This window comes from Anolis sagrei, chromosome 1, assembly GCF_037176765.1.
Source record: "Anolis sagrei isolate rAnoSag1 chromosome 1, rAnoSag1.mat, whole genome shotgun sequence".
In the NCBI taxonomy this organism is placed as follows: Eukaryota; Metazoa; Chordata; class Lepidosauria; order Squamata; family Dactyloidae; genus Anolis; species Anolis sagrei.
In genome coordinates, this window is record NC_090021.1 from 112334413 (window position 1) to 112885442 (window position 551030).

At 39.5% G+C, this 551030-nt stretch overlaps 2 protein-coding genes and 1 long non-coding RNA gene across 55 annotated transcripts; 2 read left to right on the forward strand and 1 right to left on the reverse strand.

Annotated features, from left to right (window-relative positions):
• Nucleotides 1-9901: 9901 nt before the first annotated feature.
• On the reverse strand, nucleotides 9902-301451 carry RIMS1 (regulating synaptic membrane exocytosis 1). Of its 50 annotated transcripts, none has more exons than XM_060752854.2 (38): nucleotides 300495-301451; nucleotides 187803-188016; nucleotides 181282-181293; nucleotides 156081-156134; nucleotides 151796-152136; nucleotides 147962-148839; nucleotides 123330-123397; nucleotides 121548-121658; nucleotides 120996-121095; nucleotides 117461-117584; nucleotides 115776-115832; nucleotides 115112-115158; nucleotides 113784-113819; nucleotides 112827-112939; nucleotides 110607-110737; nucleotides 109208-109379; nucleotides 108802-108958; nucleotides 106859-106930; nucleotides 104284-104437; nucleotides 103751-103876; nucleotides 98647-98709; nucleotides 97054-97131; nucleotides 96450-96563; nucleotides 94891-94980; nucleotides 86039-86122; nucleotides 82161-82241; nucleotides 79854-79925; nucleotides 74247-74359; nucleotides 69347-69376; nucleotides 56445-56557; nucleotides 51083-51249; nucleotides 46757-46900; nucleotides 33306-33541; nucleotides 21148-21289; nucleotides 18492-18604; nucleotides 14930-15031; nucleotides 12845-12984; nucleotides 9902-12156 (listed from the first exon to the last, which is right to left on the reverse strand). In XM_060752854.2, exons 1-38 carry the CDS (start codon nucleotides 300674-300676, stop codon nucleotides 11938-11940), a joined length of 5250 nt encoding a protein of 1749 aa, XP_060608837.1. In that variant the 5' UTR covers nucleotides 300677-301451; the 3' UTR covers nucleotides 9902-11937. The 50 variants fall into 50 exon arrangements, with proteins under 50 accessions (XP_060608837.1, XP_060608834.1, XP_060608835.1 ...); XM_060752851.2 differs by having other exon boundaries at nucleotides 104284-104440; XM_060752852.2 differs by having other exon boundaries at nucleotides 110604-110737.
• Nucleotides 301452-399534: 98083 nt separating this feature from the next.
• ASRGL1 (asparaginase and isoaspartyl peptidase 1) lies at nucleotides 399535-436057 on the forward strand. Of its 2 annotated transcripts, none has more exons than XM_060752847.2 (7): nucleotides 399535-399814; nucleotides 407716-407923; nucleotides 414083-414225; nucleotides 423339-423493; nucleotides 426108-426226; nucleotides 428976-429086; nucleotides 434454-436057. In XM_060752847.2, exons 2-7 carry the CDS (start codon nucleotides 407737-407739, stop codon nucleotides 434681-434683), a joined length of 945 nt encoding a protein of 314 aa, XP_060608830.2. In that variant the 5' UTR covers nucleotides 399535-399814; nucleotides 407716-407736; the 3' UTR covers nucleotides 434684-436057. The 2 variants fall into 2 exon arrangements, with proteins under 2 accessions (XP_060608830.2, XP_060608831.2); XM_060752848.2 differs by lacking the exon at nucleotides 399535-399814 and adding an exon at nucleotides 407471-407529.
• Nucleotides 436058-452234: 16177 nt separating this feature from the next.
• LOC132760725 (uncharacterized) lies at nucleotides 452235-505278 on the forward strand. 3 transcript variants are annotated; one of them, XR_009629882.2, is made up of 4 exons: nucleotides 452235-452327; nucleotides 452965-453047; nucleotides 503634-503701; nucleotides 504602-505278. It is a non-coding gene; the product is annotated as an uncharacterized lncRNA (long non-coding RNA). The 3 variants fall into 3 exon arrangements; XR_009629881.2 differs by lacking the exon at nucleotides 504602-505278 and adding an exon at nucleotides 503886-504489; XR_010909872.1 differs by lacking the exons at nucleotides 452235-452327; nucleotides 504602-505278 and adding exons at nucleotides 452514-452676; nucleotides 503886-504489.
• Nucleotides 505279-551030: the final 45752 nt, after the last annotated feature.

A 551030-nucleotide genomic window follows, 5' to 3' on the forward strand; every position in this document is an offset into this window, starting at 1 on the left:
ACCTGGAACCTAAAGTGAAATAATGGCACCATATCTGTGTCATGGGACTAAGATATTTGTATATATAAGGAACATATTTTTTGTATAACCAATCATGCTTCCAATGACCTCAGGATTGTGTACATTGGGTCTCTTCCCTGCTCCACTTAGAAACCTGTAAATTAGATCAGACTGGCAGAGAGTGACCGGTCTAGGATTATTCAGTGATTTTCATGTGTGAGCAATGATGTGACCCTGGTAATACTTCATACAGAGAGCTTAGTTGGGCTGGAATCATCATTTCATCCAGGTGCCTCTGATCAACCCATAGCAGATCATGGAAAGAACATCTTCTGCTGTTAGTCCCATCTATAACAGAGGTTAGCTGGCTCCTTTTTGTTCCTCTCTCAGTAGGGTTTGTTTGGATGATCACATCTGATCTTCCTCCATCTTCTCTACTAAAGGCTGGTTTATAAGAATCTATGATTACAGTTACAGGAGCTCCCGGTGGTGCAATGGGTTAAACCCTTGTGCCAGCAGGACTGAAGACCGACAGGTTGGAGGTTCGAATCTGGGGAGAGCGTGGATGAGCTCCCTCTGTCAGCTCCAGCTTTTCATGTGAGGACATGAGAGAAGCCTCCCACAAGGATGGTAAAATCAATACAAATATCGCAAATAAATAAATAAATAAATAAAAATATCTGGGGTGTCCCTTGGGCAATGTCCTTGTGGATAGCCAATTCTCTCACACCAAAAGCAACTTGCAGTTTCTCAAGCTGCTTCTGACACGAAAAAACCCCCCAAAAACTTTAGTTACATAGCACAAAGTGCATCCTTGTTTGATTCCCATCCCTCCCACCAGATGCCATGTTGGCTTATTGTAATGAGTCCATTTCCCTGTTGATTGGGAAACAGCTGACTGATCCATATCTGCCTATGAGGGATCTCTGGTGTAACAGTCTCTGTCACAGGCAAACTTGAGTTTGGGTTGTTGTAGGTTTTTTCGGGCTATATGGCCATGTTCTATAGGCATTTTCTCCTGGTGTTTCGCCTGCATCTATGGCAAGCATCCTCAGAGGTAGTGAGGCCTATTGGAACTAGGAAAGTGGGTTTATATATCTGTGGAATGACCAGGGTGGGGCAAAGAACTCTTGTCTGTTGGAGCTAGATGTAAATGTTTCAACTGACCACCTTGATTAGCATTTGATGGCCTGGCAGTGCCTGGGACAATCTTTTGTTGAGAGTTGATTAGATGTGCCTGATTGTTTCCCCTCTGTTGTTTTGCTGTTGTAATTTTAGAGTTTTTTTTAATACTGATAGCCAGATTTTGTTCATTTTCATGGTTTCCTCCTTTCTGTTGAAATTGTCCACTTGAGTTTGTTTGTGAGAAACAAGTAGAAATCTTAATCTGAGAAGGAAACAGACTTCTTTTGCATGCAATTCTACTGTGTGGCAAAGGAGGACTGGGAGACCACTTTCCCTAAACCAGTGAGTTTGTAGAGATTATGAAAACAAATCAGTATGAATGCAAAACTCTAGGTTATTAATATTATTTTCATTATTTGAAACACAACAAGATGAGTCGACAGCAAACATGGTCACTCTGCTGGCTGTTGTATGGGATCACATATTGGACACTTCCTAAGTGTCTAGGACTGTGTGATGTATCGGCGAATAATGCGTGCAGATCCCAGTAAGGTGGCCTTTTGTGGCTGGCAGGTGGTAATTTTGTCAGTGCCGATTGCGTTTAAGTGCAGGCCAAGGTCTTTAGGCACTGCACCCAGTGTGCCGATCATCACTAGGACCACCTTTACTGGTTTGTGCCACAGTCTTTGCAATTATCATAATCATCACCATTATTATAATTATGTTTATTTGTACACCACTTTTTCTCTCCACATGAGATATGCATTCATTGCGACCTTATTGAATTTTGTATGGTGTTATCTTCAGTGTGTAGTTTTCCAGTCCTTTCTCATCTTTCTTCCTAGCAGAAAACAAAATCTACCAAAGGAAAGGAAATGGAACATCTGCGTAAGAAACAGGAAACCTCCTTATGGAAGCAAAGTTACTAACAGAAGTTGCCATCTAGGGTTATGTGCAGACTTTCTCTGTCCTGACAAAAGCTACGAGCCTTTTAATAGCTTCATGACTTGCACTCAACTAGCACACTGTGATGTTCTGCAGTCTATATAAATGTTATTGTGTATATATTGTGTGAATTACAATGGGGAATGTTTTATGGTCCTGCATAAATGTGGATGTAAGTGTATTAGTGTCTAGTAAGTGGGCTGCTAGGAGGGGAGAGAATGGAAAGTGTTTGGCTGAGAGTTTGAAAGGGAGCGTTTGAAAAACTGAAATGTGACAAGCAGGGAGAGTCTGTTGGACTCAGCAGTTGGAGTTAGAAAACAGAGTGAAGCTTGTATGTATCGAGTGTGGAAGTTGGGTAGAATAAAGGGTCATATTCACTGCAAAATCATAGTAGTTCGATGCCTCGTTGGCCGCAATGGTTTCATTCTGTGGGATTTGTCGTTTTGCAAGGTACTTAGAACACTGATGCTGTAGTTGTAGGGAATGCCGTAGAGAATTCTAAGTACTACACCAAGTTATAAATCCCAGAATTCCATAGGATGTTTTTCCTGAGTATGGAGCTGTAGTGAGTAAGAAGAGATTCTGCACGTATGCAAATGGTTTTTCCAGACATGCCGTAGAAGTGCTGCTAGTACTTTTAATTAACACTCCTTGTTACATTGACTCATAACTGCCTTCCCAGCAGCATCTGCCTGCTAGCATTTCACACCTGTCCAGGGTGCGTACTGCAGATACTACTGCCTAGAAAGGGTTGTGCCTAAAATAGACAATGAAGCTGTCAGTTATACTAGTGTTCCAACATTTAGCACATTTCCAAAACCCAGTCAAAGTCTTCTTTGACTCTGTTCAGGCATCTAGGTCAAAATTAGAGAGAGGCTTGAGGACAGGCATTTCATCATTCCCTCTTAGTCTCTCTTTCTCCATTACCTCTCTCTGCTCTTTGAAAGCCCGATACTTCAAAATAAAGTAACATGCTTGCAAAGGGGCTTATAAGGTTATAATATATTGCATTGCATAGTGCAATTGACTGTATCTTGCATATATGTAGTAGAGTTATGAAACACATGTACAGCTATCCTTCCATTGTTGTTGTTGTTGTTGTTGTTGTTGTTGTTATTATTATTATTATTCCTACCCCTACTATGTTTACTACCCAGCTTTTTGCCAGGACTGATAACATCTAAAAGGGCCTTCACACAGTTTTAAAACCTGTGAAAGGTTGCTTTTTAATATCTACATGAAATTGCTGGGTGAGGTCATCCGGAGTTTTGGAGTTGGGTGCCATCACAACTCTACTTCTCTTTTCCATCTAATTCCAGGGAAGCTTCTCAGGTCCTAAAGCAGTGTCTGGCAGCTGTGACAGATTGGATGAGAGCCAACAAGCTGAGGCTTAATCCAGGCAAGACAGAAGTCTTAATGGTCAGTCATGAGTCCAATCAGTGTATAGAGTAGCTGCCTGTGCTCGATGGGGTCACACTCCCCCAGGGACACAGGTCTGCAGTCTGGGGGTTCTCCTGGATTCTTCACTGGCATTTGAGGCTTGGGTGTCAGTGGTGGCCAGGAGGGCCTTCACACAGTTAAAACTTGTGAGCTAGCTGTATCTTGAGAAGCCTGACTTGGCCACAGTGGTCCACACTTTAGAAGATGACTTGGAAACTGCAGCTAGTGCAAAGAGTGGCAGCCAGATTATTCACTAGGGCAAGCTTTAGGGAACATACTATCCCCTTTTAAAGAAGCTCCACTGGCTCCTGATAAGTTTCTGGGCCCAATTCAAAGTGCAGGTGATATTAAGGGAACATGGAATGGTACTTGATAGAAAAGTATATCTGAGCTTAATTTGTTGACATGTCTCACAAAAGATATTATGAATGACATGGTATAAAATATTAGAAGTTTTTTTGGGAACAAAATCCCACCAGCTGTACACCACTTGTGATTGAATGTGGCTTCAGTGTTTAAAAACCCAAAATCAAAAAGCTGCCCTAAGCTGGAACAAACCTCTGGCCGGAAAAAACCCTTTGAAAGAACTCAGGCACCCACCAAATTTAAAAGGAAAGTGAAGCCCTTGGCTTACTTGAAGTATCTTAGGCAAAATTGTGATTGATTTGCACTGAGGCTGGTGTTCTGAGGTAACACTGAAAAGATAACTCTTTTCAAATATACACTGCCACCATTAGTCTTTTGATTGTTGCAGGAACTTGTTTTTAAACTGCATCCACAGAGGCACACATGAGGCAGATGTGAAAAATAAAACAATGATGTTTATTTAAGAGAACTTGAACAAAACAGGCAATAAGCTTAGCTGTTCAGAAGTATTGACTTAAAAGTGTGTAGTTTCTTTAATCAGTTTAAACTTGGTTGCACATAAACACTCCTCTCTCCCTCCAGAAATTACTGACAGGATTTCCTCTCTGAAAGTAATTCTAAACTCCAGCACAGATAGTCCCTTTCTGGATCTATCTCTACCCTCCTCCACCAGCTATCTTCCCTAATAGCTGTAAAATCTTCACACTATCTATCTCTGCTAGCTAACTGACCAACTTCAGGCCTCTCTCACTATTCTCTTCTCCACTCCAAACTCCTAACTCTTTCTCCTTTGACACCCAGACTCAATCTGACCTGACAGTTAATTTTTTTCCAATTTAAGCTCTGCCCACTCTCTCTCAGTCAATCACTAACTCCCCCCATTTCATCGCATATGGCAATGATAAAGCAATGGGTTGGCTGTCATGTAGGTTGCAGCAAAGGCAACCATTACAATTTGAAAATTAAAACCCGGGAAGTCTCCAGGGCACAATTTTTCATGCAAAAGGTACCAAATTCAGTGCTTGCCATGTCCAAATAGAAGAATCATTTAGTGAAGCAAAGTTGTTTCTGCTGATACTGAGAGTTGCTACCCGATGAAACCAAATGAACAGTCTCAGCAGATGAGTATTTAGAGCTGGACATGGATAGCACCTGTTATTCTTAGAGTCCCTCAAGTTGATTCTGACTGATGGCCTAGGATTTTCTGGAAATACATATTCAGATATGCCTTGTCATTACTTCATTGAGGGCGGGGAGATGGTGATATGCTCAGAGTCACCCAGTGGATTTCCATGCTGAGTGGATGTTCCAAACATTGGTGTCCCAGAGTCCTAATCCAACACTGAAACCACTGTACCACAACAGCTCTGGCTATATGTTGTCTAAACAAAGATATTAATTGACACGAGGTCATGATATTAATATGACATGAGGACTGGCAATGTTCAGAAATCTCCTTGAGAATATTTCAACCTTCCAAGAAAGTTTGCTATAACATTACAGGGATTCACATTAAATAAAGGAGCTTCTCAGGAAGTTTTCAGTGTGTAAATCCTGCATGACAACACGAGTGCAATACTAAACAGAACAGAAAAGTGAAGAGACGGTAATCAATATGTGCCAAGAGAGTAACTGTTGTTGTTGCTGTGTAGCAGGTGTGGATGTAAGTTGTTCTTTCCCTTCTTGACACTGACTTCTTGAGTCCATGTGAATAAACCCAAGGAAAAATGGAGTCTGCAGCTTTTGCTTCTCCTATAGGAATTTCTTTGAAGGATCTCATCATCACAAGTAGATCTAAGACTCATGTAATCTACCATCTTTCTATTTCTGAATGATACTGGTGTGTGTTAATGGTTCAGTTCTATTTCATTTAGCAACTGTAGGTAGGTCAAAGTTTTCCCCTGACATTAAGTCCAGTCGTGTTTGACTCTGGGGGGTTGATGCTCATCTCCATTTCTAAACCGAAGAGCCAGCATTGTCTGTAGACGTCTCCAAGGTCATGTAGCCAGCATGACTTCATGGAACACTGTTACCTTCCCGTTACCTGTTGATCTACTGACATTTGCATGTTTTCGAACTGCTAGGTTGGTAGAAGCTGGGGTTAACAGCAGGAGCTCACACCGCTCCCCATATTCGAACCTGGGACCTTTTGGTCAACAAGTTCAGCAGCTCAGTGCTTTAACCCACTGCGCCACCAGGGGCTTTTTATATAATAATACAGTTAGCAACTGTATTATTTGTGAAAGCACAGTGAAAGAGAGCAAGCGAGTGCATTTAAAGGTGGTACTCTTGTCAACTTATGGCAACCCCATGAATTCCTTGGGTTTTCTTAAGCAAGGAATACTCAGAGATGGTTTTGCCAGTTCCAGCCTCTGAAATATATCCTAACAACATGTGGTATTTGGTGGAGGTCTCCCAACCAAGTACCAAACAGGACTGATCCTGCTTAGCTTCCAAGGCATTAAATGAAATGGGTGCCTAATGCATTGTGGTCCAAATAATTTTCCTAACGCATTGTGGTTCAAATAATCATAAGGTTTGTTGGATATTCTAGGAAGAGACAAAATTAATTCTTGTATTCCTAAGGACATTTATAACAGAATATGCTGGGAAAATTGGGAAGAGACAAAACAATGCCTCCCTCCATCTCTCCCCCACACCCTCAAACTCTTGAATTCCTGAACAAAGTTTTTAATTAACCAAGCTGGGAAGATCACTGTTTTACTGCCCAACATTCTCCTGTACCATTTGAGACTTGCTCCGATTTTAGCTTTTCAGGAAGAGCTAAGCTATCTGAATGCATTGAGAAGAGGCTGTCTTTTAATTGATCCCTTTGGAGCTTGCTTCCATTTATTGTGCTCAAAGCAGCTGAACTGAATTCCTGGGATGGTGTCTTGAAATCTAAGGTATGACAGATATATCTCCACTGTATAATTAATGCAGTTTGACACCACTTTAACTACCATGGCCCGGTGCTATGGAATCTTGGAATTTGTAGTTTGGGAAGGCACCAACTGTTTCTGGAGTTGAGTTAAATATCTTATAAGACTACAACTCCCATTATTCTATAGCACTGAGCCATGCCAGTTAAAGTGGTGTCAAATTGCATTAATTCTACAGTAGAAATGCACACAATGCCGAAAGTATTACACTTTTGTTCTTTTTTTATATTAAAACATGATTATGTAAGTAGAGCATAGCATTATTCAGAGGAGGGAGACTAAAATGATCAAGGGTCTGGAGAACAAGCCCTATGAAGAGCAGCTTAAAGAGCTGGGCATGTTTAGCCTGAAGAAAAGAAGGCTGAGAGGAGCTATGATAGCCATATATAAATATGTGAGAGGAAGTCACAGGGAGGAGGGAGCAAGCTTGTTTTCTGCTTCCTTGGAGACTAGGACACAGAACAATGGCTTCAAACTACAAGAAAGGAGATTCCATCTGAACATTAGGAAGAACTTCCTGACTGTGAGAGCCGTTCAGCAGTGGAACTCTCTGTCCTGGAGTGTGGTGGAGGCTCCTTCTTTGGAAGCTTTTAAACAGAGGCTGGATGACCATCTGTCAGGGGTGCTTTGAATGCAATATTTCTGCTTCTAGGCAGGGGGTTGGACTGGATGGCCCATGAGGTCTCTTCCAACTCTATGATTACATATTTGCATTATAAAAAAGGAAAAAAAGACAACGTTTTTTCACATATTTACTAATAACTTTCTGGTCTGACCTGTATTCTTAGCCTTTCCATTACTATAATTGCCTACTACTTGTGTCTATCTGTCTTTTCCTCCTCCCTCTCCCTCTCTTTCTCACCCTTCCCTTTGAGAACAGTTGTACCTTTCTTTTTTTAAAATATTACTTTATTTGTTCAATCATGAAGATGTTCTGATTCAGTTCCTTAAATATTCCTTTTGCTTTTATTCAAGCTATCATCGCTTTCCATTGAGTGTCCCAATTTCCCTTAGGATATCCGTTTATATATTTAATTCACCTTTCGATAATATAATCCAGCAGCATATAGTCTGCTAAGTAGTCATACCACTTTTTTTCTTTCTCATTTTCTGTGCTCTTTCCAACCATTGCTTTTGCAGCTCCTATCATATATTTTGTAATTTCAGCCCATTACTTATTCCTGCCTTTTCCTTGTATTTTCTGGGGAAAATTTGTTTTAAATTTATCTCTAATTTTATACCTAATATATGTTCTATCTTGCTTTTTATTTTTTTAATAAAAGTTTTGTACCTTATCACAATCCCACCACATATGTGTAAAGGTTCCTATTTCCCCACATTTATGCCAACATAGTTTTAATGTCCTTTTTGTAATATGGGATAGTTGTGGGGTTCAATACCATTTTGTCAAAATTTCCTGTTTTTCCAGCATTTGAGTGTTGAAATCAGTGGGCCTCCTTGTTTTCTTTATTACTTTACCGTCCATCCAATCCTTTAAATACAAGCAGTTGGGGTGGTCTTCCCCCTTGTCAGGTTTTAGTATTGTTATTATTTCTGAAGTTTTCCATGTTTCTGGGATTCTTTTGCCATTATTTCATTAAATCACTGCAGTAGTCACTATTCACACACACCAGTATAATGCAGAAATAATCCACACATTCCTTTCTTTTTCTTCCTTCAGTTCAGGCACCAATTCTCAAGCTCACACAAGATCTTACTCAGGAACTAGTAAATAAAGGTTAGAATACTGTGACATATTTTAAAATAAAAAACCATGGTTTTAAAAATTTGTTTCTTGTGATAATCATCAGATCTTGTGGAGTTTTCCAATATGGAATGGGATTTTGACTTTTTAAATTTTATTGAAATTATTGTAACCTGACAAAATTCGGCATTTGTCAATGTATGCCTCCAGGTTGTTTCCATTTTATGCATGGGGCACAATGGGGCACTGTGCAATATGTCCCAAGGGAGTCTCCTGTTCAATGTGTCCCAATGTGTATTGGGGTGCCTTGTGCATTGGGATGCCTTCCACAATGGCCATTAGTGTGAACAGTCCCAAAGATGTAGAGAACTAGGGTGTTGTGGTTTGAATATTGGACTGTGACTCTGGAGGTCAATGTTCAAATCCTAGGGTTTTCTTGACATACCAAACAGCTCTTACCATCAGGAGGTTTTTCCTAATGTTAGATGAAGCCGCTTTTCCTGTAGTTTGAATTCATTGCTCTGCATCTTAGTATTTGGAGCAGCACAAAACAAACTGGCCTTTTCCTTAATGTGACGATTCTCGTTGCATTCATATGTATCTCCTTACTTACTTAGCAATATTGTTCCTTGAAGTGGAGGAATGGGTGGGTAGATGGGAACGAGAGTGGAGACAAGACTTGGTCCCAGGAGATGGACAAAGAGGAGCAGCAATTGATGCACCCCACTAATTGGAATCAAAACGCACAGTCAAAAAAACACTAAATCTCAGAAGAACCTCCCCACAATCCCTGACACTGAAAATATAATCCTAATAAATCAAATAACCAAATGTTTGTTTTCCTTCCATGACATTCAACATCTCTTGCCTGAGATAGCCACATCAAGCTGCCTCATGGTAGGGCCATCCCTTTTGGATATGGCTTGTATAGGTTGAAGAAACACAGCTGTGGCCAAGATCATGTATTGGTAGACATGGCTGTTTCAAATAAGTATCTCTTTGTAGCAGTCTGTATTTTCTTGTAGCATATCCATTTTGATGTTGCTGGTAAGCAGAGGGATCAGCAGCACTGCATCAAACTGTTTCCCTATAGCTAGATGTGTTGTGAGACTCTTATCTATATCCAGCAGTCCATCTTGCAGCACACCCAAATACAGTAAAATAAATGGGCACTTTGCTAATTATTGCCTTACTTTCTGGTGTACTGTAGGTTGCTTCATAGGGAGTGGGGTGTATGGCTGTGGGAGGATTTTGGCCACTTCATGTTTGGAACAAAATTCATATCTCAACAAAGGAAGTGAGCTATCCTAATGGGTTATCAGGATTCAACTCTACATAGGCGACCTTGACATTATTGAACACAAAACAATGACTACACTGAACATGAAAAGGAAATTTTATTAAACATGTCTACATAACATGAGTTGGAAGTTTCATTTAAAAGCACAGGGAAATGTTAAGACAAGTGGTCAAAATAGAAAGGTACTACCGAATTATCATTAGTTTATTTATTTGGCCACTAAAAGACAGAAGAGAATCTAGTAGTGCACCAATGCTTCAGTTCTTCCTGCTCAGCAGGTCGAGCAGTAATCAATCTGTTCCCCATGGAAACATGGGCAGAATAGTTCTGGCAATATTAAATAATAATAACAATAATAAATAGTTCACTTGGTGCAGGCAGTTATGTCTATGAAGGAAAACTTAATTGTGTCCACAGTTTCTACATGTGTTACAGCCCCACAGTAGGAATCTACACCAAAATATTTAGTAGAAGGAATTTGGTCCATACTACATCACGTTTTCCATACGGTAAAAAATAAAGTCCATCAATAGACATTTAGCACCAGACTAACTGACAGCCTGGCTAAAACCTGCAAAATGTCTATAAGAAAAAATGGATGGCTTAGATTTCTTGGTTACTTCATTAGAGTAATTATGAGCAAACTGTACAAGTACATGCAACATACAACCTGGCCTATGTGGAACTAACATACATTATTAAATAATCTCTTTTGTTTGTGACTTTTTCCTCTTTTTCCTTTTCCTTTTTTCTATTTCTTTTGCATTTTTTTTTACAAAAACGTGCATGCAGCTTTGAACAGTTCCAAGTCATGCTGCTCTATTTTGTGAGATCACCATAAAAGGAAGGAGAACTTTTCAATGCACCTGCACATTCTGCAGGTTTTTTTTAGCACATTTACAGAAAAAACACAAGGGATTTCAAGGCCAAGAAAGAACCAAGATGAACAAAATGCAAGGGTTTTTTGTTACCATACCCCCCTCCCTTAAACATAAAATCATTTTTGTTAAAAATCAAGCTTTGTGCTTGCATCAATCTCAAATAAACGTAAACTGAAATTTGATAAAAACATTAGTAAGTGCAGAATATTCAACTGGAATTTCCAGTGACAAACTGAACAACTCATACCATGCTCGAACCAGGGCACACAAGTGTGTCAAAAGTGACACTTGGATCACCCGAGATGCCTGGGTACAGTTGAAAGTGTTGGATGCCTAACTCTATTTCTGGTCCACATTGGGAAAGTCAATTGTACATTTACACGCATGAACATTAAGACTTTTGTCACGGGCCTGATATGCTTTATAAACGTAATTGCCAATGTCAAAACAAAAAAAAGCTTCTTTTTATCAAGTCTTCAGCAATAGTTGCAGTTGCAGATTTCCTTCATGCAAAATCATGGTCAAAACATAAAAATAATGATGTATAATGCAAAAATATTCACTTTTTACAATGGGAAATTAGGATATGCTCTAAGACATAGTTCAACAAAACAATAAATTAGTCATTTATTCTGGTTTTCCATCTGTGTTAGGACTATGAACAACCAGAAAGAAGGGGTGATGTGGCTATTATTGGCATCATATGATAATTTTGGCAGGTGAACACTTCTGGAGATGCTTACAGAGATGTGCTTCAGCCCTTTTTGGTTTGTTTTAGAAAAAGAAAGGAAGGGTCTCTGTTAGCATTCCGACATTTTTTACAAAACAGGCAGGATAACACAGCGAAAGCAAGTTAAACACGAACAAACACCAGGAAGTTAACACTGCTTCTGGTCTCCGTGAAGAAAAGAAAAAGAAAAAGAGCGGGAGAACTGTCAAAAGAACATGTGGTTCCAGTTTAATTTTGAAAGGTCCCTCCTCATTATGATTATCAGAAGAATTGGGGACACTTTGCTAGATGGACTGACTCTATTTTCATATACTGCTTTGTTCGGTCAATTTTAGCCACCCTTTTCACACAGAGGCATATTTTTGGATAAACTACTACAGGCAAAACTGAAGTGATGATTGTCTCTGTTCAAAAGTGCTCCTCGTTGTTCTAAGTAGTTTTTCTCCCTGTTAGTTATCCTGGGTGATAATCACTTCATTGAGGAGCTCCTGTTATTGTGTTCACTAAGACCGAATGCAGGGAGGCCCAGTTGAACTTTCCAGAGATGACTGGGAGGCCCTGCGAGTCAGAGGAGTCAACGTTGAATCCACCAGGGAGGATGGTGGAAACAATTTGTACCAGCCAATCACTACGCTGGATAAATCAAGTTCTTCCAGCAAGATTTGTGCAACTCCCATGAAACATTTGTGATCCATTCGACCATAATCTCCCCAGACTATCACCTGGAAAGACAATAGAAAAAATCAATAGCCATCTAGGTAAGGAGTTGGCAACAAGAATAAAAAGGCAATGTCATTTTTCATGGTGCACAATGACTTCTAATAAGAATCTAGACCTTTCAGCCCTGAACCTGACGTCACTCTGCAGTAAGAAATGTCAATCCATAGTGAAAGCCAACAAAATGCCTATAAGCAGATGGCATTGTTGTTAGTCCGACTGCTGAACAAAATCACTTTACCTTTATAGCAAATGCGAAAAGCACTTTGATCTTCTTTGTGTCAGCTTTGTCTACTAAATCTAGAAACAAGTCCCCACACTTTAATGATATGCATTAGAGCAGTGGTTCTCAACCTGGGGTCCCCAGGTGTTTTTGGCCTTCAACTCCCAGAAATCCTAACAGCTGGTGAACTGGATTCTGACCAACAACATCTGGGGACCCCAGGTTGAGAACCACTGCATTAGAGATTCTTACGTATTAGGAAAACATAACCTATTGTTAATTAAATGTTAACTAATTATGATGGATTGGTCACAAGCCATTGGATTAACAAAGGATAGCCAAACAGCACTATAACAACATACTGTTGGTATATTTTGTGTCTGAAGACAGAAGGGCAATGAGAACACTGGGCACATCATTGCTGGAGGTTTGTAAATTAGAGCCTGTGATAAGAACCAATAATTACTGACCTGAAGGACTTTTCCATGAGGACTTTCCTCAAAAACTAGTGTTTGTTGATATAAAGGATCAAGAGTTTTCCTGGCAATTCTTGTCTTCTTCTTGGCTACACAAGCCCCATTTTCCAACAGGTATACTTTAACATATGGAGCTGGAATGTGTTTTAAGAAATGTCAGTTTCTAAGTCTTAAGTGACGGATCACATTATTATCAAGATATTTATAACAAAATAATAAAAACATAATGAAATTGCCCATTTAAAAAATATCACAAGTACTCTGGAAAACAAAGCATGTTGAGAACAATATGAACAAAAAGAAGATAACAAGTAACTTTAACATTTTTCCCCATGGCGAGACAGATATTGAAAACCATACAATTTCCAAAGTTTCTTCACAATTTGGGACGTAATCTGTGCCAACAAATGCATGTGGTTTTTTGGTGCAGTAAACTCTGCCGCCTGTAGAGGAAACAGAATTTTCTGCACATAAAACAATATTTCTACATTGTTTCATGCACAAAACACTATTTTTCTGCACATAAAACAATATTTCTACACTGTTTCATGCACAAAATGTTATCTTCAACACAGATGAATTACCTGCAAAATTTGTGCAGAATAAATCTATTATACCATATTCTGCATAGAAATGTAATGTCCTCTTTAGAAAATGCTGTTTCCTGCATAAAACAACCACACGCAAAATTTTGCACAGAATAAAGCCTGATCTTATAAGATTTTCAGCCCAAAAAGATTCTCATTGATAAATGATTCTTACTAATATTTACAAACACATATGTATCCATTTTCAGAATATTTCCAAACATTGATTCGATACCCAGCCGTAATACAAGTATTTATTCCAAAAACTATATATTTAAAAGTATAGCATATGTTGGCAGCTGCTCATTGTTTGAAATACACAGGAGATTTTTCTTTTAAGAAAAGATTGGCGAGAGTTAGACTATTTATGAAATAGGAAGAAATGCTTAAAAAAAGTTGGTGTTCTCACGAGGCGGTATTGTTTTAGCACAAAAGTACTGAGCTGGAAAATGATTTCCCTCAAGTAGATGTTCTGAAAACAGTATTTTCATTATACCAGTGAGTGACTCTGTTTATGAGTTTTGTTCTCCTAGCAAGAAAATGGCAACTTATTCGCTTGCTCAAAGGACCTTTGTGTCACTAAAAAAAAACTAAGCTTGGTACCCCTAATGTATTTGCTTTGCTTTTGCCCTGTAAACTTTTTGATGATGCAGTTATAGGAGACTTTACTCACATCATAATAAAGTTTCCTCCTAGTTCTAATATCATACTAAGGAGACTTGTTCCATGACTATTTTAAAGACTGAACAATATAAAATTCCTGCCTTTCAGCATGACTTCTAAAGAACTGACTGGCAATGTTTATTGAATGTCTGGTCTCTACGTTGCTCCTGATAGAGATGAAATTATAAAATGGACTTATATATGCTGGTAAGCCAGTGAAGGATGTGAATTGATGATAAAGTTGTACATTTCTGCTAAACTCCAAATCATCCATTCAACAGTTCTGTATCATTATACTTTGTTACATAATTTTACTTAATGTGTCGAGTTATCCGCCACATACACACACTGTTTCTAGGATTACAGAGCTCTCTGTAGCAAGAAAATGGGGAAGGGCAAACACTTTCCTTCAGTCACTTTTTGCTACCACTTCCATTATTCTTGGGAATTGTCTTAGAAGATTGGATGAATAGGGCACATCCAAATTGGTTCCTCCAAACCAAATACACTCCAAGCTGCTCCTTGTCTTCTGCAACAAACAATAGGAATTGCAGCAGAATGGTAAATGCTGCAATTTCCAGACAACACATGAGATTTCCAGTTTCTTGTTCAAACATTAGACTGACAGCAAAAGAAATTGTGGGGAAAATAATATCGATGAAAAAAAACTGGTAGCAATTAGTGGCATAGGCCACTAATATTATAGGCCACTTATAAGATATTATAAGACCAAGAAGTCTTGACACCAAGCACAGCACTATCACAATGGATTGATAAAATGTCTTGCAGATCAGAAAATCCAACATCCATTATGAAAGGATGTACTTACCAGGGGTAGATTTAGAACCAGGCTTTTGTGTTAGGCCCCGGGCTCTGATGACTTCTACTTCTAACTGGCCTTTCTTGTCCACCATTCCAATCTGTATATCACCTAAAAGAGGATATGAAAATATCTGTATTATTAGTATCATATTATTAATATCCCTCCGTGAATAACAGTAGAATTATTCACAGCATAAGTACTGTTTTAAAGTATTGCATTGTACACTATTATTGTACAATAAAACTTTTTTTAATTTTCAAATGTATTTTACTAACACCTTTAACCTATTATTTCAGCAGCTGATGAAGACATTATATTTTACCAAGTCCATACAATAAGTCAGAGGATGATTATGGCTCAAACTACTGCAGAATTACTGTGCTATGCTGAGATATACAGGATTGCAACTAGTGCCTCTCCAGATCTTTGTGCTATACCTCAACTGCAAAGCTTATGGGTTTTACTGGGTGGCAACACTGAAAACAGCACTAGTCTAGTCAACGAAGATTCCAGCAATCTGGTACTGTGAAAAAAAGAGAGCTAAGCTCAAAGGCATCCAAATTATTGTTGATGATCAACTTCTTTATTCCTTGGCCCCCGTCTCCAGAGTCTGGAGATCCCTAAAATCCAGGTTTATTTACAAGGAAGGAAAAAGTCTTTATTTGAGAAAATATTAGTGCATACAAATGTTTCCCACAATAGCAACGGATCACCTATTGAACAACCAGCCTGTCTGAACATCACCAATGAGATATGGGGCACATCTACACTGACCACGTAGGTCAGTTGAAACCAGTTTGGGAGGAACCATTTTCACTGTGTGGATGATTAGACTGAGAGGTCTGGAATTGGTTTGAGGTCAGAAAGACCATGAAACCTGGCCTAAAACCACTCTTCACCCCCCCCCCTCATTTCCAGGATAGATGCGCACGTTCTGGAGACCTAGGAAGTGAAAAAGGGGAAAGTGGCAGGAATGAAAGGGATCAATTACTCTTCTTAGGAGGTCAATTAACCCCCTGCTAGCTAGTTATTCTTTTGGGGGATTTTTTTTTTTGGCATTCTCCCAACCCCGTGTTCTGAATTTTACAAAGTGTTTCATAAAGGGCGGGGATCTACAATGTGCTTAGCATTCTGCTGAGCTGATTTCTTCCTTTGATCTGGGATGTATTGGGCTCTGTTGTGGTCCTGTGAGGTTCACAAGCCCCTCAGAAACTGCCCTATCATGATCAGTGCTAATGTTGGCAATCACTGGAATGCCCTTCCAATAAATAATGTAAACTCTAGCTTGTCCCAATAGATACTTGTGACTCACACAAATGATTTTTAAGAAAAGAACTATCTTAGGTATTGAAGAGGTGAATTTATTATTTCCCTAATGTGAAACTTTGCTGCATTTATGAAAGGAGAAAAACTAGTATGTCTTACAGATATGCATAAACAACATGCCCAAGAGAGCTGTATTGTTCAAGACTTGACAGAGAAACCAGCAGGATCTCTCTCTCTCTCTCTCTCTTGGAAAAGATCATCACTTACTGATACTCAGTTATATACATTAAAACACACATTCGAATTTGTAAGAAAATATTCTCAGTGAAGTCCCAAGTGTCTGCACAGTGTTTCTTGAAATCTTTCTTGCTAATATTCCTATCTTACCAGGCATCAGCAGGGGGTGCAATAGACCTTTTCCATCTGGAACAGATTCAGATCTCATATATATGAGGAAGCTTCTAAAAATATTCCTTCTAAGGGAAAAGGGTCTGTGTTGGTTTTCTAGGTTAGAATTTCCCCAAAGTCCATGAAAAATTAAAGGTAGCAAAAGATGGAAAGAAAATATCACTAAGAGATCTTATTGTTATTTTTTTTCATAAGCTATATATGAAATGAATTTAGAAATGCATTGACAAATAAACAGGTTATTGGTGATTTTATATGCAATCTTGCATGTGGTATGAATTTCTAAGGTGCATTAGGTAGCACAATGTATCCAGGGATTTTTTTCAAACTCAAACAAGCTAATCAGTTGGTTTTTATCTAAATGAATAAGAGGATGGAAAATCCTCCAGAGGTGGTCCATCCATCCATCCATTCAGTCCTTCATCATCCCAAGTAGCTGGTATGACTGGTGCTGACCAAACATGGAACCTTTTCAGTGATAGTTACATATTCCTCACAAAAAAGAGAGAATGCATAATAAAAAGAGGTCAAAAGAGCAGTACACATTATCTCCATAAACTGATTGATATGCACAGGTTCAATTTATAGAATCATAGAATCATTGAGTTGGAAGAGACCTCATGGGCTTCCAGTCCAACCCTGCCAAGAAGCAGGATATTTAAAAATATTAAGATCATTTAAACAGAAATCTACCCCCATTTCACTGTAGTTGGAAAGGCAAGGTTCCTGCTTAGATCGGCTGTCCAGGCCTTAACCTTTGCTAAGCAATGCCAAGGCCCTTGTCCTTCCTCCTGGTCCTTTGTGTTTAATTGGAACTTTGATGGCATAGCTCTTCAACAAAGGGTTGACTTCAGAGAGAACTATCTGCTAACAATCCTACAAATCAAGGGCTGCTCTAAATACATCTTGTCTACTTTTAACTCAGAGATCATTTGAGGCGGGTGGAAAACCAAAAGCATTGGTAAGACCTTCTTTGTCTTCCTTCCCATGTTTCCCAGGTCAACACTGTCTCAGCAGGGAACAGTCGGCATTACAGAACAGCCATTTCCCCCCCTGAAATTCTCCCCATGTATGCATTTCTTTTAAATGAATGGAGTCTCATATAATTCTGTGATGTGAATAAGTACCTCCAGACTCCAAGTGATGGCTCATACACTTGATTATTTCCCTGTACACAACTAGAAAATCAGATGGAAGAATGGGCTTCTCATGTTGCTGGCATGCTACATTTCTGCATGGGTATGCTAAAGATTTTCACTAGTGCACATCAAGAGCACGTGGGAAAACCTGCTGGATTATTCTTAAGGATACAGCATTTAACACACAAATGAAAAGGTTTGCTATCTAATTCTACTATGAATTCTAATTGTTAATTAGATTTCGCAGCATATTTCCAACCTGATCCTCACAGTGATTTCTTAGAAGTTATTCCTATCGAGTTGTTTGCCTTTCCTCTTGCTCTTCTCGCCATATGCTCATTCAGAGAAGATAGGTAGCAGCAACAAGGTCCAGTAACTTCAGTAGCCTTAGTTGGTGTCTAATCACAGCAACTCTTGATGTTTGTTCTACAATGATCAACCAGTTCCTGATAATCTAGTGGTGACACATTGTGTCAGAGCACAGGTAAATTATTTATCTTCACCACAGTTCTTAGAATCCTTCCAATCAACATGGCTACTTAGAAAATCTGTATTTGTCACCCAAGAAAATAATTTTTACACATTCCAAACAAATGGAAGTTTCCAGATATTGTCCTGCATACATAAGGTCACTACAGAATCAGAAGAACTATTTTGACAAGAATAGGATAGAGACATATGGAGGAAGCATAACCTATGAATGGCACTCTCTCATAAAACACGTCACTTGCAAAGGAGAAAAAAATCTATCTTACCCATGGCAGGGGTCGCTAAAGTTTGTCGACCTACTAGCTGGGCAGGTCCCAATCCATCAAGAAAATCACTGAATTGACTGTCAGCACCCAGTCGGACTCCAGGAAATATTAGGCTGCAATAAAACAAAGAGCACAAAAACCAAAAATGACCACAATTGTTTTAGGATTTGTATTGTAGACAAGGCTCTACTTTTTCTAGATGGGTATCCCTGAAGAAAATAAATGAAATAAAGAAAGAGAACAATATGTTTTTTTCACTCATACTTCTTGAGGAGAATGTTATGATAACAACAGACTACTTAATGGTGTGGTCTTTCATCATGAAGGCAAGACTGCATTTATGGGAATGTAATATATCCTGAGTGTAGCTAGATAAAAGGAATGAAAAATATGTCATGTTTCATACATATTTCATGTACATATGAACTAGTCCATTCCTGAGAAGAAGAGATAGAGCCGAAGATCCATCACACTGTAACAATAACCACTTCTACTCAAGTACCCCTGGCCAATCACATGATTTTGCCACTTGAGGTAGAAAGTCCTGTAAGTGCCTCTCCTCCTCCTTTAATCATGTGTAGATAATTAATCAAATAAGTAGCAATTTTCTGCCAGTTAATGATAGACCAAATCCATTCCTTGAGTCAACTGATCTTCAATGACTAACTGATGGGTCCAGTCCTACATAGCAGAAACCAGAAGTCTGCTCAGGCTCAAAGCCCTTGTCAAATGTGTCATTAGATGGAGTTTAATCAAAAGGTTGCAGCTTATTTTTGCATTTCATTGCATGTGATCATAATGGGATGAATCGTATTTCTTAGACGGTTTAGAGAAGAATGGTCAAATAGTGCTTGCTGCAATTTTAATATGAAACTGCAAGAACAACACACATTTTGCAATATATCATCCATTTAATCAGCACTACTTTATAATGAAGTCTTTATCTATTGAAGCTGCCTCTAGCTATCCATCAGATTCTGATCATTCTCCTTGAACGTACTTTTAAATGGCCATTTCAAAATGTAGCTTAGCTTTTGCCAAACACACACCTGTGTGCAACTGTATTAGAAACTTGAGAAAAATTGTTAGGTGTTCCAATATTTAATGTAAAATGATGGCACCTTGGATTAGCTCATCCACCTCATTAAAGAGAGATATGAAGATGGTAAATCTGTCACTCATAAAACAAGCATTTAGCACTGTAACCAAGACTCAATTTGAACCTTGGGCAGTCAAGGTTTACCAGAATTTTCTGTGGTTCTTAAAAAAATAGCAAACTCTGAAGATATGTAAAATTCATTTTCTTTTTCCCCCCCCTTTTTAATATAATTTTTATTGTGCATTTTAATATTTATAAACAAGACTGAGCGAGTGCCGGTAGCACTCACCCTAAACATAACATCATAGACACTGAAAACATCCAAAACATTCGAAACATCGTAAACATCACAACATCAAAACATCAAAAATCCAATCGTCAGAGCTTCAAAACCGTGGTCATTTTCTTCACTGAGTCCAGATACCCTAGTTCCCATCCATCCAGAGTGGAATATTGTGGGTTTTAGGTTGAGGCTGTCACAATTCTGTCTACTGTCCACACGTTTCTAAGTTAAGCTTTTGTGCACCACCACCAAGACTAGAACAGGTACACAGGTATATGGGTGAAGACAGGTCACAACTTGTTTACTGGTTATAGCTGAAAAGGGTTGGCAGCCAAACATGGGTCCTGGACTGGAGGGTCTGACAGCCCATTTACTTGAACGACACCATGGGAAGAATCACTGTGAGTACAGGAATCGCATACTAGAGCCTGTACTGGCAACGTACGATGGGGGGCATAGTGCAGGTTCCCGTTTAGGACTATACCGGTATACCTACACCAACACTCCCCTTGTGATACTCTGAGAACTTCTGAAAGGAGGGAGAATATGGCATACCAGATCCAGGACCCATGCCAACCACCCCCCAAGTTGTGTCAATGACAATTAACAAATGGCACATAAGACACATGACACAAGACACAATGGGAGGGGAAAGCTCAAAGGCAACTGACCAAGAGAAGCAACGTGCTATCTAATATAGCCAGCCAGACGGGAGGAGGCTCCCTTTTAGCCCACCTCTACTGGAATCAATCAGAGAGAGACAAGAGGCTCGTCCTGATTGGATGCCAGCTTTGCTGTACATTGGGCATGCACAGAGCACTGCATGCTGGGAGGAAGGAGCCTCCCTCACAAGATGGCACCGGAGAGGAATGCTCAATGCCAAAAGCTAACTGCCTGGTAAGTCAGGCAGGGCTTATAGCAATGGCTGGAGGCTTCCATGTCAGTGGGATAGTGGATCTGGAATCTAACCTGAACTTTAAAGGAGCTATTTTAAATTCCTAAATATATTTTGGGTGTAAGAGTCAACACCTTGGATAGTTTCTTTAAAATTAATACCCCTTCAACATGAACACCACCAGCAACCATTGGAAAAGCACTGTTGCTACTGCCTGCCTCTAAAATTTTGCCTATCCCTGTATTTTTAGCATTGAATTCCCTCCCAATACAGCACAGTGAACAGAAGCACTTGAAGGAAAGATGATTGGCTTCTGGCCTCTTGACCTCCTCTGCCTGAAAGGCCAAAATGCCCTTGAATGCATGTGTAGCCAACTTACTTTCCCTCTGAGCTGTAACTGTTGATACTTCCATCATTGGATTCCCGACTTGGCTGCCGGACCATACGGCTTCTCATTTCTGCAGCCATCCCAGTTTCTGTGCTTCTTTGTATCGTGCTTTTTAGCTTCTTGCTGCCCGTCTCTACAAGACATCAGAAAGAGAAGCAAAAGTAACAACAACCAACAGAAACAACAGCAGCAAAGTGTTAATGCAGAATTGAATTCTTAAGGCCTAAACATACATATAATTTGCACCAATTCTATACCCACTTACTTGGCAGATAGTTCCATCAACTGCATTGGGACTGGGTTTTAAGTAGATATGCATAAGACTGAAATTATGGTCGATGATTCAGTTTTTCCATTAATTCATCTACTGCTCTGAAAAAAAGCATTGTTTTGACGTGCCATTTTTTTCATTATGGGAAAAAAAATAATGCATTTTCCTATTTTTATCTAGTTGTGTTGCTTATTTCCACTGTGACATATTTCCACTTGCTGTGTTGATTTCTTTTTTTACCAGAGGAAAACAAATTCAACTGCATAACTCAGTCTTTTCCATACTTGAACTGTTGCTTGTATTAGTTGAACATATGTTATAGATGTCAGGATAGATATGCATCAAGGCTTTTTATACTTTGCATACATATGTCATTGATAACAGAGGGTAATCCTTCATGCACTAAAATTAAGTGGCAAACTACTCTCGCTCTCTCGCTCTTAGTGCTAGACTGCATATTTTTCAACTGTTCCTATTGCCATTGTTCCTTTTCAATAATTTTTTAAAGTCCCAGTTTCTCTCTTGCCTCCCACTTTCCAGCTTTGTCCTCAGCTTTTCTTCAATGCTGCAAATTCTGAGTTCACAGTGCAAATGTAGTTTCTACTCAGTTGATTCAACAATGGAGTCTTGCTGTCTTCTAGCTTTCTTCCTCATTGATAATTCTGGTCATCTTGACCATGCTTTGATGTTGCTTGACTAAATGCTTCAGTCTTCATCTCTGAAATGCTGTAGGGGCTGTCAATTCAATTCATAAATTAGAACAGGACTTTTTAGGTTCTGTCCCAGTGAATCTTGAAACCTCTCTCAGGTATATCAGAGAATTGTATGTAAGGAGTTCAGGAGAATACTTTCTGAAAAAGCTGTGTGTGACATATGCTTCTCTATTTTTCTGAGGCAATGGTGAGGCTCAACAGGCCTAGCTGGAAGCCTCCATCCAATGATATTTTTGCCATGTACCCCAAAATCCTTTGTAATAACATAGTTACCATGGTTGACAACCAGAAGTTCTCCTTAGCAGAGATTGAGCTGAATAGTTATCTGGTGGCAGAAATCCTGAAGTCCACTGGCCTGGGTGAGTTGAATGTACATCTTTTAAAAAATATTCACACTATCCCTTAAGCGGTAAGGTGTGAGTTCCTAGTTCCTGATCATAAGGTAGTTTAGAGATGAAATTTCAACTTCTGTTACTGGCCATTATTGCATTGGAGAGGACTAACCAGAGACTGGTTACAAATTGGCAGAATGGGAAAGAGTAGTTCAGCATTATGCAGCCATATGATAGAGTAGCTAGTAGGACACTATCTGATCCTGAACAAACAGCTCCCAGATCTCTACTTAGAGGTCTCTATTTTCCATGCAACAGAGCATAGCAGAAAAAATTAGCCTTGCAGCAAACTATCTGAAAATAAACCACTTTAGTTGCTGTGGTGCAGAGTTTGGAAGTAAAAGGTTCCATGTAATATAATGTTGCCTTCAGGGCAAAGTGGGCTTAACAAAGTTACATTTCAAAAATAATGCATACCATGGGAATGATATGGCTTGATTTCTTTGAGGCAAGTAACATTCCCGTTAATTTTCATGGTTACTTTAGACGGATCCTCTGGAGGGAATGGCTCATATTTTGCACCATTCAATTATCACTTGCAAGACTTCCTTTCTGCCTCCTTTTTTTAAAAGGTAGCAAAAAACAGTGGATACCAAGACAATGAGAAAAATAGGAGCAACGAGTTACTCAGTTTAAATCAAACATGCAGGATAAAGTGAAATACAATAAGAATCCAACAGAAGAACATTGCTCTTGCCACCCATTCTTGAGGAATGGGGTTGACGAAGGCCAAGGGTACCTAAACAGAACCGTTAAACACCTCAACAACTTTTTTCATTCTCTTGCTTAGAATTCTAGCAAATATAAAAATTAAACATCCATGCATCTAATATACATTTTATGGGTGAAGGCATGAGGATGGTGACAATGATTATGATGATAATGAAGAAAAAATAAATTATTTCCCACAGGTTCAATTTGATGACAGATATGTGCCAGGTATTTCAATAAAACACTTGATAAAATGTCTCCCCATCTGAGCATGTCATTAGCAACAAAGTCACATTACTACCTATCCACTGAATTAAGGTCCACTCTGTTGATTTCTGTTTCATCAACTTTAGTGTGTGATATTTATCTGTAAACTCACAAAACTAGGCATATACAGTAGTCAGCTATATTGATTGCCAAATAATTTCCACCACTTTTGACTGGATATTACTCTATCTGCTGAAATTTACTGCAAATATCATGATACTCTGTTTATATTACTATTATAAAATGAAAGCAAAAAATCTGAAAGTAAGTCACAGAGCCAACTTCAGTGCAACTTCTTGTCAACATTTTTTTTATTTTCCTTTTTCTATTTACAAATATAACTCAGGTGAAAATGAGAAGTCTAAAAGAAACAAATATCAAAACTGCCACTTTCACGCATTTAATAGGAAAAACCCAGTGCAGCACAGTACACAAATGATGTATGTAGAATGCAAGAGTTAACTGAGATTGCAACTAAACCAGTACTAATTTCTGATTATGCCTGTATTTTATTCACAGATTCCATGATACCACAGTGTTGTTATATTTTGTATTATTTAAAGAAACTGCGTGTATAGCTTACCTAACTGCCAAAAATGGCACTCATCATGACATAAGCATATTTAAACCAAGTTAATACTCTCACGTTACCAAGAATGATTAATCACCAACCATTTCTGGTATATGAGTAATGAAATAAAACCATCTGACTATATTTTTTATGTAATATGCACACACATATGGAACCTAGAAGTCAGAGTTGAGAAAGGAGGGGTTAGATTTGTCTATGATTCAGACAAGATGGTCTGGTGGAAAAAAAACACTGTTGTAATCAACTATTGTTAAAATCAAATTGATTATGATAATCACATTTCAACAGTACTGAATGTGGTAACGTATAACTTTATTGCTTTTCCATGTGTAGCCACAGGTCTGAAATGCAGATAACCTGACACCATGCTCCCAAGTTTTGAAACACAGTTCTGGGTTATTTGCACACGTATGCACACAGCCATGTACAGATAGACGGAAAGTACAGGCAGTCCCTGAGTTACAAACATCTGATGTACAAATGACTCATAGTTAAGGACTGGGTGGGACAACAAGAAGTGACGGAAACCTACCTCTAGAAGGGTAATCCACTCCTGAAAGAGCTATCATAGCCAATTTGTTCAAAATCCAATTATCACAGGCTATCCGGAGCTTGCTTTATATATCTATGGAGTTACACTTAAAAAGTGTACTTATTCTGATTTTCATACAAATTCAACTTAAAAACAAACCTACAGAACCTATCTTGTTCATAACTTACGTCCTCATCAGAAAGGCCAGGCGAGGCATCCTACTTCACCTGACATCACTGTGAAAAGAGAGGGGCAGCAGGACAAATATGTCGCCCCGCATGCAGCTCTCTTTTGGTGACACTACTCACATAACACATGGGAAGCGTCATCCTTCTGGAGAGGACCCGTACTAACTCCACTGGAGCCATCCCAATATGGGCAGGATCCCATGTTGTAGGGAATGCCTCTGCCGATGGTTTCACCCCGGTTGGGGCGAGGCCTATGCTGGAAGTCACACGACGTCATGTGATGTCCAGTGTAGGTCTCCATACCCAAGACATTTACCCAGTCTGATGAGGCTCTCAGGACTGCTTATAATTTAAGAACTGTGTGAGTAAATATCAAGCTACCTTGCTTGGTGGCAGTGAAATAAATCATTGTTATTATTAGCTTCTCAGTAGAAAAATGGGTATCCTGATATTTAGGGAACTTACTTGGGAGAATAACACATGTGTGTGTGTGTGTGTGTGTGAATGCATATATGTTTATATTTGTAGGGATATATTTTTCTCTCACAGGAAAGGAGAGCTAATAGTGAGTGATTTTAATCCAAGTATGCCATGTGCATTGGAAAGGTCATCTAGCTATAAATTGTCATGAAGCCATTTGCTATAAAATGTCCCAGCATAGGTTGATATTATGATGTCATACAATTAGTTACAATATTTTTTCCAACTACTGACATGTTTTATATTCTCCGTCTCAGTACAATTGGAAGCCACACTATGCCATGCCTGCTTCCACCTTCTATGTTGGGTACGTTTATCTTTCAGGACATGCATTAAGGTACCAACCATAAACAATATACTACTGTAAGTAATCTCTAGCACAAAGATTAAAGTGTAATATTATACTACAGAAAACATATTTCAGTTGTTTGAAAGAGCTGCATGCAGTTAGAATTATGCCTGCAAACAAATTGCTTTGTACATTTCTGTGCCTCTTCTCAAACATGCCTAAGAATGTTTGTATATATAGAAAGCTACACACCAAATAATATTCTGTTTACATTTAGGAAGCTATCCAAAATTAGCTTCATTGGTAATCAGAGTATGCAGTGTTTCTTACTTTGATCTGTTTTAGTTTTATTACTTTGCTAAGATTCAATGCTATACAGTATCATAATTGTAGTTTCTTTAAAACTCCTGACTGAACCCGGTTTATTTTTCATGCCTTTGACATCAGATCAATGCATCATACACATCCTACTTACACTTATAGGATGGTAACAAAGTATTACCAGATCACTGTAATTAACAACAGAGGTAACATCTGAGACAACATGTAGGGCTGTAACTCAAACACTATAACTTCTCATATATGATTCATCTCCTGTATGATTTTTAACATTTTTCCCAATGAAGAAGCCAGTGAAGCTTTGGAAACTTGCGTGTTGTGTTTTGTACATTCTGGTCAGTTGGTCAAGGTATTACCCTTTTGGAAATTGCAAGACAGTACCAGCAATAGGATAAAATTATTTGGGAAATATTCCAAATAACAAACAGACTTACCTTGCAGGCAAAAACAGAATGAAAACTGAACTATATTGAATAATCTGTGATAAGGAGTTAAAACACGGATCTTACTTAAGTGAATCTAGGTGGAGAATTCATTTCCTGCAAAGTATACTAGAAAGAGCCTTGGCATGAAGCATTGCTTGGAATGATCAAGCACCTTGACTCACAAATGTCCTTTCTGCTATAAGCCATATTAGGGGCTTGCAAAAAGAAAAATCAATCAACATTTCACAGGATATTTCAGTAAATTTACAATCTAGGAAAGCCCATCGAATCCAATTAAATCCTGAAACAATTTTACTCATTATATAAGGTTTTGGGTTCAGGAATTGTTGCCTATGAATTTAAGTATCTGTGTAATTTGGGAAAAGAGCTAGGAAAGCAGCAGAGATAAACTACAAGAGAGTTCTCATTTTGGATTCTCATTTCCAAATAGCTCAGGGAAAGTTCTGTGCAAATTAAGAAGTTTTAAAACCGGTACATGGTTTCCTTACCTATTGACTTCCTAATATTAATGGCAATTATCCTTTGTGAATATGAGTTTTAATTAGTCCTGTTACTGCTAGGAGTCCCCGGTGGTGTAATGGGTTAAACCCTTGTGCTGGCTGAACTGGTCGACCAAAAGGTAGGCAGTTTGAATCTGGGGAGTGAGGTAAGATCCTTACTTGTCAAGCTCTAGCTTTCCATGCAGGGACATGAGAGAAGCCTCCCACAGGATGGTAAAACATCAAACCTCCAGGCATCCCCTGGGCAACATCTTTGTAGATGGCCAATTCTCACACCAGAAGTGATTTGCAGTTTCACCCCTGAAAGAGTTATCATGGGGGAAAGGTGTCTTCACTGAAGCCAATCCTTGTTTCCACAACAAGCCAATTTCATTAAAACAAATCCAATTATCATAGGGACAGAAAGTGAGATTAAACCTTCTGAACAAGGGCAGAGGCACCTAAACTAACACCACAGGGGTGTTAACTCTTCCCTATACTATCCATATCTATATATATATATCTGGAGTTAACACTTTAAAGTGTTCTGACTTATGTACAAATTCAATTTAAGAACTAACATACATAATACATCTTGTTTGTAACTTGGAGGCTGCTTGTAATCATAAAAAGACTAATGCTAGAATGAAATCAAATAACAGGGAGCATTTATTAGGGTGTGGATACCCCCCCCCCCCCAAGCAGAACTGGTAGCAGTCAACTGAAACCTCAAAAGAGAGGAAAATATGTAGAGTGTTTAAAGTGCCTCTCTGCATCCTCTTCCGCACACCCAAAAGAATTGCATAATAATGTTAACCCTGGAGGGCTGCTGATGTTTCAGAAGTCCCAAATAGCTCTGGCTTTCATTAACCTCTTTAGACCAAGATGGATAGATCTGGAGCAGTTTTCTAAGTTGTTACACAACCATCTCAACTAAATAAAAAGCAGCAAGGTGGGGGGAACATACTCAAAGAATGAGCGAGGGAGAGAGAAAAAGTAAAAAAGAAATTGATTCAGACCAAGCTAAGCACTTAAACAAAGAAAGCAAAAGCAAAAATGTGAGTCTAAATTTCTTCAGTTGTACGAAATAGGGCTTAGAAATGCTGAACTTTAGTAGCAGTGTGTCCGTGTTCATCAACAAAACAAACATATAATTTCCCTCCCTGAAGCTTATTCAGAAGACGTATTAAAACTTCCCAGTGAGAATGAATAGAATTGAACTATTTCTTTCTTTCTTTCTTTTTTTTTAAACACCCTTTGTGTGAATTTAAGTTTGACTGTTAACCAAACAAGTCAACCAAGTTGTTAAAAAACAGGTTTACTTTTATATCCATAAACATGCTGTGTAGTTCTCAGGAAATGCAACATCTTTTCAACAAATACTGATTTGAAATGGAGGTTTCTTCCTCTTTCTATTCTCCAATTGCCAGATAAAAAGAAAAAAAATATACATTTCAATGGGATAAGATCACAAGTTGTAATCATCTTTCTAGTTTTGCTATGCCAAGAGATCTCAGCTAAATGTTAAAAAAAGAAGAAATGCTATTGTGAAATGGATGGTAACAATTTCAATTGTTTATGTGTACCTTGATCTGACCACTATTTTAATTTAATATTTAATATGAACCATAACCAATACAGTAGAGTCTTGCTTATCCAACATAAATGGGCTGGCAGAAAGTTGGATAAGCGAAAATGTTGGATAATAAGGAAAGATTAAGGAAAAGCCTATTAAATGTCAAATTACGTTATGCTTTTACAAATTAAGCATCAAAACATCATGTTTTACAACAAATCGACAGAAAAAGCAATTCAATAACAGTAACATTATGTAGTATTACTGTATTTACGAATTTAGCACCAAAACATCACAATGCATTGAAACAGCTGTGGATCCAGGAGGGAGGCAGACTGCGTTGGATAATACAGAACGTTGGATGAGTGAAGGTTGGATAAGCGAGAATCTACTGTAATTGGATATTGCTTTTGCTGCCCTTATAACCATGTAAAGGTTGTTTCATCGCTTTGGAAACAGTCAGAAAGCTAGATGTAAGACACCTAAGGTTTAAAAACCTTCCCTTATTTTCTGAGACTCCAAGTCCCTCTCTAATTTTGGACAAGAAAAATGTGGGATTATGAGAAGGTTTTTTTTTTTTACCCTTTTTGCAGTTTAAAAAAATTGTATACAGAATCTCTGAATGTTGGAAAATTTCACAGCAGCAACAAATAAACTTTTGCATAAGAGAACAATTTTGAATTCGCAGTTACTGGAGAACAAGCTTTTTATTCTCATGTAGGGGCAAAAAAAAAGGTAACTAGCTGTTTTTGAGAGCGTGTCCCAGTTTTATTTATACTCCTATTCTGGACTGATTTATGTTTGTTACTCCTACATATATGGTCAGAACTCAAATTGTGCTATTTTTTCTTAGTCACGTTTTTCTGCTTATGTCTAATGTGACATAAAAGAAATTGTAGCCATAGCATATAAAAAGGACTATATATTATACTCATCTGAACACAAAACAGAAAGCATAATACATCAAATATTTTGGGTTGTTATGTGTTCTCTGGGCTGTATGTCCATGTTCCAGAAGCATTCTCTCCTGACTTTTCACCTGCATCTATAGCAGGCATCCTCAGAAATTGTGAGGATACCTGCCACAAACCTTACAACCTCTGAGGATGTGTGGCTTAGATGAAGGTGAAACATCAGAAGAGAATGCTTCTGGAACATGGCCATACAGCTCAGAAAACACACAACAACCTAGGGATTTTGGCCATCAAAGCCTTTGACAATACATCTAATTATTTGCTAGTAAAACTATAATACTTAAAATTATTCTGAATTAAAACATCTCAAGACAGTAAGAAAAATCCTATAGGCACTGGCCGTCAGTCTACTTAAATCTCATAGAAGTAAATGGGATTTAAGTAATTTAATAGCAGCATGCAAAATTGCAACCTTACCAATGAGCAAAATCCAATCACTGTTAGAGGGAGACATAAGTATACTTAAGTCTTGGTTTTGATCAAGTCCTTTCAGTTACCGAAGCAAATCCTTGAAATCCTCTAATCTTTTGCTGTAAATAATCCTTGGTAACATAATTAAGTGCTGGAAAGGATTACATGAGTCAAATGACATCCAGGTAACTGAGCCTAGCTAATGATTTTTGAATTCCCTCTAGGATTTTAATGGTGATAATAGGACCAAACAGGATTGGCTTTGTTGATTAATATTAATTTGCTATTCTAAAATGGTAGGCTCGCTCAAGCTTTCAGTAACTGTATCGTAGTGTTTAAGATTTCACAGAATATATCAGTTTAAGGTTTGCAAACCACCACCGACACTAAAAGATTCTGTATCAATTTTGGAATTTATTAGTGAAATCTCAAGAAAACAAGTGCAAACATTCCCCCAAGAATCCAAGAATAGGGCTCACTTACATGAGCAATTCAAACATCTCTTATATTAGATGGCACAATGGTGGATTCTAGTAAAAATGCTAAATGAGAGAAGAAATCTGAATGATGCGGCAAGGATCTGTAGAGGCAAAGGTACCTGTTGACTTATGTTTTTACTGATGCTTCCTGACACAAACAGAAGAGACTGAGCTCAAGCTGTGGTCCTGAGAAACACCTGACAGCAATAGAAGGCAGGAAGCAAATAGTTTCTGCCTCGTTCTTCCTTTTTTAACCCAAGGGGCTTTGTTGAAAAATCTGCCAAAACAAACATCTCAGTCCTTTGTAAATGTGTTCTCTTCTGTACTCAGTTTTGGCAGCCGGCAGTACTTTACACAAAGACCCACCTGTCATTTCTGAACAAGTCTCACAAACTCATGTTTATTATTCTGTGCCAAACAAGACTCTAAAGGCATCAGCTCCTATTTTTCCTGAAGAGGAAGAGATCTGTTTACACATCATACTGTGATGGTGTCTGTGAGATGACAATACCAATGAAAAATGGGATGTAGAGATAAGAAAGGTAAATATTCTTACATCTCATCTAGTGTAAAAGTAAAATACAAAAGAAAAAACGTTCCTCTTGAAATCATTACACAGCAGGAGCTTCAAGGGCTGTTTAAAAAAACCAACCAACCATACCTTGTTGGTACAAACACTAACATAAACGTTGCCCTGGCTCCAGATAATTTGCCAATTATTTCACTGAGCTGATTCCATAAATGTTTTCCATAAAGAATTGAGACAAATATATATATAAGACAAGCATATTATAATAAATCTAAAGAGTAAAAGCAACTCTGGACCTTGATTTCTGAGATTAAAAGGAAATGATGCATTTGTCTGATTTTTAACTGGCTGGTAATTGATCACGGGGTCTTGGTTTGGATCCTGACTTCAAAACATCTCCTTCCCCCTGCAGCTTTCATTATTGTTATGAATTATTAAATGAGCAAAAATGCCTATCGTAGTCAATTAAGGGCACATTTACTTTTTTGATGCAAATTAATTTCGTTATACAGTGGAGGTTTCTGACAATTGTAACCTTTGTCATGATGAGTATAATAGAATAAAATGGCAGAAATTTGAGAAGTAACTCAGTAATTTGATAATTCAGGTGAAGGAAACACACAGAGATGAATACACAAATGCGCGGGTAATAGTTACAATGTGTTTCATATGACTTAGCAAGGAGAAATAATACACAAGAGCAAGAAACAAATTACTCACATCATAGACAGACCAGAAAGACATTTGTGTAGAAATAAATTCTGTTATAATAAATGGATCACTCAAATTAAATAACAGCTCGATAAGGGTAACAGGGGTTGATAAGGGCAGCACGTATCTAAAGATATCTTCAGTTTCTCCTTGATTGAACCAAATGCCTCAGTAGTGGAAGGAACAGAAGTAGTGCCACCACTGCCAGCACTCTTTAGGCACTCTTAATGTGTGGATTGTACCTTTTTTTTGCAAGTAAACCATAATAGTAATTCCATACCCCTGGGATCTTGGGCAACTTTTTGGAAACATGAAATTCATATCTTTCATCTCAGTTCTAAATACAGAATAGACGATACCTAACTTTTACACACGTGTTCTAATATGGCACAAGTATAGTTTTGCACACCATAAGAGCACTACTGTTAATCACCACTACCACCCGAGAGTAGAAGACATTTGCACGCATGAATCAAAGCCCAAAGTTATCTAGGCACATTTCTGCAAGTATGGCACATGTATAATGAGTATTTCAGATGCAATAAGATTTTTGTATGTGTATTTTTGACACCAGAAATATCCTAAGAGAACTATTGTTTTGTCAGACCTAAACACAGTCTTTATCTGTTAGGTTGCACATAAATCATAGATGTATAAGGCATTAATTATTATTTTAAGTACTTCATTTCACTTTAACACACTGAAGCTAGGCAGGAGGGGTGGAATGGGAGGTAAGATAATTAGATGTAAAAACTGAGAACAGACAAAATGACTGAACAGAAATTTAAAAAAAATGTGACATACCTGCAGATTGTGATTACCTTGACCATGAGATAAAAGCCCCTGTTGCAAATCTGGCAGAGCTCTATGTTTTCAGCAAGTTCCCCCTTTCCTTTTTAAAGTCACCTAAAGATGTATGATCTCACCGGAAAGAAGGGCGATCCCGCCCTCCTCCTGATTTTAACAGAACCATGATCTTTAAAACATCTCTTCATTTTCTCTATAGTAGCTCTGTTCTTTCTTGAGGCTATTGGATGGAGGCTTTTAAAATTTCTAAAGTAGCAAGAATGAATTGGAGCTTTAAAAGCATGTAGCGTAGCATCCTGCTACACTCTTATTAATTCACTTCACTAAATCTTTATAAATTGGAGAACTGAGTCAGCATTAGTTAGTTTCAAAGTTATACATTCCTCTTTTTAAAAAAAATCAACTCATTACATTGTTACATATAGTACAACCCATGTATCCGCGGAGCCAATATACACAGTTTCACTTATCCACAGTTTCATGTATTCATTTGAGTATTTCTCCAAAAAATCTCCTGTACAAACCCTCTTCTCAGTATCTCCGTTGTTTGTCCCATTGAAAATAATAGGATTTGCTATTATCCATAAGCTCATCTATCCACACAAAGGCCAGGAATGTATTCCCCACAGATATGGAAATCATATACAAATGGAAGCACACATAAAGCCACAGTGATTGGCTTACTTGGAATTAATATTTATAATTTCTCAGTTCAGCATGAAGTGTTGTCATTCTTATTCCATTTTTCCCTGGTGAAAATGGTTCCCATAGCACTGCATGCATGTTTGGGTAAGCACAGACACACACCCATACACACAAATGGAAGAACACATAAAGCTACTCAAGACATTGTGTTTTCATATTGGACTGTTATCTTAAGAGTAATGTCGTGTGATGTAATGTGATGTGATGTGATGCAGTGTGCTTACATACCCATGTACTTGTTGTGCATGTCTTACTCACCTGTTTGGCTAAGCTGGGATGTGCTTCTGCTTCTTCTAGAGACCATGGCAACCACTTTGGCACTAAGGCTTGATCGTCTTTTCTTCCCACCTGTTCCAAGTGTACCAACCGCCGTGTCTGATTGACTACCATCATTATGCTCCAGCTTATACACCTCTCCACTCACACTTGTGCTCTTTGTGATGATTCTCCCTGAAGTCCCCATCCGTCTGCCTTGCATTTTAGGAGTAAACGTACTATATTTACAAATAAAAACATACATGTACATTTAAATTATTCTTGTGTTTAGAAAAGTCATAAAATCTAGAAACATCAGAGTAAAATAGTACACCCTTCCCACAAATTCTGGTAAATATACTTTCAAATTATTATCAGACTTAAGAATTACACTGTCTTATTCCTCAGTACCAACATTTGGTATTGGTATCATATTCTTGATATTTTCTAATTTCTAGTTGAGATGAGCATCTCAGATCCAATTTCTTATTCTAACTCTGTTTTGTCTCCATTCACATGGATTTGTCTAGAAACGTACTGGGAATGGACTTGATTTTTGTCCAATTAAAGATGTCCTTCAAAATGGGGAATATTGCTATGCTATACTGATTACATTGGGCAACAAACACTTTTGGTGCCTCAGACCTGTTTCTGGGTATATTTGACCTGCTGGTTCCAACAATGGCACCAGTTTTCCCCTATCAGTTCTAGTTGTTGAGATCCAGAACATATGCCATATACCAGTTATCATCTGCTATCGCATAGAAAACCATGATCACCATATCTAAGAAAGTAGAGCTGATGTGGCCTATTCAATGCAATTTTCTGAATCAACACCCCAAATTACCTCAGGAACAGGCCTAAAAACCAAGATACCAAGAATTCTTTTTTAAAAAGCATTTTCTTTTCATTGTTCATGCATAACCAAAAACCACAAAATCCTTTTATGCAGGTTGACTATTAAGGACCAAAACCGTGCAATATAGTGTTTGTGCACTTATTAATTTCCACTTTGGAGGTATGCTGTTCAAAATAAGGATTATAGTAATACTTATTGCAGCAGGATAAATATTCTTTATTGGTCTAAATCAGGAATTGGGAAATTACAGCTTGCAGCATCCATATGGCTCTCTCCTGCCCCACACATTTTATAAGGGCAATCATATGATACCAAATCCCCCCCCCCCCCCCCGGCCAACTCTTCAGACCAATTGAGGTTTTAGGGCCCATTGCAGCCATTTAAGGGGTTATAGTGGTTTAGACCTGTAATGCAACAGAATACAAACCCGAAGTGACATTTTCCAGGTTTGAAACATGGGCAGAAACGGTTTGACAAGCTTTACGAAAAAAATAAAGTGCCCCCTGTTTGCCCTTGATGCAAATGTTTTTCATGCTAGACAGCATAGAGGAGAAATAACTAGTCATCTTTGCAAATTTTCCAAAAGATAACAACATTAAGTTCTTATTAAATATATAAATATGCTGCTCTTTCTTTTTTTTTAAAAAAAACCCAACACAAACATGATTAATAGCTTAGGCTTGCCCAACAGCTGGATGAGTGTGATCCAAGATGGATGAACAGTATGGTCTGAAACCAAATGTTAGTTCATACTGGAGTATGGAAATCTGGTAAATCAACACTTGCCTATATTCTATTAACAAATTAACAAATCAATTTAAACCTACATGTTTTTATGATTGCAGCCATATTGTGCAGTCCTATACAGGCCTATCCAAAAAGTAAGTTATAATGGGGGCTGTTGTCTAGGGAAATCAATATACGATCATAATGTTGGTGGGCACAGTTTATTCTCTTTGGATTTCTAATCCATGATCCTAATAAATAAAGGCAGGCAATTACATGAAAATCAACATTAAATAACATTTAACAGAATATGCATACCCTCCAATACTTCACAGATGAAAACTGGGACATTTGCGGTTAGGCAACATCAAAGTGTGGCCAATGCGACAAATATTATTAACAAAGAAGAAAGCACAAGTAGGAAAAATGGCAGGTTTATCTTGCAAAGTAAACTGAATACAAATTGATTTACACTTTCACCCCAATCTGCTGCAATTGAAGCACACAGAGGCCAAAGTGGGGGAATGGGAGAAAAGAGAAACTAAGGCCCCTTCTACACTGCCATGTAAAATCCAGATTATCTTTGTAGAACTGGATTATATGGCAGTGTAGACTCATGTAATCCAGTTAAAAGTAGATAATGTAGCTAATCAGGATTATATGACAGTGTAGAAGAGGCCTAAGAAGATCTAGATTTAGTTGTAAGCATTAGGGAGGGAGGGAGTGAAGTGGCTTGTTTTCTATCATTTCCAAGGTCTGACTCATACTTGAGATCTCCAATATTCCCTGATAGCTTCGGAAATTGGACATGGTGGTATCTTTCAGAAGGTGTATGTAACACATAAACATTATAATTGCAGAATTTTGGCTGGCTCAAAATAATGGAACACCCCTCCCCCCCCCCCCACACACACACATCATTTGAAGTAGTGGATTCCAAGTACAAGATGACTACAGTTTGCAACCCACCCCCCACCCCCCAAACAAAAACCCATAAGGGCTATACTGGAACTGTGAATATGAAACAGTCACAAGTGTGTAACTTCAGGTTGCAAATTTCAAACTGTGATGTAATATTATGTGCAATATTTACACAGAACACCACCCTCCCCCAACAATATTGCAATAAAGCTTCGAGAACCCCCAGTGGCCACTCAAGCGGCATATAATAGTGTGGTTTGCATAACAGAGTGAAATCGTGTGTATTAGTAATGGATTTAAATAATAAAAATACTCCCATATAAAGTAATGGAACAATTGTGATGGGACCTGATGATAAACACTAGCCTTTGCCTGCTTGTGAGTACTTCACATTGAAACTGTTAATTTGCATATACACCTTTTGTGTTCAGCAAAATTTAGAACCAGGTCTTGCTAAAAATTCCTTTTCTTCTTTGACTATTTAAATTCAGGGTGTATTCCCACAGGACCCATTGGAACCTACTTCTGAGCAGACGTGCATAGGGTTGACTACAAACGGATGTGTGGCACAAATAACTATGAATGTCTGATGTTCCTTGTCTTCATTATTCTATTTAAATTCTCCTTTTTGGCAATGTGGAACAGATCCTTAGGGTGTTCAAATTTATCTATGGAAGGTTAAACAAGATGTACTCAAAGACGATGTCCTCGGTTTCAACTAGATATTTGATTAGAGAAATAAAACTACCAGTAAATAGTCAAAGTTAGTGGTTGCATTCCAATGTTGTTTGTTAAAAATTAAATCTTATTTGACCGATGTGTTCAAGTTTGTGTTTTTTAAAAATAATAATAATCAGTTTCACATAACCATTAAAGAAAGAAGCTTGGATGTTACATTGATTTCATTTCTTCAATAAACAATAGAAGTTTACTCACTCCAGACATACTTTGAATGGGAGAGATCTAAATATATTATATTTTACTATTCTCTAAGTTTAATTGTGTTTTTGTTTTAATTGATTATTTTGCTTGTATGTTTTGTGGGTATCTTGACCCATAAGTAAGCCACCCCGAGTCCCTTCAGGGAGACAGTGGTGGGGTATAAGAATAAAGTTGTTGTTATTGTTATTAAACAAATGCTCAGCTTTCTATTGAAGTAAATCTAACTTCAAATGGAAGCCAGGCTGTTACAGACTCTATTACCCCTCTGCCAGCAGGCAAATGCTCAAAGTACCTTGTCAATAAATAAAGTATTTGGTGTAGTAAATAGTGTGCATTTCACATAATAGGTTTCTGTGAAGGAGAATCCTGAAAATCATGTGAAAAATCATGAAGAAAAAAAATCTCAATCTTGCTTAGCAGGGAAGAAACTTGTGAAATTAATTTATTTGCTTACTTTTTAAAAAGATATTCCATAGGCCACTGGGTGACAACTGAGATACAAATAAAAAAACAACACTTTTGTTCAAGTGTTGTTTAAATAAGGCTTTCTTTAAATAAGGCTTAGGTATCACCCCTGTAATATCTTGAAGTAAATAAATTTGCACAAATGTCATTGCTTTTGTGTTCATGTAAAAGTAGATAATGTAGAAGAAATTACGCTACTATATGCTGCTTTATCTGACTATGATTTTAGCTGCAATTCTTTATTTAGAGATCAAAACCAAGCTAAATAAGATGGAAATCTGAAGGAAATCCTTAGTCTACAAGCATGGAAAGGTTGTTTTCTCACAAATACCATTTTTAAAGTGAACTGGGAAGCCCTTAAATACAGAAGAAATAATAATTGCATTGGAGCATGATGAGTGTTTTTCTTCTGGAAGAGTTGACAGTCATCAATGGATAATCATGAACCAATTACAAGCCAAGCCTAAGATCCACCAACGCTTGGCCCTGGCTTGTAATGAATCCCATCCACCCCAACATTGGCATCTCCTCACTATCTTAGCTATCCCCTCTATCTTCTTTTTGAAAAGTCAATTGCTGCAGTGACAGAGAGATCTAAATGTGAATCTTCCATTCCAGAAATTTTGAGTGTTGCAATGGCAACATCCAGGTTGCTCCAGGTCCTATGGCATTCAATCCTCCAGGGCACATGGCATCTTAGTGTGATTGTCAGGCCTGAAAACATCTGCCAGGGATTCTGTTATGAGTCTTTATTCCTGACATAAGAAGTCTTGAAATATGTATTTTGCCAGCATGTCAGTGCTCATAACAGGTACACAGATTATCTGGTAAGCTAAATTTCTGAAACTCTCTAGTGCCTTAGGATGGTTCCATTTAAAGGTGAAAAATGCCAGGGGAAATTGAGGTCTCTTTCTTAACCTTCCCATCAGCAGTACTGCTGCCAGCAGTACCAGGTAAGTTCTTGGCAAAGGGAAGAGTGTCTAGGAATGGCTTTTTTATCATTTTCTAGATAACAGATTCTTTAGCTGAGCCAATGCAGAATCAGGTCCAATTTCACCATTACTACAGACTACAGAAATGCAGAATTTTACAATACTGGACTATGTTGTCTCAACAGCATTCTCCCAGGCTATATTAAGAAAGGCCTTTTGAAAAATGAGCAGCAGGGATGCAATTCTTCAGTGGTTTTCTTCTGCAAGGAAGAAATTCTGGAAATTTCTTCCAGTTGTGGAAATGCCTTTGTCATCTGGGATTTAAGTTATGTGCAAAATATGCACAAGGTTGTTTTGTGCATTAAATTGAATTTTCTGCATAGAAGAAACCATTTTCTATGCAGAAAGAGCTGTTTCCTTGCATAAAATACAGGTTCCTGTGCAAATCTGTGTATATTATTTTCTGTGTAAAACATAATAAACAGGCAATATTTTATGTGCAGAATAACAACAATTACTTGTAAATTTGCAAGGATTCATGCCAATCCTGGATTTCTCAACACTAGATGAGCTTTTAAAAATAATGTCCATGATAATATTGAATGTTCCTTCCATTCCTAATTTAGAGAAGTTTTCAGGTAGTTCATCGTGTCTACAAAATATGACACTTTTAAAAATGATGTGCAGTTTTCATGCAACATCCACTATGCTGCATGATAATGTGCTCTCTGAAAATAAAGGGTTGTTAAAAGTTGGTGACAAGCTGTAGGAATCTGCCATCCCAAAGGACTTGGTTTGATTGCATATAACCTTTTTATATGACCAAGCTGAATCTTTACCTCAGGACTGGATTGTATTTTTCCAACAGCATCCTCCCAGGCTACATTAACAAAGGCCCTTTGAACATTGAGCAGCAGTTTTAATTGGCAGGTATCTGAGAACCTCTATGGCCCAGAGGAAGTATGCGTGTGGGACCTCTCATACGGAGAACCATCCTCACCTTCTTTGCCTTTTGAACAGTAGTCCCCTGATAGAAATGTTAATATCAGTGTTTGACAATTTTGGTGGACAGCTGAAGTCAGGAAAAACAGCTTTTTTTTATATAAAAAAGTTATGGATGCTGACATTCAAGTTTTTTCATGATGTAAGACAACTTTGCCACTGCAGCAAAGAAAATTTGAGAGAGCAGTGTAAGAACACTTTGGCTAAGCAGCACATTTAAAGTACTGAATATTCTTGTACTGTACTGTACTGTACTGCATTATACTAGAGAAAAAAATACACTTAAAATCTGGTTCCTGCTTCCTGCAGAATTCTGGAGTTTGTAGTTTAATGAGGCTGTTAAAGGCTTCTCCCTAAATTAAAACCCTCAGAATTCTACAGGAAACAGAAACTGTATTTTAAATGTATTTTTTCTCTAGTGTGATGGAATACTATGACTCTTTGGGCTCCTCAAATATTTGCTGGGTGACTAGAGTTTGTGGATGGCAATATTGATCAATACAATTATTTTTTAAAAAAATCAGAACCCCCACTAGAACCCCTTAGTTAAAATGAGACTTTCAAATATATCTTGGATCATTATATTTTGTCCTCCCTGTGACCATGTCTTTGCCAATAAAAGGTATACATTCAAACCCAGTGTGTAGGCAACCCACTGCACTGTACATTCAAAGTCCTCACACATACAAAAACAAAATGAAATAAAAACTTGTCCATTTAAATCTCTTTAGAGTTTTTTTATGCTTATCGGTGCATTGCCATTGGATGGAAAATGGGAATAGCTCATATGTATTAGAATGACTTAGAGAATAATTTAGTTTCCTGCCAGTGAAACTAAAGTATTCTGTAAGGTATTTTTATGTTTGTCCTTGTTGTGTGCCTTCAAATTCCTTCTGACTTTTGGAGACCCATGAATCATAAGATTTTATTGGCAAGATTTATTGGCAAAGATTTGCCTTTGACTTCCTCAGAGGTTGTGAGGGAGACCCTGGTGGCACAATGGGTGTAGTCCTGCTTGTGCCAGCAGGACTACAGACCAAAAGGTCGGTGGCTCGAATCCAGGGAGCGGGGTGAGCTCCATCTGTCAGCTCCAGCTTATCAAGCGGGGACATGAAAGAAGCCTCCCACAGGATGGTAAAACATCCAGGTGTCCCCTGGGCAACGTCCTTGCAGACGGCCAATTCTCTCACACCAGAAGCGACTTGTGGTTTCTCAAGTCATTCCTGCCATTAAAAAAAGAGGTTGTGAGAATATAATTTGACCAAGGCCACCCAAAGGATTTCTATGGCTATGACGGGGATTTGAATCTTGATCTCCAAAGTCATAGTCCAAACCTCACACCATTATATCACACTGGCCCTCAGTTGTTTTATTGCTGGCAGCCTAATAAACAACTTTAAAGAGTAGATGTGCCTTGTCAAAAACTGAGATATTCAAATAGCTACTATGTTATATTATAACATTTAAGATAAATTATTATTGGTGCAGGTTTTTTAAAGGTGAAATAATGCTGAGATCTGGCTCATTGGGAATGAACTAAAATTCATATTTTATTTAACTAAGCACTACTCAAATTAGGTAACATGCAAAAACAGTCCAATTAGATTACAAGGCTATGTTTAGCTACAAATGTAAGTGTAGCTAAATAAACAAATACTTATAAAATAATGAAACATATTTTGATAAGACTTTTGAGTGCAGTCTTCTTTTAAGAAATGCCCAAGTTGTATAAAAGTCATCAGAGAACTGAATGTCAATATTACATAATTACTTCTCAGCTACTTTCTAAAGTAACTCACCTACGTACTCTGGGGAAATACATCTTATCCCGCAATCAAGGCTGTCACAATGGCTTCTAAAACAACAGTTTTAGCACAAATTTCCAGGCATGCCGCTTTCTCAGCAAGAGAAGCCTTTGATAACTGTATTCCTTAGTCGGTCACTCTTATTCCACAGAGTTCTTCAACACAATAAAGAGACACCAGTACTTCAATAATCCATGGTCCTGCTTGCTGTCGATATATGGGTTTAATGAACCTGGTCTTTGGACAGAAAAAATGCCATTCTCCAATGTCTGTTAGATTGCCTTCTGTCTTCTCTGCCAAAACCAGAATTACATACTAATTCTGAGCCCTATGGAGACTTGTGCAAGGAGGTTGCTCATGAATGCTAATAACCAGAGCAAATATCTCTCCTGGACCAAAGGAAAGGCAATCACTCCTTTTTAATGAGGAACATAATATTTCTAAAAATAAACTACTCAGTGTCATCTGAAGTGTGCTATATTTAAGTGCTACCTTAAATTGCCTGTACTGGCTTTTTGAGAGCCATATTGAAAAAAAACTGTTCCTTGGGGGTTGGGGGTGGGATCATGAACTAATACTGATTAAAATCCTGCCCAAACCTGCTTGGATAAATGTAAGCCCCATTAATCTCAGCAGAGCTTACTTGGGAATAGATATGCATAGGGTCAGAAAACCGAATTGCTATGATATAAACCAGATTGAAACTATGGAACTGAATTCAATGTAATATGCAGTACGACCCTTCTATTCACTGGGGATATCTTCCCAAAGTTATCATGAAATCAGAAAACTGTGGATAATAGTGATTCCTACTGAAACGAGCAACTTCTATTGGAAGGTACCATAGTATCATGCTGCAAGACCTAGAGAATTTTGAGAAAGATACTCTTTGATAATTTCCTGCAGAAGCATATCATAGAATTAAAGCTGGACAACCTAGAAAATACCTAGAGAGGACACATTTTGCCAGATGGAGTTAGGTGAAACTCTGAATATCTGTCCTATGGACTGGTATTCAGTGGATGATAACCTCCACTCTTGGATTGTGTAAAGTGGGAATCTGCTTTGATCAATTTTCCTTGTTTGGGTTACTGTTATCCCTCAAGCAACATAGGGCAAATCTACATGGACACTTGACCCCAAAGGGTGTTTGTGAATCAGCTCAGTGGCAGCTACATGATACATGGAACTGATTCTAGTTAATAAGGGCAAATGCCACATAATGCAGTCATTAACCGTGTTAACAAAAGTCTTGGCTTATTCTGAGGTCTCTCCAAGAATTTGGATAAACTGTAAATTCAGGCCCTTGGAAACAGCTGGGCTGGTTCTGCGACCAAAGTAGCCACATAACTGCTTACATGGTCATCCTGTGTTTCCAGGCTTGTGTGGCTTAGGAACACAGAACAAGACCTACCTTCCCTCACCCATCCTCCAGATGTTTTGTACTTCAGCTCCCACAATTCTTAACATCTGATAAGCTGGCTGGGATTTCTGGGAGCTGGAGTCCCAAACACCTGGAGGAGCACAGTTTGAGAGACACTGCTTTAGGACATTTAGGCCCTTTTAAATAATTGCAACAGAAAGGATCATGCATATAAAAGACTGCAGCTAGAGTGATTGGACATTGTGCTGAAAGGAAAGAAGTCACTACTACCTGATTCGTTTCATTTCAGGCTGTAGATTCAAGAGGAAAAGAACTTGAACTCTATAATCACACATACTTGAAGTCTATAATCAACCCCACACACACACTACTGTGTAGATGGACAATTTAAAAGACATGGCTGTGGAACGTAGTGCAAATATCCTTGTTTTCAATGACAGAAAGCATCTGGAATAGCAAACACCCAATCAAAATGTTTAACAAACACCAAGAGACTTCCCATTCTCTTTCTCCTATTTTCACTTTGTGTGGAAATGCTGTATTATATGTGTGTAAACAAAAATTAAATAAATGAGTATTCTTTAAATGACAAAACCTTTGAAATCATGCCCTGTGGGAAGAAGGTTGTGGAAAACTTTCATTTTTGCATGGGAGAAGGAAATAAGCTATGATTTACATCTCTTCCTTTGTTTTTCCATGTCAGGAGTGACTTGCAAGTTGCTTCTGGTGTGAGAGAATTGGCCATCTGCAAGGACGTTGTCCAGGAGAAGCCTGGATGTTTTGATGTTTTACTATACTTGTGGGAGGCTTCTCTCATGTCTTTGCATGGGGAAATAGAGCTGACAAAGGGAGCTCAACCAGCTCTCCCTGGATTTGAATCATTGACCTGTTGGTCAGCAGTCCTGCCGGCTGTCATGAATCTAACCTTTTGCCAGGAAGGCCGAAGCCTGGAAAGTCAGTAGCTGACATGTTCAGAGATAGGCAGGGAGCCAAGAGGCAGGAGGGAAGAGTCAGCCGGAGAGGTGATGTGGTCAAAGGGCATGGTTCTTTAGGTTTACTTCTTCCATATGCCATAGTTCAAATGAGGAATGTCAGCGTATAAATCATTCAAAACCCTGGTTTTGAATGATTTATGATTTATGGCTTGCTACTAGAGAAAATTGTTACTTTAATGAGCAAATATAAATCCTTCTAAGGCCTTAAAACACTCTTTGCTTTCAGTGGAGTACATCTGTGGATGTGTGTTATAGTGTACAATTCCACTGGAAAAAAAATACATTGTGTTTAAATGGCTTCATCTCCACTACAGTCCTACACAGGTAAGAAGCACTATATTCAGCAAAGCTTAGTTAGAAGTAAGCATGTCAAGGATTTGAGCTTCAGGTGCAAGTATATTACATATCTGTGTGTTAGTCTTGTCTCTCAGGAACACATAGTGAGCTGTAGTGCTGCATAGTAATGGGTCCCTTTCATAAGCATCTCCTATAAAACAACTTGAGAGATTGTAGTCCGCCTTCCTTCTTGAATCATCTAATATGTTCATAAAAAGTGATTACGAAATGGTCACATATAAAATTGAGAGTTATCCACCCTATATTCTCATGCTATCATTTTAGTAAAAGAAAATCAGTCCCAAAACCTGGTTCAAATTATCCATGGTCAATATAAGTACTATACTTAACTCTAATATAAAAAAGGACCCATTCCCATCTCTGAAGAGAGCTTAGTCCTTCCTGTGAGAGCATTTAAAAAAGCAGCGATGTGTTCTAATCTTTCTGCAATGGTGCTGTTTCTGGCCTTTTTGAATGCCTAGATGGGGAAATGGCAGTTGCAGCCAAAAGTGGCTGGTCCCCTAAGTCAGCATTGGTGTTTTCCCCTTTCCATCAAATGATCCTCAACCTATCCATGGCCCTAAAACCTGTCCTTGACTTATACATGCATGAGTATATACAATATATTTCTTCTTTATTTGAACAGGGCTCCTACTCTCTCTATGATGACTGTTACTGTTTCTTATTGTGTGAGTGTGTGTTGTGTGTCAATATGAAAAGGCAACAAGGGCCAAACTTCAACCAAGTGCTGCTTGTGGTACAAATTCATTCAATAAACAGGAAGGTCACTTTCTACTCCCCAATCCTCCAAAAACCTTCCATGGAAGTGTTAGGAAGTCTATTTTTTTCTCAGCCAGCATCACAGTGTTTTATACTCATCATTAATGTCAACCAACCATCTTACTCATTATGTATACCTATGCACAAAAATATTCTGAGATGTTATATATAAGTTATAGGTGTATTTTCTGAACCAATTCAGTTATATTAATAAGATTCATGCTTGAGTTTAACTCCTCTAAATTGATGATGGAGGGGGAAAGAATCTCAGTGAACTAAAACAACAAGATGTTCTGTGGCACACTAAATATTTAGAAATGTATTTTCTCACTTGCTTAAATTGTGGCTGATGTATATTAGGTTTAAGAGTGCATAGCAGCCATTAAATAACTATGTTAGTGTAAACACTCTCACACTGTCCACCAGGTACATGCAATAGACTTGGTTTGGTAGTAAACTACTGTTTATATAAGCCAAAGGAATGTATAATAACTGCATACACAAGCTGAGGAAAGAGGAAGAATGTCTTCCAGAAGCCAGGCCATCAAGGCATCGTGCCCACAGAAGTACACTAGGTCAAAAGAGGGCAGTTAAGTAATGTTTAGGCCATGTGGATAACCATGAAGCAATGGGCCTGTAACTATCAATCCTAACATACCACTAATTTCATTTCTTTCTGTTTGTCTAGAGACACAGACATCCCAGACTTGGTGTATCATGGGATTATAATCTGCACTGCCGGGTGTTTGCTCAACCAATCTGCAACCAGTTATTTTGAGCAGTTCCTGTACAGAACAGTGTGTGAAGAAAACTAAAAGGTCCTTTTAAAACATCACAGTTCTGTGAAACTCTTATTATACTATAACCATGAAAGTTAACTCAGGGGGAAAATAATCTGAATGTGTCTAATACAACACAGGAGAAGTAAATGAAGAATGACGAACCAATACTCTTTGGACTCAGGAACAAAAAAATCATTCATTTCACAGAATAAATGGGGCCAGATAAAAATGCATATGTTAACATAGTTTTACTTTCCACAATAGTTCAGATTATGACAAAGGTGTTGGGATTATTTTTGTTTTGTTTTTATTTTTTCTGCCAGAAAAGGATAGTCTGTACAAATTATAGTCATGCTCTTCTAGCATTGCTGGACCAAAAACAGAATTTTGAATTTTAATAAGGCTATCTACAGCAAGAAGACAGATATGTTCATACCTAAAATCAAGTCTCTGTATTTGACTAATGCACTTTTCAAGCTATAATGACTCTGTTATAACTGCTCTATCCCTACGCTGCTATATGATCTATGCACCTTATTGACCAGCCTATTTAAACGTATTTGCACACCAGCTCCCACCCCCACCCCCCATGGGACTTGAAGTATTTCTGGTTGTTCCTTATGATACCTGTCTTACTATTGATATAATGTTGTTTTATATTGTTTTTACATTTTATATGCTATGTTTTTAACTGTATGTGTTTGGGCTTAGTCCCCATGTAAACCACCCTGAGTCCCTTCGGGGAGATGGAGGTGGCATATAAAAATAAAGTTGTTATTATTACTATTATTATTTGAGACACAACAAGATGAGTCCACAGCAAACAAGATCACTCTGCTGGCTGTTGTATTGGATCACACGTTGGACACTTCCCAAGTGTCTAGGACTATGTGATGTATTGGCAAATACTGCGTGCAGATCCCAATAATGTGGCCTTTTGCAGCTGGCAGATGGTAATTTTGTCAGCGCCGATTGTGTTTAAGTGCAGGCCAAGGTCTTTAGGCCCTGCACCCAATGTGCTTATCACCACTGGGACCACTTTTACTGGCTTGTGCCAGAGTCTTTGCAGTTCGATTATTATTATTATTATTATTATTATTATTATTATTATTATTATTATTATTCCTATGCTCCATCTGTAGCTGTAAACAAACAATTTTATGATTGTTGGGGGTGAGATATTATGGAAACAGTGAAGGGTAACTCATTCTTCTACCTGGATTCATGTTTCCGCCTTGGGTAACCATGTTAAATTGTCTAATGAAACCGAGATTACCTTGGTATAACAGAACTAAAGGTATGTATTTTGTGAAAGTAATCTTCATTATATATTCAAAGCTATTAAAATTATAAAACACTAAAGAAAACAATATATATACAATGAAGACAGCACTCCCTGCTCTTACTTTATATACAAATCAATCAGTGCATAAACATAAGCTAAAACAGCACCCCAAAACAATGTAAAATAATTATTTCTAAGACTATTGGGGTAAATACACAAGGGAAGGAAGCTAACCTTTACCTCACATCAGCAACAGTATGCCTTCTCCTTTTCTTGTCTTGCAAATTCATTTTTTTTTCACTGTGCCCCGTCTTGTCATCTAATTCCCATGATATCCTTCTTTCCTTTTTCCCATCAGTTTTGCAGTTCTCTAGGGACTTTGACCTTTCCATAGTCACAACATGCAGGCATGCAAAATTAAACGCAGATAACTCAAAATGAAAACAGGGAACTTACAGGTGCTATTTCTACATTTATGTAAGGTTCCAAAACACTAAAAAAAAACAACAGCAACAGCAAGCCAACTAACCATCTTTGACTTTAAAAATACATGCTAACTGAATGAGGACAATAATCATGGCTTATTACTTCTAAGGGGGGGGGGGTGATGATTATTTTCTCTTTCAGGTTTCACAATGTGTTGTTTTGTTCAGATTTAGCAGTTAATTGAATGCAGAAATTTAGAATAAACCATTCAGACTATCCCATCTGAACAGGGACAATTTAGAAGCAGTTAAATTTTCTCAGAAGCAGATCTTCGATTAATTCAAAGCTATTGTCCTTTTTTCAAGAGCTAAGAAGCCGTTCTTATCGATACAAACTTTTGTGGCTTCAACACTGAAAGAATCTGCTAGATAGTGACATAAAAGAAATCAATTACCTGAAACCATTAACACTAAACATTTACACAATGATCATAATGAACATCTTATCTTTGAATGTGAAAACATATTTTTTTTATTTTGAAATGCTTTTATGTGATTCATACGTAGACCTCAGGAGAAAAGAATCAAAATTTTGATTACGTAACATATAAAATAGATAAGCTCTTCAAGTAGCTAAAAGTAATGAAAAGAAAATCCATCTGTTACATTTTTATCTTGAAAGGGACTATTCCTGATAATGCAGTTGAATCTGTCTAACACTATTAGTATGTTCTGAAATGTTTGCTAAATTTTTTCACGTATGTGGTGCATTGCAGAATTAATGCAGTTTGGCCCCAATTTAACTATGGAAATCGAGAAATTGCAGTTTTATGATATCTTTACCCTTCTCTGCTGAAAAGTGCTGGTGCCTCACCAAACCTCAGGAATTCGATGACATTGAGCCATAGTGGTTAAAATGGATTAGTTCTACAGTGTAGCTGCACTTTTGGTCAGAAATGGGCAATTGTGTCCTTCCAGATGTTTTCCATTACTTATTATCACTAGTTAGGGCTGTAGGTCTATATGGCCATGTTTCTTATGAAGAGAGCAAGTTGAAGACTGAAGCCAAACACGATACTTAAGTGGTTTAATTTTTCAAAAAAGTTCTGGTGTTGAGACACATTGCTCCAGCTCAGCCTCATGACCTCATTGTAGACGGTGCATGTCCTACAGATTTTTGGTATCACAGAGTTAAGAAAAGAGGCTTTGGTGATCTACCTATGGGTGTATAGAAGGCATATGTGTCCAGAGGAGAGCAATTAAAATGATCAAGTCTTATGAGAAGTGGCTTAAAGAGCTGTTCATGTTTAGCCTGCAGAAGAGAAGGCTGAGAGGAGACATGATGGCCATGTATAAATATGTGAGGGGAAGTCATAGGGAGGAGGAAGTAAGCTTGTTTTCTGATGCCCTGGAGACTAGGACATGGGACAATGGCTTCAAATTACAGGAAAGGAGATTCCAACTGAACATTAGAAAAAATTTCCTAACTGTGAGAGCTGTTCAGCAGTGGAACTCTCTGCCCCGGAGTGTGGTGGAGGCTCCTTCTTTGGAGGCTTTTAAGCAGAGGATGGGTGGCCATCTGTCAGGGGTGCTTTGAATGCGATTTTCCTGCTTCTTGACAGGGGGTTGGACTGGATGACCCACAAGGTCTCTTCCAACTCTAAGATTCGATGATTTTATATCAGCTGTCAGCTTATTTGAACAGATTACCTAAACAGCGAGCCACTTCCTTTTCAAGTTCTATCCTCTTATAAGAGTTGCCCTACACTGAATACCAGATAATGTGCTGTTACAACGGGACTAAAAGTGAAAGAACACAGCAAGGTAGATTTACCTCCCTTTCTTAAATGCCATATTTGCATGGCTGCATTGGAAAAGTTAGTATGTAAACTAGTTACAGGCAATGGTTTCCTGAACTGTTGAAGGTAATATGGCAAATATACATAATTGCTTCTGAAAATCTCACGCCAATATACTCTCTGATACAACAATTCTGCAAAGTTTATAATATAGTGGAAAAACCTGCAAAATCTTTTGACAAAAGAAAAAAAATACACGGATATAGTAATGGAAGCAGGTATCTCTCCTACATTTATCTTCTTACACTGTTACCTAAGTTTGCATGTCATCCCTAATCACCTGACTGGACTTCTCTGGTATGATAGAAATCTATGAGAAAGAAAGTTGAGATTTCAATGCAGGCTAAAACCTTTTTATTCGGACAAGCTTTAAAGAAGAACATTTTCAAGAGCCAGTCAAGGAATGCCATGATTTTTAGCTTTGAATATTTTTAATGGATTTTAACTGTGAATTTTAACACTGTTTTATATTTGCATATTTGTATATTTTAAATTATGTGGTCATACTTTTAATGGTAAGCCACTTTGAGTCTCCTTCAGGAGAAATAAAGCGGAGTATAAATAAACATAAAAATAAACATCATCATAATAATACTGTTTCCATCCTTGATTCAGCAGCTATTACAGAAACTTTTAAGTCTCAGGCTGGAGAAGAGGAAGAATGTATGAAACTGTGAGATTTTTGTCTTGCATGTGTGGATGAAATATCTATGTTCCAGTGGACATGTGAACATGCTTTGGTTTACATTATAGTTAAGTGAGTAGCAGCATGGAAGAAAGTATACTGGCTACAACATCATATTAAAAGTTTTTCTAGAATGCTCCAATATGTTTGGAAAGTATAACATGTGCCACTACTTAGAAAACTTTTGAATAGCTGATGAAACTATAAGGTAGAAGGGCACCGTCTCAAATTATGAGACCCGTACCTGCTATTGTTGTTAGCCTGTTATAGCACTGTACTTAATTCCCGGTCCCCTCATATTTTGAGTTTGCACTAGCCTTGGCCCGGCCTTTTTAATTGCTTTAACAGGCAGGATTATTTTTAATATATATGTATTATTGTGATAATTTTATGCTTATGTTGTTTTGTTAATTTATGTCATGCTGTTTACTCTTTATGTTTTGATGATGTTGATTGGAAACTGGGAGACAGAGCGATATATAAATAAAGTTTATTATTATTATTATTATTATTATTATTATTATTATTATTTTGAATAAATATTGGCAGATGGCTTTCCATAACACCCCCCTCCCCAAATCAAAAGTTAACCTGAATTGGTTCTGTTTCTAAATGAAATATATGTTTAGATATAAGTAGTAGAAGCTTAACAAAGTAAAATCATTCCCACTGTACAAAAGATGCTGAGTAGTAAAGACTCACTGCTGCTATGCTTCTACAAATGTTTACTACATAGTATTCTGGAATACTAGACTATGGAATATATTGTTTCTGTCCAGTCCTGACCTTGAAGACATTGTGATCACTTCTATTGTGGCATATGTTAAAAAGAATTTAAGAATAGCTTCACATGTTGTATTCTTTGGAAGCGTTTGACCCATGAACAGCTCCAGTGTGGAAGCACTGGCTCTGGATAACTATGATTGGGGATAACCTATGCAGAATGAATCTTAACCCTGCTTAGTATTTCTATTATGAAAACCAAATGCAATTGGCACAATCACTTAAAGGCTAATTTGGTGACATCTCAAGAAAGGACCTCCATGCAACATGTAAATTGGACTGGAGAAGAAGAAGAATTTATGAAACTGTGAGATTTTTGTCTTGCTTATGTGGATGAACTATCTATACAGCTAACTATGTAATGGATGAACCTGCCTACAGACCCTATTTTGCCAATATTTAAACATACATTTTCAAGGGAAAATGAGAGATTTTAAGTCCATAAAGTTTGTGGCCTTTTCTAGACTATGGTATCTAATCACACTCAACATTCTCTTCATGGTGCACAAACAAGTGGGGAGTTATAACTTCATAAAGGGTTGTTGTAGGTTCATAGCTGACAGTTCATAGTTAGCTCAATGAAACATTGTGTCTCTAGTGGATTATTTACTGCTTCTCATATTCAGTTTTGCTGGTGAGGTCTTTATATTTTATAGAGTTATTAGAGTCCAAAGTTTGTTGTGGCCTTGCTCTTATTTATTTGTTTGTTTCTTCATTTATTTTGGTTTTGGCAGCTAAAAATTACCATTTGCATATATAATATAACTTTCACTGGAGAAGAATGGGCAGTTTTAAGACAATGTGGCAAACTCACCTGATTCTGCCCCTAGGGCGCTCGGATTGCTCTGACATAAAGCTTGTGCTGCTGAGGCGGGAGGCACTACTGGTACGGGAAATAGCTGACACATCACTGACATCACTATCTGATGACTTGGCAGAGACGTTATCACAACTTCGATACTGATCTGCTTGAATATCATACTAAAGATTAAAAAAGAAAATGTGAGTTGCATTGTCCCAGTGTAGAAGACAAATCATTATGGCACAAATAACAATAACAATATAAAGAACACTTTAAAATTATTTTTTGTTGGAAATGCAAAAGTTTGTGTACAGTTTCTACTTTAGTGAGTTGTTCTAAAATACAAATGTACTCAGAAAGGAATTTCGAATGATTCTCTACTCAGAAAAAACTCTAATAAAGTTGTGATTTTTAAAAATTAAAATAAAATACTGACAAGCAGTATTATTTTAAGTAGAAACACTGTAGTAACTAGTGTCATTCTCACCATCAGTGTTGACCTGCTGTTCTTTAAATCTGGATATTGAATGTTAAAATATGAACAGCATTTTAATCTTTATAAATGACATTAAATTATGTTGAAATCTTTTTATGTTTCTGCTCTAAAGATTTTCTAAACAGAAGCTTTACTCCAAAGATAGAAAACTTTGCTGAAAGGGTTCTAATGGCAACCAATGTTCTGCTAAGCCAGATTCAAAGGGGCCTTATTGGTACAAAACACCCTTTAAAAACATAGAAACAGGTGTCCCAAAAATCATTTTTACTTCTATGCATCAATGTTCTTCAAGGAGGTCTTGATATCTACATCACGATACAAATAATTGCACCCGGTGGCACAATGGCAACTGGACGTGCCATTGGTGCCCATCACCTGGAATAACTTCCCATTTTGATAAATATGGAACTGATGACTACATGCTTTTGACATTTTTTTCAAACATATTTGTAAACCATGGCTTTCCTCAAGCATCAACAAGCTGAGTTCTTCCAAGGCTTGTTTTACTGAGCCTTAGAATCAACAATGTTGCTGGGTGTTTATAATGTTTATAGTTTTTCATATAAATCTGACAAATTTGTATTAATTTCCTTAGAATCAGGGAAAAATAACATTATTGGCTTCATCAGAGTAAAGAAAAAAATCAAGGAAATGTCACTATTTCAAAAAAAGGGAAATAAAAGCTAGAGAGAGACAGAGAGAGAAACTAATTTTAAACAAACGAGCCAAAGCAATAGCTACAAGACTAGTAAGTTTAGAAACCTGCCACTATTACCATTTTTTTCAGGTGAAATTGAGGGAATATGAAAAAATCAGGAAGACAGGGAAAGTTATGTTCTTGTGTACAGGTTAGGCTGACACATAAGTCAAGGAAAGGTTTGGGGCCAAAATTATGAATTTTGATTAAACTTGTACATACATCAAGAATCATTCTGTGGAGAGGGGAAGTCACCAGTGCCATCTTAGGTAGTGCCCCTAACATTTCCCCATCCAGGCATTCAAAAAGGCCAGATGTGGCACCACAACATAGTGTAGGGGCTCAGCCTGTGATTGCCTCTTTGTCTAGGCTTCAAAGGAGAATGATGATGAGCCTGTAGAGGTTCCAATGTCTGAATTAAATGATAAGGTTTCTGCTGACTCTCAGGGGTTTGTGAATGGAGATGATGGTCAAGAGAATACAGTTAGCCAGAGTGAGCCTGCGAATTTGGGATAGTTGGTTCACAAGGCAAAGATGCCTCAGTGCAGGCAGAGAAAGAGGCCGAGGTTGAACAGTCAAGGCCAAATAGTGACAGTGAAGATATGTACTAATTGGCAAACCGAGGTAGTCAACCTTTAACTGAAAAGGCCGGATTTATCAGGATCGCCACCTGAAATTAGGGAGGAGGCACTCTGCAAGACTGAGAGAAAAGAGGGGTTAGGGAGAGGTTTCCCAAGGGGAAATGGAATGCTTTTGCTATGGTTTTCTCAATAAATATAGGGCCTGTGAATCTGTAGTCTTCAGTGAGTCCAGCATTTGGTTTTCATGTGCAACCATGTCTTTGCTTCATGCCTGATATCCATGCCTTCCTGTTCATGCTGAGATTCCTATATACTGCCTTGAATTCATGTTCATGCTGAGATTTTTTAAAGCGGTTTGTCTTGGTTTCAAGCTCCTGCATTTGGATTTATTGCTTCAAGTTTGCTTTTTGTTTCTTCAAGGGACTTTGGTCTTTACAACCTTCTGGAACTGAAAGATTTTACTCCTCTGGACTTGTTTACTGGATTTTGGGACTTTTATGTTTCCTGACTGGGATTTTGACTGGATTATATTACATTGTTCAACTGATTATTTTGTAGACATTTCCTTATTACTTGTTCGAAAGCTTTTTACCTTTTTGGCTATTGCTATATTAATCTTCAATAAATTGCTTTGCTTATAAAGAATATTGGTGTGTTTTCGGGTTCAAAGGTGCCAACCCCAGCCTTGGTGTGCAATACATAGAGCGTAAGAGAGTCACTGCTTCTTTTACATTGTGCAGAAATGGATCAAGCTTTTGCCCTTCACTGCTCTACTCACTTTTTGATAAAAGTGGAATTTATATTACGTATATTGATCTGTGATAAGTTGACCCAGGTTTTTTGGATTGGTTTTTTAAAATTAAAATTTTCTAGACTTATCCATGAGTGAGTATACATAGTATTCCCAATCTCACATGGCAGCAAAGATAAGCTTAAGCACTTTCTTAGCGGAGATATTTGTGATTTCACATGTGACAGTTTCAGCAACTGCTTTAACTTCATAACTGTGGTTGAGCAAGAAAAAATTATAATAAAGAAAAGAAATATTTTGCTTTTGTTTATCCAAACATCAATTGGAAAATGAAAGCTTGTATTTATAACATGCTATCACACACCATGTGCTATGATAATGTCTAAGTCATTATTAATGCTGACATGTAACTTGTTTCACTATGTGGGAGCAGATAATTGGAAATGAACCATCACCCTTAGCTATCTAACGCTATATCTGGATTCACTGCAATGTACTATAGATTAAGAACTTTTTAGCTAGTTATCATGATCGCAATATATTATTTCTTGTACCAGTATACGAGGCAGTATGGCTCTCTGTTGACGAAATAAGGCATTGCTGGGAAATGAAACATCTCAATTATTTCCTCCACACGGAGCAAAATGGAAAGAATTTTTGTTACATTTTTGAAGAAAATAGTCATAGCTACAACACCATTTTGTAAAAATTATATATCAATTTGTATGCAAAATAATGTTGCCCTTGTCTTGTTACATGGACTAAAATAAAAGAGAAGCAGAGAATGCTCCTTTTGGGATGCATCAATCTCCTGTCCTCCTGTGCTTACTGCACATTAGTGTTTTTCTTAGGAAAGTGGAACAAGATTGATTTAGCACAGAGAGCATTGTTGAGCAAATTCCAGAGGTCATTATTTGCATTCTTGTGCAGGAGGAGGGAAACACTGTGACAGTTGACAAGGTTGTTGAGATTCCTCTGACATTAAAAATGGAAAATAGGGGAAATATTCTCTACAACCTTACTCTGCATGTTACTTGTTGAGAATTACAAGTGAGAGGATGGTACTGTGTTCAAGCCCTGCTTGTGGTAAGATTTGAGGCCAAGAAAGTATGATTTGCCCAAGGTCCTCAGTGTGTTTCCATGACCAAGTTAGGGTTCAAATCCTGATCCAATACTCAAACCATTACACCGGTTTATTAATACAGATCTCAAAAAGGCTTCAAAATTCTTTAAAAACAGGTGGGAATTTTCATTCGCTCCTTGGTCTGTGTTGTGCAACAATATAACACTGAAAAGAAAAGTTCAGATTGATAGTTTTCTTCATATAATTACACATATGATAAAGTTTAATTCTAAACCTTGTTATAGATTGAGTATATGTATAAATTCAGACAAAAGAGGACCTTTATGTACAATAGGAGATGTGTTTCGTTAAAGAGTCAATGTTTGCAGATACAGATAAAAAGATTCTGATCTTTCCTCTCTTTAACAAAGAAAAGGGGCCCACAACTCTTGCTCTAATGGTTGTTATTTTCTTAGGAACAAACGATGGGCATTGTGCCCTCCCTCCTCCCAGCTACTAAAGGTTAATTCATTTTGAAGATGATTTCAAAGGATGATGATTATTATTATTATTATTATTATTATTATGCCTCAGAATGCACACTAGGGGCCCAAGAATGCCCAAAACATATTTCCTAGAGAGTGTTTAGAAGTACTCCTGGGGAAGGCAATGTGCTTCTCAGAGGTAAGACTGTTTCTCTTTCAAGCTGCAGGTGAGTAACTTCAGAAAAGAGTGGTTCCTTATATAATTTTTTAAGGGATCAAAAGGAGTCTAGCTTCCTAATGATCGGGATTGCATCTAATTAAATGAACTGTAGTCCAAGAAAGCTTGTGCTACAAATTTCTGTTTCCCAGTATATTTCAAAGATACTAATGTCCTCTAGCTTTTTACCACTAGAAAGTCATTCACCACATCTGAGCATCATACTTCACAGTTCACTTACGGCCTTGTCACACAGCCCTTTCTGGTTGTGCCTTTTTGTCAACTTTTGCCAGCAAAAGAAAAGTTGTGCAGGGTGGCTCATGGCCCTCCCTCCTCCCTTCATCAGATAGTAACCTTTACATTCACACCCTTTCCTTCCCCACATCAGAGGGCAGAAAAAGTGAGAACATGCTTTGCCCCACCACCCTTTCTGCCATCACACAGGAATTTGGGAAGAAAAGTGTGGAACCCTTTCCTCCTCATTACGGAGGACAAGGCACCTTTTGGTGCTTTGGCTCCACTTTAGGGGGAAAGTGGGTGGGAATTGCCCGGCATCGTGTGATGGCACATGGCAGGCCCTGTTTAAGCTATGAAATAAAGCATCAAAATGGGGCATTTTTGCTCCATGTGAAGAGGTCTTTTGTCCTTCAATTGAAGAAGTAAGAATAAACATGAGATCACCTAAAATATCTTTCACATTTATGGTACAATTTCCAAAGAAAGCTGCTAAAAATGCTCCCTATGGTTTATGCGTAGTTGCCACTGTAAAAGCAGAGTATGGTATCACATAGTATACATAGAAATCTGATATGCAGGTTTCCATGTAATGTCAGTAATCACACACTTTCTCAGTTAATTCTCAGGCTTCCCAGAATACTGAGTTTTGACTATTGAACTTAGAAGATTACTATTTCCAGAGTTTCTCATATATAATAACAATGGTTAAATCCTGGCCACAAGAGAAAATCAGTATCTGTAATTATTTCAAATGACAAAATTTTAGATAGCTTTGACCTACATCTTAAATATTCATGTGTAACCTTCATTTTTCTAAAATATTATTTTATTTTAATACTCTCTTTACCTTGGAATATTGCTCACGTTCCAGTTCTTGACTAGAACCAGACCCTGTTGTCTGATTATAACGGTGCATTTTCATTTTCATCTGTCTTGTTCTCTCCTCCACTACTAAATTAGCTGTAAAACACACAATGGAATACTATTAAAAAGATATGTAAATATTTTTAAAATAACAAATTGTTTAGATGCAACTTTGAGCCTTAACAAGAAGCATTGAATTAACAAAACAAGGAGAATGCAAACACAAAAAACATAGGCGTGTTAATAACGGATATCATATTGGGATTAGGTTGAAATACTTGTCTGATATATTTTGAAATTTTCTACATAACCATATTGAACCAAAAAATACACATGTCCCCTAAACTATGGAATATGTAGAGATCCCGAGTACCAAAGTTATAAATGTGTACCTCTAGGTTGAACACTCATAACTTCCAATAGGATTCTACCTATCTTAATATTCAAAATGACCCACTTAACTTTCCAAAGAATTTTGTTATCCTATCCAAATGATCATTATTTGACATTTGCAAGTATGGTAGATATGGGTTCCAACCCCCCCACCCCCACCCACCCACCCAATGTTCACCACTGTTTATGTATTATATTTATTTTATTTTTATCCTCCCAACATAGGGGCTCAAGGTAACTACTTGTGCAATGCCATTAGTGTACATTGACTCTGCCTGAGCATCAGTAGTGAAACCATTTTTAAAAAATTAACAAGTTCCTGTCCCTAAGGAACTTAAAAATTACAGTTTAAAATAGGAAAAAAAACATTGAAGAAAGGAGAAGGAAGTCGTAGGAATGTGAGGAAGTGCAGAGATTCTGGAAGAGGGTATTAGAACAAATAAATGTGCTACTCAAGGTAAATTTGTATATTGGGCCGGGACTGTTGGAAATTGGAACACTGGGCCTACAAATGCTGAAGAAAGAAGACCAACAAACTTTGATGGCAATGGTTAAAGCTGCCGATGCTGAAATAGCATTGGGATGGAAGGATAAGAAAAAATGGACAATGGATAGATGGAACGAATACACTTATGAACAAGTACAATAGGATATTATGGGAATAATACAACGAGATATACCATGGTCTATAAAAATACAAAGAATTAAAGAGAACTGGTTAAGATATGAGAAATGGGTTGAAGAAGGGAAAGCTAATGATCAGATAAAGGAAAAAATGGACAAAATCCTGGACTGGCTGCACTTAAAAATGCTTTGTTGTAAAGTTTCAGGGAGGGGGAGGGGAAAGGGGGGGCAAAAATATAATGGTTTATGGATGTATATAAAGTAACTTTATTTCGATGGATTAGATGGATACCTTTCCAATAAAAAACATTTTAAAAAAAGAAAGGAGAAGGACATAACAGAGCAAAGGATGGATGTAGAGCAATGCAGTTACAGGTCAATAAAAGGTAACTACTAGGCTTGGGCGGTTTCGTTAGTTAATTTCTTAATTCGTTATTAATTCGTATTTAAATTAGCTTACAATCCAATATTGAGCCATGCAGGACTACTGTGAGGAGTAACTAAAAATTGAAACAATTTTTCCAATTTATTTCGTATTGTTTCGTATTGTTTCGTAATTGTTTCGTAATTGTTTCAAAATTGTTTCAAAATTGTTTCGTAATTGTTTCGTAATTATTTCCGTATGTCTGGTGCAAGTTTTATAGTTGTTGTTTGTTTTATCAGTGATAAAAAATAAATTATCACACCAACAGTCAACAACAGAGGGAGAGGGAAGCTTCAGAAGTTCCCCCTGTCCCATTTGGAGGGTTTTTTAGCATATTGTGCAATCGCGTCCGCCATTAACGAATCAATTTGTAATTTTACAAAATTTCGTATATTTTGAACTTTTTAAAAAGAAAATTTCGGAATTCTTTAAAAATACGAAACGCAAGGACCCCCCTAAAAACGAAATGAGTTTAGAACCAAATTTTTCCGTGGTTACCCAGGCCTAGTAGCTACAACTGAGAAAGAGGATTAACTGGTTTAATTTAAGGCAGTGGAATAAAGGTTTTCAGAGGGTTTGGAAGGTAACGAAGAGGGTAGCACTGCAGATACATCCCAGGATTTACAAGAATAATAGCTAGGGACACCAAAGAGGGATGGGCAGGTTTTTGGAAAGGCTTACAATGTTATTTTCCCCTCATTATGGCACAGAAGCTTTCCAGATTTCAGCAGATGGGTGAAATGAAAAGATATTTAGGTATATATCAATGAATTATTGGAAGCGAATTGCTTTTTCAGTGTGAAAGATCCTAAACAAAGCATTTATTTTCTAATGTAAAGAAAATACACAGAGATCCATATGAAGCTAACCTCAACAATGGCAAAACCGTTATTTACTATATATCTTCCAAATTTACCATACTATTTAACTCAGTCCAGCCCTATTGTACAAGTATTTCTCAGGATGTAAGGTTAGAGATATGAAGGATGAGATTCAAATCTCTTCCAAGATCCACTATGTTCAAAGGAACTAAAAGCCAAGTATCTCTTACAGGATAGCAATTATGAACAGCTCAATCCAGCACCTAATGAATGCATGACAACCATCGTTGTCTTTTTGGGTGGAGAAGAGCACTGGCACATGGCATCAGATTATAAAGAATTCCCAAACTAAACCTTTTTTTTTTACTATTATTTCCGTAATTGTTCTGGGCTAGTAGGTTATGGGAGTAGTAAGACAAAAGCAAATTTTCACAAGTTTTTCATGTGTGTATAGAAACATAATACAGAGACATTACTGAGGAGGTGTACCAAAATGGTTACAATATTTTCTGTTGAAAAAAAGTCTTGAAAATTAATTCAAAATATCTCCATTACTTAAAAAATTACAAAATCTGAAATAGAAACTATTCGTACATCTACCTTGTAGAGTGAAAGCAGCTTGGCACAACTTTAGTTGTCATGGCTCAATGTTACAGAATTATTAGGGCTGCAGTTTTACAAGGACTTTCTGTCCAAGAGTGCTGGTGCTTCACCAAATTACAATTCCCATTGAGCCATAGATATGACAGGGCTGTCAAATTGCATTGATTCTATAATGAAGATGCACCCTAAGACCATTTGATATACAGTGGTCCCCTGGATATGCAATTAATCGATCATGGATCGTCATGACCCATGTTTATTAAATGGTGGTGATGTGAACAAATATATGCTGAAATGTCACTTAATAATATGGGGTGTGAACATATCACACAAAACGAAGAGCATGATATGGAAGAATTCTAGGAATCTCAATGGAATTCTGAGAATTGTTTTCCCGCAAAGCAACTTTTCTGAATTCCAGCATAAAACATTGTCAAATGTATTGTGCAGTCGAATGCTGGAGAGATGCATTTTTCTGTTTTCAGATTTTGATCAGGGCAGAGGTTTTCCAAGTTAGAACAAAGTATATATACTTAGATTTACACAGAATAAGCTAAATTACTGATAGTATCCCTTTACTTATTAGTCACTGTTCTTTGTCTTCCAGCTGAAAAATATGAGGCTGACATATGTCAAGAAGAACATCACTGAAATATAATGTTGTGCAGCTTTTGCCTACTTCCTCATTCCTGTGTTTTTGAAAATTATCCTGCATAACTTTTGGAAAAATTGTAGAGTTTTCTTCAAAACTACTTTTCTTGCAAACCTCATGGGGTTTTTGGAGTGTGGGAATGGGAAAGGGGAAGAGAAAAAAAAACTACAATTTTCAGGCAAAAAAATCAACATGTAATTTTGTGTTGGATACCTTCCTGAAACACCTCAAAGTACGTAAGCGTGGGTAAAAATTACATAGACTTTTTTTCTCTTGCAGCAGAGAGAAAACAACAATAACTGTTTGTATTCATATGTAAGGAAGACATAGTCAAAGATGTTTATCTGTGTAACTGATTGGATCTCACTAACTTGCTTGCAAAGGTATCAACTCAGGGGCCTTCCACACAGACCTATATCCCAGAATATCAAGGCAGAAAATCCTACAATATCTGCTTTGAACGGGGTTGTTTGAGTCCACACTCAGATAATGTGGGATTTTCTGCCTTGATATTCTGAGCTATAGAGCTGTGTGGAAGGGCCCATAGTCTCAGTGAGCTAGGCACCTGACACATCAAATTGACTCAGAAATTCACTAAGATTCCTGGAAAATTCAATACTTGCCCTTAAATTGGCAATGGAGGCAGCACCAACAGTTAAGATACTTGGGAAGTAGAGGGACATTAATATTCTTTCCTTTTTACCTACCATGTCATTGTGCTAACAGCATATCAAAACAAAAGAGGGCTGATGAAATTACAGGGAGAATTACGAAGTCAACAAAAAGAAATGCTGTTCCAAAATTGAGGAATGCATAAAAACAATGCAAAAATTGTGCAAAGATCTAATCCTGGCAGTTCCAACACTCTCTTCACTCATGCCAGAAGAAACAGGCAAACAACATTAAAGTTCAGTATTCATTTTAGTATTTGCAAGTTTTCTATATCTGTAAAAACAAAAATGCATGGTTACTTGTAAAACCTCATTTTAAACCTTAAAGAAAAAGAACAGCAACTCAAGCCTTGCTGTATTTTCCAGATTCTTACCAATGAATCAGGAAACTCCAGTAGTCTTCATTAAATCCTCCATCTACCCCTGGTCTTCAGACTCATGTACAGACATTCAATGTGATTCAGTTCCCTAATAGGTAACCTGATCAGGTTAAGATGCTTTTACAGCTCTTCTGCTGCAATAGCAAATATCCTGGTGGAAGTGCCTGATCTCATGCTGAACCATTATTATCTCCCTAGCCAACTTTCTGTAAAGCATGCCAGGACAGCCTCCTCATCCATGACCTAGAACTTCAGTTGGGCATAACAGAAATGAAGTTTAGGCCTTCAAAGAAAGAGGGCAGGGAACATTATCAAGGGAATGTGAACACAGCAAATGTAAGGGCTATATGTGTGATTGGATTTCAAGGTTTCATTCTGTGCTATACTGGACTGAAGGCAAATTTCATTGGGGACAGAGTTTTTCTTTGGGGGAAATGTCCTTACTTAAGACCAAATCCACAGCCGCAGGACTGCAGTCACTAAAATACAACTCCAATCTGGGAAATGGAACCTGGACTTGAACCTGGAGTTCACATAGGGTTATTTGTTTTCTTCGTTCATGGAGAATTTGTTTATGTAAAGGGGCATTATGTTCTGTGCATATCTCACAGATTTTGCTGGGTAAAGAGAAAGAGGAGAGCTTGGCTTTAGACAAGATCTCTTGGATAAGAGCTGACTTATATGCAATTGTAGAATTAAACTAGGTTAGTTTCAGTTGGTGAGTACAGCAGATATGAAGAAACTGCTATGAAGAATAAGGAAGACAACTTGTCCTTTTGATCCGTCTTTCTTGACTGGTCATGCAAGGAGGCAATGCAGTTAGAACTCAGCTGCAATGCACTATTAAAGCATCTTTCTCAAAGAGGGAAGTTTTCAATCCTGCTTAAAGGAAGTAATGGCAGAACAACTCCTTAAGAAGTCCTCCCTCGACCCAAACAACTATAATTGACAATTGCCTCCCAACTCCAGGCATTCTTCAATGATACAAGTTATCGAGATCAATTTCAAATCAACTTCAGAGCAGGATATAGTGTTGAGATAGCTATAGGCTACCTTAGTGGATGATTGCTGCCTGGGCATTGACAGGGGGAATGCGTCCCTGCTGATGCTTTTGGATCTTTTAATAGCATTTAATAACATTGACCATGGTATTCTGCTGGAACACTTGAGAGGGTGGAAAACTGAAGGCACCATTCTTCAGTGGTTCCAATACTATCTCTCAGGTGGCTTCCAGATGGTGATACTTGGGGATATCTTTGCCCCCCCCCCCCAAAAAAGGGCCATTATATGGCATGTCACAAGGTGTAATTTCATCTCCACTGCTGTTCAAAATCAACATGATAACAAGAGATGATTTGGAGGAATGAGATGTGTTTTATCAGTATGCTGGTGACATCTAAATATATCAATCCATGTCTTCAAAAACAGCCTCAGCTAAGGATAGTGTATCTCCTTTGAATTAATGTGTGAAAGAATTAAAACAAACTGAAGTTACGTCCAGACAAGATGGAGGTGCTTACTGTCAAGGATCCTAACCTGGACTTAGAGGTGTGTCAGACAATACCAGATGGGCTTATACTCCCCCTGTGTTCACTGCTTTTGCTCTTCCCTTCCATCTTGATTCCAGGATGCAAAGATAATAGAAAACAGCAGGTTAAAGCTTCAGACTTCTGTCTTTCCTCCCAGCACTCCCAAATCGCATTGTAGCAAGATGACAGTAGAGCGGAGTGCAAGGCATGACTGGAAAAAGGCAGTGCAGACAGGTCAGTCTACTTAAAGGGCTATAGAAACCTGACCTGAAGTAGTAAGTGTTGGTCATTTCGTTTCTCAGACAAATGCTGACCAGCTGCACAAAAGGAGATTTAAACTGAGACTAGGAAGATCAAAAGAAATCCCAGTTGAGATTTCTTTTGAGACAAAGAAACAGCTAGGAAGCAAAGAACAAGACTTCGCTGTACAAAAACAGGCTGCTCAATTCTGCTTCCACAGAAGCTATGTGGGAGATTGTGGGAAGAGGAAAACACTCTTAGTTATTTTTTAGTACATTTGCCTTTTATCCTGAACTGGGAACATAATCCATACATCATGGAGATAATTTGAATTTATAGCTCTACAAATCAGTTTTTTTTTAAAAAAAATTACTTTGTTTTGCTCCAGACAGATTTAAAACATATAAGGTCAAATCAGGACTTTGCAGAAGTGGAACCTTGAGCATTTTAGAGTGCCTTGAAGACCAGCATTGTATGCATACTTTCAATGTATTCTCTGCACTAGAGATTTAGAAGAACATGGTAAAGAGCTGGACTTCTACGTTTTGCAAACACCAGAAGTAACTCACATTAATCAAAGGTATTAGAGATGGGTTAAAGATTATAAGAGATGTTGGAATTGTAATAAGGACAGATGTTATTTCAAGTAGTGTCTTTCAAGAGGACTGAAAGAAAGAATATTTTACTGAAAACAATGTGTTATGTTGCTTTGGGCATATTCAAAACAATTCATTTAGGTGGAAACTATATATGATCTAAAGGTGACAGATTTGGTTTAATCCATACACACGCACACACATAACACAGTGTGAGCAATGTCCACTGGAAAGAGAGCATACAGGAACATGACTGATAAGAATATTCAAACCTTTTGCTGTGCTAATAGCTTTGAGATAAAAAGAGATGACACCGGGATGCCATTGTTAACGTGCTTTTAATTTTCATATTAGGAAATATGTAGTACTGATGCTCATGGCCTAGCCCAAACACTCTCTACTTGATTTATTGCCAGAATCCTTTAAAAATGTTAAGCATTCATACTGAACACTACAAATACCTTAAATATAAAAGTTTTACAAGAATGAGCCCCAAAGAGGATTACCATGCCTCTCAGCCAAATTCTAGATTTTTCTAGATTCTACGCAACAACAACAAAAAAACTTTATTTATATACCGCTCTATCCCCCCGAGGGGACTCAGACCGGTTTCCAAGTAACATCATCAATACATACAAAGTAAACAACCTAAACATAAAATTAATAAGACAATATAAGCACAAAAAACACAGTAGCACATATTTAAAATAATCCTGCCTGTTCAAGGCAATTTAAAAGGCTGGGCCAAGGCTAGTGCAATTTGTAGAGGACCCGGGAAATTAGGTAGAGTCTATGGCTGTTCATTTCCTGGGTCTAACAGGAGGAAGTAACCTGGGTAATTGGTAGAAAAAGATATGGCCATGTTCAACAGTATCTGGGGCTGAGCTAGAACTAGTTGCACACTGCTCAGTGTGTGTTTTGGCCACAACTTTTTAAAAGGAAGTCTGTAGACCTTCTAAAAGGTAATATATAGGACATTCTTCTGTCATTTTTTTCTGAAGGAAATAAGTCCACCTCTGCCTTTCAGGCACAAAAGGAATGCAAGAAGTGGAGGAGGATGCATTCTGAAGGTGCAAGGAAAGACGGAGAGCAATGCATTGTGAAGATGCAAAACAAGTCAAGGAAGGAAGAGGGGTGGAAAATTCAGCAGTAAAACCAGAAGAATACAAAAAGAAAGAGAGGAGTGGATTGTGAGGGTAAAAAGAAAGACAAGTGAGGGAGCAAAGGGGACAAGAGAAAGAGCAGTGGGAAGTGTGGTATGCATTGTGAAGATGTAAGGAGAAACAAAAGAGGAAGTAGCCAACTGTGAGAGAGTCAGTGAGAGAAGTGTGGGACAGATGTATTTAGAGAGTGTAAGGAGACATAAGGGAATGTGTAGGAGCAACAGGAGATCAAACAGTGAGAGTAGTAGAGCAGAAGCAGCACAGGAAAGAGGCACTGCAAGAATGCAAAGACAGGTGAGCAAGACAGGAAGAGTGACAGGGGGGCAGGTGGACTACCAAGAAGCAAGGGACAGACACTTCACAAGAGCACAAGAAAAGATGAGGGAGAGAGTACGAGTGACAGAGAGAGCAGCAGAGTACAAGTAGATAGGGATGCAATGGAGAAATGCATTTTGAAGCATCAAGATGGGGCAAAGGATGAAGTAGGAGGGATGGGACAGTGAGTGCTATAAGTGGCAGAGTTCACTATGCAAGGGATACACCGTGAGGGTGAGAGATGAGGCTAGGGTAGAGAGGAAAGAGAGAATAACAATGCAGCTATCCATACAAGGTGGAAAATGTACACGCTCCTGGATTTTTATGGGGGGCATCCAAATGATGCCACAGGTAAAAACAAATTCCTTTGGCACAAAGCAGGAAAACCCTGCTTTATGCCAAAGTAATTTGACAGCTTGAAAACCCGGGTCTTTCCAGCTGTGGGCACTGTGTATTGGGCCCGGAGATCACATGTGCAACTTCCAGTCCCAATCCACACAGCTATCTCAGGATTTTGGGGCTCTTGGAGTTCAAAAAACCCAAACAGCCCCCACCCACCTACAAAACCCCAACAAAAAGGCCTTACAAAGAAAAAAAATAACTCGCCTAAGATGACATTTCCCTGCTGCTGGCCCTCTGGTACGCATAGCAATGATGTGCCATGAGAAAGGGGAGGAGGAAAATCGCTTCTGCTCTCCTTCTCCTGGCGCGACATTTCCATGTGCCAGGAGAGGGCTGGCAGCAGGGAAATGCCAGCCAGGTAAATTATTTCTGGGGCTTTTGTTTTGTATACAGGTGCCCTACTGGAAGGTCTGGCAGGGCATCTAGACACCCCCGCACCAAGAAAAGCATGAGCTTTCTGGGGTGCGTGCGGTCTGTCCACTTTATGATCATCTCCCTAGGTGATTGCCAGGATTGTTTTCTATTGAGTCCCCAAGATCTTGGGTTGGAGAAACACTGCCTGAATGGCTATGGTCAGAGGTAACAATTTCTTCAACAATAGTAGTCTGGATGTCTGGAGTCTAGGAGTCTGGTAAAAACAATTATTTTGATTTTTCAAAAGACATGTTGCATAGATAGATTTCAGTAAAACTGAATTTTCCCTGCAGCAGTTCAGTTAAGGGTACACACACATTGTGAAGTCTAGGATAAAGTGTGATGATACTAATGCCCAGAAATAACTGGATCCACTTGTCTCTGGGAGGTCATCAGGGGTATACTGCTTCTATTTTGGAAGGATTCATTCCCATTTCCTTCAGAGAGATTTGGTGCTCAAGGAAATCCACAGCTGAGAGGTCAAATGAACATTTTTCTAACTTGGCATAGAGTTGTAATCTTGCAGTCATTGGAGAGCAGCTTTTGTTGGACATCATGAACTGTTGGTTTGCGGTGTGTGTGTATATATAAAGAAATCATCTAGGTAAATGATAACAAACCCATCAAGATAGTGTTTGCTGTTCATGAAGTGTTGGAAGCATTGCATGAAACAAAAGACATGGCTGAAAATTCCTAGCATGTGGAATGTCATATTCCACTCATTGTCAGTTTTCATCTGGACTAGATTATAGACCTCATAAAGGTCTAGTTTTGTGTAGACTTTACGCAGACTTTACGCAGCTACTCCAACAGTTTTGGTATCAAACAGTTTGGTATCAAAGTGGGTATAGTGATTTGGATAAGCGCTCAGAAACTGTTGCACAGATGAAGTGCTCCACATTTCTTCACAAATAGATGAAAGGGCTAGTTGAAGGGGCCAAGAGTTTGATGACTCCACAGCATAGGTATTTTCCAAGAAGTCCATCAGAGTGGCATATCTTAGCTCTGATAAGGAATAGACATGACCTGCTGGAATGAGGGCTATAAGGGATAGATTAATTAGTGTGTGTGTGTGGGGGGGGGGGGGAGCCAGTCTGCATCTTTTTTATCAAAGCCATCTACAAAGTGTTCATATTTGGTTGGCAATTTGACAGAAGATTCTGCTGACTGAGTCTTAAGCTGCATGAGCCCTTTTTGGCAGAAATTGCTCCTGGCAAAACTCAGATGTGAATCATAGAATCATAGAATCATAGAATCAAAGAGTTGGAAGAGACCTCAAGGGCCATCCAGTCCAACCCCCTGCCAAGAAGCAGGAATATTGCATTCAAATCACCCCTGACAAATGGCCATCCAGCCTCTGCTTAAAAGCTTCCAAAGAAGGAGCCTCCACCACACTCCGGGGCAGAGAATTCCACTGCTGAACGGCTCTCACAGTCAGGAAGTTCTTCCTAATGTTCAGATGGAATCTCCTCTCTTGTAGTTTGAGCAATAACTCGCTTCTGGACCATGCTATGGAATCATACTAGGTAAGAAAAACATCCCCAGGACCAAGGAAAATTGAGGTATGTTTGCCAAATTGAACCAGACATGTTCAGTATGACCCTGAATCCCAAGTTTCATGGGTCTGGAGCATTGTAAACAGCTATCCGTGTAGAAGAAAGAAGTAATATACGTGGCAATGGACCCCGTTCCCTTGGCAGAGGCAATGAATGCATTAGTTGGCAGTTCCTGTTCCTATACATCTCTCATTTCCCTCAGAAAGTGAAGCAGCAGAGATTTTGACCAACAAGAAGTTTCACTGAGTCAGAAATCTTGTGACTCACTCCCAAGTATAAGAATGCATTTGTGACCTCTTTATGGGTGGTTTAATTTGATAATTTGATACATTAATTTAATCTTACTGCAGTCTCTCTCACACACATATAGCTTCATACGTCCTATAGACTCATTCTTAAATTATGCAACAAAATGTTAGTTTCGTCAATCTTTCAATTACATTCTTGTTTGTAAGCAATGTATGGGAGAAATATGACAACCATTTGAGAACCGAGGAGAAAAGTGTTTCTAAAAAACAGAATTGATACAGTGTCTCTGAGACTCTCATGTGTGACATTGTTTTTGTGTATGATATGATGGCTAACTAACTACACACACACACACACACACCAACAATTTATTTCTATGAACAGCACTAAAAGACTATTATTTTTAGTAGTTGATTGGTCTTACCTCCTAACGATGCTTTTCTTCTTGCATGTTGAGTATTTACAATAAATATGGAGAGGACAGGACCAAATTCTGAAGCCTGTTCTTACTGTATGGTTATTGCACTATGATTCCACTTTAATTACTATGGTTTCATCCTATGGAATCATTGGATTTACAATTTAGGAAGTGACATTTACAATTCTCAGCCAGAAAGCTCTATTGCCCCAATAAACTACAAATGTCATAATTTCATTGGGTGTTGCCATGGAAGCGAAAATGGAATCATAGCGTTATAACTCTGGAGTGAAAGGGTCCCTTATGGCTCCATCTCATATAGCATTGGTTACACCCCACTATGAAGATAATATATGAAATCAGGTCATTGTTGCAACACTACATAATTTCTTACTCCTCTCCAGCATTTGCGACTTCGGCAGATCTCTCTCTTTTTTTACATGACAGGGCTGTCCTTGATAGTTTCATATAAATCATGCCTAGCCACAGTAAGAGCTTTAATGCTGTGTTCAACTATAACTTGGGATATTATTTGTATAGACTGAGAGAATGAATGGGAACAGAAAGCACAAGGTATCTCCAAAACCTATTCCTCTTAGATGCAATGACTACTTACTGGGAAAAAATTGAATTACTGGAATTAAAGATGACAGTGATTCACAGTCTTTAGTCTACCAAGTGTTTTGGACTTCATCTCCCAGAATTTTTGATAGTTGTCCAAGTTGGACAGAGTTTCTGGGAATTGAAGTGTCAACCACCTGGAAGACCAAAGGTTGGGAACCACTACTTTAGGCAATCTGTCTGTTGTTCTAGGCCACACCATGGATCTGAGGAAGTAGGATTAGTCTATGAAGGCTTATACTACCACTTCATTCTCTCCCTTGAACTTTCAGACTAACAGAGTTATGTCTTTGAATTTTATCCTCTCTTACATGATGATTCACTGCTTCATTTCTGTAAAAAATAAGCCAGGTTCACATATTAGTTTATTATCCTGGCCTGTTACCTGTTAGTAAGCCATAGTTGACCCATTCAGGAAGAAAGGGGATCTCTGCTTAATGCAATCCAAAAAGAAAACTCTGAAGAGAAAACTAAGGTGGAGGAAGTTCAATGACAACATATTGTGCATTGTATGGATTCTTCAAGCAGTACTATTTGGCATGTACTTATTGTTTACTGCATGACACTTACCAATAGTAGTAAATAAAAATCCATTTAACATTGTCTGTTTTAACTTGGGTCAGAAATGAACCAAGATTAGAACAAAAACCTATTCTAGCCATGTAAAGACATATAGATGAGGATAAATAACGTTTTCTACTTATTTACATTCTTAGTTGAATGTAATCTATAAAAATGGATTGATGTGAAATTAGTGCAGAATAAAGGTAAAAAAAATATGACAAGTGTTAGTAAAATTGACATGAATATTTACCTTTTGAAGATGAGCTAAAACGTTCTTGCTCTTCAATGAATAAAATGCACGGAATGATGGGAACAAAAGAAAGAAATCAGCAAATTTAAAGTTAGACAAAAAGGTGTTATACATGAGAATGAGAAACGCTATTGGTATTGTTGCAGCATGCATAAAATTAGTGTGAGAAAACTTGGATGGCAAAACCATGGTAAGTAATAAAGTCTGAGGCAGATACAGAGTTAGGCATGCTGAAATCAATTGAAACCATCTTCAAAAGCACACTAAATATTGCTCTAAAAGGAGAAAGATTTGTTTGATCTGAAAAGAAACCCGAGTATCTATATTGGTGTAAACTGTGATTGGCAACTTTTCAAAAACAAAGTTCAAAGTTTGTAAAAAACGAAGGTACATCTCAATGACATGTCAAGCGCTTAAGAAAACAACTTGCAGTGTAAAGGTTCACTAGTGTGAATAGATGTGTTTTCACTTTTCAGTTTTTCACATCATCATTTGAAAATTTTTATACTAAAACAAAATTAAAGTGTTTTATGTATAGGTTTGAAACACACATTGCTGCAAATATGTCCTTTTAATCCATTTCCATATTAAGTGTACTCATGTATTGGACTTAATGAGACCAGTATTTCACAAATATGTGACCATTTCAGAAAGCACTCTCCAGTTTACTTCAACACAACGAAAACAAAATTTGCATTGCAAAACAATGGAAGCACACAGTCACACACACAAAGAGTAAAGCACCCATGGAAGTATGGTAACAAAAGACTGAATTGATGTAAAAATATTTAGTGACTTTTAAAGTAACAATTATCATACTTTTTACAACCCCCTTACAAACCCCTTCCAAAAATAGTTTTATTTAAAATTTTTACTCCTTTGATAGCACATATTCGCTTTTTAAATAAGTGCACCTATATGTGAATATATGTCCCCCCTCCCAGATGTTTTTTCATACCATGCTCACAATGAATGTTAGTATAATCTGAAAACAAAATACCAAAAGGCACTTAAACAATGTATTGATGTGAATAAGAAATAAGTCATCTTAAAAAAATAGAGTTCTTCCATCTGAAATCTATAATGAAGACTATTTAGATACGGTTATTCATATTGTTTTTTCAACTATTGTAGTTCTATAGGGAATTGCATTTCATTCTCTCCAAATCAGAATCAACTATTTTAAACAAGCCAAATTACATAAAAGAATTAACACAAAGACACTTGAATTTGAACAATAAAAAAATGATTTTTCCTATTAAGAGGCTAATCTGAGACATTCCTGTCAGAATTCTTATTCTGATAACTAAATCAATACAATGGCCCTATATTTCTATATAAAACATTATGTAGCCACCTAGGAAGTGGACACATGTCCGCAAAGAAACAAATACTCTTCCATTACTGACTTATGATATTCTAGAATTATCACTTCATCGTTATTATCTACAACTAACACAATTATATACCTTCAAGAAAATGTTTGTATTTGAATAATATGGAATAAATTTACTCACTGGTTATGATACATCTGTTCAATCAGAGTGATATTTCGAAAAGTAATACTTTTTCAAATGGCATGTTTGCTTGTGTGCTAACAACTCAAGACGTTTAAATGCATTTAATTCAACACCATTATAGAAACATGTTTGAGAACCTCTTTAGTATCATCCTATAATATTGATGCAGGGAGAAGTAGTATGTTTGAAAGAGATAGTAGTAAGAAATTGTCATAACCCACTTGCACACAAACTATAATCTTCACATGATACATTTACATTCCATAAAAATTAATTTGATTTCAAATCAAGTCCATGCATAAATAACAAATAAAAAAGTGGAACCCTGGTATTACAAATATCTGCAATCACACCTTGGTGGTCAAAAAGTTCAAAAGAAGTGCAGAGATCCATAATGAATAATAATGGAATAATATTCCCTATTTTTAATGGCACACTTTTTCTAAACCCTTGCCTGTGTTTAATATCTTTCACATTTTTCAGCTCCCCAATTCATACTTACAGTGTTGCACGCTCTATCTGAATATGCAATAATATAATACTATCTCCACAGAGTTAACTACTACAGTATGCTACAAAGAACTACAAATGTCAAAATAGATCAAAATGCAGAGGCACAAAACTGAACAATTTACTCAATTCTTCACCACTGATTTAATTCAAAGAAAAGCATGTCTTATGACCACATTTTACCATCAATGACACTCTTCTGATAGAACAATTAGTATAGACCTAACCTATTTGGATATCCACACATCCTTTTTGTTCATATCAGCCAAGAGAAAAGTTACTTAAGAATCAGTTTCTTCAGTTTTGTGCAATAGAAGCATTACACTATTGTGTTCATGTTTCCTTATGCACCCCAAAGTGTTGCATTTGTGATTAATTATACATGAAACTATTCTTTGTCAGACATCTAGTGAAATGTAATGGGAAAATAATACTAAATCAACCATTCTTGTAATGACAGATCAACATGTAATTCTGCCAACATCTTTATAGACATGCCTTACTGAAACTCTCCATATTACATTTGTATTATTTGGTTCTGAAGTTGTTGAGTTTTTCAAATATAATTAAATTTCTCCTTGATTTTAACATGGGTGTGCTGCTATAGAATCTATATGTAAGGATTTATTGAAACGTATATCCCCTCAACCATGCATAGATTTCTCAGTTTCTATACTTTCATCATACATACATCTAATACTAATAGTTATAGTTACTGAAACTAGCCAGATGTCTTTTCCCTCTCTTAATTGTGGAGAAATTATTCCTGGCCCACAAAGATACTTCATGAAAATTCAGTTCCATCGAGATCAGAGGCAATAAATGTGTACTTGAAATTTGTTTTCTGCTCTGGAGATCTCAACATTGTTGGCTTCCTAGCCAGAAGACTGCTAAATGGAGTAATGTAACAGCTGAACAAAATCACACTCAAACTCATTTTATATATGCAGTTGGGTTAATGGTGTATTGATAAGAACAACCGATTGTGAAAACAGGGTGAACATTAGAACCTCTGAAGATGCTAGCCACAGATGCAGGTGAAACACTAGGAGAGAATGCTACTGGAACATGACCACACAGCTTGAAAAACTCACAGCAATCCAGGGATTAAAGCCATGAAAGCCTTTGACAACAAGGTGAACATGCTATTCAATATAATCATTAAATTAGACACTTCATCAAAGGTTCCATCCATAGCAGTTCATTGATTTTCACTAGTGATAACACTGTGTGTCTACTAAGTAGGTGGGGTAAACAGGGAATGTACTAGCTAGATGTATGGATCCACATGGGTTACCACCAGCTGTAAATATGCACCACATGAATAGCACCTTTTCATAGAACAATCTCATCTTTCAACAAGAGAAAGCCAATATGGTTAGAAACCAGTTAGAAAATCTTTTCCCAGGTTCACCTGACTAAATTTCTACCAACACGGTAAATGATAATTTCAGTGTATTCAAACTCTAAGACCAACCATGCTTTGTTTATTGATTGCTGAAACCAATATAATTTTCTAGGTTTATTAATCTACATTACCAAGTTGTGTTGATATCATTTGAACTCAGATGTTATTATTCCAGCTTGTTATTCAGTAATAAAAGATCGCATGAAAGACTCTTCATAGCCATGAAAAATTTACTTCAAACCACAACCTATGCCCCATTTTGGTTGATCAATAATACTCCTATTATATTCGGTCAAAAAAGTTATGTATCAATATCCACAAGGTTACCTCTTCCCCTCATTCTCTTGGTCAGTTTCCACAGTGACAGTCCTAAAAAGTACAATTGGGTAAATGGCAATTTACCTTTAAAAATACAATGAGACCCTACTTTACAATAATATGAAACAAGAAGGGAAATATTTTATGCATCAAAATGATAAGCATAAAATAGAAACTACTCACATGAAAATAAATGTATGGAATGTGGAACAAGTCTCCAACATGTATACATTATTATTGTTATTATCATTGCTGTTGTTATTATTCTTATTGTTTGTAATAGTTGGTAATCATTCAGTAATCTATTTTACTCTCTTTATTCAGTAATGTATGGCTCTGATTCACAACTGAACACATTCTCAACACATGCTCATATGTCAAAGGATGTAAGACATTGATTTGTTCTTTCCATTCTGAATTAACTTTATGTAAATAAAATATAAATAGTCTAACAACACGTATGGTTTCTAATGTAAACCTAACCAGCTATCCATCTAAGTAGGCAATTCCACCTGGCCCTCAGTAATCTGGTAAATATGATTGAAAACATAGATGTTAATACTTGTTGGGTAATAAGAACTATCCAGTATCTCCCAAACATCTCAGATTTTTTATAGTAGTGTGTTGCTCTTGCTTCCCTTGGTTGTATATTTTTCCACCTTTGCACTTAACCACTGACATGCTCAGAAAGGGATATTATTTGTATAATTCACATTTCTGTCAGCAAATTATTATAGATAGGTTCCAGCTGGCAAAACAAAATTAATGATCAGTGAAGAAACAGGATGCTTTAATATTTATCATCTTAATCTGATTTTTTTCCAAGAATGTACAAGATCACGAGTTTCTATAACTATCTGCATAAAAAGATGTTAATATGCACGCATGAGCAAGAAACACAAGATATAGTTCTTAAACAAAACTATGCTATACTCAACTGCTCGTTGCTATCTTGCAATCCACTTTTGTAGAACAGCATTGCTTTATTGGTAGAAAGTAATAAAGCATTGATGATTCAATAAAGCAATGCTTTATTGTAGAAACACATAAAGCATTGATAAACAAGATCGAGATGTTTCTGTAGAGGAAGAGGAAGGAGGGAAATGAGCCTGAGATTTTGAACTATAAACTTCTCATTTGATACCTTGCTCTATACTGCCACTCCTGACAGGGACTTGCGGAAGCTGCCTCCCCCTACGGCTGCTGAATGGGGTGTCTGCTGGAGACGACTGCATGGGACTTCCTGGTTGGTGCATTCTGCAAGCAGAATTGAGATTAAATGGGATTATGTAACAAACAGCGGTACCATGAGACATTATAGATGCTAAATGAAATACCATTGTTATAATATCTACAAAATGGTGAATAAAGATCTTGTCTTTGTATTTTATTTTTATTTTACAAAAATATTGATTAGCCCTTAGGCCACATCACAATTCCAAACCAAACAACAAGGCTTGATAAGTCTTAATTGCACTCTATTTAAGTTAAAATAAGACACTTGTAGCAATATAGTAAATAAATATAAGATATGATAAAACTGATAAAACTGAGTATACACTCGAGCTAGATTCAAACAGCTTGATACAATGGTCAGATATGGGAGATTAAATAGCATCCCTTATAATGAACGAATTCGTATCTGTGGAGCACCTGAAATTGAGGATATAGCACACATATTATTTGATTGTTAATTGTATCAGAAGGTAAGAGAGTTCTACTTTGGTCCATATATTTTCTCTTTGTACATATGTCACAAACTATTAATATCTGTCCTATTCAGAACATACTCTTTTATTATGTTTAAGTGTATACAATTTAGAAAGCATTTTAAAACAGTTCCTTTTGATTCATTAAAGCGAGAATAAAACAACACACTCAATTACAGATACATTCATTACTAAAATCAATAAAAACATCTGTTTCAGTATAAACCTAGAACACAAGGTTGTTTTTATTTGGACAGCTGCTCTACTCCATCCAAGGACCTCATTACACCAGAGAATGAATCCACTTTAAATCCAGTTTCTGCCTTCTGCAGAATTCTGGGGTTTGTAGTTTAGGGAGGAGCCTTTAACAGCCCAGCAGGAGGCAGAAACCAGATTTAAAGTGGATTCATTCTCTGGTGTTATGAAATAGTAAGACTGGATCACAATAGCCTGTGGGCACAAGTGAGATACACTCTCCTCCTGATTTCCTTTGTTAAAATATAAATACTGGTTAACATCAGAATTATAACATTATCAATGTATGTCTTGTAATTCTTTGGAGTACCTAATAACAGAATTTAAAATCTATCCAAGGTATCACCAATGAAATTCAAATTTTCTTATTCAATTGGAAGCAACCATGCTCTCTTCAATACATTACCAGTATAAAGTTACAAGTTTGGATAATGTTACAGAACTAGACAATATTATATAGGAAAACGGTTGTAAATCAAGAGTCAAAGAATGTTCGCACATCATCAGCTGTGACATCCCTTTTAGGATTCAAGTATGTTGTTTTTGGTTTGCATGCATTTCCCTCACATGAACATTTTAACTTCATGGCTTGAGTGAATTAAATTAGTATTTCTCTTTTCAGTGTTTCCAGAAAATGTCATAGGCATTTCAAGTATGTGCGAGACTGTGTCACCGAAGGAGAAATTACTACAATAAATTGGTCATAACTGAAACAAGGGTAAATCAATAAAAAAACGATCAACTGCATCTCCTAAGAGGGGTATGTCTCCTTTGTCCCTGCATTATTCTTGGCATACTACTCACTCTTCCATATATATGTGATAATCCTATCTAGATCATAATAAGAAATCTAGAATTATGTGGTGATTTCAACCATCATACTCAGTATGAAGAAAATGCATAATGTGAGAACGTGCCCTTTTAAATAGATTGAACAGGCTTTGATTGTACTGAAATTTTCAAAAGAAAAGAAAAAAATGAAATATTCTGAAAGCTTTCAAATGAATGCATAACACAACAAAACAATGGGACAAGCAGATTTTCAACTATTGCAGAAAGCTCTTTTGTATGATTTCAACAATGCAGGTTGCAGAGATAGACTGAGCAGAGAATATGAGAAAGGTGTAGATAACCATAGGAGGGAAGAAGATTGTACTGGGGTGCCAGAAGGAGTGAATGCACTGCATGTACTCCAGAAAGTACACCATCACATTAACATTTGCTGACCCTCCAGGAGTTAGATCATATACAGAACATAATGGTTTGACACTAGAATGCTTACTCAACCTTGAGTGAGTGTGATGTTTTCCCCTAGTAATGATTGGTTGAGCATTGATTCTTGGGGTTTGAAGTCCCTGTCTAGTAACACAAGCTAGTAGAACTCTAAAACATTACGCCCAAAAGAAAATATTGATTCAATCATTAGCTGCATATAGATTTCACTCACTCAGGTGTATACATATACCATCTGCCCTAGCAATATAATCCATCATTCTCTGCCTCCAAAATATTCATTAATCTCTTTGTAAATCTGCTTTGTAAATTATCACATAGCTACTTTATCATTCATTACAGAGAAAGAGATTTGGAATTTTGGAGCTATTAAAAGAACTGAGATAACAACTAGTTGAGTATCCCTTATCTGAAATGCTTGGGACCAGAAGTGTTTTGCTTTTTGGATTTTTTAAATTTTATTTTGGATCATCTGTATTTGCATGAATGTACATAATAAAATATATTGGAGATGAGACCCAAGTATAAATAAAAAATCCATTAATGTCTAATATATACCATAGCTTGAAGGTAATTTCATACAACATTTTAAATAATTTTGTGTGTGAAACAATGTTTGTGTACATTGAACAATCTGAAAATGCAAAGGTGTCACTATCTTAGCCACCATGATGAATAATTTTGCATTTTGGAGTATTTGGATTTCAGAATTCTGGATAAGGGATGATCAACCTGGAACGTCAAACTTCCTCCAAGTTAAAATGAATCCATAAATTCCTTGTGCATTTCAAAAAGTACCATAGTAATTGAAAAAAATATATTAAAATTTCTTAAAGCCTCTCTGTAGGATCAGTAGGACTGTATATGCTAAATCCTAAATCCAGTTATGGAATATTGGCTCTAGGTTATACTAGACACTATTATGGGTTGCCATGATATTGTCATTCTTGAGTAGGTACTCTCAACAAGTAAACTATTGGTTTCAGGCCAGAGAGTGAAAACGTATCATTATTAACAGCATGGCTGTTGCATAAGGTCATTCCAGCTGGTTGTTTCTAGTTACCTGGAGAACCAGATGCATATAAAGCTGGCAACATTATATGCCACAGTTTTCACAACAGGGAAAAGCAATACATATGATAACCATCCGTTTGTTACTTGCCAGGAGTCTACAGGACATTAACTCTGGCTTGATTTACACTGCCATATAATACAGTTTGGAACTACACTATATGGTCAGTATAGAGCTGTATAATAAAGTTTAATTAAACTACATTATAAGGATCTACACTCACTATATAATGCAGTGCTTAACCGATCCATATAAAGTGTAAATTCAGTCTCTGTCCCCAAGCAGTTAGAAGCAGGCCACTGTATAGCTTATCATAACTCAGTGGTAAAAGGCTGTTCATAGCTTTGCCCACTTGGGATTAACCTCTACCATGAATACAAGCAACTTATTGTTTGAAGAGACATATTAAGTAGGAGAAGAATTTTCTACTGTAGAATAGGAGAAAAAAACCTCAATGGAACACTATTTTGGGTGAATTTCTGGTTTACTAAAGTGTTGACCAACTCAGTGAAATAGTTTTATTACTGCAAAGCGATGCACTTGCACACATGAAGTAAGTGTCTGAGCAGTAGGTGAAAAAACTGAGGCTTGTGTGGGTACCTCCAAGTATAAAGGAATATAATATTTCATAAGGCATCTGTATTGGAAAGAATAAGCACTATGAACACTCCAGGTGCTTATGGTTTGCTTCCAGTAGATGGCTCACTCCTCTAGCCAAAACTAGCATCAATTTATTCTTAGTGATTATTTGACAAGAAGAAGAAAAAGGAAAGGGGAATTTTCTGATTAACCTCAGCTTGACTTCAGGTCCATTGTTAAAAAAGTATATTCTAATAACAGACCTAATGGGCACTTGAATTAAGGACTTTAAATTTGCTCAATTCAGTAATTAAGTTACATTCAAACCAACCTTGTTATGTTTTCTAAAGCAGCACAACCTGAACAAATGTTCTCTGTCCTTTCCAAACCCTTCCCAAACCTAACCCCAGAGCGTAATTGCTAATGGCAACAGGATGGGCATTTTGGGCAATATAACAACACTGCTGGAGAAGCATCTTATCAGTTGGAGAAACAGCAATATGGTACAAGGAGAAATGTGCCATTCTGATTTCCTCCTTAGAAGGAGAATGGGAAAAAGTTTTCAGTTTTCATTTAATAAGAAGGAAAATGAATTGGTGGCAGAATCAGAAGTTAAATTGATACTATGGGATATCATCCTGTTATACTTCTTTCAAAAGGTAAAATGCCATCCTTAGGAACTAGATCTAATCATCTATTAAGATGTACTTAATCTGTAGGAATTGAGAACTTGAAGATTATGAAGAATATAAAATCAAGACCACAATCCTATAACCAGGGCCGTAGCCAGAAAAAAAATTCGGGGAGGGTTGACAATTTCGGGGGGGGGGGTTGAAAATTTCGGGGAGGGTTGAAAATTTCGGGGGGAGGGGTTGAAACTTGCCTCCTAGCTCACGCTGAAGCAAAGAGCACAGCAGAGGGCAGAGCAGCCTTCAATAGCCTGTAGTTCCACCCCTGTCAACCACCTCCACCAAGTCTGGCCTCCTTAATGAGAGCATTCAACACACACACACCCAACTTGGTTGCTTCACTACATCGGCTATTGCTACAAGTAATGACAGTGTGAATAAATTGTCAATATTTGCTTGAGATAGTGCTTACAGTTCTGGAGGGACTCTTAATTTTTTGCATCTCATAGACTTAGCATGGGGATTTGGTTAACCAGTTAAAATTCATGAGTAAACCAGGTTTTTTTAAAAAAATCTGAAACATTTCGGGGGGGAGTTGAACCCCTAAAACCACCCCCTCGCTACAGGCCTGCCTATAACTGTATTTGTCCGGCAATATGTACCACTGAGCAGCACAATCGATTTATTCAAGTATATTTATTCAAAAGTACTGAAAGTGTCTCTTGGTACAATTAGAAGTAGAAATCACGAGGACAGCGAGTTATTAAACAGTAACTCAGAATTCCTCACCATTGGCTGAGGTTCCATCTGCATTGCAGAATTAATGCCATCAGATACAACCCATCTTTGTATTTGAATGTTTCTTGCTAAGTGTCTTATGGTTTCCTCCCCTCTCACCTTTTTATTATTGTCATTGGCTAATGTATAGTTTCTTTCTCAAATTAGCATGTGCATTTTTCATGGTGAACCCCTACCCCATCCCCACCAAAATGTTCATCATGACTTTAGGATCCTCTCGATCTCTCCAAAAGGCTTATTGAGATCACTACACATGCATTGGATTTCCCTTTTCACCATAAACCAAATGCCATTTTGAACAATATTACCTGGTAGAAAGTAAAATAAAAAAATAAAATGGTTTTATATCTTTATAAGCAATTATTGTTTTGGTTAGATAGTTGGGGTTTAACACGAGGAAGTGCACATAATTCCAATCATGTGCCTGAATTATTCTTGAAGCACGTGGTTATGGCAGATTGTAGAATCATTCCTACCTTTCTGTTTCTGAGGCAGAGACTTTCCTAGTTTGTTTTTGATTGCTATATCTTTCCACCTTTCTGGAATGCCTGTGGAATGAGATGCCAAAAAAAAAAAGAAAGAAAGAAAGAAAGAAAGAAAGAAAGAAAGAAAGAAAGAAAGAAAGCAATCCAGGAATTACATCATGTAACTCAAGCAAAACAAACTAGCAGATGGAAGTATCAAAACTAGGTTTTATGAATGGTTAATGAATATGCCCTTTCAAAAAATCCTATCCACCAACATAGTGAAGCACAGAAAGCTTCACTATGAACAGAAACAAAAAGCTAAATGACACCTCTCTTTGACATTGGTTGTTTCAGGTCTTTTGAATACACTTATACGTGAGGGTCAGGCATTGGTGGCCCATGTGGGTCTTACCTTACCATTTCAAAATGAGGTCCTGTTCAGCCCCAGCTTGGATTACAAGTAGCCTGTGATGCCAAGAAACTATAGACTCCATTCCATAGTAGTACTTAGCATAAAGTCTAAGGATTTAAGCACATTCCTCTTGGTGACTAGGTAATTGACTACTTTTGTGTCTTATCTTCAAATAACAGAAATATAGAAAACATTGTCCAATTAAATGTTAAAAAGTGTGGGGGAAAAACACTTGTGAAATTCAAACTAATGTGAAATTCAAAAAAAGAGTGAACCAGTATTTTTCAGTTATTTAGGCCAAACACTACTAAGGTTGTAACATTCCAGAAGAATCTATCACAGAATGCTTGCACACAAAATGCCCCAAAAGCTTTAAAAGTTGTTCTTGGATGATGTTGTTAAATGATGGACCCAATCAGGAGAAATCTCCCCCCCCCCCCCTATGGTTCATGTTTTTGCTTACTGGTAACAATGCAAACATGCATTTGAGAGCATTTGCAGATCTTCTTAGACACAGGGCCAGAAGTGATGGGTCAGTTGCATGAGCTTTACAAAGCTGAGCCCAAAGTACTGAAGAGTTAACCAATGCTACCTTGGTAGCTTCTCAATGGCATGCATTATTTCCAGGTTGCATTATGTGGCACCATGTATTGATTACAACATGCCATGTATTTTTGCTGGTCAAATGGTAAAACAGAAAGGGTAGGTAGAAGATAAAATCCAACTAATTGGGGGAAAAAATCTGTCCACCACCTAGTTGCAGTAGCACCTTGTGGGTTCCATGTCCTGTCTCAATTTAATCCCGATCTTCAAAAGAACTATCCAAGATGCTGAACCCGACCCCCAAAATACTTTTAATATGTTGGATATCTTCAGATTACAGATTCAAACCCAGGGGAAAATCAGCATCATAATCACATGCAAGACACCAGCTATTTCAGCTCGGTAATCAGTTTATAATTTATTTGATACCAAACTGGCCACAAGAACCCAAATTAAAATAGTTTATTTTTGCTAGGTGAACAAGTTTCAGGATTTTTTAAATTAGCATTGTTTTATTACCCAGGTTTTTTTCATTCTGTACTGACATCCAGAACAAGTTTGTCATAGGTTCAGACACCAGAAAGATAGTTGATGAGAACAGATGAGGTGCCAATAGGCTGTGTTAATGTCATCTCTTTTACACTTGAATCACAGCACTCCGGTTTGAAACAACCATTAGCATATGTAGGATATGAAAGCTTGCAAATATGTGAGCAACCAATTTGGATCAAAGAAACATAACAAGGAAATTTGATATCTATTTGAGCATTTTGCTGCTTTAGATTCAATGAGGATGATGCGATGTAAATATCTGTTCATGTCATTATAGGTCTAATGTGAACATTATGCCTCCGTATAAAGAAATAGTTTGAATATCCATAACGCTATTTCTCAGGGATTTGTAATGACCAGATCATCTTTAGTGTACTAGGTCAGTATTGCATTTTTATTGTGATTCACAACCCTACATTCCCTGGCATTAAGCTACATAGAGTTTTTAGGATAGTAATTCATGTCCTTATACATTGTATGTGTCTTGGTGCATTATCAAAAATTTGTGAACTGAGATCACCAGGACCCAAATCACCAGGCCACAAAACTCCACAGTAATTACTGAAATTACTGGTGTCCTACTGTTCGATCCAGAAGGAGAGTTCAAGTAAGAACTTTTAGGATGCATTTAATGAGTAATTAAAATATATTAATGAATTTAATAAAGCTGATGAAGCTGAATACAATAAACGTGGCCCAAAAACGTATAATCATTTATAATATAATAATCATAATAATATAATAATGGTTTTAAAACACTATTTCACACTTAATGAACATCACACTTCAAGATAATTTAACAAGGATACCTCTGTGTTTCTTCTGGATTAGCACTTAGGAAGTTTAAAGTATCTTGTTTTGGAATGCAAGACTCCAGCGGTGGTGTGGCTCTTCACAAGTATTGGAAACATGGAAGTGAAAGTTCAACAGAATGGATAGAAACAGAATAGAAACAGAGAGATGGTCACATGCAGTGAAGATGGAGGCATGCAGTCAAGATATTCTCTATGACCCATGAACATTCCCATATTACATCCAAGGAACATTTATGAAAAGTTAAAAATAATATATGATGTAACAATAATAACACAAAACATTAATAAAGGCTTAAGACAAGAATACATCATCTGATATAATGTCTTCTTTTCCATATGTGGAATGCCCTCATCGGAATGTTTTATTTGGTACCTTCTTTCATTATTCCTTCTTAAAAGCTGGTGGAGATATTTTAGGAACTAGATTTTCTAAAATATATGTTCACTACATTTTAATACATTTTTGCTTAGACTGTGCTTCAAAGTAAATGTAATACTATAAAAATTATTGAACATCCCTATCATGTTTTCATCTTTCTTTCATTATTAGTTTGATTGAATGCAATTTTCCTGCTTCTTGGCAGAGGGTTGTATTGGATGGCCCACAAGGTCTCTTCCAACTCTATGATTCTATCATGGTTTTCCCGTACCTTTTGTGTATTACAGTATATATGAACGCAGTTTTTGGATGCTGATAGAGTATGTTTTGTATTGTCACCCAACAATTATATTAAAAATTCTCAATGGTCCCTCGTGTCCAGGCTACCTGAAGCATCAAAGTCTCCCACACTAGGCTGCCTGGTCTTTGAGATCTTCAGGCGAAGTCTTTTCCTGGGACTCACCCCCCATGTAGCCACAATTAGTGGGGTCCTCTAAATGGTGGCTCCTGGGCTCATCTGAAATCTCCTTTTAAAGGAAACTAGGTTAGTTCCACCTGTTTTGTCCCTCCATTGAGAAGCAAATATTTTTTTATTCCAACAGACTTTGGGGAACTGGTTTTAAGGAAAGACATCTAAGGCTGGATCTACACTGCCATACAATACATTTTGAATCTGCATTGTATGGTCAGTGTAGAACCATATGATGAAGACTCAAATGGCATTATATGGCAATGTAGATCCAGCCCTAATTATTTTAGCAGTTCGGTGCATGTATACATACAAATCAAGCATCCCTAACCCGGAATTCTGAAACCAAAATTGTCCACCTCGGAGGCTGTGTTAGTGAACAGTTTGCTTTTGATGGTTCAGTGTACCCAAACCTTTTTCATGAACAAAATTTTCCAGGCTATGTGAATAAGGTATATATGAAACATTAATGAATTTTGTGTTTAGACTTGAGTCCCATCACCAGGACATCTCACTGTGTGTATATCAATGTATTCCAAAATCGGGGGGGGGGGGGGGGCACTAAAATCCAAAACATTTCTGGTCCCAAGAAGTTCGGCAAAGAGATACTCAAACTGTAATTTAATTGTTTTCATGTTGTAAACCACCCAAGAAACAGATTTTTTGGAGAAAGGTTGAGCTATCAAACAAACAAACAAATATGTAAGACAGAAAAAATGTTATCGGGTCACTGGAGTATTAGCAGAAAAGAAAATGTTAGTCATAATGGAAAGGACTATAATTTCATTCCCTTTGCCTTCTTATTGTTGTTGCTGTTAGATGTAAAGCCTTCCACTGTAACCTGGCACAATGAAAACCTAACTTCTTCAGTGCAGATATAAAGCTTTAGTACTTGAAGACTGTGGGACATGATCTGTCATCTGGATCAACACATTTGAAATGCTGATCTATGCTTCATTCTTCTTTTAAAATATATAATATGCATGTCTTTTCTTTTTTGAAACATGACTTCATGTGAAGTTACAAGCCTTGAAGACCTATGAATGATAAGGCTGGGGGATATTCTCACAATCAAGCAGGGAGAGGGGCTTTGAGATTGAGAAAATTAGTAATTCCACACTTTAATTAATAAGTGATATATTTTTGTATGGATTTCTTTCTTGTTCTGTCAGATTTTAAGGAAATGTGCATTTTTGGTGAGAACAAATCTATTAAATATCCAATTTGGAAATCATGTATATTCTGTTTGTCTATATTTGCGTTGATCTATCTAGTGGCCATGCTCTTTCTCCTGTTTTGTGATGACCTTTGATTTTAACAGTTAAGGTCTGATAGATAAATCAGCATTATTTATTTCACAACATACAGGCTATGTTTATAATCCAAGTACAGTATTGCATTATGAATCAAATAAGAAAACCAAAGACGACAACAAAAAGCCAATGAAAGAATGTCTACAGATATCACATTTGGCCAATCAGCATATCAGGAGAAATCTAAAGCACCGGAATTGTTAAGAAAACCCTGGAGTCTCTAGAATTTTTACTTAGGAAACATCTGATTACAAAAAACATATCATACCATTGATTTTTCCCATTTTTTTTAAATATTGCTGTTTTGTTTTTTTTTGGTCGTGTCAGGAGTGACTCCTGGTGTGAGAGAATTGGCCGTCTGCAAGGACGTTGCCCAGGGGACACCTGGATGATTTGATGTTTTTATCATCCTTGTGGGAGGCTTCTCTCATGTCCCTGCATGAGGAGCTGGAGTTGATAGAAGGAGCTCATCCGCCTCTCCCCGGATTCGAACCTGCGACCTGTCGGTCTTCAGTCCTGCCGGCACAGGGGTTTAACCCACTGCGTCACCGGGGGCTTCCAATAGTGCTGATGGGGATGCAGTATTTAGGCTACAGTCCAGCTATAGGGCAGGGAGACTTAAAACAATTTGTCTGAATAAGTTTAAGTAAGCCTACTGGTAACTTTTCTACATTATGGCTTCTAGAAGTTGTTCTGAAAAGAAACAGGCTGAATTCTACATACTAGAGTGCAACCTATGAACAAATCCTTACAGGGTTGAATGGGATTTACTTACTAGTGGACTTGTTTTGCTGAAATTCAGCCTGAATGAATTATAAAATACCAAATTGAAATAATAATCTGCACAGTGATCTTATTATTGAGTAGGAAGGAAGCATACTGTAGATTCATAATTTCTGCAAAGAACTTAAGAGAAAGCACTCATGTTTGTAACAGAACAACATCCAAATAATTTGTACTAAGACCAGTTTGGGGAGCTGCTTTAAATTCAGTATTCCTCATCAGCTAGAAGGGTTTTTAATTCCTTTCTTTCATTTCCCTCGGATTTATGAATTTCTTATCCTTATAAGAAATACTAAATTTGGAATTCCAGATCATGTTGTCTCAAGAGTCAAACTTCAAATTCTTAGCTAGGAAGGGTATTTCTATAAATCTTCAGTACGATGTCAACCAGTGCTTTCTTTTCAGGACAGCCAGCTATGGTGGATTAAACTATTCATATAAACACATTTTGGTGCCTCAAATGTTAAGACCTGTTTCTGGGTACATTTGACCTGCTGTTTCCAAAAATGGCACCAGTGCCCCCCATCTGCTCTAGTTTCCTGAGATACGGATGCCATTTACCAATCTTTAGCTGCTCGCCCATAGAAAACCATGGTAACCATATCTAAAAAAATAGAATGGATGAAGTCTATCCAATGCAATTTTCTGAATCAGTGCCCCAAATAACCCCAGAAATGGGCCTAAAAACCAAGACACCAAGAAATTATTTTGTTGTTGTTGTTGTTGGGCTATTTAATAGGTGGCATATTTTTATATATTTAACTTATGAACAATCAAAGCTGTTTTACTTGTATAATCATGGCCTGGAACTCAGGAATGGCATTTGAACCAGGATTCCTGTCATCTGGAATTTTAAATACATGTCTTTCAAAAATGCACCTGCAAGATTCACCAAGTCACTTTGCAGTTAGGAGGAACTGACTAGTACCTGTCATCCTCCGGAGATGCATGTTGGATATGAATCCGGGGACTAGTAGGCCGTCTCCTATCTAGAGACGGAGACCATCTATGTCTGTTGATTCATCCAACAAAATAGGAAAAAAACACAACATTTAATATATGATTTTTTTAAAGGAAGTAGAGAGGGTTTGCAAGGAAACTGGAAAGTACCACAAAAAGTCAGCATTTACTTTTCCTACTTTTAAAAAACTTTGCAGTTATTGAATCAAGATCTATTTTGCAAATATTTTTCCACAGCAAGACTACAGTCCTTTACACAGTGGTGTACTTTCTTTGGTTATTCAATAAAATAATATTACCTGCAGTTACAAATTAATTCTTTTTAAAATTTCAGTATTATTGCCAAGGTATCAATGGTTTTAATTAAACATTTAAAGGTCACTAGCTTGACTTAGGTTAGTCATATGACTACAGCCTGTTCATTGTTTGCTTCTTTAATCAACTGAATAAATGTGAATGATATTTTGGCGCTAGCAAAATGCAAGCACAATGTTACACTGCTAAGTATAGAGTGTGGTTCTTAGATACAGCAGTTTCTTTTCCTCAGATCTCCTAGCTGGGCATTGAAACAAAATCTTTATCCTGAGATTGAAATCTAGACTCATATATCTCGACTGGTAGTAGGACTCTGGGATCTCAGCATGTCTCTCCAGCTCTGTGAAGACATATCAATTGAGCTGCTATAAACTTACATTATGCTCCTTGATATGCTACTACTTTGTGATCATTCAGTATATTACCAGCAGCTGCTATTTCTTAGCTTTAGAGAATCCTGCCCACTTGTCACTCAAGTGCTGTGCTCAATCACCTTTTTTCCATCTCACAATATATCTTTCTGTATATATTTTCTGTAACCCCCACATTGCGGAAATAATTTATGCTTACTGCATTCTGTTTGTTGAAAATAACCCACTTTCCTATCTGTGACATTAATAATTATTCATTTATTTTTCTTGATTGTCTGCAGTCACAGAAATTGGAACAGAGACTGAAAGAAGCAAATAATAAACAGACATGTGGAACTGACATTACAAAAGCAGAGGTTTGTTTTCTTTCTCTCCCTTTTTCTCCCTCTCCTACTATTTTTGATAAGCTTGCCTGTTTAAAAACGTTCAGTGGTTTACTATTCTTCATTGTTTGGTATTATAAAATTGTGTTGAACAAATGTGAGGAGTGCACTACAGTAGGCCCTCCTTTTTGCAGGTGTTAGGAGTGCAGGACCCCTGCCAAAGTGTAAAAACTATGAACATGTTTTTTAACCTTAGAGAGCATATCTCTTTGAGTCTTTAGATCCTCCAGGGCAACTCTATGGTCAATGCATGCCAGAAGTTGGCCATGGAATTGTGGTAGGGGGCCTCGAGATTCCTAGAGAAATGTCACCCAGCCCTGAATGATTTAGGGATCCCTATTGAGAACATATTAATCAAATCTGCAAATCCATTCTACAAAAATGAAATTCAACAATATGGAGGGGTAACTATGATTCTTCTGCCCTCCAGATAAATCACAGTTGCCCTCCATATTAATCTTCTTCTGGAGAAAACAGTTTTAAAAGAATATGGATATGGGAAAATATGTTACTTTCTCAAAAATCATTGAGTAGATTTCCATGGCTGAACAGAGACTTAAAATCTGATTTTCAGAGTCCTAGGCTAATACTCAAACCACTTCACCACACTGGCTCCCAGTGAACTATGATGAAAAGATAATAATCAGCACATGACAGTGCAGATACTCTGTTTTATATCCAGAGCCATATTTATTGCTTAATTATTAGTGCCTAATTATTTCTGCAGGCTGTATAGTAATAAGCATATTGGGGTATGATTGCAAAGTGCATTACAACCTCAACCAACCTGCCTGATCCTTTCATAGGAGGAATACTAAACTTCAACAAGCTGTGTGCCAAGAACCAGTTGACAAAATGAACCAGATTTTTATAACAAAAACAAATAATAGGTTCTCTTAGCAGTGTAACATTTTAAGCAAACTCTTCTTGATATTAGCTGCACTTTTTGCAGTACTTTCCAGTTTATGGATTAAAGAGCACTTTTTAAAAACACTGAGTATAAGCAAACTACTTTGGGAAGAGGAAGCATTGCGGCATATTAGTAAAATTGCTTGGGTATTTTAGGAGGTTGTTAGTAAGCAGCTGCTGAAGAATATTGAGGATACCAGTGCACTCAAAGCCCTTAATATGCTGATATCTTGTTTAGTTTTAAAATGAGAAAAAACATTACAGTGAAATAATGTGCATTTTGATATCTGAAAAAAAACATGATTTCACACGTTATGTCTTAATGCCATGAAACATAATGTGCTCAATTAAAATGTGGAACAACATGCAACAGAGTAGGTTTCCAGAACTGACAGCAATGATAAATCACAGCAACCTGCGTAACTAACATACACACTTCATACACAACTGGAAGACTGCATCCAAGTAAGAAGCACACTCAGACAGAAGTCACAGTCAGACAATTCTCACAACAGCATATGCAGTCAAGATGCAAAAGTCTGCTGAAATCTTATATGACCCATTACATTATCTAACTTTACACATATTTAGCCATGTAGCAGAGACACTTGGAGACCATGTTACTGAATTGCAAAGAGGCATAACAATACAATAGAAAGAGCTCCCAATGTGTGTTGGTGTCCAATGTTCATCTGGACCAGTATGTGTACTGTGAATGGTGTACATGGTTCCTATTGTGGACTGCGAACCTATCGGGCACTTTGCTGGCTCTGCTACATAATAACACTACACCAGTTTCCTACTGGCTCTGGACGTCACATCACCACACAATTTTAAATCCATTTACAATTATGTAAATTCCAAACAGAATTTCCGAGTCTATCTTCTGAATACCCTGAAAAGTTCTAGGAAATATGAGCAATCACTATAAGGAAGTGACTCTTTGAAACTTGAAATCCAAGCAATCACTATGAGGAAGTGACTCAAGGTACATTCTTAGGACTACTTTGGTCTGGAACAGTCATTTCCAGGGAGCAGGACTGAAATTCATGGTTATCTCATCACCAAGGTTATCAGCAGGGACACAAAGATTTAGAATAAAGTTAGGGGATCCCTGTTTCAAAATTTTCTGTTTCATATACTACCGGAATATACCTAGAAATATTGTCATCTTGTTCAGAAAGATAGGATACCACAATGGATGTCACTTCATGATCAGGAATCCAAAGATTAATGCATTATGGTTTTTAGGTATATGCCTAGGAGTTTTGAAGGTAGTAATCTAAAAAAGTAATCAATAAATGAGGCATTATTGAAAAAAATATCTCTTACACCAATATATTAATTCAGGAGGCAGGATTGGCTACCACAGGCTGCTGAGTATACACTTAGAAGCAAACCAACCAGCCATGTTATGTGCAGAATGACCCTAAAGATCAGTCTAAAACAGTTAAGCTTGAAAAATTACTTTTTAAAAGTTAATTATTTGTAGAACTTATTACATACTACTCCTCAAAACTTACCATGGGATTTAGAATAATCTTTTAAATTAGTCATTGTACCATTTGTTGTTTTAGGTCCATTTTTAGGAAATAAATATTTAAACATAAGAAATGACCTAAATTCAGGTGATCAGATCTTCAAAATGTCTTCAGAAGCTTTTTGGATCCTCCAAAGTAATGGACAGGTAAGAAGTGAACTCTATTTATTACATAAGAAAGAGATGTATGTCACAAATTACCTTATTTGCAAAAGTAAACCTGCTCTGTCTTTGTAACGACAAAAGTAATACATTACAAATTTGGATTCAGTTATCTGAAATACTTGGGAGAAGAAGTGGCTTGCATTTCAGGTCCTCCGTTCCCCCCCCCCCCCCCCTCCAACTGCTCAAATTTTAGAGTATTTTTACATACTGAGATATCTTGGAGGTGGGGCCCAAATCTAAACACAAAATTCATTTAATCCAAACATGGTGCTTGATATGAATCTATCACTGCTACCATTTCACAGATCCTCATGTCTCTCTCCAGCTTCCCATCCAGGTTTTTTTTTTTTTTTTGTTTTGCTTATTGTGTTATGAGATGCAAGCTTGGAAACTTACAGAGGATCTGGGAGACAAGCAATGGAAAAGGCCTGATATTTGGTGTTATAGGGGAGATACAGTACAGTACTGTACAGGGGATCTCCTGCCAGTTGCAAGAACTGAAGATGAAAAAAATAGTTTGCAGTGGCTTATGTTGTTGTTGTTTTTTTTTTTAAAAAAAAAAAGCTTCCCCCCCCCCCCCTTATATAATCTTGAAGGTGCAAATATTCGTGTTGATGTTTAGAATTGATACAATGCCCTCAAGACTCTCTTGCCTACTGCAACAGCAGCAATGCATCTATTTACTTGTTTCTTATAGTAAAAAAACATTAGTTCGGTGTGGTCAGCCAAGTGCTGACTGTCAGCTGTACTGACCTATTACCATGTAGGGTAATAGATGGAGGCTTTTAATGTGATGCCCTTAATGGGAAAACAAGGCTCGCCGCCAATGCCATCATTCCACATGAGACTATGAGCACGCCACTTTCCTAAATTTACACTATGTGCAGTTTCTGTACCACAGGCATGTATAGATGAATGAAACTTTATTGTTTGATTTATATACTGTATAAAATTCTACATGATATTTTGCAGCCAAGCCAGAGTATCTGGGTTAATGTTACAGATGACTGTTCATCTCCTATAATAGCTGATTCAACTTGCCAAGTGTCAAGCTAAAAGAATATAAATATAGTTTATAGACTATAAATATGCTGCTTCAAAAATATATCAAATGTGTATAAAATGCACAGGCAAGGGAACTGTTTTGAATTATCCAAAATATTTTGTGAAACAAGACCTCCAAGCACTATTCTACCACTTAAGATATAGTAATATACACAATCCCTCTGAAAGAAATATATTGCTGAACACAATGACATTCTCTATATAACAAGACATTACACTGAATAGACAACAGCAGGATGCTTGCAGAGAAATTAAGGCCCAAATCATATATTTATAAGGAGTGAGCAAAGTAATAGCTGTGCAAGCTCATACACTTCTACCACTGGTAGTTGGTGGGATCCACATCAGGTATGGTGAATTTGCTTTGTTCTGCTTAAGGTGCTCAACCAACTTAAAGGATAAGGTTCAGCATCTTGCATGTCTCCTTTAATGTTTGGACTACAAATAAGAACAGATTCATCGCCCTGCAGTTACCACCTGCCACTGATGCCTAGTCAAATAATTGAATGGGACCTACTTCCAGGTAAAGGAATGCTCTCAACTTGGAAGTGAAATGTACTGTGTATAGCACAAAATGTCAAGCACACCACAATAAACTGTGGGAGGAGCCAGACATGCAAAGTTTTGATTTATATTATATTATCTTCTGTGGCCTTTTTTTGCCCCTGGCCGTATGGGTGGGAGAGAAGACAAAATGCATGGATTAGGAGTTATATGCACAGAAGCCCTTGTATAAGATCCATTTATTGTTGATGTTAACTGCCTGTAAAGTTGACTTCGACCTATGGAAACCGCATGAATGAGAGTCCTCCAAGTAACATTGTCATCAAAATCCCTGTTCAGGTCTTGCGTGTTTAGATCTGAGGGTTCTTCGACTCAGTTTATCATGTTATATAGAAGCAATGGCCAAGAATATGCTGTGCCCACTCCTTCCCAAGGAAAAACATGGATTAAACTGGGCATAAGAAATAGATGGGATCTGAGTCAGGAGTTCACTAATCCATACTTACTTTCAAAACATTACTAATAGAGAACAGAAAGGATGCAAACATAGAGTAATAACAGAGCAGGCAATCAATTGCATTTGAGACTTTCCTTTCACCAGCATCTAAGATCTAGAGTTGGGTATTCGGGGAACATAGCCTTTTTCTGAGTATGATCATATTTGATTACGTTTGCCTTTGAAGTCAGTTTTGCAGCCTGCCCCAATATGGCCTGGTTGTTCCAGATGAGCCTGACTCTAGAACAGTGTGATGAAGTTTTCTAATAGGGCTGGGACAGCTACCTCTATTTTAATTTGATTATATATTATTTTACCAATTCGTTTACTTCATGGTTCCGAAGAAGCCTCTCTTAGAACTATCTAGGAGAGCCAAAATGCATGACCACAATCCTAGAATTATTTAAAAATATATCCTTTGGGGGGAAAAACTGGGTTGTTTTGGTGCTACAAAAGTGCCTTCAGGACTGCATTAACCCCCCCCCCCCAATAATAATGTGATCTCTTATGGCTTTGTCTTATTTGAGACTCTTAAGGGTCTCTAACTTTGCAATGTATTGTGAGGTAAAGTCATAGAAATCAATGAAGTGATGCATCAGCAAACGTAAGTTATTTCACAGCTTACAAAAATTAAATGGAAGCCACAGCCAAACATTTCAACATTTCTAATTTCCTCTTACACACAAACACACACCCTTTCACACACACTATACAAAAGTTCTATTTCTTCTTGTCAAGCTTTTCCAGTTCACAAATGAAATTAAAGATGACTTCCGAGGTTTGCAAGAAAAATAAATACCCCAGGAATAGCAGGAACCTTCTATTCGCCTTTTGATGTTTATTTCTTCAGAGTAGTAAAATATGAACAATCAAGGGAAGGACTGCAGTTTCCCCTTCATTAGAATTAGTTAATGTACTGGATAGCCACGAGATAGAAAAATAGTTCTTTGTGGAAAGTGATCCTTCTTTCAGAGCTCACCAGCTAAGATTTAAATCTAGATAAAAGACAAAATATTCTTGGCTCATAGCACAGGATCCATACCACGTTGTCCCAGTTCATGGAAAGCACGAATCAACATTAAAAGGATGCTCCCCAGGTTTGGTTGTTTGTGTGTGGCTGCTGCAAGAAACCTGTTTAGGTCTCACACAGATGTGGGTAGAGTTGCCAGCCATCCTTTATTATAAGGAATATCACCCATGAGGGTTGGGAAGTTCTCCCTGTTATATAGGCCATAACATGCCCAAAATTCCATATTTTGATGTGTAAAAACAAAAATGTGTGAATAATGTATTTTATTACTGAGGACAAACATTTAATGTTACAGGAAAAATGCAAAGCTCAGGGAACGGAACATTTTCATTTGGTATTTAGGAACCGGCTACTTTCTGAGTGTCCAATCTGTTCTCCCTTATTGCTATTTTTAAAACCTGGCACTATTAGATGTAGGCAATATCTCATCTGTACTCTGCTATAGCTCTAGACTTCAACACAATTCAGATTCATGCCAATCGCTTTCAGAGTTGTTGGCACTCAGAAACAAACCTTCAAACAGCAAAGCCTAGTGCAATTCTTTCACTTTTAATTCATTTGCACCAGAACATAGTGCCCTTCCAATGTACTTAGTAACAACATACTGCCTTGTAAACAAAAACAATCCAATTCCTTTGTTTGCTCTTCAGCTGCTTAGCTTTTCTGTATTTGTTTTCTCAACTTTTGTCCTTCTTCTGTGCTAAAGATGGAGGGAGGATCATTAAACTTCTATACCAATGTAATACTATTACTTTCAAGGTGAGATACATTGGTGTGTACCTTCAAGACATTTCTTAGTTGTGATGTCCCTAAGGTGGTCCAGTTTTGTCTAAAGAATGTAAACTTGAACAGGAATGTATAACCCCCTGTATTTAAATAAACCTTTCAGGATTTGCTAGAAAATCATTACATCATTTATAATTAAACCACATTGGGCATGTTGAACAGGAATATTTTCAGACAGCAAGAAATTTAAAAAAACCTGTGACATTAATATTTTTTTGTAAATTAAGTCCTTTCACCTAGATATCGTGTTTTTCCAACTTTCTGGTCACATCTCTGTTTTAGGCTAGATTTTGATGTCTTGGAAAGCAAATAAATGTATTTATCTAAAATGTATACATTCTGCATGCCTCTTTGTCCTAAACTGAATGAAAGAATAGTCATATCACAATATGCCTCCCTCTGCTCCCTAAAACCCTTTGTCTTTTTCTCTAAGATGTTCCCATGGTTTGTCTAACCATAAATCTACCGAAAGATTGTAGCGATAACATCTATAAAATAACTCCAAGTTGTTATTTAGATAACCTACTGGGAAAAAACTGTATTCATATAAGCAAAAGTAAGCCACATTTTTAAAATAGTTGTGAAGCATCAGAAGAAGAAGAAGAAAAACACCCAACGTTCCTTTCAAGGGCACAAGGATTGTGTCAATTTTTGGTGGAAAGGGGCCTCTCTTGCCCAGCAAGATTTCACTTCTCAAAAAGCATATTTGTTGAATAGCTAGAAACTCCAAGTGAAATATTATTTGTCTTGAATATGAACAACTCTTGCTTATAGACAGCGACAATGAAGTGAAAAAAAATAGTCTTGCAACACTTTACAGATTAACAAATGTATTGGGAAGTAAGCTTTTACAGGCTATAGCCCACTTTGTTAGATGGTGAAACAATAACAAGTGCTGTTCAATAAAACTATCTCAATTAACACTGAAATGTTATTATCAGCATACTGAGGACTTTTGCAAACAATGGCATTAGCTTGATGTTTAAAAGCGAGTGAGAGAAAAAGCAAGACTTGAAACAGAAGAACTAGAGGGCAGGCTTGGGAAAGCTGAAGAAGCCAAAGCTGTAGTAAGCAACATCAACCTACAACTGGCATGACATTTATGACGACAGAGTGAAAAAAATATTTACAAATATCAAAACTGATATGAATAATACATGTGCATATGAATATAAGATTGACATGGAAAAAAACTAACAAACTGATACAGACCACCAGCACAGATGACAAATAATGGACAATTCTTTATTTTATACCTTTCTTGTTCTGGTGAATGCAAACTAGTATCAGGCCTCAAGCAGTTGGTACTAGCACTCCTAGCCCTGTCAAGCGAGGGCTGCAGTTCACTAGTGCCAGTGCATTGCATCCAATGGGAGGAGGAGGAGGAGGAGGAGGAGGAAGAGGAGAAAAGCAAAAAGAAAACAAAGAAAGGAATACAATGTTAGATATAAAATCATAAGGTAATGTTCTTTTTACATAAGATGTCAAGTCACAATGGTTTAATAAAGATATAATGAACTGGCCAGATGAAAAAATGCCAAGATTTGTAAAATAATGATAACAACAACAATAAAACTTAAAAGCAAATGCTTGAATTTGGTTGCTTTGAAGAATGAGGATGCCTAAGGGCACATCTACACTGACCATGTAACTTGAATTGAAGGTATCAGAAATACAGTGCTTTAATAAATGTGGCATGATGCATGAATGTCTTCAACCAGCATAAGCAGAATCACGGTATACTCCAAAATAGGGCCCATAATGTGAATCAATGCACATAGGTGTAAACCACATAATGTAGCAAAACTGATTAAGGGATGAGCACTCTGGTAATCCACACATTCATATCAAGGCAAGGGTACTGAGAGGGGCGAGGGAACGAATTCTCCACAGCCATGAAATCATTCATAATATAGATCCTGGAACTGGGTCAGAGCCAAACTCAGGTGCATGTTTCCTTGACTTCTTCCTCTACCACTTCCATTCCACATTACCTAGTCTGTGTAGATGTGCCCTAAGGCTGCAATACTGAGCCCATGAAGTCCATTTGGTTGGCTTCTATAGGCAAGACTGCACCTCAGCAGTGGGAAGCGATACTGAATAGTATCAATTCATGAACAAATGGGAAGGAAACTCTAACACAAGATCACCTTTAAAACTTTATTTCTTTTCAGATGTACTACAACATAAAATGATAGGGAAAAAAAAACTACAGGCATACCCCACTAATACAACAGGCTCAATTCCAGACAATTGCTTTAAAGTGAATATTGTGGATGACAGTCTTCCATTGCTCACTAAGTGCCTGGTTATTATTTTCACTCTCTTGTGTGAGCAATCTCCACTGCCATGGGCAGAAAAAGGTCCCTGCTGCAATCCCCTTGAAAAGTAGAGATCTCTTATTGGGGGTGAGGGATTGTCCTCCAGGTGCTTCCCAATTGCTAGGGGAATAGATTCCTGTCAATCACAACTTTTGTTTCCCAGTAAATATGGATTGGAGAACTTTCCCAGTCCTTATATAATACCTAATTTAGGAGCTATGCAAGGATTGTGAATACAACAGTAATGAGTACATAACTTAAGGCTATGCATTCTTAACTGCCATAGAGGATTCCAGCCAGCAATACTATACAATATTGTATAGCATTATACTGTATATTATATTATACTACACAGTATTGTATACAGTTCTGAATGAGCAAAGGTCTCTAAAGTGAAGTGCCTTAAAGAGAGGTATGCCTGTACTTTACAATGAGGGGCACATGTGATCCCAAACTAACAAGCCTAGGAAATGATACTTCAATTGAAACTTTACCTAAACAATAGCCCATCTGTAAATCTCGGTATTCGTGAATTAAGGCAATTACGCAGAAGTGAAACATCCCGACTAAGCACAGATTTGGCCTTAACACATGCAGGCAGAGTTGAGCTTCACAGATCAAAATAATTTGTGAAAAAGAAATGAATATAAGTTTCACACAATATAGAAATCACACAGAAAAAGAAAGAACAAAAATAGATAATGATGTTAACATAAAATTGCTGGAAATCTTAATGTGGTTTAAGTAACATCAGGGATTTGGGACATAAGGCTACAACCCTGAGTATATCTGTTCAGAAGAAAATTCAGTATATTCAACAGTTTAGGACTGCAATGTTTAGAACTGCAGTTTCAGGCTTTTATTTCTGAGACGAATACTTGTCTTCTATAAGAGATAATGTTACAAGAATATTTTCATCACCAGTGCAATCAAGTTGCATTTATGGTGTTTTCCTTGATATGGTAAGAAATGATAATACAGCCAGAATGTTATTCCTCTAAATATTATTATCCCCATATTTTATGTATCCGGAATATTGACCCCCCACCATCCCAAATATGTATTTGCCATTTGGTCTGTCATCAACAGGTTTCTTACCTATAAATATTCCAATAAGTGCCATTCTCTAATAAAGGCATCTTGGGTGGCAGTGTTTTATAATGCCTTACGGAACTTCTTGAGTAGATCAGAAAAGAAAAGGGAAGGGAGAAAAAAAGGTCCATGCAAGAAACAAAAACATGCAAACAAAGATGAAATAATGCTTAACAATATGTTAAAATTATAATATAGCATTTTTGTATTACTCCTAAAGAATATTATGGACTATTCCAGTACTGTTTTGATCTTAAGAAACAAGTAAAGTTGCACTAAATAGATGGAGATGGGAAAATCTACCCAGTTACTTGAAGAGCACTCTGTGACTAATGAAAATGTCTGTCTCAGATGCCAGAATAACTTGGCATTTTGTAGCTTGACTTGTACCAAGGGGTAATGACTTCCTGTTCATCCGTCTGCAAAACTGTGATTTATACTTTAACAAAGATCCAAAGAGCCCATTAGTAATACGACTAATATGATTTTTTTATGGATAACATTATGTGGAATGAGTTTACTTGTAATGTGTTACTTTGATGAGCGATAGGGCACAGCATCATTCTGATGAAGTACTAAAAAGAACTGGAATATTGTTAATGGACAAGTGTAAAGAATACATATCTATCTAAAGGTAAAGGTTTCCCCTGATATTAAGTCTAGTTGTGCACAAGTTTCTATGCCAAAGAGCTGGCTTTGTCCTTAGACACCTCCAAGGTCATGTGGCTGGCATGACTGTATGGGCACTGTTACCTTTCCGCAGAAGTGGTACCTATTGATCTACTCGCATTTGCATGTTTTCGAACTGCTAGGTTGGCAGAAGCTGGGCCTAACAATGGGAGCTCACTCCGCTCCCTGGATTCAAACCACCAACCTTTCGGTCAGCAAGTTCAGCAGCTCAGTGGTTTAACCCACTGTGCCAGCAGGGGATCTATCTAGCATCTGCTTATTTCATTCATTTCCTATCTTTCTCCAGGTTAGTGACCCAACATTTACTTTTTATGTTGTGGGTTTGGGATAACTTGGTGGGATTTCAGGCCATTTTCAAACTGCATTATTGTTGTTGATGCTGTTCTTTAATGGAGAAGAACGTTATCTGTTCTTTTCCTCCTCTGCTAAAACAAGGACTTCCACTTGATGCTCAGAAGTTTATTTATGCTGTAAGGTTTCCATGATCACAAAGATTCTCAATAGAAGGGGGCATTTAATTTAGCATGCAAAAGTATCAGGGTATAGAGAACACAGAACAAAACTGAATTTTAAAACATATTTGTTTTTAGAAAAAGGAACAGAAATCAATAACTAAAACATAAAATGAAACTTCTGCCATGCATCTGAAGGCCTTCTGCAACCTTGTTCAAATGGTTTGATTCCAGTCTGTTCAGCTGCTCCACATTAAACTCCTCACATTACTCCTATTCACGAATGGTGATATGTAAGCATTTAAATAAGCATAGATGTTCACCTGCAATGCTGCTTATGCAGAATTACAGGATTTCTAGAGGGAGACAAATGGCTTGTAAAAGAAAAGAAAAACAAACAAGCACATACACCAGAACCATTCATAAGCAATTTCGGTTACCAAATGCCTGTATTTACCTGGCGGTATGTAGGCACTCTGCACTTCTTCCTCGTTTTGCCCTGGGCAGCATAAGAAGCTCACTGCACAGACAGGATGGACGATGAATGAAACAGATATAAATATGAAGCATTAAATGGCATGAATTATGCCGTGATATGCAAATGAAAAATAAATAAATGAACCAGAAAGCTTGAACTGAGATAATTACCTTGATAGGACTGAGACATATTGAAATACTTCTTTTAAATGTCAATAAAACTGGTGACCGTTTTAGCCAGTCTCAATGCTGCAACCCTTTTGTTAGGCTGAGCAAATCCTATGCACTTCAAGCAGTTTTAAAGTCCAGCCAAGAAAAGTACTTTTAAGGGAAAAGGAATATAATGACATGCCACTCATAACTGAGCAGTGGTAGGATTATGCTCCAACTCCCAAAGCATCATTGTTAGTCACTTAATCTTTGTTTATTTCATTCCAGTGTGACAAAAACAAAACGTAATTTCAGGAATTATTTTTCCACGGTTTCTGTTCAGTTTTCAAGCACTATTCAAACCTCAGAACTTCACTGAGGGGAAATCATTTATGCACAATACACCTGCTTCTCTTCTCTAGAAAATGTGTTGATTCCTGCACAAATTCATTTGTTTAACAGGAAATTCACAGAGGAAAACGAAACTTGTTTTTCTGTGCATGCATCTGCATTTGCAGAACTTGTATACATTTGCATAGGTTCCTTACACAGAAAAAAACCCACTTGTATGTGTTTTCTGCGCAAAACGACAATATTTTCAAATTACTATTTTTCTCATAGGAATCAATGCATTCTACACAAGAATAAGTTTTTTCACATCCCTAAAAGCTAAAAATAATGTTTAAAGTTATGCCAAAAAAGAAACACAAAGAGAAGAACTGAAGTTTGCTAGATGGCTCTGGAAATTGAATATGCAGCCATGTGTCCTATATGACAAACATTATAAAACATACATTTCCAAAACCACTAGAGTAAATCTTGTTGGTTCTTCATGAAGATGCCTACAGAAGGAAAAGGAGACACATTTCAAGGTGCTCAAAGACTGATTGTCTTATCAGTAGAAAAACTCAGTGCCTTCTGACTTTTGCCTACTTTTAAGTCTTTCCTCTGGGGGCTAATTCTGAATTTTCTGAACCAGGAATTCTCAAAATACTTACTAGAAAAGTAAATCTGGGTAAATGAATATTCATCTCAGAAGCTGAAGGAATATGAAGGTCATGATCTCAGATCTGGGAAGTACATTTGGCACAATAAAGTTAATGTACACTCTCTTTTTAAAATGAAGACTCTTATAAGAGTCTGGTATAAATATGTGTAGAGGGTTTTTCCCAAGATAACATTAGCCACTTTCCCACAAGAAGCTTTTGTTGGGAAAGAATGGGTTGAAATTGGAAATGTTTCTTTTAGGAAGATCTTTTGTACTTTAAAATGACAGCTGGGAACTTAAATCAGGAAATGTGCTTTATAAAGAAGGTAAAGATTTTTTTTTTGTAATTTTTATTAGTTCTTTTTGAAATATACAGTGAAAGAGGGGGAACAACATTCCAGATAGAAAGGGTGGGAAAAGTTTGAGCCGGTTTGTGTCGTGGGGAAAGAGAGGGGTGGGAGGGGGGGGCAGTGTAGGATTGGGGAAGGGATCGGGAAGGGTCAAGGGGTAAGTACTGGGGATAGGGGGGAGGGGAACGAAAGGTAGCTGACTCCCTACATGTAGGAAGAGACTGATCAAGAAGGTAAAGATTTTAATTGCTTTTCAAATTTGCAACTTAAAGTGAGATTTGATCAAAATAAGAGAGATCCAGCAACTGAAGATGATTTGTATTCATAACTGTGTAAGGATAATGGTCATGCAATTTAAAAAGCACATAAAACTTTTTAAACTGGAGACAGAGGATGAACCCGTAAAAGGTTACATGGCAAAGTGGGCCTAATTTTGGGCTGAATGGTCAAATTGATGTTTAGGAAAAATATGGACGAACAGTATAAAATGTGCCTTGTGTAATAATTAACAGAAAATCTGCCAAGAAAATCTGCTTCTTGGCAGGGGGTTGGACTGGATGGCCCATGAGGTCTCTTCCAACTCTATGATTCTGTGATTCCGTGATTCTAATTAAGCTAGTGAAAACATATAAAATGCTTTAAATCTAACATGGAGTTGTCAAGACAAGTAGAAATTTCTTTTCCACATGTGCTGAACTTGCAAGGAAGTGAAAAGTGATGTCTTAACAGCACATCTACACTGATCACTGAAGTCAAAGTGACCTTACAATAGCCCTGTGGCTGTTAAACACCAGATGGGGCTGATCCAGCTAACCCAGAAGAAGGCAAACTTAATGTGGCCTTCCTCTGAGTTAAGCTAGCTCAAGAAAAACCCCAAATTCTGATCCAAGATCCACGTTCTCCCTCATGTTAGGGGTGTCAAGACAGCTGGGCTGGTTCCTACCCAGAACTGGGGCACAGCATGACAGTTCCCTCCCATTCCTTCTCCCTGCATTGCAATTGGCAACAACTGCAACACCCTGCCTAACTTTTCTCCCTTCCATCCACCTAAGTGAGCCCGAGTTCTAGCTGATGTTAGCCAGAACATAAATGATACGGTAGGTGTGGGAGTTGCAGCTGTCCCCAGCTGTGACATGGGCAGAGCAACTGTGAAATTTAGGATCCCTGCCCAGTGGCGCCAAACTATAGAGGGGATTCCCTGCTGCCTCCAAGGCAGTTGAGGGAGTCCCAACTAAGCTGCCAAGTGAGTGCAATCCAGAGGCTAGGATACTAGATCGAGCCTACTTTTTCAGTCTATGTAGAACTACCCTAATATTAACAAGTCAATTCAAATACTTTTAAGACAGATTTTGTAGTGTTACCAGAAATATTTTTGCTGGAGGTTGTGAATAAAGAACTGGATAGTAAATATCCTGTTGTTTATCCACAATACCTGCTTCCTTGATGCATGATAACAGCAGCAAGAATACTGTTTGCTCAAACTTGAAAACAAACCGAAGCAGTGACAATGGAAGAATTGATTGCAAAAGTTGTTGTTCTGGGGCCCATCTACATGGGCCACTTAATACGAGGCTTGTCTGGAGTGGCAATCATTATAATTATTTTTAAAAATCTGAAGGAACTATTTCAGTACTATAATCAACACCATAATCTTGACTACTGATATAATTCAGTATTGGTATGAGATTTCCTAATAGTTCTAAAGTTTGCATCTAAATAGTCCTCTAAAGAAAGCCTTAAGAGTACAATCAAGCTGAAATGCTTTGGGCATTTCTACTAATAAAACAGCCATTTTGAACACCTTGAGTCATGTTTCCTTTAGTTTTCTGATTGGCTCCCATTGGATGTTGTCCAGTTTCAGCTTCTTTTCTTTATGAAGTTGTATAATTTGAAAAGGGGGTGGTGGTGGGGGAATCTACTAAACACTATGTCAATACAGAGAGAAAACTTTAAATATTAACCAATATTAACTAGATTCATGTGCAAAAATTATCTGGGAATGCTATTAGCCGCAGGACAAAACATAATTATATATACAAGAACAAAATTATCAGAATTTGTAATTCATACATCTATTGAGTAGAACAGTAAAGAATAGAAAGGACTAGTACTGTTAGCAGGATATTGGTGCCACATTCCTCACAAAGTAACAATGTTTTATATGTGAAACCAGTATACAGCAGGAGTGGTTAAAGAAAATGGAACAGTTTTAACAAATTGAGGATAATGTAGTAAATCGTTTTCTTTATCCTATTCCTCATTTTCAAATACTCTTATGCTAGTGCTTTATTCCCAATGAATTTCCTGGTTGTTTTCCCCACCAGAATCCACCTGGCTGAAAGTAAAGTCAGTCTAATTTACATTTCTGCTTGCCCCAATTGACTACTCACTCAACTGACTGTGATGAAAGAGTGGGATGAGAAACAACTGCCTTTAATTTAGAAGGAAACATTTTAAAATTGTGGCTTTTGCAAAATTCCAGACAAACAGGAAAGGTTGGAATGGGGAAGGAACCATTTTTAAGGCCCCTTCTACACAGCTATATAAAATCCAGGTTATCTGCTTTGAACTAGATTATATGGCAGTGTAGATTCAGATAATCCAGTTCAAAGCAGATAATGCAGATTATCTGACTTGATAATCTGGATTATTGTAATGTAGAAGGACCTTATGAACCCAAGAAGTCTTAGGTTGGCAATGACATCCTAATGAAGAGGCTGGAACATATGTGTTGTATGTGTGCATAGCAATACATATGAGTGTACTCAAATGTGTATACACATACAAACACATATATAAAAATTACAGTATAAACTTTACAGTGTTTTCAATTGTACCTAAAGCATAGGAGAATCATTCAGGAGAAAAACCACATTTGATCCAATTTTGGATAAAGGAAATGAAAGCATTTTCCTAGTTGCGATGACAGCCTAAGCAATACATATTGTGTTGCAGATGGCATTCAACTTCTGCAGATAGTCATGTTATTAAACCCCTACTGTAGGAAATACACATGTATGGTTTGATAAACATATCAAAGAATGCATTGAAAAATGCATTGTGGCACTATAACTCGGCAAATTTGGTAAAGAATTGCCTAACTACCAAAATCAATGTTTTTGCACTAGCCCTACATACATACAAAATATGTGTTCTTTTCAAACCTAGAACATGTTTATCCTAACTGAATAAAATGTTTCAGCGTTCTGGTCATGACAGCCCAAAGGTTAAAATTATTTTGACAAGGACCAAGTCATGAAAATAAAGATATTGTTAAATAACCCCCACCCCCACCCCCAAATCCTGTTTTATTTGCGTTTTTTACTTTTGTACAAAATTTTATTTTAGTAAAATAAGAAAAACAGAAAAAATATTGTTAAAAATGGATTTCAAACTGATAGAGAGCATCCTTTCATCTTATAACAACATCAGACTTCGAAGCAAAAGACAAACAAATCTTGTGCTGTTAGTGGTATTTGCAATGTTATAGGTATTATTATTTCCATCTACTATTGCGGTATTGTATTTTCAGTGCCCACTCCAAATACACATTTTGCTGCAGATTCAGATTGTTAAGATATAACAAAAGCCCATACCTTTCTTGATCAGACAAATACTGACTATCCATATCTCTGGACCTGCGGTCAATTGGGCTTCGGGAGGCATCATGGTGTCTAGTTGGAGAACGTGATCTTCTCATTTGATGAATTTCATCTAAACTCCTAGAAGTGTATACAGAAGCATATAAACATGATGCTTTGATTCTTGAATGGCATACTTCAAGTTTTCTTACTGATGTAATCAAAACTGTCTTTGCAGAAGATGGGTATAAGTGAGAGATACCACTTCCCAACACACACCAAAGCCATATAGCTGGGGAGGGGCCACTTTTGATTCCATGGTGTGATGAACACACAGAGAGAATTTGTGTAAAGCTGCCCAACATGTACATGGCTCCAATTCAGTACTAGTTAGCACTTCTGAAGTCTACTTCATTCCAATGGGAGGGAGAAATTTCACTACACTGTAGCTTTCCCACTACAATCAGGAGGACTCAAAGGTGCTTGCTTGCAACTGGATTGTGCCCAATACGGATGCACAGTGAAAGCAGCTACATTGTCAAGCCTACCTCTGTAATGGCACATTTGGTAAACGAGAACGGGTCCTGCCCTGTTCGTCACCACGGTGAGGAGAAACAGATCGCGAACGATGATGGGTTGTTCTTTGCTGTTCTGGCACAGTTAACGTTGTAGATTTACTTTCTCTAGTGCTAGACCTATAACCTACTGATAAAAATGCAACAAAACAAAGTTAGTTCATGTTAGCAATGGCAACATTCAATAGGGAAACATCTTTTGCTTGTTGTAAGATTTTCAGGTAGTTACCATTTAACTACTGAAAATCCTGAAATATCATGCAGCCAAGTCTAACAGCATTTTATATAAATATACATAGAGGAAAAGGTACAAACATACATACAGGAGACTTTACGTGCAGACTGAAAAATCCCCAAAGGTGAAAAAGTGAACAGGAACAGATATAATACCTAAGGGTTAGATATTATTTGCCACAAAGGTCACTTTTTCAACTGTTCAGTATTTTTAAATGAAACGTTTGCATCTTTGGCTGGAATACAGAAAAATATGTATTGATAAAAATCACTGTAATCCACATAATCACATAGGAGAAAGCAATTTTAGGACTGATGCCTATATTCAAGTTTCATTTAAATTACCTGCAAACATGAGTATGGCATTGAGGTCATTGGACTCAATATGGCTGAATGTGAAATTGTTCCTAAAACTTGATCTGCCCTTGATTTTATAGAAAGGCTTCCCAAATCGTGACTGAGTGAGAAGACTAGCACTGCATCACAATGCTGGATAGGCAGAAAGAACCAAGTCTAACAGAAAGGTACTTACATGTAATCCAAACTGCAAATTACTTGTATAATATGAAGGAAAACCTTAAACGGTGTTTTCCACTCTCAGAAAAACTCACAAATGGCTAATTGTTGGATGCCTTTTACCATTCTTTCCTCTCTCAAGAAAAACTATCCATGTGCAAATGTTATGATGGATCCCTCTTTATCCAGAAGGACATAAAAAATACTAAAATCACACACTCTCTCAACAACAGGCAAAAATAAATCCTGAGGACAACTCTCCTTGCAACTCTGCGATCTACTTAATGCATGGTGATTTAAGAAAGACTTCAAATGCTGATATAATTCTCCCTTCATTAAAAGAACTGATGTATGGATCAGGCAATACTGGTTCTTAGGGAACCCTAGACTCAGTGGTAGGGAATTGTTGAATTTAAAGGAAACCATAAACCAGATATAATAGACTGACAGACACCCAAAGCAAGATTGCATGCACTTTTCTCATACGTTAGTATGGCTGGATGGAAGAGGGTGTGTGTCACACTGCAAAAAACTTTCCTCAGAATGCCAAACAGGGGGAAATCCTTTTAGAGTTTTAATTAGTTGTGTTAAAACAACACTCATCTTCTAGTGAAGGTCAAGGTTTGAGACACATAATATATAAGAGTACAGGAAATGAAAATACTTTGCTTTCATTCAAACACTCCAGGCTGTAATGGAAAGACATTCTGGATCCATTGGGATTAACATGTCTAGATATACTGACACATAGGATAGTTCATTAGCATAAGACAAAATGCAGCTGAAATTATCCAGAATTCATGACTAAAACTAATGGGTTAATTGTGTTCATTGCAAAAAAAAAAAAAAAGTTAGTTGTGTTCAAGTACTATGCCAAAGAAATAGCTCTTTCCCCCTGATTATTAAATCACCATTTAAAATAATGTTATTGTCTTTTTTATTCCTTTGATTAAGTAATAGAAAGTGAATTCGTATCAATAGATAAATTGTACCATATTGATTGGTCATATTAAGAGAGGAATATAAAGATACACCAGCAGAATAATATTGACTACAATACTAACCTGGCATAGCTACTTGAACATTTTAAAACAGATTTTCTTGATCAGGTGATAATCAATGAAATATTAATAGAGCCACTGGTAGTGTTGCACAATGGTGATCTAAGATTGCCATCTCTGTCTCAGTGCAATCACTAAGGACCTTACTCTGCATTTACACTTAGGATAATGATAACTTATGAATGCTGGTGAGAATTACAAGAGAGACAGGCATGCTTCATGCACTTAATATAAAACCATGCATTTTCAATATATTTCATGGTGAACCTGTCTGGCAATAAGCAAAGTGACAAAAATGAATCGTATTTCAGATAGAAATTCTGTAATATACAGAACATTCTGTAATATACAGAACATATATTGAAAAATTCTCAAAAAGCAAACTTCACTCGTGATATATCCAGATGTAGGAAAGATCCGATCTTTGTTTTTGGTATTTTTGGTTGGTTGGTTAATTTCTGTTGTACTTTATTGTTCTTTAAAAAGTGGTAAACCACACTGAGCACAGCAAATGCACAGGGGAAGGAGAATATGGATATTTTTTCATTAAGAAACAAAATTTAAGATGGTGCACCTGTCACAAAAGGATCACCATGGAATAATGAATCAAACTATTTTCTAAACAGTATCATCTCTCAATTCATCGTCTTTTAAAAAAGAACATCTAAAAAATTCAAACTAGGGGAGGGGGGTAAGTAAAAGCAAAGGATGTAGGACCATGCTCTTCACCCACGCACCTGAAGGAACTACTCCAATACCATCCTCAACATCATAATCTGAGAAGTCACTATCACTGATTCGCTGAGATCCTGTGCAACAGTAAGGCAAATAGATACCTGTATACTTGGTTCTTTTGTAAAGGGTTAAAATAAGTTTTAAAATGCCAGTCATTCTGGAGATTCAAATATGGGTTACAATCAAATTTAAATAAAAGTTTTTACTAATAATATAAGAAAACAATCATAAAATGAATCTTAAAGATATCGTGCTGTTATCTCTGGAAATAGTGTCTCTACTAAAGTGTCTGTTAAAATAAAAGAAATGGCAATCCTGACATATCTACAGAAGAACAAAAAGGTATAGCAAAACTGATGCTAAGGGTCTGCCATGAGGTCCAGAGTTTGAGGATGTTATAAATCATAAATGACTTAAAGGAAAACAACAATAAGTAGAGCAGGTTGTATTAGAACAAGTATACCTCAAGTTACAGGTTTTCATCTTATGGCTGTCAAAAGCATTTCCAAATGCTGACACTGCTTTAAAAACTTGTGATTTTAGGAAAAATGAAAACTGGATAATATACCTTGAACTGGTAGCTATTCGGTTTTATCTACTTATTTATTTATTTACAGTTCTTATATTCCGCCCTTCTCACCCCGCAGGGGACTCAGGGCGGATTACAGTAAACACATATATGGCAAACATTCAATGCCAGTTTGACAAACAACATTTAACACACAAAGGCTATTTAACTTTTTTCTGGCCGCCAGGGGAGCTGCTGCTTTTCATCGTCCATCAACGACACCGATGAAGTTCTTCCGCATTCCACATTCCCAGGAGTCTTCTTTCTTTATGGCCTCATAAATTAGTTAAATTTAGCCTCCCACACAAGGTGGTCCCTTTTTTTCCTACTTGACAGATGCAACTGTCTTTCGGGTTGCAAAGGTCGACAATGGGCTACACAATGGCTGGACACCCACTCCAGCCCGGGCTGGCTTCGAACTCATGACCTTTTGGTCAGAGTGATCTTTAATGCAGCTGACACTCAGCCAGCTGCGCCACAATCCCGGTGTTTGTAATTCTATACGATTACACACCTACAACAATGGTTACCATATGAATGGTAATCACTATCTTTTGATAACTCAGAATTCACAGTTTTACATTATCTGCTTTCATTTTTTAAAGTATGCATCTATACTCATTTTTTTATAAATTGCTTTTTTCTTCTCCCATGAAAGTACTCTTTTGTTCTAAATACATTCAAGTTCTAAATACATTTGAGAGCTGAAGTATTCTGGACCTTTTAATCAACTGAAACATTTTATATAATGTTCAGCCCTCGGTGGCGCAACGGGTTAAACTGCTGAGCTGCTGAATCTGCCGACTGAAAGGTCGGTGGCTGGAATCAAGGGAACGGGTTGAACTCCCAATGTCAGGCCCAGGTTCTACCAACCTAGCAGTTCAAAAACATGCAAATATGAGTAAATCAATAGTTACTGCTCTTGGGGGAAGGTAATGTTGCTCCAAGCAGTCATGAAGCCACATGACCTTGGAGGGGTCTATGGACAACGCTGGCTCTTCAGCTTAGAAACAGAGATGAGCACCACCTCCCAGAGTCAGACACGACTAGACTTAATGTCAAGGGGAAACCTTTACCTTTTACTGGTTGAATTTAGTGAGATGTGAGTCCCTGGTAGTCAAGGGACTGCATCCACATTCTGTTACCAATAATCAACTTAGGATACACTAAGTGGACAACACTGATGTTGTACACTCACGTTTGAAGCATGTGCCTAATTCCTAGGTGTTCACTTATTTTCATGTGTATTGATTTTGGAGAAGCACACATTTTAAAGAACACATTGAAGATAATATTCAGTTGTATCACACCATAATTTTATACCATAGTAATTAGGCAAAAGGTACGAGCAAGAAGGAAATGGAGAGCTGGACCTACTTTGTAATTTTTTGCTAGAGTTTTCTCCACCATGAGCATGTCTCCTTGGCATGAAAGGTGATGGCTGAGGCAGAGGTAGTGAGGATTCATCATGTGTCTGCAGCTTATACCAGTGTGGTTCATCATCTAAAAGTGCTGTCTCCAACTCTATCAGGATCTATGGGGAAATGCAAAGCTTGTTCTTAGTTCAAACAAGAGAAATAAGATGCTTTGGACTAAATCTGATTGTTGGTTTTAATTAGAGTAGATCCACTGAATCAGCTGATCTTATATAAGTATCCCCTTAAAAGAGCTAATTGATTAAGTGGGTATAGTCTAATTGAGACCAACAATGAGATCTAGCCTTTTGAAATCCCATTACATGTTCAAAATATAACTACTTTACAATGTCAACACATTCTTTCACCTCTCCAAGAAAGTCACTTTCTTCTTCTTGTACTCGTGGCTGATCCCAGACAGTTATTTCTAGCATCCGTTCTCTAAAATCTCTACGGTGCACATGTGAATAGAGAAATGTTTGGTTCCATTTTGGTTCTAAGCTTTTCTTTACTGTTTTGGTCCTTCTTTTACTCTTATCACTGAAACATAAAACAATAATGTAAATCATGGTGCAGAAAGCAAGTCATCTCAATTGTCATCTCACATTGCAAATTTCAGAACAGAGTGCTGATGTTGGTTTGGCTCTAGGGCTTTGGCTTTTGCCCATTGGCAAGAGGTTTACAAAATGAACAAAGGGGCCATTACTCAGTTTTGCTGCTCCATCACATTATGTTCCCAAGCGGAGGCTTGGAACAGGAGACACAGGTTGATACGCAGCCACTTTAGGTGGGGCAACAACTTGAAAAATGGAAGGAGTCCAGAACTTGGAATTATTATTCTTTTAGACTATAACATTCAGAATCCTCCAGTCTATGAATTACTATGGACAGACAAACATATGGGGTCATTACAAGACTAGTTCTTATCTAGAAATCACCTATTAAATGTTGCAAGGGACATCAGTTGACTGTTTGGTGACCATATCCAACTGGTCTAGGAAACATGAAAAAGGCCAAAGGAATATAAAAACAAACTGTACCCATAAGGATGGGGGAAAGGAATGTGTACAGTGTTCCCGCACTTATCGTGAGTATTACATTTCAGCACCATGTGAAAAGTGAAAATCTGCGAAGTAGGGATGCTATATTTATTTTAATATTTATACATTATAAATATGTAAACCCTCCCCACACACTTATACACTACATAACTCTTTTCCTTTACCTTATAAACAAAATCTTTCAGTTGAGCAGCAATTTTTAGAAAGCACTCCACTTCCATTAGGCATATATAAGAAGCATTCATGCGCACATGCTTTGAGAGCTGAATCCACCCAATAAAAGCCTCTGGAGCCACTTCCAAGGCTGTGGTAGTGCAGTAGACCGCAGTTTGTGACCAGCAAGCCTTCCCCGCCGCGCCTCAGGCATGACCCACACACTAGCCTCCCTTTCTGAGGCCCGTTGGCCTCAGAAAGGAAAAACCGCAAAACAGCAAGTTTGCGAAAAGCAAACCGCGAAGTAGCAAGGGATTACTGTATTCAAGATATCTTACTATTTTGTAGGAGAGACTGGAGTTCTTGCATTCATCAAAATGATGTCACTAATTCTCATTAATAATTGGTTCTTTAGTCTCCACTGGGGACCGTCTTAAGTAAGCATAAATTACTTTAAATATGGTATTATTCATAACTTTTTATGGCTTATATGAATCTTTATGACACATATGCACATTTTAACATCTATCAGATTTTACACCAGAACTACTACCTTCTGTCTGGAAGAAAATACATTTTCACATAAGGATTTCTTGGTCGTCCATCTATTCTAGGTGGCAGATCTGTTGCTTGAAGAACATTCACTATTAACTGATGTCCCACTTTGTCATACCATAGTTTAACCTAAAAAATATAAATGTGACTTAAAATGCATTTATTTGAATTCATATCCTCTTCATATCCTCAATTTATATCCTATCAAACCTATAGACCTAGAACTGGGATGGCAATATGATCACTGGGAGTAGAGGCCAATTACCACTAGCACAAAGAATATGGCAGCATGACAGACTCATACATTTCCACCACCAAAACACCCCCCCCCCTCTCTCTCACACACACACACACAAACACACACACACATTTAGAACTGAAAACATGCTCAATGGAACATCTGAGCAGGAGAATAAAATCACAATGGATCATACTGTGTAACAGCTCTCCATAACTCTTATCTGAATGTATGTGGATTAACTCCATCAGGAGCACAATGATTTGAGATGCTCTGTGGCTATGTGAATGATAAACATGAATTTTCATGACAGACCTTACAGATTTGTAATTCCTTTCCAAATCTATATAAATAAAAATGTAATGTTTGTTTGTGGGATTAACATAACTCAAAAACCACTGGGCGAATTGACACTAAATTTGGATACAATATACCTATCAGGCCAATGAGTGACCATCACTCATAAAAACACAGAAAAACATAGCAGAAGAGACTTAAAAAAAACAAAAAAATAAATTACAATGCATACTCAAAGCCACATATATATGTGCAAACACATATATACATATATACACACATATATACACACACAAAACACATATACACAGACTGGGCCACAGCAACACATGGCAGGGGACTTCTAGTATAATATAAAATATGTTCTGTACATAGGTTAGTCTGCATGTATGAACAGGCCTGTTAAAAAAACTGGTTTACTCATGAATTTTAACTGGTTAACCAAATCCCCATGCTAAGTCTATGAGATGCAAAAAATTAAGAGTCCCTCCAGAACTGCAAGCACTATCTCAAGCAAATATTAACAATTTATTCACACTGTCATTACTTGCAGCAATAGCCAATGTAGTGAAGCAACCAAGTTGGGGGGGGGGGTGGTGGTGGTGTTGAATTCTCTCATTAAGGAGGCCAGACTAGGTGGAGGTGGTTGACAGGGGCGGAACTGCAGGCTATTGAAGGCTGCTCTGCCCCCTGCTGTGCTCTTTGCTTCAGCATGACCCTAACCCCCCCCCCCCATTTTCAACCCTCCCTGAATTTTTTCTGGCTATGGCCTTGTGTATGACATATTTTTAAAGTGAAGGACAATATTTTCACCCATACATTCTTCTTTATTTGTTCAATTTCAGAAGCTATATTTTTTCACCATGATAGAAATATCAGTATATTGCCTTATCCTCAAAATATGAAATGAATTATGAGAAAATTGTGGAGAGGGGATCATTCATGCAGTTGCAAATGATCAGTCTGTTCCTACATGTAGGCATCTACATCATTCTGCAAGAGAGCCAAACTGGGTAAAGGTCAGATTCTGTTCACAGCATGAAATCCACAACCAGAAAGCGACAAGTATATATTTGCTTATAGGTACAAATGCTGAACAATAAAATTTCTCCCTATACCTTATTTCAACAGTTTAGTTCAAGGATTTGATGCAAGTGGACTTGCCCAACTAGAACATGTCTAAAAAAAATTGGCCCCATTAGAGGAAGAGGAAAAGAAAGTCGGGCTAAATTTGTTACCTTTGCTGGAGCTCCTCCAAACTATCACACTAAATTCTATCACAACCATCCCAAACTCCATGATAATGTGTGATGCAATGTCATTTTGTTGAGAGCTCCTGGGGTGACAAACCCTGGTCATCAAAATACTGTTCTGGATCAGTAAATGGCTACCAGGGAAGCATTCAGTAGTGATCGATGACTATTTGCTGATGATCTGGTGGCAAAAGAGATCTTCTCTTTTGATCTTTCTGACTCAAATTTGCCCCCCACTTCACATGTATGTTTGCTTATAACTATGTGTTGTCAATGGTAGGAAGACACAAAACAATGTAAAGAGTGAAACCTTGCAGTCACTTTTTTTTTCTATGGGGAGTTTTAAAAATCACAATTGAACAAGGAAGATGATATATATCATAACCACAAAAAAAGTATTTTCCCACTGTGAACATAATTTTCTACTTACAGAGAGCTGCCCAGGTAGAACCTGTGGGGCATCTTTTAGGGCTCCAGGACTAGTAGGGGAAATAACAGAGATTGAAGGCCGTTCCATTTTTTGAGATTCAAATGAACTAGAACCTAAGAAAGGGGTTGGGGGTGGAAACAAAACACATCCATTTTATGAATATTGCATGCTGATTTTCTAGTACTACTGCTATTGCTCCTCTAGACAATATTAATTCAATGTATTGTCGAAGGCTTTCATGGCTGGAATCACTCAGTTCTTGTGGGTTTTTTCGGGCTATATGGCCATGTTCTAGAGGCATTTCTCCTGATGTTTCGCCTGCATCTATGGCAAGCATCCTCAGAGGTGAGGTCTGCTGGAGCTGGGAAAAAAGGGGTTTATATATCTGTGGAATGACCAGGGTGAGACAAAGGGCTTTTGAATTGAATATTAAATTATTATATTATTATATATTATATTATATTAATTCAATATTATAATAATATAATATTATAATATTATAATAATATTATATTATATTAATTCAACTTCAAACGTGACCGCAGAATCACCTCTTCAAGAATATTAACCTATATAGGGGCTAGAATTATTGATGACATCAGTCTTTCATGTGATTCCCTACTAACCAACCACATCCATAAGCTCCTGTGCCCCCAACCCACCCCTGAAAAATTGACAAGCCCCAAAATTTTGAGGTTTAGACAGATACTACCTTGAAGGGGGGATCAAACAGGGTACAGCGTCCCGTCCCCCCCCCCGAGAAAGGGACACTTAAGGGATGGGTACATGACCTTGGGTTGCATGTGGCCCACAATCTAAATATTCTCCTAGATCACTGGTTGACCAGTCACATTAGAAAGGCAATCCTTCTTTTAGTATGAATAAAGTGAAGGCCAAATGATTCCGCTAACGAAAATAACAGCAACAATAATAATGAAAAGAAAAGGAGCATAGTACCTTCCCTTTTTAGCCCATTTTCCATAGCTGCAGAAACTTTAAAAACACCATGGCAGAAAGAAAAATAATACAGAGGGGAAGATAGGGAGGGAGGGGATAGAAAAAAAATGAAAATTATTGAAAAAGTCAATAAAACACTATGATTTCAAACAAAATGTTTAACTTTGAATAGAAGTGAAAACAAAATAAGGAAACTGATAAGACAGGAAAATCAATTTTAACTTATTGTGATGTTTTGTACAAGTTCCTTTTCAAGCTCAATATCCCACTCACCCCTAATCATGAAAATGCAGAAATAATGTTGCTGTAGTGCGGAAACTGTATTTGTATAGAGGAAAAAGAAGTCCTGAGAAAACATGCTCAGGGCTTACCATGGGAGAAAAAAAGCTGGCTACCCTCCCCAGATCTTAACCTGGCTACTCTCCCCTTGGGCTAAACTGAGCTGATGAGTGTGGCATTGGTTTGTAGTATTCTGCACAGGGAGTAAGGCAAGCAAGCACAGAAAATGTCATTTAAAAATTCTTTGAATTTCTCCAGGTACACAACAAATTTCCATCAATTTACTCTGAGGCATTTTTCTCTATTTCCATAAGCTCATGCCATTTATAGTAAGTAATGTATCTGTGAGAATGGCTTTTCTTTGAGGAAATATTATCAAGCACTACAAATAACCTACACCATTTAATCATTCTAAAGCCAAAATAAACCATACATTCTTATATCTTAAAGCTATCAATTAGATTGGGGACACTGAAGAAACTGGACTCGAATATAATAATATAATATTGATATTGTATTGTCATATACTATTGTACTATTCCCTAGCAGGGGAAGAGCAATAGGGCATTCAGATACTAATACTGCTAAATGCTCAAATTTACAAATTGTACAGTACTAATTGTACTGTACAAGAAGAAAAAAGAATTCTCAACAACCTCAGTTTTCAGGTGGAACTTTAGAAATAGTGGGAATGCCACCCATCAACATGCAGAATTACTCTGAGATGTACACTGAGCAAGGAGAATAGTGAACTAACTGTACTCTTATCAGACAACTATGATCATCCAACATTATAAATAACATCACGGGACATTATGAATTACCACTGTTTTTCATCCCATGCATTTTGGGGTAGTCCTGTATGTCATCTAAGCAGATCTCACTTTAAGACTCTGCATAAAGGGCCAAGTCTTTGTAGGTTAAACCCACTGATGGCAAAACAAGTTTTAGCCAATGACACCACTAGCAGACTGGATATTACAGAATTGAATCTTTGGACAAATACAGTTTCCTATCAAAGCAGAGAAAGGAACAAAGTGCATACTCACTAGACTCTAGTGGAGGATGAGAAGTCTCAGGAATCCTTGGAATGTCACTAGAACATACAAATGGACACATACAAAAAAAGAGGGGAAATATTGAACTACTGGTTCACAGAACAAATATGTGGCCCAATTTTCAAATGGATACAACTAATAAATTAATTTAGTGCCAACTGATCATCTAACATGGGAAAGCCCTCAAATTTTCAAGTATGTCCCTGAACAATCCCAGCTTCATAGGTCTTAACCACTTTGAGTAAGGCCCCATTTACAATGCCATATAACACAGTTTCATAATGCAGTCAAACTGCATTGACCTGCATTATATAAGCCTACACTGCCGTTCAATGCAGTCACAACAGTTGTTTTTACTTTAATGTACCTCTCAGTTAGACAGAAAGAGGTGATTTACAACAATGAGAATTCACTATTCCCAAGGGACAAGGCAGGTTTACTCTTAGATGATGATTACAATGATAATGATGGTGATGATGCATACAGCAATTTCTGTTTGAACACCATCATGTTAATATTGTGACTGGATATTCCACAATATTTCAGTATTACAAGACAAAAAGAAATATGTGGGAGAGGATAAAGGTAGCAGCTACTGAGAATAACTACTAATTCTAGCTTCCCCCATCACAACATGACACAAACTGTAACTCACTAGAAGTTTTTATACACACGTCTGAAGGAGTTTGCTGAATGAAACCTATGAAAAAGTCTTACAATAACAAAGAGACAAACAAGGAAACAGGGAAAATTAAAGAAAAAAACTTAAAAGAAAGCATAGTATCTCAATAAAATTATGAAAACTATATATGTAGTAAAATCTCTGTACCTAAGGGAAATACACTCCTAGATGGACTACAATTGCCCACAATTGCAGATACAATCAAGTGTTCTTAGTTGATTTCAGGTCCCCGCATTTGTAAGGACCTAGGGATTCCTATAGAGGTATCCTCTCTAGAAATTTGCAATGTCATCCATTGCCTGGCGGGGACGAGAGAGCAGGCCTTCTCGGTGGTAGCCCCCCGGCTATGGAATTCCCTCCCTGCTGAAATCAGACAGGCGCCTTCCCTCATGGCCTTTCGCAAAGGCCTGAAAACTTGGCTCTTCGAAAAGGCCTTCAACTAAGTGCTGTGTTTTTGGAATGACCACCGGAATGGACTATGACTATGAGATTGATTATGACCCAAACTAGACGAAGCGGATTTTTAGTTTAATTAGTTGTTTGTATTAGTAAGTTGTTGTGCTATGGTCTTGATCTATTGTAAATTGTTGTCTTTTCTATGTTCTGTACACCGCCACGAGTCGCCCTCGGGCTGAGAGTGGCGGTTAACAAGTGCAAATAATAAATAAATAAATAAATAAATAAATAAATAAATAAATAACTTTCAGGGGAAAAAGTATGCCATAAAATTGCATGGAGGAGCTGGCAAATTCCTAGAGAAACCATTTTCCCACCACACAGGAATATGAAACTGCATACATGGTTTCATGGTTACTGTAGATATTGAAATAGATGTAGATTGCAAAGATTATGCATTGAAATCAACCAAACCAGGCCCGTAGCCAGGATTTCGATTCGGGGGAGGGGGGCTGAGTTTGTTTTTTTTGGGGGGGGGCTGAGTCTGCGTGAAAGAGGGTCTACCCTAGCAAACCTTTTGTACCATTACCCAAATACCCCCATGCATATGGGAAATATTGAGTATGGTGATCAGATCATGATATGAATAAACATAACAGTTTAAATAATGCACCAGTAAGGCCTTTTCGCAAACTACCATGAGAATTTGGGGGGGGGGCTGAAGCCCCCTCCCCCCCCCCCCCCCCGGCTACATGCCTGAACCAAACATATTCTTTCCCAGAATTTTTTTTAAACATGGAGATAATTTAAAATCTGGGATTCCAAATTCATTATCTTAATTCCCAAACTTCATTTTGAGACTTTCTAAAATTGGGTTGTTTCAGAATCTAGCAGGTGTCTTGAGGACCATGAGGCAACGCTAGGACTTTGTAGGAGCCATGCCCAAATATGTATGGATGAAACCAGGTTGCAGCTGTGGCCAGTGGCTTTATCAGTGGCTCTGAATAGAAGGATTCCAGTTACAAATATTCCCAGTGGTGAACAACTGCAAAGAGGTGGTTTTAATTGATTGTACATAAATCCATCTTCATATGGAGTTGTCCATAAATTTTACTGAAAAGAAAGTATATAATGAAGATATATCTCACCTATATTTACTTTCTTAGATGCAAAATTCATGAGTGTACATATCTATGTGTCTGAAAAGAACATTCCACATGTGACTCTCTACACTGATAAAGCAAAAAGGGTATAAAACTTACCCAATTGGTCTTGAAACAATAATTTCAACTTGAGGTTCTGATTTGGATTCTAAAATAATGTTGTAAACTTCTTCATTTGTAGCTCCAGGAAGTGGTTTACCATTCCATTCTAGAACTTCATCGCCTTGAATTTAAAAACAATGGGGAATGTTACTTTCTTGCTATTTGTTTTATTTTGCACTTATATATACACACACAAAAATATGCTTTTTCCCAAATATGCTGTATAATCCAAAAATAATACACCTCAAAAAAGAATCTTGTATATTAGTTTCTTAGGCCCCTTCTACACTGCCATATAATCCAATCCAGATTATCAAAGTAGATAATCTACATTATCTGTTTTGTACTGGATTATTATACCCTGCCATAGAATCCAGTTCAAAGCAGATAATCTGGATTTTATATGGCAGCATAGAAGGGGCCTTAGAAACCAATATTAACTTCAAATTAGGGCTGTAGTAATTATTACTAAAGGTTGATAATTCATCCAAAATGCTTGGTTGGGTTCAGATGTGTTTTGCAAACAATTGTACATCAGTCTGAATTTTATGTTTTGTTTTTGTTTTGTTTTTTTGCTATTTCTCAAAGATAAGCTAGCCAACTTTCTTTACCTATTACTTTGCTTCTAAAATGCACTTCTGTGATGAGATCATAAAGGCATCTTCTGGCACAATATGGGTTTATATCTATTCCAAATTCTCAATAAAGCATATATCAGAAAATAATTATTAAACTCTATATGCACTTTAACTTTGTCATATAATAAACATTATTGTCCATCAAACCTCAAATCACACTCCTCTAATTCTAATAGCCTCCCTATGTCTCATCTAGTAAAGTCTTTGGGAGTCCCTTGTCCAAATGATGTCATCTTCAAATGCATAACTCCCTATAAAAGAGAGTAGCTGTAACTTTCCTGTTGTGCAACTACCTCACAAGGGCTATTTCATCTTCATATGTGAATGTATGTATTTGTGTATCCTTCCTTCATATCTCCTTCACAGGCTATATTACAGTTTGATTTGGGCAGCACTGCTTCCTAATGGATATTTATTTATCATATCAGAAGCAAACTGAGGGTACAGTTGTAATGTATTTTTTTAAAAAAAAAAACATGGAGTTTAAACATTTGACATTGTGGGTGATATGTGGTTACTCATACCCATCTACCATTCAGGTCTCCTGAGAATTCTGGCAGAATCTCAATAGGCAATTTAGATTTGACTTCTTCATGCATGAGAAGCTAGCACTTTGATGTAATCCAGATCTAATGAAAGTAGGATGCCTCTTCCTTTAGAACAGTGGTTCTCAACCTGTGGGTCCCCAGATGTTTTGGCCTTCAACTCCCAGAAATCGCAACAGCTGGTAAACTGGCTGCGATTCTAAGAGTTGTAGGTCAAAACACCTGGGGACCCACAGGTTGAGAACCACTGCTTTAGAATAAGGGAGTTAGATGTTATCTCTACCTTTAGTTAATTGATTCAAAGGGGATGTGGGAATGGTTGCATGTGGATCTGAAATATTTATTAGTGTCAATATTTGGCTTCTTTACTCGACTTGCCTCTGTACCCCCAGAGAACTGCCAAGTACATTTGCTTCTGGAAAGACTACTGAAGTCTTCTAAAGACCTGCTCTGCTTTGTATTGATGACTATGATTAATCTTAAATAGATACATATATAATCTGTGAGAAGTGTAGTGAACAGCTAGTGTGCCATAACTGAAGAGAAGTCATTATCCCTTTTGGCATTTATATATCCCAGCAGATATAGAAGAAAAATATACTGTTTTACAGAAGTTGGATAGTTTACAAACAACATAGATATTGGAGAAACAAGAGAAATGAAGCCATGTTACGCATATGATCATGTGCAATGGTGTTAATTTATTTATTTATTTACTTTATTTGTATACCGCTCCTCTCAGCCCTTAGGCGACTCGGAGCGGTTAACAGCAACAGTTTCAGTATACAAAGTACAAGGTTATTGGGTATTTAAAAACAATCACATAACAAGTTAATTAACAGTAAACATCCATACAACAATATATCAATACAACAATATAACAAATCAATTAGATCTCATAACTAGACTCAGAATCCGGTTTCGTTATCCATTGTCGTTATCCATTTTCTGCTAAACAATCAATTGTACTGCTAGTCAAATGCCTGTTCAAACAGCCAGGTCTTCACTTTCCTCCGGAATGTCAGTAAGGAGGGGGCCGATCTGATGTCTGCAGGGAGGGCGTTCCACAGCCGAGGAGCCACCACTGAGAAGGCCCTGTCTCTCGTCCCCACCAGGCGTGCTTTTGCACTAACTCTGTGTTGTACACTTCCTCTAAAAGTTGAGCATTTATACATTCCATTTTATATGTCCACATCTTGTAAGTTGTCACCAGGATAATGATGATGATTAGGCTGAATAGAACAGAATCAGGACTACAAAAGTTGTTGGAAATAGCAACCTTCTTCAAGCCTTCACTAGTAATCTGTTTTGTTTATAATCCTGTTGCTTGCTGTATTGTATGTTTTGGTATGCAGCTTTCCCTTTATTCTTGAAGTTGTGGGAGGGGCTGCAGTCCATATGATCAGATATGTGACTGCTCAGAGCTCAGACTCCATTTTAGAGAGCAAACTCCATTAGACTCTCAGAATGCAAAGATGTTGCTGTTGATTGTAAGAAAGATGCCCTGCATTAACTGGACAGAGAAAATACTTATCTGTAACTGGATTGGCAAGTTATGTACCTGTATGCTGAATACATGAAGGTTGCAAGTAAACCAGATATGTTACATTTAATGGAGTCCACTTTATTTTTGTCTCTTGAGAGCATGATCTAGAAACAAGATATTTTATGGGAAAGTAGATGTTTTTGGGCACTGGAAAAAAAAACCACTTCTGAAGAACTGCTATATTTTGTGCATTGGCATAATCTCTGTTCCTAACAGATCAGAGACAACTGAAGAGAAGATTTTACTCAAATGGGTTTTTGACTCTTCTCTGGAAGATTATACTTTTACAAAGGTTATGATTTTCAAATGGTTGTGAATTCCATTTTTCTCCAAAAGGTTATGAAGAATCTGGTTTTCAAAAAAAGTAGAATAATGCCATGATTCCTACATTGTTCAGAGAAGACAACTGCTTCATTTCCACTTGAAATATATTCAATAGAAAGCAGATGTGACTAAATTTGTATTTGGATATCTGTGTAGCATACAATGATTTATATAGCATTCCCTATGTTTTGAAATCTCCTGAACTAAAGCAATTATTTGATTTAGAGTCCTTCCTTCCTTTTTTCTTCCTTTTTATTTTTTATTTTAATTCCATTTGTGTGCAATTTGTAAAAAGAAAAAAATCAATGTAACTTATAAAATGTGATAGAGACTCTGTGTAATGCCACCCATATTGATCTGAAGCATTTATTGTAAAATATTTAGCAAAGTGTACATTGAAACTAAATATAGCCCACAAAAATAGAAATTGTAAAGGCTTTTCACAACCACATGACCAGATATAACAATAGCTAAGTTACCTGCTCTTAGATGTCCCACTACATCAGCCAAGCTACCTTTCTTTACTTTGGTAATGAAGGCACCAAGTCGTCCCAATTCAGTCATTTTTCCTCCTACAACCTGAATAAAAATGAATAAATCAGACTCTCAGAATTCGCCAAATTACATTTCAAGAATGATAAATGTATTTCAAGAATGGGGTTTTTTTTTACAGGAAACTATTTAGCCCAATTGTATTTTCATGACTTTTGAATGAATCAGAAAATTTACTTGACATGCCACAGAGGTCTTGCATCGTTAGACTTAAATGTTTCTGATTCTACTGTTCCTTGGGTCAGAATACTAAAAAGGTATCATAAACTATGCTGTCATTTTACCACATAGGGATTCAGCATTGAGGACTAGCTTAACTTTCACCATCAAGTCCTGCTGCAAAATATGAATTAGTGCCCCAGGAAGCATCATTCATGCTTACTCCTCTTATTCAGCCCATTGAAAAGCTTTCTTTATGTAATGCTAAATTACTCATGGATGAACAGGAAAAATTCATAACATAACTCCAAACTACTTACTTTGAGTCCAAGTAATGCACCAGACTCTTTTGGCATGGTTGTTCTCTTGTTGAGAATAACACGACCAATCAGGCAATCTCCCTCTTTAGAAGGCTGCCACGTCACAGGATGCTAAGGAGGAAAACAAATTAAAGGCAAGCAAATGGTCTCATCCTGTTTTCTGTATATAAATCAAGTATGTACAACAAGTGCATCATGGAAGAAATGCATGCAACCTTCATTTCAGAATCTACCAAGTTTTTCTTACATTTTTAAGGATGCTGGACATCTGCTTTAATATTCAGCAATACATTTTTTCTGTTGTCCACATAGATATAGATTATTGCCTTTTTGCCCAATGTAAAAATCATATCCTTAACTTGAATTGTATCCAATATAGAAAAAATTAATGCAAACTAAAAAGAAAAAAAATCCTTATAATCCACTGCCATTCCCCACATTTCAAGGTTGTAAGAGTCAACCCTTTTTGAGGCATGCCAAGAAAAGAAAATGGAAATTCTCCAGCACTTAAAAGGAATTCAAAATCCATAGTTTTTGAATTTCACTTACACAGCAGTGTGAGACAAATATTGTGCAGGGCTGTATTAAATAGTGAATTAAAATTATTTAGTTTTAGTTATGTTATTTTTGATTGTATATAATATATAACTAAATTACAAATGATATAATGTATTTAAATTATATACTGTAGCTAGTAACTAATACCACCAAGATGTTTTTCTCCATTATCACTACAATATACTGTAATATACTTATTTTTTGTATTTATATTTAATATTTATTTGGGTTGCTGTGAGTTTTCCAGGCTGTATGGCCATGTTGAATCCAAGCCTCTCTATCCAGCAAACAAATAAATAATATGTGTTAACAAAGGCTTTTGTGGCCAGAATCACTGCAATGCTGTGAGTTTTCTGGGCTGTATGGTCATGTTCCAGAAGCATTCTCTCCTGACATTTTGCCCACATCTATGGGAGGCATCCTCAGAGGTTGTGAGGTCTGTCGGAAACTAAGCAAGTAATGTTTATATATTTGTGGAATGTCCAGGGTGGGAGAAAGAACTCTGGTCTGTTTGCGGCAAGTGTGAATGTTGCAATTGACCACCTTGATTAACATTTAATGGCTTGTAGTTTCAAAGGATGCCTGCCATAGATGTGGGTGAAATGTCAGGAGAGAATGCTTCAGGAACATGGCCATACAGCCCAGAAAACTCACAGCAACCCAGTTATTCCACCCACGAAAGCCTTTGTCAACACATAGTATTTATTTGTTTGCTGGATAAAGAAGCTCAGATTCAAAGCTTGCTCCACTCATCAAGAAAACCTTTGACTTATCCTCTGCTCATGGGACACTCCTGATGATAGAAGAAAAGTTGACTTTTGATTACTTTCCTTTTGGTTTTGTAAGAGAGGTTTGGTGACAAATAGAAATTCAGTAGAAAGTCTTTTTATGCAAGCAGGGCCCAATACTGGATGAAGCCCAATGCAGGGGTAGAGTGAAAAGCCCTTTAGGATCTGTGCCAATGTAAGGAACTGCTCAATCATTAATATACTTTGGCAACCTCTTTGGAAGAAAGATCTAAGTGCACAAAACATTTCCCCTTATCAGTTTAAAACACGAACAAAATGCTAGCCAATAATTAAAATGGAATTTTGTTTTATGTGAATGATGAGGCAAGGACAGCAATTATGCAACAATCTTGGTTTACGGTAGTGTAATAAAGAAATATCAAAGCAAAAAGCATTTGCATTGGTAACAAAACAATAGTATTGCAGTATTTCTTACTGAGCTAATAGGAGATGTCTCCCTACTGTGCCACGTGGCAGGATCCAGCCAGTAATAATCCAAGTCACCTGAAAGATATATATCAATGGAAAAAATGTGTAATCTCTCATGTTCTGAGGTTTGGATGGATGTGCTATAGCTGTAGTTGCATATTAAAAAAGATGACATTTTTCAACAGTATCATGGATTGAATCACAATCAAATGCCCAAGACTTTGGAAATAAAAATACATTTAAGTGCCACTGTTGCATAAAGGTTTCGGTTGGCCAAGGTTATGCTTTATTGATATAGTTTCTGGGAAGAAATTTGTCTTTGGTGTTTTAAGGTGATGCTACTGCTAGTATATAAAGATATATGAATGTGGTTCACACTGAGCGGGACCACTATCTATCCCACTGCAGTCCTGTCCGACTGCTAAGGTCCCTTGGACCTTTGACACAATCTTTTCTAGGTCTGTTTTCCAAGGTCTTCTTAGCTGGAAGTGTCTGAGATTAGAAGATAGACACAGAGACGATATCAAGATAGAGGGAATCCTGGCCAAGTTGAATTTGGGAGGATAGTTACTCCCCGATTCTGATCAATTTATTTGTTGGACAGCGGAGTCTCTCAATTCACTCTTTCCATACTGCTGGATTTTTTATCCCCTTCCCCATGCCTCTACTTCCCATGCTTTTGTTGTGTATCATTTTTACTTTTGAACATCTCTCCTTGGCAAGCCAGTAAACTGACCAAACAGATACTGCAAGACAAAGCTCTATGCCAGGTTGGTTAAAGCTGACTTTAAATAATAATAATAATTTGGGGTGAGTCTAGAAAAGAGGGGAAAGCTGATTTTTTTCCATGTCAGGAGTGACTTGAGAAACTGCAAGTCACTTCTAGTGTGATAGAATTGGTCGCCTGCAAGGACGTTCCCAGAGGACGCCCAGATGTTTGATGTTTTACCCTCCATGAGGCTTCTCTCATGTTCCTGCATGGGGAGCTGGAGCTGAAAAAGGGAGCCCAACCTGCTCTCCTAGGATTCGAACCACTGCTGGCACAAGGGTTTAGTTTATTGTGCCACCGAGGGCTCCGGTAAGCTGATAAAATGCTATTTTAAGGCTCATGGTATACCCACTTCTTTGCAGGATCAAGTGTTGTCCCTGGGTATCTGGTAGTCATGATCTAACTTCCTATCATAGTTGTAGTACTTCGATCCTACTTTAACTGCAATGGGATCATTTAGGGCCCTTCCACACAACCATATAACCCAGAATATCAAGGCAGATAATCCACAATACCTGCTTTAAACTGTAATATCTGAGTCCACTCTGCCATATAATCCAGTTCAATGTGGTTTTTATACAGCTGTGTGGAAGGGACCCATAGAGATCTCTGTCCAGGTATGCCAAGTAAGATTTGTTCAATTTCTAACCCCAGCATTCCAAAGGAGGTAGTCATAGAAGTTAAAGTGGGATCAAAGAGCAATAATTAGATAATGTGAAAGAGACTGTATTGAGAAAGCCCAGATCCCATGAACATTTTTGTCTCCATCATGAGAAAGGCATCAAGCACTTTCTCTTCCATTGTGCTTTGTGCATTTTGCTCCAAGGAAATCTTTTTCTTTATGTGAACATAAGCAGCAGCAGGGGGGAAAGGGGGGAGGTTAACTGCTTATGAAGAAACAACCAACCCATCCAAAATGTCTGCTTTTTTACAGACCATGCAACAAGATGGCAGTTATAATAGTTTTAAATACCACACAATTACATATAAGCACAAAAGTCAGTCCTGTAAATGGACACATTGTCTCCAAGACAAACCAAAAGAATTCCCACCACCATTTCTATTTTGCATCCTCATTTAGCCTGAAAAGATAAAACAAGTTTAGTTAAATCTCTAGCATTGTGAGAGAGTGCATTAAAATCCCAGATTACAAATAGTGTGTGTCTTCAGCCTCTACTCATCTCTCTCAGAGCTTGGATTTGCAGTGCACCTCCCTGGCTTGCATGAAGACCTTCCAGACTTAGGATTCCAGGAATCTAGATCACCAGTATGCTTGCTCTGGTGTCCTCATGAAACCTGCTCAATATGTGCATTTGTAAATACAGAAGATTTGATTCCCATTAACATTAGTTGCCTTTCATTCCTACTGAAATCAGTGAGATTTAAGCTAAGGCATGATTAACCCATCCCACTAATTTCATAGAGACCCAAGCTAAATTAATTTGCAGCATAATCCTTTATATGTTTATGCAAAAGCATTTCTGTTGAGTTCCATGAGGTTTACTCACAGAAAACCCAGTACAGGATTGAAGTCTTAGTTTGGATCCAGCCAATCATGCTTGCAACAGTAAATAATACAACTTAAGTTGAAAATTCTAATTCTAATGAACTATTTAAGACTGTTCTGAATTTCCTGTTGCTAAGGTAGGAACTGACAAAACCACCTCTGAGTATTCGTCACCTAAGAAAACTTGATGAAATGCATATAGTTACCATAAGTAAATGCATGACTTGGAGGTACATACACACATGTAAAGAAAGAAGGAACAGGAACAGTATACATAGTACTAGTAAGTAATTTCATGTCATTTAAGTAATCTAGTATGGTATATATAGGGCCCTTCCACACAGTTTTATATCCCAGAATATCAAGGGAGAAAATCCTCCAATTTCTGCTTTGAACTGGAATATCTGAGTCCACACAGCCATATATCCCAGTTCAAAGCAAATAATGTGGGATTTTCTGCCTTGATATTCTGGGTTATATGGCTGCATGAAAGGGGAGAGAGAGAGAGAGAAGGGAAGAGAGAGAGATTGTTCTTACTGATGGATATGACAGTTTAATATGCCATGGTGATCAGCTAATGAATTGCTGTAATAAACCAAAAAAACCAAAACCAGCCCAAAATAGATTCTATTAATAATCTTTGGAAAGAAGGCATCTTTGGAAAGAAGGCATGCTACAACCGCTATACACATGGATCATGAAGTACCTCCCATTGAACACAGTGGTGCTTACTTTGAGTAGGCCTATACAAGACTCCATGTAAGACTGCAACCCCCACACACTTATCTAACAAGACTCAATGGAGTAAGTGGAAATTGTGCATGACTACATATACATGGGATTTGAACTACTGGTTGTGCAGATCTCAGTTTACTTTTACCATAAATTAGACAGTCTTAAGACAAGATATATAAAGCCCATTGTTATATGTCAACACAGCACAGATATTCTTGCATCCAGAGGACAAATTTATAACCTAAAGCATCCCACTTCCCTTGGCTTTGCAGAAGAAAGAGAGGGGCAGCGGGGTAAATCTGCCACCCCATATTGTAAGGGAAGCATTCAAGGACGCTTCCACCCCAGTTGGGGGTTGGGCTTCCACCGGAAGTCGCCAAAACAGGATGGAAGCATTCTAGGATGCTGAATTTGGTGAGCATGATAAGGTCCCAGGTCAATCCTTAAAATAATGCTTATACATTAACCATTCCCTCTAGTTTTGTCCAAACCAAGGATATATGATAACTAGCTACAAAACAAGATCAGGATATTAAACTGACTTCAAAGCATATTTCCCAAGACAGCTCAGAATAAGGCTTAAATGAAGCAATGGACAACTCCAGTAGTTTCGGGACAAATTCAGCCCCCTTAAAAATGTATGGATTATATCCAAACCCTTGCAAATCTAGAAATGCAATTAAGGTAAGCAAGAGGATGTTTCTTTTTTTAATGATATATATTTGCCACCTGATTTCACCACCAAAGCATAGCACTGCTATTAAGGCAAATATTTTCAACTCGCTTTAAAGGTTTTGAGGAGACTGCTATCAAAATCAGCAGTTCAATTTGATGCCAAATTTTGATGCTGCCATTTTAGAGGCAACCTTAGTGGCTGTCTGTAGCCATTGAGTCATATTTTCCTCACTCCTGACTTAAAGGCAGATTTTTCTTCTCATGATCCAAATATTCAGTCTACAATGCAATAAAAAGGCCACTATAGTAGACAGCAAAATATTCCAGTGAAATAACTAGAAGAACAAATTTTCAACAGTCAACTAATATACTAGTTTGAGTTCAAATTTTATTAATAAAAACATACAGGCTATAGTAAACACAAGAAGTCTGTAATTATTTTGCATGCATCATGTATGAATACAAATAACAAACAAATTTGTATTTCTGATTTTCACTGTAAAGGTGGGGGTGAAAGATGGGGACATGGATAATTTCAACCATGTCCCCAAAACTCGAGTTCAGGTTGTGTGCCACTTTTTTTAAAACTCAAGATGTCAGATATGTTTATTCATGGCCGGAATATGATGGATCAAGTGCAGGTCCAGTTAACTCAGGACCCATCCAGACAGGGCCCATATCCTGGGTCCTGTCACACTTTTATTGGAGGCGTCCAAACAACGGTGCCAGTAAAAGAGGATTAATTCAAGGCAAAGCAGGAAATTCTGCTTCATCCCGAATTAATTTGACAGCCCATTAGACCCATGCCATCATGAAAGGCTCGGGACTAATGAGCTATGGGGCCTGTGGGGACAGATTGCCAGGTAGTCCTGGGACTACCCGGGTGCCTGTCTGCACACCCATCTCTCCACCCCCCCAAAAGCCTATAGATGGTTAAAAACTGAGTTGCCTGCAGGCTGAGAGGGGCGGTATATAAATGTAGCAAATAAATAAATAAAAACTTGTCGGGCAGCCATTATGCCTCCCTGCACACTTCCTGGAACATACCAATGACACATGAGGAGCCAGGGGAGCCAGGAGCGATTAGGGCCCCACCTGCTCATGTGTCATTGGTATCAGGCCTGAAGAGAGACCTAGTGGTGCCCTGTAAGTTTTCCTTTTATATTAAAGGGTTTTGCGGAGGGTTTTGTGTTAACCCCGTGGCAGCATGGTAGTTACTGTGCTGCAATGGGGACAAGCCATAAGAAAGCCTGTTGTGGGGACTTAAACCCACTTTGGAGCGGATTTACTTAACCTGCTCTGAAGCGGGTTAAACATATGTCTAGAATCACCCTGAGAAGCAAACTACAACAATAAATAGCACTTTTATGCCATCTCAGATACTTTTTAATGCTCACCCTTGGGTCATTGATGTAGTAGAGAGATGGACTGGCAGCCAGATGGCAACTGTTGAAAAGAACGTCATGTAAACCCTATAATATGTAGTATCACTGCACTGATCAGAGACATTCTCTCCATTCTTTGTAAATGGAAATAAGGAAAAAAAGTGAAAGAAGATCGGCTGTCCATTTCCCATGTAAAATTTTCAAGAGTGGGAGTAGGAGTTCCCTGGTAAAAAGTGCATTATTGATTCTGGATACTTTCAAAATTAACCCCAGAAATTATTATTATTTGAGTAAGTAATCCATGGGGCGGGGGGAGCACCAAACCCTATCCTTTCCTCTCTTCCCACTGAGTTAACTGAATGCAGCCTGAGCTGAGTTTACAGAAACATCCTTTCATCTTTTTGCCATATTTAGTTAAATTTGGGATACACATATGTATCCACTTGTGCATAATAATTACACTGGTAGTCAACACACATTTTGGTGCCGCAAATGTTAGACCTGTTTCTGGGTATTTTTGCCCTGCTTAATCCAACAATGGTACCAGTTTTCCCCTAGTTTTTGAGATACAGAGCATCTGCCATATATCAGTCCTCATCTGCTCACCCATAAGAAATCATGATAACCATATCTAAGAAACTAGAGCTCATGCTGTCTATCCAATGCAATTTTCTGGGTCAGTGTCCCAAATAACCTCAGGAACAGGCCTAAGCACTTCCAGAATCACTATATAGCACACATTAGGAACACAGGCTGGAATCATTGTATTTTTGGATCACAGCTATTGACCATGTTAGTAAGGGATTCTGAAACCCATGGTCCACATCTACAATTTCTCCACACTTTCTTTAGCAGCTTCGGCAGGGCTGCTATCACTGAAGCCTAACCTGATTACCTCCACCTGCTGTGGGCAACACAGATAAGTCCATCCTCCAGTGATGCTATATGAGACCCTCCAGTTTGCCCATCTGCAGAATACTTGCATGAAGGGGAACAATGCCAAGATGCTGAGGGTCCGCTCATATTTGGAGCTGCCTGCCCTTTCACAAAATATGAAGCTGGCATATACATGGGAATTGAGGAAGTGCTTTGAACCCACATACAGGTATATCCTGAGACTCAGGTTCCTCTCTGCATATATTTCTCCTATCTTTATCAATCTAATCTCACTTGAAAATATTTACGAATAGTCTCTTATTCATAACAATAATGAAACATTAATAATAATATTCAATAAAGTACTTTAATAAAATCAGTCTACAGCTCTTCCAACCTGTGTTTGTCTCGTTACCAATTACTCCAAAAATCTGGAGACAAGCATCTTTGTTTCTTATATATATAACAATATGGTTTTATCAGTGTATAAACCAAAGTGGGCTTGTCTAGGATAAATAGTCCATCTGGGTACACCAAGCACTAAGAAGTAAATGTTAAATATTTGAACTCTGAAATAAAAATGTGACATTTTCAGTTGAACACACTGTATCAAAAATAGTTTCAAAGAGCATACTTCATGATATTTTGCAGACTACACAGTGCAATGTGAATTAAAACTATGAAATTTACTAACCACAGCACGACTCAGGAGATGCAGGGCACATCAACTCTCTTCTGCCAAACAGATTTGCTAAAAATAATATAGCTCAATGATTATATATTCCCTCACCATCGAAATACTTGAATTTACTCCTTATTCCATATTCTAACATGCAATATTATTTAGCGCTAAACAAGATTTATACTTATCCGAAAAACAATTGCAGGCAGGTTATTCTTCTAATCCCAAAAACACATTAGCATGGAAGGGGAACCAAAGCAGAAACAATGGCAAGCTTTTTTAAAAAAAAATAGTATAGATATGAAATAAATTTAAATTAAATATTCGGAATGCAAGAAGTGCTTCAAGAGCACTTCTTCAGTGCTTTAATCCAAAAGGCAACTATGCTCTTACTTTACAAAAAGGCAAGAGCTTCTTAAAACCCAAGACTTATTACTGACAATAGTATCTGAAGACAACTACAGTCCATCATTCTGACAGTCCCACTAGATTACCTGTCCCTGAATGCAACGTATGAAGAAGAAACTGAAGGAAACCAGCAAACATAGCAGCATCAGCTTGGAGCAACTAAAAAAGCCAAACCAGCTCCGAGCAGGTTGCTGAAATCCAGCCCGTGGCTGTAGCAATCCCGAAACTGCTACAGAGGGGCGAAAAAACACCCAAAAATCAAATCAGTCTGAAGCAGGTCTATAAAAAAAGTCTCTGGAGCCCTTGTCTCCTGAGTCTATGCCAAATTATTCTGCAATGTCAAACATTACTATAACGGTGATACCAAACAAGGACGGGGAGCTGCTGCCATCAATACAAAACCTCTGCAGTACAGAGACAGCGGTGATTGCTGCATTAATCTATATATGCTCAGCTCAATGCTAAAGACGCTCTCTGACTATAGAGAACCTTTAACGATTTTAGGAGATTCAAATTAACTGTCTCATGAAGCAGCTAAAGATGCAAAGACCCCACTGTTTCCTTCCCGCAGAGGCTAGAGAATAAATGTTTTATCTGCTGCTACCTGACACAGAGAAATGCTATGCAGAAGCGCAAAAAGCAACACAATCAATAATATAGCTGCAGCCATTTTTCCTGTTTAGTACAAGTAGACTGAATTTCACTAGGCAGTTTTAAACGTGGGCACAATGTAAAATAAATCTGACCGCCATTCATTCATAGGGAGCTGCCACAAAAGTTTTATGAACTGGGTTTGAATGAAGGCAATGCTCCCTCAACCATACTCTCCTTCAAGCTGGTTGTCAGATCCAAAAGCACGATCTGTCCAAGCTGACCTAGGCTAGTGGATTTTCATTTGTATGTGTGAACTCTGTCTCGAAGTTGCTAGCCAAGGCAGACCCTGGACAATTGTGAAAGGACACAACCCATATGCTGCTGCATGTGGGTATTTCTATGTTGAACAATAAGAGGAGAACAAGAGAGGAGTTTTTCTCCTGTTGCTTTGATTGCTTTTTGTGTCTGGCTTTAACGCCTCTTCAATGATGCCAAGCCAAGGTCCACATTACAGAAGCAAGAATTATACCTCAGTCAGAAGTCGGAGAAGGGAAAATGCTGTCTGGGCAAAACCCCCATCATAGCTAGCCAGAATAACCAGAGTTCAGGAATAGGACAAATTGAAGCACAAGAACAAATGGAGGGGCATGCTTTTTCTACTCAGCATATCCTCCAAAATTACACAAGTATAAATCAGGGCACATGTGGCCAAGCAACTGCTGAGTGTAGTGAAGATGGTAAAAATGATGAAGGAGAACACGCAAACAGCTCATTTTGCTTGCATCTTATCAATAGGGGCAAGGGCTTCATACCAAATTAATTTTGGAAACATTTTGGGGGGAATGAACTTTGGTCTCATCTATATACCAAGGAATATTCATTTCAGTTGTACAACAGATGTTTAGTGAAAAAATAGATATCAAGAATGAGAATTGCGGTTTTTCTAAATTATAAGAGTTCACCACAAACTAGATAATTACTTCAACTGGTTGACTTGAATTCTTGATTGCTTTTTGCATCAACAGAATCCAAAATAATTTTATCTAATCCCTCTCACTATTTTGGGGTCATTTTTAGCCCAACTTCTCCCACCAACTTCTACCCAATCTCCCTGACAGACTTACCATTCACTCCTACTATCCCAGTGTTCCCTCTTGGCATCCTACAAAGAGCCCTGCATCTTCTACAGTTCACTCAAACTGCCCTTTTTAAATTTGCAAACGTTCCACACAATATTGCATAGTGGCTTGTCCATGGGAACCCACTGGGTGATTTTGGCCTAATCACATTCTCTCAGTATCAGAGGAAGGCAAAGGCAAACTCCCTCTGAATCTGGGGAACTGGTTTCAGGAAAACAAAGTTGTGGTGGTGAATATTTTGTAGGAAGTAAAAATAATATGATAATTCACTTTACTACATCATTTCCCTAATAAAAAAACCCCTTACATTTAATCTTTTTGATAAATAGAAGTTAGCTATGCCAAATATTGTGGGCAGAATCAGTCAGTCTTATCACATCTTAATGACTAACCAGTTTCATTATGGCATATACTTTTGATGCACCTGATCAAGTTGGCAGTACTCTTTCTACAAAACCTCGTGCCATAAGACTTTGTCATCCTTGCATTATATTGTTTGTTATTCGAGGTATAAACATGTTAAATCCAAATCTTCCAGAAATCTTATGGCACTGTTTATTACTACGCTATTAGATGAAATAATAAGTTCATCTAAAGTAGATTTTAGTTTTCAGAACTCATTTACTATAAATACCAAGTTGTTGCTGTGTGTCTTCAAGTCATTTATGGTGATCCTAAGGCAAAACTATCACAGGGCTTTCTTGGCAAGATTTGTTTAGAGGTGGTTTTCTTTTGCCTTCCACTGGGGCCAAGTGGGTTTCCATGGCCAATCAGAGATTTGAACCCTGGTCTCCAAGGGTCTTAGTACAACATTCAAACTACTACATTGCCCTGCCTCTATCTCCCCAAAGGGACTTGGGGCAGCACACATGGGGCCAATCCCAATCAACAAAGTTAAAAAATATAACACATTAACATCAATTTAAAACAGCAGAAAAACATTATAAAATATATATAAAACAAGTATCAAAACCAACAACAATAGCATGATTCAAGTCTCGATATGGGTGGGCGGACTGTTGCACAACAATTCAGAGAATAGGGCTAGTGAGTAAAGTGCATAGGTTGTATAGCAGCATTAAGGATAAGAGCAATATAAAAGAGTCATACTAACTTTTTTTTAGCTGGGACCAGTTGTCAAAGGAATTTTCTAGTCAAACACACAGTGGAATATTCAAAATAACAGACAAAATAACTGACAGGGAAAAACCCCTTAAATAACTTATAAGAATATAACCGTTAATATAAATTTAACACTAAATAAAAGCAGTGAAGAACAATAGCTAAAGCCATCATAAAAAGATGACATGCTATGCAACAGTGAGCAAGCTGAAGTCAGTTCCAGTCAACCATATCAAACAATTTAGAAAGCAGTGATCTACATATATTGGCCTTCACCTGAGATAGAACTGGAACTGCTACATATAATTCCTTCCCCTCATCCAAACATACTGCACATTATTCTAATTATACAAATTATTCCAATTTGCCTTCTAGTTATGCAAAGGGGTGCATTAATTGCTGCACCCCCCCCCCTTGAGTTACAACTGGTCTGAGAAAACCAACAAAAAAGTGCAAGATATAAGACAGAGAGATACTCAAGATGTAAGACAGAGAGATTAAGTCCCTCCTTCACCTTGCCTTGCATGCCCTGTCAGAGTGGCCCACTCTCTGTTGATTCCTCCTTCCTTCACTTCTCCTTTGACCTTATCCCACAAGCAGGAGGGAAGTCGGGGGAAGTGGTGGAAAGCATCCTTAATATTGGGGATGCAACCTATTCTGGAAAGATCCATCTTCAAGGATGGCCAGCCATTCCACAATATTTCCCTGCTTTCTTCCGCTTATTGTGCTATCTCCAATGAGGACTCAAGTGAACACCTGACTCTTGAAAACAGAGCTTTCTCGCTGTCTGCTCATGCTGGCATGACAGATTTGTACACACAGCAACCAGAAGTGGTTGCGCATCACGGGAAGACCTCCGTGGAACTCCGTAATGCCAGCGTGAGAAGACGGTGAGAAAATGAGAAAAAATAGTGTGGTATAAGGTCCCTCAGTGTGCCCCTTCCTTGCTTCTTGCACTCTGTTACTCAAAACCTCCTCTTATATCATCACTCACCACAGCTTGTACCCCCACAATGTATTTTCATCACTTACTTTCCTTCTCTTATACCTGGAGTGTTTGTGCAAACTTGGGGGGGGGGGGAAGTATTTTATAACAATTTCATAGATTATTGACTCTTACAAGGGCTAAGACATTACAAAGAGGGACTGAAAGAAGTTGATCGAACAAGTGAGCAAACAAGCAAGCAATTCTGGAATCTCTGTGTTAAATTTAGATAAAACCCAGCCAAGCTAGAAGTACAATAACCCTGGCTCAATCCTGACTATTCACTCCAAATTCTCTCTCTCTCTATAGGTAGTCTCTAAGTTACAAACATCTGACTTGCAAACAACTCATCGTTAAGAATGGGGCGTGAGAAAGCAGGAAGGGAAAGAGTTATTAGGGGGTGTTCCATTGAAGCTGTAATCCTTGTTTCCACAACAAACCAAATTTTTAAAAATCCAATCATCACAAGGACAGAAAGTGAGATGAAATCTGTCCAAAGATATATATATATAGAGAGAGAGAGAGAGAATGAGCGTTAAACTTAGAAAATGTACCTGTTCCAACTTACATACAAATTCAACTTAAGAACAAACAAAAAAAAACCTATCTTGTTTGTAACTTGGGGACTGCCTGTATCTATATTAACATCTACATATATCTATATCTCATCTATGTCTATATCTATCTATCTATCGATATCCATCTCTCAAAGTGGAATGGCTAAAGCAATCTCTTAAAGCTGACAAGGCTCTGTATAAACTGTACATTTGCGCATGTACAACATATAAGGGTTATTTTCCTGTTAGGAGTCTTATAGTATTCAAAATCAGTAGTCCTGATATTTGTGTCAATTGCCTGTCAATTTATTCTTCTAGTATGTAATTCCAAATAATCCAAACTCAGACCCAGGAAAACCACAAATGCAGAAAGAAAGTTGGCTGAAATGACTACCTCGGGCCAATTTCCATTATACGGCACTGCTTTGATTCTTCTTTCGACCTGATTTGACCCTAAGCAAACAAATGGTAGATTTTATATAATATTTAATACTTCTCTAATGTAGCCACAAGCAACACAACCTAATCCTTATCATAATTTTCTAGGTCAAGCTATGATTAGGCTCATGATGGCACAGATGAAGGAAATCCAGACGATATGGGTTAACATTTTTCATTGTTCTCATAAATTATGCAGGCCAGAGGAGTGCACAAGATACTCATCAAATGTTTTAAGTCATTGAGGACATTATGCTCATTAATAAAAGACACATCATGTTTCGCTACAAAAAAGGCCTTTATCAATGCTTTAAGTTATGGGATACCTTCCAGAATAGTTACAAAGTTCCAGGAAGTTAATATCTGCTTGGTTCAGAGTTTGAGCTTCTCGTGCCCTATTCTGTCCTCTGATTTAGGTTAGATGAAGCATATTGATGTGATCTGCTCTATTTTTCCTAATCCAAATCTAGAAATGATGCTACACAGCCAAGGATAAATCCTATAAAATGCTTGGCACTGGTCTCTCTGCCTCATTTTATCCAGGTCTCAAGGAGCAAATGAGGCTACAAAAGCCAACGATTATCAGCATGACTTTTCAAATATGTTTGGCATGGGGTTTGTTTTTCTCTTCAATTCCAGATTAAATCTTTCTTGCTTCAATGGTGTTTTTAAAAATGTTTCCAGCAACTGTTGCCCCGCAAGACTAGGGGAGCATTAGTGTTGGTTGACATTAATGTTGGTTGTTAGCTAAGATTTGAATGATAAATTCTATGCACCATCTTATTTTAGACTTTCAGGACCATGGATGTGTTCGCAAGCAACAAAAAGCCAGAATTCACTAGAATTCTGACAGAGAGGGTATTCATAAGAAAAAGAAACTAATTATATCACAGACTTTCCGTTCATGGTCGTCTTGCTAAAACCATGCACCTTCACCCACCTGTCCCCTGAGAAGCCAAAGAAATAAACTTAATTCTGTCAGGAGAGAGATGGGCCATAGTTTTATTATTATTATTTTGGACTTTATGGTTTCTCAAATATCACAATAAGAAAAATATGGATGAGACCTACAGTTTATTTGACTCTTCATTCTGGATCAGCCAGAACCCTAAAGAATCTTGGCTCACTAGTCTTTGTAAACAAATCCCTGAATCATTGTTAACATGGCTGGCTCCATGCTGGCTGAAAACTAGCATGCTTTATGCTCAGTCACTGTCTTGCATTCAATAAAAAAGAAATGGCTCCATGCTGGCTGAAGAGTAGCATGCTTTATGTGCAGTCACTGCCCTGCATTCAATAAAAAAGAAATGCAGATATAAATGATCTAAAAATGGATTGTTTCACAAGTGCAAAATTTCAGGGCTGTGACATGGAAAAAACGTTCGTTGCAGTATCTCCCTGCCTTAGCAGCTATTATACATTTTTCCATATCAGATTTGACAAGACTGGGATCTAAGTTTATTTATAATAACAACTGAAATGTTCTTTGTAATCTACTGTCATTACTTATATCAAAGGTACCCCTTAGAGCCTGCAGAGGTTCTTCAAGCACCCAGATCCCCCCCCCCCCCCCCGGTTTTGAATATATTTTTTTTTACTGCAAACCACCTAAAAACTGCCACTTTTTAAAAATGTGATTCTTTCCTTTCCCCAGTTCATATTCCAGAATAAAAAAATAAGTTTAAAAAGTCCAAAATGGTAGGAAAATTGCATCAGTTTGGTTGCCTCTGGTATGTAGAATAAGGCTGGAAAAATATTTTTTTTAAATTGAAAATGACTGGAAAATTAAGAAGAAAGCTGAAATTATTTTTTCCCTTCAGAATAAGATTAATAAAGAATTATACCCCTAATATACAATATCAACTGGGTTGCCAACATAAAAGCTGCCTTATCCGTATGTTCCAGGTATGATGCAGCCATGGAAATTCCTGAAGATAGTGGTTGTCAACCAGGCCTGTAGCCAGGATTTCGATTCGGGGGGGGGGGGTGGGCTGAGTGAAAGAGGGTCTACCTTAACAAACCTTTTGTATCGTTACCCCAATACCCCCATGCATATGGGATATATTGAGTATGGTGATCAGATCATGATATGAATAAACATAACAGTTTAAATAATGAACCAGTAAGGACTTTTCGTGAACCACCATGGGAATTTCAGGGGGTGGCTGAAGCCCCCCAAGCCCCCAAACCCCCCCCCCCCCCCCCCGGCTACATGCCTGTTGTCAACCTTTAGTTCTCAAATGCAGGACTTCAAGTGCTGGTCATGTCACAATGGAGTTTCTGAAAGCTGAAATAAATCCGATATGTCTGGGAATCTATGGCTGGTACTATCCGGTGGCCGACGTCTTAGCTACTGCATTGTACAGTCCCCCTAATATGCTACAAATTTGCTTAAATGCCAATTTCTTCCAAATCATCCTGAACGCCTCTCTGGTATGTCTATACTATCTGGTTCATTCCACCCTGAGACTTTTTGTCTCTGAGTGCTTCCCTTAATCTCTCTCTCCAGAAACTAGCCCTTGCTGAGCTGCAAACCATTTCAACCTGTCTTTGGGTATATCTATTCTGTAGAATCAATGTAATTCAACACTATTTTAATTTGTTGTTGAAGGGCTTCATGGCCAAAATCACTGGGTTGCTGTGAGTTTTCCGGGCTGCATGACCATGTTCCAGAAGGATTACCTCCTGATGTTTCCGCCATATCTATAGCAGGCATCTTCAGAGGTTGCGAGGTCTGTTGGAAACTAGGCAAGTGAGGTTTATATATCTGTGTAATAATGTCCAGGGTGGGAGAAAGAACTCTTTTCTGTTTGAGGCAGATGTGAATGTTGCAATTGGCCACCTTGATTAGCATTTAATAGCCTTGCAGCTTCAAAGGCTGGCTGGTTGCTGCCTTTGTTAGGAGCTGTTAGCTGGCCCTGATTGATTCTTGTCTCAAATTCCCCTGCTTTTGAGTAGTGCTCTTTATTTACTCTCCTGATTTTTTAAATACTGGTAGCCAAATTTTGTTCATTTTCAAGGTTTCCTCCTTTCTGCTGAAATTTTCTACATGCTTGTGGATTTCAAATTTTAATTACCACAGCTGAATGAGATGAAAGCCTGGCGTTTGTAGTTTGATGAGAAATCAGCACTCATTGACAGAGAAGGCCAAAAGTGAAACTACAGCTGCCATGATTCTCTAGCATTGGACCATGGCAATTAAAGAGGTGTCAAACTGCATTAACGCCTCCCTGTTATGATTGTAATCATGCACATTCCAAGCAATGACTTTTTTAGGTTCTTGTAGGTTTTTTCGGGCTATAGGGCCATGTTCTAGAGGCATTTCTCCTGACGTTTCACCTGCATCTATGGCAAGCATCCTCAGAGGTAGTGAGGTCTGTTGGAAATAGGAAAATGGGTTTATATATCTGTGGAATGACTGGGGTGGGGCAAAGAGCTCTCTGCTGAAGCTAGGTGTGAATGTTTCAGCTGACCACCTTCATTAGCATTTGAAGGCTTGGCTCAGCCTGGGAAAATGTTCTGTTGAGAGGTGTTAAGATGTGCCTGGTTGTTTCCTCTCTGCTGTTTTGCTGTAGTAATTTTTAGAGTTTTTTAATACTGGTAGCCAGATTTTGTTCATTTTCATGGTCTCTTCCTTTCTGTTGAAATTGTCCACATGCTTGTGGATTTCAATGGCTTCTCTGTGTAGTCTGACATGGTGGTTGTTGGTGTGGTCCAGTATTTCTGTGTTCTCAAATAATATGCTGTGTCCAGGCTGGTTCATCAGGTGCTCTGCTATGGCTGACTTCTCTGGTTGAAGTAGTCTGCAGTGCCTTTCATGTTCCTTGATTCGTGTTTGGGCGCTGCGTTTGGTGGTCCCTATGTAGACTTGACTTTTTTTCTAACATCAGGTCCATTTAGGGGGCATTGTTGCTTTCACAGGGCACTGTTCAATTAATGCAGTTTCATTCTTTGGAATGCAACCTACTCAGGGAGGTCTGGCTCTTGATCTTATAATGCTGGAGAGACATTTCCAACCATGTAGAGACATAGGGTTTTCAGTCTTCCTGGAGGTTGAGAGGGCTAGTTTCCATTTCCTACCTTAGGGACCGTCCACTACCTTCCAAGGGGACTTTACATCTTTTGCTTTCCCCCCTATTTATTTATTTATTTAAAACATTTATATTCCGCCCTTCTCACCCCGAGAAGTATATGTTTGCATATACACGGCAAACATTCAATGCTGGGACACAAATTCACATACAATATGTAAATATTAAAAAGCATTTATCAAAATATTAAAATATACCATTTAAAACCGTCCTAGCCATCCACATCAAATCCAATTGGCCCTGTCATCTTTCCCACTGCCGCTTCATTGCCCTGTCCCGAAAGTTTGGTCCCACAGCCAAGTTTTTACCATCCTTCTAAAGGACAGGAGGGAGGTGGCCAGCCTGATCTCACCAGGAAGGGAGTTCCATAGCTGGGGAGCAATCACCGAGAAGACCCTGTCTCTCGTCCCCACCAATCGTCCCCTACATGTCTCCAGTCTCCTCCTTCCTGCATCCTCTGCCATTTTCATTCCTTCCTCTCTCTTTCTGCAGTCCTCTTCCTCCCTCATTTAGATCTTTTCTCTCATTACTCTTCTTTCTTCTTCTCCCGACTTTTTTCATTTACTTCACTGCCAGTAAATGTATATGCTTTGTACACTATAAGAAGCATTTTAAAACGTTGTTGGAAACTATGTATCAAATAGATCTCAAATCTGATAAAGCTTTTATGGAATTTGGCAGTGAATTAGAGGATGTATTGCAATTGCAGATGAAATATTTAGTAGCTAAAGAAAATGTTTGTATGAAATGGCAGGTAAAGCCTGCAATGTATAGTCACCATCTAGTGGCTGATTTGAGATGAGATATAGCAACATTATATGAGTTAATTTAATTAAGCCTCACTCTTATGATTGCAAAGATGCACATTTTTAGTAACCTCCTTCTTTTCAAACATCAGGTAAACTTACGGGCTACTGTTTATTCAGGGAGCAAGATACCTCCACCTCATATAGTATAATATTCAATTAAACATATATAGAACAAATATTAATGTCCACTATACAGTAATCACACACAATAATTCTTAAAAATCTAACACTGAATATGTATTTCAGGCTTTGCCCTGATTCTCTGATACAGTGGTTCTCAACCTGGGGTCCCCAGATGTTTTTGGCCTACAACTCCCAGAAATCCCAGCCAGTTTACCAGCTGTTAGGATTTGTGGGAGTTGAAGGCCAAAACATCTGGGGACTCCAGGTTGAGAACCACTGCATATATCTTTACAGTAAATGGAACTATGGAAAATCAGGGTCTCTATAATCAAGTAATGAACCAGTTTGCACATACATCAAGAATCCCAGGTTAACACAAACTTGTTTCATAAACCATGGTTTGAAGATAGCTTATTTAGTTGCTATTGCTAGTCCATATATAACTATAAGGACTTGAAGAATCTGAAAAGAAATGATGAAATATTCCGTCTCTTATAAAGGAAGACATCTAGACAGGTTTTACATGCAATGTTAAATAGTGATTTTAACCGGGGGGGGGGGTATTCCACTCTTTCTAAAGCGTAGGTTTTTTCCCATGATTCCTAAGTCAATTGGCAATCAACTTCTTTTACAGTTTCCTGTATAACACATGATGAGTATCCCACCCTTTCCAGTTTGCAAATAAAACAATGATATAGTCATGGAAGGAAAAGTCGAGATGGGCAGTTTTGTTTCCTTTCTTCCGCCATTACTGTTTTGAGACCAAGAAGGAAGAACGGTATGGATCTCTTTTCAAACGTAAAATAAATAGATTTCACTTTTTAATTGAGAGATATCTGTGTTTATATAGTAAATGAAATATGCCTTATACTTCAGGGGATTATTATGTCATCTTCACCTGTCTCCCATGTGATGGCTAATCAAACTGATAAATATTAAAGAAAGCAGAGAAAAGGATTAGGTGTCATAGGGATAGGAAAATCTTCCATTTAATTTAAAAAGGAGGTGTGATGAAGCTTAAGGGAAAACCAACAATCTCAAACGTTTTACTTATCTTGTTGGATGAAGTCCTCAGTTTGACATTTTCACACCAAGCATAGGAAGCACTTTTCACTTCTTTAGAATATGTGCATAGGGATGGACCAAATATGACTGCTTTCAAGTCATCAAAGTTTGGCTAAATTCTATAAATTCCTTCTTCTTGGGAGTAATTTCCTTTTCAACAACTTCCTTGTCTGCAAACAAAAGTCCAGTTTCTAGCACCTTTTGAAACTCTTAATATCCTCTTATATCCAACACCAAGAGAAAATTGTGTCCAGCTGGAGATCTTCTGAAGAGCATGTGGTCTACAGCCAAAAGGTTCCTCATCAACCAGGCCATAGTGAGATAATACACATCTCTACACTTGCGGCCATCCATTTTAAATACGTAGATACAGCTTTCTTATTCCTCTGAATTATTCTCTTTATTAGTGAAATGTCAATCTAACTGGCATCTCCACGTGATCAACCTATTCATGTTTTTATCTCAAGGATGTAGACAAACTGCTATCTCCTCCTACTCTAAGCAAACCAGCCAAGCACAGGGAACAAACAAGCATTAGATAATAATCAATGTAATACCTCTACTTATTTCCAGTTTATGGCTAGAAATAAGACATTTCACATTGCCTCCACATTATAGGTTAACATAAGGTGTCAGATTTTGCTTCCCCTCCATATATGTTTATGTTCTGTAGAAAAGATTATCAAGGTTTACTAGGACACAATATATATGGAGAAAGAGGATTCATAAGGCACGTTCTTTGAAAAATTGTTTGTTAAGATAGAAATCCTACTCTTAAATACTATCCTGCCTTGCTCTGGAAAACATTACTGTCAGTACTATGGAGATAGTGACCTACTAAGGTAAATTGAATGCTGCAACTCTTCTGCTCCCATAATATTTCCTCCTTCCTCATAATCTCTTTGCTTCAGATTCTTTCTTTGTTTCAAACCCTTCTAAGGTTATTGGGAGAAATTTAAAAGTATCATGTATGTAGCTGAACACTTCCACCTCTGTTCTGTCCATTTACTGATTCAGCCAACATGTTGGTTTTTTTTCCCCAAGGAGGGAAATCTTGCCATAGGGGAAACCAGAGAGTGACAGCTCTACCAGAAGCTTGCTGGACTGGATAGATCCATCTTTCTCTTTCCCCTGGGCTTTTTTGAATACCAACATTCCATTATGATTTTCTATCTTAGGTTATAAAGGGTGAACTACAGCTTCTAAAATCCCTGTGATAGCCCAATAATTAAGTATTATTGATAGCAGTCGTAGTTCTTTTCCTACAGGTATCTCTCAAATAGTTTCTGTCACATGTTTGTCCCACGAGGTAAGTATTCCCTCCTGGAAGGAATATGAAGATTAGGTAATAGGGATGGGTATTCTGCCAACATATGAGAATAAAGCATACAGCCCAATCAAATTTCAACATACTTTCCTAAGAAGTATCAGTTTCAACAGGACCACCAAATGGCCTCAGTTTTTTTGCTGGGCAAGCAGCTCATCCACAATCCTTTCTTCTTCACTGGTTAAGATTCATAACTCATTTACTTAGAAAGGCATTGTTCTCCTGAGTCTAATTTATGGAAAGAAGGAAGGGCCAACCAGTCCATACAATGCATGCAGTACACATTCTTCCCATTCTGGGAAATAGGGCCCTTTTACATAGCCCTATATCCCAGAATATCAAGGCAGAAAATCCCACAATATCTGCTTTGAACTGTGTTATCTGAGTCCACTCTGTCATCTATTCCAGTTCAAAGCAGATAATGTGGAATTTTATTCAGCTGTGTGGCAGGACCCTTGGTCTTAGCTCCTGAGTTGAGGATCAGAAGAAGTAAGTGCTGGAAATAAACTATTTCAGCTTATGCAATGCAAAGGATACTATTTGAGATGTTTAATATAATGTATAGAAAAAGAATCTCTGTCACATAGTTTCCCCCCTCCAAGTCAATATTCTGGATTTAAGAGGGCAAATTGTATGAAATCATTGCTTATTCCTTTTCTCAAATCAATCATCTAGGTTGGGACAAATGCAATGTGTTCCATATCACAACATGCCTTATGTTCCTTTGACAGAGCATGAGAAAAAAAGAAGAGAGAAATGGGAAAACCAACTACTTTCCACAGAGAGATAACAGTTTATCTAATTTAATCTGTTCTGCTTCAGGTTTAATTTTTCTATATAAGGATCTGACATAGAAGAGAAAGAACAGATTTGACACACTTATGGCATGACCTAAACCAGATGGCACCACTGAGTTCGGATACTTTACACAGACCTCCTGCAGTTATGCAGCATCAGTAAATACAGTTATGTTTCTATGTTTCACAGCTCTTTTCTGTTCTACTAATCAAATGGACAATTACAAGTCATTACTAGCACATGACAGCTGTTTAATATAATGTACACAAAATGGCAGCCTCTATTGCTGGGATTATACCCACCAGGCAGTTTGTAAGTATAGGAATGATAACTTGCTAGCTAAATCACCTAGTCTGGAAAAAAAAATCTATGAAGCTGTCCACAGTTGCCAAACTAGGGGATAAATCTATACATCCCACAAAGAAGGAAAAGCAGAGACATCACTGGAAACACAGAAGACACTAAGAATGCTTTTCATCTGGATTTTATAAAAGCATTTTGATTCAATTTATCAAAAAATGTGGATGGAAGAAGAAACAGGATGGAAGCTACAGAATGAAAAGAAACAAAACAGGAAATAATTTGGAAATACTTGTAAAAGTAATTTTAAAAGATTTAAATCTAGACTTATTCATCCTTATAGAAAACCTAATGAAATTAATAAGACCATAGTTTGACAAAATTGGGCCTTATCACAAAGGCCACACAAAGTGTCCCACTTTGTCTGACATCAAGACAAAAGAAAAGGGGCAGCAAGGCAAATCTGTCGCCCTGCACACAGTTCCGTTAAAGTTTTCCCCATCGCACAGTGGGAACATCGCCCTCCCGGAGAGGACCCATACTGGCTCCATTGTGGGAAAAGCCTCTGGCAATGGTTTCATCTTAGTTGGGAGTGGGGCCTCTGCCAGAAGTCATACAATGCCGTATGATGGCCAGAAAACAAGGTGAAAGTATCCTAGGATGCTAAATTCGCCCTGTCTGATGAGGTCCTTAGCCAACACATATTAACTTAAACTTCCTTAATTTTCTCCTACTTTGACTATGATCAATCTGGATCTAATCCCAAATGTCCTTGAATCAGAAAGCAAAAGGCTAAAGCCTCAGATATGTTTTTTCCCTTACTCAGCACAATTACGCTCTTTAAATGCTCCTTCTAAGCTTTAGTAACCTTACAAGGTCAGTCCTCCCCCTCCCACCCCCCAATCAACTCCAATTCCACCTTGCCAGATTCTAGTTGATCTTCATTGTTCCTTCTTTTATTTTTATCATTTCTAAATACATGTTGCTTGTTGCTCATGTTAGTGCTTAAGATATCCAAATGTACTGGTGAAATTGCCAGTCAGAAGACCACTTCTTTGGCTCCACCTACACTGACATATAATGCAGTTTGAAAACGCATTACATTGTCAGTGTAGATTTATACATTGCTGGCAAAATGGCACAGCCTCAGGGACTGTGTGAAGAAGTCTTAATATAGTATGTAGTTTGGCCTTTTGGATAATTTTGCACTGCAGAGGTAGAGAATGTGTGGTTTTCCAGGTGCTGGGTTCTGATTTCCATTATCCCTCATCATTGACTTCACATGTTAGGGCTGATGTGAACTGTAATTTCACAACTGTTAGAAGGCACATGTTTCTTAGTCTTGATATTTTGTGTAACTGTGAACTCTGAGACTTAATAAACAAAAAATTATGGATGTAGAAACACCATTTGCAGCTGGGGCTCACTGAAGTTTTCTTAGAGAAAATCCAGGGCATATCTCCGCTTCAGTCTGAAGTCTTTTGCAGATAAGCTTGGGCATGAGCAATGTGATGAAAAATGAAAGATAAGTTACTCAGTTCTCCAGAACCAAAAAAGGATGAAGAAATGTTCATACAGCTGCTACACAAGACAAGAATATTGCAGTAGCTGAGAACTGCCTTCAGATTTTACACAACTTTTTCTATATCAGGAAAAAAAAACCTAAACACATAGCACGCAACAAAATTGAAACGCTGCATATTTCATCTTTAAGAATTTAAGACCAATAGCTTGCTTTCAGACAAATTATTTGTGATAGCTGGAAAAAACACAGAAGCAATCTATGGATGATGACTTAAAAAAAGTCACACTAAGAATTCAATTAGAGTTATTTCCTAGGATAAAAGTCATACTTTGTGTGCACATGCCTTAAAGTTGGTTCATGGCAATCCTGTGAATGTCATAGATATTTCTTTTTATACCGAGGAATATTCAGGAATATTCATAGGTGGTTGGCTAGTTCCTTCCTCTAAAATATAGCCTATAGGACCAGAAATTTGTTGATGACCTCCCATCAAGTACTACATGAGCTGATTCTGCTTAGCTTCTAAGATCAGACAGGACCTGGTGCCTTTGGGGCAGTGGTTCCCAACCTTTGGTCCTCCAGGTGTTTTGGACTTCAGCTTCCAGAATTCTTAAAAGCTGGTAAGCTGGCTTGGATTTCTGGAAGTTGAAGTCCAAAACACCTGGAAGACCAAAGGTTGGAAACCACTACTTTAGGTATTCTAAATTTCACAATGATACATTACAATATGGTGAATTCAAATTTATTCCAAGATGGTGAGTTAAGAACGAGAATTTGAGAGTGACACCATTCCACAATGTGTGATCAAGAAAATTCTTATAGTTTCCCACCACCACTGCAATAATGGTGAAAATATTTAAAGAGCCAAATGTTTACATCTGCTCAAGCACACTTATAGCTGTATACATGAACAGAGTAAATAAAAATCATAAGATCCCAGAGCTTTATATCCTGGAATCAAAATGAAACAAAATCCAATGCCAGTTATGCCTCTAAAGAAAGGGACATTATCTTTTCACCATTGGTGGGGAGAAAAATGAGCCCTCAGCATTTTAGTATAAGTGTGTAGAGGAGGTGCTGCTCCAAGTCTTGAGATCCAGTTATTTAGGGGTCTAATGGTCATCATCAATATCTTGTATTAAGACTGGCACTGTGTTGGCAGACAACACAATTGCTTTTTCACACCACCCTTATGGTTTTGATACAATATTTTTATTTTATTTCATTGCTTTCTCTTCACATATCAGTTGGGGCATCCTGTGAATAACTGTACCCACAAAAGTAGAAACATGTAAAAATACTTTTGAAATGAAATATTTACAGAATTTAAAACCACCTGAAACACACCTATTAAAAGAACACACAGTAAAAACAGGATAGCATATAATTAAATAAAACAGATCCTAAAAGACAGTTGGAATAAAAGAGACAGAAAGTAAGTTACTATTCTAGCATCCCTCCTGAGCTTAGAATAACCACCAAGAAGGTCCTCTCCCGCATTCCCACCGGTTGTATCTGTATGGATGATGAGACCAATGACCTCATCTGATGAATGGGGGAAAGTGGGAGAAAGCTAAGGAACCATCCTCCGCTGCTCCCTACTGTCTTTCCCTGTCTTTTGAGATGGCCTCCCATCCCACGTGGTTTCCTGTCCTTTCTCCGCTTCCTCTTCATGTTCTCCAATTGCAGTCAGGTAACACTTGACTCCTTTAAAAGCACTCTGGTCTCTGTTACTCCACACTGCTGAAACGGAGCCCCACAAAGTCCTGCCAGAAGTTGCCTTGCATCATGCGATGGGTTCCATGGAACTCAGTTTCAGCAACGAGGAGGAACTGGGAGTAGAAGCAGAGATGACTGCATCTGATAAGGTCCTAAGAGAAAAGAAAGGCCTGTCCCAAAAATCTCAAAGCTTGGACAGGTCTCCAGCATGATACTATCCCCTTCAGATAACTTTGACCCAAGCCAACTCTTATTTGAATTTAAAGGAAGGATGAAAATAATTTTGGAAAGGAAACAACACAAACATTTTGGTTTTCAAATCTTCCCTGTTGAGACATTAAAATGTATGTCTCTGGCTGGGTTGTACCTACATTGCAAATTTGAACAATATTGCCCAGTGGGACAAAGTTATTCCCTTGCTTAACCTCTCAGTTCATCGAGACCACCAGGACAATACAATGAGAAGCAGTGAAGCCAACCTAGTACAAATCACTGTTTCTATATATACAATGCAACGGTAAATTGAACAGAATTCAGCTGGACAAAAGTTTCATTTTTGTTATTTGTTACACTAGTATTATACATTTTTTTCTGAGGAGCTCATTGCTAAGCAGAAAATTCATAGCCATCTTCTGAACTAAGGCTGAGAGTGGCTTCCTCAAGGCCAATCAAGAGACAGTTCCACAAAGTGGGGATCTGATTTTGTTCTACTTCTGCTATCCTTACCTATCACTCCAACCAGTGAGGTCAATACTAGCTTTGATCAGCAATCTGTACCATATCCCCAGACGATTTCAAAATTGAAGATGGAAAAGTAATTGATTATTTGAAAGCCTTGAAATTCTAAAACTACAGTTCAGCTTTGCAAGAGGGAAAGAGAGGCAGAAAAACTGCAAGTAAAACACACAATCCCCTTGGATTTTGGTAACATTAAAAACCAGTGACAGCAAAGAATGTTTGGACCAAATATTTTTCACATATAACATAAATGTAACTCTTGTATTTCTTACCTTTTTCACTGACACTTTCACTTTCTATTTCCACATCATCACAACTGGTATATTCAGGGGTTGACGCTCCTTCTTCCTCCGAGCTGCTGACTGACATTTGCCTTTTCTTTCCACCCCGCTTCGATCTATGAGGCTTTGGAGGAGATGGTCGCACTGATTCTGACTGGTCAGAACTAAGGGAATCATTCCTTAGCATAGTCTCCATTTTCTCCCGCTTTGCTTTCCGACTGAGAATAGCAGAGCTAGGATCTAGGCGACTCTGTGTTTTAAAGGAATCGTGGTTTTTGGATTCTAAGTGCTCTGTAGGAACCACGCTATGCCTGGGAGTTGGTGAGCTATGGTTAGCTAATTGTTTAGAAACGGAAATTCTTACGTCACCTGTTCTTTCTATCGCATATGCCCTCTGAGTGTCCGGGTGAGATTTCATGTCCTGAGTTGCTGGCAACTGTGGGTGCTTTCCTAGTTTATTCTCAGACACCTCAGGCTCCTCGACCTCTGTATGGGGCAAGGCGACATCACTGTGTCTTCTTTCATGCCGCACCTTTGATACCTTTGCATGCATACGCATCTGCTGCTCCTCAGGATGTGGCTTCACCGGATACCTTGCTAGGTTTGGATCACTCCTGTACCGAGTGTGATAGTCATCTTCTTTCCTTTGCTTTTCTTCATCTATTGCCTTGCCTTCCTCAAAATTGGGTGGAAAGTCTGAATAGTCCTGAGACCTCCCTTTCTCTAATCTTCTACCATCACGTCTTTCTTTACTTTCCCTCTCATCTGTTTGTCCTTCACCCTGCTGAGGTGCAGATTTTGGCACACGTTTGCGCTCACCTTTTAGACCTCCTTTCCCATTCTGTTCAGGAGCTGCAGATGTCTTCTTCCTAATGTAAATGTATGGAGATAAAGAGAACTAAGAGGGAGGAAAAATCATACAATGCAATACAATACAATGAGAAGCAGTGAAGCCAACCTAGTACAAATCACTGTTTCTATATATACAAAAATCGACAATACAATAGGAAACAGAGAAGGTTCCTTATACTCCAGCTAGCTCAATAGTGTCTACACTGACTTTCTAGAATTTTGTCCAAAGCCTTTCCATACCTGAAGATGCGAAGAACTGAACTTCAAGTTTTCTCTGTGCATCAAGGCTGTTTGGAAGGGACTAAGGAAATTTACTCTGGGCCTGTGCAAAGCAATCCCAATCAACCTTGGCTCCTACATAAACTTTAATTTCCTACCTTGCTTTGTTCAAAGAACAGACAGACGTGGATCCTTAATGAATGGCAGAACCATCAGCATCTAGAGTTGCAAGTGTGCCATGTTATAAAGAATGTGCCCTATTTAAGGGCTGGAAAACTTTTTTAATACCTGGGTGGGAAATGGCAGCGATGGGAATGGCTGACTGACCCTTGAAGCAGTATTGATGCTTTCCTCTCTCTATGGAATGACCCTGGACATATCTATGGATCGTGTCAAAATCCATACTGTGCATCAGCTCTCTGAGCTTTGTGTAATCACCTTCTGGCCCTCAAATTGGTTTCAAGGTGCTTTATGTAAGTGCCTGCACAGTGGAATCACTTTCTATAATACTAGTTTGAAACTACATTCTATGGCCAGTGTAGTTCGGGTGAAAGATTTTTAATTTAATTAAATTTTCAACTTCCAATATTTCTGTTTAAAAAGATAAGACATTAAAATAAGGTAATAAAACTTTTCTTCAGAGATCTCTTAAGGGTTTGTTTGTTAGTTTTTTATTTCAACTTTCCTTTTTGAAAGTGATTTTTAAAAGACCTCATAAGAAGTCGGGTTATTAAAGAATCCTTTTCAGGACCAGAAACCATAGCCTAAATATTTGTGCCAGCGTGTCTGTCTGCTCTGCTCTCCATATAAACAAAGAAATCCTGCTTCCTGTTTTATGTGTGTGTAGAATGCATCTTAAAACCAGCAGTCATTCTGTTATAAACCATTATAAAACACATGTATCTTCTATGTATGTAAAATAGTAAAACGAGAATCAAATCAGAAAGCATTGGTAGGGAGAAGTCTTCTTATATTTCTGAAAATTAATCTTGAGCTGGTATGTGTCATTTTGAAGGCTTGGATACATTGCTGACCACATGGATAAAATGCATAGGTGAACCTGCAGATCATGCCATGCCCTCACTAGACATCCTCCCATTCAAATGACTGATTTCCCCTCACAAAGACACCTGAATAGGTGGACCTCCTGTATAAGTTGACAACATAATTTTGGGGGGCAAAATTATGGATATGAATATGACCCATTGACAAATCAAAAATTCATCAGGAAGGGGAAAATGCCAGCACTGGGTCAGGGGCCAGCCACTTGTGGTTACTGCCACCACAGTTTTCCTGCCAGGGCATCCAAAAGGACCAAAGGCAGAACCACAGAGGATAAAACCAAGGAGACCTGTGCTTCTTTTAGATTTTCCCAAGACAGAATAAGCTCTTGTCTTTCACCACTCTACCCAGAGAAGGTAATGGTTCCTGTTTTGAGAAGAGTTTATATATACATACACACAAAAAACGGTGATTGACCTGTAGATAAGTCAACCTATATTTTTATGGTTAATTTTTTACTATAATTTCTAGATGTATACGTACATGTATATACAGTAGTGTCCTGCAATTTGTCTCAACTCTTCTTTAAACCTGAGTTAAAGCCTCATCAGATTAGTGTTTTAAAGTGGGCACCCCCACTTTCTTAGCATCTTCTGCCTCCAACAGAACTCTAGGAAATGTTGTTTAGGGCAGGGCCTTTAGAATTGTCAGCTAGAGAGGTCCTCACCTTCCCAAACTACATTTCCCAAAGTTCTGAAGGAGGCAGAAAATGGGAAGAATCTGGGGGGTACCCATTTTAAAATGCTAGTCTGGTGAATCCCTTAGTGGCTATAGTGTCTCCATATCTACCAGTTAACTATGCACTAAGCACCCCATCACATGGGGAAAATTCCCTGTCCTAGAACACTTCACCCATGAAGCCGACAAGTGCCCACAAGAGGTCATCCCATGACGCCCATCTACTTCTGGTGGGGCTCTATGCTGGCTGCATCAGCGAAGTGTGGTAAGAGGAGGAAATCTGAACATGGGAGACTACCCACGTTCAGATAAGAAATCATGGGACAGCACGGGTGCATGCCAGAAATGTATGCTTTCAGGCGTATGATGGGCAAACGAATGAAGCAGGATTCTGGGCAACGAATTCACCCTACTGCCCCATGATTTGCCTCGTTGGCGCCTACATCAAGCACCTCATTGTGATGAGTCCTAAGTCAAAAAGATTGCAGTAGAGACTTACCATTCCAGAAGAACCCACATCCACCAACAGAAAACGTCAAACAGAAGGTAAGATTGGAAATTATCTCTAACATGCTATGTGTGAGCACATAAATATAGTTCAGAACTTGCTAACTTAATCCTGTTATACAAACAAACTAAAAGAACAGTGAGTGTACTTTAAATGACTGCCCACAAAAAGCTATGGCCATCACTGGTTGAGAGATAGATGCTGCTGTCAGAAGCTTGGTCACATTACTAATAAGCAAAACAAATATGGCGACCTTAATATCAGTATTTTTTTACTGAGGGAAATTAATAATAGTACCCATAATTACTTTACTATTCCTGTTACTCTCCCCTACCCCAAATATACAGTGCTGCAGTTGTTACCAGCATGTTTCTGTGCATTCCACTGCCATTTAAAGAAACCACACTTAGAGCTTTTACATTTATAGTAACCCTTCCACTGCTTAGTGTTATATCTCCAATTCTTGCCAGGGTTACAGAAGTAATGCTCCTTGGCTTCGGCATTACCTCTCTCTTGGGGGTTCACTTCTAGACCTTGACGAAGTTTGCTTCTGTTCCAGGCCCATAGCTTGCTGTGATGCCTCTGTGCCTTTTCTTCTGTCAGTTTGTGCACCGGAGGAGATTTCCTGGGAAGTGGCGGCTGCTGTGCTTAAGGGTGTTTGGGACCGCGACCGCTCTTGAAGCCGTGCCTTCTTTTCTCTAGGCGACTCCGAACCGCCACCAGTGGCAGTGTCACTCAGCGTTCCATCCTGACTGGGGGGCTGTTGTGGACCACTTCCAAAGAACCATGCTCCAGATTTCGTCAGGATCTCTTGTTGCTTTCGACATAGGTTGCATACCCACATAACCTACAAAGGAAAATAATAGTCTAACTATTTAGCAGTTGCTGAAAAGCTTAGTTGAAGAACAAAATCGCCTTGGTAACATGTGTATTGGTGCTCATGCTTATAACATGCTCATGGGGAGTGTGCTATTCTTACTCTAGGGAGCCAAACATACTGCAAGCTGGTATGCCCCAAACATTTGTGTATCATCAGTATTCCTGAAAGTGTGTTGTACCAATTAACAACAAATGGAAGGCAACAATTGCCTAGGCAGCAAAGTAACCATTGCTTTTTTGCTAAACTGCATTAATTCTAGTGTAGCTGCACCTTCGGTATCATCTATCAGTCTTTTGGGTGGAAAGGCAGGGCCATCGCTCAATAGTAGTATAGCATAAGCTTTTCCTGAAAAGAGCACCAGGCTCAGTCTCTAGTGATAAAAAGGCACCAGATGATGAAAAGGAGACCACAGAGAGTTGTTGCCAAATCTTGTGAGAGCCAGACCCAAACATTACTGATCTAGATGAGCAAACAGTCTGACATGGTATAAGGCAGACTATGGCCCCATCCAAACAGCCATATAATACAGTTTTATAATACAGTTTCACTGTACTGAACTGCATTATATGACAGTGTGGTTGGGGCCTATTTTTACCTGAACTGCTTGGATAAGAGTGGAGTGAAAACATAATAAATGTAGAAACTATACAAGTAATTTTAGTAGCAGTGGCTCAGATTCTGCCCACATCAAAAAAGATTAATGAAATAGTAGCAGGATTGTTTATTTAAAAATCATCAAACACAGATTTTATGATGAGAATAACAAAGCAGTGTCCGTGTGTGAAATGTAAGGTGAACCAGAACTATGGGTAATAGTTTTCAAGCCAAAATTTATCTCTCATTTATTAATGGCTATTGAAGAACTAAACATGTGCAGTCAACTGCTTTGTTACCCTTCTAGTTATTCACATCTACTGTATACCAATTCGTCATTTATGTTTAATATACTACCATTATCTGTACCAGTGATAATTTTGAATCAGTACATGGAAACATCATTGCAGGAAAATAAAATGAAAAGCTGATTTATTACAGAAACATTTAAGAAGATCAAATACTCATTTTCCATAAATGTTTATATGCTTTCTGGAGGTCTGTATACAAGCAAGCATTCCTGAGCTATTACTACTAGGTATTTAAAAATATAAATTCCTCCCATAACACTGGATAACAGCAACATAAAGCCAGATGATGGCCCGAAGGATTATGCAGGGATCAAGGCAGCCAGTCATGCAGTGCAACAGAAAAAGTTACATGGGAATCCTGTGCACATTTACTTAAATCTAAGTCTGAAAACAAAACAAAAAACAAAAACACTTTTTGCAATAAATGTAAACATGATCAAGTTGTTAGAAAATATGGCATATATATATACACACACACACACACACACACACATATATATATACATATATATAAGAAAGAATAAAGAAATAAACACATTATAGAAAAAAGTAAATGATGAATGACATGCATAACAGAATGAGAAAACGCAGTATAAACTGAGTAACCAAGATATGTATAAGCAAGGTCCAATGAGTAAGAGATGAAATTTTAGGGGGAAATGGAAAATATCCACAGTGTTGCTGATCCTCACTGGCAGCTAACATGCAAAGCAGAAACACCCACAACCCTCCAAATATTTGAAAATATGCCACAGAAGCTCAATATATTTAATATGCAAATAAATGATAATGACATATCATCACAATAAGCAGAATATGTGCCCAAGACAGTTCCACATAGTTAAGAAATGAGGAATGATAGCAAAGTATCTTTAAATTTGCATAGATAATAGAATTTAAGTTGTAGAAATTTCTAAATATATTGTATATTTTTTATTGAGGGCTGTGCCCGGTATTAGTGATGAATGAAGCATTTAAATTGTGGGCAGAAAAATTGAATGTATTTATCCATTGATGGAAGAAGAGTTTTTTCCTCCATATTTAGACAAAAGAAGCAAGTATTTACTATAACAAAATTAATTAGTTTCATTGCCAAAAGTAATCATGGGATCTTATCAAACACATATACAAGCAGCAAAATAAACAGGTATGAATCATTTAAAAACGAGCAGATAAGCCTCAGCAGAATTATAGGGATAGCATCAGCAACAGGAAGCAGTGAAAAACATTCCTGATTATGGTTTCCTTTCTTTCTTTTGTCTGACTGAAATGCACTGGAGGAATTAAACATTTCTGGAGTTTTGCAAAACAAACAAACAAAAACACAGGGCAGCACTATCTAAATGTTCACGTAAAATCAAACTGAAAGTCTACCAGCAAACCATCACTAGATGACTCCTATGTACTGCTGCATACGTGTGTTTCAACAGACAAGTTTATCCATGAAATAATATTATAATTATATCTGTGAAATCTAATGGCCCAGAACAAAATATTAGACATGTTGATAAGATACTAAGATTGTGAAAGAGATTACTTTTGTGAAAGAGATGACACTTCTAAGCAGACCTTTGCAGAATGATATCCCAAAGTTTCCAAGTTCATTGACAATGAGCAATGTTCCCTGATTCTTTTCCAATCAAAATTAGAAAGCCAAAATAAATGTTTCTAGGGCCTATCTGATGTACTGAATAAAACTCAAAAGTGCTTCATAAGTCCAACTTCCAACTCTATTTAAATAATTAACATCAAATAAAATATCATCTTTATGCAATGCATTTGTAATATAATTGCCAGTATAATAGTGACAGATGTTACTGAATTTCATTATGCATAACTAAACTTATAGGGAAAAGCATATCCTTGAAAATTAAATATTTCTACTTTTGTTTTTATGTACTTTCACAATTCTTATTGCACATATTTGCTATACATCCAAAACAGCCAGAATAGGCATCACGTATAAATATACACAAACAAGTTCAAAAATCTTTGCCTGCAAGTTGCCCACTGTTTAGAGCGATAAGCTAGAGAATTTACACACGCACACATACACACAGCACAAAACTATACATGAAGGAAATCTACATTGTACTCACATGGAGGCTATACTACCATCTCGGTTTAGGATTCTCTCCAGGGCTTAGTTAGCGCATGCTGGGTGAGCCTTGTGCTATATTTGGTTCAAAGAGGTGGGAGCGAGGGTGGGCACAGACAAAAGCCCTTCCCCAAAATGGTTGGGAAAAGCAGACAACCCTTGAAGTGATATAACAGTTTCAGTGAGAAAGCTGCTTACGGACAAATATTTTGCAGGGAAGTATGTGGAGCAAGCAATCTAGCAGCATGCAGGAATTATACCCTGATTGAAAATACTGGGCCGTGGTCCAAACTAATCTAAACTAAAGCAGGTCTGTGTAATAACTTATTTTAACAATCCACAGATGTTAGGCAACCAACAAACACACTGATGAAGGATTACAGCCCTTTAAAATGACTTCTAGACCTGCATGCATTTTACCAGGAATTTGAGGAAAGACTCTAGATTTCAAAGCATGACAATTTGCAGAAATGTCTAATTCATTAAATACAGCATTAGATTGTTATAAATACATGTTCAATCCAATCTTTTCTTGAATATGTCTCTGTGTAGCCTATCTATATCAATCGCATACACATCTGGCCATGTGAAGTGTTTACAGGCAAGTGACTAGTAGTATTTATCAGCTTGTCTTCATTTTTACATTGTGTAAAGCTCTTACTGTGCTTTCCCATATCACACAGCTAAGTCTGATTGTGCCAGCGTGGTACATCTATTCTGCTAGAAAGAAAAGAAATCAAGCACATGGGAACGCATTTTGCATGGGTTAAAGATTCCTTGTGCAGATCCACATGGAAACTTTAAGACAGTGGAAACATGCTTTAGGACGGTAAAAGGACTCCATGCATGCCCTCATGTGAACAGTCTGGAGTGTTTCATTCACATCCATATATAAACCTCACACTTACTGTCTCTGGCCCTTCCAACAGTGGTCCATAGCCAGCAGAGACATTATTCCTGTACTAACACAACATGAAAGCAAAACTTTAAAATGCTTGCATTGATATTACAAAACCATACTATGTGGTATTAACTTAGCATACACATTCCTGAAATTTTAAGCACTTCCTACATGAATATGAAGGGATGAAGATTATCCGTAAACTACTTTCCATTTTGATTAGTCTACAGCAGGACTCCATCGTGCCAATGAGGATCATGCAGGTTCTCCGATATATTGGATTACAACCTCCATCATCCCTGACTAATTACACCATATTGCCTAGAATGGTTTGTCACTCTAGGCTTCTGGAAATGACATCGAAGACAGCAGAGGTCTCCAACCCTAACATGTTTGATCTGGCCCAGCTCTTGTGGAATCTAGGGGAATGGAATCTGTCAAAGCTTTTCCCAAGGATGCAAGACACCTTGTTCCTGTTTTTGTGCAACAGCTCAGTATGGCTTTCTCCTAACTTCAGAAAGCTTTGATCAAGAACTGTGTGTATGTCATGACAGTGCCCATACAAGTTAATATGGGCACCAGACAATTATATCTCAGTTTAATGAATCAAGTTAAGAATAAGTCTTCCGACAATGTGCAGATGTGGTTTGGATTCTTCCCCCACATAGAAGATGAAAGTCTTCTATGTGTTGTCGAAGGCTTTCATGGCTCGAATCACTGGCTTGCTGTGCGTTTCCCAGACTGTATGGCCATGTTCCAGAAGAATTATCTCTTGACATTTTGCCCACATATATGGCAGGCATCCTCAGAGGTTGAGGGATCTGTTGGAAACTAGACAAGTGGGTTTTTATATTTGTGGAATGTCCAGGGTAGGACAAACCTTACTTGTCTCGTTTCCAACAGACCCCTCTTCTGGAACATGAGCATACAGCCCGGAAAACTCACAACTCATTGAAAGTCTTCAGTTAATCATAAAGTCAACCACCATGATTAAAATGAGGAAGCATTATTTCCTAGTTTTGCTTCAAACTAGGAAATAATGGTTGATATAAAATAGGGTTCTTTATTCATAATTACCTTGAAAGTACAAGTGAATGAGCTTTGCATGTTGCCAAATGCCTAGTGTACATATCAGCTTTCCAACCTTAAATCAAACTATATAAATCCAAAGACTACATTACATTAAAAGCACACCATTGTGTAATATAGTATAAACTTTCTACTAAAAGTCCACACAAAATAAGGATAAATCTACTTTAATTTGCATATTTTGAAATGTGTTCTGGATATGATTCCAATTAACAAGAATGCTGCCCTGTTATTTATTGTTTTTAAACACCACTGTCACTTTATATTGTTATTTTTTCATTAATGTCAATGAAAACAACTATTGCTATAATCACTAATATTAATGGCTGGAATTATACATCATGATCTATGTTACATAAATAACTATATAGCTGAGACACTAAGAAGCCATGATAGTGAATTGTGAAGCTGGACAAGGGGGACACTGACAAGAGCAGGTCAATGTGCAAAGGTAGAGCTTGATGCACATTGGCACTTTCTAGCTGATGCCCCAATGTGTATCGACTTGAGGACTGCTTCGTATTGCTCCTGTAGTCCATTGGTCCTGATATGAATCAAGATCCATTGTGTGCATAAGGTACTATTGTGCACTGGTTCCAATTACACAATGGGTCCCATTCAGTGTTTGTCATTTTGCTGGCTCTCTATACACTAAAGCAATGACACTCCTCTGTGCAGTGCTTCTTAAACTGTGGGTGTCAATCCCAAATGAGGTCACCATAACTGAAAGTGAGCGTTGTGAAAAATTTGCCAACCTAGAAGCTATTTTAGACATTTATAAAAATCTGTTAGCAACAGTGTGCAGTGTTTACAGTAGATTCTGCAGAAAATGCATCAGCTGTACTTCATAAAAAAGAAAAAATATCCTGTTAGTAAGCCTTGCAAATACTAATAAATTATCAGTACATGTTTGGTTTTTATACCTATTTTATGTATCTAGATACCCAGGGTCACATAAAGATTTCTCGGGCAGATAGGGGCCATGAGTGGAAAATGTTTTAGAACCTCTGGTCTAGAAAATATGGACATTACAAAACTTTCCAGTTCTGATTCTGGAATGCGTAAATGCATATATGAAGGCAAAACTCCCTTAAAGGATTCTGGCCAACATTACCAAAGCAAAAGTGAAGTTTGGCTGTATCATTTCCATTTTAAGTAGTTTACATTTTACATACTTCTGCATTCATATATGATTTGGACAAGACAAAAGACAGATTTATACTTTCATTTCACAGTGATTCTCACATCTGTGTGAGGCTAAAAATATTGATAGCTGGGCCTTAAAAATAAATCCTTAAATCATGTTCTGAGCTTCTGCTGGTGTGCGGTGATTTGATAAAAACATTCATCTAGGGGAAAGGAACGTTTCCATTTTTTCTCTTTTTTAAGCAATTGTATCTATTAACTAGATTAAAGCATCCCTCCACTAGCTTTGAAATGCCAACCAGTACAATTCCTAACAGCAGGTGACCAGTGTTGGACCAAGCCTTTCAGTCCAGTGGGGCTAGCTTACAATTACATACACAGTTTGAAAACAATCTCCCCCCCCCCCACCACCACCCCGAATGCAGCTTCTATCCTATTAAAGATAAAACCTTTTTTTGGAAAAATGTCAAGCTATGGTCACCCATGCTCAGTAACTTCAGACTGGAATAAATGAAAGGAAAAGACAAAGAGAACAGATGTCTAATAGTAAAAAAGAATGGCTGAGAGTTTCTGTGGTTGTGCTCTTTTATGACTGGGGAGATACCGAGCTTTGCAAACATTGCTAGTAAGATAATGTGCATGTCTTCAATATCTTTGAGATGTGGGCACTATATATGTGAACAGAACTTCTGAACTGCTTTTCCTCAGCCTTGAATCCCAAAACTCCCTCTACTTGTTCCAATCCTGATCGGGTTTCCAGGTCTCAATACTGAGCCTGGAATCCCCCCAATTTTTGGATCATTTCCAGAAAGCAGATGAGGGGCACATTCTCCAGGTTTGGTGGCTATGCTCAAGGCAGTAAAAAAAGAGCAGTTGCTTGCTATGGATTGCAAGGCTAAATCAATTTGCTGCTACGACTTGAAAAGAGTCTCCAGGAGATTTATGAGTTTACGTAATTAGCTTTTTCCTTCCCTCCAAGTTGTGATGCCAGGCTTCATTCTCTGTACTAGGCTATAGGTAGTTTTTTAAAATCCCATCTCCCTTGGTAAATCAGATGCAATACATCCCATAACCTCAAAGATATCTCCTGGTTAAGATTTCTTTCTTAATTTCAAAACAGGAAAAATCCATATGACTAATAGCAACTGTGATCAATACTTGATCCATCAAACTTAACGGCATGAGCAGAGGCTGTTCCTGAGTCTCAGGTTCTGGACTGGAATCCTCAGGTTCTGAAACTAATCTGACTGGTAATTAGCTCCATTGAAATACAGTATGAGCACCACCCTCTCTGCTTGCCCCTCCCCCTCCCAAAAGAAACCCACACAAACACGGAGTTTGAGCACTCAGTCTCTAAAAGGTTCACCATCACTGCTCGTAGAAAACTATGAGCAGAGATCTACTTAGACACTTGCTGGAACATCTCAACAAGCGAGAGTCCAAAAGGCTAAAACCCAGAACCTCAATCAATGGCTGATACCAAATGAGAGACTCTCTCCTGGGCACACAGAAAACTGGGCGACTTGGAAGGCACTGAAAAGACTGTACACTGGCACCATGAGATGCAGAGCCAACCTTAAGAAATGGGGCTACAAAGTGGAATCCACGACATGCAAGTGTGGAGAAGAGCAAACCACAGGCCACCTACTACAATGCAACCTGAGCCCTGCCACATGCACAATGGAGGACTTTCTTATAGCGACACCAGAGACATTCCAAGTGGCCAGCTACTGGTCAAAGTACCCCTTGCCCTCAGTTTGGGCACTCGGTCTCTATGCCAACTTTGCAAACTTTGTGTGTTTATTTATTTATTTTTGTTTTATTTTTAAATACAATACAACTGCTTGGTTCACTCCGGACACGATAAATAACCATCACTGCTCTAGTGTGATAAAGTCCCTAATTACTGAACTACATGCTCTATGAGCTTAATTAGTTCCGACAACTAATATATAGTAAGGTGGCTGTATGGTTGTATGGAGTATACAGTTATTAGACTGAATCAACAACAATAAAGAAGCAATAGGTATTGGACTCTTCAGCACTGCTTCTCTGGAATCAAACTGAGACTGTGCTGAAATTATGGTTCCACACACTTTATATCCCTCAATGCCTAGTGCCCAACCAACAGGTATACTTTTTCAATTTTACAAGGTGTACTTAGGACTGCAGACTTCAATCCACAAAGGTCTCCCCATCCTGCTTCTGATTATGGTCACCAGAATAAGGAAAGGCAGCCACTTAATTCATCATTTTATGAATGAATTTCTTCTGGCTTCCAACTTCTCTGAGATCAGCTCATTAAATGCTTGTTTCCAGAGAGACAGAGTGGTCCTACTGTTTGCACATTCATTAGTGACTTTGTTTTATTGGTACAATTGCACTTAAAGCAAAAGCAAAATGCTTTTTTTTTAAAAAAAAAGATATGCAAACTCATGATAGAAATGGATCTCACAATTGCTTCATAGAAACTATGAAGTCCATTTGTTCTCTACAAAAACCTGGATATGTGAGGAAAATATTAAGATCATTCCTTTCACTGGGTGCCTTTATATTCTACAAGTCCAAAGGTGAAAGTCACATACTTCAGTTGAATTGGAAATCAGCACAATGTGAGAACATACTGGACAACAGCTCAATACAGTGGTCTCTATTATACATACAATGAACCACCTGTCTTAATTCCAGGGAAACTCACTATTGTGGAATCTTTTCACACACTTGAGGCCTCTTAACCTCAAGAGAATAATGTGGGGAAAATGTTCCTAATTTCAATATGTGTCTCTTTTTTGTTGATAAATAATAGTTGAACAGGACTAAACTGTGAACTTAGAAGCGATGCTGAATTTACATTGCCTTGTAACATAGTTTGAAACTGTATCATATGGCCAATGCAGTTCCAAACTGGATGCAAAAAAATAATCTCTTCTCAATTGTCTCTACTTTTTTGGCTTAAAACATTTTAACCTTAGAATTAACTATCATGCACCATTCATCTCTTTTTATCCACAGATTCTCTATCCACAGATTCAACCATTCCTGGCTTGAAAATATATATTTTTGTGTGTGCAGGAAGTAGCTTATAAGTCAGTAAAGCTCAATATAGTAGGAACTGGCATGTGAATGATATTGTTTATTGCTGTATGTGTAACACCTTTGAGAATGGGAAAAAATTTAAATGGGTTTGTCTCTAACCTTGCTGCTGGGTGAGGTTTTTATTTTTTAATGCAAGAATAGACAGCACCTTACTGCCAGAGTCATAAACTGCTGACTTAGGAATATTTTGGTATAAGCAATTTGTGCTTTCTTTGATTTCACTGAACTAAGGTTGGCTTACTTTCAAATACACTGAATTAACTACCTTGTTGATCTGGTTGTTAGGAGACAGCTTACCTCATCATGTGTTTTGAACTGATGCAAAGCAAAAGCATGCCAGAGTTTAATACTACAAATTATATAAAGCAGACACCACTGTTCCTAATGAGCAGCTAATGCATTATTTCCCCAATGTTCATTTAAATAAATACTCATGAATGGAGTGGGGACAAAGCTTTATGGTTGGACCTTTTTGTAAGCAAGGTCAAAATATGAACACAGAAGAAGTGTTTGATCTGGTGAATACTAGAAATGTCATGAGAGAAAGAAGGTCAGAGGAAGATTTCAGTAGCAAAGGTTACATCTCCACCCAACTTCTCATTAGTGAGAATATTCAAACATACAGAAAGAACTGAAGCAATGAATACAGACTTGAGGGTTTACTCCTGGCTCTGTTGGAAACTCTCCCTGCCCTGGGTTCAAAAGTCATGGCTAGTCTAGATATTGACAAGAAATAGACTGGGACAGGAGGTAGATCATATGAGATTTTTTTTTAAAAGACCACTAGTTATGGGCACAGTTTCCAAGTATTTTTGGCCAGTCTGTATGAAACTAGAATTGTACGGTGGTCTTATAGATGTGCTGTGCGAATCAACCAATTTATTTTGGATAATATAGTGGGCCCTTGGTATCTCCAAATGACCCTTCATGGATACCAAAGTCCATGGATGCTCAAGTCCCATTATATACAATGGAATAGTAAAATGATGTCTTTTATATAAATGAAAAAAATCAAGGCTTGCCTTTTGGAATTATATATATATATATATATATATATATATATATATATATATTGCTGTTTTCGTCATAAAATACTGCATGGGGAATTTTGTGCAAACTAATTTCTGAACTGCGAATAGTTTTCACAAACTGTATAGTTTGCAACGCTTTCTTGCAGTTGGAAGAAAATTGCTAAAGTTATGCTTTACTTCCTTTCAGAATGAAATTAACGAAGTATTACAACTCCAGTAATAACACTATAATGCTGACTCCTAAGTTTTGAGATTAGATGAATAGGATGCTGCAGATGTAGCACTGAACCTGAGCTAAGCTATTCAAGAACAGGCTATGTTTGAGTCATCCATTATGGAAATACCTGGGAGCCAAGAATTGTAAGCCTCGTGCCACACATTTCAAAACACCTCTAAGAAAGAGTAAGGGAAATATGGCCCATGCAGCCCCTGAAACCCACCTTTTGGACCCCCATCAATAATTTTTGTAACAGAATTATGATATTCCATCTAAAAACCATGCTAAACCCCATACAATCATACAAATGCAGATATTAGAAAAGTTCAGCATTTTGCCTTCCACCAAACCCACCCAATTCCCCATTAATTTATCCTAAAATAGTCACTGTTAGTAGAACATCACTTCCAGTGTCCCTGGCCATAGTAGGATGGCGTGTGTGTAAGTGTGTATCTTCAAGTCTCTGGTTGGCTTATGGTGGCCTCATGAGTTTCATTGGGTTTTTTTAGGCAAGGAAAACGGAGATGATTTTGCCAGTTCCTTCCTCTGAAATATAGCCTAAAGAACCAGGTGCTCATTGGTGATCTCTATAGATTTTGATATTCATGAGGGTCCTGGAGCCAAACTGCAATAGAGCTTGAGCTGGGAAAAGTGGGATTCTTCTGTAACAAATGCTACTGAAACTGCATGTGCCTGCTTAGAACAGGCATGCTAAACAGCAATTGTCTCCAGAATACCATACTCAGCATACATGAACAGCAGAACAGAGAGAAAGGGGGAAAGCAGATAAGCCTGCCTTGCCAGGCTTATCTGGCCAAGCCTGCCTCGCCAGGGTTCTTTAATGTTTTTAAAAGCATCACCTATATGAGGGAAGGATACTAGAGACAAAGCTGAAGTACTTTGGCCACATCATGAGGAGACAGGAAAGCCTAGAGAAGACAATTATCCTGGGGAAAGTGGAAGGCAAAAGGAAGAGGGGCCAACCAAGGGCAAGATGGATGGATGGCATCCTTGAAGTGACTGGAATGACCTTGAAGGAGCTGGGGGTGGTGACGGCCGACAGGGAGCTCTGGTGTGGGCTAGTCCATGAGGTCACAAAGAGTCGGAGACGACTGAACGAATGAACAACAACATATTAACCACCAAAGTTGTGAATGGAGGCTGCTGAGAAATGATCCTTTGAAGTAGTCTCTAGAAAGTTCAAAATGTTTTTTTTAAATTTATTTACTTGGGTAAGGCTTTTTATTTATTTATTTACTTGTGCAACCTGACCTGGTTGTTTCAGTGCACTGTTAGCTTTGAATGAAAAGGTTGCCAAAACAGGTTGAATTTTTTTTGTGGTGGAACCTAACCCTATGCTTTCCATGTTATTTCTGCTTCTGGTACCATTTTTTAAAATTAAAAATGTGACACCCAGGGGCACGTCTATTTTGTTAATAGATACATACCTTTATTTACTTGCATGCTTCCCAATTTTTAAGCATGGGGGAGAAAAGAGTTGGAAAGGCTCAAAGAATACACTTGGGTGTGCAGAAAAAACAGGAGACAGCACTTTGTGTATCCCTGCTCAAATAAATACTTTGTAGTGTCTACATCAAGGAGGATCAGCCCAAAGATAAGTGGTAGTCGGAGCAAAGAATGTTGTTGGCATCTTCTTCCATTTCCTGTCATGTACCATTGCCAAGCTGAGTTTGCATTGTTGATAGTATCTGTACTGTTTGTAGAACTTGTTAATGTTGCTTCAGAGTATATAGTTTGCTGGATTTATGAATAAATGTTGAGAGACAGGGTATTAACAGGAAAACACACTGTAAAGCTTATCGATGGAAGTTCATCTGTTAAAAAGATTCATTTCTGTAGACAGTATCCAAAGTATTTTGTAAAGAAAATGTTAAAGATCCTGCTTTTCTCCTCCAACCTAATTCATTCCAGATATTTTATTTACTAAACTCGGCTCAGTGCCTTCTTCAGTTCAGTATCCCAGGCACATACCAAGCTTGGCCTCAGCTAACACCAGCCCTTGGTAGAACTGTGCCCAACACATTTAAAATAGTGGAAGTCATTTCAGAACCACTGGCAATCATCTCTGAGAGAACGAAACAAATCCCAGCAGACTGGATGAGGGTCTCTATTTTCAAGAAGGGAAAAAAGGACGACCCAAACTATTACTGTCCAGTCAGCCTCATGCCAATAACAGGAAAGATTCTGGAAAAGATCATTAAGGAAGTGGTCTACAAACACTTAGAAATGAATGTGATCATCGCTAATAGTCAACAAGAATTTATCAAAAGTAAGTCATGCCAGACTAATTTGATCTCTTTTTTTGATAGAGTTACAAGGTGGGTAGATACAGGGAACGCTGTGGAAGTTGCATATCTGGATTTCGATAAGGTCCTCCATGACCTTCTGGCAAACAAACTAGTCAAATGTGAACTAGGCAAAACTATGTTTAGGTAGATCTGTAATTGATTAAGTGAACGAACCCAAAGGGTGCTCACTAATGCTTTCTCTTTATCCTGGAAGGAAGTGACGAGTGGAGTGCCATAAGCAAAGTTCTGTCCTGGCCCCGGTCCTGTTCAACATCTTTATTAATGACTTAGATGAAGGGTTAGAAGGCATGATCATCAAGTTTGCAGACTACACCAAATTGGGAGGGATATGCAACATTTTAGAAAATTCCAGTAGACACAATTACAACAGTCTCAAATGGTTCTGTGCTCTACTTTTGAATTATTTTCGCTCTTACTGTTTAGTTACTGCAGACAAATTTTTCTTTCTTAGTGCAGCATTTCTGTCCCCATTCTGCATACTCACAATAGAATTAAATACTTATAGACCAATACTCCAGAAGAAAGGAGCAGAATTCAAAACAATCTTAACAGACTAGAGAGAGGGGCCAAAACTTACAAAATGAAGTCTAACAGCGACAAATGCAAGATACGCTACTTAGGCAGAAAAAATGAAATGCAAAGATACAGAATGGGGGACACGTGGCTTGACAGCAATACATGTGAAAAAGATCTCAGAGTCTTCGTAGACAACAAGTTAAACATGAGCCAACAATGTGAGGCTGCAGCTTAAAAAACCAATGGGATTTTGGCCTGCCTAAATGGGAGTATAGTGTCTAGATCCAGGGAAGTCATGCTACTCCTCTATTCAGTCTTGGTCAGACCATACTTGGAATACTGTGTCCAATTTTGGGCACCACAATTTAAGGGAGATGTTGACAGGCTGGAATGTATCCAGAGGAGGGTGACTAAAATGACCAAGAGTCTGGTGAACAAGCCCTATGAGTAGCTGGGCATGGTTGGCCTTCAGACGAGAATGAGCTGGAAATGTTTAGCCTTCAGAAAGCTGAGAGGAGACATGATGGCCATGTATAAATATGTGAGGGGAAGTCATAGGGAAGAGGGAGCAAGCTTGTTTTCTGCTGCCCTGGAGATTAGGACGCGGAACAATGACTTCAACCAACAGGGCAGGAGATTCAACCTGAACATTAGGAGGAATTTCCTCACTGTGAGAGCTGTTCAACAGTGGAACTCTCTGCCCTGGAGTGTGGTGGAGGCTCCTTTTTTGGAGGGTTTTAAACAGAGGCTAGATGGCCATCTGTCGGGGTGCTTTGAATGTGATTTTCCTGCTTCTTGGCAAGGGGTTGGACTGGATGACCCACAAGGTCTCTAGCAACTCTAGGATTCTATGATTTTCTTATTCTATAGCAAAACCATAAAATATATGTCTTATTATTAAACAAATTGCAGATTTTAGAAGGCCAATGTGCATTCCTAAAATGCAGTCCATTCCTGAATGACACCCCTTTTCAAAACAATTTACACATTTTCATAGGTTCCTATGTTAGTAGGCCAGAGCAAATTCTGCTAAATGTATGGATATTCACAGAGGAAAGCAACTATAAAGAGGAAGTAACCACTTGTGTTCAAAATAATTTACCATTTGTAGGGCTCATTGCTGCCTTACATTGAATCTAGAAAAATAAAATCTGTAAGGAGTATGGAATGATAATAATGACTCCTCACTTCTTTGTCCTGTACTAAAGCTACATCAATTCAAAATTTAATTTTATTTGATTGACAACAATATTTTATTTGCAGTAGAAAAAATATAACTTTGTATAAGACAGAATTTTCCTGGCTAATAACAATTCATACAATGCAATTACCCACAAAAAGTATATTGTTTTCTTCCCTTTCTCATAAAAAGTATATCAATAATTCTGCACTAAGTTACGTGTAATACATTTTAGAAACTTCCAGTAGACACAATTACAACAGTCTCAAATGGTTCTGTGCTCTACTTTTGAATTATTTTCGCTCTTACTGTTTAGTTACTGCAGACAAATTTTTCTTTCTTAGTGCAGCATTTCTGTCCCCATTCTGCATACTCACAATAGAATTAAATACTTATAGACCCAGGGCATAATCACACCAAGCAGTTTAGCCCTATGTAAACATGTCCTGGAGCAGCTCCAGATCTGAGGCTATTGTCCAGACAACCATTTTCATGGTCCGCATTTCACTACATCTGTGCAAGCTCCTGGCCAAGCTCTCAATGTCAGAAGAGGTATATGCATGACTAACAATCTTTCTAAATAGACACTATAATGCAGCTCGAAGCCTCAGAACCACTGTGGCCACCAATGTGTGCTGCAGCATGCATCTAAGGGTATGTCACACATTTTAAAAATCTGCAAAATGTCCCAAGTTCTATCAAAAAATGTTCTGTAGCAGATTCCAGTGTATCCCAGATCTAGGGCGAAATCTCTTCTGCCCCTGCTGAAGCTCAGTAGGATCCTGAATAAGGGCTGATGAAAAATAGCCATCTGGGTTACTTGAGCCCCTAGGGAAGTCATTGATTACCTCCACTCTTCACTGTCACTTTCCTTTTTTCCCTCCCTCCACAATCCTCTGGTGAACGGATGCACATCTCTCCTGGAAATTGAAAACATGTAAATCAAGCATGTAGCCGGGGGGGGGGGGGGGGTTGGGAGGCTTCAGCCTCCCCCCCCCCCCAAATTCTCAAGGTGGTCCACGAGAAGGCCTTACTGGTACATTATTTAAACTGTTATGTTTATTCACCGTGCTCAATATATCCCATATGCATGGGGGTATTGGGGTAGACCCTCTTTCACTCAGACTCAGCCCCCCCCCCCCTTGAATCAAACTCAGCTCCCCCCAAAACAAAATCCTGGCTACGGGCCTGTTGTAAATGTAACCACATGTTGGAGGGCAGGATGGATAAAATATGTCTCCCAATAATGTTTTGAGGGGATGTGACTCATTCAGATTCTCGAGACTCCCCCCCCCCCTTTTTTTTTTATAGTCCTCAAAACATTTACAGGGCCATAGGAGTAGAAATGTAGTTGTTGTAACTTCTAGGGCAATCCTATCTACTGCTGTGTTCTAAAGTTGATTCTCATATTTAAAAATTGCCTCTAAGGCAGTGGTTCCCAACCTTTCATTGATCAAAGGCCCAATTGACCAGGGCCCACTTTGATCAGGGACTACTTTGACCAGGGACCACTTTGACCAGGGACCACTCTCCAACATTAGTACTGAAAGTGGTGGGGCTGGTTAGGCCAGTGGAAAGGAGCACAAATGAAATAAAATAAAATAAAATAAAAAGAGGAAGGAGGTTCACGGACTGAATTTTCATTCTTGCAGACCACTGCTGGGCCATGGCAGTTGAGAACCACTGCTTTAAGGCAAAGATCTGGACACTGGAATAACAGCAGACAATTGTATAAAAATTATGAAAAACAGGTCTGGTGTTTTGCGCTTTATTGCTTTGGGGGTAAAATCCCCTGCAGCTGAGCAGGTGGTATAATTATGGTTGCAATTTTGGCTAAACTTAATAGGAAGTGAATTTCACTGCCAAATAATTGTGTAACGACTTCAAGTTAGGTCTGTTGGGGACTGAACTCGAAGATCTCTAAGCTACCATTCTTATGACACCTGTAAAAGCAAGACACTAGTAAATAAAAGGCAAAGACAATAGCAAATAGCAGGCAAAGACCTATTGTCGAAGGGTTCACTTTCAGTGTTTTTTTAAAATGCTGCAAAGATCACTCTTGTTTGAATTCCCTTTTTTGATATTAAAGCCAGCTGTCATTTTTAAAGCTTAGTTTATTTGATGTCTTTTATCACTGGATAAGTGAAGACATGAAGACATCACATAAAAACATATGAGATCTTACCAATACTTCAGCAACTGAAAGTATACAATACAGGACGGGATCTAGATAAACAGTACATCTAGGAACCTGGGAGTCATGGTATAAAAGTTAGCACACTTGTCCTGTCAAGAGAAGAAAGTCATGACCTTGAGAGGGAGGGAGAGAGTAGTCTTATGGTTTGGGTGTTATGTTACCAAATCAGGTAGGGGTAATCTTGAGCAAGCCACACACACATACCCAAAGAAGAAACCAGCATCATTCTTGCTCTGAACAAATCTTGCTATGAAAATTCTTTGAGCAGATCAACATAAATTGAAATTAGTTTGTAGGTACATAACAAAACACACACCCATGAATAGAAAAAGCAATGCTGCCATCACTTTTTTTAAAAAAAAATCCCATGATTATGTCATAAACAATGTTCCCAGGTAATCTCTCAACCAGGTTTTGAATGAGTGAGATGAAGGATCCAATCCATATGCATTTTGAGCTAAGGAAATCCATATGTACTTAATCCACTGCAGGCTACAAAATCTGCATAATTAAAATGAAACTGAGGAAGTATGATAGCTAGTATGAAAATAATTATAATAAAGCATGGTTGTGAAAGTTGGACAGAGAAGAAAATGGACAGTAAGAGAATTGGTTCACTAGAAATGTGGTGGTGGGAGAGAATTCTGAGAATACAATAAGCTGCCAAATAAAAATACCAATAAATGGGTCTAAGACCCATTCGAACCAGGATTCTCCATAGAAGTCTAAAGGTCTAAATTAAGGCTCTTGTATTTAAAACATATTATGAGACAACATGACTCATTAGGAAAGGTGCTAATGCTTGGGAAAATTGAAGATGGTAGGAAAAATTACAACTGCATTGATTCAATCAGGGAAATGATGTTTTTCTAAGGGCCCATCCAGACAGGCCTTAAAACTTAAACCTGTCTCAGTTTTACTGGAGGTGTCCAAAAGAAGCCTCCGGTAAAACGGAATTAATTTAGAACAAAGCAGGGTTTTCCCTGCTTTGTTGTGAATTAATTAAACACTTTGTAAGAACTGGATCTTAGGAAAGATCTAGGTTTTACCAGGTGTGGACCCAGTGTAGCTTGGGCCAAGGGATCATGACACACGATCTCTGTGCCCAATCCCACACTGCCAAGTTGGTTTTTCAGGCTCCAGGAGCCCAAAAAATTGAGAAGGCATCCAGTCCCTTCCCCAAAACAATTCTTACATTTTTTTAAACTTACCTGGCCGTTATTATGGTCCTCCTTGGACCCTCCTTGCACATCATTTCCTTGTACCAGGAGGGTCCAAGAAGGACCATAAAGGCAACTGGGTAAGTTTTTTAAATGTTTAAGGGTTCTTTTAAGGGGCTTTGGGGTGGCTGCATGCCATCCCGACTGGTATCAGGATGGCACAGAGCCACAACCCCCCTCCCTTCTGGGAAAGTTTGGTCATTTTGGGGTGGGAGTGGGGACAGAAATGTGCAGCAAAGTGGGTTTTTAAAACCTGTGTGCATTTCTCTGATGCCTGGAAGCAGCCTAAAGCCCAATTTGGCGTGCATTTCTCTGATGTCTGGAAGCACCCTAAGGCCCAATCTACACTAACCAAAATGACTCAAAACTACGGTCGCCACAAAATGCACACTGCCAACAAAAAAGGTCCAAATACCACCCTCTTATTTTCCTTGTCACTGTCAGCTCAGTGGCGAGAGGGAGACCTACTTCATGGCTGACAGTCTCGTAATATGCTGGAGCTCATGATACACATGTTCATTGGGTCCATTCTAATATAGTCTCTGCTCAATCCACTTTTGCAAATTTTAATTCTTTGGCATGTCTCCTGGGAAAACAGCAATGCACTTCCATAATACATGCGTGTATTTTGGGAATAAGAGCTCCAGTCAGCCATTGGGAAGAACCCAAATGAATACACACACACCACTTCTGGGGGTATTTGAACAGTTTCTCTTTAAAAAATCACATGAATGTTAAGGTTGCATATTGACATACAATCTCTCTGAGTTCTTGGAAGAAGAAAAATTGGGCAAATGAGTCTTTCCATAATGGTGGTTCCCTTTCCTATCTCCTAAGGCATACTGGCACAGACACATCAGGCTTCCCAGTCCTGGATCAGGGCTAATACAATGGAAGTGTGTTGAATATCAACATAAAGGAAATCAAACATACAAAAGTGAGCCACAGGCTTCAACATTAAACTGCAGAAAACTAAATTTCAGCTGATGTTACCTTCCATTTAAAGAGAAATCACTCCATGTTACTTCATATGTAGAGAGAGGCCAATGAGAATCAATTACATATGGAGGTCATTATATGAATAATCCACATGTAATAGGGGCTGGTTTTTGGCCTAATAAGTCCCTTTACAGACATTGTAGCTACATGGAAGTGTTTATCTGTGATCTCCACGTGTTTATTGTCACATGTGAGGCAACCACAAATTCTTGGTTTTATCGTTTGATGGTTTTACTAAGTTTGTAAACCGCCCTGAGTAGCCTTCGGGCTGAGAAAGACGGTATATAAATATGGTTAATAAATAAATAAATAAATAAATAATGTAAGAGAGATGTGGACCTTCTATATTTCAGAACCATCACATTACAGCATTTTATGTTGTATATTTGTTACAAAAATAGGAATTTAAATTAATTTTGTTCATTGCTTTGCTTGTTTTAATTGCAAGAAAATTGGGAGGGTTGTGGACACTGCATGGATTTGTTAGACAATAACAAACAGTATTGCAAAGTGACAAAGGGTCCCCCCCTCCCCAACTTTCACCTTTATTTCTCCTACCTTCTGGGGTGTCCATGGTCTTTTTCATAATTCTCTCCCACCTCTTGTTCCAGATGCAAAGCTCTGAGGCTAAGTTGATTAAGTCTGTGCTATTTGTGTTAGCAAGCTCGGACACAAGGGCAACTCAGTAAATCTGGGATGGAAGATTTGAGGAAGGGGGAGAGAAAGTATCAGTGCTCTACAGTAAATCTGAGTGGATATCTCAGAGATCAAAAAAGAAAGCCGGAGAGAAGCAATGTACTTTGGGGAGAAGAGAGGGATGTAGGGGATTTGGGTTAGTTAAATTTCTTGGGGAGGGCTAGGAAAGGGATAGAGCAAGTGTGAGTTTAACATGGAAAAGTTGGACATTAAGAGAAGGGGAGATCAGGACAGGGAAATGCTGTGATGTGTTTGTGCCAGCATAGGAATATCAAAAATATTTTATGATGCATCAAAAATACCTTTGACAACCAATCTGTAAATTGCCGTTTGCAACAACTTAAGAGAAAGTATGGAAACTTGATCTTAAGTTACTACACTGGCAGGGCAAGTATGGTACAAGGAAAGGACTTCTACTCAGGCAGGGAGAAAGAAAAGAAAAAGAAAAAGAATTGCATAAGAATGGGATCTGGAAAAGTTAGATGATGATGAGAGTCTATGGTTCAAAATAACTATTTTTATAACACTGAACTGAAGTGAAATTAGAATTTTGCTTTAAGCATTAGTCATTCATTCAGATTTCTAGCACTTACCTGTATATTCAAAGGTACTAAGTGGCTAATTATACCAACAAAAACAAAAAAAACCCTGTTAACATTATAGAAGCATATAATGAGGAAATGTCATATATTATCTTCTTGCTACCAGAAATATGAATGCCCGTCCTTGATTGGAGGTAAGTCAGTAGTAATCATTGCATGTCACTAAAAACACTACCATCACTATTTTGTTCATGAGTAACCAACATGTGTAATCAATAACTCTCTAGTTGAAGAGGTCAGCAGTTGTGTGGTTCCAAACAACCTTTTCCAGGGGCTAAGAAATTGACATCTACTAGAAAAAGGCATAGAGAAAGCAAGCATTCTCAGGATGCCTTTGAAAATGACCATGGTCCCAAGGCTTCAACCCGGTCTTTGTAACACAGCGGAAATTGCAGAGACAGATTAAATCAAGTGGAAAAAGCTGGTGCATGGCAATGCTTAGGAACACACCAAAATAAGAATCTGTAACAGACATTTATATCCATGTTGATGTCGAGAAATAATATAAGAAAAGGTGGACCAGTGAAAAGATACTGTGGAAATAAAGTAGCTGTTTTTTACATATCCGCAAAGATATTTCATCTGGGAAAACTGTCAACTAGCCAGTAATGCTCAACAATGCAGCTCTGTGAAATTGAACATTACAGTTTATTTAAAATATTTCATTGTTAGGTTAATAATAATAATTGCACATGCAAGATGTGGCAGATCTCACAGATTATATTTCCACAGTAAACTATATGGGGATAGGTGGCTTAAGAAAGGCGACAGAAAAAGCCACAGCTCCCAACAGTTGAAGAGTAAAGGCAAAAATGAAGCATATGTAAGAAAGATAGGAAGCTTGTGGATCTTCCACAATGCATGAGATAGCCAAATGAACCACCTATTTCTTATAGATGTTATTTCTTAGAGAGGCTACAAGATCATTACTCCATGTGGTCAAGAACTTTATTGCCCTGTAAAGGATGAAAAATGGGAAGAATTATCCCATCACAGAAACTTGAAAGAGAGTAAGAATTCTTTCATTTATTCCAGAAAAGATAGATGATGGGGGAAGGTGTAGTAGGTTAACAGGTTGTGTAATGATTCAACTGATGCACTGCTTCCGTGTCTCTAAGCATAAGTCATCTCAGCACACACCACATTTACTGTAAATTTCTTAATTGTTTTTGTTTTCCATTTAAATTACAACTTTTAGAGATTGAAAATAGTCACTATCATATTACTACACATACAAATCTTAGATTTACCATAACCTATTCACTTTCCTTCAAACACATTAGTCACACATAATTCAATTTACTATGTCACTCACTCATATACCACACAGTTCCATATGTGTCTTTCAAACATTAATATTAACAAATCCCAAGAAAAAGATAGCCTGCTTGCTGTCAAAATATAAATTCCACTTCAACCATAAAACAGCAACTGAGATATTCATGGCAGCAGAATAGGTCAGCGAACAGCTGAAAGTCTGATAGTTCTGCTCTTTTGGGCTTCATAGCAACTTAGACCATAGCTATGAACATTGCAAACAACATGGTCATTTTTAGCTTAAAGGTTTCAGATTATATGGTGGCATTCATGGACAAATAATTAAATTTAAGCAAGACTCATATCTCTACACTACAAAGAAGGATGAAGACATTACGCTTCAGATATTATTGGACTACAAGGCTCATCACTATTGAATGTGTTGTTGAGAGCTTGAACTCAATAGAGTCTGGAAGGTCAGATGCTTTGTCTCCAGTATGGAAGTACTCTAAGGTTTACTGCTACTTTACTATGAGAATATTTTATTGTTTTGTATCCTGGAGTTTGTCCATCTCTAACTTGTCAGATGTACGCTTTGCAAAGAACCTAACAACAAGTAATATCAAACAGGAACCAAATACATCCAGGATTGTCAAGATCCTTGAATGCCCCTGGTCATTTTGAGCAATTTCCTATCAACTTTAAGGTGTACAAGAAGAAAAGGGAAGGATAGTGGGTCACTTGAATATGTAGGATGAAAACCTTTTCCTAGTTACTGAAACATTACAGAAACCTTTTTGAAAAGTGATCATAGGTAGGTAGGAGGAAAAAAATGAACATGTGAATACCATAAACAATGGTACACCTCTTGTTACTATCTTCAAGTCTCTAAAAAAATTCAAGCGGACAACCTGAGACTTTCTAGCATGGTAAGAAATGAAGACCAATTTGATGCAATGAACTATGTTAGATTTAAATTAGGAAGGCCAGGACTGAAATCCCTAGTTAGCTACAAATAGTGCAGGGCAACCCTGGCCAAGCACTGTCTTTTAAAATTAATCCACATCACTCGTAGAATTGAAAGACATATCCATGTTAATCTGGATCAGAGTGAAAATCAATCTTGTAGCACCTTAAGATTGAGAGAAAAAAGTTGGTAGCCTCAGTATTTGTAGTGAATATTTAATCAGATGAAGTAGACTTGCATCCGATAAAAGTCTGTAAAAGCTTATGCTGCCCAACTTATTTCTGTCAGTTCATCTACTGACATGACATGAAGAAATCCCATCTGAATTCTTCAAATTGTTATTTATTACTTATAATGGATTCAAGGTACATTGGCGTTCCTCAAAATAACTCCATCAACAGTACCCCAGATAGGTTATTCCTTCCCAGCAGACCATAAGTTTTAAAAAAAGAATACACAATGGAAGAAGAATATATATACAGGTCAGACAGAGGAACTGTGGGTAATGGCAAACATAGATACATCAAATATTTAAAGAAATTGAACAGCGGCACTTTTAGAAATCACAATAATAAAAATCTGAAAAGTAAAAGGAGAATAAATTTTATCTCTGTCCATGCTTAAGAAAAGACAAAGGTTGCATCCCTATACTTGACTATTCACATCAAATCCCAATGAGCTCAATATGTTATTCCCAGACATTTGGGTACAAGATTTCAAGCCATGTCTTAAATTTAAGATTACCTGTATATACTTGAGTGTAAGATAACCCAAATACGAGCCAAGGCGCCTAATTTTACCACAAAATAACTGGGAAAACATATTGACTTGAGTATAAGCCTAGGCTGGGAAATGCAGCAGCTACTAGTAGTTTTCAAAATAAAAACAGATACCAATAAAATTACATTAATTGAGGTATCACTAAATTAAATGATTTTGAACATTTACATAAAACTGTAATTTAAGATAAGACTGTCCGTTATTCTAATCCTCTTCAATGTAGTATCCTTCCAACAATAATAAAGAGAGTAAAATAATGGAAATGTAATTATAACAGCAATAACAGAGTAAAATAATTAATGTAATAATAATAGCATAAAATAGTATAAATATAATAATAATAGAGTAAAATAATAAATATAATAAAACTAATAATAACAGAGTGAAATAATAAATTACTTTGACTCGAGTATAAGCCGAGGGGAGCTTTTACGGCCCAAAAAGGGGGCTGAAAAATTCAGCTTATACTCAAGTATATACAGTACTTCCCATCAGTTCTCTTGAAGGGTCAGTTTGATTGCTATCACCCTAATGCAATTTTATACTCTAAGATGTATTTCATTATGGTGATATATGAAAGCATGAGCCAGGGTAGCAAAGTAGAACAACACCCCAAAATATAAATTAATGAATGGGGTTGGGAGGAGGGAACAAGTGTTGTATGACCAGCTTTTACATAAAGTGCTATCGTAAAAGCAAGTAGTCTGTGTTTTGTGCTTTTCTTGTGGGTTTTCTAGATTCAGTTCAAAGATGTATAAATAGAATTAAATAATGGTGACTCAACATTTATTGAATTTATTGTCTCTTATTCAGAAATATAAAATAGATAACAGCATGCTAGCCCATTTCATTAAATGACTGTCTCTAGGTGTAATCAAGAGTTTACAGGATTTTATAGGAACACTCCAAATGTAATGATCTATTAATGAGTAGAAGAAAGGGAGAAATCGATCTATCAGTTCATAAATTCATTCAACTCTGTTTCAAAATCAAGGGAAGAACTTTTAATAGCATTATGTTGCTATCCTCAGAGTTGCCATACTTCAACAAAAATAAGTTTAATAGAGTGGAGTTGTTAAATTAGTATTATTACTAAATGGATACTAAATAATTCAGACTCTGAGCATTTTTAATACATCTTTAGTACAGAAAGCAGTTTTCCAACTTCAAACACGGATGCTATTTTTGGTACTATGGTAATCTAACAGTAGTAATCACTCAATGAGGAAGACAGAAGTGTTCTCATTTTTTATGTTTTCTTGACCTGTCAACCCAGTTTGGTGCCTTCCAGATATTTTAAATCAGTCTGACTCAGATTGGTGATCTTTAGATTGGTGCCAGCCTGTGAGCTAATTGCTGCCCTTCCACAGTAAGCCTCGAGGAAAGAAAGGGGGAAAAAACAGATGTGCTTTGAATGTGATTTTCCTGTTTCTTGGAAGAGGGTTGGACTGGATGGTCCACGAGGTCTCTTCCAACACTATGATTCTATGATTCTATGTGCTCAATAGGCACAAATACATTCAATCCCCGGCATACTGGGAACACCAAACTACAACTTCCTTACATTAGATAGCTTAAGAAGCATTGTTTTAGACTACATGGGGTTTAAAAACACCACAGACAGCATGACTATGGTGAAGGACCCTGGGAGTTCAAGTCCATGATTTATTTCATTATGGTGACAACACGGAAATGGATTGTTGTAGGTTTTTCAGGCTGTATGGCCATGTTCTAGAAGCATTCTCTCCTGATGTTTTGCCATCATCTGTGACAGGCATCCTCAGAGGTTGTGAAGTTTGCCACAGATGTGGGCCAAACGTCAGGAGAGAATGCTTCTGGAACATGGCCATACAGCCCGAAAAACCTACAACAACCTAGTGATTCTGGCGATGAAAGCTGTCGACAATACGTTGAACATGAAAATGGACTGTGTTTATTATACCTTATCCCATCACACTAGCAATCCATCTCGGTTCATAAGTATTGTCTATTCCGACTTGGCAGTAGCTCTCCCAGGTTTCAGACAGATTGTTCCCTCCCTCCTTACCCAGAGACATAGAAAATTGAGTTCTGTTACTGAGTGTGATCTTTTAAATAAGTGGACTGTTTTTCTGAGTAACAATAGGCCACTACAGGTCTTTTTTAGGCTATATAAAACACATGTTTTGAGATCACAGATTTTTAAAAGCAAGATATAACTTTCAATTATTTCTTCTGAACTAAATACTTTTTGGGGGCCCTGGTGGTGAAGCAGGTTTAACCGTTGAGCTGCTGAACTTGCTGATCGAAAGGTTGGTGGTTCGAATCCGGGGATCGGATTGAGCTCCCACTGTTAGGCCCAGCTTCTACCAACCTAGCAGTTTGAAAACATGCAAATGTGAGTAGATCAATATTACTGCCTGGTGGGAAGGCAATGGTGCTCCATGCAATCATGCCAGCCACATGACCTTGGAGGTGTCTACTGACAACTCCAGCTCTTCTGCTTAGAAATTGAGATGAGCACCCCAGAGTCAGACACGACTAGACTTAATGTCAAGGGGAAACCTTTACCTTTACTTTAAACACTTTTTGAAAAAAAAGAAGCCATAATACTTTGGATCTATGCTTTCCTTACAAATTTCCTTAGAATTTGAGGATTTCTACAACTGGGAACAAATTAAATAATTTAAATGAATGCAGTACTAAGATATAAATCAACAGAAGAACACTGCACAAAACAAATGCTTCAAAATACTATAAAGACATATATAAAATGTAGTGGGCAAAGTATCTTTTATCTAGGGCAGAGCAGAGCTAAAAATAAACAGTTTTAATCCTGGATGAGGATTAAAGTTCTTTGTAACAAAAAAGAGAGAGAAAGAACAGATTACATCCATCCCTCATAACAATTTTGTTTCTAGAAAATATTCTATTTGCCCATTACCTCTTATGTGTAAAATATAATTCATATAATTTTTATGGTTAAAAAATGAACAATTGAAATTCTCAAAAATTATCAAACTAAAACATATGTTAATGATCATAGATTAGTTGTTGTGCATATAATATATATATATATATATATATATATATATATATATATATATATATCACCACTGACTTGAAAATGTGTTTAGAAGAAAAATTATATGCTCTTCAGGACAAAATGTCTGTGCTTTCATCTTGCCACAACCCACAGGTATATTGCAACTGACCAAACTAACAAATGTTTATAGCTTCTACTTGCTTTGTGAGAGCCAGACTTGACACACAATCCCAAAGAGAAATAAAAAATCAAAAACTACCTCTAAACCAGGAGCTATAAGCTATATTTCAGAAGAAAGAACTGGCAGATAATCTCTGAATTTTCCATGCTTAAGAATATTCTGTAAAGTTCATGAGGTCATTATAGGTCAACAGGTGACTTGAAGGCACATACACATGCGCACACACAAAACCAAGGGTGGACTAGGGTCTCAGCTCTGCTGCTCCCACATGTGCAAGCCTTACACTGTTTTTTTAAATTCATTACATTACATTAAAGATTACATTTATTAAGTTATATTTAATTAAATGCATTCTATAGCATGCTGACATTAACTGAATATTTTAGAATTGATTCTATAGTACTTCTTTGAGTTATTACTCATGTCCACTTCAGGTTTAAGGGCTAGTGTTGACAAGTCCCAAGACCATAACATGTACCAGATAAACCCCACGTATTACTATGATGCAGTGCTAGATAGGAATATTATGCACAAATAATTTCCTAAGACCATTATCACGCCATGCTGTCATAGCACTATAACGATGTATTACTCCCAATGTTGTTCCAGCTTTATTGCACTACATTGTCACTCTCCAGGCATTGTTGTATTGCAGCATTGCTGAAAGGGTGCCTCTTTGCTCTTTTCACTATGGAAATGATCTATTAATGACTTCCTTTCTGTCACAAATTTGTAAGCATTTCAGGTGCATAATTCTCATAATACATTATTCCATGAATGATCCATTACTTGGGCATGCTATGTGTGAGACCACGTTATCCCTTCCTCAAGGACTCTGAAGGAAATCTCCGACATAGAAGCCCAAGATCACATCTGGTGTTTTGAGGGAAAAGATCACGTTTCTCATATGTTTGAACCCCCGTTAATAACCTCTTCTGTTTTTCTGCTTTTTTTTACTTGATGCTATATCATTATAATATTACAGCATGTCCTACTGTCATATTTCCATGCTGTTGCAGTGCTATTATAGCTACCTTAAAAAAAATAGATGAACCAATCAGAAAGTGAAGGATGGGGATATCTGTAATCCAGCATTAATGCAAATGGAAAAAAACATGCAAATGACACTCTTAAAGCACAAATGTGCCAAGGGTACAATGGAGAGCATCAACTGCTCTCATGAAATTGTCTGGAGCTCAAACAGAAGAATGCAGCTTAAAGGAGTGGTGTGATAAGGTCCTATGTTTGGCCAATACATACATCTAAGGAAAATAGAACAAAATCATTATAATTAATTATAATAATTACTAAAATAGCCATCTTCTGTGAAACCCAGGCTACTACCTGAAACTTCAAAAGGCATGTCCTAATTTGGTACTTCTAGCACTGATTCTGAAATGATTAAAACATTTTCTAGTAACCAGAATAGGGTCAGGTCACTCAGTTTAACAAACGGAAGGGTTACATGAACAATCTCTAACTACTGTGAAAGTTAAAGTTTAACATAAAAGTAACAAACACATTAGAAACTTCAAAGATTTTTTGATGGGAGAATTAAAATATCCAGTGGAAATACCGCTTTTTTTCATAACTATACAGAGTGGCTAAAAGTAATAGCAATATGGTATACATCTTAACAAATTAAAAACTGTTTCCCCAAAATATAAAGGGGAAATATGTATGCTACCTTCCTTACAAAGTGAGAAAATTGTTTCAAAAAATACATACAGACTTAAATCCAATTTTGGATCAAACTTGAACAGACTCCTTGAATCATTAAGTGTTGACTTATTCTTGATTGATTCTCTTAAGTTTGGGCTAGAAATGGGATTTATGCCAGTATTTTCCTTTAAAAAATACAACAATGAGTAGATTGAATTTTCCCGAAAATTTGTCATTAAAATAATACCCATGGCCAAGGATTTAAATATCAGTATGTTTGATTCCTCAATTCAAAATATAAGGCATAGTACAGAAAAATCATTCAGAATTATGGGGGGAAAAACCCATATCACTATGATCTGGCCCTAGCTGTAAGTGTATGAATTTCCCATATTATTTCCCTTCAAAATGTAAAACTAATAAAAAATAACAATTCTTCCTCCAAAAGTATATCCCACATGGCTTTATCTGTCTGCATGGCCATTAAAACTGTAATGAAACAACAGCAAAGAAATACGAACTGATATACTTTTGGTTCAGTACAGTAGACTTTCACTTATCCAAACTTTGCTCATTCATCGTTCTGTATTATCCAGTCTGCCTCCTGCCTGGATCCACAGTTGTTTCAATATATTGCAATATTTTGGTGCTACATTTGTAAATACAGTAATTACTACATAACGTTATCATGTATTGAACTGCTTTTTCTGATGATTTGTTGTTGTTTTGGTGCTTAACTTGTAAAATCATCGTGTAATTTGATGTTTAATAGGCTTTTTCTTAATCCCTCCTTATTATCCAACATTGTCATTTATCTAACGTTCTGCTAGTCTATTTATGTTGGATAAGCGAGACTCTACTGTATATTGATTTTGCTAGCATCATAAAGCCTAGCAGCCTAACTAGTTTTGTTTTTGAACTTTGGCTAATGAAAATTTCAGTTTAAAAAAATCACATTAATCAGTTACATGTATGTTTAGTAATACTATCATAATATAAATAAACATGGATTCTAACCACTTTGTCCTCCTTTGGGTAAGCATCCAGGAAAGCAGAGAAAGAAGAAAAAATATAAAGGAAAGAAGAAAAAAGAAAGAAGGAAAACATTAATAGGAACATTCAAATAAGACAGCCATAATGTTTTCGTAAACATAAGATTTACTCAAATTTTAAAAATAAAAATATTTGCAGTTACACATGCACAGGAAATCCATACATTTCACAAGTACCTGAAATATTTAAAGCAGGGAATAAAGAAATTGTTGTGATAACAGGATTCAGCACACCAGTGTTTCCCTTCTTTTCATAACATAGCTGGGATGCAAGGTGTGTCAGGCCCTTTCTACACTGCCATATAAAGTCCAGATTATCTGCTTTCAACTAGAGATTTCTATAGAGAACACCTTCTTGGGAGGTTATTTTTATTGTTTTCAAAACAGTGGTCAGTTTCCAGCAGAAGACAACCATAGAAAAGACCTAGAAATTCTTAGAGAGGTTTTCTCTTGGGTAAAAAAAAAATTACAATTTCTTTTTTGAGGTGTTTTTTTTTTTTCACTTTCATGGGGGTCTTGTGCCATCCCAGATAACGTGGAGGGCTGACTGTACTTCATGAAAATCTGCTCCTGAAAGTCAAGAGACATGAACAAGGCAGAAACAGGATTGCACAAGCAAAAGGGGATTCAATTGAGAAAGTTTGTGACCCACCAGTGGCATACAGAAGAGGGAATTTGCCAGAATTATGTCACCATAGCCAATCAAAAGAGAGCAAGGATTCGCATCTTCCCATTTACAGGTGTGCTGTTACATCTATGAATTACCACTCAACCTATACCTTCAACAAGGAGGCGGTAGTTGCTGTATGCTAATGCCAGTGGAAAGCTAGGAATTGACTTTGCAGGGTGGCTGAGCCAGATTCTCCATCTTTCTAATCCAGAGATCTGAAGATCAATAGGGTTAACCATTTAAGAAGATATGCAAAAGGGACCATTTATTTATTTATTTATTTATTTCAGGTATTTATACCCCACTCTTATCAACCCCTGGGGTAACACATATGAAAATTTTCATTTTTCAGAATATTAGGTGGAACATTTCCTGCCATAGTTTTAAACCAGGGGTCCTCAAACTAAGGCCCAAGGGCCAGATACAGCCCTCCAAGGTCATTTACCCAGCCCTCACTCAGGGTCAACCTAAGTCATTTCAGAGCAGACAACAACAACAACAACAATATTATCTCATTAGCCAAAAGCAGGCCCACACTTCCTATTGAAATACTAATAAGTTTATATATGTTAAAAATTGTTCTTCATTTTAATTATTGTATTGTTTTTAAGTGTTTTTGTACTACAAATAAGATATATGCAGTGTGCATAGGAATTCATTCATGTTTTGTTTGTTTTTTTCAAATTATAATCCGGCCATCTAACATTTTGAGGTACTGTGACCTGGCCCTCTGTTTCAAAAGTTTGAGGACCCCTGTTTTAAAAGGTAAATTGTCAGGAGAATACATCAGTCTGAACCCCATTTCGGAAGAGTTCCTCCCTCACAAATAATCTGCTCCACTGCTATCTTACCCCCTGTTTTTATTCTTTAGTATCTTACTCTGTACATGCGGCCCGCTCACTGTTTTGTGTTATGAATGATTTTATTGCAATTTTATATTGGTTATAGTATTTTTATAATTTATGTTCTATGTAATTGATTATGTTGTTGTTTATATTTGGATTTTATTTATTGTGCTGCGTTGTAGGGCTTGGCCTCATGTAAGCCGCACCGAGTCCCCATTGAGGAGATGGTGGTGGGGTACAAATAAAGTTGTTTATTATTACTAATACTGGGCTTCTATATGACAATGTCTATTAGAGAATCCATTTTGTGTCAGGAGGACTATGTAGGTTTTTTAAAGTTTGGATCTTCATTCTCCTCTGACAGCCAGCTGACAATACTCTGATGCCACAGTTGGGCCCTTAAGAAACTTGACTTGGAAGAATCTGTCCTCATATGCTGATGAAATTGGCCATTAGAAGCAACGGTTTGCAACCAATAGTCCAGCAGATGACTTTAATTCCCCAGATCCCTCTGTGTAAACTAAACTCCCCAATCTCAAATCAGTTGTGCTGGTATCTATGAACATACATCTAAAACAACTAGAAGACCAAAGCTTTAGAAAATAACACTAAGTGGATACAGATAATTCAACATGTGATGAATTAATAGGGTAGCTTGTATCACATGAGGTGCATCTACACTACAGAATTACTGTGGTTTGACACCACTTTAACTGCCATGACTTGATCATGAGAACTATAGTTTCAAAAGGTCTTTAGCCTTCTCTGTCAAAGGTGCTCATGCCCCCCAAAAGCAATAAAAGCATCTTAGAATATTTTAAAGCAATGTTAGGGATGACAAGATAAGAAGAATTTCTTTTTCAAATCTGATGAACTTGCAATAAGGTGAAAAATTGCTGGTCTAAGATTTATTTGTTCATTCCAAAAATTAAAACTAGACATTGTAATGTTACTAGAAATATTTCTACTGAGCATTATTGTTAAAGATTTGGATTGTAAATGACAATACCACCACCAAGACTATGTTTTGCTCAGATTTGGAAACAGACCAAAGCGCAGATGATGGAAGAATGGATTGTTCCACTTGCTGACTTGACCCAAATGGACAAATTAAGGTGGCTTCTAAAAATACTGGTATGCCAGAGGAAGGCTTTCTGAAGGCTGGAAAAATGCATAGGTATTGCAAGAAAGACAAGCTCTAATGATGTAACTAAGCTGTGGCTATGGTTTTTACTAACTTTAATGGGATTATGTTTTAGATATGTGTTAGTGGAATAATTTTTTTCTTGTTTTTTTTTTCCTTCCCACTCCTATATTTTTTGATAATATAGATTGCTGGTGTTAAATATTATAAGTAAATGAATATATTGAGAGAGAGAAAAGAGTGCTGGTGCCCCACCAAAGCTACAGCTCCCATTATTCTACAGAACTGAGACATGGCAATTCATGTGGTGCATTAATTCTACTGTGTAGATGTAGACATAATGGCTACTTTATTCTATGGGAATTGTTTTGTATTTTTAGCCCAAGTTTTCTTAATTAAATATAAATTAATAACATTTTAAGTTAACCAGTAATACAATGCAACAAAAGCAACAAAAGCAACAAAAAAGAGCTGATAAAAGCAAGATTAAATCACTAGCAGCATAGAATAAAACAATTTTGCCCAGGGTTGCTGTGAGTTTTCCAGGCTGCCCAGTCTTCTCAATCCCTCGTTTCCCAGCCTCTTTATAAAGAAAAGAGAAATTCACCACCCCCTATTTGAACATAGTCCTATAGAAAGCGAGAGGCAGGATATGTGCTGCAGAGTGTTGTTCTTACAAACGTATTGCATTGTCCAGATGGCTTAATATACTCTGCTGATTATATAAGTGATACAGAGAAAGGCATCCTGGAAGTTTGGGATTTATTCTAGAAAGATTTGTTCTTTTCCATGGGATCTTAGTGGAATCAAAATGTAGGCAAATGTCATAATATAACATACATACAGTTCTTAGAGCAGAAATGGGGAAACATTTCAGTCAATTTCTATTTATTCATTTCACTAAAATATGTATATCCTTTTCTGTGACAATTCCCTAGACAACTGGCCTTAACCATAGTCCTTGCACCTTACTACTGTTCTATCCAAAGTCTTAATTGTCCAGTTGAAATTGCTCTTATCCTTTTGCTGCCTTATGACCTATGCACTTTACTCATTAGACCCACTTTTAAATTGTTGTGCACTAGACCACTCTCCTACAACGAGACTTGAATTCTATTATTGGTTGTTGTTTCTGATGCTTGTCTTATTGTTATTATATTGTTGCTTATGTTGTTTTTATACTGATGATTGTATTTTGTAAATGTTATGTTTTTACTGATTCACTGGGCCTAGCCCTATGTAAGCCACCAGGAGTCCCTTTGGGGAGAAGGAAGCGGGGTATAAAAATAAAGTTATTTATTATTATTATTATTATTATTATTATTATTATTATTATTATTATTATATCAGGGTGGCAAACAAATAAAAACTATTTAAGCAGCACAAACAATTTATTATTTAAAATACTGAAATAATTTAAATATTCTAATAACATAGTAATAAGTCTAACAGGTCATAATTGTATATGTATATTTTAGAATAAGCCAGTTACATCATAAAGGCCTAATAAAAACTCCTGGTTTTGCTTGGCATGGCAAGAAAGTTCTGACAATCCTATGCCACTGGTCACCAGCAAATCCCAATTGAATGCCCCCCCCCCCCCCATGAGGGTCTTACTCCGGGGCAAACCAAGAATGGGCAACTTGGAAGTCCCTGAACAGATTTAGAAGTGGAGTGGGCAGATCAAAAGACAACCTGGCAAAATGGCACTACCTAGAAGAATCCTCCATCATGTGCGATTGTGGAGCAGAACAAACATCTCAGCATCAGTATGCTTGTCCACAATGTCATGCCTCATGCAGGACATAAAATACTACCTTAGAGGTGATAAATACAATGAAACAACAATATATATAGACAAAGCACAATGAGACAATTTTAAATAATTTTATAGCTCTTGTACAGAAAGCCTTTTGCAAAAACTGTGCATCAAGAAAAAAACTATGTTAAAATAATTGCTGGTATCTGTAAAGTAGTCGCTGTTGCCCGTTTTCTCATCTAAAATGATTTAATTGCTTGTGCTTCCTCTATTTTATCAGTAGTATACTTATACTGTATATGTAATGCTTTTGACACAAAATAAATTAAATTAAAACCTAATTTTATTAAAACCAAAATAAAACCTAGAAGACCAAAGGTTCCTGAACTCCTATATTAAACATTTTATTTAAGGTTTTTTAAAAAATCATCCTCAAGAATAAAGTTAATGGGACCCAGATGATTGCATGATAAACCTATTAACAAAAATGCATGTACAGTACATACTCCATGAAAGTATGCTATGGATACAAGCATCCAAGGGTATGTCAAACATTGTGATCCAATCTTTATTGGACATCAAATGGAAGGACTTCAGACAACTTTTAAGTAGTAAAAATAATGCAATCTCTTTATACTGAGAATTAATGGTTAAAATACCAGAACAAATTGTCATTGCTATTTGTAAATTCTAGTTTTACAGGCACCACCTGCAGGGGAAAAATTAATGCGATGAAAAAAATCCATACTTATCATTTATTTTAGTGAGTGGCAGGCTCTTTCCCTAAAGGTCTTCAGCTACAGCTAGCAGAAAATCACCAATACTGAATGGATAAATTTTCGCTCCTTGCACATACACACACTTGATATTTATCAGAAATGAAAAATATGGATTTTTATTGCATTAAATTGTATTCTCTGCAGGTGGTGCCAGTAGAATGAGAAGACAGCATAGGTGGTTTCTAACTAAATCCAGTTGTTAGTCTCAGTCCCAACCAGAGTAAATCCACAATTAAGTCAATAGTCATTTGTGCACCTCTGATAAAATGAGTCTACTTTCATTAGACTGAAAATCGTATTTAGGCCCGAATGTGTAAAGGTAGGGCTTTTCCTCTACATACACAAAGGATTCACCATCCTTATCACTTCCAGATGCAACTCCAGAGGTGCTGAGCCTTCTTTTCTCAGGAAAAGAAAAAGGCACGCCCAGGGCCAGTGAATAAAAGAAATATGGTTGCTTGGGACCTGAGCATTGCGAGAGAACAGGTTTTGTATTTTACACCGTTCAAGACATGGTGCAGTTTAATGAAAATGTTCAGTTATTGACGTTGCAGTACTTTCTACAATAGCAAATTAATCATATTTGTCAATGATTAATTTGCTATTGCAGAAAGGATACAATACATTTCTAGATTGCTCTAAACTAGAATAAACATAGCTTTAATCTTAATAAAGAAATCCTGGACCACAAAAAATATATAGTGTGAAATAATTTTTTAAGTCCTTCCATTTACATTTTATTTACAAGAGACTGGGGATACACACACAAAACATGGAATGAGGAATTCAAAGAACAATATACCACTCAACATTTCTCAGATGCAGAGACAAGCAACGTAAGAGTGTGATCAAGATGCCAAACAAGAAAACACTATATAAGAAAAGCTGCTTTTAGCTGAACTTCAGGAAAGACAAGATTTTGATCCTTCTTTCGGCTGAGTTAGCTAAGTGCAAACTCCTTTTGTACCTTGAACTAAATTTGAATCAATGGAAATAGGCAAAGGACAAAGAGGGAAAGTTGGAGGGGAGAGAAACTGGGACATTTTAAAAACAGCTGAGAAAGTGGGACAACAGATGAATAAATACTGGTAACTTTCCCTGCTAGATAGAGATAGTTGACAGGCATGCCATACACATAAAAACTGGATAAAATGTTATAATGCATGATGCTGAGGGGAGGGGCATCTCTGGAAACAGGAAAGCACAGTAGTAAGCATCTGCACAGGTAGCATACTGTAGCCATGGCCTCAATAATATTTTGTTCACATGCATTTTTTAAAAAAACTTACATTGTTTGATCGTAGGGAAACACGTCCTCCACATCTGGCACAAAACTTTGTCCGGCAGTAAGAGCATAAATGGCCGCAACCATCCGCAAACTTAGTTTTGTGACAGATTCCACATGTTGGGGCATCATCCTTGTGGTCTCCTTGTGAACGGCGGGATTCCTCACCTATTTTCCGCACTTGCTCTTTGTAACTTTCAAATTGTTGGTGCAATCTTCTGTAAGAAAAGCAAAACTTTTTATAGCAGAGGCACTTTTTATAGCAGAGAATTGCCTGTTTACAGCTTGAGTTCATTATGTATCATTAACATATCCCATATATAATCCAAGTATCCTTAGTAGTCTTTAAAAAGTCAGTTGAAATTCATAAATGGCATTTACTTGCATAACCTGCCAAGCAAGTCAGTTGATATGCAGTCAACTACCAGTCAGGAATCTTTTTAAAGAAAAAAAACAAGGAGCAAGAGGGCACACATGTATTTGAGATGATTTTGTTAGAATCACTAACATAGACATCTGTCCTCCTTTCCATATACACTTTTAACAAATATCAAGCTTCCACACCCTAAAAAATTAAAATAAAATAACTGGATTCCTTATTGTCTTTAGTACAGCTCTTATATATCCTCCACTGAAAATAGTTCTGTAAATACTCATGTATAAGTTTAGAAATTTTAGTCAAAAAATTAACACAAAATACTTGGGTTGACTTATCAATGTCTCAATGTAAATACTGTATCAAAAAGGAACCATCCCTTCTCTGGTTAGACTGTTCGAATGCCCGAGTGGAAAAAATGTCAGTGGCGGCCAGTGGTACTTTCTCAATTGAGTGACCCTTTACTTGTCCACGGGTCCCAAAACATTGACTTATACATGAAGTCAACTTATAGATGAATATATAACTACACTTCTACAGACTAGATAGTCATCCTGTTCTATACAGCAGGCCACTTGAGGACAGAAGCACATGGAGTAGTGAGAAAGTAAGAAGAGACCCACTGAGCCAGCCATATCAGTCAGACCAGTGGGAAGACAGATGTAACAGTGGACTACCTCAACCTCCGTGTCTTTGGCCAAATGACTGACGTATTGCCAATGTATACTTTTTTTTTCATCCATGACATTAAACTTAGGTTCTTATTCCTTGAAATTTGGGATGTGTTTGTTATTGTTGTGTACCTTCAAGTCATTTTGACTTATGGCAACCCTGCTATATGGGGTTTGCTTAGCAAGGTTTTCCCTTTTTGAGGCTTAGAGAATGTGACTTCCCCAAAGTAATCCAGTATGTTTTTATGACTGAGTGGGGATTTGAACTCTGGTCTTCAGAGTCATTGTCCAATGCTCAGATCTCTTGCACAAGATTTTTCTATTGTTTCATTGCTTACTTTTTCGAAGACAATGCTCCTGTATACACCACTGGCCATACACATAAGGAACTATGACAAACAAAATATAAAATGGATAACAATTTCAAGCTTTGGGCTTAACTACTTCATCCTCACTCTTAGTAAAAACAAAAACAAAAAACACAGGTAGGGTACATTAGAAGAACTGCCTGTTTTCTAATTGCCCAGAAGGAGCGAATGCAGGGGAACTTGCAATCATCTTACAAGAAGGTGAGATTGATTTCTTCCGATCATCTCAGGACAAAACTGCATGTTGCCCAAAAGACCCCAAAAGTGAGAGATTCCAAAATCGATCAGAGCAGCAGTACTGGAAAAAAGAATATTCCTTCCAATAAACATGCTTATTTCCAATGGCCGATTCAAGATATTTTGTTGCCTGAGGCAGAGCAGCAAGTGGCACATCCTCCACCAAGTCAAGGAGCAAAATATCAATTTAAATAATTTGAGCATCTGTGGCAGAAAGTTCCTATAAGCTTCTCTCTGTGCCATTGGCCCTCGCAGAATAAAAAATACAATAAAAACAAATGAAATACAATCATTCTTCCGTAGCCATGGATTCTGCATTCACATATTCGACCCTCCATAGGTTGAAAATATTACCAAAATATTCTTCCAAAAGCAAACCTTGACTTTGTCATTTTGTAAAAGGGACACCATTTTACTATGTCATTTTATATAATGGGACTTCAGCATCCACATATTTTAATATCCACAAGGGTGCAGTGGATACCAAGAGTCTGTTGTGGTTAACCATTTTCTGCCTGTGTGAAGCGCTATCTAATTGTTAGTGCTAGCCTTGAATCTCATAATCTAATTGTACCATTAAAGCTTTCTCCAGGACAAGTGCTCCTTAATGTGTGTGTGTGTGTGTGGGGGGGGGGGAGCCACAGCTGGTTGCTGTAAAGTAAGAATAGATTTTAAAGTAATGAAATTCAATCACAAATTTTCACTTGATGTGGAAGTTTGGTTTGGGTTCTTAAACTCTGGAGAACATTTCCTAGTAGTATCTATTTCAGTTCATTCTTCTATTAATTATTCTGATGGGGCTGAGAATAAAACAATTCAGCCACTTGTTTGAAACTTTTATTGTATCCATTCCAAAACATAAATCTCATACTAAGAAATATTTCCAGCACTACAATCTGATATTTATATTACAATGGTTATCCAGAAGATGGCACCAGAGATTGCTATTTCACATAGCCAGCCATTGCTTGTTCAGTTTTAAGAACCACTTTTTAGAGGTAGACACCTTTAATAGCTGGGTCTTATGTTGCAAATCCTTCTTCATTAACAGTGTGAAAGTATGTTGGCAGAAATTTGCATTTCCTACCTACAGGATATGAAATAAGGATAAAATAAACCTCTATTCTTGTGCCTGCTCAGCTGGATGCCTAAAGCCACTGCAAATTGTGCATGCTGCCCTAAACACAACTGAAAGTGGGTTGAGCAGGAGTGTGCAAAATTTCAGCCTCTGCTCACAATGAATTATTCAGATAACCTGTTCATCACCATCACGCCTGGATCTTAACAAGCAAAACAGCTGGCCACAAATGTGCCTTAAGAAATAGTCCTCTGCTTGTTTTGCATGGATAGACAAAGACACCATGTATCTGTATCCCCATTTCTTTCCCCCTTTCTGAAAATCGTATTTATAATATGCAGGAAGGCCGCACTTTTGCAGGGGTTCGGGGCACAGGACTCCCATGAAAGTGGGGAAACCATGGGATGGAAAAGGTATTTCTTTACCTGAGAGGACACCTCTCTGGAAATCTTTAGTCTCTCCAGTGCAATATAATAGAAAATTGCCAGCAAATGTTGACCATATAATCATGCCAGAAACATAAGTGTTCTCTCTAGAAATCTCATAGTCCTTCAGCATAACTCTATGTAGAAATAGACCACAAAGTTGCACTGGAGTACCTAGAAATTTCCAGAGAGAACATGTTAACCAAATCTGTGAATATTCAGGTCCTCAAGAGTTGAACCTGCAAACATGAAAGAATGATTGTATTGATATAAAGATAATCATACAGTACTCTGAAACAAGTACCCACATTTCCATGTATGCTTTGGATTGTAGCAAATGCTAGGTTTTAACCAGTTTGATTCAAATACAGTCATACGAGTGTTGATACCTTCCAAAACAACAGCTAGAAGATGGAGTTAGTTGTAGGCCTATACGTGCTTGCAACCCAATGTGGCATAGATATGTTTTCCTCTGACAACTCAGGAACCCAATTCAATTCTGTAAGCGCTTAACCCAGATTACACATGACTATCTGCATTTTGAAAAGAGGTATATGGGATTCTTCCACATAGGATGTAAACAGTCTTGCATCCAAAATCTACGGATTTTAAACCTTGGGGGCTGGGGGAGGGGGGGTATTTCTGTTTTATAAAAAGAGTAGAAACCGCCTAACCAAGCATTTTGATCCTCACAAAAAGCTGTGAAAGAAAATACATGTTGAAGGATAAAGACACTTCAAACCTCTTGATAACTCAAGAGGTACAAGGGCTGATTATGAGTCAGTGATTTATGACAGCTGAAATAAAGGAAGCTAACTATGGGAGCATCCCACTATTCTTCCCAAAATGATCACAGGCATAATGATCAACCAGGAAGCTTTTATTTGACCAAGTCAACAGGAATTATTATGGCAATTCTGTTTAACTGTGATGCTTTCATCTATCAAATATATTGAAACCCTTGTGAACACTCCGTCCCTTGTGTCCCGTCCCCCCCCCCTCCTCCTGCTGCCTAAAGACATTTCACCATTTACCATTAAGTCTAGTTATGCACATATCAAATTCTAGGTTTAGTCAGGGCATGTGTGTGTATTTCACTTGCATAAAGAATCAGAATTTGATTTAAAAAGCAGACAAAAGAGGGTCAACCATTTCTCAACACATTGTTTCAGCTATGTAACAAGAACTTTAATCAATATTCGGGGTCTTTGGAAACACCACTTTAGTATCTGTCAGACTATGTCCATTCCACACTGTCCTGTTTAACAGTGACACACATCCAAGTGAGTGCACCAATAGTATAAGAAGAAGCAACAGAGAAACCATGCCAACATAAGAGAATCTCTAATGATCTTATGACGAAGGCTGAGCGAGGCATCCCACTTTGCCTAGCTTTGGATGAGAGCAGCAGCAGAGCAAATTTGTCACCTCCATCACATGTGGGAAGTGTCGCCCTTCTGGGAAGGATCCATGCTGGCTCCATTGAAGCCAGAACAAAATGGGAAGCTTCCTGTGTCATGAGGAAAGCATCAAAGGATGCATTCACCCTTCACCACAATTCACAGGATGTTGTGTGATGGCCAGCATGGGGCTCCATTCCCAAAACAGACTGGAAGTGTTGTAGGATGCTGAATTTGGTGAGTGTGATAAGGTCATAAGAGTGAGAGTGTAGACAGAGCAGTGTGGGGTCTGTCGCTTTTGCTGTTGTGTGTCTTCAAGTCATTTCCAAGTTATGTCAACCCTACGGCAAACCTACAACAGAGACTTCTTAGCAAAGGGCTTTGCCTTTTCCTGAGATTTAGAGAATGTGACTTGCCCATGGCCATCCAATGGTTTTCCACATCTGACTGGAGAATTAACTGATAGCTTCCAGAGTTGTAGTCAAATGCTCAAACGACAACACCTTGCTGCCAATAGGAGTTACCAAAGAGTTGCGAAATAGAATAGTCCAAGGGGAAAGCTGGAACCAGAGAGCAGGGAATGTCACAAGATGCCTAAGAGAGATTGTGTACTTGTTCTTTTGAAGGAAAGGAATAGCCTTGTCTTGTTAATTTATAGCTAATTTTAAATCAGCACAATTGGCCTAATTTTTCTAGTGTTTTCTTTCTAAACCAAGAGACAAGACTTTTCTGTACCCTCGTTGCTGCTATTGTTTCAGTCTGCAACACTGACCATATAATGCATTATATGGCATTATATAGTGCAGATTGGGCCTCTGCCATCACTCAAAGTGGACTGTTGCTTAAGCAAATTTTGTTGCAATATATTTCAAGCTATTTGATCTGGAGGACTGGCAATCCTCTCCTCTGCCAGTGGTTAATGAGACTCTGAACCATATTATTATCCACCTCATTATTGTTAACTGCCAGTCTAGTTGATTCTGATTTATGGCAAATGTATGAATGAAAGATGTCAAAGAGCCACAGTTCTGCTGAGCCCTTGCAAACTCACCTGAATCTGTCTGGAATATGGGCTTCATGTTTGCCTACTGATGTTTATCTAGCCAAGAATCATTGTCTTTTCTAGTGAGTCATGTAGCCACAGTACAGCAACCTCAGTTTATTCATTTTGCTTTCTAGGAAAGGTTCAGGCTTGGTTTACTCTAGGATCCATTTATTTTTCTTTTTGAAAGGGACAACATTTCAAATGTGTTGATTTCTTTTTCTATCAGCTTTCTTCACTGTCCAGCTTTCATTGCCATAGACAGAAACTGAAAATACAAAGACGGCCCCTTTTCTTTCCTAGAAAATCACCTGGGACTAAGGCCCCATCTACACTACTATATAATCCAGTTTGGCCTGCATTATAATAGTCAGTGTAGACTCATATAATGCAGACTGAACCACATTGTACTGGATTATATTAGTCTACATTGTGGTATAATCCAGTTCAATGCAGTTAATCTGCATTCTGAAACTGGATTATATGGTAGTGTAGATGGGGCTAAGAGACAATAGGTCAGGGCCCATATTGGCCCACAGACAACTATTTTTAACCAGGACTGCTCTACTGGAAACATCTTCCATCCCTGAACCATGAGAAAGAATTCCCTTACATGTTTGAAGAACCTGAGAAATGACAGCACATACTCTAAACATTTTCCAAGATGGAAAGGTATGTATGACCATCAGAGTGTGATCAAGAAGGGAAGAGTGAATCCACTGGGAAAGGCAAGAGTATTTCCCTCCTTTCTTCCACCCTTTGTTGAGTGAATTCAATTTGAACTCAGTTTACACCAATGGTAGTAAGCTAAGGATAAAGAGGGAAAGTGGGAGGAAAGTTTTAAAAACTGCTGAAAAAATGGACTGGCAGAGGATTCATCAGGAGTTTCCCTGACAAATCAGAACAGTTGACATCCCATTATTATTAATTCCCACTCATAACAACCTTCAAGGGCTCCAATGGACATATTTCTCATTATCTGACACTTTTAAATGGAAATGCTAGAGATGGGACCTAACTGGAACCATCTGCATATAGACTATCTTACATGTTATCAACATAACTGTGACAATCCAGTCCAACTACTGCATTCAAGAACTGAATGTAAAAAATATATCCATTGTTTCTCTTCATCCAACAGATACAGAATGATCTGCCCTACTTTATCAACCAGTTCCGATTGTTCAAAGGATCCAAGCAGCTCCTGACCCCAACAGACCAATATACTTATCACTGAAATCACTGAAATAAAGCAGGCAATATTCTTCATAAATGTATTCAGCTCAATTTAAAAGCTAATGCTTGACCGGGGATGGAAGATGCTTGGCTTATATGAACATGGACATAAATAATAAGCCATTAGCACTTCAAACAGTTGCAAGGTAATAAGAAGTGACTTGGAGTCCAAGATGGGTTGTAAAGGCTTTTATTATGAATCATAAAGTTCAGGACTCTTTAATGCTTTTATCACTTTACCTGCTGAAGACATTTTCACATGCAGCATGAAATTCACTCACATTCGCTATCCTTGAGAAAAAATGTAACGGCTATTTTGGTTGATTTCCTGTGCCCCAGAAAATTCCTGCTTGATAAATAAACCCAATTATACTTCTTTGCTTGGCTCTTGTCAGAGACTCCTTCATAAAAGGAGAGATCGAACAGAACACATTCCTTGCACTGAAACCCGTAACATCTCCAGGTAGGACTGAAAAAGACTCAAGTCTGAAAATCTGAAAATTGTCTGCCAGACAGAACTTGGGGAAGTTATTTTTAAAGATAATTCCCTATGTAAATAGTGGCAAAATGATGCACCCCTAGTAATTTTTATTAACCACTTCTAGATCATAGTTTAAGCTACGGATTTCCTCACCTCCGTTTTGGAAGTAACATGTTTTTGGTCAGATCACAAGTTCTCCTTAAAATTAGAAAATGAATCAGATATTCACTATTACATTTCTATTACAACTGACCCTCCATATTCACAGGTTCTTCATCCATGGATTTAACCAACCATGGCTTGAAAATATTAGAAAAAATCAATTCCACTGCTCATTCGAAATGTTTGTCATGGGGCTTAAGCGATCATAAATGTTGAGATCTATGGAGGATGCTGGAAAAAAAAGCCTCAGTGGATAATGAGGGCGCACATTATTTTCCCTTTTTGAAAAAAAAAACTCTTAACAATATGTAAGAGAATGACATGTTTCCCAAATCTGGCACAGCCATCACTTGTGATGATATTTTTGAAATGTAGTAATGTGGCTTCTAGCTCATTGCTTCCAAGATCTGAGTCAGAGAACATAATACATTAAAATAATCCAATATAGCAGCAACTTGCATAAGGTGGGAGGGGGGCAAAACACTGATATAAAGTCAGCCTTCCACTTTTGCAGATTTTATTTTTACAGATTTTATTATTCACGTATATGATTAATATATTCTTTTTAGGAATCTTTAGTCCTCCAGTGCAACTATGGTCAACCTCTGCTGGAAATTGATCATATAGTAGTCATACTGAAGGACCTAGTGGCTCCTACAAAAACACCTTTCAAGGAATATCTAGGTCGTCTAATAGAATTATATGCTCAACTTCCAGTGGACATTGACCATAGAGTCATGCTGGAAAAATTAAATATTCCTAGAGCAGTGTTATCTCAGGTAAATATTGTCTTAAACTGGATTGTTTTTTAAGATTGTGAGCTATTTATTATTTATTTATTTACTGTGTTTATATCTCGTCCTTCTCAACCCCACAGGGGACTCAGGGTAGCTTATAAACATGTACAATTTGATACCACTTTGGGTCTCAATCAAGAGAAAAAAAGGGGGTAATAATAATAATTGCAAAATATTTATGTGTGGAGTTCTAAAGTCTGTGTGTGTGTATATAAAAACAATAGGGCATCAAAAACCAGCAAACAGAATTATTTCCTATTGTGTTGTATAATTTACAGTGATATTTGGCTTTTTTAAAAAATACAGTTGCTAGAACTGAAAAATCACTTTTAAATAAATAAATAAATATGGAGCAATGGAAAGGTGGAAAGGTAGGGCTATGAGGGCATGAAAAAGTATTATTGTGGGACCAAATTGGCAAATCAGCACAGCTGTATTTATGGAGAGGTGTGCAACAATGGGAATGTTAACGTCAGTATTTATTGGTGATGATGCAACTACTGTGGAGGAGCCTCCAGTGGCGCAATGGGTTAAACCTTTGTGCTGGCAGGACTGCTGACAGAAAGGTCAGTGGTTCAAATCTGGAGAGTAGGGTTAACTCCCATCTGTCAACTCCAGCTTCTCACATGTGGGGACATAACAGAAACCTCCCATAGGTTGATAAAACATCTGGGCATTCCCTGGGCAACGTCTTTGCAGATGGCCAATTTTCTCACACCAGAAATGACTTGCAGTTTCTCAAGTCGCTCCTGACATGAAAAACAAAACAAAAGTACCATGGAATAATGGTTTCTTGCAATAAAGTCCTTACAATGGTTTGAGGATGTCATGGTTTCCAGGACAGTATCTGCCGTTGAGCTGAGAAGTGGATGAACATACTGATCCAAGAGTCTCCTCATACTGAGTAGGACTTGTGTTCAGTTGCATTGCATGCATAGCACACACCACACCACTCTTCTTTTCCCATTGCCACTAGACCCATCAACAGGCTCAGGACCTTTTCTTGATGATTTTTCGTCTGCTTGTGGGCAGAGCTCAGGCTGGGTGTTTTATTGGCGAAGCAGTGGCCAAGTGCTTCCCACACACATTTTCTCTGTTAATAGAAACTCCCTACCTGCTGATATTGTTTAATGTATGTGTTCCAACATGAAGTGGGAAATGGGGTGGTAGGAGTTGAGGGAAGAAAATGGTTTAGACAAAGAAGCATCAGGGAAAATACCCACACAGAATGGATGTGAAATGCTTAAGAGAACTGTTATAACGTGATTAGGAAGCTGGAACTCTTTTGTGCACAAAAGAAAAGGACAGAACAAGTTGTCTTCAAAGAGAACGGAACTAGCACACAGAAGGAATTAACCTCTCTCGCTCTCTCTTGTGTTTATATTTCCACAAGGCCCTCAGTCTTGCCAGTGTGATGGGAGAGTTCTCTCTGTAAAGAGGACTCATCAGATATATTTACTGAATGGTACCAATGGTGGCCTCCTCCCTGTAAACATAATCATATGGAGAAAGACATATGGAACAATCTTTCATTGTCAACCATATCCCCACCATTCTTTCTCATGAACAATCTATGGCAGAGGTCCTCGAATATTTTAAACAGAGGACCAGGTCACAGTCCCTCAAACTGTTGTAGGGCTGGACTATAATTTGGAAAAAAATGAATGAATACCTATGCACACTGCACATATCTTATTTGTAGTGCAAAAAAAACACACTTAAAAACAATACAATAATTAACATGAAGATCAATTGTAACAAATATAAACTTATTAGTATTTCAATGGGAAGTGTGGGCCTGCTTTTGGCTGATGAGATAGGATTGTTTTGTTGTTGTTGTTGTTGTTGTGTGCTTTCAAGTCGTTTCAGACAGGTTGACCCTAAGAGAGGGCTGGGTAAATGACCTTGGAGGGTTGTATCCAGCCCCTAGGGCTTAGTTTGAGGACCCCTGATCTATGGCCTCTTGGCCACACTCTGATGTCACTTGGTTCCAATTTTCATCTGTGAAATACTGAAAGTAATATGCTATTTTCATCCAACCAATCACAAATGCATGGTATTACACAGAAGAACAGAACAAATTCACTACATGATGAACAACAAGTGTAGCCCATTTGTTTCATTCCCATCCTTCACATCTTCCAAAATGAATATAAAGTTGTAGAATATGATATATCATAAACAAACACAATGAATAATTGAAAAATGAATGTATGTTGTACATTCAAAGATAGGTTTGTGTCTATGGAAGTGTTCATATATTTTATACTGGAACTCAAATGCAAATAGATATGTTGGCAGCATTTTATCTGACCTTATCTGTCTGTCTATCTACCCATCTACTTACCAACCTATCTGTTCATTTCCTCATCCACCCATATTAAATATTTGTATATCGACCTCTATCACAGAATCTCATGGGAGCAGATGAGTAAAATCAAATAATTGAAGTACAAAACAGCAAAAGAACAATTTGAACAGTCTATGAAAGATTAAAAATAACAATGGAAACCGTTTAAAACCTGTACTTATTTAGGCATAACCACTAGATGCCCAAGGCTTTGATAGAAAGCTGTGTTTTTAGCCTAGTGCCGGAAAGAAGATAGCATTGTTCCAATAAGGCCTCCAAGTAGAGAGCAATTTATTACACAGTTTATTACTTCTCCTGCACGAATACAGATGAGGTCCTATCCCACAGATCTCAGTCCATGGTTAATTGTATCAGGAAGATGGACTTCAAGGGTCAAGGCCATGAACCATTTAGGACTTTTCATGTCATCATAGGCACCATAAATTCTAACCAAAAGCATATTGGCAGACAGTGCAATTCTTTAAAATTAGTGTTACATGGTTTCTATAAAATGTTCTTATCAACAATTCAGCTATTGGGTTTTGCACTAGCTGGAGTTATTGGGCATTCTTCAAGGGCAGACCCATGTAAAATGGAGTGACAAAGTCTAATCAGGAAGATAACACCAACCATCCTTGTCAGGAAAAGCCATTGTTGGCAAAATGGTTGAAGCTGACCCTAAGCCTTCACAACATTCAACCATGCCTTCAGAGATATTGTATATTCCCATGTATAAGATGGCATCACATACAAATTGAGGGTAAGTTTGGGGTCCAACATTGTGGATTTTAAAGTGACCCAACTAATAAGTTGAGGGTCATTCCACGGGGGGGGGGAGCAACAGAGCCACCTCAAGGGCTAGTCACCCCTACCTACCTCCATCATTTTCCCTATAGACATTCAAAAAGGCCAGAAGCATTACGGTGATGGAGAAAGTACAGTGGGTCTATGTGTCTTTTAGATTCTCCTGGAATGGCTTACGTTCTCACCTTTCACCATTCTGCTCAGAGATGGTTCCTTTTTTGTGGTGAAGGTTAAGGTACAGACATTGACCCATGGTTATGTTCACCCAGGTTTCGTAGTTGGTTTTTTGACTAAATTTTTAGACTTATACATTATCAAGTAATTTATCAAGCTAAAGTTGTGCTGCTTCAGGGGAAATGTAACTCCATCCAGGACAAGCTGCGTCCTCAAACCTAGGAAGTGCCAAACCATACACTTTCCATCTTGTTAGGCTTCAGCTTCAATTTACTGCTCATCACCCAGCTAATTAAAACATCTTGATATTTCCCATCCCTACCTAATTTCACATGTGGATAAGTAGAGGTGAATTCTTTATCATGCTGATGACATCTAACTCCTGGAGCAATTGACTTTTACCCAGTGACTGCATGGGGGATACAACAGAGCCTCATGGCAATCCAGAGTTTAGTAGTCATGGAGCTGTAGTGCTGTCCTTCTCTAAGACTAAACTTGTAGAAACAAGTAGAATCACTGTAACTTGATGTTCCTTCTCTTATCCCACTGAGCCAATCAAAATGAAAACAATAATCAGCTGTACTGGAAGGCATTACAAGATCCAAAATGTTCAACAGCATGTCTGGTAAAATGGTTGGCTAGTCAAAACAACCAAGACTATTTAGTTTCAGTATCATACTCTGAAATCAACTGAAATAGATCCTAATAATATTTTGCCCAGATGCCTCATAGTTTTGTATTTTATCCATAAAAGTCACATTAGCTTTCAAAGATCTCAACATTCAGGGAGATGCTTTCAGACAAGGGTAGACTGCAACCTCTTTCAAAGCTGCAAAGTTACCCTTCATGGCACATTGATGCATTTGCCACCCCCTGAGCCCATGCACTAGTCCATATCCACCTCTTATAAAGTAAGATGGGCTAGGGTCAAGCTTACATGTCTTGAGATGGAATTATTCAGGCATCTTGTCCACATCATTACACTTGACCAACCAAAACCAGTTTCAAGGAAACAGACTCGATTGAACACCCCAAACTGGACAAATTGTTCAAAATGTTACGCAACTTTATTGCAGCAAATAAATGTTCCACCCTTATCCTCTATGAGACCTATCCCAACAGGGTCTTCACCACTCAGAATAACTACACTGGGTACCATGTCAAGAATAACATCTTAAACACTTATAAAGACATTATTGCCTGACATCACAGCCACACAATATAACACAACAAAGAAGCTTTGCTAATCTTCAAGCATACTTACTCATCCTAGGCATCATCCTTCCAATTCAGCAATATATTTGGATATAAGGGTCTCTACGATATACTGCAATTCTAAGACACATACAAACACCCCCCCATATAAGCATCTCTAAAACAGGTTGTGTCTAAGAATTATGGGTGCTTTTTATGCATACAAATAAAACTCGTTCTGTTAGTGATACTGTAATTAGTGTTTCTCACAATTGATGGCATCTTGCAATAGAAGAAATATGGTATACATTTTTATACCCGCCAGATTTCCTGACATATGGGAATATGTTTCGCCCTGAAAATTAACACAGAATTATAGAGTGAACCAGAAAGTATAAAATGTTTCAAAATTGAGAAGACATTTTGCAGAATGAAATCTACTCTCTAAGACAATTTTGAGGAAATGGAAGTCTACTCTATATATATATATTTACAAATATTGAGCTAAAAGCTTGCTTTCATTAAGATTTTGAAAAGGATTTTCACACACTCAGAGTGGGTTGTTTCTTCACATTTCCGGGTTTAACTTTTGAAGATTTGATTATTATGGTCTCTCCAGGAATCTGTAAGTCCTTCAGTGTGATTCTATTGTCAACTTCTGCTGGACTTCCTCCCAGCGTTACTCTTTAGGACACAGAGATTGCTAGTGAGCTTTTCTGTCACAAAAATACAGCAGGTTTTTTTTTAATTTGTGATTTTTTTTTACTTTTGAAAATTAGAAATTTTAAAAACCTTCAGTACAGACAATGCTCTTTTGGCTATAAAGTCCCACACTTATCTGGAAATTAGTTGAAGCTATACTTGCTTCAACTTAGTAAATGTAAATCAATATTGAAAAATTGAAGGGCAAGCATTTTAGCAGATGCTTAATCCCACTTCTGTTCTGGATGCAAGAAGCACTTTGATAACACAGACCTAGGTTTGCTTGGTCATACATGTGGGCTCCAGGTTTTCCCAAAAGTTTCTAAAAGTATATGTAAAAGTCTAACAAGACACAGTGTATCTTGTAATGATTTATTTTTCTTTACAGGATTCATCATTTGTCTTCATTCTCTTTACATTATAAATCATCATCTATATATTTTTTTAAAAAAATAGAAGACACCTCTATAAAATATATTGCCTATCACTCATTTATAGAAAACCAGAACATGCTGCTACTACAGTAGCACAAGAGGCTTCCCGTGTTGCCTTGGATCAACGGGGGGAAGCCGGGCAGCAGATACTTCCCCCCATGGGATGGGAAAATGAGTAAGTCAGGCAATGCAGGGCGTGAGATGACAGGTTCCCCATGTCCCTGGACATGAACTGCTGGAACTGTCACAATTTGTGCCAATTATGGCAGCACATGTAAAGATGTTGATAAATTAAGGACTTCATCCTAACCAGGGTTTGGGAGGCTGTCAGGGAAAATTGCCTTCTTGGCATGGCCTTTCGTGTTGTTTCATCTCCAAAGGATCTGGAGATCTGGAGAACCTTCTTATCCCCATCACACATGTTTTACTTCTCCCATTTCTACATAAATAGTCCATTTGCTTTGCCATCACACAGGAGAGTGTGAACTCCTCAAATTTTCTCTCTCATCATGTTTTTTTTAAAAAGAGAACTTCTACATCCCCATACAGCAAAGTTTCCTTACTTCAGCATTGAGAAAACTCATTAAATAAAAATAATTTCAATATAATTATTTACCAGACTGTTTGCTGTCCTTCCAGTAATGGCAATAACTGTATATTTGGGGTGCATTACAGGACCACCCACAGCAACACATCACAAAAGAGAAAATACATGAGAAAAGAAAATAATTCCCATCAGAACTAAATTTTGCCATTTTAAACTATTTTTATGCACAGGGAGCTGGTTCCAAAGTATCTTTAAAATCCTTTCTATACACTTAAGAAATGGACCACAACGGGGAACACAGAGAACGATCTAGTGTTGTCTAATGGGCTCAGTGGAGCTCCTCTAGAGTAACTGAATTGAGGAGGAAAATAAAGGAATCCATAGGAGTGGTATCTATCTTATGAATGGTGCCTTGTGTCTCCTCTAAGCAGATGGTTGAGGCAGGAGGAGGCGATCCTGTGAGATGGGGGAAGTAAATTCTCCATCTTCTTTAAAGATGGAATCCCACACAAAGAAGACAATTGTACATACAAGAAGATGATTTCCCCCCTCCCTTTCCCCCATTTTTCCTACCTCCATCTTATGAAGTTTTATGTGACGTTGAGAAAACTTTTACTATTACCAAATTTTTCATGGCCCCAATATTGAGCTGAGGGGGGCTCATTTGGGGTTGGGATCCACAGCATACAAAGCAGTGATGCAAAGGACTACAGCTTCCCCATCCCTGGCATACAGACTCAGTGTATGCAAAAAGATTATTCATACAATCATACATTAAATAAAGAACCAAAGACATAGAATCACAAGTGAAGACAGCTGCCTGTTAACAAAGCTTGCAGACAGCTTAGTAAATCAACAGAGTGGTTGTACAAAAAGCTCTTGTCAAAAGAGCCTGGGCAGTTCTCATCCCTTGTTTCTTCCTATTTGTTACAGTTTTCTATTTGCACTCTGTATTTACTTACCCTCTAAGAGAAAAGGAAAGTCATATGCAAAAATGAGGTAAACATCTACTTTGTGTTCAGGAGAGAATCAGAGAAAAGGAAGGTGAACTGGATGGCATTATTCGAAGTGATTTTACTCAGGCTAAATAAATTCATTTTGGAATATCAGGTATACTGTAGACACTAGATCTTAAGTAACTAGAAACACAGAACACGAACACTGTTTGTTTTACCCAGAGCACCAGTGTGGCCTTTTTAATTTAATTTCTTTCTTTAAAAAAAACAACTCTGGCTTTTCCTGGCCCTATTGTGCCTCCTGGTGTGAATTCTTTTCCTGCTTTGCACATGTCCTGATTACAACCACCATATGTCCATTGCAGTTCCAGCAGCTTTGCTCTGCTCTACAGGCCTCTATATTTTATCATATCTTTGTGGCTCACCCTGTCGTACCATCTGATACCTATCATCTGTTTAGCACATTGTAAGCCAAGAGCATTTACCTTCTTCACTCTGATGCATATGTGAGACAGCAGTTTCAATACTCTATGGAGCCCTGTGTACAATAATCCGGCACTCGGAAAAAAGTTAGCAGCAAAGCAAAGGCTTCTCTCATGACCTAAGAAGATCCTGCACATCAGATGGGAGAAGAATCGGCACTATGCTCCACTTTGATGCTCCTTTAATCACCAGCTCCGATTACAAGACATATTACTACTGCTGAATCTGTGCTTTAAGGGGTGGCAAAGTGGAGCATCCTGCCACACAGGCAACACAGGAAGTTTCCCGTGTTGCCTGGCATAAATGGGGGGAAGCTGGACAGTTGACACTTCCCCCCGTGGGGTCATCATGTGGGGGCAATAAGCAAAGTGATGCAGGGCATGAGGTGACCGGTCCCCCAAATCCTCTGACAGCAGTCGGTGGATTCGCCACAATGCATGGCAATTCCAGCGGCCAGTGTGACGAGGTCGTAAGTTGAGCCAGTGACATTCCAGACCCTGAGATTGTAGAGTCACACCCTGATACCTTGGGAAAGCCCAGGTGCTATCACTATATATTATTTAGTAAGCATCAGGTAGATTATTCAAATTCAAATTATGAACTCACAACACCATGTCCAGAAAGAAGGAAGAAAAAAATATCTGGTTGTGCATTGAGGTTTCCCGACCTTTCTTGCCATAAACAAGAAAACCCTGAAACAAATGTTTGCTAGATAATTTTTAATAATTTCCCAAGCACTGCATTTAACAATAGATGGGAGTTGTAACTTAAACTATGATGCAGAAAAACATCAGTGGCCCCTCAAAGTCCACGGTGAACTGTTTCAATGTATTTATAACTGTTTTAATGTATCCCCTGGGCAACATCCTTGCAGACGGCTAATTCTCTCACACCAGAAGCGACTTGCAGTTTCTCAAGTCGCTCCTGACACGACCAAAATGATTGCAGTAATATAAAAAGTAGATATATATATATATATATATATATATATATATATATGACAACTGATACAAACTTATCAGTCCTATCTATGCAGAAACAAGCCATATTGAGTTTAATGGGACAAACAATTTTGAAATCTGTAGACCCTAATGTATTCCTGCCAAGAGGCACAACGACAAAGACTTATACAAGTCTATCCAGGAGTTGTAGTTTGGTGAGGCACCAGCATTTTTGGCAGAGGATGCCATACATCTTGTGAAACTAAATCTCCGGGGATTCCATAGGATGGAGCCATGACAGGTAAAGAGGTGTTAAACAGGATTAATTTTACAGTTCAGAAGTATTCCACTGTATGCCTGTTTTTTATTTTGTGTATTTTGATACATATTTTATGGAGGTATGTTTTAATATGTATATTTTACAGAGTGTTTAAAAATAATTATATGTTTGCTTATGTTTTAGTAATGCTGTAACTCGCCTCGAGCAATGAGGAGAGGCAGGCAAGAAACAAAACTATTACAAGGTATTAGTAGTATTGGGGTTTAATCTTATCTTTTCCATATCAAACAATGATTGCAGAATCTGGTAGAAATGATGTAGCACCCTCGTGTCCACATGGAACAGTCTGGATCAGGTAAAATGCAAACAACAAACTAAATAATCAGTAATTCAAGATTCTGCTTCCTATTTATACTTTTCAGCTGTTGGCAGGCTAGTAAAGCGAGCTGTTTGCAATACCAAATTTCCGCAGAGCACTTTCTTCTTCTTCTTCTTTTGTTTAAAACTGCCAATTAGCCTGTCCCCACTGTCAAAAAAGGGTTCCTTAATTAAGCTCCTGAAAAGGCTTTAGAATTCTTGACACAAATAGAGCACTTGTTATTGCAAATGACATCATCCAGCTCTGCCACACTCCTGTCTACAGGTATGTTCTCCCTCTCTCCCTTCTAAGGAAGAGTGTAGGAGTAATTTATGACAATTGTACTTTAGATGCAAATGCATTTCAGTTCTCCTTCAGCCTTGAAGTTTACATTGGAAGAGTAATTGGATCAATGTAACATCACAACGTAATTGCTGCTGTTCCATGTAAACAGTATGAATTCTTCTGCCTCTGCGAAACATCCTCAAGTTTAATTAAGATAATAATTTGAGGGGAGTTGAAATTTTGGCACGCCTTACTATATTAAATCACAGCACCTAAAAATCCCATGTTTCATTCAGTTTGAATTCCTCCCCCAGGCCCCATCTGCTTACCCATAAATCATAGTTTTAACCTTCAAGTATTTGTTCTGATTTCAGCATGATAAGTGTCTACTCCTGGTAGGGATATGATTTGCATTAAACCAACACATCTAGAATGACAAGAGCCAAGGCATCAGAGATGAGATAAAACAAAACAAAGCAAAACTCTACTTAAATTTCAGAGATACTGAATAAAGAAGAATAAGTGGCAAAGTTTTGGAATGAATCAGAGATTTTAAAGGACCTTATCATTAGAAAGTTCAAAGAAAGTATATCAGACTCAAGCTTGTAGCCAAGGAAGAGGATGTTACGGGTTCATCCCCCCCTCCCCCCGAAACTTGAGTAGGATTTCCATATTGCCACAGCTCCCAGCCCAGGGCAAAACCAGAGCAATTGAGAAGGTGGCACTGATCAAACCTCCACAGCAACAAGCAAAAGAAAACGAGGGGGGAGGCACACCTTTTAACCCTTGTCTGGCTGCCAAAGGAAGGAGGCTATGGAGAAAGGCTCCACCAGATATTTCAAAATTGCCCTTTGAAATGGAATCTCATTACAGTGGGTGCATGGATCTGCACCAGTGTTTTCCCACCTCTGGTCTTTGGACTTCAGCTCCAAGAATCCCTGATCATGGGCCAAGGAAACTGAGGATTCTGGAAGATAAGTTTTGAAAAAAAGACAAGAGTATGGGTATTACAGATCTACATTGTAGAATGAATGCCCTTTGACCCCACTTTAACTGCCATAGCTCAATGCTATGTAATAATACAACCATTTCATGTACAAGGTGCACTATGCAAGTACTGTGTGATATTTGGAGGAGACGTTGGGGGTAAAGGTGGTCATCAAAAGCTTGATGCATTGGTTGCTAAACCATTTGTGCAATGGAAAGATGCAATACATGTCTTCAATGGACATCAAAAAACAGAGTACCATTAGAAAAACTTGTGCTTGGCTGAAAACTTCTTGTTAATTCACACTGGAAAATATCTTAAAGTAACCCATCATCATGATAAAGGAAATCAGAAGAAATCAGAAGAAAGAAGAAACAAACTCTGCCAATTGTGGTACCTCTTGGCCTTTGCAGCTGACAAGAACTAGCTTTAAGAGGGAGCAATGATTCAGGACCAGTGAAGAACCTTTGCAGAATAATGGTAATTTTGGGACCTTTTTAAGATCTCATGCCCGACCAGGAGACAATGATCTGGAAACTGCAGCTATGAATGCCCAGTATACTAATCCTCAAATACAGAATGAATGAATAGATATTTGTGGTGACAAGACAGTAAAAAAAATGTTGAAAGATGCAGTGCATCTCATTGTTTCTCTATTGTGGCAGGTGAAACTTTGGATGTGAGTATTTCAGAACAGATATCGCTCTCGGTAATGTCCATTGATGTTGAAGCTGAAGGAATACAAGAAGACTTTATAGGCTTTGTGAAGATAAGTTATATCACAGGTGGAGGACTTGCAGGCACTCTTTGGAAAACACTGGGGAAAATTGGGCTGAACTTGCAATACTTGTGTGGACAGGGTTATGATCGAGCTGCTAATAAGAGTGGTCAATTTAGGCCTGAGTGATCAATGAAAAAAATGTGAACACTCATTACAAAATTAAAGGGTGGGTGTTTCTGAAACACCCACCCTTTAATCGTTACTTTTTGTTACTTTTCATTAAGTAATTGTGCCTATGGGGAAACTCCAGGGCTGCTTTCTCCCTCATTGTTAGAGCTACTGCCGTGAAGTTTGCTATGATTACAGAAACATTTACCACTGTTGGCCCATCAAGTTTCAGAATATTTAACCTGGAGAAAAACCATCAAATGCACCGGAAGCATATCTTGTCAGTTTTTTTCCAAATGTGAAGAAACTTCTTCAGATTTCTGCAACTTTGCCAGTGTCAACAGCTTAAAAAAGAAAGGTCATTTTTAATTGTTAAGCATTTGAAAACATACGTAAGAAACTCAATGGGGAAAGAAAGACTGACTGAACTTGCACTCTTGAGTGTCCACCGAAGATGGCACCTGATTTCTGTCAAAGTGTATTGGCACAATTTTCAAGTGTTTCCAATAGGTGTTGTGGTATTCTTTTGTAACCACTAAATTATCAGTTAAGATTCATTTTCAGGATTTGTTTTTAGATGTGAAACTTTGCAACTAAAATAGAAATTTGATTTAATTAAGTCTATATAAAATATATAATGAGTCACAGAATTTAAATTATCATGTGTTATGGATCTACTTTTCATGATTTGATTTAAAAAAATAACTGTTTCAACCCTCCATGCTAGAATTTTTTTTTCTGGATATAGGTTTGATCAGACAAGAGCTCAATGTGTCAAGTCAATATGTGCCAGCACTTCATGCAGATGAGAAATATAGATTAAATGTCCTTATTTATTTAAAGCCAACATTTATATGCTACTTTATATCTTTATACGTCTTACAATAATAAATGTAATGCAGCAAAAATAATAGAAACATTCTAATAATAATAATGATAATGTAATAATAATAATGTTATTTCTTACCCACCTCTTCTTGTGGCTTGAGACAGCTTACAGAATAATTAAAACACATAAACATCATAAAAATCACAAATACACATATTAAAGTGTATTTCTATAAAATGCATATTAAACATATTTCTATAAAAATGGGTTACGCCTGAAAAAATTAAAGAGATTAAAAAAGTGGTAGTGTTCCATTATCCAGGCAGAGGCCACAAGGGGGCACTAGAGAGAAAAGGATAATCCATTTTATGGGGGGGGGGGATTAAAGGAGAAAACCATTTCCCCTATTTTCACTGGTTTAGCCCACTCCCCACTTCCCATTTCATGGGGTTGTTTCCATGACGGGAATATGGGTGAGGGAATAACAGGGGAAAATAGTTTTACTCCTTCAACCTACCCTCCACCACCATAAAATGGATTATCCTTCTCTCTCTAGCACCTCCTTATGGCCTCCACCCAGATAATGGAACAGTACCAAAAAAGTTTACAATCACATCAGTTCTCCAGATTTGAGACCCAATCAGAATTACATCAGTATTATTCAAATTCATCATGGCTTCATCCAATGGAATCTTGGGATTTGAGAATTAGGAAAGTGATATAAAACTATCTGGCAGAGAGTTTTAATGCCTCTGGTCAAACAGCAAACACCAGGATTTCACTGGATGGAACCATGACAGTTAAATACTTCTGTATGTGTGTATATGCATGAGTGTGCATGTATGTGTACAGCTTGAGTATGAAAGTTTAAGATTTCTGTTTTTCCCCATTTTTTTGGAATACCTATACGAGTTTAGCATATACATAGCGAATGAAGGATGGAGGAAAATGGGGCTAGCTACTCGCCCCCAGTGGCGCAATGGGTTAAACCCTTGTGCCGGCAGGACTGCTGACCGAAAGGTAGGCAGTTCAAATCTGGGGAGCAGAGTAAGCTCCCATTTGTCAACTCCAACTTCTAATGCAGGAACATGAGAGAAGCCTCCCACAGGATAAAACATCCAGGTGTTCCCTGGGCAACGTCCTTGCAGATGACCAATTCTCTCACACCAGAAGCAACTTGCAGTTTCTCAAGTCACTCCTGACATGAAAAAATAAACCTCAATCCACTGCCTGCTGATCTTGCTAATGTTAGACATATGAAAAAGTAAAGGGACAGGAAAAGGGTTAGGGTTAGGGTCCAACAGCCTGTTAGGTAGGAACTAAAGACACACGTCATCTTAGCTTTGAATGTTGTTTTAGGCCTTCATGAAGCCTGACAGGTCACAAGCAGTGCAGGTCGCTCTGTGTTAAAACAACCTAAATAAATAATCAGCAACCTTTTTTAGCACGGAAAGCTTTTGATGCCCTAGATACGTTGTTTCTTGCAGTGGTCTTCTTTAAAATATGGGCAATTTCTGTGGGTACGTTGTAGAACAGAGAAATTTTTTTAAAAAATCAATTTTCTCTGCTTGTACTGGATGATCCAAGTATACTGAAATATAAATGTAGCTTTGCCTATTCCTTCTGTTATTGGTTTTGTGTCTTTGTTATTTTCACATGACTGCTTTATACCCTAATATGACCCTTTTCCAAATAGTTTTATCTTTCTTTTTCCCTTTTAGAACCACTTTCTGTTTAACGTACATGTGTTCAAATTTCTGAACATATTGCAAACCCCTATTTGAACTCTATTTTAGAAAAGCATAACTGTCCATTGAAAGTAGAAATATGTTTACTTGGCTGTGACGTTCTTTGTGGGTTTACTCAAAACAATACGTACTATTGAGTTTAATAGGGTCTTCATCATAGGTAGAGTATTTGGCATTGTAGTCAAATTCATTGCTTCTCAATATGGGGATGATAAACTATTAGTGTCATATTATTACCATGCTTTTCTTTCCCTTCTGGAAACTTTCCACAAGATTCAGTAGTTCATGGTTTGTGAACCATAAAAAAAACTTTGACCAGGACTGCTCTAAGTCATTTTTCTTTTTTTATATAACATGTTTTTAATAAATGAGATGTTTAGAACCTATTCTAAGTAAGGTTGGGCTGCTGACCTGAAGGTTGCTGGTTCAAATCCATGATACACGGTGAGCACAAGGGCCAGATGTCTCTCCTAATCTCTAGCCTCCATATCAGCCCCAGAACTATCTTAAAACTTTAACCTGAAAAATCAAGTGACAGTTGGACAATACCACCAGACCTTCCAAAATGTCAACAAATTCCTGTGACCAGAAGACCTAAGGGCATAATGACAATATAGCAATATTTATGGCAAGTGCTATTACTGCTAACTTGTAAACTGTCATTGAAGAAGTGGATAGATGAACAATAAGGCCAGTTTAATATTACTTTTGCCCAGAAATATTAAGATTACATTATCCCAGTTATGTGCAATTGATTTCACCAATTCCTAAATAATAAGACAACTCAGACTGATTTGGAATTATTTGTAGGGCTCTAGAATGGATTAAGTTGAACCAAGTTAGTTTCATGGGAGGACAGCACAGTCTGGAGGACTTTGGAACAATTCAGAGAGCTGGATACTAAAAGTGTATTTTCAAAATCACCACAAGACAAAGAAAAGAAATGGGATTTTGCTCCATCACAGCTCTATTGTGAAATCTGAGAGACAGCAGAGCTGTCTGTGAGCAAAGCTAAACTCTCAAATCTAGGACAAAAATTTCACCAGCATTTTCCATTCACAATAGTTCTGGAGAGATCACTGAAGGTAAATTGCCAGTGATCTTCTCTGCAACCTCTTCAGTCACTTCCTAGATTCTATTAGTAGCCATTCTTGAATGACCTGTGTTGATGGGTGGTTGATTGTTGATTTTCATCTGAACTGAATGATGTTTTTTTCTTTCTGTCTGTCTTTACTTAGTCAAAGTAAAGGTAAAGGTTTTCCCCTGACATTAAGTCCAGTCGTGTCCAACTCTAGGGGTTGGTGCTCATCTCCATTTCTAAGCCGAAGAGCCGGCGTTGTCTGTAGACACCTCCAACGTCATGTGGCTGGCATGAATACATGGAGCGCCCTTACCTTCCCGCCAGAGCGGTACCTATTGATCTACTTGCATTTGCATGTTTTCGAACTGCTAGGTTGGCAGAAGCTGGGACTGAAAGTGGAAGCTCACACCACTCCTCGGATTCTAACCGGCAACCTTTCGGTCAACAAGTTCAGCAGCTCAGTGCTTTAACCCACTGCGCCACCAACTCAAATCTAAATTAGTGATTTGGGCTCTGAACTGGACTGGATTGTACAGTCATAGGACAAGATTCACCAGTGACCTGATGTAGCCATTCTTTGAAGGTTGGTTTGCTGATATCTTTTCCTGAATCTACCACCTTGGGATTCCAAATGCACAGCAGTGTATTTATTCAAAAGATTAAAGCAGTGTATTAAAACATTTTTAAAATGAAGTATAGTTTGGGGATTTCCTAATGCAAATCTCATCCCCCAAATTACTTCGACACTAAAGGTTTTTTTCTCCCCATCACAGTATTTCCCAGGGCATCCAAGCAACTGCAGCATTGCAAGGCACCAGAGCACACTTCCAGTCTTTATGTGAAAATCTTGAGCATCATCAAGGTTGAAAGGAATAAAGCTTTAGTTAAGCAGCAGTATCTGCTGACAACATTCAAATCATCTCTAAGCTGTAGTAGTAAGCAAATGAACACCACGGGGCACATATTAGTGAAGAGAATGACAGCTGGACGAGAAGGGCTAAATACTCCCACCTACTGTGAAATGTAGATGACTACAAAGGGATGCAAATTCATGGAAAATAAGATTGAAAGAAACAGGTAGAGGTGAAAAGGGGGAACAAAGACTTCATTCTTATGAGTTTCATTGAACACCATAGGCAATATATAAAGATGCACAGGATTGGGTTGCATATATAATTACTCGGTACACCATTCAGTTTGGCAATTTATTATTAAACTTCAAGTCTAAGAAGATAATTGAAAGCTTGTAGGCCATTTCATTAAAAACCTCTGCTCAAATTCTAAGATAGAACATCCCCTGCAGATGTCTGCTTAGGCTCAAAAGAGATAGCTGAGAAGAGTCTACCAATCCTGTAAGTACTTGATTCCATTGTTGAACTGTTCTTACTTTTATGCCATTTTGAATAAAGCTCTATGAAAACAGGATGAGGAATCATTTTGTGGTGGAAGAATTGTATGATATCAGCGGAACCTACTTGATTTTGGATAAAACACTAAGTGGATCTTTTCTACTTTTGAGAGTTTAGAAGTCCCTCTTCCATATCTCCAACCACTGTCCAGTGATGCCCAAGACTCTTCTCTACCCAAGGTGGGGAAAGGGCTTCACAAAGGGTCATTAGATACAGACTGTCGGGAACCCTCCATAGCCCACAGGTTTGGGTGCCCTGTATCTTAAGCCTATTAAGTTTAGTCCCAACCTCTTGAGCAACAAATGACAATGTTTCTATGGGACAGACTCTCAACTATTTTAATAGTGCTACAGTATTCTTTGCCCTTAATCACATTTTCTCGAGGCTATATATGCCATCATTCATCCAGTCTTTCTTCATGAGATATGTATTAAGCACTACACTAAAGATAATACTACAGCTATCTTTATTGCTTACATTTTATCATGTGCCTAATAGCGAGGAAAGCTCCATTTAATACAACTAACCTGGAAAATGGGGACCTAGGTAGATGCTGTCTGGTTTGCCAGCAGATAGGGAATCATCATGGAGTGACAACTAGGAAGTGAAATTGTCATCTTCAGATGGCATTCCATGGTGTTCCATCTTTAAAGACTGAGAATTTACTCACCCTCATCACACAGGATCACCTCCTCCCGTTTCTAGCTCAACCATCCATTTGTCTTCTCTTATTTCAAGGAGACTACCCCACTTTTAAAACACTTCCCTCAATGGGATCTGCCTATCCTGTTTGAATTCCTCCTCTCAAAAAGAGACCAGCACACTTTTAAAACACTTCTTTCAATGGGACCCACACCATCTTTAAACTATCAGTGGCGGTCGCCGGATTTGCCATAATGTGTGGAGGTTCTGGTGGCCAATGTCAAGAGGTCTTAACTAAATCATGTTTCCAATGGAAAACAAAGGTAGAAATTGGAAAATATCTGTAGACATCAAAACTTGTCACTTGGATAGCTCTCAGAAAAATAGGCAAGAGCATCCTAGAGCAAGGAATGAGAAAAACCCTTAGCAAGAATCCTCATAAATTAGTCCAGGGGAATTGACACATTTGCAGATTTCAGTTTACCAATTTTTGCATAAGCCATGCTTATGTTTTCAAATTAACACTTTGCTAAAGTCACATTTTTCCCTTGCCACTTGCATATACAAAAAGGACAAAAGATTGCATACAATTAGAAGCATTCCTTGTGGTCTTTGTATCAACCTTGAACCAGGCTTTATCACAAGGCAAAAATGTTCTGTAACGTTTAGGCCTTGTAACCATGACAAACTTTTGCATCTTTCAAAACTCTGGTGTGCGTAATGTAATATTGTATCTAAACACTTAGATGTAGCTCAGTTCCTTCTTCCTCTTCCTCCTCCTCCTCCTCCTCCTCCTTCTTTAATACTTTATTTCTAGACCACCCTATCTCCCTGAAGGGTCTCAGGGCGGTTTACAGACACAAAACAAAAGGCAAACATTTAAACATCATTCCCATCATCATCATCATCAGAGCTGGGCAACACTTAGCTCCTGAAGTTTAGATACAATATTATGATTTATTACCTGCCTCTCCCTGTGGCTCAAGATAGGGTACACATTATTACAGGATAGCAGAAGATGAAAGGTATCTCTATACATCTTAAAATACTGAAATAAAGGGCACACACATTACTGTTTTGCCAATACACATCCTCATAGCTTGTGCTTATTACAGTTTGATATAATTTTCAGTAGGCCTGGGCGGTTTCGTTCGTTAATTTTGTAATTCGTTAAATATTCGTTATATTTAACAATTACAAAATGATTTCAAAACATATTTTCAAAACCGGAAGGGTTTTTCAATAACGAAACGGCATCCTCCATCCCTTTTACGAGCTTCCGCCCGTTTCGGAAATGACGTTTAGGGATGGAGGATGCTGGGTGCCCTGGGAGCCAATCCGGCGCTCCCAAGCACCCAAGCAGTGCACTGTGGCTGATTGTGATTGGCCGGGAAGCCCTTTAAAAGCGGCTCCGCATGGCCGCATTGCTCATTGTTGCGAAGGCGAGGGAGAAGACGGGAGGTCCGGGAGGGCGGCTTGGATTGGCTTGGCTTGGTTGGCTTGGATTCATTCCTTGCATTGATTCATTTTTTGCTTTCATTTTTGCATTCCTTAATTCACATTGCTTCATTCATTCATTGTTGTTGGGAGAGCGAGGGCGGTTTTTATTAATTTGTTAATTTTCCATTTTTAAATATTTTTGAAAAATACCTTTCTTTTATTCTTCAAAAAATTCAAAAAATATTCTAAAAAAAGAAAAGACCCTTGTGTGCCTGTGTGCTATCGTTTGTCCCTGTCCTGTGACTGTTTGCTCCACAGCAGGGAGAGCATTTTGTTAATTTTCCATTTTTAAATATTTCTGAAAAATACCTTTCTTTTATTCTTCAAAAAATTCAAAAAATATTCTAAAAAGGAAAAGATTCTTGTGTGCGTGCGTTTGTCCCTGTCCTGTGGCTGTTTGCTCCACAACAGGGCGAGCATTTTGTTAATTTTCCATTTTTAAATATTTCTGAAAAATATTTCTCTTTTATTCTTCAAAAAATTCAAAAAATAACCTTAATAATCGATTCGTTATTGACGGTTTTACGAATAACGAAATTTTGTAAATGCTTTGCGCATGCGCTAACGCGGGCGCCATCTTAACGAAACGATTCATTATTAGCTCAGCCACCAACAATAACGAAATTTCGAAAACCGCTTTGCGCATGCGCTAACGCAGGTGCCACCTTAACGAATCGATTCGTTATTCCAGACAAAATTACGAAATTTCGTAAATGCTTTGCGCTTGCGCTAACGCGGGCGCCATCTTAACGAATCGATTCATAAATATTTACGAAATTTCGAAAATACCGAACTTTTTTAAGGGAAAATTTTGTAATTATTTTAAATATTGAAACAAAAAAAAACCCCAAATACAAACCAATTTTAGAAACAAATTTTTCCGTTGTTACCCAGGCCTAATTTTCAGTCTTATGATGAATCCCGTAAACTATGTTAACCAGCTGTAAATGCACACCATTTTCTTTTCTTTCTTTTTACCCCCAGAAAGTGTTTATCAAAATGTGGGATGGTTTTGCATAAGCCTACTGAGAGAACATTTAAAACAAGTACCTGTTTCTTTTTTATGCAGCAGATCACTTGATAGAATGACTTCTATTTCCTTTAAAATCTATTTTAAGCATTTCATGAAGTAGTCATGTCTACTGGAGACCACGTATGAGTCACGAAACAGAAATCTTTACACGCGGAGAAGAATAGCAGAGGAGTAATTGTAAAAGAACAGTCAGCAGCCCAGTGAGCATTAAGCTAATGGGAAAACACCTCATTATAGTCAGGTTTGAGAAAGCCCAGCATGGCCCACGTCATGACTGCCTGCACTCCATTCCCTTGAGGATCCGGCAAAACACCGCACATCAGGAGATGCCCTCGTTTTACCATGCACTAGTTGCCTGAACATTGTTCCAGGGATGGTTATGTTGAGTAACTCTAGTATTAACCAGCATCACCGTGTTCTGCTCTACAATCAATTTACTAATTCAACCATTTCTCTCAATTAGGCTAACCACTTGATATAAAATCCTGTGTGCACATATATACAGTTGTTTTATGTAAACATACTATTTTAAATCTGCAAATCTTTTCCAGAGTTAGTTTTCTGCAAATACTACTTTGACTTACTGTATAAAATCATGAATAGATTTGCCAAAACATCTGAGGACCTGCAGGTTGAGAACTACTGCTTTATAGTGAGAGACTCACTTTTGCTTTTAACAGCCATGGAGAAAGTTACCACTCTAATTCCAATTTTCCTTCTGCACCCATAAGGTGTGACATCAATTGCCACAGATCTCCACTGGTCCCTTACTGATTTATAACTCAACTTGTGGCTGCTTTCCCCAGTATTTCCCACCTATGAAACGTATGCTATATTCTCATTAATTGGAGGCTCCACCAAACCTCACCCCACCTCTCCTTTTCTCATTGAGTTTCCTCCTTCTTCCTTTTTGGTTCTTGAGATCAGTACAAAGATCAGTCTTTGAAGTCATGCCAGAGTTCTGTTATGAGACCTCCCACTTTCCTTTGTGTGTGCCTGGTTTATAATTATGCTTCCAGCAAATGGTAGCCCTCTTGAACTCCCCCCCTCCTTGCATTTTCCCGTTTTTCTCTCCATAGAGTCTCCCTTGCTAATTATTACAAGATTATTGTAGTCTGCTGTTCTAAAATCTGTTGTCTGAATGTTGTTGTTCTTTCTTTCAGGATCATGAATGCTTATCATTTCATAACTGCCTTTTCCCCTCAAGATGCCTCCCACCTTCAGTGGCTCCATCTGTTCATTCAGATTAGAACAGAGTCTAAAATAGCTAGGTCCATCCACTGAAACATAAAATTACATATATAAAATGGCCTAGGTACATGCCAAAGACTTTGTGTAGTCTGCCATTTTCCATACACTTCCTCCAGGAATCACTGGGCTAGTTGTAGACACCCCGCCCTTCCCCATTATGAGCCATTCAGGATGCTTGGGCACTTCAGTTATCCTTTCAAATAATGCTTTTTCCATATCTGTTCCACTAATTGGGTATTACAGAGAGTAATTGCTATGCTCAGCTTCTGTCATCAGCACCCGTTCTTCTCCAGATACACTGGCCTGTCTCCAGTGTCATATTCCAATACTCTGAAAGCGCAGTTTTGTAACAGGGATGGAGAATGCATGACCCTTCAGATGTTATAAATCACAACTCCCAACCTCTCTTACCTTTCTCACCACTGACTTTGCTAGCTAGGGCTGCTAAAAGTTGCAGTCCAACAATAACTAAAGAGACAAAGATCTCACAGATCCTATCCAGTCTTGGAGGATCAGAAAAGGAGCACAAGCTTCACCTCCTTCCTTCCCTAACTTCATTTTGTATGAACACTGATAAGACCACAACAGGATTCAACCCCCTGCTTGTAGAGATGTTGAGAATCTTGCAGGCTGGTTCCCTACTAAGGCAGTGTCCACTAGGTCTTTCTATGTGAGGATGTGCCCAATATACTCATGTATAAATCTGAGTTTAAAAAGCAACACAAACCTCTGGGTTAATCTATCCATGGGTCAATATGAGTACTATATCTTAAATCTTATCACACACACAAAAGGAACCACCCCCACCTCTGAGTAAAGTGGCAAAAGGCAAGAGCTTAACCTGTCCTGGGAGAACCTAAAAAAAGAATCCCCTCTCTCCACTGTAGTCTTCTTGAGTGCCCAAATGAGGCAAGGGAAGTCATCTTATCCATGAACCATATCAAAACCCATAATTTTGGTCCAAAAACATGCCCTCGACTTATACATGAGGTCAACTTGTATATCACTATATGCAGTATACCAGCATAGTCAAATTGTTAAGCACTCAAAAAGATTCTGTGAATAATGAGGACATATCATATTTTTTGACATATTTTCTATTTGTGAGTGGCGTGCTTTGTTTCCTTTTCCTTTCCTAGCAGAACCACACATTTGACATTGAAGCATTTCAGTGGAATATATCTTAGGTCCCAGCATAATGGGAGCATGGGATTCCTCTAAGAGACCAGGATAAAAATCATCCAAGAAGTGCATCTCCTTAGGGCTTGGAGGCCATACATCCTGTAGGAGTTGCCTATATGATTTGGAAACCTATTTAAAGACATCATGTTTTCATCCCACTGTTATATTTATCTATCATTCCGAGGGTAATTCTTTCAAACAGTGTGCTTTTCTATAGGTAACATGTTGTGTGCATTCTGAGGTCTTTCACACCACACAATTATAACACTATAATTTCGCTTTAAATGCTATGGTTACATTTTATGCAATCCCATGGCTCATAATTTGTGGAAGCATTGGCGGGGGGGGGGGGGGTGTGTGTCTCTTATTATGAATGCAAAATGAGATTTCCTATACTACAAATGCTGGGATTTTATAAAAGGTAGTTAAAGTGAAATCACAATACTATGAGAAAAGGCCTTCTATTTTAAATTTTATAATTTCAAAACATATAACAAAGTAGTCCTTTATTGATGATATTAATTGGCCAAAGTAAAAAACTGTCAACTTTCCTGTGGAAATTTTCCCTATCTTTCTGACTACATTTCTACTTTGCTTCACTGGCTGTTTGGACCACTTATTTCCTAGTAAATGAAAGAGAGAAAAGTACAGACAGTCCCTAAGTTATGAACAAGATAGGTTCTGTAGGTTTGTTCCTAAGTTGAATTTGTACGTAAGTTAAATTTTTAAGTATAACTCCAACCATATATATGTTATGTATGTGTGTGTACTAGGGCTGGGCGGTTTCGTTTCGTTAATTCGTAATTCGTTAATAATTCGTTAATTTTTTCAATTACAAAACGATAACGAACCATTCTGGAGCAATTATTAAAAAAACGAATTTTCAAAAACGTTTTGTAAATGCTTCGTATTTCAATATTGTATTCGTTTTGTTGTTGTTTTGAGGTTGTTTCATTATTATTTCCGCATGTCTGGGCCAGTTTTATGGTTTAATTAGTGAAAAAAAAATATAATATCACACCAACAGTCAACAACAGAGGGAGAGGGAAGCTTCAGAAGGTTTTGGAGGTTTTTTAGCGTATTTCGCGGTCGCGTCCGCCATTAACGAATCGATTCGTTATTGTTTCGGAAATCGATTCGTTAATTTTTTTACCATTTACGAAATTTCGTAAATATCGAACTTTTTAAAAGGAAAATTTTGTAATTATTTTAAATATCGAAACAAAAAACCCCCCCAAATACAAATCGATTTTAGAAACAAATTTTTCCGTTGTTACCCAGGCCTAGTGTGTACACCTTGGACAATATAAGGAAAGATTAAGACCCCTGTGGTATTTGTTTTGCTGTCTGTTCAGAAGATTCCACCTCACTTTCTGTCCCTGTGACAATTGGATTTTGAAAAATTTAGCTTGTTGTGGAAACAAGGACTGGGGATTACCTTTTCCCCATGGTAACTTTCAGGAGTGAATTTTCCTTATGAAGGATAGGTTTCTCTCACTTCCTGTTGTCTCACCCCCGCCCCCCCCCCCCCATTCTGAACTATGAGTCATTTGTAAGTTGGATGCTTGTAACTTGAGGACTGCCTGTACCCAAATATGTATATTCCTTCTTCCGGACAGAGGTTATGCGCCTTTATCATAGGTGGATATCCAAAAGGTGAGTCATTCCCAACATGTTGCCTATGCCAAGTTTCAGTGTGTGTGTGTGTGTGTCAAAAGCGACTTGAGAAACTGCAAGTCACTTCTGCTGTGAGAGAATTGGCCATCAGCAAGGATGTTGCCCAGGAGACACCGGGATATTTTACCATCCTGTAGAAGGCTTCTCGCATGGGAAGCTGGAGCTGACAGATGGGAGCTAACCCCGTCTTGTAGATTCGATCCATGGCTCCTCCAATGCCAAGTAGAGAACAAGATTCAGCTGGTGAGAGAGAGGCAGTGTGGGTGCTATGGGGGCCATGAGGTGAGGGGGAAACCTTGTACTTTGGCAATATGTTAAAACAAATTTATTTCTGTATCTGAGTAATCATGCAGTAACACCTCCTTCACATCCTTTCATTGCCCAATCTGCTAATTTGCTTCTGCAATTGTTCTAAATTTGTACAATGGTATTGTATTTTCAGACTAAGAACATCCTGCTAGAAGCAAGCAATTTTTAAAGCACAGAAGTCTGCTTCATAGCTCATTAAATGTATTTTCAGAACATTTCATTTTGGAACGTGAGCTAGTAAATCAAGCTTCCAGTCTGACAGTTTTTGTTTATCTATGTTGAAGTAATAATTCAGACCTTGGCTTCCTCTGCCATCGACTTCTCATTATGTGGAAATCAAGACTGGAGATATGAGTGCTCACAATAAATAAGGAAAGTCTGGGACAAAATTGCATGCAAAATTAGTGTGTGACAACTGGTTTGACAACCTGTTGGAATCTCTAATCTAAAGTATTGTCTCTCCCACCAATATATACATAAAGTGTTTTTTATTACTGTTTACAATTAGGATTATCTTTATTTGAGATACTTCAGCCAATATTGTGAAATATTCCATTAAAATGAGATATGATCTACAGCGATTTACATGTATTATGTGAATGCCTATATCTTAAATTCATGACAGATTATAGTATCACTCTTTGTTGCCACCCTGATTGGTAATTTAATCAGAATGTTAAAGGTTTGGAGACCAGAAAACAAAGAGCAGATTCCTTTCAGAACTGCGTAAGAAGGTAGTCCTTTAGTGAGAGTCCTCTTCAGACATCCCAGAACTGTACAAATGCACAAGGGTCGCAGCCATTGTGTCCTGCTCCAAGCAAAGCCTTTTAGGAGGTCATGGGCAGCTAGCCTGCCAAGAAGATTGTCAATCTTTGTTATCTTGTTCTTCCACACCTGGGGTCTGGCCTCTATGACTGCTTAGTAGCATACCCTTAGGTAAAGGAGCCAGCTTTAGGGGCTTCTGTAATCACAAACAACGGGTCTTTGGTGTTCACTTGAGTTTGGTTCCAGGGCTCTCCGTGGATACCAAAATCTGCAGATATCCATTATATATACCATCTAAACTTGTGTATAAGTTGACCTAATATATGAGTTTAAAGCAGATTTTGGAGCCAAAATTATGGATATTTATATAATTTGTAGATAAGTCGAGGGTTATTCTGATGGGAGGAGAAAGTAACTGCACCATTTTCCCATTCACATATCCAAAAAGGCCAGGAGCAGTGGTGTGGCAGAAAGAGTAGAGTGCAGTGGTGCTTCTTTTAGGTTATCCTGGGATGAAATGAGCTCTTGTTTTTCCCCATTCTACTCAAAGAAGGGGTGGCTTTTTTCTCGTAACAGTTAAAGTACAGTACTTAGCCTTGACCCATGGATAAGTTCATCCAGTTTTTTGAAGTTGATTTATTTTGCTAAAATGTCTAGACTTATATGCGAGCATCAATGATTATGGTATAGTAAAATACTACACCTACAACATCCCTTACATAACATGGAAAAATCAAGATTTGGTTTTTGGTTTTTTAATATAGTCAAACTGTGGATGGTTGAATCTGTGGATACAGAATCCATGAATAAGAACAGCTGACTCTATATACAATAAATAGGCTCCTTTTTGTATCTTTCTACAGGTTTCAGGAGAGATATTCCTGGTTCACAAATTGCCTATGTTTTTAATGTTTTAACTGTTTGTTATCATTAGACTTATTAAACATGTCTCAATGCCCCATTTCTACAACTAAAATTTAATTTTGTTATTTTTGAGTTGTTTTATAAATACAGCCCAATGTTGTTTATTTTGTTGTTTATTATTTGATCTAGCTATTATGTTATGCCAGCATTGAATGTTTTGTTGTAAATTGCCCTGAGTGTCCCCCGGGTGATAGGATGGGATAAAAATAAATACATTATTATTATTATTATCATCATCATCACCACCACCACCACTACCACCACCACCACCACCACCATTTATTTCAAAGCTCATAATGTTCTAATTGCATAAAAAACGGTGTTCTTCTAAGTCACCCTTATGTCATCCATATAAGTCGTACATTATTTTGTTTGCTAAAACTCAGGAGTTGCCCTTTGCCTGTCTTTCCTACAAATGTCCAATTACTCAGTTCATTCTGACCAAGAAAAAGCAGTTCTGTTTGCATATGTGTGCCTACAAATTTCCTTCAACTTTGTCAATTTTAGAGTGTTTTCTTAGACAAGAAACACTCAAGAGGTCGTTTTGCCAGTGCCTCTGAAATATAACCTATAGTATCCAGTATTTGTTGGCAGTCTCCCATCAAAGTAGTGGCCAGGGCTGACCCTGCTTGGCAAATGCAATCAGACCCTTTCACCTGCATAAAGACTTGTTTCCCCAAAAACCAATTCAGGCTCAGTTCCCATATATACTAACTTGGAATGAAACTCACGAAATATAGTAGCACTTATTACTAAATAAATATACATGAAACTTATTCTTTCTTTAGTTCTTCTGATCAGTGTGAAAAGTAATTGACATTTGGGAAGGGAACATGTGGTAGGACATCTCTCTTTCACTGGCTATTTACTATCCCTGCGAATTCAGTTACAAAGGGAGAGATTTAGAAACTTGTAGGCAAGACTACTGTACTTACTGGAGAGGCCTGAGAAAAAGAAGAAAGGGGTCAAGTCTTGAAGGACTGACAGCTGAAAGCCCTCATCTTCCTCTTCAAAGAAATAGCAAATGAAAGTCTTTCTATAAACTGCTGTGGCCATTTGAACAGTAATGACTCCATCCTACTGTATTCTGGGATTTGTAGCTTATTCTGGGAAAACAGGCTTTGAATCTCTGCTCAGTGAATCTTGTCTCAGAGGAAGGCAATGGTAAACCTCTGAAAAAAATCTTGCCTATGCAGAACTCAGGATAGGTTCACCTTAAAGTAAAGGTAATGGTTGTCCCCTGACATTAAGTCCAGTCATGTCTGACACTGGGGTGTGGTGCTCATCTCCATTTCTAAGCCAAAGAGCCGGCGTTGTCCATAGACATCTCCAAGGTCATGTGGCTGGCATGACTGCATGAAGCGCCGTTACCTTCCCGCCGGAGCAGTACCTGTTGATCTACTCACATTTGCATGTTTTCGAACTGCTAGGTTGGCAGAAGCTAGGGCTGACAGCGGAAGCTCACGCCGCTCCTCGGAATCGAACCTGCGACCTTTCAGTCAACAAACTCAGCAGCTCAGCACTTTAACCCACTGCACCACCGGGGGTTCACCTTAGAGTCACCGAAAGTTGGAAACAACTTTGAAGGCACACAAGAACAACTAACTAGCTTATAAAATCCATGGTTAGTCTAAAATCTAAGGTGATTTTCAAATTGAGGCTGATTTTGAAAAGAAATGTGTTTTCACAATTCTGTGTCATTAGAGTACTTAATAGAATAAGCACAAATTTCTGCTGAACATAAAATTATGAGAGAATCGAATTACAATGATTGGATAAAGACTGCTTGCAAGAATGATGGAAAAACTATTTCATTAAGCACGATATTTGAAAGCTGTCTCTTCAAAATCAACATGCTGCTATTTAACAGCCTTATTTATTTTATATACTTTTAGTTTGGTTTGGAGAGTGAGGGTGTCCAATTCTATTTACAAACCCTTTTTTGTTTATGACTTATTTGTGTTGTTCTGTGCATTCAGGGCATTTCGTACTTATGGCTACCTTATGGTGGTGCAATGGGTTAAACCAGGGGCCTTCAAACTTTTTAAACCGAGGGTCAGGTCACAGTCCTTCAAACTGTTGAAGGGCCAGATTATAATTTGAAAAAAGCACAAATGAATTCCTATGCATAGTCCACATATCTTATTTGTAGTGCAAAAAAAACACACTTAAAAACAATACAATAATTAAAATGAAGAACAATTTTAACAAATATAAACTTATCAGTATTTCAATAGGAAGTGTGGGCCTGCTTTTGGCCGATGAGATAGGATTGTGGTTGTTGTGTGCTTTAAAGTCGTTTCAGACAGATTGACCCTGAGCGAGGGCTGGGTAAATGACTTTGGAGGGCCACATCCGGCCCTCAGGCCTTAGTTCGAGGACCCCTGGGTTAAACCCTTGTGCCGGCAGGACTGATGACTGACAGGTCAGCAGTTCGAATCTGGGGAGAGCGGGTTGTGTTCCCTTTGTCAGCTCCAGCTCCCTGTGCGGAGACATGAGAGAAGCCTCCCACAAGGATGGTAAACATCAAAGAGCTGGGAGTTCCCTGGGCAATGTCCTTGCAGATGGCCAATTCTCTTACACCAGAAGCAATATGCAGTTTCTCAAGTCACTCCTTATGGTGAATCTATCATAGAGTTTTCTTGGCAAGATTTCGTAAAGGTGGCTTGATTTTGCCTTCATCTGCAGTTGAGAATGATTGACTTGCCAGTGAGTTTTCATGGTCAAGCATGGATTCAAACACTGGTCCCCAGAGCTGTAGTCAAGTGTTCAAACCACTGCACCCAAAGAGAAAATGTATCTATTTAAATGTATGTATTTATTTATTTACCGCATTTATATCCTACCCTTCTCACCCCTTCTCACAAATCAGAAACAATCACTTGGTTAAACAGTTTTATAGACAATTTGCATAAGCAAACTAACTAAAAATAAACCAATAAGCCTTATCTCCTCCATTTTCTAATTTTGTACATTTCTGACTATCTTCCAAGTACATTCGATTCTTTAGCCCTGAGTCCAAAAGCAATTATAAGTATTCTCCTCTAATAATCTATCTTAATGGAACCTTCTTGTCTAACACCAACAAAGAAATGCACACTAAAAAATCCTAACGGCCAAATGAATTTGCTTATAGTTGAAGAATGGAATAGCTTGAATTGTAAAATTGGGATTCCATTGACTATGCAACGTATATGGTACTACTTTCTATGGAAACCTCTTTGAAAGAATGATCCCTGTATGGCTGCAGTATCTGTGCACATTATAAATCAGGCCAAAATGAAGTCAATCCAGCTCTCCAGATGGTCAGGAAGACCAACGATATTCCTCAAAACTCTGGAGTATTCCCTGATGTTGTTTATTGTAGAGAAAAGTTAGGTTAAGGGTGAAAATATCTGGGTATGTACCAGATGTCCCTTGTGCATCATAAAGATTGCCAGCACCCAGATTCAAGGTACATACAGGAGAGTTTAGATAACTACTATAAGGCTATACTACCAATTAGGGCCCTTCCACACAAGGTTTCGGGGTAACCCAAGGTGTCCAAATAATGCTTCAGGTTAATCTGGACTAATCCAGAGTAAACCAGGATTTCCTGAATTGTTCTTTATTAAAAAGACACCTGGAAATATCTGGACCTTACTTGACTAGGTGGCTGAGGGATGGCTGGGTGCCATCCTGGGTCAAGCTTTGGTTGACCTGGGCTGGAATCTAGCCACCTGCCAAGGGAAAGCCCACGGTTGTGGGAGGGGTAGGGACTGAAACCCAGGAGAAAGCAGGTTATTTTATCCCTCTTCTTCCTGGGTTTCTGCCCTGGTTAGAATGGCCCATGGTTTCAAAGGTGATACAGCATCTCTTTGCATGAAAACACTGATAAATATTAATAAGAAATCATTTTATTACCATCAGTGGTCAATTTAGAAGGCAATTTGAGAGAATATTCCAAAGGCACAAAATGGGCTGTCAGTTCTGTTGCCCTTTTCCTTGAATTACATCAGCACACCCCAAGTCAGCAACTTGAGTCATATGCTATCTTTTTACAGAGACTTTAAAAACATCACACTTATATTAATAGACCTTTAATCAAGTACTCTGTCCCTCTCGTGTCTTCACCTTACTATGTGCTTTTTTCCACTACCACCCCTTCTAAAAAAGTGTTAAAGAAACTGTGCTAAATTGTGATACAGCTCCTTTTCAATGGCAAATCTCCAGTGTATGCATCACCCTTCCTCCAAAACACATACACTAAAAGCTGTTAGTAATTTCCATCCTAATGAGTCCTAGCTTACCAGGAAGGATACCTCCTCACTCAGTTTCTGTCTGGTAAATGCATTCAAAGCTCAACCAACCAATATATGGTCAGAGATACTATTGCTTCAATCTACAACTATGATTAGTGGAAACAAGCAAACTTCAAACCACAGTTTGCTAACTGAGTTTAAATGTAATGCTAAACAGCATTCATTCCAAAACTGAAGCAAATGCTTCTTATCTCCTCCTTGCAACAATGCCAAAACAGGATTGGTAAGCATATACATTCAGAGTTCACTGTAGCTCATTCTTGACATAATAAACTGTGACTGAAGATGCATCTACCCTGTAGAATTGATGTGGTTTAACTACCATAGTCCAATACCATGGAATAACAGAAGTTGTAGTTTGACGAGGTACTAACACTATTTGGGAGAGAAAGAGAAAGCTCTTGTAAAACTACAACTGCCATGATTCCATAACATTGAGCCTTAGCATACATGCACCCGTGGAATGACTTTTGAATGAGGCCAGTGATCCAATACATCTCAGTTCATTGATGCAATTATCCTACAAGTATCACTGTGATTGAGCATCCAAAATTCTGTATATGTAATCCACATTATCTGCTTCGCATTGGATTGTCTGAGTCTACATTGCCATCTAATCCAGTTCAAAGCAGATAATCTGGATTTTATCTGCCAGTGTAGAAGGGGACTGAGTTCTGAGTAATGAAATAACAGACAGGGCATGAACACAGGACATCATTAACTACAATATTCCTCAATTGCAAAGAAAATGCCTGTTCATTATTCTAGAACCACACTGAGCACATATGGGTGAATATTTCTAATTATCTGAGAAAAGTGTGCTTCTAATTTGAACACAAGCAGGGACAAAAAAAACCAAAAAAAACCCAAACCAGCCCAACGCCAATAATCAAAAGTCTGGAATACAGTCTAAAAGAGATGATGAGTTAGAAAAGTGACACTGCTGCCAGAACAGATTAGGGATTTTGCTTACACCAAAAATCCAAACTCTGTGTACTGCATTGTTTGTGCTATGCAATACAGACAATATGATTTCTACGACAGGCTTTCCTCCTGTTCGTTTTATTAGATTTGCTTTTAACATTTATGTGATTTACTTTCATGTTTACATGACACCTTGAGTTTTATTGTAATTATTGGAAGGTGGAACATAAATACCCAAAGAGATAAATATATAGCAATTAGGAAAACTTTTTTAAAAAAAATGTGCCTTTTGTAAACAACATATTTTAAGGTAGGAGGATCTGAATAAATGAAGAGATTATCAAACTCACATACAAATTGCTTTAGTCATCTACCTAGATTCATTCCTCAAGGAGAAAGTGCAAATCTTAGGTCAGTAGTTCTCAATCTGTGGGTCTCCAGATGTTTTGGCTTACAACTCCCAGAAATCCCAGCCAGTTTACCAGCAATTAGGATTTTTGAGAGTTGAAGGCCAAAATATCTGGGGACCCACAGGTTGGGAACCACTGTCTTAGGTGGACAATTGTCAAGATTTGGAGAAACACTGGTTCTCCTGTGACGTCATCAGATGGTCCACTGGAATTGCTATGCATCATCGTGAATCCGGATATACCCAGCAGGGTGAACCTGTCACTCCATGCCTTGCATCGCTTGGCTTCCCTGCTACCTCATTCCATGGGGGAAGCGTCCACCATCTGGCTTCCTCCCATTGATTCCAATTGAACACAGGAAGCAAGCTGTTTTTGTAACAGGATTGGACACAAAATTTTGTCGTAGTAGTATGCTTCACTTACATCATGATGTATTTTGCTCTATATCAGTTAACACTGATTCACCCAGACATATATTTAACACATGAGGAGAAATGGTCATAGATCATTCCAAATGCATATGACTACAAAATTCATCTTGAGCACAAAATTACAAATATTACTACCAACTTCAGTGGAGAGTCAAAATACATAATATGTGAATGCTTTGCCTATCATTTTTTTGTCACCGCAGATGCACACTTTTGTTTCTCTCTTGTTCTCTTAATCATTTCATTTGGCATCATCTTCCATTGTAGCAAAGTTCATTAGTAGATGCCAAGCTGCAAGCTGTGAACATCAAGGTGGAAACCCTGAGGCTACAGCTGGCAGAAGTAGTGAATTTTGAAGTAGTTGCCATGATAGTCCCTATGGACACACTCATCAGGAAAAAGCAAAAAAAAAATTCAGTCAGCTGTGATGATTCAAATCAACCAATCAGTTCTGACAGCTTCACTCCCCACCAAAAGCATGTCTCCCATGCAGTAAGCCTAATGGGTCTTAATTTTCCATTCCAGTGTTTCTAAAATACTTGAGACTACTTGAGATTACAGGGTGGGCCAAAAATTACAACGGGGTTTCAATATTTAGTGAATCATTTATTTTTTGCAATGCCATAGCATCATATACAGTATATATAGTAAAGATAAAGGTTTTCCCCTGACAGTAAGTCCAGTCAGGTCTGACTCTGGCGGTTGGTGCTTAACTCCATTTCTAAGCCAAAGAAACGGTGTTGTCCGTAGACACCTCCAAGGTCATGTGGCCAGCATGACTTCATGGAGCACCGTTACCTTCCCACCTATTGATCTTCTTGAATTTGCAAGTATTCAAGCTGCTCGGTTGGCAGATGCTGGGGCTGACACTGGAAGCTCATGCTGCTCCCCAGATTTGAACTTGCGATCTTTCAGTAACAAGCTCAGCAGCTCAACGGTTTAACCCACTACGCCACCGGGGACTCCACAGTATATATAGGAAATACATTTACATTATGTACAGAAAATCCAGTCTCATAAATGGTGTCCAATACCATAGCATCATATACAGTATTTTTATAGAACCCTTTCATCCTTTTTGGCAGACTCCATACAAGAGGGAGGGTTTGCAACTGTAGTATCTTTACTTTGAAATCCATTTACTTCCAACTGCTGCAAGAATTTCAACTAAATGAAGGAGATGGGGAATGCAAAGGGTGGCAGTGGTGCCTTATCACTTCACTAATCCACAAGTTCTTGTACCATAACCCCCACCAGCCTTTGTTTCCACTTCCACGTGGATTGACAGGGATCACCATGGTGACAGTTTGTGAGGATGGCAAGCTGAAGAGTTTTCAATTGGATATGACCTGCGCCACCCTTAAGGGACCTCTCTTTTGGTGCCAAGGTAACCTTTTGATCTGGAGCCCACTGCTGAGCAAGGGTGTCCATTTCCAACAAGTTTAGGTACAGAAATGGCAGTCGTTGTTGTAACAAGTAACAAGATAGGGTTGACTAAAGCTCACTGTGCCACCTTTCTGGTGCCTATTACCTAGATTTTTAGACAATTTCAAAAATTATATTGCACTCATTATGGTGTGCATTTCCTTCTCTGCCGCTATATCCTGTCCAAGTCTCCAAGATCAAATGACTGTGGATCCTTCTTGAACTTATCAACAGTTTTCCAGGGCAGAAGAGGTCATGGTTCATTGGCAAAGGGGCAGTGAATCCATTCTTGGCTTTGTGGCTCCTTCCCCCACAGCTGTGTGGGAGTTCTGCCAGTATCAAATCTCTGAAGAGACAGAATTCAGCACTGGGATTAGCCAAAAAGTAAAAATGTCTTGTTGCAACAGACCCATCAGCCAGGAATATCCATAAATGATGCACTGAAGGTTTATTTCAAAATCTGAGCCGTGGTCTGGCTCATAGTTGTGTCATAGCTTTGCTTGGCAAGACCTGCCACAATTATGGCATTTACAAGTAAAAGCAAATAAATGTGTGATTCCAGTAAAGTATTTGCCGGGTCCTAACACTCTTTTTTGATGATCCTGCTCCACTGCAAGAAGAAACCAGAAGATGTCATTTGGTTTTTATGACATCTTCTTTAAGGCCATCAGGGAGAAGGGTTTTGCAAGCTAGACTGAACCTTGGGGGAGTTTCCTGATCCAATGGTGCCAAGTGTCCTTCTGCTGTATCGGTATATGTGGATTCCTCTCTTCCCACTTATTTCTGGCATGTCTGTGAATTGCTCTTTCACATGCTGGAAAGGGGGAAAATCCTGTCTCAACTGACAGCACCTTCTTTTTTCAAACGCCAGAGGCCACTGTGCAGTAAGCAGCAGCCTGACCTGTTGCTGAACAGCTCCCCATCACTGGGAGGGAGAGAACCATGCAAGGTTAAAAATAGAAAGAAAACTGTCATTGACTTTGAGATGCTTTTCTCTGAAAAGAAAGACTTTTACCTGCATTTCTATTTTATTAAAGGAAGGGGTACCTTAAAATGTGAAAGGTGAAAATGTTCATTCTACAATTCTCTTGATGTGATCATTGCAACAATGAACACAGCAGTGCTGACACAAAAACACACTAAAACTAGTTGGCAAATATAGGTCGCTGGAAGGTAGGAATGCTAAAAGTTGCAGAGGATCAGCTTGCTGCAGTTCCCTTCTGAGTGCAGAGTTTTTGGGAACAGATCAGTTCAATGAAGAAGATTTGGATTCCATGAAAGAAAAAGAAGAAACGTGGATGTCGGGGCAGAATCTATGTAAATAGTTTCCCATCAGTACAAAGGACACCAACGCACCTGTTGGCTCTAGCAATGTGATCTTCTCAACCTACATTTATTTGCTGCTATGCAATAAGAATGGAGCACATTAGATGTGGTGTCGAACACTGACTCAAGGCCTGCCTCCTCACATAACATCATCCTTGATTAACTGGAAACCAGCCATGGCTGAAGTTTCCTAATGGAGTTTAGAATAGCATTTGAATTTGGAAGTATCAGCAAAAGATGACAATGAGATAAAGAATGAATAACCAAATTGGCATGGCAGAAACTTGAGTCTAGAGGCACTAAAATCTTTCTGAATTCTAGAAATTGGAACCCTTCCATATGTTAGCAGCAGCACAGAAGAAGAAGGGAAAACCCATTCCTTATACTGGAACCAGACTGTTCAAACTGTTACAGCATTGTTACAGCTCTTCACTTATCCTATTCCCTTGTCTTATTGTTTACAGCCTGGTCAAGTTTACAGCAGCTTACTGCCATTGGTTGATGAGCGCAGTTATATTGAGTTTTGCTTGGTGTTTTATATGTGTGTGTGTTTGTGGTGAAGTGTTAATTTTAATCTGTAGTTATGTGTAATTATAGATACGTGTTTAAAAGGGTAAGTATATAGAATAGCATAACTGGGGGGATGGTAGCTAGCTTAGCTCACTCTGAGCTGAATTGCCATGGAAAAAGGGGCGGAGTCAACTGCACTTGGTAGGGCAGCCATTTTAAAACAGTTAGTCTGTAGTCAGCTAACTACAGGGAAGGTTGATTCTGTTGTGTGTTGAGAACCAGTAAGGTAGTCTGTAGTCTAAGAACTACAGAGAAAAGCTGATTCTACTGTGTTGTGAATCAGGAAGGTTTTGGCTTTTAGCCTGTGTAGTTTAGACAGGTCAAGTTGACTTATTTATATTATTAGTCAGTGTATGAGCTAAAGGGGGAGAGAACCGTAATAAGAATCTTTACTGCAACAGAAATAACATAAGGAAGGAATAAGCTTGTACCTGAAGCAATCTGTTAAAGAAAAAAACACACTTTAAAGGAAAATAAGTTTAAAACCTGTTTAATGGAAGGAACAGTACTCTCAAGAGTTGTATTATGAAATGTTATAAATGTAACCTCTGAAGAAATGTGCCTCTAAGAGTTAAGAAACATTGAAATCATCAAGCTTCTTCTATACTTCAATAAACTTGTTACAATTTCTTCTAAAGCCAAGTCTCTGTTACAGATACTTTCAAGTTAAGCCGCGCTACACATTGAAGAAAGACCAAATCAATATTTCAAGCTATTAGTTGTGTTATCAATTTAATAAGTCCTTACAAAGCAGTGGCTCCTTGACAAACTCAACCTTAAATGCAAGTTCATTATAAGGAGCTGTGTTCTATTTACTGAAAGGTGAACACTTCTATTTTCTGATATCACCCCTCAGGAACTTACCCTAATATATCTGTAAATGGTGCTATACCATGAACTTTGGCTTTTATTACAAAGGTTACCATAGGGGGGAGAATGGAGATGTTCTTCTCAAACAACCAGCCACTCAATAACCACATCAAACTGGAACTGTTAAGCCCTTCCATATTTTGGAGAGGTGGGAGTTCTGCTACCTGAAGGGAACCTGCTGCCATGGTCAATTTTGACTTTTGGATTGGAATAGAATCCAAGTGCACATGCCATTGAAAAAATGCAATGAAAAGAATGATATCCCCCCCCCCCCCAGCCCCAACTCCGTGTTGCAATGCTTACAAATGAAAGCTATTTCAAAATGCTATAGAGCCTAGGTACAAAGTTATTTCATTAGTACCCACTTCTTATCCCCAATTACTCCCTACTCTCACCTATCCCAACATCAAATTGTATGCAAATTCACCAAAAGGGAAAATGCTTTTACAAAAAGTAAATAAATTCACTAGATGTAACTGCCTGATTTCATTGAATCCTCAAAGTAAACATGTTACAGCTTTTGAAGTCTCTTCTGTCCAAAGAGAGAAGCATGATTCCCTGTATACAAAATGGAAAAGAGTATTCGTGTCTCTTAAGGCCTCTTACCAGAAATAAAGAGAACACCATCTAAATTTAAATAACCACAAGCAAGTGGGCTTTTGGCCAAGGGAATTCACCCTAAGCTTTCATACAGTTTCTCTGCAGAAGACATTAATCTCATCTCATTAGATTGTAAACATTCACACATACATGCACGCAAGCAAACAGATAACCCCTTTATATTAAATGTTTGTATCTACCTTTCCTCTAGGGTAGGCATGGGCAAACTTTGGCCCTCCAGGATTTTGGACATCAACTCCTATAATTCCTAAAAGTCAGTAGGCTGAAGTTTGCCCATGTCTGCTCTAAGAGTTAATCACCTTTCCTATAGAAATTTGCTAGGTTCTTTAGGATGACTCTTTGGTAACTTCTACAATAAGTGCCTGGAGGACCTAGTAAATTCCTAGAGAGACCACGGGTAAGTGATATGGCTTCCATGATTTATGTGGGTGTCACTATAGTTTTATAGTTTTATATTTTGCAACATAGGCACAGATGATTGTAAGACTTGTATAAACACATTTAACCACTCAGAGCTGTCTTTTGTACCCCCCCCCCCCCCGGTGATTTATCCCTCCCTAAAAAATATTGACCAAGAAAATAATAATAATAATAATAATAATAATAATAATTTTATTTCTTACCTGCCTCTCCCTGCGGCTTGAGGCAGGTTACAACACAACTGAATTTATCACTCATGCTTCCAAAAGCCTCTAGGGAGCAAAATCTGCCATTGGGGCCTTAACAGGGAAGGCACCTAATTAATGACCTCTTCACACAGGCTGACTGAATTACAATGCAAATCAAGAAACTGCTGTTTGGGGCGGGGGATGAGGAAAACCCACCACCCATGCCCCACATTGCCTGGCTTGACAGGAAGCTGATGCCACAGGGTAAAGTGTTGACTGTGCTGTTTTGTTCCATTGCTTCCTGTGCAACTCGGGTAGCCTCCCATGTTGCTGCCATGGTGACATACGCTGGCTCTACTCAGAGCCCCGCCAGAAGTACTCATGGGTTGAAAGATGACAGCCGGTGTGTTCCATGAGTCAACTAGGACTGAACCGGCACATCAGCCCCATCTGATGAGGTTGTTAGTCCTACAGGAGCTTTATTTAAAACTTAGAATGCCTGGGTTTAAAGTTCGCAAGGCACAAAAACATTCTGGCTGAAGTTCCTAAATAGCCCTCTCTAAACTGCGAATCTTAGAATTCCATCAGATATTGACAGGGCACTTAAAGTGGAATAACTGTGAATGTAGTGTGAAAGGAACCCTAAAGTCATTCACAGTTTTTTGTGGGAAGGTAGAAATTTATCTCCTCGGTCACAAACAGAGCAAGGGCTACTCCAACACAGTCCCTTACTTTTGAGACCCCAAATCAGCCTGTCTCTTTGTCTTTTAAAGGTGTGATGATAATGTCCATCCAACCTCTGTAAGTTTCTCACTGTGTGGACATTGTGATAAAAATAGTCATATTCCAATTTAAATATCTGCCAACACTAGTTCATTTTCAAAGCCTAAAGAATTCTGAACAAGATGGCCAGTTCCTTGATGCCATTTTCTATCTTTCCAATTTAATTTCATTGGTTTTATAAAAACCTACAGCATAATTCATTAAACTGTAGGTTAATGCTAGTTATTAATTAATAACTAATTAAAATTGATGGCATTTTCTAGGACCTTTTCCTGTGGTGAACACCTTAAAACATAACCTTGAAGGCAGATTTTGAAAACATAAGCATAAAAAAATCATGACTGACAGCACCATTCTTCCTTCTCTTGAAATCTCTTTTAAAATCTTTGGGGGGGGGGGGGGGATCATAACTTTTTCTTTGATAATGAAAAACTGACCTATAATACTGAACAGACGGAATTGCCTTAGCACAAACATTATCTTAAGACTTTTCAACACCCAATCCCCAAAAAACTGTTAAGACTATGCACTGCATTATTTATGTCAGAAGTAAATTTATGTCAGAAGTTTTTGCTGGGAATTATCCCTTTCTGGAATTGGATTACTTTTTTTGAGCAAAACTGAATGTGTTCACATTATATGCTATAGGATATCTTACAGGCTGGTCCTCCTCTGTTTAACTCCCATATTAATTGCCATGGGATTATCCGATGAAATGTGTGGGTATATAGTTTGGTTAGAGGCACTACAGAAGCTCTCTGGCTAAAGAATCCCAGATTTCCATTTGGTGGGTCATGGCAAAGTGAAATTATTGTATTATAACTGTGTAATATGGAAGAGCCATTGGATGATCCCTCTCATGTTACTTCCAAAACAATTTGGAAGCTCCCTAACCCCAGTAGACTCAATCCCTCTATGGTCCACGGCACAACTGGTTTGGAAGGTGGGGAGAAGACAACGTAAATTATCCTGGCTCACTGAACTTCTTTGACAAGGTAACTGGATTCAGAGATACCTGCTCTACCTCCACTATATTGTGCACTTAAATAAAAGATATTACAAAATGCTTCTAGACAAAAAGAAATGTAGAATTGATTGGAAAGCAGTGGGTATCCAGATTTGGCTACTTTTACAAATTGCATATAGGTACCATTGGACCACTACCAATAATGTAGTACCATCCAAACCAATGAATTCTGCAGTTGGAGTATCTCATACAGGGAAGTGGCTTTTAAAATTACATAGGCCAACAAAAAAAATCTTGGTATCTTGCTTTTTAGGCCAGTTTCTGGGGTTACTTGGAACACTGATTCAGAAAATTACACTGGATACGATCCTTTGACCAAGGCACGGACGATAGGGAGCTCTGGTGTGGGATGGTCTATGAGATCACAAAGAGTTGGAAATGACTGAACGAATAAACAACAGCAGACCACATCAACTCTGCTTTATACATATGGTTATCATGGTTTTCTATGGGCGAGCGGATGGTGACTGGTAGATGGTGTATGTTCTGTATCTCAAAAACTAGAGCTGATAGTGCCATTTTTTTGGAGTTAGCAAGTCAAATCCACCCAGAAACAGGGCTAACATTTGAGGCACCAAAATGTGTGTTGGCCAGCATAATCTAGCAATGTAAGTGTACACACCCTAATCTCTTTCCACACACATTTTCTGTCACTGCATGGTAGGATTGTCATTATTTTGGACTTTAGTTCTCTTCCTATATTATTAAAATGTTGAGGTGCCATCAATACAATCCTGTACATGTTTACTCAGAAGAAAACTCTATTTGGTTCAATGGCACTTACTCTCAGGTAGACTTAGCACCCACACATCATGGCTTCTACAGCTCTTCTGGCACTGAGTCAATTATGACAATACATTCAGTGGTGGAAATCTTTTTTTTTCTCATGCTTCACTTCTAAATATTTACACTGGTCCTGTTTGGTTACACTTAAAAAAAATAAAGTTAAAGGGAGATCAAGAATTTATTGAATATCATGGAGATGTAAGTATTCAATTAAACAAGGGCAGAGTCTCTTGTTTATGTCAAAATTCAGTAACAACGAAATATCAAAGCTGAGATGCTAGAGAGTGAATTTAATTTTTGTTTTGAATGGGTCATGTATAAAAAGACATCACTTTTGCTGTGGTGTAAAGCTTATATTAATAGCCGCATGTGAAGGAGCTGTAGAAGAGACTTTATTCCAACTCCACACCTTCCAAGTGTCCTGATTTGGTAGGGACAATCCCAATGAATCACTTTTCATCCCACTCTTGAAGCTGCTTTTAAAAAGTTCCAATTTCTCTCCTCCTACTAATTTCCACTTTGTCCTCAGCTTACTTCAGTTGTCTGAGTTCACAGTGCAAAAATAATTCTTACTCAATGAATTAACCAGTTAGCAGTGGAAGAAGACAGGATTAGGCAGAATCTTGCCTTTCCCAGTAGGCTTGGGGAAAAACAACAAGCTGCTGTGTAGCCTAGTTTGTGTGTTTGTCCTCATTCATAACTTTTTCCTTCTTGACCACATTTTAATATTACTCAGCAAACGTATCCTAGTTTTCTTCTGTAAAATGCTGAATGGTATGCCAACTATTTCTGATTGTTAGTTATCGGCCTTCACGTCAATTCCAACTTGTGGCAACTTTATTAAAATATTTTTCCTTCTCTCAATCAAGGAAGGCTTCCCATTGCTTTCCTCTAAATATAGCCTACAGCACCTAATATTTCCTTGAAGTCTACCTTAAAGTCCTCGGTGAGCCTGATTTTCTGTATAGCTTCTCAGATCAGACAAGATTTGGTGCATTCAAGTTAGTTTTCTAGAAGGGAATGCTCCTCTCTCCTGTCCTAAAGGCAAAACTCTATCTATCTATCTATCTATCTATCTATCTATCTATCTATCTATCATCTATCTATCTATCTATCTATCTATCTATCTATCTATCTATCTATACACACACACACACACACATTGTAGGAGACCATGCATAGCCTAACCATTTCCTTTTCTGCAATTACTGAAGCATATTTTAAAGCGTTAACTTCCTACAGGCCAACTATACTTCTCTGGTATATTTTTAGTCAAGAACAAATCAACAAGTGCACCAGCTGTACCCATTCCTTCAGACGTCAGATCTGTCTACAGTACACATGCCTTGATTGCACCAAGTTTACAAGAGAAGCTACAAGGGATGTTTACAAGAACAAGAAAAGATGGCCTTGAAGTGATGGGTTAGACTTGAAGACAGTCGCTGACAGAGTATTTTGCAGCATTTGTTGAGTATCCCTTATCTAAAATGATTAGAACCAAAAATGTGTAAGATTTTGATTTTTTTCAGATTTTGTAATACCTATATTTCCCTAAACAAGAAGTCTTGTATAGGAAAATAGTAAGAAGTCTTAGAAATGGGATTCTACACATGTAATTCCTTTATGTTTCATATACAGGCAGTCCCCAAGTTATAAACATCCAACTTACAAATAACTCCCAGTTAAGAGTGGGGGTAAGACAACAGGAAGTGAGAGAAATCTGCTCATAGGAAGCAAAATCCACTTCTGGAAGAGTTATCAGGGGAAAATGGTGTCTCACTGAAACTTTATCACCAATCCTTGTTTGCACAACAAGTCGAATTTTTCAAAATCCAATGATCACAGGGAAAGAGAGTGAGGTGAAATCTTCTGAACTGGAGCACAGGCAGCAAAGCAAACAACAGTTTTGACTTACAAACAAATTCAACTTAAGAACAAACCTACAGAAACTAATTTGTTTGTAACTTGGGGACTGCCTGTACAACTTCCTGACAACTTTATCAGAGGGGAAAAATTACCCATCCTATGACACTTTGACCTCTCTTCAGGCACAGAGCCTGAAGGATCCCATCACATGTCATCAATCTACTTCCAGCAGGGCTCAGTGCCTGAAGAGAAGTCCAAGTGCCATGGGAGGCAGCAGCGACAACATGGGAGACTTCCCATGTTGCATAGTAAACAAGCCAGGCATCAACACTTCCCCGCATTGGTGGGGCACCAGGATTGTCCAGCAGCCCCACAGCATCCCCACAGATTCAGCAAAGAGGCTGGCCCTTCATCAATGTGATGAGGTCCTGAGTATGTACGTGCATGTTATATTTTTGCTTACACAGAGGAATAGTCCAAGGGACAACAAGAAAACATAGCATAATGCTCAACTGGCCGACAAGTTATAGAATAGTGAGCTGGCAGATGGCAGTATAGTGCTTTCCTGATTGGGCTTTGGATAGAGAATCTTAGCACTGAACAAGACAGAGAACAATTCAACATGCAACAGCACTCAACCACTAGTTCAAGATAATCAGGGGTTTCTTTCCCTGATGCTTATCTCAGGATCAATGAATCAATTTCATCTCCACCAGAAACTACTTTGGGAGGAAGGGGAAGGTAAAGTTAACTTTACGTTATTTGCCCATACAATACAAAGTCATCCCCAAGTACTTTTGATTACAACAAGAATAACTCACAATATATCCACTCTCAAACCCCACCTTCCCGTGCCCAGAAGTGAAATTTGTGGCTAAACTGAGAGGGAACAGGGAACCCAGGGAACGGGAGGATCTGGGGTGAGAAAATGTGTAACCCTTGCTAATCAAAAAGTTCATTTGCTGGTATTGGCTGAATTACACCCCTAGCTCTGACCACACAAAAGAAAAAAAATTAAGCAAATTGTTTTGTGTGAAGATGAAGAATGAATAATTAAGCTGTATTTTATTTATCCCTGTCAATTTCTTTTTAGAATGGCTCACAGATTTATTATGCAACTTCTCATTATATTCATCAAACCGGATTTTGAATTGCTTCTAAAATGACTTCTGATTATGGAGATATGTATGGATGTTGAATTCCAGTTTCAAAAGCTGGTCTTTCTGGCTCCACCTCTTGGCTCCGGAATTTTATGAATGACTAGCAATCATTGACAAGGAATGACTGCCAATTGCCCATTCAGCCCCTTTCAGTTCTTGTCTCCCAAAGCAAAACTACTAAACTGTGTGCCTTCTGCACACTTCACAGTGATAAGTATGTCTAACAATAAAAGGAACTATAGACATAGCTTTACCTGGCAGTCCATCCCACTGAGCTATGTCTCTTGAATAGACATGTGAAGGATGTTCAGTGCATTTATCCTTTCAGACAGAAAGTAAAGACTTTCTGTATATATTTCAGATTTCAATATTAATGTCAAAAATACATAGTATGATTTTACATAGGATTTATGCTACATTAGAACAGTGAAGACAAATATAACTTTAGTAAAATAAATATTAAATATTAAATAACCAGATATTGCTGGGACTTTGTAATATTCATTTTGACCAAATTATCTTCTTAAATTGCAATCAAAATATTTGCCGTATTAAAAGACTCTATTTCAAAAGCAAATGTGTTTATAAATATTGCTTCCATAACATTTAATTTTCATATGTATTTAAATAGTAGTATAACTGTGTTTTATGCCTATATGCAAGTTGTGTCATGCAGATACCTAAAGTACTTCAAATCAAGATACCTATAATACTCCAAACCAAAAAGCTGATGACTGTAAATTGGCATAGAAAAAATTCAAAAATTTTATATGCAAATATAAACAATTACATAAATATGAATATATTATATAAAATAAATATAGTTTCCATATACATATTTTAATTTAAAACAGATTTCTGTAAAATGCAAAATAACCACACAATGATATGTGAAATGTTAGCTTCATTTACAATCAGGGACTGGTAGGAAGGCTCTGATGCTTGTGCTATAAACCAAAAGGAGACCAGTGAACAAACAGTACCCATAACCTATGACCAAGGTTTCATGTAACATGCCTATGAGCCCCTTCTTCTATTATTTCTATAAAGTCAAAGGTCTATTGACAATGAATTATGAAGGAGGGGGCACATAAAATCTAGGTCATCCCAACCAGTGATTCTCAAAAAAAACCCAATTTCCAGAATCTATTATCGTTGGCCATGCTGGGATTTCAGCAGTCTAGGAACCTTTGAAGACTATTCCTCATTTTGCAGATGAGGTTTAATGGGATAGATATTGGTGATAGCATTCATTTAGCGACCAGTAATGGAGTAAAACAATGAGACAAAGAGAACTGGGTTAATTTAAGACACAAGTGAAGACATATATCTTCTGGCAGATCTACCCAGGAAGTTTTAATGATGAATTTTAAACTTGAATCTTATGTTTAATCTTTGTTTTAGTGTTTTAATATGTTTTTAAGGAAATATGTTTTAACAGGTGTATTTTAAAGAATATTTTTAGATGAATGCTTGTTTTAGCAATGTTGTAACCCACCTTGAGCCATGAGGAGAGGCAGGCAAGAAATAATTATTATTATTCTTATTAAACAATGACCACTTTATTTTACCTAGAACCTGTTTAGCTGGCTAGACCAATAGGCTACATGTCATCCTCAACTAACTCCCCAACCTGCCTTTGGGTGAAACACCTGAACCTTGAAGGCTCAATAACTGTATTGCTCCCCAATGGACCATTTGCTGAAAGGAAGACTCAAACCCTAAATATTTTAATATATGTATTTTGTGGTGCTGTACAAATTGTCTCTGGAATGCTATCTGATCACACCCAAAGTCCTTTCCTCTAATTTACATAATCCCCTTGCAATGAACTGGGAGGTGTGAGAGAATCACATAATGAATTTGCATTAGAGTTTTTAGGTTCATTTCTTAACTTCCTTGATATTATCTAAGATATTGATGGGAAAAACCCAGCTCCTATACCTCAAGCCAGTCTCACCTATAGAAACAGACATCACCCCCAAGCACCCATTGTATACTTTGAACTAATCCTATTGTGTCCACCAGAGTCAGCCCTTTAGCTCATCAAGAACTCATTGCCTAATGCCACATTCCAATTGAATTGCACCTCTCTCAGAAATGAACTATTAAACAGACTAACACTTCAAATGCTCCAATGACAGTTTACTGATTTTCCTGCCACCACAAAGAGTCAACCAGGAATGACATCTGACATTCCTGCGCCACTCAGGAAGCGGATCCTAGTTTGACAGTTTCTAAGCCAATCAGGAGCTGGTGCAGGTTTATTGAATAGCTGTCAAATGAAATAAAAATGCTCTGTTTTGTAATTGCAGTATGTTAGTACTTTGGAGTGTTATCTCCGATGACATCCTCTTTGGTCACTGAGAATAAAACATCGGCATTTGCCTTCTATCCGTCTGCCTCATTTGGCCTTCTGGAAAGCTAGGCACTCTAGGCCCTGGAACCCATGATTTAGTGGAGCTGAAATCATTCAACATTATTGTTATAAAAAGAAGAATTTAATAAAACTACAAAAAGGGCATTTGTATAGAGTAGTGAAGATCCATTGTTATAGACTCAAACAAAAAATATATAGTTTTTAATCATTTTCTTAAAATCATTTTCTTAAAAAAATAGGCATGGAATTTTATTTTGATTAAAAATAAAAAGGCCAATCTTCTACATCACATTTGTAATTATAAAAATGTAGCTACAAATAACTTAAAGTACATTTTGGGTTGGAGGTTTATCACAGCTGGTAGATCACCAGCAATTATAAGATCTATCAGCCAAAAGGTTGCAAGTTCAGTGGGAGCGGCTGACTGTCAGCCCTGCTCACTGTTTACCTAAGTTCGAAAACAGCTTTAGCTGTAATTAGAGAAATAAGGTAACGCTAAAAAAGTGGGGTAGGTGTTTTACTACACCATAAAGAAAGAAGATCAGAAAATGCTGGGTGACAAAAAAGGAAGGAGAAAGTCCTCACAGCTCTTCATCATAGAGGATGAAGTAACAGCACTCCCTGTGGCTGTACTCTTGCCCATGGCAACAAACCAGCTAGATTGAGTTGAAATAACACATCTCCTTCTGTTCGGTCTGTCTGTGTATTGTCCATACAAAAGCGCCATTGAATGTTTGCTGGGTATGTGTATTGTGATCCGCCCTGAGTCCCCTTCAGAGTGAGAAGGACAGAATATAAATAAAGTGTTGTTGTTGTTGTTGTTGTTGTTGTTGTTAAGGTATCAATCCAACAATCCCACCTTAGATTCCAGGAAGCTACTCTGTGCAATGGAAGCCTGAGGCACAGCTGAGAGGGGCACTTCAGGATGACAGCGACCCATATACACTGCCATATCATGCAGATTGAAATTGCATTATGTGGTCAGTGTAGACTCATATAATATAGTTTAAGTGCATTGAACTGCATTATATGAGTCTCAGCCTCTCTTGCATAGAGGGGCTCCCTGGAGCTTTCAGGTGGGATTCAGGAGGCAATTGTGATTCTGGCAATGGTGTCATGATTTTAAATACATAACAAATGAGAATATGGAGCAGGTACAAATCCATAATTCCTGTTACAAATCCAACTGCAATGCAATATGCCAAAATGTTTCTACCCCTTTTGTAGGTTTTAGTTCTAATCATTATCCATTTTAATAAATATACACATAATAGTCATTAAGCTCATCATTCTGGAATGCAGGACAAACTTAGGAGAGGTTTTCTTCATTTACCTTTTAGTCACCTTGGCCTGTAATGGCATAATGCCAGTGTATTTCTTCTCATGGTTATTGTACAGTGAGAAATTCATACCTCCCTCATGCAACAATCCTACCTACTGTCAAGAATCACTTTGTTTCTCCAACTATCTTCCTCGGCATATGGCAGATACAGAAACCAAGGAGTTACCAAGCACTACCTGCCTATGTTCCTGTAGCCAGACACACAGCAATGACATTGTCTTCCGGAATGCCTTTGCTATTATGCATCCAGACATAGCCAGGCACTTCTCAGTCACCTACAATCACTAGACGGCTGAGGTGACTCCAGTGGAAAGAAAGTGAGCCCTCAGAGAGAGAATGGGGAAAAGGATCTCTGCCCACCTTTTTTTTCCCTTCCTGGGAAAGTGCTGCAAACTATCACCTGGGACAGTACTGATCTGTGGACCAGTATTCTGAGTGACTCTCTTAAATCATTGCTTCCTCTACCAAATGGTCAATGATGTCCATGATTTTCTACACTTGTAACTTTTGTTTCTTTGGCCATAGTGAAAATGATTACAGTTAAGTTAGATAGTAAAAATGATTACATTTACATTTCATTATGGCAAAATGTCAGTAACTGCATTTCTTTTGATCTATCATTTGTCCATGTTCTGACATGATGATTATGCCAAGAAGGCAATTTTTAATATCTGCAAGCAAGTCTGACTGAGGCATTTTATGTTCTAAAGACAAAGACACAAAAAAATTAACACCTCAGCATCTTTAAAAGAAAAGAAAAATCAATCAAAATACCTTGGTTTGGCAAGAGTCACAAGATATAAATTAACTTACTACACATGATCAGAATGTCTTCTATGTTTTTCCTCATCTTTTAGGCAGCACTTGCCATCTTAACATTTACTGTATATACCCGTGTATACGTCAACCTCATGTACAAGTTGAGGGCAGGGTTGGGGGCCAAAGTTGCGGATTTTGATATGACCCTTAAATAGGTTGAGAGCCATTCCATGGAGAGGGGAGAGCATCCATGCTGCCTCACCTCTGGCCACCACCACGATTTCCCCACCCAGACATTCAAAAAGGCCAGGAGTGGTGCCACGACAGAGAAAGTAAAGAGGGTTAGTGTTTCTTTCAAGCCTTCCCAGGTTGGACTAAGCTCTTGACTTTTGCCACGCTATTCAGAGAAGGAGATGGTTTCTTTTATGATAAAAGTTAAGGTCCAGTGCTTAAATTCACTTGTAAGTATATCCAGTTGGTTTTTGGACTAAATGTTGAGTTTATACACAAATATACAGGCTACGTAGATCAGAGTGGTCAAATTACAGCAGCTGTTGGAATGCGATTTCTAGCATTCTTTGCCACCAGCTTTTCTGGCTAGCACTGCTGGGAGCTGATGGCCAAAAACATGTGAAAGGTTACCCATGGATAATATTATTTTAAATTACAGGTATTTTATTAGTGATAGCAGAATCATGCTAATTTAAGTTGCAGTTCCAACTCCACAATGTGCAACACTCCTGTTTAGAATCATAGAGTTGGAAGAGACCTTGTGGGCCATCCAGGCTAACCCCCTGCCAAGAAGCAGGAAAACCGCATATAAAGCAAAAAAAAAAATAGATCAACATCCTGGTCCAACTACTTAGTACACTTAACTATTATTAACCTCACTTGGACAAACTTGCCCCCCGCCAAACCCCTAAAAAAATGTCATTCTTGCTTACTCCATCAATGTTCAATATTTACACAAATGACCAGCCACTGCCAGAACGGACAGAGGGTTTAATCTATGCTGACGATTGTGCCATTACCGCTCAAGCAGAGAGCTTTGAGAAGGTTGAAGCGAAGCTCTCTGAAGCTCTAGCTGCTCTACTGCCTATTACAGGGAAAACCAGCTGATTCCTAATCCATCTAAAACACAGACATGTGCTTTTCATCTTAAGAACAGACAAGCATCCCAAGCTCTGAGGATTACCTGGGAAGGAATCCCACTGGAGGACTGCAGCGCACCCAAATACATGGGAGTTACCCTGGACTGTGCTCTGACCTACAAGAAACACTGCTTGAATATCAAGCAGAAAGTGGGCACTAGAAACAATATCATACAAAAGCTGACTGGCACAACCTGGGGATCACAACCAGATACAGTGAAGACATCTGCCCTTGCGCTATGCTACTCTGCTGCTGAGTATGCATGCCCAGTGCAGAACACATCTCACCATGCTAAAACAGTAGATGTAGCTCTTAATGAGACATGTTGCATTATCACGGGGTGTCTGTGCCCTACACCACTGGAGAAATTACACTGTTTAGCTGGTATTGCACCACCTGACATCCACCAGAAAGAAGCAACCAATAGTGGAAGGACCAAGGCAGTGGCATCTCTGGCCCATCCCCTCTTCAGATATCAGCCAGCACGCCAACAACATAAATCAAGAAATAGTTTTCTAAGATCTACAGAGACACTCGCTGGAACACCCCAGCAAACAAGAGTCCAAAAGTGGCAGGCTAAAACCCAGAACCTCAATCAGTGGCTGATACCAAATGACAGACTCCTTTCTGGGCACATAGAAAACTGGGCAAATTGGAAGATGCTGAACAGACTGCGCTCTGGCACCACGAGATGCAGAGCCAACTTTAATAAATGGTGCCACAAAGTGGAGTCCACAACATACAAGTGTGGAGAAAAGCAGACCACAGACCACCTATTACAATGCAACCTGAGCAACACCACATGCACAATGGAGGACCTTCTTATAGCAACACCAAAGGACATTTAACAGAATGCCAAGGTTTCAAAATTTGTGTTGTTTTTTTTTAAAAAATACAATATAACTGTTTTGTTCACTCCTGATAACGATAAATGAATAAATTGTCATTCACTCCTCTCCAGTCACCTGCAGAATGGAGTTCTTTCTCCCCAAGCATCTGATACATACCTGATGCTTAGTTCTCTACAACATACTCTGTTGGGGGATGTTTGCAAAATGGCTTTCAATTGTATTAACAGCTTAACTTTGGTATGCTTTTTACAGGTGCAAACTTTAATTTATATTGGTTTTAGCTTTCATTAGCTGCCTTGAATCATGGGGCTGGGAAAAACAGGTTAGAAATATATGAAAAGGAATATGAATTGCACAGCATTTCAAATAATGTTTCATGAAATAACAAGATCTAAGAAAGAACACATGAAAGGGATACAGAAAAATCACTATTATTCTAAATGCTCCTTTAAGGTTTTAATTTGTTGAAATACCAATATCACTTATCTATGAATCTTTTAAAACTTGTGATACAGAAAATTCACAACTTTTCTAAATGCTTGAGGTTTGAAGTCAAGGAAATGTCAATATTACATCTATAAAACCTTTGAAACTTGTTTTGAGTTTTTTTGTTGTATTGTCTATAGCCTCAGTGGCAGGAGGAGAGAGTTCTTCTTCTAAAGGTTGGTACTCCCCATACAACTGGCATGCAATACAGCTATGTTTCTAGGTGTTTTTTTTTTCAGAGCTCAGTTTTCTTCGAAACATGATCTGCTTATATCAAAGGAAAGCTGTTGTTTCCAACCACCATCCCTATGCCAGCATGGCTTTCACTGCAGTGGGGCATTTTGGTCTCAGTGATAGGGACCTTTGGAAGGAGCAAAAACAGGCGGCTGAAAGGTATGTGTTCATCTGCTCCTTCTCATCCACCCCTGTCAGGGCAAGGAAAATGTCTGTGTCTTTTTAAAATTACTAGGTTTTCGCTTTATTGCTTGGCTAATAAATACATTACTGTTATTATGCCTTCATTTGTATCACACAGAGACAGAGACCATGTGTCACTTTAGTATAGCGTAAATATCCAACAGCTGAGTCAACCTCTATACTGAATGACAACATAGCACAACATGTGTGCTTCCGTGGTCAATGCACAATGCATAACCCACAACTACAATGCATAATGACAGAGGCAATGGACACATCTACATTGACCATTTGATGCAGTTTCAAACCAGTACTGAAAAAAAGTGGTTTCATTGTACAGATAATTGCATTGGAAATCCTGGAACTAGTTTGGTGATTACACAAACCACTGACTACTGGTGTGAATGAAGGGCTTTTTTTAAGCACTTTTGTACAACGTTGCTGTGCTACTGCAGCAGTTTGAATCAAACTGCTTTGAATGGTCATTCCAGATGGGCCAAAGTCCAAAAGTATTTGCATGCTAGACTGTGTATTTCAGTACACTGTTGCATGCCTAATAACCCAATGCATAAAACCATTTATATTGCCTTCGGGTACATAAAACTATCACACACAAAAATCACTCCACATATGCAGAGCAACCTATGCCTGAGTATTGCACTAATAGGCTGCCAGCTAGAGAAGGATCTCTGGATTGGATCAGCCTATAGTATTTTGTTGCCTCAGATGAGATTCTTTGTTCTGGCTATTGGCTAAACACAGTTTTACAAATTACAATCAACCTTTTTAAAAATGTAATATAGTACATGCAGTCAAATTCAACTTACAAACAAACCTACAGAACCTATCTTGTTCCTAACTTGATGACTGCCTTGTAATAAAGAAAGAACAAGAAAATAATAATAATAATAATAATAATAATAATAATAATAACTTTATTTTTATACCCCGCCTCCATCTCCCTGAAAAGACTTGGGGCAGCTTACAAAGAGACAAGCCCATGTAAAAGCTTTCCCTGGCTAACAATTATGAAATTAAGGACACCGAAAAGGGATCCTATTTTAGTATCCTGATCCACTGCCGACCCTTGATGTAGGATGCAAATGATTTGTTTTGGAAGCTTCTGTGGTGGTAGATCACCTGTGATATTTCGTGCTTTCAGCTAAGGCAATCCAGAAGTTTGATAAAGAACTTTTCACCAAACTATGTCTTGCAGTTATTAGAAGAAAAATGGAAATAAAGAATGTAAGCTATAGCACACACCTTTATCTGTGCCCATTTCTCCTCAAGAAAAGACTTCAGGATTGTGCAGAACAGATGGATAACAGGTCACTATGGTTTGAAAAGTCCTTGTGATTTACAGCATGGCCTTGTGTCTGCACCGTTAACTCTGCCTATAACTCCAACGCCCTCAGACTGGGTGAAGGAGTGAGGATTAATGAGTCTATTTTGAAAATCACATTTCTTGAGTAAGAGGTTCATGTTTTACTTCCCGATTCTGCATGCACCACCCCCAGTTCTTACTGTTTCCTATCTTAGCCAAGCAATCTCTGAAAAGTTGCATTTCAATGTGAGCCTGGGGGGGGGGGGGGGGCAATTTGGTGACAGAGAGAAAGAAAATTTCCCAAGAATAATTGAGATCATCTCAGGAAAAAGAGGCAAATCCCAGAGTCACTTGTATAAGTCCATGGTATATCCCATGTGTTTTCCTGAGATATTATGAGAGGACTATGAGGCTGCTTCCTGAGGTCCAGGTTGCAGTGATGAAACATTCCAGGGAAATGTATTGTCGAAGGCTTTCATGGCCGGAATCACTGGGTTGTTGTAGGTTTTTTCAGGCTATGTGGCCATGTCCTAGAGGCATTCTCTCCTGATGTTTCACCTGCATCTATGGCAAGCATCCTCAGAGGTAGTGAGGTCTGGTGGAATTAGGAAAATTGGGTTTATATATCTGTGGATGATAATGAACTGAACCACCTAAATTGGGCTTTACAGGCCAATGGATACTCCACCTCAGACATCAGAAGAGCTGCAAAACTGAGAACAAGCCACGAGAGTAAAGACAAAGATCCACTCAGAGGAAAAAGTGTTCTTGCCATACATCAAGGGAACCACTGACCACATAGGGAAGCTGATAAGGAAACCTCACCACCAGCTACTTTCAGTGGGACAATGAATTCTATGAACAGAAAGATGGAGTAGCTATGGGGAGCCCTCTCAGCCCAGTCATAGCTAATTTCTACATGGAACACTTTGAAAAACAAGCCCTGGAAACAGCAACAAAAAAGCCCACTATATGGTTCACATATGTGGATGACACTTTCACCATTTGGAGCCATGGAGAAGAAGAACTAAACAGATTCCTGGACCATCTTAACAGCATCCACCCAAACATCCAATTCACCATGGAAAAAGAAAATGAAGGAAGGCTGCCTTTTCTAGATGTCCTAGTCATCCATAAACCAGATCAACAGTTGGGTCACACTGTTTACAGAAAACCCACACACAGAGATGGATATCTACATAAAAACTGCAACCATCACCCAAGTCAAAAAAGAAGCACCATTAAAGCCTTAGCAGACCATGCAAAAAGAATCTGCGAACCCCACCTCCTCCAAGATGAACTGAACAACCTAAACTGGGCTCTCCTGGCCAATGGATACTCCACCTCAGACATCAGAAGAGCTGCAAGACCGAGAACAAGGCACGAGAGTCAACACAAAAATCCACCCAAAGGAAAAGTGTTTTTGTTCAAGGGAACCACTGGCCACATAGGGAAGCTGATGAGGAAATACAACATACAAACTATCTACTATCTACAAATGCTACGTTCAGCAAAGGACAAGAGGGATCCTCTCACTTCTGCAGGAGTTTACCGTGTACCATGCAGCTGTGGACAAGTCTACATAGGGACCACCAAACGCAGCACAGAAACACGAATCAAGGAACATGAAAGGCACTGCAGACTACTTCAGCCATAGAAGTGCACCTGATGAACCAACTTGGACACAGCATATTATTTGAGAACACAGAAATGCTGGACCACTCTAACAACCACCATGTCATACTACACAGAGAAGCCACTGAAATCCATAAGCATGTGGACAATTTCAACATGGAAAAGAGGAAACCATGAAAATGAACAGAATCTGGCTACTAGTATTTAAAAAAACTCTAAAATTACAACAGCAAAACAACAGAGAGGAAACAATTAGGGATAGCTGATCACCTCTCAACAAAAGATTCCCCCAGGCGTTAACAAGCCACACCAAACAACAGCCAGGCCATCAAATGCTAATCAAGGTGGTCAGTTGGTCACACCTAGCTCCAACATGCACACACAGGAGGTTACGGAAACCAAGAGAGACAATTGATTGTAACATGTTACAACCAATAATTCTATAAGATTTTCAACATAGTTTTGGCCGCAATGAAATCTTTTATAGAACAACATTTTAATTTGTGTGTTTTTAGAATTTTTGCAATGTTTGTGTCTTTAACTGTGCTGTGTCCTGCCTCAAGCCACAAGGAGAAGCGGGAGACATAATAATAATAATAATTTCCTCTCATATTTGTGATCTTCAATTCAAAACATATGGCAACAATTTGTGGACATGTGAAACACAATAGTGGCAATGAAACACATCAAACCAGCTTGTGGCCACCTTTTAAGACGTACGCTCCAGACTGTTTTATGTGAATTTTTCGGCCTTTTCTTCTTTGAGCTAAAGAACTGCCATTAAAACTTGATGGCTCCCTGCCATTCAGCACCTTTATAGAAGAAAATATTTGTTTTTGCAACCAATTCACACATTTTGATGACCTAGTTTCAGGTTGCAACCCTTAGGGGCATAACAACACATCAAAAATAGACCTTATTAAATGGAGGTTGCAGGCTACAGTTTACAGCTGATTCGCATTGTCAGTGCAGTGCAAAGCTGCCAGACAATACTCCCATTTCCCTCACATTTCTGTCAATGAGAATAAAATACATCAAATCCCACCACTTCCATCTTTACACATTCCCACCCTTAGCCAAGATAATAGAGATGCTACAGATAGGGGCAGCTGGTCAATCCATCACCAAGGGGAGTGGTGAATCTACGCTTTGTTTTACTACTGCTCCTCCTGCATCTGCTCCTGGCACTAGAAGCCACTGCTGGAAGAATGACTGTAAAACTAGAAAGGGAATTTGACACCCTACAGTAATATATAGACCTTTCATCTTACACAGATTTAGAAACTATTTACTGACCCTCATCCACCCCATTATAGCATCCTGGTGCTGGTCCAGCACCCCCACAGCCTTGGCCAACTCTAATAACTAGGAGAAGTGGAACTGTGTGTCGTCAGCATACTGATGGCATAGAACAACAAAACTTCTATTGACCTCCACCAATGGTTTAATATGGATACTCAACAGCATAGGAAGTAGGGTCAAACCACTGGCACCCCAAAGCACAATGACAATGGGGCTGACAGTGGCCTACAATGCCACTTTCAGAAGTCATTCTTGCAATCAGGAGCAGGACCACTGTAACAGATTACCTCCTACTCCCATCTCACAATAATAATTTATGAACTATTATTATTATTATTATTATTATTATTATCATCATCATCATCATCATCATCATCCAGCTGCATCCATTATGCAGCTTCCCACACTGGTCTGACCTCCAGAAACAGATGTGAAGAAAGGACAGGAGGTTGAAGAAGGAAAGGAAGACCAATTTGAAATGTATTTGCCTTCTCCTTTCTGCTCATGATGAAGTGAATTAGAAAAGGGATTCAACTGGACACAAACTTATAATATTGGTCAGGGAGAGGATAGACTCATTGGAAAATGTTTACTGAGTAGGCATAACTTGTATCCATTTTATTAGGTTGGCCTACCCCTCCACAAGGACTTGCCCATGAAAATAATTTTTATTATCTATACTGAAGCACCACATGCTAAATATAAAGCACCTGCTTCTCACCATAAGTACTCATGTTAAGATTTCTCAGCCGTGTTTGAAACCTAATTATTTCAAACTCAGTAGTAGGTAAAATCTTATTTCCTTTTAGAAAGATATAAAAGTCATTAATATTTTAGCAGTAACTACAGTACTTTTAAATAGGTCCAATTAATCTGAGCCGTATCTTGACATATGACTATGCCTTCTGAATGCATTAATTTGCATTAGAATTCTGCCAAATACACAATCCTTTGCAACATTCCTTGTCCCTTTATGCTGCAGGAACAGCAAAAGGACATATAGAGTGATCTTTACTCCTTAAAATCAATTAAGGAAATCTTTTCCAAAAACTTTACCTTACTTAGTACTAATTAGGTATGAATAATTTACACTCAAACAGAGGAAAAATACAGAAATCTAACATCTTCAAGATGCCAATTTTCTTCAGCCACATAAAAGTTCTGTCTTATTCTTCAGCTTGATATTTGGGTCACTTTTGTGCATTACTAAATTTCTGAGTGGACTGAATTGAAATAATTCCATGTAAGTTTAATTTTGCTGCTAACTAGGTAAAAATACCAAGTAAGAGCCCTCATCACATGTGTTCAATATTTAGCAACAGTTCCCTTGTCTCTTGGGGTGGTGGATCTGCTCTGAGTTTTACGAGAAACTCTAAAGGAGCTATCCAAGGTGCTGATATTTGGTGAAAGAAAATTTAGTGCCTTGGTTATCTCTTAAAATTCAACTGAATCTTGTGGTCGATTCATTACCATGCTGACATAGAAATCTTAGGCTGTCTCTGAATGTGCTGAAATACCTTGAATTGATTACAAAAGTAAGAATGTTCTGGCCCCAGGAGAGCATCTGGTATGTAGAATAAATCTAATAGCTCCATCTGAGGGCAGAGAGAAAGTGGTCCTATTTCACAGGGAAGGCCAGCCTGGGGAAGCTTCCATAGCTTTCACGCTACACAATTATAGCACTATTATTCTACCTTAACTATTATGACAATATCCTATGGGTTTTCTGCAATATACAATTTACAGAGGCATGTTTAGAATTCACCATCAGAGAGATCTACTGACTTGTTAATCTAAATTTCCCAGGATTCCACAGAATGTAGCTGAGGACTTTATCACCCCAATTCATTGTCTTCCATCAATCACATTGTTGAAGCAAATGGCAACATACCAGTATGGAAGAAATCACTCGCGCTACTCTGCAATCGCTCTATGGTACTACTTTGCTAAGGCATGGTTGTTCATTCACTCTTCGACATAGTTTTGCTAATGTTTGCCTTTGTTTTTCGTGTATGTCCCTCACAGGTGCACCTTTTTTCTTTTCTAAATAAGTTTTTATTTTGTTTTCAAAAAAGAGGGGAAAACACTCAAATAAACAATAAGAATGGAAAAAAGAAGGGGAAAGATGGAAAACATCATAGGATATAGTTTGTAAGTTACAGGGCCATGTTAGTTAAATGGTTCTATACATGAATCTATTGTATCATTGAAGATGTAGGAGGAGAGGGGTATCATTATACATATTCTTTAGTATAGGAAGTAAGTTAAGTAAAAGAAATTCTTTTATTTATTATTTATTTGTCATATTTATATCCCACCCTTTTCAGTCCCGAAGGAGACTTAGAGCAGCACACATAAAGGCACAATCTGATGCCATACAACACATATCCAGCAAATAAAACATATACATTAAAACAATGGTTAAAACATTTCGACATTAAAATTATTAAAATCACATAATCTAGTATCATAGTATCATACACCGGGATTGTGGCGCAGCTGGCTGAGTGTCAGCTGCATTAAGATCACTCTGACCAAAAGGTCATGAGTTCGAAGCCAGCCCGGGCTGGAGTGGGTGTCCAGCCATTGTGTAGCCCGTTGTCGACCTTTGCAACCCGAAAGACAGTTGCATCTGTCAAGTAGGAAAATAAGGGACCACCTTGTGTGGGAGGCTAAATTTGACTAGTTTATGAGGCCATAAGGAGAGAAGACTCTGGGGAATGTGGAATGCGGAAGAACTTCATCGGTGTCATTGATGGATGATGAAAAGCAGCAGCTCCCCTGGCGGCCAGAAAAAAGTTAAATAGCCTCGGTGTATTTGTGTGTTAAATGTTGTTTGTCAAACTGGCATTGAATGTTTGCCATATATGTGTTTACTGTAATCCGCCCTGAGTCCCCTGCGGGGTGAGAAGGGCGGAATATAAGAACTGTAAATAATAATAATAATAATAATAATAATAATAATAATAATAATCCAATGACATTCCGATTATCATTGCAACATTACACTTTCACTTATTGTACTCATAAATTATTCAAATGTTTGGACCCTCATCCAAGTTTTCAGTTTTTTTCCTAAAAGTCAGGAGGGAAGGAGCTAATCTGATGTCACTAGGGAGGGAGTTACACAATCAAGGGGCCACAAGGAGTGTAAAACCCTATCTCTCATCCCCACTAACTGCACCTGTGAGGGAGGTGGGACCAAGAGAAGGACCTCCCCAGAAGATCTTAATCTCCAAGATGGTTCATAGAGAGTGATACATTTGGATTGTTAAGCTGGACCGGAACCATTTAGGGCTTTATAGGCTAAAGCAGTAGTTCTCAACCTGGGGGTTCCCAAGTCTTTTGGCCTACAAGTCTCAGAAATCCCAGCCAGTTTACCAGCTGCTAGTATTTCTAGGAATTGAAGGCCTAAACATCAGGGGACCCACAGGTTGAGAACCACTGGGCTAAAGCCAGCACTTTGAATTGTGCTAGGTAGCAGACTGGCAGCCAGTGGAACAGACACAACAGAGGAGTTGTGTGCTCCCTGTACCTACTCCAGTGAGGAATCTGGCTACCACCCTTTGGACTACTTGAAGCTTCCAAACAGTCTTCAAAGGTAATTCCACATAGAGCATGTTGCAGTAGTCTATTCAGTATGCAACAAGAGCTTTACTTTTTCCATGCTTGTGCAAAAAAGAACATTAAAACATTTAAATTAAAGAATTTTAAAATAAAAGAATGAGTAAAAACAAGCTCACCCTACTTGGTTATAGGGAGGGTAAGAATGGAGAGGGTAAGAGGAAGCGGATCAGACTGTCTCATGCCGTGTGATCGCCAGAATATCAGAACTGCAGCAGAAGTGAATGTTCACATGACAAGTAATATTCAAACTGCAGTAATATTAGCGGCCATTAAAGGAGATGTGGGAGATCAATGAAGATATGCGCTTCAATAACAACTGAAAACCAAAGCAGAAGAGATGATGTCATGTGAAAATCACTACCCAAAGATGGCATTATCCTGCTGTAATTGCAATTTTCCCACCTTGTGTGATAAGAGTTGGATTATAATTTTATAACTGTGCAGTCTGGTGGCGCAGTGGGTTAAACCCCTGTACCAACAGGACTGAAGACCAACAGGTCACAGGTTCGAATCCGGGGAGAGGCGGATGAGCTCCCTCTATCAGCTTCAGCTCCTCATGCAGGGACATGAGAGAAGCCTCCCACATGGATGATAAAAACATCAAATCATCCGGGCGTCCCCTGGGCAACGTCCTTGCAGACGGCCAATTTTCTCACACCAGAAGCGACTTGCAGTTTCTTAAGTCACTCCTGACATGACCAAAAAAAACTGTGCAGTGAGTAAAGATGCCTGGTCCCTTTCCAGTATCAGGACTGTTGGGAATCAGGAGCTGTTAAGCTCAAACCTTCACTTGGGGGTGATTCGACAAAATATAGCAGAGTGCCAGAAGCACAGTACATAACCAGCAGAAACGTACATGTAGTGAGCAAGGACTGGTTACCATTCAACAAGATGGAACAGAATTTCAGATCCACAACTTCATAGGATCAAAAATAATATGTTTTTAAAATATAAAAGAAATCCATTCTTGATAGGAAAGGTTCTAGCTTCACTGTGCTATCTCATAAGGAAAAGAAAAAGGGAAAATTACAAAATAGTTATGTCTACTACATCTTGCCTGGGCAACTGCAAGATGCCCCCTCACTCTAGAGCAGACAAAAAGGGAAGAGAGAGGTCAAAATGGAGAATTGACCACATAGCCTCACCAGGGCAATAAAAATACCTCTTAAAGAGGAAGTTACATTTTCCCTGAAGAGAACACATCAAAGGGGGAGGAGATAGTGGAATGCAGGATGGGTAACACCCCTTCTAAGCTCCTTCTTGAGACAGGCATGCAAAAAAAAAGGAACTTGGAGAAAGAATCCCTCATTCTAATCTATCTAGGCTAAATACTCATTGAGGGCTGGAGACTTGTGCAGTCAGGGATGAAACCCAACAAGGATTCTACATCAGAAGGGAGAAAGAGGTGTTCAGTATGGACCATAGGTCCAAAGCTCTCCTGTCCCCAGAAGTGCACCTGATCTACACCAGCCTTGGATCTGGCATAGGTCAATTCCCAGATCTGTCTAAATTAAACTAAATTAAATAGAGGGTCAATGAAGAAAAAAGCAAAAATACGACTCCTTCATCATTCCTGAGACTAGAACAATGCTGGATATCTGAGAGGTTCTGATACCAAAGCTCTCAGAGATAACAGTGAGGTTTGTCCTATAAAAGCATAAGAGTGTAAATGTTAATCTCACCATTATTGGTGCAAGCCCATTAACATGGACTCATGCATATCTGCTAATTATTTTAAATATTGATAGCACACCTCTCTGAAAATAGTTCAAGGGTCCTTCTGCAAAGATTAAAAAATAAATACTTGCCTGAATAAAGAATAAATACACTCCCCTCACGCCCAGAGAGAGAAGCACGAACATTTATACAGTAATTCTATTCGCGTTGCTCAGACCGTAGCAACAATAAGAGCAACCAGAAACCCATTAAAATCCAACCCTTGCCCCCTTCCAAAGGAGTTTTACATCCTCCCAGGAAGACTAAAAAGGTCAACTCTGAATCTCACACGGAAGAGAACTGAACAGATTGAAAATAACTGCAAGAACAGCCATGCCCCACACACTCCAGACACATTCACTGCACATGATAAAGGCACGTGGGTCAGGGCCTGACTTGCACACTACCAAACTGGGTTCAAGGAAAAGAGCTACCATTACACTCTTCTAAATACCTTCACAGATGTCAAAATGTTTTATGGTTTATAGAAAAGGAAAATAACCAAAGCCCATACATATGCTTAGGACGTTGTGCTTATATGACATTTTCAGACTGGCTTTTAGTAGTCAGCCCTTCACATTCACTGGGATTAGGGGTACAGGACATTCACAAAAGTGGAAAAAATGTGAATTTAAAAAAATGTTAACCTGAGAGAATGTTGGGTTGGTGTAGGTTTTTTGGACTGTAAGGCCATGTTCCAGAAGCATTCTCTCCTGACGTTTCTATGGAAGGCATCCTCAGGTTGTGAGATCTATGGCAGGCATCTGAGGATGCCTGCCATAGATGCAGGCAAAACATCAGGAGAGAATGCTTCTGGAACATGGCCATACAGCCCGAAAAACTTACAACAACCCAGTGATTCTGGCCATGAAAGCCTTCAACGATACATTGAGAGAATATTTATCTAGGAAACTCTAGGTTTTCCACTTCAATTCTTGCCCAGCTTCTGGTGAAAACTGGCAATGGAGTTGAACTTGAAGACTTAATTATTTCTAGAGAGGTGTTCTCTCTAGAAATTTCTAGGTTTTCCAGCATGACTTTATGGCCAATTTCTGGCAGAAGTGAGCCATAAAATTTCACTGAAGGATATAGAGCAGGCATGGCCAAACTTTGTCCCTCCCAGTGTTTTGGACCTCAACTGCCACAATTCCTAACAGTATACCAGTATTGTGGGAGTTGAAATCCAAAACACCTGGAGGGATGAAGTTTTCCCACGCTTGCTCTAGAGGTTCCTGGATAAAATGTTTTAATCAAATCAATAAAAGGCAAATTGGTGAACTGACTGTAGTGTTGAATTAAAAATGAATTTATGTTTCCCGCTCTCAAATTCCACCAAGTTTATTTGAAATTCTCTAAATTTATTTCCGGTTGCATCAGTCTACGTTGATGTTTCCTCATTTTCCACAATGAATTAAAGGGAGGCGGGTGCATTGCAGTCAAGCGTAGGCTAATGGGAGGGAGGGGAATCTACCAATTTCAGTTTTGCAATAGTGATTAGAAATCTGCCAGTAACATACAGGGTTTTAATTCAGTGAACTGCATAATATAGCCAATCAATAGTAATTACGCTGCTAATGAATAACATTTACATTCTTTTCAATTGACCGAGTGTTGTACAGTCAGAACATGCTGTGACTGAATAAACAGGCACACTTCAGAAGTATTTATTGAGAAATCATCCCAAAATTAATATTGTTAATTGATATTAAATGTTTTCTTTCAAAACAATTAACCTTATATAGAAAGACTCAAATCAGGATATACTCAGCTATCTGATTAAAGTGTGATTAGAATCATGTTCAAAAGTCTTGTCTAAGATGTTGTTTGAGTCCCTTAAGCTACCATATTTTTTCCTAAAATGTGGCATAGGATATAGCCAAATTGGCTTGGAAATGGGGTGTTATTATTGATAAAACTGGCTTAAGATGTTTCAGGCCTTGGACTCAGGGCCCCCATTATGGGCATTTGCAAACTATTCTAAGACTCTTTTTCCAAATACTGTAGACAAAACAAATGCTTTGCTTGTTGATTTCCCCAACTTGCCTCGGGGCTCAAGTGGCCACCTAATGTCAATTTCAAGAATTTGAAAGCCCAACGTAAATGTCGCTTTTTGCTCAGATGGACTCCTTTCACTTCCTTCCTACTCCACAAAATATATTGTGCAAAGTTTTTAAACATTCAGTTATACAGACAAATTTTGCTTTCAACTGACATTTTCATTGGCCCTAAGCCTCAATTCCAAGTCAATGTCTGCCTCCGTGAGTTCAAGGAAATAGGGAACAAGGCTAGCAAAGTCCTCTGTCCAAGTGCCTGGAAAGCCATTGTTTATTGATTTATTTGAAGCATTTATACCCCATCCTTCTCACCCCCAAGGGGGAACTCAAAGCAGCTTACAATAGGTAACCATTAGATGCCGGTCATTGAATTAAGGGACACAATTAAAACAGCCATTAAAACAATTATAAGCATTCAAAGATTTAAAATTCTAAAATATCGCCAGTTTAAAATCCTGATACAAGATCAGTCCATTGCTGTTCACATTGGTCAATCACATTCAAATCACTGTGCCTATTGCTCAAAGGCTTGATCCCAGAGCCAGGTCTTGAGTTTTTGTTTTGTTTTGTTTTTTGGAATACCAGGAAGGAGGGGGCAGATCTGATATAATTTGGGAGGGAGTTCCACAGCCGAGGAGCCATCACTGAGAAACCCCAATGGTGAGATCAAGCTCTTGATACCCTTGATATGACTGTTCTGTCTGCGGGTGATGGGACTTGTAACCCTACAAATAACAAGGCCACCCAGACTGAAGGATACCAAGTTGGATGAATTTGTAGGCAAAGTAGAGCTTTGTACCGAGAGGGGCTTTGACCCTCCAAAAATTGTGTTGTTGAAGACTTTCATGGCCAGAATCACTGGGTTGCTGTGAGTTTCCTGGGCTGTATGGCCATGTTCCAGAGGCATTCTCTCCTGACGTTTCACCCACATCTATGGCAGGCATCTTCAGAGGTTGAGGGATCTGTTGGAAATTACTGTGGAATATCCAGAAAGAACTCTTGTCTGTTGGAGGCAAGTGTGAATGTTGCCATTGCCCAGCTTGATTAGCACTGAATGGCCTTGCAGCTTCAAAGCCTGCGGGAATCCTTTGTTGGAGGTGTTAGTTGGCCCTGATTGTTTCCTGTCTGGAATTCCCCTGTTTTTTCAAGTATGTACTTTATTTACTGTTCTGATTTTAGAGTTTTTTTAATACTGGTAGCCAGATTTTTTTCATTTTCACTTTTTTTATTTGACACTACAAGGCCATTCAATTCTAATCAAGCTGGCCAATTGAATTTTCACACTTGCCTCAAACAGACAAGAGTTCTTTCTGTCCTCCTGGACATTCCACAGATATATAAACTTCACTTGCATTGTTTCCAATAGATCTCACAACCTCCATATATCAGAAGATAACGCTTCTGGAACATAGTCATAACCTGGAAAACTCACAGCAACCTCCAAAAATTGTTTGAAGAATTAAATTAATATAAAAACATGCAGAGTAAAAGGTACTGATGGTCATGGAAGTGGGAGTGGGGTTTTTTTTTTTATGTCAGGAGCGACTTGAGAAACAATTCTATAAGGAGAAGAAACTGCAAGTCGCTTCAAGTGTGAGAGAATTGGCGGTCTGCAAGGATGTTGCCCAGGAGATGCCCAGATGTTTTGATGTTTTATCATCCTTGTGGAAGGATTCTCTCATGTCCCCGCATGGGGAACTGGAGCTGACAAAGGGAGCTCATCTGCACTCTCCCCAGATTCTAACATCCGACCTGTCGGTCTTCAGTCCTGTCGGCCCAAGGGTTTAACCCACTGCGCCACCGGGGGCTCAAGTGGAAGTGGATTCAACCCATAATATTATAACCTGCACTCATTTGAAACATCCTATCATACCCCGAGCTTCATTTTGCCACTCTCCACTGTAGATTTGACTCCTGACCCCAAGCAGATGCCTGCAAATATGATGCTGCCTTTCCCCTCTATCTGCTGGTTAAACCCACTTATCTTGGTCTGAGCCATAATGGTTAAGGACAGGACTGACAGCTTTTTAATTGGTCTTGTTCATATGACTTCAGCAGCAGCCTGAAATATGGCCTTACATTTTTTTTAGTGTAAAAATTGGTAGTAAAAGGCTTCGTTAACATAAATCTCATGTGTCAGTATCTGCTGTTTAAGTCACAGAGGCAGCCTCTTGTTTTTTTTTGTTGTTTTTTTTTAAGTTGGCAGACTTTTTCTGAAAGCATGCCGTCGCACCCCACCACTCTGCTGCCCTTCTCTCTTTCCCTCTGCCTGCTCCTTACTAGCACCAGGCTTCATCTTTGGCCTTTTCAACATTTAGTTTAGGCACAAGGCAGAACAAAGTTGCATCAGGCGCACAACATCTTGATTTCCCCAACTTGCCTCGGGGCTCAAGTGGCCACTTAATGATAATTTCAAGAAATGGAAAGTCCATTTCTACAAGGAGAAGAAAACAATATCACAACTTGGGAAGAAAATGAGCATTGGGGACTAAAAAAGAGAGAGGGTAGCCCCATAGAGCAAAACAGGGGTAGCAATTTCTGAAGGGAGTAAAGTGGCAGGTTGTCTAGAGAACAGGTGAAGGAGGATGCAGGATGGACACTTGAGACTTGCACACTTGCTCTTCTGGAACCAGGAATAAGCTGGCCAACAATACCAACCAGCTACTCCACCATCTGTTCAGCAGTACCATTGCTGACTGAGAGGTTGCACTATGTCCCAACACCCAGTTATTGTCCACCCCTTATTTGGTGCCACCAATGTACACAGCACTGCAAAAACCAAAAAAATAAAATGCACATCCTTGCCAATAAAAAAGAGACAAATGACATAAGGTCACACACACATAGGCTGTCTGTCATCACATTTAATCCACAACCCTACCCCACCCAGAGTGTTAATATTATACTACTACATTGTTAGCTGTTGGCGGTTTGAATCCGGGAAGCAGGGTGAGCTCCCACTGCTTGGCCCAGCTTCTGCCAACCTAGCAGTTTGAAAACATGCAAATGTGGGTAGATCAATAGATAATGGCACTCCATGCAGTCATGTTGGCCACATGAACTTGGAGGTGTCTATGGACAATGCTGGCTCTTCGGCTTAGAAATGGAGATGAGCACCATCCCCCAGAGTCGGACACGACTAGACTTAAAGTTTACCTTTACCTTTAGATCAGTGGTTCTCAACCTGTGAGCCCCCTGATGTTATGGCCTCCAACTTCCAGAAATCCTAACAACTGTTTTTTTGTTTGTGTGTGTGTGTCAGGAGTGACTTGAAAAACGGCAAGTCACTTCTGGTGTGAGAGATTTGACCATCTGCAAGGACATTGCTCAGGGGATGCCTGGATGCTTTTATTGGTTTTTACTGCTTCATGTGATGTTATTTATGCTAAATGTTTTAAATTGTTTTTATGTTATTTGGGGCGTCGACTTGTGCCGTTTGTAAATCTCCCTGAGTCACCCCCAGGCTGAGAAAAGTGATATGTATATATGATAAATAAATAAAATAAATAATAAATGTTTTGATGTATTACCATCCTTGTGGGAGGCTTTTCTTATGTCCCCACATGGAGAGCTGGAGATGACAGAGGGAGCTCATCCGTGCTCTCCCCAGATTTGAACCTCTGACCTGTCGGTCTTCATTCCTGCCGGCACAAGGGTTTAACTCATTGCAGCAATAGTAAACTGGTTGGAATTTCTGGGAGTTGTAGACCAAAACACCTGGAGACCCAAAGGTTGAGAACCACTGCTTTAGATTGTCAGTACTTTATGAAGTTTGTTCAGAAAAGACACAGAGCACTGTTTTGGTGCATGCTCTCCATACATATGACATTTTCTTACAGAGGCCCAACAAAATCTGGCCCAGGACATCATTTGGCATCATTTCAACTTTGTCTTTTCTCGATCCACCATTTTGTCTTCAGAAGTGAGCACAAGGGGTTCTTTTAATAGCACTCATATGCCGTGTTAATGTATATGCATGATAAAAAATTAATAAGCAACCAGAAGAGATGGAACAAAATCATCAATGATGCAATGTTTTAATTTTCTTCTTCATCCTCTTCCTCCTCCCATCATCACATAATCCATTAAATTATCGTTGTTGCTGTTATTATTGCATTGTATTCCTCAATGTTGAATCCACTAACAAAACTAAGGGTAGGAAAGGAAAAAGCAGTGCACTGAATCACACAGCAGGAAAACCAAATAGATATATATACAGAAAGCAACAAATTTATAGGGAAGATCCTTAGTGCCTTTTATTAAAGCTTTCTTGCTTATTTTTTAAAAAAACTCACCTGCATATGATATGGCAAAAAAATTGTAGTAAGCAGCTCCAGATGGAGCTTGTGAGCTTTGGGAGGGAGAGCAGGCTTCATATCCCTGCTTCGAATTAGAGCACTGATTGCATATTGATCCTTGCCAAACCAGGCTGATCATTACAGCATGAAGGAAAGATAATATACTGATGGGAATTGAAAAATATGTGTCTAAAGCCATTCACTATTTTGGTGTATCTGAAACAGGTATAAAGTGATTAATTTTTTAAACACCCCTGCTGAGCTTTTCGTTTGAAAAATATCACCTCCTTTGTTCCTTTACTTTACCATGAACTGTTATCCAGTCTGACCAGGAATAAATTATGCTGAAAATCTAATGCAATTGAAGGGAACAGAGAGATCCATTATTAGTTACTAACTTCAACTGATGGGAAAATGTCTCTTAGTGTTTTTATGTTACCCATCTACAAAAGCTGGCTGAAAACCAACACTATTTATCTTCTGTTCTATCTAATCATGAGTGCTCTTGGCACATACAGCGCATGGAAAAGCCCTTGTCAACATTTCTCTGCAGCATTAGAAACCAATATTTATCAAGTGATGTTAGTGTTCACACTAGAACTGGCACCACTGCATTGCACACAGTTTTCTCACTGGCCCATTTGCTTTCAACCTCAGGACTTCACCATGGGTAGGTAGGTAGCACTCCAACAAGACCATGGTAATGAAACCCAGAGGGCACAGCTTGGTATATTATTCCAATCCACTTTTTCTCCCCCATTAGCACAGGAAATTTGTGTAACATTGTAACATTTCCTTTCAAAACATGATTTGCAAGATTTAAAGCTTTCAGTCGATGGAAATGAAGGAGGGACGAAAGAGAAATTGCAACCTGAAGATTTAGAGAAGTGTGTTTTAAATTGATACTGTTTCTCCCTTCTTTACAATGCAATAAGTCATATCTTTTATTTTAATTATCATACAAACATAGGCAGAATGTAGCCACTTTCTGGGATGTATTATTTTACAATAATTTTGGGTTTCCAATAGACTAACCTAAAAAACTTTGTGTCACAGTTAAGTTGCTCAAAAGGAGGGGAGAACAATTGAAAAGGAAACTAGGGAAAATTGTAAAGGAAATATAGTCTTGTTGGTCTATTGCTAAAAAAAAGTCTTGTGGTCCCATAAAGATTAACAGGGTGCTTTAATAGAGGGTACTCCATTTTATGAGATACACAGATAATTTTGTGTGTGTGTGGGAAAAGAATGATGAGCTGGTGTCAGGCCCCATGATCTCAAGTATTCCCCAGAGGAGGAGATGGAAGAAATCATTGGTCTAGGGCAGGCATGGGCAAACTTTCTAACTTGTGAGCCACATAGTGGGACGAAGTGGATTGGGCGGGCTGGGAGGGAAGGGGTTTTTCCCAAGTCCCCTCCCTGCCCTTTCCACCCTTTCCTCTTCTCTTTTGGAGGCAGTAAGTGAAGGAAATATGGAAAAGTTTGGATTCAAAAAGGTTGGTCTTGGTCAGAATGAGATGTTGGATGAGAGAGAGAAATTGTATCAATTAGACCTTGTATTGCCTACTCATGATATATAATCCTAGAATCCTAGAGCTGGAAGAGACCTCCAAGGGCATCCGGTCCAAGCCCCTACCATGCAGGAAGGCACAATCAATGCACTCCCAATACAAAGTCTCTGTGGAAAAGCCTCCAGAGAAAGAGAGTCCACCACACTCTGAGGCAGCCTAGGCCACTCTCCAGAAAGTTCTTCCTAATCTTTTCAGTCAAATCTCTTTCCCTGCCATTTGAACCCATTGCCCCCTTGTGCCCTTGTTTCTAGAGCAGCAGAAAGTCAGTTTTCGTCCTCCTCAATGGGACACCCTTTGAAATCTTGAAACATGGTTCTTGTGTTCCCTCTCTGCCTTCTTTTCTCTCAGTTAAACATCCTCCAGGAGGAAAGGAGGAAGGAAAAAGAGAAAGGAGAGAGGAAGAGAAGGGTGGAAAAGAATGGAGGGAAGGAGGGGGGAGAGAGGGAGGAAAGAGGGAAGGAAGGAAAGAAGAAAGGGAGGGAGGGAGGAAAGGAAGGAAGGAGAAAGAGAGAGAAGAAGAAGAGAGGAAAGAGGGAAGGGAAGAAAGACAAAAGGGTGGAAGGGAAGGAGGAAGAAAGGAAGATAAGGAAGGGAGCGAGGGAAGGAGAAAGGGGAAAGGGAAGGAAGGATAGGATAGGATGAAGAGGAGGGCCTGAGAAAAGAGCCCAAGGGGCCACATCTGGCCCCCGGGCCTGGGTTTGCCCATACCTGGTCTAGGGAGATGATTTAGTGCTCATGAAGTATTCACCTCCCCATGAGTTCTCCATAAGGCCCCCAGGGATGAGTCTTCCTGTAGCCCAACAAAGACCTATTGTTCTGGGACTCTGAAAAATGTCTTCCAAAGGCACTTTGATCTGCCTCAGCCATCCCAGCTCGGTTGCAGCTTAATAAAACATCCTGGGCTGCTTTAAAAGCCAAAGTTTTCAGTAGTAGGCAGATGGGACAACCAAACACAAGGAGATAATTTTTTTCCAAAGGTCTCCATCTAGCTCTCAGTCTCACATGGAGCTATCCAAGGTGCTGAGTCTAGAGTCCTTCATGTGTCCAGGCTTATCCTTATACCTGCCAAAATACATTTAGCTGACACAGACTTTCAAAGTTGTGTCATGCCTTTTAACTATAATAGAATCATGTAGAATCAGCCCTGAGCAATACAGTATGGTTCTGGTACTGAGGACAAGTTCTTGGACAAAAAGCACCTTTTTAGTTAATCCTTCATTTAATGACTGTCTGGACTTCTCTTATACAACGACAGTGTCATACAGATGTACTCCCTCCCAGCAACACTTTTCCATATTCACATTTGACCACCTGGAATCGAAAAGAATTCAGTTGGCACAGTTGCCATTTGATACTCAATTAGTACAAGATACTAAATGCCAAGAAGGAGCTAAAGATTTGCTATAAGACAATAAGTTTCTGTCCGCATGTCTAGCTGTATGGAGCCCACCTGTATGCAATTGTAGTGTCATGCTGGAAGACATATTTGCTGGAGAACACATCTACCCTATATACTCATGTATAAATCTAGGAATATTCATCCAAAAAAACAAACCAAAAGACCGGGATCAATGTATCCATGGGTCTAAGTGAGTACTGTACCTTAATTCTTATGGGAAAAAAAGGGAACTATCGCCTTAACTTAGTCCATTTCAGAGGAACCTAAAAGAAACACCAGCCTCCATTACTGTGTTGCTCATGCCTTGATTTTGCCTATAAAAGAATATCTATCAGAAATAAGCAACTGGCTAAAAAAATCATTTGTCAAAGAAATGCAATGCAATGTGCATCTGCCCCAACTCTCTCTTCCATACAACCATTAAAGGTGTGGGCACTGTGTCATGTTTTCACTTACCCATATATACTCAAGTATAAGCCAATCCAAATGTAAGCCGAGGCACCTAATTTTACCACAAAAAACCTGGGAAAACCTATTTACTCAAGTATAAGCTGAGGGTTGGAAATGCAGCAGCTACTGGTAAATTTCAAAATCAAAAGATACCAATAAAATTACATTAATTGAGGCTTCAGCAGTTTAAATATTTTTGAATATTTACATAAAAATTTAAGATAAGACTGTCCATCTCTGATTAAACCATATTCTAACCTTCTTCGATGTAAATGTGCTTACGTATCCTTCCAATAATAAAAAGAATAAAATAATAAATGCAATAATAATAGAGTAAATAGATATGTAATAACAGTAATAGAGTAAAATAAAAATATTATAATAATAGAATAAAATAATAAATGTAATAATAATAGAGTAGAATAAATGTAATAACAACAACAACAACAATAGCAACAACAACAGAGTAAGATGATAAATAACTTTGATTAGAGTATATGCCAAGGGGGGATTTTGGCTTGTACTCGAGTATATACGATATATTTAAAACCAAAACACCAAGAAACAGAATATCTTAGCATGGTCTAGTGAAATCAATCCAATTAAGATTCTGTTGACTTTAAAATGTTGGCAATGGTCCCGATTCAACCTTACAAAGTTGGAGCAGGTTTGCCAAGAAACATGAGCTAAACCTAGCTGCACAAAAAAAAATCTATCTTTAAAATGGCCTAATAATTGTGTGGCGTGGGGCATCAAAATGCCACCCACAATCATCACCCCCCCCCAAAAAAAAAACCATAAGGAGTAAAAACAACAAGCTCCCTGTAACTTCTTATTTCCAAGCTTTGTATTGTTCATAGGAAAAGGAAAGCCATAGGAAAAATATATACAAATCACGGTGTTTTCACATTAAATGCTGTATTTAGAAATGGCAGTCATTCAACTGCAGTCTGAATGATAGCACATATTTTGCAAAAAGAGCCAGGTTACACATTTCCTGTTCCTGTTATTAAAATGATAAGAAAAGGCTGCTAGATATTTTCCTGGGTGCCTCTCAACGTATTACGTTATAGCAGCCTGAAACAGGTTTAACTATCACTGTGCCATCCTACATAATTTTGGAGGTGAGGATTATTGGTCCGTACTTTGGGCAAATTTTTGAAATTCTTTGCTACAACACTAGAGCTTCCTCACAGAAAATTCCAAGTATCTCACCAAACTATAAATCTGATGATTCCACAGAATGAAGCAATGGTCATTACAATGGTATCAAACTGGTTTAGATACAACTTTGATTGCTATTTAAAGGGAGGAGAACTCATTGCTATCTTTCATGAAAGGAGGTCTTCAAATCTAACCTCCTGCCAATACAGTATGCCCATAGGCACTGCATTCTTGACTCTTCTTAAAAAATATAAATAAGGATGCATCTACACTGTAAAATATAATGCAGTTTGACACCACTTTAAGTGTCGTGGCTCAATGCTATGGAACCCTGGGAGTTGTAGGTTGGCAAAGCACCAGCACTCTTTGATAGAAAAGTCTAAAAGTCATATAAAATCATAATCATAACCCCACAGCATCTAAAGTGGTATCAAACTGCATTAATTTTATAATGTGGATACACCCAAAAAAGTTTGATCATGGGAAACATCTAATCATTCGTTGTTGGGAAAAATGAAAACCTTTCTAATAGCCGAAAGATGTATACATATGTCATGTGAAACCACCAAGGCACAAAATTATATCAATTTGTACGTGCTAATTTAATGAGGATGTGCTTTTTGTTACATGTCCATTCAAACGCTGGTATAAGTGATGGATTTTTTCTCTCAAAATCAAGGTGGACAAAATTGAGAATGCCTGCAAACATTCTACACACTCCTCCAGTGTATTGAAAAAAGTCCACCCATGGCTACTCTTGAACACAGGAGGGTAATGGAGCCAGATTTTGCAAAGTCCCATGATTTGATTTAGATCCAGGAGAGGCCTTTTTGCTAAAATAAGCTCCCCGACCCACCCAAAAAACAAACTGGAAGAAGTTTCCCTTTGGATTCTACAATGTGGGGAGATTTCTGAGTTAAAAAAATAAAATAAAAATAGAGCTGGGATTTGAAGTAGGGCCTTTGGTTTTCCTCACTTTTGATAAGGATGTGTTTTTGGTAAGAGGCCATGGAAAAATAATAATAATAATAATAATAATAATAATAATCACAAAGTATTACATGTACAATAAGAACAACATTATGGTCAAATAGTTAGAAAGGGAGAACAAAATATGGTAGAACTGAAAAGGGTTTGTTAGTTTACATCTTGATTCTCCTCCAATTTTTGCCATATATGCTCCGAGTCTAGCCGATCAAACCTTTCCTATCATAATCCATATTTATATATTGATTTATTGCACTTTTCACCTTCCTCATAATTGGAATGCTTTGTGCCATCTATATTATTTTTAAAGGCGGGGGGAGGGGGAGAGAATATAAAAAGGGTTTTGCAACATATGGGAGAAAATGACTGAAACTAAAACAAAACTAAAGCACTCAGCAATTTTTAAAAAAGTGCTACATATACTTCCAAGAATACCCCTGAAAACAAAAAGGCCTTCAGCTGCTGGAAAGACCATAAGACAAGTCTTATAAGTGATGCTACTACTGAAAAGACCCTTTTTGTGGCTAGCCATCTAACCTTATTTGGAGAATATTAGGATCTGACTAGACAGAAAACAAATAATAATAACAATTTATTTGTAATCCGCCCTATTTCCCAGAGAGAACTCAAAGCAGTTTCCAGCAAAAATAACAAAATGGCAGACATTCAATGCCGAAAACAAACAAATAGCAAATCAAAACAATGGATAAAACCATCTTAATATAAAAATAACAATAATGTGTGATCTCAGGGTCTCCATAAGTTTAAAAAAATCAACCTTATAGCAGGTATCAAATGGTTTCCATAATTTTAAAGTAGACAACAAAGAGATGGAAATAATTGCAGATAAATTGTTTGCAGATATCCTCAGTCATTAATCATAATGGAGACTGGAGTCAAGAAATGAAAAAAGCCTAGGACTTGAAAGGGCAGCTGTGAAGGAACTAGAAAATATCCTGGAGTGTAAAGATACATCATCGAAAGTCAGGATTGTCCAGACCATCATATTCCCAATTTTTAGCTACGGTTGTGAAAACTAGACAGCAAAGAAAGAAAGTAGAGCAGAAGAAGCAAAAGCTTGTTGCATAGCAGCACAGGAAAGACGGGCTGCCCAAAAATTACTAATCCTCCAATTCAACAATATTGATATCCAGATACTCTGCAGAAATAGTATTTGTGCTAGCAAAAGTTGGCTTCTGTTCTGGGGAGACAGTGCTATGTCAGCCTCTGATCAGCTCTGTCTACTAGCCAGCAGTGTCACAAGTATAGAATGCAACCTACTCAAGATGCAAATCATAAGTCGTCACCATTTTGTTTCTGTATCATGCAGCACGTGGGGGAAAGATACTAATTCCAGATTTTGTCCAACTGCCATTACAGAAAGCAAGGGTATATGGCATGAGATTTGTGGCTCACAGCCTACATTGTCAGATTTTTGAATTTTTAATTTTTTGTAAACAATACTAGCCTATGAAGCAGCATCTAACAAAATTGACTCTATCCCGTGAGAACTTAGACCGTGATTTAAGATGTCACAGAACAGAAGGATCAATACACACTTCCACCAATGGGAAATCAGATAGTGGGGATATAAACACTATGAGAAAGACAGGGCATAGGTGAAAGACACAAGTTAAACAAAGGAAATGGAGGAGAAGCAACTGGTACAGTGATATTGTTGCATGAGATGCTGTAATATAGTACACTGGGAGGAACAACTGGCAAGACCTAAATCTGGCCCAGATTTCATATGCTTTGGCTCAGTCATTCATCTTGTTCATGGATTTTAAAAAATGTTTTGCAATGGTATCAGTACACATCAGCGGAAACTCAATGATTTTTTTTCAACTGCTTGAAGTTTTAAATTTGCAAAAACTACTGCAAGACTGAGTATTTTGAGTGCAAAAGAAAACCTTGATCATTTCAGAGGACAGAGCTACCATTCCTGGCAAACCTGAAGCCTGGGTGCCATTTCCATCAAATCAATAAACCTGTTTTCGAATAATCTGATTCTAAGGTGATTTCTCTGTTATTTTCCGGTGAACTGAACTGGTATTCAGAATATGTCTCACTGTCCTCCTAATTCCCTTCATCTCCTGAAATGGACATTTAAACCCTTAATAAATTATGCTCACCTTACCATCAAGTTAGAACTTTGCCTGCAACAACCCAGAACACCAGTACATGGAATTAAAACACTTGACGGCACTATAGAGGTGTCATAGAAACAGAACTAGTTTTACCAAACTAGGTCTACTTTACAGGGCTGGAAAAAAAACCCAGAATCTGTTGGCCATAGGCCCATCTGCAACATAGAATCGCATAATGTTAGGCATGACACGAGCTGTCTAGTCCAAACCTTGTCATGTAGGAGTGTATAACAAAAGTCTGAAAGATTTCTATCCATGGCTGGTTCTACACTATAGAATTCATGCTACAGAATACAGTGATTTATAGTTTTATGAACCACCAGTACTTTTTGACAGAGAAAGCAGAAGCCCAACAACTCCTATAATTCATAGTGCCGAGCCATAGCAGTCAAGGTAATACCAAACTGAATTAATTCTACATTGTAGATTCATCCAAACTCTATTTTAAAAACCCCAAACAAGTGGAATCCCCCACATTCTATTCTACTGTCAAACTGTTCTTATAGTAAAGATATTTTCCCTAAAGTTTAAATTGAATCTCTTTTATTGTAATTTAAACCCAATGGTTTCTGTTCCAGTGTAAATATAATATCGATGGGTTTTTATTAAAACCGAGAATGACCTCACAACCTCTGAGGATGCTTGCCATAGATGCAGGCGAAACGTCAGGAGAGAATGTCCAAATCCAGAAAAAATGCAGAGGTTATTTCCATTAGAATGTCACAGGCTACACTCATTTGAACTGCTAAGGGGCCCAAATAAGCTTCTCCTCCATAATCTGGCAACTGGAGTTTTATTAGGAGTGGATCACTCTAAACATCTAGCTAACTAGTTAGATCTGTGACTGAATTTAGGATTTCACCCCCATTCCCATCCTTGCTTGCAGCCACCCATGCTTGCAGCAGAAACTTCAGTTCATTTTACATTTTAGCTTTTTGTCAATTTTACATTAGAGACCAGAGCTTTTGAAGTCAAGTGGATCATTGCTTTAAACTCAAATGAACTTTCTCTACAGCCATTTCAAATTGTTGAAGCAGACACAAGGTCAAGTTAATGTATGTAGATAATGGCTAACATAATGTCTTTTCTTTTCCATCTTAAATAACACTGTGTTTTATCTTTACTCAGTACTCCCACATTCTAGGTTCTTTCTGAAAGAGGGTGGTAGGAAAAATCGACACAAACATGTTTTCAAAGTGAAACAAAAATGTTCCTTTCTCAGTACATATGCAATCTGTGCTGACTGAGGCAGTCCAAAAAGTAACTTTTCCAAGCTCTGACACATATATTGAATCCATGTATTTTAGACAGTAAACAAACAGCCATTTGGGCAGATATTTGAGATATTCCATGCTTTTCAGATATTCTATGCTACCTATAGACTCAAGAGTCAAATCCAAAGTAAATTTTCTGCATTTGCCTTACAAGCACTTGTGAGATTATTCTGGAGTCTGGAACTCTGTATTAATCTAACAGCATTGTGACAATGAAAGCTCTGGTATAAATATAGAACTTCTCTTTTTAGTTACTTCCCTCAGATTATAGGAGAAATATCAATGTGCTATGTACTTTAAAAGATTAATTTGCAGTAATTGAGTCAGAGTATGCCAGTGTTAGAACAGTTCTGAAACATGATCTCAGGGCAGACGTTTCATGGTGATACTCCTCAGCTATTTCTCCCACAGAATTAAATATTGAGTTATCTTGTCTACCTGCTCAACAGGAACAACAAAATTATTGAATTTCACACACCTCAATATTTACTTAAAACCACCAAACCAAATGTTATATACTTATTTTTTTAAAAGCCAACAATATGGATGGATGGATGGATTGATGGCTGGAAATTACCAAAACTGAGAGTGTGTCTTGACAGAGCAAAAAAAGATTTGTTTTTTTGCTTGGGTTTTGGGGTTTGTTTGTTTGTTTGTTTGTTTGTTTGTTTGTTTGTTTTTTGTCATGTCAGGAGCAACTTGAGAAAGTCCAAGTCGCTTCTGGTGTGAGAGAATTGGCCGTCTTCAAGGATATTGCCTAGGGGATGCTCACATGTTTGATGTTTTACCATCCTTGTGCGAGGCTTCTCTCATGTCCCTGGCTGGGGAGCTGGAGCTGTCAGAGGGGGCTCAACCTGCTCTCCCCAGATTCGAACCAGCAATCCTGCTGGCACAAGGGTTTAACCCATTGTGCCACTGGGTGATGCTGCTCTAGATTGGGTTATTCTGGGTCAGTATTGCTGGAAGCTGCACTCTGTGCCTCAAAACCAGCCAAGCAGCTGGAAAGCAGCTTCATGTCCAAGTGATGCCGGAACTGGTTCGGCACTGCTTCTCCATGAGCCTTATCTTGCCCCCTTTGGTCTGTCATTTGTGGTGCCCACCAGGGATGAAAATAGCAGTGCTCATCACTGGTCACCTGAAGTGACAATATCCAAAGTACTGAAACGACATGAAGTAGGAAAGAGGGGGAAGGAGGAATCACTCCTCCCTTTCACTACTCCCTTTTCTGATCACCTTGGTGCTCTGGATATCATCACTCCAGATGCCGTTCGACAAACAGTGCCACTTTCATTCCCAGTGGGCACTGGAAACAGCAAATCATGGGGGTATGATGAATGCCAACCCCTGTCCTTGGGCTGCCCAAGACTGGAGAAAATGGGACAATGGTGCAACTCACCAAAACAGGGAGTGGTACAGTTGGTTACTCAAGAGTTTTGGAAGAGCTGTGGAGTAATGCACAACTTCTGTTAACACAGTTCAAGCCTGAGTTTGATTGCATGCTGCAAGTCACTTCTGGTGTATGAGAATCAGCCATCTACAAAGACATTGCCCAGGGGATGCCCAGATGTGTTACGATCCTGTGGGGAGGCTTCTCCCATGTCTCTGGAAGGCATTGAACAGGCTGTGCTCTATCACCACAAGATGCATAGCTAACCTTAAGAAATGGGGACACAAATGGGGCCATGATATGTAAGTGTGGAGAAGAGCAAACCATGGACCACCTACTACAATGCAACCTGAGCCCTGCCACATGCACAATGGAGGACCTTCTCACAGCGACACCAGAGGCACTCCAAGTGACCAGCTTCTGGTTGAAAAGCATTTAGCATAATGCGAAGTTTTAAAACTTTGTGTTTTAATATATTATAATGGTACCCTCAATTTGATTCTGACACGATAAATAAAATAACTGAGTTAAGGGATCTTGGCTTGCATTATGCCAATCAGCTCCATGTATCGTGGAATCAACATAGAACGGATTTGTCCACCTTCAAGGTAAGTACCAGTGAAGATAAAGCCTAAGAAAACACAGCAAATCATCCTAAGTTCAGATAAGTCATAAGTAACACAATGCATCTTGTATATATGTATAGAAATATAAGCCTCGTGGCACCCTGTAGAACTTATTTCCATTGCTAAATGTATTCTTAATCATTAATACAAAAGGGGAGGACTGAATTTAGTCTTTTTTTCTTATATTTTCCATAAGCCTTTCTGCCTAGCTAGATAATGTATGTGTGGCTGTATTATACATACATAACCACCGCTCTAGTCTACTGGGCCTCTGAAGTATTTCGAACTAGAGAGAGACTGTCGGAGATCAAAGAGAAGATTGTGCAGTATCAAGGGAATCAAATAACATTGTTTGGTTTTGTTGTTGTTTCTGTTTGCTAAAGTGCATATCCATAGGTAATAAGAACAGAAAAACAAATCTGAAGCTACGCAGTACTCCTTAATGGTTAAAACAGCATCCAGAAAAAAATGATGCCATCGGCATTTTATACTCGCCTATGGGAGAAATATTTCATTGGATATCAGAATGCTAATCAGCACTCTAAATATGCAGAAATTAATAGTATAGGACAAATGAAGTCATTCAAATGTCAGTTATTTGAATTCTTTAGGACATACTGTTTTTAGCCCTTACCCTACATAACTCATATCTTTCTCTATGCACTTTGGTGCACAAGCCTTATATTTGCTATTACCTTCTGCAGATCCACTGCAATACCATTGGGTGAATGAACACAGATGATATTACTAAATGGTAACACTTCACTACAGTGTACACATAACCATTTGCTAAACGAATGTTTGTCCTGTCAGGTCAATAGTATCAAGTACACACAACTCAACCAGTAGACTAAGCAGATGCTTAAAGTAATTCATAAGCCCAGATACAGATGTAGGATTAGAAGCAGACTTGAATTAGCAAAAGAATGGATGGCGATGAGATGTACCACCATAGGGGTCACGGGAATATTACTACTATTACTCTGGTGCTTCTGTAGCTATCTGGCACAGAAATGCAATTCAAAATATTGGTGCATCTCTGACTAGCAAAGATGAAAACAGAACCAATAAACTACTGAATGCTCCCAGCAGATGTGGATGCAACTAAATGCAACTTCCATCAACATTAGCCAACAAAACCCCCTTCTACACTGCCCTATATCCCAGGATCTGATCCCAGATTATCTGTTTTAAACTGGATTATATGAGTCTGTCATAATATTTATGACAAGTCTCCACTTTGGAAGGGGCCAAAGTCAATGGGAAGTATTGTGCTGTACACATTCCCCACCTTTGCCCTTTGTTTAATCAGGATAGTGGGGTTTTAATTTAGATATGATGTGTGATTTTAAAATGTCCTTTGACCTTTTCCTAGCCACAAAGCCACAAGTGTCATTGGTTTATAAGTCCAATTATTATTGTTATTGTTGTTGTTGTTGTTGTTGTTGTTGTTAAATGCAGATAAAACCATTGATCATATCCTCAGCTGCTGCAAGAAAATCACAGAGGCACAACTATGTGGCCTAAATGATTCATGGGAACTTACGTCACATTTTGTGATACGAAATCCAGCATATATATCTCGTTTGCTGTGTCATAATGTGTTTTTGTGTCAGTAAAATAATAACAACAACCACTTTATTTTTGTATCCCACCACCATTTCCCTGAAAGGACTCAGGGTGGCTTATGTGGGGACTAAGCCCAGTCAAACAGAATTAAAATATACACAATAAAATACATATACAACGTCATAAAACATAATTAAACATAAAACATAATTAAAAACAGAATTCATTATACAACAAGAAGTAGCTGAGCATAATGGATGTTCCTGAATTAAGAGGTGAGGGAAGGCTTCTACAATACAATTATCCCCAGTAGATATGATGGGAAATCAAAAGTGATGAGAATTGTCATTCAATAATATTTAGGGACCCAAACTGGATAAAAACTGGCCCTCTGTATCCACAGATTCTCCATCCATGGATGCAATGGCCCTTTGAAGGCAACTGTAAGGTCAATGCAGCCCTTGATGAAAATGAGTTTGACACCCCTGATCTAAATATTTACAACATTAAGTAGACTTAAACATCTCTCCAGTAAATGGAGAAAATCTAATCATTCTGTAACCAAGCATGAGATGTTCTCTTCCTGTCTGTGGTGCTGCTATTAAACCAAGCATCACTCCTATGGCACAGTAGTTGAACTAAGCTTGTGGCACTGGGTTCAAATGCCTAACAGCTCAGAAGTTCACTGAACATCCAATCAGTGCTGCTGTGAGGATAAAATCCAGCCAGGAAAGCCTTTCTTGAGCTACTTAGAGACAAGGAATGCTACAAATAAAATTAATGAAATGGCTGGATCACACATCCAGCGGCTGAAGCCAGAAAGTAAGAAGTATGTTTCCCATAAATGTATTTACTTACTTGTTTTACCGGCTGTATATACTTCCAGGTTTGAAGTAAGTCTCAGCAAGATGAGCAAAATACAATTATAATACAAATTGAAGCGCCTTATTAAAACATAAATTAGAACCTAATTTTTAAAGTAGCAGTTTTTTTAAAAGCTTTTTTACTAGCAGTAAAATAAAGGTAATTGATCAGACTTCTTACTCATTCAGTATTTCTCAGTTTAGCATGCCAGGTAGCGCTGTGGTAGAAGGACATAGTTCATATGAAAATGTGATTCTGTGACTTCAGCTGGATGGCATCACCCCCGTGGCTGCACTTTTGCCAGAAACACACCAGCCAAGCAGCCATGCTAGAGCAGTGGAAATTTGTTTAAAATCCTGCTGTAAACAGGCTGTCCTCTAACACAGCTTTGAATTATTTTTAGTTATTACAACGTGTTCTCAAGGATTTAAATAAAACATGAAAAAAACTGGTGCGCATTTAACAATGCATAATCAGGCTGCAAAATTCGAAGGAACATAAGGGAGCTAAAGTTCAGGGGCTTTTCAACACCTAACATGCGTAATATAGTCTATGAAAAATTACCCCTTCAGCCTCAATTAAAACATCCCTTTTGCTTTACAGCTGTTTTGTTCTCAAAGAAAGTTGTCTTAGAAAGGCCATTTATGGTGTTACAACAACTAACAAGTGAAAAACAGGAAGCTATCACCCATTTCAAACATTACCAGAGCAATATGGGTGGCAAGTTCTCAAAATGAGGTAGGATCGCATAAGTGGAAGGATCCCATTAGTGTCTGGTATCATATCATGTCAATGAAAAATGCCATATGGGTCATATTGGTCACGCTGTGGCTGTGTTAGTGGCAGTGGCTAGAATAAATACAACTGTGCATACTTATATGGAAGTGGGTAATACAGTACTTTCCTGAACCTATCTGACCTGTTAGCAGGCACAAAAATTAATTATGGACTACACATGTCAGCACAGCTTTCATCCTCTTCTTAGAGATTAGGAAAAGATAGCTATCTATAAGTCCCAAAGGGACTTGTGGTAGCTCACAAAAGCACTCAACAGTGCAAACATACAAAATACAACAAAGTACAGAATCAAATGAACACAATGACAATAAGGTCCACATAAACACATTATATAAAACATCATATAGAAACTCTATGATGTTCATATATGCTAGTTATACAGAGCTTGGCCTCCAAGGTTTCAACACACAAGTGATGTTCACCAGGTTCCCACCTGGCAGACATAAGAAGATTATGTCAGACTAAATGGAGCCATAAAACAATGAATTTTTGAGATTCTGCAGCTACTGGCAAAGGCAGGAATACACAATAGTTGTGATTATATTGGCTTGGCAACATATAGGTTTAGATCACAATGCCATTACAGGGCAGTGTACCTTTGACTTCATTATACTTTGAACCACTGATGTTTTCTATTTGGTCTAGATCTAGAACATGAGGGTTAATTAGTATTACTGCAACGCGCTGTACATGGGACTGCCTCTGAAGAGTGCTTGGAAACTTCAGATGGTCCAAAGAGCTGCAGCCAGGTTGCTAATTGGGGCTGGCTACAGGGAGCAGACAACACTCCAGTTGAAGTAGCTCCACTAGTCTGTTTCTGGGCACAATTCAAAGTGCTAGTTATGAATTTTGAAGCCCTAGATGGTTCAGGTACAAGCTATTTGGCTGACCGTATCCCCTTGTACGAACCTGCCCAAAATCTTCAGGAGAGACAATTCTTTCATTCCCACCTCCATCTCAAGCTCAGTTGGTGGGAACGAGAGAGCGGGTCTTCCCTCTTGGTGGCTGCTCCTCGACTCTGGATCTTCCTGCCCAGGAAAGCCAGAATGATCCCCTCCCTGCTATCCTTTCAATGGCAAGCTAAAATCATTTTATTCAGACAGGCTTTTAAAGATGAAGGTTTTAAAGATCAAATCAGTGGTTTTTAATGTTTTATAGATTTAATATGAATTGTTTTTAATTCTAATGTTTAATACTGTTTTAATATTTGTATATTTTAAATTATATTGTAAGGTTTTTAATATTAGCCGCTTTGAGTCTCCTTGTGGAGAGAAAAGAGGATATAAATAAACATAAACATCATCATCAACATCATCATTTATATTTATTATACTAGAATACTGAAAATTATAAAATATTTTCAGAAGGCGAAAACCAACTGGCTCACCACATCATCACTCACAGGGTAACCATGTAGCATGCATCATATCCTCTCCCGGTCCCAAAGTATTCCTTTAACCTTGCCTGTAAGGGGAACACGTGTTATTTAAAATGCCACAAATTGTCTCATTGATAAGCAAAGGGGAAATACCTTTTTTTAAAAAAAATCTGGTAAGCTCTCTCGTAATACCTCATTAATTTTTAAAACTTTTAATTCAAAGTCTTCCTGAGTGCCTGATCTCAATTCCAAACCTCTTGCCTGAGGAAGAAAAGAAGTGACCTCCTTGAAACCTCTTTCCTTTTCATTGAAGACCATATGTGAGAAGAGACATTAATGAGAAATCATCAGAAGTAACTGGTAATAGTGGCTATAGGTCAGCCTGGATCAGGTGTCTGAATTATGTGCAGCCAACCCTCTATATGTTCTTGGAATGCAAATCCTAACGTTCTATACAGTTTGCTATAGTGGCTTCTAGCTAGGGCTGCTGGGAAGGTTGCATAATTCCCAACCCAGAAAGAGACCAAACATGTTTTTAAAAGAAGTCTTTCTTCAATTGTTGTAAAGCATCCATTTGTCATAGCATGTGCTTTTTCCCACCTACATATTTTGCATTTAATGTGTTTTATGGCTGTCAAGGAACAATAAATGCAGACTTAATTTACAAGTGTGAATGCTGAGCCATAGACCAAGAAAATCCCACTATGGAATACTGGGGTTGTTGCAGAGAAAATTACCACATTTACTCGACTCTCGTGCTTACTTTTCTTTGGCTAAATGACTTTGCTAAAATTGGGGTCTGCATTAGATCGCATCTTAGTGCTGAGCAGATGGCCATCTGTCGGGGATGCTTTGATTGCGATTTTCCTGCTTCTTGGCAGGGGTTGCACTGGATGGCCCATGAGGTCTCTTCCAACTCTATGATTCTATGAAAAGGAAAAAGACAAACCGCTTCAGGAGTTGCACCTGGAGCTTCTCTTTGAAGGACATCACTTCTAATTAAATGGCATGGGCTCTATGCTATACCATCCTGGGATTTGTAGGTTGGTGCGGCACCAATCTTCTTTGGCAGAGAAGGCTCGAAACCTTGTCAAATTACAGCCCCCAGGATTCCATAGCATTAAACCAAGGCAATTAAAGAGGATTGATTCTACAACTTAAATGCATCCCAAGTTTTTCTTTTCCATCATTGAAAACTTTGGCATTCTAACACAAATGTTTATAAGGAAGGAATTCTAAGCAGGCAGACACTGTAAAAATGGCCAAATTACAAAAAGCGCATTTTTTGCCATTACACATTACATTTGACAACAAATACTTTTTTTTTGTTTCAGATTTTTGAAATATAGGATGAGCATTAGATTTGATGGTGTATTCGACTGGGTAATACCCCTGAATGCCTAGTTTGATTTTCAGTGAATGCTGGGCAGGGTGGCTGCAAAACAGATCATGTTCTGAAAACCAGTATCTATCACAGATGTGTACAGAAACTATATACTAACCAGAAAGATAATTTACCCCAGTACCATCCTGCTAGCAGATGGTGGGTACTGGGCACCATCTGACATCATTCTCCATTTCCATCAGAGGAAAGGGATATTGAATGACTGATGTTCTCAGCCATGTCACAGTTATAGGGTGGTCCAAAGGGAATTATGTCTTGCACTCATTTTGCAGCCATTTAGGGGCCAGGTAGAAAAAATCAATCAGGAATACTTTTATTATCTTTCACATTTTAAACCCTGACTAAAGGGATCAAGATACCCGCAAGGAGAGTGATTGAGTGGTAGAGGATATTATATTTAGGTTTTATGTTAGATATAATTTTCATGTTTTATTTAATCTATATATGTCATGTCATTTTCACATGTAAGGTTATTTTGAGATATCATGTCTACATTTGTTATTGTACTGATGCATTGAATGTTTGATCTTTTTGTTTGTTGGAATCTGTCCTGAGTCCCCTTGGGGAGATAGGGTGGAATATAAATTTATTATTATTATTATTATTATTATTATTATTATTATTATCATCATCATCATCATCATCAGGCAAAACAAACGTCATCCTTCAGGAAGAAGTCTCAGAGCCTTACCTGTTAAGAAACTGCATTCCCGAGAACCTTCCCCAAAAAGAGGAAATGTGCTATTTAACAGGAGAATAAAAGACAGCTTAGATTTCTACAAAATCTGCACATGTTGACGTGTATGTATAGTTGCAATTTTGGAAATACAATGGCTCCTTAATATCCAATGGGCTACATTACCAGTGGATGTTCAAGTCTCATTTCACACACACACACACATGCACACATATATACCATGGCATAGCAAAACATGATTCCTTATATCAGTGGTTCCCAACCTGTGGTCGGTGGACCACCAGTGGTCCGCAAGAACTAAAATATGCTCCATGGCCACACCGTTGTACCGAGAGTGACTGGTCTTGTGAAACCCTCTTATAGTGCTAAGACAACAGAGATGTCAGGAGGGGAGAGGCTGACTACCCATGAAAGGTGCAATAAGCCTCCTGAGTGCTGCTTCTCCTCCTCCTCCCTCCCCCTGAGTGGAGCCATTCCATGTGGTGCCTGGAAGCGGGGGTGCCTTGGTATCTTCGTTTTTAGGCCTGTTCCTGGTGTTCTTAATAATCTAGACCTCATTCACTCTAGATTATTAAATATGGTTTTCTGTGGGTGAGCAGATGGTGAATACTGGATGTGTTCTGTATCAGAAACTAGAGCTGTTGTGGTCTATCCAATGCAATTCTCTGAATCAGCACCCAAAATAACCAAACTGAATCTAAAGTTGACCAAAAACCAATTCATAACCCTTTTGGTACTAATGTTGGTGAGTGGTCCATTGTCAAAGTGGTCCCTAGTCTAAGGGGTCCCTGGTTAAAAAAAAAAAAGGTTGGGAACCACTGCCTTATATAAAATGGGAAAAGCAAGGTTTGCTCTTTGGAATTTTGAGGAGGGGACATTTTTAATCCCTGGAGGGTGAAATCAGTGGAGACAGAATCTGGAGGGCTGGCTGTCTTTAGTATAATTTAAAGAGAAACGCAGTGCATCTCACCATTATGCCAGACTCTTTGGCCAAGTGACCTCCTCAGTCTATTAGTCAGGTACAAAACTTTCAATTTATAGATGTCTGTCCTCTATAAATCAAGACACATGATCATTCTTTTACACACAGAGACACACACAAAGAATTTCCTCCCACCACAGAGAGAGAGAGAAATGTATACAAAAGCAAAAGACTTTTGTTCATGTGCAAGAAGGTGGTCCTATTTGTTCAGACTCACCAGGTCACCGTGACATTCTACAACTGCCAGGGAAGCGTGCCTGTTTCTCTTGCCAACCCTTTTATGGAAAATACATGCTGGCCGGGTAGGCGGGGCTGTGTGAATTTGCCCTTAAAACAGCTTATTGCAGCACTGGAGTCAGGGCAAGCAAGCATCCATTGCTCATGCCTTCCTGACATTAACAAGCAAAGCAGCTAATGCTTGAGAAAAGAGAAAACAAGGCGAGGGAGAAAGTGGTATGTGGAAACAGAAGTCCTATGTTATCACTGTCTAGTGGAAATTAAGGGAGGGGGATCACGGTACTTTGGAAATTAAAGGGATTTTTTTCAAGGAACTTTGTACAGGATCTGTATATAGTTTGTGTTTGAGAGCACAGAAGAAGAAAAAGCACTTAATCATTGCAATGTCAAAAGCTAATAATGCAAAGCAAGTGTACGGGGCAAAGACAAGACAAACACTTGAAAGCTCAGTCAATTGGTAAAATCAGTTCAACTATGGCGGGACACTTTATGTGGCGTAATGTAAAATAAACCATGACTTCACGTTTGATCAGCCCACACACCGCCTTGCCAGAGAAAGAAAAATATGCCATGCAGTTGAACAGTAATGAACAAGTATTTTACTCTTCATAGTTCAGAACAACATATGTACAATATGATCAGTTGCACCAACTCACACAATGTCCTTTTATGAGAGATTTAAAATAGGCTTTCATTGTGCATGTTGAATAAACTCCTTCAGCAGCTCATGAAGCAAGAGCACACTCCAAAATCATCTCTCTCTACCTCTCCTCTCTGACTGCATAGCTCAAGCCTGAATAAAAATGTAACAGTATCCAAAAGTCCCAGACTCAGTCATCACCACGGGCACTGCCTGACCAATCAGCTTCATGCATCTTACTTTACAGTTAACACACACACATTAACTGATTCCTTGTATGCTCCATGCTCATGTTTATTTTCCCATAAACACGTGCACTTTAGGGATTTATACACTGTAGGGATTTATACACCAGAAATTCCCTGCAATATAAGCAATATAACCGGTGTTTTAAAAAGGTCTAGGACACAGTTGTATGTGCACAAGAATTACTACAGAGACACCTGTTAAATATGACAACACTACACAACAAATGAGCTTGGCCTTTCACTGTTGAGATGGAAATTGTATCGCTACAGGTGAAAATTCTTTCCGTTTTTGCATCTTTACAAGAACAAGCAGGCGGTATTTCGAATTATGTTAAATGGCAAAGATACATGACATCTTTCCTCCAAGGGAAATTTCAGTACTACAACAATGACCTTTTCACGGACAAATGAAATATGAATAGATTCGACGTAAGTCATGGAATGTTGTTGATCAAGTGATACTTCCTCTTCCTAAGTACCAATGGCGAGGTTAAATGGATTCAATGAAATGAAAAATGAGTTAATAGAACCTCTCAGTTGCCAGTGCCTCAGGAACAGGATTTCTTTTCCCCCATGACAGTCAAGTCTTATATTATTAGCAGCATAAGCTAGATGCACTTGCAGCTCACAAAACAGACAGTAATTACTCCAAAAGTTGCCCTGCATTTTAAAATGATAGAAAACCCAACACTGTTTCAATGTAAACATGAAAGCCGGCATAAGCATTTTCATTCACACTTAAATAACATCAAGACAAGGCCAGCAGCTCAGAACTAAATGGCCAAATGTAGGCTACAAACACATCCCAGTAGCTCCAAGGCACTATGCATGCTTAATCTGGAAATTTTTCTCTGTGTTTAATAATACTATGAGAAATAGAACAATGACAATCAAACATAGCACTGCCTTTTTGAAAATGGCAGAAGTGCAGTTCTGCATGTGTCTGTTTTGGGGAGAAATGAACAAGCAGGGTTATAAGAATACAGTCACTCACCAACTAACTCATACAAGTATTCCCTCCCACATGCTTGCAACTCGGTCGAAGTGAATGAGAACACACAAACAATGTATTTTCCCTGTTCACAGTTAACTGCCTTCCCACTTCTGCTGGCTTATTCCTCTGAAATAGAGCCTACAGCACCTGGCTTTTGTATGTGCCACAATCATGACCAAGTAGTGTTAGTAAATACAGCACAATTATGCATCCCTAAGTTTATGTTACACATTCATAACTGCACTACAATCCACAAGCTTAAGCAAATTAAACCTCATTATGCTTACAGGTGCGACTTGCCTCTTTTGTTGCTGTTTCTGCTACAATAGACTGATCCAGTGATTTGCCCATCCCACTGCACACATAAGGAATGTTGGTAAATCCAATTACTTTTTTCTCTGAAAGGATCGTCGGAAAGAATCAGTAATAATAATAACTTTATTCTTATATCCTGCCACCATCTCACCGAAGGGACTTGGGGTGGCTTACATGGGGAACAAGCCCAAAAGGAACAGAAATAAAATATAGCACAAATTAAAATACAATGCATTTCAATAATTAAAACAATAAAACCAAACAGACACCATAAAAACATAAAAACAACAATAACCATCAACCAGTAGCCAAGAACAGTGGGTGTGTTCAGATCTAGGAGGGTGGGGCAAAAGCTAGTGCAATACAGTGGTAAGGGCGGGGCGGGTAATAAAGTGCTACAAGGCCAGACAATGAGTTAGGGCTAAAGGGGCCTAGTCAATAGATGAACCGATTAATCAAAGGCGCGTTGAAACATTCAAGTTTTCAGGTCTTTATGGAAGGTGGACAGGGTGGGCGCTAATCTAATCTCCCTAGAGAGAGAGTTCCAGAGCTGGGGGGCCACCGCCAAGAAGGCCCTCTCCCATATTCCAACCAACTGTGCTTGGCACTGAGGGAGGAGAGGGAGAAGGGCCTCCCCAGCAGATCTTAAAGCCCAGTAAATGGAGCCTCACAAAATAATCTCAGAATTGTCAGTCTCCTTCCTTTCACCAATGCATCTCATTCTCACCCTGAACAACTGCTCTCTTCTTCAGCAGCACTGTTGGTCTGTAGAAAACACTGATCTTAACAGAACATTTTCATTCAGGCTGATCCACAAAAGCCAACCACAGTTGTCTCATTTCCAATACAAGATCAACCAATTAAGGTATGAACATGCCATGACATGTAAACCAGGAATCCATCCACACTACAGAATTATAGTACCACATTGTTCTTTAACTGATATGGCAGCACCCCATGGAATCATGTTATTTGTAGTTGAAGGAAGGCTTTTTAGAATTATCACTCAGAGAGCACCTTTTTTATCCTCACTAAACAACAAACCTCATGATTCCATAGGATAGAACCATAACCTTCCACAGTTAATATGCGCTATTCCACTTTTTCACTTGTTTTTAAGATCTCCCATATACCACACTACCTTGAATCTAAAGCTCACCTTTTTTGGCTAAATTACCTTCCCAAAATTAGGGTGAACATCAGATTCATGTAATATGGTAATCTTAGTGCTGAGCCAAAGTAAAAGGGGAAGCTGCTTCAGGAGCACCTGGAGCTCCTCTTTGAGGGCCTCACATCTAATTTAATTGCCATGGCTAAATGCTATGCAATGATGGGATTTGTAGTTTTGTGAGGCATCAGCATTATTTGGCAGGCCCATGAATCCAAACTAGATTGTAATCTTTGTGTTGGCATATCTGCCTGTGAAATAACTTCATGTCTTGTGACATAGTGCAAGCATGCTTCTAAATATACCCTGTCTTAAGCACTTTGTGCTGTTACAGCAAGTCATATGGGTTCATCATGTCTGACCTGATAAACTTTGACTCACAAAGGCTTAACTATTATGAGCAAAATGAGCTGAAATGAGTTCCAGTTCTAGGAAATAAAGTGGGGTTACAACAACAACAACATATGCCATGCTTTTATGAAGTAGAGCGGTTGAGATTCATTATACATCATGTGAAATGATGACATATTTTCCACAAAACAGTCAACAGTATAGTATTTTCTAACAATTCACAAATACAAAACATAAAATCACAAACATGGAATTCATAAATATACCATAACTGTTATACTGTCCATTTCTCCTACTTCTTTGCCACCCTGCTTTTTAATTTTTTAATTGACCAACTACTAATAATATTGGATTGATATTATCCATCTTCTATACAATTATATATTCAAAATTTAGGACAGTGCTCTTAAATACATCAGGATACTAGTTGGATGCTTTTGGGACTTTCATCCATAAACTAGTTACAACAAATTATCAGTTGTACTGGAGGAAATGCTTGACTTATTATGGTGTCATTGGGTCAATTAAAATTTTACTATTCTGTCTGAATGGGGTTGTGCATCAGAGCCAACAACAAGTGCCCCCAATGACTTCAGTGGAGTTACTCTGGATTGGTTTGGTGGTATCCTGGCTAGAAATAGAAGAAAGACAACAGACATTATTCATTGATCTGCAGAATGCTCTATAAAAATTTTTGGCAACATGGTATTCATCCATCTTCTGCACAAAGAACAGGAAGACTAAAGAGAGATGGAGGGAGGGAGAAAATAAAAAACTATTCCTGAAAATCCTCAGGCATAAAATAAATCTCTGTATCCAAGTGCAAGAACCAGTGTAGTGTAGTGGTTTGAGTGCTGGATTGAGGACCCTGGGAGACCAGTGTTCAAATCCCTCGCTTGGCCTTGGAAACCCACTGGGTAACATCAGGCAAGGCACACCCTCTGCACCTCAGAGAAAGGCTATGACAGCCCTATGAATAGATATTGCAAGATAACCCCATCATAGGTTCGCCTTAGGGTCACCATACATTAGAAATAAATTGCAGGTGCACAACGAAAATATATCCAAGTGACCGGTGTTTGGCTTAAAAAACAAATCTTGCACATTAATAGTAATTATAAAATGATGGAATTATGCCCTGTTCCCAGAATAATGAGAAATTGGGTTCAGTCCTGTAAGAGTTTATCAAAGATACAGTATGTGTTCAGGAAAATATCTCCACCACTACTCAACAGGATGTGGTTTGAGTATTCCCACTTCTGAAATATAGCCTACAGCATCTGCGATTCATTTGCCTAGTACTGACCCTGCTTAGCTTCCAAGATCAGACAGAATCTGGTGCCTTTAGAGCAGAGTTTCTCAAACTGTGCTCCTCCACATGTTTTGGACTTCATCTCCCACAATTCCTAAAGTTGGTAAGTTGGATGGGATTTCTGGGAGCTGAAGTCCAGAAACCCTGGAGGAGCACAGTTTGAAAAACTCTTCTTCAGAGTATTTAGGCATCAGGAAGCTATGGTTCGCATCACCACACAGCCATGGAAACTTACAAGGCGCTTAGGCAAATAACACTTCCTCAGGCTAGGAAGGCATTGAGATACTTCCACTCAATAAAACTTGCCAAGAAAACCCTATGACATAGTTTCTGTATCATGGAGGCATATAACAACAACAACAACAACAACAACAGTGCAGTCAACCAAAAGTCATCATAGTTTATTAGGATCAGAACTAAAATAGCCACCTTCTATACAATGAAATTGTCTGCAAGACAAGACAGGAATTTGTTGGACCTGATATTCTTGGCACAGTTTGACTGCCAACAAATATCAGAATATTTGAAATCTCCCATTGCTACAACATCACTCTTCTTTTAAAGTGCTTCATTCACAAACTAGTTGTTGGCTGGTTTTTCGGGCTGTATGGCCATGTTCTAGAACCTGGACCAAAATTACCAAAAATGAATCCTAACAGGGAGAAATGTAGGGTATTACACTTAGATTTGAAAAGTGAAATTCCTAAGATGGGTGATCGCCAGCTTGACAACATAGTTCATGTGAAAGGGATCTAGTAGAGTCCTAGTAGGCCATAAGCTGAACATGAGTGAATAGTGAGTGACACTGCAGCTAAAAGTTCTAACGTGACTCTAAGCTGCTGCAATAGTGTCTACGTCAAGTAAAATAATAGTACCACTCTGTTTGGGTCAAACCTCACCTGGAATACTATATCCAGTTTTGAGTACCACGATTCAAGAAGGATATTGACAATCCAGAATACATCCAACAGAGAGTAACCAAAGTGGTAAAAGGTCTGAAACAATAACCTATGAAGAGTGGCTTATGGAGCTGGGTATGTTTAGCTTGGAGAAACATTATGAAGTGACACAATAGCCAGATTTTAATATTTGAAATGATGCCATATTGAAGATAGAGCAAACCTGTTTTCTGTTGCTCCAAAGATTAGGACATGGACAGTGGAGTCAAACTACAAGAAAACAGATCCCACCTAAACATCAGGAAAAGCTTCCTGTTAGTAAGAGCTGTTTGGCAGTGGAATATGCTGTTCTGCAGTGTGGTGGAGCTTCCTTCTTTGGTGGTTTTCAAACAGAGGTTGGCTGGGTTGTAGGTTTTTCGGGCTGTATGGCCATGTTCTAGAAGCATTCTCTCCTGACGTTTCGCCTACATCTATGGAAGGCATCCTCAGAGGTTGTGAGGCCCAGCTGGCCATCTATTAGTGCTTTGATTGTGTTTCTGCATTTGAGGGGGAATGGAATGGATGCTCCTTGTGATGTCTTCCAACTGCTTTATGATTCTGTGATACTGAAAGGTGATTTTTTTCAGAAATCCAGGAGTAAAAGTGAGACTCAATTGTTGTTTCAATGCTAGGCATTTCCTCCAGAATATACACCACAATCCTTCAGTTATTCATGAAAAACTAGACAATGCTTTTCCTTACCCAGAACATTCTGGGGAAATTACTGCTCCAGTCAAGCATTCCCTGCCTCATTTTGCAGGGAAAGCAATGGAGGTGCTTAGAGAGTCTGGGGCTTCTTGCATGCCTCTAACCATATTTCACTCAGCCTCTCCAGCTTTCCCTTTGCTCAGCTTGAGACAGTAATGCAGGAGCACTGATCATCGTATAATTAGGCAACCAGCCTCTGTGATCCCAGAATCTCCCAGGTGTCTGTGGTTTCTCAGGACTCGGCCCCCTCACTTTCCCCTTTCTTTTCCACTTCTGATCAAGCTTGCCATGTGTCATATAGCTCCTTTAGCTGAAACTGGGTTAGTTAGCTACAAATTATCAAACCTAAATGAATATTTCAAAGGTGCCAAGTAAACTTGTAAGTATATAGTCTGAACACTGCTTGCTCCCCTTTCATTTTGCAAAATATTATCTAAGAGGTATATTAAATGCATTTCACTTTATAAACTCTGGTGAGAGATTCTGCCTCTCAGACCCCTCCCACACTGCCCTATATCCCAGGAACTGGTCCCAAATTATCTGCTTATCCCAGAATATCTGGCAGTGGAGATTCAGGCCTTTCCACACAGCCATATAACCCAGAATATCAAGGCAGAAAATCCCACAATGTTTGCTTTGAACTGGGTTATCTGAGGCCACACTGCCATATATTCCAGTTCAAAGCAAATGATGTGGGATTTTATTCAGCTGTGTGGAAGGGGCCTCATATAACCCAGTTCAAAGCAAGTGATCTGTGATCAGATCCTGGGCTATAGGGCAGTGTAGAAGGGGCCCCAGGGCCCTTCCATACAGCCCTATATCCCAGAATATCAAGGCAGAACTTGGACTCAGATAACGCAGTTCAAAGCAAATATTGTGGGATTTCCTGCCTTGATATTCTGGGACATAGGGCTGTGTGGAAGGGCCCTCATAAATCCATTCTCAATCCTTGCTGAAAAGAGGCTAACATTCTGGGGAACTACTCCTAAGCCAACATGCTCACATATTTCCCATTATCCCCCCTTTTTCTTTACAGTGGTATTGTTTTCCTCCCCCGCCCTTTCCCTTGCAGACTGAAACCATTCAATTTCCTTTTTCTTTTCTCCTCATCATCCCCAGGCCCTTCCACACAGCCATATAACCCAGAATATCAAGGCAGATAATCCACAATATATGCTTTGAACAAGGTTATCTGAGTCCACACTGCCTAATAATCCAGTTCAAATGAGATAATGTGGGATTTTATACAGCTGTGTGGAAGCGCCCCCCCCCCCCCAACTTTAGAAACAGCTGTCATTACTCATTTATTTATTTATGTATTTATTTGCAGTACTTATATTCCGCCCTTCTCACCCCACAGGGGACTCAGGGTAGATTACAATGCACAATGCCATAGACACACAACATATATAGACAGACACACAGAAGCTATTTAACATTCCAGCTTTCACGGCGGTATTCTGGCCACCAAGAGAGCTATCGTTTCACCGTCCATTACTGACAATGATGGAGTACTTCCTCATTCTTTTTGAATGGTTGCTGGAGATTTTTATGGCATCGTAAATTAGTTAAATTAACCTCCCCACATAAGCGGTACCTAAATTTCCTACTTGACAGATGCAACTGTCTTTCGGGCTGCAAAAGCCAACAGCAAGCTACACAATGGTCAAAAGCTCACTCCGACCCGGGCTGGCTTCAAACTCATGACCTTTTGGTCAGTAGTGATCTTAATGCAGCTGACTCCCAGCCAGCTGCACCACGGTCCCAGTGCACGCCATAATCCCGGTGCTTGGATTACAAGGACTTTATAACACCAACCTGCTCTGTTGCAACAACTGTGCTAGTGTAAATAATGAATACACACCACATTGAGAACCTTCAATATCATGCCTCTCTTCATTAGCACAACTGCACTGGTTTGCTAATCTGTAGTCTTCAGCACACAGCCTCCATAACCCTGCTTTCCTGCCCTATTCCCAGGATGTCTTGCAATTCATTTAATTTTTAAATTATTTTTAATTCAGTTGCTCAATTTCAGCATAAAAATAGACAAGCAAATGCACAAACACACACACACAGACACACACATATGCAGAACGCTACTATCTTGAGAATAATGAGGGAAGGGAGGAATGGAGGAGACTCCCACTTACTGATATCATGTGAGTGCCAGGATGCTGGCAAAAAAGCGGAAGAGGCCCATTGCAGCAAGGTAAGAGAATGGCAAGCAATTGATGAATTTATCAGTTAATTAAAAGGAAAGAGGGAATCATGGGGGAAGGCAAACCAGTAGCAGGACGTACATGCCATCATATGATAGCTACCATCACAAAAGATGATGGTCCAACAGCAATGACTGTCTGCCTTGTGTGACAAAGTTTCAAATCTCATCATCCCTGACCATGTTTATGTTAGTTGAAAGCACTTGGAGTCCAACAATATCTAGAGCAGGCCTGCACAACCGGTAGTTCTCCAGGTGTTTTGAATTCCTGAACATAGGGCAAGCTGGCAAAAGCTTCTGGAAGTTGGAGTCCCAGATACCTGAAGAGCCACAGGTTGTGCAGGCCTGCTATAGTGGATCACCGGGGTTTACCACATTTTTAATGCCTTCTAGAGAGCAAACAGATCAAAAAGTCTCAGATTTTGTTCCTTTTCTTTCTGATTTTATTGGGTTCAAATAAACTGATCTGGGGATTTGGTACAAAAAGTTTATGATTATACCAGAACTTGACAGAAAACATTATGGGATAAAGAAACATGTATGGATCTCCAAAGTAAAGTCCAGGTGAATGGTTCCCTGGCATCCTGACAGGTTCAGTTCTAGCCGATTTTAGAAGTCTGCAAGATGGACTTTTTTACTTTTAAAAAAATTGACACTCCGAGATGTGCAGAAATTCGTAAGTGCTGGTGTGGATATATATATATGCGCACACAAGCAGATTTCTTGCCATTATCTCTCCTCACCCTCCTGCTGCCTTTACATTTGCCCTCTTGAACCCCACTTCCCTTTGGGGTCACTTGCTTGGGCCCACTGTGTAAGTTCAAGCTCTGTTTAATTCTATAAACATGAGAGCCAAGGAATGCTTGCAGAGAGTTCTCATGGGAATTGCTTTCAAATTGTGCTTCCATTTAGCCACCTGTGTGTCCACGGCTCCATTTGTTTACAGCTGTTTCAGGATTTTTAAAATGTGCACATGCTCTGGAGCAGTCCACACCAGCATATTGCAATAAAGTCCCATGTTCTTCTTGAGTGCAGGGATATATAGCCCAAACGTATCTCTCCTTATGAACCATCTAGGACTTTAAGATCATCTGGGGAGGCCCTGCTCTCGGTCCTGCCTCCTTCGCAGATGCGTTTGGTGGGAACTAGTGACAGGGCCTTCTCAGTGGTGGCCTCTCGGCTGTGGAACGTCCTTCCTAGGGATATTAGATCGGCCCCCTCCCTCCTAACATTTCGTTAAAAAAGTTAAAATCTGGCTTTTTGAGCAAACATTTGCAAATGCAATGTAACAGGCAAATATAGATCTACAGAACGACTGGACGATGTGACTGGAAATTGATTTTAGTAAGAAGATGCTGAGGAGCTATGTTTTTATTGATTTTGTATGGTTTTTTTATATTATATGCTAAATGTTTTTGTTGTATTTTATGTTGTTGAGGGCACTGAATTGTGCTGACTGTAAACCGCCTTGAGTCGCCTTTGGGCTGAGAAAGGTAATATATAAATGCAGTAAATAAATAAATAAATTTTATCTCACAATTTTCAGTCAATGACAGTGCAATTCAGCACACATTTCCAAGAAATGTTATCTAGCCACACACACACCTTATCCCAGTTTCTCTCAGATTTTAGGGCCTGTCTAGAAGAGCCCTAAGACTTTCTGGTCTTTTTAATCAGTCTCAATGCACCCAAATTCAAAACCCATGTAGACTTAAGGATTGATGACAGAGAATATGCTGGCTTTAAGCCTTCCCTTGCTTATCTCTGTAAATAAGACAGAAAAATATATAGATATAAATACAGCTATATATACACACACACACATATATTTCCTAACTGTATCTGGCAGGCTCTAATAATCTTGGATTCCGGTAGACATTGAGAGCCTTCAAAATATGCAAATATAATATACTTACAGTTATGCTTGAAAGTATACATATACAAAATATGCTTAGAGTTAAACAACTAAAGGGTTTGAGATTGTTGTTATTTTAACAATCAACTTAAAAGCTTTCTAACGGATAAACTGTTTGCCGGAAAGGGGAGGGTATTGTTCACATATTTTTCTGAAGCAAGTGAATTTATTTTCCCTGAGACTATTTTGCATTTTTGTTTGCAACTAGGTTTGTCAGGTCTTTGCTTTTCTCTTGGTGTTCAGGTGGGGAGGGACTTCTTCAAGCAGTTCAGGTGGAGAAGAAAGTTTCGTATTACTGTGTGGGTTGGATTTAAAGCCTGGGTATCCAGCTTTCCATTTGTACCAAGGCTCCTTGGCTCCAAATAAAAGTGTTTGTGTTATACTTGGGCAGTTATAGGCTCAGCAAAAAAAAAAGTTAGGAGAGACTGTAGGGAGCTAGGGAGTGAGGCACTGGGGACAAAAAAAATACATAAATAAAAACAGGATGAAATGAAAGGAAAGCTGTGAGCCATGTTGACTTGTATCAAAAGGCAGATACAAAAATGAGCATTGAAACCTCTCACTTTGCTTTGGCTTCTCTAACACATATTGCCAACATTTTTCAAATGTCTGATCTTAACCTAAGTATATTTTAGACAATGATTTCAGATAGCGGGGAGGTATCTCTGAAAAATAAACATCAACTGTCCCATGTTTTGCAAGTGAAAGGACTGCATAGTCTGCAGTCACAAGGAATTAACATCACATCCCATAAAAGTGCCTCAGAGTCACAATCCTTCCAATGTAATGGAGGGGTTTTTCCAAAGCACTTAGTGTTGACCTGACTCTGCTCCTAGTGTTGCCTTTGGTAAAAGCTCGAACTTACTTGATTTGGAGGGAACTACAGGCATTTCGAGTGCTACTGCAAATGGCAGCATGTATAGATTTTTCCCAAGTTCATGGCAACATACCTAACAGAATGGAGTACATAATTTCAGATTTGCTGAATTATAGCCATATTTTGTGATTGTATACCTCAATATAGATGTACAGCATTTTGGTTACATTTGAGATTACACCCTTGCTAACCAGTTTCAAATGAAAATAAAACCAGTACTGATCATGAAAACAGAAGAGAACCCATGCTGCATAAGCTATAGCAAGTCTAGCAACAGCATGCAAATGCAAATATATTCTTCATCCTGGATACTGCCTCTGATACTCAAGATGATATATAGCCAGCTTGTTTAGTAGCCATTGACAGCTCTAACCTCCATAAATGTGTCTGAATACCCTTTTAATTCTGTCCAAGTGGCAGCCACCAAAATGATCTGTGAGATCAGACTCCACACTTCAGCAAGTCACTGAATGAACTACAGTCAGCCCTCCACATTCACTGGGTTTGGGGCTCAAAAACCCATGACACTTGGAAAATTATGAATAAAAAATATTTTTTTTAACCTGAGAGAACACCCCCCTAGGAATTTATAGGTACTCTGGTACAATTTGATAGTCAATATTCACCAGAAGTTGATTGTAGAGTTGTGCTAGAGGACCTAGAGAGACCATATTAATCAAATCTGTGAATAATCAGATCTGCAAAAGCCAAACCCACAAACCAGACACATTTCATCTGCCTGGTTAAGTATTATAAGAATCCAATTTCTATAGACTACATATAATTGTATAAGTCTTTGTCATGTTCTCCAGAAAGCAAATACATATAGTATTAAATGCTTCCAAAGTTTTTAGGATCCACTTTATATGGACAAACTAGATAGCCAAACTAGATAGATTAACAAAACAAATTTTTCATTCACAAATGAACTGAAAAGATTAATTTTAATATTTACTTTTATAAAGGGTTTAAAAAAATAAATATAAGTTGTCAATTTTGTACAATTTCTTTAATTCATGACAATGGCTACTTACAACAGAAATCACCAACCTCTTGTCCAACATAAATCCAACTAATAAGATAGTACAGTCTACAAGGAATGAGTTGGAAGAAAAGAAAATGGATATTTAGATTCTTCAGGTAGAATATACTTAAGTGGATGTTAAAATCTGGACTGATTTTAACACCCATTTAAGCATAGTTCTAACTGAAGAATGGACCAATGGACCTAAGGACCAATGGAAAATACTATCGAAGGCACACGGTATGTGCATGCATTCTTGTTTATTTTCTTTTCCCATAGTCGCACAGAGGAAACTATATTCTGGAAAAGGGTGGGACAACTGGAAAAAGGTTATCAGATGATGCTTTCATACAGAGTTTTACAGTTACATCAAACATATGGGCACACCTTTATTTGAGCACTGTCTAACTTTTTTATCGTGTCAGAGGCCAATTGAGAATACTACAAGTTGCTTCTGGTGTGAGAGAATTAGCTGTCTGCAATGACATTGCCTAGAGGATGCCCAGATGTGTTACCATCCTTTGAGAGGCTTCTCTCATGGCCCTGCATGGGAAGGTGGAGCTGACAGATGGAAGTTTCCCCTGTCTCCCTGATTCGAACTGCCGACCTTCAGGTCAATAGTACAGTGGTACAAGGATTTATCCCATTGCACCACCACAGCTCCTATTTTCTAATTGACTATGCTTTTTAGTTAGCCCTAAGAAAAGACACTATGGAACTGTTCCTATCGGGATTTTTTTTTGTAATGAACCAACAAAGCAGTCTGAATTTCTAATGCTTATCCCACTTGCTTACTTTATTATGTTTCTTTCCTTATTTGTTGCACACTGTCAACTTCTCTTTAGACACCACTTACTAAGCCCATGTAGTTCAGTGTTTTGAACATGGAAAATGTGTAATTCCATATTCCAAGTCCCTTTTATTGATACTGAGATTGTTGCATGAGATGCCTCTGATGCACAGTTGTGACTGATATGAAACTGATATTCTTCATGAGAAATGATTACATTATTGTGCTATTGTATCATTTTTTTGGTTTGGTTTCATTCTTTTGGAGACATCTGCAGAAATATACCCATCTAGGCAGTTTTTAAAGAAACTCCATCAGTACAATTATTACCTCTCTTGCTACTCAAAGACAAGATATTGCATTATGTCAGTTAAAAGCCATGATGTCAGTAAAAAGATTTTGGTGACTCTGTGGAAAGGTCCTTCCAAAGAGGATACTCAAGCCCAGGGAGTAGGAACACTACAAAGATCGACGAAACCTAAGCCAATATGTGTGAACAAGGCTGACAACACTTTCACTTTAACTAGCTATGAGGGCAAAAGTAGCAAAGAAGACAAAAATGGGATGAAAGTGACATTTTTGACAACCCTTTCTTTTTGAAATCCAGAACAAGGGAAGCAACTGAAAGCAGTTTTCTGGCACAATAAGAAGCACAAACAAGTCGATACAAGAGTAGAAAAGAAAGGTTCCTGCTAAAAGTTGCTTGAGTCATACACTTCTCTAAAGATGAAGTTCTATTGAGTTCAATGTGGCTTAATCCTAGGAAACTGGATTTTAATGTATAGGCTAAATCAGTGGTACGTTTGCTTTGTTAAAATGGACTTGCATTTCATTCCTAGATCCTGCCTTTTGCTTCCCCGGTTCTGCCTTCACTGGAACAGAGGCAGAACACTTCTGATCCAGCCTTCTCATGGGAAACGTGATTCCTAGAGAACTTCCACTAAATGCCTTAGTTCAGCCAAAATGCCATCCTTAGTTCACCCAAAATGTCATTTTATGTTGTCTTTATGTTGTTTTATGATGTCGTTCTTATAAAATTTTATTGAACTACATTTTAATTCTATGTTTGACTGGGCTTGGTCACATGTAAGCCGCTCCGAGACCCTTCAGGGAGATAGTGGCGGGATACAAAAATAAAGTTATCATCATCATCCTTATCCTTAAACTAAAACAGCTCATATTGTTGTCCTCTAGATCAGTAGTTCCCAACCATTTTTTGACTAAGGAGCACTTGACCAGGAACCACTCTCCAAAAGGGTTACAAACCAATTTTTGGTCAACTTTAGATTTGGACTGGAGTGCTGTTTCAAAAACCTTGCATTGGATAAATCACATCAGCTCTACTTTCTGATGTAGAACATATGCCATGGTCAGCAACAGGTGATGTGAAAGGAATGGAAATTAAATAAATAAATAAATAAAGCAGAGGGAGACTCACAGACCATATTTTCGTCCTCACTGCCCATTGATGGTCCACAGCCCATAGGTTAAGAACCACTGCTCTAGAGGAATGAAACTTTAAAACTTACTGTCCACAGTCAGTGTTAGTGTTGGGTACTTGTGATTTGTTGCGTTGGGAAGTGTAGCTCAACACATATGGAGGCATCAGATCAAGGAAGGTTACCCTAAAGCAGTGGTTCTCAACCTGTGGATCCCCAGGTGTTTTGGCCTTCAACTCCCAGAAATCCTAACAGTTGGTAAACTGGCTGAGATTTCTGGAAGTTGTAGGCCAAAACACCTGGGGACCCACAGGTTGAGAACCACTGCCCTAAACGCCCTCAAAATATTATTCCTTGTTATATTATATTATATTACTTAACCATAAAGCTACCTCAGCAGTGGACCCTGCTTCTGTAATTTTGATAACACAATGACACAAAGAAATCAAGTATATGATGCTATCCTGCCACAAAGATAAAGAAACAGGAGTAATAATCATTGACAGCACCGCATACATATTTTGCTAAGTTATACTAAAATAGTCACTATGCTGCAATACAAAACTAACCGTAGTGACTATTATTATTTCATTCCTACTGAAGAAAACATGTTGTTCTTTTTGCATGTGACAGGCTAAGGACCAGAACTTAGTCAAAACCCCTCCCTTTCAAGAGGAAAACTCATCTCTTAAAGAATATTTCCCTTTACCTGGGTGCAGCAATCCACCCCTTATTATATAGGTGCTTTTGAATGCAACAATCTGCTGTTCAAGGCTAATGAGAAATTCTCTTTGCAGAATTCTTTGGACATAGGTTAAAGCAATTTAAAATAATCTAGCTTCCAAGAGCTCAGAGAGCCATTTTCTGCTCTGATCAAGGGTTCACTTTCAAGAGGTGCCCCAAAACTCCTTTGAAGGTTCCCCTTCAACTATGTGGAAAACAGATTAGATACTGAGGTCTAATATGGCATAAGATCTAAGGTACTAAGTCGACATTTCTGGCACAGAGCGTACAGTGCTCCACCAGCACACAAGCCATCCATCCCTGCTGTGATGTGGTTCTGTATACAGTCAGCTGGTCCAAGAAAAGCTCGGTAGGAGAGAGGCAGTCAGGAGTTCACACACAGATGGCTGATGTCTTCCATGTCAGGAAATCCTCTCTAAACTATCTGAATCCTATCTTTAGACTAGACTTGGCACATTGGATAGCACCTTTAAAATTTAGACTTAAAAGGGAGCTGATCTATCACACCACTGACATGGAAGCATCAACTGCACTAATGCTATAGTTAGGTTCACAATCTGTCTTGCTCTAGGGTAGAGATGTCACAAAACCCTCTTAGGAAAGTGCAAACCACTTGTGAGACCAATGTCACAAGTTGCTTTCCCCAAGCCACACCATCCCCACATCTGATACAAGATGTCTTCTCAATGTTTCGAGGCAAGATTTGCTCTAACTCCTCTTAAATAATGTTGCTAGGGGGTTGAGAAGCTAAAATCACCTATCTGTTGCTTTTTTGAAGCTATGCAAAATGCAAATTATGGCAGGTTTGAGAGATCACTGCAGTCCCAAGCATACCACAAAGAAGTTAATCCAGGCCTAGGCAAACTTCAGCCCTCCAGGTGTTTTGGACTTCAACTCCCACAATTCCTAACAGCCTAGCGGCTGTTAGGAATTGTGGGTGTTGAAGTCCACAACACCTGGAGGGCCGAAATTTGCCCAGGCCTGAGTTAGTGAATGGATGAGATTGAGCTCACGCGGTATGGCACTGTATTAGCAGTAGCCCACACACACAAAGTTATCAATAATTTTGTTAGAGAGGGCTTTTGAACATTCATGATTTGGTTTATGTATGTAAGGCATTAAATTTTGCTATTGTTTTTTGCTTTGAGTCCCCACCCCCCACCCCACCCCAGGGGTGAGAAAAGTGGTATATAAATACTATAAATAAATAAATAAATAAAATTAAAGATGATTTCATATTTCTTTTTTATTCTCGTTAATAAAATCTAACGTTTTATAGATTCACTTACAAAGACAGCTTTGATTCTTAATTTTAGATATTCTTGGGGACTCCACATCCTGCATGCTCCTCACCACCAGTCTCAGTGGTAAAAGAAACATCAGCACACCCCAAAGGTTGCTAATTTCTGTCTTCTACCTTCACAGCACCCTAACCTTTAAAGCTGAACCTATTGTGTCCTCCTCTGAATGTGATTTTCCTGCTTCTTGGCTGAGTGCTGGACTGGATGGTCCACGAGGTCTCTTCCAACTCTATGATTCTATTACTGGGCCCAGGTGTATATTTGGACAACAGCACCTGCCACCACTATTGCAATTATCCAAATTCCATTCAAATTTCAGAGCGAGAACAGACAACATCACAATAAGAAACAAGGAAACACCCCAGGTCTATCCCTGGCAATATACATGGCAGAGAAGTTCAGAGAACACAGGGATTCCATATTATAGATGACACAGCTAGCTGGAGGGAGAGGAGAAGAACAGACAAATACTACAACTCACACCTTGGAATGCATTGCTTGGCATTCAATGCTCCGTCTCCACACCCCCCCCCCCCCAAAGCCTCACACTGTGTTTACACATCTTTTGGGAAGCCACCAATCCTCCAAATAAACACATGGGAAGCAAATGCATAGAGAGGAAAGGGGATTTTCTTAGTACCTCTACCAACAGGAAGCTGACATGTTACAGATACACAGGTATAAATATACAGATTGCATTCTGCTACCTAGGCCCAGAGGATGTTAGATGGAGACAAAGCCTCCCTCCCTCCCTGTACACAGGCCCAATAACCCTGTTTAGATGTAGCAATCCATCTAATATCGTGCTATTAGATCTCAGGACACTTATTGGTAGAAGGATAATGAATCTGTTCATGCATGACATGGGTGAGGAAGAGAGGCTGTAGCACAGCAGAGCTATGGGCAGTTTGAAATATGGACAGCTCCCAAATATGGCATCTCCCAGCACTCTGGCATCCCCATCACCACACACACACACTTTTACAGCTAAAGACTTAGGTTAGGGGATGAAGTCAACGGATGATAAGGTCCCACCAGTGGATAGGCACAGCCATTTCTGGGAGACCAGACATGCTATTGATTGCATTTATTGTATCCCCCATGGCATCTCTTCAAAACATGCCTTAAATCCACCACCATGCTGTACACACATATTGGTAAGATAAGAGGAGGGGGAGATTGAAAGGATTGGAAAGGAGGGGGGACAACTATAGAGACCCAGATGGAGAATTCCTGCAGGTGGTTGAGGGAACCAGGCACAAGCCAGCCACCAAGGCCCAGGGTGTGGACGTGCTTGTGCCAGGCGGGGGCAGCATGGCCTGTTCAAGGCTCCGGTGAGGGAAACCCCACCCTGAATGACCCTCCCAAAATAGGCTGGGTTGACTTGAGGGTCTGATGGGGTTTTCCCCTAAAAAAAACCTTTCAAATTCTTCCAAACGTTTGCTTTAACATCAAAATAAAGCCAGAAGTCATGGCTGATGCACCTTTTGGAGAGAACCCCAGAGGAGGCTAAGGGTTGGATTGTGGTTCAGGGGTCTCCTCACAGAGGAAGAGTTATCTCAGGAGTGAAGAGGAGGGAGGGAGGAAGAGGCACTTGAGGCTCTTCCACACAGCCCTATATCCCAGATTATCAAGGCAGGCAATCCTACATTATCAGAGTGTGGACTCAGGGCCCTTCTACACAGCCCTATATTCCAGAATATCAAGGCAGGCAATCCCACATTATCCGAGTGTGGACTCAGAGCCCTTCCACACAGCCCTATATCCCGGTATATTAAGTCAGGAAATTTCTCAATATCTGAGTGTGGACTCAGGACCCTTCCACACAGCCCTTTATCCCAGAATACCAAGGCAGGCAATCCCACATTATCTGAGTGTGGACTCAGATAACCCAGATATTGTGGGATTTTCTGTCTTGATATTCAGGAATATAGGGCTGTATGGAAGGGCCCTGGGTTGAGTCCACACTGCCATATATTCCAGTTCAAAGCAGATAATATGGAATTGATATCTTGGGATATAGGGCTGTGTGGAAGGGCCTTTGGATAGGGCCCGAGTGGGGCCTCAAGCCAAGCCAGGCAGCCCTAGAGCCCCTTTTCCCCTGCCCCCCCCTTTCCCCCCTGACCCCACCCCGCCATGCATGGCCCATTCATAAAACTCTCCCTCTCCTCCCTCCCTCCCTCGGTGGCTGACAAGACCAGATCCAGCCCACCCTCCCGCGAGGAGAGAGAGAGAGAGAGAGAGTGAGCGAGTGAGTGAATGAATGAACCAGGGAGAGAGGAGAGGAGAGGGAGGGAGGGGCCGGCCTGGGGCTTACTTGAGCATGGCCTCTTCCTTCTCCTCCTCCTCCTTCTGCCGGTCCATCACGGCCAGGATGATGTTGCGCTCCTCCTCCGTCAAGTGGCTCAGGTCGGGCAGCTCCGGCATGGGGGGCGGCACGGCGGGGGGACGAGAGGCGCGCAGCCCCACCGAGCAGGAAGAAGAGGAAGAGGAAGACATGGTGGTGGTGGTGGTGGTGGTGGTGGAGGGCTCCTCTCCTCTCCCCCCTCCTCCTCCTCCTCTTCCTCTTCCTCCTCCAACGCCTTGGGACCCGGGCGCGACGCTAGCCAAGCACGCCGCCGCCACCTTCTCCTCTTCTTCTTTTTCCTTCTCTTCCTCTTCTTCTTTTTCTTCTTCCTCCTCCTCCTCCCGCTACACTGGAGCCCTGTGTTCATGGGCAGCGGCAGCCAGCAGCTCTGGGGAAGCAGCAGCAGGAGAAGCAGCAGCAAGAGGAGGAGGAGGAGGAGGAGGAGGAGAGGCGGAGACCCGGGCGCCGTTCATGGTTGCTCCTCGCCTCCGCCCCAGAGCCGCCGCCGCCGCCGCCGTTGTTGCCCCTGGCTCTCTCCTCGCCCTTTGGCTTCGGGGCCTCAGGCGGATCCGGGGATGCCCCGCAGCCTCGGGCAGCCCAGCATCCTCCTTCCCTCTCCTCCTCCTCCTCCTCTTCTTCAAGGCTCCGGGAGGAGGAGAAGGCAAGGAAGGGAGCAGCAGCAGCAGCAGGAGCCACGGGTGGAGCTCAGGTCCTTCGGTGCACTGTCAGGGCTGGAGGGGGAGAAAGGAGGGAGGGAAGGAAGGAAAGAAGGAAGGAAGGAGGATGCAAGGAAGGAAGGAAGGAAGGAAAGAAGGAGAGAAGGAAGGGAGGATAGAAGGAAAGAAGGAAGGGCGGATGCTGCCGCGGCTCCAATGCTCCACTGCTGCTGCTGCTGCTGGGAGCGAGCTACAGGGAGGGGAGGGAGGGAGGAGGGAACTGGGTGTCACTTAGGCGGAGTCCACACTGCTCCACTCCCGGGTGATGCTCAAGGCTCTCCTCTCTCTCTCTCTCTCTCACTCACTCTCTCATCTCACCCACCTTCTCTCTCCCTCGCTTCCCTTTCTCAGCTCTCTCTATCTGCTCTGTTTCTCCCCTCCTCTCTCTCTCGCCCTCTCCCTCTTTCCATACCACGCTGGAAATATACATAGACACCTTTCTCTTTCTCTCTCCCTCTCTTCCACTCCCTCTTTCCACAGCATGCTGGAAATATACATAGACACCTTTCTCTCCCTCCCTCTCTCTCCCTCTCTCCACAGCAGCTGGAAATATACATACACACCTTTCACTCCCTCCTTCCCTCCCTTTCCCTCCCTTTCAGCACACTAGAAATATACATAGACACCTCTCCCTCCATCCATCCCTCTCTCCCTCTCTCCACAGCACACTGGAAATATACATAGACACCTTTCTCTCCCTCTCTCTCTTTCCACAGCATGCTGGAAATATACATAGATACTTTTCTCTCCCCCCCCCCCCCACCTCTCCACAGTATGCTGGAAATATACTTAAGACACCTTTATTGCCCTCTCTTCCTCCCTGTCTCCACAGCATGCTGGAAGTATACATAGATACCTTTCCCTCCCAGCCTCCCTCCCTCTCTGCTGGAAATATACATAGACACCTTTCTCCCTTTCCCTCTCTTTCCACAGCATGCTGGAAATACACATAGATACCTTTCTCTCCCTCCCTCCCTCCCTCCCTCTCTCCCCACAGCCTGCTGGAAAACTACATGGACACCTTTCTCTCCATCCCTTTCCCTGGGATCCTGTGTATTTCCTGGGGGATATGGGGAGAGTCATTTTTCCAAGGATATGGCTCCTCTTTCCAGGCAAGTAGTCCTGCTTCCCAACCTGCCACAGAAAGGGAGAGACAGAGGGCGAGCAGGTTGGCCTCGCCTTTGGATCAGAGTTCCCTTGGGGTGTGCCAGGGTGAGAGCCATCTCCTGGGCGGTTACCCAGAGGGAGTGTGCTCTCCCCAAAACCCAGTCACAGGTTTTTCCAGGGTTTAGAGGGAGGGCAAGGCTGGTGACCCTAAGGAGTCTGAGGCTAAACCAGGCATGGGCAGATATCCGCCCTTCAGGTGTTTTGGACTTCAACTCCTCCAATTCCTAACAGCCTTAGGCCCCCTCCTTTCTTTTCTTTCCTTTCCACTTAAGCAGGTGAGGGGTGAAAGGAAAGGGCCTCAAACTGTTAGGAATTGGGGGACTTGAAGTCCAAACACCTGGAGGGCCAAATTCTACCCATGTCTGAGCTAAACCATGCTGCTCTGAGCACAATCCAAGGTGGGGATGTGCATCCAAAAAATCAACAAGCCCCCTACTGTATCTGGGATGAATGAGGTTAGGATTCACATTGTAGGGAGTGCCCTTAATTTTTTAGTTCATTTTCTGTGTGCAAACATGGCAGATGCAGCAAATGATTGAAGCATCATGTATGGGAGCAGGCGTGGGAAATGTTGGTATGCTCAAGTCCTGCGTTAGACAGTACTGCTTGGTGGCTCCTGTATCAGTGTATCTATCTATTCCAGTCTTTTGAAAGAGAGCTCTCCAGGGCATTGAACTTGTTTGAATACTCTAATTCAGCACCATGGAAAGCTCCTTTGAAGGTTGGGTTGGAACTCCTTCTTCATTAGCCAGGGCCCACTGAAGCCATTGATTCCTCACCCTTTAGACCAGTGATTCTCAACCTGTGGTCCGCAAGAACTAAAATATGGTCCGTGGCCACACCATTACTACATTGTTGCAACGAGAATTACTGGTCTCGTGAAATCCTTTTATAGTGCCAAGGCTTATTAAATATGGTTTTCTGTGGGTGAGCTGATGGTGACTACTGGATGGCATATGTTCAGTATCAGAAACTAGAGCTGATGTGGTCTATCCAATGTAATTTTCTGAATCAGCACCCCAAATAACCAAACTGAATCTAAAGTTAACCAAAAACTGATTCATAACCCTTTCAGTACTAACGTTGGAGAGTGGTCCCTGGTCAAAGTGATCCCTGGTCAAGTAATCCCTGGTCAAAAAAGGTTGGGAACCACTGCTTTGGACTTAAGTAAATTTCAGCTCAATCCGAAAGGCTTGTCTACGTATTAGTGCCAGTGACATGAAAATAAAATGTATGTGTTTTTAAAATATATCTGTTATTATGGAGCAATTTATAGAACTGATTCATGGATGTATTAATTTATGTCAAAATCAGGAAAAAAATCAGAATATGAATTAGATTATATTCCTTCTTTTTAAAAATTAAATGTTAGCAGGCATGAAATAATAAGATATTTGTTCATCAGAACTGAATATTAGCATGCCAAGTTTGGTACTGAGATACCATTTTGTTAGAAATATCTCTGTATATATATCAAATGGTGTGGAAAACCTTTTCCTGAGTGAAACACAAAGCTTTCATTTCCTTCTAGTACTTATGTATTCAATTAAAGGTGCATCTCCAATCAAAATCATAAGCCCTGTACCTGTCAGGTACCCTGCCCCAGAAATCCCACCCTAGATGGATATCATGTCACCAGAAGTCCTATTTGTGGGTGGGGCAACCATAGGAGGTCATATAAACACCATACAATAGCCTTGTGGATCTGTCAGAAGGCATTTCAGAGCCCTATGATCCATGTGGATGAAAAATGGTCTGAAAAACCTTTCTTTGCCTCTCCCCAGATTGTCTCAGAAAGTCACATGCTTCCTCTATGATCACATGGCTTCCATGTGGGCCTAGTTGGAAATATCCAATTGGTGTAGTTTCCATAATCTTTCCCAATTTGTTTAAAGGACGTAACAGGTGGAAATGGCCCTACACACACAGCCCCCTTCCTGGATTATCCCCTCTATCACCATGTAATGCCTCAGAAAACACATCCCTGGACAAAGGATTAATAGGAAGAAAGCTTAGAGGTTCAGACATTTTGTTTGCCAGTTCATGTCCTGAGAAGACGTTGAGTCTTGAACTACTTCATCAAGGCCAACAAAGCCTGAAACTGTAGTGACAGATGTGAAACTCTAAGCAGAAAACTTTATATAAGTTCTCATAATGCACTTCTTCATCAGGAAGCATGTGAATTTCCTAAACGTGAAACTACATGCTGGATACTATTTACCACCTGTAATGCAGGTAAAAATAAAAAAAAACACTAGTTCTTATTTTGGAGGAATTAGCTTAGTCTTGCAAAAAAGAGGTCCCAAAAAGAACATTCAGCATTCTTTATATTTTAGGAACCAGTAGCAGGGCTGCATAAAGCAAAACAAAAAAGTTAGTGAAGGATCTGTAAATATACTAATGCTTTGTGGATGATGATGTGTATAAGGCACACTCAGCTACACATGATTATTTGGTGGTGGATTTTGGTATCAAATGTATGTTTTAACAACAGCATTTTAAATCATTTTATTTAAAAATATTTTAGGAAGATGACAGTACAGGTACAACCCACCCAAGCCATGTCATCATGGTTGGTCTTCTAAGCTTACACATTAATCGTGAAACAGTGAATATGTCATCAAAAAGACAGACATCTTTAACAGGCTTTACTGTGAGATATACAGTCTATGGGGGTTTGAAGCATTGCCTAAATCACATATAGTATGAGTTATGGGTGATATAACTAGATCTCCTGGCCAAAGTTCACATGAGCGTTTCACCAGGACAAAATATTTAATATCTAGAAAACTGTGCATGTTAAGTGGGGGAAACTTTTTTGATAGCTGTTAGCAAATATGTGCATGATTTTAGAAATCCTCAAAGTCCCCCTTTTTGAATAATGGAACCTCTTTTCTTTTCACAGAGATACCATAAACTATTTTCTACACTGCTAGTGAATTGGAATATTAACATCAGCAAGACTTGCTTTCTTAGAATGGTGGAAACTATGATTCTTTAGAAGCAATGACAGTGAAATACCTCCACATTTTTGTTTTTAAAGTTATTAAACTGCTCTATAACCCCTACTTTAACTTCATTATTAATGACAAAACGATGCACCCCGTGTTGTTTTAATAGGCTCTTTAGAAACTCACAACCATGATCTGTCAGTAATGCTCCAGGTTTTCATCCATCTTGCCTGAAAATAGAGTTAAAGGTTTGGGAACATTTCTTTACCTGACTTACCCTTTAGAACCAAATCCCAGACATATTTAGACAAAATGTCTATAACTATTAAAATGTACTTGTAACCCCTATTGTGCTCATAAAATTGTTGCATATCAACTAAATCAACCTGCCATTGAAAGTCACTGTAGTGCAACAATCTTGTGTCTTTTAAAATTGACCCTGGTTGGCCTATGTAATTTCTAACTATCCTGTTTGGGAAACTTTTAGTAACCTCTGTCTTCTGTGTGGCTTTATTCTCTTTTGGGGCCTCCTGAAAGAGTGGGTAAATACCTGTGAAGCTTCCAACTTCTCAAAGTGTAGAACACAACCCAGCAACAACAAAGATTCTTGGTATCTTGGTTTTTAGGTCAGTTCCTGGGGTACTAAATCAGAAAATTGCATTGAATAGACTGCATCAGCTCTGGCTTCTTAGTTATGGTTATGATCACGATTTTCTTTGGGCAAGCTGATGAAGAATGGTATGGCATATGTTCTGTATCTCAAGAACTAGAGCTGATGGGGGGGATGGGGACTGGTGCTATTATTATTATTATTATTATTATTATTATTATTATTATTAAGCTCTTATCGCGATACCAAACAAAACAACAAGGCTGGATAAGAATTGTATGTATTAAGTTAAAATGAGACATTTATAACAATACATTAAATAATTATGATAAAATTGAATATATACACCATATTTCCTTATCACCCATTTTTGGAATCAGCAGGTCAACTATATCCAAAAACAGTTCAATATTTGAGGCACCAAAATGTGTGTTGGCCAGTGTAATATGTATTATTTAGGATTTTTCATGTTTCATCATTTTGCCCACTAATCTAAATATAAACGCACAAGCATAGAGTGAAGCATTTTGATTGCACAATACTTGGAATTTGCCTACTTCTCTGGACTGAAGGAAACACATGAAATGCATGATATGTTTATGTTATGTGAGTTCCCAATTTGAGGATTCCACACACCACTTCCATGTACCCCACTTTTCCATTACAAAGACTATTTAATACGTTTTTAGCAAAGTGCCTACAGGTGAGACTTCCAACGAGGACAGGGCATCCAGTTAGGATGGAACTTTTTTTTTATCATGTCAGAAGTGACTTGAGAAACTGCAAGTTGCTTCTGGTGTGAGAGAATTGGCAGTCTGCAGAGATGTTGCCCAGGGATTGCCTGGATGTGTTACCATCCTGTGGGAGGCTTCTCTCATGTCCCTGATGGAATTTTTAACCAGGGTAAAACTTCTGAGGCAGGGACCTAGGGGTTGGATGAGAAATGTTATCTTCTGAAGATGCCAGTCGCAGGCGCAGGCGAATGTCAGGAGAAAAATGCTGCTAGAACATGGCCATGCAGCCCAGAAACCACATAATACCCCAGTGTTATCTTTAATGAATGAAATGATGATGATAATCTTATTTTCTCAAATAGAACTCATCACTGTAAAATACAACTGAAAATGACAATAATGCAGGAAACAAAACAATAAAAATATATGTTTTTCAAAGGGGTTAGAAAGATATTCATACAATCAGAAGTTAAAGTTCCCCTAGGGGTGAGAAAAGTAGAAATACTGTAGAAATACTGTAAACAAATAAAGTAAAGTAAAAGGACTACATAGACCTATAGTACTGACAAAGCACATTTGAAAAAAGAACAGAGTATTCATTTTGAAATAACCAAGTGCCTAAAGGTATATTACAGTTTCCTGGAAGTTGTGGATTCCTGATCTTGTTGGACTCCAACTCCTACGATCTCTGAACATTGACCTTGCTGGCTGAGACTGATGGGAGCTGAAGTCAAATAGCTTCTGGAGAGCCACAGATTTCTGCCCATAGGACTCTGTGCAAAGACTTGACAAAACTCTACTAGAAAGGAATTTTATGAAAAATAATATATTCTCTATATATTTCTCTCACACACATGCACACACACATACCCATACACACACATTTCTTGCCCTTGAAAGCAACTTCACTTGGTCCAAAAAGTGGTAACCAAACCTTCCATTGGTTGCTGAATGGAGTGTAAATCCCATGTTTTCCCTCAAGGCCTTAAGGCTTAATGCAAGGCGATTAAAAAAAAACTAAATGGTCTGGATGCAGGGTATCTGAACAATTACATCTAACATCTGAGACCCCGCAGTTTCAGAAGCAATGTAGGTAGGGTCATTGAACAGAGGCTATTATTCAGTCATAACACCAAAACTATAGAAGCCATTCCAAACAGAGAACAGATTTGTTCAATTGCCGCTTGCCTTGTGGGTGAGCAGTAAAAATCTGACTCTTCGGGGAGGCTTGTAGTTGGTTACTGCAGAACGGATGTGTAATTTATTTTGTGTGTGGTGCTTGGTCTTTCTCTCTCCAGCTTAACAGTGCCATATTTCTTATTATTTTATATTTGAAGTATGGCATGCAATAACAATTTGCTATATTTTGCACATTTATATTATAGAGTTTAGGAACTGCTTTCTTGTTTTAGTTTTTTAAGCTGCCAGGTGTTGCTTTCAACAGAGGCTTTTATTGTGCAATTGACCTGCGTAATTCATAGGATTTTATGAAGGAAAGGAGGCAGAATTAGGTGTTGTCCTTTTCCATTTGCAACCTTATAGCATTTTCATACTGCTTCTTTCATCTTTCATCTTATAATAGAAAATCAGTGAAGGAGGAAAATTCATATTTAAAATACACGTGTGCCAAATGTGTTTTGACTGATAGCAATAGGACTTCTCCATCTGAAAGCATCCTTAGAAGTTTCTTTAGGACTGGAAGTGCAAGCTGAAAAATAAATACATCCTTTAAAACAGTGGTTCCTAACCTGTGGTCCGTAGACGACCAGTAGTCCACAAGAATTAAAATATGGTTTGTGGCCTTCAACGAGAGCAGCTAGTCTCATGAAACCTCCTTATAGTACCAAGGCTTATTAAATATGGTTTCCTGTGGGCGAGCAGATGGCGACTACTGGACGGCATATGTTCTGTATCAGAAATTAGAGCTGATGTGGTCTAGCCAATACAGTTCTCCAAATCAGCACCCCAAATAACCAAACAAAATCTAAAGTTAGCCAAACACTGATTCTTAACCTTTTTGGTCGCTTCAGTTTCTCAGGTCACTCCTGACACAACAAAAAAAAACCACCTTTTTGGTACTAATGTTGGAGAATGATCTCTGGTCAAAGCAGTCTTTGGCCAAAGTGGTCCCTGGTCAAATGGTTCCTGGTCAAAAAAAGGTTGGGAACCACTGCCTTAAAAGGTAGCTCATAGAGCAAAATATACACAGTAGTTTCTTCCATCAAACAGAAGGTCTTATCACACAATAGATGGTTGTATAAAGGAATTTATTACTATGGAATGTTGACTTTTAAAATAATTAGATAATTCTATATACAATAAAATATAGTAAAAGAGGAAAACAAAATATAAACAAAAAGAAAAGGAAACAGTGAAAGAAAGAGCAAGAAAAGTCAGCCATAGCAGAGCACCTGATGAACCAGCCTGGACACAGCATATTATTTGAGAACACAGAAATGCTGGACCACACCAACAACCACCATGTCAGACTACACAGAGAAGCCATTGAAATCCGCAAGCATGTGGACAATTTCAACAGAAAAGAAGAGACCATGAAAATGAACAAAATCTGGCTACCAGTATTAAAAAACTCTAAAATTACAACAGCAAAACAGCAGAGAGGAAACAACCAGGCACATCTTAACACCTCTCGACAAAAGATTTTCCCAGGCTCAGCCAGGCCTTCAAATGCTAATGAAAGTTGTCAGTTGAAACATTCACACCTAGCTCCAGCAGAGAAGAGCTCTTTGCCCCACCCCAGCCATTCCACAGATATATAAACCCATTGTCCTAATTCCAACAGACCTCACTACCTCTGAGGATGCTTGCCATAGATTCAGGCGAAACGTCAGGAGAGAATGCCTCTAGAGCATGGCCCTATAGCCCGAAAAAACCCACAAGAACCTAGAGCAAGAAAAGTCAAGGAGGAAATTTACACTTGACTTCCAACTTTCTTAATAATGGTTATACATCTTACTATAATATCTCTAGTCAAGCCTATAGGCAAGGGAGGGGATAGGGGTTCAAACCACCCCCCAAAATTTTCATATTAAAAAAAACCTGGTTTACTCATGAATTTTAACGGGTTAACCAAATCCCCATGCTAAGTCTATGAGAAGCAAAAATTAAAAGTCCCTCCAGAACTGCAAGCATTGTCTCAACCAAATTTTGACAATTTATTAATACTGTCATTACCTACTTTTCCACCAATTTCCATTGCAATAGGATAAACTGGAAACAACCAAGTTGGCCCTCCACAAATGGCAGGCAAAGACTGGGGAGCAGGGGGGAATTTGAAGGGCCCCATGAAAGAAACCAGACTTGGTGGGGACAGTTGAAAGGGGTGGAGCTGCAGGCTATTTAAGGCTGCTCCGCCTCCTGCTGTGTGCTTCAGCTTGTGGTAGGAGGCAGGTTCCTAATGGGAAATACTCTTCATGGTTGGCTTTAAAAAATTCAACCACCCTCAATTTTTTTGCTGGCTACAGGCCTGTCTCCAGTGTTAATATAATATAATTCTTCACTTTAACCAAACCTATGAATTACCAAAATCTACAATTAGTACATTGTTCCCCTTTTCACAAAAAAAGCAAGACAACTTGTTCTGAACCCAACAAAAAATAGTATCTCAAATAATAAGTTATTATTTCTTGATAATATTGCAGTCTTTCCATCTTTTCCCCAACATATCACCTTAGAAATAGTACCTTGTCTACATATTGCATCTCCAACCTAGGGGGAGCCCCTCCCCGCAACACCAACTGCTGCTCTGGACCAGAGTGAAGACAGAAGGGGCCAGGAGGACAGATCCATCTTGTCTCCTGTGCTATGCTAATAATATAATATAATATAATATAATATAATATAATATAATATAATATATGGTGTATTCATTTAATATTTATAAGATTATAATGTAATACAATATAATACTAAAATAATACAATATTATAATTATATATTTTATATTACATGTAATATTACTAAACTATTACAATATAATGGTATAGTACAATATAGCAATATATTATACTGATATTGTGCTACGCAAATAATATAATATATTGTATGTATAGATATCTTGTAAGCCGCTCTGAGTCCCCTTCGGGGTGAGAAGGGTGGCAAATAAAGGCCATGAATAAATAAATAAATAAATACATAAATAAATAGCAAATGTTTATATGTGTGTGTGTGTGTGTCTGTGTGTGTGTGTGTGTAAACCAGGATTCTTTGTGTGTGTGGGTATGTGTAAGTGTGCATATATATACGCATATATACATGAGACTTATACTTAACATATCCCTATCTTACTATTTATAACACTGGCCAACACACATTTTGGTGCCTCAAATCTTAGACCTGGATATACTTGACCTGCTGATTCAAAAAATGGCACCAGTTTTCCCCCAACAGCTCTAGTTTTTTGAGATACACAACATATGCTATATACCAGTTTCCATCTGCTTGCCCATAAAGAATCATGACAAACACATCTAAGAAACTACAGCTGATGGAGTCTATCCAATTCATTTTTTTTTAATAAGCCCTCCACAAGAACAGAGCTAAAAACTATGACACCAAGAAAAAAAATCATTTTTTGATTGGGCTGTGTAATATATGCTACACACACACACACATACATATATACATACACACACACACCCTTCTGTTTACATTTCATGTATCCTAGAAACATTCTTATATAAACATTTATTTTTGTTAGACCAGACTTCCCACCTTGAGAAACCAAATGACAAGCCTATTATCTCCAAGTCAAATTAATCCAGTCCTTTGATTACGTATAAATATTTACATTTGACAGGGGATTTTCTACAGAATTGCAACATTTTAAACATTAGACATAACTCACCCAAAATAAATAAAGCTGCCATTGTACATCAACATATGGTTCCTCTTAGTTTTAGACATTATGTCGCTGGGCAGATCTTCCTCTTTTCAACTCTTCTTCCACAGCTCTGTCTTGATTCCCAATAAAATCCTCCAAAGCAGCCTTCCATTCTCTGCTATAAAATCCCTTGTTCATAGCAGGTTCCCTTCAGTCAAACCATTCTTCATTTTCTCTGGAAATACAGCTCAATCTCTGCATTTCTCCACATCTTCCTTTCAAAATGCAGTCTTTGTTATCCTGATTAGTTAGGCTTCTCAGCCCTATAGGTCACCACTTCTATACTTCTGTCATTATTTACATACATTTTCATCTTTATTATCTGAATTCTTTTGTATAATCCAGAAGTTACATTCACTTACAGTCAACACAGTAACTCCAGCTAAAGAAGCCTGCCTATTCATATTGGGATTCAGAAGTAAACATATCACATTTCACACTTCTTAAAATTTGTTGTTCTTATTATTCTTTTCTTCTATAAAAGATGTAAGGCCCTTTACTCTTCAATTGTCTTTGTAAAAAGAATCCCCCAGCGCTTAACTTCTTTTCTTTTTATCAAATGCTCTTTAGAAACTTCCAACTCAAATTCCTAATTTACATGAAGAATTAAATTCATTAGAAGTTGTAATTTGTCCATCATGGGCTGGGTCTACACTGTTAGGGCATGTAAGGAATCAGTGTGTGTTTGTGTCAACTGTAAAATAAGATGCATGAAGGTGATTGGTCAGACTTCATGTGGGGAGCTGGCTGAGCCTGGGACTTTTGGTTACTGTTACATTTTTCAGGCTCAAGCTATGCAGCTGCTCAGAGAGAAAGAGAAGAGAAAGAGAATTTGGAGTGTGCTCTCGCTTCATGAGCTGCTGAAGGAGTTTATACACATGGACAAAGAATGGCCATTTTAAATCTCTCATAAAAGAACATTATGTGAGTTGATGCAAATGACCACATTGTACATATGTTGTTCTGAACTACGAAGAGTAAACTTGTTCATTCGTTCAGTCATTTCTGACTCTTCGTGACCTCATGAACCAGCCCACGCCAGAGCTCCCTCTCGGCTGTCACCACCCCCATCTCTTTCAAGGTCAATCCAGTCATTTCAAGGATGCTATCCATCCATCTTGCCCTTGGTCAGCCCCTCTTCCTTTTTCCTTCTATTTTCCCCAGCATAATTGTCTTCTCTAAGCCAGGCATGTAGCCGAGGGGGGGGGACTTGGGGGGCTTCAGCCCCCCCCCCCCCGAAATTCTCATGGTGGTCCGTGAGAAGGCCTTACTGGTGCATTATTTAAACTGTTATGTTTATTCATATCATGATCTGATCACCATGCTCAATATATCCCATATGCATTGGGTATTGGGGTAATGATACAAAAGATCCTCTTTCACTCAGATTCAGCCCACCCACCCCCCGAACCAAACTCAGCCCCTCCCCCCTCCCCCCCCCCCCCCCCCCGAAACAAAATCCTGGCTACAGGCCTGCTCTAAGCTTTCCTTTCTTCTCATGATGTGGCCAAAGTACTTCTTCTTTGCCTCTAATATCCTTCCCTCCAATGAGTAGTCAGGCTTTATTTCCTGAAGTATGGACTGGTCAGATCTTCTCGCAGTCCAAGGCACTCTCAGAAGTTTCTTCCAACACCACAGTTCAAAAGCGTCTATCTTCCTTCCCTCAGCCTTCCTTATGGTCCAGCTCTCACATCTGTAAGTGACTATGGGGAATACCATTGCTTTGACTATACAGATCTTCGTTGCCAGTGTGATGTCTCTACTCTTCACTATTTTATTGCGATTGGGCATTGCTCTCCTCCCAAGAAGTAAGCATCTCCTGATTTCCTGACTGCAGTCTGCATCTGCAGTAGTCTTTGCACCTAGAAATAAGGAAGTCTGTCACTGCTTCCATGTTTTCTCCCTCTATTTCCCAGTTATCAGTCATTCTTGTTGCCATAATATTGGTTTTTTATGTTTAGCTGAAACCCAGCTTTTGCACTTTCTTTTTTCACCTTGATTAGAAGGCTCCTCAGCTCCTCCTCACTTTTGGCCATCAAAGTGGTATCATCTGCATATCTAAGGTTGTTAATGTTTCTTCCAGCAGTTTTTACCCCAGCCTATTTGTTCTTTATTGTTCATCTGCATGTCATATTTTCTTTCTCTGGCAAGGCAATGTATGGGCTGATCAAACATGAAGTACACATGGTTTATTTTTACATTATGCCACATACAGTGCCATATAATGCAGTTTGGATTTGCATTATATGGTGAATGTGGACTCATATAATGCAGTTCAGTGCAATATATGACCACATGTAATGCATAGTCAGAAATCCTCTCATAAAGCAGGGTCCATTACTTTGCATTCTGCTTCATTAAGAAATGTAGTTTTTCATCTCTTGTGGCTTTTCTCATGCAGGTTTCTCTCACAGTGAAACTCATTTATAGCCAATAGTATATCCCCAATCACAAAAGTGACTATTTGATCACCAGAAAAGTGTCATCAAATAATCACTGCAGACCTTCATGGGTTATCCCCTGGCCCCTCTTTAATCCAGGGAGGTCATATTGATTGACCAAAGGCAGTTTGGACAGTGGTCATCACAAGAATACTTCCTATCATTGGAATGCTCAAGGGGAAAGAGTCATCATATCCAACCCGAAAGTCCCAAATGGCGTTAAGGATTAAACCTTTGTGCCAACAGGATTGCTGACCGAAAGGTCAGCAGTTCGAATCTGGGGAGCTCCTGACTATCAGCTCCAGCTTCTCATGTGAGGACATGGGAGAAGCCTCCCACATGATGGTAAAAAGCTCCAGGCATCCCGAGCAATGTCCTTGCAGACAGCCAATTCTCTCACACCAGAAGCAACTTGCAGTTTCTGCCACCTTGGATAGTATTAAAGGGAAATTAGACCAATTCAGTGAAGAAAAGACAGTGACTAGTATCATTGATGGCCAACTGGTCTGCCCCAAAAGTAATGAGAATGATTGGGATTTTTATTTGTTTGTTCGTTTGTTTTTTGCGCAGTGCTTAAGGTCCAGGAAAGGAAAGTGAGGGTCAAGGCAAGTAGAAGGGGAACCCATTTTGACACTCCTCGGCTGAGTCCACACCTTTGCAGCAGTTAATATGTTAACAAAGTGTGTAGTAGTTTTTGTGTTTTGTCACAGATGAAAATGCAGAAAGTCTGGAGCAGCAGTCTTCAAGAACAGAGAACGATGTGTCTCATGTGAAGGTTGTTCCTCACATTTCCCCATCCACCATATAGGCTTGACTTAGCTCCATGCAATTTCTTTCCCCAGACTCAAAACTCACTTCAAAGGAGAGCATTTTGGGACAGCTTGAAAACATCCAAGGAGCTGCAACAAGGGCTTTGAACAACATCGCAAGTGAAGATTTCCTGCACTGCTGTGAAGAGTAGCAACAATGTTGGAATCACTGTATTCAATCATTTGGAGCCAATTTTGAAGGAAATAAATTGTACTGGCATGTATGTTCAATAAAAAATGTTTAAAAATCCTTCTCATTCCTTTTGGAACTGACTACATCTATCACTTCAGGTATCAGAGAAAGTATAACTCTGTGTACGAAGTATGAGTGGGAGGCTGCTATTGCAGATGCATCACAGTTTGGGACATTCTACAGACCGTGGCAACAAAATGCTAGACTCGATAAGCCTTTGGTCTAATCTGGCATGCCTGTTCTTATACATTTGTGGATGAAGCAGGCTTGGAGACACACATTTCTCCCTTCTGTTCCCTCTCATCCATCAGGATCAAAAGGTTTCTTATTATCAAGCATGATACAGCTTTCTAATCAGAAGTAGCTTGAATGATGCTTTGAGTTGTTGTAGTCCTGCAGTTTGTGAGTCACCAAGCCAAAGCCGGCCAAACAAAGACACATTGGGGCCTGCCAGGTTTCTTTTTGATTGTTGTTTGACACCCCTGTCCTTGCTGTTTTAGTCCCCAAAAGCTAGATACAGGCTGTATTGGGGCTGCTGACTCACACATTGTCCCAAACAATTACAACAGCATTTCGAGTTTTGAAGGTCTAAAGCCTACAAAAAACCCCTAGATTTTCTCACCTTTAATAACCCTGGTACAGGTATATGAAGGAAGAGAGAGTGCTGATTATTGTTATACATGATTGTACCCATCACACAAGTCAAATGGAAATTTATTATTTATTTATTTAGAGGATTTCTATACCGGCCTTCTCAACCTCGACGAGGGACTCAGGTCGGTTTACAGTACATATCAAATACAATCAGATAAAACAGATAAAACAGCAAATACAACTCATTACATATTAAAATAGTACAACTCAGTACAATAAAACATCATCTTACATCACTACAGTTTCCTACGCCAAATCGTCAATCCAGTCATGGTCATAATCATATTCATAGTCGCAGTTCATCATAATCCATCACAGGGAAGGTTCCAGGTTCAGTCTTTGAATGCCGCATTCCAGAGCCATGTTTTTAACGATTTCCTGAACGTCAGGAGGGAGGGGGCAGATCTAACCTCTAATGGGAGGGAGTTCCAAAGCCGGGGAGCCACCACCGAGAAGGCCCTGTCTCTCGCCCCCACCAACCGTGATTGTGAGGGTGGTGGGACCGAGAGCAGGGCCCCCCCGGAAGATCTTAGTAGCCTTGATGGCTCATAGGGGAGAATCCGTTCGGACAGGTAAACTGGGCCAGAGCCGTTTAGGGCTTTATAGGTTTAGGGCTTTATAGGGAAATGACAGAATTCTAGGTTTTGTCGATGGGTTGTTCCTAATGCTTTCTTTAAAAATATATTTACCTTAAACTAGCACATCAAGGAGACGGTGCTGCAGTAGATCTATAAGCCTGCAGGCCCAGCCCAAAAGTATTTCAAGAAAAGCAGCAAATAGTACCATCACTCATACCAAAAATGTAAAGAATCTAAAAAAGATAGGTTGTTATAACACAGGAGGCAGAAAACCCCACAAGCAACTTTCCCCTTCTTTTGGCAATGAAAAATAGCCACAGCGAATTTAATGGTAAAGAATCTTGTATTTTCATGGTAATCAAAAATATGCTGCCTGAGGCAACTGCTTCACTCTGTCTAAAGTCAGGACCAGCCCTAGTAGCTTGCTAAATGAAGGCAGATTGATTGATCGTCAATCAATGGTATTTTCAGCAAGGGAAAGCCATTCAAAAATATCACTTAAACGACCTGCAGCAGCATAATCCCAAATTCTGCCATGTCAGCCCACCCAGCCAAAGACATTTTGCTGTTGGTAGCAGTATATTCATACATTTTTTCTGATGTACACTACAGATCAACATATGGTTTAAGGGAAAATAAAAGCCAAAAATGATATGTGTGATGTTTAAAATAGGAATTCTATTCTGGAGCATTGATTGTGAAGTAGGAAAGGGATCACATGATACATCCTTCTCTGACACAACATTCAATGACTGACGGATAAGGTATTGAGGACTAATTTTGTGTGTGTATAAAAATATTGTTCCATTTTACAGCAAAGAAACAAGGTTGATAGAAATGTATTGTTGAAGGCTTTCATGGCTGGAACAACTTCAAACACAGGGGAACTCCAGACAAGAAACAATCAGGGACAGCCAATCACCTTTCAACAAAGGATTCCCCCAGGCAGTAACAAGCCATACCTAAAAACTGTCAGGCCATCAAATGCTAATCAAGGTGGCCAATTGAAACATTCACACCTAGCTCCAACAGACAAGAGTTCTTTCTCCCACCCTGGACTTTCCACAGATATATAAACCCATTTTCCTAGTTTCCATCAGACCTCACAACCTCAGAGGATGCCTGCCTTAGATGCAGGCAAAACATAAGGAGAGAATGCTTCTGGAATTTGGCCATTCAGCCTGAAAAACCTAAAACAACCCATTGATAGAAATGGTCAGCCAATGGATAGAATCTATGGAAGTCTTACATCCACAGTTATTAACAATTCAACTTAGGTGATCTCAAATATGGACCCAAATATCACTTGTACACTGAGCAGTTTTCCACATAGTTTGCTGGCAGTCTTGACCTGTGAGCAAGATTTTGACTGACAACTAAGGGCGGGACTTGTAAAGGAGACTCTTATATATCCCTGCCCTATTATGTGTTCTTAACTGGTTCTCTTTAAGGGCTTTAAAAATGATGATCTTGTTAATGTCATAACCTATTGTGTTTGCATTTGTTCTTAATCATGCTGTGTGCTGCCTTGAATCCCAGCACTGATTAGCTTCTACAATAAATATATGGAGATTCCTTGCCAAGATGAAGAGCGTAAAATGACACCTCAGTGTGTCCTCTTCTGTTTCCCGTCATTGACATTATGTTTCTGAAGAAGTCTGTGCTCATCTTAGAGGGAATCATGTGTTCTGCAGACCCACTCACAACCTCTCAGGAAAACATAGAGCAAGGAAAGAAAGCTGCATATCAGAACATACATATAGCAAGTAAGCAACAGGATTATAGATAAACAACTTACTAGAAGAGCCTTGATGAAAATATTGTCATTTCCGTCATTTCCACTCCCTACTTTGCATCCTACATAGCCAATTTCACTATGTGATGCAGTTTAGATTTGGGGCTCGCTGATGCACATTAAGGGGCTTAACTCAGATTTTCCCACATCTTTGCTTGATGTGCTTTAAAGGCCTCAATTTGTGCTGCAAGCACACTTTGGCGGCTTATGTTTTTGTGGCTACCACAGTTTAAAGCTAGCTTCAAAATGGATTATATGATCAGTATGGATGTGTCCCTATGGGTGTGTTTGAGTTATGTGCCTCCACATATCTTCAACCTATATACTGGAGAATTAATGCAGATGTTACAAAATGCTAATAAGCCTCCATTGACCTCCTTCCAAAGAAAACCAGGTATAAGGCAAAAAATCTATGAGCAGGATACATGCAACATTACCCTTCAGGCAATCTTTCCCAACATCACAATCTTCCCAATGGGAAAGCCCTAATAAGTATCTGAGGAACTTCCCTGAAATGCAAGTTGAAAACCAATTGGCATTAAGCATTACTATAAATATGATGGGTTCTTCTTCCACCTACAGTTTCTATTCCTAGAAGACAGCTTGATATGATATTCACACAGATCCCTTCCTACATCCCCTCTTGTCTCTAGCACTTTAGAAGTCACTCAGTATGTTCCCATTTTAAAAAAAAATTCTCACCCTCATTTCCACTGAGAAGTGGAGCTTTGTGTGTGAGAGCAAGAAAGACAGTGGGAGACAGATGGACAGACAGAAAATAGGAGGAACTAAAACGTAATTCTTCCCTTCACAGAAAATGTGGCTGTGTACTAAACTGAGATCCCCGGGAGTGCTTCCTGGGAACAGCCTTCTTGCCTTGCTGAAAGGTATCAAATGTTTTAAATGATGTTTGTTGGCACAGTCACGCTGCTGTTCTAGCTTGTGATGGAGTGCTTCAACATGCTACCTGGCAAAGCTGAGGTTTAAAACCCTTTCCCATGCTGCTCAAAGCACTACGGCTGCTGCCAATAGGCCAGCAATTAGCCTTGTCAACATTCCTCTGAGAAAGTCCAGCTCCATTGTAGCAAGCTCCATTGGCAGCGAGCCAGTGATTCCCCTGATAGATCGGCTACATAAGGAGCAAGAAGGGAAACGAGAGCAAGGAAGAGACACACTTGCAAGTTATTCCTGTGTAGGACTGTAAGACGGAACAGATTCTTGTCACCTTGCTCACTTTGGGATATCTAAGACTCAATCATTGTACCTAGGTATTCACCTTCTCAATTTAGAGGGGCCATTCAAAATAAACAAATGTAGTTATGATTCCATTTTTGTTGTCAAGCCTTATCCCATGGAATCCTGGGTTTTGTCATTTAGTGCAGTTCAAGAGCTCCCTGGCTGAGAATTTAATATGATCTCTCTAAACCAGTTATGGGGAAACCCAGGCCTGGGGGTCAGAGGACTTGGGGCAGCTAACATGAGGCCAAGCCCAAAGATACAATACAGCAAAACAAAATACAAAATGCAGACAACAAAAATTACATCAGAATAAAATACATACAGTAGCAAAATAAAATAAATAAAGCAAATTGACATGATATAAAATTGAACACAATGGGCAGGCCAAATAGATGAGGTAAAATCATAAAACCCTGGATGAGGTAGGAATAGAAAAAGTGTAAATGAGATGAGTCCAAAAAGGGAGAAAACAGTGGGTTTAGGCTTTCAGTTTAGGACGGGGGAAAGTGCATCATAGGGCAACACTGTAGATGGAACAAACAGAAATAGGATAAGTGGTCACTCTCCAAAAGCACATTGGAAGAGACAAGTTTTCAATTTTTTCTTGAGGGCTACTGATCTCACCAGGTAGTGAATTCCAAAGTCGGGGGCCACAGCAGAGAAGGTTTTCTCCCTCGTTCCCACAAGTCTTTGCCTGTGATGGAGGAAGAGACAAAAGGAGGGCCTCTGCAGAGGATCGGAGGGAAAGTTGTCCTATTATTTTGTAGTCTCAACAGCCCCTTTTACTCTGCATGAGCTTCTTGACACATATGAAGGCAGTCCCTCTTTGGCCATCTGTGCCCCCTTTTTAAAAAAAATGCATATTCAGCAAATAATGTAACAAAACATATCTGCCTAATGGCATTTAAAGCAAAACTATTTTTGGTTGTTTTTTTTTTTATGTAAGCCTCTCTATGTGCCAATACTGATAGAAAGGCAAAATGTAAATGTTTTACTTCTTCAAAAATCAACTAAAGCTTTTGTTGATTAATCCAAACCTTGGGAACCTATTTTTCAAACCAACAGATGTCATAACAATGCCTCACACTGTCGTTTGCTGAAAGCATGCTATTCCTAGGAGAAGGACTATGATATTATCCTTTGTCTCATGCTGTTTAAAAGGCAGTGTTTCAAGAGCTGAGTTCATGATCGGTATAGCAATGTATAACACCAATGTGTGTTGTGTGCAATGTTGGAAGTAGGTGTTATACTGACAAGTCACCTTTACTGTGCACCTTTACCTGGTTAGTCAATAGCATTCAGGAGGACATATTTCCAGGTAAGAGGTTACAGGATTGCAGCCTTTTGAGTCTTGACTTCTGGGGTTACAATAATCCATAGTCACTGACCCACCCTATAAAACATACTTGTTAAGATTATTAGTAACTCAGTCGTTTTCACTGTACATCAAGGCTGCTTAAGTCAATCATAACTGCTTTAAAACACCCCCAGTGGGATGTGTATTCTAACTTTTGGTGCAAATAACATAAGTAGTTGAATATAGCATCAAAGCACCAATGTGTTGACAACATAGCTATATAAATGCAAGGTGGCTCAGAAAAATACAAGAAATGGCACTGTCTGTGAGCCAAATTATTCCCCAGTACACTGGCACATATGGTTCTTATGATCACTCACTGTTCTAAGACCCCCCCATTAGACAACCATATGTGTTGGCTAAATTCCCTAGGAGAGAAGGAACTGTATCGAAGACAAACTAGCTCCCTTTTTTCCTCTAAATGCCCTTCGGTTTCGGCATGTATGTCTCACTTATAACTTTGTTTTTATTAATATAGATGTAGATATTTATATCTAATCTTATAAAATATTAAACTGCATCTGGAGTGTCCAACAAATATACAGAAATGAAAATGTAAACACCCGTCAAAGGGATTGTGATGAAGGAAATATCTAATACTTGTCCTATATTGGCATTTATTCTTCCTCTCAAACCACACCTATGCATCATTTAATTCCATCAGCCCACTTTGGTTGGGATTGAATGTATGCTTTTAAGCTGTTTTATTGTACTTATATTTTATTGTACTTATATTTTAACTATACTGTTTCATTGTACAGGGTTAGTCAAAATGAATAGGCCAATAAGAATATTAATTGTACCCGAATTGGCCTATTCATTTTGACTAACCCTGTACTTATTTTTAAACTGTTTAAATTGATATGTTGTATTTATTGTTGTATATCTAATGTGGTCATGGTCTGTAAGCCAGCCTGAGTCCCCCTTGGGGTGAGAAGGGCGGAGTATAAATATAGAATAATAATAATAATAATAATAATAATAATAATACAACAACAACAACAACAACAACAACAACGTGATTGTGATGGAGGATTGTTTGGTACAACAGTCATTTCACCTAGATTATATTTTATATTATTAGCATCTATATGTGTAAACACAAAATCCAATTGCTACTATGAGCTAGAGTAGACCCATAATTGTTTTCATGTGATTTGCTTTATTGTAGAATACTCTGTTATGTTTATTTTGAATTATTTTACTTTATTGTTGTATTTTACGGCATTGAATGTTTGCTTTCGATGTTGTGAATCACCCTGAGTCCCCCATGGGGAGTTAGGGCAGGATAGAAATAAAGTTTTACTTACTTAAACACTGATTGAATCCATTGGATTTACATAGATGCCACAAATTCAATGAATGTATTTTGAGTTGGGCTTAACAAGTGTATTCAACCTCTAGGAAAGTCTTCTTCTGACAGAATGTTAGTTGCAAAGCTATAAATGTGAAAAATAAAATATGTTCCATTACAAATGTGGGACAGGTCAATGAAGCAAATATTAACCAAGCATTGATAATAATGTATTTTTGAAGGCTTTCATGGCTGGAATCACTGGGGTGTTGTGGATTCTCTGAAGACGGCAGCCACAGATGCAACTGAAACGTCAGGAGAAAATGCTGCTAGAACACAGCCATACAGCCTGGAAACCATACAACACCCCATTGATAACAAGTTTATCTACCTTATCTTCTCAAAGACAATGTCTTCTTGCAGTGCTATATAAGAGAGAAGTTGTTGTTTGAAGATGTCACTACATTTGTGTGAGAGAGAGTGTGACCAGGACTACACATACAAATCACGCACATTGCCTTGAATCCTAATAGTCCTAGTTAAAGTACATTAATTGAATCATGAAAAAAAGAAGCTGGGCACCTTTTCTAAAAGCATGAGAACATTACAAAAATGAATATCCATAAAGTCTTTGTGTTTCAAGTTTGGTTATTAAGTGTGGAGCCTCAATGAATTTAACTGTATACTCATTTTTGGTTATAATATTTAGAGAAGACTGGAAAGGTTGCAACCATTATAAAAGAGGGATTTAAAAGATTAGTGTTGACTATTATTATTACTTCTTTTCAGGTGTCTTATAAATTATGATGTAAGGAAGGGAGAATTGTGGTTCTCCTCACGCTGGAGGTGATGGGGTAAATGTGCTCCTCATATATTTATTCTAACTGAAAGCCTCAATAGGCTGACTCACAGATGCATATGTGTCAGGAGCATTGCACATTATAACAACTCACTACATATATAAACTACTTCCAGAAATTGTGTGCATGTGGAGATGTTTCTCAAAAGAAGAAGAATGAATTATCCCTTTGGCTATTATTTCCATATCATCTCCTAACATGTAGTATCTTCAGGTTGCATATGCCCATGTTGCATATGACCATGACCACTCCACCTGTCATGCAAGAGACTGGGATTCAATTCCTCAACAGAGAGCCATGGCACTGTCCTGAAGGGGTCAACAGCTCAATCGAGGTGGATCCAGTCCAATCTAACAGACCTACCACTGTGTAAAAATATATCATTGAATACTAAAGATAGGATGGCCCATGTCATTGTATTTCCAATTGGTATATACATTTGTGAAAACTGGACATTGAAACAATCTGATAGGCAGAAAATCAACTCTTTTGAAGTGTGGTGCTGGAGAAGTGTTCTATTAATACTGCGTAGATTGCCAAAAAGATAATAAATGGGTCCTAGACCAAATCAAACCTGAACTCTTCCTAGAACCTGTTACTACACTGAAACTTTTGTTTTTTGAATGTATAAGAAGACATGACTCACTAGAAGACAATGAAGCTTGGTAAAATTAAAGGTAGTAAGAAAATAAGGAGAGTCCATTCCAGATGGATAAACTCCATCAAGGAAGCCACAACCCTGAGTCTCCAAGGCCTGAAGAGGACTGTTGACATGGGGACTTGGTCTCTCATTCATAGGATCACTTAAGCCACTGGTTCTCAACCTGTGGGTCTCCAGGTGTTTTGGACTACAACTCACAGAAATCCTAGCCAGTTTACCAGCTGTTAGGATTTCTGGAAGTTGAAGGCCAGAACATCTGGGGACCCACAGGTCGAGAACCACTGACTTAAGCCAAAGCCAACTTTTACAACAGTTAACAACAGCAAAGGAGTTTTTTTTTTTTTTTTTTTAGAGCCTCTGCTGTGTAGCTAAGTAAAGTTACATATCAGGTCATATAGGAATTTCTCTATCAGCAAGGTGCCATTTTGTACCACTTACTTAAATTCTGAATTCCAATTAAAATGTATTATAATTGGGAACTAAATATGGCCATGTACTCTTGACTATTTAGAGGATGTAAAGAAAGAACCAGGGGTATTTTTGACTACATATTTACTCCACTTTGGCCTCCAACTAACTTTTACAATATATAGACATTTGCAGTAGAAACTTGTGCATGCTTACTCTGATCTAAATTCCAGAGAGTTAAATGGGAATCTCTCTGGTATCAGGTGACAATCACAAATTGTGTTTGCTACAATGTATTTTATGTGGAAATATTATACTATTAATGACTGTGGCTTAAATAGTTCCTGGTGCATATCACACAATCTCTGAACACCACCCACATTATAAATATGTGTTTCTGTTGCCTGACTCACAGTTGGGGAAAGTAGGCCAAACAACTGTATTTTCAGCTACCAAAATAGCAACAACTTAGAATGAAATGGAAGAAGATTTAAATACAAAGTGCAACAAACAATTTACTTGAATATAGGACAATTAGTCTTAATAGTTATTTACAGAATTGTCTGCATTAAGTATAGGTTTAGAATCTTATGTTATTGCTCAAATCTGGAAATTAGAGCTATGCTGTTTAATAGTAGTTTACATTCATTTGACACCTTTTAAAATGCACTCTGTAAAATTCAGATTTGCATAAGTAGGCATACCTTCAGCAGCATTCAGAATTATGACTCTATCATAGCATGATTTTTTTCTCTGTTTATTGGTGTTTTTCCATTACTAACTATTGTTACTATCATACAAGTGCCATTGTCAAGTGATTTCAGCTAACCATTAAAATGTGGGTTCAGAACCTGATGTGCATCACTACTCCAAAGCCAGATTTAAAACACAATCTGGGATTGAAGGCAAAATGAACAGAGGTTTACTTTTTTTCCAGGTAAAAAGAATGTCAGTACAGAGTCTACAATCAAAAGAAACTATATAAACAATGCATGAAAATATAGATCATTTTATCAAGTTTGACAGATATTCAAAACACCCGCTCCTTCTCTTGAATGGTTGAAAAACTGATCCAGCCAGGATGCGGGCTTTCATTGCCTGGAGATTTCTTGTGACATCACAAGCTACGGCAGTTCCCCCCATGCTAGGAAAAAGGCGTGAAACCAGGAATGTTTTAATCTCAAGATGTAAATAGTTCCATAATTGTGTTGTTGAAGGCTTTCATGGCTTGAAACACTGGGTTGCTGTTAATTTTCTGAGCTGTATGGCCATGTTCCAGAAGCATTATCTCAGACCTCGCAACCTCTGAGGATGCCTGCCATAGATGTGGGTGAAACATCAGGAGAGAATACTTCTGGGACATGGCTATATAGACTGGAAAACTCACAGCAACACAGTCCATGATTGGTTAAGTGTCCAGTCCAGGAAAACACAAAGGTTTAGTTCAGAAAATACAAAAGGTTGATTGGGATGACTTGATGGAATAATGGGTTGGTCTCACCTGCAGCAGATCCACTAAGGAAATATTCCTGGTCTCATCCATTCAAGCCAGGAATTTTTCCCTAACACGTTGTTCATTCGTTCAGTCATCTCCGACTCTTCGTGACCTCATGGACCAGCCCACGCCAGAGCTCCCTGTCGGCTGTCACCACCCTCAGCTCCTTCAAGGTCAGTCCAGTCACTTCAAGGATGCCATCCATCCATCTTGCCCTTGGTCAGCCCCTCTTCCTTTTTCCTTCTACTTTCCCCAGCATAATTGTCTTCTCCAGGCTTTGCTGTCTCCTCATGATGTGGCCAAAGTACTTCAACTTTGTCTCTAGTATCCTTCCCCCCAATGAGCAGTCGGGCTTTATTTCCTGGAGGATGGACTGCTTAGATCTTCTCACAGTCCAAGGCACTCTCAGCACTTTCCTCCAGCACCACAGCTCAAAAGCATCTATCTTCCTTTGCTCAGCCTTCCCTAAGGTCCAGCTCTCACATCTGTAGGTTACTACAGGGAATACCATGGCTTTGACTAGGCGGATCTTTGTTGCCAGTGTGATGTCTCTACTCTTTACGATTTTATCGAGACTGGACATTGCTCTCCTCCCAAGAAGTAAGCGTCTTCTGATTTCCTGGCCACAGTCTGCATCTGCAGTAATCTTTGCGCCTAGAAATACAAAGTCTGTCACGGCCTCCACATTTTCTCCCTCTATTTTCCAGTTGTCAATCATTCTTGTTGCCATAATCTTGGGTTTTTTTTTTTTTTTGACGTTTAGCTGCAACCCAGCTTTTGCGCTTTCTTCTTTCACCTTGATTAGAAGGCTCCTTAGCTCCACCTCGCTTTCGGCCATCAGAGTGGTGTCATCTGCATATCTGAGGTTGTTAATGTTTCTTCCAGCAATTTTCACCCCAGCTTTGCATTCATCAAGCCCCGCACATCGCATGATGTGTTCTGCATACAAATTAAAAAGGTTGGGTGAGAGTATGCAGCCTTGCCGTATGCCTTTCCCAATCTTGTACCAGTCTGTTGTTCGGTCTCTCTGCCCGACTGTCCCGTCTTGGGTGGCCCTTCACGGTTTCACTCATGAAATGCAATGGAAATCCCATCAATGGGATTCGGGTGCTTTCAGGCTTGCATACATTAGCTGGCTTTAGCCCATTTCCTGTCCCAAGACATTGGATTAAACAGGGCAATTTTACACATCTGCAGTTTCAGTAATACTTTTAAAAGTTAATTTAATTCGATATGGTTTATACAATTTCATAAGACAGATATAGCTAGCCAGACTTTTCTGGAGTTGAGAGGGAGTGTTTTTTGTTTTGTTTTTTGACATGGAAAAAAATTATAAGGAAAAATAAAAATAAATTCATTTTTAAATTCTCTCTGACTATTCGTATCTAACGGGCAGAGGGGGTCAATTTCTCAAAAACAGCATGGGTCAGCCAGATTTATCCATTTCCATCTCAGTGGGTGGAAAAATGTCTTGGCTTTCTTTCTCTCAGCCATTGTGTTGTTTTCTGCTGCGGTTATTTGCCACCAGTCACTAAAAATTGCCACTTGCAGCTACCCTCTCTCCTCTTTCTCAATGGTAGCCATATCTCTGCACCCTCTTGATCATGGAAGGAAGAGAGAAGGATGATCATCCCGAGTTTAGCTTTGCAAAGATCTTTAATCACTCGCTACACCTCCCCCTATTCTTTTCTCTCACTATTGTCACTTTGGACAAAGAGAGTGCTTTAAAGATTTTGGTGTAGTTTTACTTTAGGATTTGATGAACCTTCCAGTCTTTAAATTTATATCAACCTAACATAACAGAGTTCAAAAACCTGCTCAGCTATATAAAGCAATGCTGTATAAGGATTGACTTAAACAAATGCTGCCTTTATTTTAAATTTTAGCCCTAAATTTATGAGCAGTAATAAAGATAATACTAGTGACCAAGCTTGCAGGACTGTGAAAATGAAAAAGAAGTGAATGTTAGCAATTTCTTTTCCAACTGAAAATGCCATGGAGATAATTGAGAACACAGGGCGTTAAAACATGACATAAACCACATATCCATTTCTTTTCTGTGGGATTTGTACAATTGCGTTATGATGCACCGACCTCTGAAGTATATGGCAGCTCGTTCATTCATTTAGATCAGTTGGGAGAAGCTCTTAATATATTTTGCCTAATGGTAGGATGACATATCACAAAACATTAATGCCAAAGTGGTTGAAATGAATCATTCTTAAAAGTAATATTTTGCCTAGTTGGCATTGGGGATTCTAGAATTGAACTAGCAGTTCTGCCATTCAGTAGAGTGTTATTTGTCTTCTTGATTGATGCTCAATTGCCTTCTCTTGGAACTTGAACTTCTGTATTGGTGTTTATTGAACAACATTTGGCAGCGCCTTATTTGCTGGATTTATTCATTCATTCATTTTATTTTATGTATGTAAAATCACAAAACAGAATGAGTACATTAAGAAACTAAAGAACAATTCAAAACCACAGCCTATAGCTAAACAATGACAACAAAATCTGAGAGGCAGTAAGTCTCCCATATCCATGGATTCTGCACCTACACATTCACCCAACCACAGCTTGAAAATATTTAGGAAAAATTCCCCAAAAGCAGACATAGCTATTTACCATTTTATATAAGGGACACTATTTTACTGCACTACTGTATATAAGAAGAGTGGAAAATCCATAGTTTTTTTTCCCCATGGGTAGGGGATAAAACCAAACTGCAACAGATACTGAGAACCATTCTATATAGTTTGTAGAGAAGCTATGCATGTCACCTTTCTTCCGGGGTGAGACTCAGCCACTGAAAATGCTCTCTTGTGTCTCTATCAATTACAAAACCCAAGTGTCTCTAGGATGAATAGCAATTAAAGCAGTATAGGAGTGGATATACCCCTTGTGAAATAGAATTTTTTGTGCAGTTGGGAGGAAAAGACAGAATCTAGTATGTTTGGAGTAACTAAGGTATTTTATGAATTATTTAACTAGCATCTGCTATGAAGCACACAAGTTGAATAAAACTACCTATTAGCTTAAGACCTCATTCAGAAACAATTGTCCTGTAGGTACCATAGTAAGTCAGTAAGTATGCCTTTATCTGTCAATTTATGGTGACTCCCTGAATTTCACAGGATTTTCTCAGTCAAGGATTGCTGAAGAGGTTATTTCATCAACCCCTTCCTCTGAAATACAGCCTACTACATCTGGTATTCATTGTCAGCCTCCTAAGTACTAATCAGGGTTGATCCTGCTTAACACCCAAGATCAGGCAGCTTCTGGTATCTTTAAAGCAAGGGTCCTCAAACTAAGGCCCAAGGGCCAGATCCAGCCCTCCAAGGTCATTTACCTGGCTCTTGCTCAGTATCAACCTAAGTCTCAAATGACTTGAAAGTACACACAACAACAACAACAACAACAACAACAATCCTATCTCATCAGCCAAAAGTAGGCCCACACTTCCTATTGAAAGACTATAATAAGTTTATATTTGTTAAAATTGTTCTTCATTTTAATTATTGTATTGTTTTAAGTGTTTTTGCACTACAAATGAGATATGTGCAGTGTGCATAAGAATTCATTCATATTTTTTTTCAAATTATAATGCAGCCCTCCAACAGTTTGAGGGACTGTGACCTGGCCCTCTGTTTTAAAAGTTTGAGGACCCCTGCTTTAGAGTATGCAAATGGCTGGTGAGTCAGCATAGGGTAAGCCAAATCCTTCTCTTTTGTGAACAGCAACATTACCACCTGGTCCTCAAAGGTGATCAGACTGTACTAATAACCAGGGAGTGATGGCGGTCCAAGTGGAAGTGTAAGAAGAGAAGGGAGGAATGAAGTTCACTGTTCTCTCTCTTCTCTTGGGAGAACAAAGGTACATCCTTCCCCCATAAGCCATAAAATCACCTGTGCTAATGATACACAGGTAAGGGACATATTCGTATTCTGGGGATCGGCGAGAGAATGCCATTGTAGCTCCTTGGGTACCATAGAGGTTTGCAACTGACATTAATGAAGTTATGAACTAGTCAAGGAATGTGGATGTTCTTGCTTTAACATAATCCTCCTACCTTCTTGAAATGATTGTGCTGTTACAGTGCCTTCCTCTAACTATTCCATGAGACAAGACACAGCTTGGAGGATTATTATTATTATTATTATTATTATTATTATTACTTTATTTGTACCCCACTAGCATCTCCCAAGGGATTCGATGCAGCTTACAATAGGCCGGAGCCCAACACAATACAACAACACAATACATAGCAAATAAAACAGTTAAAGCAGAAAACAATAGCAATAGCAATACAACAGGACATTATTAAAAACTGAGCCGGCCGGAGTGGGGTACAGGGTTAAAAGTGCTGAAGTGTCGGAGGGATATGGGATTAAAATATAAGTGCAGTGTGCGGTGAGGGTGATCTTGACTCTACTAAAGTGCTTCTGGGCTTTGGTAGTGGGGTTCCTAATCTGATGCTGCTAGCAGAGCTCCTGAAAGCTTTCTGATTTGTTTTGTTTCTATTTTTTCCAGCTAAAAGGACTTTCAGGTGCTCCTGACAGCTTTTGAAAACTGAACTATACCTATATTTATAGATAGAGATAGGTAAAGGTAAGGTAGGTAAAGGTCTTCCCCTGACATTAAGTCCAGTTGTGTCCAACTCTGGGGGTTGATGCTCATCTCCATTTCTAAGCCGAAGAGCCAGCGTTGTCCATAGACACCTCCAAGGTCATGTGGCCAGCACGACTTCATGGAGCACTGGTACCTTCCCACCAGAATGGTGCCTATTGATCTACTCACATTTGCATGTTTTCAAACTGCTAGGTTGGCAGAAGCTGGGGCTAACAACAGGAGCTCACACCACTCCCCGGATTCATACCTGTGACCTTTCAGTCAGCAAATTTAGTAGCTCAGCCCTTTAATCCACTGTGCCACCAGCAGCTCCTTATAGGTATAGATAGTATGTTTTAAGTGTTTTCGATTCTATAGATAGTTAAAAATCAATTAAATTATTTCTAAGGCATGTTTTCCCTCTGTGTGAGTGATTTGTGCTTATTTTATTTGCTGTAAGCTGCTTTGAGCCCTAGTTATGCAGAAAGGGTAGAATATCATTTATTTGATTTGCATGGCACTTTTCTCCCAGTATGGAACTGAAGCAGGCCTGGATGAGAATGAGGAGGATGAATGTAGGTTTCCATCAGGTTGTTCAGTCGCCCACCACTCCAGAAAGTTGGATGGCTGTGATGTCAGCGAGCAACGAATAAACTGAATGTAACACTTGAATTGAGCTGTCCAAAGTGCTGAGTCTATTTGAGGGACCAAGTTCAGAAACTGAAATAACTTTGACCCTCAAAGACTGGCCAGAAAACTTCTTAATTTTTCCATATCTTCTCTTTTTTCTTTTCTTTTTTTCATTTCTGCTGATAGTTTTGCTTTGCTGAAGATGTAGCTGGTTTTATAATGGCACTCAAGGCTACTCACAAAAAAACGACTGCCTTGGCAAATGTCAGTTTTGCTGGCCAAAGGGGAATAGGCAATGTTTACATGTTCCTCCTACCCTTTCAATATCCTCAGGCACTTTCTGGCCAAGTGCTCTGGAGACTGGGACAGTTCAGAAGAGTCAGGAAGTGGAAGTAGGTGCTGCGGGGTCAGGGAGAAATCAACAAATGTTGTCTCCTTCACCCTTCTTCTCTTCGGCTCAAAACCCTTTTGGTTGTGGGAGCTGAAGTCTGGCCCAAGCTAATATAAGCATAGAAGACCAATTTTAGAGCAAATAGAGAAGTAATTATCTTAGCAAGGAGTGTAGCCTGTTAGAATCTCTGGAGCATAAAAAAACAGTGGCACATGATTTGTGTGTGTGTGTCAGAAGTGGCTTGAGAAACTGCAAGTTACTTCTGGTGTGAGAGAATTGGCCGTCTGTAAGGACATTGCCCAGGGGACACCATAATGTTTTGATGTTTTACCACCCTTGTGGGAGGCTTCTCTCATATCCCCACATGGGGAACTGGAGCTGACAGAGGGAGCTCATCCATGCTCTCCCCGGATTCGAACCTACGACCTATCGGTCTTCAGTTCCGCCGGCACAAGGGTTTAACCCACTGCGCCACCAGGGTTTCCTAGTGGAGCATGATGGTTCAGTAGAAACATCTCTACAAAGTTGTTGCTTGATGTTGCTTTAAATAATTTTTGAAGACAACTACCAAGCACAATAATTTCAATTACCTTCACCAAATGGGAGAACTGATGTTTTCAAGTTTACACATTGTGTGATAAAGTTATATAGTAAAGATGTACATTAAAGAAATAAAACCCCATCTCTGTTCTTAGTGAATAAAAACATCTATCATAACCATTGTATGCATATTAAAACTCTGTAGTGGCTGTGCTTCTAGAAGAACAGATCTTAATAGATCCTTCAGGACAGTTAAAATGTTGAGAAGTCTGGACAGCAAAGAGGACAGAAACTCTTAATTTGTGTGTGAATGAGAGAGGGGGGAGGACATTAATATAAGTTGAAGATTTAATTGCCTTATTTGTTTCTTTGTGGCAGTAACATTAGTACTTCAGTTATCTCTTGCTGTCTATTCTATCACTGCAACACTCTGGCAGATGGGGAAAGGCTAACAATGCAAGTGCAATTCAAATAGATTATTGCTAGGGAATATTAATATCCTTATAATGTAATAATGTTATTATCGGACCAGACTGTGGTACAGCTAGTTAGTAGCCAGCTGCATTAAATCACCACTGACCGAGAGATCATAAGTTCTAAAGCCAGCCCAAGTCAGAGTAAGCTCCTGACCATTAATAGTCTAGCTTACTGTTGACCTATGCAGCCCAAAAGACAGTTTCATCTGTCAAGTAGGAAATTTAAGTACGGCTTTATGTGGGGAGGCTAATTTAACTAATTTGCAACACCATAAAACCTTCCAATAGCGTGCAGGAGAATGAGGGAGTACTCCATCAAAGGACCTGGTGTCACAAGTGGATGGTGAAGCGGCAGCTCCCCCTGTGGTGAGAACTAAGCATACCCTCATGAAGCCAGAAAAGCTGGAATGTTAAATTGCCTCTGTGTCTGTCTATATATGTTTTATGTCTAAATGACATTGATGTTTGCCATGTATATGTGCATTGTAATCTGCCTTGAGTTGCCTGTGGGGTGAGAAGGGTGGAATATAAATACTGTAAATAAATAAATTATTTCAGTTTAAAGAGACAATAGTTTGCACAAAAAGGAGAAGGGGAGCAAAGAATGTAGCCGACCCTTTAAGGCTAACAAATTTTTATTTTAGCATGAGCTTTTCTGGATACACACCCACTTCTTTGGATGCAGTACAGAGTGATATCCCAGCCTCAGAATGTAAAGCATAGTGACACCATTGTGGAAGTAGGAGGGAATAGAATAGGAACCAGAAAGATACAAATCATGACCCTCTGCTTCAATTTTGAAAGGGCTGTGGGAGGTGATATATGCCTTCCAAATCTTTACAGTGGTCAGTTAGTGCTGATATATAAAGGAAATATGTATGTTTACCAAAATTCAGTTTCCTTGGGTTCAGAACCATCTCTGAGAATATTTGGTATATGTGCAAAAATGGGAACCTTTATATTAATACATGTAGTGTGCCATGAAGGCATTGTCTTTGTTCATACCTGTTGGTGGATTGAAATTTGTGCATATAAATCCAGCTCTTTGTCTTTCTAGTCTTTTTTGTAATTTCTTTGTTCAGAGACTGTGACTTGTAAGTCCCTTATTGTACATCTAGGGAGGCTGAAATGTTCTGCAACTGGTTTTTGATTAGGGGTGGGTGGGTTTGATTTGGATTTTGGTTGTTGGGTTGGGGTTTATTTTTGTATTTCACACATCAACACTAACTGATCACTGTAAAGATCTTTGAAAGATCTGTATCACCTTATGCAGCTCTTTGAAAATTTAGGGCATGAGTCATGATTTGCATCTTTCTGGAGCCAATTATATTCCATCCCTCTCCAACAACTGTGGAAACATGCTTTGTATCCTAAGGTCTCTACATCACTCTGTATTACATCTGAAGAAAGGAGTTTATATAAAAAAAACTCATGCTAAAATAATAATAAAAATTAGCTTTATTTATACCCCTCCTTTCTCCCCATGGGAACTCAGGGCAGCTAACAATCCATGCTAGACAAGTTTAGAAAGTACAATACAAAAGTTTAAAAATAATTAAATAGTAATAGTGTGGTTAAAAACAAAAAAAACACTATATATACACTAACATGGCCTTTAAAACTCATAAAATAAAATAAAAACTAGTCTTAAAGGTATTCCCTTCCCTCAACGAATCCATCCTAAACCAGTAATGGACTGGACGAGGGCAAACACATTGAAGCTTAATCCAGACAGGAAAGAATAGCTCCTGGTTAGTCAGAAGGCAGACCAGGGAATAGGGATCCTGCCTGTGTTGGATGGTTTCACATTCAGCTGCAGCCAGGTTGCTAACTGGGACTGGCTACAGGGAGCAGACAACCCCTGCCCCCCATTGCAGCAGCTCCACTGGCTGCCAATCTGTTTCTGGGCTCAATTCAAAGTGCTGGTTATGACCTTTAAAGCCCTGGATGGCCCAGGCTATTTGGCTGACCGTATCCCCTTGTACAAACCTGCCTAGACCTGAGAGAAGGAGAATCCCTTCTCTCGGTCCCACCTCCATCTCAAACTCAGTTAGTGAGAATGAGAGAGCGGGACTTCCTTCTTGGTTAAAATCCATCAAACATATTTAAAGTTAAAAACCGTAACATCCCCTGACTAGATCATAAACACCTTCATCTTTAAATGCCGATTTGAATAAAAAGGTTTTAGCCTGCCACCAGAAGGACAGCAGGGAGGGGGCCAGTCTGGCTTTCATCGGAAGAAGGGAGTTCTTAATGACTTAGATGAAGGGTTAGAAGGCATGATCATCAAATTTGCAGATGACACCAAATTGGGAGGGATAACCAATACACCAGAAGAGAGGAGCAGAATTCAAAACAATCTTAACAGATTAGAGAGATAGACCAAAACTAAGAAAATGAAGTTCAATAGGGACAAATGCAAGATATGCCACTTAGGCAGAAAAAATGAAATGCACAGAATGGGGGGCATGTGGCTCGATGCCAGTACATGTGAAAAAGATATTGGGGGTCCTTGTGGACAACAAGTTAAACATGAGCCAACAATGTGATGCTGCAGCTAAAAAAGCCAATGGGAATTTGGCCTGCATGAATAGGAGTTTAGTGTCTAGATCCAGGGAAGTCATGCTACCCCTCTATTCTGCCTTGGTTAGACCACACCTGGAATACTGTGTCCAATTCTGGGCACCACAATTTAAGGGAGAGGTTGACTTTAAGCTGGAATGTGTCCAGCGGAGGACGTCTAAAATGATCAAGGGTTTGGAGAACAAGCCCTATGAGGAGCAGCTTAAAGAGCTGGGCATGTTTAGCCTACAGAAGAGAAGGCTGAGAGATGACATGATAGCCATATATAAATATGTGAGAGAAAGTCATAGGGAGAAGGGAACACGCTTGTTTTCTGCTGCTCTGAAGACTAGGACTTGGAGCAATGACTTCCAACTTTGATTCTATGATCACAACCCCTTAACACTAAACATATACTACACACAAATTCCCTATGTTTCTTAGAACATGAGTAGCCAGACTCAAGATTCTGAGGTAATCTGGAAGATGAAAAGATAAAAGATAAAAGATTTTCTCTGAGGATGCTTGCCATAGATGCAGGCGAAACGTCAGGAGAAATGCCTCTAGAACATGGCCATATAGCCCGAAAAAACCCACAAGAACCGAAAAGATTTTCTCTCGAGGGCTTTTCCAATTTCCTGTTTCTGTCTGTCAAAAGCAAGAGGTGGAAAGCTGTGCAACCCCATTGTACCAACTCCACAACCTATAAATAAGGAAGAGTAGTGCCTGCCCTGGATCACTCTCCACAGGTCAGGTGAGCCAAAGTAAAAGCAACAGTCTTTAAGTGGTCCCTCAGCATGAAAGACAAAACTGTTTGGCAAAGGTTCTCTTGATCTCAAAAAGAAAGCTTTCTGCCTTTAATCACATAAGAAAAGTCTACTGTCTTCCTAGAATGAAGACTGAAGATTCTGCGCCTGTGCCTTAGATATGTGACCAGGCTTTCTAGAAGTTTCTGGGACTTATTCAAAGGTGACAGGAAACAGAGATGCCTTTCCCACTTGTGTAATTGTGGCAGAGTCAGTCTCTCTACCTTGCAGGGATGTTGCATTGCCAGAAGCAATAAACATATCCTTTGGTTCAATTGGGGGGGGGGGGGAGGTATTTCTTTTAGTACAAACAATCTAATTCAAAATAAAATACATTTTAGAAAGAAAAAGCAGGCATAAAGGGAAAAAGACATACTGTACAACTAAAACCCAAAACTAACTCAAAAGGGCTCCAAACTCCATCAAAACTGGAATGAATAATATATTATTCCACTATTATAGGCCCAACTAAATACTCCTGCTAATCACACTGTTACATTTCATATAGTCTGTAAACATTCCCCAAACTTTTAGAAGATCTTCAGCTGGCTTGTGCTTTTGAATCCACATTAATTTGGCAATTTGGGCTAACTCAATGGTTTAACAATCCATCTCTATGGTGTTTCAGAACATTTCCATATCTGAGAAAATTATATTCCTGCTGGTGCTGCTGCCACCACATATCAAAGAGATGATCCATGATTACTATCAAGTTCTTTATAATATCCAAAAATTATTTTTGGTGATAAAATCTTCCTTAACACACACACACACACACACACACATTTGGATTAACGTATCAATCTTAGACCAGTAACTGTCATGTTGCCAGGGCTCTGCCAGTATGCAGGCAGAGGTGAATCAAAACAAACACCCAGCTTGTGTCAAACTGTTTAATTAAAGCAGCACTTACTGCCTGGCTGTTTTCATAGTCCAAAATATAAAACATAAAGATAGCACTCAGCCACAGAATAATAAAACAAAGACTGATAGCAAACAATGATGCAGGTTCAAGAGAACACTGTAGTCAAAAAGGTCCAGTCCAGTAGTCAAACACTGAGACTTCAATTAGAAAAGTCCAAGGATCAAGAGTCTATACTGTAGTCAATATCCAGTCCAAAGATTCAAGGTTGCAGGGTTCCAAGAGTTAAGGAGACAGGTTAGGATACCAAAAACCCACAAATCTGGGGAGGAAAGCCAATAACATTCACAACCAAAATAGGACAAACTCTTTTTTTCCCCCCAGATCTGTCTCCAGGCTAGCTCCTTATAACCAGCAATACCCAGCTGCAGCCTATCTCTTGCATGCCTCCACCCTTAATCGCTTTCACCTGTAAATTCTTACTTACAGATTACTCAGCCCTTTAGAAATCCTCCTTATCTTTACTTCCCCCACCTGGAACATTTATTTGGAATTAAGCACCACCTGTACCCCATCTATCTATCTATCTATCTATCTATCTATCTATCTATCTATCTATACACCATATATATACCCATTCATAAGCCAACTTCATCTATAAGTTGTCAAAGGCGGGGTAGGTTCGTGATTTATAGTTTTCTACTTCCAATCATGCCTTCCCTAGATATGCTGTGCACTGGACTGATTGTCTCAGAAGAAAGATAGAAAAAATAAACCCATACATAGCAGAGTCCTTATCAGTTGTCAGCAGAGTTTTACTACTTTACCTGACCCTGTTGCACTCATTAAGAAAAAATCATTAACTCAGTTTTCATCCAAACTCACAGTGGAGGCTTTTAGTCTTGACACATTGCTTTATATACAAAAATACACACACATAAGGATTCCCTGGTCTCTTATCAGTCTATTGCATATCCAGATATATGCTCATGATGTAGGTAACAGATATCAGCAACAGATGTATGGTGAGAAGCAAGAGAAAGAACACAGGTTGCCTGCCCTCTTTTATACCCATTGCTTGCTCATCATCAGCCAGGAGCAAAAGTAAATGATGCAACCCTCATCATGACTGTCACATGGTCATGGCTCAGCTTCTTTAGCATGTCTCTTCAGTTACACATTACCACCTGTTTAACCTTTCAGCAGGTTGTGACCACATGTCCATTAGAACTGTATTTTTACATCACTTTTACACAATAGGTTTATAGTTAATGCATTTCTGTCTAACAATGCATTATATTTCTAACATAAATATATATATTTTTGTGACTCAAATATGTATTTTTTGTGATAAGTTGAGGGTCATTCCATGGAAAAGGGAAAGCACCAGTGCAGCCTTGGGAGGTTAGCTACCCCTGTCAATCATGGTCGTTTCCATAGAAAAGCCAGAAGCAGCATCATGATGAAGACAGAGGAAGGGGCTGGTGCTTCTTTTAGGTTCTTCCAGGATGGACTAAGCTCTTGCCTTAAGGCACTCTACTCAGATAATGAGATCATTTTTAAAAAATAAGAACAATACTTACATCGATCCATAAATACCTTGACCTAGGTTTTTGGGGTTCATTTTTTTGCCAAAATTTCTACTCTTATACATAAGTAGATAGGGTCTTAAACAGAGAAAATGTTTACATCTGTGGGCCACATCTTTTCCATACACCACTCTTTGGTATAATATTTTGAAGCATTGCACAGACAAGTGACATAAAGCATGATTGCAGGTAGATGGGTCAGATAGCACACGATGTTTCAATTCAAGCTTCCTTAATTTGGAGCCTTCCTGATGTACTGAACTACAGCTCACTTCATGCCCAGATAACTTTATACATCTGGAGGACACTGGCTTGGAAAGGTTTGCCTTCATTTTCTTTCTTTTTTTTCTCATCTGTTTTCCACAGAAGATTCATTCCAGCATTCTTCTTCTGTTCATCTTCACTAATGTATTATATGAACTCTCTTTTATGCCTCTTCCTATTTTCCCTCTGTCACTGTTTTATCTTTGAAGCAAGATTTTTTTTCTGAGCCAGATATTACAAAGGCTTTTCCTCGTTTCCCACTGCCATTCCACCTACTATTTCTTATCCCACAATCTGACTTAATGAGTGCTTAGTTAGAAGTGAGTCTCACAGTATTTGATGGACATTGTTGTTGTGTGGCTTTAAGTCATTTCTGATTTATTATGACTCTAGCATGATTCTATCATGGGATTTTCTTAGCAAGATTTGTTCAGAGGGGGGTTGCCATTGTCAATCCTCTGACAATGAGAGTATGTGACTGGCCCAAGATCATTCAGATGGTTTCCACTATTGAGGAAGGATTCAGACCCTGCTTTCCAGAGACATATGGCCCCATCAGACAGGGTACGTTTTGGTGGCATGTGTTGGTTCACCTTCCTTTTTGCAACAAAGCCCACTGGCTCTCATCCCATGATGTAGAGCTACTTCCAGTGGTGCTCCATTGCGAAAGGGAAGGTGAACCAGCATATGCCACTATGGTGGCAACACAGGAAGTTTTCTGTGTTACATAGAGATCAATGAGGGGAATCTGAATGGTGAACGCTTCCACCTGTGGAATGAGGTAGGGAGAAAACCGGGTTATATGGGGTGTGAGGTGATGAGTTCTCCACGCCCCACGTCGGGCACTGCTGGATTTGCCACAATGTGTGGCAATTCCGGTGGCCAGTATGATAAAGTCAATAGTCCAACAGTCAACACCCTATACTACACTTGGTCCCTGATGGGCCATGCCCTTAAATAATTGTGGAACAGATTTAACTCATGTACAGCTAGAGTTTCTATAGAGAAAGAGGAACCGCCTCCCATAACATTGATTTTGATTTAACAACAATAAACTGACAATTATAAAACTGTAATGGAAGAGTGCAGAGAATGGATACAGGCATGAGGAAGTCTTCCCCAACTGGGTTGTTGTAGGTTTTTCGGGCTGTATGGCCATGTTCTAGAAGCATTCTCTCCTGACGTTTCGCTTGCATCTATGGCAGGCATTCTCAGAGGTTCTGAGGTTTGTTGGAAACTAGGAAAATTGGGTTCATATATCTGTGGAAAGTCCAGGATGGGAGAAAGAACTCTTGTCTGTTGGAGCTAGGTGTGAATGCTTCAATTGGCCACCTTGATTAGCATTTGATGGCCTGATAGTTTTTAGAAGTGGCTTGTTACTGCCTGGGGGAATCCTTTGTTGAGAGGTGATTAGCTGTCCTTGATTGTTTCTTGTCTGGAGCTCCCCTGTGTTTGAGTGTTGTTCTTTATTTACTGTTATAATTTTAGAGTTTTCTAATACTGGTAGCCTGACCCCACATTGCCCTGTCCTCATCATACAGGGAAAGATGTCACTGCCCGACTTCTCCCCACGCTGTCCCCGCCTTTCTCAATCAGAACAGGGCAGTCACCGTGTTCTGAATTCTTCCATCTCAGCAAGTTTTCAACCTGGAGTCAGCATGAAACCCTGCCAAAAGTAGCCCTAGATATGTGATGGACTCCAGCAGGCTCCGTACCAGCTCCGTGTTGAAAGCAGCATACAATGGAGCAAGAGCTCCATATGATGAGGTCCTCAGTGACGTTGGGCCAGCGTCACCCACTAGTATTCTCTCTCACACAAGCACACACACACAATAATTAATGCTAATTCATTCTCTCTCTCTCATGCACTCACAGCATGATCTCACTCACAGGGCTTTTGTGAAGTTAGTGAATGCAGGAGGAGAACCATGACATTTGAAATCATCAGAAGGACAACAAATATAAATGTAACCAATGCTTTTGCTTCACTGAAGAGTCAGCACGGCAGTATTCCTCCACAAGCAAGACCTCTCTTAACATTTGTAAAAGCAATAGCCACCAGCAAAACCCACCCTACTACATCATGCCATGGAGTTGATTTTCACTGTATTCATTAAGCAAGCAGTTGTACAGCTGCTGCCTTCCTCATAAACATTCACCCAAGGGTGGCGACCATATTGGTGTGTGTGTGTTGAAGGAGATGAATCAAGGTTTTAAGCTAAAACTCAAAAGGCTTGCCCTAAGTGCTGGACCCCAGCCTACAAAAAAGGTTCAGTGCCTGAAAGCCCCTTTAAAGTTCAGAACAGATTCATCTATTTCTTTCCCTGGGATTGAAAACATCAATCGCTCTTCTCCGACCCATAAAATTAACAATCCTGTCATTATGGATATACAAGACTTGGATTCCTGTGCAAACTGATAGGGGAAAAAAGGAAAATCTCCAGAAGATCCCCAAACTCTCCCCCCGAGATGCTTTATTTAGTGACAAGCATATATTCTGAGACCTCACTCCCCAATCTTTACTAATAGTTAAGCAGTGAAAGCATGCACCGCGTGTGTTTTGTCTGCAGGTCTTAACTACTCCTGCTGCCATTAGATGATCCCATGCTGAAGAAATCTCATCGCTTTGAGAGTGCTTTATGTTATTAAAAGTCCAATTAAAGCAAAATCAAATAGTTTCATTAACTGCAACAACCAAAAATTATACTCCCAATTGCTTTCTTCTCATTTAAGGGCATTTACATCTGAATGACTTTTCAACTGTGTGCATGTTTGTAATTAATGCAATTACAAGCCAGGGAACTAAAAAAGGGAGGAAAAGAGGAGGAAAAAAACTTTTATCAATTTGATTGTTTTAATTGAAATAGGGCTTTGTTTCCAAGCGTATGGTGAATTATTTAACTTCTGTTATCAGAACAGAATGCTTGCATGCCATAAGAAGTCTCAGCATCTGGAGGTGTGCCTTTGAACTTGGAAAAGTTCATGGATTCAATATCACTTGCTTTTATGTATTTATTTCACTTCTTTCTATTAATTACTGTGTTTTAGCTACATGTCATGTTGCATAATGACATCCCAATCTCAGTGGAGTTTCTGTTTTATTCCTAAACATGAACTGGTTGGCCAGTCTTAACAAGAAAGATACTGGTTCAAACTAAGAGGAAGATAGACTGCATTTGCAGACGGTGCCGTTTTTCACCTGGAAGAAAGTCTCGCAAATGCTTCTGCCCACAGGGATGTGCCATTGCTTTCTATTCCTTGATAATACTGGGAACCATAAGAGTGCCAGATCAGGACAGTCTCAAGATCAGCAATTATAAGATCAAAATCATAGTGATGGCCCATCGTTATGTCACAGGAGATAGGCCAAATTCAGGAATATTCAAAGTAGTGCTTGTGCTCATGTGGCTCCAGGTGAGGAAGCTCTCTCATCCACCAGTACTGATGATGATGATGATGATGATGATGATGATGATGATGATGGTGATGATACAAAGTATGGGTCGTTGATGTCGCAATCCGAGGTGACAGCAGGATTGCAGGGAAACAACTGGAAAAGCTGACATGATATGAGGATTTAAAGATTGAACTGCAAAGGCTCTGGCACAAACCAGTAAAGGTGGTCCCAGTGGTGATCAGCACACTGGGTGCAGTGCCTAAAGACCTTGGCCTGCATTTAAAAACAATTGGCGCTGACAAAATTACCATCTGCCAGCTGCAGAAGGCCACCTTACTGGGATCTGCACATATTATTCACCGATACATCACATAGTCCTAGACACTTGGGAAGTGTCTGACATGTGATCCAATTCAACAGCCAGTAGAGTGTCTGCTATGGACTCATCTTGTCGTGTTTCTAATAATAATAATAATAATAATAATAATAATAATAATAATAATGTATTTATAACCCGCCCTCTCTCCCTGAAGGGACTCGGGATAGTTTACAAAAAAATAACAAAATGGCAAACATTCAATGCCCCAAAACAAATATACAATCAAAGCAAAACATAAAATAACACAAACACATTGCAACTTATAAACTAACTCACAACCTCTGAGGATGCCTGCCACAGATGCAGGCGAAACGTTAGGAGATAATGTTTCTAGAACATTGCTATACAACCCGAAAACCTACAACCCAGTGATTCCGGCCATGAAAGCCTTTGACAATACATTTAACTTCTAATACTTTGAATACATTGTTGTCGGATTCTTTTGCTTCTAAATTTTATTTATTTTGTTTATGTCCTCTTGGCATGAGATTCAAAGCAGCCTACAAAAACACTTTAAAAGATAAAATTAATTGTGTGAATATACAGTATGTTACTTCAAATTGCTTGTTGACTTACGGCGACATGAATTGCATAGGCAAAGCATACGCAGAACTATTTGCCATTTCCTTCCTCTGAGATGTAGGCCCCCAGGACCTCACAAACTATGGTGCTCTTCCATCCAAGCATTAATCAGGGCCAAACCTGTTTATTTTCCAAGTTCATATGAAATCTGATGCCTTTAGAGTATTTGGACCAGACAGTAAATAAAATAAAATAAAATACAACTAACCAGTTATCATATTAAAATGTCATTGAATTTTGTGGAAAAAAGTCTTGTGTCCAAGCCACTGCTGGACATCTGGGTCATGATGACATCTTGGACTGATGCTTTCTCTAAATGCCGTGACCAAATTCTTAGCTCAAAATACATTCATATTTAGAACTGCAGGTTTAGGATAATATTAATTTAGAAATATGCATTTTGGGAAGAGTTCCCAGTGGCACAGCATGTTAAACCGCTGAGCTGCTGAACTTGCTGACCAAAAGGTTGGCAATTTGAATCTCGGGAATGGCGTGAGCTCCCACTGTTAGCCTCAGCTTCTGCCAACCTAGCAGAAAACATGCAAATGTGAGTAGATCAATAGGTACCGCTTCTGTGGGAAAGTACTAGTACTCCATGTAGTCATGCTGGGCTCATGGTCTTGGTCTTGGAGGTGTCTATGTACAGCGCTGGCTCTTTGGCTTAGAAATGGAGAATAGCACCACCACCCCAGAGTCGGACATGAATAGACTTAATGTCAAGGGGAAACCTTTACCTTAATGCATTTTGGGAGACAGGAAAGTTAGAAAAGCATTAAACACAGTCAACACATCTGTTATGTATTTACTGTATTTGATTGTCTTCTTGCTGTTTATGGTACTTTGACATCTGTTATTTTAGATATTTGTAGCTTTAGATGTGTACTTTTGTGATTTTTTAGATTCATGCATTTTGGAATTTTACATCAGGTGTGATTTTGTCAATATAAGGTTGATGTCAGATTATTTTATGTAAGACTCTAAAAAACTGCACACTGTTTGTAAAGGAAAACAGAACTGGTGGAAATGTTGAAAGTGACACAGAATCATGCTCAGTAGAATCAGAAGAATGAAAAACTGACGTGAAGAATCTTTAGATGTTGACAGAAAGGACAATCTATTTCAAAAACTTCAGAGACTAAAGAAACCACCAGAAAATTAAAATTTGATGAAGAATGTACTAATCAAGATAAAAAATGAGATGAAGGGAGTGAAGTCTTCTAAGCAGAAGCATTAGACCACGAGGGTGAAATCTATAGCTGGCTATATTTCCTTCTTATGTACTACAACTATCTTAAGTTGACAGCGACAATTATCATGTTTTGCCCTGCTTTTTCACATGTTTTTAAATGTTCCAGTTCCTTTCTCCTCATCTTCTTTTCCACCTTTGTCCTCAGCTGAAAACTGACTGAGTTCAAAGTGAAAAAATAGTTATATTCAGTTAACTGGGGAGTTGGTAAACAGAGAGAAAATGTTGCCTTTCCCAGTAGGCTCAGGCAAAATCAATCTCTTGCATTTTTTCCTCGTCTGTGTGTTCTTCCTTGTTAATAATTTTTGCTGTCTTGTTCAAACTATGTGACCACACCTATCCCCATTGTCATCTGTGTAATGCTGGAAAGTATGCCATCAATCCCAGCAATCACGGCCAATGATCAGAAATGATTAACTGAAATCAAGAAACTTTTGGAGTGATTTTTGTGTGAACAGGCAGTACCCAAGCTATGAACAAGATAGGTTCTGTAGGTTTGTCCTTAACCTGCATTTGTATGTAAGTCAGAACAGGTACATTTTTAAGTGTAACTCCAGCCATATCTATCCATTCTCTGTCTGTCTGTCCATCCATCCATCTGTCCATCCATCTAAGCTTTAGATAGCATAGGGAAAGGTTAACAGCCCTGTGACATTTGCTTTGCTATCTATGCCCCTATTCAGAAGATTTCACCTCACTTTCTGTCCCTCTGATAATTGGATTTTGAGAATCATAGAGTTGGAAGAGACTTTGTGGGCCATCCAATCCAACCCCCTGCCAAGAAGCAGAAAATTTGGCTTATTGTGGAAACAAGGATTGATGAGAAAGCTTCAGTGGGGGCCCCTTTCCCCTATCATAACTCATTCAAGAGTTAAATTCCCTTCCTAGGAGTAGACTTCTCTCACTTCCTGTTGTAACTAGGAGTTGTTTGCAAGTTGGATGATTGTCAGTTGTAGAATGACTCTATGTGCCTTCAAGTTGCCTGCCGACTTATGGCAGATCCACTGACCTCATAGAGTTTTCTTAGGCAAGGAATGCTCAGGTGGCTTCACTAGTTCCTTCCTGAGACATATAGCCCATATCAACCAGTACTTATTGGCAGTCACACATCAAGGTACTATTCAGGACTGACCCTGCTTACCTTCCAAGATCAGACAGGATCTCGCACCTTTAGACTAGAGATGTAAGAAATGATGTAAGGAATACGTCATATGAGGTAACATAGGGGGGAATAGCCTAGGTCATAGAAAGCAGGTTAATACAGATACTCTGACAAAAACCAAAGAATATAGAAATTATCTTAGCTAAGTAACGTGCAAAATCTCACGAAGATGGGAAATGGCAAGCAATATGAGCACTTCCATATACAAATAGCAATCAAAAGGGGAATGAAAAGAAATCAACTGAAAAATAAGGCTGTTTACCAAAAGGAGGAGGAGGAGGAGGAAAAATAAAGCAAACTTAAAAAGAAGAAAAATCTGATGACAGATGGGATTTGAACCATGACTGTTCAGCACTACTAACGTACAAGCAGAGGAGGCACACATTTCAGAATGAGCCAAAAGCTGAGCAGAATGAGACTGGCAAAGACAAAAACACCAAGGAGTAGAAAAAAACAAGAGTAGGCAGAAGGATTCACAGAGATTGGGGAGTTACTTCCCAAAAGTAATGTGTTTTCATTATATGTTATCATGTTCAAAAAAGGAATTTGTTGCTGTTGCTCTTTATTGTGTTTAAAAATATACGTGCATTTTCCTTTTTGTTTGCTTTTTTGTTTTCTTCTTCTTTTCTGGCTCATAGTTTTCATGTCAGTCAAGTGGTGAATTCACACTAGATTTTAATCTAAATTTTAAATGAATTATTGCAAGTGTGCTACATCTAACATTTGGGCACTAAACTATAACTCTGCAGATGAGGTTTCATTTGCCCACTTAGCCATGGAAACCTACAGGGAGGGCTTCTGTGAGTTATATGCTCTTAAGCCCAGAAACCCTCATGATCAGTTTGCCATTAGTTGGAAACAATTTGAAAGGCACAAAAGAATAACAATTGTAGATATGAAACTATTTGGAGATAGCATTCAACACGTTGGATGGCTCATTTAAAGTTCAGACGAAAACCTAGCAGATTCACTAATTATCCCACTGGCATGGAAGTCACAAGCCACCACTTCATTGGCGCTACCAAGCTACTCAAAGCCCACCTTAAAAACTGTAGCATAGACACCAAGAACGGGGAAGCCCAGGCCCTTAAGAGCTCTAGCTGGATGTCAGCTGTGACCAGCAGTGCTACAGAATTAGAAGAAGCAAGAATGGAGAGCAAAAGAGAGAAACATACCAAGAGGAAGGCATGTCAAGCCAACCCTGACCAAGACCCCCTTCCACCTGGAAACCGATGCCCTCATAGTAGGAGAACATGCAGCTGAAGAATAGGGCTCCACAGTCACTTATGTACCCACCGCCAGGACACCACACTTGGAGGACAATCTTACTCAGACAATGAAGGATCGCCTAAGTAACTAAGTAAGGAGCTACTAAGAAAATGGCATCCAACATTTTAAAGAAATTGTCCAAGCACCTTTTCTTATTTTTTAATCTATTTGTATTAAAATATTTTAAAAGTTACATTAAAAGTTTAAAAAGAGGATTAAGATTAGAATTATACAATGATGTACCGATGATATATGACTTCTGAAAAGCTTTCTAAAATGTTAAAAGAGGTCTCTAACACGTGCTGGAAATGTAAACAACACATGGGGTCATTTACCATACATGGTGAACATGTAACTATGCCAGAAAAAAACTGGATTCAAATCCATAAGTTGATCCAGAAAATTTGGGGGGAAAATATCCAATTAAAGATGTTTTTTTTAACTTGGACTGACTGACATAAATGACTATGATAACTCATTGTAATATATGATCGCAGCAAGAAGATTGCTTTATATGCACAAATGAAAGAACTCAAAAGCACCAACAATAGATTGGACAATAAAAACTATGGACTTGACTGTGATGGATAAATTAGCCTGCTTATTAAAAGAAGGGGCATTGGGAAATATTTTGAAGGATTGGAAACCTTTTATTTACTTTTTGCATTAAGAAAAAAGGATTTGCCAATTTTAAGTTTTGAAGACTAATTTGAAAAGGATTTTTTTGCTCAAGAAAAGAGTCAACACTAAAAAAAAAAACCCAGAAGGATGATGCCTGTGTTATTCTTGGTAGCCGAATGAAGATAGTTCAGAAGACATTTTTTCTTTATTCTTTTTCTATTCTATCTTTCTTCTTTTCTAATTTTCTTTCTGCTATCTTGTTACTTTTTGTGACAAAAAAGTGACCCTTTAAATGGCCTTAAGGTAAAGTAACCGTAAGGCCTAAATGGAAGCTTCAGCTGGTCCAAAGATCTGCGGCCTGGTTGCTCACTGGAGTGCTGTATAAGGAGTAGATTCAAAATGAGATGAGCAAAGAGAAATGACAATAGGAGGAAAATAATATATTGATGAAACATACACCTCCCCTTTTCTCTCAATCTCAAACCTCCCCAGTACCACCAAAACATGCAGAGATGTCCTCAAATATAATATAGCAAAAGTAAACTTCTGTGTGAATTGAAGATGTAGGTGTCAATCAAATAAAACAACAGAAGAAATTTATAAATACTTTCACAGTACTTTAGCCCAGAGATCTATGCCTGCGCATAGCTTGTTCCATTACAAGTTGCACTCCATGTTTATGTGCTAGAGCAATAAATATCCATATATACAAGAAGACAGGGAGACCAGACTGAGCCGGGACCCCTCAAACTTCAAACTTCACCTCCTGGACCACTTGTCAAGCTGGATGGAGATTCTGGGAGGCCAACATGGAGGCAGAACCACTGCATCAGAGCACATTACTACCCTAGTGATGAGTCTGAACTACTGGATTTTCCTGAGGAGAGATGCAGTTTGGCATAGCTACTCGATACCAGTGGGCCTGATCTAGTTGGTACTAAAATTGGATTTAGCAGTCCAGGTTCTGATATATACACACCATAATCTCCTGTCTTCACACCTAAGTGCTGTTTTCAACTTATTCTCACTCTTGATATTTTCTTAAAATAGAAAGTATACACGTTACTGTAATATGCTGAAGAGAAAAAGAGAACAACTATTTCTGTGTCTGTTAACACTAATTAACACATGGTTTAGAGCCACCTGGCGCTTTTTGTCACAAAACTGTTTAAATAAGACTTCCAAAGGAAGAATATAAAGAACGAGAGAGTGTTTTCTCCTTATGCAATATCTTCCAAATCTTTCTTTTTGTAACTTTCTGTACTTTTCCTGTATGATATATGCATGCAACAGTAAATCCAGTCGTGAGCTTTTGGTTCCCACTTTTGTTGCACAACACATATTATTTGTTATGTTTATCTCTGCCTTTGCTCCAAAAAGTAGAAGGTGGCATATGAGGCTCTCCTTTCTATTCTGACTTCCTAACAACCATATGAAGTGGGGCCAACCGGTTTTGGGAGCTGATTGGTTTGAAACAATATCAAAGGCTAACTAGCATTTATTGAAGAAATGAGATATCAGATAGAGAAAGGGATAAGGTCTGCTGGCTATGGTTACATGATGAAGACAAAGATTCCAGAAAAAGCAGAGTTTTGAAATAGTGAACAGCAGTGTAACAACTCTCAAATAACAATCATTTTGTTTTATACCTGAAACGACAAAGCCTAGAAATGTTTATTTTCCCCACATTAAAAATAATCACTGCAGGCCTATGGCTGCCAACTACCCCAAGTGAGCTCTTTGTTTTTAATTGAAGTCACTTAGGATGCATGTGGCTTCTCTGAATGGCTAATCGTACTCTGGGAAGACCCGAAGTACTGTAACTTGGCTTGAAGTTGCTACCATGCTAATTTCTTAAAGCAAAGCATTCTAGATCAGAGTTTCTAAACTCTGCTCCTCTAGATGTTTTTGACTTCAGCTCCCAGAAATCCCAGTTTATGAGCTGTTAGGAATTATGGGAGTTGAGGTATAAAACATCAGGAGGAGCATAGTTTGAGAAACTGTGCTCTAGAGCAATAGTTTTTAGTTCCCTAGCACTATAGCTCAAGAATACTCTTGTGCACATCTGTAGGTCATTCTGTTCCTCACAATTACACTAATAGCACTTCTGGGAGGCTTCCAGGGACACTGATAGCTATGTGAAGAACACACAGATCCTATGTGGCTTGGGTTTTTATGCATGCCCTGCTCTTTAGCAGCAAGCATCCATAGTGGCAAACACACAGTGCAGGAGATAGTGGAGTGAATCAAAAATCAATTCTGTGTTCAGTGTGGAAAGTCACAAAACACCAGTGGTTTCTGGAAAGAGGTAAAGAGCCATCTTTCCAGTTTCTGAAGCAGTCAACAAGTAGCTGACAGAAGAATCCAAAGAGCATGCCAAGGTCATAAAGCCAAGAAAGTCTGAAATGCAAGGTAGCATGACCTACTAAAGCAGGTGTTGAATCTAACAAGTCCATATCTTCTGTGTGAGTGTTTCTATGCCGCTCTCTAGGGAAGTACAGCTGATACTAATTAGGGTTACTTCTGTTGAGTCAGCCTGCCTGGTAGCCGAGCACTCTCCCAGAAATGGTTTCTCTCAAGCTGTTGCTTTTGCTGACATCTTTTTCTGAGGTGGGAAGATTCAGTCTAACAGTCCGATCCAAATGGATAATCCCTGTTGGAGTTATTGGGCTGTTCTTAGCCATCAAAGCCACCCCCTAAAGAAGTGGTAGCTGCCTTCAGCTTCATATCTGATTCTTCCTGCAGCAATCCATTCACTTGAACTTCTGAAGAGGGTTTGAGTTGTAGGATCAGACCAAATAAAATTTCTGTGTTTCTGTGAATGGCAATAACCCATGGTGTGAGTAATCTTCCTAGAAGCAGGAAGTGCCAGGAGAGTTGGTCTCTAATGGAATGAAACAGTCCCAGATTGGTCAAGCCATGTCAATCATACACATTATATCTTGAGATTAATTGACAATAAGACAATAATCACAGGAAGTAAAGCCAAAGTGAGGAAATGACAAGACATGCATCTTGAAGCCAATCCAGTGGTCAAGAATCCAAATACAGTAATTGGATAACACATATGTGTGTGTGTGTGTGTGTGTCAGTTTGATGAATGAATGGTTGTTTACAGCAAGAACTTCTGTAGCCTCTTGGAGATTTCTATCCATTGTCGAAGGCTTTCATGGCCAGAATCACTGGGTTGTTGTAGGTTTTTTTGGGCTATATGACCATGTTCTAGATGCATTCGAATGCCTCTAGAACATGGCCATATAGCCCGAAAAAACCTACAACAACCCAGATTTCTATCTGCTTGACCTTGAAAGGCCAGGTGGCTTTGTTGCTTAGAGTCTCCTACTTAAACCTTTGCACACATGCATGTATGCATAAATAAATGAATAAATAGGATTGATTTCCTCCAATTTTATTCTTTCTACAAATGAAGGTGGACTTTCCTTGGCATCTTTTGGCTGTGGAAGCACACTGTAAAGACTGTCTACACCAACTATGACTGCCCCAGTTCAGGTCTGAAGCCTTATAAGAGTAATTCCTAAGTTATAATTATGAAGGGATAGAGGTAAGGAACAGTATTTTGCTTACCTCTATTCATGTTCCTTAAAAGAAAAATTGGTAGTCCAAGCTTTGTGGAAGAGAAGTAGCAGGGAATTATATGAGTCCTGAAAATATCAGTCTTTAGACAAAGGAGCAATAAATCAGGTAAAATGAAGAGGGGACTCTCCATTGGCTGCTAGCTACATGTCTTTGTCATTACTTGCATGTACTGTACATATGACTTTATCACATGAGGCAGGCAATCCAGCATTGCATCTAGCCGGAAGCCAAGAGCATCCCGCTGCCAGTCTACCTTCTCCTTGTGGTTGTCCCATCATTAGCTATTAATGGATAAAATCCATCAATAGCTTCCAATTCATCTTGAGAGATGAGTCCGCTTTTCTTCTGTATTGTTATGTCAGCAAGAAAGTAACATCAGAAGATGAGATTCTCCTCCTCTCCCTCACTATTCCCAAGTTGGCCATTTCCCTTTTATTTCATTTTTTATCATTTATCATTGTATTTTCTTTTGGGGAGTTTGTTTTAAAAAGCCAGCATTGAACAATTATTTAAAAAAATTAAGGAGGAATATAGTGTGGGAAGGCAGGGCTACAATGGTATGCAGAAGTATGATTGCAGGACCAAAACTGCCAAATCAGCACAATTACATAATTGCAGAGGGGTGTGATACCGAAGTATCTTCTATCTATGTTAGTACAAATATAGTAGAATAGTGTGTTCCTGGGGCAATGACCGTAGTCACTCATGCAAATATAGCATGCATTCAACAAGTCTGAGATAACGTGACTGGTCTCAAGTAACTTAACTTGATAGGAGCGTCTGGTGGTGCAATGGGTTAAACCTTTGTGCCGGCAGGACTGCTGACCAAAAGGCCTGCAGTTTGAATCCAAGAAGTGGAGCAAGCTCCTGTCTGTCAGTTCCAGCTTCTCATGCGGGGACATGGGAGAAGCCTCCCACAGGATGGTAAAACATCCAGGCGTCCCCTAGGCAACGTCCCTGCAGATGGCTAATTCTCTCACACCAAAAGCAACTTGCAGTTTCTCAAGTTGCTCCTGACATGAAAGAAAAACCTAGCTTGATAACCATAACAGGATCTTGAACATAGCTTTTCTAAATCCCAGCTTAATACTACAACACAATAATTCTTCTAGTCAATTGATGTCATTGCCCATTAAATAGCACCTCATTCTATATCCACAAGCAAAGATATCTTGCTTAATACTTTCCCACAGATATATATTTACACGTAGAGATCTCACTTGATTGCACAGATTCCCCATTTGGTGCTGATCTGAACCATTTCAGCGCATCAAATGCTCAATTGTTGGACTGTTCAACAGCTTGTGCAATGAGTCACTAATTTTCTCACAAGCCACGATTCTGCCAGTAACTGGAAACGAAAGCATGCATAACAGGGAATTAGCTGCTTCAGTATTAAACTGTTTTCATGAGAAGAGTGCTTACATGAGCAGTTATCTGCAGCTGATTTGATTTTTGGAAAGAAAAGCAACAGGCAGTGTGCATTTGGGTCTTTACCAAGAGCCCAGGAAACACCCACTCTTTCCTTTTTCCAGCCAAAGAAGGTTCTCCATTGGAGGCTCTTCCTGTAAAGGTCTTGCCTATATGACTGTGTGATCATCAAGGAACAGAATAGTCTTGTCGACTAGAACAGACAGAGTGAAGATCTATGTAATTTCTCACCCCAGAAAGCTGGTAGCATTTTGAAAGAAATCCCTGCATTTTAGGAATCATTCTTAGATATAATCATCTTGCTCTCATCTTAGGTCAAGCCATTATTACTTGCTTTCATATTGTTCCTGATCCTGTGTCTTTGAAAGAATAGGTTTGGTCTTTGATTCTTCTAGCTAGCAAACCTATGTTCATGTTCGATGGTGATTCTGGGAGTGTGCAGTAGTCAAAAAGTAACATCTTCACAATTTGTCAAAGCTCTGTTTACTGGAAGAAGCATTAGAGCTCCATACCCTCCAATGTTTCGTAGATGAAAACTAAGACATACACTGCCAAACAACACCAGAATATTATTAAGATGGGGAAATTATTAATGAGGAAGAAAGAAAAAACCGAGATAGGAGAGGCTGTAGCATTTAGTTTTAGCCTGAGGCAGCTTACAATGGCAAATACATTCAAAGTTAAAAACACGCCATCCAGGGTTCAAGGTCTAAAGCCACTCCAAGGTCAAATTGCACATAATTCTATATTCAACATACTGCATTGCCCTAATTTTCAAAAACCTGCTCCCAGAGCCAGGATTTGACTCTCTTCCTGAAGGCTAGTAGGGAAAGGGCTGATCTGATGTTGCTAGGGAGGGAGTTCCACAACCGAGGGGCCACCACTGAGAAGGCCCCGTCTCTCGTCCCCACCAGCTGTACTTGTGAGGTAGGCAGGACTGAGAGCAGGGCCTCCCCAGATGATCTCCAAGCTGGCTCATAGGGAACATACGTTCGTACATGAAATGGCTTCCCTTCTCTTCCCATTTTTAGAAAGGATCTCTCTTAAATCTAAAATGGCACAAAAACATGGTACCAAGTAGGTGGCATTTGGGAGCATTTTTGTATCTATGAAAAGTGTAGCAGTGGAGGTTTGGATGGGCAAGTGTGGCCTCGCTTGTGACAGTTGCCCACTCTGATCTGCTAGGTAGCCACACACAAACACACATACACATACCATGTATTCTGCTTGTGTGTGAAAATGCAGAAAACACTTCATTTGTTGCTGAACTTGTATATTGAAAAAAGTATCTATTCTGCTGATAATATGGAGGGAAAAGAGCTTACACTTCATTGTTTCTGGAAATCCATTCTGCAGTAAGTGAGACAATAAATCCTAACTTAGTTTACAAAAGCCCCTAGAGCAGGCTTTTGTGAGTTAAAGTGTGCTCGTATTCATTACGGAGAGGTCTGGCTGCCACTTTCTAAGACAAAACATCAAACATTGGAGAAAAAGTGGGAGGAATTAGAGGCCAACAGCAGCAATCTACATATCAACAAGTAGTTACTTGGAAAGAAGAAGAAGAGAGAGAGTCCTTAGTCTACCTGGTTATCTTTTTATTGTTCTGGTTCAGTTTACTTGTCATAGCAAGTAAATTTCCAACAGGCGATGAAGGTGTTCCTTGTACAAAACTATCAACATGTGGCAACTCTCCATGAACTTGGCAGCCCCTTATTTTAATAAATATCTAATTATCACGATTTAATTTACCCACCCAGATGTGTATACACAGAGAAGGGGGCACAAACAAGATTATTACCTCCCCAAAATAAAATTTATGTTACCCAAATGAATTTCTTCTCCAGTCTACACATTTTTGTTATTGCAGTAACTTATGAATTTAGTCAAATATTGAGAAATACAGTTTAGAGATGGAGAAGAAGTATGGAAATTTATTACAATATGTCATGTCTTTGGCAAGAATATTGATGCTTGAAAGAGAGAAACGTGCCAAGAGGAAGGCGCATCAACCCAACCAGAACTGCCTTCCACCTGGAAACCAATGCCCTCACTGCGGGAGATGATGCAGATCAAGAATAGGGCTCCATAGTCACCTACGAACCCACCCTGGAGGATTATCCTACTCGGAAAACAAGGGATCGCCGAAGTAAGTAAGTAAGTAAGTGATGCTCAGAAGTGGAAATATAAAGCAATACCAAAACAAGCAAGGACTCGCTGCTGAAACTGACAAACCTAGCTGAAATGGACAAAATAACAACATTAGAAAGGTTAGAAAAATGGCATTGGCAACATATTTTAAAAATTAGGAACTTTTAATAAGATTTTTGCTAAGAAAAGAGAATAATGTGGTATCTGTAGTAAAGTAAGGGTAAAGGTTTCCCCTGACATTAAGTCTAATTGTGTCTAACTCTGGGGGGTGGTGCTCATCTCCATTTCTAAGCCAAAGAGCCGGTGTTGTCTGTAGACACCGCCAAGGTCATGTGGCCAGCATGACTTCATGAAGCACTGCTACCTTTCCGCCAAAGCAGTATCTATTGATCTATTCACATTTGCATATTTTTGAACTGCTAGCTTGGCAGAAGCTGGGGCTAACAGTAGGAGCTCACCCCAGTCCCTGGATTCGAACTGCCAACTTTTCAATCAGCAAGTTCAACAGCTCAGTATTTTAACCCGCTGCACCACTGGGGGGGGGGGGGGGTGATAATAAGTTGGTTTGATAAAGTAGTAAATGTATATGAATAGTGACAAAATTTAGGTAATTTACTTTGTATATCAATAGGAAAGGTGGAGGTCAAATTACTATTTTTCTTTCTTTTTCTTGTTCTGTTCATACTGTTTGTTCTTTCCTGTTTTCTTTTGGTTTTGGATCTTTTAATGCAGGGGTCCTCAAACTTTTTAAACCGGGAGCCAGTTCACTGTCCCTCAGACCGTTGGAGGAGCGGACTACAGGTTTTTTTTAAAAAAAAAAAACAATAAAAACATTCCTATGCACATTGCACATATCTTATTTTCCTGTGTGGAAGGGCCCTTAGAGGGGGTTCTTTCTAGCCCCCTTTAGGCAGTAATTCCAGGAGCAGAGAATGGGAAATCTTCCTATTTCTAGTCTGAACAAAATCTGGCTACCAGTATTTAAAAAAACTCTAAAATTATAACTGTAAATAAAGAACAACACTCAAACACAGGGGAACTCCAGACAAGAAACAATCAGGGCCAGCTAATCACCTCTCAACAAAAGATTCTCTCTAAAAACTGTCAGGCTATGAAATGGTAATCAAGGTGGCCAATTGAAACATTCATAGCTACCTCCAACAGACAAGAGTTCTTTCTCCCACCCTGGATCTTCCACAATTTTCCTAGTTAAAGGTTTTCCTCTGACATGAAGTCCAGTCGTGTCTAACTCTGGGGTGTGGTGCTCATCTGCATTTCTAAGTTGAAGAGCCGGCGTTGTCCGTAGACACCTCCAAGGTCATGTGGCCCATCGGGCCTGACGGATAGCGTGAGCCAGCCAAGGGAGGGGCACTGTGTGGGAGGGGGGGCGCTCCTCCTCCACAGGCCGGATAAGTGCCCTTGGCGGGCCTTAGTTTGGGGACCCCTGTTTTAATGTGTAAGAAAATGCTGAATAAAAATAATAAATGGAAGAAATCCAGGTTAGTTACCTGAAAAAAGAGAGCAGGAAAAGTTGTCCAGCTAATGCAAACACAGCAAATGTAACATGTTCTGGGTGTGAACAATTTTCAGTGCCTCACTCCCTGCAATAATAAAAAGTAGAGGGCTGAAGGAAAATTTCCTTGAGGGAGCCTGAATCCTTATCTGAGGGGGCAATGTCCTCATTCACCCTCATCTTGAGCTACATCCCCGCAGACATACCAAAATTTTGCTCCCTAACAAGAGGAAGTGAATATTACAGTTTCGGAATATTTTATGCTGGGTTAACCCTTTCCTGGCCGATTAAGCAAAATATGCTGAAAAACCGCAAAAAAAGGCAAATGAACTGAGTAATACCTTCCAAGGTATGCTGTTGCAAAGTCTCATCCCACATGTCATTTTTAACACTTTAAATTGTCCTCCATACATCACTTTTAAAAATACACTAGCAATGGTCGATTTGTCTCTGTGAAGCATCGGTCACTTAGTGCTGGCACTTTTCAGCACATTATTTTTTTATTTCTGGGAGCATGACGCTTGTTAACACTCCCTGCCGCTGAAAAAGATACACTCCCTGCATGCGAGGGATTGCTGTAGGTTCCTGAAGGACTGATTGATTAGTTTTGTTCTGTTCCTTGTCTAATTGACTTTGACGGGAGCCCATAGAAGAGATTTCAGGGCTGTGGTTTGGCTTCATAAATAGATTAAAAAGACGAGATTAGCACAAAGGCTTGTCCCTTCGTTCATTATTTCCTCAGCACTGTATGCTTCTCTCTTCTATTTTGTTCCTCCATTGTGCCATTGGTTGTCATGGAGGCTGCCATACCAAATATGCTGCCTTAGATCTTTCTGTAGGATGACTGGGTATTATTCCTTCAGTGCTGGAACCAGGAAAAGCAAACAGAACCTTTCAGGTTGGCTATTTCAACGCTGTAACAGGAATTGCTGAAAGGGACAAGGAATTTGCTTGTCAATGTGGAGTGCTTTTACAAGCTATTACCCATTTGTCAAGGTTCGGATCACAGAAAAAGAACTGGCTATACATTTTGAAATCAAAAGATGCAGTGCAGGGATGCCAAGGAGAGATTTATTTATCTGTTTTCAACATCTCAGATTAGAAACAAAATAGGACCTTCTGTTTATATTCATTTGGGGAAAATACATTACTATGGATCTTGAAATGTTTCTCTAATGCTCTACTTTACAAATATTATTAGCAGAGGGGAGTGCGGCCAGGTCCCCCATGATTTTCTTGGAAACAAACTAGTAAAATGCCCACTGGACAATATTGCCTTTAGGTGAATTTATAATTGCTTAACCCAGTGGTTCTCATCCTGTGGGTCCCCAGGTGTTTTGGCCTACAACTCCCAGAAATCACAGCCAGTTTACTAGCTGTTAGGATTTCTGAGAGTTGACAGCCAAAATATCTGGGGACCCACAGGATGAGAACCACTGGGTTAAGCAATTGAAACCAAAGGGTGTTCACCAATGGTTCCTCTTCATCCTGGAAAGAAGTGACAAGTGAGGCGCTACAAGGTTTGGTCTTGGGCCCAGTTCTGCTCAACATCTTTATTAATGAATTAAATGAAGGTTTAGAGGGTGTGCTTATCAAGTTTCCAGATGATACCAAATTAGGAGGGGTAGCTAATACTACAGAGGACAGGATCAGAATTCAAAAATGACCTTAACAGATAGAAGAGATGGGCAAAAAACTAACAACATTAATTTCAACAAGGACAAATGTAAGATACTAAACTTAGGCAGAAAAAGAAGAAATGCAAAGATACAGAATGGGGGTCATCTAGCTCAACAACATTACATGTGAAAACCTCATCATATGGGGCTAAAAGCAGTGGCATACGCTGATCTAGCCCCGGTCATCTAAGGAGCCAGCCAGCTCCCATCAGACGATGTTGTGTTGACTCCATGGGTGAAGGAGGGCAGAACTGGTGTGCTACCAGCAAGCTTTCTGTGTTGCCATTAACTCTATAGAGGCCATGTAGAAATATTTGAAAGAATGTCCTAAGGTAGAAGAAACGGGCTTGTTTTCTGCTGTCCTGGAAACTAAGACTCGGAGCAATGGGTTCAAATTACAGAAAAGGAGATTCCACCTGAACATTAAGAAGGACTTCCTGGCTGTACGAGCTGTTCAACAATGGACCTCTCTGCCTTAGAGTTTGGTGGAAACTCCTTCCTTGGAAGCTTTTAAACAGGCTAGCTGACCATCTGTCAGGGGTTCCTTGAGCTTTTCCTGCATGGCAGGGGGTTGGACTAGATGGCCCATGTAGTCTCTTACAACTCTATTATTCTATGGGTTTGCCATGGAATATATGTTTGACATCTCAGTGCAGTACTGGAAAAGACTTCTATCAGGGTCTGGAGAGCCACTGCCAATCCATGTAGGCAATATTGAGAGGGATGAGCTCAAATGAGCCAACTCACAAGACGGCCGGCACAGGAAGAGGTGGAGGTCCACTTTGTTGTGAGGCATGGAGAATTTGGCACCCCATGTCTTGCATCACCCACCTCACCGGAAGGGCGATCACATGGGGGAAAGCATGAAGCACATAGCTTCCCCATAGATTGGGCAACACGGGAAGCCTCTCATGTTGCTAGAGTGGTGGCAGCACACCAGTTCCGCCCCTCTAAGCCCATGGAACTGGCATGACATTGGTTGATGGGAACCGGCCAGCTCCATGGATGACCAGGGCTACATTGGCATTTGCTGGTGAATCTAGTCCCATATGATGAAGTCGTCAGTATAAAACAGCTTTGCATGCTCCTACCAACAATATAATGAGGGAAGCCCTGTTCAGGCATTTTATAAAACAGGTGAGATGACTACCTAAAGAGAGGGATGCCCTGGTCCAACAGTCTTTTTCATTACCTCTGTAGCCCTTTTCACTTTCTAAAGCTTCCTTTATATGTAAAAAAAAAATGTCCATTCAACCAGGAACCTTGATTTTCCAGTATTCCTGGTCAGGGTAGATTTGCTGCCTGCAAAACAGGTGGCAAATCCAGTGTCAGCTTTGCTGTTGCCCCTCCAGTAGCTACTCTGAGTTGATCAGGAACTGTCATAATCATTCATGCCATGCAACTATGAGCTCTCCTTACTGACATAGAGAACATGGCCGATGGCCAAAAGGAAGGACAGGATGCTGCAAGGACACATGAACCAACCATAAAAATCAATTGCCCTGAGGTGTGAGAAGGTGGACTATGGTATGTGGGAAAGGGCAAGCATCAGAGGTTTTGGGTGATTTATGACATTGTAGCTAAGGCCCTATATAGATGGCCTATAGTGTGAGACTCTTGTATTCCGAACAATAAAGATGTATGGTACCTCCAGCCCCTGTACACCTTAGCATGTTTTTCCAAGAGAAGACTAAACCCATAGCAACACAGATGGAGCAAAGGGCTCTTATAGGAACTCGAATATTTTAAATATCTGAAGAAACAGAACCTGATAACAGGAGAGCTCCTGGGGAACTCAAGAGTACTTTTGAGACAAGTAATGATGATACAATATAAATATAATAAGATAATATAATATAAATATACTGATCTATCTCCCCTAGGGGACTAAGGGTAGTTTCCAAATCATAAAAAATATAAAAACATACAGTGTAAGCAAAACATAGGCATAAAATTATCAACACAACACATAAACATTAAAACCAATCCCACCTTATTCTTCATGCCAAGATTAACTGTCAGGGCCAGAATTTCAGAAAGGACCTAGGCAATTTGGATAGCTGGGCCGGGGCTAGTGCAAAATAAGCCACAGGGAGGGTAGGGGAATGGGTAAAATGCAATAATCAGACTCAACAATAGTGATAGTGGGGCCTGTAACTGCTCATTGCCTGAGCCTATTGGCGAAACTGACCAGGGTAATAGGTGAGGATGAAGGGCCAGATTCTAACTAGTGGCCAGGGGCTTGAGCTCGTACTAGTCATTCTCAAAGGCCTGGTGAAACTACCAAGTCTTCAAGCTCTTACGAAAAGAGGAGAGGGTTGGGGCTTGTCTTATTTCCCTGGGGAGGGGGTTCCAGAGGCAGGGGGCCACAACCAAGAAGGCCCACTCCCTCGTCCCCACCAGCCATGCTAATGACAGTGGTGGGAGCAAGAGAAGGGCCTCCCCGGTTGATCTTAGAGTTTGCATTGGTTCATGGAGGGAGATGCGATCACACAGGGTCTGAACCGTTTAGGCCTTTATAGGTCATAACTTGCATCTTGAATTTGGCTCGGCAACTTACTGGCAGCCAATGAAGCTGTTTTAATAGGGGTGTTGTGTGGTCCCTATAGTTTGCTCCAGTTAGGAGCCTGGCTGCCACCCGTTGTACCAGTTGAAATTTTTGGGCCATCTTCAAGGGCAGCCCCAGGTAGAGTGCATTGCAGTAGTTCAGTCTAGATGTAACCAAGGCGTGGACCACCCTGGCCAACAGTAGATCTGGATCTACTGCCCCTACAGCAGCCACCCCTGTTCCAAATTGCTTAGAAAGCTCACGAGACACTTCTTGTTGGACTTTCATGAGGGACTTTCTGAAGGGAAATGATAATGAAGGGAGCAGGGCTGGCATATCCCACTCCTCTTTTGTCTTATCAGTTATAATAATTCCTGAACGGAGTTAGAGGAATGCTGTTTGATACTTTGTCCATATAACCTTTTCTACATTAGGGACAGCATCTAGTCTTCATAGTGTCAGATTCAATATAGGCTATTGCCATAAGGCTACAGAGCCAAAGGGAATGAATCAACTTTTTCCCAGAAAACCAAGGGTGACCAGCAGTTTTCACCATGCCGCATGTCCCTCCATACAGGTAAAAAACTTCATGGCAAAAGGGAGAGAAACGTGTGATTTCATTCAAGAGACAGACTGACAAATGTCCCCACCTTTTTCCATAAGTTGGAATGCTACTTATCAAAACCCTATTCAAGGGATGTTTCTACTGGCGAGAACAGGTCTGTATCCAAAGCTGTGTCCTCTGTTTCAGACTCTAGAATTTTGGTTGCCCCATTGGTGGTTCAAAAGAATCAACTTGTCAGAAAAAGAAATGCAAATGTCTTCAGGCAAATGTATTTTCAGATATTCAACTGTTAAGCAGAAGACAAATGACCAAGTTGCAGAATTATTTAAAGCTCCCAAGTTGGAACTTCTACAGAGGAAATTGATGAGAAATGAGTGATTTGCCACTTGTCATTTGCACAAACTGAGAAAAATGTCTTGGGCGTTTCTTTCCTTACGCATACAGGAAATTATAGATGCACCTACAATGTTCCTTTATGGAGATAACTTTTTCAAATGGCGGTTTCCTAATTGCATTTTAGAAACATGCCTAGGTATCGATTCTGCCTCTTTTCACGCAAATATTTACTGTTTCTAAAACGTAGTTAATGTGGCAAATGCTGTGCAAACAAAGCCAATTCTGCACTGCTTAAAATAGACATGGGTTATTTCAACTGTGCTTATTCAAAACCAACAACCTTTGCTAACAAACTATTACAAGATCAGTGCCAGTACTTTCAAACAGCTCCTTTGAGTCCAAATAAAAATACCTTGGTTTGAAAAGAGAGAAAACAGGAACAATATGGTATATTTTATGTAAAGCTGAGTATTTTTGAAAGTCTGTTTAAAAAAACACTGAACTGTTCAAATCTATTACCAAAGCATGTTATTTAAATCTTATATTTTGTGGCAACCTAGACTAAAGCCAAAGATACCTGACTGCATTGAATAAATAGTATCTTTGACAAACCCTATATAAATTTTATCTGGAAGCATTTGTACTCAGTGATATGAGGAAGTGGAGAATAGTAAAGAATCTCACAGTAATTTAGATGAAACATTTAGGATCTTAAGCTGGATCTACACTGCTATATAATGCAGTTTGGAACTGCATTATATAGTCAGTACAGACCCATATACTGCATCAAACTGTATTATATGGTACAATGCTGACCATATAATACAATTCCAAACTGCATTATATGGCAGTGCAGCTCCAGCCTACGTTGGCTATGATCTCCCATTTCATCTGAGATGCATAGATTATCAAGACATGGTAGCCTTCACCCCTTGAGGGTTATCAACTTTCTTCCTTCTCCTGGTAGAGGTGTTATAACTTTCCCTATCTCATGCTGAGAAAAAGCCACCATTTTTTAAAAAAAATAATAAGTTATGAAGTTGTGAAAGTCATAAGAGTCTTGTTGACAACCTTGCCACTTCATGGTAGGATGAATCGAATATGTCACTGAAGGAACCATCTAGTTTTCCAGGTGCTTTTGGACTACATGTTCCAGTAGACTCCTAAATAGAAGAGCCAATCAGGAGGCCACTACAGTCCAGAAACGTTTGGAGATCCACACCATTCCACCCCTTGAAGTCAGACTCGCTATCTCAAACATTTGTACTTGCAAAAATGTCTGAGGAAATGATACTCAACGCAAAACTAGAAATAAATCATTTGTACTAATGCAAATAAAAATGGGATTTGCACCTTAGACAACAATAGTATTGCTAGGATAACATCCCAGAGAAACCTGGGATTTGACCTTTATGGAGAAAAACATGCAGTCCTGCACAGAAAGTTCTAATGTTTCACTAAACCATAATCTCAGGATTATATAGGATGCAACAGCCATGGGAGTTAAAATGGAATCTTAGTGCTATATCTTTATACTGTAGTACAGCGTTTCCCAACCTGGGAGGTCGGGACACCTGGGGGGGAGGTCATGAGGGGAGTGTCAGAGGGGTCGCCAAAGACCATCAGAAAACAGTATTTTCTTTTGGTCATGGGGGTTCTGTGTAGGAAGTCTGGCCAAATTCTGTAGTTGGTGGGGTTCAAAATGCTCTTTGATTGTGGGTGAACTATAAATCCCAGCAACTAAAACTCCCAAATGTCGAGGTCTGTTTCCCCCAAACTCCACCAAAGTTCACATTTGGGCATATTGAGTATTTGTGCCAAGTGTTGTCCAGATCCATCATTGTTTGAGTCCACAGTGCTCTCTGGATATAGGTAAACTACAACTCCAAAACTCAAGTTCAATGCCCACCAAACCCTTTCAGTATTTTCTGTTGGTCATGGGAGTTCTATGTGCCAAGCTTCATTCAGTTCCATCATTTGTGGAGTTCAGAATGCTCTGAACTCCACGTAAGTGAACTATAAATCCCAGCAACTACAGCTACCAAATGACAAACTAAGCCCCTCCCCCCAACCCAACCAGTATTCCAATGTGGGCGTATTGGGTATTTTTGCCAAATTTAATTAAGTGAATGAAAATACATCCTACATACTCGATATTTACATGACGATTCATAACAGTAGCAAAATAACGTTTATGTAGCAACAACTAAAATAATTTTATAGTTGGTGATCATCACAACATGAGGAACCTGTATTAAGGAGTCACGGCAATAGGAAGGTTGAGAACCACCTTCCTATTGTAGTATGAAAATGTCTTTGGCTGTAAGAAATAGGTATGTTTAAATGGCCTATAGTTGTTATAGATAAGATGTATGTGTATCAATTGAAAGCAGGGTGCTATATCCAGTGGTTTCCATTTGTTTCAGGAAATCCTAGGCAACCCAAGAAGCTCATTTGCATGTGGAGAGGTTATTTGATGGAGGAAGCATTATAAAGGTTACTCCCAAAGCAGGCCCGTAGCCAGGATTTTGATTCAGGGGGGCTGAGTTTGATTCGGGGAGGGGGGCTCAGGATCTACCCTATCAAACCTTTTGTGTCATTATCCCAATACCCCCATGCATATGAGATATATTGAGCATGGTGATCAGATCATGATATGAATAAACATAACAGTTTAAATAATGTACCAGTAAGGCCTTCTCATGGACCACCCTGAGAATTTGGGGGGAGGGAGGGGCTGAAGCCCCTCAAGGCTACAGGCCTGTCTCAAAGGCAGTTTGATCATAGCCATGGATTCTTCAATTTACTGCATGGAATAAAGATTGTCCATGCCAGTCATGAATAGTTAATATTCATGGAATCTATTTCGTAAAGATAGTTATAGATGAGTGTATGCACTTATGTATATGTACTCATATGACTCATGTATAAAAAAGGAACTAACTGAACTCTGAATAAATCATTAAACTGAAGTTGATTTAATATTTTTTTAATGTTGAAATAAATGCTTATTAAAAAGATTCCAATATTTTGGTATCTGCCTTTCTTAATCATACTTTTTGGAATGGGGGAGGCAAAACTGTAGAGATACACATGTGCACATATAGTATGTATTGGTGCCCTGATATCTACTAGCTGGAGCCAGGAGCAAAACAGTGACATTAGAACAAGATGCACAATCATCTCTCTGGTGCAGAGCCAATTACCTGCTGTACCCCTGAGCCAAACACTGGAGTGACCTGCACCTTCTAATAATACAGTGCCTGTATCTGAGTTATTGCAAATGAAAAATTCAACCTGCCTTCTTCAGAAAACCTGTTTTCCTCTAAACTTTCAGGAAGGGGGGAGGGGGGTAGGAATTGCTGTAGTTCAACAATTGACCAACAAGCTCTGACTGATTGAATGTATATTAACCAATAATTCTGATTAATCTTTCACTTCACCCTTTATAAATCGAGTCAACACGAGTGCACATACACATGGGTGAGGAAGAGATCGAGGTCTATCCAGTTATCTCATGTGAATTGTGCATGTTCACCCCAGAATACTTTGTCCATGCTTCTTGGGAGGCAAGTCAGTGCAGAATGTAGAAAGAGTTCTTTAATAGTACATAGTCCAAATGCCTTCTCATACGTACCCATTGATTTCTCATCACTAAATCTAGAGGAAGAAAAATGGTAGAACCTGTGCTGAACAATATTATGGAATAATGCAACATGAAAAGGGTGTCTAGGAGGTCAGGAAAAGATCACAGTCTTGAGTGCCAGGCAACTGGAGCTGATGTAGATAATGATACAACTATGCAAGGCAAAGAATGACTTCCCTGCTGCAAAGGTTAACTTCTCTAGCACCTATCTATTACATTTCACTGAAAATGCCCATTAACATGTGAACAGTAGTATTCTGGCAGACTTATTTGGACTTATGAAAAACTTATGATGAGATATTTTACAAAAAAAAAATCCCCCAAAAAAACCACAACTCCTGACCTATCCAATGTGGGCTAAGAAGAGAAATTTCCCATTATGGCCTGGAAATTGATCACAGAACAGGAAGCAAAAATAAACCATGTTTCCAGACAAAGGGCTTCTACTGTTCACAATGAAAAGCTATGTGTCCTTTTCTTTACAGATGGTAAGGAGAAAGTAATGGCATAGCAAAGGTGGAGCAGTGGGATTGCAGACAAGAAGGGCAATTGCAGGCAATGGCTGCCTTTTCCAACCACTGGCATCATCAATGTCCCCTTGCCTGCTCATTCAAAGACCTCTTGCTTGCAGCCGTGGAATGGACAGCTCACACAAATTTGTATCAAACCTCCCCTCTCCCACCCCCTTTCTTTAAAGCCAGGCACTATCCAAGTTTGCCCAGATGACTAGGGTGGTGTCAAGTGTGGAGGAGGTGATTTCAAAGCCAACCAACTGCAGAATACCCCTTGCGATTGTAGTCTGTGGCCACCACATTCATTATATTCAGCGCCCCTGGTGGTGCAATAGGTTAAACTCATGCCAGCAGGACTGTTTGGCCGTTCAAATCTGGAGAGAGTGGATTGAGCTCCCTCTATCAACTCCAGCTCCCCATGTGGGGACATGAGAGAAGCTTCCCACAAGGATGGTAAAACATCAAAAACATCTGGGCGTCCCCTGGGCAACGTCCTTGCAGACAACCAATTCTTTCACAACAGAAGTAACTTGCAGTTTCTCAAGTTGCTCCTGACACGAAAAAAAATCATTACATTAAGAGAATGGGCTGTTTGTTTGTGCATTGATGGTGTTGTCATCAGTGGCTGGTTTAGTAATTTCTGTTCACAAGTAAACACCGTTACCATTTACTATACTGCCAGAGGGAGGTATTGAAAAAGCTTTGTTGCAGGTGCCAAATGCATGATGTACATCACTGGAAGAAAGACAGAAGAAACAATGAGGATGCTTAGAAGGGCAACAAATTCAAAATGACACTGTCTGGACTCCCCATGAACATTCATGAATGATATATTTCAACTGCACAGTGAAAGCCAGATGCATTATAGGAGTACATGGCAAGCTCTTGCAGTGGAGAAATGGAAGCATTGGAATCCACAAGATAGCAATATTGAGACTGGTTCCTTTTTAACCTGTTCATTATCTGAAATCAAGTAGGCTAGATGGACATGTTTTCCAATAACTATTTAAGGTAGGACAAGAATTGATTCCAGAGAAGAGCAAAAAGACTGTGTGAATTGCCAGACTTTGCAGAAGGTCTGAACAAGCATTAAAATGGCAAACTAAGTTGAAAATAAGCAAGGGTAAAGCGATGTACACTGCGGCAAAGAAAGAAAAGAAAAGCTAACTTCACACAGACACTGATGCGGTCTCATCTGTGAGTGACTGTCCAAGAAAGCTCTCTTGGGTTTTCAGAGGATAGCTCAATTAAAATGTAGACCACCGCTGGCAGCTGCAAAAGACAAGCTCCATATTGGACACATTTAGAAAACAGGCTGAAAATAAAGCTTCTGCCCTTAAATACATCTCTGGTGGGACCACTCTTGGAATGCTGTGCAGAGTTCTACCAATTAATCCTGGGAAAGAATGTCTTATTGCTGAAGAAGCTGCAGAAAAGGACACGTGATCATGCAAAGGGAGCAACACCTCTGTACTGAACCACTAAAGCACCAGGAACTATTTACCGTAGTTTTGAAATAAATAAGTGTGGGGAAACAGATAAAGGCATTTGAAATTGTGCGTAATATGCAGAGAAAGGAGATGAACCTCTCTCATAAAGTGCATCTGTATTGTAGAATTAATGAGAATTGTAGTTTGCTGAGGCACCAACTCTCTTTGGCTAAAGATTTTGTAAAAACTGCAATTCCACAGCATTGAGCCACGGCAGTTAAAGTGGTGTCAAACTCATTAATTCTGCCGTGTGAATGCACACAATTTACCAGAGCCAAGTATTCCACTTAGACAATCCAGGTCTAGGCTATTTGCCTGACCACATCTCCTTGTACGAACCTGCCCAGACACTGAGATCTTCAGGAGAGGCCCTTATCTCGGTCCCACCTCCATCTCAAGCTCAGTTGGTGGGAATGAGAGAGGGGGCCTTTTTCAATGGCTGCCACTCATCTATAGAACTTCCTGCCCAGGGAAACCAGAATGCCCCCCTCCCTGCTGTCCTTCTGATGGCAGGCTAAAACCTTTTTATTCAGACAGGCTTTTAAAGATGAGAGTATTTAATATCAATTCAGGGGGTGCTGTGGTTTTATGTGCTTAATCTGAATTGTTTTTAACACTAATGATGTTTAATGCTGTTTTAATATTTGTATATTGGCATGTTTTAAATTGTATGGTGATTTTTTTTTAATGTTAAGACACCTTGAGTCTCCTACGGAAGAGATAAAGAAGGGTACAACAACAACAACAACAACAACAACGTATTGTGATAGACTCAGAATAAAGTAATGGAAGTATTTATTCAAACAGCACATAGTTAAATGGTAGAATTACCTATTGTAATATAAACTGATGATCACCTCCCTGGACAGAAAGGATGGAATTAATTAATGAAAGAAGGTCCACCATCATTCATCAAGAGAGTATATTTATTCCACCCAGATCAGAGCCAGTGTGCTCTTGGGCATAGCTGTTGTGCTCACATCTTGCTTGTTGGCTTCTCATGGACACTCAGCTGTTTATTACATGAAAACTGGAATGAGGAGGCCTTTGGTCCAAACCAGCATGGCTCTTCTACTTTTTTTGTTGTTGCAAAAATTATGAAATAGTTTGGAATTCATCTTGTTTCCATTTATACTATGACCCTACTGCAGGTTCCATCATGGGAAAAAGCTGGGAAATAATAATAATAATAATAATAATAATTATTATTATTATTATTATTATTATTATTATTATTATTATATCCCACCACCATCTCCCCAAAGGGACTCAGGGTGGCTTACAGACGGCACAAAGTGCCTAAAAATAAATATAAAGATGAAGCGCAATATAAAATACAATAAACTAACACACATACACATATAAAAGCATCAACTCAGACTCAATGAAACTGAAATCATCAACCAGTGGTGGTAAGCTGCTGTAAACATGGCCATGCTATAAACAATAGGAATGTAATAAGTGCAAGCTGCAACAATAGAGAAAGGGCATAGGATAAAGAGCAAGGATGTGCGACTACTGAGCAGAACAACTAGGGACCAAGCATTCTCAAGCGCTTGTTTGAAAAGCCACGTCTTCAAATCCCTACAAAAGGAGGACAGTGCAAGGGCCTGTCTAATCTCCCTAGGGAGGTGGTTCCAAAGCCGGGGGCCATCACTGAGAAGGCCCTCTCCCTCATCCCTACCAACTATGCTTGTGACAGTGGTGGGACTGAGAGAAGAACCTCCCTGGCAGATTTAGAGCCCACACCAGTTCATAGGAGGGGATGCAGTCACAAAGATAGGCAGGACCCGAACCGTTTAAATTAAGAAGAAGAAGAAAGCAATAACAATTAAAACAGCATAAAAACAGCATAAAACAACATAACAAAAATGTATTAAATAAACAAATACAGAACATCAAAGTGAAAGAAGCACGCAACATACTTGATATCAGGCTATTTGTATTAGACATCAATATATTATTATGTGAGCTTAGAAGAAAATTAATTAGACTTATTCTTGAATTAACAGAACCTTTCCTTCTTCATTCAGTAAAAGAACCATAAGGATATGCTTCCAGGCTTCTATTCTTAAATATAATATGTTCTGTTCCATCATCTATTTTCTCATGTGCATTTTATGTAGGAAGTGCCTCTTCACTGTGAATTCCATTAGAATTCAAGAGTTCTTATCTTTATGGCAGCATCCCCCATCTATAAGTAAGAACACTTCCATAATTCAACTAGATACAAACAAACAAACCACAGTACACTATGCTTGGCCCCACTTGTGAATAGGGTAAATACACATCCTCTTTTACAAAAGATAGTTGTTTATTTAAAAGGATGTCACAACACAGTCCTTTTTTTTGAAGGTGTCCTCTGAATGGCTATTAATTCAGGTCTGAATCAGAAATGTTGAATCATAAAGGAGGAAATCAAGACCTTGAAGTTTGCCATCCATACTATAACCTGGACAGCAAACTCTCCTCTACTTATAGTTTTCCCCCCTTCTTTAACTTATTTTTTTTTCTAATTTTGCATCTGCATGTGAACATTAGTATATGGAATTTCATGCAAACTGGTGTCCTCTTCCTTTTCTCTTCCTTAGTAATTCATGCCTGCTTTTTGGTGGCATGTGTCCATCTACTTGTGAACTTTCATACACAAATCATGAATGACAGTAACCACCGGGGCTTCATATTTCCAACACCCTATAGCATACATTGAGATATTCTGATGTTTGATTGGGAATTATATGGAGGTATTTAGCCCTGACAAGGTTTCTGGGTTAGGAGTATCCCATTCCTTGTGATTTCTGGCCCAAAACATCATTCTAACATGAAGCTCCTTGTAGCTTCACAGGAATGGTAAGTATTTCAGAGGTGAACCATTCAAAAGGTGGGAGGAAGGCATAACAGGTTCTGGATCCACTCACTGGAGAAACAAAAACAAGAGGAATCTGGGTAAATGATCCCAGGTAAAATACAGCGAACCAAATAAAGAGGACATGGAGACAGTCTTCTCAGTGGTTGCTACCAAACAATGGAATTTCCTTGCTCGGGAGATTGGGTTGGCATTTAATAATTAATTAAATATAGAGAATCACTAATTGTAGGAGTTGGGTTGCTGTATCTTTTAACTTAATGTTTTTCAGTTATTTCAATTTCCTTAAAATATGGTATTTTAATATAACTTGTTTAATTGTCTTTTAAAAAATTTCTTATTAAATGTTTAACTATAGAGTCAATCAATATTCCAGATCCATGGGGTTTCGATTCTGGTTCTAGAATCCTTCATGGACGCAAAGAAAAGTGTCCCAACCCATATTATTAAACAGTGGTGCCATACACATGAGTGCAATAGCATGTCCACATTCACCTTGCTGCCATTTTATGTATAAGATCTGACAATCTAAGGTTAGAGGAAATTGGTAGCTATGGAGGGTGTGCAATGTCTCGTTTTGGCCTCGTTGTAAACTTCAGGAAATAAAATAAAGTTAATAAAATAAATAAAATCTAAAGCGGGGTTGTCGTGGGTGTTTTTGTCAACTAATCTGGTGATACAGTGCATCCAACATCTGCATTGGATGTCCGCCATTCTTACTAGGGCTCACATCCCATTTTCTATAGCATATATGGCATATGGAGAGTTCTTCCAGTGTCTACACTTTTGCTGATACTTATGGAAAACCCAGCACTAAGCCATAGAGACTTATTTTTCTTATGTTTTGCAATGCTACCACAAGCCCTTTGCAGCAACACTGTGATGCTGGGGCTTTGCTCCCTGCCTTGTTCTGTGATGTGTGCAGGTCACTTCTTAGACCTCTGCCTTCAACACTTGGCTTTTATATGCACTGACAATCTGCAAATGCATAATGCAGAAAAACACCTTTGTAACCTGAAATAGATGAAGATAGGTGTCCAGGCTTTGAAATGAGGATTCCAAAAGTGGTCAAGTGAACGGGGAATTGTTTTACCGGCAAAATAAGCACTGCCCTCCTGAACTCTGAAGGAGTGCTGCTAGCCAGTTTACTTTGTTTAAGGGGTATGAATGGAATCATCTATTTTGAGCATGGATTGGGCTTTTCTTTTCAGATATGAGGTATGAGATACAGCCTCCTTCTCATGACATCTTCAAAAAGAGGCTGGGCAACTACATGCTGGGGATGCTTTGGCCGGAGATTCTGCATAAACCCGAAGTTAGACATGATGATCCATGAAGTTGCTTCCACTCTGTAAATCTTAAGATTCTGTCTGGTCAGTTTCTGTTTGGAAATAAGGCCCATCTATGTATGAGGTGAAGCGAATGCAGGGAAACTCTGAAAGGCAGTTAACATGATGACTAGCAGCCCCCAGAGACTTTGGGAGCTGTTGTTTGAAGGAAAAACAAATTTCAGAGGAAAGTGATTGAACTGAAAGTAGGGGCTGCTCTCCCCGCAAAGCCTGCAAAGAAGGGTATTCAGCCATTCAAGCTCCCTACTTGAGAATTGTCTCACAGATGCATATGTTGATTGACTTGAGATTTGTTACCTTGCCTGATGATCTAATAAAGATCTATCAAAGCACTGCTAGGACCCTGAAAACTTGCAACACTACCTGTTACCCAGTCTCAGAGACCATCAGCTGGGAATTGCTCTTTGTCATGGATCCAATTAATCCCATATTTGTAGACAGAGGAGTGTCTTCTACATCAAATCAGGTTATATATGAGGTATATAACTACATAGAGTGTGGCATATCCCTGGTGTTTCATGGCCTCCAGCATCCTTGGAGGCAGAAACATCCAAAGACTGCCACTGCCTAAGGTCATGAAATCTCTGGAGTCTTCCTGATTACTCATCTGCCAACATTTAGAATTCCCTCAGGCTCTGTTTGGACTTATATTTAACTTATAACCAAACTGAATATAATAAGTAGCAGCACCAAAACTTCATGGATTGAATGAACCTACCTAACAGTCTCTTCAACAAGATTTCTTCCACTCCTGTTCCAACATTCTACTTTTACTTAGGCGATCCCTCATTGTCCAAGTATGATGTCCTTCCAAGCGTAGGGTCTTGGCGGTGGGTCTTTAAGTGATTGTGGAGCCCTATTCTTGATCCGCATGTTCTTCCACAGTGAGGACATTAGTTTCCAGATGGAAGGTGGTTCCGGTCAGAATTGGCTTGACGCACCTTCCTCTTGGCATGTTTCTCTCTTTCATCCTCCATTTGTTCCTCTTCGAATTCCGCAGAATTCCAACTGATGGTGATTGTAATGCAATGCTATCACAGCTTTTTCTGAGGCTGAGAGTATGTGAATCACCAAAGACCATCCATTGTGTTTCTATGACTGAGCAGGGAATGGATCCCTAATCTCCAGAATCATAACTCATTGCTCAAACCACAACACCACGCTGGCTCTCTTGTTTGACTTAACTGAGCATAGGACATTGCTTATTTCTTAGGGCTGATGAATAAAACAGGAAAGTGAACAGGTAGATTAGCTGGTTGCCCATGAGTTAAGGCAACAAAGCTATGTTAGAGCACTGATCTCAAAGTATTTGGCTCAAATCTTTCTCACTGACGCAAAAGTAGTTGCTTAGAGCCAAATTACATGATACATTTAACCAGGGAAGGCCACAGATCCACTCTGGATTTTACCATCGCTTGTCCTTTGTGTGGTCCAGAAGTCCTGTCAGCACTGAAACCTAAGATCCATAAGATGCCCTGCTTTTTACTTGCAACTATCAGCTTTGTTGTTGTTGTTTTAACTCTAAAGGAATTGTAGTAAACTAATTCCAGGCCAAGATCCTAAAGTGCGGGGATCCTTGGCTCTTTGTTTCCATAATGATCTGGAAAGGATCTCCTACAACTATCATTTTTATTGTCAAAACACTTCTCATTTATAAACATCAAAAGGACTAGCTCTCCCTCCCCCAAGTTGGAAAGTGACCACAATGAAGGAGAGAAAGCTGAAATCCTCCAGTTACTCCCATGTTACATTCTGATCTGACTAAAAGACCAACTTGCTAGTAAATCTTTAAAGTGTTATCTGGTCTGCTCCCAATGGAGGTGTGAATGCTCTAACATTTTAATGTTTTGATACTGAATCAGTTGACTCATTTGTCTTATACTGATTATATTATGTCTTTTTGTTGCTAAAGAGACCTGGAGACATTTTTAGGTAGACAGTGTATTAAATTTTAGTAGTATTAAATTTAGGTAGACAGTATATTAAACCCATAGTCACCTATGGATGTGAGAGCTGGACCATAAGGAAGGCTAAGCAAAGGAAGATAGATGCTTTTGAACTGTGGTGTTGGAGGAAAGTTCTGAGAGTGTCTTGGACCACCAGAAGATCCAACCAATCCATACTTCAGGAAATAAAGCCCGACTGCTCATTGGAGGGAAGGATAGTAGAGGCAAAGATGAAGTACTTTGACCACATCATGAGAAGACATGAAAGCTTACAGAAGACAATTATGCTGGGGAAAATGGAAGGAAAAAGGAAGAGGGGCCGACCAAGGGCAAGATGGATGGATGGCATCCTTGAAATGACTGGATTGACCTTGAAGGAGCTGCGGGTGGTGACGGCCGACAGGGAGCTCTGGCGTGGGCTGGTCCATGAGGTCACGAAGAGTCGGAAATGACTGAACAAATGAACAACAACAACAACAACAACAACAGTGTATTAAATAAATAAGAAAGAAATCGAATATTTTCTTCAGTTTAGTCCCAGTTAAATGAAGAGGGGCACAAACACACTAGGTTCAAATAGATGAGAGCCAGAATCCTGTTGAAGACATATGCCAGTGGTTACACTAACTTTGTACTTCTGAAAGTATTAGGAAAAGAAGCATATTTTAAGCCCTTACACAATGCATTAAGCCTGGTTTACAAGGACAGAGTCCGAAGGCTCCCAAGAACAGCTCCTTCCAGCCAACTATTGACCCCAAAGGCGTGCCTTGTTAAAAGCCATTCCTTCCCCCAGGTGTGCAGCAATACCCTAACAGTGTTTCAGTGTTCCTCTAGAGCAGTGGTTCTCAACCTGGGGTCCCCAAATGTTTTTGGCCTTCAACTCCCAGAAATCCTAACAGCTGGTAAACTGGCTAGAGCCAATCAGTAGAGGGCAGGATTGGGCTCTTCTTAGGAGTCATATAGGTACCAATGGCACATGAAGGAAAATCATGTGCCTATGTCTCTTCAAACCAGCCATATAGATGTGCTGGTAGAATGTGGCCAAGTATACTTTTGTACTCATTGTCATGAACAAAGACCTGAACGCTTTGATATAATGCTTTTCCTGAGCCATACTTGGATATTGGTCTCCAACATCTACTAGAATTTTGCAAGTCTCTTAGCATCACCAAATCCTGAAATCTAATTGCTGATTTTTAGACTTCAATCAGTATCTCACTTATTTCAAAATCAGTTATTTCAAAATCTGAAAAAATCTGAAACCAAAACACTTCTGGGCCCCAAGTATTTCGGATAAGAGATATTGAGCCCATATTACAATTTTCTTCTACATTGGCTCTTAGAAAGTTGATGTCAAAAGTTTTAAAAGTTAACTTTTCTGGCTGTCAGAATGTTTTTAGGCACAATTCAAAGTGCTGGTTATGACCAATAACTTGGCTCAAGCTATTTGATAGTCCATATCCTGATTTATGAGTCATCGTCATCGTCATCATTGTCACCTTCTTTATTGTTTTACCTAAGGGGCTTTACAAAATGTGCTGCATGAATTTCTGTTGCAAAATTTCCAAATCAAACTGGGCATCTTCTCCCTGATTTCTGCTCCACACAGCATTTCAGCAATAATTGTAACAGTGAAAGCCTTAAGGGCAGGGTTTATTAACTGCTTCCTCTAGTGTAGGAAAGTCTTTTAAGCTGCCCAATAGATTTGGCACTTGAGATTTTGATGGCTTCTGAATGTTGCTTCCAAGAAGGTTCCTCACCAAAGAGCAGCCTCAGGTATTAAAATCAGTGCACTTATTCAATTAGATGTCCTTCAAGTATCCAATCACACTGAGGGGTTCTCCTCTCTCACAAAGCCATTAGTCTCTCACAAAGCCATTAAACTTAGAATAGTTGACAGCTTTTCCTCTGTACTGACCCCACCCCCAACAATTTAACTAATATCCATTCAAATACCTTATCATATATGTTGCTGGATTTGGCACAGATCATTATTGTGGCATAATGTAAAATGAACCATGTGTAGTTCACAATTGGTCAGCCCACACACTGCCTTGCCAGAGAAAGAAAATATGCCACACAGGTGAACAATAAAGAACAAGTAGTTTACTCTTCTTAGTTCAGAACAACATATATACAATGTGATCGATTGCATGAACTCACATAATGTTTTCTGTCCATGTGGATAAACCCTTTTAGCAGCTCATGAAGCAAGAGTACACTCCAAACCCTGTCCTTCTCTGCTTCTCTCTTCAAAACTGTCTCTCTCTGTACCTGAATAGCTCAAGCCTGAACAAAAATGTAACACTATCCAAAAGTTCCAGGCTCAGCCATCTCCCCAGGCATTGCCCGACCAATCATGCATCTTATTTTATAGTTGACACACACACATTAACTGATTCCTTGCTTGCTTCAACAATTCTGTGTCTAGGGGCATGGGGAACCCATCACGCCACATCACCCGACTTAATCAAAGACCCATCCCATGGGTGGAAGTATCCACCATCTGGCTTTCCCCTTTTGATCCCAATGCAATGCCGAAAGCCTCCCGTGTTGCCGTTGCTGCAGCATAGGCCAGTTCCTCTTCGATTTTGCGATGGAGTCCCACTGGAAGTAGCTCTATGCCATGGGATGGGAGCCATAGGTTACCTTTACAAAACTGAAGAAAAACAGGTGTATACCACTGATTTTTACCCCATCTGATGAAGTTGTAAGTCCAGTATTGTTTTAAGATAGCAAGACAGAACTACATAAAACAAAAAAGTGCTAGAATGCAATCTTGTTTCACTCATATGGAGAAAATTTCATGTAAAAACTGAATCAGACGCAATAGTGTTTTATCAATGTCCATGTTATTTGTGTTATGACTAGCTGTTAAATCAAATGCTAATGAAAAGTTTACAAAAGCTGTAGAACAGTGTTTTTCATCCTTCTTAATGCCACGACCCCTTAATACAGTTCCTCATGTTGTGGTGACCCCCAACCATAACATTATTTTCGTTGCTACTTCATAACTGTAATTTTGCTACTGTTATGAATTGTAATGTAAATATCTGATATGCAGGATGTATTTTCATTCACTGGGCCAAATTTGGCACAAATACACGATACGTCCCAATTTGAATACTGGTGGGGTTGGGCAGGGAATTGATTTTGTCATTTGGGAGTTGTAGTTGCTGGGATTTATAGTTCACCTACAATCAAAGAGCATTCTGAACTCCACCAACAATGGAATTGAACCAAACTTGGCACACAAACTTGGTCAAACTCCCATGACCAACAAAAAATACTGGAAGGGTTTTGTGAGCATTGACCTTGAGTTTTGGAGTTGTAGTTCATCTACATCCAGAGAGCACTGTGGATTCAAACAATGATGGATCTGGACCAAACTTGCCACAAATACTCAATATGCCGATATGTGAACACTGGTGGAATTTTGGGAAAATAGATCTTGACATTTGAGAGTTGTAGTTGCTGGGATTTATAGTTCACCTACAATCAAAGAATATTCTGAATCCCACCAACGATAGAATTGGGCCAAATTTTCCACACAGAACCCCATGACAAACAGAAAGGCCATATTGCTAATGTCTTCCAAACTGTTGATGTTTTCCAAGCTGCTATAATCTTGCACTTTATATTTGTTCTGTTCTTATCTTGTTTTATTGATTGTGATTTAAATTACAAATTTTGTAAATTGGGAAGAAGTTACCAGGTCTAGTTATCAATAGCATTGCCAATACCAGAGCCTCCTAATAATTCTTGCACTATGAATGAATGCCATTGAGTCCAATCCTTATCCTAGTACTGTAATACTGGAGCACTTTATTACTATGATTCATTCACACTTTAACGAGTGGGTAGTTTTCCGGTAGTTGTTATTCTAATGTTGCGCTTGATTCACTATTTTAAGCTGATAGTTGCTTGTTTCACCTTGCACTTTATAATTGTTGTTAACATTGGGAATGTTTCTGGAAAGAACTGGAGGGTATACCATGAAACCGGAAAAATGAATTATAATAATGGAAAAAAGGAGGATACATCATTGGGTCTGAACTTGGATGTAACATGTAACAGTGCAATATTAGATCCTCAGAATATGATGAGTGGAGAGGGCTGGAGGGAGGGGGGAGTTCTGTGGGTCGGGGGGGCCCCCATAGTGGTGATGGTGGGAAGGGGGAGATACGGGAAAGGGAGAAGCAAGAAACCAATTCGGCTAATTCGCGAAACAACCCTAAAAAAAAATTCCAAAATGTTCTCCTGACATGGTAAACTTGTGTACTAAGGTAGACGACCCTCCTAGATTGAAGGTGGTGCTGTTGAATGCCAGGTCTGTCAATGGAAAAACGTCAACTATCCGGGACTTAATCTCCGATTAAAAGGCAGACCTGGCATGCATTACAGAGACCTAGTTGGACGAGGCTGGAGGGGTCAACCTCACCCAGCTTTGCCCGCCAGGCTACTCTGTGCAGCACCAGCCGAGATCAGGAGGGCGGGGAGGCGGAGTTGCAGTAGGTGCCCTGCCCTACAGTCAACCTTGTACGAATGTGTCCACCTGAGGCTAGGAGACCGGGACAGGATAGGGATTCTGTTGGTGTACCGACCACCCCGCTGCACCGCAGATGCCTTACCTGAGCTAGCAGGGTTGGTCTCGGGCCTGGCATTGGAGTCCCAGAGGCTCATAGTGCTGGGGGACTTCAATGTCCATGCAGAGACCACTCTTTCAGGAGCGCCTCAGGACTTCATGGCCACCATGGCAAACATGGGGCTGTCCCAATGAGTATCTGGCCCTACCCACTGTGCTGGACACACACTTGACCTGGTTTTCTGTCAGGGATGGGAAGATAGTGGTGGTGTGGAGGAGCTGTCCATCGCTCCTTTGCCATGGACTGACCACCACCTGATCAGGTTTAGACTTTCTGCAACTCCTAACCTTCGCAGGGGTGGTGGACCCACTAGGATGGTCCGCCCCAGGAGGCTTATGGATCCAGATGGATTCCTGACGGCTCTTGGGGAGTTTCCCGCTACCTTGGTAGGTGATTCTGTCGATGCTCTGGTCGCTCATTGGAATAGTGAGCTGACTAGGGCAATAGACATGATCGCTCCGGAGCGCCCCCTCCTAAGCAACTGAGCTAAACCATCCCCTTGGTTCACCGAGGAGTTGGTGGCAAGGAAGCGAATGAAGAGGTGGCTAGAGAGCGTATGGCGGAAAGAGCCTAACGAGTTAAACCGAACACGCCTATGCCTTTATTTAAGGGCATATGGCATGGCAATAGAGGCTGCTCAAAAGTCTTTCTATTCAGCCAATATTGCGTCCGCAAAGAACCGTCCGGCAGAGCTGTTTCGAGTAGTCAGAGGGTTGTTGAATCCCACCTCCTGACGACTCGGCAGCGCGCTGTGAAGCTTTTGCTCAGTACTTTACGGACAAAGTCGCTTTGATCCGTTCGGGCTTTGACACCATATTAACGGCAGTCTCTGAGGATGTAACACGAGCACCTGCTTGTCCAATTTTGATGGATTCGTTTCAATCTGTTCAACTCAAGGATGTCGACAGGATTCTTGGGGAAGCGAGGCCAACCACATGCATCCTAGACCCCTGCCCATCCTGGCTGGTAAAGGAAGCCAGAGGGGGTTTGGCAGAGTGGGTAAAGATGGTGGTTAATGCCTCCCTTCGGGAAGGCATCATTCCAGCCAGCTTAAAACAAGCTGTTATAAAACCGCTGTTGAAAAAACCATCACTGGACCCCACTCAATTCGTCAACTATCGGCCAGTATCCAATCTCCCCTATTTGGGCAAAGTCCTGGAACGTGTGGTGGCCTCGCAACTCCAGGAGTTCCTGGTAGACACGGATTATCTAGATCCTGCGCAGTCTGGTTTTAGGCCGGGGCATGGTACGGAGACAGCCTTGGTCGCCTTAGTGGATGATCTGCGCAGGGAACTGGACAGGGGGAGTGTGTCCCTGTTAGTTCTGCTGGACCTCTCTTCGGCCTTCGATACCGTCGATCACGGTATCCTTCTGGGACGTCTCACGGGAATGGGCCTTGGGGGTACTGCTCTGCAGTGGCTCCAGTCCTTTCTCGAGGGGCGTTCCCAGATGGTGTCATTAGGGGACGCCTGCTCGACTCCGCAGCCGTTGTACTGTGGGGTCCCGCAGGGCTCTGTACTGTCCCCTATGTTATTCAACATATACATGAAGCCGTTGGGAGAGATCATCCTGAGTTTCGGGGTACGGTGTCACCTGTACGCAGATTATGTCCAACTCTGTCACTCCTTTCCACCTGCTATTGAAGGCTGTTGAAGTCCTGAACCGGTGCTTGGCCGCTGTAACGGACTGGATGAGGGACAACAGATTGAAACTAAATCCAGACAAGACAGAGTTACTCCTGGTCAGTCGAAAGGCCGAACAGGGTATAGGGTTACAGCCTGTGCTGGACGGGGTTACACTCCCCCTGAAAGGTTTGCAGCTTGGGAGTGACCCTGGACTCATCGCTGAGCCTGGAACCCCAGGACTCGGCGGTGATCAGGGGAGCTTTTGCACAATTAAAACTCGTGCACCAGCTGTGCCCGTACCTTGGGAAGTCTGACTTGGCCACGGTAGTCCACGCTCTGGTTACATCCCGTTTAGACTACTGCAACGCTCTCTACGTGGGGTTGCCTCTGAAGACTGCCCGGAAGCTTCAATCAGTCCAACGCGCGGCAGCCAAATTGTTAACAGGAGCAGGGTACAGAGACCACACGACCCCTCTGTTACGCCAGCTCCACTGGCTGCCGATCAGCTTCCGGGCACAATTCAAAGTGCTGGTGTTGACCTATAAAGCCCTAAATGGCTCTGGCCCAGTTTACCTGTCCGAACGGATTCTTCCCTATGAGCCATCAAGGCTACTAAGATCTTCTGGGGGGGGCCTGCTCTCGGTCCCACCACCCTCACAATCACGTTTGGTGGGGACGAGAGACAGGGCCTTCTCGGTGGTGGCTCCCCGGCTTTGGAACTCCCTCCCACTAGAGGTTAGATCTGCCCACTCCCTCCTGACGTTCAGGAAATCGTTAAAAACATGGCTCTGGAATGCGGCATTCAAAGACTGAACTTGGAACCTTCCCTGTGATGGATTATGATGAACTGCGACTATGAATATTATTATGACCATGACTGGATTGACGATTTGGCGTAGGAAACAGTAATGATGTAATGATGAGGTTTTATTGTACTGAGTTGTACTATTTTAATATGTAATGAGTTGTATTTGCTGTTTTATCTGATTGTATTTGATATGTACTGTAAACCGACCTGAGTCCCTCGTCGAGGTTGAGAAGGCCGGTATAGAAATCCTCTAAATAAAATACTGTGTTTTTCAATGGTCTTTGGCGACCCCTCTGACACCCCCTCCTGACCCCCAGATTGAGAAACGCTGCTGTAGAACTAAACTTATTTGAGACACTAATGAATTTACCAATAATATAATGCAATGTAAAGGCCTGGTCCAGAATACTTCTACCTCTCCTGAAGCCTGCTTATTCCTCATAGTTGTTAGATTGATTGCTATCCTATTCCAGAAACTTGACTGAAACATGTTGTGCATAGAGTTTAGAGACTACATCTAAAAAACAGATGGGCTACAATTAGAAGTATCATATGTTCCCCTTTTCTTGAAGATTGTCATGAATCTTATCTTTTCCAGGAGCATTGCCACTTTGGAAGGTGAAAAACATTGTCTTTTATTTCAGCAAGTGAGACAAGTGGCCATTCAGGAGAATTAACTCTGGAACGTAATAGGCTGTATTTCTTCAATTTTGGACACATCTATGCAAGCAATGTAACTTCTATTTCTAGAATCTGTCTGAAGTTGCCATCAAAAGAACATTTAGCATTTCTTTGTCCAAGTCATCTGGTGTTTTCAGATCTGATCCTTAGAGTGAATTTCTTAAAGTTCTAAGGACAGACTCAGAGCAAAGTGGTCACTTTGAAGTCTATGAAAAATAGCAGATGACTGCATATAAATAATACTGATAGCTACATCTAATGACCAGTTACCAATTGTGTTATCAATCTGTTCAAGCTATTCCACAGCACTCTGGTTACTTACACTTCCTTTGTCCTGGTTAATAGGAATCATTGAGGTTCGTACTCACTTTGCTTAAATGTAAAGGAATTAAGAAACTCTGTGCACTGGTTTCTGATGGAACACACTAACTCTCCAAGGGGTTTCATTTACCTATCCACACACTTTTTGGGCTCAAATGTTCTGAGCTTGTGAACTAACCATAATTGATGTCATCAAGCTTCATCAACTCCACTTAATTCTGAGTCAATAATATATAATCAAAGAGACTAAATTTGGTGCTCAATAGGGGACACAACCAAGGAAACTCTAAGAAACTGAGAACTCCAATCCACATTTAGTTTTCTAAGCATAAATTGTAATCATTGTAAATATGTCTTCTTGCAATTATATGTTATGCAACAAAGCAGGCAAAGTAGACACACACTCCACAGATCAGAAGTCCTTCAAGTATGGCCCAAATGCTTGCAATTGTTTTCAACTGTGGCTCTCGAAGACACGGCTGCTTATAGCTCCCCTTTTGTGCTTTCTACTCCTGCACCAAACTGGCTCCAAGGTGAATCTCACCTGTTCCTGACTCCATGTGTATTTATAGTAATGAAAGTGTGGCTCTTGCTGTGTCCATCTGTTCATATATTCAAACTCCAAAACTGTGATAGCTAACACCTGAAACATGATGTATATACTATGGAGATGAAAGATGTACAGCTTAAGGAGATAGATAGATAGATAGATGGATGGATGGATGGATGGATGGATGGATGATAGATAGATAGATAGATAGATAGATAGATAGATAGATAGATAGATATAGACCCATACAATCGATGAACTAATTTTAATAGACTGGAATATCTGTCACCTATAATAGTGGTTCTTATTCCTTGATTCTTTAGATGTTTTGCAATTCTGCTCCCATCTGACAGGGGTACTTTGATTGTGTTTTTCCTGCATGGCAAGGGACTGGACTAGATGGCCCATGTGGTCTCTTCCAACTCTATTATTCTATGATTCTAAGCACCAATCATCTCACAGATTCGAAAACAACTATTGAGTCAAAGGCCTAAGTCATGTCCGACACTGGGGGTTGGTGCTCAGCTCCATTTCTATGCTGAAGAGCCAGTTTTGTCCATAGACACCTCCAAGGTCATGTGGCCAGCATGACAGCATGGAGTGCCGTTACCTTCCACAAGGGTGGTACCTATTGATCTACTCACATTTGCATGTTTTCAAATTGCTAGATTGGCAGAAACTGGGCCTAACAGCGGGAGCTCACCCCGCTCCCCGGATTTGAATCACCAACCTTTTGGTCAGCAAGTTCAGCAGCTTGGTGGGTGATAAACTTCCTGGCATAATTATTCTCCAAGTTCCTACTAAAAGAAAGGATGGTGCAAAAAGCCAATTTGCAAAAAAAGAAAAAAGGCAGAGTAGAAAAGTTTCTAGAAAGAATCTAGTAGTCAGTGAGCTTTCTGCTTTCTGAAAAATGTTTTCAATAAATGTAAATCCTCTGATGGTATCTATTATATCCCTTTGTCACGTTCTGGTCTATCATACCAATATTAATCCATTTATTCTTCATTTTTCATACACTTTTTTGTGCACAGTCATGTGGCCACTTATCTTTCTCTTATCTACTGGTTGGATCTCCCACACACATTTATTTAAATAACACAATTAATTTATTCATGCAGCTCAGACTAAAACTATGAAATTCACTATCAGACAATGTTGTACTGGCCACCAGCTTAGATGGCTTGAAAAGGAGATTAGACATATTCAAGAACGATGAGGCTATTACTTATGATGCTTATATACTACTTTGGTTATCTCCAACAATATGGTTGTGTATATATTTGCTGGAGATCACGAATTGTTGGCTGTTGGCTGGGCTATTGCACTCATGTCCTACTTCTGGGCTTCCTTAAGCTCTTTAGTTGACCACTATGGGAACAAAATGTTAGATTAGATAGCCTTTAGTTTGATCCAGCACAAGCACAGCCCTTCTTATGTTCTTTAACATCAACCATATGTACCATTTTCTAAACTGTTTGTAGTGAGAACACAGCTTTAGCTGCCATAAATAGTTCAATACAACTTTCTGAATATGAAATGCACAGCCCCATGGGGATGTTTAAGGGAACCATAAACCAATTAGGACTTGCATACATTGTTCTCTTATGTGCCTCTAAATTTCTGTAAGTACTAATGCTAATACAATTTAAAAGAGACATATATTATAAATGGTGCAGACAGAGTCATTTTGGAGAGAAATATTGCATTTGAAAAAAATGTGTCAATTGGCATAATTTTAATTGGAATTCTTCAAAAAAACATTAAGACAGAGAAGGAAAGTTCTTTTCTGTTACAAGTTTCCATGCTAGCCCCTTGATCTTATTTGTTTCCAAGATAGATAACAATGGTTTAACTCACAATGGTAAAATAATTGATTACCGTTATGGGTGTGTCTTTCTCAAAGAACAACTGCATATTTATTGTGCCATAAAAGGATTTTCTGAAATAGCTACAAAGCTGAGCATATGCTATGATAGCATTTGCAAAATAAGAGGGTTTTTTTTTTTGCAAGGATACAGATGCCTAGAACTCTTCTATGCAGAATAACTCAAAGGATGCAGCTATATCTCAGTACCTCATATCCAATCATGGATATTCACTATTGCTTAGTGGTGATTGTCTGACAAATGTGTGTATGCATCTTACTTATCATTTCCAACTAGAAAGAATCCCCTGCATTCTTGAATTTGCTGAATCAGATTATTATTATTATTATTATTATTATTATTATTATTATTTATATCCTGCTTTTTCTCTCCATATGGAGACTCAAAGCGGCTCACATCTAAAACATTGCAATACAACTTAAAAGTAAAGGTTTCCTCTTGACATTAAGTCTAGTTGAGTCCCACTCTGGGGGTGGTGTTCATCTCCATATCTAAGCCATAGAGCCGGTGTTGTCCGTAGACGCCTCCTAGGTTATGTGTCTGTCATGACTGCATGGATTGCTGTTAACTTCCCACCAAAGCGGTACCTATTAATCTACTCACATTTGCATGTTTTTGAACTGCTAGGGTGGCAGAAGCTAGGGCTAACAACAGAAGCTCACCCCATCCTACAGATTCGAACCGCCAACCTCCTGGTTAGCAAGTTCTGCAGCTTAGTGGTTGAGCCCACCGCAGCCTCCGATCTATACCATTAGATCAAGTGATATGGCATTGCTGAGATCACTATTTCAGGCTGCATATGGAGATTGGCATGTTTTAGTGTCATCCCATGTTAAAATGTCAGGAGACTACTATCATGTCAAATATGAGATTCTATATCCTGTCTTGCTAGTTTACACTAAACAGGAAAAAAAAATGAAAGAAGTTTATTGGAGGGGGCATTTAGATCCTCCCATCAACAATTTGAAACTAAATAGTCCCTAATGCCTGATTGTATTATGACAGTGCACTCACATTCTCTTTCTTTCACCCATTTCTTGCTGATAATTGCTACCCAGAAATCTTTTAAAACTATATTGGTTAATGCACATCTATAAAAAGCACAGAGGGTTGACAATCTCAAGCTGAATTTATTTTGTCAAGTCACAGCTATCCATTTCTGAATTCATTAAGGCACACTAGTTTCTGTGGCTGCAGCAGAGAAAGCATATGATTAGAGTCGTGCTCAGCCATCTCTCACCCTCCATAACTTGGGTGATTGTCAATCTATTTATAACTATTATTAAAATGTGCCATGAAACTCAACTCTTGACTTTACAGTAAGTCTAGGGACAGGATGAGGGCCGTTCATGGTTTCAGATTTTTGTTATCCTAGCTAGTTATTATATAAACAATAATATTGCAATATATGGTACAGAAAGCATTGTTGGAATTGGCCTAAATACCCTAAAGGTGACAGATCTTTTTCTCATCTTGGAAGCTAAGAAGAGTGAGGCCTAATTAGTAGGCATGGGCAATCCATGGTTCTAAAGTACTTACAAAACTAGGGGGTGCTGGTGCTTTGCTTCTAAAGCGTTGCTGAAGTTCTGGTGGTGAAAATTTCAGAACTCTAATAAAACTTACAACAATTCATTTTAAATGGCAGTTCCTTATTGGTTCTGTCATAAAAATCTCCAACAGCAAATTAATAATGAAATTTTGAAAGTTTTCATTAAGTGGCATCCAATGTCAACAAACTGAAGCTTCCTTCCCTTCCTCTCTTCTTTACCCTCTCATTTTCAACTTTTCAGGCATTATATTAAGGGTAACACTGAGGCATTCATACACCTAACGTTGAGGTTGTCTTGATGTTAAAAAGAATTATATTGTGGTAAGATGGTTGCTTTCCCATTAAACAGATATTGGCAATCTATTAAGCCCTTAATTTATACTTTAAGCCAAATATTTCTACCAAGACTGCAGTGACTGTAAATGTTTGCAGGTATTTCACTCTTAACCTGCCCTGGTTCTCAGTAGCAAGCTTCTGAGACAATTTTGCTTGTGGCTAAGCACTTTCATCAAGATTTTATCAACATAGTTCTTGCATGTGAGAATTGAGCTAAACTTAGCAATACTTATATATTTTGAGACTATTTTGTAACAGTGAGACATTTCATTAGGAGCATCTCCTGTTAAATATTTATGACTGGTGTCTTGGTCTAGTTTCGCATATAACTATTCTAATGGGGACAAAAATTAGTGAAACTTTTAAGGTCTTAACTGGAGGCAATGCCCCAAATTTTCAAGATAACATTCATAATATATTTGAAGATTCTCCTCAAAGTCCAACACTGCCACCTCATCCTAATGTGGAGGTGACTATGGCCTCTCAAAAGCTTGGTAATTGCCACACAACTTCTGGCAGGTTCTACTAAGCTGTTAAGGCTTTGAATAGGTCCTGACATCTAATTATATGTGCGTTTTCTGAGGAGTAGCCTAGCAGAGCTCAGTCCAACATACTTCTCTCCAAGAAATTGTATATCAGATAACAAAATAGTCACAATGACTATGAACGCACAATTGTCTTGAATAGATCTAATCTGCATTGCTGGAAGGGGTAGTAAAATTATGTCTCTTCAAGATATTCAACTTAATGAACTCATATCAAATTAATGTAATACAAGTACAGTCAGGGCCCTTCCACACAGCCAAAAAACCCAGAATATCAATGCAGAAAATCACACAGTATCTGCTTTGAACTGGGTTATCTGAGTCTACACTACCTTATATTCCAGTTCAAAGCAGATAATGTGGGATTTTATTCAGCTGTATGGAAGGGGCCTCAGTCCTCCATATGCCCTGGCATTAGGAACATAGGACCCCATAAAAATGTGAAACTACAAAAAAGAAAATAAATAGTTTCCTTTTACTCAAGAAAACACATATCTAGGAATTGCCAGGTCTTCCAGCTTGATGGATGGTCAACTTCAGCTGGAAGTTGACCATAGAATAGTATTAGAGGACTGTGAGGTTCCTATGGAAGTGTCCTCACTAGAAGTCTCTAGGTGCTCCAACACAACTGGAGGAAGTTGACCATGGGATCATACTGGAAAACCCAGATATTTCTAGAGAGAAATGTGTAGGGGCAACTGTAGATGTATATGTACATTGACATATTATGGATATATATCATTTTAGATTTCAGACACCATAAACTAAATCCTTTCAGGTTTCTTGGTTGAACACTGATTAAATAGCTTAACTACAAAGGGATCTTGCAGCATCTTAGAGACTGGGAGAATGAAACTTTGTAGACTAGGGGTGCATCTAGATTGCACAATTAATGCAGTCTGACACCACTTTAACTGACATGTCTATAAAGCATCCATAGCAGTAGGGTGGTTACATTTTGAAGTGTGAAATAATATCTGACAGCAACTTCCAGACTAAGTGCTAATTATATTGTTATAATGAAACACTCCTGAATCCCATGCTGCAGAGATAAAAAATGTATATCCAGATGTTGTTGAAGTGTGATTCCCAGCCGTACAACAAACATAGATAGTATGCCAGAAGGTTGGATAGTTCTCACCTCTGCCATCTGAACATAAACTCATACATATACCTGACACAGCTGTGAGAAGTACAAAGTAGTGTTTTACTGTTATCAGGGTAGCAGTCAATCTGATTACTTTTGCCCTTCTACATAAACCAGACTGGAAATAGGCTCATTTATTATTATAAAATGCTGAAGAGATCAATGGAGTAAAGTGCAAATCAAATTTTAATTCAAAGACTATGCAAAGCAGTGTGATGCTGATTTCTTATTCCATTTTCTGGCATATATTTTAACAAGATATTGAGGAGTCACACACCACTACACTGATTCTTTCTCTGAATTCATTGCACTGTGATCTATTTTTAATAGGTAAGAAAGTTTTCATTGTTAAAGCAAGTCTGATCTTATATTCAGAAAATGAGGAACTTGAAACCCTGTAGTTTCCTCTCTTAAGCTGCACTGCAGTGGCCTTGTTCTGCTGTATCCCAACAGCCCATTTTCAGGAATATGTTAGGTTCTTTTCAAAATAATAAAGACATCAGGAGTGAACAAAAACAGACTTTGCATTGCAGTCCACAACTTAAAAAAGCAAACACTTAAGTCAAGCTTTAAATTAATGAGATTGTGAATAATGTGAGATTCCAATAATAATAATAATAATAATCATCATCATCATCATCATCATCTGTCAACTGCAAAAGGCCACCTTACTTGTATCTGTGCGCATCATTTGAAAATACATCACACAGTCCTAGACACTTGGTAAGTGTTCATCTTGTGATTTTGTGATACGAAATCCAGCATATAGATCTCGTTTGCTGTGACATACTGTGCTTTTGTGTCAATAATAATAATAATAATAATAATAGTAGTAGTAGTAGTAGTAGTAATAATAATAATAATAATAATAATAATAATAGCAGGATTGAAGAGAAACAACTGGAAAAGCTGAAATGGTATGAGGATTTAAAGACTGAACTGCAAAGACTCTGGCACAAGCCAGTAAAGGTGGTCTCAGTCATGATCAGCACACTGGGTGCAGTGCCTAAAGACCTTGGCCTCCACTTAAAACACAATTGGCACTGACAAAATTACTATCTGCCAGCTTCAGAAGGCCACCTTACTGGGATCTGCATGCATTATTCACCAATACATCACACAGTCCTAGACACTTGGGAAGTGTCCGACGTGTGATCCACTATAACAGCCAGCAGAGTGTCTGCTGTGGACTCATCTTGTTGTGTTTCAAATAATAATAATGATAATAATAATAATAATAATTGTGCGGTTTTCTGGCATTGTATATTTCTGCTGCTTCTGTGATTGTTCATTTGTATTTTGATTCTGTAGCCCACTTGTCGATTGATGTCCAGAATCAACAGCATCCTGGGCGTCGACTGAGCCAGTATAGACTTCGTTTTGGTTTGCTTCTCCATAGTGCTAATAGGTTAGGTGCTCTTGGTTCCACTCCTCAGCTGAGACCTCTCTGGCTTGGTTGGACCTGCTGGTAGTTACACTACCGCCAACACAGCTCTCAGCATCCTTGGAGCAGTTAAGCCTCCCACAACAGGAAAAACTCAGCCATTATCAGGACCTCAAAATCGAACTGCAAAGGCTCTGGCATAAACCAGTACAGGTGGTCCCAGTGGTCATCGGCACACTGGGCGTCGTGCCAAAAGATCTCAGCCGGCGTTTGGAAACAATAAACATTGACAAAATAATGATCTGTCAACTGCAAAAGGCCACTTTACTTGGATCTGCACGCATAATTCAAAAATATATCAGACAGTCCTAGACGCTTGGGAAGTGTTCAACTTGTGACTTTGTGATATGAAATCCAGCATATAGATCTCGTTTGCTGTGACATACTGTGTTTTTGTGTCAGTAAAATAATAATAATACACTTTATTTATTTATATTCCCCTTTATCTTCCTGGAAGGACTTAGAGCGGATTACAGTTCTACATATATAAGGCTAACATTCAATGCCTTTTTACACAGTAAACAATGACATACAATACACAGACAGAGGTAAAGGCCTTCCCATTCCATTTCCAGCGTCTGGAGGTGATGCTCAACTCCAGCCATGGGGAGTTGCTCTTGTTCCATTTTTCCATGCTGAGGAACCTGTTGTCCGTAAACTTCTCCGATTGTGTTGCCAGCATGTTTGCATGGGGTGCCCTTTTACCTCCCCACTGAGGCGGTATCTATTGATCTATTTGCATTACATGCTTTCGAACTGCTAGGTAGGCAGAAGCTAGGGCTGACAGCTGGGAGCTCACCCCGACTCACAGCTTCAAACTACTGACCCTTCAGACTGCAGATTTCCTGCAGTCACCGGTTAACCCGCTGCACTACCATGGTCCCAATACAGTTAAATAAATACATGCATAAAAGAGACTCATCTACACATATGTTGGTTCAGACTCTATTTGCCAGAAACCGATTTTACTGTGCAGATGATTGATTGCCATTTCTGGAACATTGCCAAGGCCAGGATGGCGATTACATTAACCATGGAAGGTGGCCATCTTAACTGCCAGGCAATTGTAGTTTGATGAGGCACCAACACTCTTTGGAAAAGAAGACTAAAAACTTTGTAGATATTGTCAAACTGCATTATTTTTACAGTGGTGAACTTCTGCCAAAAAATGGCCAAAGAATCCTGCTGAAAACCTAGAGATTCCTATAAAGGCATTCTCCTAGGTAGAAAAAAAGGATTTTCCCTAACTTTTGTGACAATCCTACCCCCCTAATCTCCGCAAATGTAGAGGGTTGACTATAACTGTTTTTTATTTTGTTATGAGCTCATGGATATAGGGCAACTGCTTCGAATGCAAGACCAAGAGCTATTAAGGCATAAAGTATAGTTTTCATCACACAGAATCTGGACTCCGTTTCCATGTGCTTTGGAAACGGAGTCCCATGGAGGCCATTACCTGATGTAAGGGCATTTCTGGCTGGACTCTGTGAGACTCTGTTTCTGCAGCATATGAAAACAGAGCCCAGACTGCATGTCACCTGACTCCAAACAGGAAAAAAATGGGAGAAAGACAAGGAAAGGACATGGGATGGCAGGTCATCCCACAAGATGGACCTTGACAGTAAGGAATGAAATAAGAAGGTTCCCTCCTCTTTCCCCCTGCTTTCTCCCTGCTAATAGGATAAGATCCTTTGTCTCATTGAGAGGCAGAAAGCGAGACAAAAGTACAATAATAAACAAATAAATATAAATAAAATGTATTCTTGCAGACTTTGCAGATTGAGATGGTCTATGTTTTTTTAGTTAACTTCCTCCTTCTCTTTAGATACTACAGAAGATATATTTCTTTAAAAGTTCACTCAAGGTAAAAAATTTCCCTTGACATTAAGTCTAGTTGAGTCTGACTCAGGGGGGGGGGGGGGCTCACCTTCATTTCTACGCCGAAGAGCTGACATTGTCCATAGATGCCTTCTACGTCATGTGGCTGGTATGACTGCATGGAGCACTGTTACCTTCCCTCCTAAGCGGTGCCTATTGATCTACTCACATTTGCATGTTTTTGAACTGCTAGGTTGACAGAAGCTGGGGCTAGCAATAGGAGCTTACCCCATCTGGCATATTCGAACCACCGACCTTTGGGGCAGCAAGTTCTGCAGCTTAGTGGTTTAACCCGCTGCAGCACTGCAGCCTCTTCTGTTTATTATGACAAAGTTTAAAAGAAAGAGTTTCAGAGAGTTCTAACTGCTTTCCATTTGTGCTTCCCTTGACCCACCTGTGTCCCCCGCCTCCATGTTTTGACAGCCCATTCAGCTGATCAGCTGTTTTGGGCTTTTAAAATGTGCATGTGCACTGGAGCAGTCCACACAGAGGGAAGGGAAGGAAATCATGTGTTTTGCATGACTGTAGCAAAATACAGTCATGCAAAAGTGCACATTTTGGGGGCAGAATCAGGGTTTAAGCGCACCTTTTTAACACTTGCTTTTCTGCTGTTAACCCAATTTTGCCCATACTTCATTGAAACATTGTGTAGCCCCTCCACCTAGATTCCAGTTACTTCCGGGTTTTTAGCCATGTGTAAAAGGGCCCTTTGGCTCAAGTTCCACTCCCCTCTGCATTCACCTTTTGGTTGGAATCCATTAGGATAGATTATTATGGAATTAGGTAAAGGCTTTCCCCTGACATTAAGTCCAGTCATGTCTGTGGTGTGGTGCTCATTTCCACTTCTAAGCCGAAGAGCCAGCATTGTCCGTAGACACCTTCAAGGTCATGTGGCCAGCATGACTGCATGGAGCACCATTACCTTCCCATTGGAGTAGTACCTATTGATCGACTTACATTTGCATGTTTTCGAACTGCTAGGTTGGCAGAAACTGGGGCTGACAGCAGAAGCTTATGCCGCTCCACGGATTTGAATTTGCGACCTTTCTGTCAACAAGTCTAGCACCTCAGTAGTTTAACCCACTGCGCCACGGAGGACTCCCATATTATGGAATTAGGGAGAATAAATATTTAATCACCCCATTTCATCTGCTGTAGTTGATACTTAATGCATTTCACTTAATCATGCCATCACCAGGGGCTGTCCTTGGGGTTCAGGGTTCATGATCCACTCTGCTCTACATCCACCTTTTAGTTGGTCCAAACGTAGGAACTGATAAGTATGGAGCTCTCCTTAAAGAAGTTAAGATGTGCATGTAGCTATGTCTCTTTCTATTATCTCATTTATAAGATATATTTCTGGTATATCATGCTATAAATTGTAAGGTCAGTAAAGGGCACATTTGCCCAGAAAGATTGTATTTCGATTTCATGTAGAGAAGAAAATGTTATATCTACTCTATGAGAGCTGAGATTACTACTCTTGCTCTTTGTCTCGATTTCTAGGTCATCTTCAAATGAAGACTTTGTTAGCTCTGTGCCAAAGTTCTCCTATCAGTTTCATTCTATTCTCAAAAGGGTCGTGCCACCCAGACCACATCTAAAACAAGAGTGTCCCCTTAGCATTTTATTTATTTTAATCTTTTCTTGAGAACCATTGAGTTCTGATGTATTTTCTATGAATAAGGAGAGTAGCGAAATCTTCAGTCCTTATCTCTTTCACTTTATTTTGTATTTCCATTTCCTCCTAACAATATAAGACCATTCTTTCTGGTTTATTTTTAGCTTTGTCAAAGCATGACACCTCTCTCTCTACTTAGATAGCATATGGACAATTTGTAACTGTGTCTGGACCTCATACTTGAGCAAGGTCCAAGACCCAAAGTTACATTTGCACAATGACTCCAATGGACTAATATCCAGGAGTTCTGTTTTCTATCCATTATTTTGGATGAGTAAGAAAAGTATTTTCTCTTAATACATATTAAACTGGTCTCTCTTTTGCTTTTCTTTTACTGGCAGGCAAAGGCCTTTCTAGTCAAACAAGCATTTAGCAATTAATTGGTTGCCAGAAGTGGGCTATATTTTTAAGTTTTAAATTATTTTTACATTTGTGAAATTTTAGACAAATTATATTCTCATCTGTTCACTTATCATTTTAATGTTATTATCAGCCTTTTAGCTTTTTCTTCTTCTAGCATTTTTGTAAGCTGGCTTGAGTCCTATACAAGGTGAAAGGCTGGATATAAAATATCTAGATAAAGATTGGATAGATGGGTGGATGGGCAGACAGACGCACAAATAAATAGGCATTTAAACTCATTTGGTTTTGGATTTTGCCGTACTCAAGAGAATGTTATCTGTGGTTGGATCTGCATTATATGGTCAGTGGAAACTAATATGCAGTTTAAGTGTAGACCCAGCTTGTTTCATAAATTACCCATTGGAATCAGCATAGAGAGTTGGATTGCAAGGAGTTTCTCATTCCAGATGCCCCTTCCTTCCCAAATCCAAGAAGCTGGGATTTCTTCCTCAGCAGGATTTGACAGACACCCAAGAGATGTTCCCAACCTTTGAAGTGTGGCAAGGAGACAAATTAGAACCTTGTAGATACCATCTGTTAAGTATAAGACACTGACTCATCCTAGCAGTTGGGAAAAATTCAGTGGTTCAACCTCTTTGACTGGTCATGCTCTTAATACTCCTGTGTTTCCTAACAATCATGACCCCTGGACCTGTTACCATTCATGATTCCTTGTCTCAATGCTTTGAGGCTTTGGATGTCTGGATTCCTGGCTTTGTTTAACAACTTCTGACACCTTGCTCCTGCACCTTCCTTCGTCTTCTGGAATTATTTGTACATGACTTGAACTGGATTGATTTCCCTGCAGCTGTCTCTCTTAGGAGAATCTGTCTCTTTGGATACTTCCGGTTTGTAGACATAGGACAATCTGATGAAGTCTCAGAGATGCCGCCAAGTGTCTCTGTCTGCTAAGAGTCTTAATCTTATCAGAAGGTATACAGATAGCCGCCGAGTAAAGCCAGACAATATAGTTTTCCCAAAGGCTCGGGCGTGCCATCACAGCAGCCATGCCTCTGAATGCTGCAGAAGCAAATGTACCCATTGTAAAGTCAACACAGGATTGCTTGGCTCCACAGTCACATATATGTATATCTGTGTGTATCTATATAAATAAAAATGTAATGCTCGTTTGTGGGATTAACATAACTCAAAAACGACTGGACGAATTGCCATTAAATTTGGCCAAAAGACACCCACTAATCCAAGGAGTGACCATCACTCAAAAAAATTGAGTTTGTCATTTGGGAGCTGTAGTTGCTGGGATTTATAGTTCACCTACAATCAAAGAGCATTCTGAACTCCACTAACGATTGAATTGAACCAAACGTGGCACACAGGACTCCCATGACCAACAGAAAATACTGGAAGGGTTTGGTGGGCACTGACGTTGAGTTTGGGAGTTGTACTACACCGACATCCAGAGAGCACTGTGGACTCAGACAATGATGGACCCGGACCAAACTTGGCACAAATATTCCATATGCACAACTGTGGCTGGTCGACTGCCTTGCCGCCGAGCGCTGGGCCCAACCACCGTCTGGCCAGTGGACCGAATCCGAGCTGAAGGGAGGCCCGCTGCGGCCGCCATTCTCGCAGTGCGGCCCGGACCGGCAGTTTGCAGCCGCGACGAAGGAGGAGGCGGAGGAGACACGCCGCGAAAGGCGTGCCGCGGCTGCCATCCTGCTGCGGCCCCTCCATCTGGGCCCTTCCATCTGGGCTTGTTCATCCTGCCGCGGCCCTTCCATCTGGGCTTGTTCGTCTCATTTCCTGGCCGTTGGGCCAGCTAGGCTTCACCATCTCTGCCTATGAAAGGACGTGAACTGACCTCTTGGGTAGTTCGATGTGTGTAGACCGCTGTGTGTAGACCGCTGTGTGTAGACCGTTGTATGGACCTGCTGGCCATTTTTGTAGATTCTTGTGTAGACCTTTAATGCTGGCCTTTTCGCGGCTACTTACTGAGCGAGAGTGTGTTTGACCATCTGTGCTGCCCCATCCTGATTTATCATCTCCGGAAGCCCATCCGCTGGCTACCAACCGTCTAGAGACTTACCGGGGTCATAGCAATATTTAGTTAACTACCACTATTTCCACCCATAAGGGGTAGTCGTATAATACCAACTAGTACATTCCTGGTCATTTATTGTCATCTTCCCCATTGGGATAAGAACGAATAGAGCACCTAGGCGCCTGCCACCTGCTGCTAGATTGCACCAGCACTTACACCCCTCTCCCATCCCTCTGTGCCGCACTTTATTATCGCTAAGTAGAGCACTTTAGACCAGCACTTTATTAACGTGTGTGTTATTATCGTGTGTTGCTGCTGACTAAATACGATCATTTACGATAACTGACGGGCTGCTCCTAAAATCTGTGCACTTTAAGAACTGTTCCACTGACGGGCTGCTCCTAAAATCGGTGCACTTTAAGAACTGTTCCACTGAAGCAGCCGGAAACATTGACTACCATCTGTACCGCTGCCGCCCATGTGGTCCCCTGCCCCCATTTGTGTACTGTCTCTGCTACTCTTATGTACTGGAGGGGGCGGAAGAAGAGGTGGGCTGGAGCCTGTGATGGAAGGTGTGGTGGGGAGGGGGGAGGAGGGGGGGAGGGGATGCTGGCAAGAACCAATAAACTTAACAACAAACATAGGAGAGTGTAATCTCAGGGCTCTGGACTGCGGCATGGAGGGAGGGAGGTGTTCCACTAGCCGAGGGGCCCCCATAGAGGACGTGGTGGGAAGGAGGAGATGCGGGAGAAGGAGACCTCGAATTCGGCCTAATTCGGACTGTTTATCCAAATTAACTATTCCCAATCGGTCTCCTAAGGTAAATTGGTGTAACCAGGTGAGCGGGCCCTCTGGCTTGAAGGTGGTGTTGTTGAACGCCAGATCTGTCAACGGAAAAACAACTTGGATTCAGGACTTAATCCTGGAGGAGCGGGCAGATCTGGCGTGCATCACGGAGACCTGGCTGGATGAAGCGGGGGGCGTAAACCTCTCCCAGCTTTGCCCTCCAGGTTTCTCCGTGCAACACCAACCCAGAGCCGGAGGACGGGGAGGCGGGGTCGCAGTGGTCTATAGAGATTCCATCCATCTAACCAGGAGCCCCATCCCGCAGACCACAAATTTTGAATGCGTCCACCTGAGGGTGGGTGACCGGGACAGAATAGGGATTCTGCTAGTGTACCGTCCACCTCGCTGCACTACAGTCTCCCTACCTGAGCTAGCGGGGGTTGTCTCGAGCCTGGCGGTGGAGTCCCAACGGCTTCTTGTGCTGGGGGACTTCAACATCCACGCCGAGGCAGCCCTCACAGGTGCGGCTCAGGACTTCATGTCTGCCATGGCAACCATGGGGCTGTCCCAACAAATAACTGGCCCCACCCACTGTGCTGGACACACATTGGACTTGGTTTTCTGCCAAGGATGGGAGCAGGGTGGCGGTGTGGAGGAGTTGTCCATCTCTCCGTTGCCGTGGACCGACCACTTCCTGATTAGATTTAGGCTCACTGCGCCCCCTAACCTCCGCAGGGGTGGTGGACCCATTAAGATGGTCCGCCCCAGGAGGCTTATGGATCCGAACGGATTCCTGACGGCTCTTGGGGAGTTTCCCGCCACCATGGTAGGTGATAGTGTCGAAGCCTTGGTCGCTCTCTGGAATGGGGAGATGACCAGGGCTATTGACAAGATCGCTCCGGAACGTCCCCTCTCGAGTAACCGAGCTAAACCAGCCCCTTGGTTCACTGAGGAGCTGGCAGCAATGAAGCGAAAGAAGAGGGTTCTAGAGAGCGTGTGGCGATCGGACCCTAGCGAGTCAAACCGAACACGGTTTGTGTCCTTTTTGAGGGCATATGCCGCGGCAATAAAAGCCGCAAAGAAAACTTTCTTTGCGGCTACTATTGCGTCTGCAAAAAACCGTCCGGCGGAGCTGTTCCGGGTTGTTAGAGGTCTTTTAACTCCCCCCACGGGTGGGAGCCCTGACAACTCAGCAGCGCGCTGTGAAGCATTTGCTCGGTTCTTTGCAGACAAAGTCGCTTTGATCCGCGCTGGGCTGGACGCCACATTGGATGCAGTCTCTGTGGATGTGACACAAGCACCTGCTTGTCAGATTTTGTTGGATTCTTTTCAGTTTGTGAAACCCGAGGATGTGGACAAGATACTTGGAGGAATGAGACCCACCACGTCCATCCTAGACCCCTGCCCATCCTGGCTTCTGAAGGAGGCCAGAGGGGGATTGGCCGAGTGGGTAACGGTGGTGGTTAATGCCTCCCTTCGGGAAGGCAAGATTCCAGCGAGCCTAAAACAGGCTATTATAAAGCCGCTGTTGAAGAAACCATCACTTGACCCCACTAAATTGGACAACTTTCGGCCTGTTTCCAATCTTCCCTTCTTGGGCAAAGTCATGGAAAGCGTGGTGGCCTCACAACTCCAGGTATTCTTGGGAGACACGGATTATCTGGATCCGGCACAGTCTGGTTTCAGACCGGGACATGGTACCGAGACGGTCTTGGTCGCCTTAGTGGATGATCTGCGCCGGGAGCTAGACAGGGGGAGTGTGTCCCTGTTGGTGCTCCTGGACCTCTCAGCGGCCTTCGATACCGTCGACCACGGTATTCTTCTGGGGCGCCTTGCAGAGATGGGTCTTGGGGGCACTGCTCTGCAGTGGCTCCGGTCATTTCTGGAGGGTCGTTCTCAGAAGGTGTTATTGGGGGACTCCTGTTCAACGCCGCAGCCGTTGACCTGTGGCGTTCCTCAGGGCTCCATCTTGTCCCCCTTGCTGTTTAACATCTACATGAAGCCGCTGGGTGAGATCATCCGGAGTTTCGGAGTGCGGTGTCATCTGTACGCAGATGATGTCCAGCTCTGTCACTCCTTCCCACCTGCTACTAAGGAGGCCGTCGAAGTCCTGAACCGGTGCCTGGCCGCTGTAATGGTCTGGATGAGGGCGAACAAACTGAAATTAAATCCAGACAAGACAGAGGTACTCCTGGTCAGTCGCAAGGCCGAACAGGGTATAGGGTTACAGCCTGTGCTGGACGGGGTCGCACTCCCCTTGAAGGCACAGGTTCGCAGCTTGGGTGTGACCTTGGACTCATCGCTGAGCCTGGAGCCTCAGGTTTCAGCGGTGACCAGGGGAGCATTTGCACAGCTTAGGCTCGTGCGCCAGCTGCGCCCGTATCTTGGGAAGTCTGACTTGGCCACGGTGGTACACGCTTTGGTCACATCCCGCCTCGACTACTGCAACGCTCTCTACGTGGGGCTGCCCTTGAAGACGGCCCGGAAGCTTCAGCTAGTCCAGCGCGCGGCAGCCATGTTGTTAACGGGAGCTGGACGCAGAGAGCATACAACGCCTCTGCTGTCCCAGCTCCACTGGCTGCCGATCTGCTACCGGGCCCAATTTAAGGTGCTGGTGTTATCCTACAAAGCCCTAAACGGTTCCGGCCCAAGATACCTTGCAGACCGCATCTCGGCCTACGAGCCCACGAGGGCCTTGAGATCTTCCGGGGAGGCCCTTCTCTCGGTCCCGCCTGCCTCTCAGGCACGTCTGGCGGGGACGAGGGAGCGGGCCTTCTCGGTGGTGGCCCCCCGGCTGTGGAACACCCTCCCTGTTGAAGTTAGACAGGCGCCCTCCTTGATGGCCTTTCGTAGGGGCCTGAAAACATGGCTCTTCGAGCAGGCCTTCAATTGAGTGTAGTGGAATTGACTCTGGATTGAACTAGGACTATGTTTTTGGCTATGACCCCGGGACTTGACGAAGCGGATTTTTAGTATAGGTATATGTTGTGTTGTATTGTCTGGTTTGTACTGTCTTGATTCGCTGTATACTGTCTTCCTTGTTGTTGTGCACCGCCCCGAGTCGCCTCCGGGCTGAGAGGGGCGGTCAATAAATACAAGAAATAAATAAATAAATAAATAATAAACACAGATGGAGCTTGGGGGAAATAGACCTCGACATTTGGGAGTTGTAGTTACTGGGATTTATAGTTCACCTACAATGAAAGAGCATTCTGAACCCCACGAACAATAGAATTGGGGAAAACTTCCCACACAGAATCCCTATGACCAATAGAAAATACTTAAGACCATCCAGTCCAACCAGCGCAAAAAAAAAAAAAAACAGGGCAAGAAATACTGTTTACCCACAAGCATAAAAAATTACACATATTAGCAACCAACACTTTCACATATAGCTCTGCGTATATCTATCTCATTAGTGCGGAGCTAAGTAATCCTATATTAATTTACACTGGGTACATATAATGACATTTTGTTCATTGTATTATATTCATGTGTTATGTTTCTCTATCTCTGTATGTATGTATTTATAATATACTAGCTGTCCAGATCACCAGTCTGGGCCACAGCAACGCATGGCAGGGGGCGGCTAGTATATTATAAATACATACATACATACATAAACATAACACATGAATATAATACAATGAACAAAATGTCATTATATGTACCCACTGTAAAGTAAATATAGGATTACTTAGCTCCGCACTAATGAGATAGATATGTTGTTGTTGTTCATTCGTTCAGTCGTCTCCGACTCTTCGTGACCTCATGGACCAGCCCACGCGAGAGCTCCCTGTCGGCCGTCACCACCCCCAGCTCCTTCAAGGTCAGTCCAGTCACTTCAAGGATGCCATCCATCCATCTTTCCCTTGGTCGGCCCCTCTTCCTTTTGCCTTCCACTTTCCCCAGCATAATTGTCTTCTCCAAGTTTTGCTGTCTCCTCATGATGTGGCCAAAGTACTTCAACTTTGTCTCTAGTATCCTTTCCTCCAATGAGCAGTCGGGCTTTATTTCCTGGAGGATGGACTGGTTGGATCTTCTCGCAGTCCAAGGCACTCTCAGAACTTTCCTCCAACACCACAGTTCAAAAGCATCGATTTTCCTTCACTCAGCCTTCTCTAAGGTCCAGCTCTCACATCTGTAGGTTACTATAGGGAATACCATGGCTTCGACTAGGCGGATCTTTGTTGCCAGTCTGATGTCTCTACTCTTTACTATTTTATCGAGACTGGACATTGCTCTCCTCCCAAGAAGTAAGCGTCTTCTGATTTCCTGGCCACAGTCTGCATCTGCAGTAATCTTTGCGCCTAGAAATACAAAGTCTGTCACGGCCTCCACATTTTCTCCCTCTATTTTCCAGTTGTCAATCATTCTTGTTGCCATCATCTTGTTTTTTTTGATGTTTAGATGCAACCCAGCTTTTGCGCTTTCTTCTTTCACCTTGATTAGAAGGCTCCTCAGCTCCTCCTCGCTTTCGGCCATCAGAGTGGTGTCATCTGCATATCTGAGGTTGTTAATGTTTCTTCCAGCAATTTTCACCCCAGCCTTACATTCATCAAGCCCCGCACATCGCATGATGTGTTCTGCATACAAGTTAAAAAGGTTGGGTGAGAGTAGATATACACAGAGAGATAGATATACACAGAGCTATATAAGCAATGTAGCACATGACTAAAATATAGATCACACATATAAGAAAAAGCATGAATATATGCATGGAAACATTCAGAGAGCAACGTGATTCCACCTGGCCTTGGAGGCTAAGCAGGGTCAGCCCTGGAGAGATCTTGGATGGGAGACCACGAACGATGAGCCAGTGCTGTGGGCTCTATTTCAAGGAAAGGAATGGGCAAAACCACCTTCTGGCCTAAGGAAACCTTATGGAGATTCCACTAGGTCCCTGCAAGGCAGCTTGGAGGCGCGCGCATGCAGGCACACGCTTTCCTCGTTGTGCAAAAGGCATAGAGGCAGTCTATGGAGACGAGGGACCACCGCCATCTTTACAACGGGCATCCGTTTGGCTTCGCCCGCCTCGAATGAATGGGATACTTCCGCCATTTTGGGGAGGGGCGGAGGTTTCTCCCGGGCCACCTGAAGGAAGCTGAGGGAAGCCGCGAGCTGTGTGAGTAAACCCCACTTGGGAGGAGAGGCGCGGGGAGGGAGGCTCAGGGCGCATCTACACGGAGGAATTAACGCGGTTTGGCACCACTTTAGCAGTCTGGCGCAGAGCTGTGCAACCGTGGGAGCGGCAGTTTGGTGAGGCACCAGCCCTCATTGGCAAGGCAGGCCAAACCTCCCAAGATTCCATATCATTGAGCCATAGCAGTTAAAGTGGTGTCAAAATTCGTTAATACTCTAGTGTGGATGCACCTTTAAGAAACAGGGCGTCACCTGCATTATGGACCTGCTTCTTCCCTGTTGTCAGAAGTGTCAGTAGAAGAAGGAGGGAATAAAATACTAAATATTAGGTTGAGCATCCCTGATCTAGAGTCCTGAAATATCCCACAATTCTGCACCTGAGAGGCTGAGACAGTGACACCTTTGCCTACATAGAGTTCAGTGTGTACACACTTTGTTTCATGCTCATAATCACAAATCTATAGAAATAAAAATGTAATGTTCGTTTGTGGGATTAACATAACTCAAAAACACTGGACGAATTGGACACAATACACCTAACAGTCCAACGAGTGTTCATCACCCATTAACACACACGCACACTCGCGCACACACACAAAACCCCAGCAGAACAGACTTAAAAAACGCCAAAATACACCATATATATATATACACATACACTCATATACATATTCACATGCACACATTCATACACACATGTATATATATATGCACAAATACACACATATACATATCTACATACATGCATATATACACAAAAATATGCATATAGACAAGCATACACATTTACACAATTTGCATGTACACATATAAACACACAAATACACAAATATATTCACACACGCACACATATATACACCTATATATATATACGCAAACACACAATATGCATGTCCACAAATAAACACACAAACACACATATATACACACACATGTATACACACACACACATATATATACACACACAAAACACATACAAACTGGGCCACAGCAATGCTTGGCAGGGGGTGGCTAGTATTTATATAATTGGCTTCAGGCTACACCAGGCATGAGCAAACTTGGGCCCTCCAGGTGTTTTGGACTCCAACTCCCACAATTCCTAACAGCCAGTTCAAAGCAGATATTGTGGGGTTTTCTACCTTGATATTCTGGGTTATTATTATTATTATTATTATTATTAAACTTTATTTGTACCCCGCTAGCATCTCCCGACAGGAGCCCCCGGTGGCGCAGTGGGTTAAAGCACTGAGCTGCTGAGCTTGTTGATCAAAAGGTCGCAGGTTCGATTCCGGGGAGCGGCGTGAGCATCCGCTGTCAGCCCTAGCTTCTGCCAACATAGCAGTTCGAAAACATGCAAATGTGAGTAGATCAATAGGTACCGCTCCGGTGGGAAGGTAACGGCGCTCCATGCAGTCATGCCAGCCACATGACCTTGGAGGTGTCTACGGACAACGCTGGCTCTTCGGCTTAGAAATGGAGATGAGCATCACACCTCAGAGTCAGACATGACTGGACTTAATGTCAGGGGACTACCTTTACCTTTTACCTAGCATCTCCCGAAGAACTCGATGAGGCTTACACAGGCCAAGGCCTCAATAACAAAACAACAATACAGTCTAAGCCAGGGGTCCTCAAACTAAGGCCCGGGGGCCGGATGCGGCCCTCCAAGGTCATTTACCCGGCCCTCACTCAGGGTGAACTTAAATCTGTAATGACTTCAAAGCACACAACAACAACAATCCTATCTCATCATCCAAAAGCAGGCCCACACTTCCCATTGAAATACTAATACACTTATATTTGTTAAAATTGTTCTTCATTTTAATTATTGTATTGTTTTTAAGTGGTTTTTGAACTACGAATAAGATCTGTGCAGTGTGCCCTGGAATTCATTCAATTTTTTTTTTCAAATTATAATCCGGCCCTCCAACGGTTTGAGGGACTGTGACCTGGCCCTCTGTTTAAAAGGTTTGAGGACCCCTGGTCTAAGCAAATCAACAATTAAAACAAAAATAAAGCAAAAAGAAACAACAGGCAATAAAACAATACACTAAAGCAGAATAAAACTGGGTTATATGGCTGTGTGGAAGGGCCTTCACTCTTGGAAAAGTTATCATGGCAAAAAGGTGTCTCCACTGAAGCTTTATCACCAGCCCTTGCTTCCACAACAAGCCAATGTTTTTAAAATCCCAATACAGTGTATTGCTGGGCAGGGGTACCACTTTGAACATGGATTTTTGTAAAACTGATTAAATCAACATTTAATCAGTTTTAATAGGTAAAGGTAAGGTAAAGGTGTTCCCCTGACATTAAGTCCAGTCGTCTCCGATTCTGGGGGTTGGTCCTCATCTCCATTTCTAAGCCGAAGACATGGCATTGTCTGTAGACACCCCCAAGGTTATGTGGCTGGCATGACTGCATGGAGCGCCGTTACCTTCCCGCTGGGGCAGTACCTATTGATCTACTTAGATCTGCATGTTTTCGAACTGCTAGGTTGGCAGAAGCTGGGACTGAAAGCGGAAGCTCATGCTACTCCCTGGATTTGAATTTGCGACTTTTCTGTCAACAAGTTTAACAGCTCAACGCTTTAACCCACTGCGCCACCAGGGGCTCCTTAAATGTTTAATATTAGTCTTCAAATAACTAAATTATTATTATCTGTTAATCAAGAGTATATTCATTTTTGCGAGGAGAACACCCAATCTGTGATCTTCCAAAGCTGTTCAACTACAACTCCCATCTGCCCAACACTGGCCCCATTTACATTACCATATAATACAATTTCAAACCATTTCATATAAACTTCATTATATGAGTCCAATTCAATGCAGTTAAATTTAATTATATGAGTCTGCACTGACCATATAATGCAGTTTCCAACTGCATTATACAGCAGTGTAGAGAGGGCCACTCTCTGATCAGTGGTGAAGTATGATGGGAGTTGTAGTTCAGTAGTATTTGGATTACCACAGCTTTTCCAGTGCTAAGAGAAGGCTTTCAAAAACATTGATGCATTTTTTTATAAATTTTTGAGCAACAGATTTTAATAGAGATCCCAGAACTGTTTGTAAGCTGGTTGGTGAACTTTGTGAACTTACATGCATGTATAGAAAACGAAAAATACTGTGAATAATTATAGAGGTTGAGGATCCCGTATCCGAAATACTTGGGAACAGATTTCTGATTGGGTTGGTGAAGGCTTTCATGGCTGGAATCACTGGGTTGCTGTGAGTTTCCGGACTATAGGGCCATGTTCCAGAAGCATTCTCTCCTGATGCTTTGCCCACAACTATCACAGGCATCCCCAGAGGTAGTGAGGTCTGTTGGAAACTAGGCAAGTGGGGTTTATATATCTGTGGAGTATCCAGGGTGGGAGAAAGAACTCTTGTCTGCTTGAGGCAAGTGTGAATGTTGCAATTGGCCACCTTGATTAGCATTTAATAGCTTTGCAGCTTCAAAGCCTGGCTACTTCCTGTCCGGGGTAATCCTTTGTTAGAAGGTGTTAGCTGACTCTGATTGTTTTCTGTCTGGAATTCCCCTAATTTCTGGGTGTTGTTCTTTATTTATTGTCCTTATTTTAAACCAACTTGCTTAGTTTCTAACAGACCTCTGATGATGCCTGCCATAGATGTGGGTGAAACGTCAGGAGAGAATGCTTCTAGAACATGGCCATACAGCCTAGAAAACTGACAGCAACTCAGATTTCTCATTTTTTCAGATTTTGGAATATTTCCATAAAAAATAATGAGATATCTTGGAGATATATCTCAAATCTAAATACTACATAAATTCCTTTATGTTTCATATACACTATATACACAATATTTAAATAATGCTGTAAATGAATTTTGTGTGTGCACATTCTTTTTAAGAAGTAACTCTGTTGCTTTGTGACTACCAAAAAGTAATTAGTTAGAAGTAACAGCGTTATGTAAGCTGTTTTCTCCATCATGATTTCCCCCTCATTACTGAATCTCTGTCTTATGGTATGGTTTGATATCGGAAGGACTTTTGTTTGTGAGTCATTCGTCAATACATCAAGCCATTCCATTCCCTCTGTGTCACATAGTTCTCCAGGAGAGAGACCTTTGTGAAATGTTCAGTTATGCTTTCAACACATGAGTGACTGACAGGAGCAATTGTATTGATGAAAATCGCACTGTCAAAAGCAGCTCTCTTTTAGAAGAAAGTGATGATATGTGCCCTGGTTTGTGTCCCAGAAATTTATATACGTCTTCTTTCTTTCCACCAAGTATTGTCATTTTGCAGAAGTAACAATGGGCTGGATCATGCCATACTAATTTAATAAGCTTGGAAGCTACAGGTCTAAGACATTTCCTTATCAAAGCTCATCCATAGACGTGTGATGTGCTTCATCGCCAACTGGCAGTGCAGATCAACTGGTTTTCCTTGAGCGTATGATATGATAAATATAAGAAATTCGGAGAGAGATCTTCCTCTAAATATCCATTCTGAAAGAATGCTTGGCTCCTCAGATAGGTACCTGGTGTTTGGAGGGGGCACATGGCTCCTTCACACTTTCCATAGGTATAATTAGTTCGACATTGACTTCGTTTGTTAATCAGGTTTTTCCAAGAACGTAAGGAAGGATATGCTTGCTCAATCCAAAAGCCTATCTAACGAAATGGAGTCTGCTCTGGATGTTTTCAAGTAGAGTCTAGATGGCCATCTATTGGGGGTGCTTTGATTGTGTGTTCCTGCATGGCAGAATAGGGTTGGTTGGACTGGATGACCCTTGTGGTCTCTATGAATCTACGGCTTCTTTTCCCACAATGGCCAACCATTTCCAACAAGCAAAACGAGCAATTGCGTCTTTCCACTTGTGCTTCACTACAAATTGAATTGGATGCTATACTTCCAGTGATAATGATGGCTGAAGGGCTCTGAGGGTGCATCTGTGCTGTAGAATTGATGCAGTTTGATACCACTTTAACTACCATGCGTCAGTGCTATGGAATCATGGGATTTGTAGTTTGGTGAGGTGCCAGTACTCTGTGACAGAAGGCTGAAGACATTGTAAAATTATAGTTCCCATGATTCCATAGTAATGAGCCATAGCAGTTAAACTGTGTAAGTTCAGTAGTGTGTAGATGCACCCTGAGAGTTGCAGTTTAACAAAATAGCTTTTCTAACATCTGCGAAAGCCAGTGTGTCCAACTAGTAGCCATTGACTACTTTGTTGTTGTTGTTGTTGTTCATTCGTTCAGTCGTTTCCGACTCTTCGTGACCTCATGGACCAGCCCACGCCAGCGCTCCCTGTGAGCCGTCACCACCCCCAGCTCCTTCAAGGCCAATCCAGTCACTTCAAGGATGCCATCCATCCATCTTGCCCTTGGTCAGCCCCGCTTCCTTTTTCCTCATCATAATTGTCTTCTCTAAGCTTTCCTTGACTGCATAGTCTTCTACTATACAAGATAAAGGTATTTCAAAATTCTTGTAATCATTGAAAATCAGAAAAGGCTTTAGAAGAGGCTTTCCTTTTCACTTGCACACTTAGATAGAAGGGAATGCCGTTTCTAAGAAGAGGCTCGCTATAATACATGTATTATTTATGTTTTATTTATTACATATATTTTTATCCCGCCCTTCTCCCCACAAGGGGACTCAGGGCAGCCTTACATAAGCATCCAATAATGCAGTCCACATATACCAATAAAATACAATTAAAACAATAAAATGTACAGTCACCCCTCTATATCCTCAGATTTGGTATCCACAAATTCAACTGTCCACATCTTGAAAAATATTCCACCTCCACCATTTTTTTTAATTTTTGGAAAATCAAGGCTTGGGTTTGCTATTTTATATAAGGTACATCATTTTACTATCCCACACTAAAAGCTGGATATTTATTTATTTATTGCTAGCTGTCCCCTGCCACGCATTGCTATGGCCCAGTCTGTGTATATGTGTTTTGTGTGTGTATATATATTTGTGCGTATCTCTGTGTATATATTTGTGTATATGTGTTTGCATATATATGTGTGGTTTTGTGTATGTGTTGTAATGTATTTTTTTGCTTTTCAAGTCTCTTTTTTTTCTTTTTCTTTTTAATTTATTTATTGTAGCTTTAACATATTCAGTATTTAAACATTCTTATACTTATCACTTCGCATTAACAATTGTGCAGAACATGTATGTCTTGATACCTATAATATTCCATTCTCGTTTCATTACATCCAATCACCCAGTGCTAACCCTTCACCCCCGACCAGCCAATTACAATACTTATTCCCAAAAATCAGTTGTTTCTATTACAGGTTTGGTCCCCTTACCTTCTATATATACATATTCTATCAATTTCCCCCAAATCTTCCCAAAATCATCTTTTTTTGATAGTCCTTTTTTAACCTTAATGTTTCCTGTCAGTTTATTGTTTATTGCGATGTCCCAGATCTCCCTATACTACTCATCCAATTGGCACTCCCCTCCTTCTTTCCATTTTTTAGCTATTAATAATCTTGCTGCTGTTACTAGATTGGCAATTAATTCTTTTAGTTCTTTTGGTATTTTAACATTGTTAACAAATGACAGCTGTGCTATCTCCGGTGTTCCTGTTATCTCTATTTGGGTGATTCTTCTTATTTCTTGAAATACATTTTCCCAAAATTTTTGAACATATTTGCAAGACCACCACATGTGTATATATGTGCCAGTTTCTTGATAGCCCCTCCAGCACTGCTTAGAATGTTTCTTGTCAATTTGATTTAATCTGACTGGTGTGAGGTACCATCTCCACACCACTTTGTAATAGTTCTCTTTTATTCTTATTGACATATTTTTTAATATACGCGTATTCCACATTCCTTTCCAGTTTTGTAGGTGTATTACTTTATTGCAATCTAACTCCCACATTCTTTTCAAGTCTCTTCTGCTGTGTTTTTCAGTGTTTTTTATGAGTGATGGTCACCGTTGGCCTGATAGGTGTATTGTGTCAAATTTGGTGTCCAGTGGTTTTTGAGTTGTGGTAATCCCACAAATGAACATTGCATTTTTATTTATATAGATTTATTGCACTTATATACTGCTTTGCTCACCCCTAAGAAACTCAAGTGGTTCCCAATATAATCAATGGCAAAATTCAATACATGTACAAAACAACCCATATCAAAACAACAATGACAATAGATTAAAACCGCTAAAATTATAAAACTATAAAACATCAGCCATGCACAACACATAAACATTTAGGCTTTGCACAATCCCAAGGATATCCTTAACTACTTCCATATTTACATGTTTCTGTTATGCCACAGATTTTCATATCCTTTGGGGGAAGAAGGAGGGTCCTAGAACTAAGCACCAAAGGATTGAAAGGTCCCACTGTATAATATTTTAAAAATGAAGATCAGATGCTTTCTTTTTCTTTTGGTGTTAACATTTTCATGTATGCAGATTTAGGTAATTAAGTTCAGATATGTAATAGATTCTGATTTAAGTGACAATAATAAAAAAGTAATAATATTTATTACTTCTTTAAGTCTGAAGAAGAATAATTATTGAGGCACTGCATGAAATGCTTACACCTTTCCTGGATGGAACAGTGTGTGTTTTGTTCCAGTTTAATCAGTAATAAAAGCTTGTCTGAACTCAGCAGGAGGAAGGCTGAACTTTGAACGCTCACTCAGTTGGAAAACCTGAGATAATGAATGCCTTCCACTCTCAGAAGATGTTGAGGTGGTAAAACTAAAGGGTTTAAGGACTGGGACAGATACCGTGATATGTGCAGCTTCTTAAGTGAAAGAGTCTTAGCCAATATTTCATCAGATTTCACCAACTGGCATGTTAGATGAGGATTTCTAAGAAATACTGCATCTGACTTCTAAGAAATACCAATTCTGAGAAATAATTGTATCTTTCTAGGCAGCACAGAATCCCAACATTATGAAGCCAGTTATTGTGGTTCACGGTGGAGCTGGTCGTATCTTTAAAGAGCGAGAAGATGGAAGTCGCTCCGGCGTCACCAGAGCAGCTCTGAAAGGTTATGGTATCTTGAAACAAGGAGGGAGTGCATTAGATGCCGTAGAAGAAGCAGTGGTGTTAATGGAAGATGACCCACATTTTAATGCAGGTAATCTCTCTGAACCTCCCATTTTGCGGGACTGAGAACTCAAATCACACCGTTTTATGTGTAGGAGCCAGATTTCTTCTTCTTTTCTTCTTCTCTTTGGTTGGCCGTGATCCTGTGGATTAACTTCAACCTGATTCATCGGGATTCTGCTGTTACTTCATTTCCTTGCTGTCTGTCTATTAACTTCTTTCAAGTCTGGCTGCTGTTACAGGAATAAAGGAAGGGACATTAATTTTTTAAAAAAGGAATACCCAAAGCAATTTAAACTGAGTCTGTCCACAAGGCAGAATTACAGCAATTTGCCTGCCATAGCTCTATCCTATGGAACTGTGGCATTTGTAATTTCTTGTAGGACCAGAGCTCTCTAACTGAGAAAGGTAAATATCTCACAAAACCCCAATTCCCAGAATTCCATAGCATTGAGTTGTGACAGTTAATGTGGGGAGTTTTTTTCATGTGAGGAGCGACTTGAGAAATTGCAAGTCGCTTCTGGTGTTAGATAATTGGCCATCTGCGAGAACATTACCCAGGGGACGCCTGGATGTGTTACCATCCTGTCTCAGCATGATAAACTAGAGCTGACAGACAGGAGCTCGCCTCACTCCCTGGATTTGAACCACTGACCTTTTGGTCAGCAGTCCTGCTCACACAAGGGTTTAACCCATTATCAAACAGCTATAATTCTGCTGTGTAAATATAGCAAGCTTATCCTGTAGCTTCATTGTACAAGGATGAAGCCAGAGAGACTTCTTATTACATTACCCTATTTACATGAATCTAATACTCTTTTTTTTTTTTTTTTTGGCTAAATCACCTTGCCAAAATCAGGGTGCGCATTAGCTTTGCATAATATGGTAATTTTAGTGCTGAGCCAAAGTAAAAGGGGAAGCTGCACCTGGAGCTCCTATTTGAGGGACATTATCTCTAACTTAGTGGCCAGGGCCCAATCCTATGCAATGCTAGGAATTGTAGTTTGGTGAGGCATCCACCCCCTTTGAAAGAGAAGGCTCAAGACCTTGTAAAATTACAGCCCTCATGACTCCATAGCATTGAACCAAAGCAATTAAAGTAGATTCACTCAACAGTATAGATGCATCCCAAGATTTTTTTCTATTTCTGTAAGCTTTGGTGTTATAACACTTTTATTATTATTATTATTATTATTATTAATAATAATAATAATAATAATAATAACTTTATTCTCATACCTTGCCACCATCTCCCAGAGAAACTTGAGGCAGCTTGGGGGTTGAGAAGGGCGGGGTAGAAGTGCCCGGAATAAATAAATAAATTACATGGAACCAAATGTCCATAAGACAATAAACAAACAATCCATGAAGCAAAACCACAATTGAAATAAGAACATAATCAAATGGAACATATTTTTCTAGTTAAAAACAAAGTAAATGGGCATAAAAATATAAAAATTAACATTAATACTCCATCCCATCAATACTTTTGTTTTTAAAGAAGGAATTCTAAGCAGGCAGCAGCTGTAATGGACAAATTACAAAGAGTGGACTTTGTGTCACTGTGATTACATTTGGCAGCAAATACTTTTTTTTTTTTTTTTTGGTTTCAGGGTTTTGAAAACTGGAGTGTGCATTAGATTAAATCAATATTAATAATATTAATTAAATATGGTAATATATCACAATCAACTATGAATATTAATCAGATTGGGATTTGCTTGCCCCAGCCACTGGCATGTACCATCTATGCTAACATCTGATCAGAACCAAAGAAATGCCTTTCCCTCGTCTCCCATGGCCTTGCATCTCACCAGTACACTCTTTTATCCTAATAGGTCTTTGTCCAAGTCTTCATCCCCAACTATTAGGATCTGCTTCTGTTATGTCAGGAAATAAGCAGATTCTTGTAGTGAGTTCAGAAATGCCTTAGTGATGATAAGACATAGGTTCTCCAGATGCTTTGGATTTCTGCTGCCATCATCCTTGATGACCACTGATTAATGTTGATTGACAATCCTGATGTCTAAAACATATGGATGCTTAAGAGTTGGAAACCATATAAAAAAGGAACCAGCAGTCTTGGCTTACATCATTAGTATCCACTGAGCTTTTTGTGCTGCCACAAAGGGCAGTAGGGGCCATCTCTCAGAGCAGTTAATGTTGAGTGAAAATGAAAGGAAATTTGAGCGAGACCAGGGTAATTTAGTCATCTCCAAGCAATCACTTGAGTGGGTGCTTCATTCTTTAGGATGGAACCACAGTTAATGACTCTTCTGTGGTTCAAGGAGGCAATCCACATCACCCAAGACAGCAGCACACCTCCCCATTCCATTGCCATCAGGGAGGGGGTTGGACACCACTGATGGTGGAAAGCTGCTATTTAATCATTGAACACTTTGAATAACCTTTCCTAGATAATCTGTGTTGTCATCAGTTGATGACAACTTTGACATTTCGCAAGCATCCAAAATGCAGCCTTTGTGTAAGGCATTCTTTCCTTTCCTTTTCCTCCCTAGAATCTTTATTCTAAAATTAGCAAAGCTTTGTTTAAGAAGATTCCCCCTTAGTTCAGGTAATTCAGCATTTTGATACATTCTGAGCAATGTACTTCACACATCAGATGATGCTGAAACAAGCCTGTGAGCCCCCAGTTTTGTTAGTCAAGAATTAGCCAGCTTGTTAAAATTTGGCTACCCTGTTACACACAGGATCGACTCTTTTAATTGCTTATATCTACATGTGTTAAGGCTTATTGAGTGCAGCTGCTCTTGGAAAACAAGGAGAAGGCCCTAATTGCAGTTGCTGTTTGAAACCTACTGTGGAGTATTTATCTTTATCAAGGATGAAGCAGTCTTAGCATAAGGGGATGCTAGCAACAGTAGGATGCTTTAGATGGTTTTAAATGGTCAGAATTTTTAGGGGAGGAGTTATAGACTGCAAGTCCCAGAAACTCACAGCCAGAATAATAATAATAATAATAAGCGAATACACACCTCAAAATAATAGCAGCAAACTTATAACAAAAGAGAAAGTGACATCAAAATGAAAATCAGAATACGAGTAATCAAATAAACATAACTATACTTATAACATAATTAACAATTAGACATAAATCCTAAGAGAATGATTAAAAGCCATAAAACGGCTATCATGGTGGTTCTTTAACATGTACCATAGCAGCAATGGGATACAAATAAGCCAGCATTCTGATAGAATTAAAAGTGTCTTTAGTCCTCTCCGTATGCTAGGTGCATTTTCAAAAGTTTTTTTGAAGAAGGGGAGGGTGGGGGCATTTTTATTTCTTTAGGGAGGGAGTTCCAGAGACAGAGCAATCACGGAGAAGGCTCCCTCTTTCATTCCCACCAATTGTGCTTGTGACTGTGGTGGGACCGAGAGCAGGACCTCCTCCTTTGACCGCAGTGCACGACATGACCTGTATAGGGAGTTGTGATTAGACAAATAGCCTGGACCTGAACCATTTAGGACTTTATATTTATTTATTTAGAGCATTTATACCCCATCCTTCAACGGCTTCAACAGGCAACTATTCAGTGCCAACACAATATAATAACATAACATCAAATACAATTAGCATACATTAAAAAACGTTATAAATATAAATTAAAACAGTTTGCTGGTTCAAATCGTCATCCGATTCAGTCCATTGTGGCCCACTAAAGCCTTCATCAGTAAATCAGTCTATTCTGCAAATGCTTGATCCCACAGCCAGAATTTGAGTTTCTTCCGGAAAATCAGGAGGAATGGGCAGATTTTATCTCATAAGGGAGGGAGATCCACACCCAAGGAGCCACTACATAGGTAACAACCAGCACTTTATATTTAAGCCCAAAAGCGGACCAGCAACCAGTGGAGCTGTCGCAGCATGGGAGTCGTCTTCTCACGATACGGCGCTCCACTTAACAAGCTGGCCGCCATTCTCTGCACCAGTTGCAGCTTCTGACCTATCTTCAAAGGCAGCCCCACAAAGAGAACGTTGCAGTAGTCCAAACAGGATGTGACTAAGGTGTGGACTGCCATAGCCAAGTCAGGCATCTCAAGGAACGGATGCATCTGGCACACAAGTTTAACCTTGCAAAAGCACTCCTGGTCACCGCCAATAACCAATGGCCATATGATTCTGGTAGCAGGAGTCCCAAGAAAAAGTAATTTTACATGCTCTGAAAATGGCTAAGCTACTTGGATAACTATTGAATAAGTGTTCCCTGTGGTGGTTCTTCTGGGAGTGTTGTTGTTGAACACAGTCTTACTGGAAGGGTGGGGTGGGTGGGTTGTTACAGTTTCTAGGAAATGTATGGATTTGAACAAATACTCAGAATTTACCCTACCTACCCATAGTTTGGAAATGGTCGATCACATCTGGTCCTGGTACAAAACTCAAAGAAGATCCTGTCTTAGGTAGTTGACTTTTAGGTACCATTAAATCCCAGAGTTTGTACTTCTTCCCAGTAGCACCAAAAATACAGAGTGTTTCAAAAGGATGGACCCTGTTTGAAATTACTTTATCCCTGCAACCACAAACCACCCATGAATGAAACTTTTACCATTTGTAAGGCTGGGGCATAGAATTTCAAATGTTTACTGCTAGATGCCTCTCCCAGCACACAAACAGCTCCTGGCCTCAGTCATTCACAAGATGGCCACTCCTTAACATAAGACCTAATAAGAGATTCTCCATATGCGGAGTTAATTTTTAGATTTGTTTATGGCTCAGGGTGGTTAGTAAAACTTGATAACTTGGTAACTCATTAAACCAAGTAATTGCAATTTGCTGCCATTGTGAAATATAATATTTTGAAATTGGGTCCAGCATTTTGAAACACCCTATCATTTGGTACCTCTGTTGTTGCAATCAGAATGACTTTGCTCAGCGCACTTTGTCACCAGTCACCCTAAATCTGGTCTCTAAATGATACTTCATGTCATGTTTAACATATTGTTTTCAGTACATTCTTTTTATCTCCTTTGCTGTGTCTTGGATTGACTGCCTTTTCAAGAATACACAAAAAGAAGTGTCCTTGTTTGTTTGATTAACTTGTGTGGATTTGGGTTTTTTGGATTTTAGTAATATTTTCTCTCTAGTAAACGCTAGGTCTTCCATCTATGGCAGTGATTCTTAACCTGTGAGTCCGCAGGTGCTTTGGCCTACAAGTCCCAAAAATCCCAGCCTTTTTACCAGCTGTTACGATTTCTGGGCATTGAAGGCCAAAACATCTGGGGATCCACAAGTTGAGAACCACTGATCTGTGGTCATTGTCTGGCAGAAGCTGACCATGGAGTCATGTTTGAGAACCTAGAGATTACTAGAAAGATGGCCTCTCAGGTAAAAAAACAATGACAACAATTATTTTCTTTGTGGTTTTCCCACTATATCATATGTGTTACTTTCAAGTTACTAGTTTTTCTATATCCCCAGAATAAATAGCATTCACAACTTAAATGTACATCATGAAAATGACACCTTGAAGAGTGAAATAAAAGAAATAGAAATGATGAAGAGATTCAAAGTTTTGCATGTATAGAGCTTTATTAGAGCTTGTTTGCGTTTCATGCAAGTTTTATGCTATTTTAGTACCTTGAAAGAGAGAATCTCTGCAAGTAAATGGTCATGAAGTTTGCCCTGCCTGGATGTTTACTGCCTAAGCACCTGTTTAAGAGCCCATAATAGTTAACCTTTTTTTAAAAAAAAAAATCCTGACTGTCAAATAATTCAGACTGTGCTGGATTCCACGATCATGTTTTTTTGAAGACTCAAATTTTCAGTATGGAAGTGAGGAAAAGAGGTTTTTGTGACGGGAGTATGAAGACAACCTTCCATGAGTCACCAGTTGCTTATGCATCTATTTTTGCCTCCTTCATATTGAAGTGATTTTTCCCTCCTCTTTCATTCCCAGGCCAGACCATTCTAAATTCTGATAAAAATAATAGAAATGCTATTAAATAGATTTCCTGCTTTACAAAAAGATGAGATTGTTAGAACCAGAAAATATACATGGCTTTTAGTTATAGTACTGGAATTTCTGGTTCCATTTATAAATATTTCTCTAAGAAACTTGGCAATCCAGAAATTGTCATTTAAAAAGTTCTAAAACCTGGATTAGTTAAAAGGACTTTTAAGTAATAAAAATTGATTGGATGGACAACTTCGTTCTTCTTTCCTGCGTATTAGGTTGTGGCTCTGTGTTAAATGAAAAGGGTAAAGTAGAAATGGATGCCATTATCATGGATGGAAAAAATCTGAGCTCAGGAGCAGTGTCTGCAGTGAAATGTATAGCCAACCCCATCAAGCTTGCTCGTCTTGTCATGGAAAAGGTATGTAGAACAGTCACTTGAACAAACTCCCTACCCTTTTCCCTTTGGACTGTTATATACTGTTAGGCTTCATTGCTTGTGTCTCCAGCTCAACCTAATCACTCTCTCCTTCCCAAGCCCCCAATTGAGCTTCTTTCTCTACAAATACCAGCAAGAGATTGATAACACTATGTAACAAAATTTGAAAAAAAAATCTGTTCCTGGATTGAAAGTGCTATTTTCTGTTTAATTGTGTGGTACCATATATACTCGTGTATAAGCCAAGGCACCTAATTTTACCACAAAAAACTGGGGAAATGTATTGATTCGAGTGTAAGCCAAGGGTAGGAAATGCAGCAGCTACTGGTAAATTTCAGAATAAAAATAGATACTAATAAAATTACACTAGGCATCAGTAGGTTAAATGTTTGTGAATATTTACATAAAACTGTAATTTAAGTTAAGACTCTAACTCTGATTAAACCATTATTCTAATCTTCTACATATCCTTCCAATAATAAAAGATTAAAATAATAAATGTAATAATAATAATAATAATAATAATAATAATAATAATAAAAGAGTAAAATAATAAATGTTATGATAATAATAAAATAGTAAAATAAGAAATAATTGTTGGGGATAGTAGACATTATAGTCAGAACATCTGGGGGGCTCTAACTTGGGGCAGATCCCTTCTTTCGGACTGGTCCACTGGTAGATCCATCCCACTGTTGTTGGCACTGACTGGCAGTTTTTAAGAACCATGCAGGAGTTTCCCATCCTTTCCTATAAATACCAAAGTTGGACCTGGAACCTTGACATATGAAGTATATGTTCTTATCATTGAGTTGCATCTCTCTCTTCCTTTCCACCCTCTTGTGATCTCCCAAACCTTGCAGCTAGGAGACTGCTTGTCTTGCAATATGAACTGGCAGAGTGTCATTCTACCTGCCTTCAGGATAGTGAGGCACCATTTGCTGCTTAGAAAAAGCCAGCACCAGAACAGACAGGCCTGCCACTTCTAATGTAATACTCCTTATACAGAGAATGCTTTGTAACTCTTACCTCAATCAGCCTCGCTGTTCCCAGTGACACAGGTAATTTGTGTCCATTTTACAACTGAGGGATGAGATTAGAAAAGTAAATGACTCAACAAGAATGCTACTGTATTTATCTGACCTGGCTTATGAAACTAAATCTCTTGTAGACAAATCAATTAAACATGCTACAGTGGTTTAATTCCAATACATCAGGGTTTATAATAATAAAACTTTATTTATACCCTGCCACCATCTCCCGAAGGGACTCCGGGCAGCTCAGAAAGCGCTCAAAGGTGCAAAAATACAAAATACAACAAGTGCATAAACAATATCACAAAAGCAATAACAAACAACACAACATCATCAAACCCCACTGGTTAAAATTCAACAATACCTGCAGTTATAAAACAAACTGCAATAAATAAGTCTCATAAAGTGCAAGGTGAAATAATTTCTGGGTCCTCAAATATGTTCATTAAGGATTTCTAAATATGGTCAAAGACTTGTCTCAAAAGCCATGTCTTCAATTGTGTCTGGAAGACTTGGAGAGTGTGGGGCTAGCCTGATTTCTCTTGGGAGGATATTCGAAAGCCGGGCCGGGGGGGGGGGGGGCGGGGAGCACCAAGAAGGCCCTCTCTCTTGTCCCGTACAACTGTGCTTGAGACGGAGGTGGGACTGAGAAGAGGCCCTCGCCAGCAGATCTCAGAGCCCACGCTGGTTCGTAGAAGGAAATGCAGTCTCAAAGATAGGTTGAACCTGAACTGAATAGGGCTTTATCGGTATTAACCTGCACTTTGAATTGAGCCCGGAAACTTGTCGGCAGCCAGTGGAACTGCTTTAATAGGGGTATTGTATGCTCCCTATAAATAGCCCCTGTTAGTAATCTGGCACTAATCTTTACACTAATTGCAGTTTCTAGGCCATCTTTAAAAGCAGCCCCCTATAGAGTGTGTTACAGTAGTCCATTCTAGATGTAACTAAGGCATGGACCACCATGACAAAGACAGGCTTTTCGAGGTACAGTCCCAGCTGGCATACAAGTTTAAACTGTGTGAAGGCCCTCTCAGCCATCGTCAACACCTGAGCTTCGAGCATCAGTAATGAATCCAGGAGAACCCCCAGACCGTGTCTTCAGGGGGAATATAACCCTGTTGAGCACAGGTTGCCACCCTATACCCTCGCAACCGACCGGGAGGACCTCTGTCTTGTCTGGATTGAGCCTCAGTTTGTTGGCTCTCATCCAATCCATCACAGCTGCCAGGCACTGATCCAGAAACCAGGGAGCTTCCTTGGAATTTGGTGGAAAGGAGTAATAGAGTTGTGTGTCATCTGCGTAGAGATGGCACCCAACTCCAAAACTCCAGAAGTGAAGACAATGTGCTGGTTTTATTATTATTATTGTATATTTATAGAATTTACTTCTGAGTTGCTCTTTCAATTTTTTAAATAAAGAAGAATTAAAATTAGGAAAGGCCAGAGAATCAAGTTACCCCAATATTTCACTTTTATCATTTAATGGTGAGGGAAATATGGGTTCATTCAGGGGAATTTGAAATCCTTGAAATTTGTTTTAGAGAGCGAAAACCTGAGCCCTACATGCAATTGTTCCCAGATTATACTCATATTTTAAATCTAAAGATTTGGTATATTCAGATGTTGGCTTACCAGACACTGACCGTTCCAGTTCTGCCTCCCCGAAAGCCAGTTGATCAATAGCCGCAGCTAATGTGGATCCGCAGTTTAGAAGCAAATAAAGCTATTGCCACAAAACAGGCACTGATTAGGCAGGCTTTTAGCAACTGCTGTTGAAACTGAAAAACTGACATACTAAGGTGTATCCAAAAGTCTTTGAACAACTACTTTCTTCACAAAAGATCTGAGATAATACACGAGGAATCCTCTTTGAATTGCTGGTTGAAGTTGTCAGCTTTCAAGTTTTAGGATGATGAGGCTTCATGCTTGTGCAGTTACATTCTGTTCATTGTGTGCAGTTTTCTGTTCATAGTTTGTGAACTATTGTTTTCATTTCAAACTGTACGTTGACACCCAAAAAGACAGAAAAGCCAATTCTTATGTGGTTCATTTGCAGGATCAGTTAACTCTGAGTGCAAATTTCCTTCCCTACATAAGAGTTTGCAAGCAAAATAGATATGTGCTTTTAAAGCACTATTGTGTTTTTATTAGATGTATACATCACACTTTTTCTGCAAGGAGGTCAAGGTGTTGTACATGGTGTCTTTCCCCTATTTGCACACCCTGCATCTTATCCTCACAATAACCCTGTGATGCAAGTCTGAAAAATTACTTTTCCCCAGGTCCCTGATGAGATTCGTAGTTGAATAAGAAGTTAGCATTATTTACTTCTGCCACAATCTCTTTCCATCATGCAACAAAAAAGTGGGTTCCATGGAAGGGAAGTTAGTGGTGCAATCCAGGCATTTTGATAAACAATGTCTGATATATTTTCAGAAATTATTACTGGGTCCCTAAATAACAATTAGCACAACCCATAGTTAGAGTGATAATTACTACAGCAGAAGTAGGTGAGCTATGGAATTCAGTACAGATAATTCCACCCTTGAACACCTTGTCTTGTTAACTTTAGGGAAAGTAATACTTGATTTGCTTTGTTTTCTTGCTTAGACAATACAAAATACTTTTAATAAAACCACATTTCATTTGGATTGTTACAATAAATTTTATACAAGACTGTCTCTGAAGACTATTTGGAAACTACAGCAGCTAGAGCGCTGGCAGGATGTGGGTGTATATGAGACAGAACCTGGCATAGTCTAAGGGCTCTTCCATACAGGCCCTTTATCCCAGGATCTAATCTGTTTTCTGTTTACCCCAGATTATCTGATAGTGGGGACTCACGTGGGATCAGATCCTGGGATGGAGGGTCTGTCTGGAAGAGTCCTCAAATCCTAAGAGATGCCTTATAAAATCTAAAGAAGCAATAACAGTAAATAAAAGCAGAGAAGTTGATTGTACCTTCAGTGATCTAAAGGTATTTTGTTTTTTGATTTGTATATTGCCTTTCTCCTCCATATAAAACATATATGAGTAGCTAAATGTCATCATATCATCTTGGCTGAGTTTGATTGTCTTCAAAGGGTAGGGTCTTGGTGGTGGGTCTGTAAGTGACTGTAGAGACCCATTCTGGATCTGCATGGTCTTTTGCAGAGAGGACATACATTTCTAGATGGTAAGCAGTCCTAACAGGTCTTCCTCTTGGCAAGTTTCCCCCTTTCTCCCTTTATTTGTGTCTCTTCAAAATCCATAGCACTGTTGGTAGCAGCTGACTTCCAATTACAACACTTGACTGCCAGAGCTCCCCAGTTCTTGATGTTTATTCCACTTTTCTTTGGATTAGTTTTAAGCCCATCTTTAAATCTCTTTTTCTGTCCACCTTCATTCCATTTTCCGTCTTGAACTGAGAGTAAAGTAACTGCTTTGGGAGATGGTGATCGGGCATTTGGACAATGTGGCCAGTCCAGCGAAGTTGATAGCGGAGGATCATCTCTTCAGTTCTGGTGGTGTTCGCTTCTTCCAGCACAGAAGTTTGTCTGCCTGCATATATGTAACAGTCTTTTTACTTGTTGACAACCAACCTGTGACCTCTTATGGTTTGTTATTAACTTGAGATTGCCTTCAAAGCTACATTTTGCAAACTCTTTCAGACTACATGTACTCTGAGTTGACTTTTCTTCTTGTTTCCTGTCTTTTGGTAGTCTTTCATGTATGTTTGCTTTTTTGTTTATGACAGAGCTTTTCAAACATTTTGTGTTAGTGACACACTTTTTAGGCTTGCAACATTTTGTGACACAGTCATTCAGTTTTACTGCCAAATTTGAGGATAAATCAACACATGTAAGAGATATGGAATAACAACAACAACAACAACAAATGTATAGACCGCCCCATGTTCCCAAAGGGACTCAGGGTAGTTTCCTACATGTATGGCAAACATTCAGTGCCAGAAGGGGAAAAACATAAACTTTAATAACAAAATGTATGGGGACACAACATGAAAACATTTCATTTATATGTAAAAATAAGTGATTTATTGCTTATTTCACATAGACTCAGGGGTTTCTCACTATGATTGCATGGCACACTAATGTTTCACAACACACTGTATGGAAAGCTTTGGTTTATGGTATTATTTCTTATAGAACTACATACATAGTTACCTTCTCATCGTTTGTCAAACAGTATATAGTTTACATCTATATTTTGGTACATTTGTATTTTGATATTACTTTGTTACATCTATTTTTGTTTTGTTATTTTTTATAAATTTATGGGAATTTTGTTGTGTGTCATAAAAGGTTTAAGGATTCATTTTATTTTTGTTTTAAATTTAAAATTTTGTATCAAATAATCTTTGCTCCTCTTGCAAGTTCCACCCTAAACAAGAAAAATAAATAATAATTCTAATTATCTGTATTTATGTTTTGGCCATGATACAATATTGGCTCCATCTGGTGGCAAAAATGTTTTTTTTCCCTCCACATTTTGTCCAGCAACACTCAGGAGTTTAGCCTTTTAAATAGTCCACTGAGATACAATTCATTATGCTGCTCAGGCTGTTTCCACTCATGAACTAATAGTTCCTCATAAGGACCAAACTGTTAAATGGTTACTTTTGGAAATCTGACAAAATCTGGAGATTTCTGTAGCATGCTTTTATTATTTCCATTGAGAAAAGAAACAATAACCAAAAATATATTTTCACAAGATAGGGTAGCTTATTCTTTCTGGCCACAAAATAATAATTGTGCTGTGTTATCTTGAGACTACATAGCTTTAACATAGCATGAGCATTCAGAGAACATAGATTGTTTTGGATGCACTCCAGCACAGAAATTATTTTTTTGGCAAATTAGATTTTGGGAGCTATAGTACAAAAAAGGCAACTATTTCAGTGTGTTGTTTCAGGCTTTCATGGCCAGAATCACTGGGTTGCTGTGAGTTTTCCGGGCAGGATGGCCATGTTCCAGAAGCATTCTCTCCTGACGTTTTGCCCACATCTATGGCAGGCATCCTCGGAAATTGTGAGGTCTGTTGGAAACTAAGCAAGTGAGGTTTATATATCTGTGAAATCAGGGGCGGCTCAACCCATTACGCAAAGTAAGCATTTGCAGTATAGTTGATTTTGCCAAGGGGCACTCTTGAGGGAAAATAGACCTTGACATATGTGAGTTGTAGTTACTGGGATGTATAGTTCACCTACAATCAAAGAGCATTCTGAACTCCACCAATGATGGAATTGAACCAAATATGGCACGCAGAACTCCCACGACAAACAGAAAATATGTGTCAGTGTTTGGTTGGGGGGGGGAGGCAAAATACTGTTTGCTTACCGTTGAAAATTACCTAGGGACGCCTCTGTGTTAAATGTCCAAGGTGGGAGAAAGAACTTTTGTCTGCTCAAGGCAGGTGTGAATGTTGCAGTTGGCCGCCTTGAATAGCATTTAATGGCCTTGCAGCTTTAAAGTCTGGCTGATAGCTGCCTGGGGGGATCCTTTGTTGGGAGGTGTTAGCTGGCCCCAATTTATTCTTGTCATGCCTCAGTTTTCATGTCATTTGAATATATGTGACTAGAATAATGAGCTACCCAATTTTATGTGAGGCAATTTCTGAATGGAGCTTTTTATTGCAAAGTGCCGCAATGCTCCCTGTTTCCAAGTTGCAAGGCAATTAATTGATGTCCATTTGTGAGACTACTACAAAAAGTCTAAACACTGGTCTAACGCATTGTAAAAAAAAACTTTATTGTCTTCAGTGGGAATTTGGATCCATGTTTGGCTTTTATTTGCTTGTGCCTTAAGGTACATAGTTGAAATACATGGTAGCCGATAGTGGTCAATGTAGGATGACTAAATATTGTCTGACTGGCTGCTAGAAGATGGAGGTAAAGGTAAAAGTTTCCCCTTGACATTAAGTCTAGTCATGTCTGACTCTGAGGGGTGGTGCTCATCTCCATTTCTAAGCCGAAGAGCCAGCGTTGTCCATAGACACCTCATAGGTCATGTGGCCAGCATGACTTCATGGAGCGCCGTTACTTTCCCACCAAAGCGCTACCTATTGATCTACTCACATTTCATGTTTTCAAACTTCTAGGTTGGCAGAAGCTGGGGCTAACAACGGGAGCTCACCCCATCCACATATTCGAACCATCGGTCAGCAAGTTCTTCAGCTTAGTGGTTTAACGCGCTGTGCTACCATGGAAGATGGAGGACTTCTTCCATTTAATTTGTAGAAAGCCCATTTTATAGTATTCGGGATGTTTTTATATCTTATTTCCTATACAATACTTGCATTTTATTTTACTATATGGCTTGTTTTTATTGTTGTTGGGTGTATGGTTGGCCACTGTGCTATAAATATTTGGAATTCTCTGAAACCAGATAGAAGCCATAGAGTGAACCTGCTGGTGTTTGTTTTTGCAGGGGCAGGAGAGGGCAGTGTTGCATCAGAGAAGATGCATTTGTCTATTTGTGGGCTGGAACATTCCAGACTTGTAAGAGCAAATTGTCCTTCTACTTTACTGATATATGTTCCAGGCATAGGTAACGCCATCTTACAGTCAGTGTTGTACTTTACTGAAAAACCCTAACTCTTCTTTTTCAGACTACAAGGGAGGACCTTATCTCTTAGGGCCCTTCCATACAGCCATATAACCCAGAATATCAAGGCAGAAAATACCACAATATTTGCTTTGAACTGGGTTATCTGTGTCCACACTGCCATATATTCCAGTTCAAAGCAGAAAATGTGGGATTTTTTTTATTTGTGTGGAAGGGTCCTTAGTTTCTATTTTAGAAAGGAGGGGGTCCTTTTGCTTCTTGATATCAAGGAATTCATCTTGACAAGGAATATCCCTGGAATATCAATATTCCTTGGTATAACTAGAATGCATTGTTCAATCCACAGTAGCAAGGGACCTCATATGGATAGAAAGACTACAGAACCCTAAAGTTGCCCAACCTTGACAACAAGGCTGTCACCTTGTTGACTGGGCTGTGGCGCAGCTAGTTAGTAGCCAGCTGCATTAAATCACTACTGACCGAGAGGTCATGAGTTCGAAGCCAGCCTTGGTCAGAGTAAGCTTCTGACATTAATAGTCTAACTTACTGTTGACCAATGCAGCCCGAAAGACAGTTGCATCTGTCAAGTAGGAATTTTAAGTACCAGTTTATGCGGGGAGGCTAATTTAACTAATTGATGACACCATAAAACCTTCCAGCAACATGCAGAAGAATGAGGAAGTACTCCATCAAAGGACTCGGTGTCACAAGTGGATGGTGAAGCGGCAGCTCCCCCTGTGGCTAGATTCGAGCATACACTCATGAAGCCGGAAAAGCTGGAACGTTAAATTGCCTCTGTGTCTGTCTATATATGTTAAATGTCTAAATGGCATTGAATGTTTGCCATGTATATGTGCATTGTAATCCATCCTATGTCCCTGTGGGGTGAGGAGGGCAGAATATAAATACTGTGAATAAATAAATAAAATTCCCACATTTCTATAAGGAATAATTGAGGATATGTTTCAGAGACTAACATTTTGATTCATATCTTTGAACCTATGAACTCTAGAAAATAAATGGTAACAGAAATGGCGACAGCCCTCTCCATATCCATGTCTTTTTCTTTCTGAAATCTAACATGGGGAACAAAGAGCATCATTTTTGTATTTTGCTTCTTCTGTGCACCGTCAATATATGTTTTTTTTCCTGATGCTTCCAGTGGAACGGAATCCAGAATCACTTTAATATATCACGAGAGACATCTCTCAAAAGAATTAGATTATGTTTTCCGTGGCCTGCTTGTAAGTTCTTCTTTGACTGCAAAGTGAAATACAGAATGTGTATTTATTCAAATACGCTTCCCATCACATTCTTTTCCCAGTGTTCCTTTTGTGAATTGTAATGACAATAATGTTAAAAAATGCTAGTGCTAAAGTAACATCAGATTTGCCCAAGCTCCCTTAGTGTGAATGAGAGTTTGGGAGCAGGGCTGTGGGGGTATAGAAACTTGTGCAATATTTTCACATAGCGGCTAATATCTTGTCTCCCTCAGACAGACCACATGTTGCTGACCGACCAGGGAGCCCTTGCTTTTGCCAGGGCCATGGGAGTTCCTGAAGTTCCAGGAGAGAAATTAATTACAGAAAGGTCACTAGAGAGATGGAAGAAAAACCTTGAGGCTGATTCAAACCCTCAGGAGTTCCAAAAGCAAGTATAAAGGTTGGGGAGGGGAAAGTTCTGCCTGACTGAACAAAGCAGATTAAAACATTGCAAAAAAATTTAGAGAAATGACACGGTGTGGCTGGAATTCATGGCTACTAATCAAAATAGTATTATTCAGCCTCTGGACTCAGAAGGTTGATTCATCAGGGCTGTTATCGTGTCCTTAAAATATATGTAGAAACTTCAGCCAGCAACACTCCTACCAGATGTCAATTCTGATTTTAACATCAGACTTTGCCGCTTATAAAATTCAGCCTTCTTGCTGACAAATGGTCACCAGCTGCCTCCAAACCAGATTCTTTTGGGATGCAATACTATCCAAAGTGTGGAAATGCTACTTTTTGAGATGGGAGCTTATTGAATTCTCCAGCCAGCAATGGTGAAGTGATTCTGGCAAGTTTAGCCGCTGCCACCACCATCCCAGGACTGTATTACTGTGGATTGTTAAAAATTGTGTGTTTTTTTAATCCTTTTATAAATCAGATCATTTTAATATTGTTAATAATTAAATCCTGTATTAGCATTAGTCTCTTGTATGCTTTTATGGTCCTCTATATCCACAGATTCTGTAGTCATGGATTCAACCATCCACAGCCTGATAATACTTCAAAATTCTCAAATACAAATGTTTATTTTGCCATTTTATGTAAGGGGCAGCATTTTACTATGTCATTGTATATATAATTTGAGTATCCATGGATTTGGGTATCCATACCCAGCATTTACTACAAATCCACTATACTGTGATCATTTAAAATTGGCTAAGCTAGAGGAATGAGTGAGGGGTGCATAAAGCTAATATAATAGCGGTTTTCCAAGCTCTACACTTGCCTGGGTGTAGAGCTTGGAAAAACACCATATTGGGTGTTATGAAACCCAATATGCTTTATATTCGAGTAGCTGTGTGTAGAATTGTGTTATTATAGGGTTGCTGTGAGTTTTTCAGGCTGTATGGCCATGTTCCAGAAGCATTCTTTCCTGACGTTTCACCTGCATCTATGGCAAGTATACTCAGAGGTTGTGAGGTCTGTTGAAAACTAGGCAAGTGGGTTTATATATCTGTGGAAAGTCCAGGATAGGAGAAAGAACTTTTGATTGTTTGAGGCAGTTGTGAATGTTGCAATTAGCCACCTTGATTAGCTTTTCAGCTTCAAGGTCTGGCTGCTTCCTGCCCGGGAGAATCCTTTGTTGGAAGGTGTTAGCTGGCCCTGATTGATTCATGTCTGTTTTCTGAGTGTTCCTCTTTATTCACTGTCCTGATTTTAGAGTTTTTAAATACTGATAGCCAGGTTTTATTCATTTTCATGGTTTCGTCCTTTCTGTTGAAATTGCCCACATTCTTGTGGATTTTAATGGCTTCTCTCTGTAGTCTGACATGGTAGCTGTTTGAGTGGTCCAGCATTTCTGTGTTCTCAAATAATATGCTGTGTCCAGGTTGGTTCATCAGGTGCTCTGATATGGCTGACTTCTCTGGTTGAATTAGTCTGCAGTGCCTTTCATGTTCCTTGATTCATGTTTAGTTGTTGCTAAAAAATACCCCAACAAAGGATTCCCCGAGGCAGTAAGTAGGCAGACCTTGAAGCTGAAATACTATTCAATGCTAATCAAGGTGGCCAATTGCAACATTCGTACCTGCCTCAAACAGACAAAGAGTTCTTTCTCCACCCGTGACTTTCTACAAATATATAGCCCCCAATTGCCTAGTTTCCAACAGACCTCACAACCTCTGAGGATGTCTGCCATAGGTGTGGGTGAAACATCAGGAGAGAATGCTTCTGGAACATGGCCAGACAGCCCGAAAAACTCACAGGAATCCAGTGATTCCAACTATGAAAGCCTTCAACAAAAGATGTGTTATTACAGTCTATATGCCGCCTCTCCTTTCCCTAAGGCCATTTATGTGGTATCTCCTAGGCTCTTTTTCCAAACCTCTTTTTTCAGTTTCATCTGAATCCCTTTCCTGCAGATTCTTGTTTCTCAGTCCATGGCAGGCTCTGTTCCCTTTCCTTGAGACAGTGTGATCAAATTAGAAAGAAATCCCTAATGCAGGAAGCCTATAAGCCAGATTTCCTGATTGGGTTTCCCTCTTCACAAATGATCACAGCAACCATAGTGGGGTGAGATGTGGGGCTTCAGGTCAGACTAGGTTTACACCAGCAGGAAGAGTGATTTAATCCTTTCTTCTGGATGAAACACCGTTTTCAAACAGCTGCTATTTGCTGTGTGGGGCATACAGCTTATCAAGGACCTGCAGCTGCCCAAAGGAATTGCAAGGAATGGAGGAATGAGTGTAGTGCAGAGAGAAAGGTGCCATTTGTGCTGAAACTATCAAAGCAAACTACTGCAACTGATTTGAGAGCACCATTTTTAATCCGGTGATCACAGCCTTATTGCAAATGAGACTGGGTCATTTCCAAACTCAGAAATTCATTAACCTTTATGTTATTCCTTAACATATATGATATTGCCTACATTAAAATCTGTGCTTTTGGTTCAAAGATGTCTTTTGTCTCACCATACCTGGGAGAACAGACACTTTGTTCCTTTGGCAAATGTGCTCTGATCTTCAGCTAATTGTTTGAAATGCTGTTTTTGGCAGAGACCTTGGAACAGTTGGAGCCGTTGCTATCGACAGTGCAGGAAATGTAGCTTGTGCAACATCAACAGGGGGACTTTCTAACAAACGGGTTGGCCGCGTTGGTGATACAGCCTGCATAGGTAGGCAGGAATGGTAAATAGAAGCCGAGCCTTCCTCTTGTATAAAATGCATGATGCCACTCATTATTTAATAATACTTAAAGCCTGTGATGTGAGGAATTGGGATGAGGTCCTTGCAGTTCTTCTAACAGCCATTCCTGCTGCCAAAGAGGCAAGTGACTTTTAAAAACTGGCAAGAACAGAAGCAGAAAGATGAAGAAGTCTTTGGGGCTAGCAGAGGGGAGAAGTCTATGCTTATTGAAGTGCGTATTTTCCTGAAATGTTTTCTTCAGTTTTTGCATATTAAGCAGCATACTTCAAATAAGAGTAGAAAAGGGAAATATGGTGAGATTTATTCAGGTACAACTTAAAACTTGTCCTCTGAAAGCACTCTTCTCCTGGAGGCAAGCTAAGTAGCTCTCATTTGAGAAAATAACAAAGAGTGTTCTGAAAAGTCTCATTAAACTCTCAAAGTGTATTTAAATATGTAAAATACTCGAGTATTGAAATAATAATAATAATAATAATAATAATAATAATAATAATAATACACTTTATTTATATTCTGCCCTTCTCCCCTAGGGGACTCAGAGCAGATTCCAGCATTTACAGCAGACATAGGCAAACATTCAGTGTCTTACAACAGTGGTTCTCAGCCTGTGGGTGTCCAGATGTTTTGGCCTAGAACTCCCAGAAATCCCAGCCAGTTCACCAGCTGTTAGGATTTCTGGGAGTTGAAAGCCAAAACCTTTGAGGGCCCATAGGTTGAGAACCACTGCTTTACAATCACATGAAATGAAACACATATACACAGACAAAGGCAATGGCTTCTCCTTTAATTTCTGGCTTCTGAAGGCAGTGCGCATCTCAGTCTCTGGGGGAGATGCTTTTTCACTATTTTCAAGCCAAGAGGCCTTCCATTGTCGTGACCAGCAAGACTTCTTTGAGCGTCTTTTTGCCTTTTCCTGTTGAAGCAGTACCTATTTATCTACTCACATTTGCATGTTTTCAAACTTCTAGGCTGATAGGAGCTAGGGCTCAGCCTGCTCTCTGGATTCGAACTGCCAACCTTCAGGTCAGCAGTTCAGCAGCACAAGGGTTTAACCCATTGTGTTACCACAGATACAGCTTTCATTAAACAGAAAAGATTCCTCATTTTGTGCATCTAGTTGAAATTTCAGGTAAAAAATATTCCAAATCATAGTTAGATTTTAGATGGAAAAAATAATACTTTTGTCTGAAATTGCAATGGCCTTCAACCCACTAGCTATTATTATGCTTGTATTCAGAGCCAGTGTTAATCTGGCATGTTGATGGAGTTCCAGGAAATGTTAGCATTGCCTACTGTTTAATTTTTATTTATCAATATACAACTAAGAGCTTTTGTGTATGCATGCATGTGTGAAGTGCTCCTCAAAAAGTCCTCCTTGTAATACAGTATTTGTTTGTTTAACAACTCTTGCTCGTTTTGTATGGACTCAGTGAGAGGCTGACAGGAGGCTGGGAATAAAAAATATATAAGAATAATAGAAGAGAAATGTGTTTGGAGGCAGCACCATTTTTAATTGGACATTTTTCTACATCTTTCGCCTCTTTTCCCCGACATAATTTTGTGTGGGTAATCATCAATAGAGGGCTCCCTGGGGCATGGCGGGGTAAACCGCTGAGCTTTTGAACTTGCTGACCAAAAGGCTGCCAGTATGAATCCGGGGAGCAGGGTGAGCTCCCGCTGTTAGGCCCAGCTTCTGTCAACCTAGCAATTTGAAAACATGCAAATGTGACTAGATCAATAGGTACTGCTTCCGCATGAAGGTAGCGACCCTCCATGCAGTCATGCCAGCCACATGACCTTGCAGGTGTCTATGGACAATGCTGGATCTTCGGCTTAGAAATGGAAATGAGCGCCACACTCCAGAGTCAGACACAACTAGACTTAATGTCAGGGGAAACCTTTGCCTTTACTAATCTTCAATATACAGTACACTGTGTTTCAATTTTTGTAGACTGAATTACCCACAGAGTCCTACTATGTATTGAAAAATCACCCACATTCAGATGTCAATATCTCATTAAAGACATTAATGGAGAGTACAAAAAAAAATCACAGAAGACAAGACATGCATTCCCAACAAACATTTTTACTGGGGTTTTTCCCCCAGAAGATTTAGCCATTTGGCCAACAAATCAGTCTTCCAATTCAATCAGTCTCAGTAACTGACTGTGAAAATAACTTCCATTCTTTCAAGGTTCTGTATTGGTTCCATGATATCCATTTTGGCGTAATATAGAAATAACTAGTTGGCCTTTATCTTCATCCAAAGATAGAAAAAGTTATATTAGAGATTACAGTACTCAGAATCCCTCAACTAACTTGGCGACTGGCAGTGTGGACTGATGGGGGATTCTGCAAGGCATAGCCACAAAATGTTGCTTTTCCAATTTTTGTCTTCCCTGTATTGCCTCATCCCAGTGTGACTAAGCATTCAAGCTGGCTACGTAGGGCATTACCTGCCAGTCCTTATAGAAAGTTCAACCAGTTATTAATGGGGCCACATAGCATCCTGACATCTGAAACAGCTGCTTAGAATTAATTGGGACTTAAGACATGCCAGTTCACGTTTTTCTCACTGGAGAGCAAATTAGTCCTGTCTCCCTATAATTCTTACTTCCACATAAATTGAATTTATGTGGAAGCTGCTTTTGAAATATTTTTTCCTAGTCCATTTGGATACCATCATCTAACGTCTTTTACTTTTTGTTTTTTGATCAGGAAGCGGGGGTTATGCTGATAATGCCGTTGGTGCCACTTCGACCACAGGCCACGGAGAGAGCATTATGAAAGTGGTTCTGGCAAGACTTACCCTCTACCACATGGAGCAAGGTAAAGCCTGGGGTTTTATGGATCATAAATTACAAGGTGGAGGGAAGCTCCTATAGAAGCACAGAGCTACTACAATAGCAGGGCTGTTATGCAATATAGACCTACCTCCCTACACACAATTTGTTGGTAGCTACAAGTTGGATGTTGCTCAAATAGAGTCAACTAAGCAAAACTCAAAATATTCAGTGCCTAATCTATAAGGATATCATGATAGCATATAGTCTGACTATGCTACCATGTTTTGGGACTTTAACTCAGGCTTTCAAGACTAGTGCTTCTCATAATACTAGACATATGAAACCTGCTCATGATTTGCAATAATCACTGAAGTCCTACAGTTTGACTTAGAGAAGTTAAGTTGGTATGTATGTAAGATATAAGGAAAAATTTCCTTTGCTCTCCCTCTCTTTATTTTCCTCATGGTGACATCCCTCCTCTTTCTCTCTCCTCTTTCTCGCCCTCTAAGCTTTCCCTCCTCTTTCCTGCTCCTCTCCCCCCCTCCCTTTCTGCCAAAAGACTTTTCCCCTCAGCCCTCTCACCACCAAAGGAATTTTCCCTCAGCCATCTGTTGGGGGTGTTTGATTCTGCCTTTCCTGCATGGTAGAATGGAGTTGTACTGGGTGGCCCTTGGGGTTGTTCCTATTATTGTTGTTGTTATTATTGTAAGAGCTGGGTGGCCATCTGTTGGGGGTGCTTTGATTGTCTTTTTCCTGCATGGATTTCTCCTATTATTACTGTTGTTATTGTCATTTTAAGCTTGGCCGCCAATCACAATAAAAGTGGAAGCTGGTAGAGGAAAAGTTGTCCCTGTATATGTCTTGAAAGATGTCTTCAGGTAGTTTCTAGAAGGTTCAATTTGTTTTTGTTTTCTTGTGCAAGGTTTAGTTGATATGATTGCTTCATTTTGCTTTTTTTTATTTATTTATTGTGTCAGAAGTGAGTTGAGGGTACAGTTGAGGATATGTATTTTTCATTTTGCATGTGCATCATACTGATTTTGGATAAAAAGTCAACTGGAACATGTTGACCTGCTCTTCTTTTTCTATGACGCAGGAACCTATCCTTATTCTTCCCTCATTATGTCTACCTTCTGGTACCAGAGTTTCTGTTAAAAAAGTAATGGCCAGGAACACATCTGCTTCATTAACTCAGATATACCTGTTCAATTCTAATTGCTGAAGGGTCTGCATCATTACTGGCATAACCTGTGACATCCTTTTAAACCATCAGTGTCTCTGGCTCTTTGAAAGGAAAGCTTTATGAATAGAAATGGAGTGGGCTGGTATGTGTATTGATCTGTGTATTAAGGAGGAGTGTGACTAAGATAAACAGCTGGCTACAAGATGTTCAAGGGTTTGAAACACAATCAGGTTACATGAAGCGCTGGAGAGCTTTACCTTCAGTGTTTCCCAAACTATGAATTTATATTACAGACTGTAAACAGAATCATTGACCTACTTCTCCTGAATAAAGTTATATGAAATGTGGCCATGGTTTTTCATACTAAGCCACAGCTACAGATCGTGGACCACAGCTATAATAATAATAGTAATAGTAGTAGTAATAATAATAATAATAATAATACTTTATTTATACCCCACCACCACCCCCCCGAGGAGACTTGGGGCAGCTTACATGAGGCCAAGTCCAACAATAATACATCAGTAAAAACAACACAGCAGCAAAATACAATACAATACAATACATTATAAATAACATATAAGCAATAAAACAGAAAATTTAAAATACAAGAATCCAACACTGTTGGCAGGGCCAAATGTAATAAATTAAAAATTCAGAACACTGGGTGTGAACAGCAGTAGAGTATGTCTAAACAGGGTTTGTTTTTTGTTTTTTAGGTTAATGTAGTGGATTACTCCAACGGGTAGATAAAGTGCTTCAGAGGACATTTTGCAGAAAATGGGTCAGATCAGGGTATTGTTTCCTTTATTCAGGGAAGGCACATTGGAACAGCCAAGTTTTCAAGCGCCTCCAAAAGACTGCCAATGTGGGGACTTGCCTGATGTCCTTGGGGAGTGAGTTCCAGAGTCGGCGGGGCACACTAGAGAAGGCCCTCTTCCTCATCCTGCACCTTGAATTGGGACTGGAAAATGAACGGCAGCCAATGGAGCTTCTTAAACAGGGAGGTTGACTGCTCCCTGTAAGTCACTCCTGTTAATGATCTGGCTGCTGCCCATTGGTCCAATTGAAATTTCTGAGCTGTCTTCAAGGACAGCCCCACAAACTGGCAACAATTAGATGCCGAACACACATAAATACATAATTTAAAGCAGGTTAAATCACATAATAAAATTCATAATAAAACAGTTTAAATCTAATTTCCAACATTTCTATCCTGTCCTTCTCAATCCCGGAAGGGGGACTCAGCGCCACTTACAATGGCAGCAATTCGATGCGGACGACATATAAAATACAATATAGCAACATTATGCAAGAGATAAAACATTGAATTAAAATACATTAAAACATCATTATTATTCAGCATATCGCCGAATCCAGATCTGATTTAGTGTTTGACGATTCAGTCCGAAGCCTGTCCTGTGTCAAAGTTCAAACATTGTGAACACTGCCAAACCTACAGTCCAAATGCCTGGTCCCAAAACCATGTTTTTAATCTCTTTCTAAAAGAGAGGAGGGATGAAGCCGACCTAATTTTGCTATAACATATTAAAATTCATAAAACAGCATCATAAAACAAATAACCACATAACAATATAAAAACAACCATCAAACAACAACCTGTGTCCTGTAATAGTAACCATTTCTGGGCTCAGGTGGGTGGGTTGGTGCAAATCCATTACAAGGACAGGGCTGATGGGTAAAGTGCAAATGGCAGATGACAAAATTAGGGATAGAGGGCAATATGAGGTGGAACATTATGTCTCTGGGAGGGAACAATAGTAAAGTGCAAGGACTAGATTTTAGGTCACAGCTGGGGGCCAAACTTTTCTGGGGAACCGTCTAATTGAAAGCACAGTTCTTAGATCTTTGCGAAAGATGGACAGGGTGGGTGCCAGCCTAATCTCCCTGTGGAGAGAATTCCAGAGATGGGGAGCCACCACCAAGAAGGCTGTCTCTCTCATCCCCACCAGCTTATGACAGGGGTGGGAGCAAGAGGAGAGCCTCCCTAGAAGATCTTAGAGGCCATGCAGGTTTGTTGGGGAAGATGTTATTATGAAGATAGGCAGCGATGTCAGCCAGACCTTTGAACTTCCAGTAAAACACTACTTGGTTGGCTTTGCATTGTTTTACAAATAAAGTTCATTTTAATTTGGCTTAGGTTGTGGACCACAGCATTTAAGGGGCAGATAGATAGAGGCCCCACTTTGATTTTCTTTTTTCTCTCTCTCTTACCAGGGTGTGTTAGATAAACTTTCCAAACCCATGAGGCATAATTCCGACTAGAGTGTCACAAGTGAAGAGCAGGTGCTCCATTGAAGGGTGTAAACTTGAACAATCCTTTTTCGCAATTGCTGGAATGTCTGGGAGTTATTATGGCAGCTGTTGCCGGATGAAAATATCTTCCCTGTTAGTGTTCATAAAGCCAGGAGCTTTGGCTGCTGAACATGAGAATAGTTTCCATTCTGGGATATTTGGGTTTCATTTTGTAAAGAAGGGCAAATTCTACGAGCTGGTTGATACGATTGTCTGGGTCATGGTGTCATGTCAGATGCAACACTGCCTCTTGAAAGAAATCCGAGGTTATAAATTGAAAAAGGCAATGTTATTCAGGGTGTTTCCTATGCACATGTGCACACACACTGATTGTGTTCATGAGACATTTTTCTTTCTTTAGTTACAGCTGTCTTTGTTCACTTGGAAGCACTCACTTTGTAGAGTGACCAAAAATAAACATAAAACATGAACAATACCATACAGCAAGGCTTGGGTGGATTTGTATTCTGTAGAACCATAATTCCAAGTGATTCATCTCAGACTACCCAAAACTATAGTCACTTTTTAAACAAAAATAAGGAAAATACAGGTCAGATTTTGGGAGATGGCTAATGAGAGTTGTAGTCTTTAAAAAGTAACTTTTCCAAATTCTGGCAGAGTTTGTTCGTCATCTACTGATACAGTTGACTTTTGTATCTTGCGTGTATAAACTTCCTTTTCCCACAGTCATTTATAATATTCTGTCTGTCATTAGAACAGCTGGCCAATGCAACCCAGTTATGAGAAGTCCGTGGAATCTCTTTCATTTGGAGGCATTTAAGAGGCAAAGAAGAATGACTGTTGGGCATTAACTAGGTTTAATGAAACACAGCTTGAAGCTTTATGTGGAGGCTGCGTAGACTCGTGTGACCTTGATTCTGTGATCAGATGAAGCATTTAGGAAGGGCGTTTTGCAATAATTCCTGCAGAAGGTGAAGCGGGAACTCAGGAGTGTTTGCATTGGCAGGAACCCAGAGTGTCTTAGCCCCAAACAAATGGAGGGGGGGGGGGTTGAACTAGTCCAGTGGAAATTTTTTTGTCCCCTTCCTTTGATGAACAGCTGTCAAATCATAAATGGCTTTGGAACCTCTCTTCAGTTTCAAAAGAAGTTTGTCATTGGTCTGAGAATTGATGTTTAGATTAAAGCAAGTCTCCTGTCTTGGTACTATGTGCGGAAGTTGTAACATAGTCCTTTGGATCATAACTGCCACTATTGATGCGCTAGCCACAACAGCCTGTTGTTGGATAATCTGACAAGATAAAAAGATGCTTAATTTAATTTTTTTAATTCAGACTTACCGTATATACTCGGGTATAAGCCGTGTTTTTCAGCCCCCTTTTTAAGCTGCAAAAGCCCCCCTTGGCTTATACTTGAGTCAAAGTTGTTGTTTTTTAAATATATATATATATATTCTATTATTAATCTCATTATTATTATTACATTTATTATTTTACTCTTATTAATGTTACATTCACATTATTTTACTCTATTATTATTTTATTACATTTATTATTTTACTCTATTATTATTACAGTTATTATTTTACTCTATTAATACTGTTATTACTTTTTATTAATTTATTATTTTACTCTATTATTATTGGAATTTACATTGAAGAAGGTTAGAATAATGGTTTAATCAGAGTTGGACAGTCATATCTTAAAGCTTTATGTAAATATTCAAAAACATTTAACCTACTGATGCCACAATTAATGAAATTTTATTGGTTTCTATTTTTATTTTGAAATTTACCAATAGCTTATACTCGAGTCAATACATTTTCCCAGTTTTTTGTGGTAAAATAAGGTGCCTCGGCTTATATTCGGGCCAGCTTATACACGAGTATATATAGTAATTACTTTTACTTAAAATTTAAGGTAGTTCTCATATGTTCTGATTTTTATTTTCAGGAAAGTCGCCAGAAGAGGCTGCCACTGAAGCCCTGAATAGCATGGAAACCAGAGTTGGAGGATTAGGAGGAGTGATAGTGGTCAGCCGTTCAGGAGACTGGGCAGCAAGGTTCTCCACGAAGCAGATGGCCTGGGCTGCAGTCAAAGATGGTCAGCTACAGAGTGGCATCTACACTGGAGAGAGGCACACACAACCAGTAGAAAAAGCTCTTAGTTCCATTGCATCCTAAACACAGAAAAGGAAATGGTGGTCTATGATAGAAAGAAGATTACAGACTGGCCCCTGATGTTGTTGAACTTCAGTTCCCATTATGCCTCTCAGTTGACGATGCCGGCAAGGACTGATGGAAGTTACAAGCTATCAATCTTTGATGAGCCACATGTTCCATACGTCTGCTGGAGATTTTTTGTTGGAAACCGAAGTTGTTGTCCCTTTGAGACAATGTCAGTATTTTGACGTATGTTGTCCTTCTCCATACTTCCCTCATGGTCACTTCATCCCATAACCTTTTTTCTTCTTACTGCACTGTCTGCAGTAGAACAAGCTTTGGTATGAAGTTGTATCATAGTTTTATTTTAATGGAGTTGTATCATAGTTTTATTTGTATGTGTCCACATACAGTTATATTGTGTGCAGGCCTTTGCCTGTATTCTTACTGAATTCTTTCCACCTTATACCCTGGCTGACATCATATCAGGTGACAAGCAATAGACACTAGCCATGTGGTTACTACTGGGCACTGCTACAACAAGAACAAGTGCTGTTCCATGTTTCTAGGCCACCAAGCCCAAGGAATATGTGTGGCCATGTAAACAGTTGTAGCCAGTTCCAGCTTTGAACTAGACCCTGTTTGCATGGGCCTGAGGTCGTGGTTTGCTCTGAGAAATTTTGGAGCAACCTGTGAATTTTGTTATTGAAGGCCCCATTAACCTGAATCAGCTCTCTCCATCATGCAGTTCCAGTCGGGAAGATGTGGTGAGCTCCCATCTGTCAGCTCTAGTTTCCTATGTGAGGACATGAGAGACACCTCCCATAGAATGATAACACATCTGGGCATTCCCTGGGCAACGTCTCTGCAGACTGCCAATTCTCTCACACCAGAAGCAACTTGCAGTTTCTCAAGTCTCTTCTGATATGATTTGTTAAAATATCATGCATCTGCCACAGAGATTATTCCTCTCCTACTTTGGGAAAAGGGCTCATGTAGATGTGCCCTAAGTCTCTGTACTGTTACATCCAGAAAAAAAATTAGGTGCTGTATAGATATATATCTGGACCGCTATAATTCAAATGAAAGCATTTTTCTCCCTGTTGTTAAAATTTCTAAATTTTTGTATTTTCATATCCTGGAAACAGTGATAGGCATGTTTGGCATGCAGGGAAATACAACAAAATTTAAAATTCAAAAAACAATGATAACTCTGTTTGTCCAACTAGAATACCCAAAACATTTTGAACTTTCACTAGCTTTTTCATCAGCAAATATGTTAAAAACCATACAAGATATGTGATAATGCTAGAGAGACTTGATACTAGTATTACTACAGACTGGAAGACAACTGTTAAATTGTATTGTAATAAACACAATTTCTTGTTTCCATGATTGAGCAGTACCCCTATTTATGTACTCTTAATCAAACTTACATCAAATCTCCTTAGTAACCACATTGTCAGCAGTGACAATACTTCTTCCGTTCCTAAAATAGGCCATTCCTTACATTCAGTCAACTTGGCAGCAACCCAGGTTGTTGGCATGACTTCCTGCCTTGAATTTTTTGACCTTGCAAGATGTTGCATGTTTGCCTGCCAAAGCACTGTACAATACTGTCAAAAGACAGAACACAAGTTGAGATAATTATATCAATATTAGAGCGATCGGTCTTTCAGTCCAGGAAGGTTGCATTAGCAGATGACAACAACAAAGCCACGTTAGGTATGCACTAACATCAGCTGGCAGGGAATTCCACAGAGGGGCCAACACACTCAAAGCTGTATCCTCAGTGGTTCCTAAATGGATCTCGGCCCCATGTGAAACCACCAATGACTGCCATGATCAGTCAGGTTCATAAATATAGAAGCACGCTCTAAAGCATCTTGGTCCCAAAGTAGTTTGAAAGATGAAAACAAGAGGAATCGTACTATGTTTAAGGAGTAATATGCTTCTGGAGCAAAATAAAATCATCCCTCCACATTTGTAGCGGTTGAGGAGCAGGACAACCATGAAAGTGAGGGGAAACCTGCCAATGCTATGGGTGGGTAGTTCGTGGGGAGCATGAAGAATATGCATCTGGTTGCTGAGCTCCACAGCCAGTGACCTCCCTGCCAAAACCTGGAGTTGTGCGCACATTCACACAGCCCAATTCTTAGGAGGCAGGTGGGGAGAGATGAGACATCACTGTCACCCCTGCACCTACCTCCTGAAGAAGGGGCTACCCTGTGAACATTCACAAATCAGCCCCATTCTCAGGAGGTGGACACAGCATGGACAGGGATGACTTCTCCCCCATTCACCTCTTCAGGATGGGGCTGCTGTGTGAATGTGCATCTGGTATGCACTGGTATGAATGACACTATTGGCAGGACAGAAGAAGAAGGAACACATGAATCTCACAAATAATCAAAACTGAATGTAAAACTCGCAATTGTAGAGAATTGACTAGCTGAAAGTTAGCTCTATTCTGTATTTTGTGAAAGCATTTTTCTAATAGCAGATTCTATGAATTGCTTGTTGAGTGTGTGGTGTAGCTTCTCTTACTTTTTTTTGGTACCTGCTTACTAAGAAATCACGACCACATCCATGTGTCTATTTGCTTTCCACTCGAGACCTCTTCCCACCCAAGAAATGTTTCCATGACCCTGAGTATATAGGTATAAAAATAAAACATTTACTGATAATAAACCAGCATTTTCAGGGTTTGTTAAACAGGCTGATTTTCAATGTGTTGTCAAAGGCTTTCATGGCCAGAAGAACAGGGTTGCTGTGAGTTTTCTGGGCTGTATGGCTACTGTATGTTTCAGAAGCATTATCTCCTTACACCCACATCTATGCAGGCATCCGCAGAGATTGTAAGACCTTACAATCTCTAGGGATGCCTGCCATAGATGTGGGCAAAACGTCAGGAGACAATGCTTTTGGAACATGGCCTTACAGCCTGGAAAACTCACAGCAATCCAAGCTGATTTTCCTTTTTATGAAGTACAACTGAAGCATTTTCTGCAGATTCCACTGTAAACACTGTATATTGTTGCTAACAGATTCATGTAAATGACTAGATGGCGTTCAGAAAGCTTTTATTGTTGCCCACTTTTTCATGACCCACAGTTTAAGAAACGGTGCCTTAGAGGACTATCTTGTTAAATTTTTGTGTCAGTTGCTGGAGCTGTTGTCAGCCTTTAGGATTTAGGGTCTTACTCAAGTGTTTAAATCTATCTGACTTACGCAGTAGATGCATTCTTATCTCTAGTGTGCATGAAGTAAATTAGTGTATAAGAAAGCTAAGGCCAACAAGGTAATTTCACAAGCTGGTGAGGCTAATTCTGAACTGTTGGTACCATGGTGGGTATGTGTGTGCAACAAATGCCTTTAGGCCTTCAAAGCATCTGCATAAAGTCTCATTTTGCTCACTGGTGTTCAGTACATTAGAGGAAACCTGTATGTGCAAGATAAGTACATCTATAAAGCACTAGCAGATTTAATTTAGTCATCCAGTTGATGGTAAAGCAGCGATTCTCAACTTGGGGTTCAGGACCCCTGGGGGATGGTCGCAAGGGGGTTGCAGAATGGTCATCAAAAACCATCAGAAAACATATTAGGAACTCTTGGCAGAGAAGGATGAAGATCTCTCCACCTGTCCTTCTCTTCATTTTTGGAAACAGAGGGTGAATCCTCCCACCAAAAGCCCTCCTCCACTGTGATTGGCTGGCCTCTCAGTGAGAGGGAGGGTGATTTCAGAGACTCCAAGTGGAGAGGGGAGGGCAGGTGTGCTTGGCACATGGCAGCATAGTGTGCATATGTGGACAAGGGAGAGCGTGTGAGGCTGGAGGAAGCCTAGTGCCAGCAAGTCCCTTAAGGCATGGGGGTTCTGTGTAGGAAGTTAGACCCAATTCTATCATTGGAGGGGTTCAGAATGCTTTTTGATTGCAACTGCCACTCCCAACTGTCATGGTCTATTTCCCCCAAACTCCACCAGTGTTCACATTGGGCATATTGAGTATTTATGCCAAGTTTGGCGCTGATCCATCATTGTTTGAGTCCACAATGCTCTCTGGATGTAGGTGAACCACAATTCTGAAATTCAAGTTCTGTGCCCCCCCCCCCCCCCCCCCCAATTTTCAGGATGATCCGTGAGAAGGCCTTACTGGTACATTATTTAAACTGTTACGTTAATTCATATCATGATCTGATCGTGATGCTCAATATATCCCATATGCATGTGGGTATTGGGATAAAGATACAAAAGGTTTGCTAAGGTAGATCCTCAGCCTCCCCCTGAATCAAACTCAGCCCTCCCCCCCCCCCACTCGAATCAAAATCCTGGCTACGGGCCTGATCCTGCATATCAGATGTTTACATTACAATTCATAAGAGTAGCAAAATTACAGTTATGAAGTAGCAATGAAAATAATTTTATTGTTGGGGGTCACCACAACACGAGGAACTATATTATGGGGTTGTGGCATTAGGAGGGTTGAGTAAGAGCAAGAAGTAACTCTAAATTACTTTAGAATTATTTTTAAGGAGTTTAGACTGCTTTAAATGTTTTTAGTTACTTATTTGAAAGCGATTTTAACAATTGTACATCACATTGGAAGCCTTGACAGGTTAAGGGATAATAAATGCCTTCAGTGAGATAATAACTAGATACAAACTAGTTATGTGTAACTAACTAGCACCTTATCCAACATTGTGTTACATTATGATTGCAACATAGTGAAACATACAGTTAAGTTTCATGTCCTTCAACATTAGCCAATTACTTAAACAGCATAAGAGGTTTTTCAAGGTTTTCACTAGACATATTAGGGAAAATGCCTCCCTCCCCGCTCTGCATAGAGCAAAAGAGATATCTTTCTGAGTGTCTTCAGAAATCTTTCCAGTTTTTCTGGTCTTTCCATCGTGTGACTCTTCCCCCTTGCTGCTGCTTTCTGTTGCGGCCCCAGGATCAGGCTTTTGTGTTCCAAGATTTGACAGCCTTGTGACACCACCAGCTCTCCCTTTGAGTCTCTGGCTTTGAAATGCTGCAAACTGACAAGCCTATTCTCGATTCATAAGAGCCTTCTTACAATCTACATTTCAGTGAGTTGTGTTATTTAATAAACCATTCCTCCTCTAAAAAGAGCTTCCACTGCTCAGAGATATTTGTGTAAGACAACAGCAACTATGTACTATTGATCTCAGCTTAGGAAAATTACTTTTTGATTACAACTCTAGAACATTTTGATGAGGTATTTAGGGAATTATAATATAAAAAAGTAACTTTCCTACATACTAATTTTAAAATACTAAACTTATTCCCTAGTTTGGATTCCCAAACTTAGTAGATTAGGGGCTGGCAAAGATTTTGTAGGTTCAAAGTAATGATGACCAAAAACTTAATCAATCACCCTTTCAGGACATTGCTGTTACTGCTTTATATTCTATTTGATTAGATCGCCAATTGCCTTGCACTAACTGATTAGTTCCTTGCTGGGTGCAAACACAGTCACTGTATGTGCCAGCCCTCCAGCTTTGCACTTCTGACCCTTCCTTGCTCATGCTTTACTAGAGCTTAAACCGTGTAATGCATTGTAGCATGCAGCTCATTAAGTACTTGGCTGCACTCAGACATAATGGCCATTGCCCATTATGCATGCATGGCGACATAGCGAGCGATCTGCTTAGCAACACCGACCCTCAGAAGGCACCACTCCAGTGTGGGGTCCTTCCTGTATAATTCATTAGGACTTCACCGGAACATAAACTAAGCCAGGGCATTGAACTAAGGCATTCACTACTCACCCTCCTTCCCCCACCATTCATTAGTTGGTTGCATCGTTTAGTTTTTGTAGTTCGATGTTTATAACAGCATTCAGTTATGGCTCAAAGTCTCCTGCAAACTTTTAACGCTGTTTTAATACTATGGAAAACTAACCTAGCAGACATCAGTTTGTGGCATAATGATGTCTGCTCAGCTTGAAAGAACCATCCTTACTTCAACATGACATTTTCAGTGGGTATGGCAACGAAGAGAATATTCACATGTTTTCTGAGCATTCATCCAAAAATGGAATGTGTGAGAGGCGAGTGGGAGTGAACCATGAACCAAATTTTCAAATACAGTAGAGTCTCAGTTAACCAGTAGTCATGAGGATTGGCAGATGCCAGATAAATGTTGGTTCTGGTTGCTTGAGAGTTACAATTGAAAAGAGGCCTACCCCATGCTATACCATATAAAATTTGGGTAGTTTCTGTTGTTTATCCCTGTGTGTTTCTTGGCACCACGAGATGCAGAGCCAACCTTAAGAAATGGGGCCACAAAGTGGAGTCCACGACATGCGAGTGTGGAGAACAGCAAATCACAGACCACCTACTGCAATGCAACCTGAGCCCTTCCACATGCACAATGGAGGACCTTCTTACAGCAACACCAGAGGCACTCCAAGTGGCCAGCTACTGGGTCAAAGGACATTTAGTATGACGACAAGTTTTTAAACTGTTTTTTTAAAAAACAAAAATTACAAGTGTACCCTCTGTTTGCTTCTGATACGATAAATAAAAAAATAATCATATAAACTGCATTGACTTGATATTAATATTGAAATACAGTAATTAGAAGCAAATTAAAAAAGCTTTTTAATATTTAAAGTAAATGGAGCCCATGGTAGTGCAATGGGTTAAAATCCTTGTGCTGACAGGACTGACGACCAATAGGTCGGAGGTTCAAATCTGGGGAGAGTGAGGACGAGCTCCCTCTGTCTGTTCCAGCTCCCCATGCAGGGGCATGAGAGAAGACTCTCACAAGGATGGTAAAAAAACAAAACATCCGGGTGTCCCCTGGGCAACGTCCTTGCAGGCGTCCAATTCTCCCATACCAGAATTCTCGTGACACGAAAAAAAGTATTATTTCTTCTTATTTTTTATTTTTGCTGATTGTTCGAGTTCCGGTTAACTGAGAGTCTACCATGTGAGCTTTTCCGCAAAGTGAATAAATTCCTCCCTTAGACCTTCCAGAATGACATTTGACTACATAAAGCAGGCATTTATGCACATAAATGTTATATTAGCATTTATGGAAGGAAAGAGGGAAAGAACAGTTGTAAAGGAGAAGCAAGCCAGGAGCTGGTTAAGAATTGCTGAACATGTTATAGCACAATAATCATAATTAAATGTTAATTTGACTAGTGAAAGATTATAGCTGTCTTGTGGTTTTAACACAGCCTCTCTTTAAAACCCAAGTCATCTCGCTAGACTGAAATGTAACTGTGTATGAAATAAAGGAAAAACTGTGTATGAAATAAAAGTTTTAAAAAGCTGTTTATTTGCTTCATAAAATGATTGAAGACGAGTATAAAAGCAGTCTGATGCAGAAGCCCGGTGTTAATATGCCTGAGAGCCAAAGGTTGCACAGTGACATCATACTGAGGGCACATCTATAGTGACACCTTAAGTCAGTTTCAAATTGGTATTGAAGGAAGTGGTTTTGATGTGTAGATGATTACATAGGAAATCCTGGAATCAGTTTGAAGCCCTGATGGTGATTACAGAAACCACAAAGCACTGGCTTTCTTTTGCATGCTTTTGTTTGTTGTCCTGCCACCACTGTTTAAAGCTAGGTTTGAACTGCATATGAATGGCAGCGTGCAGATGGAGTGAGGCACAATCCCATTCCTTCCAATCACTTAGACATACAAGTATGTACCGTAACTAACTTTTGTTGTCTTGTGTCATCAGTATTCTTTTCCTCCCTGCCTATTGACTGGATGCAGCACAGCTGTTGCTGGGATTGCTTTCACCTATGTACTAGACACAGACCTTACATGCTCCATTGGGGAGGGCGGAGAGACTGCTTCCTGAACAGAATAACACAGTAGCAGCTATTTACAGGATATATATTTCTGCAGCATATAGTAAGAAGCAGCTTAGAATATTGAACTGGAACTTGTATATAAGGGGATCCTTGGAGTTCAAGTGCATAAAATTATTTACTCCATGTACAATGTAAGACTAACTCATACTTGGCCAGGTGTTTAGATGCTCTGAGTAGCTGCATGGCTGCTGAAAGTATTAGCAATATGATCCCACCTGTTATCTTCATGGTGATTTGTATTGTTGACAAAGAATAAGAATGAAATATACTTCTGTATGTTGATCTGTTTTAGGGTGGTTCCAGACAGCCCTTTATCCCAGGATCATTCACGTTTTAAAAACGCGGATGTGCCTGGGTGGCTGTCAAGCACGTGCTTTCTGGGGTAGGTGTCCAGATGTTCTGCTAGGACTAGCTTTGGGGGAGGGGGGTGGGTATTCCCACAGTTTTCCGGACTAATTTAGTCTGGAATACTGTGGGAATGGTGTCTGGACTACAGTCCAGACACCGGAAATAGTGGGTTTATCCTGCACCTTCCAAGAAGGCGCAGGATAAATCCACTATCTAATTAATTCACTACAAACCAGGGTTTTCCTGGCTTGTAGCACATTAATTTGGGATTGTCTAGGATGTCATCTGGACATCCTCTTCTTTATTGTGGGAGTTACCACAATAAATGGGCTGTCTGGATGCGCTCTTAGTAAATCTGACATGTTTTGTAATTCAGGCAGTCCTTGAGTTACAAACATCCAACTTACAAATGACTCATAGTTACAAATTGGAGGGGGGGCGGTGGTGGGAAGAACAAGAAGTGAGAGAAATCTACCCCTTGGAAAGGAAATTCACTCTTGGAAGAGTTATCATGGAGGGTCTCCACTAAAGCTTTATAACCATTCCTTGTTTCCACAACAAGCCTAATGTTTCAAAATCCAATTCTCACAAGGACAGAAAGTGAACTGAAATCTTCTAAACAGAGGCACAGACCGCAAAACAAGTACCATAACCCATCCATCCATACACACACACACACACACAAATAAAAATAAAATTTGACTGGGTTTACACTTAAAAATGTACCTGTTCCGACTTACAAACAAATTCAACTTAACAACAAACCCAATACTGTCCCACCAGAAATTAGGGCTACACACAAGGCCAGGATCTCAGAACAATCTTGTAAACAACAGTCTTCAGATACTCACTATGCTGATTACGTAGACCTCAGGTAAGGATTATCATATATGCATTAGATGTGGCTCATGCACATTTTTCTTTGTTTGCATAATTCTGAAATTCTATAAAATACTGATCCCTGGAATAAACTTGATTTACCTTAACCCGTCCATACTTCAGAAAATAAAGCCCGACTGCTCATTGGAGGGAAGGATAGTAGAGGCCAAGATGAAGTACTTTGACCACATCATGAGAAGAAAGGAAAGCTTAGAGAAGACAATTATGGTGGGAAAAATGGAAGGAAAAAGGAAGAGGGCCGACCAAGAGCAAGATGGATGGATGGCATCCTTGAAGTGACTGGATTGACCTTGAAGGTGCTGGGGGTGATGGACGACAGGGAGCTCTGGCGTGGACTGGTCCATGAGGTCACAAAGAGTCAGAAACAACTGAACGAATGAACAACAACACCTTAACCCCTGCAGTGAGTAGGTAGGAGTTGCAGTAGTACTCCTCCCAGTTCATTTGAGTGCAAACTCTTTTGCAATTTGAATACAGATTAAAGTGAATCAAGGGTAAAAGTGGAAGGAGGAAAGAGGAACAGGGACATTTTTAAAGCAGATGAAAAAGTGGGAAGGCAGGGGATTAATTAGGACAGCCCTGACAACAGGAGGGAATAATTTCTCCCCATGAATCCTGTTTCCACTAAAACTTTTTTTGAAGTATGCCAAGCACATCTCACAAAAATGAATGTATACATACCATCATATATCATGTAACTAGACGACGGCCCCTGGTGGCACACTGAGCTGAGGAACTTGCTGACCAAAAGGTTGGCAGTTCGAATCCAAGAAGCAGGGTGAACTCCCACTGTGAGGCCCAGCTTCTGCCAAACTAACAGTTCGAAAACATGCAAATGTGAGTAGATCAATAGGAACCGCTTCTGCGGGGAGGTAACAGCGATCAATGCAGTCATGCTGGCCACATGACCTTGGAGAAATCTACGGACAATGCTGGCTCTTCGGCTTAGAAAAGGAGACGAGCACCACCCCTTAGATTTGGACACAACTAGACTTAATATCAGGAGAAACCTTTACCTTTACTTTAGACTAGTTGTTACAACATGTAAAATGTATGTGTAGAATTATTGAAACTAATAATAATATAATTACAAGACAATTTAAATAAATACAAGGTTGGAACAGAAAAGTAAAGCACACCATTTAATTTTTCCACTTTCTACAATTGGTATAATGTTGTTCATACAATTTTACTCAGGCATATACACGCACACATCATTTTAGCATTCCTTTTAATTTATCCTGCAGAAAAATATCAACTGCTAAGTTTAATACTGTATAATTAAGTGTCTACACTTCTGTATAAAAATGAATTATGAAGCAATGACCGAGGTTTCAACATGCAAGTGCTGAAACCTATAAAACTATGGGAACAGGTATTTTTGAACTCTTTGTTTCGTGTTTTTCTCCCATTAACAGTGCAATGTTTGTTGTCTAAATTTGAATGTATTCGATCCTATGTACTGAATCGGAACAAGTGTGCATTTCCTTTTGCTAGCCTCCTACGCAGCAGCTCTGTTACAACTTGTATGCTTAGTTTTCTGAAAGTCTTGTCTAACCACCTCCCTTCCTTCTGCTCCAGTTTTTCCTCTGTGCTCCTGAGACTCCAAACAGGGGAATTAAAGCTTTATCCTCCCTTCTGAGCCATGCTCACCATTTGGTTTATAGCCTGATGAGGGTGAATGTCAGTGATGAATACATACATCAACACTTCTTCATTTTATAGCTCCAAAGAAAGCAAATAGATTATGGCAGTAAATTTTATGAAGTAATCTTTCCTTCAAAATACTAAGTATCTGTGTGGAGTATTAGGGAAATAGCATCCAAACACTACTTCCACACCAGATGTATCTGTAGCTGGATCTCCACTGCCCTATATCCCAGGATCTGATCTCAGATATCTGCGCAGTGGGTTAAATTGCTGAGCTGCTGAACTTGTTGACCGAAAGGTTGGCGGTTCAAATCAAGGGTGTGGGGTGAGCTCCTGCTCTTAGGACCAGCTTCTGCCAACCTAGCAGTTTGAAAACATAATAATATTTATTATTTTACTGACACAAAACACAGTATGTCACAGCAAATGAGATCTATATGCTGGATTTCATACCACAAAATCACAAGTCGAACAATTGTAATTTTGTGATATAAAATCCAGCATATAATATTTATTTATTTATTTATTTATTTATTATTTGAAACACAACAAGATGAGTCCACAGCAGACACTGCTGGCTGTTGAATTGGATCACACATCGGACACTTCCCAAGTGCCTAGGACTGTGTGATGTATCAGCGAATAATGCATGCAGATCCCAGTAAGGTGGCCTTCTGCAGCTGGCAGATGGTAATTTTATTATTATTATTATTATTAACTTTATTTGTACCCCGCTAGCATCTCCCGAAGGACTCGATGCAGCTTACACGGGCCGAAGCCACAAAACACAATACAATAGAAAACATAACACAGCAATAAACAAAGCAAATCAAACAATTAAGCAAAATAACCACAATGAACAATACATCAAGACACTATTAAAACTGGTTCGGCCAGCGCAATGGGGTACAGGGTTAAAAGTGCTGAGATGGCAGGAGGAACGTAGGATTAAGTGCGGTGTGCAGTAACATTAGTTGTGCTAAAGTGCATCTAGGACTTGGGATGGGGATTCCTAATCTGCAAAGGCACATCGGAACAGTTTTTAGGTTCCTTCTGAAAACTGCCAGAGTAGGGGCCTGACGAAGCTCTTTTGGAAGGGCATTCCAAAGTCGGGGGGCCGCCACAGAGAAGGCCCTGTCTCGCGTCCCCACCAAGCGCGCTTGCGACGTAGGTGGGATCACGAGCAGGGCCTCCCCAGATGACCGGAGCGAGCATGTGGGTTCGTAGATGGAGATGCGGTCACGCAGGTAGGGTGGTCCCAAACCGTTCAGGGCTTTGTAGGTGAGCACCTGCACCTTGAATTGGGCTCGGAAAATAAATGGCAGCCAGTGGAGCTCCTTGAACAAGAGGGTTGACCTCTCTTGATAATGAGCTCCAGTTAGCATCCTGGCTGCTGCCCGCTGGACCAATTGTAGTTTCCGAGCCGTCTTCAATTTTGTCAGCACCGATTGTGTTTAAGTGCAGGCCAAGGTCTTTAGGCACTGCACCCAGTGTACCGATCACCACTGGGACCACCTTTACTGGCTTGTGCCAGAGCCTTTGCACTTCAGTCTTTAAATCCTCATATCGTGTCAGCTTTTCCAGTTGTTTCTCTGCAATACTGTTGTCACCTGGGATTGTAACATCAACATTATATTATTATTATTATTATTATTATTATTATTATTATTATGCTCAAAAATAACCCTCACTTGGGGTGATTCCACCAAAAATATAGCAGAGTGCCAGAAGCACATCATAACCAGCAGAAACTTATGTGTGGTGAGTCAGGATTAGCTTTCATTCAACAGGATGGAACAGGATTGCAGAGACAGAATTTTATGTTCAAGATATTTATTCAAGAAAAGAAATAGGTACTACCTTGGCTGGATGGTAATGGCGCTCCATGCAGTCATGCTGGCTACATGACCTTGGAAGTGTCTACAGACAATGCCAGTTCTTCGTCTTAGAAATGGAGATGATCAACCCCCCCCCCCCCCCCTCGCGAGTTGGACACAATTAGACTTTGTGTCAGGGGAAACCTCTGGGATAAGCATGAGCTTATTGCAAATGAGTGAGCGAGTCTGGCATGCCATAGGTTTGCCATCACTGCCCTAAGGAGAGGGACTCCTATCCAATTCCAGTGGCTTATAGTCATTGCTCACTCACTCTTGGATCCATGGCCCATGCCAACTGCCTCTACAAAGTTGTGACAAATAGTAATATAAATTACATCAAACATAGGGAGAGTGTTATGAGGCTTGGAGAGAACTGTCTCTCTGTCTGGGTCAGCAGTTTTAAATACTTTTGGCCAAGATGGGGAGAATTGATAACCAACAAGAGTCATGGAGGTTTCATCTCATGTCTGGCACCTCAGCAGCAATCAAAGGAGGGTCTCTAGTCAGAAGAGACTGCCCGGAAAAGCAACAAGGGCAGGTCCCTACCATGGCTCATTGCCTGCCCCATGCTGTAACCTCAACTGCCCATTGAGCCAGGCTGCTCATTTGCACACGAAGGGGATGCTGCCTACATGAGTTTACATCCAGGTAAATGAATCCACTGATTCAAATGTTGATCAATGTCCATCAATGAACCCACTGATTCAGATTTCATGGGATAGCCCACAAAGGGCCAGCTGGGTACCTCAACATGGTCACAAGGCCATCAGGAAGTATGGGCACAATTAGTGAAGTCCCACATACTTCTATCAGACACTGAGCCCAGCTACTTAGAAACAAGATCCTTCCTTCCTTCCTTCTTCCCTCCCTCCCTCCCTCCCTTCTCCCTGTTGGAGGGCTGCTTCGGGACTGATTTGCTGCCTGCCTGAAACCCACAACAAAACCAGTATGTTTTCCAGTATTTTCAGAAACATCACAGTAAAAGCTAGAAAACTACAAACCGTAACTGTTGCTTTATGCAGTAAATGCACACTTTCAGTGCCTGAGTAGTAAAGAGTCTTTTTGTAAATATGTTGCAAAAATGTACTAGGGTGTGTCAAATACCTGCATCAATATTGTTAACATATTTTAATAGGGGACAGTCATGATTTACTTACGCTCTTTCAAAAGAAAGGACACTCATACATATTTGGCTTTGGTTATCCCAAGTATCTTGTAAAATGTAACCTCGGAGCATAGTGTCCTTTCTCTGGAAGTTTTTAAGCAGAGGCTGGATGGCCATCTGCTGGGAGTGCTTTGATTGTATTCCTCCATGGTAGAATAGGGATGGACTGGATGGCCCTTGGGGTCTCTTCCAACTTTGCAGTTCTGTTATTCTAATAGATGTAGGACTGCATATAATAACACTTGCATTTATACAAGCGCGTGCATTTACATTTCTTTGGCTTCAGTCAATTGTACCATGATCATGATATATGGCTCGCCTCATGTTTGCTATGGATTTCCCAAATGTTCAAAGTCGGTTCATCACAGAGAATCAAGGTTTATGGAAAACTCTTCCTTTCTGTCCTGAATTATTCACAACTTCCCTCTTCCTCTCCTCTATTAAGCATTCTATTTGTTCTGCATGGCAGAAATGCATCTGAGAGACAAAACATGTCCCATTGTGAGGCTTTCGGGTGAAAAGCTATTTATTGTGATTGTGATATACAATGAAATCAAATAAAACCAAAGTAATGTATTGTCAAAGGCTTTCATGGCTGGAATCACTGGGTTGCTGTAGGTTTCTTGGGCTATATAGCTATATGAACATGGCCATATAACCCAAAAAACCTACAACAAGGTAAGAAAAGAACCCTTTTGATAAAAAATTTTTTTGCAATTTGTTATAACCTTGATATCTCTTAGGAGGAAATTCCACCATCGGTGGAAAAAGGTGGCTTTTGCTATCAAGAAATTGAAATGGGATCTTTTTTCTGCTGCCCAAATCCATTGCTCCATATTTTAGGGTGCATCTACACTGCAGAATTCATGCAGTTTTTTGACACCACTTTGATTACCATGTCTCAATAAAGTTGTGGTTTTACATTGCCTCACCAAATGGCAACTCCAAGGATTCCCTAGCATTGAGCCATGGCAGTTAAAGCGGTGTCAAACTGCGTCCATGTACCATAAGATTCTTTCGGATGCACAGCTAGCAGGCATGGGCAACCTTGGGCCATCCGCGTGTTTCGGACTGCAGCTCCCACCATTCTTGACAGCCTCAGGCCCATTCCTTTTCATTATGGGAGGATCTGCACTATGTAATATAGTTTAACTGCCATGGTCCAATGCTAGGGCACTGTGGGATTTGTTGTTTGGTGAGGCACCAGCACCTTTGGGCAGAGAAGGCTCAAGACCTTGTCAAACTACAACTCCCATGGTTCCACAGCTTTAAACCATTGTAGTTAAAGTAATGTCAAACTGTACTAACGCTATGGTATATCAGGCATGTGTAAACTTGGGCACTCTGGGTGTTTTTGTGGGACTGCAGCTCCCACAATTCCTGACAGACTCAGGCGCTTTCCTTTTTCCCCTCAGCCACTTAAGCGGAAAAGGCCTGAGGCTGTTAGGCCCTTCTCGCGCTCCTGCCTCCATCGCAAGTGCGACTTGTGGAGACGAGGGACAGGGCCTTCTCTGTGGTGGCCCCCGACTCTGGAATTCCCTCCCCAGAGAAATTAGGCAAGCACCCACCTTGGCAGTCTTTAGGAAGAGCTTGGAAACTTGGCTGTTCCAGTGTGCCTTCAAGGAATAATTAATTGCACTATAACCTCTAACCTGACCAAACTCTGCAAAATAATTGTCCTTGGAAGCACTTTATTTTCTACATACTAGCGCAATTAAACCCTACTTTCGTCCCTCTGATCCTCTGTCCATATACAATACATTGCCTTCTCATTCAGTGTTTTAAACTTAATTCTTGCTATTGGCCCTGCCTACTATGATTTATTTCCTTGTGTTTAAATTACTGTGACTTTACATGGTTGTTGTTTATTTACATTGTTTCTTGTATTTTATTTTCTATTTTCATATTTTACTGTTGTTGTATGCTGTTTATTTGCATTGTTGTATTGTTGGGCTTGGCCTCATGTAAGCCACCCCGAGTCCCCCTGGGGAGATGGTGGCAGGGTATAAATAAAATTTGTTGTTGTTGTTGTTGTTGTTGTTATTATTATTTGAAACACAACAAGATGACTCCACAGCAGACAAGATCACTCTGCTGGCTGTTGTATTAGATCATACGTCGGACACTTCCCAAGTATCTAGGACTATGTGATGTATCAGCGAACAATGCGTGAGTATTATCCCAGTAAGGTGGCCTTCTGCAGCTGGCAGCTGGCAATTTTGTCAGTGCCGATTGTGTTTAAGGTCTTTAGGCACTGCACCCAGTGTGCTGATCACCACTGTGACCACCTTGACTGGCTTCTGCCAGAGTCTTTGCACTTAGATCTTTAAATCCTCATATCGTGTCAGCTTTTCCAGTTCTTTCTCTGCAATCCTGCTGTCACCTGGGATTGCGACATCGACAATCCATACTTTGTTTCTTAACACGATCATGAGGTCAGGAGTATTGTGCTCCAAAACTGTGTCCGTCTGAATTTGGAAGTCCCAGAGGAGTTTGCCGTGTTCATTCTCTGTAACTTTTTCTGGCTTGTGATCCCACCAGTTCTTTGTTGCAAGCAGATGGTATTTGTGGCACAAGTTCCAATGAATCATTTGAGCAACGGTGTTATGCTTCTGCTTGTAGTCTGTCTGCACGATCTTCTTGCAGCAGCTGAGGATGCGATCTATTGTTTCATCTGCTTCCTTGCAGAGTCTACATTTGGGATCTGTCCTCGACCTTCCAATTTTGGCTTTGATGGCATTGGTTCTAATGGCTTGTTCTTGGGCTGTCAGAATCAGGCCCACCATCTACTTTTTCAAAGTTCCACTTGTGAGCCACAGCCATGGTTTTTTTTGGTCAATTTGGCTCTCAATTTTTGCAAGAACCTGTCCATGGAGAGCCTTCTTTCACCAGTTTTCTCTTCTGCTCTGGACTGTGTTTATTATTATTATTATTATTATTATTATTATTATTATTAATTGTGGGAGTTGCAGTCCAAAACACCTGGAGGGCCCAATATTGCCCATGCCTGATAACTAGGATAGGTATTGTCATGAAAGGCACTGCAGACTACTTCAACCAGAGAAGTCAGCCATAGCAGAGCACCTGATGAACCAACCTGGACATAGCATTTTATTTGAGAACACAGAAATGCTGGACCACTCTCACAACCACCATTCAGACTACACCGAGAAGCCATTGAAATCCACAAGCATGTGGACAATTTCAACAGAAAGGAAGAGACCATGAAAATGAACAAAATCTGGCTACCAGTATTAAAAAAAACTCTAAAATTACAACAGCAAAACAGCAGAAACAATCAGGCACATCTAATCACCTCTCAACAAAAGATTGCCCCAGGCATTGCCAGGCCAACAAATTCTAATGAAGGTGGTCAGTTGAAACATTCACACCTAGCTCCAAAAGACAAGAGTTCTTTGGCCCACCCTGGTCATTCCACAGATATATAAACCCATTTCCCTACTTCCAACAGACCTCTCAACCTCAGAGGACGCTTGCCATAGATATAGGCGAAACGTCAGGAAAGAATGCCTCTAGAACATGGTCACATAGCCCGAAAGAAACCTACAACAACCCAACTAGGATAGGAACTCTTGTCTGAGCAAGGAAAGTAGAGAGCGCGCGCCTAAAGGCAGACAGGCGCGCGAGTGAACTCAGAAGCTCCCATTCCTTTTCCTATTGGTTGACGTCTACTGAACTCGGGGGCTGGTTGGCTGAGCGGCTTGCGCTTCTCGGGAGGGGATTGGAGGAGAATTAGCATGGGGAGGACGGAATTCCCGGGCAAAGCCGAAGGAGCCGCGAACAGCAGTGTGGCGGAGTCGCTCCCTGCAGGTGGGGCGGCTTAGCGCCCGCGCATGCGCACTTGGGGTGTGTATGAGAGCTCTTTTACAAACTTGGGCGAAAGGAGAGGGGAGCGTTGTTGCTGCTGGTGCTGCAGCTGTCAAGAGGAAGAAAGGGAGAAGAAGGGAAGCCAAGGAGACAAAGGGCAGGGCGAGGCTTTGCGAGGAGGAAAAGGAAGAAAGGAAGGGGGGGGGGGGGAGGGAAGAGAGAGAGAGAGAGGTGGAGCCTGGAATCCTTGGGGAAAAGCAGAAGGACACCAGGGAAAGTTGCGCCAGGATTATTATTGTTATTTCGTTTCCATTCCGCCAAACGCCAGAGCAGGAAGAAGCAATCCAAGCCCAACAAGAAGAAGAAAACCCCAACTTGGACCAGCAAGGTGGATTTCTGCCTCTGGGTGCATCTACACTGCGGAATTGACGCAGTTTGGAACCGCTTTAACTGCCTCGATCCCAGGATTTGCACTTTGCACTCTTTGGCAGAGAAGGCTCAAGACCTTGGGGGAACTCCAACTCCCAGGAGGCCTTGTCCTTTAAAGTGTTGTCAAGCTGCAGTGTGGATGCACCCCAGGAAGGAAGGGGTATCCCAAGACAGAGAAGATGATGAAGGGGGAAAGGGGCAAGTTGGCAAACTCCTGATTATTGTTGTTCCTTTGCTTTTATTCCAGAGGGAGAAATAACCCATCCCATCCAAGCTCAGAGGACATAATGGGTGACACAATGCATGGCTCAGGTGCTTCGGCAAAAAAAGGTATTGTATTTGCTGAGTTGGTGGCTGGCACTAATTCCAGTTTTCTCCTCCCTATCAGTAGTTTTGTGGGCAAGGGCATCCTATCCTTGAAGCCCCGGTGAGTAATAAAATGCATCCATACCAAATTTGGGCCCTCCAGGTGTTCTGGACTCCAACTCCCACCATTCCTCACAGCCTCAGGTCCCTTCCTTTCCCCCCTCAGCCGCTTAAGCTGCTGAGGGGGGAAAGGAAGGGACCTGAGGCTGTGAGGAATGGTGGGAGTTGGAGTCCAGAACACCCGGAGGGGCCAAGATTGCCCATGCTTGATACACCATAGCATTAGTCCAGTTTGACACAACTTTAGCTACCATGGAGCAATGGGAGTTGTAATTTTACAAGGCCTTGAGCCTTCTCTGCCCAAAGGTCAGCTGGTGCCTCACCAAACTACAAATCCCACAGTGCCCTAGCAGTTCAGGTGGTGCCAAACTATATTAATTCCATACTGCAGATCCTCCCAGGATGAGAGTTTATATTCCTGCCTATTTAAGATCGGAGCTGAATGGTAACTTTCTGAACTCTTCTAAAAGAGCTCGCTAAAAAGGCAGGTGTGACCTTGCATACTGTACGAAGCAAATTAATAGTGTTTTATAAGAGGAAATTCTGGATTTTTGATTGTACTAGACATAAACCTTTTCTATTGCTGTTCAGAAGTACCTTGAATCACTTCTGGATTTTTTTGGTGTGTACAATACAATATAAGTGGGTTCCTGAGTTAGTAAGCTCAACAAATATCCCACTTATACAGAAAATAGAATTCAACGTATAATTGTTTAAAGTTGTTATATAGTTCAAATTCACAGTATGTTGGTAATTACTGAGAAATTAAAAAGTATAATAAGTTTATATAATTATATGTTGAATTCTATTTTCTGTATAAGTCGGATATTTGAACTTTTTTTGGTGTGTGTCTGGAGTGACTTGAGAAACTGCAAGTCGCTTCTGGTGTGAGAGAATTGGCCGTCTGCAAGGACGTTGCCCAGAGGACACCCGGATGGTTGATGTTTTACCATCCTTTTGGTAGACTTTTCTCATGTTCCCGTATGGGGAGCTGGAGCTGACAGAGGGAGCTTAACCCACTCTCCCCGGATTCAAACCGCTGACTCTTTGGTCAGTAGTCCTGCTGGCACAAGGGTCTAACCCATTGCACCACCGGGGGCTCCACTTCTGGATTGATTTTAAGCTTTACTTTATTCAGTCTGTAATGGATTGCTGTGAGTTTTCCGGGCTGTATGGCCATGTTCTGGAAGCATTCTCTCCTGACGTTTCCCCCACATCTATGTCAGGCATCTTCAGAGGTTGTGAGGTCTGTTGGAAACTAGGCAAGTGAGGTATGTTTCTTAGATGTATGTAAACAAGGACTGAAACTCTCTCTAGGCAGATTTTCCGCTGAAATAGTAACAGTTCCTCACCTCCAGAGATCAAAATAATGAATTGCTTTTAGAGAAACCCTTAACACCAGAGGATACGGTTAACATCTTGTCCTGTGTTTGGTTGACCTTGCAAATAAGTCTAATAGGTTTTCAGGCCCCAGAGGGCACTCAGATTCATTATTCACAATGAGGATTTGGAGTACATTCTTGTAAAAGCACAGGAAAAGATTTCTACTTTTCTGCCTTTCCTAACAAATAGATGTTCTGCTCCAACAGAAGATCGAGTATCTGCAAAAGTATTCTTGTGTTATTGAAGACTTTCATGGCCGGAATCACTGGATTGCTGTGAGTTTTCCGGAGTGTATAGCCATGTTCCAGAAGCATTCTCTCCTGATGTTTCTCCCGCATCTATGGCAGGCACCCTCAAAGGTTGTGAGATCTGTTGAAAACTAGGCAAGAAGGGTTTATATATCTGTGGAAAGTCCATGGTGGGGGAAAGAACCCTTGTCTGTTTGAGGCAAATGTTAATGTAGCAATTGACCACCTTGATTAGCATTGAATGACCTTGCAGCTTCAAGGACTGGCTACTTACTGCCTGGGGAATCCTTTGTTGGGAAGTGTCAGCTGGCCCTGATTGTTTTCTGTCTGGAATTGTCCTGTTTTCTGAGTGTTGTTCTTTATTTACTGTAGAGAATGCTTCTGGAACATGGCCATACAGCCCAGAAAACTCACAGCAACCCAAAAGTATTCTTGTTTCTTGTACTTCCTTAAGTAAACTCTTAATATGTTTTGCAGTCTATCTGAGGATGCATCTACATTTTAGAATTAATGCAGTTTGACACCACTTGAATGCTATAGAAGTTTGATGAGTTATCTGACAAAGAAGGACATGGCAGTTACTGCAGTGTCAAACTCATTAATCTTACAGTGTAGATGCACCCAAAGTTTCCATTTTCTCCCCAAAGGTCTTTGCTTGAGCTATATAGATAAAATTCAGTGTAACGTACTGGTTGTGGTGAAGATTCTGGTTAGTACTGAAGACACAATGCATTAATCAATCAGTAAGAGGCCCAGCAATGTGATACTTTAGATACTTTAGATTAGAAGAGCTGAAATACAACAAAAACTTTGACTAAATCAAAAATACATTCCTAGCAGTGGGTTTTCTACCCTAAAGTATATGGGTTGCAATTGTGAAAAAAGTGTTGTTTTACATTTCTTTACACAACCCCCCCCCCCCCCAAACCCAGTGAAAAGAATCTTTAAATTCTTTCTAAAGCAGTTGCCTATTTGATTAAGCTCAACTAATAAGACAGTTCAGTATTCTGGCCAATAGTATAAATGCTAATTACTCTTTTGCAGGAAGCATTTCTGTATTTACAAACACAAATCATGTTGTTTGTGGGATTGTAGAGTACAGCTAGCCTTGTAGGGTCCCAGGGCCTCTTGAACGGACTTTCAGAAGACTTTCCTCTCTCCCACTCAAAAAGTATTGACATTTAATTGACCTTTGAAGGCTCGTTCTGTTAATCATACTCAAAAGCACTAAAGCTATGCTTGACTGATCTGGTGTTTCTTCCATTTAGTCGTGTTCGGCATATAAATTCTGCGGCATAATTGCTACTTATTGAGCAAGAGTTTCTTTTCTTTGCTGGAAAAGGGAGAGACTTTCTTTGCCCCAGGCAGAGCACTTGTAAGAGTAAGTCCGGATTCAGAATGCTTTCCTATCATTAGTCGGAGGGTGTGTCTTCTACCCAGGAAAGCAATGGAAATTCCTGTCTGCTTCAACTGCTTTTTTTAATGCTTCCTTGAGCAGTTTGCTGTAGTTAGATGGATAACCTTGAAAGTCCTCTGCCTCCTGTAAGCTGAAGCACATGTTCTTAAAAACTGTGTTCATGATCTGTTGTCCTTAAAGTATATTTTCCTGGCATAATTAATGCTTTAGTTTCCTGGCATGCTTAATGTGGCAGATAACTGCCTGCATCAGAGTCTGTTGGAAGACGTATTTACACTAAACTTTGCAACCAATATATTTAGTGTGATGCATTTACAGTAAATTATGAAGCACTGGAACGAAAGCACGTATTATACTTGCACTTGTGTAGTTCAGTCTTGTCTGTAACCTGCCAAAAGCATGTGCAGACATAGGCTTTTTTTCTCTTTTGGGTGCATTTATGTATTTAGTATATTTATATACCGCCTTTCTCACCCCTGGAGAGACTCAAGGCAGATTGCAACATATTAATGGCAAGAATTCAATGCCAACATACATATAATAAAATAAAATCACAATAACTAATCACTGACATATAACTTTAAATTAAAATCATTAAAACCATTAAACATAGGCATATAGAACTTGTAAACACTAAGACAAAACATTAAACATCCTAATATAAATATGAAAAACACATGATCCAAAAATCATGTGTATTGAGGAATGTCTATTGAACCAGTTAACCTATATTAGTTGCTTTTTGAACATATAACTTTGATCTGTCCTTTTGTATCTTCAGCACTTGCAAAGAGAAGGTTGCATCTGCACTGTAGAACTAATGCAGTTTGACACCACTTTCATTGCTATGGCTCAATGCTATGAATTCCTGGGAGCTGTAGCTTTACAAGGTCTTTTGCCATCTCTTCCAGAGTGCTGATGTCTCACCAAACTTCCAACTCCTACAAGTCCATAACAGTGAGTAATTAAGCGGTGTCACATTGCATTCATTCTACAGGGTAGGTGCATCCCAAGTGCCAATTCTCCATGCCATTCATTTCAAGGGGAGTTTTTAAAAAACTTGATCATCCAGTGCCTACATTCTAAAGTAATGCCCATAGGGTTTTTTGCAGTTTTCCACTATAGCTGAAAAGTTCAGTTTCTAAGTACTTTGTTTAAAATGCTTGTGGCAAAAGCACAATGTGCTAAGACAAACTTGAAGCCGTTTTCCAAACTCAAGTTTTGTTTGCATGACCGGGATTCTCCATAAACTGCGGGCTAATTATTTAGCCACTTAAGCATACATAGGCATGTACAGATTAAAATTTAAGAGGCTTATGGTACCAGAGACATAAATGCATCAACACTACAATTAATGCTGTTTAGCACCATTTTAACTGCTATGACTCAATGCTACGGAGTCATGGGAGCTGGAGTTTTGCAAGGTCCCTAACCTTCTCTGTCAAGTAGGGCTGGTGCAACTCCCATGATCCCATAGCATTGAGTCGTGGTGGTTAAAGCGGTGTCAAAGTTCAATTCTGTAGTGTACTTGCACCCTGAGATGCCTTACAGTCCGATCTCATAAGGTCATAGTTTGACATTCAAATGCAAAGTTAGGCTGTATGTGTAATCAAGATTTAGTTCTCAGCTGTGAAACCCTCTGCCTGTGAGACCCTCAAAATTTGCAGTTTGTGCCTCTTGAGAACTAAGGTTGCCACTTAACCTGTCCCCAGCACAGTCATTTAGATGAGAGGTACATGGTGACCTATGAGACATTATACATTACTTTATGTTTAGCCTTGCCAACTCTTAAGTCACATGGCACAACTCTTGCCACATCTTTGGAATCTACTCTTTAGACTTATGTCGGCCAAAGATGTAGGATGCATATTAGGAATGGAGAAGATTTAGTTGGAATTGATAATGAAAGCTTACCTATGCCTCTGTAAACTTACCATATGTAGGAAGACATACTGTTACTTCAAGAATCTTTCCACTTAATGAGGCATTTTCAGAGACACATAAAGTGTGTACAAAACAAGTTTGGATTTTTGAAATGCGAACAGTTAAAATACACACAGCTGAAAAATATGCATAAATATGTAGCTTAAGAAAATGCATCGCTTAAGTTAAATGTATCAATAAATGTGCATGCTAGCAAAAAAATTTTTTTTATAAATGCATTGATTTCCATGTCAAAGCTTCCCATATGAAACTGTGTCAGGAAGAAAATGTACATGAGATTCAGAGAAAAGAAGCAACATAGAGAGATTTTATTTTTCCTGTTGAGATCTAGATGTTTGGTATCTACCATCACAACTTCCCCACCTCCTACAAGCCTATTTTTTATCTGCAAGGAAATCCCATTGAACAAGAGGGAGTTTTCAATACACATACAGGTATAACTCAGTTAATGAAGTAGAGGTGTTTCTTGACGGCACTTGTTTAATATAAACATTGGTGCTAGAAGTGGAAATAACATGGAAAAAATAGGGAAAGGTTCATACACTACAGACAACAAAGACTGCTTCAACATATTTCAGCAAACTTTCCCCCTCAAAACTAATGTTATTCACATATGGAACAAAGCCACTATGGTACATCTGCACTGAACTCTTAATGTGGGATTTATTAAGTTATTTATCGTGCCAGAAAAAAATTGGGAGTACAATTATAATGTATTTAAAAGAACGCAAACAAAATTAAAAACTTGGCAGTATACTAGATTTCCTTTGACCAGACGCTGGCCACTTGGAGTACCTCTGGTATTGCTGTGAGATGTCCTCCATTGTGCATGTGAAGGGGCTCAGACTGCATTGTAGTAGTTTGTCATTGTAGTGGTTTGCTCTTCTCCACACTTGCATGTTGTGCACTTTTTGGCCCCATTTCTTATACTTGGGTCTGCATCTTATAGGGCCAGAGCACAGTCGGTTCAGTGCCTTCCAAGTCGCCCAGTCTTCTGTGTGCCTGGAAAGGATTTTCTCATTTGGTTTCAGCCACTGATTGAGGTTCTGGTTTTTAGCCTGCCACTTTTGGACTCTTGCTTGCTAAGGTGTTCTTGCAAGTATCTTTGTAGATCTTAGAATGCCATTTCTTGATTTAAGGTGTTTGCGTGCTGGCTGATATCTGAACAGAGGATAGGATGAAATGTGGTATGAAAGAAACAGAGAAAAAAGTGATTTGAACTTAATTATTTCCATTTTGGTAGTGAAGATCATAGATCTATTCTTTTTCAGCAGTCCATGGTAGCTGGTAAAGTAGACTAATCTGCTTTCTCCCTTTCTTTCTGTTTTGTTCTTCATAAATGCTCAATCCATCATTCTGGAGGCAGCTGTTTACCTGTTGTGCACACAACTACACTAGAATAGAATGGAACCTCATTCTTTTCCTGTTGTTTACTTTAGACATGCTTCTGCAATGCAACCCAACCCTGGAGGTGGTCTTTCTCCAGTTCTCCTCTAGCATAGTCCTGATATTGGTGCAGAAAAACAATTACAACTAGTAGGGAAGCAAGAGAGGTCTGGACTGGATTCCCATAAAAAGACTGTGTAGAAAGGAACTTCTTTGTCTGAGGTTTTGTTCACTTGAAATATGCCTGTACTGTATATGAAATTGTACAGTGTGGCGCACAGTACAAATAGGTTGAAGCATATAATAGGCCTTTGCCATTGAGGCTGAGCACCAAAATTGCTTCCCGATCGGCTAGATCAGTCCTGGGCAAACGACTTAGGAATTGTGGGAGTTAAAGTCCAAAACACCTGGAGAGCCGAAGTTTGCCCAGGTCTGGGCTAGATTGTCACCATGGTCTCAAACTGATGATTCATGCACAGTGCATCCTTCAGATCAGGTTGTATTATTTTAAACCCATTTGGTTCTAGTAGTGTTTAATAGTACTTGGCACCCATGGAGGTGAATTTAGACTAGTAATATCTGAGTACAACATAAATGTGCAGCTATTCCTGAATTTTAGGCTACCAAATACCACAGAACTGAGATCTTAGCTTGGATATCAGGTCAGTAATTGGAAATTGACTACAGGCGTTTACAGTTAACTTGCTTGTTGTAAATTGAATGGATAATATGGAACTGTTCACATAATCGAGTAAAGGAATCTTCCTAATCCTTATTCTGAATCAATTCCTTGTTTCTCCTGGCGATTTTGAGAGCAAGATTATCAGTAAATGAAGAGCATGTCCATAAATACAGGTTAAGCCAGTAAAATACAAGGTAAATAAGTCTATCTGATTGTTGATGCCTTTTTCCGATGTGGTTTCCAAAAAGTTTCATGTACATGTTGCCTTGTCTGTGTCTGTGGATATCTTTAATTTTTATATAGATTGTAATGTACTTTGGTTCTATAGAAATGAAATTTGATTCAGTTTAAATTTTCATTCATTCTTTTACTATATATAGGGAAATATCTTGGAATTCAATGGGATGAGGCAAAAACATAAACCGTGAAGCCAAGTCTCTACTGAAAATGGCCTGTTCTCCCTCTCCTGCTAACTGTGAGCAAAGGAAGCTGTCTCTTGTGATTCAGTACTTTTCATATGTTACAAATGAATCACTGTTGATATCAGGTTAACATAACTATCTGTTGATATCATGTAGTAGCAGGAAGTCTCCAGTAGAGCACTTCTAGGAAGACATCTTTGTGTAGGCTATGAAGCTGACTTTCCCAAGATGACATTAGTCTTTTAGCTGGGAGGTATTCTTTCTGTGGCTCACTCATGATGTTTTTCTGGATGTGTCTTGATAAAGGTGATGTACTGCTTCTCACTCCAGCCTGAATTAACTATTGTAGGAGGCTGGATCTGGCTTCTTAAGTCTGTAGAACTTATAATTGAGGCAACATTTCTTATGACAGAAATTTTCTCATACAACTCACCTTTCAATGCCAGGACAACATAGTTACATTTATATAGCAATGGGTTAAACCCTTGTGCTGACAGGACTGCTGATTGAAAGGTCGGTGGTTCGAATCCTAGAAGCAGGGTAAGCTCCCATCTGTTAGCTCTAACTTCCCATGCGGGGACATGAGAGACGTTTCCCACAGGATGGTAAAACATCCAGGCATGCCCTGGGCAACGTCCTTGTATATGGCCAATTTTCTCACACGAGAAGCGACTTGCAGTTTCTCAAGTCGCTTCTGACACACACACACCACACACACACACAAATTAAAACTGTGCATTTGAACATAGCCATATGGCTGATATGGCCCTAAGAGTGACATCCCTGTTGTAGGTAATAGATTTAATATGGTGTAGTGTAAGATGTAATCTCATCTGGTCTGGGATGCTAAGAAAGATCAGTTCTTAGCTGTAGGCTATATTTCAGAGGAAGGAACTGAGTATTCCTTTCCTAAGAAAGCTCTTTAAAAAATTGGGATCGCCATAAGCTGACAGGTAACTTGAAGGTACATACACACACAAGTATGGTTCATTTGCCTATTGTAGAAATTTAATTACTAGCAGTGGTGATCTCTTACAGAAATGTTTACATTTTTACTTTTGTATGTGGAAGAGGAATATGCATTGTCAGCTCAGTCATTTAAGTTTTGCTTCTTATGCATACACATGTGCTAAGTCCCAACTTGTATATGACTATTCAAAGGTAAATCCCTTTTAGTGCAGAGGACCATATACCGTTGGCGGTGTGTGTAGATTTTCAGCTTAATACACTGTCCATTTTCAAGGGGTAGAGAAAGATTTTTTCTCCTTCAGTACATACAGTGAGTTATTAGGTAGTGAGTTATTGGGTAGTTCTCTGTGGCCCCTTCCACCCAGCTGAATAAAATTCCATATTTTCCGCTTTGAACTGGAATATATATAGCAGTGTGGACTCAGATAACCCAGTTCAAAGCAGATATTGTGGGGTTTTCTACCTTGATATTCTAGGTTATGTGGCTGTGTAGAAAGGACCTGAGAGTCAGAACTTAGAAAAATAGTTTTTTGGACAACATCTCCAAGTATTCTTCAGATGTGCTAATGTCACATAATATGGTGGTGCCAGTAGATTAAGTGGATTTTAAAAAGTAAGTAGATGAGACGTCTGTCAGTGATTATTATCATGGAGAGCTAAATAGCGCTTGCTGGAGAAGAACAGTATGATCAAGCTCTGGAACCTTATGTAGACCAATCTGAATTCCTTGATGGAAGAAAAGCTATGTGTTACACACAATATACTGGTTGATAAAAACAAGATGTTGCAGTTATATCAACTTAGATGCAACAGTGTTTTTTTTCTTGCTCAGCTTCTTATGGAGAAGCATATTTTTAGTGTCATAAAAATACAAACATCTATCCTTTGAAGACAGTTTTCTTAGCTGAAAGGATCTGTGCTATTGAATGTGTATGGTGCATTTTTTACAGGTTGCCATACTGAACAAGTTATGCAAGCAAGGAATCTAATACTGAAATATCATTTTAAAAAAGTTTGGATCAAATGCTAATACACTTAATCTCCCAAAACTTTTCAACTCAGTGAGACCTGTAAGATACCTTCTGTAGCTAACCTTTTAACTGGACATAATAGTTGAAAGCGGAAGGTCATAAAGCCTTTACGATCTGATAAAGAGATAAAACTATGCAAGGCTATAAACCAGAACATTTCAAGTGCATTTTAAGACAGAAAAGAGAATTGCTTAATTTCCATTGAGCAAAAGGGACCGCATTTGACCAATGTCTGGCTGCTGTGATGGGCTGGATGAGGGCTAACAAACTGAAGCTTAATCCTGACAAAACAGAGGTCCTCCAGGTCAGTCGTGGGGCTGATTGGGATATAGGTTGGCAGCTTGTGCTCGACGGGGTCACGCTCCTCCTTAGGACACAGGTCTGTAGTCTTGGGGGCCCCTTCTGGACTCTGCTCTGATGCTTAATGCCCAGATGTTGCCGGTGGCTGGGAGAGCCTTTGTGCAATTAAAGCTTGTATGCCAGCTGCACCCATATCTCTTGAAGTCTGACTTGGCCATAGTGGTCCATGCCCTAGTTACTCCAGATTGGATTACTGCAATGCACTCTACGTGGAGCTGTCTTTGAAGATGGCTGGAAACTACAGTGGGTTTAAAGATCTGCAGCCAGATTATTAATGGGAGCTAGTTACAGGGAGTGGTAAACCCCTCTGTTCAAACGGCTCAATTGGTTGCCAATAAGTTTCTGGTCCAAATACGAAGTGCAAGTTATCACCCATAAAGTCATAAACGGTTTGGGACCTGCCTATCTTCATGGTCGCATCTTCCCCTATGAACAAGCACGTACTCTAAGCTCATCTGGGGAGGCTCTTCTCTCGCTTCCATCGCCATCACAAGCGCGGTTGGTGGGGACGAGGGAAAGGGCCTTCTTTGTGGTTGCCTCTCGGCTCAGGAACTCTCTCCCTAGGGAGATCAGACAGGCCCCCACTAAAAACTTGGTTGTTCCGTTGTGCCTTTGATTGGGCAGCTTACCATAGAATTTCCCGGCCTTATCTAAGCTCCTGCACTTTAGCTTGGTCGCTTTCTAGCACATCTAACACTTTAATCGTTTAAGGGCATTAGCCTCCTAGCCCAGCCCTCCGATTGTCGCACTTTCCCTTGGCTCTATGTAGGAATCATCGCACCTAAGAATCATGAGTCCGAACACATCTTTTATTTGTTCAGCCATGACATTGTTTTTGTATTGTTTTATGATGTTATCTGATTATGATGTTTATTGATTTTTGTTACTGATTGTATTTTTTGTGCTTGTTTTTAACCTGTATTTGTTGGGCATGTCCCTTTGTAAGCTGCCCTGAGTCCCTTCGGGAAGATGGAGACAAGGTATAAAAATAAAGTTATTGTTGTATTCTTTGGAATCAGAATCCACGGTTTAAGAACCAGTGCTCTAGATCCTGAAACTCTGTCAGAATAAGTCTGTTCACTACAATGATTCTGTGTCAGTCTAAAACAGTGGTTCTCAACCTTCCTAATGCCGCAACTCCTTAATACAGTTCCTCATGTTGTGGTGACCCTCAACCATAAAATTATTTTCATTGCTACTTCATAACTGTAAGTTTGCCACTGTTATGAATTGTAATGTAAATATCTGATATGCAGGACCAAATTCACTGGACCAAATTTGGGACAAATACCTGATATGCCCAAATTTGAATACTGGTAGAGTTGGGGGGGGGGGGGGCAGGATTGATTTTGTCATTTGGGAGTGGTTGTTGCTGGGATTTATAGTTAACCTACAATCAAAGGGCGCTTCCCCCTGCCCCCTCCCTCCAGTCTCGCACGCTCCCCCTTGCCTGCAAGTGTGTACCATACTGTCATGAGCCAAGCACGCCTGCTCTCCCCTCCCCACTTGGAGTCTCAAAAACAGGCCCTCGCCTTGGCTGAGAGGCTAGCCAATCACAGCAAGAGGAGGGCATTTGGTGGGAAGATCTGCTGTCTGTTTCCAGAAAGGAAGAGAAGGACAGGTGGAGAGATCTTCAGCCTTCTTTGCTAAGGGGTTCCTAAGAAATATGTGTTATCTGATGTTCTTTGGTGACCCCTTTGAAACCCCCTTGCGCCCTCCCATGGGTCTTGACCGCCGTATTGAAGAAATGCTGGTCTGAAAAAACTTAACTATAGGTTATTTTATCCAAGTGCAATTTAACAATAGTAATCTGTTTTGCAGATTTTGAACTTGCAAATTTTAGAATACATTCCTCAGTTACTCACTTAACATCAACATTTAAGTTTGAAGTGGTTTGGATCTTGTAAGGTTTACTTCCTATACAAATATTTTAAACAGTTAAAATGTTTTACATTTACTAGACAATAAGTTAATCTGAAATTGCTCAGTTGATTAGGTGTAATATATTAACAGAATTTGAACTGTATAACCTTGAATATAATAATGGCAGTGTTTCAGTTGCTAAATCATATTTATAGCTAATTAACCATGTGAATATCCAGGTCTTTTCTTGTTCTTCCCATTGTTTTCACATATAATTTCCTGAGTTACATCTGGGAATAGGAATCTTCTACATTAATGCAATTTTATAGGCTATAATTTTACATTAAAAGGTTTTAATTTTCTTTTAAACGGGAAGTACATTTGTCCGTCTGTGCAAATACCCCTTTCCTGTCAAATTCATAGATTTCTGATGAGGTGAGGGATCTCATAATATAGTAGAGAAAAGGTTATAAATCACATTGTGGGGGCAATATATATGTGATCAAATTATAAAATTAACCCTGCATTTGGATTAGGAATTGCTTTACAAATAAAGTAAGGGCTATGGGCATTGCATAGAACTTGGAAGGTTTAACAACTTAGGTCTGTGCAAGTTTACTGCGAGTGTTGTTGAAGGCTCTCATGGCCAGAATTACTGGGTTGTTGTAAGTTTTCCGGGCTGTACGGCTATGTTCCAGAAGGATTTTTTCCTGACATTTTGCCTGCATCTATGGCAGGCATCCTCAGAGTAATTCCTATTTTGCTCGGTAGGATCCTATATAATTTGACATAGAATTCAAATGTAAGACATCTACTTATTTTGATGCAGTAGATCTTTCCATTCTACGCGATGATCCCCTTTTTCCCTAAGTTGCCAAGAGTGAACTTCAGGACTTGAAAGTGAAGGATATTATTGCATTCCTTTTGCTGTGGCATCATCTAAAGATCCTTTGTAGTTGGTTTGATATAGTAAAGAGAATTCTCAGTTTTACAGAGTGCAAAAGGCAGATTTCCTTAAAACTCTGTAATGCAACATCGAAGTAAGTAATAATATATATAATGTTGTATTGGCTGTGAGAATAATTAAATGTGTAGTTGAAAAGTAGCTAGAAGTGCTACATCCTATTCCCAGGATGCTTCTGGTCTGTAGACTTGGGAACATTTTGCAGATTTTTTTTAACTTTGAGCAAAATACTCTCATGAGATTTTGCAAAGTGCTTTTACAGTTCACTGGAGTTTTGGCAAGAACTCCAAGTGAAAAATTCTGGTGTGTGTGTCTATGTACACAGACGTAATCACAGTAGCAAAGACTTGCACATGGAACTCATTTTAGAAATCTAAACTGAATAACTTGGAAGGAAATTATTTAAGAGCTGTTTCAAGTCATTAGACAACAAGTGTTTTGCTTCTTAGTTGAAGAATTCCAAAATAAATTCTCTTAAACATATTTAGTCTGTTGGCAGTGGATTTTGGCATGACGCTAATGTGGAGAATATATTTGTGTGTGAGAAAGAACTGTGGTGCGTGGAGTATGCAATAATCTGCTCTCTTGATCTATAATTGCAAGTTTTACTACTGAAGACAAATGGTTTGCCAACTCTGAGCTGAAGTGAATGTTAGAGTATTGCCAACTTGGCATTGTTCGATGCAGAACATTTTAATGTTGTCCTAACCTTAGAAAAGCCCATTCTAGCCCAGTGCTATTCTTTAACTTTAAAAAAAAAATTCCTTTGTTTATTAAACCGATTAACATATCTAGACACAGGAATACCTTCCATTAATGCCTGAATTATTAATGAAAAATTGAATAGTTTCTTCTTTACTTCTAAATGTCTAGTTAGCATGTACAGTGCTCTAGAATCTACACATTTATGGTGACAATTCTAATGAAATTACTGGATTTTAGTAAGTAAACTTTTACTTCTTTTACCTGCACTTCATCCACTTCCCCAGCCGTATGATACGCTGTTTGCACTATCCCTCACTCACCTCCTTTTAATTGATTAGGTCCATTGTTAGCACTCCTGGCCATTACTATTGTTGAACTTCAAGTGATGGAGCTCTGATGTATTCGGTTTTATATTTTATTTTTAGTGTGTTCTATCAGGTTTTTTGTATTTTATGATGTTTTTACTTTATTTTTATTTTATTTCGTATTTTTATTTTCTCTATTTTGATTATAAAGTTATAGTTATGTTGTTTTCTATTGTCTAATGTGTTTTGTCCTGGTGTAAACCATTTGTAAGGATTTTCTTTGGGCACTGAATGTCTGCCATATGTGTTGGAAACCGCTGAGTCCCTTCAGAGAGATAGGGCAGTCTATAAATAAAGATGATGATGATGATTATTATTATTATTACATTCAGATTTTTTGCATATCTAAGTATCTTTAATGCACCTGAATCATTATGAAAATTAGGAAATATTATGCAGAAACAAGCGTGTAGAAACTGCAAGTTGTTTCTAGTGTGAGAGAATTGGTCGTCTGCAAGGAAGTTGCCCAGGGGACGCCTGAATGTTTTGATGCTTTACCATCCTTGTGAGAGGCTTCTCGCATGTCCCCGCATGGGGAGCTGGAGCTGACAGAGGGAGCTCATCCACGCTCTCCTCAGATTCGAACATCTGGCCTGTCGGTCTTCAGTCCTGCCAGCACAAGGGTTTTAACCCATTGTGCCACTTTGTAATAGAGTTATTACAAAGCAAGAGAAAGGTACACATATAGTTGCCAAGGTGTAAACTTGGGTTTAGTTAGTGAATGTGCTCACTGGTTGTTTAGATTCTGGCCATGATCTATAGAATAATGTAAATAAATTTTTGCAAGTAGGTTTCTTCCAAATCAGGAATGAAAGGGTAGACCATCCCAGTTGGCTGACTCAGGTGTCAGTAGAATTATTCTGTGTGAATACATCTCTGTTGTAATCCCTTGACCCAAGATTTTATTTCTTTGATGACATTGCTTTTCCCTTTATCTAATGAATAATGCCATTATTTTGCTCTTTTCATCAATAAGTCTTTTCATTAATTTGACAGTCAGCTACTTTAAATTTGAATTGGTCTTGATAGAATAATCACAAATGAAAGCAGTATTTTCAAAGAAAGCTTCAGAATAAATTTATTTCTCTTGTCTGGAACATTTTAATAACTCATAAGATAGGACCCTAATCTGTACAATAATGCTATCCACATGGACAGAAAACATTGCACACTGTAATGCTAGTAACTTGCACAACGGGGCCCCTACTTGTACTGTAAAAACTTGAAACACTTCAGACATGACCTTGCTCTGACTTTGATATAGATATGATCTGTTTGATGTCTGACAGGGAGCTTATACACATGGAAAGTGAAATGGCATATTGTTGACATAATGTCCTTCATCTAATGAATTCAAACAACCGAGAACTTGTATTCTTTCAACATATTAGAAGGAGATAATGTACCTGCAGAATGAAAGGCTAATCTCCAGCTTGTGACAAAGCATAATTAAACTAAAATAACTTGCTTCTCTTCATGACTTACTTGGGAAGGGTGTTGTTAACATGTGATTTGTGTATGCTTTCTTTCTTTCTCTGTTGGTACTCGGACACCTGGCGCTTTCTGCTTCACAAAACCAGGATGTAACGTGTTAACTTTATAGACCCCCGAAGAAAGTATTCTCGTTGAATTGAGCACCATGGTGTGAATCTCAAAGCTCGGTCAGAAATCTGTTCTAAGCTACACAGAGAAAGTTGATCCTTGTGCGGAGTGGTATAGGGATGCCAAGCGCTAAGAATCCCTGGAATGCACAGCACTCAAAGTTTGCTTTGTTCCCTTAGTGACTTGACCCATTGAGAAAAATGTGGTTCCCTAGGCGGCTTTAATAGCTCCAACTCGAGTAGTGAATAAAAGGAACCAACCCCTGGTGCAATGTTGCTTGTTTTCACCTGCTGCCTAGAAGATGGATTTTCTTAACCTTGGTGTGGAAAAGATCTAACCTTGAGCTTTCGAAAGAGTGATTTATGTTGATTCTGCATATTTGTCAGTTGTAGTAAATAGCATGGCAAGTCCTTGCATTCCAAATAACTATAACACTCCCACAAGCCTGCTTACTTTGAGTCAGTCTAACTGCCAATATTGTAGGGAGTGGGGGAGTAACAAGCAACCCTTTCCTCTTGACAGCTTCATTTTAACCTGCTGATTTACTATAAGTAATTGCTGTAATGATAAATTCTTGGGAAGTGGTTCCCAGGCAGTTGCAAGCTTATATCAGATCTCTCTTGTTTATAGGATATTTGCAGCTCAGTTAAGTCAGTTCCCAATGAGTATTGATGTGAGTGGCAACCAGTGACTATTCAGGAATGTAAAAGATCCTTGATAGATCCTTTTGATAGCCTTGCGATCTATACCCACCGATTTGGGAAGGTGATTGTACAAGGGGCTGATGATAAGTTTTTGGCTTTACCCAGAAAGAAATGAGATAGGAAGATGAAACTTTACATTTATCCCACATACTCTCCACTGATATCAGCACACTTTTTACATCGGTATTCCAAGTCCTGTAAGCCTTGCAAAAAGAAGGATTTTGGTTGTGCCTCAAACCAACCATCTGTAGCAGCCATCTGTAGCATTTCAGAAATGGTGTGAAATTTGGTACCCTTGAGGTGTTTCTTCAGGCTTGGAAATAGATGATAGTCGGAGGGAGCTAGATCTGGTGAATCAGGTGGGTGGTCAACCAGCTGGAAGCCTAACTCCACCAGTTTGGCCATGGTCACTTGTGGAATGTGAGCGGAGACGTCTTGCAGGAACATGATCCCTTTAGATAGCTTGCCATACCTTTTGGCCTTCAGAACTGCCTTCAGTGGTCCAAAAGTTCAATGTAATACCTTGCATTGATAGTGGAACCATTTTGAAGGTAGTCCACTAGCAGCACGCCCTCCTTATCCCAGAACACAGACGCCATCATCTTTGTAGCTGATTTTTGCACGCTGAACTTCATTGGATGAGGAGACCCATGGTGCCTCCACTCTTTTGACTGCTCCTTGGTTTCAGGGTCATACAAATAAATCCAGGTCTCATCCATAGTGACCAGTTAATCCAGGAGGTTCTTATCAGTCCGGAAACGCTGACAAATGGACCGGGAAGTTTTCACTCGCATGCTTTTCTGATCTGTTGTCAAACATTTGGGGACTCACTTCATATTCAAATGTTCATGGATAATGACACGAACACGTTCATGAGAAATCCATATGATGCCTGCTATTCCTTAGCTGAAATTCGTCGATTTTCCAGTATGAAGTTGGCCACAGCCTTGGCGATCTCTGGAACAACCACTCTCAGTCATTCAGGACGTTCCTCATCACTGGTGCTGAAGTGGCCCTCTTTAAATTTTGCAACCCAGTTCTTAACTGTAGAATATGAAGGGCATTGATCCCCCAATGTCTGCGACATATTGCCATGAATGTCATGGACTTTCCTTGCAGAAACAAGAATTTTATCACTCCTCTGCTCTCATTTGCTATGAATATTGCCTTAGACTCTGCCATTTTGTTTTCCCGTATGTCTAGATTACTGTTTCGATAAGCTACAAACACAAAATTTTGAAAACATATAAAAGACACATAAGGCTTTCATGTGATGTAACATTTATTAACATAGAAACAAAACAAGAACCCAAGGCCAAGGACTTATCAGCAACCCCTCATATTACCTTCTTTCCCCAATGTGTATCCCAGTCATAAGAAACTGTCTGCATGACTTTGACTACTGAATTTGTAACACCTTAGGAAAACTGTACGTAGTATACTGGGTTTAAATACCCTAAAGACACAAGATCTTTTCTGATCTTGGATCCCTAGTAAGGTCAGCTCTGGTTAATACTTGGATGGGAGGCCACCAGGAAATATAGGTTGTAGTAGGCTATATATTTTTTTAAAAAAAATGAACTGTCAAGATCACCTTGGAGTATTCTTTGCCTAAGAAAGCCATACAGAAAGTTCAGGGCTGCCATTAGTTGGCTTGAATGCACAGTTGTATAAGTCTCATTACTGCAAGGCTGTCTTAAGAGATAAACTTCATTCTACCATGACTATCTCTAGCAACAGGAGGAGGAGAGTTGAAACCAGTGGATTTAGTCAACCTACCTGGACCTAGCAGTAGGTTAATGATAAAGCAAAACAACTATGGAATGCATTTTGCTCTTGACGGTGAGCGACTGTAAACATCCTCGACTGGAAGCTGTGAAGCAGTAGATGAAGCTTTCAGTCGGATGTTTGCAGCTGCCAACTGCCACAGGCGTCAAACATCCAGAAGTGTTGAATATGTTCTAAAAGGAAGAGAGGGAGAAAAGTGGGGTCTTCTAAAATCCAGATCTCTAAGTAAAGGTGGATCAAAATAACGATGTTGCTTCTATGTGCCAATAGGTCAAATTTTGGCTCTTTAAACCACTGCGAAGGGTACCATGTTATCATTTTAATACTTGATGTTCATTAATTGGTCCCATAATTGTTAGCTTTAAATCAATCACTATTGTATCCCAGAGCAGGAACACCTTTGTCCTTAAACACCACATCAGTATAGTAAAATCAGCAAGCAGTTTATTGAAGGATATACATAAGCAAAGCAATAAAAAATGACAGAAATAGTATAGTCCAAAATAGTATATTCCAAAGGTAACAAATAGTCCACGAACTTCAAGGTACAAAGGTAAAAACACAAGATCCAAGGATGCAAAATGCAAACAGAATGGAAATCCAATATCCAGAACAGGAACCTGGCAAAACTTGAAACATGAAGCTAGAAATCCACTTGGAAACAAGACAGTCATGAAAATTCAACGTTGACCAGACTGAGCTAAAATCCTTTCCCCATCTCATATAAAGCTTTTCCTGTCTCATGAAATGAAAGGAAAACATTCGGTTTGCCTTTACAACCAGATAAGGATTTCTTTTCCCTCTTTTCTAGTAGACAGGCTGACCTTCAGCAAGCTTGCAAACTTTCTCTTAGTTTAAAAAAGTCTTGCCTTCTATCTTCAAACTCATTAACTTCTGCACCTGACAAATCATCTTCAGAAAACAGTTTCTCAGAGAAAGGCTGCCGTGGGCCCTTTTCAGGAATTTGCCTTTGAGAATCTACAGGGGGAGCCCTCGTTTATTAGAAACCTTGGGCCTCTCAGCAAGGCCAGAACCAGGTCTTTCAACAAGGCCAGGACTTGACAACTCAGGGCCAGGAAAACCATCATTCCCATTGACATCAGACACAATCACAGGCTGAACTACAACAGTCACCTCTTCTGACACTGATCATAAATGTATCTGAATTTTTTGAAAAAATCTCAAATCAGTCATCATATCTCTATCCCAGGCTGCACAACCTGTGACCCTTCAAGTGTTTGGGACTTCAACTCCCAGAAGCGCTAGGCAGCTTGTCCAATGATGGCCGCGGATTGTGTAGACCTACTCTAGCCTGTGCCTTTTGGAGGTCTTGCCATAAATTTAAATCTCTTAATATTGTTAGAGATATTCTGCTCATTTTTATATACAGGAGCTATTAAGTTCTGGATAGAGCCAATGATCTGAAATTGCTTCTCAGCAGCCTTTTATCAGAGTGAACTGATAATATGTCCTGAGTGTAACATCTGTAATTTCTGGTTTAATTTTATGTTGTAAGATCAGACTATTATCTATAAGGTGTTTATTCATATCGGTAGTTTGATTAGATATCTTAACTACTTTTAATTTCACTAATGTAACCTCCAGTTTATCCGCGTTAGAAGATTTCCTAGTAGTAGCCAATTTATGGATGTTTATGGCATCCATAAAGCACTACAGTTAAGCAGCAGGGATGGTGCTTATTTTTCCACCGTTTGATTAGCACTTGAAGTCCCACCTCTAAAAGAGTTTAGTTTCCGTTCTTCTGACCAGTATTGCCAGTTAATTTACGTTTCACTTTTTGAACCATATAATTTCTATCCTATCCAAATTTTGAAACAAATTAAGATTATTTCAGAGATAAAGGCTATGATGGACTTCAATAATTTATTATGTAAGTTATTTATGCTCGGGTGAATTTTAAGTATCAAGACTGAGGAACAGGTGATACCTGATTCCAGGTGATATTTGATTTGACTTCCTGTTAATGGTGAAGTGTAATGGGAAGAGTAGTTTGTCAACATTTGGAGCACAACAGGTTTCCCATCAGAGTTTTAAAAGGTGGAAAAGCTGAAAGGTTAAATACCTCCCTCCCACCCAAATAGCTTGAGTGCTTTCATGCTCACCTTTCCCCTTCTAGTTTGCCCCAAAATATCAGAGACTCACCCTACTAAATTTTTCCTACTGTTAACTTTGCATAACGTTGGATAGAGATAGCAAATTGAATAGAAGTACATTGTGTGATTTCGGTATTTTAGATTATGGGAAGTCTATATGATATATTTCTCTGTCAGGGATTTAAATTTATAAAGGGGATATATATATGGGTTGCTGTATGGCCATGTTCCAGAAGCATTCTCTCCTGACATTTCACCCACATCTATGGCAGGCATCCTCAGAAGTTGAGAGATCTGTTGGAAACTAAGACAAGTGAGGTTTATATATCTGTGGAATCATGACCACAGTGGGAGAAAGAACTTTTGTCTGCTTGAGGCAAGTTTGAATGTTGCAAATGGTCACATTGATTAGCATTTAATGGCCTTGCAGCTTCAAAGCTGATTGCTTCCTGCCTGGGAGGTGTTGGGGGGTGTTAGCTGGCCCTGATTGATTCTTGCCTGGAAATACCCTGCTTTTTGAGTGTTGTGCTTTATTTACTGTCCTGATTTTAGAGTGTTCATCAGGTGCTCTGCTATGGCTTACTTTTCTGATTGAATTAGTCTGCAGTGCCTTTCATGTTCCTTGATTTGTGTTTGGGCAATGCATTTGGTGGCCATTTGCAATATTAAATGCAAGGCATTCGGTGCTAATCAAGGTGGCCAGTTGCAACATTCACACTTGCCTCAAGCAGACAAGAGTTCTTTCTCCCACTCTGGACATTCCACGGATATATGCTATCAGCCTGCCTGCAAGAACAGGAGAGGATCGGCGTCCTGGCTGCATCTCCCCCACACTGGTGAGAAAGCAAGCCAGGAAAGGAGGCTTTAAGAACTTCTGTCTCCCAGCTACACCCTGCTATCAGCCTGCCTGCAAGAACAGGAGAGGATCGGCGTCCTGCCTGCATCTCCCCCACACTGGTGAGAAAGCAAGCCAGGAAAGGAGGCTTTAAGAACTTCTGTCTCCCAGCTACACCCTGCTATCAGCCTGCCTGCAAGAACAGGAGAGGGTCAGCGTCCTGGCTGTATCTCCCCCACACTGTATGTCATTCTGCATTGTCCTGGTGTATCATCTGTGGAAAGCCATCCCTTTACTCTAACACTGAGAGATTTCGGGACTTCCTTCAGGACTTCCTTCGGGACTTCCTGGTTTGGCTGCCCCGCTGCCTCGCTCCGGCGCTGGGTTACCTGGCCCCCGGGGCTGTGGTTACCACTGCCGAGCGGCTCTACCGGCGTTGCTATCGTGCGGGTGCGCTGTTGGTTGCTCCGGGCTGCTTGGCCTCCTAGGCGGCGGACCCCTTTGCGTTGGCTGACTGCTGTTCTGGCTGGCGCCGGGGCCGACTGTTCCCCGGGCCCCGCTCCGGCTTGTTTTGGCTGGACCACCGTGGGGCGGCGTCGTGTCGCCATTTTGGGCTCCATCTCGCCGGCCTCGATACGCTGCCGCCATCTTGAGGGCCAGGCTGCTTCATCAAAGCCTTAGTTGATCTTCCTAACGCTCTGGCCCTTGAAGAAATTCCATCTCCGACGGGCAACAGATAATAGAGCCAGTTTTTGAATTAACAGCTACCTGGCCGTTACCCTTCGCTGTTTGCCCGGTATCCACCACCTCCCGGAAGACTGAGTCGGCCACCTGTGACCAAATTACTGCTACCTTTGCATCTCGCTGATCCAATTTTGGACAAACTGTGCTGATCGTTGTTAATCCGTCTGTCAGTGCTGATCCTTTTGACTTTGCAATCCATTTTTCGAGGGTGCTGACTATCTTTGATTGTATTGACCATTGTCTTAAACTGTGCTGATCATCTTAATTGTGCTGACCTCCTCTGATGGTGCTAACTACCCTTGATTGTGTGACCACCTTCTCAACTGTGCTGACTAATTTCAGTGTGGTTGTGCGGAGTACTTTATTAATTGCGTGATCTTAGCACTTTACTCTATTAGCACTTTAGATTACTATTCTGTGGCACTTTAACCAACTTTAGCACTTTAATTGATTCGATACATCTAGCGTTGAATTAGGCCTCCATGACGCACTTCATTAAGCACTTTGGGGTTAATTGTTAAGCCACCGCACTTTAATTGTTATTCCATCGTGTGTGTTGACATAAGTCTCCATCTGTACTCTAAGAGCCTTAACCAAACCCCCTGATTGTGTTTAACAGCTGCTATTTATGTCATCATCCACTCCCTGGCATTTGTTAATCTGGTTGCTAATTGCATATGTGGGTCAGAGGGAATGGAATAGCTCAGGGGGACCCGAATATAACATAATAGGAACGGGAAATGATTGGAAGGCAAAGCCATGGCAAATTGGAGCTGTAATATGTCAAACAGTCTACAATGATCCTTGGGTTGTTATTATGGATGTTGAATGCGTCATGGAGGAGGGAGAGGCTTCCGTTAACCGAGGAGCCCCCATAGAAGTCGTGGTGGGGAAGGGGAGATACGGGAAAGGGAGACCTTTAATTCGGCCTAGGGAACGTAGAACAACATTAGTAATCCCAAATCGGTCTCCTGATACGTTAAGTTGGTGTAACCGGGTTGGCGGTCCCTCGGGATTGAAAGTGGTGCTGTTGAACGCCAGATCTGTCAATGGTAAAACAACTTTCATCCAAGATTTAATCCTGGATGAACGGGCAGATCTGGCGTGCATCACAGAGACCTGGCTGGACGAAGCGGGAGGTGTAAATTTGACCCAGCTTTGTCCACCCGGGTTCTCTGTGCAGCACCAACCGAGATCCGGAGGGCGGGGAGGCGGGGTTGCAGTAGTCTACAGAGATTCCATTCTTCTGACCAGGACCCCCATCCCGCAGTCAACAAATTTTGAATGCGTCCACCTGAGGGTGGGTGACCGGGACAGATTAGGGATTCTGCTAGTGTACCGTCCACCTCGCTGCACTACAGTCTCCCTACCTGAGCTAGCGGGGGTGGTCTCGGACCTGGCACTGGAGTCCCAACGGCTGCTTGTGCTGGGGGACTTCAATGTCCACGCCGAGGCTGCCCTAACGGGAGCGGCTCAGGACTTCATGTCTACCATGGCGACCATGGGGCTGTCCCAACAAGTATCTGGCCCCACCCACAGTGCTGGACATACATTGGACTTGGTTTTCTGTCAGGGATGGGAGGAAGGCGGCGGTGTTGAGGAGTTATCCATCTCTCCGTTGCCATGGACCGACCACCACCTGGTCAGCTTTAGACTTACTGCACCCCCTAACCTCCGCAGAGGTGGAAGACCTATTAAATTGGTCCGCCCCAGGAGGCTTATGGATCCGGAGGGATTCCTGATGGCTCTTGGGGAATTCCCCGCCACCTCGGTTGGTGATCCTGTTGATGCCCTGGTCGCTCTCTGGAATGGGGAGATGACTAGGGCAATAGACACGATTGCTCCAGAACGTCCCCTCTCAAGTAGCCGAACTAAACCAGCCCCTTGGTTTACTGAGGAGCTGGCAGCGTTGAAGCGAAAGAAGAGGGAACTAGAGGGCGTGTGGCGTTCGGATCCGAGCGAGCCAAATCAAACACGGTTTGTGTCCTTTTTAAGGTCATATGCCGCGGCAATAAGAGCCGCAAAGAAAACTTTCTTTGCGGCCACTATTGCGTCTGCAAAGAACCGTCCGGCTGAACTGTTCCGAGTTGTCAGAGGCCTGTTAAAACCCACCATTCAGGATGGGTGCCCTGATGACTCGGCAGCTCGCTGTGAAGCCTTTGCTCAGTTCTTTGCAGACAAAGTCGCTTTGATCCGCTCTGGACTGGATACCATATTAACGGCAGTCTCTGAGGATGTAACACGAGCATCTGCTTGTCCAATTTTGATGGATTCATTTCAATTAGTTCAAACCGAGGATGTGGACAAGGTGCTTGGAGGAATGAGAGCTACCACATGCATCCTAGACCCCTGCCCATCCTGGCTTCTAAAGGAGGCCAGAGGGGGATTGGCCGAGTGGGTTAAGGTGGTGGTTAATGCCTCCCTTCGGGAAGGCATATTTCCAGCCAGCTTAAAGCAAGCTGTGATAAAACCGCTGTTGAAGAAACCATCACTGGACCCCACTCAATTCGTCAACTATCGGCCTGTTTCCAATCTCCCCTTTTTGGGCAAAGTCATGGAACGTGTGGTGGCCTCACAACTCCAGGCATTCTTGGTAGACACGGATTATCTGGATCCGGCACAGTCTGGCTTTAGGCCGGGGCATGGTACCGAGACAGCCTTGGTCGCCTTAGTGGATGATCTCCGTCGGGAGCTCGACAGGGGGAGTGTGTCCCTGTTGGTGCTACTCGACCTCTCAGCGGCCTTCGATACCGTCGACCACGGTATCCTTCTGGGACGCCTCGCGGGAATGGGTCTCGGAGGTACTGCTTTGCAGTGGCTCCGGTCATTCCTCGAGGGTCGGTCTCAGAAGGTGTTACTGGGGGACTCCTGTTCTACCCCACAACCTTTGTTTTGTGGGGTTCCTCAGGGTTCAATACTGTCCCCCATGTTGTTTAACATCTACATGAAGCTGCTGGGCAAGATCATCCGGAGTTTCGGGGTGCGGTGTCATCTGTACGCAGATGATGTCCAACTCTGTCACTCCTTCCCACCTGCTACTAAGGAGGCTGTCGAGGTCCTGAACCGGTGCTTGGCCGCTGTGACGGTCTGGATGGGGGAGAACAAATTGAAATTGAATCCAGACAAGACAGAGGTACTCCTGGTCAGTCGCAGGGCCGAACAGGGTATAGGGTTACAGCCTGTGTTAGACGGGGTCGCACTCCCCCTGAAGACACAGGTTCGCAGTTTGGGTGTGATCCTGGACTCATCGCTGAGCCTGGATCCCCAGGTTTCGGCGGTGACCAGGGGAGCATTCGCACAGTTAAGACTCGTGCGCCAACTGCGACCGTACCTTGGGAAGTCTGACTTGGCCACGGTAGTCCACGCTCTGGTTACATCCCGCCTTGATTACTGCAACGCTCTCTACGTGGGGTTGCCTTTGAAGACGGCTCGGAAGCTCCAACTAGTCCAACGGGCGGCAGCCATGGTACTAACAGGGGCAGGGCGCAGGGAGCATACAACTCCTCTGCTGTACCAGCTCCACTGGCTGCCGATTAGCTACCGGGCCCAATTCAAAGTGCTGGCATTGGCCTTTAAAGCCCTAAACGGTTCTGGCCCAACATATCTATCCGAACGTATCTCGGCCTATCAGCCCACCAGGACCCTAAGATCTTCGGGAGAGGCCCTTCTCTCCATCCCGCCTGCTTCACAGGTGCGGCTGGCGGGAACGAGAGACAGGACCTTTTCTGTGGTGGCCCCGCGGCTTTGGAATGCCCTCCCTATAGAGATAAGATCAGCCTCCTCGCTGATAGTATTTCGGAAAAAACTCAAGACATGGATGTTTGAGCAAGCATTCGGCTAATCCGATGCGATGAAATCTCTGATCAAGGACTGGCAATCACAGACAACGAAATTGGATTATGATTTTAATTTAAGAGATGCATTGGTCTGTATTGGTGGCCCAATACTGTGTATTGTATATGTATGTGTTTTATATTTTTAATTGGAATATTGTTGTTTTTAAATGTTGTAAACCGCAATGAGTCGCCGTTTTAGGCTGAGATATTAGCGGTATACAAGTGTACTAAATAAATAAATAAAATATAAACCCCACTTGCCTAGTTTCCAATGACCCCTCAACCTCTGAGTATGCCTGTGGCTGAATAGATGTGGGTGAAGTGTCTGGAGAGAATGCTTTTGGAACATGGCCATACAGCCTGGAAAACTCACAGCAACTCAGTGATTCTGGCCATTGAAGCCTTCGACAACACATTGAACATATCTACTGGGAGATACATATATTTAGAAAGTGTAAGCATACTAATTTTGATATGCTCCAAAGTCTTGTCCTCTGCCTTTAGTTTTTTTAAATATACCCATCCTTTCTAGTAACATTGGCAAGAACTTCATTACAGTTTCTACAGCTATGGATAATTCATATACTATAATTTAAAATGAAATTTTCCTTTGGCGGAAAGGCACAATAAGTGGAAATAGTTTCCACTGCATGCCACTGTTAACACCCCGTTCTCTTTTTACAGCCTTTGCAGTTTATATCAGTGCAGACTAATATGACCTTCCTCTTAGTTGGAAGAGGCATGAAGTTAGCTTAGAATATTCAGAACATATTTTCAGAAGTTGAGACTACATTTCTGATCTTGTCAAAATCTCCAACATATCTCTGAAAATATTGTGGTGCTGTGTCTGTTCGCAAAACGGTGAGAGAAAGTGACATCTTGCTTCCAATGGAAGTTGTAATCCCTGAAGAATATTCAGACAGCGTAAATGTGTTTCAAACAGTTCACATCCAGGGACAAAGTATATGCGGAAAGATATTTCACTGAAAGCTGAAGACAGAGCTGGGGAGAGAAAGGATGATTCTCAGTAGCTAGCAACTAAGCAGAATATACTTGGATGAACTCAGGAATAGTGTTATACTTTGGTTCACTATAACCATAATAAGGTTCACAAAAGTCTATTTTTATCATGTCAGAAGTGACTTGAGAATATACTGCAAGTCACTTCTGGTGTGAGAGAATTGGTCGTCTATAAGGACGTTGCCCAAGGGAGGCCCGGATGTGTTACCATCCTGTGGGAAGCTTCTCTCATGTCCTTGCAGGAGAAGCTTGAGCTGACAGACTGGAGCTCACCCCATCTCATGGATTTGAACCACTGACCTTCAGGTCAGCAGTTCAGCTGACACAAGGGTTTAACTCATTGCGCCACCGCAGCTCCACATGAAGGTCTATGCAAGTGGAATAGTACCAGTCCTAAGGATGTTGAACGTTGCCAATGAAAAGGGTGATTTAGGAATAATGTAACTTAATTTAATTGATATTGGGCCATTAGAATCCTAACAGCATTGTATTGTAGAGGATCAGTATCTAGATATCCATTTGGTGTTTATTCATGAAATTACACGTGACTGCCTTTTTGCTGGTTTGTCTATTTAGCCAAGACGTTTGCAAGGTTTTTTGGTGTGTGTTCATGTCTGCATATGTGTACATGTATGATGTTAGCATTAGGTCTATAGTGGATGTAAAATATATCTCTCAGAGACAAATCTTGCCTTGTTTTCTAGTAATTCCTTCTGTGTATACATATTCAAAGAAAAGTCACATGATTTCATACCATATTATGGACTTGTAAAATTCTTGCGGGTGTTTAAGAAATGTTAAGAAAACACTGGAGGATCAACCCAGTGGGATTGAGTAGCCACAAAACATTGCGCATTGATGAGGAATACTGGAAGAATGAAGGTATAGCACAATGGTTCCCAACCTTACTTTGACCAGGGACCACTATGACCATGGACTACTTTCCAACATTAGTACCAAAAGGGTTACAAATCGGTTTTTAGTCAACTTTAGATTTGCTTTGGTTGTTTGGGTTGCTGATTCAGAAAATTGCATTGGATAAACCACATCAACTCTAGTTTCTGATACAGAACATATGTCATCCAGTAGTCACCATCTGCTTGCTCACAGAAAACCATATTAATAATCTAGAGCTGATGTGTTAGTAGTAATCTTTCATGAGTAGTTGGCCTCCCCCCTCCCCCCCCCGACATCCTCATTGCCTTGGCACTCTAAGAGGGTTTCGTGAGACCAGTTGCTGCTTGGTTTCAAGGCAGCAGTGTAATCATGATGAGGCTGTGGACCATATTTTCGTTCTTGGGGACCACTGGTGGTCCACAGACCGCAGGTTGGGAACTGCTGGTGTAGCATGTCATATTTGAATTTGTTACACCTTATAGAATCCTAGAAGAAAGTGTAAGATACTAAAACCCTAAACAGAAATAGTTCTGTAATCCTAAACAAAAACAGTCGTGATGGGAGCTGAGAATAAACTTTAATGTGTTTGTTTGTTTTAAGCCCCACTTAATTAAATATATTTTATGTTGTTTTGCTTTTGGGTTATATTACTGTAAGAGTGTAGGAAAGTGAGGGTTCTTTTGTATAGTAAAATTGCAGATCATTCAGAGTGAGTACTGCTGTTGTAAATCCCTCTGAGAGTTTCCATTTTGTCTCTGGCTGCTTTGAGTGCCTTCATACAGCTCATGTCCTTCTCTTCCATGCACTGCCTGGATCTCGGCTAGATTACTTCAGCAGACATATGTTCCATATTTATAAATTATTAACATTCTAAAGTAGTCTGCACACCTAAGTACCATCACGTCATTGGTTTATGATCCTAAAAATGCAAAGGGTGATTTTTTTTCCTGCTTTACACTGGGGAGGCAGACTAAAGCAAAACTGCCTTGTTTTGTGTAATGTAGTATAGATTGTAGTGTAGTACTGGAGGCTGCTCTTTCAGAACTATAAGTCTTGGGGGGGGGGGGCGTTCCAAGAGGTGTACTACTTATTTATTTATTTACAGTTCTTATATTCCGCCCTTCTCACCCCGCAGGGGACTCAGGGCGGATTACAGTAAACACATATATGGCAAACATTCAATGCCAGTTTGACAAACAACATTTAACACACAAAGGCTATTTAACTTTTTTTCTGGCCGCCAGGGGAGCTGCTGCTTTTCATCGTCCATCAACGACACCGATGAAGTTCTTCCGCATTCCACATTCCCCGGAGTCTTCTTTCTTTATGGCCTCATAAATTAGTTAAATTTAGCCTCCCACACAAGGTGGTCCCTTTTTTTCCTACTTGACAGATGCAACTGTCTTTCGGGTTGCAAAGGTCGACAATGGGCTACACAATGGCTGGACACCCACTCCAGCCCGGGCTGGCTTCGAACTCATGACCTTTTGGTCAGAGTGATCTTTAATGCAGCTGACACTCAGCCAGCTGCGCCACAATCCCGGTGCCGCGCCACAATCCCGGTGCTTGTAACTGATCCCCTTCAATAACCAACTCAATTATCAAAAAGCTGCTACAACCATACTTAAATTGCCTGTTATTTTCTGTAGTAATAGAATCAGAAGATCCAAAGCCATTTCTGATTGATCTCTTTCAAAACCATCACTGAATTAGAAAATGTTTAGGGAAAATGTTTTCCAGTATTTGGAATGGTTATCTATTCAGAAAAGATATAGAAGGTAATTGTGAAATTTTAAATTAAAAAGACATTTAGAAAATTATAATCAGTGTGAAGGCACTGGATGTTTTGTCTTACTAGCAGCACTAGTTGACATTGAATTTGAGCAACATTTAACTGAAAAAAAATTGCTGGGCACAACACCTATTTAATGTGGAATTTTTTACCACAGCTGATAGTGATGTCCTATTATACAACCCCCCACCATAGTTTTTGTTCTTGGTGTCTTGGTTTTTAGACCTTTTCCTGGGGTTATTTGATTCAGAAAATTGTATTAGAAAGACGACATTGGCTCTAGTTTCTTAGATATGGTTATCATGATTTCCTATGGGCTAGTAGGTTGAGATTAGTAGATGGCCTATGATCTGTATCGCAAAAACTAGAGCTGATAGGGGAAACTGGTGTCATTTTTGGAATCAGGAGGTCAAATATATCTAGAAAGAGGTTTAACATTTAAGTCACTAAAATATGTGTTGACCAGTATCTTTCATGGCTTGCAGAATTATAAAGCATATAATTAAAATGTATAGACAGTGAAAACTTGACTTAAAAACATTTGACTTAAGAGCTGTCACTTGGTCTCAGTTTCACTTTGACATAAGAGTGTTTTAAGTTAAGCGTTAGCACCAGAGGGAGCATACTCTTGTGTACAGGGCTTTAGGACTTCAAGGGAAGAGCCTCCGTGCCTCGTGCTCTAGTCTGCTTTGGGAGATTGCTGTGTGCTTTGCTCTTGTCTGCTTTGGGAGATTGCTGTCGCTTTGCTCTTGTCCGCTTTGAGGAAATTTGAGTTAGGTGATTTTGTGTGGTTTTTATTACTGGTATGTTTGGTATCATGAAGAGAGAGAGGGAGAAAGAGCAAGGGAAGGAGGCTGGAATGAGTATAGTATGAAGAAAATGATGCTTCTGCCTCTTCACTTAGTGCTTCCATGCCACAACTTTATGTTTCTACCATTGTGCTTCTACTATTTTGCTAGTTCATCTTTCTTTTTTATTGTTCCATGTGAATGTGCATTTATACATTATTTGTTATTTATGAAGTACATTTTCTTATTTAAAAACATGTAACAAAAATGGGGAGGGCTTTGAGGGGCCAGAACGGATTAATAGCATCACAGTGGGCAAATTTGCTTTGATATTAGAGCGTTTTGAGTTAAGAGCTTGGTCACAGACTGAATTAAACTCTTAACTCAAGGTATCACTGTGTATTGGACTCTGTTCAGACTTAGTTGTACTTAGACTGGATTTATTGAAATCCGTAAAGCCTGGGTGAATCACCAGTGACAAGAATTTACTAATTTTCATAAGTTTATAGCCCTATAGCCCAAAAAAACCCACAAGAACCTAGTGATTCCAGCCATGAAAGCCTTTGACAATACATTTTCATAAGTTTTCTTTTTTAAGTGTAACTGAATTTTGATCCAGCTTGTTATGACAACAAGCTGTATAATATTAAAAAGTTATATATTCACCATCCCAATTATCTTCATCCAGTGCTCAACATTTTGTTCAATTCCACCAAGCCGGGTTGTTCCTTCGGTGGGTTAACATTTTTCATAAATGTGAAACACTTATCAGAGTTGTTAAGAAAACATGAATACATACTTGGAAAACTGACTTTTCAGTGCTTATTAACCTGGATAGCTAAATGAAAACAAACAAATGGACTTTATAATCTCAATCAAATGGATTTTATAATCTGCCACGTCCAGAGGGGTCACCAAAGTGTAGCCAAAAAAGAAAAATGAACTTTGGAACATGGAATGTGTGGACACTCTTAGACAACACAGACAGTGAACATCTGAACTCAGGACTGATATTATTGCAAGGGAGCTGGGACACTTTAACATCAACATAGCAGCACTTCAAGAGATCTGGAGAGCAGGAGAGGGATAGCTGAAGGAAGAAAAAGGAGGCTACACCTTCTTCTGTAGGGGACTGCCTGAAGAAGAACAAAGAATACACCGAGTCGGCTTCGCCATCAGAAATGACCTGGTGAAGCACATGTCTGAAGCACCCATAGGCATTAACGAACGACTCTCAACCCTCCAAGAAAGTAAGATAAGGTGAAAAATGAACACCCGAGCCCTTCAAATGAGCCCTTCTCCAAACAACACTCAAGGATTCTCTACCCATGGAACATCCTGAAAATTTTAAGGAACATTGGAATAAATTGAAGATCTCTATCATCACAGCCTTAGAAAAAACCATTGGATACCAAACTAAGAAACATCAAGACTGATTTGATGAATATGATAAGGAGATCCAACTGCTAATTAGTAAGATAAGGAAAGCTTTCCAAATATGGCAGAGAGACAGCAACTGTGCTGCTAAGAACATCTGATGGACAGAAAAGGCTGAAAAATCCAACACTGTGCAAATGTCCATGATGCTCAGGATTTTTTTTTAAAGCCACAGAGGTCATCTACAGATCAAGAAATCATGGCATACACCTCCCCCCCCCCCCCATGCTCATCAGATGGAACAAAAAAATCAATTACATTAAGTTGGAAAGAGCACTACCATAACCTCCTGAACCACAGCTCCAATGTGGCTGAAGAGGTTGTTTCACAAATCCCGCATCAACAAACCAGGGATGAGCGCAGCAATGCCTAGTTTGGAGGAAGTCAGCAACACCATCAACCAACAAAGAAATAACAAAGCCAGCGGACCTGATGGGATCCCTGCTAAAGTCTTTAAAGAGGGTGAACCTGAGCTGACACAACAACTCCACCAGCTCATTGGAAAAGTGGTGTTGACACAGAAAATCCCATCAGACTTCAAAGATGCCATCATATCACCCTTTTCAAAAAGGGAGGAAAAAACAGACTGTGGAAACCTTGAGGCAACTTCCTTCTAACCTATGCTGGGAAAATCCTTGCAAGAATCCTTGCAAACTGTCTTCTACCTGTCTCAGAAAACAGCCTCCCAGAATGGCTTCTTCTCTTTCAGAGGAACAATGGACATAATCTTCACTGGATGACAACTTCAACAAAAATACAGGGAACAAAATTAGGCTCTGCACTTGGCATTCATTGATCTTGCAAAGGCAAAAGGAAGGCACGTCAAGCCAACTCTGACCGGAACCACCTTCTACCTGGAAACCAATGTCCTCACTGTGGAAGAACATACGGAACAAGAATAGGGCTCTACAGCCACCTATGTATCCACTTCCAAAACACAACACTTGGAAGGTCATCATACTCAGAGAACGAGGGACCGCCTAAGTAAATAAGGTGATATGCAGTATTTCTACAGAACAGAGTTTTCCAAACTGTGTGTGTGACACATTAGTGTGTCTGCTTCAGTGTGTAGTGCAAATGTAACACTAACTCACTGAGTCTGTGAAATAAGCAATAAATCAGATGGTTTAAAAAAATGTAAATGAAAGGTTTTCATTAAATATGTTGTGTTTCCATATTATTACAATGTATATATGTTATGTGTCCATATCTCTTATAAGGGATTGGTTTAACCTCTGGTTTACTAGTAAAGCTGGATTACTGTGTTGCAAAGTGATACATGACTAAAAAAAGTGTGTCAACAATATGAAATGTTTGGAAAGTTCTGCTGTAGAAACTAGGTACTTCTAATTGCTAAATCTTGGAGATGTGGACAACCCCAGTAGGTCCTAATACAACTTCTAATTCAGCAAGGCAATTCAGAAAAAATGGTCTGCGCTACAGCCATTCTTACAATATGCACGTGTTTGAAAATCCGTTAAAGGAAATCTTGAAACCTTGAAGGATCAAGGACCTATCTTTCCCTCGATAGTTTGTTGCGTTGTTTAATCACTGTAATAGGGGATTTTCCAATATTTGCTTCTCTAGCTTAAACTTATTCTTTTCTCCTCAGTGACCAGAGAACTAAATGAACAGCTGTGATCCTTCTTTCTGTCGTAGTTTAAATATTTGCAGAATGTCCCTATACCCCCACCCCATTGTTGCTAAGCATACTTGGTTCCTACAGGCATTTTATTCTTTAGTTCAGTGTAGTATTTTAATTGGTTGCCCCCTATTTTGTGTGCCTGATATTGATGGCTCGTTCTTACATATCAATAATGTTGACATCTGTACTTGTTGAAATAATATATACCAGCTATGGTAAAAAATGCAGCCCTCCACATATTGTTTGACTGCATCTGTGCATCTTCGACTGTCGGTGCTGAGGAATGTTGAGACCTGCAATCAAATTAGAGAGGGCTGCCTTTTGTCCACCCCAATTATATGTGAACAAGGAGGAGTTATCAGCAGATCTATTAATGCAGATCAGTGTCTTAATTCTAAATTCAGAGCAGGGAAAAGCAGGGACTGTGAAGCAGTCTTATCGGAGAAAGATACAGAAAAAAGAGAGTGGAGAAGGAATAGAATAGTGTGGTTGGAGCACCCCATAATGCCACTTCATCTCTTCTTTTTTGAAGTTTAGGGGGAATCCTGAATCTCAATAAACAAAACTGGGACAACACCATCCTGTATCCAAGAGGGAAATAGTTGCTAGGTTGGAAGGGGTGATTGTGGTGCAATATTTGCAGCAGTGGAGAAAAACTTTGGGTAAGAAACATGTAATGGAATATTCTGTAGAAGGGTCCGGATCACTTTTCACACTACGGCACTGAGTTTGATTTGGTCATGCTTATCACTTTACTTCATAATTTTGCATACTGCAGCTGCATTTGCATTGGACAAATAATGTCGTATGATACTGCTTTAACTGTCATGGCTCAGTGCTATGGAATCCCGAGAGTTTTACAAGATCTGCCCAAGAGTGCTGGTGTTTTCTGAACTACAACTCCCAAACTGAACGTTGGCAATTAAAGTAGTTTCAAATTGCATTAATTCAAACGGTTTGGCCCCTGCCTATCTTCGTGACCTCACCCCCCCCCCCCCCCCATGTACCTGTGCAAGCATTAAGATCTGCCGGGGAGACCTCCTTGCAAGTCCCACCACCATCACAAGCACAATTGGTCGGGACAAGAGAGAGGATATTCTCGGTGGTGACCCCCCCCCCCACTTTGGAACGCCCTCCCCAGGGAGATTAGGCAGGCCCCCACCCTGTCCTGCTTCCAGAGGGAGTTGAAGACTTGGATGTTTAGACAAGCCTTTGAAAATGTCTAGCTCAATGGTTCACAATTATGATACAGCACAACACTTTCATCCCATGACCTTGTTCCTTAGCTACAACTTGCACTATCCCTTTCCTTTCTTCTTGTTCACAGTTGGCTATGTTTTTACAACAGTCAACACTACAGGTTATTGGGCACTGTTTTGAGTTCAAATTATTGTTTTATATACTACTGGATTATCTTGTATTGTATTGTATTGTGTGTTTGTTTTGTTTTATGAGTTGTTTTCGGCACTTTGTGCCATGTGTAGGCCTCCTCGAGTACCTTTCGGGGAAATGGAAGCAGGGTTGTTGTTGTTGTTGTTGTTGTTGTTGTTGTTGTTGTTGTTATTCACCAGCGTAGATGCAGTGAAACTTAATATTTGTAATTTCTCCAGCTTCTACATTGGGTTAAGCCTACTCCCTCATCTCAGTGTACTTTCGGTCCTTGACAATTACAGAAGCTTTTCCTAGCTAGCTATCTCTTTTTGCAAAATGGTTGCTAGTTCTCTTACTGTCTTTTCAATAGGAGTGTTCAGTGTCTTGAATGAATATCTTACTTTATTTTTTTAAGTCACATATCCTATACAAGATGCTGTGTAGCCCTCTACAGATTAAACAAAAGTTTTCTATAGCTTAAATACCAAGTATTTACTTTGTTTCCTTAAATATATTTCCACATCAGAAAAAGTCTGGATAGGCACTCATTTTCTTTTCTGTATTAATGGGCCACACCAGTTTTCCATGAATCCTTGAAGGTAATAATTAGTGCTGTGTTTTGCTTTCTCAGTTCTTTAGGATGTTCCTTGACTGAATGCACACAATTTGGGTACAGCTATTTTTAACAATAACTTGCAGATTATCCAATTTGAACCACAGAAACCAAGCTGTGAAGTGCGGAGCATCTGTGTCTTCAATTGAATTCCTGCACAATTTACTACATGATCAAACTGAATAAAAATTTGTTTTTCAGGAAGTCTTGTGACTAAATTCCTTTTTACTACAGTGGAGAAAACTGTATTGCCTTGAGGGGTTTTTTTGTACTAAATATAAGCTTTTTAGGAGCACTGAATAGTATTTGTTTTCGACAACAGATGGCATGCAGCACTTGTTGGATATATTGAATTGCAGGGTAAGGTTATTGTACACAACCATGTTAATATTGCCCCCCACCCCACCCCCGGTCCCCATATTCAAAAGCTGTAAAACAAGCAAGCATGTAGCTGAATCCACAAATAGATCATTGGCTGGCTGTCTATTTGTAAAGTATCTTTGCTTCTAGTGTCTTTAAGATTCAACAGCTGCTAATGGATGATATAGTTCAGTGTCTTCACTCAATAACAAACAAATGAGCAGCATCCCCGTTTTTTTCATCGAGAAGTAGGCAACCTCTTGTTGTTTTGGAAAGTACTGTAAACAACCTTTTCTAGCTAAAGTGGTCCTTCCAGATCCATGGGAGTTCAACTCCGGGACCCCCCGTGGATGCCAGAAAACCCCCAGATGATCATGTGTCAAATTAATAAGTGACAGCAATATTCCTGCAGACATTTCTGTGTTCATGAATTTTATGTATAGATGTGATGATCCACCATCAGTAGAAATCTCAAGTCTGGAGAGACCTCTCAACCCTTCAATGGGATGAGCTATATTACTACACCTCACAGTATTAATGAAAAATAGATATTAGTATTGCATAACTAAAATGCTCAGAAGGCTTGGAAACTACATTTTTATCAGTCCTTTTCTTTTGCTACTGATAAGAATCCATCAATTAATCCATCAGTTAAGTCCTGTTGCACAATTTTCATAGGTCTACAAAATCTTGGCATGGTATCAAATATATTTTCCTAATTTTTTCCTCCATATCTATTCTGGTATACAACTAAGCTAATGCTGATAAGGGACAGAGTCGTATGCTTACCAGAGTGTTTGGCACAGAAATCATGTTTCCCTCCTTCTTCATCTTAAAATTATTCTATATATAGTCTTCAATAAAGCCTGACCTAAAGTCATTTCACACTACAATAATGACACTATGACTACATTTTAATTGCTATGACTCATTCCCACAGAAACCTGGGATTTGCAGTTTAGAGAGTGGTATTTAGGATGCTCAGCTGCCAGTGTGCTTTAGTACCTCCCTAAGCAACAAACCCCAGGTTTCTGTGGGATGGAGCTCATGGCAGTTAAAATGCAGCCCTGGTGTTGTAATTGTATGCAGGCTGTCCCCAAGTTACAAAAAAGGTCCTGTAGGTTTGTTCTTAAGTTGAATTTGTAAGTCAGAACAGGTACATTTTTGAAGTGTAACTCTTGATATTGATATCATAGTATATGTAGCATATGGAAGGGTAAACATCTCTGTGGTGTTTGTTTTGCTGTCTGTGCCCCTGTTCAGAAGATTCAACCTCACTTTCTGTCCCTCTGATAATGGGGTTTTGAAACATTTGGATTGGTGAGAAAGCTTCAGTAGTGATGCCTTCTCCCTATGATAACTCTTTCAGGAGTGAATTTCCCTTCCTAGGGGTAGATTTCTCGCACTTCCTGTTGTCTCACCCCCGTTCCTAACTATGAGTCGTTTGTAAGTCGGATGTTTGTAACTTCAGGACTGACTGTATGAAAGAGCCCCAGGTGGCATTTGGCAATGAGACTACAATCTTTTTTCTATCTCTCGTGCTTTACCAATCCTGACTTTTGGGATGGGTTCCCTTCTAGCTTTCTGATCTCCTTCAGCTTTTCATAGCTCTAACTACTTTTATGATAGTTACTACTAGGAATTCCATAAATGTGAATTTGGCTCCTTGGCTAATATTTAGGTGTACAATTTCCCACCCATATACAAAAACAAAATGTTGGCATCTCCCTTTCTCTCTAAATGTAGCACTGCATTCCTGTATCATTTCATAAGCTTAAAAGAGGAAAGGGTTGTATATGCATGCATGCACTCCTCTGCATGCTGTGAATGGGTTGTTATTACAAAGCACAGGCATAGTGATTAAAATAAGTGCCTTCCTATAGTTTGTGTGATTGTTTTTCCTGCTGTGGCATACTTGTTTTGAAGTATCAGTTCTCTGATGCTGTCACATGAGCGAGATTGCTGTCTTTGTAAACACTATAGGGCCGGCTGGCTCCTTTTGATTGTTTGCTCAGAAAACCGGCTGGGCAACTCCCTTCCAGAAGAGGAAATGGGTTGGTTGATTAATTCAAACTTATCCCAGTTTGTTCATATACAGAAAAGCTATATCCTTAGATGGTGTTGGGGGTGTGGGGAAGTCTTGGACTTGTGCCATAATATATTCAGTATGCTTTCAACAAGTGGGGGATGAGCAAATTATGCTCGATTGCTTACCTATCTCTTTTGATGAAAAGTAGCTGACTTTGATAAAAAGGACTTCCTTGTATACCTGTAAATAAAATTAACCATTTAAATCTAGAAGAGACAGTGACATTTATGCAATATAATTAAAGAACGATTGATGTCCAGCTTGAATTCGCTACAGCTTGTCCAAAGTACTTGGAACTAGAAGTGTTTTCGATTTCAGATTTTGGAATATATGTACAGAACTTAGGTATACAGTGGTTCCTCGGTACTTTGTGGTTCGCTTTTTGTGGACTTGCTGTTTTGCATTTTTTCAATAAATATTAATGTAAAATATTTATCGTGGTATTTTCGCTGTTTTGCGGGTTTTTGCAGTACTTGGTAAAACAACGATCTCGTGCATTGACTGGTTCTCCCACCAAATCAGGCAAATTCATTGCCGGCAAGGTTTGGTTTGATAAATTTCAGAAGCACTATGGACGTAACAACGTTTGTCTGTATGGAGAGGCTGCCTCTGTGGATAAAGCCAGAAATGAGGATTATGTGAACTGTCATTTGGAAGTGGTACCAGAAGTCCAAAAAAAGTACTCAAGGAGGCTTATGTAGTGTATAAGTGTGTGGGGAGGGTTTATAAAGACATAAAATAGTGTATAACTACTGAAATAATGTATAAATATTAAAATAAATATAGCATCCCTTCTTCACAGATTTTCACTTTTCACGGATAGTCCTGAAATGTAACACCTGTGATAAGTGAGGGAACACTGTATGTCCATAATGAGATATTGAAGATGGGACCCAAGTCTAAACACAAATCTCATTGATGTTTCATATATACCTAAAAGCAATTTTTGCAATATTTTAAGTCATGAAACAAAACTTTTGTACATAGAACCATCAGAATGCAATGGTGTCACTATCTCAGCCACATATTTCGACAATTTCAAATTTTAGAATATTTTGGATTTCCAAATAAGGTACACTTGACCTGTACTTAGCAAAATGGGATCCAGTTCTAAAATGTTCAGGTTTTTGGTGCATGCACGTTTAGAGTTTTAAGTTTAGTTTTCAGTTTTCTTTAAATAAAAATAACTTATTTAGTGAACCTAAAAAGAGATGACTTATTCATTTCTTTCCAAGCTGTATCACTAGATATTGAGGAGATCCACAGTGATCTCCTTGAAGTGTTTACAAGTATATATTCTGATTTATAGTACTTTTAAAATTCTACACATTTATGATCTTGAGGAGTTGGGCTAACTTGGAGATGAGCTTATTATTTTCTCATTCAAATAAGGTTTCATTTATTAATACACCCTGGTCAGAAAGAGACCACGTAGATCAACAGTTTGAATCCTTTGCCATGAATCAGGAACCTCTTGACATTCATTCTTGTTTACATCCTCATGGGTGAGGGCCCCCTGGTGGTGCAGTAGGTTAAACTGCTGAGCTACTTACCTTGCTGACCAAAAGGTTGGTGGTTCGAATCTGGGGAGCAGGGTGAGCTTCCACTGTTAGGCCCAGCTTCTGCCAACTAGCAGTTCAAAAACATTCATTTACTTCACTTGTATACCACTTTTCTCAATCCATGGGGGAGGACTCAAAGCGGTTTCCAACATATTCATGGCAAAATTTAATGCCTCACATACATATGAAATCTAACAGAAAATAACAATAACATATAACTATTGATTAGATCATAAAAATGTAACAATATAAAAGCATTAAAATGTGGAGTTAAAAACATATTAATAAAACATTAAAATCACATAAACCAAAAGTCATGATCTAAGACCATTCCAAATATCAAATATCTATTGCACATAACATGCAAATGTGAGAAGATACAAAAGTTATCCACCCCAACTGTTAATAGGAAATAACTTGTAATAGCAGCACAGTACCTCCTAATCCCTGGCAGCTGCTTTGCATGAGCTGTCTGCTATCATAACACAATTAACCATGTGATGACTTCTAAATTAAAACTCCTTGTCTCAAATGGCCCCTTCACCAGAGCTTGATAAAGTTGTTGAACTTTCTCAGCTGTTCATTTATCACCTTTTGAAGGGAAGCGCCTTGACCTAATGCATGGTAGATGCATATAGTACTACCAGAGAACAGTTACTCATGTTGTCCCAGTTCATCTGGATATGTTTATAGCCTGTAACAAGCAATTTTCTTGATTGAGACATGATACACCTTTTCATTTCACTTGTCACTTCTAAGCTGATATACCTAATATTGGGAAGATCATTTAGAAGAAAGTTCATGGTTCGATATTGCTCTGTCCAAGAGATTCTATATGTAAACTGTCTTTGACATAGCATGTTACAGTCCTCCATGATCTATAGACTTTACAGTGATAGGTGTGAGTGCAGCTTCAACAACAGCTAGGCCATTGTGCCATTCTGTAAAATGATACTGCAAGAAAATATTTCTGTGCCTTTTTTCCATTTGTCAAGAAAAGTGTCAAGAAATATGACACAAACATTTATCAACTGCAACTTCTGCTCCTTTTCGAATGCTTGTGTTGTGTACTACGAGGTTTGAGACTGTCCTCACAATGGGCTGTGTTTTTTCCAATCTGAAACAACAGAGTGGGATGGAGCTGGTACTAAATAATTCCCCTTCCACTCTGCGAAGGCTGCGGTTAGGTTTTCTATGCCCCCTTCCACATATGAGAGAGAAATCCTCAAGACAAGAAACTTCAATGAAGTTAAGTTGTAAGTTTTTCGGGCCATATGGCCATGTTCTAGAAGCATTCTCTTCTGATGTTTCACCTGCATCTGTGGCAGGCATCCTCAGAGGTTGTGAGGCCTGAAAAACCTACATCAACCAAGTGATTCCAGCCATGGAAGCCTTCGACAATACATTTAATGAAGTTTTCTGTTCTTCTGCAGCAGAAGACTTACTTATTTGGCTTATGGGCTAACACCCAGCCATTCTTCTATTTATTTATTTATTATTAATGCACTTGTATACCGCTAATATCTCAGCCTAAATCGGCGACTCATTGCGGTTTACAACATTTAAAAAACAATATTCAGTTAAAAGCATAAAACACATATACAGTACAAATTATTGGGCCACCAATAACAATCCTATGCATCTCATAACTGGAATCGTAATCCAAAATTCATCGTCCGTGTATAACCAATCCTTAGTCATCACAATTCGTTACAACGGATTAACCGAATGCTTCTACTAATACCCATGAAGTTAAAAAAAAAGGTAAAGGTTTCCCCTGACATTAAGTCTAGTCATGTCTGCCTCTGGAGGGTGGTGCTCATCTCAGTTTATAACCCGAATAGCCAGCGTTGTCCATAAAACCTCCAAGGTCATGTAGCCAGCATGATTGTATGGAGCACTGTTACCTTCCCACAGAAGCGGAGCCTATTTTTCTCACTGGTTCTTGTGTTTCCAATTGTACCGGTTTTAAGTACATTTTATGAGAGGTTGTTGTCTTACAACAGTGATAGCTATTACAATACTTGTGTATTGTAATAGCTTGCTCCTAGCTTGCTCCTAACCATAGCAAGAATTTAATTACTAAAATTTGGGATGTTTCATCTTCTGTATTTAGACTGCTTGGACAATTAAAGCTATATCAAGTGAAGAATCCTGCTAAGAAACCACCGTACCACCTTGAACACATCGGATGCTGTCTAATTTTGGAAAATAAATAGGGATTGACCTGGTTAGGACTTGAAATTGAAGACCACCTGGAAATATCAGAGCTATCCAGGTAGGACCAGGAAAGAGTCAAGCCTGAACTCTAGGGAGAACAATTGCTACCACTCAAAGTTGGTATTACTCAACTAAATAGACCATGAGTCTGACTCATACGTCTTCTTCTATGTTCTTAGGTCATGATAAGGTTCTGCAGAAACCACTTCTGTAACAAGTAAAGAATAATATTGAGTTTGTGAATTTTCAGTATGTTTTTAAAAGCTGAAGAATTTGACAGATAATGCAGTAGACTTTCCTCTACCCAGAACTTAAGCAACCAGAACTCTTAAACAACTGGCAAAAAATCAAATTGAATTAAAATTAAACCCTTTTTTAGCAGAAATGTAAGTTTAAATTTGATGCACCATGCCATAAGCCAAGACTTTGCACAGCGCATTTGTCTCCTGTTCTCAGCAATTCACAGTTTGTCTTTATTTGTTTTTAATTACTAAGTTTCAATATTTTTAATTTACTATTTATTTACTATATTTATATCCCGCTCTTCTCACCCCAAAGGAAATTCAGAGCAGCTTACATAATTTGGCACAATTTGATGCTGCAATTCAACATATTCAAACAATATAATATATAAGCAATAAACCATTAAAACATATAAATATCATAAAATTTGAAGCATAATACTTAGTTATGCCGTCATCCTTTATGTTGCTACATTATGCCGGATCCATATTGCACTCATTGCATAAACAAGTTTTGACCCTTTTTCTAAAGACTAGGAGAGAGGGGGGAAGTCTGATATCACTGGAGAGGGAGTTCCATAGCTGAAGGTCCATCACTGAGAAGTCCTTGTCTCTCATCCCCACCAATTACGCCTGCGAAGGAGGTGGGACTGAGAGGAGGACCTCTCCAGAAGATCTTAACGCTCTAACAGGTTCATTGGAGAAATAGGTAAATTGGGCCGGAACCATTTAGGGCTTTATAGGCTAAGACCAACACTTTGAATTGTTGTGCTCTGTAGCAGTCTGGCAGCCAGTGGAGCTGATGTGACCAGGGCGGGGGGAGCCTTGTTACTATCAAGTTAAAACAAAGTTTAGGTATGCTGTAGTATGGGGTATAGTATTAGGCCTATTTTTAATAGTACCATATATATACATCAGTATAAGCTGAGTTTTTCAGCCCTTTTTTAAGTCTGAAAAGCCCCCCTCAGTTTATACTTGAGTCAAAGTTATTTATTATTTTACTCTCATTATTATTATTATTATTATTACATTATTTTGCTCTATTATTATTTTATTACATTTATTATTTTACTTTATTATTGTTATTATTACATTTACATTATTATACTCTACTTATTATTATTACATTTATTATTTTCCCCTCTTTATTATTATTGGAAGGATACGTAAGCACATTTACACTGAAGGTTAGAATCATGGTTTGATCAAAGTTGGAAAGTCTTATATTACAGTTTTATGTAAATATTCAAAAAACATTTAACCTAATGTTGCCTCAATTAATGTAATGTTATTTGTATCTATTTTTATTTTGAAATTTTGCTGCATTTTCCACCCTCTGCTTATACTCGAGTCAATATGTTTCCCCAGTTTTTTGTGGTAAAATGAGGTGCCTCAACTTATATTTGGATCAACTTATACTCAAGTATATATGCTAACTGAGACAACCAGAAGAAACTATTTTTTCCCCGGCATTTACCAACCTCCATGAGTGCTGGTTAGCTGACAATCTACTGGATTGTCTTGATGTGTATTGCCCTTGTATGTTGAAAAGTATGAGAGAACACCACAAGAGGGCAGCATTCAAATTTTTGCATCCTGTTCTTCAAGGAGTTCAAGGCATTCTGTGTTTTTTTTTCCATTTTGTCTCAGCAATTGTCGTTTTTAATAGATGACACAAAAAGTTAGGCTGGTATGGCCAAGGATTACTTATAATTGGTAGGAATGAGAACTTTGCATTTCTATAGATATGAATTTTATAGACTCTCTCTTTGAACAATTAAATACAGATTATGCAAAATATATGGGGCCAGGAGTGGTTTAGATTTCAGTTTTGTTTTTGTTTTTTTGTTTCTTAAATTAAATGCTTATATTAGCATATGCATACTATAACAGACTATCAGCAATTATCACAGAATGTGGAGGCTGCTTCTGAGGATGCTTGCCATAGATGCAGGTGAAATGTCAGGAGAGAATGCGTCTAGAACATGGCCATATAGCCAAAAAAAACCTACAACAACCCAGTGATTCCAGCCATGAAAGCCTTCGACAATACAGGAAAATGTTTATTTTGAATTGTTAATATGTGATATGGTTTCAAATAACTTGTCAGGCTTTACTTCTTACAGATGATGGTACTTTTATCTTGAGTTTCTTAAAACAAAGTTCTACACACACAAATCCAAACAGGATCTTTTAAAACTTTTTGACTCCCTCTCACAGCACTCTAACCAACTATAGAGGCCTATTAATTACTACTCTCAAAGAGGTACCTTTAAACCACAAACAGCTCTCAGACCCTTCCTTCTCCCATCAAAACTTCTGTCTTCTTCCCCGCCAAACTCCTAACTGAACTAAATGAACAGCTTCTTCTCTCCCTTTCTGGCTCTGCCCATCTTCAGCTACCGAGCTTTTCCGTCCAATTTCATTAGCCAATTAGAATGCACTTCAGCTGTGAGGCTGCCTGTTTGCACCACCCACCTGTCTCCTTAATTTTTGCAAGCTGGGCCAGTTTTCTTCCTTTTACACCAATTCTATAAGGTAGGCCAATCCGTTACACATACATAATGAAATACCTTAGAGGTGGGACCCAGGTCTAAATATGCTTTTCATGTGTGTTTTATGTATGCCTAATATACATAGCATTGGGCCCCCTGGTGGTGCAGCAGGTTAAACTGCTGAGCTTGCTGACTGAAAGGTTGGCAGCTCGAATCCAGGGAGTAGGATGGGCTCCTGCTGTTAGCCACAGCTTCTACCAACCTAGCAGTTTGAAAACATTCAAATGTGAGTAGATCAATAGGTACCACTCTGGTGGGAAGGTAACAGTATGCAGTCATACTTGCCACGTGACTTAGGAGATGTCTACAGACAACTCCAGCTCTTCAGCTTACAAATGGAGATGAGCACCACCCCCTAGAGTAGGACACGAATAGACTTAATGTCAGGGGAAAACCCTTACCTTGTATACATAACATGGCCATAATTTTTCAGTATATACTATTTTAAATAATGTTGTGCATTAATCAAAGTTTGTAGACACTTGAACTATCACAAAGCAGAGATGTCAGGATCTTTTTGTGTAGCAAATTTGCCATTGTCCCTTTGAGCACAGTAGAAAATTACCTGGTGACAGAAAAGCTTAGAAAAGAAATTAATTTAAAGAAGATAAATGTAGGTTGAAATCGTACAATTCAAACAGGAAAGAGTTGGTGATAGAGTTCAAAACTCTGATTTTGAAATGCAGCACAGTAAAACTGAACTTTTGCAGTGATATAATAAACAAAGGTGAATTGTTTTGTTTTAGATGAGAGAGAAAATTACAACTACTTGTAGACAAACTAAACTTTCTCCTATAGACCTGTTCTGTCAACAGGACATCTTTCTCCATGAGTATGTCGAAGGAAAGTGGATTATAGTCAGCCCTCCATATCTGTGGATTCTGTATCCATGGATTCAACCATCCATTGCTTAAAAATAATAATGAAAAAGTAGAAGTCCAAAAAAACAAATGCTGATTTTGCCATTTTATATATGGGACATCATTTTACTTTGCCATTCCAAACAATAATAATAATAATAATAATAATAGGACTTGACCATTCCAGGAGAGGCTTAGAATGAAACCCCAGCAGATCCCAAGGCCTTGCTGTACTTTCCAGCTATATTTGGTTTGGCTAGGTTTCAGTGCCTGTCTTGTGAAACGATTTAGAGGTTTTTCATCCTGTACTAGCTAAATATTCCGTTGTGTTATCTTTGTGTATAGTAGTAAAATTGCTAGTTATATGATAACCTACTTCCATTGTCTTCCTTCAGTTTGGACTGAGAAGACAAAGAAGTGAAGTTTCGCTGGAATAATATGAGGTGTTTCTAAGACATGAAAGCTGTGGCACTTTAAAAGAGGTCCAGAATTAGGTCACACAGTCCCTAACAGACATTAAGTTTCATGTCAGCATCCACTGAACCAAAGCTATTGAGTTAAGAAGAAAAATGGGTTTTAAAGTTATCTGTTCCTATACAAAAGAGCTGTGATGCTAACCATTTTGTCCAATTTTTCACTTTAGAATTAAAGTGTAAATTCTTGGAGCATCTCAGTATAATATGGAAGACACTGAAGGACTGAAAGGGTTTCTTTGGCTAATAGGAATTGTAACTGAAACATTTAGTTTAGTTTTGTGCCTCCTAAAGAGAAGAAACAATATTGTTGAAGGCTTTTGTGGCCAGAATTACTGGGTTGCTGTGAGTTTTTTGGGCTGAATGGCCATGTTCCAGTAGCATTCTCTCCTGACGTTTCACCTGCATCTGGCTGGCATCTTCAGAGATTCTGTTGACAGTGAGGCAAGTAGAGTGTATATATACCTGTGAAATGTCCAGGGTGGGAAAAAGAACCCTTGTCTGTTTAAAGCAAGTGTGGATGTTTGCAATTAACAAGCTTGATTTTGCATTTGAGTAGCCATGAAGTTTGCAAAGTGAAGATATCTGTATAGAGGTAGCCTGGCCTTTGTTGCCCGGAGGCACCCTCTGTTTGGGAGGTGTTAACTGGCCCTTGATTATTTGTTGTCTGGAGTTCTCCTGCTTCTGAATGGTGTTAATTATTTACCACCTTGCTTTTTAATAATGGTGTCCAGATTTTGTTCATTTTCATGGTTTCCTCCTTTCTGTTGAAATTGTTCATATGCTTGTGGATTTCAGTGACTTCTCTGTGTAGTCTGACATGGTGGTTGTTACAGTGGTCCAAAATTTATGCGTTAAATAAATAAAACTTTATTTATATATCGCCCTATCTCCCCAAGGGACTCAGGACGGTTTCCAACATAGGGCAAAACATTCAATTGCCAAACAGAAAAAATACAACAAAATTAAATATCATAAAACATAAACGTAAATCCTTTTAAAACAGTAACAAAAATTAAAACCCAGTTTCAATTTTACTTCATCCGACAGGATTCAGAATACCAGTGGCCAGAATTACGAAGTGGACATGGTCAGCTATGAAAGAGCTAGGCAAGAGCTAGTACAACAAAGTGTCATAGGGCTGGGGAAGTGGATAAAGTGCAGAGCAGGATCCTAACTGAGCAGGGTCCTAGTGTTCTCGAATAATATTGTGTGTTCAGGTTGGTTTATCATGTGCTTTCCTACAGCGGACTTCTCTGGTTGAATTAGTCTGCAGTGGCTTTCATGTTATTTGTTTGTGCGTTTGGTGGTCCCTATGTAGACTTGTCCATAGCTGTACAGTATACAATAGATTCCTGCAGTGGTTAGAGGATCCCTCTTTTGCTGAACATAGCATTTGTTGAATTTTCTTAGTGGTCTGTAGATTGTTTGTATATTATGTTTCTTCATCAGCTTCCCTATGCGGTCAGTTGTTCTCTTGATGTATGGCACAAACACTTTTCCTCTAGGAGGATCTTTGCCTTTACTCTCGTGGCTTGTTCTTGGTCTGGCAAATCTTCTGATCCCTGCCGTAGTATACCCATTAGCCTGTAGAGCTATTAAAATTAAATTAAAGCCCTGGTAGACTGTTCAAACAGGATCTGTGAACCCCGCCTCCTTCAAGGAGAACTGAACCACCTAAATCAGACTCTGATTGCATAGGGAAGCTGATGAAGGGACAATCATATTTGAATCTGCTGGACAGTTCGTTTGGCTAAGTAGGGTTTATGATCAATCCTCATTTTGCTGTTTCTACTTCTGATGTATCTTTAAAGATCGACAGCTTTAAAGATCGACAGCTATTTTACACCAACAGTTGGAGAATAGTAAGTTTTCATGTTTGTATTGGCTTCAGTTTTGCGATGTTGTCCTATTTGCATTTAAGACATTCAAAGTAAAAAGTCCTTCCAAACCCAAAATATACAAAATCAATACATCTGAGACATAACTTGGCAAGATGGAGTTTGAAAATTTTGACTTTGGCAAGTTTATCATAGCATCTCATTGCTGATAATTACAGGTATCCAGTTTCCAAACATAACATTTGCCCTATTTGGCATGTAATGATTGTACAGTCTTAGAAAAGTTTGGATAATCTTGCCCACATGTTGAGTGTGATGGGAGATAGGATGTTTTTTGCTGCTGCAGTGTAGAAACCAGTTTCATCAGACATGTTGCTTCACTTTTGATATCTGTAGTGTTATCCTTTCACTTCTCAGACAGACTAATCCCTACCTTTTGACACACTATTACAGGGAACGATACCTTTGTAAATTGAGGCATGCTGACCAACATGTACATTCTCCTAGGAGGCAGTTTGCTTCCTCTTGAACCAAGTTCCATGTAAACTGAAAAAAAGATGCCATACTATGGTGGTGGTGTAGGTCAGATGCAGGAGATTTTAAGACACCACAAATGTGATACACAATGAAAATGAGCAAAATCAATATGTGAGAGCTGTTGATATTGAAATGGATATAATTCATTCCGAAGGATTTAATGAGAAGCTGAAAGCTTATAGGAAAAAGTCACCCGAGGCTTGTACATGGCAAGAGGTGTTCAATGTTATGTTATGTCTGAGTTGTATTAAAATGTCAGAATATATTGGGGCAAATAGCTAAAGATTTGCAATTCTGATTTTAGTGATCTGGGGTTGTTGCTTTTTTAATGATGGGAGAACCCAAGGTGATTGGATTGTCAACCCAAACTTACCAAGTTAGAAAGATTTGAAACTGCCATGAACTTTATGATTACAGTTTTCAGAGTGAGTGTAGCTAATCATTGTTCAGCTCTCAATGCCCCTTCTTGTGAGAAAACATAAATTGTGCTGAAGTAATTCCAGAAGTGGTAGTAAATCAGGATAAGGTCGTATTCAAATTCAGTCAGCATATTCCATTGTATCTTTTGTAGCACATTTAAGGCTGGTTATTAAATTACTGGTGCTGTGCCAAATGTGAGTTGATGGAATATGAAAACTGCAGATAACAGTTTCACTAACAGGTACATTAAATTTTAGGTGGCCTGTATAACATTAATGAAGCAATAATACATTTTTAGTGGTGTGTGTGTGTGTGTGTGTGTGCGTGTTACTCAAAATTCTGCCAACTTCTGCCATAGGTGCTTAATGCAATGACCCTATGCTGTTAGGTGCTTATCTTCTTTTTTGAAATTCCATGGTTACCTCTATAGATAGACTCATCACATATCCAGGAAAGCTTCCATATACTCGTAAAATAAATGCATTGTTTCTGCAGTTAGCTTTGAACAATTGTGTATCACTCTCTCTGAATCAGTTGCCATGGAGTAGCCTTGTTGGAGTAAAGCTCCCATTAAGTGCACCAATGAATAAATAACAAAAGACTCCTGGAAGAGTCTGAAGAACACTTTAAAAGTATCTCATATTAAGAAGGGTTTGAGAACTTGTGATATAATCAAGTGGCATATTTTAGAGGTATAACTGTTCTATTCCTGCACAATCGGTCAAGTACAACATTCTTCTCTGCAACTAATTTAATTTTGCTTCCATACAGTAAATGTGAAAGTGCTTCAGGGCGTAACTTAGCCACTTACATTGTGCTGCCTTTCTTTGTGACTTGTATTTGTGCACCCTGACTGAACATGTGCCATGATGGAATTGGCCTGTTGATTTGTGCCATCAAGACAGTTTTGATTTATGGTGACCTTATGAGTGAGAGACCTCTGGGAGACCCTTTGCTAATAGTCCTACCCAGACTCAATGCTTCTTTGTGGAGAATTTCTATGCAGTACAAAGTACTTTTTTTTAATTTTAGAAAAATAGACTCCTTTTGAAAGATTGTATTATGAACACTATTTTCTTTATCTACTGCACTCACCTTCACCCTCATGTACCTATTGGCAATAACTCCCACAGTTTATCATTATCATTGGCCACACCGAGTGCATCTTGATCACAGTTTTAGGGCAAATCATCTGCAGGGTTAAATGTTCTGCACCTGCAGTTTAAACCAAATAGATAATGGGTTTGGAATTAGTAATACATTTCACCTGCCCTTCATATAATACAGGTGTCCCAGAGCTTTCTGTACGTAAGAAAAATTGACAAAGGCATACAATATATATAATACATATTTTAAATATTTCTCATAGCATGGGGATTTGGTTAACCAATTAAAATTGATGAGTAAACCAGGTTTTTTTAACTTATTTTTTGGGGGGGAGGGGTGAGTTGAACCCCCCCCCCCCAGCTACAGCCCTGCCTTCCGATATACATGTAGAGAATATTTTGTAAAAAAATGGTAATTTTTTACAAATGGTTAGAATTTTGTGTAAATAAAGATACGTTGAACTGCAATTTCCCATTTTCAGTATGTATTGTGACTTTTGGTGCACGCTGTAGTATAGCATACATATGATACAGTCAGTTACTGCATTGCACTACAGAGTCCCACCATCTATTACATATTGCTGGGACCAGCATTCCCTGCATTGCCGGTATAAGCAATGTTGTCAAATTTCCCTTTCCTTCCTGTCCATATATTGTTCATGGCGCCCTCCCCTGCTGTTGTACTTCCTATGAAATGAGCTCAAAGGCTTCCACTGTTTCACTTGCATTTACTCATGACTCCATATTCTCTATGCACTTCATTTGTAGCTGTTTGCTTTGCTAGTGGCGAATCTCAATGTAAGATAAAGATTTTGTTGATGTCAATTCTCCTATGTTCAGGGTGACTGAGCTAGTCCCAGAGATCTGAAAGTTGATCATGCCTCTGCTCTGGACCTTGAATGAATGAACCACACTCCTGTTTTCACTCTCTCTTTACACAATTATTTTTTTGCATTGATTGATTGCTTAGGAAAAAATGGTAATTGTGTAACTGAGAACAATTTCACAACTGTGAAGTTGGACTTTGTTAGCATTATATTAGATTTTCACACATTGGTGTGCAAACCTGATCATATCACTGTTCACTAGGGCATTAAGGAAGGAGAGAAAATTCAAGTATTTAAATACTTTCAGTTTCCTTACAACTAGTATAAAATACAGTATATTCCGTTTCTTTATACTAGTCCCTTGTAATACTAAACTAACAAAAAAAACTGAATCCAAGGAACTGATATATATATAGAGGGTGGCGGGAAGTATAAAATATTGTTTACAGTAGTATTTTTTTATTTCTTTTCAGGCAGGCACACACCATCAGATTGCCTGGGAGTACTATGGACTGAAACTTGACAACACTGATCTAATAATGTAAGTGTCCTGGACTTGTTGCCCATCCACCTTCAGATGTTGATGGCTTTTTCGTGTGACGGTCTCCTCAAAGCTGCCCCTCCTTCATTTTTACCTACACACAAAATTCTGGCTTTCCAAGAAGCAAAAGAACATTATTGTTCTCTAGTGTGGTACATTTATCTTCTTTATTTTCTCCTTACAGCTGCTTATGCGCTTTGGTACTTGGCTTGCATTTGATCCTGAAGAATTCCAAGTGACAGGTAATGTAAACATCCTACACTCTCAGCTGTGTAGATAAGAAGAAAGCTGGGAGAAGGCTGTTTACTCTCTCTGTCTTGGAAAGCAGCTGAAAGAAGAAAAAAACATGGGCGATTTTGCAAGCTCTTTCTAGACTCCTGTTCTAAGCTGTATTGAAAATATTATTGTATCTTTTAGAAAACTTTAAAATAAGAAAAAAAAATTGAATGTGCATTTTTAAACAATGTTAAAAAGATAGAGATTTCCCTTTGACATTAAGTCTAGTCGTGTCCGACTCTGGGGAATGGCGGCTGAGGCTGTCCAAAACACCTGGAGGGCCAAAGTAAGCCCATGCCTGCTATAGGCCTTGTAAGACTACAGTTCTCGTGATCACATAGCATTGCACCGTGTAGGTTAAAATGGTGTCAAACCGCATTAATTCTACAATTTTCCTAAATGCTTTCCGAACTGTATGACGCAAAACGTTAAATGTGTCAGCTGCAATTTGTAGGTGTGTCATGCAAACATAATGAGAAATCTCTTGAAATAAATCATATATTTTAAATATACATTAATGAAAGTTTTTCTTGAGATCTGTTGCATCCCTTACATTTCAGTATTAAAATTTGTGTATGTGTCCATATCACTTACAAGGGGTTGGTTGAACCTCTGTTTTGCTAGGTAAAGGTAAAGGTTTCCCCTTGACATAAAGTCTAGTCGAGTCTGACTCTGCGGGACGGCACCCATCTCCATTTCTAAGCCGAAGATCCGGCATTGTCCGTAGACACCTCCAAGGCTATGAGGCCAGCATGACTATATGGAGCACCGTTACCTTCCTGCTGGAGCAGTACCAATTGATTTACTCACATTTGCATGTTTCCAAACTGCTAGGCTGGCAGAAGCTGGGACTAACAGCATAAGCTCACCCTGTTTCCCGGTCTTGAACCACCAACCTTTTAGTCAGAAAGTTCAGCAGCTCAGCGCTTTAACCTGCTGCGCCATGAGGGACTCCACAATATGTAACTGTATGTAAATAAATGACAGAGAAACATCCTGGTCTTTTGTACTTGGGAATCTGCCCTCTGAAATGAACTAAAACTAAGGAGGATGTAAATTAAGGAAGAAAGTTCCCAACAGTTAATACAGTTACTTTGTTTGGGTACTATTGTCTATATGCCATAGGCATAATCATAAATCAAATTGTAATTCAAAGCACAGAACTATTGAATCAATGAGAACTTGGTAAAGCGACACATTTGTAAGTTCCATTAACTCATTGAGCCAGCCCTACTTTGGAGTAACAATTTTAGATGAAATAAATGATATAGTTTGCAAAAAAAAGCCGATGCTTGTTTAATAAATGTTATGTATAGCTTTCTAGTAAGAATATATTGGTAAATATAAATCTTTTTATTAAAAAAAATCATCTGTTAATTTTAATTTTAAAAGATTTGTGAAACAATTGTGTTACGTTATTTGCCATTCTTGTTGATATGATGTGATACTATTTGCATACCCTTTAAAGTTGGCAATCTGAAAACTGCTATAATGTTAGTTATTTATAATTAACGTAACTGTAAATTAATAATTATTCAGACTGAAACCATTCAGTTGTAAGACACATGGTTCCTTTTGTCTTTGGTGTGGCTTGATATGCCGTCTTTGGTATGCTGTGAAGTTTTCCTTTGAAATAAAAACATAATTGTTTAATACTTTGTGAACAATTACTGCTGTATCGCCACTCCTTCATCCCCTCCACCAGATTTCATTGTACAGCTGCAGCTTCAGTGCAAATGGTACAGCCCTCTATTTTTTTCCTGGTTGAAAGTAAAAAAAACATCCTGATGCTGTCTTGGCAGTTGTAACATTAAAAATAAATAGGCAGTCTGGTACCATCACAGTCTGAAGGACCAACCTGGAAGAATATTGGTACAAAAAAGGATTAACAACACTGCAAACATTAAACTCTTTTGTGTTATGTCAATCAAAGAAGCCACCATTGTTTTTTCTCATGATAATGACAAGCCTAGAAGTGTGTTTTAGATTTTAGTGTTTTTTTCTGCCTTTCAGCATGTACAGAAATTGTTGTTTTTTTCTAATTTGGTCACCTGTCTTATATAAGAATCGTATTACTACACATGTCCTAGCATTTTGAGTGATATATCCTCATTCAACATTGCCTCTAGAAATTTGTAGCAAATATAGATGGTACTTATTGGCTTTTATTTGTCTTCAAATTCTGGAAAATAAACACGGATGTTTCAGGCATAAATGGGGAAGACATTCAAGATAAAGTACATTTGCATACTTGTTGATTACATTGACATCTGAAAATACAAAAATGGAGTATAGTATGCACTATTAAAGCTAGTGGCGCAGCAGATTAAACCACTGAGCTGCTGAACTTGCTGACTGAAAGGTTGGCGGTTTGAATTCGGTGAGCAAGGTGAGCTCCCACTGTTAGCTCCAGCTTCTGCCAACCTAGCAGTTCGAAAACATGCAAATGTGAGTAGATCAATAGGTAGCACTTCTGTGGGAAGGTAATGGCACTCCATGCAGTCTTGCTGGCCACATGACTTTGGAGGCATCTACGGACAGTGCCAACTCCTTGGCTTAGAAAGGGAGATGAGTGTCATCCCCCAGAGTTGGAAACAACTAGACTTAATGTCAAGGGAAACCTTTCCCTTTCCCTTTATTGAATCAGAGAAATCACTTGTGTGCATGTATGAACAGTAGAGAGAATCCTAAATTACTTTAATGTATTTATGGTAAATTGAGAGTCCTATTTCTGTAGAGGTGTAGTATAGATTTATGGTTGGCAGTTCTTAGGTTAATTGGAACGACATCATAACATTTTTGATGATAAGAACTCTATAGCTGTTTTCAAATTTTGTTACATGCTGTGATTGTTATCATCTGATGGAACTTTCCAGTTTTAGAAACTGCATGTTTCTTAATGACTTAGATGAAGGGTCAGAAGGCATGATCATCAAGTTTGCAGACGACACCATATTGGGAGGGATAGCCAATACTCCAGAGGACAGGAGCAGGATTCAAAACGATCTCAACAGACTAGAGAGATGGGCCAAAACTAACAAAATGAAGTTCAATAGGGACAAATGCAAGGTACTCCACTTAGACAGAAAATATGAAATGCAAAGATACAGATTGGGGGATGCATGGTTCGAGAGCAGTATGTGTGAAAAAGATCTTGGAGTCCTCGTGGACAACAAGTTAAACATGAGACAACAATGTGATGCGGCAGCTAAAAAAGCCAATGGGATTTTGGTCTGCATCAAAAGGAGTTTAGTGTCTAGATCCAGGGAAGGCATGCAACCCCTCTATTCTGCCTTGGTTAGACCACACCTGGAATACTGTGTCTAGTTCTGGGCACCACAATTGAAGGTGACAAGCTGGAATGTGTCCAGAAGAGGGTGACTAAAATGATCAAGAGTCTGGAGAACAAAACCTATAAAAAAGCAGCTTAAAGAGTTGGGCATGTTTAGCCTACAGAAGAGAAGGCTGAGAGGAGACATGATAGCCATGTATAAATATGTGAGGGAAATTCATAGGGAGGAGGGAGCAAGTTTGTTTTTACTGCCCTAGAGACCAAGACGTGGAACAATGGCTTCAAACTACAGGAAAGGAGATTCTGCCTGAACTTTAGGAAGATCTTCCTAACCATGAGAGCTGTTCAGCCATAGAACTTAGTGCCCCAGAGTCTGGTGGAGGCTTCTTCTTTGGAGGCTTTTAAGCAGAGGCTGGATGACCATCTGTCGGAGGTGCTTTGAAGGTGGATTGGACAGGGGGTTGGACTGGATGGCCCATGAGGTCTCTTCCAACTCTGATTCTGTGTCTACGTTGAAACTTTTCTCTCATTTCTGGCACGCAATATTTACTGCCATGTTTTTTTTTCCCTTGGGGTTGGGGAAGGAAAATAGCCTGTATCTTTTGTTTTGAGAGGACAGACTCTAGGAGGTTCCTGGACTCACTGTTTCCTGAGTCTTTGTTGCCACTCCAGCTCTCTTAAGAAAGGAAATGGGAGTGTGTGTGTGTTTTAAAACCTCTGGCGCACTGGAGTGGGGGGAATATCTGGCAGGGATTTTTTTCCCCTTTAAAAGTGCCAAATCCTTTCAAGTGTTTGACATAGAGAGAGGGGATTAAAAGTGAATAATGTTAAAGACAAATTGAAGTTGATGCTTGACTTGTCAGTCTCTGGAGTTTCCTGAACAAACTGAATGAAATGTTTTCATTTGAAGCCCACAAAGAATTTTTTCCCCCAAAGGATCTTGAATGGGTAACAGTGAGGATTTACATGCTTGCCTCCAGTTTCATTCCAGGCTTGCTGGTAATTATTCGGTTCTTGCAGGGTCTTGGCAGCGGAAAAGAATGGTCCAGTTCACAGGACAGGCTTTTGACTGTGACTCCTTTTGAATGAGCTGCCGGTGACAATAGCTGAGTAAAAAGTACAGTGAGTGACAAAGGTTGGGATGAAAGGAGTTACGTCTTGTGTCTCATTGTCATTTCAAACACAAGAAAGGTTTAGGATTTCATTTGCAGGGGTCTTTTGCCATGTGCAGAAATGAATGTCTCCTGCATTGAGCATGAGTTTATTTTTAAATTTAGAGATGGTAAAGCTGTTTTAATATCTCATTCTTCTAGGTTGCTGAAGTGTGCTGCTTCTCGCACTCGTCTTTTGTCCAACCTAACCTAATGTTTTATTTCTTAAATATACACAGCACACAGACAGGCACTAAGCTTTGCACATGTCGCTTTGTTGGAGTCAAATGGTTCACATTTTATGCAAAGCAACCCCCTGATCTAAGTCAATGTGCATCTACACATGCACCCCTTTCTTCCCCGATTTCTTTAGAACTTTCAGAAGCATTTGCTATGCTTGGATCATGACATTGTTTGATCTTTTCAAAGCGACTGATGGGATTGTTTGACAAACCCAAGCCGGTTCTTTACTCTTCGAGATTTGTAATTGCATCCAGGATGGTGGAGTGGGATTGAGCGTGTTTAACTGCTGTTTAGGCATTTGGGACAGCTGAAATGAAACCTGTTGCCACTGGAGATCCTCCTCCTCATCTCCCTCCAAAGGTCATCTTTGTGTATTGCGAAGTCAGTAGTCATTGATGATTAAGTGCTGCCACCTATGTTTTCAGGGGTGTAGTGCTGAGACCTGTTTCACAGATCTGCAAGCAACTAAAAAGATATTTGGACACCTTCAGTGCCTACTCCCTTTTCATCACTCTACTTCATCACACTAGAGAATGAATCCACTTTAAATCCAGTTGCTGCCTCCTGCAGAATTCTGGGGTTTGCAGTTTAGGGAGGAGCCTTGAACAGCCTCACTAAACTGCAAACCCCAAAATTCTGCAGGAGGCAGAAACCAGATTTAAAGTGGATTCATTCTCTAGTGCAGTCGTTCTCAACCTGTGAGTCCCCAAGTGTTTTGGCCTACAACTCCCAGTTTACCAACTGTTAGGATTTCTGGGAGTTGAAGGCCAAAACATCTGGGGACCCACAGGTTGAGAACCACTGCTCTAGTGTGATGAGGTTAAATGTTGTAAAGCAATGCTTTTGGGTTGGAAGGATTAGCCGTTTACAAGGAACGTTGCCCAGGGGACACCCAACTGTATTCACTCAGTCTTCCGGGAGGCTCTTTCCGTGCTCCCCAACCAAAAATGGAAGTCTCTGAACAGACTCCGAAGTGGAGTTGGCACATCAAAAGACAATCTGGCCAAATGGTGCTACCTAGAAGAATCCTCCACCTTGTGCAACTATAGAATAGAACAAACAACTCTGCATCTGTTTACTTGCCCACAATGCCCAGCCTTATGCACAGAGGAAGAACTGTTTAAAGCTACAGACAATGCAGTTACTGTTGCCCATTTTTGGTCTAAAACTATTTAGCTGCAGTTGATCCCTTTATTTCATCAGTTTTAAACTTACTTATTTATGCAATTCTTTTGACACCAAATAAATAAAATAAACCACTCTTAGATTCCTGCATCACTCTTACATGATCGAAATTAACCATTCTCAGCTATGATAGAAATGTATTTTGTGCTGAGCAGTATAACCATAACTTGGAAAATAAACTGCTCTGGCCTCTGACTCCCAGATTTGACAAGCCCGCATGCCCCAAATTCTAGTCAAAAGAAGTAATGTATTTATAAGCCCTGAGCAAAGCTACAGCAAACACATTTTTTGACTTACATCCTCTTGTTAGTTTCAATGTTGAATTCTCAAATTCATGTTGATGTGATCAATCTACTCTAATGAGGACTATTAGAGTTGCTTCATTCGTTCTATGATAGGGCTGATCCTGTGTGCACCTTGTTACTATTTGTCTCAACTAGAGCTTCTTAAACTTTTCCACTTGGGACGCTTTTGACCCGAGAAAACTTTACACAACCCTAAGTATATAGGTTAAAAATCCAAAATTTTCAAGGCTTACTAAACAGGTGGATATTTCTTTTTTTAAAGTATTCATGAAGCATCTTCTGCAGAGCCCACTGTAAACACTGCACAACAGATTTGTGTAAAACAGTCACTAGATGATGTTCAGGAAACTTGGATTGTTGCCAAAGTTTCCATGATCCCAACAGTGAGTTAAGAGGACATCATGAGATGCACAATTTAAGAAGCAGTGATCTAGACCAGAAGAAAGAAAACTGAAACATGGGAAAGGTCTAACAGAAGCTTCCGATGGACAGAAGGGCTCGTCCTGACTCTTGAAGGCTTTTGATGCATGATGATAGTAAGTTAACCGGATACATTATGTACAAAAACTTTGCGTATATGATTTAAAAAAATGAAAATGTGTGTTTTCGACTGCACTACAAATACAATATTAGACAATGCTACACATAATCCAAAAACTAAAATGTGCACATACAGTGCTGGAAGAAAATAAATTCTTAACTTGTGTTTTAATGTCCTGATGTTCACCAGATCCCACCTGATCCTGGAAGCTAAACAGGATGAGTACTGGTAAGTTCTTGGATGGGAGATCTCCAAGGAATACCAGCTGTATTGCAATATTTCAGTAGAAAGTAGTGACAAGCCACCTTTTATTCTGAGAACACTGTTAGATGAAATTCTTCAAATCTACCTGATGGTGACAAGTTGCCTGTCACCACCAGACAGGCATCTGGAAGGCACAACATATACAGCAGGAAAAACAACTAGAAAAAAGGGACTAAAATATAACCAGAAGTTGATCAAATCTTAGAGAGAATGTTAGTTTCTTCTGACACATCTCATCCGTTCCCTTGTGGATATCTTTACAATTTTCCCTAACTGTCTAGAGAGGTTTCCAAAAGTTTGTATAACTTAACTGTGTAACAGCAAAGGTAGATTCAAACAAATCAATGTATTGTAATATGTTTCTGAAAAATGATCAAGACATTTCAATTAGTTTTCCTTATATCAGCTCCTTATGGAAACCTGTCATTTTTAGAAAACCGTTCTGATTGCTTATAACTGCTTGGGAGCAATTTCTTCTCTATTAACCTGCTTTTAATTACTAATAAACAAACAGCAATCAGCTTGCCCAAATCCCTGTTTAAAGCTATGGATCACAATAACTGAAGGCTTTCTCTTGTAAACGGTCTCCCTTCACCAGGTTTATCCATACCACCAGAGGGCACTGTCGGTCTTCTGCAAATAAAAAAGCAAATGCAAAATAAAAAAAAATGAGCACAACAAAATAAATTTTATAGAATGTTTTCCATATAGACTCTCTGTTTGTAAAAGAATTATGTACCCATCAGAGAGAAAATCAACTGTGTAGATTCATTAACATAAGGCTGACTTACTGATAGAAATATTAAGTTTTGAATGGCAAACCGATCTTGAAATTATTCAGCTCTGATGGAAAGCCGAAGCTTTGTATTAAAAATTCATGAAATAGATCTAGATTTGAGGCTCCTTGTTTCAGGTTTTGGAAAGCAAAAAAATGTTGTGGTCATACTAGCCTGGCTTTCCATGTTGAATATTTCAGTCTCATACACAGCGACAAAAAAAGTCTTCATGCTGTATATAATTTTTTGTTTTAGTATATGCTGTTCATTAACAATAACCCTTTTTTTTTTTTTGGAAAATATCATTAGGCCTCATATCTGAAGGGGCACATAGCAATTTTGGTCATATGTTTATTAGAATTTTCTGGGGCTACTCTTTTTTAATGCCATCTTTCAAAACTAAGAAGATAATTCCTTTGAAAGTTCTTACATGTTTCTTTCAACAGCTTGTTTTATTGTAAAAGCCTTTGATCATTTTATGATAAACATCTTGGCTATTTTAATGAAATGCTGCTGAAATTTTTTCACCACTATGCTCTGGACCTGTTCTTTTTTTCCAAAGGAGAACTTTCTACATTCATAGATGATCATAGAAGCCACCCTGAGTCCCCTTGAGGAGATATAATGGCTATAAATAAAGATGATTATTATTATTATTATTATTATTATTATTATTATTATTATTATTATTGTGATGGATTAGGGATCAGCTGGTTTTCCCTGCACCATGAGATGCAGAGCCAACCTTAAGAAATGGGGCTAATTTTCTGTATTTTTTCTTGAATTTTTTTTTTCTTCTTCTCTTTCGTCCTCTCTTTTTTCTCTTTTTTCTATCTTTCACTGTATGGTTATTGTTCTCACTCTTTCCCTGTAACCCCATTATACCTGAAACTTTAATAAAAATTTATTATAAAAAAAAAAAAAAGAAATGGGGCTACAAAGTGGAATCCACGACATGCGAGTGTGGAGAAGAGCAAACCAAACCATAGACCACCTGCTGCAATGCAACCTGAGCCCTGCTACATGCACAATGGAGGACCTCCTTGCGGCAACACGAGGCACTCCAAGTGGCCAGATACTGATCAAAGGACATTTAATCAACTACCAAGCTTGCAAATTCTGTGTTTTGTCTGTTTGTTTGTTTGTTTTTGTTAAAAATGTAATACAAATGTCTGGTTGCTGATGACACGATAAATTATTGTGATGTTGCCTCTTTTCAGCATCTGCTATCTGCGGGATGGAGCAAGCTCCTGTTGTCAGTCCCATCTTTTGCCAACCTAGCAGTTAGAAAACATGCAAATGTTAGTAAATCAATAGGTACTGCCTCGACAGGAAGGTAAGCAGCACTCTATGCAGTCATGGCAGTTACATGACCTAGGAGTTGTCTACGGACAAGGCAGGCTCTTCAGCTTAGAAATGGAGATGAACTCCACCCCCCCCCCCCCGAGCCAGAGGTGAGCACCACCCCCCAGAGGCGGAAGGGGAAGCTTTAACCTTTATCTGTGTTTTGTTGCTTCTAGGCATTTAATGTTTGCCTTTGTATTTATGTACGCTGGAATCTGCCCTGAGTCCCCTTGGGGAGATAGGACAGAATACAAATAAAGTATCATCATCATCATCATCTATGTAACAATTTTTTTTAAAAAAAAACTGTTCCTGGTTTGAAAATGTTATTTCCTGTTTAATTGTGCAGTACTTAGTTTGAAAGTAGTAGTTATACACCAGAAACTTTGTCTTTGTGGCTGCCACAAACTATGTTGAATTGATTGAGATTCAATGAGATATTCATTGAAAAACTATAGCAAAATGTGTTGCAGGGTGTCATACGAAAACAAAGTTTTTACAGTTTAATCTTTTTCCACCTCTCTCTTCCTGCTGACTTAATTGTGTGTTCACAAGCTCTCCACATTGAACTCAACTTGCATCATTTAAAATAAGCAGAGGAGGAAGAGGGAAAGCGGCAGGATGAGAGCAAAACTCAAAAGTTTGAAAAGCATCTGCAAACGTTGAATGACACCAGCAAATTGGTGTGCATGTTCTGTGCCTAGTAAACCACTTGCATAGTACTGGAATTGCACGAATCAGTTTTAAAAAATGTGTGTTCCCCAATCTAGATACTGCATGCACAAGTTGACTTCAAATATATGCAGCAATTCAAATGGCCTTCTATTTTGAAAAGGAGGTGATGAAAGAAGGATGGAAAAAAACAAGATATATACACAACTCTACACAAAGTCTATATCAGACATGGGCAAATGAAGGGCCAGGCACCTAATGCGGCCCCCTGGGCACTTACCGCAGACCCTCATTTTCCCTGTCCTCTCAGCATAAGGACAAGATGGACCGCCACATGCTTATGCAGAAAGGACAGAGAAGGAAGACATGCAGAAGCTGGGAGCCCAGCATATGCTCCCAGCATAAGAACAGTGCGAGCGGCCCCATCCTTATGCTGAGAGGATAGCCCAAGGAAGGCATGCAGTGGCTGAGAGTCCTCCAGAGTGCTCTTGGCCATCGCTTGTCTCGCCCTCCTGAAATAATGCCGAGAAGACAGTCCAAAGATTGGGGAGGAGGATCAGGTCAGTTTCCACATATCTTGTTTTCCTTCTAGCATAAGTATGGGGCAAGCAGCCCCATCTTTATGGCAGAACAACCTGAGGATGACCCAGTCCCTGCTCTGACCCCTCCTGGCCCCACCCTCTCGGGCCCGTCCCACCCAGCACGTTCCCAGCCACCCTCCCTCCTGGCCCAGCTCTCTCGTTCAAGCCCACAATGCAGCTTCAAGGCATAAAAGTTTACCCATGCCTGGTCTATGTGCAGAGGCATATGCTAGTAACCTTCACAACATGAGTATATTTTCCCCATGAAGGGAGCATTCAATTACATGGACTAACTTGTAATTTTACATGATACAGTGTTGAGTAGACAATGCACATTTACCAACTTATTATTTCTTGTGCAATTACCATTTCTCTTAAGGTTTACCTACACTATAGAAATAATACAGTTTGACACCACTTTAACTTTCGCGGCTCAATGCTATGGAATGAAGAGATTGTAGTTTTGTGAGGCACAAGCACTCTTTGGTAAAGAAGGCTAGGATGAAATGTAGCTTTATTTGGAAGAGATGCAGTGTGGATTTCCCCCCTTATATACTGTTAAATATCACAGTGTTACCTGTCTCTACCTTGTCTACTATACTGAAATGACTGACTTCAAAACACATGCATGTTAAAATTATGCAAACTTCTTGGGGTAATGGCTGTGGAGCAGTTGGCTGCTCAGACTTTTATTGGCAAAAATGACAAATAGATGTTATCAGTCTTCATTTTATTTACGTCACCTGTGCCTATCTCCACTGCATTGACTTCTTCCAGGCAATCTGATCATTGCTCCCGCACAGCCTGTTCCATTCTGACTGATCCGCAGTTGCCTGGGTAACCAACATGCAGTCCCGTGTCCCCCCCCCCCCAAAAAACACCCAGATTCAGTAGCATGGCAAGAAGCCAAAAAAATTAAAGCAACTTTAAAGAAAAGGGAAAAAAACTTGTCCCTCTTCTTTAAAGTGAGAAATGGTTTTATATATACACAGACACACACACATATATATACTAAGACCACCCTGTAAAGTAATGTAACAGAGAAACTGAAAAGGGGGAAAGGAAATAATAGCGAGAGTACGAGCAAATGTTAGTGGGTTGGGATGTTATCTCTAGAGCTTGTCACTCACATTCTTGAGAGGGTAGAGACGCCTGCTGTGCAACAAAAGGGCATGCTTCTGGTATTTGGTAAATAGCATGAAAACAAACTCCCTGTTTTGCTATCACGGGTTCGAAAAAATAGAGTCCATCTCATACTTTTAGCCTTGGCTTCTGACTTAATGCATGTTTGAGGTCAATAAAAGGTCCTGTAAGAAACTGAGTTGTTTGGGCATAGACTAATGACATCCCCTTTTAGCTCTCCTACATCTTATTTAGTATCTCCATTTAGAGCTTGTGCTGGAAGGAGCATGACCTCTCAATTCTGTCCTTCTGATTGTGGTACAGATTGAGTGTCCCTTATACAAAATGGAAACAAAAAGTATTTTGGATTTTTTCAAAATGTTAAAATATTTGTGTGCGTGTGTACTCAAATGCAGATGAATAGGTATAGATATGCAAATACAGATATATACACATACACATAGTTCTATATACATTTACGTATCTTGGAGATTGGACCCAAGTCTAAATATGAATTTCACTTGTTTTATATAAGCCTTTAACACATAATTTGAAAGTCATTTCATTTCATTTATTTATTTATTTATTTATTTGGTACACTTGTATACCGCTAATATCTCAGCCTGTACGGCGACTCATTGTGGTTTACAACATATTTAAAATACAATATTCACGTTTAAAAATATAAAATAAAATTTTAAAATACATACATATCTATACATAGTATTGGGCCACCAATACAGACCGGAACATCTCATAGTTAAAATCGTAATCCAATTCGTTATCTTGATTGCTAATCCATGGTCAGAGCAACATCACATCGGAAATTAGTTGAAGACTTGCTCGAATATCCAAGTTTTCAGTTTTTTCCGGAATGCCAATAGCGAGGTGGCTGATCTTATTTCAGTAGGGAGGGCATTCCAAAGCCGGGGGGCCACCACAGAAAAGGCCCTATCTCTCGTTCCCGCAAGCCGCACTTGGGAAGCAGGCGGGATAGAGAGAAGGGCTTCTCCTGAAGATCTTAGGGTCCTGGTGGGCTGATAGGCCGAGATACGTTCGGATAGGTATGTAGGGCCAGAACTGTTTAGGGCTTTAAAGGTCAAAACCAGCACTTTGAATTGGGCTCGGTAGCTAATCGGTAGCCAGTGGAGCTGGTACAGCAGAGGAGTTGTATGCTCCCTGCGCCCTGCTCCTGTTAATACCATGGCTGCCGCCCGTTGGACTAATTGGAGCTTCCGGGCCGTCTTCAGAGGCAGTCCCACGTAGAGAGCGTTGCAGTAGTCGAGGCGGGATGTAACCAGAGCGTGGACTACCGTGGCCAAGTCAGACTTCCCAAGGTACGGTCGCAGTTGGCGCACGAGTCTTAACTGTGCGAATGCTTCCCTGGTCACCGCCGAAACCTGGGGATCCAGGCTCAGCGATGAGTCCAGGATCACACCCAAACTGCGAACCTGTGTCTTCAGGGGGAGTGCGACCCCGTCTAACACAGGCTGTAACCCTATACCCTGTTCGGCCCTGCGACTGACCAGGAGTACCTCCGTCTTGTCTGGATTCAATTTCAATTTGTTCGCCCCCATCCAGACCGTCACAGCGGCCAAGCACCGGTTCATACCATCTTTTAATAAATTTGTGCACAAGACAAAATGTTTGTGCATTGATTCATCAGAAAGTAGAGGTGTCACTGTCTGAGTCACCCATGTGGGCAATTTTGGATTATTTCAGATTTTGGTAAGTGAAACATTCCTTCCTCGGAGGCAAAGAGGGTGTGAGTTGCCCAATATCACCCAGTTGGCTGTACAGGAATTTGGACCATGGTCTCCCAGTGTCTTGAGACCCTTCTGCACTGCCATATAATCCAGATTATCAAATCAGATAATCCACATTTCTGCTTTGAACTGGATTATATGAGTTTGCACTGCCATATAATCCAGTTCAAAGCAGATAATCTGGATTTGATATGCCAGTGTAGAAGGGTCCCTAGTCCAACACTCAACCCACTATACTATGCTGTCTGGCTGTGGACTGAATGCCGTTTGACACCACTGTAACCATCATGGCTCAATTCTAAGGAATCCTGGGAGTTTTACGAAGTCTCTAGCTTTCTCTATAATATTTGTGTGTGTGTCAGGAGTGACTTGAGAAACTGCAAGTCGCTTCTAGTGGGAAAAAATTGGCTGCCTGCAAGGACATTACCCAGAGGATGCCCAGATGTTTGATTTTTTACCATCCTTGTGGGAGGCATCTCTCACATGGGATCTGGGGCTAACAGAGGGAGTTCAACCCACTCTCCTGGATTTGAACTGCTCACTTGTTGGTTTAACCCATTGCACCACCAAGGAGAGCTCTTTACAATAGAGTGCTGGTTCCTCAATGAATGGCAGTTCCTAGAATTCCATAGCATTGAGCCATGATGAAAGTGGTTTCAAACTGCATTCATTCTACTAAGTAAATGCACTCTGAGTGTATATTCTGAAAAGTACCATGGGCCCTCCAGATCCCTGAGATCCAGACCTGCAGTTTCCGGTGACTGCAGATCATTGCTCCAAATATTAGTAAATGGCAACTGAGCACTGAAAAGCTGGAGTGTGTGCATTCATGTTACCTCCATTTAATACTATGGGGTGGGATCATCCACATTTTTCATATTTGTGGCAGTTCCCAGAACAACCCGTTTGATCCACTGTAAAATGTTTACCTGAAAGTAAGTCGCATTTATAGCATGATTCCACTTGAATTGTCATGGCTGCATCCTATAAAATCCCAGGGTTTATAGTCTGGTGAAGCACTGGGCAGTGGTTCTCAACCTGTGGGTCCCCAGATGTTTTGGCCTTCAACTCCCAGAAATCCTAACAGCTAGTAAACTGTCTGGTATTTCTGGGAGTTGTAGGTCAAAACACCTGGGGACCCACAGGTTGTGAACCACTGCTCTAGAGCATTTCTTTAAGGACCCATCCTAAATGACAAATGCCAGGGTTCCATAGATTGGAACCATGGCAGTTAAAGTGAAGTCAAAGTGCTATAAATCCATATTATAAAAGAGCCCAAAGGTTGATTAGTTTAGAGTACTAACCTTGCTGTACAATTGATAGCATTTGAGTGCCATGGGATTTTCTTTCATCTAAGTGTGCATAAGATCATAATTTTGCATCCGATCCACAACAATCCTGCTCTGTTCAGTAGGGTTTCTCTCAAAGAAGCCTCGGGGCACCTTCCCACAAAATAACAATTGTACTGCCTTGCTATAAGTCAATAGATTAGGTTGCTGTGAGTTTTTTGGGTTGTATGGCCATTTTCTAGAAGTATTATCTCCTGATGCTTCGCCCACATTTATGACAGGCATAAAGGTTGTGAGGTCTGTCAGAAACTAGGTAAGTGAGGTTTACATATCTGTGGAATGCCCGAGGTGGGAGAAAGAACTCTTGTCTGCTTGAGGCAAGTGGGGATGTTGCAATTGGCCACCTTGATTAGCATTGAATGGCCTTGCAGCTTCATAACCTGGCTGCAACCTGCCTGGGGGAACCCTTTGAAGTTTCATTATTTTCAACTGTTCTTATTTCCAGGTTGATGTATACAGGTAGCAGCCTAATAATAAAAACAATTTGTGCTGTACGTTTTTGTATGTCAGACAGGATGTTATCTGAAAAAGCACAGCAAAAGAAGTATTTGTTTTTAAGCTTCCTTGGGCTTTGGTTAGCAGATTGAATGGATGTATCTTTGCATGAAGAAAAAGGGTTCTCACAATGTTCCATCAGAAATCCCTTTTAAAGATTTAAAAAGCTATGCATTATTGCATGCAGTAAAAAAAAACACTTGGAAATGCGTAACAATGTGGGTTTCTTATGGTGATAAGCAGTGTTTCACCCAACTATCCAAATTTATCAGTGATTTTATTACTTTATGGTTCCATTATCTAAGCTGTTTTTGCTCTACACCATTTCGAACAATATTTGTTAATTGCCTTGAGTATTTTAGTCCATAAAATGCATTTGGTATTTCTAATTTTAATATAGAAGTCAGCAAATAAAAGCGAGCACTCTCACTTTTTGAAATGCATAGAAGACAAGTTATTGTGTTGCAAATGAATGCTGCAGATGGAGCTTTTAGCAACGTGTACGGGCTGCGATGAGGCCTTGAGCCATAATCCATATTATAAGAACTGGGAGCCTTTTTGTAAAGGGGTCCCTTATCTCTGAAAAGAAGAGTATGAAGCTATTGTCATGACACACAGCCTACAGATGAGGAAGACCTCACACAATTCATGAGGAGCACTAGTGCTTCTGCCATGGCTGACAAGAATAATTATTAGCAGAGGAAAGCGTTGTGTTTTGCAGGGCTGAGGTATCAAAGGCTCCTTTCCTGCCTTTGGCATAATTGTTAAGAAATATGCATTTTCTTGTGTTTGAAGCAGGATGGAAATGCTGACAGGCTCGGCTGTCTGGAGCTGCTGACACAAACTTTCTGAGCATCGGCCATAGAGATTTTGCTGACACCCGCATTCTCCTTGGAACAGCTGGTGTTGCTTTTTCTTTCCTTCAAACGGTATCCCAGTCATTGTCTGGATAGACAGCTCTAAACTATTTTTTCCCTGATGCTATTAACTTAAAATGGTGATGTATAAAGCAAAAGGTTCACACACCGATTTAGCTGCATCCCTTATTACCACCTTCCTCCTCTTGATCTAGCACAGTGTTTCGCAACCTTCCTAATGTCACAATCTTTTAATACTGTTCCTCATGTTGTGGTGACCTCCAACCATAAAATTATTTTGGTGCTACTTAACTGTAATTTTGCTACTGTTATGAATTGTAAATATCTGATATGCAGGGCAGGATGAATTTTCATTCACTGGATCAAATTTGGCACAAATACCCAATACGCCCAAATTTGAATACTGTTGGGTTGTGGGGATTGATTTTATTATTTGAGAGTTGTAGTTGCTGGGATTTATAGTTCACCTATAATCAAAGAGCATTCTGAACTCTACTAACAATGGAATTGAACCAAACTTGGCACACAGAACTCCATGAACAACAAGAAATACTGGAAGGGTTTGGTGGGCATTGACCTTGAGTTTTGGAGTTGTAGTTCACCTACATCCAGAGAGCACTGTGGACTCAAACAAGAATGGATCTGGACCAAACTTGGCACAAATACTCAATATACCCAAATGTGAACAGTGGTGGAGTTTGGAGGGGAAAGATCTTGACGTTTTGGAGTTGTGGTTGCTAGGATTTATGGTTCGCCTACAATCAAAGAGTATTCTGAATACCAACGATAGAATTAGGTCACACTTCCCACACAGAACCCTCATGGCCCACAGAAAATATTGCGTTTTCTGATGGTCTTTGGCAACCCCTCTGTCATTCCCTCACGACCCCCCCCCCCAGGGGTCCCAACCCCCAGGTTGAGAAACCCTGATCTAGCATTCTAAAGTTTCTATGACGTGTGGGTTTATGCAATGTATTAGAATCAGTTTAATATTTCTCATTTGTGTTGTAATATTTTTGACTAAGGAGTTTTACAATATGGCTCTTAGCCCATCCACTGTAGTGGATTTCCTTTCGACTTAAAAAAAATGCAGGAGAAATAGGAACCCATAGGAGGGTTGCAAATGGAAACGGTGCCTAAACCCCTCATGCAATTTTATTGTTTGGCTGCTCAATAAAAGCCTCATTGGACAGAGTTCTTAGAATTCAATGTTTAAACTGATTTGGATGTGACACAGCGGTTCTAAATATGACTTGTTTGCCCTTGATATGCTCCCGATGAGATTAAACAAACAAAATTAATTGGAGATCAACTAAAGACCTTTTCAATCAAAGCATTGATTTAATTAAATTGCTTTGGAGACTGAATACTGATTTGTGCCAAACCTGAATTTGTAGAAAACCTGAATTCATCTTGCTTACTTTATGTGAGAGGATGCCAGCTCTTTCATAGCAGCAGGAAAATATTAATCATGCATTTGCTTTCTGGGGGTAATATGGACTCCATTCTAATGAACAGATTTGGTCCGTATAAGCCATTTCTCTCTCCGTCTTGGTGTTTAATGAAGCTGAAATAGCTGGGCTTGTTTTAGGTAACACCATAGCTTCTACATATCAACTCTTCGTTTCACATGTTTGTTTTGCATTAATGTTAACCCTGCCTTGGGAATAATGGTAATTTAGTTGCTGCTGCTAGCAGAGGCATTCAAGAGCAACATTACTGTGGAACTGATGAGAATGGGAAGGAGATGCCAGTTCATTTTTAATAAATACTTCAATAGCAAAGCTTCGTAGAGTGTTTTTGATTCATTTTGTTGCAGAAAAGAAGACCAGTACACCAAATCTTAACAACAACAAAAATCTGTTCATATGGGCTGCATTTTGTGGCATAATATAAATTAAACCACATATAGTTCACTGTGGATCAGCCCACACACTGCCTTGCCAGAGAAAGAAAATACACCACGCAGGTAAACAGTAAAGAACAAGTTATTTGCTCATCTTAGTTCAGAACAACATATGTACAGTGTGATCAGTTGCACCACTTCACATAATGTCCTTTTATGAGAGATTAAAAAATTGTCTTCTGCCCATGTGGATAAACTCCTTCAGGAGCTCTCGAAGGGGAGTAATAATAATAATAATAATAATAATAATAATACTTTATTTTTACCCTGCCACCATCTCCCCAATGGGACTCGGTGCGGCTTACATAAGGCCAAGCCCAGCAATTACAACAATGCAAATATACAACATAAAAATACAGCAATAAAATATAATGAAAATAAAAATACAAAAGACAATACAAAGTAAACACACAGGGAAATATAAAATAACAATAATTGAACATAGTGGACAGGACCACTTGCAAAGATTAAAAAGTTTAAAAACACTGGGTGAGATGAGCAATGTAGTAAGTACACGACAAACTCTATCTTTCTCTGCTTCTCTCTTTAAACTGTGTGTCTCAACATCTGCCTAGTTCAAGCCTGAACAAAAATGTAACAGTATCCAAAAGTTCCAGGCTCAACCATCTCCCCAGGTATTGCCCGACCAATCAGCTTCATGCAGTTGACACATACACACTAACATTCCTTGCATGCTCCAACACATTTAAGCATGCCTCCTTCTAAACGAACTCTGATATGCAGATGGGATTTCATGCTGGGATGTGGTTTTCTGGGAAATAAGCCAGATCTTTTCACCTGGATCCTAATTTTGATGCAATCATAACACTATAATTATATGGCATAAAAGGGTCCTTTGTAGATATAGATGTAGTTGCCTTTGAGTAGAATATATTCCTTTGCCTTTCCATCCCTCAGGCATCTGAGCCTTTAAAGCCGAGGCCTTTGAAACTAGGACCATCTTTGCTGTTGGCATCTCAATCATCTTTCTGTAATGGCAGCTGGTGTGGCCAATGGTAAATCTTCCCTGTCTTCTCTTCTGAACTTCAAATGAGCTATGCAGGGTGCTGAATCCTTTGCCCAGAATGTTTTTTTGTACATTTATAATAAAGCCTATAGCAGGTTTGTCACCCTACCGATGCTACCAGTGGTGTTCTGGATGCTATTGCTTTCAAAACAAGGATCTATAACCTGTTAAAGGAAATAAAATGAACAACTAAGAAAGAAAAATAAGCAGTATTTGAATGTAATTCAGTTCAGAAAGCACTGCCTTCAGAATTTTCCCAGATTACTAGTTGATTTATGGAGAAAAAAATCTCTGTTCTTGCAAACATGAGATTCGGGTGCTCTTTGCACAAAACTGCTGGTTATTGTCCCGTGACTTTTAAGATCAATTTGTTATTTTAATACACAACTTCAGCTAATGCTTCAAACCTCAGCTAATGAGCTTGTCAGTAAAACCGTCATGGATTTCAGTATCCTTAAGGAATACAGTTGGCCCTCTGTATCCACGGATCTTGTATCCACAGATGTTGTATCTACGGATGTTACCATTCGCCTGTAAGTATCTCCTCCCCCTGAAACAACTCTCTGAAAAGCAAATGTTGATTTTTGCCATTTTATATAAGAGGCACCATTTTATTATGGCACTGGATATAATGGGACTTTGGCTCCCCATGTGGTGACATGAGAGAAACCTCCCACAAGGATGGTAAAATATCAAAACATCAGAGTGTGCCCTGGGCAACATCCTTGCAGACGGCCAATTCTCTCACACCAGAAGCGACTTTCAGTTTCTCAAATTGCTCCTGACATGAAAAAACAAACAGCGTCCACAGATTTTAGTATACACCAGATGATCTGGAACCAAATTCCAGCAGATTCCAAGAGCCCACTGTACTAAATAAGATTTCAATGTCCTCCCTATGAGACCTTTAGGGTAGCTACCCAGTGGTGTAACTGCATGTCTTTTTTAGGCCGCCATCCAGCCTAGATATGCTTAAAAGTTTTGAAGCCTCTTTTTATCCCTACCAATTTGACTTTAAACTATCTTTTAATAACATGCACTGATTGTGATGTAACTTGAAAGCCTTAGGAAGTCCTTTTTGGGATTGGAAGGTGTGTGAGATGGGATGAATTGGGGAAGGTAAATCCATCACAATACAGAAAACACTGGGAGTAAAAGCTTTGCTGGCACAAAATAACTGTTCCATGCATGTACTTCTGCAAAGGATTCTGCTACACACAGGAGAAGGAGCAGGAAAGATTCAGGGACATGTTGCTCTCCTTGCAGTTGCTGTGCCAGGGGTAAATGAGGCTACACAGATGGACGTAGATCTTTAGGACCAGTTACAGAGGCAAACAAGTGCCATCTGTTATGATTCCTCTTAAACCTTTCATAATCTGGATGGAGATGCCTGGAGCTTGTTGGCACTCAACAGAGCTGCATATGGCAATGAGCAGGGATAGGATGGTTGATCTCCTCCAGGTTTTAATTTGGACTTTCAGAACATTTTCCAAGATGCTGGATCCTTTTCCTCCAAACATTCCTTGAATTTTTTTACTTACACGCAGGCCCGTAGCCAGGATTTCGTTTCGGGGGGGGGGGGGGGGCTGATTTTTTTTCAGGGGGGGGGGTTCGGGGGGGCTGAGTTTCGGGGGAGGGCTGAGTCTGAGTGAAAGAGGGTCTACCCTAGCAAACCTTTTGTATCATTACCCCAATACCCCATGCATATGTGATATATTGAGTATGGTGATCAGATCATGATATGAATAAACATAACAGTTTAAATAATGCACCAGTAAGGCCTTTTCGCGAACCACCATGAGAATTTCGGGGGGGGGGGGGGGCTGAAGCCCCCCAAGCGTCCCCCCCCCCCCCTGGCTACATGCCTGCTTACACACTATTGACATAGAAGCTGCCATCTCCCCCAGCTCCTTCTAGCTACGTGCAATAGTTTGTAGAAGTAGGATAAAACTCCCTCACCCCAATGCAGTTAATGGGGTGGGCCTGACCGTAAGGGAGTGGCCAAGACCTCTTTTAGGGATGTCTTACAGTGATGGCTGATATTCCCAACCCTGGTGAAATATCCAAGTAGGAGGCAATAAGGCAAGGCTGCTCAATCCAGCTTCGGTGGCCATGCAATCTATACAAACCACCATTCATTTGTTTCAGATGCCCTGGGCAAATATGTTTTCCCATTATAGACCATCCTCTCTCTCTAGTAGTCCTCTGACCAAAATGAGTTGCTCAGATCTGCATACTCTTTGACACTTCACAGATGAAAACAAGGGCACACATGGGCAAGCAGCAGCATCGTACTGCCAAAGTGACAAAATATATTAATGAGGAAGGACATAGTCTAGGAAAGGCTGCAGCAGTTTGCTTTTCTTTGAGTCGATTGGGAAGAGCAAGATTCTGTCCCTTCTCTCCTTTCCCACTTGATGGGTTTCTTGACAACTACTTTTGCATTTCCAACAGCAACTGATGTAAGCTGAGGATACATGGGGAAAGTGGGAGAAAGAAGTAGATGTATTTTAGAAGCAATTGAAAAAAGTGGCAAAACAGAAATTTAATCAGAAATGTCATTGCCAAATTAGACCATTTGTAGGAGAAGAGATCCTAGGTCTGGGCACTGGGGTGGGTACATTGAAGCTCCATGTGGCAATCCAACAGTTCTGACACTCTTAGGAAGCTAAGAGTGCCAGAACTGTTGGATTGCCACATGGAAAATCTTGGTTTAACTCTAATCAACACGAAGCAGCAGTAGAGGTTATAGGCCTGGGCCTCCTGTCTAGATTCGTCTGTAGTCCTATTGCTCACCCAACTTACTGACCTATGTAATAAAATTGGTAAGTGGTGGGAGGTTCTTTCACTGCAGGATTGCTGCTGTGATAAGTAGATTTTCTAAAAATCCCAGAAATCCCAGTCAGTTTACCAGCTGCTGGGATTTCTGGGAATTGAAGGCCAAAACATCTGGGGACCCACAGGTTGAGAACCACTATTTTAGAATCTCACCCTGTATGTCCTTTACCCTATGATGGAAGTTAAAAGTGACAGCTTACAGTGGTGCCCCAGTTATAGGATAACCTCTCCTTCCAGGTCAAACTGGTGCCCATTGTAGTGCCAGGTAAAAACATAGTCATTTGCCCATCCTTTTGGAGTTCACTCATAATTGGGTACAATACAACCAAGGGCTCTTCCACACAGCCTTAGACCCCAGAATATCAAGGCAGGAAATCCCACATTATCAGATAACCCAGTTCAAAGCAGATATTCTGGGATTTTCTGCCTTGATATTCTGGAATATAGGGCTGTGTGAAATGGCCCTTGGTTGTATTGTACTTGCTTTGACAGCACCTTTGGTTTTGATTCCACTGAATGGTGCATGACTCTACGAATTGTATTAAAATGATAGTTTGTCTTCAAACTTGTCACTTCAAAAGACAGCCTTTTGCACGCCACTTTGTGTACTGTGCTGGGAAAAAGGCAGCATATAAAATACATATATATGTACCTACATTTTATTGACAGTGGAATGTTAGATCTTTCCTTTTGGATGACATACAGCATGCATTTAAATAACAATTACTAATGAAAATCTGGAGCCAGCATCAACACATTTCACTACAATTGCACCGGGACTATGGCGCAGCTGGCTGGGAGTCAGCTGCATTAGATCACTATTGACCCAAAGGTCATGAGTTCGAAAGCCAGCCTGGGTCAGAGTGAGCTTCCGACCATTGTGTAGCTTTCTGTCCAAAAGACAGTTGCATCTGTCAAGGAGGAAATTTAGGTACCTCTTATGTGGGAAGGCTAATTTAACTAATTTACAACACCATAAAAATATCCAGCAAGCGTACAAAGAATGAGGAAGTACTCCATCAGTGTCACAAATGGATGGTGAAACAACAGCTCTCTTGGTGGCCAAAATACCCCCATGAAGCTGGAATGTTAAATGGCCTCTGTGTGTCTGTCTATATTTGTTGTGTGTCTATGGCGTTGATTGTTTGCCATGTATATGTATATTGTAATCTGCCCTGAGTCCCCTATGGGGTGAGAAGGGCAGAATATAAATACTGTAAATAATAAATAAATAAATAAATAAATTAAAAACCTAGTTGGATCCAGAGTAGTAAATGCAGGATTTCTCAATACTCTGAACTTAGAGATTGTCTCTCTCAGCCCTACATTTTCCTGTTGGTCCAAAACAGAATCCTTTATTTCTTTTGGAAGCTCTTTTTCTTATGACTGGAGAATTTTCAGAAATGAAATGCCTTGCTTTTCTCCAGTCCTATTGTGAATCATACAATGGGATCATTCCAGCTAAGAGGTCTGCAATGATAGAGCTTAAAAATAATAAAGAAGAGGACCCTTGTGTCTCTGAGAGGATGTTGAAATAGCTCTGTGCAGCGATAATCACGAGGAGATTAGGAGAGAAAGTACCTTGAGAGCATCTAGAGAAGGGCTTTTGTAATATCTGAAGATGTCAGGCAAAATTGACACTGACTTAGAATAAGATTTGTAACTAGAGTAGGCTCATTGCATCAGATGGATTTACTTAAGTGTTGACTTATAAAATCCTATTAATTCAACAGATCTCCTCTAGTTGGGAATGCCAGCTGAATTTAGGTTTGATAATGAAGCAATTTTTTAAAAAACATCATGAAATTACCATAATTAAAGCTCTGGCTCACTTACTGCTGAATTATCTATTTGATATATACAGCTGGGATATATTATCCTGAGCAGAGACCTTTGTGAGATTGGATAGTTTTATTCCTCACTGTACTGTTTCCTGCTGGCTTCGTTCTGATTAATGAACCATGTGCAGATGCCTTCCTAAGTTTCTGTATCAAATAATTCGCTAGTTGGTTTACAGAATGAGGAAAGCTTTTAGAGTCCCACCTGCTATGCCCATTGAAATCTTGCACTTACAAGCCATTTGGAAGCACTCAAAAATGAAAACACATTAATTTCCCCAAGCAAATCTGAAAAATGAGCCCTATCTTCCACATTCTAAGTTAATTCAGGTTTGTATTTATGGCACAGTAAAGATTCACCCGATGTGCAATGAGAACCAGAAGGCTATCTATGTTGGGGGGGGGGGGGGGTAAAAAAGATTAACCCATTGCTGGAACTGGTCTACGTTCCACAAGATAAAGACCCGCTTCTCGCATCACTCAAAGGAAAGACTACATACAGGTTTGCATAATTTCCTATTGCCCCAATTTGTCAAGGACAGTCCAAATTAACTCTCTGTTTTCCCACTGCCTTTTAAAGGTCCCAGATTCATGCTCTTCTTTCCCCTTTGTCCTCAGTTTACTGATATTGCTTTAAACTACATTCAAAGTGTGAAAGTAATCTGGACTCAGTTAACTCAGCAGGGAGGGAGAGAAGAGGAGGGGAAAAAATCTTGCTGTTTCCTGTAGATTCAGGCAACAGCAAGCCACTGCTATTTCTAGCTTGTGTGTTCTTCCTCATTAATAACTTTTAGCATCTTGGCCAAACTCTGATATCCTTGTCTTCCTTTGGATGATGGTGCGTCTACTGTTTGAACTCCCCAAATAGGGAGGAACTCTCTTTGCAACATGGCTCCGTTTTCACCCTTCTCCTTGAAGAAAGAGGCTGAGCTCTTTAGCTGTTTTAGCTAAGAAAGTACTGAGGATGCCTCCCATGTGGTGGAATGAAAATCACACGTCTTTACCAATCTACACACTGTCTTGCTAGAGAAAGGATATGCCATGTAGATGATCAGTAAAGAATAAGGCATTTACTGCTCTCAGTCCCACCTCCTTCACAAGTGCGTCTGGTGGGGATGAGAGACAGGGCTTTCTCAGTGGTGGCCCCTCGGCTGTGGAATGCTCTTCCTAGGGATATCAGATCAGCCCCTCCCTCCTAACATATAGTTAAAAAGTCAAAACTTGGCTCTTGGAGCAAGCTTTCGCAACTGCAGTGTAATAGGTAAATATGGAACTATGGAACAGCTTGACGATGTGACTGGAAATGAGTTTAGTAAGAAGATGCTGATTATTTATGTTTTTACTAGTTTTGAATGGTTTTATATTATATGCTAAATGTTTTTAAATTGTATTTTTTGTCTGCTGGGGCATCAAATTGCTGCCAACTGTAAGCCGCCTTGAGTTGCCTTTGGGCTGAGAAAGGCGGGATATAAATACCATAACTAAATAAATACTCTTTGTTATGTAGAGCAACATATATATATAGTCATGTGAACAGTTGCATTGACTCGAACAGTGTCCATTGAGAGAGATTCAAATGGTATCCATGTGAAAGATCTTAATAATAAACTGTCTTGCTAAACTTCAGGAGGAAAAAAAACCCCTAAAAATGTAACTGTTGCCAAAACTCCCAGGTTCACCTAGCTTCTGGGCATAGCCCAATCAATCAGCTTCGTCCTTTGCATTTTCCAGTTAACACACTCACCAACTGATTTTTACATGCTCCAACATGCCATATATGTGGGTGAAACATCAGGAGAGAATGCTTCTGGAACATGGCCATACAGCCCAGAAAACTCACAGCAACCTTTAATTCCTTTGATGGTTGGCCCATTGGTCTTAGCAAGTTCACATACAACATTCACTCAGTATCCCAAGATCACCGTAAAACTCAGGCCTCATTTACACTGCCATATAATCTAGTTTCAGAATGCAAATTAACTGCATTGACCTGAATTATATGGCAGTGTGAACTCATATAATCCAGTTTAATGCAGTTCAGTCTACACTGATCATTATAATGCAATTAAACTGAATTGTATGGCAGTGTAGATGAAGCCTCAGTTTCCTCTAGCAAGGACAAATGCTTGAAAGAGTTTACAGGTGTGTCTACATTGTAGAATTAATACTGTTTGACACCCCGTTAACTGCCATGGCTCAGTGCTATGAAATCATGGAAGCTTTGGTTTTAAATGGTCTCTAGCATCCTATGTTAAAAACTGTTGCTTCCCCAAACTACAAATCCCAGAATCCCATTGCATTAAGTAATGGTAATAGAAATAGTGTCAAACGCATTCATTCTACATTGTAGAGGCACCCAAAGTTTCACAATGGTCAGACTATGGCATTTATATTCAGGATTTAGTTATTGAAGTATTCATTTTTTTCAAACCTTATTTAGCTGTATAAAGCTGTTGATGGTGTAATGCTGTGGAAGTTGCAGAGACAGGAAAGGGTGAAATGGGTGTCTGAGAAAGGCTTTGTACGATTTAGATATCATAGGGTGTATACACACTGTAGAATGAATACAGTTTGACAACACTTTAACTGTCATGGCTCAATGCTATACAATTAGTTTTCTCTGCCAAAAAGATATGGTGCTTCACCAAACTACAACTCCCAGAATCCCATACCATTGAACCATGGCAGTTAAAGTGGTGTCAAACTGCATTCATTCTACAGTGTTGAGACATCAATAGATTCCACTTCTGCATCTGTCTAATGAAGAGCAAATTCAGTGTATTTCGAAGAATTGCTGCAATCTACTTTAACACAGGATTTTATAGTTCAAACATCAAATACCTCAGTTCTGAAAATAGTGCTGTACTTTCTTTCCGTCCCTCTTGCTTTAAAAAGAGTGACACAAAATACTTTTGCAATACACCATTTACCTTCCCAATCATTTAACCATTCTTCTTTTTAAAAGACAATAGTGTAAAAATGTTGTTGTTTTTTTATCTTGCAGGAAGAACTTTCATTTTTTTTCCTTTTCAATGTATGCTGGTCAAGATGTTTGCTTCTCCAGATGTTTTGGACTTCAGCTCCAAGAAGCCCCAGAGAAAATGGCCAGCAACCAGACATTAGGAGAGTTGAATCCAGAGATTCCTCACTCATGCTGTAGTAAATCCAAATGATGAATTCACAATTACTGTGTGCTATGTTTTGAATGCAATATTCCTGTAGATTTGAATGCAATATTCCTGCTTCTTAGCAGAATGGGGTTGGACTGGATGGCCCATGAGGTCTCTTCCACTCTTTGATTCTATGATTCTATGTTACATCATCATGATCGTTATTGTTATTTTTATAACCTGCTTTTTATCTCAATAATTGAGAACCAAAGATTCAGATGATCAATGACTCTATTACGCTCATACAGAAAGATTCAGATTTCCAAACTGAAGCTTTTCCAAATTAAACCAAATCTGAACACTCTTGTCGGGGGTGCTTTGAATGCAATTTTCTTGCTTCTTGGCAGGGGGTTGGACTGGATGGCCCACGAGGTCTCTTCCAGCTCAGTGATTCATTGATTCTATGAAGATTGACTTCTAGTTTCAATTCAATGGGATCTGGAAGAGTGTGTGTTCCAAAACTGATATTCAACTGGGTCTAATATCACATAATTCAAATACTGGTTTGTGTTATGTTTTGTCCAAAGTGCTGGTTGTGTCATGCAAAGCCAGCTAGAATGTGGCATTTCAAGTGCTCCCTTTCAAAGTAACTAAAAGAAACTATTCTAGATGCTTTTGAGAAATGGGAAAAGTAAATGAATATGTTTAAAAATTATAACTGTGGTGGCAACTTGATGGTAGTAATTTTTCAGAATCTGTGGAATTATAGTTGCTACTATTTTTAAAGGTAATATTCTTGGTTGTCAATCTTTGTGACACTTTTGGCGGGGGAGTAGAAGAAGGGGTTTGTGTGTGGCTGCTAAGGAACTGACTGTTAAGCTAGGCTGGACTTTTTCCACCAGTATTTTTTCTTGTAGGCAAAGACCCTTTTAGGTAGTAGTTGTTGTTTATTTATTCAGTCCTTTCTGACTCTTTGTGACCTCATGGACCAGCCCACACCAGAGCTCCCTGTCGGCCGCCACCCATCTCCTTCAAGGTCAAGCCAGTCACTTCAAGGGTAACATCCATCTATCTTGCCCTTGTTCGGCTCCTCTTCCCCTTTCCTTCCATTTTCACCAGCATCATTGCATTCTCCAAGCTTTCCTATCTTCTCATTATGTGGCCAAGATACTTCAGATTTGCCTCTAATAGCCTTCCCTCCAGTGAGCATCTGGGAATTATTTCCTGGAGTATGGACTGGCTTGATCTTCTTGCGGTCCAAGGCACTCTCAGAATTTTCCTCCAACATCACAGTTCAAAAGCATCTATCTTCCTTCACTCAGCCTTCCTTATGATTCAGCTCTCACATCCATAGGTTACTATGGGGAATACAATTGTGTTAACTATGTGGATCTTCATTGCCAGTTTTAGGTAGACATGACTGCAATACACTGGGCTGTTGCTGAAAAAGGCTGTGACTGATTGAGTGCTCTTGGTTCTTGGATGAATGTGTTTTAGCCAACTTTTCTCATTTCTTTGTACAGTACTTATTTTCATTTGCATTACTTTACAATTAGAAGCTTTCAGTGCCATAAACAAATCTATTTTGTCAAATCTGAAGTTCTTAGTCAACCCAGTTCAATACTATCCATTCTTGACTGCCAATAGAAAAATTGGGTTTAGTAGATCAGAAACCTTCTGTGTCCAAACCATGTGCTCATCTACAGTCTTTCTCATAAGCTGGTTGGTCAGGTTTGCCAACAGTTGTTCCCTGGTGCCATTCTTTGTTTTGGCAGACAATTATCCTCCCCTTGCATCTGTAAAATGTCATTCAGAGAAGCTGAACTGTCAAAGAGCTTTGTGAAGGACATACTGCCGTCATTGTAAGCTTACCTCCCTGCTGCAGTGAATTTTCCAACAGTTTTGTGGAGGAAGTGTTGTATCCAGTTCTAATTTAGAGACATCGCTCCTGAAATTTCCATGAATAAAACCTGTTTTGTTGTGTGCTCTCTTCAGATAGAATCTAATTCTAATTCTTCTAATTCTGCAAACACACATGAGGATGGCCAGAATCCTCTATGCTCTACATTGCTAGCTAACCACTGCAATTACATAGGTACATAGTGGATCTTAGTCCAACCTCCCCCCATCCCCCAAATCCACAGCAGCTATTCACCATCCATTCATGTCACTCAAAAAGTGGCTAAGGTTTCCACTCCTTTGTGAAAGGAGCTCTACTTTCACACTCATTTGTGGAAGCAGCATGCCAAAGTAGGGTTCCTTTAACAATCCCCACTTACTATAGAGATTGTTTGCATAAGTGGGGCTGTGAATCTCAGCACTGCTTTCTGAGTGACCGAGAAACAGACCTCCAGATCAGTTTCTGATAAGTCAGGATTGGGGCACTTTCACAGTCCCTAAGGTATTCCCAAAACCAGTGGATAAGTAGGGATCATGAATATGAAAGAGTCAGATCTCTGTCTCAACACCAACAGGGGGAGTGTTGGTGCTTCTAGACCTTTCAGATTCTTTCGATACCATCAACCATGGTATCCTTCTGGAATGCCTGGGGGGGGGGGGGCTGGACATTGGAGGCACTGTGTTGCAGTGGTTCCAGTCATACCTTTCGGGCAGGTTCCAGATGGTAGTGCTTGGGGATAGCTGCTCCTCAAAAAAGGAGCTGTTATATGGGATCCCACAAGGGGCCATTCTATCCCCAATGCTCTTTAATATTTACATGAAACCGATAGGAGAGATTACCTGGAGACATCAGTATGTTGATGACACCCAAATATATTTCTCCATGCCTTCAAAAACAACCTCAGCTAAGGACAGCGTTTCTCTTCTGAATGAATGTCTGGTGGAGATAATGGGCTTAATGAGGAAAAACAAAGTGAAACATATTTGAGACAAAACCGAGGTGTTTGCCATCAAGGGTCCTCATCTGGAGATGGAAGTATGTCAGCCAGTCCTGGATGGGGCTACACTCTACTGAAAGTGTGTGTTTGCAGCTTGGGAGTGCTCCTGAATCTGTCTCTCCAAATGTCAACGCAGGTAGATGCAACGGTCAGGAGTGCTTGCTACCAGCTTTGGCTGATACGTCAGCTGTGTCCCTTCCTAGATATGGAGGACCTTAAGATGGTAGTGCACGCCCTAGTAACCTCAAGGTTGGACTTCTGCAATGTTCCTTACATTGGGCTACATTTGTACCAAGTTTGGAAAATACAGCTGGTTCAAAATATGGCAGCCAGATTGGTTACAGGAATATCAAGGAATGAGTATATTACACCTATCCTAAAGTCACTCCACTGGCTGTCACTTAGTTTCTGGGCAAAGTACAAAGTGTTGGTTTTGACCTTTAAAGCCCTATGTAGTTTGGACCCAGGTTACCAACACCATCGCCTTCTCCCTTACAATCTGCCACACACACTTAGGTCCTCTGAGGAACAGCCAACGTGTGACCGTCACCCAGAGGACCTTTTCATCAGCTGCCCCATGACTACAGAATGTCCTGTCAGAAGAATTAAGACAGCTAGATCAGCTGTCAAAATTTTGAAACGAACTCAAGTCCTATCTCTTCTGGCAGGCCTACTCAGCCCGTTTTAAGCATACATTTTAAACTCATGTCTTATGTTTAATCTCTGTTATGTGAATTTTAATATGTATTTTATAGAAATATATTTTAATTTGCATATTTATAGAATTTTTACAACATTTATGTGTTTTAATTATGCTTTAACTTGCCTCGAGCCATAAGGAGAGCTGGGTAAGAAATAAAATTGCTGTTGTTGTTGTTGTTATTATAAATGCATAACTCTCAGTTATACATTTGTAACTACCTTGGCCACAGCACATAAATCCAGGAGCTGAAATGTATACCAAGTTTTGATCTTTCTAAGGAAAATGGCAGGTTAATCACATTTCCTTTTGTGCATCTATGCATAATGGCATATCTGGGCACTGGAACAAGTTGCCAGGGTTGAGCAGCTCTGGTGAATGTGTCTGTTCCAGAAGGTAATATTTAGCAAAAGCTTTTGATATTAGAGACTTATTCCAAACCTTTGTTCATAATTCAAAGTTGGTGTTTTCCTCTGTTCCACTCCAGCAGCTTGTCAGCACCTGTAGCATGGTTCCTTGATCCAGCAAAGCAGCATCCACTTTCCAAATGCAAAGTGATAGTATTAGAAGAAATTGGTGTGCTGTTGGGCACTTCAATGGAAAATAGGAAATTTAATTATTTTAGATTCACACAGCTCCAACAAAATGGGGTAGGATCCCACATGCAAACCTACAGATCAGAAAAGACAGGTGGAATAAGAAGTGTTAACATGCACCCTTTCACACTCTTATTTCACACCTATCCAAAGGAAAGCTGACCGTTGGTCTGTTGAAGTCAGTAATAAACATGGCAAGACCACTGACAGATTGATGCTGGTTCACTTGCTTGCACCTCCAGCTGCTGAGGAGTTAGCATTGCCTGCTGTTCCTTCTGGCTTTCTGAAGGTTATAATGCAACAGTTTATAAATACCTCCCCATAATGTGTTGCTTCCAACATGACTCTAGGCTAATATGCGGGGCCTAGAGTTGACCTCACAGTCCCACTTTGCAAACCAGCCATACAGCTTTCATGTACTGACATCCCAGGCTGCTGCAATACCTGTGTGGACATTTATTCTTCAGATGTATGACCCATCTTTCCTCCAAAAAGCTCCTAGTGTTGTACTAGATCTCCTTCCTCTGCCCTTTGTCTATTTCATAATTTAATTCAAAGCTCCACAACATTTCCAAATCTCACCAGTGATCAAGAGACGATGTTTAGTATACAGAATGAGATTGTGGGTATGGGCTATAGCAATCAAAGATAATATAGTGTGACTGTCAGTCCATCTCTCAGTTAGGACTTTATCACAGAAACCTGCTATTCCATTACTGTCACACAATTAATTTTTTAATACATTTTATTACAAAAATTTCTACATAGCATAATATAAAATGAAATGGAAAAAAATAGCTCAAAAGAAAAGAAAAGGGAGAGATATTTATGATAGAAACAGAAAGAAAGAAAGAAAGAAAGAAAGAAAGAAAGAAAGAAAGGGCACCACAATTCAAGAGAGATATTGACAAGCTGGAATGTGTCCAGAGGAGGGCGACTAAAATGATCAAGGGTCTGGAGAACAAGCCCTATGAGGAGCGGCTTAGGGAACTGGGCATGTTTAGCCTGAAGAAGAGAAGGCTGAGAGGAGATATGATAGCCATGTATAAATATGTGAGAGGAAGCCACAGGGAGGAGGGAGCAAGCTTGTTTTCTGCTTCCTTGGAGACTAGGACGCGGAACAATGGCTTCAAACTACAAGAAACGAAATTCCGTCTGAACATTAGGAAGAACTTCCTGACTGTGAGAGCCGTTCAGCAGTGGAACTCTCTGCCCCGGAGTGTGGTGGAGGCTCCTTCTTTGGAAGCTTTTAAGCAGAGGCTGGATGGCCATCTGTCAGGGGTGATTTGAATGCAATATTCCTGCTTCTTGGCAGGGAGTTGGACTGGATGGCCCATGAAGTCTCTTCCAACTCTTTGATTCTATGATTCTATGAAAGGTTTCTGTATTTCCAGTCATGTTCTTCGTTGTATTTAATTTCTTCAAAGGCTATGTTTTTATTTCTTCTTCTCTGCATTCCCTTTTTATTTTTTAATCCAAAGCAAGTAAGTGTCAATTACGGATTGGTTATATAATTAAAGTTCTCTTCTCAGTCTTCATATAGTTTCTAAAGAGTTGCCAGTCTGTCACTTTCTTCGGTCTTCCTTGATGCCTTGTTAATAATTGCATCAGTCTATCCATATTCATTACTTCCATAATTTTGACTAGTCATTGGTCTTTTGTAGGTATTTCTTTTTGTCTCCAGTTTCTGGCATATACGATTCTTGCCGAGGTGGTTAAATAAGTGAAGAGCACCTCTTTATTTGTTTCCATCTTCATATCTGTAATCCCCAGTAAGAAGTATTCAGGCCTCATTTGAAATCTAATGTCTAATATTTTTTGAGATTATTCGTAAATTTCTTTCCAGTTTTTCTTAGCCTTACCGCATGACCACCACACGTGAAAGAAGGTTCCTTCCCGCTTTTGCATTTCCAACAATTATTCTGTAAGTTTTTATAGTGTATTCCTAATATCTGCAGGGTTATATACCACTGATATATCATTTTAAATCAATTCCCTTTAAGTCTTACAAACATGTTTGTTTCAATTTACTGTACTCCCATTCTTCCATTCTGATTGGTCGTCCTATATTGGCTGCCCATTTTATCATACCTGCTCTGTTTCTGTCGACCACTCTAATAATTTCTTATACATTTTTGGGATTACCTTTTCCTCTGTTTTCATTATTTTTCCCAAAAATGTTTCTTCTTCTGTAAATCCATTTATTTTGTCCTTATTATAGTGTTCTTTTAATTGCCTGTATTGGAACCTGGAGATGTTTTTATATTTCAATGTAATGTCTTCATATGATTTCATCTCAAAGTTGCAGTTTGTCTTTTTCAAAATATCTTTTTAGGTAGGCCACTTCTTCCATCCCAATAATCTTTGCTGCCCTGCTTGTAGAGTCACACAATTATTGATAAGGGAAACGCACCATGATGAGCACCTTTAATATTACACCTCTCTTCAATGGCTATAATTATGCCACATTGCCAGTCCAGGGTTAGGAAAATCCTACCCACTGAGATATTGCTGTTAGCATTCTGGCACACAAACAGGAGGGGACCCATTTGTTGTTGTTGTTGTTTTCATGTCAGAAGCGACTTGAGAAACTGCAAGTCGCTTCTGATGTGAGAGAATTGGCCGTCTGCAAGGACGTTGCCCAGAGGACACCCAGATGTTTTGATGTTTTACCATCATGTTTTACTGAACATAGGAACGGTAATTCCTATGTGTGGTAATTAATACTGTGTAAACCGCATTGAGTCACCTAATTTAGGTTGAGAAACGCGGTATAGAAATAAAGCAAATAAAAAATAAATAAATAAATAAATTTATTATGGCCCTGCATTGGGAGCTGGAGTTGACAGAGGGAGCTCATCCATGCTGTCCTATCGGTCTTCTGTCCTGCCAGCACAAGGGTTTAATCACTGCACCACCAGGGGCTCCTGTACCAAGCTAAGTGACAGTAATGTTGCAGGACTGGGACATAACCAGGGACAGGAAAATGCAAGGGAAAGCAAACCAGCTGCAAGATTCACATTGCTTCATATGATGTGGACTGTTACCAAAGATCATAGTCCAGCTGAAATGCCAGGTTGCTTGCCATATGTAATAAAGTCCTTCCAGTTGTTAAAATATCCCTTTGTAGACATTATAGAGCACCACTGTGATGTACAAAGGACAGGGTGTAGCTCTTCTAGATGTTTTAAAAGATTTTTAATTTTCAAAAGCAATATCAGATCTGCATGGAAATCTTACCTCCAGACCAATTATTACTCTCTTCATCCCATTTATTGCAATCAGAGTATTTGTTGGATTTTAGTGTCAAGTAACATGACGATAGCAAGCAGGTTTTATTGCTCTGAACTGACTTTTATTATTATTATTTTAAACATTTGTACCCTGCCCTTCTCAACCCCCGCGGGGGGACTCAGAGCGGCTTTTATAAATCGTGCTTCACAAAAGACGTGAAATGAACTGTGTTCTCGCAGAAACTTTAGTAAGGAGAAGCCTACTTTGTCTGCCCCTTCCCATTACAATGACATCTATCTAAAGGAATAGATATTTTTGAGAAGCACCCTACTGCAAGGCTCTGCCTGGGGATCTAGCTGAATTGTACATGCTAACACCCACTGCTGAGTTGGTATGTCAAAAGGTCTCTAAATAACTGAAGAACCTTTTCAAAGAGGTTTATAGTTGCTGACAGGTTTGTGAAGCCTTCAGAGCTGATGAGACACTTTCAGACTTTCTGGGCTTTATGTCAGAAAAATATTGGATGTGTTCTTTTGCTGGAGTCTCACACATTGCACCTTGTTGAAACAGGTCACATCACATGTGGATTGTCTCTTTATACAGAAAGGGGGAAAAGCCTCCCATCTCTTACTCTCTTGGCACAGAACAAGCATTCCTCAATTAGAAGACCTACAGAAGAATAAATGTTTTGGGACTGAAGCACGACCAGAGCCGAGAGGCTATATACCGGGACAGCTTCCCAGGTGTGCTCTTTTCATTCTCATTTACTGTTTTCAGAAGAACTAGCTGACTCGAAGTCAGGTCACCTGCCTTCCTAAAGCTTGGTTCACAAAATTTGTCAGAAAGCAGCTTGTTAGAAAGAGGAAAGCAGACAGTGAGGCTTAACAGCAAGAGTGGGGTATTGCTTTCATAGTTTGCCTGCAAAGGCACCAGCTAACAAAGTGCTACAGACTGGCATAGCAAACCTAAGCAAGCTTATGCAGGAGAACACTGAAAGCAGTGGGACTCACGTCTGAATAGCTAGACTAAGCTTTATGCTTCACCTGACCTTTGGTCTAAGCCAGCCAACCTCTCCCAGCCTCTGCCTTCCAGCTGTGAACTACAACTCTCATCAATTCGAGCCAGCAAAACAAGGTTTTTGATCCACAGCATGCCTTGTTTATTTATTCTGAGTTGTGTAACAGCGAAAGTGTGCTTTTACTTTATACTGGGAGTTTCCTAATACTCCTTTGTTGTCAGCTGGCAATGTCAAGAAAGCTTTCTGGAGAGAAAATAGCCATGATAGTACCTAGTCAAGTAATTCAAATCACTCCCAGTCTCTGTTTGGGCTCTTAGAAGGAAAGAAATTACCTTTCTACCTCTGTTAGGCAGCAAAACAATAGCCATCTCAGATTCTCTTGTGTCACAAGATGAGGGGAAATGTTTAATAGTTACAGATTAGTAAGGATATGGGGTTTTTTAAAAGTGTTTTTAACGGATGTACACCTAATTATAGCAGGAGAGAAACGTTCACATTTTTGGTAGTACTTTGCAAGTTTGAAAAGTAGGGTATGGAATTCTGTTAGGGATATCTGCATGTCTAAGATGTCTTTATGTGTGTAGATGTTTGGGGTGGGGGGCATGGCAAAGATTAGTATTAGTCATGGGCCCAGCAACGGTTTCAGCCATTTAATTCATTCTTTCGTACAGTTTATTTCATTTGGATGGCACAAAACGGTACACTCCAATCCGGTATGAAAATGTCAGTGAAACGAAAGGAAAGTGGGAACGATAACAGTTGGGTCGCCTGATTTTTGGTGCTCGGCTGCAGGCCCTGGCAGGTGCTGGTGCTTTGGGCCTGCACACCACACACATACTCTCTTTCCAAGGGGCTTGCAGGCTCAAAGCACCCATGCCTGCCAGGACCTACAGTTGAGCACCGAGCACTGAGTAAGAGATGTTTGGCACTCATTTGCAGACTCTGGCAGGCGCGGACAATTTGGGCCTGCAATCCACATACACAGTCTCCTTCCAAGGAGAGTGCATGTGTGGCTTGTGAGCCCAAAGCACCTGCGTCTGCCAGGGCTTTTAGCTGAGTGCCGAACACAGAGCAAGAGGTGCTCAGCTGCAGGCCCTGGCACTTTGGGCCTGCAAGCCACACACACACACTCCTTGGAAAGAGAGTACATGTGTGGGTACAGGCCCAGAAAGCACCCACGCCCTGCCAATGCCTTTCTGTGTCTGCAGTTGCAGAGCAGAGCCGCCAGCAAACGCAATGGAGGACAAGCCCTGGCAATCCGCCAGCGAATGCAGTGAGTTCCAGCCCTGCTCCAAGGATTGGTCCATCCCACCAGTAGTACAAGGTAGGTTTCCTGATTGAAGGGGGAAACTGCAGGGAGAAATGGTGGTGGAGCTGGCTAGTTTCACCCCTCTCGCCCTAAAACTGGGGGGAAGGGGAGCATAGGAAGCTCGCCCATTGCCACCAATGGGGTGGAAATATTCATTTTTTTGCACCTGGCCTGAGACAAAAAAGCTTATTTGGAAAGGTGTCCATTTTCAGGAGAAGGGCTTGAAAACTAAAATGGGGCCTTACGAACGAAACAAACAGAAACGGATAGTGATTCTATACAAATGCACAAGACTAGTTGGTATTCCCCTTCTCCCTCTGCCCCCAAGTCTTCACATATTGCAGATCCCCAGGATCCACTCTGCACAATCATTCCATGCTTTGCAAGCAGGATTGCAGAAGTATCTGCTTACAATAACAAAACCAGGAATGAAACAATGATACTGAGATCTACCAAGCCCCTACAGCAATCGCAGCACTATTCTGACCATTTAGCATCTGGCTATGGGGGTGCCTATCTGCATAGAACAATGCATGGAATTGCTGTGTGTGGAATAGTTTCAGGTAAGTTCCAGTAAGTCAGGGCTGAGTATATGGCTCTGTCTAGAATTGGTCTTCATGAGGATATTTATACTATGCCATGGAGATGTAAGATTGAGGCCCTAATCTTTTTCTTCTGAGTTTATTTATTTATTTATTTATTTATCTATCGTGTCAGGAGCGACCAGATATTTGTATTACATTTTTAACAAAACAAACAGACAGACAGACAAAACACAAAGTTTGCAAGCTTGGTTGTTGATTAAATTTCCTTTGACCAGTATCTGGCCACTTGGAGTGCCTCTGGTGTTGCTGCAAGGAGGTCCTTCATTGTGCATGTGACAGGGCTCAGGTTGCATTGCAGCAGGTGGTCAGTGGTTTGCTCTTCTCCACACTCGCATGTTGTGGATTCCACTTTGTAGCTCCATTTCTTAAGATTGGCTCTGCATCTCGTGGTGCCAGAGCGCAGTCTGTTCAGCGCCTTCTTCTGAGTTGAGGGTGTTACACTTTTTTCTAACTGGTACGTTTAAAAAGGATTATTTTCAGACTTTCCAGATAGCCATGGATAAGACACACAGAGAACTGCCAGCTGGTGTAAGAATAAGTGATACAAACACAGGAACTTGCTGCCTTATACTGTTCTCCAAAGAAAACCAAGGAAGCCTCCACCAGCTGCTCCAGTTAAGCTACAGATGCCGATGGGGCTCACATAGGCTCCAAGCAGTTCCATTTTATCACCTTTCTTCAAATGTTCTCTTTCGTTTTGGAAGGGCAGCCTTTTATCCTGATGAACTTTGATCTCCAGCTTTTATGCTGGTAATTTTGTCCCATTTCCTTAAAAGAAAAGACCGGGAAATTGATGTTTGCAGGAGCAGAGCACTGCATACCTCGACTGCCTGGCACATTAATTGCCTTGCTAAAACATAGTTGATACAAAAGGTAATTTACCGTGGCTGAGATCCTGCATCATGGTTGAGTAGCATAAATCTCTGCAGCTGAGGTTACAGAATAATTGCCCTAAGTGATCTTTTGGAGGAATGATGATAATGTGCAACTGAATGTACAAAGAGCACTACCACCATTTTAATGGGAACAGTCATTGTCCAAGAATGTGCATTGGCAACTTCACTTCTATGATCTTAAAATGTATGCAGACATAGACTAAATTGTCCAACTGCTTCCATAGAGAAACCTATCCATGTGTCAGATACCCACATAAGATTGAGTTGAAGTTAAAGTGCCACTTCAGAGGGGTTTTTTTTTTCATATTTTACTTCAGGCTATAACAATAAGTGCCATAAGCCATGATTTTTGAAGTTGTTTATACAAGTTGGGAGAAGGCAGCTATGTAGTCACAGAGCAATAAAAGATATTGCACGGTACATTACAAAACCAGAAACTGGTTCCAACATCTACTGCGTCGTGTCTATAGTTCCAACGAGCATGCAGACCATCTTGCCATTTTGAACGTCATGTTCAGGACAGGTTCATATATTAGACGTGACTGGCATGTTCACATTGCAAATTCAACTTTTGCTCCCTGGTTCCTTTGCTTCATGAAACATACCCATTCCTTGATACACATGACACTGGGCATGTGCGTCTGAGCCAAAAGGCATGACATTTTCGGGTCCATTTTGCCTAACCCCTTTTTTTGTTTACCAGAAAGTTACCCAAAAGGGGAGGGGTGTTTTCTGTTTCATTCGGCAGAGATTCAGCCCATTGGCAACAATGGGAAACTTTAAAGGCTCAATCCTCAACCATTTTAAGGCTTATGTGCATCAGTTGTAGACCCCATTTACAACTGCAGGCCTGCCAAGTTTCAAAACAATTGACCAAGCTACTGATTTTTAAGCATTACTTTAAGTTTTAACCATAACATTTGAGAATTGTAGTCGCTTATTGTGTCCATTCTTAGTCAATCAGAGCATGGACACCACCTTTTTATTGGCTGAGAGACACAGAAAGAGAAAAACGTCAACTCCCATTATGCTTGCGAGTCCGGGAGGAACTTGCAGTGGCCACTCTATGCTAGCGCCACTGGAAAAGCAAATTCCCTGGGCCCTTTCTGGAGGAGGAGGATGCTTTCTAAGCAAAAATGGAGGAGGCTTTTCCTGCCGAGAAGGTATTTTGTGGGCTTAACTCTTTTGAAAAATATCATCTCAATCAGTTTTACTGGGGTTTTTTATCTCGCTCTTCCTCTTTCTCTTTTCGGAAAATTGCCCTCCAAAAACTACAAATCTTTTCATTAACAGTGATTCGGGCCCAAATCTACATGACATTACCACAATGACTGACCACTATGAACAGGCCCGTAGCCAGGATTTCGTTTCGGGGGGGGGGGGGGGGGGCTAAAAAATTTTCAGGGGGGGTTTCGGGGGGGGCTGAGTTTCGGGGGGGGCTGAGTCTGAGTGAAAGAGGGTCTAGCCTAGCAAACCTTTTGTATCATTACCCCAATACCCCCATACATATGGGATATATTGAGAATGGTGATCAAATCATGATATTAATAAACATAACAGTTTAAATAATGCACCAGTAAGGCCTTTTCGCGAACCACCATGAGAATTTCGGGGGGGGCTGAAGCCCCCCGAGCCCCCCCCCCCCCCCGGCTACATGCCTGACTATGAAGTTGCTCGATGGAAGGATTAAAAGCAATTCTAAAAAAAGTTTAAAATCAATGAAAACAGGATACTGACTAAGATACTTTTACCCTGAAAAAATAAGTAATTAGCATGTGGCCAATTTTTTCCATGTGTGGATTTAGATGTAAATGAGACTGTCACAAAGTTTGGAAGTGCGTACTTACATTTGCAAAGCTGAATAGATAATTGATATCTCCAGTTCCGAAAGCTGCCAGTCATTTTCTTAGCATTGGAAGAGAGATCCTAACATATATTTCTGGATGTCTAGAGCAAGGCCAATATATTTCAAACATTAAACAATTAAACTTCATTTATTGAAGTTTAATTGTATCTAAATTTCCTTAGATAAACTCTCAGATATGAAACACAGATAGAAATACCAATTTTCATCTAATGAAAATGAATGTGGAATTCAATGCATCATCAAAGGCTTTCATGGCCAGAACCACTGGGTTGCTGTGAGTTTTCTGGGCTGTATGGCCATGTTCCAGAAGGAATATTTCCTGACATTTCACTGATCAGGACAGTAAATAAACAATAATACTCAGAAAACGGGAATTCCAGACAGGAAACAAACAGGGCCAGCTAACACCTTCCTACAAAGGATTCCCCCAGACAGCAACCAGCCAGCTTTGAAGCTGCAAGGCCATGAAATGCTAATCAAGGTGGCCAATTGCAACATTCACACTTACCTCCAACAGACAAGAGTTCTTTCTCCCATCCTGGACTTTCCATAGATATATAAAACCCACTTGCCTAGTTTCCAATAGACCTCACAACCTCTGAGGATGCCTGCCATAGATGTGGGTGAAACATCAGGAGAGAATGCTTCTGAAACATGGCCATACAGCCCAGAAAACTCACAGCAATCCAATGTGGAACTAATTTATTTTCCTGAAAAGTTAACATTTTTACAAAGTTTTGTACATCATCATAACAGCAGACATCATTCACAAATTGTTACCTTCACTGTACATGAGAATAGTAGGGGGCCCTTAAAACAAGAAAATGTGTCACCCAAATTGTAGGGTATAGATCTGCATGTGCTAGTTCCATTCTAAAATGGCAAATGCACAAATAATTACTATAATTTAATTAGATACATCATATAATACAGTACATTTCACCACCTTGGAGAATTCTACACTCAGGTGTTCTGTGTGCCTGCTCAGTTTGCTTTTTAGAAGCTACTGTAGATGGGGAGATTTAAGGCCTTTGCTGTCCCTTTTTATGGTTCTGGGGCAAGAGTACATTTTGGTCCTTACTCTGGTGGGAGTACTTCCCACAAAGACCTGACTCATCTTTTCCCCCTTCCAGCCTCTGTGGCACCTGGAACTTTATTCTAAGGGGTTTACCTGCTTTCTGGAACACAGATTGAGGGTATGCAAGTGTTATATGATGTTGTCTTCTCTGAGATTGACTAATAGGATATAATCAAACAATGATAGCACTGGGTTGCTGTAAGTTTTTAAGATTGTATGGCCATGTTCCAGAAGCATTCTCTCCTGATGTTTTACCCACAACTATGATCTACATAGGGACCACCAAACGCAGCATTGCCCAAACATGAATCAAGGAACATGAAAGGCACTGCAGGCTACTTCAACCTGAGAAGTCAGCCATAGCAGAACACCTGATGAACCAACCTGGACACAGCATATTATTTGAGAACACAGAAATGTTGGACCACTCCAGCAACCACCATGTCAGACAGGGGCAGCTCAACCCATTACGCAAAGTAAGCATTTGCAGTATAGTTGATTTTGCCCAGGGGCACTCTTGAGGCGCTCTTGGGGGAAAATAGACCTTGACATATGCGAGTTGTACTTACTGGGATGTATAGTTCACCTACAATCAAAGAGCATTCTGAATTCCACCAATGATGGAATTGAACCAAATATGGCACACAGAACTCCCACGACGAACAGAAAATATATATCAGTGATTGGTGTGGGGGGGGGGGGGGACACCAAAATACTGTTTGCTTACTGTTGAAAATTACCTAGGGCCGCCTCTGATGTCAGACTACACAGAGAAGCCATTGAAATCTACAAGCATGTGGACAATTTCAACAAAAAGGAGGAAACAATGAAAATGAACAAAATCTGGCTACCAGTATTAAAAAAAACTCTAAAATTATAACAGTAAATAAAGACAGAAAGGATCCAGGTAAGAAAAAATCAGGGACAGCTAATCATCTCTCAACAAAGGATTCCTCCAGGCAGTAAGAAGCCAGACCTTGAAAACTGCTAGGCCATTAAATGCTAATCAAGGTGGCCAGTTGCAACATTTGCACCTACCTCCAACAGACAAGAGTTCTTTCTCCCACCCTGGACATCATTCCACAGATATATAAACCCCATTTCCTAATTTCCAACAGACCTCACAAACTTTGAGGATGCCTGTCATAGAAGCAGGCGGAACGTCAGGAGAAAATGCTTCTGGAACATGGCCATACAGCCTGAAAAATTTACAGCAACCCAGTGATTCCGGCCATGAAAGCCTTTGATAACACAATGTTAGCACTGGAAAACACCACAAGGGCAATCCAGTGCATCCCCCTGCTGTGCAGGAACGCAATATCAAAGCACTCCTGACAATTGCCCAACCTCTGCTTAAACCCTCCAGAAAAAGAAACTCAACCACCACCCCAAAGGCAGCATATTCCACTGTCAAACAGCTTTTATCATTAGGTTCTTCCTAATGTTCAAGTATCTTTTCCCACGGTTTGAATCCATTGCTCCATGTCCTAGTTTTTAGAGCAGCAGAAAGCAACCCTGCTCCATCTTTAATATGACATCCTTTCAATCATTTAAACAGAGCTGTCCTGCCACCTCTTAACCTTCTCTTCTTCAGGCTAAACATACCCAGCTCTCTAAGCTACTCCTAATAGGGTGTGATTTCCAGACCTTCTTCCATCAATGCAAGTATCCAGCTGTTATCGTGGCCTTTACTAGCCCTTCAAATGGACACTGTATGGAAATGTGTTCTGTAAAGGGCAAGACCTACAGAAAACCTACACTGAACATTGAAGGTTTGCTTTAAGATACTCTAGCAGTATTATGCCCACTTTTTAAAACTTCAGGACACAATTCTATAACGAGTTATAGTGAGCTTCTTATGGTGTATAATTAATTCCATTAGCCTGAAGAAGAGAATGTTGAGAGGAGACATGATAGCCATGTATAAGTATGTGAGAGGAAGTCATAGGGAGGAGGGAGCAAGCTTGTTTACTGCTGTCCTGGAGACTAGGATGCAGAACAATTTGAGGTTCCACTTGAACATTAGGAAGAACTTCCTGACTGTGAGAGCTGTTCAGCAGTGGAACTCTCTGCCCCAGAGTGTGGTGGAGGCTCCTTCTTTGGAGGCTTTTAAACAGAGGTTGGATGGCCATCTGTTGGGGTGCTTTGAATGCAATTTTCCTGCTTCTTGGCAGGGGGTTGGATTGGATGGCCCATGAGGTCTCTTCCAACTCTATGATTCTACGACACTAGTTTAACTGCTCAATGTTATAGAATCATGTGCTTTTTAGTTTGGTGAGGCACCAGCACTCTTTGGCAGAGAAGGCTAAATCCCTTGTAAAACTACAGTTCCTATTATTCCATAATATTGAACCATGACAGTTAAAGTGGTAACAAACTGCATTAATTCTACAGTGTAAATGCACCCTTAGCGATTTACACCAAGCTAAAACAGGCTATCCGCAAATTAGAAACATCCGAGTTACTTATTTATCGTATCAGAAGCTAACCGAGGGTACAGTTGTAATGTTTAAATGTCCTTTGACCACTAGCTGGCCACTTGTAGTGTCTCTGGTGTTACAATAATAATAATCATCATCATCATCATCATCATCATCATCACACATCACACAGTCTTAGACACTTGGGAAGTGTTCGACTTGTGATTTTGTGATACGAAATCCAGCATATAGATCTTGTTTGCTGTGACATACTGTGCTTTTGTGTCAGTAAAATAATAATAATAATAATAATAATAATAATAATAATGTATTTATTATTTATTTACTGTATTTGTATACCACCTTTCTCAGCCTTTCGGCGACTCAAGGTGGTTTACAGGCAACAAGTAATATACATAATATCAAAATGCACATAAAAACATTAAATACAATATAAAACCACAACAGAAATAATAAGCAACAGCCAGGAGAGAGGTGTTTTTAAAGTCTCTTCCTCAGTCCTCTTTCTCCTTTTAGCTGGCTTGGGAGGGGGAGTGTAGCAGCAGGATTTCCTCCTTCTCCTCCTGAGGTGGCAGGCAGATGTAGTAAGCAACAGCCAGGAGACAGGTGTTTTTAAAGACTCTTCCTCCTCTTAGCTGGCTTGGGGTAGGGGGGGAGGAGAGAGTAGCAGCAGGATTTCCTCCTTCTCCTTCTGAGGTGGCAGGCAGATGTACCGCTCTATCTCCCCTGGGGGACTCAGGGTGGTTTCCAAATTGTAAAAACACAAAACCATACAGAGTAAAAAAAAAACAAACCCAGAACAAATACAATACCTAAGCATAAAATAGTCAAAGAACACATGTACTATAAAACCAATTGACCTTATTCTTCGTGCCAGGATTTACTATTAGGGCCGAACTTTCAGAAAGGACCTGGGCAGTGTGGGATGGCCGGGACAGAGGTAGTGCAAAGTAAGCCATAGGGGGCCAAAGAAATAGGTAAAGTGCAGTAATCAGACTCAACAGTAGTAGCAATAGGGCCTGCAGATGCTCATTTCCTAAGCCAATTGAGGAACTGACCAGGGTAATAGGTAGGGGTAAAGGGCCAGATTCTAACTAGTGGCCAGTGGGCTGGAGCCCATGCTAATCATTCTCAAAGGTCTGGTGAAACCAAGTCTTCAAGTTCTTACGAAAAGAGGAGAGGGATGGGGCCTAAGAAGGTCCTCCACTGTGCATGTGGCAGGGCTCAGGTTGCATTGTAATAGGTGGTCTATGGTTTGCTCTTCTCCACACTCACATGTCGTGGACTCCACTTTGTGGCCCCATTTCTTAAGGTTGGCTCTGCATCTCTTGGTGCCAAACCGCAATAACATCCAACTTGCAAATGATTCATAGTTAAGACCAGGAGAGAATCAACAAGGAGAGAAATCTACCCCTGCTTCTGAAGGAGTTATCATGGGGAAAGGGTGTCTCCACTGAAGCTTTATCTCCAATCCTTGTTTCCACAACAAACCAAAATTTACAAAATCCAATTCTCACAGGGATGGAAAGTGAGGTGAAATCCTCTGTTTTGCTGTCTGAGCCCGTTCAGAGGATTCCACCTTTCTGTCCCTATGAGAGTTGGATTTTGAAAACATTGGCTTGTTGTGGAAACAAGGATTGTTAACCCTTCCCTATGCTAACCAAGAAATGAAGATATAGGCAAGCAAGTAAAAGAACTCCAGGAAGAATCAGACTTGATAAAGTAAAAGGGCATGTCATTTGCTGAAGCTACTGAATATTTGATTCGAGAGTTAGACTGCTGTGAGATTCAATCGTATGCCAGAAGCTTCAGCTAAACCACATTAGTATTAGTATTCATCCTCTGCATGTTCTTCTTGCACATGTCATCTTCTACAAGTGACATGCTGAGCTCCTATCGGTACCTGGTGCAATTAAATATTTATGTGGAAAATTGAAGCACTCTGAAGTTATGGTGTTCCAAAAAGTCTCAGATTCTTTGGAGCAGATTAATATTAGTGATAGTATTAGTACAATAATATCTTGAGTTAAGAGTTTAACTTATTCCATGACTGAGCTCTTAACTTAATTACTCTTATCACAAAGTGAATTTCCCATTGAAATGCTATGAATCCATTCCACCACCACCCCAAAACCCCCACAAATTTTTGTTATGTTTTTAAATAAAAATTGACTTTATAAACAAGAAGTAATGAATAAATAGCAAATTCATATGGAACAATAAAAAAGAAAGCTCAACTTTAAAATGGTAGAAGCACAGAGTTGTGGCAAGGAAGCACAAAGCGAAGAGGCAGAAGCATCATTTTCTTCATACTTTACACATGCCAGTCTCCCCCTCTCTCTTGCAACACACTCTATGTGAGATTCCTCACTGGAGTTGTGTACAAGGAGCATACAACCCCACCCCCCACCCCCATTGTGCCAGCTCCACTGGTTGCCTGTCTGCTTCTGAGAACAATTCAAAGTACTAGCTTTAGCCTATAAAGCCCTAAATGGTTCTGGCCCAGCTTACCTGTCCGAATGCATCTCTTCCTATGAACCATCTCAGAGATTAAGATCTTCTGGGGAGGCCCTGCTCTTGGTGCATTGGTGGGAATGAGAGGCAAGGCCTTCTCAGTAGTGGCCCCTCAGCTCTGGAACTCCTCCCCAGTGAAATCAGATCAGCACCCTCCCTTCTTGGCCTTCAGAAAAAATGTAAAGGCATGGCTATGGGACCAAGCCTTCGGGCAGTAAAGTAATGCAGTACAAGAAATGAATAGGACATAAGTGCAATTGACAACAGAGACGGCTTCAGATTATGCTTCTGGATTTTGTGATTTTAATGCTATATTAAAATGTTCTATATTTTAATTTAAATGTCTATGTTCTGTGTTTAATATTATTTTAAGGTTTAATTTATTGATATATGTTATCATTTTAGTTATTATTCTTTGGTTTGTATATATGTTGGCATTGAATTTTGCCATTACTTCTTGTACACCGCTTTGAGACCCACCCCCCCCCCCTCGAGGTGAGAAAAGTGGTAAATAAATAAATAATCTTGCTCTCTCATCCATTCTTTCTTTATGAAGCCAAACATACTAGGAATAAAACCCATATAAAATCAACTAACCCAAAGTTCCTCAAGAAGAATAAAGCAGACCACAATCTCCCAAAGCAGAAAGCAATCTTCCAAAGTCAACAAAAGCATGAGGCACGGAGGCTGCTCCCTTGAAGCCCTAAAGCCCTGTACTCTTGCACTAGCGCTCCTTTTGGTGCTAACTTTTAACTCAAAATGCTGCTCATATGTCAAAGTGAAACCCAGGCTTAGTGACAGCTCTTAACTCAAAATGCTGTTACCTAGGGATGCTCTTAAGTTGAAGTTCCACTGCATAGGTGTATTTATAGTCTTCCAAAGGAGACCCAAAGGAGGTGAGGACTGCAGAATGTGTGAAGGTAAATAATTGAAGTAATCTATCCATCCTTTCTATTGATGGATTGAAAAGTTTTCCACTAGTGCAGTGGTTCTCAACCTTCGGGGTCGGGACCCCTAACGGGGTCGTGAGAGGGTGTCAGATGGGTCGCCAAAGATCACCAGAAAACACAGTATTTTCTGTTGGTCATAGGGGTTTTGTGTGGGAAGTTTGGCCCAATTCTATCATTGGTGGGGTTCAGAATACTCTTTGATTGTAGATGAACTATAAATCCCAACAACTACAACTCCCAAATGTCAAGCTCTATTTTCCCCAAA

What these genes read in the sequence shown, in the direction of transcription:
- RIMS1 (XM_060752850.2), bottom strand. Translation starts at nt 300,676, where the DNA reads ATGTCTTCCTCTTCCTCTTCTTCCTGCTCGGTGGGGCTGCGCGCCTCT. An exon ending in AGTGAACCCCCAAGAGAGAG is followed by an intron (nt 148,840 to 151,795) that starts GTAATGCCGAAG and finishes CATTTACATTAG; the next exon opens with GAAGAAGACATCTGCAGCTC. An exon ending in TATTTGTCTGATCAAGAAAG is followed by an intron (nt 98,710 to 103,750) that starts GTATGGGCTTTT and finishes CTGTCTGTGCAG; the next exon opens with TGAGCTTCTTATGCTGCCCA.
- ASRGL1 (XM_060752847.2), top strand. Translation starts at nt 407,737, where the DNA reads ATGAAGCCAGTTATTGTGGTTCACGGTGGAGCTGGTCGTATCTTTAAA. An exon ending in TGACCCACATTTTAATGCAG is followed by an intron (nt 407,924 to 414,082) that starts GTAATCTCTCTG and finishes CCTGCGTATTAG; the next exon opens with GTTGTGGCTCTGTGTTAAAT. An exon ending in TGGTGATACAGCCTGCATAG is followed by an intron (nt 426,227 to 428,975) that starts GTAGGCAGGAAT and finishes TTTTTTGATCAG; the next exon opens with GAAGCGGGGGTTATGCTGAT.